Below are 576,716 nucleotides of genomic sequence, written 5' to 3' on the forward strand. Positions count from 1 at the left end.
GACATGTGCCAGTTTATGGTGAATGCCATAAAATTTCTCACATGTGATTTTCCGTATTCTTTTCCTCTCCATTTGATGCAGTCAAACCACAAGTTGAATATGGCAGAACCATCAGATGGAAAGATCCCAGGTTGAAAGATCCACTTGCTGACTAGAACAATTTTAGATAAGTAAGATATGAAAATACTTCTATTATGTTTCAGCCACTATGCATTTTGGGTTTGCTACAGCAACTAGCAGAACTTTAACGCACCTACCTTTGAGCATCTGAGTCTGGGACTTGATTTAACACCTATAGGCCTATCGTTCTCATCTTACGTTGAACTACCCATGACTAATCCCTCTGAAAGGCACCATTTCTTGTGGAAATCAACCCACTATGAACTTCAAGAGATGGTTTTCCTCCCTGGACCTCTCTAGTGGGTTGCTCTGTCTAACATTAATTTGTATAACTGTGATTGTGTCTCAACTTGCCTGACTCTTAACTTAAATCTTTACTTTCTACCCTAGAAAGCTCTGGCTCTGGTCTTCATGAGCTTCTTAGAAAAGTAATGGATGTTTATAAACAATAGAATTATGGTGTATTATTCTGTTCTCATATTGCTATAAAAAATACTTGAATCTGGGTAATTTATAAAGAAAAAAGGTTTAATTGGCTCATGGTTCTGGAGGCTGTATAGGAAGCATGATGCTGGCATCTGCTTAGCTTCTGGGGAGGCCTCAGGAAACTTACAGTCATGGCAGAGGGTGAAGGGGAAGCAGGCACATCACATGGCCAGAGACGAAGCAAGAAAGACAGAGGGGGCGAAGGGGGAGATCACCTGAAGTCAGGAGTTCGAGACCAGCCTGGCCAACATGGTGAAACCCCATCTCTACTAAAAATAAAAATAAAAAAAATTAGCCAGGTGTGGTGGTGCATACCTATAATCCCAGCTACTTGGGAGGCTGAGGCAGGAGAATTTCTTGAACCCAGGAGGGAGGTTGCAGTGAGCCAAGATCACACCACTGCACACCAGCCTGGTGACAGAGTGAGACTCCAACTCAAAAAAAAGAGAAAAGAAAAAAAAAAGAGTGGGGAGGTGGCACACACTTTCAAATGAACAGATCTTGCAAGAACTCACTCACTACCACAAGGACAGTGCCAAGGGGGATGGTGCTAAACCATTCATGAGAAGTCTACCCTCATGACACAATCACCTCCCACCAAAACCCACCTCCAACCTTGGGGATTACAATTCAACATGAGATTTGTCAGGGACACAAATCCAAACCATATCATATGGTCTATAGGAGTTGAAGAAATCCACTAGAGTAGACTGGTCCTTTTTCCTAAATTCCCCAGCCAGAAGACAGTAGAAAGAAGAATCAAACTCCCCTTGCGTACTTTCGAATGCAGTGCACTTGAGAGCACCATCCTTCATCTCTTATTGCAACTGACACTATTATTTAGCCTTGACCTCACCTCCACAGTCTCTAGCAATTTATGGAACAGCTATTACACTCAAGTACTATACCAAGTATTTTATGTTTTTTGTTTTTTTTTTTTTTTGAGACAGAGTCTCGCTCTGTCACCCAGGCTGAAGTGCAGTGGCACCATCTCGGCTCACTGCAAGCTCTGCCTCCCGGGTTCACGCCATTCTCCTGCCTCAGCCTCCCGAGTAGCTGGGACAACAGGTACCTGCCACCATGCCTGGCTAATTTTTTTTATTTTTAGTAGAGACAGGGTTTCACCGCGTTAGCCAGGATATTTTATGTATTTTTTTAAAGTTAATTTTATAATAAATATACAAGATTTTATTATTATCTCCACTTTCAAGATGTAACAATTGAGACAAAAAGAGTTGAAATTCCTCAAGGCCACACAACTAGAAAATGAAAGGTAGGCTATAACTCAAAAACCTATGCTTTCCAAAACCATGTTATATTTCCCATGACAAGCTTATCTTTTTCCCTAGAGGAAAGCACTTTTGTGTCAGTTACCTTTTTCTAGGAAACAAATCACCCTAAAACATGGTGGCTTAAAACAACCACATGTTTAGCCCATGACACTATGGGGTGGCAATTCGGTCTGGGCTCAGTTGGGCAGTTCTGCTGGTCTTGGCTGGGCTCACTCATACATATGAGGTTAGCTGGTGGATAGACAAGCTAGATGGCCTCACTATATTATCTGCGGCCGTAGCCAGGAGAGCCAAAATGACTGACAAGGTAGGGCCTCTCTTCACATGGTCTCTCATCCCCCAACAGGCTAGCCAAGTCTTGTTCCCATAGTGGTGGTTACAGAGTTCCCAAGAGCCCAAGAGCATCAAGAAAGGCAAGTACCAAAACACAAGCGATTTTCAGTTCACCACCTGTGTCACATTTGCTACTTTTCCATGGGCCAAAGCAATTCACATGACTAACTCCAGTTGCAAAAATCAGGAAATAGACTACTCGATGAGTAGACCTTCAAAATTATATTGCAAAAGGGCATGCAGAATGGAATGGGAAGGATGTATAGACATTTTCAATATTTCAGGTAATATAAATTGTTTTCTTCTAGCATTTTCCTCCATATTGCTAAATAATATTTATATATGGCTACCACTTAAGTAATTGACTTTACTGTCTTCCAGTTTATTATCATAACAGTTAAGAATTTAACATTTTTACTCTTTTACTTTCTACAAAAAATTCCCATATAACTTTCACCCAGATTCCCTAAATGTTAACTTTTTCTTAGCACAACTATTTTATATATTTTTTCCCCAAAATCATTTGAGAATGGGTAGCAGACATGATTCTTCTTTACTCCTAAATATTTCTGTGTGTGTTTATAAAGCCATGGCTTAAATAACCATAGTACAATTATAAAAAATCTGGAAATCAACTTTATAATACTATCATCTAATCTACCTTCTGCTGTCCAATATGATATACACTTTCTACACATGGATATTTATATTTAAACTAATTAAACATCCAATTCCTTGGTCACACGAGCCATATTTAAAGTGCTCAGTAGCCACATCTGATTCGTGGTTGTATTGGGCAATGCAGAGAACGTGACATCACAAACAATCCTATTGGGCAGTGCTGGTCTATATCTTTCAAGACCTGTTGGGATATAGTTACAGATTTATGGAGATGAAATTTATATCTGTTGCATGAGGCCACAAGGTAGTAATTATTACCTCCATTTAAAATATAAGTAGAGAGTTTATTTGGACCAACCTTGAAGATTGCAACCCAGGTACATACATTCAAATTGCTCTGAATATATACTCTGATTAGCAGCAATTAAAAATGGAATTTTAAAGGCAAAAAAAAGGGGGGGTCACAAGGCATGGGCTGATACAAAGTTGTTTGTCAAGAATTCTCATTGGTTCACAGCAGTAATATTGATTAGTGATTGGCTCTACATTGTTAAGCTATAGGGTATGGGCTACAGTGTCTGGTGCAGCACTATTAGGTTAATTTATAGCTATTTATAGCACTAGCAAGCGGTTTCAAGAGATGGACACATAACTCAAGGGGGAAGTAGGGCATGTTTGCTGCCATTTTAGTGTCTCTTTGAGCTTAATAATTTAAAAGGACTCAGGCTTGGCCCGGTGGCTCATGGCTGTAATCCCAGCACTTTGGGGGGCTGAGGTGGGTGGATCACTTAAGGCCAGAAGTTCAAGACCAGCCTGGCCAACATGGTGAAACCCCATCGCTACCAAAACCTACAAAAATTAGCCAGGCATGGTGGCACACACCTGTGGTCCCAGCTACTCAAGAGGCTAAGGTGGGACAATCCCTTGAACCTGGGAGGTAGAGGTTGAAGTAAGCGGAGATCATGCCACTACACTCCAGCTTGAGTAACACAGTGAGACTCTGTCCCCCAAAAAGGACTCGCATTCCTCAGATAAAAGTTCTTTTCTTTTCTCATTTCCCCCTTTTGATCAAAAATCTTTCTTCTTGAAGGCATCGATGATCAAAATTTGAGTGTCAAGGTCTTCTTTGTTGCCAGGAAAGCTCATTTCCAGGTAATCCTGTCAGAGTAGAAATATCATGTACATAAGAATTATAATTAAAAAGAAAATGTGTATGCCAGAACAAAAAAGAGAAAAAAGACTTTCATTGAGAAGTCAACTAAAAGCACCATGTAGAAAACTAAATCCAGGTTGTTCTTTAGAGATTTATTATAGCCAGGAAGTAGTACAAGATTTAGGTAATTGTAGGCAAATAATAAAACTCAAAAACAATGGAGAAAGCTAGAATCTACCTCCATATTTTAGATAGGGAGACAAAATTAGAAAAGTAAACTGGGTCCATGACTGTATAATAAAACAATTCTGTAAGCAGAGATCCGAACACAAGCTTGATTGTTTTAACACTTCTCTCTTACCATGACATTTTATTTTATATCTTAGTTTGGGTTATCCAGAAGCAGAGTCTGAGACAAGAATTCACGTACATGTGGCTTATTAAGGAAGAGCTCCCAGAAGAAACTAGTAAAGGAATGAGGAAACCAGAACAAGGAAGGAGCCAGCCAAGGTAGTGATTTCAGGCAAAGTCCCAGCCACAGGCCCATCCTGCAGGAAACTCCAAAGCATAAATTATATCAGAGAGTTTGGCCCACCTAGAGATAGGGAGCTAGGCTTTCATATACCCACACCTGTTAGTCATTGGCTATGTAAACTCCCAGATACTTCTGGAAGTCCACTTGTATGGGCAAAGCAGAGCTGGTAGCCCAAGGGTTGTCCTCTGAAGAAAGCTAATAGTTTTTGCTGCTAGAATCACAGTGCACACAAGCTGAGGCATGGGGATACCCTGAACCAGTAAAAAGGGTCCAAGAACATCTGGGTGCAGGCCCTGCGAAAAGCACAACAGAATATTCTACCTTATTATTCTTCGTAAAACATGTTCATTGAACATCTCCGTTTGTCTTTTGTATAAATAAAACTTGAAAATTGAGCTGATTCAGAATAAATGCTCATTTATTTACCCTGGCCTATTTCCACGAGAGATTTTCTTGTGCCTACAATATCAGTTGAAGAAAAATGGGTGGGGTGGGTGGGGCCACCCTTGATAAGGAGCATAAAATCAAAGGGCAGGAACCATGGAAAACAGATTCAGGGACAGCCTAGTACAAATCAGTCCACTTGGTAGAAGGGAAACCCCTCTGTTGGAGAACTGTCTTCTCATGCCCTGCAATCTACCCGGACTGCAGAAATCCACACAGCTTGCTTACGAAAAGTGGGGATTGCTTTTAGGATACAAGAATGTCTCACATAACTAGAGTTGATAAATCTAGTGGACCTCACTCTGCTTTATTTTCAAAACATCATCAACTCATTAGTCAATTGGGTTTACTTGGGTCTACTATTTCCAAGGAGTCTTATGGTAGTTTCAGGACAAATATTTCTCTAGGAGCGGACTGCTTTGTCCCGTGCAATGATTCTCGAAGTGGGGCCTCTGGGCCAGTAGCATCAGTATCTCTTGAGAACTTGCTAGAAATTCACATTATTGGGCCTGGCACAGTGGCTCACACCTGTAATCCCAGCAAGACCAAGGTGGGAGGATCGTTTGAGCCCAGGAGCTTGAGACCAGCCTGGGCAATATAGCAAGACCCTATCTCTAAAAAAAAATTTTTTTAATTACCCAGGTGTGGTGGCATTCACCTGTAGTCCCAGCCACTCAGGAGGCTGAGGTAGAAGGATTGCTTGAGCTCAGGAAGTCAAGGCTGCAGTGAGCTGGGGTCACGCCACTGCACTTCAGTCTGGACAGCAGAGAACCTATCTCAAAAAAAAAAAAAAAAGAAAAAAGAAAATTCAAACTATTGGACCAATTCAGACCTACTATATCAGATATTCTGGGAACAGGCTTAGCAATCTGTGTTTTCACAAGCCCTCAAGATGATTCTGATGCATGTTAGAGTTTGAGAACCACTAATCTAGTTGGACCCAATAGAAATTGTATCAGTAACTGCAAAGAGAGAATAGAATTGTTAACTAGGTAGAAAATTCTAACAAGGTAATTGAACAGGCAAAAAGGAAACCATTAGGTATCAAGGAGACAGCAACTGTAGGCAGCAGCTCCTAGAGCAAAGGGAACAAAGGGAAGAGATTGGAGTCATTCAACTTACATTCTCAGAGGAGAGGAGAGCCCTGCAGAACTGAAAAGGCACCACTGAGAAGGATCCGAAGCTCAGCTGGTGCTGCTGTCCTCAGGATTCACAGTCCCTCCCTCAAGCTGAACCCAGGCATCTGGGGAAGGACACGGGCAGCTGGTGCTGGTGTTGGTGTCTCTAAGGGAATGTGATCATGCTTGTTCTGTGAGTGCTGAATACACTGCAAACCAGAACCACCCGATGCTACCAGAACTAAATGAGGTTTCCTCAAAGAACACACTTTGGTCAGGTGACACAGGAAGGCATTGCTCTCTCCTCCAGCCTTGCAGTTTCAGTCTAGCACCCCCTACTGGCAGCAACTGACAAGGCTGAAACGGAATTAACAGGGTCTCCGCCCCAGCGGCCCCAGAGTCACAGAGCAGGATATAAGAGGGAGGGTTTAGAGTTTAAAGACAACAGCTTAATAACTGGCAAAGTTATTTGGAGCTGTTATTTCCAAGGTATCTTATATGGTCTCAGAACAAGTTCCCTTTTGGGACAGGCCACCCTTTGCCTAGAAATCTGACACCCAGAGTACATTGAGTGGTTTGCAGTGGCTTATTCACAGGAAAGGGCTCCTTCAGATAACAGAATACCCTTTCACTATCCTCTTCTTATGGTGAAATGGCAGGGAATTCTTTTTCCCACTGCAGAGGATGAAAGCCAAGGGAGAAAGAAAGAAATGGGATTGCTGACTGAGCAGGGATTCGGGGTGAGGGGAAGGAACTGAAGGTTACTGGTGTCTCAGGGACTTTAGCTGGTTCAGACAGCAAAACATGCTCTGTCTTCCTCCAACATTAACATTCCCAAGAAGTGACAACTCCTTGGATTTCACAGAGCTGGTTGGGTCCAGCAAGCATGCTCTTTGGCTACTTCAGAAACTGTCTCGTGTGCTTTAAAAAAGAGAAACTCACATGTCCTTGAGGCCTTCTCTGACAGCTGGCAGCAACACCTCTATTCCAGATTGTTCATCCCTGCACCCGTACCTGTCAGGTCCCCCATCACTTTGAGCTATATTCCTTCCTTCCATGATCTGGCTCTATTAGGAAACAAAAGATGATGCTTAATGGAGAAAAGAAAATGCACAACTTTCAATGAAATTGAAAGGAAATTTTGAGGGGGAAGAAAGTAAAATCACTTATCAGGCAGTGGAGAATAATGAGGGCTTTTTCATGAAGGTCACAGACATCCAGAGATACCTTCATATTTCTCAATCAGCCCCAATAATACTTTGAAAAGCCCTGGTAATAAAATACTTTATTACAGAAAGAAAATGAAGATAATAAATAGGTTATGCTGTGTGCTAGACCTTGAGCCATCTGTCCTTGGCAGTTCCTAGAACTCCAGCTTTTTCTCAGAATTTTTGAGAGCAATGCCTTCTCTAAATCCTAACTCTAAAACTTTTCTTGAATGCATTTGATTTCACAAACAACAACAGCTTTGCCTCAGTTCACAACCATCGCTGAATCAAAATGAGTTTAAAATATTTATCACAAGGTAACCCCACTTCTCCTAACTTTCCTCTTTCTACAAATGTCAGACTTGAGGTTCAACATGTCATCCAACTTTGGAAGGCTTCCTAGGGAGTAAAAGATAAAAGTGCAAACTCATCCTAGCATTCAATGTCATCCACAGTCTGGTCACATCTCCTCACCATCTTCAACCCTCTGTCACCTAACCATGTACAACTTTATGTTCATAAGCTTTCTTTCAACATATACATTCCATTTCTTCATCAAAATGCTACTCAACCTTCAAGGCCTATCCCTTTGATGAGTCCTTCTCCAACTGAACCAGCCTGCCTCTCTGGCCTTTTCTCTCTTCTGCACTACCTCGTATCAACTAACTCTGATGATGATTGGCACTTCATCCTAGAATGCCCACATCATCCTGTTGTTCCATCTGTCTTTGCTCTTCAGTATGAATTATGTATAAAGAGAAGAACTGTATTTTATACAGCTGCATTAGCACCTAATATATTTTAAATTGGAGCATAAATATGAATGCATATGCCAGAGTTCTTGGTTGAGAACAACAAAAACTGGCAGCAACAGAAAATAAAAGGTACCTAGGAGTCTATCAAAAGATATGCAAATATTTTACAGATAAATCCTTTATTTAAGGGCATCAGTAAATAAGTTTAATAAGTGAAGCAATATACCATGTTCACAGATGAAAACCTTAAAATTGCAAAAATGTCAATCTGCAAATTAAAATTTAAATGTCATTTTGATGAAATTGTCTACCCAGTTTTTCATGAATCTTGACAAGCAGGTGATAAAATCTATATGGAAAAGCAAAGCCTCAAAAATAGCCCATTTTAGGACCAGGTACGGTGCCTCCCAGCACTTTGGGAGGCAGAGGCAGGTGGATCGACTGAGGTTGGGAGTTGGAGACCAACCTGGCCAAAATGGCAAAATCCCATCTCTACTAAAAATACAAAAATTAGCTGGGCATGGTGGCAGGTCCCTGTAGCCCCAGCTACTCAGGAGGCTGTGGCAGGAGCATCACTTGAACCTGGGAGGTGGAGGTTGCAGTTAGCCAAGGTCATGCCACTGCACTCCAGCCTGGGCAACAGAGCAAGACTCCGTCTCAAAAACAAAAACAAAAAAGAATAGCCCAATTTAAAAGAAAAGAATGAAGATGGATACTGAAACTCATTCTACCAAATGCTAAACATGTTTTGTGTATGGCAATAGTGATGAATGTGGTATGGTATGGGCACAGGGAGAAAGAAATGTCAATGGAACAGAATAGAGACCCTTGAAACAGTCATATCCATACATGGAAATGTGGCAGGTAACAGAAGAGGCACCACAGATTACTGAGAAAACAATGGACTACGTATGAATGTGGCTGGGGAGATAGCTTGTTAGACTGCTGTCCTTGCTTTACATCATGCAGAAAAATCTATTCCAGGTAGTCTAAGGGCTCAGTGGTGATGATTCAGAAGAATTTCCTTATGGTTTGAGAGTAATAAAGAGTTTCCTGACAACATGTAAAAACACACACACACACAAATTACAAAAGTAGAGATGAAAAAATTCAACTACATTAAAATTTAATATTTTGCATATCAAAAGATACCATTTTAAAATGAAAAACTCAAGTCATACGCTGAAAAAATATATTGTCAATGCTTGCAATGATAGAGTCACTCTACAGAAAATTGGAATAACTTCCACAAATCCATAAGAAAAAACAACTCATAAGGAAAAACAACCCATTAAAAAAAAAATTGACAAAACATGAGATTCACTGAAGAGGAAATTCAAATGTCCAATAAATAGTTTCTGTAAAGTAATCAGATGTACAGAATGGAACAAAATACCATTTCTCATTCATCAAAAACTGGTAAAAAAAAAAATGGTTAAGTATGATAGTAGCATTAGAAGAATATGAAACCGTAAGACACAGAATTGTTACACAGTGGGAGGAATGTAAATCGATGCCACCATTGGGGAGAACCGTTTGGCAGCAGCTAATATATTTGAAGGTAAATGTATGCAGCGACCGAAAATTCTGCTCCAAGGAATATACGCCAGGTAATGTTCCTAGACAATGCTAATGCTGCTTCCAGGGGCAAGTTACTAAAGATTACCTAGGGTAGTAATGGACGGCCAACTCCTCTTTCTCAATGGAGGTAACACGTGAGCTAGAAGCTCCACTAAATGTCCACTTACCACTTTAGGGTCTTCAAAAAGAACTCTACCAGCAAGTATTCATTCCAATGGTTCTCAAAAAATAAGACACTTAACAATGCTGGTAATTTTGATTTTTAAATAGCGAGTAATAGCATCCAATAATGTTCTGTGTTTTCAGTAGCCACTTAGCACCTCACATTCAGAACACAGATATGATTTAAGTGGGCTTCATTCCCAAGGATCAAACATCATAAAAGTGGTTTTTTACCTTGCTAACTTGATCCAATTGAGAGTTTACCCCACATACATTTTAACACCAGGGAAAAGGGTCGTCTGAATTAAAATGTCATCATGTCCACAATTTTAAATCCGTCTCTCACCTGAGAACCCTTGTAAATAGAACCAGGTTTTCAAGAATTAAAAAGGCTCAGTTCGTACATGAAATGCTTAGAGACCAGGGCAATTTAGGTTCCACTTTTACAGTCAAATGGATTAATTATTCTGTCCACTTTATACCAAGAAAGAGAAGCAGAGGAACTGCAAAAGGAAAACTAGGCAAGATTTCCAACAAGGGGCCTATCTTTTGTCCTTTGCTTTTAGTGGCTTCCAATGTGACCTATTAAAGGTATACTCTCCGCCCCAAAAAAGGGGAAAGAAACTATAGCTTTGTATTCCCAACTCATGTATCTTTGCTTGCAATCTTGCATTCAATTTCAGTGTAATATGAAGAGGCCTATTCTTTTACAAAAAGTTCCCTCTTCCCACCAGGCTTGTTTGTTATTTTATGTGTTTCTGCATCATTTGTGGGCTTCGCTTTGATCTGCATTCCTCCTGGATGTGGGGTTTCCTTTTCAGCTACCAAAAGGAAAGCTGGTCTGTTGGAAAATCTGTTTATTTGGATTTTTTGCTAGCCTAAAGTTCCTATCTTTATCAGGATGCGCAGAGCTCCATGTCTGCCAGCCTCGGACATCACTAGTTTTCCCTCAGGAAAAGGCAACTTGGAAAAAATACAATTTGCTCGTCTGTATTTGGAATACTCTGGGGAAAAGGTTTTAGAGGTTTCAGTTTAAAACTTTAGGAAAAGATTCTTTACCAGATACATGTAATCAGCAGTGGCTCTTTCATGTTTAGACTGAGAAAAAATTGTTGCCTCTCTCAATATTTGTCAGTTAGGAATTTTCTCAGCAAGCAACTGCTTACTTGCGTGCACTGCCAACTGTATCTGCATTTACCAGTAAGAACCCACACAGTTCAAAGAGAAAGGAAACACAGGACCGTGTGGCACCTCTCTCCCCATTTAGGCCAGCACAGTCCTGTGGATCTGGGGAAAAAGAAGGCCCCAAAAAGCACATACAGGTGACAATATCACACTATCACTGTCTCCAGAATATTTTCCTTTTAAAAGAAAAGTTGCCCAGGCGCGGTGGCTCACGACTGTAATCCCAACACTTTGGGAGGCCGAGGTGGGTGGATCACCTGAGGTCAGGAGTTCGAGACCAGCCTCGCCAACACAGTGAAACTTTGTCTCTACTAAAACTGTAAAAATTAGCCAGGTGTGGTGGTGCTTGCCTGTCATCTCAGCTACTCAGGAGGCTGAGGCAGGAGAATCACTTGAACCTGGGAGGCAGAGCTTGCGGTGAGCTGAGATCCCTGCACTGCACTCCAGCCAACTCCTGGGCAACAGAGCGAGGCTCCATCTCAAAAAATAAAAAAATAAAATAAAAAATAAAGAAAGCTCAACATTCCTCCAATACATATGTAAGAATAAGACAAATAATAATTTTAAAAAGAAAAGCCAATACTTGACTCAGGGATGGCTCCTAGGTTACAACTAGCATCTCAGCTCTGGTTGCCGGGCAATGACTACATGAAGAATGTCAAGCATAGCAGGACTCCTTGGGTAAAAGGATCCATGGCCAAGTGTTAGCGACACCCTTCATGGCATGAAAGTGTGTGTCACACACAGGGTGGGATCAGCTGAATGCATCTAAAGGCATGTTGCTGGTGCTGTATAACTCTGTTTAAAGTGTGTGTCTTGAGGATGGGGTGGATTACTTGTTGAGGACAGGGTCATGGGTTCTTTAAACCAACCTTTAGTCTACAAAGTATTACCTATAAGTGATGTTGGCTCCAGACCAACACTTCTTCCTAGGAATAGTTCTTCTTAGGAAGACTGAAGCCATCTATAGACAAAACATAGGGAGGAAATAAAAAGGCTCTCTGAATGGAGAAGACAGGAGACGTTCTCTCACATCCTCCAACTGCCTCTTTGAGGGAGAAACAGGATGTGTTCCCCAAGGACCTCATGAGACAGTCAACCTCACGGACGGCAGTGCCCAGGACCCTCTCTTTGGAGGGTTAGCCAGACGGATTCAACCTGGGAATGCAAACAAACTTAGGAAAACAATAGGCAGGACCAGGAAGGAATGGGAATTATTTGTCTGTTTTTAATAGAATCCTGCCTTCAAATTGCAGCTTTGCTCTAGGAAAAAAAAAAAAAAAAAAATCACAGCTTTCTTTAAAGTTAAACATGAACAGTTTCTGGCTTCAAAAGATAGAGATCAAAATAAACTCCAGTTGTTGTCTAAGAACCACCTCTTTTGCAAGGGCACTGGGCCTCACTCAATGTAGGCCGCCTTGGGACAGGTGGCAAGTCCACAGAATGGAACTAGTTAGATAAGGCAATTCCGCATTGAGGCTTCTCAGAGGACTCAGCAATTACAAACCCCAAATAGGAATTAAGATGGACTTGTTTACACCAAACTCTGGGCTGCTCCGATTTCGCAGTTTGGCCATCCATAGGGAGACCTTTGAGTCTCTGAGAACCAACAAAACCTTTCACTCCCTTCAGTTACCAAACCCCAAAAGTCCATATGTTGGAAGAAACCAGGACTATTGTTAAACCAGAGGGTTTTGTTTTGGCAGAACATTTAGATTGCATTTTACTCCTTTAAAAAAGGCAGTTCTAGCATACATACAAGTGCTGTTTGTGAGGTAGGGCAAGCCGAATTGAGGATTTCATCCCGGCAGATCAGGAAGAAACAAAGAAGCCCTTGTGGAAAGTTTTGGTTTTGAGACTCAAACTTCAAAGGAAGCTCAGCAGAATGAACAAATTGTCAAAAAGATGATTGTTAGAGGGAGGATGTCTTCTTTCTCAAAAATTCCCCAGGTGCAAAAAAAAAAAAAAAAGCCATTAGCATACAGACTTTAAAAAATTTACAAAATTTTTAACACATCTCACCCTCGTCTTACACCTTCATGTCTCTTAAGCTTAGATGAGACACAGTATGCGATGGTGGCTCTCCTTAGAAGAATGTGGGCATCATAGACTCTGTTTTCCATAAAATCTCTTCCAAAAAGACCAATATTCGAGTCCTATTTAAAAACATCTGCTGAGAATCCCCCATCTGAAGCCAGAATCCCAAGTAACATCCCCTGGAGAATTTACTAAAGTTAATCCCCAACCCTAGGAGATTAGCAAAGGCACACACTCAAGAATCCTGGGGGCAGCAGGGGCTGGGGTTGTGCGGTGGTCAGATGAGGTCTACTCAAAGTGTGGACCTCAGGCTAGCAGCCATACCATCACCTAGGAGCTTGCTAAAGAGCAAATGCTCCAGCCCCACTCCAGACTTTCTGAATCAGACTCTTAGTAGGGGGAGGGATGAAAATCTGTTTAACAACTTCTAGAGGTGATTCTTGATGGAGACTTCATTGTGACAAGCATTAAGCTAGAGGGATCATAAGGAACTATCTGGTAGCTCTCTGAGAGGTCAGCCCCAGAAGGACTTTGAAAACAGCAGGAAGGACATTGAGAGAGGGCAGTTAGAAGACAGTGGGTGCCTAGGACCTTGGAATGAAAAGGGAGATTGGCAATCATCACCTGTGTCTTGGTCTGAGGCCATAAAACCAACAAGTATACATTACCTTTGATCTTGGGAGGAACATCAGACCCTCCCTGCCACCCTTCTCATTTTTCCTGCCATGCAAAGGAAGAGCAGCCTATATTTAGGAGAAGTTTAATAAATATTGCCTGCCAGGGAATTGAGATTTTCATGGGAGTTCAAGGGCCAAAAAACCTAAAGAAGGATCTCAAATGACAGCGGGTTCTTCACTAATCTAAGACCATCTCAACTTCATCCTCAGCAGCCCCTTCAACTCTATGGCTTCTGACCTATTAGCAACCTCTCAAATATACACCAGTGCTCTCTTTCTCCTCACTCATCTCAGTCCTCTTTCCCAGGTGCATCCACTCAAGCCTAGGACTCAGCTGTCACTGAGTGTGGCCTGACTGCCTAGCCACACTATTCTTTCATGCAGAGTCAAGCTTCATCCAAGAGTTAGTGTTACAGCTACTCAACAGGCTTTCGTTTCAACCCATCAAGTTTTTAACTGAGCAACTATTATATATAACCTGCTGCCTCACTCCCTAGTTAAGTTTTACTGCCCTTCCTCTGAAAATGCCATGCAAGCACAAACTTTGTCACAGATAAATGAAGCCTTTGAGAGATCAAATGTTCCAACCATAATGTAACAGCTCCTTTGGCCTTAGTTTATGGAGTATTTTTACAATTTTTAGTTCCTACTCTGTTCATTCAGAACAAACTTCACTCACTTCTCATTTCCCTATACCCCTTGGTTGAGGCTAACCATAGGTCTCCATTCTACACCAAAACAATAATGACTATGCTGAAGATAATGGCAATGTCAACTCAGACATGTGGCGAGCTCACCATGTGCCAGGCATTGAACTAAGCATTATACATACATTATTTAAGTTTCCCAGCCATCTTATAAGAAAGGTACTGTTATTATTTCCACTCTACGGATGAGGAAACTGAGGCTTAGTTAACTGAGGCAATTTAAGTAACTTGCCCAAGATTACAGAGTTAATCAGTAGCAGAGCTGGAACTTTAACCCAAGACTGACTTTTATTCTTTATGCTTTCTTACCTCCGTATTTATGAGGAAACAATGTGAAAGTGATTTTAACCTGTAAAGCACCATCCACAAGAAACACATTTTTCTAAGGACTCTCCTGCTCTCACTGGTCCCTCCATTACTCAACCATATTTTCCACTTGACAAGTGTCAGTGTGGCATTTTCTCAGTTTCTCTCTCACACAACTCCAGATCCCAGTCTTATGTGTCCTACAGCTTCCTCTCACCTAACTTTCCTGGACCATTTCGTCATGAGACACACATTGGATGGGTCCACTGTGAAAGAGAAGGCTCTGGTAAAGTCATTAATTCATTCACTTGCTTAGTGCATGGTTTGTTTAGCTAGAACGGCAGACTTTAACCTTAGCTACACATTGGAAGCTTTAAACAGTCTCAGTGCCCGGGTTGTAACCTAGACCAATTAAATCAGGATCTCTGGGGCATCAATAATTTTTAAAGTTCCCTGGGTGATTCCAGTGTACAGCTAAGGTTGTGCATGTTGACTATGGGTTTAATATCCCTGCTACTGCTCTGATATTTTTTCATGTACTCTGTGATTACAAAGCCCTTTGGGATAGACTTTACATTTGTGTTTCTCCAGTATGCCTCATGGACCAGCCTATGTTTAGGAGAAGTTTAATAAATATTACCTGCCAGGGAATTGAGATTTTCATGGGGGTTCTTAAAATAATTTTTTTTGTATAAGGAAGTCGCCCTTAATTAGCCATCTGGGATCATTTATTCTCCAAATACTGTTTGGGTCTTGAAACAAGCCAGAAGAAATTTATTCTCTGAATATGGATGAAATTGCCCGTGCTCTTTTGCCTTCTCTGTAACTGGTGGAACTGTGAAACTCCTCTTATGGGGAGTCTTCTCCCAGCCTAAAAACACCTGAGAAGGTCAGAGAGCATGTTTCCAGTGATGCATATCAGTGAGTTCTGCAGTAAAAGAGAGTAGACTGGACACTCATTCTGGATATAGCTTTACAGTATCTTATGTCCAAATTTCTTAAAATTAAAGAACTTAGCTATAAGATCTCATACTTCTTGGTGGCAAGAGAGAGAACTAAAATATGTGGCCATGATTGGCAACAGGGTAAAATGGTTGTAGAGTTTTCTGTTGCCATGTGTAGGATAAAATGTAAACAATCTGGTAGATGTTTAAGCTGAGTGATACATAGGTAAAAATCAACTCCAACCCCCTTGAACCATCTATACTTTACCTCTGCTCTTTTGCTCTGTTTTCTGAAGTGAATGCACCTTCAAAGAAAACCCAATTGTGACTTTTCCTTGAAGATTTTATTTTGACCGCTTTCAAATGGGTTATGAGTGGAAGCTTCTAGATTAGGGAAGAGTCAGTTTCCTAAATAGAATGTAAAATCATGTGACACCTTTCATCTGCTTTCCAACATATGAATTAAGCCCAGGTTTACCTCAGCCGACCACACCTCAGCGAGAGAGAGCGAAGAGGATTTTCAACAGGATTAAATGATATGAATAGCTTTCAGGTTTCCACCGGGGGCAGAGCTGGGGGCGGGGTGCTGCCGCAGCAGCTGCTCAGAAAAGAGAATAAAGGATTTTCTGGAGCTTTGCGACTCCGTGTATCTGCTGAGGATTTATCTGAGCGCCTTTCTTATCCTCCTTTTGGTGCGAGGGGAGGGGCTTCCTTTCAAAGTCACATTATCTGACAACAAAGCCTAAACCAGGAGGGTCGTGTTTTGGGGCTTGCACACTTGCTGGGAAGAGAGGTGGGCTCAAAGGCTTCTTCAAGGAGGAGGCGCAAGGGCCCTAACAGATGGGCCTGAAGGCTTGGATAGACCGGGGGAGGTAAGCCCAGGCTGGCTGGCTTTCCCAAAACCTCTGACCTCAGTCTTCTCCCAGGTGGCTCGTGCTCTGACAGCGACCTCACTGAAATCCCTGCCGTGAAGAGTGTCCTCCCATGTGTGTCTGGGTACTGGGAGGAGCGTGTGGGTCCTGCGGCTCAGAAAGAGCATTCATCCATTGCTGGGGAGAGTGCAAAATGCTGCAGCCACTCTGGAAAACAGTTTAGCAAGTTTCCCAAAAAAGTGAAATGTACACTTCCCATATGAGGCAGCAATCCCAATCCTGGATATTTACCTAAGAAAAATTAAAAGGTGTGTTTACACAAAAACCTGCACTCAAATGTACAGCAGCTGTATTCACCGCCAATAAGAAATGAACCAACCCAAAGATCTCTCGACTGGGGATGGATAAACAAACATCCCTGTATGGACTATCACTCAGCAATAAAAAGGGATCCAACTTTGAAGACACACTACAACGTGAATGAATCACAAATACACAATGCTAAGTGAAAGAAGTCACACTCGAAAGGCTGCATACTGTTTGGTGCCATCCATGGAACATTCTAGAAAAGGCAAAACTATAGGCACAGGAGGAAGGAATGAAGACCAAAGGGCAACATGATTGGACTGGGGGAGTGTGGATATGTTCTGCGCCTTGATCACGGGGGTGATTACATGACTGCATGCGTTTGTCAAAATTCATAGAGCTGTATATCAAAAGCAGCAAATGTTACCATATGCAAATAAAGAAAATAAAACAGCAACAGGTACGCCATGAAAGGTATGAGGAGGGATTTTAAAGCTCCTGGCCCTCCTAGCTGCTTTCACTATAATTCCACACTCCATTTTCCGTAGGTGGTAACTGAGAGGGCAGAGTGGATTGTTCTAGATTCCCATCACATGCTGCTGCAGTTGGTGAACAGGTGACCATATTCCCTAGTTGGTTCTCAGGCAGTCCCAATTCCTTTTTCTTCAGCTCATTCTCCCTTTTCTCAAGAAGAATATACAGCCTTGGCATTCTTTCTTGTGCTTATTCATTTAATATAAATTTTCCTTTGGTTCCCTCTTCTAATTCTTCACTGAGAAAATGAAAGGCAAATTGTATTGTGTGTATAACATGACTGAAGGACCATTCAGGACCTCCACTTCCTGCCAAGGGACATCCCAGACTCTGCACCCAAGCAAATAGGGTTGAGAGCATTGCTTTTCTAAGTGTAGTCCTGGACCAGCAGCATCACCATCACCTAGGAACTTGTGATAAATACAAAATCTCAGGCCTGTCCTAGAACTGTAAAATAGGAATCTATTTTTTAACAAGATGTCCAGGAGATTCACATGCCCATTAAAGTCCAAGAAATCCTATTTTAGATTTAAGTGTTCATCTTAGTTACCTGATAATTTATGTTCCCACTAGATGTTGTGGAAAGAACAGGGCCTTCGGTCTCAGTTGATCCTGACCCTTACTCCACTGATTACTAGCCGTGTGTCCTCCATCTAGACGATACTAAGTGAAAAAGTGATGTTAGTTATAGAAGTGTACCACCTTTCTGACCCTCAGTTTTTCTCATCTATAAAATGGAGATATTAATATCAACTTTATAGTGTTGCTGTGGGGGTTAAATTATAAAATATAATAAAACAACACTGTACCTGGCCCATAACCTAGGTTTTATATATCTGTTGCCTCATCCCAGCCAGTTAACTTACCCAGCCAATTCAATATTCATCTCATCAATTTACCTAACCAATTCAATACTTGTTGCCAGAACATTGAAGTCAAATCCAGTATCAGGTGAGACATTTGAAGGAATTAAATGGACTGGGGTAAATGGCCAGAGGAAGAGGCAGATGACTTTGGTAATTGCCTATTTTGGAGGTATACCAGGTCAGTGACTCTCAAAGTTTGTTCCTTGGAATAGCGTCACTTGGCAACTTGTCAGAAATGTAAACTCTGGAGTCCTACCTCAGACTTACTAAATGGAAACTCCATGATAGAGCCTAGCAATTTATAGTTGAACAAGGCCTCCAGGTGATTCTGATACATGCTAGTGGGACACTGCCAATAACACCAAAAACCTGCATTATCAGCCTTTGTTGAAGACCTGGTATAAATAAGAAATATTTAGAGAAATATTGGAAAGCTAAGCTGTTCCTCCATCTTCTACAAGTAAGGTTAAAGAAAGTATGGTTAAAGTAAAAAGTCAGGATTTTTTAAAACTCAGTATTAAAACACATCGGTGTGTGAAAACATGCCTGGTTTGGTTGTAATGTGCATTGCCAGCAATTTGCCCCTAATTTATCCAACAAATTCATTCAGCAGTTAGTAATAGTGCTCCTGTTATGTGTCAGGCATTGGTCCAGGCTCTACTAATAGAATAAAACCTTCTTAAGTGATGCAACCATCACTAGTAATTGGTTGGTTAATCAAAAATGTGGGTTAAAGATGGCATCATAAAACATGAGACACAAACGTTTTATGTTAATATCAAATGTATAAACGAATATGTATTTGCCTATCTTTTGATATAGGACAAAAACTTTTAAGTTGCTAGTATTGCAGCTTATCACATCTATAACAAGCTATTTTATTATTTTTAGTCAAATTGGAAAGCTAATAGACATTTGGAAAACAATTTGAATGCAGAATTCTTCTAGATTATTCAGAATATTTAAATATTATTTTAAAATTGTCTTGGTGACATTCATTGAATAAAAATTCATTTTTAGCTTCTCACATTTATTTTCATCAAGTTACCTTTAACTTGGGTTGCATAGGAGCACTATCTTTTTTAAGCACTCACATTCATCAGTTTATGTAATATTGAGCTGAATGTTATAAGTACAATTGGCATATACAGATTTGGGAACCCTCCCAATTGACTACTGGGAAGTATAACAGCCCATTCCCTCTTTGAAACAGAACTAACTGCATAGGAACACGAGAGCTCAGTCTATTTACTGCAAGAGTTCTCCACGCTGTGGGGAACAATCGGTATTTATTAAAGAAGGAATGGTGAACATTGGTTAATCCAGTGATTAGGTTAAGTGGAAGTTGGTTATTAAGAGTCTTTATCAGGATTGTTTCAGGGGAGCCAACAAATAACTTATTTTTTAAGATAAGTTGGAGCAGACTTGATTATTCCTGTAATAAGGCCACTTTAACTCACATTTCAGCTTGCTTTCTCAAGTGGAGATTATTGAGTTAAGGTTGGCCGGTCTTGGCTATGTTTAGCTCACAGAAGTTTACTACTAACAATGATCACTCATTGAATGCTTGAAAGCTGACATTTGTAGTTCTGTTTTCTTTAAAATTTTTTACCCATGAAGGCTGTAGTAGTTATCTAATGCCACGATAGTGCTTCATAACAAACCAGCTCCAAACTTGAATTAAAAGAGCCAGTTGTTATTTCTCACAAGTCTATGAGTTGACTGGAAAGTTCTGCTGATCTGGGCCAGTAGGCTGATCTCAGCTGGGCTTGCTCATGTGTCTGCAGTCAGCTGGTAGGTCAGATGGAGGCTGACTGGTCAAAGATGATCTCATCTGGGACTACTTACTTCTCCTCCCTATAACTTTTCATCCTCTGGCCCGTTAGTCCAGCTTGCCCCATGGCAATGATAGAGTCTTCAATCCACCCCCACTTCCCCTCCAAACTGCTTCCTCTGAGCTGTGCTTTGTTGCCATGCCCTCAGTTCAGGGTGCACCATTCTAAGAAGCAGTTGCATTTCCTCTGCATTCTATATATGTAAGACCCAAGGCCACCCAAAATATTTATAATTATATGCTCACACATATGTGAATATCTTTCATAACAAAATGCCAGGAAAAGCTTTGCTTCATCTGAAGGATTAGCTTGTTGATTCTGCATGAAGAATGTTAATCTTGTAGCTGACTGTGTTTTCTTGGTTACTTTGGCTGTCAAGGAGCTCAGCATCCAATTCTCAACTGAAGTAGCCGTCCTTGACCTGCCTGTCACTGATCTTGATCTTCCATCTTCAGCTCCATTTTCCTTGATCTTGATATTTATTCACTTAATTTTTCTATTGGCTTATATATTTGACCTGAAAGTTGCTGAAAATTATTTAAAAAACTATCTGGTCTATATATACTTAAATAATTATAATTTTCATTACAACACTGAGTTCACAATGGGACAAAGGTGGATTTGATTAGCCAATACTTTTACCCAATGATAGAGTACTGCAATCATTCAGTGGAAAGATCATTTGATAACTTCTACTAACTCTGGAATATTTCTGTTGTTGTGGGTTAGATTAAGACCTCTTAGACCTTAATGTGCATACGAATCACCTGAGGATCTTGTGAAATTGTAGCTACTGAGTCAAAAGGTGTGGGACAGGGGTCTGATATTGTGAATTTCTATCAAGCTCCCAGGTGATGCCAATGTTGCTGGTCCTCAGACTGCATAATCGCAAAGGTGAAAGTATAAGAATAAGACCAAAGCTATGATGACCAGTGCTGTGACATTTAGAATTGATTCACTTGTTTCAGGTGATATGTGTGCAATGGATCCCAGAAAAGTGAGTTCAAAAAGCAGATAAATCTGTGCAAAATGGTCACCCCTGTACTCCAGGTTGTGATCATCCTCAATCAGTGGCATCAACTTCACATTTGTTTAAAAGCTGGCTCCTAGCGGTTCTTTATGTTTATAGACCTGAGTTTCCACCCTACCCATTTATTTTGTGATGGCCTCATAAAGAGTAGATTCCCAGGAAATCACTCAGTTCAACCTCCCGTCCAGGAAAGGGAACCTCCCTCTCTCCTGCCACTGACAATGGTCCACAGCAGCCTGTTTGATATCCATAGATGGCAGGGACTCACTATCTCCAAGGGAGCCTCTTCCATTAAGGAATGGCTCTTATGAAAACAAAGTTTGTTGCTGAGTCAAAATCAATTTCCTTGTAACCTCACCCATTAAGCCTATTCTGCTATCTGCAACATTTCAAGTCCGCTCTCAAGTCAGCCTTCCCCACACTGCAGAGAGCTGTTATGACTCCTTTCTCCTCTTCTCTGGTTAGACCCTCTCAATCCTTCATTTGCTCTGCTTAAAGGTCTGTATTTTTAGACATTTTACCACCTTTTTCTGGGAGTGGCCCAGTTGGTCAATATTCTCTTAAAAAATGGTGCCTAGGCTGTGTGCGGTGGCTCACGCCTGTAATCCCAGCACTTTGGGAGGCCGAGGCAGGTGGATCACAAGGTCAGGAGTTCGAGACCAGCCTGGCCAATATGGTGAAACCCCGTTTCTACTAAAAGTACAAAAATTAGCCGGGTGTGGCGACATGTGCCTGTAATCCCAGCCACTTGGGAGGCTGAAGTGGGAGAATCGCTAAACCCAGGGAGGCGGACGTTGCAGTGAGCCAAAATCGTGCCACTGCACTCCAGCCTGGGTGACAGAGTGAGACTCGGTCTCAAAAAAAAAAAAAAAAAAAAAAATGGTGCCTAGTACATACCCCCTAAAATTGAAAGCAGGGTCTTGAATAGATACCTATACACCCATACCTATGATCAGAACAGCATTATTCACAATAGCCAAAAGGTAGAAGCAACTCTGGTGTCCATCAATGGATGAATGAATAAGCAAAATGTGGTCTAAAAATACACTGGAATGTTATTCAGCCTCAACAAGGAATTCTGACATATGCTACAACATGGATGAACCTTGACGACACTGTGCTAAGTGAAATAAGCCAGGCATAAATGGACAAATACCATATGATTCCACTTATGAGGTACCTAGGGTAGTCAAATTCATAGAGACAGAAAGTAGAATAGCGATTACCAGGGGCTGGGGGTGGGTGAGGAAGGTAAATGGGTGTTGTTATTTAATGGGCATAGAGTTTCAGTTTTACAAGATGAAAACGTTCTGTAAATTTTTGCACAAAAATGTGAATCTATTGAACACAACAGAATTAAAAATTAGTTCACATGGTGATATTTATGTATATTTTACCACAATTCCAAAAAATCTCCAGCCCAGAGCTGGCCAGACCCCTCTAGATGTGTTAAGTCTAATGCAGAATATGCTGGGACTATTATTTTTCCTTGACTGCCAACCCCTACATTCCTCAGACTGTGAGCCCTGCCCTTCCTACTAGCCGCATTACATTACCTATGTGGTCTATTGAAAACCAACCCCCCAACTGCAACTTCTCTTCACATGAATTTCTGCCAAACTATCCTCAAATAGAATAATTCACTTCTCTAGTTTTCATCTGGCTTTTAAGAAATATCACTTCAGTGGAGGAAATAACCATCTTTTGGAAATTAAACTTTCTTCTTTATAGTCATTCTAAGTTTTCTGTCTTAGCCTTCCTTCCAAAAGCAAAAAGAACCTCTGATATTGCTCTGAAATAATTTCTGAATGATGCTTTTGAAAATCTACGTATCAGTAAACCTGTGTTATGACTAATATCTAAGGATCTAGAAATGTCTAGTTGGTACTTGTACCAATATTCTGTGCTGAAGCTAATATTTCTTCATTTAGTCTTCCTTAAGTGCTCTTAGCATAAAGCAATAATAAAAACAACTATTTATCTTCCCAATGGGAAATCAAACATGAGCATTGCAATGATTCACTTTTGATGTTCTTAATAACTTCTAATTTAGAGGAAGCCATCAGTACAGAAACCACTGGCTTGAGAACAAAAGTGTCAAATACAGACACAGTCTTATAATTTATTTGGGACCATTAACCTGAACATGAAATATGTAATTCAAAGCTCTGTTACTTTCATGTCATTGGCAGGTGCAATCACCTTTCTTTGACTCTCACATTTATGTATGTGAAAATTTGAAATTTTCTCAGATAACTAAATACATTTAGCTCTCCTTTCTCAAGTTCCAGTGACTACTTTATCTTATTTATTTATTTGAGATCTGGAGGCATGCGTTTGGAAAAGCTGAGTGCAAATGAGATGAAAGGTACTCACAGAGAAAACTGTATTGTGGTAGTTTCCAAATACTACCTGCTTCTGGAAGTGTAATTTCCAGAACCTTTCAGGAGATGAAAAGGCTTGTAAGTGCTCAGTCATATTTTGCAATTATAGAAAATTGTTAGTTGCATTTAAATCAGTCAACTGTACAAATGGACCAATTTGGTTAAAAAAAAAATTCTATCCCAGAATATCTATAGGTTAAGTCATTCAAGTGCCATTCACAAGAACAGACGACTCACTGTATCAGCGCCACAAAAAAGGAGGATTAGTGAATCATTTACAGTTGTTTTGAGAATGCCAATTTAATAGCAACTTACACCCAGATTTTTTTTTTTCCCTGAAAAGACTGAACTCTAAGAAAAAAGTACATTTTGTACGTAGGACTTCTCCCACACTCTAGCTTCACAAAGAACATTTGATTTTAACTAAGGAGTAAAATGTAAATATTAGTCCCGTAGTTCCTAGATTTTGCATCTAAGTGTTTAGGCGACTTTCTGTGATTGGTTTGGTAAAGGGCATGTGGACACATAATTCTATTCATCCTGATGGTTTTCCACATAATGACTATAAAACAGGACTGGGGTAGGGAGGGCAAAATCATAACTACCTGGGCTCAAGATAAAACCAAGACAATGTTTAACACGTGCTCATACAAAATCACTGTTGATAATACAAAAAATTCATAGTTCTGGTTTCAAAAAATTAATCCAGATCTCTTGTGTACATAGGATGAAGCTTTGGGGAAAAAAAAAGCTGGATCTACTCAATTTATGCTTGAATGAGCAAACTTGTGGCCTGGTTGTGGTTGCTGTAACTATACCCTGATTTTTCAGTGTCTGTTACGTATAGGTTGGTGGTTTTTTTTTTTTTCCTTGTAGAATATCTTGTGATATGATGTAGGAGAATGATGTCGTGCTTCCTTAGAGAGCTGGCTGGACAGAGTTCATGGGAGGCACTAACCTGGTGGGACATGTGAGTTTCATTGGGTTCTACTGGAAAGCAGCAAAAAGATATCATATCCGTGGAACAGGATTTGTGAACCTGTGTTAACGTCTCTGCAATGTTCAAACAAGGAATGAGGAAGATCTTAACGGATATTTTATATGTGCCTTCTCTACAATTTGAACCTAACTGGAATGAAGAATGGGAGGAAAGAACTACTTTCCTTTCGTTCACTCTTAAAATCTACACCATCACCATTCCTTCCAAACATACTGTCCACCCAGCAGTGCTGAAGACCAATATTGCCGTGTTGCCCACCATATTCTTGGCACCATACAAAATACCTGGCAACTCAATAACTATCTTCCCCAAGATTTAAGAAGGAAAATTTTCAAACAGAAAAATGTCGAAGAATTTTGCAGTGAGCACCACTGTAACACCTAAATTCTACCATTAAGACTTTACTGACTGGGTACAGTGGCTCATGCCTGTAATCCCAGCACTCTGGGGGGCCAAGGCAGGAGGATCACCTGAGGTCAGGAGTTTGAGAGCAGGCATGGCCAACATGGTGAAACTCCATCTCTACTAAAAATACAAAAATTGGCCACATATGTTGGCGTGTGCCTAATCCCAGCTGCTTGGGAGGCTGAAACAGGAGAATCACCTGAACCTGGGAGGTGGAGATTGCAGTGAGCTGAGATTGTGCCACTGCACTCCAGCCTGGGCAACAGAGTGAGGATCTGTCTCAAAAAAAAAAAAAAAAAAAAAAAAAAAAAAAGACTTTACTATGTTGCTTCAGCATGTATCTACCCACCCAGCCATCCTCTCTGATCCCTCTAATTTTGTATGCATTTCAGTATAAGTTGCAGATATCATTCCACTTCCCTGTTAAATGCTTCAACACTCACATAACTGGAGTTGAATATCTGTTCACAATTCTTTCTCTTTTGAACACCTAATGAAATACGACAATCTTAAATGTACTATTTAATAAATTTTGACAAATGCATACACCTGTGTAGCCCAAACACCTATCAAAAATATGAAACATTACCCCAGAATGCCCCCAGAAGAGCCTCAAGCCCATCCCAGTGAGTCTCTACTCCCATCCATCCACCCTCAAATCACTCTTGTGATCTTTTTTTCACCAGTTTTGCCTGTTCTGGAACTCCATTTAAATAAATTCATACAGGATGTAGTCTTTTGTGTCTAGCTTGTTTCACTTAACATAATATTTTTTAGATCATCGATGTTACTGCTTATGATAGCAGTTCACAATAAATATTGATTAGCTTATTTTAACCACAGTGTTGATTAACCAAGGATTAAGTTGATTAGATGTATTTAAATACAGCTAATATAGCTAGACTATCTCTTATAAAGCCTCTGCGGGTTCAGAACTGCTATATGTTGTTGACTAGATAAAGGTGGGGCAAGTTTTCTGGGTAAAGAAAAAATGAGGCATCCATCATCTTTTTAGAATTAGAGGAAAAGATATCCAAGGATGATGTTTTGAGCACACAAGACGGGTCAGATAGTAACTGACCACAAGCCTCTCCCCTTCTCTCAGGTGTAGGTATGATAGCTAAAGATGGCATTTTCCACAGGAATGTTTTTCTGGAATATTCATTTACACTTGAAGGCTATACCCCAAAGCAGGATAAGGCTCTACCAAGGGGGAATCTCTGTATTTCAGTTCTTTCAGCAGCAGTTCCTCATTCTCTAAGGAGGGGGGCTGACAACTGGCTTCAAGGAAGCAGAGTATAGAGCTTCCACTCAGTGTCTGTTGTGGTAAACGTGACTGGCTTTTTGGGGGAGTCCCAACTATTTGGAAGAGCCCCAGCTGAAAATTTTCAAAAGAATTCTCTAAACCCACAACTGCCTTCTCTAAAAGTGGGTTCCCAGGCTCAGGAAGGTGTGGGACTCTGTGCTATTTGACGTGAAAATTTTGTTTATTAGTGATTTGACATTCATGTTAGGTTTAATCAGGTAGTTTTCACCTCTCAGAATCTATATTTTCTTTCCTATCAGTCAAATGGGCTAAATTCACTGGTGGACTGGAGGTGACACCAGCTTGCATGTGGCCCAGATTGCAACTGGTGGCACTTGCAACCTCAGGTAGCCCTTCTAGGTGAAGCCAGGTGGAGATCTAAACACTTCAACTAAAGGTCCGGCTCTGCAGCCTCTTTCCTGAGAGCTGTGTGGGGCACAAGGCACAGAATTAAAACAGGGTCAGACACAGGGAACTCTAAGGAGGGTGCACTTTGAGATCACACCAGCCTTTTTCAGCACCATTTTGCTTTTTTTTTTTTTTTTTTTTTTTTTTTCAGATGGAGTCTCGCTGTGTCACCAGGCTCGAGTGCAGTGGCATGATCTCAGCTCACTGCAACCTCCTCCTCCCAGGTTGAAGCGATTCTCCTGCCTCAGCCTCCCGAGTAGCTGGGACTACAGGTATGCGCCACCACGCCCAGCTAACTTTTGCATTTGTAGTAGAGATGGGGTTTCACCATGTTGGCCAGGATGGTCTCAATCTCTTGACCTCGTGATCCACTCGCCTCGGCCTCCCAAAGTGCTGGGATTACAGGCGCGACCCACAGCGCCCGGCCCATTTTACTTTTAAACCGTTATTTAGCACCCAAACTCAGGGATACATGGGAGTATAAATTATAACAGGACAGATAAGTGGGGAGACTGATGTTGATGGAAACTTCAGTGAGAAAAGTGTAGATAGGATTATAGTTGACAACTGGATGCCTTGCATTTAGGATAATTGGGAGAAGGGAGGCTGGGACACATTGAAACACCCAGGTTGTTGCTGCTTACCCCACTTGCTAACATGACCGGTCGTAAACCTGCTCTGTTCTTAGAAACCTCCCTTCCAAAACGTGGATTCTCTCGCCAGTGCTCAAGTTGGGACACATTAACACTAAGCAAGCACTTTTCTTAGGAGCATTTCTTAGGCTGTTAAAATGCCAAGACTCCTAACCATCTTTGGTAGCTTTGAACCTATGTAAAGAGGTCAGTTAGCTGCCCTAGTTTATTCCTCAGAATGATGAGATCTGGCACTGAAAATGTTGTTCATACTGAGCCTCCCATCAAATGCAATAAGTAGATAACCACAAACACCCACCCTTTTATGCTCATAACTCAGCATGTTGGAAACTATTTTCCCTTGACCTATTGCCAGCCCATCACGCCCCATACTCAGGAGAACTCAAGTCCCAAACCGGCCGCTGAATAGTCACGCTTTTCTGCAGGACATACCCAATGTTAACGGCCAAAACTTTGTCCACCCTTCAAAGGAAGTCGATGTTTCCATATAAAGGCCCCCTCAAATGCAACAGCAAGCCCGTTGGGAGAGGGGTTGGCAGAGGCTACGGCCAGCCCATGGGCTTTCTTCGACCTTGATTATGACCGGGAGTGTAGCTGTTAATTGCCAGGCTTGCCTCAAGGTGGAAAACAGTATCGGTTTCCACTGCCACCCCAGAGAAGGCAAGTTCCGCGGCTGGCGGTGGTGGGGACATGGTCCCTTCCAGGCCCCTTGCCACCCAGAGAGCAGCTCGGAGGCCGCCTACAGGTGCAATACCGGCACTGCGGCCGGGGCGGCGGGCCGGGGAGGGCTTCCAAGCCCACCAGCATCTCTGCCGGCCCTTCCCAAAGCCCGAACACGGCCCCGGCGTGCCCGCCGCCTTCTACCCCCAGTTTCCCTGCGCCTCTGCCCCGGCGCGGTTTGGAAAGGAAGCTGGGAGCCCTCCCAGGCTCCGCAGACTCGGATTTGGGAGGGAGTGGGGCGCGGCCGAGGCTTCCCCTCGAATCTGCGGCAAGGCTGGCTCCAGGAAAGTTTTTCAAAGTTCCCAGCAGCGTCTGCCCAGGTCGCCTCCGCGGGGCGAGCAGACGGCGGCAAGCGCGCCAGCCTCGCCGCCGCCTCTGCCGCCAGCAGAGCGCTCTGGGCGGCTCGCTCGCGGGAAGCGGGCCGAACTCCCGGCGGGCAGGCAGGCCCTCCTCCCGGGGCGAAAGCCGCAGCTGACGCAGGCGGCTCGGAAGGCGGAAGCTGCCCCGCTCCGACCGCTCCGCCAGCGCCGCGGCGCCTACACCTGGGGCCCCGACGCGCGGGCAAAGGCTCCCGGTCCCGGGCGCCCGAGGGGGCGGTCCCCGCTGGGGGCCTCCAGGCGTCCCTAAGCAACCATCCCTTCCAAGTACCTCCCCGCACTCTCCCTTCCCTCCTGGCCCGAAGCTCCCGGGGACAGGGGTTGCTGTGGGGCCCTGGTATTTCTTTGCCGCCCTAAGCATCCCCGAGCCCCCAACCCCTTCCAAGTTCCTCCCCGCACTACCCCTTCCCCAGCAACGTGAAGGGGAGGGGCGTGTCCTGGGTGAGCACGCCCTCTCATGAATATTAATAAGCGCGCATGCGCCCTGCCCGGTGTGCTGGGTAGAGGTGGCCAGCCCGGGCCGCGGCTGCCAGACGGGCTCTCCGGGTCCCTCTCCGAGAGCCGGGCGGGCACGCGTCATTGTGTTACCTGCGGCCGGCCCGCGAGCTAGGCTGGGTTTTTTTTTTTCTCCCCTCCCTCCCCCTTTTTCCATGCAGCTGACCTGAAAGGGAATAAAAGGCTGCGCATAATCATAATAATAAAAGAAGGGGAGCGCGAGAGAAGGAAAGAAAGCCGGGAGGTGGAAGAGGAGGGGGAGCGTCTCAAAGAAGCGATCAGAATAATAAAAGGAGGCCGGGCTCTTTGCCTTCTGGAACGGGCCGCTCTTGAAAGGGCTTTTGAAAAGTGGTGTTGTTTTCCAGTCGTGCATGCTCCAATCGGCGGAGTATATTAGAGCCGGGACGCGGCGGCCGCAGGGGCAGCGGCGACTGCAGCACCGGCGGCAGCACCAGCGCGAACAGCAGCGGCGGCGTCCCGAGTGCCCGCGGCGCGCGGCGCAGCGATGCGGTCCCCACGGACGCGCGGCCGGCCCGGGCGCCCCCTAAGCCTCCTGCTCGCCCTGCTCTGTGCCCTGAGAGCCAAGGTAGGAGCCCCTCTCCGGGCCTCGCTCCCAGCCATCCTTTCCCTCCCCTCGCGGCGCCCTGGGCGGTTGAGCCCCGCGAGCAGGCTCGGCAGCCCTCGAGCGCCCGACTCCTCGCCCCTGCGCCGGAGAGGCTGCACCTGGGCTGAGCGCGCCTACTCCCGGGAGCCCCGGCCTCCTGAGGGTGACCCCTCCAGGCCGGGCAGGGGCGCGTTCGCTCCGCTCCTGCCCCCCGGGCAGTCGTCGTCGTCGGATTTCTTCCGCACTCGTGCATTTTTTTTTGCCCCGGAATCATGTTGAGTCCTTTTGCAAAATTATTTTCACTCGGCGCGGAGGGCTCGTCGGGGCGGGGAGTGGAAGGGGGTCGCCACCTCTATACTCGAAGAAAACAGCTTTCTCCGGCGCTGACCTTCTTCCTTCTCTCGCCGGCAGGTGTGTGGGGCCTCGGGTCAGTTCGAGTTGGAGATCCTGTCCATGCAGAACGTGAACGGGGAGCTGCAGAACGGGAACTGCTGCGGCGGCGCCCGGAACCCTGGAGACCGCAAGTGCACCCGCGACGAGTGTGACACATACTTCAAAGTGTGCCTCAAGGAGTATCAGTCCCGCGTCACGGCCGGGGGACCCTGCAGCTTCGGCTCAGGGTCCACGCCTGTCATCGGGGGCAACACCTTCAACCTGAAGGCCAGCCGCGGCAACGACCGCAACCGCATCGTGCTGCCTTTCAGTTTCGCCTGGCCGGTGAGTGACGACTCGGGAAGGAGGCCAGGCGGAGACTCACACCCGCGCCTGGCCGAGCTTTGCTATCCCCTGCTAGAGGGATTTAAAGGGCTTTGGCTTGAAACTCGGCGCTAACGGGGGAAATCTCTAGGGGTGGCGGTTGGGGGAGCCGGGACACTATAGTTAGATCTCGACTGGGGTAGTCGAGATGGGTCCCATTCCTGCTGCTGTTTGCTTAGTGCACAAAAGTGGGGATCCCAGAGGGGTTATGGGACCAGGCTCCTAGGAAGGCCGGTGTAAATTTGCAACTTGAAGTTCCCCGAGTAACCCTCCCGGCCCCAAGCCAAGAGGTCGTTGTAGCTGATCTCTTTTCTTAACTAATTAAACCTGGTGCGCCGTGGAAGGCGACTCGGCGCAGTTCTGGCCTGCGAACGCCGTCCAAATTGGCAACCTCCCCTTTCCCGTGAACGGCCGGGAGGGCGGGTGTGTCCTTCCTGGAGGGTGTGGGGGAGTCCGTTTCCCGCTGCTCCCCGGGAGATTTTAGTGTGTGCGGGGGCGCTCTCCGGGCTCGGCTCAGGGGCCGGGGGTGGCTGCCGCAGGAGGAGGTTCTTGGGGCCCTCACAGGAGCTGTAGACCCGGGAACCCCCGCCCGCTGCCGGCCCCTTCCTGCCCCCGCCCCCGAGTGGTGTAGCTCTTGTGGCCTCACTTCCAGCGGTTCCCGGGCTCTGGAACAGCTGTGTTTGCAGACTTCCCCGGGAAGGGCGGGTGCACGGCCCCCGCAAGCCTTCGGGGGCCGTGCCAAGGCCTGGAAGGGGTGGACTTCTGGAGGTAGTGCCTGCGGGTGCAAGTGATAGACCCTCATCCTCCGCCCCATTCCGCCCCCAAAGCAGCTCGAGGCCCCGGGCCCAGCTGGCAGATCCTGCAAGGAGGCCCTTGCAACATCCCAAAATGGGTGGAAGGAAGATGGGTGCGATTGCAGAAGGGGAGGAAAGGGAAATGTTGGGGGTGTGCCCTCTGCCTGGCTCCTGCTGTCCAGGAGGCATGACTCATTGCCAAGACTGGGGTTTGGCCTAGCCTGTGCTGGGAGGGTGGGTGGTGAGAGGGGGAGCTTGGTGCCCCAGAGGATTGCTTACCACCACGTGCTCTAATGGGGTGCACTCTGCTGCCTCCTGTCCGCCAGCTTTGGCTGTGATTCTGGGAGGAGAGGAGAGAGGGGAGAGTATCAGGCTGTGTGTCTGTGTATGAAGCTTGGGGTGGCTCTTAAAATCCACGTTTACAGGAGCTGGCATTATAAGGTGCCCTCCGCTGTGGGTGAGATAAGACACTTATCAAAAACTGCCATGAAAAGGGGTTTATAAAAAAAAAAATTAAAACCAACACTACCGTATGTGAAGCTCTCTTGAGGTCCAAGGACTGCTTCTGTTGTGGGATTTCATTTTTACCAAGAGTATTTATCTTGTTTGTTAATCCCCTATTAGGGAGAACTTTAAGCTAAAGAGCCTGGCTACCTTTAAATCTGGCTGGGCCCAAGCTGACTGTGAATACTCAGTGCCCTTGAACGTGTGTTTGGAGTTTAGGGGGAAGGGGCCTGCAGGTGGTTCCACCCTCCTGCCGGAGGATCTGTCTGGAGCCCCTCGCTTTTCACAAGACCATAAAAGGAATCTTATTAGTGATGTGGAAAAGCAGCAGCCTGGCTGAGGCTCATTTTGGAGAGTAGGGTCAGAGGGATGGCTAGCATGAAAACAAGGAGGCTTGCTCTCTAGGCTGGCCAAGGAAAAGTGACCTAGAAGGTGCGTCTGTCCCCTTTTGACACTTGGTCAGCGAGTGCTCAATGGAAAAGGAGTGGAAATAGTGTGGGAGGGCAGGAGAAGCGATTGATTTGCATTTGCTGGTGCTCTTCTGTGGTTTCAGGCCCCACGGGTCACCAACCATGAAATAGACTCTCCGCTTTTCTCGAATGGGGGAAGACCAATGGGGCAACACTGAGAATGTGGTTCTTTTGAAGTTGGGACAAACACATGTATCACAAGTCTCCACCCTCATGCCCCAAAAAGGCCTGTGAAACATAAGCTTTACTTCTCAAGAGAAATTGGAGTTTAGGTGTGTTTGTTTTTTGTATGTGGTTGGAGAAACGGCACAGTCCATAACTTTCAAGAATGATTCCAGGCTGAGTATAAACGTAACTGAAACACTTAAGTAGCTGAGCAAGTATTTAAGTAGAGAGCACAGCTTCATTTAGTTTGGCAATTAACTCTGTCTTTTAAAACTGATTTCTTTGAATAGGAAATAAATGAACTCAGTACAGAATTCAAGAGATAACAAGAAAAGGATATATGGTTAAAAACAAAGCAAAACTCCAAACCACTTTCGGCTCCCACCCCCTAGCAGACACAATTACCATTTGCATGAGTCCTCCCAAATTTGCTGACGCCGGGTGTCAGCAAAGGGTGCAGGGGTAGGTCAGTGTAGAAGGTCATGTAATTCATGCCCTTTGTTTGGAATTATGACCCCTATCCAAGCAACTGTTCATGTTCTCGAGAGGACGAGGAGGAAACGATTTGGTCAGATATGAAATACAGTCCACGTTCTGATGTGCATGTGAAAGGCTTTGTAGAGGCGGCCCTTCCTGCCATATATCATATCTGAGTATGTGCCACTTGGTGTCCACTGCCCCAGCTCTGGTCTTGGGGTAGCTTTTCACCACTGGCTTCTAATTCTCATACTGTTGCTGCTCCAAGGGGCTTAACTTGCAGCAACTATCTGGATTAATGATTCTCAAGTTGGGGGACCAAGTAATAAGAACATTATTGTGGGACGTAATTGGGCTTAACAGGAAATAATTTAGGAATGACCACTTATAAATCACTGAAACAGTTAATTTGTACCTCCCAAAATTCGTGCTAAATCCCAGTAGTGCCTGCTTATTAAAAATGCATTAGTGTAATTACCACTACTCATCCCCAAAACCTTTTTGGGAACTTCAGAACCCCATTTAGCTGTGTTGCTACATTGGCCCCAGAGTGAAATGAATCCAGAGAAATGTTAGGGGAAGCAATTGGGGTATCTGGCTTATTAGCATCACATTTAAATTCCATTGATCCTATTAAAAGACTTGCTGAGATCAACTTAATTGTTTTTTAGGAAAATCCAATGAAACATTCTTCTGTGTGAGGGATGCCAGCTTTGGCCCCCTTCATACTTCAGGCCTGAATGACAAGTTGCCACGATGCTAATCACAGAATGTAATTGACAGGCCCTTACTTTTATGCCTTTTGCTGTCTTTCCCAGTCGCTGAGCTTCTCTAGATATGGTGTGGGCACATGGAGGGCGCAAGGATGGGGTTCTGATTTGACCAGCCTCCCTTCTGCAGCCAGGATTTGCATCCTGCCCATGTGGTCAGCATGTATACAAAGAAAGAGCACGTGTGTATGTATGTGCTCAGAGCAAGGGACTTTCTGCATGTGGAGAAATGCCTTTTGCCCTAAGAAGTCTACCTCAAACCAAAGGGATGAAGTGATGTGTCTGTGTTGCAACACTGGGCTTGGGGAAAAGTGAAATTGTGCTTGCTTGGAAAGAGCTGTGCTAAGAATCTGCAGAATAGCTGCTCCAAAAATGGAATCTTTATTCCAGGTACTTGGTTTCTAATATTTCTTTTTTCTCTTGCAGGTGTAACCTTCTGTGTTTTCTTCCTCCTTGTTGTCTTGTTTCTTAGCAACTTATTCAAACCTCCTGTACTTACATGAATTTGCAACCCACCGGTTCCACACCCATCATTCTATAGGGACTTAAGATGTTTTTAGAAAACAGTGCAACTTTTGGCGTGGAGGCTTTTGGGGGACTTGAGTGGGTAAAAAGGAGAGTCAGCAGCAACTTACAGGCATGCAAGCTCCCAGAAAATCAGCAATCTAAATGCTGCTCAAAATCTTCACACCAAATAGTGGTGCCTTTGGGGACCTTTTAGATAGAAGGCATGTGGGAAGTTTAGCATGGAAAAAAAATTTACTTAAAAAAAAAAAAAAAACAGTGTCAAGGCAACAAGGAGCCTTCAGAGTTCCTGATCTGAAAACAGGAATGTGAACAGAGGCCTTGGCTGGATTCATATCATCCACTGGTCCTATTGTAGATGGGCCAGAAGTTGGTCCCAATGTCCGGCTTTCAAGGTTAGTGACAATGTAAGAATGCATGATCTCTGGATGTGCATACAATTAGCACTGTAATCCACAAATGCAAATATTCCTGCAAATTCTTCCATGGCAAACTTCTGGAGGCATGTTGCTCTTCCACCTACCCCCATCCTTCAAGCTTAGGATCTGGGATGCTGAGAGAAGTGACTCTTGGCTTCAGCTTTTAAATACATACATACATACATACATATATATATATATTTATATATATATGTATCTATGTATGTATTTATATATATATATCTATATATATGTATTTTTATATATATACAAAAAAACTTAGTCTTTTCTTCCAACTGATGGAAGATACATTGGGATGAATAGAAAGTGGTGATTCTAGAATTGTGGTGGAAATGGAGGAGGGTCCTGGGTTCAGAAAAATCCCAACTTTACTTTGGTGCATGGCACCAGCTGGCTGTGTTGTGACTTCTATGCTGATTTCTGATTACCACGTGGACCACAGCAGCCCCATGGCTGCTGGTTTTTTTTTTTATGGTGCCAGTGACATCTATCATTGGTGCAGTGCGTGTGCTGGGAAGAAATTCCGCAAGGTGGCTCCCAGTAGTTAAAGGAGTACGTAAATAGTCAAACATGCAGAGTCCTCTACCAGCTCAACCCAGTTTTTATGCACTTTTGGTAAATAAATAGAAAGGCTTCTTGTTCAGGCTTGCTCTGTGTGAACCAGACCGTTGTGCTTGGCTGGCTTCTCGGTATTCTATCTATTAACCTCGCCACCCTTTTGTAACTGGTGCATTTAATTATCAGTGGGATGCTTTTCAAACAGGTAAGGGTAATGATGGGAAAGGGGGTGGGGATGTCTCATTGAGAGTCTCAAATCTGGATATGAGCTTTGGGGCCCCTTGGTGAGCCTTTGAGGTGGGCTTTGATGAGAAAATCACCCTTTGTAACCAGATCGGACTCTATTGACATGTCAAGCCCTACAGACTTGATTGCTTTCTGTGTCTGAAGTCTTAGCCTAGATGCTATAGGATAGTCGTCCTTTCTTATCTCACCTTCCCGAAACCCACTGGCATGGTGTGCATGAGTACGTGTGAGTGTGCCCACACATGGACTCCCTGCAACCTTTTCTGCTTAATATGTTTTGTGATTGGAATATTTTATACTCTGGCCACCCAGACACAGGCAGGACAATAGAGTTGGCCGAATTGACTGAAATGAGGATTATGGAGAATAATGGGGCCTCTCCAAAAATAATGCTAATACAGGACAAGCGACAGGAAGCAACAGTTGAGTCAGCAGAGCGCAGGGCCCCTGACGAACCCCGGGAGCCAACTGACTATGCACAATGGCCGCGTTGGCACGTCGGGCATTCCCAGGATGTGCGTGCCGCCGGCGGGCCTGCCTGTCGCTGCAGCCTGGGGTTTTGGACGCCGCACGCGTGCCGTTTGGATGGCGGTTTATTTGTGTCCGTCAGCTTGGCAGGAGGGGAGGCAGCCGCTTCTCAGGGCTTGGTTTGGCTGTCACTGTTGCCAGGAAAAGGAAGCTCCCGGCTGCCAACACAATTACCTTTGTTTCTTACATCCCCCCTTCTTAATGTGGCAATTAAGTGCTTACCGCTCTGCCCAGTGCCAAGGTAACCGCCATGGAGTGGGACAGGGCAGAGAACACAACCTTGGCACAGCAGCCTAAGTGTGGAGGGCGGGAGGAGGTGCAGGGGCCCCAGCCTTGGCGGAGGGGGAGCCTGGTGGCCCTTGGATGCCCTGGGGCTTTGATGCCAGGACTCTCCTCTAGGTAGAAGTCCACGGAAATCTTCCAAAAAGCAGTTCTGAAGGCTGACCATTCCTCTTTGATGCCATACCAGCATGGGAACCAGCTGCCAGTTTGCCAGATTTCCTTGGGCTTGGAGCTGGGAAGGGGCTGAGGTGACTCAGTTGCAAATCCAGACTGAAGATCTGTTTGCTACCCCTCCCTCCTGTGTGGCCCCCACAGTATTGTTCTGGAAAACATAAGGAAAAAAGATGAAAGCCAGGTGACTCTTCAGCAGAATCTTAGTTCTGTAGTCTGAAACCAAGAAAAACCCAGGTATTTGCTTTTTTTGTTGCTGTTTTGCTGTATAAACAAGTTTGAACACTTGCCTTTCCAAGCCCTCCTGGGATGGAGGACTTAGACTCTAGTGGGGGGTCAGAGTTGCAGTGGCTGCTTGTATGTGACTTTGGCATTGTGGATTTGCTGCTCTGTGGCCTGGTCCCTGCTTTGACCGCATGAGGTGTGTGTGCGTGGTCTGGGATCTCATTTCCTGGGTTTATGTTCAGGGATGTACAGAAGTCAAGTGTGGGCCTGGGAAAAAGTAAAGTTCTCTAGCAACTAATAATCATTGTTAAATTATCTTGATTGCTGATCGATCTATAGTGTGGGGATGGAGTGGGAGGTTGAGTGCCTCCTAATAGGAGCCTTGGAGGGAATCCTTTTTCTCTGTAGGGCTGGGTAGGAGGAATCCTCCTGCCCCAGGAGACCCTAATCCCTTCCCTGAAACAGGCAGGAAAAAAAGTCCAGCCTTTGTTGCCGTCACTGTAGCTCCCTGCCTTCACCCTGTCTCTGCCTCTGAGAAAGAAGGCAGTTCATGGAAAATCACAGAGCCAGGCACGTAGCGCCGTGTGCAATTCTTTTCTCTCCAGGTGGGGTGACGTTGGTCAGCAACTTCTGAGGTTTTCCCAGTTCTGGCGAGGATGAGCCTGGTAGACCGCTTGGTCTTCCAAGTTCTTGTGCAAGACCTAAGGATGCCTTCCTCCTTGAGTATTAAACCGAGTTAGTACTGCCATGCCAGCTCAGTCCTGGCACCTTCCCTTGCAGTGGGGTTTGTGGGTACTATGTGTTTAGCGCTTGTGCAAGTCTGTCAAAACTCCTGGTGTCAATGCATTTAATCAGAGGATTAATTACAACAATATTGTTGAAGTGGAGGACGTGGGCCCCAACGTGACCAGCAAATGAAGGGCTTAATTATACAGAATCAGCCACACATCTGGCCTCATTCTGACTGTGCTGTTACCCACAGCAGAGAAATATAATTTCTTGCTGCTCTTAGGGAAGAGTCCTGTAATTTGCAGGAAGTCCTAAGAAACTTAAAGAGGCTGTAAATAAGGTATAACTTTCGCTAATAAAATAGTAATAACAACAATGAACTTGGACCTGTGGCCACTAACAGGAGAGGGCTGGGTATGTGCCCCGGCTTGCCCGGTTTTGCTTGCTTTTCTGAGCATTTTCCCACAGTTATCAGTGAACGAAATGGAATCCTACTCTGCTTTGAGTATGAAACATATTTCGGCTGAATTCCAAGGCAGGGTCTATCACAAGATATTTTTATATTCAGAGATGACCTGCTGTGTCACTGTGAGAGCACTAAGCTGGCCTGGAGTTATGAATGAAACTCCCTTTTACCCTTTTTCTCTTTTGCCTTTATCTCATAGGTGCTTTCTCTTCTCTTGGCAGCAGTGTGCTTCTGGTGGCACAGCACGGTATTATTTAATGTACACGCTTCTATTTCCGATGGCTTGGTTTCTGACACAGCAAAGTGGGGGATTCATAACCCAGTTCATGTTCCTTGTCTACCCCACCTGCCTTGAGTACATTTCTTCAGCGCCAAGATAGCAGAAGCTTCATTTAAACGCTGGTGTTTTGCGAGACTGACCTTACTGTAAATTGCAAAGGAAATTTTTAGAAAAGGAGGGAATTTGCTAATAGCTTAGGTTTGGTGGAGGGGTGGGGAGGTGGAATTCTGAGATAAGCTTGGTAGATAAAAGGTGCCTTCAGTTTAACAGCTGGCATCTTGCCAGTATCCAGGGAATTTGTTTAGTTAGTAGACTCTGATTATTCTTGGAATGTTAGATCTTATTAACAGATAAGTTCATCAATAAATATAACCCATGGGTGTGCGGTTGTTTCTCCCTTTGTACTTTCTTCCCTGGGATCTGCCCCCAACTCCACCGCCCAAGTGAGGTTGACTTCTTTGTCTTGCAGAGTCGCTTTGCATCTACCCCCTCCTGTTTCCTAGAGTTACCCGATACTTGTGGGAGCCAGGATGGTCTCACACAGACAGAGCTTTCAAAGGGGTTCTAAAAAGGAAAAGGGGGCCTCCCTAGAGACTGCCTCACCAGGGCCCAAAGTGTAACCTTAGCAATACCCCCTCGGTACAAATACCTGGTTAGGTTAACTTAGAATAAATTCTTTGTTTTTTTTTTTTTTTTTTTTTTTTTCCCCCCCCACTTGTGCACTAGGGTCAGGGTCTGGAAAGTTTTGGGAAACTATATGCTAAGTACTCTCATACCATATAGGGAGGTGGCATTTCCTGATCTCAACTTTGAGCTGCCTGCATGCATGTTGAGCCCAGTGGGCCCCTGCCAGGTGAAAGGGGTCATTTGTCAACCTGGGAAGAGTACTGACAAAGGAAGGGGAGTTGGTTTGGATTTAAACATCCAGGAACTCAGTGTACCAACCAATAGAATTTTTATTTTGGCATTATGGTTTTGTTTGGTGGGGTCTTCTGGGAGGAGGTCAAGAATGTACGAGATTTTGGAGAGTCGACCCTGTTTCTGAATTGCTAAATTGTTGTTTATCTGTCTTGCAGAGGTCCTATACGTTGCTTGTGGAGGCGTGGGATTCCAGTAATGACACCGTTCGTAAGTATCGCTTCTGTGGACTTTTCTCTAAACACATGTGGAAGTGTGGGGCTTGGCCAACCAGTTGGAGCTGGATCTGTCTCCTTAGGACTTAGGATTTCTGCCACCCCTTGCCTTCTGTTCTCCCCCGCACCCTAGGGTGAACCTGTCAGTGGAATCTATTCCTCAACTTTTCTAGAATTTTAGCTTGGAATATTAAGTGGCCAGAACAGACTCCCAGTGAACTCATTCCCTGATTATGAAACCTAGATTATCTTCAGGATAGAGATCTTAATGGTTTTACAACTTTAAAACCTTGTAGGCTGCTAAAGGATCAAAGTAGTGACTTTTTAAAAGTCCATTTAAACTTTAAGTGAGCGTTTAATCTCTCATCAGAAAGATAAAGCCATAAAGGTGGTGCTGGGTTCTAGAGACCGACCTTGAATTTCACTTGGTGGGCAGGCGAGCTTCTAGCCCGTCCAGGTTTCCCACACTGCGCCACAGACCTTTCATTGAAGCAGAATTACAGAGCTTCACAGCCATTACCTGCCTTGTCCCCTTCTGAAAGATGGCTCTGTTTTCAGTGCAGGTTGCTTTTCAGGACTGTGAGGGGTCGGTTTTGGTGGCTAAGCTGTGGAGGATGTGATGGAAATGACATAGTCTGGCTTACAAAGTAGTCTTGCTCTTTCATTGTAACTTGACAGCGTTTTTGCTCACGAGCCGAAACTTCAGTTCCCTTTTTGCCAGCAGAGTTTGGGTTGCTGTTGCTGGAAAACTTGATGTGCACTGAAATCTCTTGGTGTGTGCATGAGGAAGAGTGGATCCAGCTTCTTGTCTTGGCTCTCCGTTCTCTGAATGCCTTGTTCTTTTTGCTTTTCTATCTTACCAATTTTTTGTTTGTTTTCACTGTGAATAACATCTTTTCCTCTTTCCTTGCCTTGCTTTTTTGCTGACAGAGAATGGTGAATGCCCACCATGGGTGCAGTGAGGGCTCGGTGCCTGCTGCATAGGCAGCTTCCACCTGTGGCTGGCTTATTGGGCCACTTGGGGCTGCAGAATCATTGCTGAGCCCAGATGTGCCAGAGAGTCCCAGGCCATTTGGGTCACTCTTCTAGCTTGGGAATCTTAACTCCAACTCTTTGGGTGTCATCCTCCCTGAAGGGGAGCTTGTGAAAGTCCAAGGTCCAAGTCTTCCTCCCCAGAGGACTACCCCATAATGCCATGGGGAGTGCGTGTGGGGGTGGCAGGGAAGCTGTGTCAGCCTTGGCTATGGCTGATGCCAGTCAGGGTCACAGACACCTGTTTGTTCTCCCCTCCCTTCCCTACCACAAACGTTGAGGACTGTGAACATTATGTCACTGTGACCTGCTTACAATGGTAACTAAGCGTTAAGCAGAAGGGGTCGAGGAGGGGGGGAGGCATAGGCTCTTCTGTAATATTATGGTGTCGGCATGGTGTTCTTTCCCCTCCCTTTTAGCTATTAAAACAATCCACCCGGTAGAGTGAACAACTTGAGTTTGACACTGGCCTGTGATAAGAGCTGGGTCAGTATACTTGTTAGGGACATGTGAGAGACCTCCCTGCCATACTCCAGCATTCGTAGAACCTTTCCTGGGCCTACTGTTGCCTCGCTGGTCAGGGGGTTATGCCCCTGGGAACCCAGGGCTTGTCCAGAACTACCCACAGTTGTCTGCATTTCCAGCTAGCCCCATTTTGGGGTTCTGGGATGTTTCATCTCCTGCTGGGGGGTAACCATAATCCCTGGAAGAGGATAAGGAAGACTGGGGTAGGAATAAAGGTCTTTTAAACCTCTATTTTTGGAGAGAGAGGGGTTGATACAAAGTCATGGGTGCCCATTGCGGGTTATCAAAACTCACTTGGTGAACCCCGAAGAGGAGATGAGTTTGGTGGGAATGGTTTCTCCACTTGCCTATTTGACCTCTTCTATGATGCTTCCAAGGAATCTTGAATTCAGCACAGTCAAAACCAAACTCAGGATCTTCTCTTGACAAAAGCAGTCCCTTCCCTAGGGCCCCTTCTGGGTGTCTGGCACTGATATTTGAACGCTCATTGCCATAGGACAGAAATATGGAAGGCGCTCTGTGTACCCCCTCTCTGTTAGCATCCATACCTAGTCCACCTCCAAGTTCTGAAAAATCTCTCCAGCTCTTCACTTGAATCTGCCTGCCTTCTGCCACTGCCCTGGTCCAAGTCACCATCTGCTCATGACCGAACTTAGAGTAGCCCCTCCGTCTGGTCCACCTTTATCTGCTCTGACCCACCTCTAGTGCTTTCTCCCTTCTTCTGCCATCCTGGTCTTTTCAGAGCATAACCTTGGCTTGTCACCCTTATTATGAAAAACCAACCACTCGGTGGCCTTCTGTTGCTCTTGGAACAGATCTTCACGTGACCCACAAGGCTCTGTGCAGCCCAGCCTTGTCTCCCTGCCAGCCTTGTCTTACACACCATGTTGTCCATCATATCTATAGCCTGGCCATACCCTAGCAGTTGCTTTTCTATCCTCAACTACATCGCGTGCTCTCCTGCCTCAGGACCTTTGCACATGCTGTTTATGCTACCTGGAGTGTTTTGTTCCTTTCTTCACCCTGAGCCACTCCCTCTGGACTGCACTCCACAGGGCAGAAGCTGAGGATGTTCAGAAGCCCAAATGGAGTTGGCTGCCCTGTGGGACCCAAGCGAGTTGTAAAAATTCTGGCTTCAGATGTAAATCAAAGGCAGAGCCCTGAGTTTTAGGGCAGAGAATTCCTTCTATCAGCTCTGCAGTGAGCCCTCACAGGCAGACTCGGGCCCAAATATAGCCTAGGTTCTGTTTATGTATTCGAAAGTATTTAAGGCTGGTCCTTCTGTCATCGGTCCTTCAAAGTCTTTTATTACATTTTGGGATTGTGGTATATAGAGTTCCAAATTTCTTTCTCCCCCAGAGCAAATGGTTTCAGTTTACTGTAATGCACAGTAGACATGTAAGCATACATAGGCACACTTCAGACCAGGTTTTCCCTGAGGCCCCCTTCTAGGTTTTCGGGTTGGTGTGGTCCCAGGTTATGCTGAGACTCGCCCTTCATCACCTCCTCTGTGGCCTGCAAGGTGGTCATAGATTCTTCGTGATTCATCTTCATGGCACTAGGGATTGCACTAGAGAGGCATGGTGACGTCCTTTTCCAATCACAAGGCTGGACTGCCAAGTGAACTGCCACAGATAACCTTTCCGGTGCCCCAAGCTGAAGGGAAGCGTGATCAGGAAGCAGGCAGCAGAGGTGTTCGAACCCAGACACACTTGACCGCCTCCCTGAGCAGGTGTGAAGTTAAGTATGCAGCTCCATTAGCTCCACTGAAGATTCTGAAGTGATCCTCTACACGGCACTTCCCGGAAATAAGTGGAAAGCTTACTGCGTGACTGAAAAGTACATATCAGTCTTGTACCCCTAGGATTGCCCTGAACTTTTGTCTGAACTGTTTGTTGTTGATACCAGCCTCAGAAGCTGGATGCCTTTGAGCTATGGCTAGTGTGTTTAACCGATCCCTTTTATGAAGATCTTGTAAGCGTGTGGTAATAGCCCACTATGCTTTTTAACTGAACCAGCAGAGCAAACATAGTTAATGGAGAGACATTTTTGTCATTCCTTGGCCTCTGTTTATTTGCAAAAATGAGGAAAGTGTTACCTGCAAGTGGTTCAGTGCTGCCGGGGTGTCAGGCCGCAGGTATGTGGGCTTGTTCAAGGCTTGTCTTGCCCACGCAGCAGTTTGAGAGCCCCAGAGGGTGAATACTGGGGCCCTGTTGGAAGTGGGATGTGTGGATGAAGCCACCCAGGAGTCCCTTCTCTCCCGGTCACCTACAGGGCTTGCATCAGTTTGTAAAGGAGCACGGGCCCGAGGCCTAGAAAAACAGCCATGTGGGTGGGTAAGAATCACAAAGACATTGCGAGTCTCTGTCTCTCGAAGATGGCCTTGGATTTGACAAGGTGATGGAGAGTTGGCGCTAACAGGTTTAAGAAAACAAACACAAAACCAGGCTGGGGTGCTGACTTAGTGCCTCGCTGCCTTTTCAGATCCCTCACTTGAACTCCTGGCACCTGATGTTTGAGCTATTTTTGTACCTGTCTCTTCTCAAACTAGATCATAAATGGCCTCAGGGCAGGGACTACTTACTCCTGAGAGCTGCTTGAGCTGGAGGTGTTTATTTTCCTCAGTAAGCTTTTTTTTCCGGGAGCATGACTTGGCTCAAAAAAAAAAAGAAAAAAAAAAGAAACCCTCCCCTCGATTTACCTGTGTCTAAACTTTGGTGAGTTATTCTTCCATCTGCCTTCTGGGCAGGGGAGAAAGGTGGAATATGCATCAAATTCAAGGTGTTGGTATTTAAGGGCTGGCTTTAAAGGTTGCCATGTTAACACTTTTTAACAAAAATGTAACTCAGTCCTCTCCTGGGCTTCCAGTTAAGAGTTTCGGAATGGACAAAAAGCTCTTCTGAGCAAGACACGAAACTCTAAAACCAGAAATGATTGCTGACCTTTGTCTGGAATAATGAAATTTCTTCAAGAGCAACATTTCCATAGGAAGCTACTTTCTCTCATATGTAAAGAGCATCTTGCAAGTCAGTATGGCAATGTAATAGAAAAGTTGGCAGAGGAGAGAGGCTGTTGCTGTTCACAGGAACAAATATAAATGGTTTTGTAACTACCAGAAAGGACTGTCACCATCACTTAATTAAATGCTAATTAAACGAGATACCTCTTTACCTATCAGGCATAGATGAGAAGGTTTGATAATGTACGACGTTGGCAGTGTTATTGGGAAGCACAGCTTCCTGGGTGGTGGGAGGACAGACTGGGTAGTTTGAGATTGCGGACAGATGCCGATTGGTTGTGCACATACTCTGATTCAGCACTTCCATTTCTAGAGTATCTGATTGTGGGAACCATACCCAGGCAGATACGTTCCAGGAATGCGCACTGTGGCTTTGTTTAATAGTAGGAAGCCCAAACGACTCACATGCCCACGTGTCAGGGACTAGGTAAATTATTTATTGGTGTTTCCAGACAATGAAATACTGTGTACCCATGAAAGAAGGTAAATAAGTGGTAACAGGTTGTCTCTAGGTAAGGGCATAACCTTTTCATTTCTTTGCCTTTTTGTACAACGGATATAATTTTGTAGCATGTGCGTATGTTTTTATTTTAAAAAGCCAAAACTGTCAGGGAAGAAGGCTCCAATGTGAATATTTAACACGATTCATCATTTTGTCTTTAGAACCTGACAGTATTATTGAAAAGGCTTCTCACTCGGGCATGATCAACCCCAGCCGGCAGTGGCAGACGCTGAAGCAGAACACGGGCGTTGCCCACTTTGAGTATCAGATCCGCGTGACCTGTGATGACTACTACTATGGCTTTGGTTGCAATAAGTTCTGCCGCCCCAGAGATGACTTCTTTGGACACTATGCCTGTGACCAGAATGGCAACAAAACTTGCATGGAAGGCTGGATGGGCCCCGAATGTAACAGAGGTATGTGTGCGTGTGCATGTGCACATATGCCTGTTGTTTTTAGTGTCCATTTATCCCCCCGCCAGCAGGCAGGTGGCAGGTGGCTATCTCAGGTGGGGTGGGATTTTGGCTATTATTCCGGGCCTGCAGCATGAAGATGCTGAGTGTAGAAGATGCTGTCGGTGCCCCATCCAGATCCCCTTTACTGACATCCCCATCCCCCAGGTGCTGTGTTGGCTGCCAACAGCTCACAGCTGCTCCTTCTCAGGAGACTCGTCCTTGGCCAAACCAGTGCATGCCCCATTCCTCCAGCTCACAGTCAGTGATTGACAGACATAGGGCTACAAAGGCCAGCTTCCTTTGCCTTAAAACAGTAGTACAATGCGCACTCTAGAGCTTACCCTGGGATTAGGCTGAAATCAGACTCCAGTTGAGACCATGTTCTTGCTCAGCTCCTTCCCCTACCCCTTTCTGCTTCTCTCAATTCCTTCTACCTATGTCCAGATCCCCTTCTCAGACTCTGCTTCTAAGGAACTTGACCCAAAATAGATGCCAGACAGGACTAGGTTAGCCCAGTTGATGTCTGAACAGGCAATCCTGTAGGAAATGATAGCCCCTGCATTCGGGGTAGCCTTGCAGCAAGTTTTCACTGGGCGTCTTTGGGGTCATGGCATTGAGGGGGAGAGGTATGTGGTTAGCTCAAGCTTTCCTACTGATGTAGGACTGAGCCCACTTTTAGCCTTTGTACTGTCTACTGTCCCAGTCCTTTTATAGAATTCAGTGATTCCAGTTCATAGCAACTTGATGGGTAATTCTGTTAACTGTATAATATCCCCTCATGCGCAACAATGTACTCTGCTTATTTTACATGATAATTAGGTAAATTCTTTTGATAAACTCAATTTCGAAGTGAGTTTTACAACCATGACAGAGGGATGGGGCATGGGGGAAGGAATTTGCAGATCTCCCGGGTAGTACTAATGCTTTCTTAAATAATTGGAGACAAGAGTTTAAAAAGGATGGCATTTCTGGAATTCAAATGAAAAGGGAAATTGATTAACATATTTTAGTGTGTTTGAAAAATTAAATGACCTAACACTTAGTGTGGGTTTTTTGTTTGGTGTTTTTTTTTTTTTAAGATAAAGTGCTCACTTTGTCACCCATGATGGCACACTCATGGCTCACTGGAGCCTTGAACTCCTGGGCTCAAGTGATCGTCCTGCCTCAGCCTCCCAAGTAGCTGGGACTATAGGCACATGCCACCACACCCAGCTTTCCCAGCTTTTTTATTTTGTGTAGACAGAGTCTTGCTGTGTTGTTGAGGCTGGTCTCAAACTCCTGGCTTCAGGCTATCCTTCTGCCTCAACCTCCCAAAGTGTTGGGATTATAGGCATGAGCCACTGAGCCTGGTCTTATAAACTGACATTTTTTAAAAAGTCACTTTTTTTTTTTTTTTAATGAAGTAGAGAATCGCTCTGCAAGGGTACTTTACAAAAATCTCACCAGATCTGGCCACCAGATTAGCCTGCCCAATGAATCCAGCCTGGTTGGCTCTGTTAGTCCCGTGGAATTTTGAAACCAGGCATTTGGTATGGATTTTTTTTTCTTTTTTTTTAAGCCTGAGGCTCATCTGAATGTGTCCTGGTGGGATGGGGAAGGATTATCTATACGTTTTTTTTCTTCTAATGAAAAGGGTGTGGGCAGAATGGAAGCTGACCAAGCCCTGCTCAAGGAGCCAGGGTAGCTATGGTTTAGAGAGGCTAGACGAAGGTCCCTGTTCCCTCATCAACTTGTCTGCATTTTGTCCCCAAACAATATCATGTTTTCAGGATCTGCTAACAAGGCCTTGAAGTTTAAAGCTGGTTTTGTTATTTGGGCCTCTCCCATCTTCCTCTCCTTTACAAGGGACTTGATATGAGATCTATTAAAATTGTGGAATTTGCAGACTTTAATGCAATGGGCCATTCTCATGACTGTGGCGATGCAAGGAACAGGCAGTGTGCTGACACGCTCTTCTCTGTTTTTTACAGCTATTTGCCGACAAGGCTGCAGTCCCAAGCATGGGTCTTGCAAACTCCCGGGTGACTGCAGGTAAATAAACTGGTCTTTTGTGAGATTTCTTTTAATTTTCCTTTACGTAAGAGAGGGACTGATTTTATTGTGACTGTGCCTCTTTTTCCTTGGAGAACAAGAAAGCTTTTTTTAAAAATTCAGATAGACACATCCGAAGCTTATTAAATTATACCAGCTGTCTGGTGGAATGCACACACCACTTCTCTCTTGGAATAAAAAGAAACTCTTTGGGCATAGCCAGTGACTTCATGTATTAACTGTTCTGGAAATTGATAACACATTTTTATAATCTTCCCTTACAGTGCTAATGGGCTAGATGGAGGGATGTGGGCTTGTGTCTTTGCATCTCTCTCCTCCTCTTCCAACAAGGTTTTCTTCTCCCAGCCCCCTCCCCCACTTTTCCCATCAATAGGCGAAAGTCCAGCATTCTTTAGAATGGGATTAGTCCAATCTCCTGGCCCCTTTGCAGGCGGGAGCTGGGTTGGTGCTGAGAGGTTAATGGCTGCCCCGGAATCTTGTCAGTTGAGCCTGATGAATGTAGACTTTTGCTGCAGTCCTTTGAAGTCTGTTCCTTTATGGTCCAGGAACAATGCAGAAGCCAAAGGGAGGCCTGCCCTGACCACTTCACGATGGCGGATTTTGGAACTTCTTGAAATTTATATTATGCCAATTCGGAAAAGGCTTATTTAGGGAAATATTGTTGGTGTCTGCGGTGTTTTTGGCAGTCCTATGCTTTACTCTTCCTCTTCCCAAATTTTATGGAGTAACACGAAATGGATCCTTTGAACCTGTCACTTTTGCCCCAAAAGCTACTCTGACATGAGTGAAGAGACTCTTATGAAACATAGTCTAAACCAGTATGTGCCAAACTAACGTTATTGGGGGCTCTTATTACAATGCAGGTCTTGATTCTATAGGTCTGGGCTGGGCCCAGGTTTCTGCATTTCTAACAAGCCCCCAAGCGATCCTGCTGATGGAACCATCAGCGATCACTGCCCCAAAACCTCAGTACTGAAAGTGTAACTTCCAGAATTAACAAGGGAGCTGTTAAAATGCAGGTTCGTGGGCTCCATCCCACATCTGTAGAATCCCAGTCCTTGGTTTGGCCTAGGAGTCTGCATTTGACAAGCTTGCCACATGACTTTGCTGCTTGGTAAATGTTGAGGCTGCTGCTTTGAAGAGAACTATCTGTGGCCTTTACCTTTGGGATTCCACCACTCTGTCTGCTCCCCTTCCACGCAAGGGGGAACAGGGAACCCTACATTAAGAACTGGTTGTCCTGAATTGTCTCTTCCTACATTTCAAAAAGATAGTTTATTTCCTGGAAGGCTGAGGGGCTTCTCCTGCTGTCTCCCATTGGTGGCGGTGAACTGTAGTGTTTAACAGCACTGCTGTCAAATGTGGAGCAGGAATCCACCTAGCTCAACTCTTCCTAATTAAGGGTATTCTGGAGAAAGTCCCAATGACAGTGCTATTAGTGATTCCAAGCCTGCTCCCTGCTCAGATGGGTATCAGCGGAGGCCGACTGTGATTTGTGCTGCTGTCATCAGAACACACATACAGCTATACAGGGGAGGGCCCTCCCAGCCAGAACAACAGGCTTTGTTTCCAGAATTTAGCCCTTTCTCTTTCGAAGTCCCACCTCCCTCTCCCTGCCCAGACACGCACTGATGGCCTTATTTACTTAAGGTGCGACTTTCCCACACATCATTTGCATAGTCTCCCAGCCCAGTTTTCTCTCCCTACCTTGAAAGAAAGTCAAAACAGAACCTTCACACTGAGGAAGTTCAGGTTGTGTCCTGCTGCCGAAATAGTTGAATGGCAAGTTACCTGCAAGTTGTCTTTTGGATTATGTATTACACAGGTTATTTTTTTTTTCACCCCCACATGATAATTTACTGGTTTTTGTTGTTCTCAAGTAGACTGAGTCCCTTTCCCTGGGTATACATGCTTGCTTATTGCAAGCCTGCCAATAATATCAAACTTAATTATGAATCATCATCTGAGGAAAGTCACTTCAATTTCTCATGAGAATCTTAATCATATATTATTAAACTGGGATAACTTGGTTGGTACCTCTTTTAGGGTCAGTATTTTTATTTGTTTTCTTTTGAAGTCATCCATGGCCTCTTGTGGTTGCTTTTTTATGCTTGGGGATTGAGGTCTCTTTAATTAGGTGAGGTTGGGTCCTCAGCTGCCTCTCCTTGCCTTTATGAGGCAACTTGAAGAGGCCTAGTGATCCTGAATTTGGAAGACAATAAGGGAAGACGGTGAGAATATTGCCATTTCGTAATCAGTTCCCTCTCACTATCTTTCAGGCTAAGAATATCAGCCTTGACAGAATGGCTACCCCCCTACCTCCCACTAACGTGGGTGTGCGCTTTTGAGAACTTCTTTAGATTGTAATTTTGTTCTTATCTTACTCCTCTAGTCACTTGTCACGTTGACATTCCACTTTACAGAAACCAGAATCCAGTGTCTAACTTTAAACCACACATTCTAGTGATTCTTTGCATGTGGGTGTGCACGGCTGGGTTTTAGAAGTTAGGAAGTGGTTAGTCAGTATTCTCAGGGGTTAAGTTGACTCTCAGCCGTGGGTGATTAGCTATTAGCTAGCTCCCTATAATTTTCCCATGACAAGGATTTGCTAGCCTGCCTCCCGCTCTTGGGAAACTGAAAGCCTTTCCTTCTGGGGAGTTGGAGGGGGAGGTTTGTTTTCCAGAGTTACAGCTGAGCAGCTTAGGGGGTTGGCGCTGATCGGGGCTTTTCCCGGGTCCCATTCTGGAAACGTGTTGCCCATCCCACCCGCACCCCACCCCCCGCACCCCACCCTCCGCCCTCCGCCCTCCCCCGGCAGGCTAGTTGATGTTTCTCCCTGCCTTCCCGCACCCTTGTTAAAACTTGGCTCTTGAGGAGGCAATTAAAGTTTCAGAGGGCTTGAAACTTGAAGGGAGAGTGGTTTGAGATGCTGCCCGCTCCCACCCCAGGTGAAAGTTGTTTTGTTTTTGTTTTTATTTGGGGATCAAAGGCACTATTTGGCCCCAAAAGAATACGATTAATCAAGGTGCTTATATAAAAGAACCTCAACTCCCCCAATACTAGATAAATTAAGCAGACTGCTTTCTTTTTTTTTCTTTTCTTGGCAAAGCAAGAAATCACTATAAATTAGCACGCAGTAATGGGACACAAATTATGGAGTTGGTTCCAAGTGTTGTCATTTCCTTCTCCTTCCCTATAGAAGTGGGTTTCGAGTGCCTACTCTGGCCTTGGCCAAGGGAGGAGGGTGCCCCTTTCTCTCGTTTTTTTTTTTTTTTTTTTTTTTATGAATAAAGCGTCATCGTGACGCGGTTTCCTGCTGCACTTGGTGGCTTGTTGCCTTTCTGTGAGCTGGGGTCGTGACTTTCTGTGCAGACAAAGAGCAGAGCGGCAAGTGCGGCGTCTGCAGAGACTTTGGCATAGCCCTCTTGTCACCAGAAGAGTCCTTTCTCTACAGTCTGTCGCAACTAGGTGCGCAGGTTGATTTATTCCACGCCTTCACCTTTGGCTCACTCGTGTGAGCCTGAGAAGAGAGTGGCTTTGTGAAGGGTATCCCCATGCTGGTCTCTTCCCAAACAGCCCTCCTTTTGTCAGGAGTCAGCTGGGAGGGGACCTCAGCCCAACTGTGAAAATGTTTGTTTCTACGGAGCCCCTGATGAGCCTTGGGAGTCTACCACCCTGTCCCCAGACACAAAACAGAAAAAGCCTGGACTTTGCAGTCTTCCGTTTGAATTGTGCAGGTCTCTCTTAATGCTCAAAAGGCTAACCTGCAGGTGTGCTGTGTGTCTCCAGGTGCCAGTACGGCTGGCAAGGCCTGTACTGTGATAAGTGCATCCCGCACCCGGGGTGCGTCCACGGCATCTGTAACGAGCCCTGGCAGTGCCTCTGTGAGACCAACTGGGGCGGCCAGCTCTGTGACAAAGGTATGGCCCCTAGGGATGAGACCCAGGGTGGGAGGCGGGCCTCAGGAGGAGTGTGGGATCTGGGGGTGGGATGGCAGTAATTTGGTTTTTAATTTTATTGGCAGGGGCTTTTATTCTGAATTCTCCTTGAATGCTGTGTGGGTTTTCTGGTTTTCTTTTTAAAAGACGATTGGGGCTAGAAACGTGGCAGGTTCGCCACCTTCACAGGCGTCTCTTAGTGACTCCAGGATCTTTTTGGCAGATCTCAATTACTGTGGGACCCGTCAGCCGTGTCTCAACGGGGGAACTTGTAGCAACACAGGCCCTGACAAATATCAGTGTTCCTGCCCTGAGGGGTATTCAGGACCCAACTGTGAAATTGGTAAGTGGTCCAAGCTGAATGAGAGTCCTTTGTCTAATTTTTCTGTACTCAGCCTTTAAAAAATATACTTAAGGACTTGTGTAAGGAAAAAAAAGTGCAAATAGCCTCCAAAGATAGGCCTTATCCCAGCCATTCTATAGGCCTTTGTAACTTTCAAGTCCCGAAGGTTTTTTGGATGATGTTGATTCATCTAGGAGGCAGCGGGAGATGAAATGACCCCAGCTCTACGATGTCTCGGAATGTGGTTAGAGACAGCTCAGTGAGAAAGATGACTTCCTTTCTTTCCTAGACACAGCAGGCTTCTATCACACGCTTGCTTTTGGTTTTTGAAATATGCTTGCACTAGTGGCTGTGGTGTGGGATTCGGTTGGAGGGGGGCGTGGGGAGGCAGCGGTGCACAGGCATCCCTCGCTGACTGCCATCCTGGTTTTTGCAGCTGAGCACGCCTGCCTCTCTGATCCCTGCCACAACAGAGGCAGCTGTAAGGAGACCTCCCTGGGCTTTGAGTGTGAGTGTTCCCCAGGCTGGACCGGCCCCACGTGCTCTACAAGTAAGTCCAATTTTCAGCCTGTGTCCATTCTAAGGATCCTTGTGCCAAGATACCACGCTGGGGAGAGGTACCTAGGCTTGTCCAGTGTGCACCTCTCAGCGGGAGAGGGGCGGGTGCAGGCATAAGTCTGGTAAGCAGTCTGGCGGCTTGTGTGTCTGAAAGTCTCCCAGCACCCCTATCCTGTCCCACTAAGGTAGTGCATGTATCTGTTCTTGGAAGGAACGTCCTCGTGGAATCGCTTGTTCCTTCGCATCTGCTTCCTTGAGCTGGCAACCTTCCAGTTGTGGTTATTCTCCTCGCAGCCATGGAGAGGCTGCCTTCAGGGGAGGTTGTCACTCACTACTGGATTTTGTCATAGGGCCAGGGGGCCCCAAAAGAAGAACGTGGCCTGCAGAGTTCCTTTGGCTGTGAGACAGGGCTGTATGTCAGAATCACCTGGGGTGCCTTACAGCGTAAATCTCTGGGTCCCCCAGATTCCCTCCAGAATCCGGGAGTCCATGGTCTCTGATAAACTTCTGAAATTCTGCAGTGCAGCCAGGCCTGACAACCGCTGTCATCAGCACCCCAGGTGTGGTTATGGATGTGGATTTCTGGGGTCAGCTTGCCTGTGCTGGTCCTGGGCCCCCACCCGTCACTTGCGGAACTCCAGCAGGCCACAGAAGCTCCCGGGGCCCTCTTTCAATGGCACAGTAGCAATTCCTGTCTCCGAGGGTTGTCATAAAGACACAAAAGTGAATACTTGATAAATTGTCAGGAGTTCTCTCTGGTCAGAGCAGAAGTGGAGAATGCAGCCTCTAGGTGTGCTATTTTGGGCAGACTCTAAGCAAATAAGAATAAGGTTTTCCACCTGTAAAGAACTGTTTTTCCTTATTCCTTAGCTACTTCTGAGCCATGATGAAACTTTTCTTTAAAAATAAAGATTAGGCAGATCGAGATGTCCTGTGTTCCTCCTGGGCGGATGCTCTGTCAGGATCCAGCTGTCTTTCTCCCCCACTGCTTAGGTTGGGGATTACATGAACTGGGGCAGTGGGGGATTTAAAGCTAAAATCAAGGCTTCGGCCTTATCGTCACTGTCCCACTTGCCCTGCTGTAGCTTTCCTTGTAGCAGGTGTCTGGCTCTTCAATGACAGCCCCTCATGTGAGAGGTGATGTTCAAGGATCTAATTGTCAGATGGATTGAATTAAATTGTCAACCCCCCTCCTTTTCTTGTTGACCAGACATTGATGACTGTTCTCCTAATAACTGTTCCCACGGGGGCACCTGCCAGGACCTGGTTAACGGATTTAAGTGTGTGTGCCCTCCACAGTGGACTGGCAAAACGTGCCAGTTAGGTAAGAAAATCCCTGCGACTGTAATTTTTATGTCAAGGTTGGCTTTGGCAAAGCCATTACAGAAGACGAGCGTGTGGCCAGCAGTGTGAGTTCACACTCCATCATGCTAAGAAGTGATTTATTATCAAGAGTCTAGCAGGCCTGGGAGAAATAACTTGAATGCAAATGGACTAGCTCTTTTAGGCCCTGTGGGAAAGTCGTGGGATTCCTTGAACCATGTCAATCGTCTGTCCGAGGAGTGTTCAGCTGGGTTCCAAACGGGGATGATCTCATGAGGAATGAGCTGTCTGCATTCTTTTTGCCACATTTCAATCCCAGCAACTAGGCTGCGCTGGGTTTTGCACAGAAATGCCTGGTGGCTTTCTGCTGTTCTGTTGGGGGCTGGTTCACTAGCAGCTGGAAAGTTATCAATTAGCGTTCTTATTGGATAATGGCTAGGGAGAGGGATCAGATGCTTAAAATAGAGGGAACCTCTAGTATCTTTTATTTAGCTAGCTTATTAAAAGGTCTCATGTCTCCGACAAACTCTGGCCTGTTCTTTTCTTTTTTACAAGGTGGGGGAGATGCGGGTTGAACTTCATTTCTCATGCTCATCCCCATCTCCTTTCAGATGCAAATGAATGTGAGGCCAAACCTTGTGTAAACGCCAAATCCTGTAAGAATCTCATTGCCAGCTACTACTGCGACTGTCTTCCCGGCTGGATGGGTCAGAATTGTGACATAAGTGAGTGACTTTGTTTCCATTTTGATTTTCATGGAACTTGGGTAGCCGACTTGCTGGTCTGTATTGAGGCTCCAGTCCTACGCCTCGAGCAGTAGAAGGAAAACCTTAGAGTGGGAATGTTTTTTTGAGAGGGAGTGGTCAGTGCAGCAGTGAAAACACACACTTTATCAGGCTCATTTAGCTGCTAAAGCCAGCCATATTCTGATAATGTGGCTGAAACAATGATGTGAAGTTTCACTCCCTCATTCTGGAAGAATTAGGGAGGGTCCCCACCCAGCGTAATAACCTTATCTCACGGGAAGCACACAGGAAATCTGATTTGAAACTTATCTATCCTGAGCTGAGAAGGCTTTTCAATTAAGCCCAATTTCACTGTAAATTACCTCTTTAAAATGATGACTTATTTATTTTTTAGATATTAATGACTGCCTTGGCCAGTGTCAGAATGACGCCTCCTGTCGGGTATGTAAATCTTTGCTTAAATCAAACTTTGACAATTGACAACAAATCTTTAGATTTGTGTGACACTGGGAGAGCTCTGTCCCTGTGAGATTTAAAAACTTGGGTGAAAAACGAGCCTCTCGGAAGTTTCACTAGGGCTTATGTTACCCCAGCCTCGTGGGAGTCATTTTGAAGGCATGCACGTAGAAATTCCTCTAACCATTTTCAGGGGTTTGGCATTTGGCTATTTCAGTGAACCAGCTAAACCGCAACAGTCATGCTAAACCGCTGAAGCCCTGTGTTTGTGGAATACATAGAAAAAAAAGCACGTGTCTCTCTCTCCCCTTCTCCTCTTCCAGGATTTGGTTAATGGTTATCGCTGTATCTGTCCACCTGGCTATGCAGGCGATCATTGTGAGAGAGACATCGATGAATGTGCCAGCAACCCCTGTTTGAATGGGGGTCACTGTCAGAATGAAATCAACAGATTCCAGTGTCTGTGTCCCACTGGTTTCTCTGGAAACCTCTGTCAGGTGAGTGGTGGCAAAACCTCAGATGGCCAAGTTTTTACAGCAGAGCCGCTGCCTCCTCCGCTTCCCCTTTACTCCTCCCTCAGCTCTTATGTCTGGAATTTCCTGACATCTATTAACATCCTATTGATGAGAGAGTCTCTGCTAGACAAATGCTGGTGGAAAGAGATATTGACGAATTATTTTCTTCTTAGTGTCTTCGTCTTTGTGTTCTATTTGGTTCCCTCCACCCCCTCTTGGGCTCCCTCTCCCACTCTGCTCCATTGTTTCAAATATGGACATTGGCAGTCCCTAGGGCATGGACATGTATCTTACAGGGTGACTTCTAATAGAAACAGAAGGAACTGTCTGATTCCAGTGCCTGCTGCCCCAGAGAAGTTATCATGACACCTTTGTTTTACCCTGATCCCTCCCCCTTTTCCCTGTTCCTGATATTTGCAGCTGGACATCGATTATTGTGAGCCTAATCCCTGCCAGAACGGTGCCCAGTGCTACAACCGTGCCAGCGACTATTTCTGCAAGTGCCCCGAGGACTATGAGGGCAAGAACTGCTCACACCTGAAAGACCACTGCCGCACGACCCCCTGTGAAGGTACCTCCCTTCTCCTGGGACCTGGCTGTCTCCACTTTCTCCTTTTGTCCCCACTTACTACCACTGCCCCTTGCTACACTTGAGAAGTAATGTATTGGTGAGGAGGACCGCTACAGTGAAATGATCCTGTCTGTGTAGCGGGCCGCAACACGTGGAAACAATCTATTCAGGCCTGCCAGTGGGAGAGCCATGTCTACAAGTAGCCCAGGGGAGAGAATGTGAAATCCATTTAGCATTCCTGTTCTGGGGTGGGCTGATGTGCAACGCTGAGGCAAATGCCTGAGAACAACACTGTCAACAGAACTTCCTGCAAAGGCAGACTGGGGGAATGTTCTGTATCTGCACGGTCAGGTGTGGGAGCCCCAGGCAATGTAGACTGTGACTAGCGCAACTAGAAACTGATTTTATTTCATTTTAGTTCATTTAAATGTAAATAGCCACATGTGGCCGGTGGCTGCTGTATTAGGTAGCACAACATTTAAAGCTTCTATAGATTGTCCTTGAGCCTTGCTTTAAGGTCAAAAAGGAAGTGAATAAAGCAGGTCCTTTTTCTTTAGCAAGTGTTTACCAAATTGGGTAGATGTCAAAGGTAGCATGAAGGGGACCTGCAAGCATGTGGGTTTTCCTGGTTGTGGAGGGAGAAAATGCTTTAAAACTCTTTGCCTGGAGTCTCGCCTTTGCCACATCATAATGTGATGTGGCATGTTGCCAGTATCTTGGCTTCCCTGGGGTGTGTCTCATTAGCCAGAGGGTCCCTGTCTCCAGGAAAGTGGGCTTGGCCCAGGCCCTTGGCTTAGGAATGCTGCGTCTGTGGGTGCATGGCTATGATCTGATCCCAAGCCTATCTTCTAGTGATTGACAGTTGCACAGTGGCCATGGCTTCCAACGACACACCTGAAGGGGTGCGGTATATTTCCTCGAATGTCTGTGGTCCCCACGGGAAGTGCAAGAGTCAGTCGGGAGGCAAATTCACCTGTGACTGTAACAAAGGCTTCACGGGAACATACTGCCATGAAAGTAAGACTCCCTCATCCGGGAAGGGACCAGTGCTCCCCAGTCTGCCCCTGCCTCTGCCCCGCCCTGGGATCATTGGTGTTGAAAGTTTTTTCTTTTTTCTTTTTTTTTTGAGACCAAATTTCGCTGCTCTTGCCCAGGCTAGAGTACAGTGGCGCGATCTTGGCTCACTGCAACCTTGGCCTCCCAGGTTCAAGCGATTCTCCTGCCTGCCTCAGCCTTCCTCAGTTGCTGGGATTACAGGCAGGTGCCACCATGCCCAGCTAATTTTGTATTTTTAATAGAGATGGGGTTTCCCCATGTTGGTCAGGCTGGTCTTGAACTCCCAGCCTCAGATGATCCGCCCCCCCCCCACTCGGCCTCCCAAAGTGCTGGGATTACAGGTGTGAGCCACTGCGCCCCGCAGTGTTGAAATTGTTTTAATCAGAAACAGCAAGGCTGGGGAAGACCGGTCGAGGCTTATCCTTACATCTGGATCTAAGACTGAGGTCATGTTCAATTTACCAGATCACTCTGCCTCGGAGCCTCCATATCTATGTTGGAACATTCTGGAATGTTGCTAGGTTGGGTGGTTCCTCTTTAGGAGTTTCTTCCCCACTTTCACCAAGTACAGGTGACTGAATGCCCATGTGAGGGCATTAAGTGGGTAAGGCACTCTGGAAGTTTCTGCTTGATAAGCCGCCTAATTTGAGAAACAGCCCTGATAGAGGGTGGCAGGTGGAGGTACCAGGTGCATTGTGTCAGGAGGGAGCCATGAAAACTGCCGAACAGTGCTTGTCTATGGCTTCACTTGTCCTTCAGCTCTTTTTTTTTGCTTTGTTTGGTAGATATTAATGACTGTGAGAGCAACCCCTGTAGAAATGGTGGTACTTGCATCGATGGTGTCAACTCCTACAAGTGCATCTGTAGTGACGGCTGGGAGGGGGCCTACTGTGAAACCAGTGAGTCTGCCACTGTTTGGGGAGCTCTGGGATGTATGGGTCATGTTGGAGGGACCCCACTTCAACGTGGGAAATCTTTCTTTGTCCTGGAAATCTCTGGAAGCAAGACCCCAGTGATTTCTGCAATAGGACAGTATCACTTGTGTCTCATTTGCGTTTGAGTACTGATGACAACTTATGGGGAGGAACTTCTGCTGAGGAGCTATAGAATTAGACTGTGTAATATTCCTGCTTGCAAGGAAAGTCATATTTCTACTTTAATTTCCATGGGACTTCCAGAGGCCCACCCCACATCTTGCCTAACTTGTGGCATTCAAAGTAACCTGGTTGGGAGCTCCTTTATTCCTGGAAAAGCCTGATTGTGTTAAAGTACTACGACTGTGGCTGTTCTCAGAATAGGGTGTTGGATGTAGCAGTAGGAAAGGCTTGGCTCTCGCCTGTCGTGAGTGGTCCTGGACTTCGTCTTCAGCCGATTGTCTCCTCTTCGATTCTAGATATTAATGACTGCAGCCAGAACCCCTGCCACAATGGGGGCACGTGTCGCGACCTGGTCAACGACTTCTACTGTGACTGTAAAAACGGGTGGAAAGGAAAGACCTGCCACTCACGTAAGTGGTAGTTGGCCTTGGATGCTATCTCTGAGACCCTTCCCTCTGTCTCCTGTGGGAGGGGGCCACTGGGACTCACACTGAGATATTTTCCTCCAGGTGACAGTCAGTGTGACGAGGCCACGTGCAACAACGGTGGCACCTGCTATGATGAGGGGGATGCTTTTAAGTGCATGTGTCCTGGCGGCTGGGAAGGAACCACCTGTAACATAGGTAACTTTCTGCCCCACGTGGGATCTGCAGTGGGCATGGCCACCTGGGCGTGTCTGCTGGTTGGCCCCTGGAGCTTATGATATTTCACTGGGCCTGGTTCTTGCCCCTCCAGACTGTTTCTGGATACTCAGGGAGGGTGGTCGTGTCTGCTCTTCTTTATAGCCCGAAACAGTAGCTGCCTGCCCAACCCCTGCCATAATGGGGGCACATGTGTGGTCAACGGCGAGTCCTTTACGTGCGTCTGCAAGGAAGGCTGGGAGGGGCCCATCTGTGCTCAGAGTGAGTGTCCTCCCCCTTGAACTCTCCCAGGGCTGTCGGAGCAGATCCTGACACCCTTGGGGACTTGCAATGGAAACCAGAAGCAGAGCTGTTTGATGTCTGCTTTTGTATCACCTGGGTCTGCATTAATGACTTGATGGGATACAGCCCTGACCTGGGCATGAGAAAGTCGCCAATGAGATAAGTGGAGACAGATGGCGTCTCAGTTCCCAGCTCTGGGTCTGACCAGCAGCCTGTCTCCTTCCATTCTCACCCCCACCCCTATCCCCTACCAGGGCCTCTTCCTGTGTACATGTGTCCCACAGCAAAACTAAGTGTGGTGCGGGCCTGGTTCCAATTTAGCAAAGGTATTTTGCTGGTGTTAACTACGACTTTATCATTTGGGTATTAAGGAAATAAGTGGTGGTTTTACTTAGGGCTAAGACTGCTTTCCCTGTTGAAGGCCTCACTATTAAGTTGTCTTTTCTTTGCAGATACCAATGACTGCAGCCCTCATCCCTGGTAAGTGTGACATCCTTTTAAGCCAGCACTCGTCCAGTATCGTGTGAATCACCCAGGGATCGTGTTTAAAATGCAAGTTCTGAGTCAGGAGGTCTGGGGTGGGGCTTCAGACTGCTTTTCTAACAAGCTCCCAGGTGAAGCGATCCTGCTGCTCCATGGACCACACTTTAATTAGCCAGCTTGTGTCCTCATTTAGAGCAGTGATTTTTCAACCTTGGCTGCACACCAGAATCACCTGGGAGCTTTTAAAAATCCCACTGCCTGGGCTGCAACCAAGACCTATGAAATTAGACTTTCTGGGGGTGGGACCCAGGCATCAGTATTCTTTAAAGTTCCCCAGGCAATAGCCATGGGGTGAGAGCCACTGACTGTAACTGGTGTGGTGCCAAGCAAGTGATTGGCAGCCAGAGTAATGGACTGGGAGGTTGGTAACCAAGGCGGTCTTTGCTTTCTCAGTTACAATAGCGGCACCTGTGTGGATGGAGACAACTGGTACCGGTGCGAATGTGCCCCAGGTTTTGCCGGACCTGACTGCAGAATAAGTAAGGACCGTCCCTGTCTGATTTTCCCAATGGCTTTACCCCTTCATTCCATACCTCAGCCCGAGACTTTCATCTTTAAAAACAAAGCCACCATTCCGTTTAAGTAGCTCTCAGAGAGTAAGGATCTCCCTCTTCCAGCTGGGATTAAGATATCCCAGGCTGGATCCTCCCAGGTAGGTACCTGCTGGTGGTTCCCTGGGTGGTGTCGCCCTCCTTGTTCTTGGGGAGAGAGTGCCAGCCACAGAATCTGATGATGACACTGGGGTCCTGGAGAAAGTGTGTGCACTTCTCCGCGACTAACATGAAATTATGGGCAAGCAGACATTAACCGCAGCTACACTGGTAGAGGATAGAGCTAATACAAATGGAAGGGAGGACGACTGTGGCTTCCAGAGGCTTGTCTCTGCTGGGTCTGATCAGGCCCTGGAGAAATGACTAAAATAGGAAAATACGGGCAGGCAATGCAGTTTTTCAAGAAGTTTAAAATGTATTATTTCGAGCCTTTCCTCTACTTTTTTTTACAAGCCCTTTCTCTTACAGAACAAAAAAAGGTGCTAGAGTAGTTATGGTTTGATTCTTGTACCCAAATTGTCCAAAATTTTACTGGTGCTTGAAATCCAAGTCTGGGATTAACTAGTCTTCAGCACTAGATGGGGGCAGGTTGTATCTGTTTCATGTTTCTAAATAAACAGTTGGCAAACTGTGGCCTAGGGGCCGTATCCAGCCCACTGTCTGTTTTTATACATACAGTTTTCTTGGCATACAGCCACACATTCATTTACGTATTGTCTATGGCTACTTTCGTGATACCACAAGAGTTGAATAGTTGTGACAGAGACTATATACTCCACAAAGCCCGGCATGTTTATCGTCTGACCCTTTCCAGGAAACTCTGCCAGGCTTGCTGTAAATTGCACTGTCAGAGAAAGGAATCAAATTAAAAATTGCTGCCTCCCAAAATGGTTCTCCGCTGTTAGAACTCAGGATGGTGGTGGTCTTTGGGGGCCAGTGATTGGAGATTTTTGCAATAGATGATCTGTTTCTTCTTTTGGATGCTGCTTACCTGAGTGAAAATTCATCAAGCTTATGATAATATGCTTTTCTAGTACATTATGTCAATAAAAATCTCAAAACATTGCTACAAACCATCAGTCCCTAAACTTGAACTCCATTTCTCCTAGACATCAATGAATGCCAGTCTTCACCTTGTGCCTTTGGAGCCACCTGTGTGGATGAGATCAATGGCTACCGGTGTGTCTGCCCTCCAGGACACAGTGGTGCCAAGTGCCAGGAAGGTATGTGTGCCAGGCTTTAGCTGCCCATGAGTTTTCTGGGGTGAGCGACCTTTGCAGTCACCATTTTGACTTTTCACAAATAAGCCACTGTGCTCAGGGAGGGAACATGCAGTGGGGGGCTGCAAGGAAAAGGAAACTGTTTTGTGAGGAGTCTTCCCCAAAACAGGTAGCTGTTTTTGGTCAGCTATTGCCACAATACTGTGTACCAAACCATCCCAAACTGCTGTGGCTTGCAGCAAGCATTTTTACCGCTTACGATATGCAGCATGGGCAGAAAGATTGTGCTGTGGGTTGGGTTCAGTTCGGCCAGTGGCTGTGTCTGGGGCATATTCCTTTCGTTGCCAATGGTAGGCATGCAAGAGGCTGGTCACAGGCTCTGCTTACATCACATCTGCCAATGTTACATTGGCCAGAGCAGGTCTTGTGGCCAAGCGCAGAGCCAGCAAAGGTAGGAAGTATACATGCTGTTACTGTGGGAAGAATGATCTTAACATGGCAAAGGGCACAGGTGTAACCATTTCATAATGGTGTAACCATTTCAGGGACCAAAGAATTGAACCCTGATCCGGTTCACAGAAAAATAAACTGCTCACCAGTCTCCACCTGTCAGTTTCAGGGAGACCTTGCATCACCATGGGGAGTGTGATACCAGATGGGGCCAAATGGGATGATGACTGTAATACCTGCCAATGCCTGAATGGACGGATCGCCTGCTCAAAGGTAGGACAGGATGGCTGCCGCAATTCACCTGTGTTCTGGAATCAGGGGTGAGCATGCCTGCTAAGCTGCCAGCTTCTGTTTTTCTCCAGGTCTGGTGTGGCCCTCGACCATGCCTGCTCCACAAAGGGCATAGCGAGTGCCCCAGCGGGCAGAGCTGCATCCCCATCCTGGACGACCAGTGCTTCGTCCACCCCTGCACTGGTGTGGGCGAGTGTCGGTCTTCCAGTCTCCAGCCAGTGAAGACGAAGTGCACCTCTGACTCCTATTACCAGGATAACTGTGCGAACATCACATTTACCTTTAACAAGGAGATGATGTCACCAGTACGTAACAACTTTTTGTTTTTATTTTGGAATGGTGGATGTCTGCTTGCTTGCTTTAAAGGAGGAATGTCATGAGCTAGGATCTAGTTCTCCCTAGCCTCAATTCCTGTCTTATAGTAAAGTGAGCTTGAACTTAGCCCAGCCTCAAAGAGAACATCTCAGCCTTTTGTTCTTCCTCTCAATCTTACACGTGTGTGGGTTTTTAAAATTGTTGTAGGGTCTTACGACAGAGCACATTTGCAGTGAATTGCGGAATTTGAATATTTTGAAGAATGTTTCCGCTGAATATTCAATCTACATCGCTTGTGAGCCTTCCCCTTCAGCGAACAATGAAATACATGTGGCCATTGTAAGTATAAGACTCATTCACACCTCACTATTCGACTGCAAGGCAGTTAACCAACTTCAAACTTCAGTTAACCAGTGTCTGAATGGAGCAAATTCACTGACAAAAAGCTTTGCAGATACAGATTGTCACTAATTTTGAAGAAAGGCTGCTTTGAATATTCCCCTGACTCTCAAGTCTGATTATTCTTTTTCCAGTCTGCTGAAGATATACGGGATGATGGAAACCCAATTAAGGAAATCACTGACAAAATAATCGATCTTGTTAGTAAACGTGATGGAAACAGCTCGCTCATTGCTGCTGTTGCAGAAGTGAGAGTTCAGAGGCGGCCTCTGAAGAACAGAACAGGTAGGTGTCAAGTGGGACTAGTTTATTTGTGTGATGGCAGACGATCTCATTACACTTCAATAAATCCATCAGGTCGGGGGATTACTTGGCAGTGTCCTACCCTTGCAGGAGCTCCCAATTTAACTGAGAACTGAGGGCAGCCTACTTGACTAAGGTCACATGACCCATGAGAATAGAGATCTGCCTCATATTTTCCTTCCCAACACACTATGCAATGTTCCCTGCAGAACAGGTATTGTGCCTACATCCATGACAAAGCCCTAGGACACTGCTTGTCCTTTGTCCTTGAGTTTGAAGCTGTATAAAGCCTGACTTGGCATTTAGGTGTCCTGGGACAGCCCAGCCACTGCTGAGGGCTGTGAGGCTCGATGGCCCTGCAGGACGTCCAGGCTTCCCTCCTGAGGATCTCGAGCACCGTTTCAGCCAAGAGAGAGATTGGGCATGGAGCCATGGCACGTTTGAGCTGTCTGTGCTAATCTGAATCGGGTTTCTAGCTCTGAAAACTGACTCCTGTACTGAGCTGCCTCAGTAGCCAGACTTAACAAGACACTGCTCTCCCCATGTGAAGTCAAAGAGCCTGCAGGAGCTGCTGCTCCACCCAGTCTCTCCAGGGATAAGAGTATCAAGGTCTACAGGGGCCTGATCCCAGCATTTGCTTATCAAGTTGTGAAGTGACCATATGCAATGATGAAAAGGGACTTGTCCCTGTGGCCCCCCTCTGAGGGACAAAGGGCAGGAGAACCACTGTTGGTATTCTTTTGTTCCTGTGGTGATGCTTTTTTCTTTCTTTCTTGGAGAGTTAATTGGTTTTGTGCCTGCCTTACAGATTTCCTGGTTCCCTTGCTGAGCTCTGTCTTAACCGTGGCTTGGATCTGTTGCTTGGTGACGGCCTTCTACTGGTGCTTGCGGAAGCGGCGGAAGCCGGGCAGCCACACACACTCGGCCTCCGAGGACAACACCACCAACAACGTGCGGGAGCAGCTGAACCAGATCAAAAACCCCATTGAGAAACATGGGGCCAACACTGTCCCCATCAAGGATTACGAGAACAAGAACTCCAAAATGTCTAAAATAAGGACACACAACTCCGAAGTAGAAGAGGACGACATGGACAAACACCAGCAGAAAGCCCGGTTTGCCAAGCAGCCGGCGTACACGCTGGTAGACAGAGAAGAGAAGCCCCCCAACGGCACGCCGACAAAACACCCAAACTGGACAAACAAACAGGACAACAGAGACTTGGAAAGTGCCCAGAGCTTAAACCGGATGGAGTACATCGTATAGCAGACCGCAGGCACCGCTGCCACTAGGTTAGAGTCTGAGGGCTTGTAGTTCTTTAAACTGTCGTGTCATACTCGAGTCTGAGGCTGTTGTTGACTTAGAATCCCTGTGATAATTTAAGTTTTGACAAGCTGGCTTACACTGGCAATGGTAGTTTCTGTGGTTGGCTGGGAAATCGAGTGCCGCATCTCACAGCTATGCAAAAAGCTAGTCGACAGTACCCTGGTTGTCTGTCCCCCTGCAGCCGACACGTCTCGGATCGGGCTCCCAGGAGCCTGCCCAGCCCCCTGGTCTTTGAGCTCCCACTTCTGCCAGATGTCCTAATGGTGATGCAGTCTTAGATCATAGTTTTATTTATATTTATTGACTCTTGAGTTGTTTTTGTATATTGGTTTTATGATGACGTACAAGTAGTTCTGTATTTGAAAGTGCCTTTGCAGCTCAGAACCACAGCAACGATCACAAATGACTTTATTATTTATTTTTTTTATTGTATTTTTGTTGTTGGGGGAGGGGAGACTTTGATGTCAGCAGTTGCTGGTAAAATGAAGAATTTAAAGAAGAAAAAAATGTCAAAAGTAGAACTTTGTATAGTTATGTAAATAATTCTTTTTTATTAATCACTGTGTATATTTGATTTATTAACTTAATAATCAAGAGCCTTAAAACATCATTCCTTTTTATTTATATGTATGTGTTTAGAATTGAAGGTTTTTGATAGCATTGTAAGTGTATGGCTTTTTTTTTTTTTTTTTTTTTGAATTCTTCTCATTACTTGTTGCCTATAAGCCAAAATTAAGGTGTTTGAAAATAGTTTATTTTAAAACAATAGGATGGGCTTCCGTGCCCAGAATACTGATGGAATTTTTTTGTACGACGTCAGATGTTTAAAACACCTTCTATAGCATCACTTAAAACACGTTTTAAGGACTGACTGAGGCAGTGTGAGGATTAGTCTAGAACAGGTTTTTTGTTTTTTTGTTTTTCTGCTTTAGACTTGAAAAGAGACAGGCAGGTGATCTGCTGCAGAGCAGCAAGGGAACAAGTTGAGCTATGACTTAACGTAGCCAAAATGTGAGTGGTTGAATATGATTAAAAACATCAAATTAATTGTGTGAAGTTGGAAGTACACCAATCTTACTTTGTAAATTCTGATTTCTTTTCACCATTCGTACGTAATACTGAACCACTTGTAGATTTGAATTTTTTTTTTAATCTTCTGCATTTAGGGAGTATTCTAATAAGCTAGTTGAATACTTGAACCATAAAATGTCCAGTAAGATCACTGTTTAGATTTGCCATAGAGTACACTGCCTGCCTTAAGTGAGGAAATCAAAGTGCTATTACGAAGTTCAAGATCAAAAAGGCTTATAAAACAGAGTAATCTTGTTGGTTCACTATTGAGACCGTGAAGATACTTTGTGTTGTCCTATTAGTGTTATATGAACATAAAAATGCATCTTTGATGTGTTGTTCTTGGCAATAAATTTTGAAAAGTAATATTTATTAAATTTTTTTGTATGAAAACATGGAACAGTGTGGCCTCTTCTGAGCTTATGTAGTTCTACCCAGCTTTGCCTTGTGCATCTGCCACCCCGCTGAGTCTGTTCTGGTAATCGGGGGTATAATAAGCTCTGCCTAACAGGCATGGAGGAAGAACTGAAAGGCTTTTCAACCACAAAGCTCATCTGAAGTTCTCAAAGACCTGGGGCTGCTGTGAAGCTGGAGCTGCGGGAGCCCCATCTAGGGGAGCCTTGATTCCCTTGTTATTCAACAGCAAGTGTGAATACTGCTTGAATAAACACCACTGGATTAATGGCCTGTAGTGTGGAGGTGAATTGTTTGTGAGCAATCAGGGGAATTGGCCACCGCACTGAAAGGGTTTTAAAGGGTTTGGAATTGGTGTTGGGAAATGAGCAGGGAGATTTAATGTCTGCCTTTTTTTTTTTCCCTGGCTACTCAGATTCATATTAATGTCCTGTTGTAAGGGTGTGGTCTCAAATGACTCTTGTGCACATTTACCCATGGGGTGGTTTCCTCACGGCACAGGAGGTGGTAGTTGCAAGCTTCTGGCGTTCGGGCTCATCACTCATCACCTTGTTCCCAGGGAATGAGTGTTCTGGCCTCACCATGCAGCCTTGGGGTGCTAGTGTTCTGGTCTTCTATGAGGTTCCAGAGTTGGGGCTGTCCCCACCTGTCACGGGCAGGAGAGCTCTGGTTCTCTCACTTGTGGCTGGTGGAGGCCCTGCCCCCGCATCGCGTGGTGGGGTGTGGGAGTAGCTTTGCCTCTGGTACCTCCGCGGAAGGAAAGAGCTGTGGTAACAAGCACATGGACAGCTTCCAGCAGCTGTGCAGAGTCACCAGGAGTTCCCTGCTTCTGGTTAGGAAAGCCAAAGCTCACCCTTCTCAGAGCCATCCCCCAGCGCTTCAACATTCAGGCCTGTCCACACACGTCCGGTTTTCATACAACTGGCACAGCAAACTTTGGAGGAAAAGCTGATGGGAATATTTTTCTTTGTTCTTGGGAAAGCTTTTATTTTTTCTTCTAGGCTTGGAGTTGTGCTAAGGAACATCTTGATTAAGAATGAAAGGTGGGCTTTAAGTGTCCTGGGCTCCCTGTGCATGAGCAGACACCATCAAGGGATTCAGGGTTGTGACAACCCAAAGAGTGGCCAACACTGTTTTGGCTTATTGGGGAGGTAGCCCGAAGGACCCGGACAGTGAAGAGTTGAGGTTCCCATGACATCTCGCTCTACCCTAGCGTAGCTCTGCTTTGTCACTAGTGTCTGCCAGTACACAGCTGGGTTTCTGTAAGGTGGGGTCAAAGGGAGGGAGAAGCGTAGATTCTACTGGACAGGGGACAGTCACTTTGCAGAGTGGAGTCAAACACTATCCTGAAGCAAAGCCTTGTTCTGGTGGTTTGTAAACTTGGATTCTGCAGGACCCCAGAATTCCTTGGGTAGCTGCCAGATGCTTTTGTGCCAAGAAAAAAAAAAAAAAAAAAAGTTGAATGAGCCTCTGCAATTCTTTATTCCAGGAGGGAAGGGATCTTGGGATTCATGGGTGGTGTCTTAACTCACCTTCTGTCAGGGACACCCGTGGTATTGGGAGGGCATAGATCAGGCTCCTCTAGACATGCCTCAGTGCCAGGACTTTAATTGTGAAGGGTGAATTTTCCCCTTCAGGGAAAAGGAAGCAGGCAATGGTGCTCTGGTTATCCTTGGGGGTTAGGGAAGTAGAGAGGAAGGGACTCAGTGCCTTTACCATTCATTCCCCAGGAACACTCTGGGATCTCTTTAAAGGGGCCCTGGAAGGCCCCTGAAATTTTCAGTCCAGAAACTTGGCTAACTAGAACTCTAGCATTAGAATATCCCACGCAACTCTAGGAAAGAACACTTAAAGCTGGTGTTTTTAGGATGGGAAGCTCTGTCCTGAGATTCTATACTTACCTGATGTAGAATTTGAATAGAAAGTGGAGGGGGATGATATATCTTAATTGACTAAAAGCCAAATGAGACTGATGATTTGTGAGAGGGTTTACAATTTTAAGATGCAGATTCCCAGGCCCGGTCCATGACCCTGTTAGACCAGATGCACCAGAAGTGGAGCCTGGGAATTTGAATTTTTGACAAGCTTACTCTTCTTCCCCCACTCATGCACTCTAAAAATTGGGAGCGACTCTGCTAAAGTGCTACAGTACCAGCTCTTCACTAATTATAATGTTTTTCCTCCTTGTTAAACTGAATTAAATAGCCTGGAAGCCAGTTTGTTGCTAAATTGCCACCTGACATCATTTTTAAGTAAAATAATTACACTGCCCCTTGAGCAAGTTGTGGTCTAAGTGCTTCACGCCTATTAGCTGATCTGAGGGGTCAGTGAGTCAAAATTAACTTATTCTGTAATATTTCTTAGGTAGCAAGGAGCCAAATGGGCCAGAGCGTGGGTTTCCCACCTTTCCAAATGGCTTACACCTGTGTGCTCGTGCTGCAAAGTGAGCAAATGTGCAGCAAAAAACCAGTTGCCTTTAAAGGAAAAAAAAAAGTTCTACAGGCCTATTGGGCTTTGAAACTTGGGCTGAGCGATGCTCCACCATTTCCGTTTTGACTGTGGGTCTCTTTCTTGCCTCTACTGGGAATGAGAAACAGGAGTTCAGAGGTTCCTGGTCTGGGAAGACATACAAGCACATGGGTTATGGGAAGCCTCCTCCTGCTAATGTGTATTTATACTTTGTAAGCTCTGATTCATCCAAGCATTGGAACAGAAATCTGCTTCCTGAGGTTCTGTTTTTAAATAGATAGTTTGCAAAAACAACAATTATTTTTCTTAACATTTTTTTTCCACCCCACAAGCAGCTAAACAACCCAGCTCAGGGTATGTCAGTCTCCAGCAATGCCAACAAACAGCTTGGTTATCTGAGCTAGAAGGGTGCCCTAAGGCAGTTCTCTACGGTTCTGGCCCCAGAAGTCTTAAAAACAAAGTTTAGAAACCATTAGGGCAATCTTGTTGCATCACTTCAAATCCACGAGGTATTTCGGGGTCTATTAAAAATAATGAATTTCCGTTTGCGAACCATTGCCTTCTAATGGCTGTTAAAATAAAACTAAGAGCGGGTTGGGGGGAGTGATGCTTGTAGGGCTGCCGTGGTATTGCTGCCTGGCAGCCAAGGAGCCTAAATCCTGCACGGCACCCTCTGAGATCATGTGAAAAGGGTGCGGCTCTCTTGCTTTGGACATATATTCTACCTGTATTACTTGCTCTTGCATGCTGGCCACAACCTTCCTGGCTTAGAGTGTGTTTCTTTCAAGTCCAAGGCAGCTTTTACAAGTCTCAAATTATGTATCATTATGCCTGGGTCCAGTATTAACCTGTGATATGCAAGTCAGGAAAATTAACCTGGAGAATAAAGGCTCTTAAATCCAGTAAGAACCTTGAATTGAGGCCTGCCTGCTGCCTTCTCCAACCCACCCGCACTGCAAATATCCACACCAGGGCACCCAAGGGTTGAGTTATCCAGAAAGCAAATGCAGATGCCAGCAACATGAAAGTAACAGCTTTGTTTTAAAGAGAAGCTCTCTTGGCAGGGCTGGTGGTGCTCATCGGTGATCCCGGAGGGAAATACAAGTTTGCAGCTGGCTTCCTAATCACTACTCAGGCAACCAAACAGGTTGGCCCCCTCTGTTCTGCACCTGAAGAGTGAAAAGCTGTTTTAATTCATCCTGGCTGAGATATGTGCAGTTGAAATACCTTTATCATAGATGTTACATGTGAAATACCTTTATCACAGGATGTTAATGCAATCAAGGACCTTACCCATCAAAGGATCCAACCCCTACTTCTTTCCCAGAAGAGGAAACTGAGGCCCAGAGAGGTTCAAGGTCTCGTCCGAGGTTATACAGAGAGTTAGCAATAGCCAGAACTAGAACTTGGGGCTCCTGCTTCCTGGGCTGCTGTTCAGGAAGAGGCAAATTCTGCCTCTTCTGGGAATTTGCTAGGTTTATGCCTGGATCCTGCCCTTAGTGTGATTTTTCAAGGGTAAAGCCTTGGGAGATCAGCACCTCACAAAAACGGATGCAAAGGCTCAAGGGAGGTCACAGGAGGTGGCTGCTAAGACAGTATCACCAATCTGAGCTGGTTCCACCTAGAAAATGACATCTGTATAAATCCGGGAGCAATAGGTGTTTTCTGCATCAAAGGCAGATTAAGCTCTGCTCCTTTGTAGGTTGTTCTTTTGTTCTTGGGAAGTTTCTGATTTCCCTTTTAGTTTTTGCTTCATAGAATTAAAAGGAGTCGCAGGAAAAGAGGTTCAGAAAGGAAATCAACAGGCTCACTAGGTCCTACTGCTCCCTGTGTGTGTGCACACATGTGCACACATGTACATTTTACAGGCGTTTTCAGAACCGCGCTGCTGCTCACCAGGTCTGAGAAGCAGGTGCCAGGGTCTTGGCCAGTGTTAAGTGATTGCAATTACCATTAGGCCTCATCCCATGTTCCCTAACCACTCCCACTCCCCCTGGCAGCTTCCTTCCAGGTTATCACCACAAAAACACCTGAGCATTTAACAGGACTAAAATCCAGATCGCTTGAATGTGATGAAGTTCGCCACGTCTAGTGTGTGGTTGGGCCAGTTCAGACACACCTGACAGTTCCTGGAACTGCCTGTGGGCAGCTCTGCTTCCTCCACCTGACATCCCCAAAAGGCTACACCTCCACACTCTGCCCCACCCAGCACTGATGGATTAGCAAAATCTCCCACAAGTCATCCTTAACCTGTTTGTCGTGTCAGGGTAGGCCAGAAGTACATTCTGTGTAGAAGTTTCCTCTGCGCTCAGGCACCCACACTGAGTGACTTGGAAAAACCCCATCCCCAAGACAGAAACATAAACCCCCCAAGTTCAGGATATGAACAATCAGATGCCCTCTGGGGCTCTCTCTGGCTTTGCAGTGATGTTATTTTGGAAGAATTTTTAAATAATTCAAGGCATAAAGCAGAAAGGAAGAGCGCAAATGTGACACGCCATACAGGTTTGCAACAGACTAAGGAAAAAAGTGCCTCTAGTAAAGAAAAGGGAGTGGGAAGGGGCCGGGAGGGACCACAACCTCTGGCTTTCTCCATCTCCAAGCCCCGTCATTTCCGCGCTTCCTGTGAGCTCTCAGTGGGACAGTGTTGGCTGCAGTGCAGTTACAAAAGAGGTCCTGAACATCTCCTGCAGAGCGTTCAGCCTCCACGTGGGCCTGATCCTTCCTTCACTAGACTGTTACTTTCACCTTCTTGGTGTGCAAAGCCGGGCTGTGTGCTTAGTGGTCAAGAGCATGCATTCTGGAGTAAGACTTCTTTGGTTCCAATCGCAGCTCTTCCTCCCAGCTCCCGGTTTGAGATTTTCCACCTGTGTGTACTAACAACACAGTTTCTGGGCTTTGAGGTTTGCCAGATCTGGATTCTAGGCACTGCCATTTACTAACCTGGGAAAGTTTCCAAAGTTCTTTGTGCCTCAGTTTCCTCATCTGTCATGGTGACAATAAATGTGTGCCACTGTAGTATTCATGAAAAGGGCTACAGGAAAAGGAAAGAACACTGCTTTCAGTATTTGCTCTAAGCAACCATTAAAAGATTAAGGAATTCAGCTAGATTCCAACTGACACTCTACTTTTACCATTGCTCCATTAAACTGGGCCCATCAGAGAAGAGCTAAGTGCTGTTGGATGTGGTCGTAGGCAGGACTCCATGATGGCTCCCAAAGGCCCCTGGCCCCTGGTTATTCAATCAAACACTAATCCTGGTACTGCTGTGAAGGGATTTTGCAGATGTCATTAGAGTCTCAAATCTGTTAGCCTTCAAATACAGATTATCCAGGTGGGGCTGGCCTAATTACAGGAGGTTTTTAAAAGCAGAGAGGTTTCTCTGGCTGGTCACAGAAGTAGTCACAGATTCAAAGCACGAAAGTGATTCAATGCCAAGGTTTCTCCATTAACGAAATGGATGGGGTCACGTGGCAAGGACCCGCGAAATGGCTTCTAGGAGGTCCCCTGCCAACAGCCAGCGGGACAATGCGGATCTTAGTCCTACAAATGTAAGGAACTGAATTCTGCCAACAAGAGAGCTTGGCAGCGGACCTTTCCCTGGTTGAGCATCCGGATGAGGATGCAGCCTGGCTGAAGCCCTGATTTCAGCCTATGAGACCCTGAGCAGAGGACCCAGCTAGGAAGTGTCAAAAACTGTGAGATAATAAACTTATGTTGTCTTAAGTCTCTCAATTTACGGTAATTTGTTACACAGGGATAGAAAATGAACATAGGCTTCTTCTAAAAAGGATCGTACCAGGCTCTGTCACTTGTAGGTGTTATATTTGGTTGTGACTATACAAATCGTTGTTAGCTTTTTCCCTGATCAATTCGGAGCCGGCTTCCAGTGTAGGAGAAAGAAAAGCTCATTCAAGACAAGAATGAACTATAGGACTGCACAAAACGTGGTGCCTAATTGAAGTCTACAACAGTGTGTGGTCTGTGAGTGTCGACAGCTGTCTACAGCCTGCGAATAATGAGAATAGAACACAGTTTTTTCCTCTATATCCCTCCAAACCCCTATTTTATAAAATTCATGCCAAATGAGGTAAGCTTAGATACCTGGCCTTGGAGGACTCCAGCACACTCAAATCTTGAGATAGTCTTCTCTCCTTATGAAACGAGATAATGTTGGACTTCCATTTTCTGGAGGTTTTCAGTGGGTTGGGCATTTCAGAAATACTTTGTATTCCCACCCCCGGCTTCCTCAGAGGCTTTCCCTACAAGGAAGTTCCCTTCTTGGCTGTCGTCACTGCACAGTGGCCATTTCTTTGGCACTGAGAAGGGGCTAAATGTGAAGCCAAAGTTTCTCTCCCACCATCTCTCTGCTAGGATTGCCCTTGCATGGAGGGCAAGGTAGGTGGCTTAGGCAGACATGCATAGCTGGTAGCAGAAAATTAAGGTTTCTCTTAAGTTCAGTGAGCTTTTCTAAAACATTATCAGGACCTGGAATTAGACTTGACAGACATGCAAAACAAGAACCAAAGTTGTTTCTACAACTGGAGCCCAGAAGAACATGAGATTTGGTAAACCGGTACCAGGAAATGATATCTTCAAGGGAAAACAAGGACAATTTGCTGTAGAAAATTCACAGATAGACGCAGAGACTCCTTGTCTTTGAGCTTGTGTAAAGATTTTATTGAAATCTAGAAGGTTATTCCTGGTGAAGATGCTTGTTGGTATCAAAACAAGAACCCCAAAGCAACCCAGATCCCCAACACCTCTGGCGTAGAAAACTCTGCCGCCTACAAGTGCCTTCAGATTGATGGGGCATTTTCATGGGAGAGCCACCTGAGAATAGTCTTTTCTAGATGCCCCAGGCTCTGCCACAGGCAGACAGTCCACGTGCTAAGCAGTAGGGCACTGGGACAAGGCTCACTGGGGCAGCATTTTAAGGAAAATATATGAATACAGCAGTGTTGCTGCTTCACAAGGTCCTTCTCCAGTGCTGTGACAGGAAGGTCCCTCTAGGCTCCTCCTCCTGGGACACATCCCAAACACCCAGCCCAGTCTCCCACCTCCTGGCTGAGGGCTGCCCTGATTTACCATTCCACCTCTCCCTCTGACAACAGGAATGGATGCGCTGGTATTCATCTTCCCAGGCACCCACCCTGGGTTTGGGAAAGAGCCTTTTGCGTTCTTCTCACCAGTCAAGCGTGTGAAGGAGGAACTGAAAAGGCCTTGGGAGCTGCTGGGCCTAGAAAAATTCCCAGTCAATCCATCACCTGCCTCCTCTGGAGTAGGGTCTGTCAGTCTCTCCACTGTTCCTGGGGCAGGTGGAGAGAGGGATGTGAAGCAACGAGTAGAAATGAGGTGGGAGTGCGCATGTGTGTGTGTGTGTGTGTGTGTGTGTCTAAGCGCAGAACAGGACTGGTAACAGAAGTGCAAGCGAGAGGGCGTGGGAGACTGGGAACTCATTTATAAAAGCTCTTCTGCCCTAAAGCAAGTCAAACTCCCTGCTGAGGAGTTGCTTTTTCTTCCTCCCTTTTGAGTCTTGTGTGCTGAACTGACCTCTCCCCTGGCAGAGGTCAGCGCTCTGCTCACCCCGCACACACTCAGCCTTCTGGGGTTTGATCGCCTTAGAGCCTGAAGAGGAGAGAATTCTTCAGCTCTAATTTCTGAGAGAAAAGCCATAGTAAATCTTGTGAAGAAGCTGTTTTTTTTTTTTAAAGACATATATATACACGTTATGATAAAAATCTTTTGGGAACTGTGCAGAAAACAAAAAGCAAACATAAAAACCATACATCATTATATAGCCCCCTCCCACAGCCTACTTCACTCCTAAAATAAATCAGGCTGGGTAATGAATGAGGTTTTAAGCAATGCAACTGAACTTAAAATACAAGGTCAGTATCTCATCCTAGGTAATCCTTTGGAGGATGAGAAATTCTCCTGATTTTCCCACAGGGTTATTTCAGATGCACTTTCTGAGCCAAACTATTTTAAAAGCGTTCATTCTTCCACTGCCCTGCCAAATGCTAACTTGAGATTCACACGCACTTTTAGAGAGCCTATTAATGATATTAATGATCATGATCAAAGGCAAACCCCAGAGGTTTATGTAAAAATTCCAGACAATTATTTAGGTGCTTTAAAGACCCATCTTCTGAACGAGGGTAACAATTTCTCAATGCTGGCAAAGATGAGGGGTGTGTTGGGATGTGTAGGTTCTAAAGCAGCAGAACCAATGCAGAGGGGCCTTCAGAAGAAAACAAAACACATCTCTTTGTAAGGTTAAAATGTATGACTGTCGACTGACACCTTGTCCCCAAAGCCATTCCTACTCATTTACTTGGAAGTAGGTACACTCCTGATTTGCAGAAAGCCCCTCTTCTAAAGAATACTCAGCGGACCCTGTCTCTTTTAACATCTGCTATTTACACGCACACACCACATTTTTAAACAATAGTTCTTAACTATGGTGTCTCCTGAGAATCATCATTTGACGAGCTTTAAAAATACCAACGCCCAGGCCAAACCTCAGGGATTCTGACTGAGCTAGGAGCTATCCAGGTGACCCCAGTAGGTGGCCAGTGTAGGGAACCATTTTCAAACAGATGGAGACATTAATACATGGGATGGGAATGTTCATCCCGATGCACTAAAAGCTATGTTTGGCACTTAAAATATCAGAGATAATTTTATTTGACAGATGAAGAAACTGAGGCCTGGGTGGTTACATGACTTGTACCAAAACATGTAAAACCAACTAGTGGCAAAGCAGCAGCCTGGACCCACGGATTGCAGCTTGCAGCCCCATGCTGTTGGGCAGTCCCCAGATCCCAGGTCCAGCCCCCATGTCCAGGGCAGGGCGTCTTTCCTGTGGATTAGGCCAGATGGCGGGCCACCATGACCAAAACACTAAGAAATGAGCTACGCCTCATCGACTGCAGAGGTTCTCAGCATTGCACGCACAGCCATTCAAATGTATTATTCCAACCTGACTGAACTCCTTCTGAAAAGTTATGTACAAAACTAAAGAAACCTGCAGTACTGAAATAAAAGGCAGTGTAGACAGTCAGCCCAGGACTTCATCAGTTCTGAGTAAAGAGTAGATTCACTTGGAAAATACAAATGAATCCACTTGGGGAATGTCAAGATCCTTGCAAAGGAGTCAAAGTGCCATAGTTTAATCCTGCCAAAGACGTCTATCTTAGCTCATAGCTGGGAGCAGAACTGGGAGCAAGTCCACACTGTAAGGAGCACCCCAATAACTGATGGGTCAATTCAATCCAAAGGCTTCATGCTGGGTTTTCAATACCTACATCCTGAAGGCCAATGGTTAAATGGAAAGCTCCTCTGATTATTTTACATAGTATTCAAAACTGCAGAATTATTTCAACAAAGAAAACACAAACACTTCTTATAAATAGAGCATAATTTAAAATAGCTGTCTAGAAAAGGGCATTTTTGCATATGTATTTCTTGGGGTTAATTCACTTATTTTTGAAGAACAGAAGTGATACACACTAATTTTTAAAAACAATTTTACTCTTTATTCATAAACAGTACGTTTCTACTACGTAAGTTTCATCCCCTAGGCATGCACAACCACTTGAACTATTTAAACAGTTTAAAACAAAACAAATGAGAAGATAAGGGAAAAAGAGCTCTCCTGGTGACTTACATAGCTGTTTGGTTTTCTAATTTGATTGAAGAAAGTTATTAGGGGAATCTGTCCAATTCACACCTTCTGTTCCCTGATCAAATACTTTAGGGTCAGACATATGGTTTACTGATTTTTTGCTCAAGCAAAGAATTAATATCTTTGATAAGGAATTGTAATGGCAATTATAAGGTAATATGGTGTATGGTAATATTATGCTGCCAAAGGAAACATGTGAATATGATTAAATTCAAGCCCAGTACTGGGTAGCTCTAGATAATTAAAGATAATTTTATCCATTCAAGTCCCCTCTGTTAAGCTGCACATTGACACATATTTGTTCCCTGTCTTGTTAAATAAATATAGAAACCAAATTAAAGGAAGTCCTGCAGATTTCTGAGAATTTAATTATACCCTTAAATTGCAATACCAATGATATATATGATTAGATTTCTGTACTGAGTAATTACCTGAATTAACTTCATTTTACAATGCTTAATTTATTTTGTACTAAGGAAGACTTTTAACTAAGATAAACCAACCTAATTTTGATTTTTTACTTGCTTCAACGTGTTTCAATTCATTAATGTTTCAATAATAAGGAATGAACTCTCTTGACAAACCAAGCATGGAAATTTCCTCATAAGAGAAAAGAAGAAATTAAAATGATTTCCATATTCAAGTCACAGCACGCTGAAGAGAATTTTGAGTTCTTAGGAAAGGCATCTGTTACCTCCAAAGAAGGGCCACTCATTACAGTTTTGTGGAAATATGACAGTAGGGCCTGCCAAGAAGGAATTCAAGGAAATTGGGAATGGCGACATTGTGATCCCAGGTCATTCTCTTGAGCAGAGGTTTCCTTTCCTTACGTGTTCTGCCCTCGCTAAGCTCTTTCTGAAATCAAAGGCCACTGATATGCATAACAATCCATGCTAAAATCCAAACATGACACCAACAGCAAACAATTAACACTGTGATCGCATTGTGGTCCCCAAGATATATCTTGAGATACTTCGGAGATAAGCTATATTCTCCATAAATCAATTTACAGAGGGTTTTTATGATTCTTGCTTTTCATAAAATGAAATACACTTCTATAGTATTAAAATCAGTGAACAAAAGAACTGCAGCACTTACTCCCCTACCCCCAAATGTTTGCTCCTTTGCATTTCACAATTCATATTCATATCTGGACGACAGTTAACCTCCAGTGGCAAAGATAAGAAAATGTGAAAGAAAAATAATACAGATGGTTTCCAGACCTTTCTTGTTTATGGACCTTAAAATAACCTCAACACCAATCTATTAAGATGCCACCTGAAAGCACATGGAAGTGGCTTAGAATCCATACCACTGAGAAAGTTAGGAAATTCCAAGTGTAACATTAATTGAATCAGATGAATGACTTCTCCAAGCACTGGAGTCACAGGGACTTGAATATAATTTGGGGTACTAGGTAAGTGGGTGAAGAACTTGTTCTTTTTGATGAAGAATACTGACACTGTTTCAGACTTTCAGATGCCAAATTATGAAGGTCATTAAGAATGTCAAAACATATACCATTCCCAACAGTGAGAACTCTTCATATCCTACCTAATAAGCCACAACAACAAAAATCCCCTGGCATCCATTTACCCCTTTGTACTTCCAAATATCCAAAGAATCACGCAACCACTCAAATAACAAGAGATCCAGGGGTGTTTCAACCATGTGCAAGAAAAATGCTTAAAGGCAAAATTCCTCAAGCACATGTCACAGTGTGGGAACTGAGAGCCATTCCCTCTGTAAATCCTGTTAAAATCCCTTTTACATGAAGGGATGTGAGGGCTGTGAGGAAAACCACAGCTATCTACAACCGGAGGTGCTATTTTCTCTCTTAGATCACAGTAATTGTTATATCCCCAAATATAACAAACTCTAAAGTCAAGACTTTTCTTGACAGAGAATCATTCTAAGTACAAGTATTAGCCTTAACCACCAAGCCCAGGTTAGCTAATGAAATAAAAATTTCTCAATACCAGAGTGATACTTCAGGGAAAGATTAGAATAAAACAAAAACAACAACAACAAAAACCAACAAAACAAACAAATAAAAACTTCTCAATAGAAATTTTCTCTGGCGGCTCCAGCTCAAATATCTCCCCCCTAGTTCTGGAGCAGGCAGTGGCTATTGTTCTAGTACAGCTGTCTTTTTAATTCCAGACTCTTTTCCAGAGAGCTGCTTCTTGGTCTATCCCCTGGGTTATTTATTACTTGCACCCTCCCTATATATAAATCATTCTAATTGCTTCTGTTTAAGAAGATTCAATGACACACTGTGGTCCTGTGTTCAATAAACAGCACACCTAGAATACTCTTTGCTCTGAGAGAAGCCTACAGTGGGCCATGGAAATGCACATTCTATCCAGTACTCAGGAGGTTTCAACTCTGTGCAGTCCAACCCTATTGTATAAGCAGAGTCAGCTCCATTGAAGCTAGTATTCTGTTGGGCTCCCTCTTCTACAGAATCCCTTGACTGGGTTCTGCTGGGAGTAGGAAAAAAGCCAAGAGGGAAGAGGACAGGACACCAGTAGGCAGGGCCGTTTCAAGTAGTGTTGGTTAGGCTGGGATCATGGGACAGGAACAGGTTTCTAGGCAGGGTTTGGAACATCAGAGTAACAGTATCTACCACCACAGTCAAACTTGGTGACCAAGATGGAATTTCCTGATCCAAAATGGTACCATGAAATATGGCTGCTGCTTCGTGAGTCTTACTGAGTCTCAACAAGTGGGGACAGGAAGTGTGGGGGAGGACAGAACAGGATGGAATAAACCACTAATCCATCTCAAGCATGAACCTACACTATGCCTGTTTCTGTATTCTCTTCATTTTGTTGGGCTTTTCTAGGTGATTTTTCTGCTAACTTCAACACTTTAGGGAATATACTTGGTTTTCCTTATTACTTAGGGGAGGTGCTATTTCAAAGGACCACCCCATGTTGAACAGAAAAAAAAGATATATTGAATGAATGGACCTTGAATATTGTTTCTTTCCTATTTTAGAATGAAATTCGGTTATTGGAAATTTTTAGCAGGTGTCCATCCAAAATAAGTCATTGCTGTAATTCACTATGTGACATTTCAGCAAGCCCACTGGAGACAGTGGGTGACATTGTAAAGGGAAGGCTCTGTCTTGAAATTTGAACTGCCTGTGAAGCCTTCCAACTGGGAAACTGGAAACTGGTCACTGAGTTCCCGTTAGGTTCTGGTCTGCCCCAAACCAAAATCCTGGAGGTGGGCGCAAGAGCAGGGACTGGGACATGCTTGAGCTACAGGCAACAGCAAGCCTCTCTGATGTCTTCCCTAAAGTTGGGCAGAATCGCCCATCAACTTCAACAATTATAAGGGTAACACCTTCGTGGATGCCATGGCTACCATACTGTAGAACTCGGGAAGAGAGTGGCCCATACACCAAACCCAAGCGTTTTACAAGTTTGAGGGAGTCCGAGGGGATGCATGTGCACATCTGGCCCCAACTGGTGAGCTGGAGGCCATGGCAGCCAGGCTGGAGGAAGCACCAGGGAGCGTTCTATTAGTCCAGTGGTTCTCAAACTTAAGCATGTTTCAGAATCACCCAAAGGTAGTTACTCAGCATGGGGCAGGGCCCAATAACCACATTTCTAGCACATTTCCAGACAGCGAAGCTGGTCCCAGGACCGCACGCTAAGAACCACTAGCCTGTTGCTCCACTGCCCTCCTACTCAGGCTGAGGAGCAGGAGGATGAATTGTACCCCTGGAGGTGAGTGGCACTGTCTTTGCATGGTCCATTGTGTGCTCTGCACAGTGATGTGCCAAGAAGGGGCTCATGATCAGTTTCTTCATACAGTCCTTGCACAGTCTCCTCCCTGACAAGGGGGATGGCTCTTTGTCATTATACTAATTCTCTGAAGACAGTCATAAAATACAATGATAAAGAAGCAACGCTGTTAGAACAAGCATATAGCCTCCTGGTTTGAAATGCTTTGAAAACAAACCATAGCCATAACACAGATAACACACTTCCTATGTAATCATTCTAATTAATTCCTCTAAAATCCCGGCATCTATACACACAGCTCTCTTGTCACAGGTTTGGCCACTATGTCCTCAACTCCAACGGTACAATCCTCTTCGGCGTTAATGGACTCTTTCGTATTTCTTTCTTTTCTTGGTTGTGCTGTTCTGAATTGTAGATAATCTTTCAGTGTTTGTGGCTGAGCCGGTTTGCTGTGCCTGCCCTGGGTTATTTTTCATAAGATGTCTGGAGGAGAGACTTTCCAAAACATGTAACTCTTCCTTAGACGTGGTTTTTGCCAAATTTTGTTTCAAAAGTAACCCTGGATCTGACAACTCTGAAGCTGGCAAAACCCTGACAGCTTTGCTTTTTTCCACTATTATTTCTCTTGGGACTAATCGATCACTTCCAAGAGAAACTCTCTTGCGGTGGTCGAAGTCTTCCGCAGAGCTGCAGTTCCTGCGTTTCTGTTGGGTTTTGGCCACTCGTGGACTTTGTTTTGGACCTGGTGATGCTGACTCACAGCTACAGACAGGGCTCCCACTTAGAAGCCCTGTCTTTAACCGCTCCCCAGGATGAGGTTTTTGCTGGCCACTAGTGACTTCTGGCTGGGTCTGATTAACTTTTTCCAGCTTTTGAACAGGAAGCCCCCAGTGGCTCTCAGCTGCCTTTATGTAATCCTTTGCTAGTCCCGTGGATTCCGATGCAGGACTGGAGGAAGCCTGACCATCATTCCTCCTCCTTGCTATCTCTGCAATCACTGAGTTACTAGATGTTTCCACAGTGTCTCTTCTGGTCTGTGATTTGCTTGTGATGCTGCTTTTTGTTTCAGTTCTTTTCACACTGAAACAAACAAAAATGATTTTATGGTTTGTGAAGCTGTCATGGCACAGTTTCCTCCAAATTCCCTCTACCACATTTCCTACACCTGGAAAAGGAGGCAGGCACTACCTGCCTTCTTGCCTCCCCAGCAAATCTGGAAACACCCGCCACAACAAGTGTATGTTTAAATGCAGATGGAATCAAGCAAAAACCTTCACATTTTCCATTATACTAGGATATACCTGCTTATCAATCATTGGGTTAAAAATGGATTTATGACGGTGTTCACATTTTAACTAAGGCAAACAGGTATTCATTTCCGACGTTAAGGGTCAGCACTGCTTATATGCTGACTTTTTCTTTTTTTTTTTTTCCAAGAGTAGACTCAGGCTCTGTGAACACAAATGTACACATACACACAATTTCTACTTGTGAGTAAAGAATAATCTCCTGGAATTTCTCTCAGGCTATTTCAAGATATTACCCAAATACAACCACCACTTAGCTGGTGTCATGTTTGTTGATCAAACTTGATCAACAAATGGGAGTAGGACTTAGTTAATATAATTTGAAATGTCCTGGAAGAAATTCCAGATAGCCAGCATGAAAGGCAATAAAACGCAATCGTGGAAGACAAAAGAGTGTCGATATAGCTGTATATAAGCCCCTTGCTTCTAACGGCATGCACAACAGACAATGTAACTTCACTCTGATGATAAAATGAACTTTGAGGGGCGGGATAGAAGTTGCACAGGGAGAATTAGAGACTACAGATCTTAACTTCAGCATATATTTACAGGTCTGTGAATGGCAAGAAATTTCCTCAACCACCAAAACATTGAAAGCTGAAATATTTATTTTGGCTAGCTTCAGTGTGAAAACAAATACATATAATACTCATGTTCTTACTGTTGACACCAGGAGCATGAGGATTATTGTAATTATATTAAAGTCGGAACAAGGATCTTAGGAAAGGAATGTATTTTTTAGATCTGTCTGTAGTCCCTCTGAAAGTGGTATGAAACACACCACCAACAGGTGCTTTTCATCTTCAAAGAACGTGCCATTAATTACTCCTTGCAACACACCTGTGAGGCAAGGACTCTATCCCTATTGTCCAGAAAGCAAGAGAGTCAGGAGGGAGGGGAGAGCAAGTACATGATGCAGGGGAGTTTGTGCTTCAGTTCCAGGCACTCTGTTTAATTCTGGACTTCATGTTATCTATCCATACATAGAGGCAGTCACAAATGAGAAAAAGGAAACACATTGCACCTACATTTCTTTCAGAGCATTTCTCCGGAGCTTTGCACTGGGAGGAAGTGAACTCTCTGCACACTCAGCAAAGTAATCAGACACTCCATGGAGAACTCTTTCTGTCTACTCCAAAAGATAACAAAGGTTCAACCAGAAATCTATTAGCTGAACATGAGAGAAAACAGTTACACTCTGAATGCCCCAATGAACACATTTATTTTTGTAAAGACTGAATGAAACTGCTCAGTGGTAAGCTATTTTAACCTTTTTTACCTAGAACTTTATGGTTAATTGTAACTTCTTTTGGACTCCCAGTCCACATTTCAAACATTAATATGTGCCATAAACATACAAAACTGTAAGGCAAAGAATGCTGATTCCAAACCATCTGGGAAGTCTTGGCCAATATCTGGTAACTGTGAGGCTCAGGCTGTGACAAAAGCCCCAGAATCCTACTGTGTGGGGCAGCGTGCCTGTGAGCTCCGTTCTTCCAGCAAGACCTGGTGACACAGTGGTCTACACCCTTACCATCCTAAGAATTCCCCATATTTTCTCTATCTGCAAAAATAAAGAATATTTTGTGGCCGGGCGCAGTGGCTCACGCCTGTTATCCTAGGGAGGCTGAGGTGGGTGGATCACGAGGTCAGGAGATTGAGACCATCCTGGCTAACATGGTGAAACTCTGTCTCTACTAAAAATACAAAAAAAAAATTATCCAGGCGTGATGGTGGGCACCTGTACTCCCAGCTACTCAGGAGGCTGAGGCAGGAGAATGGCATGAACCCAGGAGGCAGAGCTTGCAGTGAGCTGAGATGGCGCCACTGAACTCCAGCCTGGGTGACAAGGTGAGACTCTGTATACAAAAAAAAAAAAAAAAAAAAAAAAAAAAAAAAAAAAAGGGTTATAACACCCAAGACCATAGCAATAGTCAAATCTTTTAATATTGGTATTTTGAAAACTGGAGTTTGTGATTCTTGGCTACTAAAAAATTCGGGACTTTTTTCCTTATACTAACCACCACTCTGGTTTTCTATAATTCATAGATTATCTGCCTATCTAGCCTTTTGTGTTCCCATGGAAGCATCATAAGGAAGTAATTATAAAATGTAAAAGCCTACCTACCTTGCCAACATTAACCCATTTCATAGTTTTGGAATCTCTTCTCCTTTTGGTTATCAAGTACATAATCCAGACGAGTGTTAACTCCTCTCATTTTCTGAGACACTAAGTATTCTTCCCCATCAAATTCCAATAAAATGTTGCTACCACCAGAAACAGCTTTAGTAAATTGTCAGTAGGTCCTTGCTTTCGACCTACACTGGAATTAGCAGTGACAGCCCCAGAGCACCTGGTGGGTGGCAGCCATGAGTACCACGCCTGGTTACCCTACAGGCTGAGGGGATGTGCTTTGCCTAATCACTGCCCTGCACCACTGAGGATGGGCTCTTCATGCTCTTCAGTTGTGCCTATCCATCTCAGACCTGGGCCAGTGTCACTCAAAGTCATATCTGGTTATAACCCAAGTGAGTTTTAAGCTAGTGAACAGAATATTCTATGTTTTATTGGATTATACTCCCTTTTTTTTTTTTTTCTAAGACTTACTAGTTGGCCAAAATGAGTGACATCTTAAAATTCAAATGAGAGAGAGAGAGAGAGAGAGAGAGAGAAAGAGGAATCGAGATTTATGTGTGAAACACTTCTAAACATGCCCTATAAGTACAGTAGATTCTCCCCTTACAACCACACCCTGTAAGTGCTGTATTTTCAGAGCTGAACAATTAACATAAGGAGCATGAGTCAGGCTTTGAACAATTCTGTGGGAACCAGAAAGCCTTTTGCTATTAGGAATGATGTAAATTCCCCAAGGCTGGAAGAAATCCACAATGCAAGGCAGACAGGGTCATAAATAACAACAATGAATACTGCATATGCCACATAAAGTATTATGCTGCGATAGTGACACTCTCTTCAAATCTCGTATTAAATTCAATCACTGCCTTTATTTATTTATTTTAAAAATTCAGTTTAAAGAGCACTATGCATTTCCTATGGGAAATTCAAAAACTCCTTTAAGAAGCAGAGCAGTCGGCTCTCATCCCAAATTCCTCTGACAACAATGAGGGAAAATGTCCTTGGAAGAAACGGGACAACAGAAAAGGTGACAGAGTGACAGGAGGAAATGTCCTGTTCAAAAAGTGTAAAATCTGTGACTTAGTTTTCATTAAAAAAAAAAAAAAAAGAAAGAAAGAAAGAAAGAAAAAAGAGAAGAAAAGAAAAGAAAAAGAAAGAGAAAGGCAAGGCGGGGTCTCCTGCTTACAAATTAAAACCACATTTGGCAATTTGTTGAAGGAGGCATATTTACATTTGTATGAAGACTGGGTGGGCAGGAAAAAAAAGATTAGACTCCCTCTTCAGCCCCTGAGCTGTCAGGTCTCATTAGAAATCTCTTACTCTAACATTTCTAGGGTCAATTCACTCCCCTTTGTCTCTAAATCAAAGCCTCCGGTGCCACTCTCCCCAGCCCCCAAACAAGTATTCCTTAGGAAGCAGCTATCACCTGGGAACAGGATTTCCTAAAGGGAGTCGTCCTGATTACTAATGGCTTCTCACATCTGGCATCAAAATGCAATCTGAGGCTTATCCGGAGGCACAACGCCAAGATGCAGATATATAATGTGTGCTAAGAGGGGTTGCAAGTGCCTTCTGGGCTTACGGGACGACCCTACTACTTTTCAGATTCTGCCATGAATAATGATCCCATCAGCTCTTGTAAAGAATGAAGATAAACCCAACATATTCAAAGAGGCTACCAAAGAGTTGGCCATCCAAAGTCCAGAATGAGGACATTCTGAGTCCCCATGGACTCAGATATTCCACAAATATCATTCCTTGGTATACTCCTTCCCAGCCATCTGCCTCATCCCCACCCTACCTCCTATTTTGTTTTACTTTTAGGTTACACTTTGAAGAGTTTTGATTCAAAAGTTTCTCTCTATAAAGAATGTCAGTACATAGTTCCAGGGCAAAACCAAACAGAAATAGGGCAAAGCCCTGGCCTCTAGGGAGATACCCTCCTTCAAACAACCTAAGCAGCCTACGCAGGCCACAGGGCAAGGGATCAGGACTTTTCTCCATCTTTGGGGGTATTCTGGAGACCACCACCCCAAGGATGAAGACAGTCAACACACATGTCCCAGTACAGAACCAAGGGGAAGGCTGAACAGATGAATGTTTGAGTATGATGATGGGTGTTATTACCATATTCCTGTATGGGCTGACCTGGGAAACACATTTTAAATTCCAGGATAGAAAGGACTGCAAAGAGAGTCCCCATCAGGATGAGCTAGGTGACTAGGATATCCTTCTTGCCTCTAATCAAAGAATAGGCTGATTTGAGATGCAGTTAGAAATACTGGGCTGGGTGCAGTGGTTCATGCTTGTAATCCCAGCACTTTGGGAGGCCAAGGTGGGAGGATAGCTTGAGCTCAGGAGTTCAAGCCTAGGCAACATAGTGAGACCTCATCTCTACAAAAAAATTAGCCAGGCGTGGTGGTGCGCACTTATAGTCCCAGCTACTCAGCAGGCTGAGGTGGGAGGATCACTTGAGCCCAGGAGGTCAAGGCTGCAGTAAGCCATGACTGTGGCACTGCATTCCAGCCTAGGTGACACAGTAAGACTTTGTCTTAAAAAAAAAAAGAAAAGAAAAGAAAAAAAAAAGAAGGAAAAAGAAAAAAGAAATACTGGGCAATGTTTAAGTCCCAAAAGCACATTGAAACTGTGGATAAACCAAGGAGTCACCCCACAGTGACTCACTAAAAACTGGTTTTGAACAGAACACTGTTGGATTAATGGAGATAGGGAAAGAAGTTGGCCTAAAATGGCAGAGAAAACACCTGCTCTTGAGCTTCCAACCTCCTCAGGCAGTCTATAAAGCACAGGAGGGGCTCCCGCAGGCCAGTGGGAAGACTGGCTGCATCAGAGGCACAGAACGAGTCTTTTGAAAATGGAGATTCCCAAGACCCCTCCCTGGAAGTTCTGATTCACGAGATCTGGGGTGGGGCGAGGGCATCTATATTTAGGTTCCAAGGTGATTCAAAAACTGCCGATATACATAACACAACAACAGATAAATACAAACTGGTACAATGAGACAGCCTTTTGCAAAGTGTGGTCCATTTATCCCATGCATCAAAATCAAGTGGGGAGTGTGTTAAAAAATGTTCTAGGTTCCACCCCAGAATTTGGATCTCTAGGAAGCAGCATCAGGGCATGTATATTTTGGGCAAGCTCCTCGGTGATTCTGATACTCAGCAGAATTACTGAACTTCTGCCCTAAGGGCACGCAGAATTGATAACTGAGCAGAATCCCACAGAATAACCCAATCAGGCAATACTGAACTCTGTACCTGGCAATGCTTGAGGCCCTTGAGGGAAAGGACCTTGCTTTCACAGAGCCCCTATCTCAACGGAAAAGACAACAAACAAACAAATAAACATGTGTCAGGTGGTGATGATGTTATGAGGAGAAATAAACATCTAAAGGGCCATGGGGTGCTATTTTAGATATGGCGGTCAGGGAAGGCCGTGGTAGGTAACAAGGTGGGCTTTACACTGAGACCTGAGTGAAGGACAAGCCACAGGAGCAGATGGGGAAGAGCATTTTGGGCAGGGGGAAGAGTGAACACCAAGGCTCCGAGGACAGAGTATGCCTGGAAGGTACAGAAACTGGAGAGTAAACCAGGGGAAGAAGTCAGGAAGCAAGAAGGAGGGGTGTGTGTGTGCACTGGTGGTGAAAAGGCAGCTCTTGTGTGATTTTTGTAAGGATGGCATGTTTTATTGTGAGGAAGATGATATGCCCATGGAAGCCTCCTAGAAGAAAACGGGCTTGATATTTTAAAAGGATACCTTAGGCATTGTAGAGGGACAAGGTTACGAGGAGGAAGACTAGTGATGAGGCCTCGGCAATGATTGATTCATTCAGAGGCGATGGGTCCTGGAGAAAAGCCTGCTTCTTGGGGAGCAGTGGTTAGACTGGAAATATAATTTGATGGGAGACCCAACAAAATGTGCCGACGGACTGGATATAGAGAGTGGGAGAAAGAAAAGTCATTGGTGACTCCACAATCTTTGGTTTAAATAACTGGATGAAGGAATTTGGCCTTTACCAATGCAGAAAACATAGTAAATTTAGGATCAGGCTTGGGGAATAAGACCAAGAAATCAGTTTTAGGCGTTGCTATGGTATGACTCTGTCCCATCCAAAATTCAGGTGCTGCCACTGTGATGGTATTAAGAGGTGGGGCCTTGAAGATGTAATTAGGCCATGAGGGCTCCACCCTCATGAATGGGATTAGGTGTCTTTATAAAAGGGCTTGAAGGAAGGAGCTGGAACTATTGTCCTTCTACCTTGTGGGGACACTGCTCCTCCTTCCCGGAGCATAGAGCAATGAGACATCATCTTGGAGGCAGAGACTAGCCCCTCACCAGACCCCAACCTGCTGGTGACTCGATCCTAGACTTCCCAGCCTTGAGAATAATAATAAATTTCTGTTCGTTATAAGTTACCAGTCTCGGGCATTGTGTTACAGCAACACTAATGGACTAAGATAGTGTAAGAGTCCTCCTGGATATCTAAATGGAGGTGCTGAGCAGGCAGGTAAGATACAGGTTTCCGGCAGAGGGAGGTCTGAGCTGCAGACACAAAGTCCTCAGAGTCAGTCAGATTTTGGAAATGATTCTGGATGAGTAAAAGAAGTTGAGAACATGAGGAAGATTCAGGAAAATAGACTATGAGGGAAGCAACAGTGAGGAGGAGAAAAATCAAGACAGCATAATGCTCCTGGAGGCAAGAGAGAGTGACATGGAGGCAAGAGAGAGTGACACGGAAGTGAAGAACGAAATGCCAATGAAAGTGACAACTGTTTGGAACACTGCCGACTGGTTATGAGTGAAAACTAATCACTGGAAGGAAGGTGACTTTGACATAAGCTGTTTTTGGTGAAGTGCTGGGATCCAAGCCTACCTGAGATGGGGTCAAGGGAGAAGTGCAAGTGGCTGCATTGGTACTTCTCCAGTATGGAGACAGACTGGAGACCAGACTCCCAAGGAGAAACAGAATGTGAACTGTACAAGCAACTTGAAATTTTCTACAGATCCATTAAAAAAGTAAAAGGGCACTTTTAAAGGTGAAATTACATTTCAATAATATATATTTAACATAATATAAAATATTATAATAAGTAATCAATGTAAAAAAATATTCAGATGTTTTATATACTAAGTGTGTGAAGTCTGGTGTGCACGTTATACTTAGATTACATTATTTCTGACTTGTCATATTTTAAATACTCCATAGTCAAATGTAGCCAGTGGCTACAAGTACTGGCCAGCACAGGTCTAGACAACACCACTTTGGAAGAATTTTGCAGTAAGGGGGAGCAGAGAAATGGGGGCACTCACCACTGTCATCCTCAATACAGCTTGGTGAGGCAGATATTAATACCACACCCCAGGGTCAGAGGCTGCTGGCTAGAAACTGGTGTGACATGGACACACAGCATGGGATGGTAACACCACTACCCATCTGACAAACATGGCCTATGTTGGGAATGACTTGCAGCCAGCTCTCCAGCAACTGGCTGAAGGCTCTAACACAATAATATTAGTTGAGGTTAGAGTTTATGGGGGCAGATCTTCGGGGCCATGGCATTAGGCTACTGTCACTCCAAGAGTTCTTGGGGTGCACCAGCCAATCCTGGCTCATCCTGACCACATGGCCCACCCCGTATGATCCTCCTGGTACCCTTCATAGCCATACTGGAAGCATATGGCAGAAGCCATCCCACCAAACTCTTGTTTTTAGGATTGTAAAACATCATGTGGAGGCAATAACGGGATGAAAAAAAGCTATTCAATGTCATTAAAATTGTTCTCAAGGTAGGACTTCATGAATTCTCAGTCTTCATCTTTTGAGAGTTGGATCTGTTTTTCCCATGGTTATGTACAGGAGTTTTTCTGATTCTGTTACATTTAACCCCAAATGAAAATAATTAATGGCCGGGTGCGGTGGCTCACACCTGTAATCCCAGCACTTTGGGAGGCCAATGTGGGTGGATCACCTGAGGTAGGAGTTCGAGACCAGCCTGACTAACATGGTGAAACTCCGCCACTACTAAAAACACGAAAATTAGCCAGGGGTGGTGGCTCATGCCTGTAATCCCAGCACTTTGGGAGGCCGATGAGGGTGGATCACCCGAGGTCAGGAGTTCGAGACCAGCCTGACTAACACGGTGAAATCCTGTCACTACTAAAAACACGAAAATTAGCTGGGAGTGGAGGGGCATGCCTATGATCCCAGCTACTCGGGAGGCAGGAGAATCGCTTGAACCTGGGAGACGGAGGTTGTGGTGAGCCGAGATCACACCACTGCACTCCAGCATGGGCAACAAGAGCGAAACTCCATCTCGATAATAATAATTAATAACCCAACCAAAAGATTTTAAAAGTAGGCAATTCACAGTAGAAGATTAGAAAACATACTCTTAGGGCATATTCAAAATGTTACTGCTTTTCGATTCCTCCTAATCACATCTGCTGAGAATGATACACTCAGAGTTGATCGAATCAGGCAGAGGCTCCAGGCACACGAGTCCCAGCACAGAGGTGAGAGGGAGTGGAGTCTAAGGTCTCATGTTCATTGTTGACTTGTCCCAGAGCCAGCTTCTCAACCCCTTGATGGTTGGTTTCTCATCTACCTTTCAGGATTGTTTGGGAAATTTAAATGCTGTGAGGTGTATGAAGTAACTTTGGAAACTGGAGAGTGCTGAATGCATTTTCAAAGCTGATGCCTTCACAAACCATATGGGGCTGGAGAGAAGGCAAGGGTGCCTTGTATTCATGAAGAAATCATGTGATTCTCAAAGTCCTTTCTCCAGCATCTCATCTGGGCCCCAAGGAGTATTCATCAGGGCAGGTATTGTCACTATGTGATGGATGAGAAGAATGAGACTCACAAAAACTGAGGCCATGCCCCATGCAACAGGGGCAGAAATGAGTCTAGGAAGCCTGCTCTCTGTGCAGTAGTACTGTCTTCACTTTGCCCAATGGCTGCAGTATCATTTGCCATCATAGTTAGATATGGACTTACAGAAAGAGAGGAGGACTTTGGCTCCAGTCACCTCTTGGTCACTTCCTGACTGTGATATTTGGACAGCTGACATATTCTCTGAGCACCAGTTTCTTCATCTATAAAAAGAGAGATGATAATAATACCTCTATAGTGGATACTCATTCAGTTCCTGGAAGCAACGCTCAGATTTTGTTCTGGAAAATCACATCTTCAACCTCCATACATATTCATGAATTTCGAGAGATCTTGTTTCCATACCTGACTCCAGAAATGAGCCTATGGCTCAGGCCAATCAAACTGCTGAATTCACAAGCCTCAAACAGATGCATCAGCCACAGCTGTCCTGGCAAGAGGCCTCACCTCCTCCCACTGGAAGGAAACAGACCTGAGACTGCCGGGATCAACCACCATACATAAGCGGAGAGTGAAGCCAACACAGTGGAATCTGGAGCCAAAGATGGTGAGAAATGGAGACTTAATGATATTCTCTGTGTCTCTGATCAAGCTGTACCTAAAGTCTGGACTTTTCAGGGGCATGAGACAAAAACCTTCCCTTTTTTTGCTAAGCCGCTTTGAGTTGGCCTTTTGGTCTCTTGAAAATGAAAAGGTTCAAGACCGATACAATCTCTTCTCAGGTTTGTTGCACTGAATAGGTTATTGTATGCGTCAGCCCTCTGCAAATAATTAAAACCTTTTGCCAACAATAAAAGCAGATTAAAAGTATAATATATTATCAGCTTATTTGGGGGGCATATAACAGTGTCAAAGTATGAAACTGGAACTATTTTAATTTATAACGAGGCAAAAAGAAACGTTACAACCATACTTTAGTGGACACCACATGATTTTCAGGAGCATCAGCAATGTGAAATGTGACACATACAAAAGGCTCAGTTAGTTACAGAAAAGCAGCCCAAACAGAGCATGAATGACAATGACCACAATCTCAGACCACGAGGCAACATGGCCACACAGAAGCCACCTGTCTTTAAAATGAGGGAGAAGTCTCTCTTTCCTAAATTTCACTTTTAATACTTTTAAAATTTTTTGATAATAACGAAGTAAAAAGGGCAAAACAGGTGGGACAGTCACAATGAACAATTAAAAGAAAGGATGGAAACACACAAGTATGTGTGTATTGACTCAAGGGAACTGAAGCAAACAGGAGGTGAAATGAAAAATGGCATCGTATGAATTCCACTGGGACTGAAGTTGTTTTTCTCTAAAGATGACAATGATGATGGATATTTGTTCTGAGACCAAAGGCAAAACACTTGGCACAGGGGCTGGCACCTGGTATGTGAGTCCGCATGAGATGTGCACGAAGCAGACATGACCTTCCCCATTTCAGACTTGAGGAAATTGATGCTCTGGGTGGCCAAGCCATCTGCCCAGTTCCCACAGTGAGAGGCAAGCCTTCATTCCACACGTGTCTGGCCCTGAGTCTGTCCTCTGAGGACTTCACTTCTCTGCCTTCCCATGAAAAGGGCGAGTCTCTAAGGGGAAGTAGAGCCAGGGCTGCTGATAATGCTGCCACTTGGGTTAGTAGTGAATACTCTCATTTTCTCTTTAAAATCATTTTTTAAAAGTTTTATTTTCTTCTGAATTGATGCCAATGAAGCTCTTGGGTAGAGTTGGGGAAGCACCCATAAGTGGTTGCAAACAGTATCACCCTAAACATGAAATCGGTAAAAATGATCAAGGAAGTTATTTTGCAGGAAGTATACATTTAACAGGGATTTTCCAGTTTACATTCACCTGCCCTCAAGAACCTAAAAATATATACTGACCAACCTCAGACTCTATACTCGAGTCTCTGGTGCCAAACAAGTGACAAACTTGGTGACAAACTTGGACATTTTGAAGAATGTATGGGTTTGGGCCAACACTTGACATTGTGAAGCTTATCAACTGTTCTGAGAATTGGATGGAAGCTATTTAACTTTGACCAGAAAAAAAAAAAAAAAATACACTTTTTTTTTTAATTTTAAGGAATTCATGAATCATAGGCTAGTAACCCCAGTTTAAAAGTAGAAGGGAAACATCTGTAAAAAATAGAGAAAACATAATAGGAATTACCCCAGGCAGAGTTGGGCCACTTTAGGAGGTCTTCTTGTTAAAAAAAAAACGCCTTCTCTGACAAAGGCCTGTGGTTGAAAAGTGCCAACACCTGAAGGAAGGCAGACAGCCCTCTTTCGGGATGACGAAAGAAGGATAATGTCTTTCCTAACATCTCACCTGACTGAGCACATGGGCCTGAACAGGGACGTGGTGGAGAGGTGGGTAAACATGAAGTCCAGCTGCATAGGGAGTAGGGCTAACCAAAAGGGAGCCCACAGTAGTCCTGGGCACTGATGGGAAAAGGGCTTAAGAGCTAGAGAGAACACACCACAGATGATTGTCTCATTTCAAAATCCTGCTCTGAGCTGGCCTTCTGCCCAGGGATGTGGAAGGAATAGCTCTTGCCATTTCCCTGGGACACAGATACTAAGGCCTCCTCTTTCCAAGACTCAGAGCTCATGATAGTAACAGCTTTTGTGAACTAGTCTGGGAACCTCATCCCCAGTTATGACACTGTTTCCTTGGGAAAATGAGTACTGAATTCTAAATCATCTGCTTACTAATGAACTCTCTGTGCTATCACTGTGGGTGTTCTGATGAAGATGTGCTTTTAGGAATTCAAGCCTGAGAAGTCTGCTGTCTCTTGATTCCTACGTACTTGAGAGAGGTGACTGGGTCCTTCCTCCAAAGCCGTATCTCAATGTGAGTCTGCAGCTAATGGAAATTGAAGGTGTTTAGCTGGGTGGTCGCTGCTGCTCCGCCTCCTCCTATTCTTCCTCCTCTGGATGTTGGTTAACAGAGCTCCCACTGAAGGTCATAAGTTTTTGCCTCTAGTGTGTCTCTTTCCCCACCACTGACTGGCTGGCTAAATGGGGGTTTATCACTTAACTCTCTGGTACTTCAGTTTTTATAGCTGCAAAATAAAGTTGAGCTGGCAAGTGGAGAAAATAATTAGGGAGCCGAGTTTCTTGGGAAAATATTAATAATATAAGCACATGGACAGTGTCAGGTATTTTTCTCCTTTCAAGTAGGAAGGAGAAGATTGTATAGCAGTCTGTTAATGAGGTGTTAATTGCCTTTAAATGAAGACTTCTTCAGAGAAGAAAGGAAATTACGCTGATAAAAATTAACACTGTATAGTGCCTTAGACTTTCTATGACATTTTAATATTCATTATTTCACTTGCTCTTTAGGAAAACTTGAGAACACTGTACAGAAGTTATCATGTTTACCTTTGCTTAACCAGTTAGGTGATTAGTGCTCCCGCGAAGCCAGATTACTTGTCTAAGGTCATCAGTGAGTAAGGGGAGAGGCAGTGGTCAAAGCCAGCTCTTTACATTTTAACTCAAATCCCTTTTCCAGTTGTTCTATTCCGCACCACATTTTTCCTAATCAAATCTATCATGTAAAGGGATCATCAATGGAGATCATGGGCCTCTGCACACGCAAAGACACTCTATGAGCAAAAAACCACAAAGGATTGGGGACTAAGATACATCCTATTCCAACTTATCCTATCTAACGATCCTCATTCATTTAACCTATCCTATTCTACTTCAGCAAAGGGCAGGTTCCCTTTCAGGGATGGTAGTGGTGGGAGGAGGCACAAACCATCTTTTTCACAAATACTGCTGGCTAAACATTTGGGAAGATTTCATTATTAAGAAAAGAGAACAAAAATAATTTCATTGTTAACAAACGAGAACTCAGGTTAATGTAATATACAAGCAAAAGACAATCTTTTAAAAAATGATCTCACCCGAGAAATATTTTTTTCTTATTTTCTCCATCTTAGTCTAGAAAAACTAACCAACAGAGGACATCTTCACCCCCACTACCAGCATTTTCAGAGGGTCATCCCTCTGCCAGTCCCTATAAGGGCAGGTGGGGATGGCGGCTATCCAAGGACAACAGCCCATCGTAGGCCACTTGCTGAGGGTGTGGCCCTAATCTATTCCCTGGCTATCTGTTGAACATGTTCTGACCCTGAGCCTTTGCCTTAACTGATTGGAAGGGGACAGGGCAGTCAGCCTTGGGAGGGGGCAAGCACCATGAGAGTTCTTTCACACTGAACAATAGTGTGACTTAAGAAAAGTGTTCTATTTAGTGCTTAAATATTGTCTCTTGGCAGTACGTCCCACTAATCTTTCCACTTAGATGATGCTACTGAAGACTAGCCTTGTGTGGCTGATGCAGGTCAGCAGAACCTTGGCGGCTATTTTGGCCACAACTCAAATGAAGCATAAGGCAGAGAACCCAAATATCTTAGCGGCATCAGCGAAATCCAGCTGCTAAGGGGCAAAGGAGAGCCTACTGCCTACAGATGCCTCATTGTCAGGTGTGCACCGACGGTGTGGCAGAGGCAGACAGAGCTTGGCTGTCCCTTAAACCAAAAGACCATAATCAGGATAATATTGGTCACTACACAGAATAAAAAGGACCTCATATCATAAACTAAAATACATTCCATAAAAGTATCAGAAGAAAATATAAGTAAATATTTATCTAATTTTGAAAAACATAACACCAACATCATCAAAAGCAGAGATCATTACAGAAAACACAGTTCTCAGGATAAACAATGTATCCTACCACATAGCACTGACATACAAGTGAAAGGAAAATGATCAACTCACTGAGTTACTTTCCTTACTAGATAAGAAGCCTTCATGTAGCAGAGTTTGTCAAATACAAAATCATCAGTGAAAAAAATGGACAGAAACACATAATTGACAAATAGGGTCCTAGTTAAAACATACACACGGACCTCAGTTTATTAAGTATGATGTATGAAGAGATACCATCCAGATCATTAGCAGAGACTTTGCATTCAGAGTTGTGGCTAATTTTTATTTTCTTTATATATATTTGGATTAAAAACTTTTGTACAATGAATATGTACAATATTGGTCATCAATTATTAGGTAAAATCTAAGTTCATAACATTGTAGAAAATGTGAAATATGAGAACAGCCTCTCTCTACTCAGGGAAATTTCCCTAGTGCTACAGGAATCTCTTGTTAATGTCTTCCATGCAATTTACCACTAGCGTTGTTTAGAAATAAGAAAAACAAAGGCTGGGCCCAGTGGCTCACGCCTGTAATCCTAGCACTTTTAGAGGCCGAGGCGGGCAGATCACAAGGTCAGGAGATCGAGACCATCCTGGCTAACACAGTGAAACCCCGTCTTTACTAAAAACACAAAAAATTAGCCGGGCATGGTCGCGGGCGCCTGTAGTCCTAGCTACTTGGGAGGCTGAGGCAGGAGAATGATGTGAACCCAGGAGGCGGAGCTTGCAGTGGGCCAAGATCACGCCACTGCACTCCAGCCTGGGTGACAGAGAGAAACTCTGTCTCAAAAAAAAAAAAAAACCAAAAAAAAACAGAAATAGGAAAAATTTTTTTAACTCTATGATAGATCATGCAAAACCTGGAAAAGTCATCCACTACTTATTTCATTTTCTAAACACAAAAATAGAGAATTATTTTCTTAAATTATCTGATTTATACTTAAGAAAAAGCTCTCTTAGGAAAGTTAAAGGATTCTGTCATGAGGGTACAAATGTCAGTGCACAGTCAAATGTTAGTAGTTTATTTATTCTGTTCTAAAAACATAAGGCCTACAATGTTAGCTTATAATTTCTACTTACATCTTTCTTAAGATCAAATATAACTACCCTGGAAGTTTTGCTAATCACAATTTTTAAATCTGCAAGAAAATTTCTTCTTTGTGCAAAATTATTTTGTAGTTTTTATTTAGCTACAGTTTTATTTGCTTCCTCCAATAGAAATCCCAGGTGAGAAAAGATTTTTGAGATAATTTGATACCCACCCCCTTGAATGACAGGAGGGCTATGGCCCACAAAGGGCTGGGTTATGCACAGCTGAGGACTATAACAGCCAAGCTAAAAACAACTCAGCCTTCAGTAGTTTATTATTTTGTATTCAAAAACTAGAAGACGACTTCTTTACCACTAAACAGTAGTGTGCCTTAAGAGAAGTAGCTGAGTTAGTGGTTCAATATTGTTTCTTGACAGGATACCCCAGTAATCCTTAGATGATGCTACAGTGAGGACCCAGCCTTGTGTGGCTGGCCTACGTCTGCAGAGTCTTAACAGCTATTTTCACAACTTGACCACAACTCAAAGAGTATAAGGTAGAGAACTCAAATATCTTAATGTAGACATCCACTTGTAGGCAGTACTAGCACTACAGATCTTTTTTAATTTCCAAAAGGATCACAGACTTTGAGAGCTTCGGTTTAAACGTAAAAAAAGTAGGTCTGGGGATTTTGGACTTTCCTTCTGAGGAAGAGTAGAAGAGATCCAATGGAACCCCTAAAGATACAGGTGCAGAGTCGAAAAATATTTAGGAAAAATGGAGGCCCTATTTGAATGACATTTTTAGGTCACCAGGATATCCTTTAGCAGCCTTGATCTGCTAAACTGTAAGCTCCTTGAGGGCCAATGAGCCTTCTTACTTTTCTTTGTTTCCCTGGTGCCTACCAGAGTTTCCAGTATAGAGCTGGGACTTAGCAAATTATGTTAAAATGTGATGGTAAAAACAGATGGGAAGGCTGATCTCCAGAGACTAGAAGGAGTGGCTGTAACTAACACACAATGAAATAGTAGCTTTGTCCTGACCCAGAAATGTCCCAGATATATACAGAGTTCTATGCTTATTTACACAACTTTAACAAAGAAATAATAGAAATAATAAATAATTTTAAATTTCCCAAAGGCTCCAGGACTTTACATCTGAGAAAGAAAACAGTTTCCACATAGGCTCTTGGGTTTGTAAATAAAAAAATGTTGTTGGAATGGAATGTAGTTGAGCGCCATCAAAATTCACTTTATGTTCTTCACATTTCTAAGGAAAAAAAAGGTGAGGAAAAAACAAACCAAATAAAGGTAAAAACTCTCAAAAAGACTCCCCAGTTCTATATCTAGCAATAGGTCAAAAACGGAGGCTACAAGAGTTTTTAGATTTCTTATGAGAAACTCTAGTAAGAAAAATACAATGACTCATTTCATAATAATGCCCTTTCTTCCCAAAGTACACATCACAGTTCCCACATCCCTAGCACATGGGCACTCTGTGTAGAGCTATTGCAACACAGAGGATCTCCCTGCACCAAAGTCCCTGAGTGGACAAGAGAAACGCCAACAGTGACAGCAGGGACAGACCTCCCTGGTGCTGCGGTGCTTAGGGGCAGTGTGGCTGCATTCGCTCTGCTCCGTAAAGGAGGGGGATTACTCCCTTTGTACTGCCTGATCTGGAACAGCAGTTCTTTTGTGCAACTACCTTTAAGAACTGGGGAGCTAAGTGCAGCTGGCTTCCTTGTCTACAGGTTGAAAGAATCCCTTGACAGAGCAGTTTTGAATAGACGCTCCCAGATTTCCTAACCAATTGTCACTTAGACATTGAGAATCCAAAAAAAAAAAAAAAAAAAAAAAAAAGGGAAAGTGTGCTCTCAAGGCTACAGCATGAGTAAGGCACCCAGGCTGTTGCTCAAGTACTAGTTCACTCCCCTGTCACTTCTGTGGCTGCAGAAGGGTGAGTTAAGTCAACAGTTATACAAAAACAACTGAAGTTTACTGCCAAGAAATCTCTCCAATATAGCTACTGCAGGCACCAATTTTCCCAGCCTTGCCTAGTCAGATGTTCTTGAGAATCGCTATCAAGAGAAAATGACATGGCTCCTGCCCTTTGGTGAATATCCATGTAAAGCGATATAAGAATTCAAAGCTTGAAGGAAGTCCAGGGAATACTCACAGGCGCCTGACATCACTGGCTTTGGGCATTTGAAGTATAGAACAAGAGATAAGAATGCCTTCTCTCAGGCAGAAGGCAGTTCTGGAAGGGAAGGGCTGTTTATTGATCCTTAAATAGCTGAGACAGGCAGACTCTGTAGAGGTCAAATATCAATGAGAATTAAACTACAAGACACTTCTGGTGGAAGGATGGTGTAGTTGGCTTGATGGGCCATTTGTGGGACAGGGACCTTTACTTGACCTGGGTCTTTTATTGCTTCTAGTAACAACAGGCCTGAGGAAATGGTGGGCTGGAGGCCTGTGAGGAGGGGAGGTGGCAGAGGTGAGCAGGCTAGGCAGAGGGACACACAGAGCTTGTGCCCGGAGATGAAGCTGTTGAGTAGTGCCAGGCTGTAACTGACATATGTGGCTGGGAAAATGAGTATGTGAAGAGACAGAGGTGGAGTAAATGAGCAACTGAAGAGACAGAAACTGACCACAACTAAAGACAATCACTCAAAACAAGGAACGAACTTCGTGATGGAAATGGCATTTTCCTCATAAGTTAACATGGTTAACTCTGGTCATGTTATCGCTGGTTATCAGAACATTTTAAAGATAAAGAAACTGAACTCAGTCATGTAAAAGGCTCAGACTGGTGAGATTTTCAGAATGAAAATTCTCAATGTTTAGGAAGTCCTCCAGATTACAGGATTTATATGACAGCCGGTATAGAAAACTTACATCTGTATAAATACCAAGGCCCCTAAGGGGGATAATATTTCATTTGTATTGAGATGTTTTAATCCCTCCTTAATAATTTAAGACACTAAGTATTAATATTGCATATCAGATAGAAGATCTAATTTCTCCTGTATTTCATTTGAAAGTAATAATACTTTCTGGAACAGTTAATTGTTGTTTTCTTAAACCATAGATCAATTTCTTCCTTGCTCTGAATCAGTTAAGCTATATTATAGTTTAGATGTATGCCCATGGCATTGCCACTTTAGTATTTATTAGTTTACGAAGATAACTCAACATCCTGGACATATTTCAAAGGACAAACTTACTGCTTTTCACCAAATTTGCCTCATTCAATGTGTATTCTTAAGAGTTTAACTGATGGATAAAGAAGAGGAGATATGAACCACACTGGCTATTGCAAAGCGTTCCTCTGCACCAAACACAGACATCTAAATTTAAATACAAGTTCTCTGCTCTTTACTTTTCCTGGGTCTCTACTCACCCTTGTAGCCTCTGAAACACTCTTCTTACGTATTTATTTAAGATGAGATAAGAAGCTGGTTTTAGATGATGTGGGCCAAATTTCAGATTTCATATGGATTAAAAAATAATAAACACCAAGGGTAATCTAATATTCCCATAAATTATTTTAGAAGCATAATAATCATGTCATTCTTCATGGCCCGGTTAATGTCTGCTGGTTTTTTTTTCTGTTTGTTAAAGATTCAAGTCATATGTCCCTGTTCGTTAAAGATTCAAGTCATATGTCCAAAAATATGAAAAAAAACTCTGTGTAGAAGTCAGGCAGACTGGACCGTGGCTGCAGCAAACACACACACATGCAACGAGGAGATTCTCAAGTGTACACGTTCAGTTTAAAAGACAAAGCAGTCAGCTGCAATTCTGAGTCAGTTTTCTTTATCTATTTGAAGAGACAACTCCAGTAAAACAGAAACAGGCCCTGTTGGAGCTCAAGACTTAGCATGAGAAAAGGGAGACAGAGAAGGAGACAGAGAGAGAGAGAGAGAGACAGAGAGAAAGAGAAAATGAACCCTATCAGCTGTGAAATAATACACTGGGGAAAAATACTGGTTCTCATGAAAATGTCAGTGATTCACCATGGAATAAAATTTAAAAGCCACTGACCCCAGTGAAAGCCTCCAGTGGAAACATGTGGATTTTGCTTCATTTCATGTAAAGACTTTTCTTTATTTCATTTAAACATTATCATAAGCACCATCACAGCTTTCGTGATGTGCTGCTTTCTCATTTACAGTTGATATGGAAAAGGTACTGCTGATTAAAATGGTCTTCAGGAAAAGAAGAACAATGCACAAATTAGTTGATATAGCCATGTAAAACAGGTAGCGCTCTTCTTGTTCCCTTAAAACATGCGTTGGGTGCTCATCAGCTGAATGACAACAGCAGACAATTCTTTTTTTCTATTTTTTGCAATAACTCAGCATTTAAGCAGACTTATTTGTAGAATTTTTTCATACTCACCAAATCTTCATTCTGATTTGCTAAAAGATCACGACTGAATGCAAGCTGACTGACACAAACCACAAATCTGTCAGGGAATACATGGAGTTCTGTATAAAATGAAGAAAAACGAGTTTAAAGGCGTCAAAAAACTCTAAACACAGAATGGTTGTCCCAGATTTTTGTTCATTTTAAGTTACTGCAATATGCAGTAACAATAGAAAACACGCGTCTCCCCTCTCCTCCCATCCTTTCAGCGTTTGCCAGCAATAGGGCAGGGTGAGCGCAAAGCTCTAGGGAGGGCTGACCAGGCTGCAAATGGGTCCACCTGCGCCCCGGGACCATTACGTTGCAGGAAACCCCCAGGCAAAACCTCTGCAGCCTCCCCTCTGTGTCAGTTGGCTGTTTGCTGATTAGAACTCCTATTTGGAAAATAGGATCAATGTTTTCAAAATGAGCATGTAAGACTTATAGAGGAAGAGGAATATTAGATAAAATCTAAAAATGTGACCTATCAATGTTTTTCCTAGTTACTTTACTTATCATCTCCTTGGTCAGCTAGTCTTAGAGAGGTCCCCGACCCTGGAGGGCAAACTACTAATCTGAATCAGGCTGGGAAAACAGCAGCTTCTCTTAGGAATTAATGAACCAACTATTAAGAAAATGGATAAATATACAATAAAGATGGTAAAATTACACCATACTCATAGTAATCTATTATTGCTGCTTCTTAAAACAAAACCACAACTTCCCATTGGGAAAGACTGAATGAATCACTGAACTGGACTCCCCGGCATTCAATGAAAGGAACGCAAGGTAGTAATGACATCCGGATCTTTCCTTCTCCCATCTGTCTGTCCATCCATCCATTTGTACGCCAGCCTCCAGCTACCCAGGCGTGATGTCTGGAGTGATGCTGAGCTGATGCCAACATTGTATGTTCCAGGTGGGTGGGGAAGGGCTCTTCTCCCTTTTTCATACTTGGTTGTACCGCTTGAATATTTTTATGATACACATGTCTGATACTTGTGATAGAAATCAAGTCATTTTTCTAACAAAGAAAGCTTCCCTCTTACATGAGACCAATTTTTTTTAAAGATGGATATTATGAATCAGGTGAGTAAAGCCTTTTAGGTACATTGCACATGATGGCAATGACTGTTTGAGGTAATAATGTATCTCAATTTGATATACCGCTTAGAAGCCAAGCAAGAAGGTGTCAATTGCATGGACACAGAATTTAAACAAGTTACACCTTATACTACTAGACTAGCTTAAATGATCCCAAAAGGCCTAAGGAGTTGTTGTTCCAGTAACAGCTCTCTCCTGATCCTGTCAACCACTGCTGTCTCCTTGGCAGTCACCCTCCTTATTCCAAGTTATCCTATTCAGAACAGCAGGTTAACAGTTCTAAAAAAAGAGCTCCACTCATCCCGCTCCAAAACCTACCATGGCTCCCCAGTGCCCAATATTCAAAGCCCTCCATGATTAGGGATTAATCTGTTGTTCTGGTCTCACTCCCAATTAGTCCTTCTCATGAGGAAAGCCCCCATTTCAGGTGGGGGCCTGGGTGTTTTTAAACTTTGATCCCATGTGGGTATGATATCTGGCTAGGTGACTAGCGATGGACTTTGAAAAGCCGGAATGAAATTAGCAAAGCAATTAATATTTATTCATTAGTTCTTAAAAGATCTTATTGAGATAAATGGTAAATAGCCTTTTTATCATTTTATGGGAGGGGAAAATGAGCCGCAGAATTCATTATTTGTCCACCTTCCCCCCACAAAAAAAATCATAAAATTGAAATACAACAGTTTATTAGTGGATCAGAACTGGAATTCAAAATTATCAGTTCTATCAAATAATTCCTCTGTATTTGCATTTCTTCCTCTGAAAAGTAACAATGTTAGAATGGCAGATTTTAAACATTTTGGTGCCAGGTATTAACAGAAAGCAACTTCTGCACCCTTTTGTTCTGTTTAGGTCATTATTGAGAGTTGCATTATTTTAATATTTAATTAAATATTTAGGCAACGATAGTCCTTATCTTAAAGGGTACAGATACAAGGTTAGCTGACTTATCTTACTAGAGAGTTGAACAAAGTGGAAGGGACTGTTAAGAAAGCAATATATCTGAGGCTGGGTATGTTGGCTCATGCCTGTAATCCCGGCACTTTGGGAGGCCAAGGCGGGAATACAGCTTGACCCCAGGAATTTGAGACAGCTTCAACATAGTGTGACCCCTTCTCTACCAAAAATTAAAAAAAAAAAAAAAGAGAGAGAGAGAAAAAAATTAGCCAGGCATGGTGGCACATACCTGTGATCCCAGCTACTTAGGAGGCTGAGGTGGAAGGATCACTTGAGCCTAAGAGGCTGAGGCTGCAGTGAGCCATGATTGCACTACGGCACTCCAGCCTGAGTGACAGAGTGAGACCTTGTCTCAAAAACAAACAATAGCAAAAAAGAGAGTAATATATTCGAGCAGAGTTTATAGTTAAGAAAATGCAGATAATCATGAAGATTCCACAGCAAGCCTCTACACAGTTAATTTTTTAAAGTTCCTATTTCATGTCTTATATATATATATACTGAAATCGTCCATGGAAGATGACCTACATTTTCTTTCCAGTGCTCAGATCAACCTGGAGAAAGATCATTAGCTTCTGACTTTACTGTTGCTGGCTGGACAAGTTTGAAATCATATCCTTAGGGGACATCTAGACTTGGGGAAGTGACGCGGGAAAGTGGCCTCATCACACACCTAGGGAAAGCTCTGAGAGCTCTGGGCTGGGAAAGAGCTTTCTTGTGTACACACCTGCTCCATGTGCCAGGGCCTTGGTGTGCACAGACAATATTGAAGTGATTCATAGTTCAACTGTGTTGAGTCACTCTGAAAACTCAAAGAAAGTGCTGAGATGCATCAGGAAAGGAAAGCATGATGTGGCCCGGCTCACTGTTCTCAGAGGCAGTAAACACAGTACAAGCTGGGAGGAAAGAAATCACAAACTTTCGGACACACTCAAGGACATGAAGGCAATGAAGCAAGTGGGACTCTCCATTCCTTAATTTTCATCCCTTCTCTATCTTAGGGCAAGCAGATTGTGTGAAATGTCTGATAAACCAAGAAATCGGCTTCTTACCAGCATTCTGTGAGCTCCTGATGCAGCGAAGACGTATCCCTCTCTTGAGAAAATAGGCTGTGATTTGAAAGCCATAACCTGTAAAGTGAAAGGGAATATCACACTAAGTTAAAAGTTTGTTTGCCACTAAATCTCAGGTTCAGCCCGGTGCCTGCCATATAAGATGCATTCAGTAATTATTTAGCAAATGAGGCCGCGTACGGTGACTCACGCCTGTAATCCCAACACTTCGGAAGGCCAAGGCAGGCGGATCACTTGAGGTTAGAAGTTCGAGACCAGCCTGGCCACCACGGCGAAACCCTGTCTCTATTAAAAATACAAAAACTAGCCGGGTGAGGTGGCGGGCACCTGTAATCCCAGCTACTCAGGAGGCTAAGGCAGAAGAATCGTTTGAAGCTGGGAAGTGGAGGTTGTAGTGAGCTAAGATCACTGCACTCTAGCCTGGGTGACAGAGTGAGACTCTATCTAAAATAATAATAATGATTAGTAAACAAAAGAATAAAGGAATTAACAGAGGGCTTCTCTTGAGAGGTAAGGGTGAACATTACTATCTTGCCTCTTCCAGGAGGCCTGACTATGACGCCTGGCATAGTCCCTACTCCCTGAAGTGTCTCAGCTACTTCAACCATAAAAAGGAATAAATGAAGAGGTCTAATGTGCCTGAAAATTAGAACTTTCAGATGGGATAATTCAGTTGGAGCTTGCAAATAGATCTTAGCCACCTTCTGATACTCACTGCTTATTAGCTCATAAAAAGAAGCAGTTCATACCTATTTGAACATGGATGTATTTTGCCTATAAATAAATTAATTCAAGTATGTCAAAATCTATATATAGAATGAGATGAAAAGAAATGTGACATGAGTAAAAAACTAATTTCTCCAACTCACCAGAGTGGCCTAAGTGAAAGAGACAGAGCATTAAGTGTTGGCAAGAATGTAGGACAACTGGAATTCTCATACGCTGCTGGCAGGAATACAAATTGGTACAGCCACTTTGAAAAAAATGCTTGAGTATCTAAAGCTGAACTTAGGTATGAAGATACAGTGTTCACAATAGCACTCTTCACAACAGTCTCAACCTGGAACCAATGCAAATATCCATCAACAGTAAATTTTTTAATGGGGATACAGTCACACACTGAAATACTATATTGCCTCTAAAAATGAATGAGCTACAGTTACAGGTAATAACAGAAATACATCTCACAAACATAATGTTACACGAAAGAAGACTGACCCCAAAGAGTAAATGCCGTGTGTGAAAATGGAGACATTATCATTCATCTTACAGGGTGGCAACAGATTTTCAGATGGGTCACAGAAAGTGCCAGCTTAATTCCTTCCTCCCTCCCTTCCTCCTCTCTTCTGGCTTCCCTCCAGGTATAAACTACTTTATTGATGATTTTCCTAAAATCATAGTAAAACTGTTCCTGGTTATCACAGTCAGCAGTCAAGTTATTTGGTAGAAGAATCAGAAGCAAAAGGTCCACCAGAGCAGGGTGAGGGTCCCCCTGTGTCAAACTGGAGCGGCCAAGAGTTGCAGGAAGTAATCTCTAGGACTGTCAGATTCTCCAAAGTCCATGACTATGGTTGTTCTGCAATACCTTAGGTAAAGAATACAATTAAAGAAGTTTCCACTTTCATATTCAGTATCCTTCTGACACTCCTGTAGAAAGACCCAGGACATCAGTGACCGCAGACTTGATGTTGTCTAAACAAGTGATGGTTCTGACAGAACAATTGCTTTAGTCATGCAGATTGTGCAATAACAGTGACATCTATGAAAGGATAATCTCCGGATTTACTGAGATAAAATATATTTTTTCCTAACACACTTGAAAATAGATTGCATTTCAGTCATGTGGCTTTCTTCTGCTTAAAATGTCAAACAAAATATACACACCACTGACATTACTCTGAGTGCTTTAAAACAAATATGTTATTTCTTAGGTCACTGAGAGAATGGAAGTCATTCCTATATCTGTTTATTTGTCCAACTGCTGAGGGAAGACGTGGAATCCTTAACAATTTGCGACTCACAAACACATATAGCAAAATTTAAAAGTGTTTTTCAAGTATTAATTTATAATGCAAGTCTTCCAAAGAACTGAGAAAAAAATATATAATATCTAAGTTATTCTACCTTTGCAGATCTATAGATCTAAGCGATTAAGATTCAGGAGGCATGTTCAAAATTTCAAAAATCTTCTTCCTATACAAAATCTTTAGCAATAAAATGTTATTATCAGTCCCAGTGTGGTGCTCATGCCTGTAATCTCAGTACTTTGAGGGCCCACAGTGGGAGTATTGCTTGAGGCCATGAGCTCTAGACCAGCCTGGGAAACATACTGAGACCCCACCTCCATTCAAAAAATACAAAAAAACATTAGCTAGGCATGGTGGTACATGTCTGTAGTCCCAGCTACTCAGGGGACTGAGGCAGGAGGATTGCTTGAGTTTAGAACTTCAAGGCTGCAGTGAGCTATGATCACCACTGTACTCCAGCCTGGGCGACAAAGCAAGATCCTATCTTAAAAAAAAAAAAAAAAAAAAAAAATTATCAGGAAGGGGCTACATCTGAAGTTGACCACAAAAGCTACAGTTTTGAGTCCAGGAAGCCTGGTATCTGAAGATACTATTTGAGTGATAACTAAATCCTATTTGGACTGCTGAACAATCAAGTCTCAGTATGACACTTTCCCCTATAGAAAAAGAAAGCAGTAAAAGGCAGATTTCAAGTGATTTGTTACGGAAATTAGTAGGAGAAATTAGTTTATTGAAACCTTGACCCCTACACCTCCCACCCCTAGGACAGAACTAGGTTAAAAGGAATCATTTCTAAATGGCATATTGTTATTAGTGGTTTCAGTGGAAAACCTGCTCAAATGGCACCTACAAGAGAAATGGCAAGTTTAACATGTAAAAAAGATTTGCACCTGCTTAGTCCAAATTCCACTGGTCATATGAAACTTTATTGTTTAATGAGAAACTTAAGGAGAGATTAAACACAAAAGGTACTATGTCAGTTCTTATGGCAAACTAAATTTGATATACAAACAGAGAAAATTATTGGTGCTTGAAACATACTGAACTGAAATGCTTAGGAAGATGTATTTCATTTATTTATAGATAATAGGCAATGATAAAGACTACATTCTTATCTTTGCTCTTAATGAAATTGACTTCACAGAGTTCAGGAAGCCACTGAGATTTTGTACTTACCCAGGGCTAAAGCAAAGCTCCACTACTCTCTAAAGCTAAACAGCAATTTGGCAAAGAATCCAAGAGGCCTTTTGCTTTTCCTACTTGGGGCACCAGCTCCCAGCTTGCTATGCTGGCATTTTAAATGCAGAAAACTTGTCAGTAGAGCAAATGGAAATCATAAAGTGATCATCTTCTCCTTTGAAAACTACTGGATGACCGTATTAAGATTATAAGGCACTTGCAAATCACATTTCAGTATGCCTATTTTCTTCCTGGTGATTGTGGTCCTCCTAAATCTGAGAAGGCTGTCTTTAGACACAGGAGGAGACCTGGGTTAGAGGGAGAGAAAGCTTTGCAATAGAAACATCTTACCACCAGGCGTCTGTGGATATGTGCATTTCCAGAAACAATTGTTATTTTTATTTTTGAATTGCTTAATGTAACACAATCATCTAGTTTCAGCAGGATCCCATCTTCTCCCCTGGCCCCCAAGCAGCCCCAAAAGTCTCCAGTTCTTGTGCCACCATTTGCTCTGTGTATGTCGTAAAAAGCTGTTGTACTTCTCCCTATCCTTCTACAAACAACCTCCAAAGCAGCAATGAAGCCTCAAATGATTACTTTTTACCACACTAACTTTCTTCTGGCTTACCTAAGTTGTTCATCAAAAACTATTAAGTCTCTTTAAAAAAAAAAAAGGGGGGGAGGTGATCAGTAATGCTTATGAAAGAAAGAAAGGACAAATGAGTCCTACTACTATTTTATTTCATATTCTGTCTAAAATAAGCTGCTCCAAAATGGCTGTACTAGAAATTTGCAGTCTTCATAAACAGAAAGGCAAAAATTACGACAAAAAAACTCAAATATGAGTTGAACAAATTCCATCCTGGCTTAGCAAGGCAGTAGATTAGTTTCAAGTAGTACCGTGCTCCAATGAGTAATGGTTTTAAGGGAGGGGTCATTTATTTGGGTTGTTACAGTTCACAGTCCCAAGACACTGAGAGCAAATATTCAATGAGAGATTTTTACTGTAAAACTATCCAGCCTCACTTGTTTTCCAGGGGATTCATAGCCAAGGCGACTTGAGCTTCCCCACAGCTGCCAAGGGGAGTCTGTGGTCTGGTGCGTAACAGTGGGAAGCCCTCTCCCACAGCTATTACGAGACCATTCATGGAGGAGCCTGGGAAAATGCCTCTACGTGGCTTGGTGAGCCATCAGGACCTCCGGGCAGGTGAACTCTACTTCACTGTGGACCCCACCCACCACCTGTGTGGCTCTCTTCCAGCAAAGCCTTCTCCCAAACTACAAAGCAGGTTCAGGAAGACCTACGATGCCCCTCAGTACTTCTCTCCCTGAGATGACTCCTTCATTATTATCACCACTTAGATAATCTGAAACATTTCAAACATTCAGGAAACTAGAAAAAGGTCAGGAACATCCCAAAACCCACCATCTAGATTCAATAATAGTTAATATTTTGCCTTATTTCATATACATATTTTATAAACTCTTTCAAAGTAGACATCATGAAACCTTACTCCTAAACATGTGAGCATAGCTGTTGAGCAACAAGGAAATCCTCCTTCATCACCACGACACTATTATTACAACTGAGTATGACATTATCGATCAAATAACCATCTATATTCAAATTTCTCCATTGTCCCAAAATGTGTATCACTGATCTGATTTTCCTTTGAATCGGATCCAACCAAAGATCATGGATTTTAAGAGATGTATTTGCTTACATCTTCTTTAATCTAAAATAATCTCCCTTTACCTTTTAAAAAAAGAACTCTGAACTTTGGAAGAGGATCAGGCTAGTTGTGTTATAGAACAAACCCACTGTACATTTGAATTTTTTTTTTTTTTTTTTTGAGACAGGGTCTTGCTCTGTTGCCCAGGCTGGAGTGCAGTGGTACAATCATGACTCATTGCAGCCTCAACCTCCCAGGCTCAGGTGGTTCTCTCACTTCAACCTCCTGAGTAGCTAGGACCACAGGTGCATGCTACCATACCCATTTCAGTTTTAAAATTATTTTTAGAGACAGGGTCCCTCTATGTTGCCAAGGTTAGTCTTGAACTCCTGGGCTCAAGTGATCCTGCTGCCTGAGCCTCCCAAAATGCTGAGATTACACGTGTGAGCCACTGAACCCAGCTAAGTTTTTTTTTTTTATTAACTTCAGTTGCCTAAACACAAAATGTCAACCTGTAAGCTCTTTTAAAATGCCAGTCATTTATTAATTTTGACTTCTCCTTTAACTGCTTTAGGAAATTACAGGTTCAAACTAAAGTTATAATGACAATGCAAAGACTGGCATACAGATGACTTGAAAATTTGGTCCTAATGATAATTTCAAAGAAATCAAATTATGAATTTGTAGACACTTGAAATTTTGGTGAAGATAAGCTTACTTAGGTAGGTTGGAGAGTGGTCTGATATTTGCTTTAAGAAAGGGCACTTTGTCACAATCAGACTACTATATGCTAACCTGGAAGCAGCTCTGCATTGCACGCCAGTTCAGACATGTGACTGTTTCCAGTCTGAAGTCATGAGTCAGTTCTTAAGCTCGGTTGTGATTTAATAAGAGGACAGGAAGAAAGAGGCTGATACCAACTGAGTACTGACAGTATCTTGGGTATTAGACTAGACTAGGAACATATAACATATTTAAAAGATGAAGAGGCCAGGCACGGTGGCCCTCACCTGTAATCCCAGCACTTTGGGAGGCCAAAGTGAGCAGATCACGACGTCAGAAGATTGAGACCATCCTGGCTCACATGGTGAAACCCTGTCTCTACTAAAAATACAAAAAAATAGCCAGGCGCAGTGGCATGCGCCTGTAGTGTAGTTCCAGCTAGTTGGGAGGCTGAGGCAGGAGAATCGCTTGAACCCGGAAGGCAGAGGTTGCAGTGAGCCGAGATCACACCACTGCACTCCAGCCTGGGCAACAGAGCAAGACTCCATCTCAAAAAAAAAAAAAAAAAAAAAAGAAAAAAGAAAAAAGAAAAAAAATGAAGAATATGTGTGCTTTCAAGCTATCTCATTAAGGAAAAATGAAGTTGTAACTCTTTACATTCCAAACTGTGTCACTCAGAAAGTTGCACTTTGTCTTTATCAAAAGGCCTAGGGTAGAAAGGGTAGGGAAACCATGAGTTTGATGCTGTCACTTCAAACATGAAGACAGACTAAGTATGAGATGTGGCCTGTGAAAAAGCCTTGATGGGGCCTTTGGAAACATGTTATAGGTCCAAGTGTGACCTCCTCTATTGCTGGTGATGGATGGGGTTGGAGGAAGGGGTTATTCTGTAGGAGCTGAAAACCAAGGGTTCTGTCACAAGTTTAGGAATATACATACAGGATCCTAGTCTAAGACCACAACTGGGAAACAATTTGGGTGGGTAAGTGGAATATTTGATCCTAGGCTAAAAATTTCACTTATTATCCAAGACATTTAGAGATTCCAAAAAGGTTCCCTTGAGATAACATTTCATGTCCCTAAATAAGGACAGTACTAGACTCTGAGTCACAAAAAAGCTATGTCTATTTAATGCCAAAACAAACGGGGCATGAAATGTTTCATGAAAAAAAAATAAAACTGTGAAAAAATAATTATTTATAAAATAATTATTTGGAGCTGAATTTATTTAGAGAAAAACACACATTTTCTACCTGTCACCCTTTTGACTTTGTAGGTAATGCCAGAGGACACATGTGCTACAAATTTCATTTTCTATGGGATCTATCAGAGATTGTTAACATGGAATAAGAAAGCTTTTCAGAGGAGACAAAAATTTACAATAAAACAAATTGAGAAATTATCACTTCAGATTTCTTACCCATATTGCTTTTCCACTTTTTTGTTTATTACAAAAATGCCCTTAACACTAAATATGAAAACCATGTTCGGATAACACACAAACATAGATGAAATGATATTCAAAACTCTGGTTCCCACAATCATAACTCTGCCAGGCCATGCATAATGGTAAGAATAATATAATACTGTGTAGTTATAAAATTCAAAGTTCTCTTTAAAACCCTTCACTCGTCTTTAAATAACTATACATAAAAGAAACAGAGATTTTTAATAAGCCTTCTAAATGAGGTAGCTGGTTGTTTGAACTGTTCGTTTTTTAAGCAAGCCCCTCTGCAATAGATTTCAAATTTCCTGTGCCTACAGAGGAACACCAGACGAAGCACACCCTCTGTGGTCTCCCTGTCTTGCAGGGGGTCCATTTCAACTCTGAGATTCTAGATCACGTGCAACGAGAAAAAGAGTTCACGAACCACTGGACTATTCTAACAGGATCATGGACCTAAAAGACAAGAAATAACCTTGGGAAGTCTCCTAGTTCATTTCCTGTTTGTCAGCTAGGACCACATTAAAACCATCTTTTAAAAACAACACCAAAATGCAGAGCGAGAAGATGCTACACCTACCTATGTGCCACTTTATCTGTCCTTTATATGAACTGAGGTTGCAAACTTAATGCCTAAGGGGTAAGACAGGTAACAGGAAAAGGGCTGGGTTCTGACTGGAAAGCTGGAGAGAGCTCAGGACTTATTTAAAGGGGACAGCAGTGATTTTCAAAACCAGCCATCAGCTGCCATCGGAAACTAGGGCACAGGGGTACCAGAAAAGCTGGAAATCCAAGTTTTTATGTGAAATCTCTTCACATTTTAACTCTGCAAACAATTCAAACTTTTAAAATATATTGTGTGGTCCAAATAATATGTCTCTGAGAGCCAATGTAGCTTTCTATTGTCAGTTTGCAATCTCTAACCTAAATTCCTCACACTTCAGTTGAAATTCTTTTTTGTGTGTTTTCGGCAGAACTAAAGGAAAGCTGGCCACTGCCGAATGCTTGAAGATAGGTATTCAATTTCAATTTAGTTATTTATTCTAAGCTAAATAAACCCAGGTCCTTAACCTTACTAAACAGGGCATGTTTTTCTACATTAAAATCATCTTTCTGACTCTTAAGTCTGACATTAAAGATACTCAGCCGGGCGTGGTAGCTCACACCTGTAATTCTAGCACTTTGAGAGGCCGAGGCGAGTGGATTGCCTGAGCTCAGGAGTTTGAGACCAGCCTGAGCCACACAGCGAAACCCTATCTCTACTAAAATACAAAAAATTAGCTGAGTGTGGCGGCATGCTCCTATAATCCCAGCTACTCAGGAGGCTGAGGCAGAAGAATTGCTAGAACCCGGGAGGCAGAGATTGCAGTCAGCTGAGATTGCGCCACTGCACTCCAGCCTGGGCGACAGAGCAAGACTCTGTCCCTAAAAATAACATAACAACATAACATAACATAACATAACATAACATAACATAACATAACATGATACTCAGTTAAGGGTTTGACTCAATATGGGGGAAAATTAAAAGATTATATAATTTTAGAAATAATTGTATAAATGTATGGGATCTGCATTAAAAAATTACAAAGCTTTCATTAATTAATTAGGAAAAGGTCTTGAAAAGATTAATATGACATGTTCTCAACTGGAAGGGCTAACCATCATAAAGATGTGAATTGTTCCCATATTTATTTAACAAATATGTACCGAATACCTATTATGTACCAGACAATTTCAGTCAAATATCACAATGAAACTGTTATTTTGTACATGTGTAAGGGGAGGAGGCAGTTTAGAAGTTGCAAAAAATAATGCTAAATTTAATCTAAAAGACAAGAATAGTTAAAAAAATTCAAAGTAAAAAAAGTTTGTTTCTAATTAAAAGTAACATAGACTCAATGTATTTTTAAAAATCTAGACCGAAAAAAGTGTAAAAAGAAATGAATCTTCAACAATCCGACCACCCAGAGACTTCTGTCACTTCGATTTTTGCTATCTTCTAGGTCTGTTCTCAAAATATATAATCACATATACTTTTACTTCTTTCTACAAAAAAGAAATCATATGATTAATGTTGTTTTATAACCTGATTTTAAAAACCTCAATGCTATGAACATTTACTTTGTGTATGATACCATTTAGAAATCCATTTTTATTCTTTCCCAAATGAATAATAAATTGAATATTCAACAGAAGATTCCCACTGATCCCTGGTTGCCAGTTCTGTCATACACAGACCTCTCTTTCTGACTCCCTTTATTCCATTGGCTTATCATCAGTCAGTTAACACTATGTTAATTACCTGAGTTTTATTTATAAAAAATCTTAATCTAGTAGGGCAATTTCCTCTCCTGACTCCCAACATGATTTTTCTTCTCCATCAGGAGTACTTGAAGTTATTCTTGGCCTTTTATCTTTTTATTAGCTTGTCCAGTTGCATGAAAAGTCCTTTCGGGGATGGATTAGAAAGACCTTGAATGTATAGATCACTTTGGAGAAAATGAACATCTTTATGATAATGAGACTTCCATATACATTTGACATGGTAAATCTAATTATTTTTAAGAACTTATTTAATATCTTTGAATAAAGTTTTTTTAGCGTTGTCATGTAAATGTTATCTCCTAAAAACTACATTTTTTTATTTATTAAAAACTACATTTTTTTAATTTATTAAAAACTACATTTTTTTTCTTTTTTTTGAGACGGAGTCTTGCTCTGTCACCCAGGCTGGAGTGCAGTGGCCGGATCTCAGCTCACTGCAAGCTCTGCCTCCCGGGTTTATGCCATTCTCCTGCCTCAGCCTCCCGAGTAACTGGGACTACAGGTGCCCGCCATGGCCTGGCTAGTTTTTTTGGTATTTTTTTTAGTAGAGACAGGGTTTCATCATGTTAGCCAGGATGGTCTCGATCTCCTGACCTCATGATCCTCCCAAAAACTACATTTTTAAACTGCCTGCTGTTGTAACTGACTTCTATATGTTGTCAGCTGAAATGCCTATTAAATCTTTTTTCCCCACCTTTATTGGGGTATAATTGACAAATAAAAGTTGTATACATTTAAGGTGTAGAATATGATGATTTGATAAATGTATCCATTGTGAAATGATTACCACAATCAGGCTAATTAACACCACTATCACCTCATATAGTTCTCTTTTTCTTGCAGTGAGAACATTTAAAGATCTCTCCAGCCAAATTTCAAGTATACAATGATAGGCATCACAGGGTACATTAGATTCCCCAGAACTTCTTTACCTTATAACTGATAGTTTGTGTCCTTTGCCCAACATCTCCCCTTCCTTCCCTCATTGACCCTTTCCCCCAGCCAGACTCTGTCCCCACCCCTGCCTCTGGCAACCATCATTCTACTCTCTGCTTTTATGAATTAGGCTTTTTTAAATTCCACATACAAGTGAGATCACACAGTATTTGTCTTTCTATGTTTGACTTACTTCAGCATAATGTACTCCAGGTTCATCAGTGTTGACACAAATAGTAGGATTTGCTTCTTTTTTTATGGCTGAATAATGTTCCATTGTATATATACAGCACATTTTTAAAGATGCTGATTTGATTTCCTTTGTATGTATACCCAGAAGTGAGACTGCTGGATCATATGGTAGTTCTGTTTTTACTTTTCTGAAGAGTCTCCATACTGTTTTCCTTAATGACTATACTAATTTACACTACCATCAAAATTACACAAGGGTTCCCTTTTCTCCACACCTTCACCAATACTTGTTATCTCTTTTTATAATAGCTATTCTAACAGGTGTGCGATCATATCTCCCTGTGATCATAATGTGCATTTCCTGATGAAAAATTACGTTAAGTACCTTTCCATATACCTGTTTACAATTGTATGTTTTCTTTGGGAAAATATCTATTTAGGTCCTTCTCCCATTTTCAATTGGGTTTTTAATTTAGTTGTTTTCTTTCTCCCTTTTCCTTTTTTTTTTTTTTTTTTTTTTTTGCTATTGAGTTGTATGAGTTCCTTAATATTTGGATATTAGTCCCTTATCAGCTAATATGGGCTTGCAAATATTTATTCCATTCTATAGGTTACCTTTTCATTTTGTTGATTGTTTCCTTTGCTGCACAGAAATTTTTAGTTTGATATAGTTGCTTTTGTTACCTGTCTTTTGGGGTCATATCCAAAAAAATCATTGTCAGGACCAACGTCAAGGAGCCATTTCCCAACGTCTTCTACTAGAAGTTTTATGGTTTCACGTCTCACATTTAAGACTTTAATATATTTTAATTTTTGTGTATGGTATACAATAAAGATACAAGTTCATTCTTTTGCATATGGATATCCAGTTTACTCAGAACCATTTACTGAAGAGACTACTCTTTCCCCATTTTGCATTTTTGGTGCCCTTGTCAAAGAATAGTTTGCCATATACACGAGTTTATTTCTGGGCTCTCTCTTTTGTTCTGTTGGTCTAGGGTCCATTTTTATGCCAGTGCTATTCTGTTTTGCTTGCTATAGCTTTGTTTTAAATTTGAGTAATTTGTATGTATATCTATTTTAGAGTTTTCTGCATATCCAATCATACCATGTACCAAAAAAGGGACTTTTCTTCATCTCCAATTTTTGCACCTGTATATTTTTTTCCTCTTTTATTCTTTGGGCTGGAACTCCTCCATTAGAGTGTTGAATACTGCTGCTGGTCGGCATCTCTTGGTGCTCCTTATTATAAAGCTAACACTGTTCGTGTTTCACTCACTACTGAAAGCATCTGTCATAGCCTTTTTGTAGACAGATTCCTAATTTTCTAAGAATTTTTATTATAAATAGGGGCTGCTTTTTCTGTACCTTGTACAATTGTTATATGCATTGCTCTTCTTTAATTTATTAAGGTTGTAAATATTACAGATTGACTTTTAATGCTGAGCCAACTTTGTATGAGACCATGATTTTGTTTTCTACATTGCCAAATTTGGCTTGCTATTATTTAGTTTAGGATTTCTGCTTCTATATTTGAGTGAGATTGACCTGTAATTTTCTTCTCTTTTATTATCCTGGTTTTTTCTTTTCTTTTCTGATCCTAGTTTTTAGTGTCAAGTTATACTAACCTCATAAAATGAATAGGAAATGTTAATGTTTATTCAAGTACATAAAACTGGAGTTACCTAGTTCTTAAATTTTGGGGAGAACTATTCTGGTAAAATATCTAGACTTGGTGCTTTCTTTTTTAATCAGTGGTTTAAATTCTTTAATAGAGTCTATTCAGGGTTTATATTTATTCTCAGTTCAGATTAACAATTTATATTTTTCTATGAATTTTACTATTTCACCTTAGTTTTCAAATTTATTAGCATGAAGTTGTTCTTAATAGTCTTTCATTATTTTAATTTCCACCTAATTTAATTGTCTTTTTTCATTACTAATATTTCTATTCCTAACCTAATTATGTCTTTTTTTCATTACTAATACTTCTATTCCTAATATTTCTTTTCACGTTTTTTCCCTCTTTATCATAAATTACTGCATACCTATCATTAACAAGCTGTTAAGCCAAAATAAGCAAGAAACCATTAGTCTAGGGTTGTTTCTGTACCAGGAACCCTTACATAAATGAACAAACCAAAACTTAGAGGCATTCCTTGTGACTGATTAATTTTGAATGGAGCTTCAGCCAATCGCAGATAAGCAACTAGCAAATTCGTTACATTAACTAGCGACTTCCTATTGAACCATATCCAAATAAGGCAAATGCCTAGCTATAACCAATCAAGTAATTTCTTTATTTTGACTCCACATTCAGCCTATGAAAGCCCACTGCCCATACTGCTGGAACGGAGCTCTCAGAATCTCTTGCGGATTTGAGTGTTGCCTGATTCATGAATTGTTATTTGCTCAAATAAACTGTTATATTTATTTTGTCTAAAGTTTTTCTTTTAACAAAGTCAAGTGGGAGAAGGCAAGGATCATCAGTAGCCATAGGACTAATGAGAGAGAGACACAGTCAAGGGACACTTTAGAGATAAAAATCAGAGGCAGGCTTAGTTGTCAATGAAACGTGTTCAGAGAAGAGTGATGACAATGACAATATTTTTTAACTTTGTTGACTACATGAGTGGTAGCTTCCTAAGGAACAGAGAGGATAGGCAGACTTGGTAAGATAATAAACCAAGTTTTGGAGATGAGGATCAGTGAGATTTCTAGGTGTAGCTGTTTGGAAAGCCAATAGAAATAAGGTGTGCAGTGGCTAGGCGTGGTGGCTCATGACTGTAATTCCAGTATTTTTGAAGGCCGAGGCAGATGGATCACCTGAGGTTAGGAGTTCGAGACCAGCCTGACCAATATGGTGAAACCCTGTCTCTACTAAAAATATAAAAATTAGCCAGGTGTGGTGGTGTGCAACTGTAGTCCCAGCTACTCAGGAGGGAGGATGAGGCAGGAGAATTGCTTGAACCCCGGTGACAGAGGTTGCAGTGAGCCGAGATTGCGCCATTGCGCTCCATCCAGCCTGGGTGACAGAGTGAGACTCTGTCTCAAAAAAAGAAAGAAGGAAAGGAAAGAAAAGGGGAAAGGGGAAAGGAATAACGGGAAAGGGGAAAGGAAAAGGAAAAGGGTGGAGTTCAGTGGAAAAGTCATGGCTGCAGATCTACTGAAGCAACTCTGGCTAAAGGGAAGAAAAGTCCATGGCAGAGCATGTCAAGTGAGAGATCAAAGGGCAAGGGCAGGACCACTGCTCAAGAGTCAGCAGAGAAAGAGGAGCCCACATGGAGTAGTTAGACCAGAAGAAGGCCAGCCACCACAGTGAAGTCTTGGAAAAGAGAGTTGAAAGATAAAATGCCAGAGAATACTAGTGACAGCAGAAATAGAACAAAATACTCAGCTGGCAATTGAGAGGTGATTGGCAGCATTTCGGAGGTAGCTGCAGGGTGGAAGAATAAATGAGAGTATGAAAGAAGACACAAAACGCACACATCTGTTCTGGGAACTCTGCAAAGATGAGAAGCAGAAAACAACACAGGAGCTTCAGGGGGAAACATTAAACTAAAGAAAGATCACTGTGTTTCTTCTTTCATGTCATACTCCTGTTTTTGTTTCCCAGTTCCATGCTTGCTTGCTTTCTGCCTTTTCTTTTTAAGTAGTCTGTTTTCTAGCCTACGTTTTCTATTCAGCATTTGTCTGTAACAAACATTCCTCTTAATTTTGTCACAGTCATTTGGAATTTCTATCCCATTTTACAAGGTACTAGGTCTTTTATCCATTTCTGATGCATTCACTCAAGTTATGGATGAAAATACTAAATATTCCTAAAACTTATCATCTCTTCTACTTCTTCCAGTTATTAAATAATCCACTATCAAGCTCAAACAAGCATCTATGTACTAGTCTAGGGTCTTTCCGATTCCCAGTCATGAGTCCACTGCCCATATCTGAATCACTTGGGGAATTTGAATCTCCAAGGCTGAGGTCTTTTCCAACCATACAGATTCCTGGATCCCCATGCCCAGAGAACCTGGGGTGAGAGCCAGAGAACTACATTCTTTTTAAAGAGCTCCAGGGAATTCTGATGCTCAGACAGGTCTGGAAGTTACTGCTGTAAATCTTATTTTGTTGATTTACTGGTATGTTATAATGAAATTAGTAGTGAGAGTCTTATTAGAGTAATGGTAGTGCCCTGCAGAGTTCTTAGAAGACAAAAACAAAATGTAAGTTCCGTCAGTGAATATAAGAGATTATCCTAGTTCTTTAAACACAAACAGGCCTTTAGCTGGACTCTATAGCAACAGTGAAGAGGCAAGGGGAGAGAGCTAATTTCTAAGGCACTCAAGGCCTAAACTACTGAAGCAATTTATGAGAAGCCAATGCATATTAGCTCAATTATTATCACTCCTCCAGAGAATTTAAATGAACAGATCTCATGCCTTTTTTGTTTTCTTTTCTTTCTTTTTGTTTTAACTACCTGCTGATTTGCATTTTCATAGGAAAAAAACCCTACCATATATATGTTTTTTATTTTTATCTCCTATTATACAAGTCCTTAAGAGTTCACATAAGATGTATATTGGGCAGATATGTAAGCCTTATGATGATAGGTATGCAATAACTTACAATCATTTTAATTAAGGTCCTCAATTAGATCTTACATAGACTCAGATTTAAAAAGGAACTATGTATACTAACACCCAGGTTTTATTCTGAAACATTACCTCAATATATTTATCTTAATTGCCTGAATTAGGCAAAGTTTCAGAAGATTACATAAAGGAGTCTTTTATTTTATTTTTTATTTTATTTATTTATTTATTTATTTATTTATTTATTTATTTATTTATTTATTTATTTTTGAGACACAGTTTCGCTCTTTTTGCCCAGGCTGGAGTGCAATGGCGCGATCTCGGCTCACTGCAACCTCCGCCTCCTGGGTTCAAGCGATTCTTCTGCCTCAGTCTCCCAAGTAGCTGGGATTACAGGCATGCACCACCATGCCTGGCTAATTTTTGTATTTTTAGTAGAGACAGGGTTTCTCCATGTTGGTCAGGCTGGTCTTGAACTCCCGACCTCAGGTGATCCGCCCGCCTCAGCCTCCCAAAGTGCTGGGATTACAGTCATGAGCCACCGTGCCCGGCCACGAGTCTTTTAAATTTTGTTTTGCTTAAATAGTATTTACTAGTAATATAAATACCTAATGAACAAATCTAAAATACTGATTAATTTTAAAAATCATAAAAAGCTCCATTTTCATTGTATATACACTGTTAGCACGAAATTAGAAGGGATACAACCAGAAATCATGTGCTGCCAGATGAGATGCAACAGAAAAAACACCCACCTCCCACAAAGTATTCTCACACAAGGGACCCAAGCCTCATCAGGCCTGTGATTCTAACCACCAATCTACAGAAAATATAAGGGGCTGGAAGAGGCAGGCTAATGCCACCATCCAGATGCGGCCAGCCAAATCCAAATGTGGGAAATTCCAGAGGACATTTGACCCGCTTTCTTAAATAAACAGATAGAAAAAAAACTGGGGGGGGGGGGGGTTCCTATAGGTTAAAGCAGGTGTTCTTCTATGATAAAGAGAATCAACCAAGTGCAATGAATGTGCACACCAACCTTGTTCGGACCCTGAATAGAACAATTCAACTACAAAAGAACTGAAGAGACATTCAGATAAATCTGAAGATGGACTAGATACTTGATGACATTACTTTTTTGTCTTTAACGGCGCTTTTAACATTTTAAAAATCACTTCTCTTTTAGAACTATGTATATTGAATCATTTATATATAAAATTAAATGACATCCAGGATCTACTTTAAAATAGTTGGGGGAGGAGGGAATAGATGAGCATATAAATGAAATAACATTCTCTATATGCTGTTTAAAACTGGGATGCTGACGACAGATAAATGGGGGTTCATTACATGATTCTATTTTTGTATGTATTTGAAATTTCTGATGTTTTAAAAACTGAAAGTATTCTTTTAAAGAAGATTCTTTGTGAAAAAGAAATACCATCATGAAAATATTCAAGGCCTTTAAAGATGATACATTTTTTCTTCTAAATATTTATATTAATATAGACCTTCCTCCAAAGTCTCAGAACATAAATCATATTAAAGCTTGCTTTTATAGGTAATTTCCTAACCATGAAAATAACATTTTACAAGGAAGGCAAAAGCATCTTTTATTATGTTGTGAACTATAACTATAATGTTTAGAATAATTTTTCTAAGTAGATAACAATTTAAAGGAAATCTAAACAAAAATGATCTAATAGGTGATTGTAAAGCTCTTAACTTCCTTAAGCTTAAATTATCATACCATTGTAAAATAAGAACAATAACTTCACCTTGAGATTTTTCAACTAGTGGCCCAAGATGAAAATACAGATTTATAGATACATAGTTATAGATACATATATGCATATTTTGCAGAGTCAACCCACATTACCAACCTGTTAAGCATGGAATAGAAAGCGCATCATTCTATAAAAATATCGCCTGGTAGTAAAAAGGGCTCATCTCTAAAAGCTGAATTGGGGAAATCTGAAAGAGTAAGATAAAGGAAACCTTACTGCTAAAAACGTAGAATGCAGGTTTAAAAAAACGGTTTAAGTATGTAACCCAAGCAAAATGGAAATATCAAGGAAATACCAGGAACAGAGGGAATTTAAAATAAGAGTAGGAAGCCAATAGACTGACACTCTAATGGCCTATGGAGAAGTGTCAGATCAGGTGTCTGGGAAGGTCTAAAGCTGCATCCTGCCTGTATCCTGCCACCTCTCCAAGATCCTGGTCCCCACTCACTGACAGGAGTACACACAGCCCTGTCATTCCATGAAAACTTCACTTTCCTTTTATTTATATATTTTTCCTTTTGTGGCACACTAAGAATTCACCATTCCCTGGGGCCTCACAAAAGCCCATAACATTTTATTATGCCACATTTCCCAGCTTCCTGGAGATCCACTCCACAGAATCACTTTCCATCACTGTCCTTCCACTGGTACAAATGCAAATATTTTCAAGGCATTACTCAGCTCAGTCACCCCACTTCAGGTGAAGATGTTTCCAGTTACAGGCGGCTTTGATGGTGGGCAGTGGCGTGATCATAGCTCACTGCAGCCTCAAACTTCTGGGTTCAAGCAATCCTCCTGCCTCAGTCTCCCAAGCAACTAGGACTCCAGTTTGCACACCACCACACTCAGCTAATTAAAACAAAAATTATTTTGTAGAGATGGGGTATCACTATGTCACCCAGGCTGGTCTTGAACTCCTGCTCTCAAATGATCTTCCTGCCTTGGCGTCACAAAGTGTTAGGATTACAGGTGTGAGCCATCGCACCTGGCCTCTCCCTTTGTTTTACTAGAAAGTCCACATGGTGTGAGACTTTTCCACCTGGCATTTGCAAATACTTGATACTTTACAGTGCTTTGGGGTCTCTGAAAGAGGATCCTGGAGAAAGCTCTGAGTTATAAAGCAATATCCACACAATCAAGGGTAAGAATACACTACATCTTGTTCAAACTCAGGCATGTTCTGTCTCTCTCTTTTCTTCCTGGACTTGTGCATTTCACTGGTTTGCTAGGTTTGTTTTCATCTTTTCTCAGTGGCAGATGTCTCCCACCAACTCTCATCTCTAAGGTTCTGCATGAAGTCAAATATCACTACTTTTCAGGGTTTTCTCAATACCAGCCCTGCCCACACCCCCTGCCATCAGCTCTCTGTCCCTCCATCTTGCCCCATGGTCTCCCCAGGCTGCTGCTGCTTTCTACCACCAGCAGCTTTCTACCACTTCTGGACACACTGCTACTCTGCTTATTTGCATCATTCAAACCCCTTCTCCATGCATTAGAGCAAGTCTCACTGTTTCTCAGCAGTCTCCTCAAAACAGCTTTTCTGGAAAAATACTTTTTGGGGCTCAGAAAAAAAAGATTCCTTAGAAATGGCATTAAGGCCAACGTTGTTAAACAAATCTGGGCTGCACACGTTTGTCTGGAATTATTTCACATTCATGGTGAGCTATTACTGAGTTAGCAGTTTGGCAGCAAATTGGAGTATATATTTCTGTATATGTGAGGCATTCCACTAAGAAGGGATTTTACTCTTTCTTAATCTTGAAAATGATTTCAGTAGAGGAGTTTTAGGAGCCAGTATGAACAGGAAATGGTCATGCCTTTTTCATTCTGTCAAAAACCAGGTGCCTCTCAAATAGTAATAATCAAACCAGAACCATCCAACTCATGCCACTTGCACACCTACCACATATAAGGACTATGTGAGTTCCTAGGGGTGCCAACAAAAATGCTCTGCTCCTGAGAGACTTAACTGAGGGCAGAGGGAGAGACAGAGGAGTTAAAGGTAGGATGGTTACATTGTAAATGCTACTACAACACAGGTATGCATAGGCAACTGCAATGTAAAAAACAAACCAACAAACAAAAAAGGACAAGTCTAACTAAACAAAGAGGAGTAACAAATCAAATTGGGAGGAGGGAGATCCCCAAGGATGGGAAACATTCAAGCAGAGGATTAAAGCATGAGGAGCATTCTGCTGGGACTGAGAAGCAGAGGGCACTGCATTCATATCTGTGCAAAAACACAGACAAGTTCTGTTGGCTCCTGGGAACCCTGGTAGGGTAGGCTGAGGCCTAGAGTTCAGAATGCATAGAATAATAGAGAGAGATGGGGGACAAGCCTGGAAGGGTGAGCAAAGGAGGTTAGATTTTAACCTGGCCTCAACTTTAAAACCTGAGGGAAAGGATTCTGAATGAGAATTAAAGACCCATGAGTGCCTTCAGTCATACCCTGCGAATACTGGTAACTCACTGTGGTTTTTCTGCCTATGAAGACCTGGACTATAATGAGGATCATTTTTCTCTTCATTGATTTGGTTAAAATGGAACAATTAAAGTCAAGAAATTTGTGAAAGATTTAATTTAATCTACATCTCTAGAGAAGACCACTGGCAAAATCAATGGTACTTTATTAATTCATTAAAATTCAGATATTTATAATAATTTAAAATCATGTTTGCACTGGCTAGGTTAAAACAGATTATTGATCCTAACCAGTAAATGCCAGCTTTGACCCTGCTGGGAAGAAAAATAAATAAATAGTTCCATTAAAAGAATGGGAAGACAATTTCAAATTTGCTACACTACAAAGCTACAGTAATCAAGACAGTGCAGTACTGGCATATGGAAAAACATGTAGAAACAGACTTGAGGCTGGGCATGGTGGCTCATGCCTGTAATCCCAACACTTTGGGAGGTCGAGGTGGGCAGATCACATGAGGTCAGGAGTTCGAGACCAGGCTGGCCAACATGGTGAAACCCCATCTCCACTAAAAATACAAAAATTAGCTGGGCATGGTGACGGATGCCTGGAATCCCAACTACTCAGGAGGCTGAGGTGGGAGAATCGCTTGAACCTGGGAGATGGAGGTTGCAGTGAGCCGAGATCATACCACCGCACTCCAGCCTGGGTGGCAGAGCGAGACTCTGTCTCAAAAAAGAAAAAAAAAGAAAAGAAAAGAAAAGAAAAAAAAAGAAACAGAATTGAGAGTCCAGAAATAAACACTCACATTTACTGTCAACTGATTTTCAACAAAGGTGCCAAGAAAATTAAATGAGGATAGAATAGTCTTTTCAACAAAAGGTACTTGGACAACTGGATATCCACATGGAAAAGAATAAAGTTGGACCCATAACTCATGTCATATACGAAATTAACTCAAAGTGGATCAAAGACCTGAATGTAAGAGCTAAAACTATAAAATTCCTTAAAAAATAGATGTACATTTTTATTACCTCGGACAGGGCAATGGTTTCTTAGATACGATATCAAAAGCACAATAACAACAAAACAGATGAATTGGACATCATTAAAATTTAAAACTTTTATGTTTCAAACGCCATCATCAAGAAAATGAAAAGAAAATCCACAGAAGAGAAGGAAAATGTTATAAATCATATAACTGATAAAGGACTTATATCTAGAATGTTTAAAAGTACTCCCATAACTCAATAAAAAGAATAATAACCTAATCAAAAAATGGGTTCAAATCCTGAACAAACATTTATCCACAGAAGATATACAAATGACTAATAAGTACTTGAATAGATGGTAACATCATTAGCTACCAGGGAAATGGAAATCAAAACCACAATGAGATTAATACTTCATACACACAGGAGAGCTATAGTCAAAAAGACAAACAGGTGTAGCTAAGGATGTGGAGAAAATGGAACCCTCATACACTGCTGGCAGAAACAGAAAATGCTGCAGCTACTTGGAAAACAGTCTGAAAGTTCGTCAATATGTTAAACATACAGGTACAAAATGACCCAGAAATTCCATTCGTAGGTATATATCCATGAGAAATAAAAACATATGTCCACTCAAAAACCTGTACACGAATACCCACAGTAGCATTATTCATCATAGCCAAATGTAGTTAACAACCCAAATGTCCATCAATTGATTAATGGACAAAATGTGGTATATCCATACCATGGAACATTATTTGTAATCAAATGAAATAAAGTACTACTGGTATGTGCTATAAAATGAATGAACCTTGAAAACATTATGCTGCGTGAAAGAAGCCAGTTATAGGGAACCACACAGTGGATGATTCTATTTGTATGAAATGTCCAGAACAGGCAAATCCATAGAGACAGAAAGTAAGCTGGTGGTTGGTTGTCTGTGGCTGGGGTCTTGGGGAAAATGGAGAGTAACTGCTAATGGGTAAAGGGTTTCTTTTGGAGTGATGAAAGTGTTCTCAAATTGATTCTGGTGATGGTTACACAACTCTGAATACACAAAAACCATTGAACAGTATAAACAGGTGAATTGTATATGAATTATATCTCTATAAAGCTGTTATTTAAAAAATGAGAAGTATTCTTCAGCTAAATGGATTGTTGACAACTATGTTCCTCATTTTTAAATCTCTCAACTAAATAGGAAGAATGAGGCTTTCCTGTAAGTGAAACATCTGAGATTTAAAAAATGAGATATGTCATTATTCCACTACACTGGTAAACAACAAGAGGCTACAATGGAAATACAGAAACAATCTTTCTCATCATTTGACTGATTCAGCAAATGAATCTATGAGTATTTGATGGTGAATTCTATAATTTTCCAATAGTAGGCTTCCTGGCCCTACAGTCATCCTAATTAAGTTTCATTGTTGTCATTCATTCATATATTTTTATCATTAAAGAGACAGGGTCTTTCTCTGTTGCCTCGGCTGGAGTACAGTGATATGATCATAAATCACGGCAGCCTCGAATTACTGGACTCAAGCCATTCTCCTGCCTCAGTCTCCTGAGCAGCTGGGACTAGAGGCATGTGCTGCCACACCTGACTAATTTATTTTTATGTTTTTTTGTAGAGACAGAACCTTGCTATGTTGCCCAGGTGGATCTTGAACTCCTGGTCTCAAGTAGTCCTCCTGCCTTGGTCTCCAAAGTGTTGGGATTAAAGGGGTGAGCCATCGTGCCAGGCCTTATTGTTATTTTTTAGTTGATTAGAATACTGTATACTACTACAGCCATCCTAAATTTACTCAGTGTAATTTTCCCTGTTATAAAAAGCTAGAGGAAAAAAGATTGAACACGCTAAAAACGAAGGGGGGAAAGCATGAAAAAGCCTCACCACAAGGGCATTATTTATACAGCCCGTACACTCTTGTTATGAAAACACCAGTATTTTAATAAAATAAGGGTAAACATAAACAATACAAAAATCTCAGTCTTCTAGAAGTTCACACTACCTTGAAGGGTAACCAAGAAGTTGTTTTATTTTCAAATATATCTAATAAGGATTTGTTAAGTTTTTAAAAAATAGTTTCTATTTAAGTGAAGCTTTTGCAAATCATTCTTCTAAATAATGAGAATTTCTTTCCCCTAGGGGAATACTTTCTACTTCAGTGTTTATAAGAATACACAGGGTTAAAACCATGTAAAATATATTTTCTCACAGTTGAGGGAGAAAAAAACACCACAAATAGGAAACCAGACAGCTAGGGGGGTCAAAACACTATACTTCCAGGTCAGACTTCTGGTTGCAATTAAGTAAAATTCCTGAAAATATTTGTAAGGAAATCATATTTTTGGTGTCCCCTTTCAGGCCTTGTAACTTTTATTTTCTTAAGCAGCACCTTATATTTGTGGGTATATACTTATCCATTCATTAAATACACACACACAAACACACAAATATACACATTTACTTGGACACATACATTAATCTATGACCCAGAACTGAAATTCAATCTTGGTCTAAAACTTAAAACTAGCATCTTTTCCAGGCATTCATTTTTTATGCGTGAGATCATGTGGAGTTAGTTTTGTTTTTGCTTAATGTAGGCATGGATAATTTTCTCAAGACATTTCACAAAATAGATCGGGCCAAGTTTCCCATTAGGTTATGTGGTTCATGATCAAATAATTAAAATAAATGCGAATCTGATTGGAGTTTATGCTCTAAGTAATAAGAGCACTGTGGTAGAACAACAAATATAAACAAGCCATACAATTAGGTGTACCTGAACAGTTATTCACCATGCCTCTACTCAACTCCCTGGGAACAGCCCAGGGAATCTTAATGCTTCACAAGTAAGCACCTCACTCTGAATCTGTGGCAAGTTCACTTACAGACAGTATAAATGTCTATTGTACGAGAGGGAGTCAATGCTCCCGCCCAGTTTATAGAAGTTATTATAATGAATATAAAATTCTTTTGATTATGAACAACTGAAGAGGTTAACTAAAATATTTAGTAACCATAAAACTTCACAGTTTTAGGTTATCCACTTTTATTCTAAATAATTAGAATAATTAGGGTGTCAAGTTAGGGAATTTGATGAAAGCTCTCTCGTTTTTCATCATCACTTGGGTTAGAATCCCTCAAATTTCCAAGATATTCAGGTAGCAAATCACAGTCCCAATGTGTTAGACCACAGTGTACTATCCCAAACAAGGCCTCTTCACTCATCCTTTATACACTTCAAAATCAAAGGGCTCTTACTGATACCTAGTCTGTAAGATAACTAGTATCTATTTTCTCTTTCAAGTTTCCTTATGGGTGTTAATATTAGGAATGTGAAACTCAATTACTAGAAATTTGAAAATGTGGGCATTATGAGGGGAGGTCCTGGCCAAAGGAAAAAAAAAAAAATTAAAAGGAACAGACAAGCTGGTGAATCCTACAAGTACTTTCTAGATAAGAGAAGGCTTTTTATTGCTAAGGTGTAATGGACCTGAAATTCTTGAGAAATTCTTGAGAAACAAACAGTACATGCTAAGGTAAACAGTTCTCACGATACCTTGTCATCCAACATACTAAAAACGTGTATGTTACTCCTATGAGAAACGGCCACTATTATATTGGGGGGTGGGGGGTAGCGAGAGCTTTCCTTATTAGTGTCTGTCAAACACAGGAGGAGTTGCTGCCTTCTAAGACTTCACCTGGAACGTGTCAAAGGAAAGTATAGCCTTGTAGGGGTCTCACTGTTTCCCTGTATGCCCTAGCCCTCACCCCAATACATACATACTCAATGCTATGTGGCAGCTAAGCCGTTCAGACAACATAAAACCAGTGCCCCAGGTACTATGTTCCCAACATGCTGGAAAAAATGACTTTCACTGGGTCAGGACTGTTCTCCTCTGCTGGGTAAAACGGAACTGTAGACCTCCCATCCAGTGGTCATCGTCAGTAATACTGTGACCAAACAGATCATCAAAGAAAGGTTTTTAATCTCACCCAACATCAATTTAAGGGCAAGTGATTTTCCTTCCTACTACTTTTCCTCCTGCTCCTAGCAGGGCAGTAGTGCCAACCAGTTCTACCTGACCCCAATGGGGACCTGTCGTTGGAATATATAGTAATAAGTCATCAGTCTTCATGGAGCTAATGAGAAGGCAGGGCTCTCAGCTAACTGGGACAACTCGTCAAAAAAAAGTCTTGCAGTTGGGCATGGTGGCTCATGCCGGTAATCCCAGCACTTTTGGAGGCCAAGGCGGGTGGATCACCTGAGGTCAGGAGTTCGAGACCAGCCTGGCCAACATGGCGAAACCCCGTCTCTACTAAAAATACAAAAATTAGCTGGGCGTGGTGGCACGCGCATGTAATCCCAGCTACCTGAGAGGGTGAGGCAGGAGAATCACTTGAACCCAGGAGGCAGTGGTTGCAGTAAACTGAGATTGCACCACTCTAGCCTGGGCAACAAGAGTAAAACTCTGTCTCGGACAAAAAAAAACAAAAAAACAAAAAAACAAAAAAAAAAAGTCTTGCAAAGCAGCATTTGATAACAGAGATTTTTCTAGAATCCAAGAGTCCTAGGGTATTTGGTAGAGCAGTTGTGAGCTTTCCAGTTCCCAGATATGCAGAAAGTCTGGTTGTAAATGTGAACAAGCCCAAGCAGATAAAAAGTAATACTGGGGTTGTGTCACCATAAAAGCTCCATCAGAACTGGCATTGTAATTTGAAGCAGAACAAAGGCAATATGAACTTTGTTTTATGATGGAAAAATTGTCTTTCTGATCCGTGGGGTAGTGGGTTCAGATGGGTGAAGTGGGAGAGAAAGAAGCAGTATCTTCACAGCAGGCCAACAGGATCATTCTAATAAGGTTTATACTTACATGGGAAAGGTCTTGTAATGGTTCAAACTGAAGTTTGACAGCCTCTGGTCAAAAGAATTCTAACCTTTCTGGAAGACTTGTACATCAAGTTTTTTTGAATTTTAATGTCTTGTAAAATTTAAAAGTAGACAAAGGATCAGTCATTGCAACTCTGGCAATGTCCATAACAGGTGATGATAGCAAGTGGAAAAATTACCCTTAAAAGTTTGGAAATTTTGTTTACTTTCCATTTACTGTAATAAGTGGTTAGAGAAGTTTCCCCAGTTTTTGAGAAAGCAAAGAATTGTGTGTTGTCATTGGTGCTTTAGTACACTTTTGGTAAAAAGTATAAAACTTCAAGTTTTACAAATTACCCATTCCTGAAAAAATAATCTTTGTTGAAATTGTAGCACATTCACCAGACAACTTGTAGGCATTTGCTTTCTCATTATTGCCCTTTTAAGCTTTACATGTGTGGATAAAAGCCTATAAAATGTTTTGATTGAGTACATTATGGGAAGAAATGTAAATAATAACCAAAGCTATTTAAACATGTGTAAAAAGAAAACACGTTTCCACAGTGCTTTATGAGAGAACTAGGGAAATCCACTTCTATTTGTAAAGGGCTGTGAATAGAAAAAAAAACAATGTCTAAACAGTAAAAATATTTAATAGAACAGCAGATAACTGAAAATGTGCTGTGCAGTTTTACTGTTTCTAAAAGCACATGAGTGAGTATTTCTTCCCCTCTTAGTTCTCCTCCACGTCTGCTGTGGAAGTCAGGGAACTACCTAGCTTGCTCTGTGACTGCGGTACAGTTCCATTCCTATTGTGCACGGGTGTGTACAACAGGAGCACATTCTAACTGCCCATTGTAATAACTGACTCGCATAAAAAATGACTCTTAAAAATAGAATTACTTGTCAAGGGCCTATGTTTATTTAGGGATCACAGTGGTTGGATGTACAGTACTTGTTATTTTGTTGTTAATGTGTGAGAAAAACATGGACCAAAGGGAAGTCTACAGATGGTGTTTTAGAGCAAGTTTTCATTGTCCTCTGAAAATGCATGAAGGTTTGTATGGAGGAAGGGCTGGGCTCTCAAAAGGGAAAAAGTGTTTCACTTCTGAAATTTATTTTAAATAGGAAAAGGCCCTGTTTTCAAAGGGCTGGGAAAATAAATACAAAACAAAACACCACATACACAAATTTGCACTCGCGGGGACGCCAGGGAGAATGGCTCACAATGAGCTTGTGTCTGAAGAGCAAGGAGAAAGCTTTTTTTGGCAGGTATCATGCATAGGGTGTTGGGGAAAGTTGAGGAACATTTCTCAGACAGAGGAAAGAATAGGAAAAACTTGCTTGTTTTGGCAATTCTTGTCTATTTCTTTTTCGCCTCTTGTCGTGTGAACATACACTGATTCCCTAACGTGGTGGTAACGTGCCCCACCACAGAATGCTGCTTGGGAAGTGAGTGTTGACGAAGAGAGAGAACACCTTGGTAATTCGGCCTTGAACGTTCACCAAAGACACCTCGGATGCCACAGAAGGGTGAGCAGAGGGCTAGGTACTTTGGCTGCAGATGTAAGCTAAGATTTTAGAGGAGCATTCAGCTCAGAAGAAATGCCAAAAAGCAGGCCACTGCAGACAGAAACCACAGTACCCAGGAAAATTTAATTTATTTTATGGCATTTTCCAAAGGACTGGGTTTCTTAGATGTTAACTACAAGAAAAGGTTATACAGAATAGAATAATAGGCAGTAAAAAAATTTACTGTTACTGTTCCACAAACAGAAAAATGTCCTGAACCCTATTTAGACAAAATGCATTGAGGCAAGTGCTTACAGCTGGAAGATGAGCTGTGTTTGGGGGTCTATTTCTCCCTTTCCATCTCGTGATCAGAGAACAGAGAATATAAACTTTAAACCAAGATACCCACATGGTAATTCAAGCAGAATACTGCTCCTAGTTAATTTACAGAGAGATGTGTTTTTATGATTAGAGGAAAATTGTATTAAAACAAACACATAAACATACAATACTCTCCTTAATAGGGATACCAAAGCAATGAGGACAAACCCAGTATCAGACAGTGGAGTTTTCATGTGGCCTCTGACACTTCCTAGCTACTATCTGATCTTTGGGCAAGTTATTTGAACTACAAATCTGGCTCTCATCTATAGAGAAAGGGTTCTAAAGCTTAGGAATGGTTAAAACAAGGGCTAAGAAGTCTGGCTAGAAAGGACTGTCTCAGGGATCTGCCATAGGTAGGTGGAAGATCTAACCCAGAGTCAGCATCCGAGGGGTGGACGCTTGGTAACATGTACCTGGGCAGGGTAGTAATACTAATGAAGACCCAGGGTGGGGTGGGACTAGAAGGGAAGGTATTTCCTGTCCCTGGAGTCAGAAGATATTGCAGCCTAATCTTACAATGGGGTAAGTTGTGGTTTTGACTTTCTGAAAACCAGATGAGAAAAGCTACTTAATAATTTGTAACTCACAGGCCACTTTCATCTCTGTGTTTTGAGCAAGGGGCAAGAGATGCCGCAATGGAAACATGCTGCAAAGTCTTGGCAAAGAAAATGGGACCTGTGAGTAGTCACAATTCCTTTATTTCTCCCAACACTTCTGCTCTGATATGCTCTGCAGTAGGTGCTGAAGAGGACAAGACTCCTGTCCTCAATGAAACTGAAGTCTATCTGTGAGGCAGGGAAGCAACTGGAACAATGAGTGCCACTACTCCAGAGAGTGAGCAGGGAAAGAGGAAGGGAAGTGCTCCTGAGAGAGAAGCTACACAGAATCAGATAAGGCTCCTTGAAGGAAGTGATACCTGAGCACAGGCTGGAGGATGAGGAGGGCACAAGCAGGGGAGCAGAAGCAGCGTGTGCAGAGGCCCAGGGTGAGAGAGCACCACACTCTGGGGATGGCGTTAGGGGAGAGTGACAAGCTGATCAATGATCATGGGCACTCCCTGGGTTTGCTGGCCAACGCCATCCGGGAATAATGACTCCTAGTCCCTGGGGAGAGAGGCTTCTCCTGAACTCAGCTGACCTCAGGTCTAGTTGGAAGACTGCCAAAGCCTCCAGGTCCTGGGTAGCTGGCTTGCTGAGCATACTCCTAAGCAGCCAGACTGCTCGGTGCCTGAACCTGGGACTCAAATGTTTGCCACCCCCAACTCGACAAGGTCACTTTTATGCTTGCCCAATAAAAAAGGGTGATGCAGGACAGGCGTGGAGGCTCATGCCTGTAATCCCAACACTTTGGGAGGCTGAGGCAGGAGGATCACTTGAGCCCAGGAGTTCCAGACCAGCCTGGGCAACACAGTGAGACCCCATCTCTGCAAAAAAAATTTTTTAAATAGCCAGGTATGGTGATATGCACTTGTGGTCCCAGCTATTCGGGAGGCTGAGGTGGGAGAATAATTTGATCCCAGGTGGTTGAGGCTGCTGTGAGCCATGATCGTTCCACTGTACTCTGGCCTGGGCAACAGAGCAAGACCTTGTCTCAAAAAAAAAAGAAGTGTGCATGGGGCTGGGCACGGTGGTTCATGTCTGTAATCCCAGCACTTTGGAAGGCCAAGGCGGGTGAGTCATTTGAGTTCAGGAGTTCAAGACAAGCCTGACCAACATGGTGAAAACCCACTTCTACTAAAAACACAAAAGTTAGTCTGGTGTGGCGGCGGGCAGCTGTAATCCCAGCTACTCGGGAGGCTGAGGCAGGAGAATCACTTGAACCTGGGAAGCGGAGGTTGCAGTGAGCTGAGATTGTACCACTGCACTCCAGCTTGGACAATGAAGCAAGACTCTGCCTCAAAAAAAAAAAAAAGTGTGTGTGTGTGAGTGATACATGGGAGCACACCTCGGTACATGATGCCTAGAGAGTACATGATCTGTCTGCATGCCAATCTGTGTGACAATACCAGCCTGTGCCAGGTGATCCCCCTGCATTTCCCAGAACTATTTGCAAAATGGTGTGTGGCTCAACATGAGAAAAATATGCTACCAAAGCTACTCCTGAGTGGGTAGCCACCTTGTGGGTCAGGGGTGTCCCCCAGGGAGTGAGAGTTAGTTGCAGAGAGAGTTAACAGCCAGAACAGATATGATGTCTGCACAGTACCAACGCTCAAAAGTAAAGGTGGGGCACTTGGTAACTGGGAGACGAGAAATTTATAGTCAATTTAAGCAAATGGGTGGGCAAGTCACTTGGTCTACTGGAGGGCCATGATCCAGTGGTGACCCTGGTCGGAACCCTTTCAGAGTGGTTCAACCCAGAGATGTTTCTGGCTTATTGGTTAATTGATTATGCCCATAACTCCAAATAAGATGGAGAACATACTTAGACTCTACTTAAACTGTATGTTACAGGGTGAGCTGTGCACCCCCCTGCCCAAATTCATATGTTGAAATCCTAACTCCCAGTACCTCAGGATGTGACTATATTTGGAGATTAGGTCTTTAAAGAGGTTAATTAAATTAAAATGAGGTCATCAGGGTGGGCCCTAATCCAATCTAACTGGCATCCTCATAAGAAGAGACAAAGACATTTATAATGGAAAATCATGTGAAGACAAAGGGAGAAGACAGCCATCGACAAGCCAAGGAGAGAGAGACCTCAGAAGAGACTAACTTGCCAATACTTTGATCTCAGACTTCTAGATAAGAAGAGACACAGGCATTTATAGAGGAAAACTCACGTGAAGACACAGGGAGGAGATAGCCATTAACAAGCCAAAGAGAGAGGCCTCAGAAGAAACTAACCTTGATCTTAGACTTCTAGTCTTTAGACTTTGAGAACAAATAAATTTCTGTTTGTTAAGCCAGTTGGCCTGTGGTATGTTATGGCAGCCCTAGCAAACCAATACACTGTAGAACAGGAAAAAAAAAAATCTAGATCTGGGCTGTGCATAGTGGCTCACGCCTGTAAATCCCAGCACTTTGGGAGGCCGAGAGGGGTGGATCACCAGCCTGGCCAACATGGCGAAACCCCATCCCTACTAAAAATATAAAAATTAGCTGGGTGTGATGGCACGCACCTACTACAGCTACTTGGGAGGCTGAGGCAGGAGAATCGCTTGAACCTGGGAGGCAGAGGCTGCAGTGAGCTGAGATTGTGCCACTGCACTCCAGCCTGGGCGACAAGAGTGAAACTCAGTCTCAAAAAAAAAAAAAGAAAAAAAAAAATCTAGATTTGGTGCACAGGGACCTGATTTGACTTGAGCCACCTTAAAGGAGAGCCATAGCCACCTGGCCAGTCTCCAGATTTGAGTCAGTTCATGGACTTATTTTCTCTTACAAAGGAGAGCCAGGAAGTCCTCAAGTAAGGACCCTTCAATAAAGTTACAAGCGCATCCTTTAAATCTTTCACGTGGGATCAACAGAGATTACCAGGGTATTTGCACAAGGAAAAAAGGGAACTATCTGAACTTTTGAGGAGGACTAGGCATTGGCTCTGATATAATTCTTGGGTTCCTGATTACTGCTGTGATCCACCAGAGGGTGGCATCTAGAAATGTGGCTTAAATTCATCTCATGAAGGGCACACCATGTCTGTAAAAATCTGCAGTTGTCATCCCAGTTGCTGAGTGTATCCCTGGGATAGGTTTATTCTGCAACTGACAGAATCCACAACTGGAATTCATGTCTCAGGGAGTGAGAACTATTATGGTAATTATGGGCTAGGTGAAAGTTTCTGGAATTTCTCCCATCCCACCAAAATTGTAAATGGAAATCAGTATTAATCCCTAGAAGATCAAAGAGATCTGTCGCCATGAAAAACGTGAAACATTCATGAGCATCTTTCATACAGTCTTATCTCACTTTCCTCTTCGGTTAAGCAGAATGCAGAGGAGTCTTAAAGAATGATGGAAGGTTAATATAAGTTTAAATAGCCAGGGATTCTTCCAGAGTCGGTCTCTCAGCTGGAGCACTACAGCACCTAGCATCAGTACTACAGAGGTGGCAAAATCTGTTTTTTCCTATCCCAGTGAACAGCGAACACAGAAGCAGGTTTCTGTCTACTGGCAGAGAAAGTCACACAGCTTCACTGTTTTGCCTCATTGCTCTGTTGACATTCTGCTTCAGTGATACTACTGACTCTACAGGGACCTTCATTATCTCAGTATCTTGCAGGACATTGTTCTGGTCTACTACACCAAAGGATTTATGACAGGACTTACACAGCACAAGGTGGCATGTATTCTGGCTGTCATGCTAAGACATAGGCATGTCAGATGGTGACAGATAAAGCCTTTCAAAATATGTTTCCGAACGGCCTGGTGCACAGGAAAAAGTTCATCTAAAAGGAAAATCAAGGTTTTTACACCTTGTACCCCTTACTACTAAGAAATAAGCACAAACATCAATGAGTATGTCTGCGTGTTTCTCTGACCAATATGAGAGACCTAAAAAGGTAATAGCTTCACTCACCAGTTATTAGATAAAAATTTGTGCCTAATCAGTGTCACTGCCCAATGGGATGGTATTAGCCAGAAGTGAATGAACATAATGACATAACCTCACTCAGGGTGGAAAAGAAAAATCTGTCCAGTGAGCAGACTGCTGAGTGGTATATTTTGGGTCTACGTGGTCTGTAAGGAGAGATGGCCTGAGAAACAAATATATACTGATTCACTGGCAGTGGTTAATAGTTTGAAGAGAGGGTCATCAAGAACTGGTGACATAAACATTTGGGGAAAAGTTATATAGAGTGTGAGAATATTTGTGTATTTTGTGAAAGTTCACCAAAGGGCCCTGTCTTAGTCTATTGTGTTGCTAAAACAAAATACCACAAACTAGAATAAAGAATAGAAATTTACATTCTCACAGTTGTGGAGGATGGGAAGTCTAAGATCAAGGCACCAGCAGGCTTGTTGAGAGTCTGATCTCTGTTTCCAAGATGGTGCCTTGAACACTGAGTCCTCCAGAGGGAAGGAATGCTGTATCCTCACATGGCAGAAGGAGGAAAGGCAAAAGGGGACAAACTCTCTCCATCAAGTCCTTTAAAACAACATTAACCTATTTACGAAGGCTCTGCCTTCATAATGCAAATGCTCTCCCCACCTTCCAACACTGTTACAGTGGGGACCATTTCCAATATGTGAATTTTGGGGGATACTTCATACCACAGCAAGCCCCATTCAGAAGAGGTTTTTATAATGAGTTAGACAAGGTGACCTACCCCATGGATGCTGGCTGGCCTCTTTCCCTAGCTGCCAAAGTACCTGCTCAAAGGTCTCATAAGCAATGTGGCCATGGAGGCATGGATGAATGTTCTGCTAGGGCTCAACACAGACTTAACCTAACCAAGACTGAGCTCTGCCAAATGCCCATTTGCCAGCAATAGCAATTAATCTGAGCCTTCCCACCAACTCTCATTTCATAGGGAGATAGGCCAGTGATGGTGGGTAGATGACATTTGACCTCTTTCATCACAGAGGAGCCAATGCCTTATCTTCACTAAAATGGAGCTTTCTTCTGGATTTGGATGTGCCCTGTATGCCTGCCATGTTTCTGCCAGCCACATCATCCATAGACTTCAGGAAGGCCTCATTTGCCATCACCAGCACTGCGATTCTGACAAAGCAGCTCATTTTACAGGAAACAAAATAAGACAGTGGGCTTGTAAAATTCAGTGGTCTTACAAACAATCAAGCACAGCTCAACTGCAGCTGGCCTTACTCAATGGTAGAAAGGTCTACTGAAAACTCAGTTGTGATGCCAATTATGAGGCAGGGCCTTGTAGAACTGGAGTAAGTTCCTAAGGGATGCAATATAGGCTCCGACCAGCAGAACAATATGTGCTACCCGGGCCAGATACATGGTTCCTGGAATGAAGGACTGGGAAAGGGAGGTGACCACCTCAGCAAACATTTACTTTCCATCCCCACGACTCTGCTTCCTTAGTACTGAAAGGATGATTGTAACACAGATGATAACAATGAATCGGGCTGAAAGTTCAAAGTACCATGTGACTGTTTCAGGCTCTTTATGGCACTATACAGACAGGCCAAAGGGGAGTTGAAATGCTGGCTCATGATGAGATGAATGTGGGGAGAGAAGTATATAGACAGAAAAAAAAAAAAAAAGAATGTAATGAGTTGTACCTGGTGAAACATACCCAGTACTAAAAGTTAATTAAAACAATGGCAATCTCATCAAGGCAGGACCACTGGCAGCTCAAATCCTGGGGGAATGAAGGTAAGGAAAGCTAATCAGATGAGTTACAGGCAAAGAATACAGGGAATACAAAATAAATAGAGGAGGTAAGATACAAACATCAACTACTTATTTCACAGTTACAGAAGTTAGAATGGTAGCATCTACCTACCTCATTGTCTTCTTTGCTGCATCATGTATTTATTTATACATCAGTTACTTTTTTGGCTTTCTGTTTCCCTACTATTTTATTTAAGGTTTGTTGGCAGTAGTTCACTTCATTACTTAGTTGAAAAGTTAACAAATATGTGCTGGGAATGAACTAGAAGGGGAGTAAACATCACTTAGAAATCCTGGACTTGGAGCTGGGACTTGAGACTCTGGGGGGTCATCTCTTTTGGAGGATATTTGGTGAGCACATTTCCTTTGTAGTTGGGAAAGTCAGGCTGTTAGGCAATAGCTTCTTGTTACTGAATAGCAGCTCATGGAAGAAGGAAGCCAAGAGGAAAGTTATTAGTGGATATTTGTAACTTGTGTCCACCCACTCAAAATTGTTGACCATCATCCTATGTTTTGATGACTTTCCACATCTTTTAAGTGTCAATTTCCCAAGGTAAAAGCCAAACATTTTGCCTCCTCTACTCACTTGTAACTAGGAGACAGCCATTAAATCTAGTTTTGCCTTGTGGAGGACTCAGAAGGGAAAAAACAGCACAAAGCTGTGGCCACAGGCTGGGCAGTCAGTCTCTGTAGGATGGGGCAGAGGATGATGCTCAGCAAAGCTTCTGATATACGATCGTAAGCATCACAGGGAGCATGTCTCAAAGCTGTCCCTGACTCATGGCTGAGGCTGTTTTGTGTAGCTTCATAACAGGACTCTCTGGCACTCCCCGAGATCCTGTGAGCTATCTAATATCTTTAATCAACTTCTTCTCTGCTTAAGAGCCAGACTCACTCTGGCTAGTCTCAAGCAGAGAAAAAGTGAAATAAAGAATGTCAGGCAACTAAGGTTCCTGACCACAAAGGGTTTCAAGCTAGGAGCTGTCACATTTTTGCCTTCAAAAGGCCACCCTGGCAGCAGAGGTGTGGATGAATTAAGAGGAAAATCACAGGCTGTGGCATTAATTTAAGAGCTGATCAAGATGGGCCTTGACCAAGGGAGTGACAAAAGGAAAAAAACAAATTAAGAGGGAAAAGGCAAAAACCACAAATCTAAACTATAACACAGATAAATAAAAATCGAAAAGCACAATATCTTGTTTTTTGACTTTTGGCCTGTCAGTCTGGCAAAAATTAAAAACATTGGTAATACTCAATATGGGCAAGGGTAAGAGGAAAAATATTAGTGAGGTAGGATTGATGGGAATTGACAGTCAAGTCTTTAAAAAGCCTTATCTCAATAATTTTTATTGAATCTACTGAAATAAATTTTCAAGTAACTCTTAAAAACAATGAGGGTATTGGCAATGTCTGTACTATGCTGTTCTTTGACCAAGTTTGTGAATAATTTTCATACTCCTTTGTATCATATAATTGGAAAAACAGCCTCCAAGTCATTTATGCAAATTGTTTATAAAGAAATCTCAAAGCATAAAAAATATTACTATTATTATAGCAATGAGCAAAGTCACCAGCCTAGAGACTTCAGCTTATCCAGGGTTATATATTAAGTATATATACCCATGCTGAGGCATATTCCATTATACGGATCTGGAAATGGAAAAAAAGCTAAGGAACTCACACAAATGAGAGAAGATATCCAATATACACAAAAGCATAAACAATCCACATTCATCCAAACTACCTACACAGAAACAACAACTCTATTTTCAGGGAACATGAGACATAGAACTGAAGACTGAGGAGGAAATAGGCATGGCTTTTTGGTTAGTGGTTTTGAACGTGGTTTTGAAACAGGCTTAGAAGACTATAGGATCAGCTGAAAATAGGCAGTTAGATAAATGTATAGAGAGATGTTTTTGGCACTGATGACAAAGTAAAAGCATGAATCAATTTCCGTTTTTAGTGATGCTGTTAATAAACAATGTAAGATGGTGGTATACCATGGTGTGTCCTTCTTGTCCCTGCAGGTGTCTAGATCTACGCAGCCTAGAACACGATGAACCTCTGTCATCTGTGAAAAGCAATGTTGTGGTCAAGTTGGGTCAACAATGCTCATACCTTTTAGAAACTGACAGTTTAGTAAGAGTCTAAGCATGTATTAACCAATCCCTACCAAAATACCAATGACATTCTTCACAGAAATAGAAGGAAATAACACTAAAATTTGTATGGAACCACAAAAGACCCAAATAGCCAAAGCAATTGTGAGCAAAAGAACAAAGCTGGAAGCATCATATTACTTGATTTCAAAATATACTACAAAGCTATAGTAACCACAATAGCATGGTATGGTTATAAAAACAGACACATAGACAAATGGAATGTAATAGAGAACCCAGAAATAAGTTCACTTATTTAGATCCAACTGATTTTTAACAAAGGCACCAAGAACCATATTAGGGGAAAGGACACTTTCTTTAATAAATGCTGCTGGGAAAACTGGATATCCATATGCAGAAGAATGAAACTGGGTCCCTATCTCTCACTGGATACAAAAATCAACTCAAAATGAATTAAACACTTGAACGTAAGACCAAAAACTAAAAACTACTAGAAGAAAACCCAAGGAAAACTCTGCAAGACATTGGTCTAGGCAAGGATTTTATGAGTAAGACTTCAAAAGCACAAGCAATAAAAACAAAAATAGAAAAATGGGACTATATCAAACTAAAAATCTTCCATACAGCAAAGGAAACAATCAACAGAGTGAAGAGACAACCTGTAGAATGGGAGACAAAATTTGCAAACTATTAATCTGACAAGGGACTAATGTCCATAATATACAAAGAACTCAAATAACTCAGTAGCAAAAAAGTGAATCTGATTTTAAAATGTGCAAAGGATTTGAATATTTCTCAAAAGAAGACATACACATGGCCAACAAGTATATGAAACACTGCTTAACATTATTAATCATCAGGGAAATGCAAATCAAAACCACAATGAGATATCTCACCACAGTTAGGATGGCTATTATCAAAAAGACAAAAACTAACAAGTGCTGGCAAGGATGTGAAGAAAAAGGAACTCACATACATGGTTCATGGGAATTTAAATTAGTACAACCATTATGGAGAACAATTTGGAGGTTCCTCAAAAACCTACAAATAGAATTACCATATGATCCCACCAATCTCCCTACTAGGTATTTTAACAAAAGAAGAAAATCAGTATATTGAAGAGATCTGTACCCCTTTGTTTACTGCAGTGCTACTCACAATAGCTAAGATATGGAATCAGTCTAAGTGTTCATCACCAGATGAACGGATAAAGAAAATGTGCTGTATGTATACACAACGGAATACTATTCAGCAATATGTACAAAAAAAAAAAAAAAAGAATAAAATCTGTCATTCATGGCGATATGGGAGGGGGGCAAGGAAGTGCTGGATAGAGAAGGGACGGGTCCCTGGTGAGGGCTCCACCCTTGGGCCTGTGCCCACAGACCTAGGTGAGGACAGGCACTCCTGTTTTCACGCCCAAATGTTGCATTTTCCCAGACCACCCTGGCCAGCCCCCCGCCATCTTGTGCCTATAAAACCCCCCAGACCCTAGCAGGCACACACACAGGCAGCTGGACGTCAACAGGAGCAGAGGAACGGAAGTAGTTGTTCCGACAGGCACCAGCAGACTCCGGCAGGCCATTGACAGCGGGATAACGAGAAATTTTGCCGGGGGCAGTCAGAGAGTCTGGCAGCTGGGCGGCCCAGCTCCAGGGGAAGACCGCCTTCCCACTTGATCCCCCTTCTGGCCTCTCCATTCACCTGGCTGAGAGCTACCTCCACTCAATAAAACCTCGCACCCATTCTCCAAGCCCACGTGTGATCCAGTAGTTCCGGTACACCAAGGCAAGAACCTGGGATACAGAAAGCCCTCTGTCCTTGAGATAAGGCAGAGGGCCTAACTGAGCTGATTAAGACGGCTAAACTGAAAAAGCACATTGTAACACACGCCCACTGGGGCTTCAGGAAATGTAAACACACACAACCCTAGACGCTGCTGCTGCTGTAGGGTTGGAGTCCATGCTCCCTATGAACTGCCCGTTCTGTATATTCCCCTAAGGGTTTGAGCTGCAGGGCACCGATGAAGCGGGCCACACCCCCATCACACACCCTGTGTGGGGGATAAGGTATCTGTTCCTGTTTCAATAGCAACATGGATGAGCCCAAAGGAAATTAAGTGAAGTAAGTCAGGCACACACACAATGGAATACCATTCAGCCATAAAAAGGAATGAATTAATGGCATTCTCAGCAACCTGGATGCGACTGGAGACTATTATTCTAAGTGAAGTAACTCAGGAATGGAAAGCCAAACTCGTAAGTGGGAGCTAAACTATGAGGATACAAAGGCATAAGAATGGCACAATAGACTGGGGACTCGGAGGGAAAGGGTGGGAAGGGAGTGAGGAATAAAAGACTACAAATCAGGTTTAGTGTACACTGCTTGGGTGATGGGTGCACCAAAATCTCACAAATCACCACTTAAGAACTTAGTACTGTAACCAAAAAAAAAAAAAAAAAAAAAAAAAAAAAAGAAAGAAAAAGAAAAAAAAGGAGATACATAGACATACTAAAATTTGATGATGTAATCAGAAAATAAGAAAATAGATATCACATGTTCTCACTTATATGTAGAAGCTATTTATTAAAAAAAAATTGAGCTCATACAATTGGAGAGAGTTGTGGGTATTAGAAGACTAGGAAGGATGGGGAAGGGAAGGATAGGAAGAGGTTAGTTAATGGATATAAGATGACTACTAGAGTAAGTTCTAGTGTTCTATAGCACTATAGGGTAAATATGGTTAACATTAATTTACTGTATATTTTAAAAAAAACAGAAGTGAGGATTTTAAATGCTTGCAACAAAGAAATGATAAATGTTCAGGTGATAGATATGCTAATTACTTTAATTTGAAAATTACACGTTGTATACCTGGATCAAACTATCACTCTGTATCCTATAAATATATATAATTATTACTTGTCTACTAAAAATAAAAAAAAACCTTAAAAATAAAAAACAATCCTTTAAAGAATTTACAGTTTCCTTAGGAATGTTTTATTTGCTATTTTTATGCATTTTGCTTCCATTAAAAGTCCTGAGGACTCTTTGGTTAATTTTCTTTACCCAAACAAAGTATCTTCATTAGGATATATTTTTAAAATGTATCACTATACTAACATGACAGTCAGAGTCAAACATAATTGCCATCTCTACAGAGCAGAAATTCTATTTATTTTTTGTCCAAAATCAAAGTGCTCTGTGCCTACCTTTTAAGGACAAGGGACTGGATCTTGTGAATTCTGTATGTGATGGCCTGTGCTGTTTGCGAACTTCCAAGTACTCCCGAACTCTTGAATCAATGGTTTCTTTTAACAGTAAACAGACTTCCTAAAGCAAATAAAAAATTAGATATAACCTTAGAATTTAATGCAAAAAAGTTAACATATCTATTAAAAAGTCAACAATGAACATTTCATTTTGTTTGCTTTTTAATTTAGCTATGAATATTGAAAGGAATGTCATGTGTGCTCATGAATAACACCACAAATTTAAATTTGCTACTGAAGTTTGCTCGAAACCATGATGTTGGCTCATTGTGTGATCTGGGAAAGTCATTTCATTTCTTTCTGCCTCAGTTTCATATTTCTAAAAGAAAGATAAAAACACTTCAATGTAAACATCAGGGTGAGGAGGTAGTAAGTGTGGTAAAGAATGCTTTCATATAAGTATCAATCAGTTCTACTGTGACAAATAGAAGAAATAAGTCAAGAAGAGCCAACACTGGCTGCCATCAGGGCCCCAGGGAAACACCCAGTGTGGCCAGCCAGGGGACTGTAGACGGGGACAGGGCCAGGAGTAAGGGCATATTCATCCACTGCTGGTGCAATGGCATGGGGAACCCACACCACAGCCCAGTCAACAGCAAGCAGCCCCCCATGGTTTCAGGGGACTGTTTCATGTTTACAGGCACCGTGTTGCTAGATCTTTGTTCAAAAGGAGTCAGAAATAGTAATTTTTATATAAACTATCCCATTTTCCAAACTTGGTCTAAAATTTTTTTAAAATCTAAACACCATCATTCATTAGTTTCTGGTCTTGGGTTTACAAATCTACTGAAGAAGGAAACTGTTGAGCCGTGAGTTAAGCAGAGAACTGGAAATCACTAATCCTATTTTCTTCTACGCTCCTGATGATACTGTATATGCCAGTTTGTTTTTGTAAAAATGCACTACACTCATGTATTAACCGTGAAAATAATGTAATTTCTCTAAAGTAGATGAACATTTATTAGGCAACAGAAACACGTGGTTTTAATTCAATTTCAGTATTCCTTATCACTAGTAAGTTTCTGGATATGTCAATTGTTTTATGACTTATAAATATAATTGTTTTATTGTTTTGGTGTTATTTATGGCAAAGGTAAACAAAAATTTAAGCCCAACCACACAATGGGAAGATACTCTTTGAAGTTGTTTCCTGCACTAACAGGAAATTGTAACCTAATGTAGAAAAAGAGAGCAAAATAACACACAAATCTAAATTTCTTAATTTAAATTAAGAACTGATGTATAAGGACTGATGATTCCTGTTTAATTCTCAAAGACTGCAGCAAACTCAGAGTTGGCCAGGTCACCTCAAACCTGTTTTGCTGGTTTCTTGCAATGTCATCTCAGCTCTTAGAATCTTCACAAATTAAAACAACAAAATTTTTAGCTGTTCTGAGGAGCAATGATAGCAAAACTTTTCCTTATTACTAACACTTACATCCCTCAAACAGTACAGAAAACCCTTGATTTAACTCATGAGCATGAGTTTCTAGATAAAATACAAACACTGGTTTCCTCTCTCCTGCTTTTTATGTTGCAGTCCAAAGATGCAGTGCCTCATGGAATACAGAGATATCCCTTTACAGTTGAGTGTTTCGGCATTGTTCACACAACAAAAAGGCAGCCTTGCCGCCTCATAGGTTTTTTTTTTTTGAACAATTAAAGAATTTTGCTTCACATGCAGAGTTCAACTATGACTGCGCTAGAAAATATGTGAAAGACATACATGGAAACAAGGATTGCTAAAATTTGGCCATAAATGCCCTATAAGGCTAAAACTAAAAATAGTATGACAAAAATAAAGCAAACGCTCATACGCACAAATTTTCTCCCTCTAGCTCTGGGGCTTTCCTTCCGTGAGTCAGTTTGACGAATGGAAGGTAGACCAAGTGCAGAGTGATAGACACCAGTAACTGACCACACCACACTTAGCGAAGCTTTCTCTTCAGAACCACAACAATGCAAGAAAAGAAAACTTCTCAGCTACCTTTGAGGGGCAGACAAGAAAAACAAGTAAAAATCAGTGCACAAGAGATACAGAGGGCATCTCTAGGCTAACGGGCTGTGCTCGCTTCCTCGAGTTTACAAATGGAACAGTTTGAGTTCAACTGTTTGGGTACAAAGACTACTCGTGCTGCACTCAAAATAAACATATGGTTAATACATGTAATTAGTTCTTTTTTTCTAAAAAGGAACTGGATATTCTCAGGGTTTCACGATATAAAATGACTGTTAAAATGCAATCAAATTGGTTGCTCATGAAATCCCAATCATGAGAGGATCTAATGATAAAAAAGATGAAAGCCTGGGGACACTGAACGTAAGCTAAAGTCATAGCCTTTCCTCAACTAGCTTTTCTCCTTTCTTACACACACACAAATGATCCCAGAGGAGTTTTAACGTCAGCGAATTTTTTTGTTTTTGTTTTTGTTTTTTTTGAGACAGGGTCTCACACTGCTGCCCACGGTGGAGTTCAGTGGCATGATCACAGCTCTGACTGCAGCCTCAACCTCCTGGGCTCAAGTGATCCTCCCACCTCAGCCTGCAGAGTAGCTGGGATTCCAGACACAAGCCACCACATCTGGCTAATTTTTTATTTTTTATATAGATGAGGTTTCACCATGTTGCCCAGGCTGGTCTTGAACTCCTGGGCTCAGGCAATCCGGCCGCCTTAGCCTCCCAAAGTGCTGGGATTACAGTGTGTGTCACTGCGCCTGGCCAATACACATTTTAAAAGGGCAAATCAAAGAAGCAGCGGCAAATTGACTATTTGGTTTTGAGTGGCAAGCTCAGCTTGCTAGAGCGACCTGCCCCTTGCAGCTGCCAGCGCAGCACTGCTCTGCAGGTCCTGTCATGCACTGTGCAGCTTTGCTAAGTCATGCCCTGCTGCCCTCAAGTAGGTACTATGAGCATCCATGCAGCTGCATGTGGCTCCTAAAAAAAAACCTAGCCTCACGCTTTGGCTATGAGGTGATTCACACACCCAGGGCTTTATTTTAAAGCGTTCCAAATTAACTGAATCTTGGGCAAAACGGACTCAATATTAACAAGAAAGGTCTAAGGCTGATAAAAGTCTAAGGTGGCAAAGCTGAAAGGGAATGGAGAACGGGCCTGGAATGGTGGATTTATAACATTGTTAATTTAAGCCAAGTCAGAAGATTTCGGGGTGAGGTCCCCTTGGGTGACTATTGGTCACTTTGGGGAAACGAGCGAACAGTTTTGAATCACAGCAACATGTGTTAGTAAGCTAAAGAGTGGAATTATATGAAGGTAAGTGGCAGTAGGAGATGTTGATTGACTTGCTAAATACTTAAAAGTCATGAAGAGGAGAGTCTACAGTTATTTACCTGAATGATAAATCCCGCCATATAGAACCTTGTGCCTTCCTTTCCTCAACTTTAGGTCACCAGGTATTCTTTGCAAAATAATGACAGCAAAGTCTTGATAATATTATCCTTTGAATGAAAATGTATTATCCTATAAAATCTTTCTTGGGAGGTGGGGATCTCTTTTCTGGTGATCTCCAAAAGCTGATTAAAAGCAATTACCACAGAAAAGGGTGGCTTTTTTTTTCCCCCACCACTGTCAATAGTTTCTTCTGCATATACTATATTTTAACACATTTTATTTTTATTTCTCACTCTAAAAAAGCAACTGTGATAAATGGACATAATGATATTTTTAAAGGTATGTAAAAGCCACAAGCTGGTTACTCTTGCTCTCTAGAGAGCAGGGATCGGAGAAGGAGGCAAAGTAATGGTGAGAGCTCAGTGCAGCTTGTAAGCCTCCACCACAAGCAGCACTTGGGTGGGATTGTTGAAACTTAGAACCAGGAGTGGATCTGGCATCTAGGCAAACCTCTTCACTTTCAGATGAGGAGGCTGAGGCTCAGTGAAGTCCAACATCATGCTCTGCTAAGCCCCCGGCTACTGGCTTTCCTGACTGACCACTGTGAGAAGTGGTCCAGTATCTCCTCACTTGTCAAAGGCTCATGATAATACAAGGATGATAGAAAATAAAAGCTGAGGCTTTAAGATGGGTGTGAAGGTTCAGCCTTGTGTTAAACACCACACCTGCTTCAGGTGCTCAGGTTATCCTTCACAACCAGTCAGGTTAAAATCCCTGATTACCTGAAATAGTCACTTTAACTTCTTCTTCTTCTCTTTTTTAATATATAGAACTGCTTCCCCCAAAACAAAGAGGTATAAAATGTCTGGCTTAAATAATAGAGTACCATATGAAGTGTATGAATGTGTCAGTTTCTGAAGGAAAAAAAAAAAGTAGGTGCATATGTGTCTGTCATTGGGAATACAATTGTTTTTCAAGAATTAAATACCCAACATTTTCCCCCACTAATAGAAATGAAAGCTGGAAAAAGCTAATATTTCTTGTAGCAGCAGCAGCAGCTACTTGCAATTAAACAGCAGAAAGTTTTGTTGTACCTCTTTCTTCTGTTCAGAAAACCAGCTTGTATCTTTGTTTGAACCTTGCGGCAAGATATGAAGATCCACGAGGACAGCAAAATTCCCACACTGAAAGACATTAATGGCAGAGTCAGTGTCTGTGCAGCTCATGCCCAGCAAACAATGAGAGAAAATCTCACAAATTCCTATGTGGTTGCTCATGATGAAATGGCAACAAAGTTCACTACTAGACAGAATTCTTAATAAAGAACATGGCTACAGGTCATAATCTACTACTTTTCCTAAGTTTAACATTTACAGTAGAAATGCTAAGGAGAGATGCAATGTTAATCAAGACAGGAAAGACAAAATAATCTGTCTCTGGGCTGCACCTTGAAAGGGGATGTCCAGGCATCCCGGCAGCAGTTGAAAGACGTCAAGCATTGAGAGAAGTTAAATAGGTCAGTACTAGGTAGGCTCCACAAAAGAATGATTCCATGCACAGCCAGGGGAATTCTTTCTTCTAAGCAGCAAAGAACAGATATAAGATACTGCATTTTTAGACGGAAAAAAGGATTGGCTAGGACGGTACACTTTAGAATTGAAATAGGAGCATGGAAGAATGAGAAATAAGCAAGAAGAGAAAAACAGATACTGAATGCTAGTTAACAAAACAAAACAAAAAATTCATTAAAGTATGCTACAAAACTGTACAAAGCCTGACTCTGTTCTTATTCTATAGGCTAGCGCTGTCCAGCACTGTAGAGAAAAAAATGGAAATATTCTATATATATGCTGTTCAGTAAGAGAGCCATATGTGTCCATATGTGGCTGCTGAGCACTCAAAATGTGGCTATTGCAACTGATAAGCTAAATTTTTAATATAATTTCAATTAAATTTAAATAGCTACATGTAGCTAGTGGTTCCATACTGGATAGCACAGTTACAGACCCTGTGAAAAGTTGTTACCTTATAAATCTTCACATATGAGTGAACTAATTTCTGAGAATCACAAGATAACTGTGAACAAACTAATTTGGTAAGGAATAGGACACCAAGGTTGGGGATGGTCTGAGAGACCCAGAGGTTTGGTTTATGAGACTCAGAGGTTCAGTTTTTTCACTTCCTTGGCTGGACAGTTTTTTTTTTTTTTTTTTTTTTTTTTTTTTAAATTCTGTCCTATATATCAACAGGGAAAGGAAAGTAGTTTCAACAAATGGTTAGACCATCAGATGTAAATATAAAGTGAAACCTGACACCTACCTCACGCTATACACAAAATTTAATTTGAGATGGATCACATACCATCACATACCAAACAAAAAAAGCCAAAACTATCTTCCTGATCTTTGGAACAGGAAAAGATTTCTTAGGATCCAGAAAGCACCAAATATTGAGAAAAATTGTTGTAAAATTGTTAAATTTTCAAAATTAAAAATTCCTGTTAACCAAAAAAGCACCATTAATAAAATAAATAGGTATGTTACAGACTGGGAGAAATGTATCTATGTATTCATAAATACATGTATCTGGCAAAAAGGACTGGTATCCAAAATATGTTAAGAACTCCTACAAACTGATATTTAAAAAAAAAAAACAAAAACCAAAAAACCCGAGTTTGAACAGACACTTCACAAACAGGATCAATGAATGGCTAATAAGAAAATGAAAAAAGTGTTCAATATCATTAGTCATCAGGCAAATTAAAATTAAAATGACCAAGAGATAAACTACAATACCCACCAGAATGACCACAATTAAAAAGACTGACATAACATGAAATGTTGGTAAGGATATGGAGCAACCCAAACTCTCATACTTTCCCAGTGGAAATGTAAGATGGTCTAACCACTTTGGTAAATGGGTTTGTCAGTTTCCTGTAGTTAAATGTAATTTACTTATCAATTGAGCCAATGATTCCTCCCCGGGTATTTACCCAAGATAGATGAAGTATATGTGCACACAAAGACTTGTATGCAAATATCCATGGAAGTTTTTTTTATAATAACCCAAAGTGAAGACAACCCAAAAGTCGACAACAGGAGAACAAATTGTGCCATATTCATGCAATGGAACGCTACTCACCACACTACCGATAGATTCAACATGTATTCATCTCAAAAACATTAGGTTGAGCAAAAGAAGCCAGTCCAAAAGAGCACATACTGTATGGTTCCATCTATATATAATTCTAAAACAGCAAAATCAATGTGTGATGAAAGGAATCAAAACAGTAATTTCCCAGGGGGGTAAAAAACTGGGTGAGAATTGTCACAAAGGAAGTTTGTATGTGATAAGAATACTCTGTATCTTGACGGGGTATGTTATGTATACACTGTAATCAGTTCCTTTCACTGTATTTAAATTATACATCAATAATAAACAATTTTTAAACACTGTGTAAAATGCACTCATACTTATTGGCAGTTATTTAAAATGCAGGTATTACGTCCCTCAAAATGTGTGGGAGACCAAAATGAAGTTTACTGGGTAATAAACTGTGAAGCATGTTGAAAGATGGTTTCCTAGGATGTAAAAGAGTGCACTTTAGTGTGTTACAGTTCAGTGTGTTGCAATCAGCATTTTATTTTAATGAAAGAGAACTGAAGAGAATATTAGAATGTAATACAAAATATCAATGTGTCATATGGTAAGATCAAGAATTGTTTTGTGAAATGTAAGTAAATGTGTACTCAGTTATGATGGAAAGCCTATTTCTTATTGTGGGCTGTAATAAAAAATGTTTGAAAACCGCTCAAGTATACTGTTTAAGTTCTTCTCAACTGTTGGTTATAGAATTTAACCTTTAAGGAGTATGCTGCCACCAGGTGGAGGTCGCATGCCACAACTACAGGATCTTAGCCACGGAATATTAACCTTTCATGTGCCATGGACTTATTTAGTCAACTGTGAAGCTGATGAAACTTGCTCGGAATAATATTTTTAAATGCATGAAACACAACACATAGGATTAACAAGAAAACCAATTACACTGAAGTACAGTTGTCTTAACAAAAGAAAAATTTGAGGCATAGGAATGTATGCACTTGTTTATTAAGGTATTGGGTCTTGTCACATAGTGATGGAGCTAGCACTACTACAAATCTAGAGTAGTGATAAGCATAAATGGTATCTTTATTATCTGCAACAACCATAATGCAATATGAAAAGAGCTATAATTTCTAATGGTGACAAATACTGCTAATATTATTCATATTTTTATTATGAATCCTACATTCATAATAAAAAGGAAAACTAAATTTACTAGAACTTGGTCACAATAAAGATGTAACTTTTTCTCATGCAAGTTCACTGGCCTCTGAATTCAATCACAAGCCCATTGAAGTTCCAGGGATTCTGGAATAAAAGCCCTTCCAAAGTGGTAAAATATGTCTCAACACATTTTATTGCAGGTTCCTACAGTTGTTCTTTCCTGATTTTTTAATCTAAACCAAGTTCACTGCTACCTTTTCATTAGCAAAACTAATTCTGTTTTTTTTTTTTTCTTGTAACCCTCTCACCACCGCAAAACTAATTCTTTAAAAAAAAGGGGGGGAGGGGTGGGAATCTTAAGCTTAAGCAACTTGAATTGATACTGTAACAGCAGCTTTCTGAAGAATTAACCTAATAGTAAGGTCCAATTTGGTATTTTTCTCACCATTTTGTGATCCTGATCACAAATAACCTAATCTAAGTTTGAAAATAAACAGATTGAGTAGAATGTCTCTTTTTAGAAAAATAAATTGTCAAATCTTACTGTGGTGATCAGACTTTCCTGGGGTTTCTGGAAACCTCCACTGTTTGGTAGGCAGTCCCCTCCCCCGCAGGGGGCTCTCCCTCGGCAGCCTGCAGTTCTGAGCTCTCTGAACTCCCTCCCACACTAGGCAGAGGTATTCTGCCTTTCCAAAGTTCCCTGCTCTCAAAGCTTTTCTTCTTGTCTCTCATGAGAAAACAGAAGTGAAAAAAAAAAAAAAAAAAAAAAAAAAAAGGCTTCTTACACTACCAGCAGCACAGCCTCCCTTTCTCCTCCTCCTTAATTAGGAGACTGTTATTTCTAGTCTCAGAAGATCAGCTCTCCAGCTTTCTTCTGAGAGGAGCAACATCGTAACCATCACTTCTTTCTCCGCCCAGAACTGGTCACTCTGCAGAGGCCAAGCCACCTTTTGAGCAATCAACAGGCTGCTAGGAATAGCTTCACATTGCATGCACTGGGCTGCGAGTCCCCCAGCCAGGATCTGGTCTGGCTTCTATCCCCTCCACCCAGAGGATTCAGCCAACAACCAGGGAGCCACCCCCAACTCCTCCCTTTCCCTAACCGTCCAGAATCAGTCACGCATCTTGTCCATTTTAATTTTTTAGAGAGTTCTCAAACACACTTCTCTCTTGCTCTGTTGCTCGTATCTTCTCCCACTTGGAAGATTACAGTCACATCTATCGGTGTCCTGGATGAACCCTCAATGCATATCCGGGCAATCTCTAACCTACAAATCGGATCAGTCCACTCCTGCTGCAGCTCAGAGCAGCAAGTCACAGGCCTCTAATGAGGTCCACGTCTTTGTCTCCTGCGCCTGACTTTTTCATCCGTGGCTTACATTACAACTTGCCTCATTGCTTCCATTCTTGTTGAGCTCCTATGCATCCTCGAACCCTAGTAGGAGTGTGGCCAACTCTGTGAAGGTATTCTGAAGTTTCTCTTTCCCTGCTCTGGACCAGCCCATTCTTCATGTGATTATTTATCTCTACATTAAATGACTGGCCCAGGTAAGGCCACCATCCTAGGCTATAAGCTCCATGGAGACAGGTCTATACCTCTGCCAACCCTGTATCCCCAGTGATCAACACAGTACCAGCCCTCAGTGAATGCTTAATATTTAATGAAAGGAAGAACAAATGAAAAAACAAATGACAGAACAAGTTGGCCCCAAGTATTGGGCAAATCACAGCCTTGTCCGCAAAGGGAAAGCTCTAAGCCCTTTCCAGGGACAAAGCCATTCCTATTCGGCCCAGGGCACTGATACATCATAGAACAACTTCCTCTCTCCCTATTCTGAAGTAGCAACAACTCTGCCATCACCTACAACAACCAGTCATTTTTCATATTTTGTGAAATGGGAATACAAGAATCTTAGGATTACTTCACAGGAAACTCACTGCCAACTGAGCGTGTTGGTTATTTTTCCTATTTCTTTCTTAAGAATTCCAGAGGTGCAACTCACACTATTTCTAAGTCCTCAGAGGTGGGAGGTCTTGTCTTCTGTGTTTATATTAAATATAAGAATAGGGGTGAAAATATTAACATTTCTCACCCACAAAGCCATCTCTGGAGCAGCCTCAGAACTCTTAAAAGATGTAGAAAGGTCCCCACATTCTCTCACGCACTCATTGATCATCTGAAACACCTGCTGAGTTTCACAGGGGCACTAGCCAGGCCCTCAGAGAGGGAGGGGCAGCAGCTGGGCACTGTGGCATGTGTGACCACGGCACATACCCAAGGACCAGAGGGAGTGGAGTGACAGCTCTGCCCGAGGAAGGTGAGGGAAGGGAAGGTGGTGTCGCAGTCAAGTACTGACAAACAGGGCAAGCAGTGCAGAAGGAAAAATGAACAACGCCCCATGCAGAGAAACAGTCTGACTAGCTCGCATGCTTTGGAGATGGAAAAGAGTCTGAATGCAGAAAAACAGGGCATTGTTGGCAGATGGGGCCAACGGGGCAGGAAGGCTCAGGCCACAGAGGGGCCTTGGACAGACCGAGGTGGCTGGTGGGCTGGAGGGCTCACTTGGGTAGGAGTGTGGAGCATGGGCGGGGAAGGGGAAATCACTGGAACCAGACAGATTCACAGTCACTGCAGGAACCCAAATAAGAGCCCAAGCAAGGTGATCTCAAGGTGAAGGGGAAGGGGCACATTTGAGGGATACTCAGAAGACAGAAGTAAGAGGATGTGGTTGGGTGAGAGGGAGAGGAAGGACAAGGGTGAGGCCCAAGGCATGTGGGCAGTTTCTACCACACCCACAGGGCTTCCAGAGGCAGCTTACATACATGCGTCTGTCGCTGAGAAGCCATACAAATCATCGTTGGCATTTTACACCCACTTGGCATTGAGGGTGTAAGGCAGCTTCAAGTAACAAGACAAACATTAAAAATGGAAAGAATAAATAAAGGCAAACAAGGGTAAAAACATAAGATGAAACCAATGATAGGCCTGCACGAACTTCCCACCATAGTCCCAAGTCTTTGAAACATCTGGCTCTCAGATTCCTAGGTACAAATGTGAAAAATACAGCACCAATCAGAGTCAAGAAGATGAGAAGGAATCCATGCTGATGATAACTCAATCATTTCTGATACTACAGCTAGAAAGAGTTTCTCCTAAAGGCCTCCTCAGAAAATATGGAAATTTTCTTCCTGGAAGTACAAATTTTACAAAAAAGTTTTAGAAAAAAATATTACATATTTTCATATTACCACAAACTGCATATATCTTACAGCATAAAATTTTATAGTGATGTGATTTTTAAACAATCACAGTTTAAAATATGGATTGTCATTTACAGAGCACCTATGTTCCATGCACTGTGCTAAGTTTTACTCAGAGCATTCAATTAAATCTTTGCCACTCTGGTGAAGGAGCACAATGATTATTTGCATTTCATAGATAAGGAAGTTGAATTCGGGAAGGTCTAGTCCAAGATTACACAGGTAGTGAGTGCCAGACCCAGGAATCAAATCCAGATCTGAGAGACTCCACATTGCCAGACATTATTTGGAGGAAATTTAACACCTGTGGAAGGCTACTCAGGACACACTTCCAGCCTCATGTGGGAGCACGTTTAGCCTCTCTAGCCTGGAACCCACTCCCCTTTATTTGGGAGCTGGCCCCTATCCCCTCTAGGTGAGCGATGGCAGCCACATGTGCCCTAAAACACCCTATGCCTTAGTGCCTGGTGACTGCACCAGGGATTCTCAACAGAGTCCCGCAGCTCCCTTCCCTGGGCAGCCTGATTCCCTGTCTAATTCCATTCCAACGCAGGTATGGAGAGCTCAGACACTCAAGTTGCCACTGTAGAGCACCATGCTGAAACCCAAGTGCAGTGAAGCAGTGAAAGCCCCACCTTAGAAAGAACGAGGTGGGAGGGGTGGTTAGGGAGAAGAAAGGGTGAGGAGGGGAAAGAAAAGAATGCAGGAGAGGATGACAGCAATAAACCCTGTGAGAGGTGGGGTAGAGCTGTGAGGGTAGGAGGAGAAGTCTCCTGACATTAAGAATCCCTATCCAGATAGTTAAAAGCTGAAGAAAAGTCAATGCAAGTGTTCTGTCAATTGAATTCCCTTGGCCTGTTATTCATGTGAAATACTGGCCCAGGAAATCCAAGCCTGTAGTTTACATTTAAGAAAGGGAACTAGCATACCTGTTGGATGGCATACTCCATAAACTCACAGACAGGTCAGGAGATGGGAGAATAAAGAGTCATTCTGTTGGAATATACTATACATTTAGTCCAATTGCAAAAATGTACTAATGGTGAACAAGTTAACAATAACAATAGTTAAGATTCATGGAGGACTTGTGTGCCAGACACTGTGTCAAGCCCTTTCTGTACATTATTGCATTTAATTCTCATGGCAACCCAAAAGTGAGAAACTATTACCCCTTGGTGTTCTGGAAACACTGCGAAATTTAAAAGCACTCTTTCTCTTTTAGGAGATCACTGGTGATCATGACTGGGTTTTGTATGGTGCGGTGCCTTGCCAACCTGGCAATACTTGTGAGGTCGGGTACAAGGAACACTCCATAATCTCAGTGACAGAATTAGACACAGCCTGAATTTGAGATCATAACACACAAAGAAGGCCTGGAGAAAGTCCTTTGATGACTAATGGGAGAATGGCCTAGCACAGGAAGTCCAAAGACCATGAATCTCTTCTAATGATGCCCCAGTTTAGTGGGGGTGGTACCACCCTCCTTTCTCTACTGTCAGTTTCTGTATACACAAAATGAGTGGACCGAACCAAACTGCCTTCAAGATGCCTTCCCTTTAAGATCTCATCTCCTGGTCATTTTGGTTTGCAACCATTTACTTGGATTCTACTTGCACACATAGTGTCTGTCCTCCTGTGGAGGTTATAAAAGAGCCAAACTGAGACTAGCACCTCATGCTGTCCTCTGTCAGTCCATTATGGGCCACCTACCAGGTGGCCTTTGTGGAGGAGCTGCTTTCTGTTACCTTTGGGTTGTCAATGTCTAGTACTGGGTCTGGCACACAGATGGTTGTGAAGAGTGTTTGTTAAATGAAAACATACATCAGGGATGAAAATTAAGTGGCTGGCTTATTCTCTCTCTAGGAGGAATTACCTCCCTCTCACCTGCACCCTGAACTCAGAACAAAAAACGCTACAGAATCAAGCTCATGGTTTACAACTAAGGTTGCCCCGGGTATGCACAGATTACTGTCACTCATGAATCGGAATGGCTATTTCTCCACTTTCCAGTCAATCAGGCAGAACAAGATGCAAGCACAAAGCCCTTGTTGACAATGTGAATCCAGACCCATTAAAGGGAACTTCCTTGGTTGCAAATGGATGACTCGTTCTTTAAGCTTGAGTTTTTCGGGTTAAAGGGCTGCTTGGGAAGGTGTCACTTGTCTGAGGAGAAAAGGACTCACGAGGGGAGGGAGCTCCTGTCTCCTGTTTAGTGTCTGTTGTGGGACCTCTGACTATAGGTCAAGGACGTGTAACTTCCCAATCACTTGTTTTCCACAACAGATTTATGACTATGGTTAGGAAGGATTCTACAAAGATAAAGAGTAAAACACAAAGAGAAAGATGAGGGAAAAGCAGAACAAATGACTTAGACAGCAGCTTCTAAAAGGAGGAGAAAATCAAGTAAGAGGCTGTGATGGCCTTCAGTAAATCACCTCTGGTATCCTATTAAGAGTTTCGTGTTTTGACCCAGAGTGCTACAGGGTGGCTCACGGTTTCCCTGGGTAAGATTTGAGATGGGAAGCAAAGTACTGCTTGGAATAAAGCAATGGTCAACCACGTTATTATGAAGGGCTGCTTAAATTTAACATATGCCCCTGGGACCCTGTGGTAGAAATCCAGGCTGAATCACAAACTCTCAAAGCCATCACTGCATGAAGAGTACATTTGGGAATAGGTTTTCAGGGGCTCCCTTTGAAAGATGAGAACTGATTTCATTTCTTTAGACACCCTCCCTAATGGTTTTCAGGACATGATTCTTTCAAGTATAACCTGCAGGTACCTTCCCTTAGTCGACTGGTCAGTGGCACAGACACAGCAGGTGTGACAATGAGTAAAACAGTGGCTTGGTTCAGCACAGACCTGACTTCAAATCCTAGCCCTGAACCTCAGTGGCTCTGAGACACAGGGTAAGTTCCTCCAATGTAAAAATGGAGACAGCAATGAAAACTACCTGATGGGGTTATTTTGAGGATGACATGACACAGTGTGGGCATAAGGCTTCTGCACCGTGCCAGCCACACAAAAGGCTCAAGGAAGAAATACTGGCTGCTTTTCTCTTTTTTTTTGTCCAAAGGTAGAATTTGTCTCAAATTCCAAAGAATTTTAAATGAATTCTGAACTGTCAGTTCCACGAGATTTACAAATACGTAGGGCAGAGGTTTCCACCTATTCCTATTAAGAGTCAATAAATGCCTCATAATTCTTCTGCACGGTTTTACTTTGGCCACACACTGCCTCTATGAAAAAGAGCAGATGGCTTGTAATCATACCACATTACAAGTAAAAATATGAACTCTCCTCTTACATATTTCTGCAAGAAAGCACATGAAATGAAAAGATAACCTGACAGAAACTGTAATGTACTCGTCCGGAAGGCCCCTGACTTCAGAGGGTGCGAAGTGGCTGGGACACGAGCATCACTTATATTTAGTGACATTTATGCTGGTCAGGAGCATGTTCTGGATCAATTATGGCATCTATAATCTGAAAGTGGAGTATGGGAAACAACAGGAATATCAGCGCCCACAAATTTTGTCCACAACTTGATCTAACATGTGTGATCATGAGGCATTGGAATGTGGCTTTGATTTTAAACTAAGAATTAACATGTTAGAAAATATTCTTTAATATTTGTGAAGAATCTTGACATGAAAGAAAAGCTTTTCAGTTTATGAGTTAGAGGAATTTATGACAAACTACATATGAGTCAAAGAAAACCCCTGTAAATATTCCCCTAGTGATCAACATCTAGGTTGGCAGATTGTTCTAAAGGGTAGCCAGTCTTGGAGGGAGATTTCTTGAAGCAAGAAGGAAGAGGAGAGACAGGTAGCATAATTTTCCTACCTCTGTGGGTGAAACCAAAGCTTCTTTGATAAATACTTTGGGGATTCTGGATGACTTAGAGGGATTGTTTATTTGTTTATAGGTAAAATAATTTAAGGAATGCCCCTATAGTGGTATTTTTTTCCCTGGAATCTTCTCATCTACTTTCTTTCTTTCTTTCTTTTTTTTTTTTTTTGAGATGGAGTCTTGCTCGTCGCCCAGGCTGGAGCGCAGTGGCACAATCTTGGCTCACTGCAAGCTCCGCCTCCCAGGTTCACGCCATTCTCCTGTCTCAGCCTCCAGAGTAGCTGGGACTACAGGCGCCCGCCACCACGCCTGGCTAATTTTTTGTATTTTTAGCAGAGACAGGGTTTCACCATGTTAGCCAGGATGGTCTCGATCTCCTGACCTCGTGATCCGCCCGCCTCGGCCTCCCAAAGTGCTGGGATTACAGGCGTGAGCCACCGTGCCCGGCCCTCATCTACTTTCTAATATAACAAAGGACTTGCCAGATAAAGCTATGACAGGTACTCTCTGCTCAATCCAGCTGTCATTTAATTTTTACTGGGGTATTAGTATTGTATGAGTACTGTTTTGTTTTTTGTTTTTTAATGTACAGCTGTGTCACAGAATGAGTACTGTGTATCAAGGGGGTCACACATTTACTCTTTCAAAGTGGGTGTCAACTTTGACAGGCCAAAGATAGGGCTAAGTGTGATCTTTACAGGAGACAAACAGCATTGAAGTATGTGGCTGTAAACTAAAACACAACCTCAGAATGAGGAGTTTCTACTATTTCAGGGCTCAGGGTTACCAGAACCTCGAAGAGCCCCACAAAGTCAAATGCTAGGCCTGTTTGTGCCCTTGGTCACACTGATCATCCTGGCTCTGCTAGTTCAGGAAAGCTCTCTGTGTGTATGGCCTTAGGGATATTTACCCACTACAGCCTCGAGCCTAGACTACTGGTTCTCAGAGTACCAGCAGCCGAGGCATCTCCTGAAGCTGATTTGATGTGCAAATTCTTGGATCTTACTCAGACCTAACCAATCAGCAATTACAGAGAGGGAGTCCAGGATCTGGTGTTTTAACGAGCCCTCCAGGTGATTCTGGCACATGCTGAAGTTTAAGAGCCACTGCTACAGGCCCCCTTGTATCCTGGAAGAATACTAATAGCATTCTCTGTAGAATACAGTAACTTTTTTTGAGGTTACAACAGAAAAGAAGAAAAAAAAAAATCTGATGAAGTTTCACCCTGTTATACAACAGGAAATATATTCACCAGAATATATTTCAACTGTAAAACTCACAAGTGAAAAAATCACTGTTTTATCATAATTACAAGAAAATAGTTCCTTTAGTGTAAATTACGAGTTTATTTAAAAACAAAAAACAAGGCTGAGCATGGTGGCTCATGTCTATAATCGCAGCACCTTGGAAGGCCAAGGCGGACAGATTGCTTGAGTTCAAGAGTTCGACTGTAGCCTGGGCAACATGCCAGAACCCCATCTCTACTAAAAATAAAAAAAATTAGCCGGGAATGGTGGTGCGCGCCTGTAGTCCCAGCTACTCAGGAGGCTGAGGTGGGAGAATCATCTGAGCCTGGGAAGTCGAGGCTGCAGTAAGCCAAGATTGTGCCACTGCACTCCAGCCTTGGCAACTAGAGTGACATCCTGTCACAAACAAACAAACATTCTCCAGAGGTGAATGTGATATGTAGCCAGCATGAGAGCCACAGATAAAATAATGCCTTGCTGAGCATCTTCAAAATTCACCTCTGAATTAGGATGATAAAGATGATGAAAATCCAAAGGGAAAAAGAAATCTACCTGCTGGATGAAGGGAGAGCCTTAGGAAGAAACAGAAAAGAAAGGCCAGAAATGAAAAAGAAAGGGAGCTGTGAACTCCAAACAATTAAGGAGCAGATACAACTGCATTTAAATCCTTTAATGAGTTCAGATGACTGGGCTCAGAGGAATCCATCCCAGGGCACCAGAGCCTGGCACGACCACCGGGATGAGGAGGAGCACAAGAGTTACATGGAGAACCTAGAGAGACACAAATGATGCTGCACTTTTCAAAAAGGAGAGAAAGATGGATTTTACAGCTATACATTTATTCCATAACAGACTATTAGGGGAGAGCCTGAAGAAAATCCCAGTTATGAAAAACTAACCTCATTTTCTTCTTTGACAATATTCTTAGCTGCCATGACTGGTGAAGGCAGTTGACAAAGCACACGTGAACCTCAGCCAGGAATCAAATGAAGTTCCTCATGACATCCTTTTATTCACATTACTCCACTAAAACAGCTTTTGCCACGGTTATCAATGATCTGCATGTTGCCAAGTCCAATGGCCAGTTCATGATCCTCATGCTACTCTACCTCTCAGCATCATCTAACAAAGTGGATCTTTCACTTCCTGCTTTCCTTGATTTCTTGGGACACCAGAAGTCAGCTCTCCTGGTTCTCCTCCCTCCTCACTGGCCACACTTTCTCAGTCTCTGCTGGCTTGTCCCATCACTTCGGCCTCTAAACACTGGAGAGTCCAGGGCTCAATCCTTAGACCTCTCCTTGCCTCCATCTGCACTCTCATCAGTCTCAAGGTTTCAGACACTGGGCAGTTTACATGCTGAGAGCTCCTAGTCTTTTTGCTGTAGCCTGGACCTTCCTCTCGCCTGCAGATGCATATATCCAATTGCCTACTGTGCCTCTCCACTTGGGTGTCAAACAGACACCTACAACTTAATAGGTTCAAAACCAAACTATTAATGTTTACCCTCAAACATGGTAACTAATGGTAACTCCATTCTTCAGTTGTTCAGGTCAAAAACATTGGAGTCATTTTTGATGCCTCTCTTTCTCCCATATTGCACATCCAATCTATTAACAAACCCTAAGAGTTCTACCTTCAAAAGGGTCTGGCACATGGTAGGAGCTCAATAAATATTAAGGAAATGAATCTATGAATGAACAAGTGAGTCCTGAATAAAACAACAGAAAAATAGAAGTGGATGAAATGACAGGTGGGTTCATAACCAGTTAGACAGCCATAACCACAGGACCTACTAATCGCCAAACAGCAACCTGGATGGGGATGGTGAACAACTTTTTCCTCGACCCTGGTCTTGGTCTGCATTTCCAGCACTGGCATGGATAAATATAAAGGGGACATACCCACAAAACAGGTGGATGACACTGCACAGAAGAGGATAGTGAATATCTGGGGTAGGAAAAACTGGATCTGGCAAACAAAACAAAACCCTAAAACCGGACCTCTGTGCTTCGGAGGGAACTAACTAGAGAGAATGTAACTAGGATATATGTAAGGGTCATATAACATTTGGCTCCAAAAAACTAACAGGCAAGTGGAGGCATTCTTAGTCAAGAGTAAGTGCTCTGAGCAGGCAGCAGTGTCGTGGCTGTAAATGATGTTAATTTCATCTTAGGCTGCCTTAACAGCAGTGGCCGGGAAAAGTGACAGGATGAGGCTTTATACATTTAGTGCTCAATTACTCTCAATATTCAAATTGAGACAAACTGTCACGTACCCAAATGAGAGTAATCAGGATAACAGCAACACTTAAAATGTCATGAGCATCAGCTGAAGAAAGTAAAATGATTAACCTAAAAAAGAATAGCCAGGATAATATAGTATTAACAGGGCTTTCAAAGGTGGAAGAATAATCCTTCTTAGTTCTCTAGGGCCTTAAGGGATACAGAACCAGATGAAGCAGAGAAACCATAAGGAGACAGGTACTGGCTCCACCTAAGGAAGACGATCAGACCAGCAGGGCTTTTCAAACAGGAAGTGATCTGCTGCAGGGGGTGTGTGCTGGCCACTCAACCCGGGGCAGAAAACTCTATTGACACAAAGCCCATTAAAATGGGCAACTGAATAAATATTGCACTGTTACCATGGGCCACTGGTCTCCCTGTGAGGAGTAACGAAAACTACACAGAAAAGGATCTGCTGCTGGCTTGTTGCATTGGACAGATTTAGTTACTTCAACCGTCCAATGCACCACTGGTTTCCTGGTTTTTTGTTTAGTTTACACCTAAAAATGTGGGGTTATAGACCTCAAAAATCTGAGAAGTTGACTTTTTAGTGACACTTTAACATACAAAGCATGGCTTCAGAGTCATACAGATACATATGTGTGCAAACACCGGCTGCCCCATTCACTGGCCACAGAGCCAGAGCCAAGTTTCTCAGTCTCTCTGAATCTTAATCCCTTTATCTGTACAATGGGGACAGTAATCCCTGCCCTCCCAGAGATGTTATGATTAAATTCAAAAAGAAAACATGGCACCTATTTGTGGTGTCCACAAATAGGAATTAACTAATTGGGAGTAGTTAACAAACATCATTCTCAGTCTCAGTATCTTGTTTAACAAGGGTGACAAAATTGACCACTGCTGTCCAATAACATTCTGTGACGATGCACATGTTCTATATCTACAATGTCCAGTACCTTAGCCTCAAGCCACATGTGGCTACTGAGTATCTGAAATGAGGCTGGTGTGAATTTTAAATTTTGTTTCTAATTAAATTGGTTAATAAGCAGTTAATTTATTAACTTAAACTGCTACATGTAAACTAGTCACTGCCACACTGGACAGCCTAGACACTTCCTTAAAGTGACTCCTGGTTCAGAAATCCTGGTTCTATTATTTTAGTGAGAGACTAAAACCACAAAGGGCAAGCAACATCGGGAACCTCATAATAGGAAGTGCCCAGTGATGTAAGGGGAATCCCATCCTGCAGGGAATTCCAGAAGGCTCCTAAGGACTACATGTAAGGGAATGATAGGGACTAACCTGGGAAATTTCTTTGAACTTTAGCAAAGAAGGTGCTGATCCAATAGAATTGTTTTATTTTAAAGGTGTTTTCCTTGAAAATAGAAAATGAAGCAATAAAAACTTACTGACAAGTAAAGGACTAAGAAGTTTGTTTCCCTTCACCTTTCACCCTCACTCAGCTTTATCAAATCAGAAAACAAAATTCAAAATTCATCCAATACAAAATAATCCCTTGGTTTTGCTGAGAATGAACCTTAAAGTTTGGCGCTGAATTTCCCTCACTATTCTGCTCTGCTTCTAGAACTCAGGAAACAATCCTATGACTACTTTCATCACAGAGAATTTCTACAGAATGAGTAAGAGTTCAAAGGGAATCTTCAACCAATTCATGCCTAAGGCAGGAAATTGAAATGGGACAGAAGCATGTTAGACAAACACAGGCGAGGTCTGCTGGTGAGAGCTGAGTTTTTCTTCCTCTGACCCATTTTTAGAGAACTACAAAGAGGAATAAAGGGAGGTCGTTAATTGGTCACAGGACTTGTTTAGAGCCACCTCTACTTTCCTTTTCTAATTGACTGCTGGGAATAACACCCTCCTCAAGGAATGCTCAAAGGGGAAACGTGCTGGGACAGGAGACCACTGATGAAATGGCTTCAGAAGCCGAAGATCATTAATTAAGAATATTTAGAGTGAGCCTGAAAGCTTGGCTGAAACGAGTGGGAGGGACAAGTCAGTATCAGCTGCTACCTACACATTAGCAATTAAACCTTATAAAGGCTCTCAGTGGAAAGTTACATCTCCCAGGCATCCTCCTGGGATAAGTGAAGAGCCTCCTGAGCCACATGAACTCTCAGAGCCATAGCACTGTCTTCAGAGCAATATTGCCAGCATCCACTATTACATACCCTTGATTCTCAGGATTTGGTGTCTCCAAAACACCACTACCCATTGCCTGACATAGTGTTTTTCAAACTTGGGCAAGCATCAGATTCACCAGGAGAGCTTGTTAAAAACATACATTGATTAGCTTTGTGCTCCGCTAGGTTAAAAAAAAAAAAAGAAAGAAACAAAGAGAGAGAAAGAAAGAGAGAAGGAAGGAAGGAAGTAAAGAAAGAAAAGAAAAGAAGAAAAAAGAAAAGAAAAGAAAAAGAAGCACAAATTGCTAAAGCTCAGCCCCCACGGTGAGGCTTAAACCTGGGGTGAGACTGAGAATGTGCATTACTAACAGACTCCCAGGTGATGCTGATGCTGCTGGTCTAGAGACCACACTTCGAGATTCACTGGCCTAGAAGAGTGGTTTGCAACCCTGGCAGCACCTCAGAATCACTTGGGGAGCTTTTAAAATAATAACTATGTCCAAATTCTACGCCAATGAAATCAAATCAGACTCTTGGGGTGGGGCCTGGGTATCAGTATATTTTAAAAGCTCCCTACCCAATTCTAATGTGCTGGCTGCGCTGAGACCCACTGCTGAGATGGTTACCTTCAACTACTTAAATCTAGAGACTACATATACTCTGAACAGTTTAATAGTTATTCCTTGTTTTAAGTAAATTCCATACCTTCCACACTCATAAAATGAAAAAGAGAAGCAGAAAACTACCTTGTTTTTCCTTACACATTAGAGATAGGGAGGCAGATTCTGGTGTCTGCTTGATTCCACCTGCCGTTGCTGGTGATGATCACTTTCTTCTTCTTTTTTTTTTTTTTTTAAACAAACCAAAATATAATGAGCCTCTTTGCACCTGCAAATGTCACCCTCCACTCCAATTCTGCTATTTAGACAGGATTCCCTGCAGATTTACTAATTAGAGCAACTCATGCTTTGTGAATACTGATAAATCTTCTAGCCCCTTTAAAACGTGGTAGGTAGCAAGTGATACATTTTCATGCCAATCCTACAACTATTTGAGGAGCAGATAATATTTCCAAAACACTCAAATTCTTCTAATGTTTCTTCCTTCAGTCTCTTTTCTAACCTCCTTGAATGCCTCTTTTTCTTTCTAAATCAGATTCTACTTTTCCTTCATCTATCATCTGCTTGCCTGTACCCTTCCTTCATCACCTCTGCCTTAATGTGACAAGTATAAACTTTACAATTATTCTTATGAAATAAAGTTTTATGGTGCCTGTTCCTAATTTAACAAACAAGGAACTGAGTATTTTTATTTGGTGAGATAAAAAGACACTAAATTATTTTTGGTATGTGCCTCCTGATTAACTCTGCCTTGGGCATTAGTCCTCAACAGGAAACTTATTCCCCACCCTTAATTCCTTAAATTAAGAAACCTTCAGGCCACAATCCATTGTGTGCCATGAATCAGCACCTATTGGTGAAATGTGACAATACAGTTTGCCTCAAAATAATACAGCCAAAGAAGAAGGTCTGGTGCGGTGGCTCACACCTTTAATTCCAACACTTTGGGAGGCCATGGCAGGTGGATCACTTGCAGTCAGGAGTTCGAGACCAGCCTGGCCAACATGGTGAAACCACATCTCTACCAAAAAAATTCAAAAAATTAGCAGGGCATGGTAACATGCACATGTAGTCCCAGCTACCCGGGAGCCCGAGGCAGGAGAACTGCTTGAACCTAGGAGGCAGAAGTTGCAGTGAGCCAAGATGGCACCACTGCACTCCAGCCTGGGCGACAGCGAGATTCTGTCTCAAAAAAAAAAAAAAAAAAAAAAAAGATGAAGGGCCATATCAATAAGAACCTAGAACTGTAATTTGAGATTCTTAATCAGGAGGTGATTTTGTTCCCCTCCTCCCTGTGTACAATGTCTGGAAACATTTAGGACTGTCACAGCTGGCATCTAATAGGTAGACTCCAGGAATACTTGCTAAACATCCTATACTGCACAGGCCAGCTCCCACCACAAGGCATCATCTGGTCTATACTGTCATTAGTGCCAAAGTAGAGAAACCTTGGTCTAAAAGCTTCTGCATGGAGCCAGCTGACTTCGCCCTGGAGAATCTGCAGGGATCGAAGGCCAAGAGGAGGAAGAAAAAGAGGGACAAATGGCCCTGGGTCAAAGAGGTACTACAAAACACTCAGCCAAAGAGTGTGGATGCTGCTCATCCTCCCAGCTGCCCGGAACAACAAAGAAAGAGTCCTCTTAGTCTTTACCTTGCCAGAAGTTGTCAATGAGGGCTTTCTTCATGGGATTAGGGTTTAATTTGGTCACAGAAAGAATTCTATTCCATGATTCATCACCTGGCCAGCTGACAAACTACCCCAGCTCTATAAAGCATTCTTACATCACTGCTAGCTTTTAACAGGGCCTAAACCAATGAAGGAAGAGATGAAGGCAGGGAGAAAGGAATTAAAAAATAAATTCAGGAATTGTGAACAGAAAACATTTTAAAAATGGGCTATCTCATTACTTTTGTCAAAATCTAAATGATCATGTTGTCCCTTCTCTTGAGAGACCTTGTTACCTAACCATTTTTATTTTGGGTAATTTGTATGGGGTATTCGCATAGGGGTAAAACGTTAAGATTCTTCTCATGTATTATTAATGTCATAAGGAGGTCATGATATTAGATGTATTTCCTGTTGCTATTCAATTCCTAGAAAAATTACATGAATCAACTGAATGGTAAATATCAAATTGATCCAGCTTAAAAAGATTAACATTATGTCTTTAGATCCTAATAATCCAAACGAGTATGGTAGCTAGCTTTTAACTGTGATACTCTTTGGGCCAAACTGCAACCTAATGAATTATTTAGGAATCTAAATTTTAAAAAGGGTTATAGTAAGGAAGTACATGCCTCACGAAATAGTGTTTTCGTTGTAAGTATTCACTGTGGGTTCCATTAAACACAAAGTCCACTTAGTTGACTGGAGTATTTACCTTCTTCCCAGTTGGGAAGGGAAAGGGAGGTGCCAACCAAAGATTGGTCACAACAAATTAAGCACTGGGTAGGGCAACAAGGACCGCCCTTAAAGTAGTTCCTGCATAAACTGCCATAGTAGCCCCATATCTTCATTGCCCCTTCCCAATGTAGTGCGTTACTTCAACATATTCTCAAGTTTTACCATGTAACATAAACTCATCTCTAAATTATAAATTGTGTAAATATGTCACCAAGAAACGCTAAAATCCTCCTATTGAATATGAATTGTTTATCCCAGGCCTCTAATGTTCTGTGCCCTAAGCTTCAGAGATATTAGATACTAAAATTTGATTAAAACCATATTCCTTGCATTTGCTGCCATTATCAATGATGCAAATTCACACATGTGTTAGCTAATGAAGCAGCCAGACAGGGTTTCATAGGCAGAGAAAAGGCTGAAAGAAATCTTTTTTGCCAAACAGAAAGTGGCCCAACTGTGGGAAATGATATGGATACCCAAGGTAGTCCTCAAAGCCAAAACTGTAAATAAGGTTAGACCCTCACATGGTTCCATGGTCTGAGTATACATTACAACATTTTAAACCAAACATTCATTTCATTGTAGGGATTTATGCCAGCTGGCATAGTGTAGTTGACCAAAGTGAAAAACGAGCTTGAGTTTTCCTTCCTTGTAAAACTCAGTACATTTGTAGCATTAGCCCCTTACCAGAAGAGGGCAACGGTGGCCAGGCTGGCATTATTCACAAAGAACAAAGTTACCTGCAGCCAAGGTAACGTTTGCCAAGGGGGCCAGACCTTAGGAAACAGCCTGCAGAACTGCTGGCTTCTGAGTGTCACACATGCAAAGAAACAAGGCTCTCTGCCTTTCCTTTTCCTTGCATGAACTAACAGGTGACTGAAAGATCAACCCGTTCCAATATTTCTAAGTGATGACACAGAAGCACTGCTCACTGCAACCAACTCACCACATTTATTTAATCTTTTTTTTTTTTTTTTTTTTTTTTAAGAGACAAGGTCTTGTTATGTTGTCCAGGCTGTCCACAAATTTCTGGGCTCAAGCGATCCTCCTGCCTCAGTTTCCCAAAATGCTGTGATTACAGGCGTATGCCATCAGCGCCCAGCCCTACTCACCACATTTTAAAGTTACCCTCTCCTCTGTCCATACTAGCTATAAAACTCTTCACATTCCAAAGAACAAGAAGATGTGTTAAAGATCTCTGAGTGAAGAATTATTATGTAAATAGTATATAAGAAGTTTGCAAATTATAGATACCGTAAGAGCCATTCTAAATTCAGGTTCAAGTTCACCCACAGTGCCCTGACTTTTCAGACTTCCCTGGTGGAGTCTCTGGAGTCCATTTCTGCTTACTTTTCTCCCTCACTAGTGTTTCCAGGCTCATCTTTCTAAACAGTGTGCCTCCAGCTCAGGGTCTTCAGGCTTTCTCAAAACAAAGCATTCTCCAAAATCCTTGCCCCTCTGAAACCATTTGATCTTCTATGCAAATTTACTCAATATTTGCTTTTTAAATACATTAATCTCTAGTGAAGGAAAGAACTTGTTTTTAGCTAATAAAATTCAGGCATATGTGAGTAGTGAACACCTGGGTGGAGGGGTGACGATGGAGCATGAACGTGCAAGCAACACAGGTAGTTACATTATTCTCTCCTGGTTTAGGAATTCATAAGACTAAGGATGAAACCTCTTAAGTTCATACCCTGACTCTTACCCTAGACAAAACTACATGTTCTTGGGCCAGGCACGGTGGCTCATGCCTGTAATCCCAGTACATTGGGAGGTTGAGGACAGTGGATCACCTGAGGTCAGGAGTCTGTGATTAGCCTGGCCAACATGGTGAAACCCCATCTCTACTAAAAGTACAAAAATTAGCTGGGCATGTTGGCACACACCTGTAATCCCAGCTACTTGGGAGGCTGAGGCAGGAGAACTGCTTGAACCCAGGAGGGTGGTGGTTTCAGTGAGCCAAGATCGCGCCACTACACTCCAGCTTGGGCGACAGAGCAAGACTCCGTCTCAAAAAAAACAAACAAAACCTGCACGTTCTTTCCAAACCTGCTCCCTCCTCCTGTTTTGACTCAGTCAGTGGCACTAGGACTTATCCAGTTCTGAGACCTCCACACTTCCCTTCCTCAGCAGCCATTTGCAATTCATCACTCCTAACCCCTTTCATGCCTCCAGGCCAAGCCACCACCTGCTCCAGCCTGGCCCGGCCTTCTGTAACCGTCTTCCATGGTCTCTCTCCTGCAACAACTCACTTTCAATCTATTACCAGTCTGTTGCCAGAGTGATCACTTTCAATCTATTACCAGTCATGCCCTGCCTCCACACCCCAAACCTCATCCCAGCTGAAAACCTTTGGAGGGGCCTTCCACTCCTCTCAGAATAAAGACCAAAATCCTAGGAAGCTGGTAAGAGGTTGACCATATCCCAGTACGCCCAAGTCAGTTGCATTTTACACTTCTCTATCCAGGCGTAATTATTAATAGCTCCCCCTTTTGCTCTAAAAACTATCTTGATTTTCATAACAACCTATGTGGTCTCCTTTCATGATAACCTATGTGGTCTCCTACAAGTATATGATAACCTACAAGCCTCTGTGAGGTCTGGCCCCTGCCAGCTTCTCCAGCACCATGCCAACCCACTGTCCCCTGTGCTCTGCTCCAGCCCTGCTGGCCTCTGTTCATGCACTCGTTTTTAATTTATTGAGCATACACCAGACGCCAGCCCTGTGCCAGGAGCTGAACACAGAGCAGGGCAAAGCAGAAAGGACCTTGGCTCTGCTAGAAGGAGCTCCCCATTCCTTCTTCTATCCCACCTTCCCCTAGGCTCAGGCTTGACTCGAGGCTCCTTCTTTACGGAAACCTTCTAAGGCTCCAGACCAGGGCAACCCACCCTTTATCTTACAGGCAGCATCATGTACCTCTTTTTGAAACAATGATTCAAGATTGCAATTTTTCCTGCTTCTGTGTGATTGACGTGACTGCCAGCTTCCTCCAAGAGACAATAAGGTCTGCATCTATTTTTGTTAGTTATTGATGATTGACACCCTAATGCTTACCAATGCCTAGCCCACAGAAGGTGCCCAATAAGCATATTGCAGAAAGAAAGGAAGGAGGCAGGGAGTACATGTTCACTCCCCAACTTAGGGCCGACACTCCTTCCTGGGTCCCAATGCAGTTCCAATGGTGCCCAGGGCCTTACAAATACTCTCATCACCTTGGCTTCTGCCCTGTTTACTCCTACCCCCAAGGCACAAAGTTGGTTCAAGGGGGCTCTGGCAGAAGTGACCCACCACCCTCACCCTGCTCAGCTGAGACAAAACTCTGTGCTCCACATGCAGACTCTCTCTCCCAACGAAAGGCTGGAGGAAGATCTGGGAACCCATAACCCAAGGAAAAAGGGAGGGCAATGTGAAAATCAGACAACACAAAATTAAGGGTGAAAATTTTTTAAAAAATAAGAGATGGCTAGATGCAGTGGCTCATACCTATAATCCTAGCACTTTGGGAGGCCGAGGCAGGAGGACCACTTGAGGCCAGGAGTTCGAGACCAGCCTGGGTAAAACGGCAAAACCCCATCTCCACCAAAAATATAAAAATTAGCCAGGCAGGGTGGAATGTGCCTATAGCTAGTCTGGAAGCTGAGGGGGGAGGATGGCTTGAGCCCAAGAGGTGGAGGTTGCAGTGAGTTAAAATCATGCCATTGTACTCCAGCCTGGATGACAGAGCCAGACCCTGCCTCAAAGGAAAAAAAAAAAAAAAAAAGGCCGGGAATGGTGGCTCACACCTGTAATCCCAGCACTCTGGGAGGCTGAGGCAGGCAGATTACCTGCGGTTAGGAGTTTGAGATCAGCCTGGCCAACACGGTAAAACCCCCTCTCTACTAAAATACAAAAATTAGCCAGGCATGGTGGCACACACCTGTAATCCCAGCTACTCGAGAGGCTGATACAGGAGAATCACTTGAGCCCCAGAGGCAGAGGTTGCAGTGAGCCAAGATCATGCCACTGCACTGTAGCCTGGGTGACAGAGCAAGACTCTGTCTCAACAACAACAACAACAAAAAGAGATGTTTCATGTAAGATGATCCGACCATCAAGAAGACATGAATTGCAAATTTTCATGCACTGAACAACCTTCTTCCCACCAGTGATTTACCTTAAACTTCTCTCCATTTCAAAGTGGATCTCTGTTTTATTTGTACAAATACAAGCGCATTCATATGAGAGTTTTCCCAAGAGGTTTTGAAATACTGAAGTTTCTCATTCTTGACACAAAAATATTGCTTGCAGACCAGGTGTAGTGGCTCACACCTGTAATCCCAGCACTTTGGGAGGCCAAGGCAGGCAAATCACAAGGTCAGGAGTTTGAGACCAGCTTGGCCAACATGGTGAAACCCTATCTCTACTAAAAATAAAAATAATTAGCTGGGCGTAGTGGCAGATGCCTGTAATCTCAGTTACTCAGGAGGCTGAGGCAGGAGAACTGCTTGAACCCGGGAGGTGGAGGTTGCAGTGAGCCGAGATGACGCTACTGCACTCCAGCCCGGGCGACAGAGAGAGACTCCATCTTAAAAAAAAAAAAAAAAAATTGCTTGTGGCTTATAAAAGTCTATTTTCTTTTTCTTCAGCTTCTATTCAGTACAAATTAAAATCTCATAGTCCAAATTTCAGCTTGGGGACATGCACCCATCTTGGAGAGGGGCACTAAAAGAGTATGAACCCCTATTTAAGACACTGGTTATTTTCATTACAATATGTCACCGGGGGCCTGGGGTGAAGTGAGGACTAGAGATGGGTTGTGTTTTTATGAAATCATCCACATGACAACACCCTGCTGCATGTGGCTGCACGATGTCCCAATCAAGGGTAAGCCAACAGGAAAGGGTACCACAGTCGGGTCCTTCCCATCAGGAGCGACCCTTCCCTCCTTCATGTCACCTTCCCAGACAGAGGGCCCTTCGATGCACCAACCTAGTGAGGGTGCGGATACCAATTTTTTCAACTGACAAATAATTGTGTATATTTATGGGACACAATGTGATTTTGTATGTATACACTGTGGAATGATTCCAAGCCAGTAAACATAACCACCCCCTCTCATACTTATGATTTATTGGTGGTGACATCAATCTTTTGATTAGTTCTTTTGAATTCAATAAACTAAATATAGATAAAAGTTCTTATATTTTCCCATACCACCATGGATCATTTAACCTTTGCCCCCACCTTGGCACATGCACACAACTATGGAGACCACTCCAGTCAATGACGAGACAGCTCATGACTCAGATGAGGCCCACAGTGAAAAAGGCAAATCCCTGCTGGCAGTTGCAAACCAATGTCAGGGATGTGATGTCAGAAACTTACACTGGAGTTACAGGAGATGAAGCAGGCCATGTGCAGTGATGGAAAATAAAAGCTATAAAGAAATGAAAAGTATCCTGAGAATCCAACAGCATACATGTGCAGGGAAAAGACTGTAAAACTTGCTCCTCTGATACTTCACGTTTGCTTCTATCTCAAAGGCTTGGTACCTGCTGTTCTCTCTGCTAGAACCACTTCCTTCAGACCCTAGGAGGTGCCTCTCTCTTTTCACTCAGAGTTCAACTTGAAAGTTCAAGGCTGTCTGACCATCCTGTTTAATCAGGAACCACCTCCAGTCACTAGCCATCAAGTTACCATCTTTTATTTTCTTTGTCACACGTCTCGGCATCTGAAATTATCTTGTTTCTTTCTTTGTGCAGTGTCTGTCTAACCCTGCCTGAAATGTCATCCCCATGAGAACAAGGACTTTGTTGGTCTCATTCAAAACTGGGTCCCCACAGCTGGGAACCATTCCTGGCACATGGGAAACAAGGAATAAACATTTATTGAACAGGTACAATTTTAGAAAACAGCAAAGAGAAACACAAGAGTCACAGAAGACTGAACCCACTTCTTTCAGCCCATGTCAGATCAAGTAGGCAAAGACAAATAGGACCATAGGGGACATATAATAGATAATGTTGGTCCACAAGATATACCTCAAACCCTATGCAATGGAAGCAGAGAATACATCATGTTTCCAATCATTCACAAAACTGTATCTGTCTAGCTACATTTTTAATCTCCCAAATGAACTTCCCTGTCAAGTCATGGCAGGCAGGAGATAGGGTTGAGGGTCTGATCCCACAGCAAGACATAACAGCTGAGATGGGTGGGGAGAAGTGGGCATGTGATGATCCCAGAAGAGGAGTCAACGCTGCAAGCTTGGCAGCAGCCTGATATCTGTCTACTAGGCCCATCCATCTTCATGTCACATTGCTCAGTGGACTATCCATGTGCAGTCTCAACTGGGAGATAATGATATAACCTAGTTAGCACAGGAATAAACCTAAATATGTTTGTAAAGCTGAAGACTCCACAAAAATAGGCTCCTTATATCACTGATGTACTCTCTGTAAGAAACATCTCATGTATATAATATGATAAAGTGTGTTAATCAGGGTTCAGCATTTATGCTTTTTTGTAGAATCCAGCTACAAAATTGGTTCTTTGGAAAAGTCTTGGTAGGTTTTATTTATTTATTTATTTATTTGTATTTTCTACCTTAGAGTCACTTTAAAATCCCTTTTTAAAGATTTGTTTCAATAGCAAAATTAATTTTCTTTTTATAATCAAATCAATTTTTAAAGCAAGATGGAAAAAGGCTTACAGCCTCTATACTAAAGCCTATGCTCACGCCATAAATAATTTATAGCAAGATGGTTGCTTCTCAGTGGCAGGCTCAAATTCCCATTTTAATCAAAACTGATTTTGCAATCTATTTCTCAATTTACGTGTGGTCAGGGAGCTTCTCACCAAGTGAGCAGGCAGACTCCATGGAAATGTGCACTTTTCCCGAACTCCTAACACATCGGGACATTGTTAACCACTGGTAATCATTTTCTTCTACCCTCTGATGCTCTTAACTTCATCAAAGGTTAATGTCATGGCAGTAGCTTCGGAGGGAAATCAAAAGCTAAAAGCCGCAAAACACCAATGGAACTATATTCGCTGATATTTTCAAATGCGTAAACAGACCTCACAAAGAAAAAGCTCAAAGATTCACTGGATTATCTAAACGTACAAACTCATACCAGAAACACAAAGACTAACCAACAAATGAAAGGACCAGCCAGTGTATTACTGTGCTTCAAACCTCCAACCATTACGTCTGAGACTGCGCCGCCTTACTCTGGGGTAGGCAGCACAGGCACGCCTTCTTGTTTCCCAAACAGTCTAAATTCCCTTAAACAGTAGGTAGGCAGAGTGTCAGCCTGTTCACAATATGGATTCCCAAAACTTTTGGGAACCACCATGCTCTGTGTCTGAGTGCTGGCTCGGCAGTTGAGACTCCAACAGAGAGAACTAGAATCTTCACGGTGCCAACCCTGCTGGTCTGCTCCTAACTTTTGATCCGTAGGTAGAACCTCTGTAGACTGCATATGGTCTCGGACTTCTTCATTAGCAGAGAAATGAAACAATTCCCAAACTGACGGCAGAGATTAAAAATGCTTCCCAAACTCATGAAATTCTCCTGGCACTGAGAACTCTGTTCATTTTGGCTTGAGGTGGTTTATATTCAGGTGGACTAGAATTGAAAAGAACATTTTCTATGATAGCAATTATGGAAGAGGGTCCTTGAACCTTCGATGATTTTGGTGTTCCTCCTTTCTTAGAGATATGGAATTCTAACAAAAGTAGGATTAGGAAAAAAAAAAAAAAGAAGAATGTGAGTAACTAGAATCACTTTTTTTTTTTTTTTTTTTGAGATGGAGTCTCACTCGGTCGCCCAGACTGGAGTGCAGTGGCACAATCTTGACTCACTGCAACCTCCACCTCCTGGGTTCAAGCAATTCTCCTGCCTCAGCCTCCCAAGTAGCTGAGATTACAGGCAACTGCCACCACGCCCGGATAATTTTTTTTGTATTTTTAGTAGAGATGGGGTTTCACCCTGTTGGCCAGGCTGATTTTGAACTCCTGACCTCAAGTGATCCACCCGCCTTGGCCTCCCAAAGTACTAGGATTACAGGGGTGAGCCACCGCGCCTGGCCCAGAATCACTTTTTAAAATGCTATTTATTTTATCTTGTTCTACCACAAGGCTAATGAACGTTAAGATTACATTATAAAAATTAAATGTCTCATGTTAGCATGACAGAAAAATCAATCTACTTACTCCTCCTAAAAACTGGACTTTTAAATAAGTTAAAGCAGTAAGCAAAATCTGAATCTACTTTTTAGTCTTTAGACATCATCCTAAATTTATTATTATAAACAACAGAGAATATGGAAAGCAAACAGAAACAGAAATCTATCTGAACAATTCACTGTTGTATCACTACTTTTCTTTCCTTGTACAGATTAAAATAAAATAATAGACAAATATTGTCATGTGTTTAAGTCATGTTCCTAAACGAAAGCTCAGGGAATATCAACTTTGAGCTGGGTTGCATTTGGTTATATAGTTTGTGGGTACCTGAAATGTCTACATCTATGTTTAGAAGAAAAATCCCAAATTACAAAAACATCTAATGTGACAACACTGGCCAGTCACTCTGATTAGGTGTGGATCTTCACGTGGATATCAAAGATTTTCTCTTCTGAGTCTTCAGACTGGGGCTGACAAGTCTAGGCCCTCCTCTGTTGGCCTAGTACGTAAGGAGACAGGTCTGGGGCTTACTCCAAAGAGCTAGTCTGTTATAATGACAACACATTCCTGGGAATTTTTTTTAAAAAAGAAAACAAAAGAAAATTCCAAGAATATGGCAAGGCCAGGGAAGTTTAACTTCCACAAGCCTTTTTACTCCTAAGTAAAATTATTTTCTACTTCATAAGTGTTAGTTCTTGCTTTTGTTATTACTCATGAGTATCAGATAAAGGAAAGGGAAAATGGGCAGGAGGATGAAAGACTGTGAAAGGTGCAAATCTCATTTGAATGATTCAGCCTCACCATGAAAATTAATTACATTTCAAAAATGATGATGTTTATCAAACTAATGTTTGACAAGTGGACCCACAGAAGGTCCATTTAAGCATTGTTTTTCCCTATTGCTTTGATGCTTTCTTGTTTTGATATAATTTCAAATTTCAGAAAAGTTGCAAGAATAGCACAAAGTTAGAAAACTTGAATTAAATTCTAAGAGCTTAAAACCATTTTTGAATTAACTGCAAAAGTTAAAAATAAAACAAACTACTCTTACCTGACAAATGGTTACACAATGGAACCACCAGGCCTGTCAACATTTTTTTAAAAATTGAAACACGCCAGACAGAGAATGACATTTGTGACCCGCTCCCAGGAGTGCACAGATAAGGCAGGCTGGGGGTTATGTGTAATTACAGAGGCACCAGCTGTCCCTCTGCACATTTCTTTCCCAAATGAAAAAGCAGGATGGAATGCAAATGAAAAGGTGTAATTATATTAATGAATAATCTTAAATGTGTGTCAATCTTTTTTTGGAAAGAAATCACTGACAAACTTAGATGCTATATTAGGGATCACAATTTATCCAAAACATACTGCACTGTAAAGAAACCACGGATTAGAACCTCTAACAGAGATGATAATTTGGGATTCCAAATTATTCTTCCTTATTAGATGAATCCAAGAGAGCTTTGTAAGAATACCCCAGAGAAATAATTTTGAGTGTAGCCAAGTACCCTGAAACAAATGAAAGCAATAAAACATCTCTAAAGGCTGAAGACTACCTTCCATTTCCTTTGTACCTTGTAAAAACATCTTCCTTGGGGATAGGATGGAATAAATTTTTACAGCAAGAAGTAAAGGGGCTCATATTGAATACACGGAGAGGATTCTGTAGAGAGTTTAATCTTTGTATCATAAAGCCACTTTGCAACCAAAAGCCTGCTCGAAACACCTCTGGTTGGTAAATCATGAAACATGCCTTCTGACTAGTCCCTTCCGCACCTTCCACGTGTGTCTAACATTCCTGCCAGAGTTGCTCTTCGTATTTTTTACTCTTTATTTCTATGGCTACTCAAGGATGTATTTAAATAATACGTTATTTAGATAATACATATTTAAATAATATGTATTTAATAATACATCTTGACCATCTCATGGGCAAGATGGCTTTTCTGGCAGAACTGTGAGCTCTTTGAGGGGCAGTATTTTGTTTTTATACCTTTTATAGAGCCAGTGCCTATCACAGGGCCTAGTTTATGGCATGTTTATCTGTTAAGTGAACAAATGAACCAGCAAAATACTGATGGTATGTGATCATCATGGCCAGAAGACGAAATATCTTTTGATTATCAACATACAACATATATCTCAATGGGTACCTTGCTTTGGTTGCACCTGTGAATAGTCAATGCATTCCCATCCAGGTAACAGAACAAGATCCTGTCTCTCTCTGTCTCTCTTTTTTGGGATGGGGTCTCACTCTGTCACTCAAGCTGGAGTGCAGTGGTGTGATCTTGGCTCACTGCAACCTCTCCCTCCCAGGCTCAAGCAATCCTCCCACCTCAGTCTCCCAAGTAGATGGGACCACAGACACACACCACAACACTACAACACCCGGCTAATTTTTTGTATTTTTGGTAGAGACAAGATTTTACCATATTGCCCAGGCTGGTCTCAAATTCCTGAGTTCAAGTGATCCACCCACCTCAGCCTCCCAAAGTGCTGGGATTACAGACATGAGCCACCATGCCCAGCCTGAGACCCTGTCTCTTAAAGAGAGAAAGAAAGAGAGAAGAGAGTAGATTTCTGTTGTTTTAAACCACCTGGTTTGTGGTAATTTGTTATGTCATCCATAGGAAACAAATACAGAAGCCTACTAAAAACACAGCAGTTCAAAAACAATTTGATGGAGACGACATCTGAGTGGCAATCTTAAGGACATATTTCAGACAAACACCAGCACGTGTCAGAAACACTACTAATTTTTATTTGTTAACAAATTATATCCTAGCTCATCCCAAAAAGGATCACGAGAGCTGACAACCCAAACCCAATGATTCTCATACACCTGCCTAAAAACTGACCTTTCATGCTTTGCTAAACCAAAGTTGAGCAAGAGGTAAATCATAATTGAGAAAGAGCATGATTTCCAGAGAGGGAACCATGCTGTTTCTTAACTATAATTTTGTCACCTCAATAGACATCTAGATTGATGACTAGCCTTTTACCAAGTAGAATACTGGGTCCCTGAAGTCTAAAGGAAGAGTGTGAACAAACGCAGAGGGCTGAAAGTGCAATGTGATGTGCGCATGAAGGAAGGAGGGTATGATGGGGGAAGGTGAGACTGGAAATGCAGGCTAGAACAAAGAGATCAGCTGACAGGCCAGTGATGAGCAGGGAGAGGCTTCATGGAGAAGCAGGGCCCTTCTGCTGCTCAGCTCCAAGAATGCCGGCAGCAAGGCATTTATCAGGAGACCCCCAAGTCCTTACCCCATATCCACATTCCTTCTCAGAAAGTTACTAGAATTGTGTTCCACCAAAAAAGGAATAAATCGAGACAGTGGAAGGTGTGAGAAAAGGAGAATCTAACACAGAAGAGAGGTGGAGGTAAACAGAAAATGACGTCTGTGCGCTGAGCCTTGAATGCCGTTGTTCCAGAAAGCAGCAGAATGACATCTCCAGGAAGACACGAAGAAATGTGCTGGTCCATTACCTGACGGGTTTGATTGTGGGAAAATATTTTTTGGAAGGACTTTATAATTCATTTGGATAATTCTGGAGGAAAATAGTGATAGAAACAAAGAAAACTATTACCACCCCCTACTCTGCCAAAAAAGAGGCAACTCCAAATTCCAGGAAAAACAAACCATTATAACAATGAGAAAATGTATTCATGGTATATGTTTGGCTAAGCAGTAAAAAATACTTACATAATTATAATAATATAAACATTAAATACAGATTTAACTCAACATTGTAATGCAACTATGGAAGGGAAAGAGGGGAAACTTCTATGTGAGCAGATGGAAAGCAAGAGGTATGAGTGCTAAATTTCTGTGTAGAGAAAAGTCAATAGATAACATCAAAACTGGCAAATCAAATTACCATATAAGCAGGTAAAAAGAGGTGTTTTCTGGAGTACAGGATTTGGGAATAGGAAGAACTGAAGGCAGGGGTCTGCTACTTTTTCTTAAAATCCTTGTGGTGCTGCTATTTCATATTTTAAATGATATACACATAAAAATGATGAAAATATTAATTATAAAGAAACCACATTTAAAATAAAAGAAAAAGATAAACTGGAGCAGATTGTAAAGATTTTATTTTATTTCTATCTTTCTATTTTGAATAATGTGCTAGGAACTTTTTTCTCTGTCAAACAGGATAAGCACACACAGGACCACTGGCTCCAAAGGGGAGGATGGGTGCAGAGGGGAGAAGCTGAAGACAATACTAGTTAAGTGGCTGCTATGTAATCTTAGAAACAGGAGATGACAACCTGAACCCAGACAATGGCAGCAGAAATGACGAGGAGAAATGTCTGAGGACCAAGCAAGTATGACTGAGCAGGAGATCAGAATTCTGGATGTACTGAGCTTCAGATGTGAGCAAGCACCAATCATTATCTCATTTTCGAGACCTGTAAAATGAGGCTTTGAAAAGATAAGATCAAATGGCAGGTAACTGGCAGAGCCCAGTCCTCCTCCTTGACACTGTGCTGACTTCTGTACATACATCACTTGGCTAATACTTTTGTAGCTCCACTACCATCCTGTATCCCCACAGGTCAAATAAAAACTTGAAAGCAACTCACAAAAATATTAATTATTTTAAACATCAAAGACATCTTTACGCATATAGCAAACTGAATTTCCAATTAAACCTCTTCTTTATGACTGTTTTCTCATCACCGCTGAGTGGGCTCCTGGGAATCCTGTGTGTTTCTGACTTCATCCCAGGCCTGGCCATAGCTGACGGAACAATCATTTCACGTTTCTCGGCAACGTGGAACTAAGGCAGGGCGGGCGGTCAAGAGTGTCTCCCTGCATGGCTATGCCTGTTACGTGCAAATCTGGGCACTGTGGAACCAAAACAGAGCCTGAGAAGAGTCCAGCTGATTCCCAAAGAGCAGCAGCCAAGAGGAACTCTGCCAAGGGTCCTCCTTCCCTGGAGTTCTGCAAGCCATCCCTGTAACTGTAATCAATTCCAAACGGACACAGCCAGCCCACTTTACCAACCCCATGAGGACTGTAGCTCTCTTCCCTCACAAAGCCCTGGGCCTGGCCCAGGCCTGCTGCCGTCACCAGGCCTTTCCACTTTCTCTACACCTCCCAACGCAGTCTTAGGGTCATGAGCCTGCTGGTCCCCCAGCTAGCCAGGAAGGTTCTTATGTTCGACCAGCCAGCCCCGCCCTTGCAGGTCCATGTCAGACAGGAACAACAACAAAATGGCCAATCATTACTGCCTTCTCCTACCAATTCAATTTTTAAAAATGATACTTCACCTACTGTCTCATATCCTTAAAAAAAATGGATTTAATAGACTCAAATAAGAATTTGGTTGTAGCTAAGTGATAATGTGACTTTTTGTTTATATAGTGAGACAACTCGTAAAAAATATTTTTTAGTCTGCTCATAATTTTAAAGCTTAATATGAGCTTCTCACCTAATACCTCCTCCAGCAGACAGTTCTGATGTATCACCTCTTGTAATAAATCATTCATTCATTAAATCAGCACTGGGTACTTGGTGCCAGGCCCCGTGGAGGATGGTGTGAATAAACAGTCCTGGTACCTGTCTTCTTTGGTGCTTACAGTCTCATTTTAGAAAGTCATTAGCATTTAATGCAACATTTACAAAGGTGAAGGATCTGTTACTTTATTTATCCTATAATTAATCTTTTTCCAGATAATCATATGTCTGTAGATAGGAAGAAATAAACACAAAGGCATTTGAGTACGTCTATATACAGAGGTCAATTAAAAGAAGTAAGAAAATTTAGGCAATTTAATAATTACCATGAAAACCAGTTAAGTGTGATTTGGATGAATTCAACTCCTCCCCCCCTGTGAACTGGCTTATGTGTCCTTTTAGCATTAGAAACGATTTTCATATAAACTTCCACCAGGAGGAGAAAGCTATGAGCCTGTCTCTCTGACTATTGCAGTATCTTGCGGTACAGCGTCCCTTCCAGGTGGAAACCGGCTTGAGATCCTTCTGGCCAGAAAGAAAGTCCCCACCTGCTCTATAAACTTACTCACTGGCCCATCCCATGCCAAGAGGTCTGCTACAGAGACAAAATTCGATCTCTGTTTGCATTCAGGGTTCAGATATGCATGCAGGCAGGTCAAGCAAAGGCAGGGAAGAATAGTGGGCCAGGAGACTTAGAGGCTAAATGGTAAGCAGAAACTGCAGGATGGTCAGGGCTCGGAGAGAACTTAATACAGTAGGGAAGAGGGTTGTGCACCCAGTGAGGTGGATATGATATGCTCTCTGTCTTACCAAATTCTTATTCACAGAAGGCCCAAGCAACCCTGTGGTGGGACCCCCTTCCCACCGACAGGCTGTGCTATGGGGTAGGAGAGATGGTCTCTATGGTTTTTGCAGCTGGGCTCTTGTGGAATCGGTGGATGAAAAGATTCAATGGCTGGGAAGAACAAGGAGGGTTCTCTGTGAGAAACAGGACCAGTAGCAGCCAGCCGGGCTGATACATGAGCACATGAGATGACCTCCCTCCCCAGGACTGAGTGAGGGAAGGGCATTTTAATGAGGGTGAGGCACTTGGCTAAGAATGCAACAGGTCAACAAAATCCAGGTTTTAGTTGCATGCACTGTCACTGGTACCTGCAGGCCCAGGAGACTGGGAGCCATGTGTCTTCCTCCCTCCTACATGCTTCTCTTTGCCCCCTGCTGGGCTGCTTGGCAGGAAAGAAAAAGGGTCAGCCAGCTCTCACCAACATAGCGCCTCCACTCTACGGGTTTGTATACTTTTCCACATATCATTGTACTTTAAGAAAACGTTGCATAGCTTTAAAAGGGGGGGAGGGGAAGAGGTCTGAAAACACTGATTTCTGTCACTGAGAGTGTTAGGAGGGCTTTAATAAGTCTTCACAAAAAGAGCTAAGATCCCCCCAAAAAAGGCAACATTAAGAGAAAACTAATAATGTCATTGCATTAACTGCAACACAACCTGCATTTTCTGTTGAGAGCAGAAGATCAAAACATGTTCCAGTTTTACCTTACTAATAATTATCTCTAATGCCTGCATGTCACAACACATGCAAATCTCTTCAAATCTCTTGAAGCAGCGTGAAAGGGAGGGAGGAAGAGAGGCCAATCACTCTAGAATGCCATAATAAAGTGATGTCTCTATGTGATCCTGACTCATGTACGGTCTTCTGTAATCAAATTAAATGACGCATACTTCAGATCTCTACTAATCATGGATTGATTTTTTAAAAATCATTTCCCCACCTGTCCCCTTAGCTAACCAGTACTTCTTACAGCTCACAGTGTGCCCATCTCTGCACTCCCCCTGCTCCTACATTTAAACATTTTCAGATTATCTGTTGTGCCTTAGAAAGCCACATAGCCAAGCACTTTAGAATTGTATGTAAAAGAGAAGCAGCCTCTGAAGGAAGAGAGATGTGATGAGGAAGGAGCTGGGGCCTCTATGGCTGTATTTGGGGATGTAGCACCACTTCTGGCCTTCTTGGTTTCCTGGTGACTTGGTTCCTAGCATTTTAGTCCTCATCAATAATACTGCCACTCAGAGTAAGATAGCTGCTTTTGACTCGGCATTTTAATTGAATTTAATTCACTTTCAGTAGCCTTGAGCCGGAAAAGAAAATACTAATTAGCTCGAGGATATTAGCTGAGGGACCTCACTAGTCTGGGCATCAGGTTCCTTGACTGTATGTAAAGGATCTCCTACAGAAAAATCCACACTAAGCTAGGAGGCGCAGGAACCCATGTAGAGAGAAGAGGGGTGATGGGAGCTCCTAAAAGAAGAACAATATGAAGCCTCAGGAAGACAGCAATCATGGAGAGCGACCAGCCTAGAATGAATGGAACAAGAGAGAGGAGTCCAGGAAGGATGACTCACAGAACAAAAACACAGACACACAATGAGAAAAGACAAAAGAGAAAGATGATCTGCCATGGAGAGAAGTGGACTGGCAAGCACTTTAAAGAGCTGCCGGAGAGTAAGACAGATCAGCAAGGCTGCTGAAGAGAGCAAGCAAATGAAAACAAAAGAGGAGTGCGAATTAAAGAGAAAGGAAAGGTAATCAGAGTACACTGCCTGGCTCAGCAGTAAATACTGTCATAATAATATATCATCAAAATAATGAAAACACAATAGGAATTTCTATAAAAATGTGTCAAAATTAAATATACTGTTTTAAATAATCCTCCAGAAACTGCCATGTAAGCATGCTATTTATAAGTATGGAGGTAAAAACCAGAAGAAACAGCCAAGAGAGTCTATAGAGTGATCACTTCTGGGGAGTGGGAACAGAGGATAGAGAGGAGTGGAAGAGGGAACTATTATTTTTCTTTCAGAGTCTATAATGTGATTCCAAGAATCAAGGGGAGAAAGAATTTTAAGAGGAAAGAAAAGAAAACATATGTTCGTACAGATGGTGTTGGGACAACTGAATAACCACATGCAAAAGAATTAAAGCTGGGCTCATTCCTCAAACCATACACAGAAATTAACTCAAAATGAATCACAGACCTAAATTTAAGAACGAAAACTCTAAAACTCTTAGAAGAAAACATAACAGCAAACTTTCATAATCTTGGTAAGGCAATGATTTCCTAGATATGATACCAAAAACAAGTGACAAAAAGAAAAAACTAGATAAATTGGGCTTACAAAATTAAAAACACTTGTGCTTCAAAGCACACCAGCAAGAAAGTAAAGAGATAATTCACAGAATGGGAGAAAATGCTTTCAAATCATATATCTGATCAGAATATATAATGAACATTTACAACTCAACAATAAGAAGACAAATAACCCAATTGAAAAATGGGCACAAGGGCCAGGCACGGTGGCTCACACCTGTAATCTCAGCACTTTGGGAGGCTAAGGCAGGTGGATCATGAGGTCAGGAGATCGAGACCATCCTGGCTAACATGGTGAAACCTTGTCTCTACTAAAAATACAAAAAATTAGCTGGGCATGGTGGCACATGCCTGTAGTCCCAGCTACTTGGGAAGCTGAGGCAGGGGAATCACTTGAACCCGAGAGGCAGAGGTGGCAGCCAGCCGAGATGCACCACTGCACTCCAGCATGGCCAACGGTGAGACTCTATCCCAAAAATAAAAAAAGAACAGAAAAAAGAAAAATGGGCAAAAGATTTAAATAGACATTTCTCTAGAAAATAAATAGTCAATAAGCACATGAAAAGATGTTCAACATCATTAGCCGTCAAGGAAATGCAAATTAAAACCACAACTGAGACACAACTTCATACCACTAGGATAGCTGTAAACAAGAAGACAGACAATAGCAAGTGTTGGCCAGGATGTGGAACCATCATACGTGGCTGGTAGGAAAGTAAAATGGCACAGTCACTTTGAAAACAGTTTGGCAGTGCCCCAAAAAGTTAAAGGCAGAGTGACCGTGTGACTTAGCAATTCCATTTCCAGGTATATACCCAAGATAAATGAAAACATGTAAGAATATACAAAAACTTTTACACCAACATTCATAGAGACATTAGTCATAACAGTCCAAAAGTAGAAACAATCCAAATATCCCTCAACTGATAAATGGATGAGTAAAAGGTGATGTATCCATACAACGGAATATTATTCAGTCATAGAAAGAAAGAAAGTACTGACACATACTACAACATGGTTGAACCTTGAAAACATTTTGCTAAGTGAAAGAAGCCAGTCTCAAAACACCACATATTGTGTAACTCCATTTATATGATATGTCCATAACAGGCAAATTTTTATAAAGACAAAAAGTAAATCAACGGTTGCCAAGGGCTAGGAGTGGGAACTGAGATGAGGAGAATGACTGCTGATGAATATGGTGTTTCTTTTTGGGGGGGTGATGAAATGGTATAAAATTAGGTTGAAATGGTATAAAATTAGGCTGCACAACTTTGTGAAGATACTAAAAACTACTGAATTATACTCTCTACATGGAGGAATCTTGTATGAATTATACTTCAATAAAGCTGTTTTTTTTTTTTTTTTTTTTTTTTTTTTTGGAGACGGAGTCTCGCTCTGTCGCCCAGGCTGGAGTGCAGTGGCTGGATCTCAGCTCACTACAAGCTCCGCCTCCCGGGTTTACGCCATTCTCCCGCCTCAGCCTCCCGAGTAGCTGGGACTACAGGCGCCCGCCACCTCGCCCGGCTAGTTTTTTGTATTTTTTTAGTAGAGACGGGGTTTCATCATGTTAGCCAGGATGGTCTCGATCTCCTGACCTCGTGATCCGCCCGTCTCAGCCTCCCAAAGTGCTGGGATTACAGGCTTGAGCCACCGCGCCCAGCCCAATAAAGCTGTTTTTAAAAGTCGATAAGGCAGGCCGGGCTTGCAGTGGGCTGAGATGGCGCCACTGCACTCCAGCCTGGGTAACAGAGCAAGACTCCGTCTCAAAAAAAAAAACAAAAAATAAAAGTCGATAAGGCAATGATTATTACACAGATGTAAATATTTGTCAAAATGTATCCAACTTCTGCAAAGACTATGACAGTAAAAAAAAACATTCAACTGTACACTTATATGGTTACATTTTATTATATGTAAATTACACCTCAATAAAGCATATTTTTTATAAAGCATCTCCAATGCAATAATTTTACTACAGTTAATTTATTAAAATGTTACTTTCAGAACACCAGGCAGGAAAGAATATCAAAGTCATGACTATCTTTCTATGGCCAGCATTACTCACCTGTGTTAGGCAAACATTTTCTGCCTTCCTTAGAAAAGCCTCTAGGTCGGGCATGGTGGTTCACACCTGTAATCCCAGCACTTTGGGAGGCCAAAGTGGGTGTATCACTTGAACTCAGGAGTTCGAGACCAGCCTGGGTTACATAGCAAAACCCTGTCTCTACAAAAATACAAAAATATTAGCCAGGTATGGTGGCTTGCACTGGTGGTCCCAGCTACACAGGAGGTTGAGGTGGGAAGATCACTTGAGGATCACTTGAGTCCGGGAGGTGGAGGTCGCAGAGCTGAGATCGCACCACTGCACCAGCCTGAGTGATAGAGAGACCTTGTCTCCAAAAACAAAAAAAAAGAAAAAGAAAAAGAAAAAGAAAGACAGACAGAAAGAAAAGACTAGTCTCTAGTGTCTAGTGCTGGGTGGAGAATGGTCATTCAGAGTGGCAAGACTCTCAATTTCCAGCAGGAAAGCAACAATGTCCGTTTAATCAATGTGTTCCTGAAGTTAGCAAGTATGTCTTCCTAACAGGACATTAACTTTTCTAAACAGAACTCTTTTTTTTCCTTCAGTTTTTAAGTTCTGGGGTACATGTGCAGGATGTGCAGGTTTGTTACATAGGTAAGCCTGTGCCATGGTGGTTTGCTGCATAGATCAACCCATCACCTAGGTATTAGGCCCAGCCTCCATTAGCTATTCTACCTGATGCTCTCCCTCCCCTGCCCCTCCCTACCTCCAATAGGCCCCAGTGTGTATTATAAACAGATCTCTTAATTTGTAAACTACTATTTATTCTCGGTTTGCTGTTTGGGAGAAATAAAATTTCACCTTAAAAACATAAAATTTTCCTTCTGGAAGGAACTTGTATATAGCAAATCCCTTATTTGACAAAGGCTGAAACTGATGAAGGCCCAGAGAAGTTAGAAGACTTGCTGGGGAATGCATGGATGACAAGCTGACAAAGCTGCTGAGCATCAGCCCAGGTCGCTTCTCCACACCTCCGGGGACAGTGGCCCCATCATCAGATGGAGGGCTTCCTAAATACCCAAGATGCTCTCCTCACTTATTCCTCACATCAACCCTATGCAGCAGGACAATTAGCCCCGGTTCCAATTTACTGATGAGAAATGTAGATACTGAGATGTTAGCAGGCAGCCTACAGGCAAGGAGCTGGGAGTGCAACTTGGGCTGTCTCCAGAGCCTGACCTTCTAACTCATAACATATGTCCATCTCCCTAAAACCAATGCTTCAGATTTTAATTTCTTTTAATAAACATTGGCATTTTTCATTTCTAATATGTGGGAAGATTCTGACCCATCACTTCTGTTAGAACATGCTGTTTATCCCCACCTTACATCAAGTTCTGGCCTATGTCCATCCTTTGTCTTGAATTTGGTCCCTTCTCTCATCTGTCCCTGAATCTTCACCTTGTCAAGCCAGACTGAGGGGCAGAGCAGTACCCCTGGTTTCTGACAGTGTTATACAAGCATGACATTGACACTGACCCTGTGAGGGTTCGATGACAGTCTTTCTGGTATGGTACCTATGGAAACAAAGAACCAGTAAGAGATGGGGTTCAGAGAAATGATCAGTTTAAAGCAATTTCATAAATTGTTAGGAATGCTTTCTTATATGCAAAGGCTTGACAATGTAAAATGATCAGAATGTTCACATATTGTTCCTCCCATGCTCATTCAAATACATTAGTCTAGCAGGTTTTAAGTTGCAAGTTGACCTAAAAGATAATCTTGACCTCAAAATAAATCTACTAAATATTGTATAGATTGAAGGGAAAGAAAAGAAGACCTCTCTCAGAAGCAATACCATATTTGGACTTAAGAATCCACTGGGATGTAAAACATAGACAAAATTATGGGCCACTTTAGAACAAAGCTATAACAGCCCAGACATTTTTTCATTCTGTTAAAGGCAAAGATGAATAAAAGCCAATGGAGACAACCTAAGCCACTTTGAAATTTTCTTTGCTGATGCCAGCAAATTCCTTCCGAAAAAATCACAGCAGCAAACTTACTATTACTTGATATTTCTATCACAGCTGTCTTTGCTGGGGTGAGCTTCTGAGGTTTTCCTTGTTAGACCCATCTTAATGAAGAAGGGCTATAAAGCAATGAATCTGATTTGTTACAAAACATCTCAGAACGGACACTTACAAGCACACATCTTAGAAGGCAGAATGCTCATTCCTCAGTGCTGCCAACGCACGGCAATTTCTTTTCTGTAACAGCCTCAGATTCAGTTTATAAGCCTCAGTAGAAGACAAACCTCATTATCTTAGAATCGTACCTCCGCTTTGCTCAATAACATTAATCACATTATTAATCTACAATAGATTAATAAGGTGATTTTCTCGGAGCTAAAAAACTAAACTTACTTTCTCTGACCTAAAAAAAACCTAAACTTTTCCTCAAAGAATAAAAACTTGCTAGCATTGATATTTTGTGTATGTGGGTACCTACCCATGCCTAGGAAGGCACCACTATCCCAGATACTAAGGTGCAGATAAAAATAGCCTCACGAGGCCAGGCATGGAGACTCACACCTGTAGTCCTAGCACTTTGGGAGGCTGAGGTAGGCAGATCCCTTGAGCTCAGAAACTAGAAACCAGTCCAGACAACATGGTGAAACCCCATCTCTATAAAAACACAAACATTAGCCAGGTGTGGTGGCACATGCCTGTATTCCCAGCTTCTCCAGACACTGAGGTGGGAGGATCACTTGAGCCCTGGAGGCAGAGGCCAGTGCACTCCAACCCAGGTAACAGAGCAAGACCAAATCTCAAAACAGCAACAACAACAACAGCAAAATAGCCTCAAGTAACATGTGAGAGAGCTGTTCTCACACAGCAAAATCAGGTGTAAAGACTTTATCTCTCTTAAAATATCAGCTTTCAGAAAGAAATAATAATCTGATGCCAACCATACAAATATACCTAAAAGCAAAGTTTTTAAATTTTAAAAAAGTACCATTCAGATAGAATATTCAGGCTAGTGAACTAAATGAGCTATGCTCATGTCATGAATTTCATCCAGAAGATATCAATTCCTCCCAAATACCTGAGAAATAACAGTTTCTTAAGTCCTTAATGTACGCACATTATAATTGTAAGTGTTTGGATCTCATTTGGAGTAAGGAGCCAACACTTTTAAATAAGCCAAAACAAAGTAAAACTGGTAATTACATTATTGGACTTTATCCTTGTTTTAATACTTTCTTTCTCAGTTTTGGAAAGCAACTGTATCACTTCAAAGGCACACCTGTTTCACCAGAAATAATTTCTTAAAAAATGCTTCAACTAGGCCCGGCACGGTGGCTCATGCCTGTAATCCCAGCACTTTGGGAGGCTGTGGTTGGCAGATCATCTGAGGTCAGGAGTTCGAGACCAGCCTGGCCAATGTGGTAAAACCCCGTCACTACTAAAAACACAAAAATTAGCCGGGCATGGTGGCAGGTGCCTGTAATCCCAGCAACTTGGGAGGCTGAGGCAGGAGAAGTGCTTGAGCCCAGGAGGTAGAGGCTGCAGTGAGTTGAGACTGTGCCACTGCATTCAAGCCTGGGTGACAAGAGTGAGACTCCGTCTCAAAAAAAAAAAAAAAAAAAAAAAAAAAAAAGCTTCAACTTAGAAATAAATGTGAATTTAACAAAAGACAAAAGATGCATCGACTTTCAATTTTGCCCCTCAAGAGTGTCCTATATTCTAAAATACTTCAAAAATGGCCAAATCCAAATTGTCCACATTCCCAAAGAAGGGATCTTGAAGCCAGGGAGTCCTGTGTTCCAAAGTTGGTTTTGCTGCCAATCCTACTAAAAATTGCTTAACCTGACATACAGCGGATGCAACAGGGTGGTGGGACACTTCTCCACCTAAGAAGCACAAAACTATACAGGAAATGTACAAAGCACTACGTCAATATAATACCCTATTTCTGTTGTCTCTTCTTACATAAAAACTACTTTCACAATATGCTACTTGCTCCTAGGCTTATGAAGCTCAAACCTTGCAAAGTTGCTTCGAAGAATTTCTCTCAATTTGACACAAGTTAACTTGACAGAGAAGAAATACATTTTTTAACCACATTAAGGCTCCCATGTGGCCCATTAAAAGTGTTTGTAATTATTAGTACAGTTATTAAATACTTAATGCATTGTACAGAGGGTGATCTTTCCGTGCTACGAGAATTTTAACTTCAGCATACTCTGACCAGAATGCTCAAACAGGAAGGCTAACTGTTTGCAGATTTTTGCACTTGGTGCCCTAATGTCAGTTAAAATGTGGAATACAAGAGGAAAGAATTTAGCCAAGAGCTTAACAGAACAGAGAAAGAAGTTGGGGCAAGAGTCAGGCAAACAGGAAACATTCTCTCATTTGTCCTGATGCCAAAATGAACTTAAGACAGTTGTCCTGGGGCAACATTCAAAATCTGGGAAAATGCACCAAATAGAATACACCTCAAAGGATATATTTTCAAAAGTTGGGGCCAGGAGGCATATTCACCGGTTTCCCACTCTCACCTCCCACTCCCCGGCAGAGTTTTGTAACCAAACCTAGAGGCACCCTTCTTTGCACTTTTCTCTGAGTAGTTTGCAAAAGCTCCAAATGACTGTCCTCATTGTGGTTAGGGTCACTGCTTTGGAAAATGTACAAAAAAATACCACCCAGAAATAATAAGAGCTCATGGGAATTATTTTTAAAGATTTCTTTTTGGCATAGGTTTATCTAAAGAAGGCAACTCCCTTTGAAAATTATATACAACTTGGTGTTCTCCTTAAATCGCTGAGCTAGAAGTATAGGGCCTAAAGTATAAGAGTCCAGGGACTAGTGTGGACCACTCTCCCTTCCACTGTCCTCGCTAGAAGCCACAGGTGTCCCACGGAGAGGCACATCTTAAGTGCCAGGCAGATGCTGTGCTGAATACTGACTACTCTGCTGCAGAGGGGCAATGGCCAGTGAGAGGCACAGCTAGGACTCCTCCTGTCCCTCTAGCCCTTGGGCCCAGCCAGACAAAACCCTGGGAATGCCAGAGGCAGCTCTAATGCAAAAGGCAGCCTCCTACTCTTCCTCAAGCTCTGTATCCCCTAAATCCAAGGATGCTCTTGCCCACCTGGCGTCTTCTGCCCTCAAGTCTCTCTAGTGCCCTAAGATTTCTCTTAACCAGCAGTCCTAAGGATTTTGTAATGAAAAGGTGCAGCTAATACCCCTGACTTCCATGATGTTTGTACCTAAGACGGATAAGATGAGAGGTATGTCTGCAACCTCTTACACCTCATCCCAATCTTCTCCTGCTTTAATTTGACTGATTTATTAGATTTCATTATTTCACACCTGTTCAACCTCCAAGCTTGGGTTCTGGAGCCAGACAGTGTAGGTCTGAATCCAAATCAAATTTCCAGCTCTGTGACCCTAGGCAAATTTCTTAACCTACTGTGCTTCAGTTTCCTCATCCGTAAAATTGAAATAATAATCATACTTAACTCCTGGGGTTAGCAGATGTTTCCTATGATAGGCCATATATAAAGCCTTTGGTACTGTGCCCAGCACACAGGCACTACTCCCAAAAAGTGAGCTAGGGATGCTCCTCTAGGAAGTCTTCGTTTTCCCTCCTTGAGTTTTCCTTCACTGCCAGGACCTCTTCCTGGACTAGGATAGGATAGAAATCTATGGAAAAGTCACCTGGTGCAGAAAAGTTCTGTTGTAACAAAAAATGACTGACTATGATAAGAACATAAACCAAAGTTTCTACTTCACCTTAGTCTCATTAAGAAATTTAAAGTGGCTGGGTGTGGTGACTCACATCTGAAATCCCAGCACTTTGAAGCTAATACAGGAGGGAGAACTGCTTGAAGCCAGGAGTTCAAGACCAGCCTAGGCAGTAACAACAACAACTACACACACACACACACACACACACACACACACACACATATAATTAGATAGGGATGGTGGGGCACACCTGCAGTCCTAGCTACTTGGAAGGCTGAGACAGGAGATCATTTGAGCCCAGAAGAGATATGACTGTACCACTGAACTCCAGCCCGGTTGACAGAGCAAGACCCATCTCCTTAAAAAAAAAAAAAAAAAAAAAACTTTAAGTGACATAATACCAAGATGACAATATGCTAATATATTGACCAAGACACTTTTGAAACTAAAAAGGGGTGCTATTAATAATTATAATAAAACATCTAGGATTCTCCTACTTAGCACCCACTTGTAAATTCTTTTTCATTATCAAGAAAAACCCCATTAAGTGAAAATTATAAGCCAAGGTCAAAACCCAGCTGTTGCCTGTTTTTGCAAGTAACATTTTATTAGAACACAGCCGTGCTCATTTGTTTACATATTGTCTATGTCTGCTTTTGTGCAATAATGGCGGAGATGAGTTAATGCAACAGAGACTCTATCACCCACAAAGTCTAAGGGATGTATTATTTGGCTATTTACAGAAAAATTTTGCCAATCCCTGTTCTAGACTCAAGTAACTCAGAGACTGCCTTCCAATTCCATAATCTCACATTTGTATGCTATTATGTGACAAGAAAAAAAATACCAAATTACCTCTCTTATGATAGGCATGAGTTTTTATTATGTGACAATTTCATGTTAAATTTCAATAAATTTTACTTTCATACTTAATGAACATTATTATACATGGAATGGTCAAAGGAACTCATATATAGAGAAGAAGAAAACCACTGTGGTCACCATACACAGGAAGCGCTGTCACGTGAAGAGGGTGAGTCAGCACCGTGTGGTGACTCAGTGCTCTGCTCTCAGTCTGGCCACCTAACTGTGGGTCCTTACGTGCTCCAAGCGTCATCTGCGAAGCTGGGGTAGTAAGAGCACTTTCCTCATAGGGAGGTGGTGAGCATCAAAGAAGATGGAACACGTCCAGCTGTTGTACTGTTTTTCTTAAATTAGTCATTTGTGCTTGTTGTTACTGTTGAAGACCTGGACATACTCTGCTGGAGGTAGGTTTCAACAAGGCAGATTTCAGCTTTCAGCTCAACTTAGGGAAAAGCCTGATCGCCTTACTGTCTGCCTGGGAGTCAGGTGAACAGACAGTCTCATGGAGTTCAACATCCCTGATAGTATCCCCAGGGCAGTGTGAGCCCCATGGCAGGGAGGATGCAGAAGGGACTGCAGGAGAGTGAGGATCTGGCTAAATGACTGCCAGTGCAGTGTGTTTTCATCTGATACTATGATGAAGAAAGTTTTAGGAATACACACCATCAGCCCCATCTTAAGAATGGGGAAATAGGATACACCAGAGAGTAAATAGGTGTCAGCAGATTACGAGAACAACATATTGCAAACTTTTTATGTTTTAAAGGACCCCCAGCAACTCAGAACAGAATAAGGACACAGCCTGGTTCCATTCTGCCAAAAAGGTAAACGGAGGGACAAGAACACAGCACCAAAGCCAGGTTCTCTGACAAAGTCACCCAGGAAGTGGCCCTGTCTCCAACAACAGGCCCAGTGGTTTTGGCTGGCAGGGTCCTTCAAAGGAACAGTGTGCCCAATTCATGCTGGGTCCATTCACCCTGGGCCCATTAATAATTTGCCAGGCACTGGCCGGGTGCGGTGGCTCACGCCTGTAATCCCAGCACTTTGGGAGGCCGAGGCAGGTGGATCATGAGGTCAAGAGATCAAGACCATCCTGGCCAACGTGGTGAAACCCCATCTCTACTAAAAATACAAAAAATTAGCCGTGCATGGTGGTGGGTAGCTGTAGTCCCAGCTACTCGGGAGGCTGAGGCAGGAGAATCACTTGAACCCGGGAGGTGGAGGTTGCAGTGAGTTGAGATTGTGCCACTGCAGTCCGGTCTGGTGACAGCGAGACTGCATCTCAAAATAAATAAATAAATAAATAAATAAGAATAATAATTTGCCAGGCACCTAAGGCCATGGCCAGGCTCTCTTTCACTGCAGCCTGCTCTATCTTTAGTAGAGCTGGACAGGCTCCATCACCTGGGCTCTGTGCTCCCCGCTGATCCTGGCAGGAAACAAGATACCTGACTGCACAATAGGCCTGTGGCCCCAGCTGCCCATTATCCAGGATGAAAGGTATGTGTGGCCACAAGGAGTATGGCTTGTGCACTCTTTAGCAGCCTAAAGGCTTGGGGATCATTTGTTCAGTCTGAATACAAATCAAGGGTAAAAACCACATGGCAGTGTCACAGACATGACAGATGTAGTATCCAGTGCATGGATGGCACACAGCCTCTTTCCCTTTACCAATCTAGAAGAGTGACTAGTAAATGCTCTGACCATTTTCTTCTTTTGAAAAGGAAATTTTAAAAATTTAAAATTATATTGTTATCCTTCCTTTTTAATTCTGCCTGTTTGACTTAATATTATAACATTAGGCTCAAAAATGACCAGTGACTTTTTCAATGACCTTGTTATTTAAAATTCTGTACACAGACTGTTAATAGTTGCATAATATTCTATTATATTGCTGTGTCAAAATTTATTCATCAGGCTGGTGCAGTGGCTCACACCTGTAATCCCAGCAATTTGGGAGGCCGAGGCAGAAGTCTGCGGCCGGCCTGGGCAGCAGAGCAAGGCCCCATCTCTAAAAAAAATTTTTTTTAATTAAAAAATAGTTAGGCATGGTGGTGCACACCTGTAGTCCTGGATACTGGGAAAGTTGAGGGAGAGGACTGCTTGAGCCAGGAGTTTGTAGCGAGCTACGATTGCACCACTGCATTCCAGCCTGGGCAAGAAAGTGAGACTCTGCACTAAAAAAAATATACATACACACACACACACACACACACACACACACACACACATATATATTCATCATCCCAATGCTGGACCAACTGTCTCCACTTTTTCACCACTGTAATCAATGCTGCAATAAACATCTTTCTGGATGGATCTTTGTCCATGTAGAGAATAAGCTGCAAACTACTTTTCTTTAACAGGAAGAAAATCTGGTCTGTATCAAGGTGATATCCTACCACACTTGGGAAATGAGGTACAGGAGAGTGATCCTCTACTTTATAGTGTTGCCAATGCTGTCCAACTTACTAGTTCAGATAAATTACAGCCCCAAATCAGGGCAATTTCATCCATGGTGGCCACTGTTCCACAGTGGGGACAGTGCTCTGTTGGTGACTATCAACTCGGTGATCTCAGTCATTTTCCATTCAAGGCTTTAGTTTCTTCAACTGCAAAACTATGAGCTGGAATGAGATTATCTCCATGTTCCCTACTATCTTTATAATCAAATGACTGAAATAATTGAAAGACCCGGGAACAACAATTTCAGAGTCAGATTTCCCCAATGCTGAATTACAACCTAATGCCAACTATCATGGCAGTTAAAAGAGACCCTGTGCCCCTGGCACTAGGTCAGACATTGTGGGTAGAATCACAGGGGAAAGGGAGTGACACCCTGACTCGGAGTGGGAGGGAGATTAACCCATCACAGAGCTACTAAGGAATGCTTACAGAGCCTCACATAGCAGCACTGACCTCAGCATGGTTCTCTTGGGAAGACCATAAATCCAAATATGTCTGCCAGCCTGTATCAAAATGTCAGGCTGGGATGTCTAACAGACACCCCAAGTTAGGCCCCAGGGCCTGCAGGGAACCCTCAGTGGAGAGCTACTCACTGGGAGCCATCTTTGGCCATACCCAGAATTTACTTAATTTGACTATCTCCTTTCCCAGGCCCCAGTGGATGGAACTCATAAACAAAGAGTGAGAAGTGCAACTGAAGCAGAGTTAGAAGCAGGCTCACTGACAACAGCAAGAAGGGAGAGCTGCCAGCCCACGGAGAAGGAGAACCAGTAAAGCTAGCAAAAGCAAGCAGAAGAGTTTCTAAAGCAACATACTCTGCAAAGCAGTCTGGGGCCATGTACTGTAGGAGCAAGTTGCCAGCAGCCCCTGGGAGCATAAACGGATATAGTAACTGTTGTTGAAAAGAACGATCCTGATCAACCCACATCAAAGGCTAATGGACCTCATTTAAGAAGATAGGGAAATGTAAATCTGTGAGATATTTTAGGATCATTTCCATCAAAAGTATCTCATCTGATAAAGGAATAAGCTTCAGTTATCTGGAAGGGTCACCCCTGTTGAGCAGCTCATTTGCTGAAGATATCACAGGGGCAAGGACAAACTGACACAGGACAAATCACGCTACAGGAGTGCTATAAAGAGAAGGATTTTCAGGGCTGGGCTCTCTTAGGCTCTGCTCACATTGGCATTGTGCCTAGCACTGTGTTAAGCCCAAACCAGGTGCTCGCCAAGCAGACTGATGCTCCAAGGGCAGGGCTGTGTGCACACACACTGGCTGACTCCGGCCAAGTGAGCACTGGGCCACAACCTGCCAAGTGTCTTCTCATACAAGGCTGGCTCTCTTCTCTACCTCCCCTTCCCTTCCCCCAGATGCAAACCAGAAACAGGATCTGCTAACAAATTATTAGGCATGATTGCCTCTAGCATGGGCAAAGCAACTAAGAACGGTAATTAAAAAGAAGTTTAATGTTTATGTACACACACAAATATGTGTGTGTGTATATATATGTACACACACATGTATGTGTATATAAAATATACACATATGTATATATAAATATACATACACACACGTATAGAAAATATACACATATGTATATATATAAAGAAGAATGTATCCCTCTGCTCCTTGTATGCTTTTTAAGTATTCACAAAGAAATAATAAAAAAGGCTGGAAGCAAACATGCCAAAATGTTAACTGCTGTAAATTCTGGGTGGTTGGCATAAAGTGCTGTTATATTATTCTTAAGACTTCTTTTTTCTTTGCATTTTCCAAATATCTCAAAAAATAGAAGATAATAGGTTTCTGTCCCAGGAAGTATGTCACTAAATCATTCGTCCATGTGTCTATCCCTTCAAATACTGACTGCTTTCCTAGGCCCAGTATTTGCTGTGCTGCTAGGATGCAGTGGTGAACCAGCAGATCAAATCCCAACCCTCATGAGGTTTTTGGTCCTCAGGTTAAGTTTATGCTGGGTTCATTCTTCCTCTCCTCTCTGAACTCTTATGAGATGGGCAATCAGAAGAGGGTGTCTCATCTCCTTCCACAACTTGTTTCACACAAAGTAAAACCCAAACCTCTGGCGTGGACTATACAACCTTACCTGAGCACTCTCTTTCCACCTCTTCCACCTCATCTCCCCACTTTAAAGGGGCAGTCATAGTGGCCTCCTCCTCTCCTGTCTTTGTCTTTGGCCCTGCTGTTCCTCTGCCTGGGGCACTCCCACCTAACTCTACACATGACAGGTTCTTCACCTCTTCTGGGTTTTAGTTCAAATCGCATATCCTCATTAAAAGGCACTCGCCTCCTTGCTTGTCAAAGGCATTGGCCTCCCATAGGACACTAGAACACTGTCCCTAAGACACATCTGAGCTAACTCCCTCACCTCTTCAAGTCTTCTCAAGCAGGTCTTTCCCAGCCACCTGATTTAAAATTGCAGCTTCACTTGAGATTTGCCCAGAGAGTAGAATTTCAGGGTTCTCACCGCCCCACCACACACAAAATGTGAGGTGATGAAGGTGTTAATTAGCCAGATTGCAGTCATCATTTCACAAGTTATACGTTCATCAAATCATCACATTGTACACCTTAAATGTATGCAATTTCTATTTGTCAATTATATCCCAATAAAGTTGGGAAAATAAATAAATAAAAATAAAATTGCAGCCTGTGTGTTCCCACACCCCCTGCTGCCTCACTCCTCCTGATACCTTTCACCTGGTTCTGCTTTTTCCTGTTGGATAGTACTGACTGCTTACCAACATGCTCTGCAATTTATGTCTTTATTCTAGTTACTGCTTATGGTTTCCTTTACTAGAATGTGAGACCCTTAAGAGAAGAAAATGTGCATTTGTTTTGTTCACTGACACATCCTGAGAGTCTCAACAGTGCCCTTGGTAAACAGCTCATGTTGAATTTCATAGCAATCACAAACATCTTCTTGTTTACCTGATTACTTATTTACTGTTTTGTTTCTCTTCAAGAGAGCCAGAGAATTTCAGCAAACAACATGAGGCCTGTCTGTCTTGTTAAATTCACATGCCCAGTATGTAGAAAAGAACCTGACACATTTGAGGTGTTCAATAAATTTATGAAACAAAAGAAAACACTGTCAAGCTGGGTCCGATACGGGTTTTTCAATAAAGAAACTGCATGATAATCCAGCCACCCATTTTCCTCTGGTTCCCTGAAAGAATCTTAGCCATCTGAAAAGGAGTCACTATTTTAGCTAGCATAATCACGATACAAAAATAATTATTTCATTTATTCTGTATCCCGAGTTTGGAAGTCAACTACAGACTCTAATTGCTGCCTAAATCCCAGTAGTAAACAAACCAGCTTTGCATTTTATATGTTACCATGAGGTTCTCCAGGTTTGCTCCTCAGAGCCAAAGAAATGTTGACACAGTTGCACACCAAGTTTCAACATGCTGATCATGTTAAAATAGTGCACAAGAAATATTTTTCCACTTTATAAAAAGCCAGACTGTTTACATGCTTAAGTGGCCAGAGACTTTGCTATCTGTGTGTGGTCCTGAAGTTTCAATATCATAACCATGAATACAAAATGGAGCAGCATGCAACAAACTAGTTTATGTAGTTTCTCAGCCAAAATGGGAATCAAGATGTTACCGTGCAAGAGCTCATAAATGGGCAGGTTAGAAAAGGAGAATAAAACCTAATTTTAATATATTTTTGGGGGAAAAAAAAAAGAATTAATGTAATACAACTGGGTTATATTTATACATATATAATACAGACAAACATATTAAATAGAAGATGAGAGAGACAGAGGACAGAAATAGCTCACAAGGTCTTTGGCCTATAGATTTCTTATCAAGATCACACAGAAATATGCTGAGCACAGCATTAACTACCAGCCCAGAGTCAAGTGGTAGAAAAGATCTATGAAATGGTTACCAAACACAGATCTTCAGTACAAACATGAGAGAGAGGAGAAGCGTTCCTTCAGCTTGGCCCAGGAGCTGAACATAAGCCTTGTGCAACCTCCCAGGAGCACTCACCAGAGGAGGGGCCCTAAGTTCACAGTCGGGCCAAAGAAGATATGCCCTGTCTCCTATGTCTTTTCCATATTCTGAGTAGTACTGGCTTTGGTCTACAATAATTTAGTCTTTCTTCAAGCTAGAAATAGAATTTAAGCAGGGGCTCCACCCTGTCCAGACAAGATATAAGTGAAAAGAGACCTCACAGAAAGAAAAATTATCTACATCTGACTAACTGAAGACGTGCACACATTCCCAGAGTCTAGAGTTTAAATGTTCAAGACAGTTTCTGGATTCTGAGCTGTTTGCATTTATCATTCCTCTAAGTCCCCAAATGCTTCAGGTTAGTGAGGACTGCTGGTTCTCACATTTTTAATAGCTTTCTACTTGAAGAAAGTTCTCAGTACAGTGTGTCTAAACAAAAAAATAAATCACTTAATGTAAGCAGGTTCATGTTGCAACACGAAATGCCATTTCCCATTTGATTGCCAAATGCACAAACTGTTATTCTCAGTTGACTGAATAAGTGAAAGAATGGTACTTCATTAAATTCTTTTTTTTCCTGGCATTATTTTTTTTTCCTCCTACAGTTTCTTTTACAGAGTCTTCCGTGGCTATAGGTCAGAACAGTTTTCCTGTTGCTATGAGAACGGCGTAAATAAGTCGAGTTTAAAATTCACTTTGGGGGTATGGAGCCGCCACAGTTCCGGCTACCTAAGTAAGCCCTGCTGGGTGTGTGTTGCGTACTCTTCCCTATAGGCAGTGGATCACAGCCATTTAACATGGCCTCCCTCCATGGCCCATCTTCTGGCCAGAAAAATCCCACAAGCCTCACAGAGGCCCCTCTAACTGCTTGGGCTTCTACACACAGACCTAGTGATGGTCTTCTGTGCTGCAAGGAAAGGAATATAAGCTCAACATTAACCTTTCTCCAAGTGCAGAAATGCATGGGCCTCTCAAACTCCACCAAGGACCCTCTTACTTCCTCTACAACAATGCCACTGAGCAATGATCAAAATGAGGAGCCCTCAGAATACGTTTGGAAGGGCAGAATAATGGGCCAGGAAGGGGGTCTGGGAAGGGACTCTTTACATCCCCTATTGTAGCCGTCCAGATCTGCTTCACCAAAGGTCCAGGGACTCCCACAAGGGACCAGAGCTACACCTGCAGGAAGATAGTTCTCCCTGTATTTTCAGGGCATTCTCTATTCACAATTAATCTGTCCATTCTTCCAGTGCTCCTGGACGTCGGAGACAGAAGGTATGCTTGTCTCACTTTACTGAACTGCATTCCAAAGTTTGAAGATCAAAAACCCTACTTCTGGGCCGGGCGTGGTGGCTCGTGCCTATAATCCCAGCACTTTGGGAGGCCGAGGCGGGAGGATCACGAGGTCAGGAGATCGAGACCATCCCGGCTAACACGGTGAAATCCCGTCTCTTAAAAATACAAACAAATTAGCCGGGCATGGTGTTGGGCGCCTGTAGTCCCAGCTACTTGGGAGGCTGAGGCAGGAGAATGGCGTGAACCTGGGAGGTGGAGCTTGCAGTGAGTCGAGATGGCACCACTGCACTCCAGCCTGGGCAACAGAGCAAGACTCCATCTCAAAAAACAAACAACCAAACAAAAAACCCTACTCCTAGCACAAGCCAGTCAGTGAGTATATATACTGAGTATAAATACTGAGTACAACAGTATTTAGGGAAGCTCAAGGCTGTCATGAAAAGGTCATGTGCATTCTCCACCCTTAAAAATATCTAGGCTTTCTTCATGGCTGCTGCTTCTTTTCACGAAGAGCATTGTAGGTTTAATTGTGGGTTGAATTGGATATTATAAAATCCAAAAGATATTAGGATAAGTCCTAACTCCCAATACCTGTGAATGTGACTTTATTTGGAAGTAGAGTCTTTGCAGTTGTAATCAAGGTAAGATGAGCTCATTAGGGTGGATCTTTAAGCCAATATGACTGTTGTTCTTCTAAGAGAAGAAGACAGAGACAGAGAGAAGAGCTGTGTAATGACAGAGGCAAAGATTGCAATGCATTTACAAACCCGAGAATGCCTAGGATTGCCAATAAACACCAAAACTAGAAGAGGCAAGGAAGGATCTCCCCTAGAGCCCTCAGAGAGAAAGCATGGCCCTGTCAATACCTTGATATCAGACTTCTAGCATACAGACTCATGAGACAATAAATTTCTATTGTTTAAAGCCACCCAGTTTGTGGTCGTTTGTTACAACAGCCCCAGGAAACAAACACAAAGAGCAAATGTTGTCTTGAGCTAAAAACGAAGTCATGCCATTTGTGAACAGAGAGGATGCCTTTCAGAGAAAAGCGAAGCTGCTTGCAAAAGCATAGGGCACACACATCAAATTCTCCCATGGCAAGGTGGCAGCAAGCTGGCCCAAAGAGCAGGTCCACAGAAAACAGCACGTGTGGCTACTTGTGAGGGTGCCTGGCAATGTTTGGCTCACACTTTCTAGGTTGCTTCAATGGTCCATCCAACCCAGTCACCTCTACTAAACTCTGCCAGTCAGTCACCTGCCAGCCGTTAGGGAGACTCAGAGACTAGTTTAACCCTGTAGACCTCTGGTGGACAGCAGGCCTGGAGACTCAGAAGGAATGCATCATATACACCCTTGGGTCCTACCCTAACCTTGGCATACAGAAGAGTCCCATTCATACCCAGAGTGAACCCTGCTGATACAAGGGGATGAGGGAGGACAGATGGCAAGGTAGGCCATAGTGAAAATTTATGTGGCCATAAATTTGTGGCCATAGGTGGCCAACAGTTGTATCAATGCTACACGTGTGTCTAAGGCAGCACAAGGCACTATCATTCTAGGAGGAACCAGACTTACAGTCACTAATATCAAGAAAGATAACACGAGTCATCAAATCTAAAGAGCCCGATGCCCATTGTGAAGGGCTACTAGTACATACTACTGGCAAATTCACTAAATAGTTACTGAGCACCTATTATGCGCCAGACATTATTTTAGGCATGGAGGACAACAGTGAATAAACCAGGTAAAAATCCCTGTCTTCATGAAGCTTGCATTGGAATAGAGACAGACCAAAAAGTAGAACAAAAAAGTAAATTATTTAGCCCATTAGATGATGACTTGAGTATGACGAAAAAAAAAAAATAAGGCAGAGAACAAGACAAAAAATTTGGGGGAGGGGGCAGTTAACAGAGTAAATGGGGTGGTTAAGAAAAGCCTCAAAGAGAAAATGATGCCCAAAGAGAGGGAGTACAAGCTGCAAATATCTGGCGGAAGAGCATTGTAGGCAGCAGGAGTAGCAAACACAAAGGCTATGAAAAGGAGGCTGGCGTCTTTGAAGGCCTGTGAGGTTGAAAGTGAGTGGGTGCATGCACATGCACATGCACAGAGAACAGTCAGATCGGAAGGCCTGAGGGCATGGGCTTTGCCTCCACATAAGATGGCCTGGATCAATACCCCAGCATTGGAGCAGAGGAGTGATGGGATCTGACTGGTGTTTCGCAGGATCCTCTGCTGCTATGTAGAGGGCAGGCTGAAGGGGGGCGAGGGCACAGAGAACAGGTAGTGCAGAAACGCATGGGCCTCCCAACTCCTCCGAGCATCTGCAGTGCCTCCCACTTCCTACACAGAAATGCCACAGAGCAATAATTAAATGGAAGCCATCTCTCCTCACTTCAAGGGATAAGTGCCTCACCTTTACTAGCACTGAGGATTACAAATCTTTGCCAATGGTGTGCAGTTACTTAACTCCCTTGTGAGTATGTTTAACAAAAAATGAATAAGCTGCCATTTCGGCCCCACCCAATGAAAAATCTGCCGATTCTTGGCTTAGTGGAACTATATGCAAACCAAAGACCCCATCTAGGTTTATTTAAAGAGAAATGGTGTGCTCTCTCATCAGGGTTCTGTAAGCACTGTGCCCATTACATTTTTACATAGGCATTCAAAACCTGCTTATAAAAGTAGTACATTTTCTTAAAAGTGTTATAACAAAATATTAGATTTTTTAAATAAGGTGTCTGCATCTCAGAAGAAAGTGAAAAGAAATGAATACATTTTGACACAAACTTTTCTTCATGGCCACACAATTCTTGTTTCACCACCAGACTGTTTTAAGTCTGTTTGTCTGGGTAAGTAGAAGCAAGGAAAACCTGCCATCTGGCATGACTGCCATCTCTTTGTGGCCACACAATAAGTCTTGGGCAACCCTGCCTGCTGCCCTCGAGAACCAAGTGGGGTGGCAACAGTGGAGAGGAGGTAAAACAAGGAGGCTTCTGTGGAGGCAGAAGTATTTATCATGAGCAGTTCCGCCTCTGAAGGAAGGAGATTGCTGTGGGGGCTGAGCACTTCATTGCTGGGCCCCAGCTTTTTGGCAACTGCAAACAGTCAACTTGTAGCTCTATGGAGAAGATGAATTTACAGATGAGGACAGCTCCTTTTTTAGCTCTGGTCCCTTTACTACTTATTAACATCTTTTTTGAAAGGATAGACTGTGGGAGGAGGGGAGAACAAATAAGAACCAAATGTAAATTAAAGCGTTAGTTTCTTTTGGAGTATAGTGGAAATTTTTCTGCACTAATTATACATACATTATTACATAATGTCATTATTACTCCCTCCACCATCATTAGCATTTCTAAATATGGTAATATTATATAACTACAATATTGTTCACCTATTTTTGCCATCATCAATGTAAGTACATATGGCTAAACTTGTGCTTCATACGGGAACTTTCACGATTCATTTTCAGGTGTAATTCATGTAACTAAGGTACCAACTAGTTTCATCAAATATCACCATGGGAGTGGGGGAGGAAGCCTACACCAAATGAACATATGAAAACACTGGTTCTACAGAACTCTAATGCATTATCTCCCTGCAGACATGACCTTAATCTGTGCTTACGTAAAACATTCTTCATTCAGCCTGAGTTTGGAAGCATTTCCACCAAGAACATTATCCATAAAACAAAACTGGTTGCAAATTAGAATCCTAAAATGAGTACCTGAGACATGAGAAGGGGCAAAGCATGCGATGGTAGACCCTTACAAATGTGCATATTTTTATTTACTTATTTTATTTTTTGAGACAGGGTCTTGCTCTGTCATCCAGGCTAGAGTGCAGAGGTGCAATCATAGGTCATGCAGTCTCGACCTCCTGGGCTCAAGGAATCCTCCCACCTCGGCTTTCTGAGTAGCTGGGACTACAGGCGTGCACCACCACGCATGGCTACTTTTTTTATTTTTTTGTAGAGACAGGGTATTGCTGTGTTGCCCAGGCTGCTCTTAAATTCCTGGACTCAAAGGATCCACCTGCCTCAGCCTCCCAAAGTGCTAGAATTACAGGTGTGAGCCACCATGCCTGGCCCCATCTTTTTCCACACACGAAGAGAAGCACACATAGAACTTTAACACATCAGTGGCTCATGCCTGTAATCCAAGCATTTTGGGAGGCCAAGGCGGGTGGGCCACTTGAGGTCAGGAGTTCCAGACTAGCCTGGCAAACATGGTGAAACCTTATCTTTACTAAAAATACAAAAAATTAGCCAGGCGTGGTGGCGGGCACCTGTAATCCCATCTACTCAGGAGGCTGAGGCAGGAGAATTGCTTGAACAATTCAGAGGTTGCAGTGAGCGAAGATTGCGCCATTGCACTCCAGCCTGGGCAAGAGAGTGAGACTCACTCAGTCTCAAAAAAAAAAAAAAAAAAGAATTCTGAAACATAACATCATAAATTCAAAGTTTTCCCTATCTAACTAACCCAGAACTCAGACCACGATGTCTAATAAAGGGGCAGGGTTTTACATAATCTTCTGGTCTCCTGACAAAAGAGGTGTTTCTTAAATAAGTCATCTAATAATTGTACAATAACCATGTTTTAACCACAGCTTTTCTTTTTCCAACTTTGACATGTACCATTTCCTTGAATTCAGTTATTGGGTTTATTCGTATGTTTGACAGCAGTCTTTATCATGATTAGCTATATATAGATTTACTCTTCTAGATTCAGTTAAACCCAGGTTATAGATTACAATAGACCTAGAATATTTAACTGCCTTTTATCATTTTGACTTTTAAAGGACTAAATTTTTAAAATATCTTTTATCTCCAATCAAAGGGATACTATGCTATCCTCTGTGAAAGGAGGGTAAATAATGACTTTGTTCTCATGTATAGTCACACCTTTCAGCATTTTCAGGGACATCAAAAAATTTGTCTTGTCTGTAGGTAATACTATTAGTATATTTAAATATTTTCTGTGCCAGGAATACAAATGGGAAGATGAAGCACATTGACTTTCATGAAAATTATTATACATACAACAGACACTGTTTTTCAAGCAATAACCCATTACTGGATCTTGAAATCAGCTTACTGATATACAATCAAATATGTTTAAGTGAATATAATGAATTGTCTAGAATTGAATAAAACAAGGTATATTACATGTTACAAAGCTACATATTATTTTGTGATACTTTGGTTTCAATTATTTGTGTAAATGCATGTGTACATGCATGTTGTGTGCATATACATGTTGTGTATGTATGTGGAGGTTTCTTCAAATCATGTAAAACGTATTTCTTATTGTAAGTAGAGTTAAAGTTCAAAGATAGACAAGTGTCTGTCATTTAATTAAAGAGAGTAAGCCATAAAAATCCAAGCCACATATACTATAAAGAATTAAAGTTGAAAATTTGTATTAGACCCACATTTTTTGTCATTAAAGAATTTAATAAGATCACTAATAAAAATTTGTTCATAGTTAAGATAATAATGATTGCTGTAAAACATACAAAATAGGGAGTAGAGATATTTTAACATCCAAAGCATATGTAAATATACATATTTTAGCTGTGATCATCCTCAGTGAGAATTATTGTCCAAATGCTTTATGTTCTTTTTCCTAACTAGAAGAGGCCAATAAGAATTGCTATTGTTCTAATCCATACAGGGTAGAATGATATGATAACAAAGTAAATTTGTCTAAAGCAAGAAATTTTTAAAAATTAGATGATTTTCAAAAAGAACTTTAATATGGATATTAAAATCCTGAGAATAAGGGACAATAGACTCAATTACAATAGAGTGTCAGGTATAATCACCAGCTGTAAACTCCATTACAAAAAAAAGAAAAGAAAAGAAAAAGGAAATTGCTACAAGCACCAAAGAACCTCCTATCAAGATGATACAGTAAGTGCTTATTTGGAAGCATCCCCATGGCAATGATCAATTTCCTTAAAACCATCCACAAAATATTACAGTGTTAGACACTTCAAAACTGAGATAACCATTTCATGAGACAGAAATGGACCTGAAATAAGCAGGGGGCAGGGTAGATACCACAGACGTGGCAGAGGCAGTGGGAAGTTTCATCCTGCAGAGTAATGAGAGAGATGACCCCTGAGGCCACACTGGGTGGGATGGAGAAGGATTCCCCAGAGGAAAACTTCTGCTAACAGACTGACCTAGGGCACTGGCATGATAGGAAGCCGTAAACACGGGGAGGCAGGAAAACACAAACACAGCCTCAGGAACTGAAAAGAGCTGCCCACTGGCTCACCGAATAGATTAACAATATCTAATTCACGGCAAGACAGATGATCTGAAATTGTATTACCTATGTCATCAAATCTAGGATGCCAATAATTGTTAAGGAAGAATATTATTGCTATGTACCACTAAGAAAAAATATTGCCAATTAAAACATGATATATCCATGAATTATAGATGTATCCCAATCTGAAAGATTTTAAAACATGAAAAAAATGTGAGTCATGGAACTGATAGAATACGCTCTATGACTTAGCTCTAGACTCCATGGTGAAGGAGCAGAGAGAAGAGAAAGCTGGCTCTCAGTGAGAAGAGGCCATTTTTTAGAAAAAGCAAGATTGGTGGAAGGATTGCATACAAAGGGCAACAGAGGAAAAATTCACACCAAAAATAAATTTTTTAAAGGAAGAAGTAGAAGCCTACTCAAAATGAGCCTCCATTTGAGGCTCCAAAATTCCAAAATATATGAAGAATTCTAACATTAAGAAAAGTGACCTACAAAGTCAATAACCAGAAAAATAATTTCTGGAACAGTCTATTTGACTTAGAAATAAGTACGTTTAAGAAGTTTAAAGAAATAAATAAAAGCATCATTTTCATTAAAATGAGTAAAAAGTTATAATACAGAAAGAGATAATGCTGATAGGAAACAGATATGAAAAACATCATAAACACAAGTAACAGGGCAGAAATAAAGTTTCCAAAAAAAGAAAGTGAAGAGAATGGTAGAAAACCATATTTGAAGAGGGTACACTAGCGAATGCCAAAACTGAGGAAATGATTCCTCAGATGAAAACACCTTTGGGTACAAAGCAAAAGATAAATCCACATCTAGACACCATGGTGAAAGCACAAAATATCAGGGATTTTTTTAAAGTTGTAAAATTTAAAAGTTATCACAAAATCTAATGGCAGATGTCTCATCTACAGAAAATGGAAGAGTGCCTTTCAAAATATTCACAGAAAATACCTGTTGACCTAAAATTTCATACTCATGTAAAATAAACTGCCATCCAAGATTCAATGCAAAGTAATTTCTGACATTGAAAAACTAAGTATCACTCACAGACTCCCACAGTCCCTCATTAAAAGAACTATTAAATGTTTATCACTGGGAGAAAAGGCATGGGATACCTGAAACAATAGTGACCCCAGATACTGATTTTTTAAAAAAAACAGACACACACAGACACATACATACACTTAACTTCTGATTGAAAAAATAAATATTAATAACCATTTTATATTAAGAAAACACTGTGAAAGTTGTTCAATGTTTAAATAAAATGTGCTAAATCTGGGTCATATATGGAAAAAGGATAGAAATACTGAACGACTTTAGAGTTTGGTGAAAAATTTCAGAATGAATTACATGAGAGATACTGTAGGTGATACGACTCCAAGCCCCATTCTTTTTTTTTTTTTTTTGAGATGGAGTCTTGCTCTGTCACCCAGGCTGGAGGTGCGATCTCCGCACACTGCAACCTCTGCCTTCTGGGTTCACGCCATTCTCCTGCCTCAGTCTCCCAAGTAGTTGGGACTACAGGCACCCGTCACCACGCCCGGCTAATTTTTTTTTTTTTTTTTTTTTTTTGTATTTTTAGTAGAAATGGGGTTTCACCGTGTTGGCCAGGATGGTCTCGATCTCCTGACCTCATGATCCGCCCGCCTTGGCCTCCCAAAGTGCTGGGATTACAGGCGTGAGCCACCGCACCCGGCCCCAAGCCCCATTCTTAATTTCTCCCTAGCTTTCTTCCAGCTATAGGAGCGCAGTTCTAGCCAACAACAAAAGCCCCTTGGATGCTACTCCCAGAAGTCTTTGCTTTTCTGACAAAAAGAAAACTCCTCAGTGAGCACACGCTTTTTTTTTTTTTTTTTTTTGTCCATTTGGCCTTTCCCAATTCCCTCCTGCCTAGTAGTGCATGGATGTGAGGAAGTGCAGCTGCCAGTCTGCAGCCATAAAGCTACAAGAATGCGGAAAAGCCCCCAAGTTACGGGATGATAAATCAAAAGGTAGGAAAACCTGGGTCCCTGATGGTAGGTCCACCTCCAGGTTTTGTTTCATGCAAGAAAAATAACACCTATTTGTTTGTGATTCCCTAATTGGGTTTTCTGCTACTTGCAGTTGAATATAACTTTATATAGTAAAAAGAATTAAGAGCAAACTCTAAAAGGAGAGAATTGCTATGTATGATGAATTAGGCAGAAGACAGGAATAGGAAAAAGAAGACACAAAATAAAGGGCTAGCTAGGAGACCTTAAATGTTCCCAACACGTAGAAATGATCAGTGCTCCAGGTGATGGATACCCTGACTTGATCATTACACATTCTATGCACGTAATAAACATCACATGTATCCCAAACATACAGATAAGCACTATGCATCAATTACAAAAATAAGATAAAATAATTTAAAAAGAAAAGAAATGGCAAGCAAAAAATATAATGTAGTAGAAATAAGTCCAAATACATTAAAATTTGCAATTAATGGAACCCATTAATAAGTACAGAAAAAAAAACAACCAAACGACAACCCAGCTATTTGCCACTTACCAGAGAAGATGCACAAAAATGCTGAAAAAGCAAATGTTTTTAAAAATTTAACCAAAAATGAAACAAAATTAAAAATCAACCAAATAATAACAACAACAAAAAAAACCCAGCTATTTGCCACTCATCAGAGAGAAAGAAAGAAAGGGCTTGAAAAGCAAATGTTTTATAAATTTTAGCCAAAAGAAAAACAGGTGAAGAAATATTAATACTAAAATATTAATAGCAGACAAAATAGAATCTTACAGGAAAACCATCAATATTACTAAAAATGGATACCTAATAATATACATAGAAAAATCTATGAGGATGATAGAATAATCATGAACTTGTTTATATTTAGCAGCACAGGTTCAACAAACATAAAGCAAAAACTGACAAAATATAAGGAAAATGTGACGAATTACCATAGTGAGAAGCTGAACAACCAGGCAAAATATTTAAGCAAAAACATTAATAAATAGTGAAAATAACTTACTGATTATTTAATAGAATCTTACATTTAATAAATGCAGACTACGAATTCTTTTTAATTATACTTTAAACATTTACAAAACCCGACCATGTACCAGATCAGAAAGGAAGCCTCAATAAATTTCCAACAATTGTTATCACACAGACTACATCCTTTAGCCATAATGTGGGCAGTTAAATTAGAAATTGACAATAGAAAATATTCTCAAAAAGTATTTGAGAAATTTAAGATGCAATCTTAGAAAAATCAGAAAGTAAGGAGAAAATGACAATGACAATCACAAAATACTTAGAAATTAATAATGTTGAGAGTACTATATCTCAAACCTGTAACATGCAGTTAAAGTAACATGCAGAAAATACTTAGATGTATTTTCCAGTCATATATGTATTTTTATTATTTTTAATTGATGAATAAAAATTGTATATATTTATTCAGTACAACGTAATGCTTTGATAAGTGGGAAATATGTGAAATGACTAAACAAACTAATTAACATATCTATCATTTCACTTCTCTTTTTTTGTAGTGAGACATTTAAAATTTAGTCTTAACAATATTGAAATATACATTATTAATAACTGTAGTCACCATGCAGTACAACAGATCAAGAACTTATTCCTCCTAACTGAAACTTTGTACCCTTTGACCACCATCTCTCTATTTCACCCCCCAAACTCTATTGTATGTACTTTCTAAGACAGAAGAAGGAATCAAAATCAATTCAGCTTACAATAGAGAAAACTAAAGAAAGAGGAGACAGAAAGACAAAGTCAGGGTGGGGCTGGGGGAGATAGGAGGAAGAAGGGAAAAAGCAGGAGGGGAAAAGGAAGAAAGTAGAAATTAAGCAGAAAATAAGAAAAACAGCAAATATTAATAAAACCAAATTCTGGCTCACCAGAAAAACTAAGCAGGAAAACCTCTAGCACAAATAAACAATACTGGATAAAAAGGAGGATAATCTTAAATACAGGGTTTTACTTAATTAAAAGAGATAACTATAACTCAATTCTATGTCAATATATTTAAAAACATAGATGAAATAACTTTTTCTAGAAAAATATTAACTGACTCAAAAGAATTATATTGTATACAAACCAATAAGCATTAAACTTATAATAATATAAATATAATAATGATATTAAAATAATATAAATAACAATAAACTTAAATAATAAGAAAGATTTATTTCCATCCTCCACCCTAAAACCCCAGGCCCAGGCAGTTTCACGAGAGAGTTTTACAAAGTCTTCAAAAAATGGATAATTACAAACTATCACAGAACATTTTTAAAGGGGTGATCCATCATTTAACGAGATTAGTAACAAAGTTAAAAAAAAAAAAAGAAAAAGAAAGCTCATTCATAAAAAGTTGCAATAATGCTAAATTATACTGTCAAAGCAAAGCAGAGGTTAATCCAGGAATAGTAAGATCAACACAATCAGAACATCTACTAAATGCCATATTGAGATATTAAAGGATAAAATATGATCATCTCAATAAATGCTCTTAAAAAGTCTTCAAGGCCAGGTGTGGTGGCTCGTTCCTATAATCCCAGAATTTTGGGAGGCCAAAGCAAGAGGATCACTTGAGGCCAAAGGTTTGAGACCAGCCTGGGTAACACAGTGAGACCCTGTCTCAAAAAAAAGCAACCACAAAAAAACACTTCAGTAAAATTTAACACTCATTTATAAGACAACATAGTTGCAAAGTAGACCAGTAGGAAACATTTTTTATCTAAAATGTGTTATGTATCAAAGCCTGACACAAACATTGCTCTTAATAGTAAGACTTTAAAATTCTTTCCATTAAAGTAAGGCATAAGACAGGCATAACCACTACATCTTCTATTCACATTGCATTGGTCCTAGGCAATGCAATAATTCAAGAAATAGAAAATGGTTATATAAGAATTGAATGTTCACGCATTTAAAAGGGCTGAAAAAAAAGAACTTAAGGAAAGAGACAAAAGTTACCTTATCTGTAGATGTTAACTGTATACATAAAATATTCAAAAGAATCTTGGAGAAACTTAAAATAAGGGAGTTCAATAAGGTTGGTGGTTTCAACATCAATCTAAAAAATGAATAATTGTCCTAAATCCTGTGATAATCTATTATAAAACATAACAGAACAAAATATTCAATTTATAGTAGCAACAACAAAAAAATGCCTAGAAATAGACCTAATAAAAAAATCTTATTTAAGGCCTCTATGGACCTTGTTCAAAGACAAGTCTAAGAATCATAAGACTGCAATGCTCCCCAATTAGTCTACAAACTCAATGTTACTTAAATCAAAATCCCAAACATTTAAGGAAGATCAAAGGTCACAGAATAGCCAAGACAATGTTGAAAAAGAAAAAAGTAGAAGGACTTGTTCTGCTAGATTAAAGACCTACCGCCAGGTGCAGTGGCTCACACTTGTAATCACAGCACTGTGGGAGGATTGCTTGAGGACAGGAGTTTGAGACCAGCCTGGCCAACATAGCAAGACCCCATCTCTTAAAAAAAAAGTTACAGTAATCAACAGTTGGTATTAGCATAGAAAGAGACAAATGATAATGTACACATAAAAAATATATGTCTATTTAGAATCATACGATATGACAGGAACATTACACTTCAATGGGGTAAGGAAAAGCTGTTCTAAGACAACTAATTATCCATTGGGAATTCAAAACTATACCAGATGAATTAAACAACTAAATATTTTCAAAAACCTAAAATGTTTGAAGAATATATTAGATACATTTTGGTTGGAATGATACTTTCAAGAAGACCTAACAAGTACAAACCATAAAAAACTGATACATCAGTCTACATTAGAATTTAAAACTTCTTTTCCACAAAGACACTGGAAACAAAGTAAAAAGACAAGTCACAGATTAGTATTTATAACAAATACAAATGACAAAAGATCACTATATAGGATAGCAGTTATATCAAAAGATAATGACAAACAGTCCTGCAGAAAAATGAGTAAAGGATATGAACCAGCTATCAACAAAAGAAATAAAAACAAATAGTAAGATATCACTTCACACCCATAAGATTGGAAAAAGTAAAAATTCTAGCAATACCAAGAATTCCCAAAGATATGAAGAAAGGAAATTCTCACATATGGCTGGTGGGAGGGGAAACTGACGCAACTACTGTGGAGTAATTTACACTGTCTAGTGAGGCTGAGGCTGAGGCTGAGTCATGTTCTGCAGTTCTGCAATCCCACTCCAGGGCACATCCCCTAGAGCAGCCAGTACTTCTGTGCACATTCTCCCTATTCACACACCCAGGAACATTCATCACAAACTGTTGGGAATAGCACAAAATTAGGAAAAACTTAAACATTCAGCAGAAACAGATAAATAAATGGCATAGAGTTACAGAAAGGAAAACTATGTAGCAGATCCTTCACTACAGCTACATGTATCCACTGCCAACATAACAATGAGTAGTAAAAGCAAACTGCCTAATACTATGCACAGCATGTACCATTTATACTAAGTTTGAAAATGTGCAAATCAATACCAAATGTTGTTTATGAGCACATTTGCTTGTAGAAAAGGCATGAAAACGTATATAGAAATAAAACATACCAAATTCAGGAAAACTGTTACTTCTGGGGTAAGTGAAGAGTTTATAGGTTGAGGAGACATACACGGGTATTAAAACATATTTACAATTTTTTAACCCAATGATACCAGTACATACTATTACGTTGAACAATGAGTTCTTGAATTCTTTTGAAATAATTATCACTCATAGTTTCCATAAACATGACACATATTATTTAGTATGTATCAAATTATTACATAACACATAAATTTAAAGATTTAATAAGAGAATCACTTTTGGAATCAAAAAAGAAAGAAATCTTCAGATGTAAAGATGCATCCTGTTTTGGGGAAAAGTGATAAGCGTAATTGCTAAAAAGAGGGTTAGGTTCTAGAACTCGAACATTCTCTAGTTGTGCAGACAGCAAAATTGAGTTGAAATGGGGAAAACCTGAGATGATTTTAATGCTTCTCCACACTGGTTCATGGAGAAGACAAAGGAGCAAGGTCCGAAAGCTCTGAGGTAAAGAACGTTAGAGCTGAGAATCATGAATATGATTACTTGGCTGCACAAAGTAAGAATATGAGAAAAAAACAGGGGACTTGAGGGAGAAACAGGAAAAAATAGAAAGGCATTAATTTCTTCATTTCCTTTAAGAAGAGTTGATGGGGCCAGGCGCAGTGGCTCACACCTGTAATCCCAGCACTTTGGGAGGCTGAGGCAGGCAGATCACGAGGTCAGGAGATCGAGATGATCCTGGCTAACACGGTGAAACCCAGTCTCTATTAAAAATACAAGAAAATTAGCCGGGCGTGGTGGCGGGTGCCTGTAGTCCCAGCTACTCGGGAGGCTGAGCTTGTAGTGAGCTGAGATGGCGCAACAGAACTCCAGCCTGGACCACGGAGCAAGAATCCCTCTCCAAAAAAAAAAAGAGAAGAGTTGATTGGTATTATGTTTGGCAAAATGTCATGAAATGTTTAAACTGCGAAATAAGTACAAGAGTATTCCTTACATGATTAGCCATTTTATTAAGTATTTAAAACACAAATTATATTAAAGAATTACATCTACAAGTGACAAAGTTAGACAAGAGGCAAGTACTAAAGTGTGTAACAACCTGTGTTTTTTTTTAAAGTGGAGCCTACTGACAGCAACGTGACAAAACCACTCTCTTGTTTGCTTTCTACTGGACTATCCTGAATGGGGAAGAGAGGGGTGGAATTACAAGTAGCTTGCTTCAATTTTGCATAACCCTGGACACCCCCCTGTGAGGGTGTAAGGCATGTGAAAGCCATCTGTGTTGTAGCAGAAAACAAGTTGAGAGCCACTGAATCAGAGCATTCACATCAAAGAATGAATGCAAACTGGCTCTCACCACCAGAAGCCATGTTCACAGGGAGAAGGAGAACGGACAGAGACTCTCAAATAAACCACCAAACAATGATGAAAAAAAACACTGTAAGTCACTACATGGCCAATAATTTCAAATTGCAGACCTACCAAATCTTTTCAATCTCTATTAACTAACAGCAACACAGATGGGTTGGGTTTCAAGTCTCTCCATTCTTTCTGGATCCTCTGGAAAAGGCACAAAGAAATAAAATGCCATAACAATAAGTTACCCAAAAAAGGAGCAGGAAGTAGAGTCGGGAAAATTCACAAACTGACTGAGTGACCAGTCCCAACGTGAGGTCAGAAGATTCTATGAGACTGTGAATCTTAACGTAAAGCAGGGGGTGGGGGGGATGATTTATTTTTAATCCATATTTCACACTATAAAAAGATGTTACAGGAAGACACACGGACCCAAATTAAGCTGAACATCTTTGTTACCACTGCTCTAAGCCACCGAGGAGACAGAACCAGCATGAAGGAGGATTCTGGGACAGACCCAGAAATGGAATATTTTAATTGTCATATTTTATTCAGGAACAAAATATTATAAATACTCATAAAGAATTTTATACATGGACTTATCCAAAGAAAGTTTTAGTCTAAAAAAAAAAAAGAAATTTCCACTACTTTAAATACTAAAAATATCTCCTTTCGAAACATGTTCTTTAGGTTTGCATGACAGGGATTCTTTTTTAAGCCTTTCATGGTGATAGTGTTTTTCCAAGGTGTGTCATTCATAATCCATACAGGTGATTCATTGCGGCCTCCTTAGAATTAGATATTAACACTAAGGGCTTTTTTGGCCCTTCCCTGTTTTTACCTATGAAAGATGTATGGGTGGGGTAGAGTTAAGTGCAGAAGAAAATTTAAATCAGAGACCAGATTTAAACAGTTGCATATGTTAAAACACCTTCAGAAGATAACACAGTAATTCTTAAAGAACCAAGTAAGCTTCATTAAACATGTGAATAATACCACTATCTTTAACTTAGCTGAATTCAGTGAAACTGTCCTCATGTTAACCATTTCCTTTTCCCTCTCACTAAGGAGTACAAAGGAAACAGAAGCCATTGAGGCCCATCCAGACACACGTCACCATGGGTAATCCCACTCCCCTTTTAAATTCTATCCCTAAGCCTAACCTGACCCCTTAGTCTTGTGCTAGCACGTTGAGGAGAGGGAATATTTTTTATAGAGCAAGAAGGTATAAAAGGGTTCTGGGGAAATTAGGAAGAGAGCCTCAGACAGAAGGGCAAATGGTATCACATTTCACATATCTTGTTTTAAAGATTTCCTCTCTGTACTTTCAGTCAAATGGCAAGTTTAAGGCCCATTAAAACATATATATATATTATCCACCATAACTTAGGAACTAAAGGAAAAGAAAGAGAAAAATAAAATGTAAACAGAAGGCCTTAGGTGGTATTATTTACAACGTTATCTTGCGGTTTCGGCTGCCCATTTTGTAGGGAAAGATAACTGGTGAAGAGTGGGGTGGTGGTTCCCTCACTGCATTCCTCTGGGACAGCACCAAGTACAATGTCTTGATTTGGCTGCATTAGTGGACCTAACTATAACCTACTGACAAGTCAAGTAAGAAGACTGACCCCAGACAGAACTCTTCGACTTACGTGAAAGTTTGGCATGAACTACACTTCACGATTCCAGGCTGCTGCTGCACTACTGTTTATGGAGGCAAGGCATCTAGCAAATACCTGAGTGGCTTGTTTCTATGGGCAGCTTCCCTTGGGAAAACTAGAACAAGCCTGTGAACATCTAAAAGAAATCATTCTACAAATCTAGGGAAGGAAAGTTCATGAAATGACATCCAAACTATGCTAACCCCAAACCAGAAGAAAACAGCTATATGCTTTTAAGTGGTATGTTCTTTGGTTATATATTATACTCATGTACAGACTAGACATGCTGTCATCTGTTTAGTGTGTCAACTTGAAATGGACAGCCTTGCCCAATATTTCAGCTTAAGGGAAGTATCTATCACCAATGACTCTTGAATGAAAAGAAAAAAATTGGGAACTGAAAAAAACATATTCTTTGCTTATTTTAGCTATATTAAGAAATGTAACAATTACTTCTCTGGAAGTGAAATGCCTTCTTTGAAGAGTTAATCATCAGATGTCAGAGCAGGAAGGTCATCTACCCCAATACTGTTATGTTACAAATTAAGGAAGCAGAAGACCAGGAGACTGAGAAGCTTGCTCAACATTTTACAACTTTGAACGAATCGGGGCTGTATTTGCTTCCTGAGGCTACCATATAAAGTACCAAAAAACTGGATGGCTTAAACTAAGAGAAATGTACTCTCTCACAGTTCCGGAGGCCAGAAATCTGAAATTAAGGTGTCAGCAGGGTTGGTTCCTTCTGCATATGGATATGAGGGAGAATCTGTTCCATGCCTCTTCTCCTGGCTCCTGGTAGCCTCAGGTGTTCCTCGGCTTGGTGGTGGCATTATCCTTGTGTCTTCATATCATCTTCCCTCTGTGTGTGCTGTCTCTGTGTCCAAATGTGCCCTTTCTATAGGGACACCAGTCATACTGGTTTAGGGTTCACCCTAGTGACCTCATTTACCTCTTTACAGACTCTGTTTCCAAATAAGGTCACATTCTGAGGTCCTGAGGGTTAGAATGTCAACATACATTTTTGGGAAGACATATTTCAACCCATAATAAGGACTATGAGCAGAACTCTGTTGGGATGTGGGCAGAACCCAGGTCTCCCAATGCATGACAGTGGCCTTTCTTATTCATAAGATTGCTCTGCTACTGGCACCTATTGTGGGGTCCACAGCTGACAGGTCCTACTTACGAAGTCAGACATGACTTCCGCCCACAAAAAACTGGTATCTTACAAAGGACAATGAAACATTCAAATGCCAGGAAAAGGAAATCATCATTCCATTTGGTCACTAATGTTCACCAATGTATCCTAACTTCCTCCCTCACAAAAATGCCTGAAATATTTCTGCAATACGCTTGCCCTCATGTCTAAAATACCTACTGTTCAGCGAACATGCAAGAAATATGACTGGAAGAAAAACAACTTAAATCTACTCTTCTATTTTGCCCAAGACCGCCCTCTCAAGCATCTCAGCATGCCTGGAAAAGGAAACACATGTGTGTGAGAAAAAACCTCGAGGGCCTCAGATTCCCAACAGGTCTCAGTTTCCTTCTGCTGCCCAAGTTACACATCAAGTGGCTGACTAATCAAGGCACCCAGGCCCATGGCTGGTCTGCGACATCAGTGCTTCGGCTTAGTGCTTCATCCCGGCAGTGGCAATTTGCAGCAGCCTAACTGTTAGAACAACAGTTCAATCATCACTCACCCTGCTGCCTAAGGATGCCTGAGTCTGAAGATAATTGTCACACTGTCTCACTATTTTCCATTATAAATTAATGACATCTGTAATATTGAGTCGTTAAAAAGTCTATCCAAATAACTATATTAAAAATTACATGGAAATGATTTCTCTAAGTGGCCTCTTGACAAACACATGACCCACCCTTTTCCATTAAGGTCTTTAGAATCCTGATCTACAGCTGGCCTTGGAAAATTGGGAGTTATGTTTTACTGTACAAGATCTAACAAGTATCACAGTTCTAAAAGTGAATAAATAAGAGCTGAGCAGGATTAGACTGGATGTTGATTTTGTTGTTCTTGTTTTTGATTTTAACTCTTAAAGAGCTACTGCTTTAAGGAATAGTTTTCTATCGAGAACAGAGGCAATCAGAGTTAGAAAAGCGTGCAGGCTGCTCTAATCCAAACCTCTGTCTACTGAGTGAGATGTGAAGGCCCAAAAAACTGAAGTGAATCAGAATCAATTGATCAAATGAACATCAACACTTAACTGTACCCTCATGTGACTATTCAAAAAAAAAAAAAAAAGAAAGAAAAAAAACAGAGCAAGTTTGAATGTAGAGATTCAGGCATTACTTTGTTCTAACAGAATTTTCTTTCAGGCTAGAATCCTTTCAAAAGAGCAATTTTTAAATGTTCTAAGAAAACTTTGCTAGGGTTAAACGTTTAGTGTAAGTTGATTTCAAGTAATATTTGAAGGGCTATTAACTATCTTAGAATTTAAAATTTTGTAAACAGGGACATTGGGCTATCCTGGCTATATACTCTGCATGATCATTTATCCCAGAGAAGACATAAACAGTAACAAGCTATTTTATATGAACTGATGGCCTTTGCTGTCTATATTTCCTCTATTTGCGAATTTGTCTCGACCTATGAGCCCCCTAAACCTCATTTCTCCTCTGTATGTATGCAGGAATTAAAAATTTTACCAGGGTGTTGTGAGGGTTTAAGGAAAATATATAGGAAAGAGCCTAGCACACCAGTTCCATCTCTTTCAGTTCTTGATTCTTCAGGTAGAAAGAGCTCCTTCTCTTCCTCTCAACTCCAGCAGCATTTCATCACTACCATTCTAATAGTCTAACCACTCTGTGCATGGTAATGTCTTCATCTCTAAACTCCTTCACAGCATGTTATGTGATGTCCTGCATATAACATGCCCTCAATTAATTTCAGCCTGAATGTTTCAAATAAAACAATTTTTTGCAAGACTGTGTTAGAATCCCTATGCAGTAAAAAAAAAAAAAAAAAAAAAAAGCAAGGAGTTGACAATTATTTTAGTTAAGATGCCAAACAAAAAGAAAACTAAGAACTAAATATACAAACCCTCTTGAATATACAGTTAACCCTTGAACAACATGAGTTTGAACTTCATGGGTCCACTTGTACCTGGATTTTTCCAATAATATTATACCAAGGGTGTCTGCCTCTCCTGCCTATCCTTCTACCTCCTCTACTTCTTCTGCCTCCACCACCCCTGAGACAGCAAGACCAACCCCTCCTCTTCTTCCACCGACTCAACACGAAGATAACAAAGATGAAGATCTTCATGACGATCTACTTCCACTTAACAAACAGCAACTATATTATCTCTTCCTTATGATTTTCTAAACCTTTTTTCTCTAGCTTACTATATAATAAGCATACAATATATGTTCTCTAGCTTACTATATAATAAGCATACAGTATATAGTACATATAACACAAAAATATGTGCTAATGGACTATTTAGGTTATCAATAAGGCTTCTGGTCAACACTAGTCTATTAATAGTTAAGTTTTGGGGGAGTCAAAAGTTGTAAGTGATTTTTTTTTTTTAGACAGAGTCTCCTCTGTCACCCAGGCTGAATTAAGTGTAGTGGTACAATGCAAACTCAATGCAAACTCCACCTCCTGGGTTCAAGTGATTCTCCTGCCTCAGCCTTCTGAGTAGCTGGGATTACAGATGTGCACTACCATGCCCAGATAATGTTTTGTTTTTTTAGTAGAGACAGAGTACTAGAGAAAGGGTTTCACCACCTTGGCCAGCTGGTCTTGAACTTCTCACCTCAAGTGATCTGCCAGCCTCAGCCTCCCAAAGTGCTGGGTTTACAGGCATGAGCCACCAAGGCCAACCAAAAGTTGTATGTGGATTTTCAACTGCATAGAGAGAGTCAGTAGCCCTAATCCCCACGTTATTCAAGAGTCAACTGTATAAGCATCTTGCACATAAGAGATATAAAAAAACAGCCAAATTATCCATGTGGTCAGTCAATAACTTCAAAAAGTTTGTAAATTTTAATCTAATCCTTTCTTGGCTCAAGAACCCAATGATTCCCAATGCCTAAAAATATAAGGCCAATCTCATATGTTGGGCTTCAAAGCCCCTCTACAATCTTCAGCCACTCTTTCCATCCAACTCTGTTTTCCCAGTTCTCCCCTTGGCTTCAGTGAGCCCTGTCTCTTCGAGATCCCTCATTCAAACCATCTTCACTTCTACCTTCATTTCTGAGTGCACTCTCCCTGGGTGCATTCTCTGTTCTTAGGAATTCAGGTATACCCACATGGGTACCACCAACTCCACAGGCTTTTCTGAGCAGTCCAAGCCACTGTCATCTTCTTCAGGCACTATATGGACAATCTGAATACTTGGGGTTATATGAGGCCCTGTGTTACTATCTTTTTCATATGTATATGACTTAGTTGTCTAACTAGCATATACTGTTCTTGAGGATAATAAAAGCATACTCTATCTTTTCTCGAGGGCGAGGATTATGTCTTACTTATTCTTTCATTCACTTAGGCATTAAATATTTATGGAGCACCTATATTAAAAATGGAGGTGTGAAATGAATTCATCAGACACAGACTTTCCCTCAACGGCCTCACAATTTTGGTATCTCCAGCAGTACCTCACACAGTGACAAGCAGACAGAAGTCTTCACCTATCTATTTACTGAAAAGCTGACCATTGAGAAGGTGGCCATATTTCTTCTTTGCATACTACTAATTGATCACCAGAGCAACGAGCTCCCCTCAAGATACTTCTTAGATAAGTGAATGAAGCTCCTAGCTAAAGGAAGAAGTGAAGGCTATTTCTTCAGTGACACTATACACGAATTCCTTCGTGACACTGTATCTATAACCTAAAGACCATCAAGATTTGACTCTACTAGATGCTATATTTTGCTCTCAGAATGAATAAATAAAAGGCTATCTCATTGTAGAGAAGGAAAAATATCTTCCCCTCACTTATCCTAGGTTCATGACTGAGGCCCCTAAAACAAAAGACAAATTAACGAGAGAAAAGCACATAAATTTACTTAATATAAGTATGACATGGGAGCCTTCCTAAGGAAATGAAGACCTGAACATATGAGTAAATGTGTATATTTTTATGCTAGGTTTGATGAATAAGTGGATAGCTGTGGATAAGTAAGATTAGATTTAAAAGTATGATCTAATGGTAATAAACTGGAGGAAACATAGCAAAGTATGTTTGTTCAGACTTTTCTCTGTGACCCTTTGTATTCAGAGATAAGGATGTTCCTTTCCTCTGGGTATAGAGAGGTCACTTCTCAAATAAGGTCTTACGATTTGCTTTAGAGGAAGGTCAGAAACTCTCTCCTAGGTTTTATGACCTCCTTTAGAAGAGAAGGGTTGGGGGAGGGGAAAATGAACTAATGTTTCTGCTGTTTTCACATGTGCCATACTTTGGGGACGCATGGACTGTACTCCATCATTATCACAGATTCCTTTTGGGAAAGCATTATTTTAAAATGGTTTTCTTTTTGCTACTAGTTTCTTTATAGTCAGGATTTTAATACATAAACATTTAAAAATTTAAAATTAAATTGTAATATGTAATTAAAATTAATTTGCATTTTTGCAACACTCATGAGGAATTCTTCATTTATGTATTACCCAATCAATACTATAGAACTTTCTTAATAATCATTTTGTTTACTAGTAAAACTAAAGAGAACAAACTAACTCATTCCATACTAATTACAAAATTATCTTTCTTGGACAGGCGCGGTGGCTCATGCATGTACTCCCAGCACTTTGGGAGGCCTAGGTGGGCGGATTACTTAGGCCAGGCATTCAAAACCAGCATGGCCAACATAGCGAAACCCCACATCTACTAAAAATACTAAAGAACTAGCCAGGTATGGCAGCACTCTCCTGTAATCCCACCTACTCGTGAGGCTAAGGCACGAGAATCGTTTGAACCCAGGGGGCTGAGGATGCAGTTAGCTGAGATCACGCCACTTTACTCCAGCCTGGGCAACAGAGCGAGACTGTCTCAAAACAAACAAACAAAAAACTTATCTTTCTGGTGTTAATTTTATCTGTGGTGATACATAGATAATGTATCACTATAGACAATAAATGAATAAACATGAACAGTGTATGTTCTAAAAAATGAATAAACATGAACAGTTAATGGCTGGGACTGGTGTATCATCGCCATTCTGAAAATTCTTATGAATGCCTCTAACTCAGGAAAAATGCACACTAAACAGATATGGCTTCTAAAAACAGGTTTATTAAGGTATAATTTGTATGTCATAAAATTCACCTGTTTTAAGTTTCCAGTCTGATGAGTTTTAGTAAATGTATACAGTTATGCAATTGTCACCGTAATCTAGTTTTAGAACACTTCTAAAAGGTCTCTTAGCCCATTTGTCCACTTCTGCAAATATGCTTCTATGAAGTATAGGGACTGGCTATTTGGGAAGCAGAGTTAACAACTGGGAGGATGTTCCCATGGCAGAGGATCTCACCCTGCCCCACCGTCCCCAACAAGGAGCAAACCCTGACACAGGACCTCTAGTGCAACCTCAGAAGAGAGTAGGATCCAGGCATCGAGGGTATAACCACCTCACCTCAACTGTGCTTGCTTCCTCCAGGGACCATTCTTTTCCGGCTCAGGAAAGTTTGTTTTATTTGCTAGTAAAACTAAAGAGAACAAACTAACTCATTCCATACTAATTACAAAATTATCTTTCTTGGACAGGCACGGTGGCTCATGCATGTAATCCCAGCACTTTGGGAGGCCTAGGTGGGTGGATTACTTGAGGCCAAAAATGCCCAGCCCTCAAACTTAGCTTGAAGAAAAATCAAACTGGCCTCAGATAAAGAGGGAAGACTATAAAGTCACCCACATGATACCAAAACAAATAGAATGCATGAAAGAGCCACATAAGACCACGATTAAATCAAATGGCATGGTTTTCATTGTGTTTCTATCAAAAGCAGTAAAAAGGCACATGTCCAACCCAAAAGGAAACATAATATGAGAAACCAATTGCTTCAGGCACTACAGCATCTTAGGAAAAGCAGGAAAAAAATCAATCAGTCGAGAACCCAAAGTCTCATGATCAAACAAAGCAAAATGAAAAAGGGAGTTTGGAAAGCAGTTTCTAAGATGGCCCCCACTGATCCCTGCCTCCTGGTTTTCACACCCTTATATAATCTGCTCCTCTTGAGTGTTTTGCTTCTAGCAAACAGAATGTGACAGAGACAATAATGGAATATCACTTTGGGATTTGATTTCAAAAAGACTGTGGCTTCCATCTTGAGAACCCTCTCTTGCTTGCTCTGAGGAAAGACAGCCGCATGTTGTGAGTTGCCTTATGGAGAGGACCACTTGTTGAGAAACTGATGTCTCAGAGTGAACTTAGAAATAGATCCTCCCCACAACTGAGCCTTGAGAACAATGCTGCCCTGGCTGATGTTCTGGTTGAAGGCTTGTGAGAGACCCTGAGCAAGGGGCTCTCAGCTAAGCTATGCCTGTATTCCTAAGCCATAAAAATTGTGAGTCAATAAATGTTTATGGCTTTAAGCTGCTAAATTCTGGGATAATTTGGTGACCAGAAATAGGTAACCAACATAGGGAAAATAAAGAAACAAATTGAGAATCAAAGTCAGCATTACTATAGAATTAATAAATAAGTGAAAAAAAGACAAACAAGATACTGACATCCCTGAAAACTAATTTACTGACAGTGAAAAAGTGTGCATAATCATGGCAAATTCAAATTTTAAAATAATAAAATAAGGAAATTGAAGCAATTAGAGAAAAGCTAATAAAAATGAAAAGCAGAGCAAGACTCCGTCTCAACAAAAAAAAAAAAAAAAAAAAAATCTAACAGGAGAACAGATCCCTGAAGAAGATAACTTAAGAAATGGAACAGACAATGGATCCCAAGATATAAGACAATGTAAGAATCTCTCTGGACACTTACGATGACTCCATATCTTTCCTGCTGCGAACAGTGATGCTACAAACATACAAGTGCAGGCATCTTTTCAATATGGTGATTTATTTTCCTTTATAATAAAACTTAGACATCACCACTATACAATATATCCAGGTAACAAAACTGCACTTGAACTCCCTAAATTTATACAAACCTTTTTCAAAAAAGAGTGTCTCTGGAGTGCAGAATGAACGAACCAAAACAAGTACAGATATCACAATTTAAAAAAAAAAAAAAGTTGTAAGAATATTCCACACTGAGAGATGTTATAGTTAAGCTTTTATACTTCAAGGACAAATAAAAAGTCTTCCAGATATCCAAAACAAGAAAAACAAGTCACCTATATAATAGGGAGATATTAAGTTGGCTTTGCATTTCCCCAGAGCAATATTCAATACCAGACAACAGTGGTAAAAATGTTGTTACAAAGCTCTGAGAGAAAGAAAGTAAGAGCCAAGACTACTACACCCAGCTAAAGTATCATTCAAATATAAAGGCAAAGAGGACACATTCTCAAGCATGAAACAATTTGGGAAATGCAATACTTACAATGTAGAGCTCAATCACTAGTATCTAAAACTGAAATTTAATTTTTTAAAAATGAGTTCAACTTTATTTATTTCATAAGCTATTTTAATTTCAAAGAAATCTTATAGGAAAATCTACACGAAAAAAGAAATTTGAGGTTCAGCAATTCCTTATATTTCAATTCATCTTTTATCTATTATTAAAGTAAAATCGCATTTTATGTTTTTAATTAAAACAACAGCTATAATATGCCATATTTAACAAAAGTATTTCTATCTTTAATTGTAATCATTCCATCTGTACATATGATATAATCTATAGTATACATCCAGAATGATGTTCATTTAACACTATCAAGTTATTTGGACTGATTTTCCTTTTTTTTTTTTTTCGAAACAGGATCCTGCTCTGTCACCTAAGCTAGAGTGTAGTGGCTCGATCACACCTCACTGCAGCCTCAACCTCCCAGGCTCAGGTGATCCTCCCATCTCGGCCCCAACCCACCAGTAGCTGGGACCATAGGCGCATGCCACCATGCCTGGCTAATATTTTGTATTTTTTGTAGAGACAGGATTTCACCATGTTGCCCAGGCTGGTCTCAAACTCCTGGGTTCAAGCGTTCTGCCCACCTCAGCCCCCCAAATGCTGGGATTACAGGCGTGAGCTACCACACCCAACCAAGAGACTGTTTTTTCTTCTTTGAATTCTTCATAATAAAAATAAGTAGGTCATTTTCTATAAAACAAGTTTTGTTCATCTGTTTGCCTGCTTTGCTTGCTTGTTTTAGATGGAGTCTCGCTCTGTTACCAGGCTGGAGTGCAATGACACCATCTTGGCTCACTGCAACCTCTGACACCCTGGTTCAAGGGATTCTCCTGCCTCAGCCTCCTGAGTGGCTGGGGTTACAGGCACCCACCACCATGTCCAGCTAATTTTTGTATTTTTAGTACAGATGGGGTTTCACCACATTGGCCAGGATGGTCTCAATCTGCTGACCTCGTAATCCACCCACCTCAGCCTCCCAAAGTGCTGGGATTACAGGTGTGAGCCACCGCACCCAGCCTCTGTTTGCCTGTTTTTAAATAAGAGCCTGGATGATAATACTGTAACATGTTAACAGTAATAGAAATATGCAATTCGAGGCCGGGCACCTGTAATCCCAGCACTCTGGGAGGCCGAGGAAGGCAGATCACGAGGTCAGGAGTTCAAGACCAGCCTGGCCAACATGGTGAAATCCCATCTCTACTAAAAATACAAAAAATTAGCAGGGCGTGGTGGCGCATGCCTGTAGTCCCAGTTACTCAGGAGGCTGAGGCAGAAGAATGGCTTGAACCCAGGAGGCGGAAGTTGCAGTGAGCCAAGATTGTGCCATTGTACTCCAGCCTGGGTGACAGAGTGAGACTTCATCTCAAAAAAAAAAAAAAAAAAAAAAAAGAAAAGAAATATGGAATTTGAGCAATGAGAATATGGAAATTTTTCTTCTTTATGCATTTCAGTTTTTAATTTACCAAACAAAAAAAGAAGTATACTAAGACTGTAGAAGTTATATATGAATTTTCATTTTGCATCCGCAGATGACTTACCCAGACTGTCCTCACCTTTCCTAGAAGGCTGGTTTGTCATTTGGGAGGGAATCAGAGTCACCACTTGCCTCTAGGTGGAGTCCACTGTCCTACCCACTTCCCAAGCTCTCCCTAACTTCTTCTCCAGTGCTAGTCCAGAATCTGGGCAGAGGCCTGAGGATGAGGAGGATTGGCAAGCTCATCCCTGGAATCCCAGCTTTAGGCAGTTTTCTCTTGCTTCTACCTGAATAGAGGTAATATGCCTTTTTCTCCAAGACTGACCTGATCCCCTTCTTTCTTTCACCTTCCCTCTTTGCACACTGTCTCACCCCATCCCTCAAGAAATCTCTCCCTTGGGAGTGGCATCTACCTCTAGAAGAGCTTGGAAGAGGTGGTCTGATTCATTAAGCTTTTACAAAGGAGTCTGGGGTCCAAAACTGACCTTTGACCAGCACAGTCATCAATGTATCTGCTTTCCTAAAGGATATTTTACTCAGGGGCAAGGACAATAAAGAACAAGAATCAGGGGCTCCAGGGTCCCTTCTTTAACAATGATACCTATGCTGCCTACTTCCCAAGAGAACATATTTTAATATGGTTAGTAAATGTCATATAGTTAATATTAATAAAATGTTTAAAATTACAAATCAGTATAAGTAGTTGTGTCCTTACTGGACAAGGATGATTCTAAATTAATACCTTCACAAGCTTGTAGCTAGAGTTTCAATCTTCATCAAAGCATATGCCTTTGAGTCACAGACCCCAGGCTTGAAACCCACTTTTCACATTCTTTACCTCCCAACTGAACAAATTACTCAACCTCACTGCCTGTCACATCTGTGACATGTCAACAGTAAGATGTACTTTACAGTGTTGTGAGAACTAAATAGGAAAAACACCTACTGAACTAAATAGGAAACACACTAAAATGTGAAAAACACCTACTTTATTAGGTAGTCAGTTTTAGCTCCCTTCCTTTTGCTGTCACAAAAAAACTTTTAAAAGAGAGCTTGGCCAGGCACAGTGGCTCACGCCTGTAATCCTAGCACTTTGGGAGGCCGAGGCGGGCGGATTGCCTGAGCTCAGGAGTTCGAGACTAGCCTGGGCAACACAGTGAAACCCCATCTCCACTAAAATACAAAAAATCAGCCAGGCGTGGTGGCATGCGCCCATAGTCCGGGCTACTCAGGAGGCTGAGGCAGGACAATTGCTTGAACCTGGGAAGCAGAGGCTGCAGTGAGCCAAGATGGCACCACACCACTCCACTCCAACATGGGTGATAGAGCAAGGCTCTGTTTCAAAAAAAAAAAAAAAGACAGAGAGCTTGTAACAAGGAATACCACAACACACAGATGTCACATCTTAAACAGCTAAAATAAAATGCCTGAAGAGGATGAGAAGGAGCCTATATAATCTTAAAATAGATATGTTTCCCAGCTGGTATTCTTTGATTACTAATTAAGGCTTATTTATTTAGTAAATGCTTACTAATTGCCAGGCATTGTGTTAGAAACCTTTTATGTAACAACCCCATGAAGATTGACACTTATTATCCCCATATTGGAGAGAAGGAACCAAGATCCTAGAGATGAGAAGCAGTCAGGTCCATCCGATAACTGTGCAATAGCCTAACAAGAATTCCCTTCAGCCGGGCACGGTGGCTCATGCCTGTAATCCCAACACTTTGGAGGCTGAGGCAGGCAGATCACCTGAGGTCAGGAGTTCAAGACCAGCCTGGCTAACATGGTGAAACCCCTTTCTACTGAAAATACAAAAAATTAGCTCACGCCTGTAATCCCAGCACTTTGGGAGGCCAAGGCGGGCAGATCACTAGATCAAGAGTTTGAGACCAGCCTCACCAACATGGTGAAATCCTGTCTCTACTAAAAATACAAAAATTAGCCAGGCATGGTAGTACATGCTTGTAATCCAGCTACTCAGGAAGCTAAGGCAGGAGAATTGCTTTAACCCGGGAGGCGGAGGTTGCAGTGAGCCGAAATCACACCATTGTACTCCAACTTGGGCAACAAGAGCGAAACTCCATCTCAAAAAAAAAAAAAAAGAATTCCCTTCACAGTCAGGTCAGAAATCTAAGGAACACTGGTATCTTTGGAACCTGAGACACCCAAAATCTGTGTCTGCTCTTGACATGGGAAAACCCACATTAATGCCCTAATAAGACCTCTTAAACTTCGAATAAAATTTCTTAGAATTTAAACTGAAGACTGCAGGAAGGAGCTAAGACTCTTTTGGTTTTGCAGAGAATTACTAACAATGCTGAAATATGGAAAATCTAGCTTAACTGCAAAAGCATTAGTGTTATGTGGTACCCTTCACTTTTATTAAACCCACATTTAGTTTGAATACTACTTAATTTAAAATTGCCCACAATGTTAAAGATGAGTGATGGGTAAAACAATGTTCATTATATTCCTTCCCGTTAATAGTTTTACATTTTCCATTGAGTTTTTTTTTAATCTACACACACATACACACACACACACACACACGATCTCCCATGATCTCTACAATAAGAGGCTGATTCATGTAAATTTTACAGAAAGCACCCTTCTCTGGATAATTTTAACTTTTCCTAAAAATAAACATTCCAGTCACCAATCCAAGGAGGGCGCAGCAGATCAAGAATGCACTGTCATGGCAGGTGGAGAATCAGTCATTATGGGAAGTGAAACAGACGCACGCGGCATAGGAACTGATACAGCAACATCTGATTCCATCCAGCAACCTTTAAAAAAGTAATCATTTCATCAGCTGTTGGCAGACTTTGCACAATGGCTTGCAGTACTACTTGGTGACAATTAAAAATACTAAAGCTTCAGTGCATTTTTTGTTGTGGAGGAAATACAAATGGAATGCTGAGTCAAAAGTAAATATGCACACTCATAGATGACTATGGGACACTTTGGAATGCATTCGGTGCTTCAAAATTTAAGATTTAAGACCAGATTCATGCTACTGAAGGTTGGGACCTCTCCCGACTCACAAGATCATCAAAGAGTAGCCATTCAAAAATTTTAGTAGAATGACATCCTCTTTGACACTTTTCTTGACTTTTACAATATTTTGGTTTAATTATCATAACATACATACACACACACACACAGTGAGGGATGTGAACAACCTTAAAACACCTCAAAATGGACAGTGATAATAAAACACATTGCAAATTGTAAGTAAAGCAGTCATTATGACCATCGTCATCCCCAGGAACCAAGAGAGCCTCTCAAGGGTCAGATTATTCCAGCGACCTCTTGGATGCCCCCTAGGCCTCTCTACAAACTGTAAGTGCTCATTACTATGTTCTCTAAAAAGGACTATTAGATTGCTAAAAAGAAACTTGCCAGCAAAGTTTACTAAATTGTAAAGTACTATCGTGTAACTTCTGGGGGACTCTATGCCCCTTTTTCGGACAGCTGTCATGCCCAAGGGTGGGCATAGGCAGCCATGTATTTACTACGTGACACTGCCTCTGTGCCACAGTCGATGAAGCAAAAGTGGACATCTGCCCATACTCACCTCCAGAAGTTTGTATTGGGGCAGAAAGTGCAGCAGTTTTGTAGGATATATCACTTGGGAGGTGAGGAGCCACTATCTTCTGCAACATGAACAAAGGAGCACAGAGAGGCCAGCAGAGGGAGAATAACAAGGAAGGTGCAAAGACCAGAATCCCACTTCTCAAAGAGCGGCCCACGGTGGAGCTGCCTCAGGGCCATGGGCAACCTGAAGCTACCTCTAGGCTCTCACCAGCTCAATAGCACACTGATGCCAGGATGCTGAGACACTCACACTCCCTTATCACAAACTGCCCATTTCAAGTTCTAGTAGTTTGCGTGGGTGTTACTTCTTTCCAAAGAGCCTTGACTAGCAGTTACACTAGTCTAAGCTAGTTATTATGACTCTAAATAAGACACTAAGTTTCCTTGGGCAACTTCTGAGATCCTCACTTTCCTCTCCCCAGGGATTCTCATCTCATCACTGAAGGAGCTGGACTAACAACGATGCTTTTCAATGTTAAATTCTATGCATTACCTCAATACATCAAACTGATGGTGGCCGAGCTGGAGGCTGGAGCAGAGACAGGGATCTGGCTCTGGCACTCCACAGACTGCAATGCTTCTAAGGAACTCTGCTGAAAGCCCTGACTTGGATGCTCTCTAGGGACCCTGGCTTAGCCTTGGCAGATAATATTCCCAATGAAGAGCAGCTTTACTTGAGTAGCTCCACGTGCTTGCCCAAAGAAGGAAACAGACAGGGGATAAGGAGTGTTACTCAAGTCTGAGGACCAGGAAGCTGGAGAAGATGAGACTCTCAAGGCCCATGGCCTGAACCGATGGCTCCCTGGGGGAAAGCAAACGCTTCCAGTCCTGGATGGTGGCGCCAGAGGGAGGCCAAGGTAAGTTATGATAGAGAGATCAGTGGCCAAAGGGCAGCGTCATCCCAGGGAACACCCTCCCACCACCTCTGACTCAGCAGCCCAGATTAGATGGAATAAACTGCTTTTCACTTTGGAAGTTTGGCTTCAACATAGTGGTAAGGGAGGGAAAAAAAGGAAGTGAACAAGGCAGCCGGCAGAGGTGGAGAGGCTCCAGCCCCAGCCCAGGCCCCCAAGGCCCATCTGTTCTTCCTTCTGGGGTTAACCATGATCCTTATTTGACCACAAATGGGGGGAAAAAAAGAAAAAGGAAAAAACTCCACAGAGACGTAAACAGAGGACATCAATACCTAAAATAAAGAAGGGAAGGAGGTCTAGGAAGAGAAAGGCTCTTCAAAGCAAACTACAGAGCTCAGACATTGTATGGGGACTCATTAAATGGCATTAATGACTCCCACGAAGTTAGAGTTTGAATATATCTGCATAGCTATGTTATGTGATCTCTCAGTATTATTTTGGACTGAAGAATATCTTGTTCAGAATGATGGGCTTTTGAAGAAGCTCCTTACTTGACAACTTGAAATATTGTTAGACCAGTACACCATTCATAAGCTTTTAAAAAGATCTAATCAGAACTCAGGCAGCTTTGGCCAGGAATGGTGGTTCATACCTGTAAACCCAGCACTTTGGGAGGCCAAGGCGGATGGGTCACCTGAGGTCAGGAGTTCAAGACCAGCCTGAGGCCGAGTGCGGTGGCTCCCAGCACTTTGGAAGGCTGAGGCAGGTAGGTCATCTGAGATCAGGAGATTGAGACCAGTCTGGCCAATGTGGTGAAATCCCATCTCTACTAAAATTACAAAAATTAGCCAGGCATGGTGGCATGTGTCTGTAATCCCAGCTACTTGGGAGGCTGAAGCAGGAGAATCACCTGAACCCACGAGGTGGGAGGTTGCAGTGAGCCAAGATCATGCCACCGCACTCTAGCCTGGGCGACAGAGCAAGACTCCATTTAAAAAAAAAAAAAAAAGACCAACCAGGCTGGCCAACATAGTGAAACCCCGTCTCTACTAAACATTTCTTTAAAATTAGCCAGGTGTGGTGGCAGGCGCCTGTAATCCCAGCTACTTGGGAGGCTGAGGCAGGAGAATTGCTTGAACCTGGGAGGTGAAGGTTGCAGTGAGCCATGATTATACCACTGCATTCCAGCCTGGGTGACAGAGCGAGACTCTGTCTCGGGAAAAAAAAAAGAAAAAGAAAAAGAAAGAAAGAAACAGAACTCTGGCAGCTTTAAGAAGAATTGCAGAATAAGCTGCTTCAAGGCACGCTCTGGCAGAAAAATATTAACCACAATGATTAGCAATATTTATGACAATGAAGATGAATATTATTAATAATGCCTAACACCTACCAAAATGGTTACCTGGTACTGTGCTAAACACTTTATATGCATCATTTCATTTAACCCTCTCAATAACCAGTATAATAAAATCACTGCAATGACTGTGGGAGATACTAATGCTGCTGGTCCAGGGAATACACTTTCAGAACCAATACTTCAGAGACAACAGAACCTTTCTTTTCTCCTACTGCCCTTAGTTGCTGAGCTTTCAACCTTTAGCCTGTGAGTAGAAGTGCATGCCCAGTCTCACCTACCAGGCCTGGTTCACAAGCAAAGTACCACTACAGTGTATAACAGCCAGACCGAATGCTGGCCATGCCCCACAGCTATTTCTTTCTTCCAGACAAAAGTTACTAGCAATGCCAAATAACTCAGCTGTTCACAGACCAAAATGCATTTTTCAAATTAAGTTATTTTTAAGCCTGCTTTCTTAATAGCAACAATGTTCTAAGGACAATTTATAATACCAAAACAGATAAACAAACAAACTTAACAGTTTTGTTTGAACTCCTGGTCTTAGAAAAATATGCCAGCATCTGCAAAACACAATTAAATACCTAAACATTTTTATATTTGAATGAAACAAAACAAAACAAAACAAAAAAAACCCTCAATAAATGTCTTTAACTATTGTTGGCTTTAAAAAGGCCTGTATCAGGCAACAAAGAAGGGAAAAGGAATGGGTGCTAACACCTTCTGGGTCGTGACCCTGTACTAAGATGGACAATTATTATAGAAGTGAGTTAACATTAATCCTATTTAATTAACCCTATTATTTAACAGATGTGTACAAAAGCTCAGAAAGACTCAAGTCACTTCCTAAGGTGTTGGTCAATCTTAAGGCCCTGCTTCAAACCCAGGCCTTTCTGCCTCCAAATTATTTTCATTATGCCATGCACACAAAAATTGCTTAAATAAAAATGTATAGTATTATGGAAATGTAGAGCTTGACAGGTCCTTAAAAACTCCCTAATTCAACATCTCATTTAATAGATAAGAAAACTATAATAAACAAATAAGAAAACTATAATAAACAAATAAGAAAACTATAATAAACAATTCCCAAAGATGGCCACCAACAATCCCTTTCCTCCTCTGGAGGTACACTGCTCCTTCCATCGAGAGGCAGAGCTATTTCTTCTCTTGACCTTGTGATTTGCTGCCCGGTAGAATACAGTGGAAATAACAGTGTGCCAGTTCCAGAGGTAGCCCTTAGGAAGCTGGCAGCTTCCACTTTCATGTGCTCTGGGGAAGCCAGACGCCATGTTGTAAGGGAGCTCAAGCCAGATTACTGAGTGTTGAGATACCTTGTGAAGAGACATGGTATCATTGAGAAGAACTAAACACGTGAGTGAAGTCTTCTAGAGCTTTGTAGCCTGGTCAGTAACCAAATGCATCTGAGTGATTGACCCCAGCCAAAGACAAATAAAGCAGAAAAACTGCCCAGCTGGATTTTCTGACCCACTGAAATGTGAGAATAGTGGGGCTTCTTTGTCACACAGATACAGATAACAGAAACAAAAGAGGTTAGCTGACTTGTCCCTAGACAGGAATCAATAGCAAGGACTAAAATCTAACAACCCTAACTTCTAATCCTGACCACCTGCCACTGTAGCCCAAAGTATAAACTGATTAATACATAGGGCACCCAACAGACTGGCTGCCCTATGGCTTTGCCATAACATCCCATTCAGAAACATGTCTGAAAAAAATTACCGGGCTCATCTGGTCATAACCCAGCTATGCTGGATGCTCTGGTATCTCTGTTTCACTAACCTTTATTTAATGATGTTAGTTTGACACATTAATTTCTCACTGCAAACTCCCTGAGGTTAGGGATGGGCAATCATCCGCCTCATCTGTGTCTATAGTGCCTAACCCAGGGCCTTGCATGATGAGGATAAATAAAGATTGCTAATTGAGCCCTCACATATGAAAAGAATTAGACTACTCCTCACTCCCAAGAATTATGAGACCAAGAACAAATAAGTCAAGGCCAAGTCCCTCAAATACTATACAGCATGTCACTGTAAGATAATAAAATAATTACTGACAGCCCAAGACATGCATAAAATGTTATTTTCCCACTTTCACAGCATTATGTCTTTTATTATTAATTTGATATCCAAAAGAAACCCTGTAAAACAGACACTGCTGTTACTCCTATCTTATAGCTGAAGAAATAAGATGCTCAGAGGGGTAATAAAATTCGCTCAAAGTCATCCAGTTTTCATAAGTGAAACCACAACATGAATTCAGGAATCCTGATTAAAAGTCTGATATTTTAATTTTCTAGAATCCTTTCCTCAAAGACTTGATAATCTAAATTTCAAGAAGTACTATCAAAGAACCTAGAGTAAAATGAATATGGAGAACCATAAAAATTTAGAACCAGACATGATCTCAATTCTAATTGGTAACATATGGTGAATTTTTCAGGTAATAAGGATCTGGATGCTAGACCTGGTACATACCTTACCAGAATCTATACAATGCTATTCCACTGTGGAACAAACAGCATAACATTCTTTTTTTCATGTCATATTAAACTCGCAAAATACAGCACAAGTGTGTGCATGTGTGTATGTGAGGGTGTAGGGTAACTATTCATAACTTGATTATTTCCAACAGTCTGAAAACCAGTGTTTTTGTCACATGACACTCACATGGGACAAAGTGACACATACAGAGGCCTAGCTTCCTGTATTACTTAATCATGGATATTCCAAGAGTCTACTACTAGAGAAGTATCTCAAAGGACAATAAGCAAACACTGTGCATCATTAGCCAAACACTATTTGGCTAATGACGACTACACTGCTGTACATTTTAGCCATTTCAATGGAATGTAATTTCCATGGAATTCTCTGGGACTGTAAACTGCAAGGACACTCTCAATCCCCACCCTCAAACTGACAGTAATAAGAAAAAGGAAAGGTGAGTCGGATGAGCAGTAATGGTAATAAAACTTCAAGGATTTCTTCCCAGACCTGAATGGCCCCCTCCAGCCTTTACTGCTGGGACCAGGGCTGAACTGGGGTCCCAAAGTTTTCAAAGGACAAAGAAGATCCTTACTCTCTGACCATCATCTCCAGGTTCCTGAATCTGGAAAGGAAGTACTGAAGAGGCAGTCTTGCGTCACTCTGAGAATGCTTTCCCTGGGGCGACTTTAGATAGTTTTCGTTGTTGGGACTGTTTTCCCTCGGTGTTTGGTGGTGGTACATCCTAGTGAGGAGGACTCTATAGCAGAAGCAATCTAAATATACACATTCATAAAAGGCTAGGGATGCAAGTGTGCACATACAACCACCAGGCAAACAAACAGGCGTTTAGGATGTCATAGTAACTTAGGCACGAGACAACGACTGTAAAAGCGCTTTAGTTATTGTGTTTCTTTAGATCACAGCAGGAAGATACTTTATAAAACGTGGAACAATGATGCCCCCTACAGCCCTCAGAGGGAATCCAAGGTGCTTACTGAGTTCATCTATTTGGTCAGAGATCCTGAGTTTACTTCTCTGGTAAGAATTAATTTTTACACTAGAATAAATAATAAAAGCACATGCTTTGTACACATGTTGGAAAAAATTAAAAATATCAAGGTCTAACACCAAGAAATTAATTAAAATAAAATATAATGTCTAGATAATCAAAACCATTATACTGAAACATTTTACTTTTCTGAAGCATATAGAAACAAATTCTATCGATTGCCATCTTGATTATTAATAGAGACTGTTTTCAAAAGAATTATTAAAAATATTTTCAAAGTGGAACTGTGGACTCCTAAAAGGAGAAATAGGTTGAGATGAATTTTTTTTTAAAAAAAACAAATATACCACAAATTGAAGATTACAACATTCCCTGACTGGAACTGAAAAAAAGACCAGTAAGAAATAATTCAAAGCTGGAGTGACTTCCCTGTTCTCTACGAGCCAAGACGAAAGAAACTTATCATCTTTGGGACAAGGAAAGTGGGGGGTACTGGGCACTTCAGAAATGCTTTAGACCACACTTGTCCAACTCGCTGCCCAGGATGGCTTTGAATGCAGCCCAACACAAACGTGTAAACTTTCTTAAAACATTATGAGATTTTTCTTTTGTGATTTTTTTTAAAGCTCATCAGCTATTGTTAGTATAAGTGTATTTTATGTGTGGCCCAAGACAATTCTTCTTCCAGTGAGGCCCAGGGAAGCCAAAAGATTGGACACCCCTGCTTTAGACTATTCAAGGCCTGTGCAGATACAAAAGAAGCATAGGACAGGTCTTCCTTCCCAGGGAATGTGGCTAGGCATAATGTATAGAAAAGCATATGGATATCACCGCAAGATGATGTTCTTAGGAAAAAAAAGAAATTGGAAATATATACAAAACATAACATAAGCTGCACATAACAAAGAAACACATAGCAATAGAGAAATCAACATGGGAAAAGTTTAGAGGTGTAACAAAGAAAAAGTGAGTCATTCACTGGTCAAACTTGGAAAAAGCTGATGGGTGTGGACCAAGGAAGAAAAGGTGAGAGATAGCAAGTAGAGAGAAAACCACAGAAAAGCCAAATGACTGCAGGAAATGCAAATGCATTCGTTTCACAGGAATAGGTGGGCCACCTTCCCCAGTGCCGAGATGAAAACAAATATGGGTCCAAGTCAAAAAGGAAGGGGAGAGTAATTATCAGAATACCTTAAGTCTAGCTGGAGAGTTGAGATTAGATCCGTTTAAACAAAAGGAATTACCCTGATCACCTAAGCAAGGAAGTAACATGATGAATATGATGTTAAGAAAACATCACCCTGGCACTTGTCTAGATGAACTGAAATGGTAAGAGAAGAGAGGCACAGAGGTCCTCAGAGATTAAATGGACATAAAAACAAAGACAATAAAGGCTTGAATTTGTAAGAGAAGGACTAAATTCAAGATGCTCTGCAGAGCAGGAATGCATTTAGTAAGTGACTAAAGAATGAAGGACAAGAAGACATCATTTGGCAAGCCCAGGGTGTGTGAAGGTAGCATCAGAGACTTTCAAAGCAAAAATCAGCTTAGATGAAAGCTATGATAAACTCAGTTCTTTGTTTGAAGTTTTAGTGATCAATGTAGGCAGAAACTTCTTGGAGGCAGGTGGAAAGTTGAGACTAAAAAGGAGGATGAGAAGTCAGAGTTGTATTTACACATTTTTTAGTCATCCAAAAAAAGAGCAGACTAGTTTATCTATTATCACATGAGCAAAGGACTGGGAAAATGAAGCCTAGAAAACTGGGTGTCTGGCCAGAAAGGCAGAGAGAACACTTAGAAAAAAAAAAAAATTAATTTCAAGTCCAAGAACTTTGTTTCAAAGTCATCAACACTCAGAGCAGATGCCCTACAGAGTGAGAAGATACTTAAAAGCTTTAAGCCTGAGATAAAACTCACTGGGTGACTGCTCATGTGAAAACTTTTACTAATTTTATTTCAATTCATTCACAAAATCAGCACATACTTACTTGAATACAGCTTCCAGCATGAGCAAAGCAATAGAACAATGATACCGAATGGGAAAACAGCATCCTATGTTAGTTTGGGCATATCATCAACCACTCTGCAAACTCTCATTGACCCTGTATGTCTTTAAAACATAAAGCTCTTACAAGGAATACATGAAATTAAGGAGGAACTGGAAGATCCAGACTTTAGGTATCAGGAGAAGAAATACAGAGGTACTTCTTTCACTTTAAAAGGTTCACAGACACAAATCTCTGTAAAAACATTCTTCGGGACAAAGGTTGCACACTCCAAAGTTATTTCCAGTGAAGAATATAACCATTTAAAATGTTTGTGATTTATTCTGTTTAGGCACTTCAGTTTTATTCTTTCTTAAAATGTGTAGAAAAATCAGTACCTAGAACTCAATTGATATGAAAATAATTGCATAAATCTTTTCAATGTGATACACAAAATCAACGCAGCCATTTTCAAATGAGCACTAATAATAAAGTCAGTACCACGTTCCCATTTAAGTAGACAAAAAAACCTAGGACACAGGATTTAAGTGATTCCTTGAAGCAAACTAGCAAGACAAAAGCCTAGTGATTATCCATTTACTATTCAACTGTCTCTTTCTCTGGAAGTTTAAAGAGCTGCTCTATACTTTTATCAAAAAGGGGAAACCATTGTCAAATCTTAGGCTTGTTTCTCTTTTTGTGGTGTTCTAAGGAATGTGAATACTAAGGTTAACTGAAATTCACAGAAGAGCATAAACCTATAATTGCTCTGAAAGAGTGGAAAGAAAAACATTGATAGTAAAGATGCAGGGAGTTCCTTTTTTTTTTTTTTTTTAAATAAAATCTCTCCTTTCCTCCTAAATATTAATAAAACCTTAAATCTTTTACTTTAGATTTAGAAAATGACTCATTCTTCCTACCCCTAAATTCCAGCCCTCCCCTCTCCCAGAATAAAAAGTAGACAACCCCATCACGAGCAAAAGTAAAAGCTTTTAGCCTCCTGGAATGGGTGGGAAGAAAGAGGAGGGGATCATTACACATTCCCCGTAGAAGACAAAGCCAGATGCACATTCCAGAGAAATCTGGCGGGTCCGAGTTTTTCCTTAAATACAGACTGGCCTGTCACTAAGCCAGGCTCTGTAATCTTCCCAGGCTGCCACTGCTAGGGAAGCCAGGAATCCCTTCTAATTAATCAAGTCCTCCCAACAAAAATTTTCCCACCCACAATAAAGTAGGTTGGGGGAAAGGGAAGCAGCAGAGAAAGCTCTGCAGCCAAAAGAATTCTAGACTTTAGTATAATACCTAACTAATCCAAGAAAACAGATGCAGGAAGCAGAGGAAATGATCTACAGAGACACACAATGAGCTAGGAAACTTTCACAGCACTGCTCCGCTGGGACCCAGAATTTAAATTCAAAATCATAAGATACAATTATTATTGAGAGCGAGTCTGGCAACATCCTATACTTTTTCAAATGCCTCTAAGGCAGGGGGTGGACACAAACTTTCCTGAGGTAGATACCATGTGTATCACTTGACCCTTTTAACAATAATTTGATATTTGGATTTCTTTTTTATTTTGCTAAAGTTTTGTTTTAATGGATAAACATTCATAATTATTACATTATGTGTCCATGTCTATTTCTTGCAAAGGAAATGGCTTTACCTTGGCCTTGCTAACTTACCCCACACCTGCAGCCGGTTTAACCCAAGGTAACTTCATTGAAGGCTTATTCTGATAAGGTACAAGGAGGTAGGAGTACCAAGGATACAGCGATTTAGATCTGTGTTGGCCAATACAGCTGATACTAGCCACTGGTGCCTACTGAGCATTTGAAATGCGGCTACTAGGAATTGAGATGTAGGCTGGACGCAGTGGCTCATGCCTCTAATCCCACCACTTTGGAAGGCAGAGGCAGGCGGATCATTTGAGGTCAGGCATCGGAGACCAGCCTGCCCAACATGGCGAAACCTCGTCTCTACTAAAAATACAAAAATTAGCTGGGCATGGTGGCGTGTGCCTGTAACCCCAGCTACTTGGGAGGTTGAGACAAGAGAATCACTTGAACCTGGGAGGCAGAGGTTGCAGTGAGCCGAGATCTTGCCACTGCACTCCAACCTGGATGACAGAGCAACAGAGTGAGACTCCGTCTCAAAATAAATAAATAAATAAAAGATATATCTGTATACATATTCCATATATAAATCAGTGTGTGTGAGTGTGTTTATTCCAGACTTTGCAGGCAAAAAGGTCTTTATTTCAACTACTCAACCTTCCACTCTACTGTAGCATAAAAGCAGCCAGGGATGATATGTGAACAAGTGGGAGTGGCTGGATTCCGGTAAAACATTATTTACAAAAACAAGCAGCTGGCATGTGGGCTGTAATTTGCAGATCTCTGGTCTAGATCTTTTCCCTACCCTAAAGAGTTTATTATTTTGGAAATTTTAAAATGCTGGGGTGGGTGCAAAGCTCGGGTTTAAGATTGCTATGAAGCCTTGGGGAGACGCGCCTGCTGTTACCACTTCTTTCAGTTAAAATAAGAGTCACTCACTAAGTACAGGACATACCTCCCTGCTACAAGCTGCAGTAGTCCAGAAGTCTACAGACCCTGAAAGTTATACTTCCAAGGATTCCCACATCTCATGCACTACTGCCATTTCCTAGAATTCTGGCCTCAGAAGAGTCTTCAACTCTTGAAAGAATTCAAGAGCCAGCTGCGCAGTGGTAGTGCCGCCTGTAGTCCCAGCTACTTAGGAGGCTGGATCGGGAGGATAGCTTGAGCCCAGGAGTTCATGTTCAGCCTAGGCAATATAACGACATCCTGTCTCTAAAAAATAGTGATAAAAAAAGAATTCAAGACCAGATCCACAGCAATTAAAAAGAAAAAAGTATTCATATGCAGGAAGGTCAGAAGATCTTTCTTCACTTGAAGAAGAGTAAATCATTTGCAAGAATAATTAATGCCATTCCAAGGGCAGTCTTAGAATAAACAACCCAGATCAAGTGGCAAATTACTTAGTGTTCATCAGTTTTTCTGTTACTTTGAAACCCTGCTCTATGCAAGTACTTTTCAACCCAGTCAAAAGTGGCTGCATCTATGTGAAAAATTTGCATAATTAATTCCTTTTAAATTTTATTAATTTTTTTTTCAAACTTAGAGATGGGGTCTTGCTATGTTGCTCAGGCTGCTGGTCTCTAACTCCTGGCCTCAAGTGATCCTCCCACCTGGGCCTTCCAAAATGCAGGGATTACAGATGTGAACCACTGTACCCAGCCTACATTGTATTTATGCACTTAATTTTTATATTAATCCATAGACACATATTAAAATGATATATCAAAGTGAGGTCTCAAGCTGGGTGTAGTGGTGCACATCTGTAGTCCCAACTACTCAGGAGGCTGAGGCAGGAGGACTGCTTGAGCCCAGTAGTTCAAGATCAGACTGGGCAGCATAAGTAGACCCCATCTTTCAAACAAACAAACAAACAAACAAAATGGCCTCTTCTGCCTCATCCAGCTCCCTCTCTCACTCCAACTCTCACTCACCAAGGGCAACCACACTGAAACTTAGCTTTTTGATCTGGTAATTTGCCAACATATTTCTAAACACTATGTTTATCCTACGAATGTCTTATTACTTCAGTTTTATATACTTTATGTGTGAAATGAGGACTTAATCCTTATAACTGCCCTTCCACATGTTTCCTTCCCCGGCCTTCCAAAACTTGGAGTTCACAGTATTATGAAATGTAACTTCTGTTCAAAGCTGAACCATGCAGGAGGGTCACTTGAGCCTGGGAGTTCAACACTGCCGTGAGTTATGACTGTGCCACTGCATTCCAGCCTGAGCAACAGCGCAAGACCCCATCTCTACAACAAGAAGAACAAAAAGCTGAGCCATGTAGTATACTATGCTTAATTTCCTATCTTGCATAATCTTTTGTTTACTGAGAGCTGAGGGTTGCATCATTTTTCTTTTGTTTAGTTTTCTATATTCTTATGACTAAATCATTCCCATGCTACCTGATAGGCCTAAAAAAATTTCTTCTCAATGCATTTAAATACATGAAGTATTTTATTCATTTCATTTTTTATTGGAGACATCTTTCATGGAACCCTCTGTCTTCTTCCAATAGGACTGGTTGCAGTTCAGAAACCAATACTCAGAAATATAACTCTTTGACATGCTAAACTAAAAAAGCAGCAGCAAGGTCTCTCTGACCTCCTCCCCTCCTCCCCTCAATCCGTTGTCTCTCCCAAAGCACAAGATGAGGCTCTTCGCTGAAGCTCCATTATCTTCCTAGAAACTGGATACCCAAAGAGGAACACAATTGCCTTCCATATCTTCCCTGAAATTATCTACAGCAGAAAAGAAGACTAAAGAATGCAAACACACAGTGGACAGGCATTTCAACTAGATATTATCTGCTTCTTGGCTCATTCAAATTCTAAAGAAAATCACCTACAAGTTAATTTCTGTTTCTCAGGTCCATTCATTTCCCCTAAAAATCAGTTACCCCTATATCTCCCAGTTCCCTCTCCCCAGTGAGAGGTCAACCATCTGGCCCTTTGGGTTTTCGTTTCTTGCTGCTGTTGTTGTTTTTAGAGCCAGGGTCTCTCTGTGTTGCCCAGGCTGAACTCAAACTCCTGTGCTCAAGCAAATCTTCTGCCTCAGCCTCCCCAAATGGCTGGGACTACGGGCATATGCCATCACGTCCAGCTTTTGAGTGTTCATATTTTGTATGACTTCCATGCACTTGCGTGAACATAATAAATTTGTTATGCTTTCCTTAGTTAACTTAGTCTTTCGTTACAGGAGTGCTGGCTGTGACCCTTCATGATGGGGAGGAAAGGATCATGCCCCTTCCACCCTTACACTTTCTAGGCAAAATACACAGTAATCATCAAGGAATTTGGTTAGGCCCTCACCTGTCTGGTTCCCTATTTCCTGGATCCTATATCTGATTCTTTCTCCGTTTATTCCCCTATTTTGGAAGATGACATCCTTTCTAAAACAGTGTGCATCAGAAGGGAAGTGTTTTCTATACTCTGCATCCTAAAAATGTCTCTATTCCACCATGTGACTGAACGTTGGGCTGTAAAGGGAATTCTTGGTTGGAAACCATTTTTCCTAAAATATTAAACATATTGTTCTACTGTCTCCTAGTTATTGCTATTGAGAAGGGTGTTCTGATTCTTGATCCTCTGTATGTGATCTGTTTGTTTCTTAAGTTCTTCTCTAAATTCCCAGTGTTCTGAAATTTTAGGATGATATGCCTTAGCACAACTCTTTTTCACTGACTTTATTGTGTATTTGCTCACAGCTCTTTCAAACAGGAACTTTGTATCCTCCACTTCCAGTAAATCGTATTGTATTGTTTCTTTCATAATTTTTTCTCAACCATTTGTTTTTCTTTTAGAATTCCAATTTTTCATATCAAGACTGAAACTCTAATTTTCTTGTGGTTTTCTCTTCAATTTTTTTTTTTTTAATCTATTATTTTCTTGTTCTACTTTCTGGGCAGTGTTCCTTGGTGTTTGCCCCATACTTTATCATATTTTTATTTATATTATGCTTTTAATTTATAAGAGCTGTTTCTTGTTCTTGGGAATTTCCCAAGTTTGTAACATCCTAACCTCGTTTTGTGGTTATATGTAATAGCTTCCTTCTTCACTCTAAGGAAGCAAATTATAGTGCAGTTAAAGTCTTCTCTGGCTCCCTAGCACCTCTCTGCTCTTTAGAGTTTGTTCATTCACTATATTTTCTAATTCTCATACTCTAAGTTCTTCTTAAATCTGCACAAATGCTCTTCTGTCCATTCATAATTTAAAAAGAAAATTTATGGTTATTGGAAATTTTTATTTCCCTTATTGACTGATGGGCTTTGGGAATCCAGTAGGAACCCATCTGTTTGGTTGGGGGATACCAAATATAGGCTATGCTATTCATCAGATAAGCAGGCTTTAGGTTAAGAAGTATGACTAGAGATAAAAAGAGACATTTCACAGTGATTAAGGACTTACTTTAATAGATATAACAGTTATAAATCCACACACACCTGCTAACATAGTCTCAAAATATACAAAGCAAAAATCAAAACTAAAAGGAGGAATATATAAATTTAAAATCACAGTTGAAGGTTTTAATGCACCTCTCTCAACAGATAAAACAAGTTAACAAAAATATTAGTAAATACATACAATTAACAAACCAGACCCAAGTGACAATACTTAGTTCACTGCACATGACAACCATCATATTTTCAAGTGCTTATGTAACATTTACCAGAACAGACAGAGGTGCTGTCCTAAACATCAATAACAAAATGATTATTAGAAAATTTGCAAATACTTAGAAACTAAACAATATGCATTTAAATAGCCAATGGATCAAAAACAAAATCACAATGAACACTGGAAATTATTTGACTTGAGTGATAATAAAATCCCTACTTTAACTGCATCCCTATCAAAACATGAAGGATACAATTAAAGTAGGAAATGCTTAAAGAGAAATTTATAACTTTAAGTACATATATCACAAAAGAAGGCTCTACACCAAAAATTTAACCTTCCACCTTAAGAAGCTAGAAAAGAGTAAATTTACCCAATTTACTCTTTTGGGTAATTAGAAAGAAATTAGAAGGAAATAATAAAGAAAGAAGTAAGGAAATAATAAAATAAAATACCAAACCTACTACAGGATAAAAGAATTCAAAGCCAGAACTGGGTTCTCTGAGAAGACTAATAAAACTAGTAAGCCCCTAACAGTACTAATCAATAATTATCCCTTTGGAAGGTTCAAGCCTGGCTGTCAGAATATTTGGAAGCAGGATGTAAGAGCCAGGAAGGCTGAGAGCTGCTGGTATCATAATGCCCTAAAGGTATAAAAGATAAAGGAGAGTAGAGAATGAACTCATTACAGTTAGTTAAGCCAGGAGTTGTGAAGAATTTCAATTTATACTTCTGTATCCCTTTAGCATAAAATACAATATTTGACACATATATAAATATGCAATGTATATATCCTCATATAATACTTTCTGGTTTATATGGGCTAGTTTTTCCATAACTAAAACTATAAATTTTTGGAGAAGGAGCTATTCAATAGAGCTTTTTACTTAATTCCCTTGAGAAATTATGACTTTCATGAAAATGCAACTAAAAAAATCTCTGCTTATTGACCAAGAAAGCAACATGGAAACTTGCTATTCACTCAGGACCTTGGAAGGCCAGGAGGGGAATGGAGAACAGCAAGGAAGTGAGAAACTGTTTGCAAATTACAAAAAAACATCAAGCTTGTGCCAGACTCTGTTGTAAGTTCTAAAGTTATACTACCAACAAGGTGGTAGAATCTCAAGCCATGAAATTAGTATAAAATCTGGTCCAAAATGACTGAAATGTTAATGGCTCTAGCAGAAGTAAACTTAAAACTGTTCAAGTACTCTGCAGGATTCATAAGTCTTTCCACGTGTGTGTGTGTGTGTGTGTGTGTGTTTAGGATGTCACTGAAAATGAAGCACAATCAAAACTTACACACATTAACAATCCAGCAATCTCAACGACCAATTTATTCCACACTTAATAAATAACAGTGAAAATAGATTTATTAGATTTTATTTATTTTATTAGATTGTTCTAATCTAAGAGACTATAAAATAAGTTATTTTAAAATTATTAAGATAAAAGGAGAAAATTGAAATAAATTTTTAAAACTAGGGAAAGTATATAGAATAAGTGCTGGTAGAATTTGAATTTTTAAAATATAAACAAATATAACTTCTTAAATAAAAAAATACAGTCACTAAAAGTGAACAAGTTAAAGAGAAGATTAAATACAGATAAGCAGATTTTAGTGAAGTGAAAGAGGTCTGATCAAAAAGCACTCTGGACCAGGCACAGTGGCTCATGCCTGTAATCCCAACATTTTGGGAGGTCAAGGCAGAAGGATCACTTGAGCCCAGGAGTTTGAGATCAGGCTGGGCAACATAGCAAGACTCCATCTCTACAAAAATTTAAAAATAAAAAAAAATTAGCTGGGAGTGGTAGTGCATGCCTGTGGTCCCAGCGACTCAGGAGGCTGAGGCAGGAGGACTGCTTAAGTCCAGGAGGTCAAGGCTGAAGTGAGCCATATTCACACCACTGCACTCCAGCCTGGGTAACTGAGTGAGATCCTGTTTCAGAGGGGGGAAAAAAGCACTCTCAATGCAATAAGGAAAAGAAAAACAGGGAAGGGCAATTGGCCACTGGCCACACAGCACTGACACAAGACTTCAGGAGCAGTGTTCCCTGGGGAGAAAGCATGTCTGAAAATATCAGTAGCAGGTGTGCAGGTCTCCTGCTGCCCATGATACCCTGGAGCAGAGCACAGAAATCTGGCAAAACTCGCTGTCAGATATTTAAAAAGGGATCCCCATGCTTGAGTTATGGAGCTTTTAAGTAAGGTACATGGAGAAGCACCGGTCCCTAGCCTGTCAGAGGCAGAAATACAACTACAAAGTGATGTACAGAACCTTCAATATGATGTGTCAGAACCCCATCCCTATCCCTAATCTGCTATCCTGACACCCACTGTTGAGGCAACTCCTCTGCCTACCATGATCTGGAAGCTTTGTTCCAAGCCTTACAGGTATCACTATAAGATGGGATAATATGGTAGCAGAATATGCCACTTCCATGTGTATGGAACTGACCCATCTCTGGCATAATTAGGGGCCTCAGGTCCAAGCTTCATGGTTGACCAGGATCGTCTGCCCTACTTGGCCATAGCCAGTTTCAACAGAGCTTTGCAAGAGGTCCAGCCCTTTTCTGAGCAGACAGACTACCGGGGCTCAGTCCTGGATAAAATTAATCTCACTCCTCCAGCATATAATAAACAGTCATATGAGACTATCCAACAAACTTCAAATAGAAGTTCTCTATAAGAAGAGAACAGAGAGAATTAGGAGAGGCAGAGAAAATGGTCAAGAATTTTCCAAAACTGATGACTTGAGTCTTCAAATTGAAGACATACATTGCATCCCAAGCCAGATTAATAAAAGCAAGACTGAAACTAGAGACTTTATAGTGAAACTATAGAAAAGCAAAGACAAAAATAAATCTTAAGAGCAACCAGAGAAGAATGACAGATAACCAAGAAAGGAACCAAATCAGGCCAAACAGTGAACTTCTGAGGTGAGTAGTCTCCATAGACACACCCCAACAATTCTGATACCTGTGAGAAAATGCTGCTTCTCAAGTCAAGAGTGCAGGTTCCCCTGACTCTAGGCTGGCCCTGTGAATGCTCTGATCAATAGAAGGCCACAGAAGTGGCATCTGAGATGTCTGCATCTAGGCCTTCAAAGGACTCACAAATTATACTTCTTTCATTGTGAAAGTCTTGTCCTAAGATGCCACGCCTCAAAACTCAGCCACCGGGTTAGATGCCCAAGCCACACAGAATAGGCACATGGATGAGAACTGAAGAACAACAATTAATAGATCCAGCAGAGATTCCAACCAAAGCCAGCATTAACTGCCACTCAGTATGCCATCTTTCACGTACCACCTAAGTGAGGCTCTAAGTAGAACTGCAGCCCCAATCAACGTCAAAAGGAAAAATTACTCAATTGATGCTAGGCAACCTACAGAATCAGGAGAGATCATAAAATGGTTGGTGTTTCAAGCCAATAAGTTTTAAGGTGGATTTTAAGCAACAATAGATAATGGAAACATTTCTCAGTAGTAATAAAAGATGCCAGAAGACAATTTAAAAGTATCTTTAAAGTGTTGTTGGAAAATAATGCTCAACCTAGCATTCGAAAACCAACTAAATATCTTTCTCTCTCTCTTTTTTTTTTTTTTTTTTTTTTTTGAGACAGAGTCTCGCTCTGTCGTCCAGACTGGAGTGCAGTGCCCGGATCTCAGCTCACTGCAAGCTCCACCTCCCGGGTTTATGCCATTCTCCTGCCTCAGCCTCTCGAGTAGCTGGGACTACAGGTGCCCGCCACCTCGCCCGGCTAGTTTTTTTGTATTTTTTAGTAGAGACGGGGTTTCACCGTCTTAGCCAGGATGGTCTTGATCTCCTGACCTCGCGATCCACCCGTCTCGGCCTCCCAAAGTGCTGGGATTACAGGCTTGAGTCACCGCGCCCAGCTAAAACCAACTAATTATCTTTCTAAGGTAAGACTAAAATATATTTTTAGACACACAAATAGTTAAAGTTCATCACTTATATGCCTTCACAGGAAGAAATACTAAGAATATATATGGATACAAGAAATAACTGAAAGCAATGAAATTTATAAATATGTTAGTAAATCTAAATAAGCACTGACTTGGTTAAAAATAAGACAGAGCTATAACATTAAATCATATCTAATCTGGCCAACTAGCTATTGTAATTTATATTCTGATGTTTTGAACTTGCACTTATGATAACACTAGCATACAGAAAATGTCCTAAAGAAACAACAACATATATGAAAGCATCTGCAAGATCTTGTACTCACTATCAGTTCTTCTCTTCTCCCTTCCCACTATCCCTCACACAGGAGCCTCCCATCTATCCACACCTGAGAAGGTCTCAACCCCAGCCATCAAGGAACAAAGAAGGGACATATATAAGAGGAAAATGAAAGAGGGCAACCAAGCAAGAGAACTCTCCTGGCATTGACCTAGGTAGAGAATTTGCTGATTCCTTCTTTTGATTACCTTTTATCTGCTTTGACATAATGAGAAATCATGCCATGGACCTGGAATATGAATAATAATTTTTAACAGTAAAGACCAAGGGATGATCAAAAAGCATCTTTAAAAGACGAAGCAAGGAACGCCTCATAACCATACGAACATTTTCTCCCCTATCTCATTCTCAAAATATAAATTTTCAATCTGCCTAGAGTCCCCAAAACACCAAAAGCAACTGCGACAAAAGCAAAAATTGACAAATGGGATCAAATTAAACCAAAGAGCTTCTGTACAGCAAAAGAAACTATCATCAGAGTGAACAGACAACCTACAGAATGGGAGAAAATACTTGCAAGCTATCCATTTGACAAAGGTCTAATACCCAGAGTCTACAAGGAACTTAAACAAACTTACAAGAAAAAAAAAACGACCCCATTAAAAAGTGGGCAAAGGATGTAAATAGACGATTCTGAAAAGAGGACATTCATGTAGCCAGCAAATATATGAAAAAAAAGCTCAATATCACTGATCATTAAAGAAATGCAAATCAAAAACAACACAATGCCATCTCACACCAGTCAGAATGGCAATTATTAAAAAGTCAGGAAACAACAGATCCTGGTGAGGCTGTGGAGAAAAAGGAATATTTTTACACTGTTGGTGGGAGTGTAAATTAGTTCAACTATTATGGAAGACAGTGAGGCAATTCCCCAAATATCTAGAGACACAAATGCCATTTGACCCAGCAATCCCATTGCCAGGTATATACCCCCCAAGATATAAATCATTCTATTATAAAGAAACATGCATGCGTATGTTCATTGCAACACTATTCACAATAGCAAAGACATGGAATCAACCTAAATGCCCATCAGTGAAAAAACAGATAAAGAAAATGTGGTACATATACACCATGGAATACTATGCAGCCATAAAAAGGAACAAAATGATGTCCTTTGCAGGGACATGGATGGAGCTGGAAGGCATTATCCTCAACAAACTAATGCAAGAACAGAAAACCAAATACCTCACAGTCTCACTTATAAGTGGGAGCTGAATGAGTACACATAGACACATGGGGGGAAATAGTACACACTGAGACCTGTTGGTGGGGCAGGGGGAGGGAGAACATCAGGAACAATAGCTAATGGCCACTGGGTTTAATACCTAAGTCATGGGATGATCTGTGCAACAAACCATTGTGGCACATGTTTACCTATGTAACAAACCTGCACATCCTGCACATGTGCCCCAGAACTTAAAAGTTGAAAAACTTTTTTGCAGAGTCCCAAGTGTAAAAAGTAGAAAGTTAGGAACTTCAATTTTCAATTAACATAGAACTCAGTTATATTAGACAGTGATTAGATACTTTTTAAAAAGCTATTAAACATTACTTACTTTAACAGCAAATTTCTTAGATGCCATTGCTTACTGACTCCACAGTAACTACAAACCTTTAAGGAAAAAAAAAGTTATAATTAGATATATTAAAATTTCTTTTTATTTGGATATTATACAGGAAAAAGATTGGCTGAATAGTAAAATATCAATGGGTATTTATGAGATGAATGTTCACTTATAATTCCTTTAACCAAAATACTATATTAAATTAGTAATTTAAGCACTGCTTGCAAAGAAAAGGACAGGCCCTGGCCAGGCATGGTGGCTCACACCTATAATCCCAGCATTTCAGGAGGCCAAAGTGGGAGGATCACTTGAGCTCAGGAGTTCGAGACCAAACTAGGCAACACAGCAAGACCTTATCTCTACAAAAATAAAAAATAAAAAAAGGGAGAAAAGCACAGGCTCAGATGGCTTCCCTGCTATAGTCTACCAAATCTGTAAAGAATAATTTAAACCAATCCCTCATAAACTCTTTAAAAAAAACAGAAGCATAAGAAAATTTCTCAAATAATTCTGAAGCCAGTGTCCTCCTGATACCAATACCAGAGAGAGACATCACAAGAAAACCACACATCAATGTCCCTTATGAAGAAAGACCCAAAAATTCTCAACAAAATACTTGAAAATCAAACACAGCAACATGTAAAAAAGATTATACACCATGATCAAGTTGGATGTATTCCAAGAATGCAAGGATAGTTTAAGATCTGAAAATTAATCAATATAATACACTCTATTAATAACAGAAAAAAATGCACATAATCATCCCAAATACAAAAAAAAAAAACACCCAAAATGCTTTTTTAATTTAAAAAAAAAAAAAAAGTCAACACGATAGGAATAGAAGGGACTATCTCAACCTGATAAAAGATATTTAGGAAAAACCAAGTGCTAAAATCATACTTAATGATGAAGACTAAATGTTTTCTCCCTTAAGATGAGAGACACATCTTTACAAGAAATGTCTGCTCTTGCCACTTCTTTTCATCATTGTACTAAAGGTTCTAACTAAGGCAATTAGGCAACAAAAAGAAATAAAAAGCATCCAGATTAGGAAGAAAGAGATAAACTGTCTATTCATAAACAACATGTTCTCATATATAGAAAACCCTAAGAAATCATCAAAAAACTACTAGAATTAATAAGTTCAGCAAGGTTGTAGGATATATGATATTTTTAAATCTACTATATTTCTACATACCAACAATAAATAGTACTAAAATAAAATTTAAAGAAAAATTCCATTCATAACAACATGAAAAAGAATAGTTAGGAATAAGTATAACAAAAGTACAAGATTTGTACACCAGAAGTCATAAAATATAATCAAAAGAAATTAAAGACTTAAGTGGAAAGATAACCCATGTTCATGAATTGTAAGACTTAATGCTGGTAATATAGCAATATTCCCAAATTGTTCTCAGATTCAATGCAATCTCTATCAAAATCCTAGTTGACTTCTTTACAGAAATTAACAAGTTTATTCCAAAATGTATATAAAATTGCAAGAGCTCTGGAGTAACAAAAACAATACTGAAAAAGAAGAATGAAATTGGAGAACCCAGGCTTCTTGATTTGAAAGCTTACTATGGTTGGACGCAGTGGCTCATGCCTGTTAATCCCAGCACTTTGGGAGGCCGAGGAAGGCGGATCACGAGGTCAGGAGTTCGAGATCAGCCTAGCCAACATGGGGAAACCCCATCTCTACTAAAAATACAAAAATTAGCTGGGTGTGGTGGCATGCGCCTGTAATCCCAGTTACTTGAGAGGCTGAGGCAGGAGAATCACTTGAACCCGAGAGGTGGAGGTTGTAATGAGCCAAAATCATGCCACTGCACTCCAGCTTGGGTGACAGAGCAAGACTCCGTCTGAAAAAATCAATAAATAAATAAAAGCTTACTACAACATCACAACAATCAGAACAGTATTGTACAGGCTGAACATCCCTTACAGAACTGCTTAGGACCAGAAGTGTTTCAGACACAGGATTTTTTTCAGATTCGGAATATTTACATATACATGATGAGATATCCTGGGGATGAGATACAAATCTAAATACAAAATTCACTTATGTTTCATGTATACCTTATACAGATAGCCTGAATTTTATATATTTTTATGATTTTGTGCATGAAACAAAGTTTTGACTGCATTTTGACTACAGACTGTCACGTGAAGTCAGATGTGGAATTTTGTACTTGTGGCATCATGTTGGCATTCAGAGAGTTTCAGACTTTGCAGGATTTCATATTTTGGATTTTCATATTAGGGATGCTCAACCTACACTAGCACAAGAACAGACATATAGGCCAGGCACGGTGGCTCACACCTGTAATCCCAGCACTTTGGGAGGCTAAGGCGAGCAGATCACTCGAGGCCAGGAGTTCGAGACAACCCTGGCCAACATGGTGAAACCCTGTCTCTACTAAAAATACAAAAAATCAGCCAGGCATGGTGGTGTGCACCTGTAATTCCAACTACTCAGGAGGCTGAAGCACGAGAATCAGCTGAAAGCAGGAGGCAGAGGTTGCAGTGTGGCAAGATCACGCCACTGCACTCCAGCCTGGGGGACAGATTGAGACTCCGTCTCAAAAAAATAAATAAAAGACATACAGGTCAACTGGAATAAAATTGATAGAAATAGAGCCTTAAATTCATGTTCAATTGATTTTCAACAAGGGTACTGAGATAACTTGAAGGGAAAATAGTTGTTTCAACAAATGGTTCCAGGACAACTGGGTATCCATATGCCAAATAATAAAGTTGGACAGCTACATCACACTATGTACAAAAAGTTAATTCAAAATGGATCAAAGACCTAAATATAAGAGCTAAAACTATAAAAATCTTAGGACAAAAACATAGGCATAAATTTTTGTGACCTTTCATTGGGCAACAGTTTCTTAGATATGATACCAAAACAGAAGTGACAAAAGCAATTAGCAAGTTAGATTTTATCAAAATTAAAAACTTTTATACTTCAAACCAAGAAAGTAAAAAGATAATACACACAATAGAAAAAAAGTCTGCAAATCATACATCTGATGAAGGACTCATGTCCAGAATATATAAAGAACTCAACTCAATAAGAGGAAAAATAACTCAATTTAAAAATAAGCAAAGAATTTGAATTCCTTCAAAGAAGATCTACAAATGACCCATTAAGCACATGAAAAGATGCTTAACATCATTAGCCATCCAATAAATGCAAATCAAAACCACAATGAGATATTACTTTATACCCATTAAGATAAATAGCTAAAATCAAAATGACAAATAACAACAGATGTTGGCAAGGATGTGAATAAACTGGAACTCTCAAACATTGATGGTAGGAATGTAAAATGTAGCCACTTTGCACAACAGTTTGATAGCGTTTCAAGATTTAAAGAGTTGCCACACGACCCAGCATTTCCATTCCTAGGGATATAACCAAGAAAAAAAAATAACTCCATACAAAATAATTATACAGGAAAGCTCACGGAAGCACTACTAATAACAGTCGAAAAATGGAAACAACCCAAATGTCCATCAACTAATGAACAGATAAACAAAATGTGATATATCATACAATAGAATATTATTTAGCAATAAAAAGGTAAATATTCCCCTTTACTGTGCTCAGCCAGGCAACCACTTTTTCTCACCCTGGCAGAAAACCAGAGTATTTTCTGGAGAGGGTAAGACAGAGGATCTCTAGTCTGGAAAACACTAGGCACAGCAGAAGATGGAATCTTCTGAACAAAGAGAAATTAGGGAATACAAACGGAGACCTTCCTCTGCCTGCATGCCTCTCTACCCTGCCCACACTCTCCAGTGAGCAGACTAAACCTCCCTATTCAGAGAATTGGACTAACCTAAAAGACAGTGTCTAAAAATACTGACATAGGGGTTCCCCAAGGAAACAGCCTAAACAGATGGCTCTTAAGTGAAGTCCAGATCCATAAGCCCCACACCCATATGCAGAGATTCTAGTTCTCTTTTAATGTCCCACTCTCAAATATAAGTAAACAAGCAGGAATCACCTGCCACCTAAAGCAAGATTATAAAAGAAAAACAAACAGAGAAAAAAAACCTACTTGGCTGAAACAAAGTATGGAGGGAGAAGAAAACATTTTTTAAAAATTATCATGAGGGAGGTTGCAGATACTGCAGCCATAAAGCAAAAAAAAAAAAAAAAAAAAAATGACAACAAAAAAAGAGACTATCAGAAGACAACAAACTAAAACAATGATAGTTGAATTTTTAAAACTTAATAGAATGGTTGAAAGATAACGTGATGAAATCTCTCAGAAACTTCAGCAAATAAAAAAAAAAGGAAAGAGAAAACAAATTAAAATTAAAAGACCAATATAGGAGGTCAAACACATGAAAATGAGTATGGAGACTGACCCATATTAGAGCATCTATCACAGTGAAATTTTAGGTATTGGGGATAAAAACAAATTTTTTTAAGTGTGTGTGGGGGGTTGTAGGAGGTGGATCAGGATCAGGAGTCACACACAAAGGATCAGGAGTCAGAATTGGTTCCAAACTGCCCAAAGATATGGAGAAATATCTTCAAAATTCTGAAGAAAATTGTTTCCAACCTCAAATTGGATTTAAACTTCAGGGGAGAAAAAAATTATTAGACATGCAAGTTCTTATAAAACCGTTTCATGTATTTTGCTACTAAAGATGTGCTTCACCAAAATGAGGAAATTAAGCAAGAAAGAGGAAACAGGAAGGGTGAGACAGGAGAAAGGCAGAGGAAAGCTGAGGATCTGGTGAAAGGAGGCCTCCATGAGAGCTGTGGGTAGACCACAGGGGAAGCGCAGGTGCGGACCAGAGCAGGCTGCAGGGGAGAGGCACATCCAGGAAGATCTACGGACACACGCACACACGGATGAGTTTTAGACAACTGGTGAAGAATATGAGATTGAATTAGGGCAGGTACATGGAAAGCTAAACAGCAGAAGAATAACAAGGCAATTACTGATTCCACCATAAACAAAAACTGCAGTAAATAAAGAGTGCTTAATACACAGCTCAGTTATAACTAGCATTTATAGTCATAATAGCAAACATTGAATGTTGACCTAAACAATATTATGCTTATGATGATATTAGAAAAATAGGGAATGTGTGTGCATAAATATGGTGAGGGCACAGAAGTTAAACAGAGCAAAAGATCTCTAATGGTGATGGAGTGTTTCAGAAACAAAGCAGACCAGTAAAAATAATAATAACCACAATGGCTATATTAAAGCAAAAATACAGACAGTAATTTAGTGATCTGGATCCAATTCTTTGTTTTTTAATAAACTTTTTTAAAGTTTATTTACTTTTTTTTTATTTCTGAGATAGTCTCACTTTGTCAACCAGGCTGAAGTACAGTGGCTCAATCGAGGCTCACAGCAACCTCCACCTGGTGGACTCAAGCGATCCTCCTGCCTCAGCCTCCCAAGTAGCTGGGATCACAGGTTCATGCCACCAAACCCAGCTAATTTACATATACACACATATTTATTTATTTTTTTGTTTAGAGACAGAGTTTCGCTCTTGTTGCCCACACTGGAGTGCAATGGCGCGATCTCGGCTCACTGCAACCTCTGTCTCCTGAGTTAAGCAATTCTCCTGTCTCAGCTTCCCGAGTAGCTGGGATTACAGGCGCATGCCACCACACCCAGCTAATTTTTATATTTTTAGTAGAGACAGAGTTTCATCATATTGGTCAGGCTGGTCTTGAATTCCTGACCTCTGGTGATCCGCCCACCTCGGCCTCCCACAGTGCTGGGATTACAGGCGTGAGCCACCGCACCTGGCCTATTTTTATATTTTTTATAGAGATGAGGCTTCACCATCTTGCCCAGGCTGGTTTTCATCTCCTGAGCTCAAGTAATCCAACAGCCTCAGCCTCCCAAAGTGCTAGGATTATACGTGGGAGCCACCACGCCCTGCCTGTATCCGATTCTTAAGTACTAAACTCTGCCCCAAACTGAAGAACAAGGTGAAGACAGCCCACGAGGATGGAGGAAAGGGGTTGAGGAGGACACCATCATTCACAAGCCTTGAGCATGGAACTATTTGCCTGTTGAAATTGTTACAGCAGCTCTTCCAATAGAAATATAATGCAAGCCACAAATGTAATCTTAAGTTTTCTATTAGTTGCATTTTTAAAAAAGTAAACAGAAACAGGTAAAGTTAATTTGAATAATCTATTTTATTTTATTTTATTTTATGTTTTTGAGACAGAATCTCACTCTGTCAACAGGAATGGAGTGAGTGGCGCAATCTTGGCTCACTGAAACCTCCACCTCCTGGGTTCAAGCGATTCCCCTGCCTCAGCCTCCCCAGTAGCTGGGATTACAGGCACCCATCACTAAGCCCAACTAATTTTTTGTATTTTTAGTAGAGACGGGGTTTCACCATGTTGGCCAGGCTGGTCTCGAACTCCTGACCTCATGATTCCCCCATCTCAGCCTCCCAAAGTGCTAGGATTACAGTCGTGAGTCACCGTGCCCGGCGAATCTATTTTGTTTAACCCGATATAGCCAACATGTTAATATTTCAACATGTGAGCTATACAAAAATGTTTACATGCTGCTTGTTTTAACCAAGACTTTGAAATTGGTTATATTTCTAGGACATCTCAATTGGACTGGTCATGTGTCAGGTGCTCAATAGACACTCGTAGGTAGCCACCGTTACGGACAGCACAGTTTGAGAGCCTTTTTTAAAACAAGAAAAACAGGGCCGGGCGCGGTGGTTCACACCTGTAATCCCAACACTTTGGGAGGCCAAGGCAGGTGGATCACTGGAGGTCAGAGTTCGAGACCAGCCTGGCCAAAATGGTGAAACCCCGTCTCTACTAAAAATGCAACAGTTAGGCAGGCATGGTGGTGGGCGCCTGTAGTCCCAGCTACTCGGAAGGCTGAGGCAGGAGAATTGCTTGGACCCGGGAGGCGGAAGTTGTAATGAGCCAAGATTGTGCCACTGCACTCCAGCCTGGGTGACAGAGTAATACTCCGTCTCAATAAATAAATAAATAAATAAGAAGGGAACTTATTTCTGTATCCTGAATTTATTTATTTACTTATTTTATTTATTTATTTATTTTTTTTTTTTTTTTTTGAGACGGAGTATTGCTCTGTTGCCCGGGCTGGAGTGCAGCGGCGCTATCTCGGCTCACTGCAAGCTCTGCCTCTCGGGTTCACCCCATTCTCCTGCCTCAGACTCCCGAGTAGCCGGGACTACAGGCACCTGCCACCACACCCAGCTAATTTCATTTGTATTTTTAGTAGAGACGGGGTTTCACCGTGTTAGCCAGGATGGTCCCGATCTCCTGACCTCGTGATCCACCTGCCTTGGCCTCCCAAAGTGTTGGGATTTTTATTTCTAAAATAAGAGTAATAATACCTAACTCAAAATTATTGAAAAGACTAAATAAAATGACACATAAAAACACTAGGCCAGCCGAGCGTGATGGCTCACGCCTGTAATCCCAGGGGAAAAAAAAAAACAAACACCACTAGGCCTACGATGGGTATTCATAATTATTATTACTTAGTCAGTGGTGATTTTTTTTTAGAAATTTGGTACCCTTTGATTTTAATTTTTAATTTTTTAATTTTTGTCTCCTATGTGATGAGATCCTAATTTTTTAAATGGACAAAAATATCTTTATCCAAACCCTAAGTCATTTTAAGTATTCATTTCCATTCTCTAAATAACATAATGCATATGACTTAGAAAAATATTTAATGATGTTTATCTTAGCAAGCCCATTTAGACACAGTGTAAGTGGAAAAAAAGTAAGTTCCTGGGAAATCAGGCACATGTTTAAAAACAATATATATAAAGGTTATCCTGAAAACTTTACATGGATTTTTAAAATTATATTATTTTTGTCTAATAAACATAAAATCAGTCACCTTAAATACATTAAATCAGGCTTGAATAACCTTGCTAAGAATTAAGGAAGTCCCTAGATGAGGATACTTAAAAAGAATACTCAAGTGGATCAGCTAGACATGGAACCAGGAAAAGGGGGACAGTTTTGTCAATAAGTCACCACCACAGTGAGTTAAACGTGTGATCCAATTATTTTTTACACACCGATTTTCCCATACATACTTCTTTTCCTGAAGGACAGACAGACCAAGTGGAAGGCCAAGGCAAGGCTTTCACATCATATCTGCTGTTGGATAGATCATGAATGAGCCATATTACAGTGAGGTTACTGTAATGGCTAAAATGACTAATACAGTTACATTTTCACATTTTCAACTCACAATAAGGTTTTTGTTTTGTGGGTTTTTTTTAAACATATATCAATAAAACAAGAACAGCTACATTTACGTTGTAGATGCTGAATTTTTCGAAGAGTATCATCAAAGTCCAATATCAAAAAAATGATCTCTAGGGATCTGGAACTGAAAAGCATGTATTTTTTTTTATATAAAATAATATGGTCTGACAATATAAAACAGGATACCTGGGAAAATGAAATCTATATTCTGAATATTTTAGTCTGTTTTTAGTATCATAACACACTCTGCCTCAAGGTATGTAACTTTTTCACTTGTTTCCACAATGTTTCGAAATTCAAAAAATCACAATTTTAGGGCTAAAATAGATCTTAAAGACCCTCTACTTCCAGCCTTACCATCTATTCCCCTAATGAGAACTTATGGGACCAGGCCTGGATCTACAGCTGATGGCCTAACCAGGCACTAGATAGAGTCTTGTTAAGTCCACTGAGAGCAAACTAGCACCATCTGTCACCTGTAGAATTGCCAAGGTCAGTGACTCATTGGGCTGTCAGGGTAGGTGTGACCTTCCTCCCTCTGCCTCATGCCAAGGTCCAAGTTCCCAACACAGAGTATGACCTCAAATAAAGCTACATGTGTAGTGGTTCTCTCTTGTTACCCAAAGAAAGAAAGAAACTCTATTGTTAAAGAAAATGTAGTTTGAACTCGTTTATCACTATGCTACATAAGATGGCACTCTTCATACACAAAATATAAGTAAATGAATTCTGCCAGGATAAAGCCCATAACACATCTGGACAGTCAGGTGCATAGACCTTGAGCTTGCATATTTGCTAAAGTCATTTCAAATCAAGAAATCCTCTTTTCTTTGGTTTATGACAGCACTAGGCATGTGCTGGGGATGAATTAAATGGTGAATTGAAATCTGAAATGAACTGAGCCAATCTGCTAAAGTCCCAAATATGGTAAAATCATACTTATCCATGGTGGAAGGAGTACAGCCCTCAGAGCAATGCCCTCAGAGCAATGCCTAACACTAGAGGGTACTCAAGAAAAGCCTGCCAGGTGAAAAAAATGTTCCAGATAATTGGAGCTGAGTCACTTATACATATAACCTTTTTACCTTTTTAATTTTTTTTTTCTGTTTTTAGGGAAATTTTCCACAAATATACTGAATCTTTATTAATGTTCATAAAAATACCATATATTGAATATTCGATATTTCCAATCAAAATTATCATCACACTGGGCAATAAACACACTGCCCTGTGAGCTGCCAGCTCCTACACAAAGCAATAGTAGGCCAGCAGGGTTGTCTGCCTGCTCTCGCAGGTGATCCCAAAGCTGTAAGAGTCCCTTTCTTTTTTTTTTTTTTTTTTTTTGAGACGGAGTCTCGCTCTGTCGCCGAGGCTGGAGTGCAGTGGCCGGATCTCAGCTCACTGCAAGCTCCACCTCGCAGGTTTGCGCCATTCTCCCGCCTCAGCCTCCCGAGTAGCCGGGACTACAGGTGCCCGCCACCTCGCCCGGCTAGTTTTTTGTATTTTTTAGTAGAGACGGGGTTTCACCGTGTTAGCCAGGATGGTCTCGATCTCCTGACCTCGTGATCCGCCCGTCTCAGCCTCCCAAAGTGCTGGGATTACAGGCTTGAGCCACCGCGCCCGGCCTGAGTCCCTTTCTTAACTCCATTCTTTTTTTTTTTTTTTGAGACGGAGTCTCGCTCTGTTGCCCAGGCTGGAGTGCAGTGGCACGATCTCGGCTCACTGCAAGCTCCGCCTCCCGGGTTCACGCCATTCTCCTGCCTCAGCCTCCCGAGTAACTGGGACTACAGGCGCCCAACACCATGCCTGGCTAATTTTTTTATATTTTTTGTAGAGACGGGTTTTCACCGTGTTAGCCAGGATGGTCTCAATCTCCTGACCTCGTGATCCGCCCGTCTGGGCCTCCCAAAGTGCTAGGATTACAGGCCTGAGCCACCGCGCCCGGCCTTCTTAACTCCATTCTTAATCTTAATCAGATGGGCCTAGAAAACTAAGAGACTGAGGCTAATGTGATGTTTTCCAAGCCACTCTTACATGGATTTGCATGAACTTTGGTGCGAAGGCTTTGAGCCATCTGTTTTACATAATAAAATGACTATTACCTCTACTTCAGGATTACGGTTTCTATAATGATGAACTCACTGGGTCATGGTACAGTGCAAAGTGTCCCTTGGATTTAAGCCTCAGCATTTAATTCTTCCCACCTCAAAAAAAAAAAAAAAAAAAAAAAAAAAAACAGTGGAGTTGGAAAGGTTGACCTCTATAGTCTATTCCATTTTTAAACCTCTAGAATCCAAAAATCAACAGTAGTTCAGGGTACAAATAATGCCAGTATACAAATTCTTCCAGAGAAAAGAGTAAGAAGGAAATCATCCCACCACTCATTTTGTGGAGCGCTGATAGCAAAACCAGACAAGAGCAGTAAAAGAATGAAAAATCAGACAATTCTATGGGTGAACATACAAGCAATAATCTAAAAGCAATTTTAATCTAGCAAACCTACTTGAAAACAAACAAACATCAGAACCAAGTGAGATATCTGAGGAGTGCAAGGTTGGCTAAACACCAGAGAAATCATCACATTAAAAAACCGAAGTAGAGGCCGGGTTCAGTGGCTCACACCTGTAATCCCAGGGCTTTGGGAAGCCAACACAGGAGGACTGCTTGAGCCCAGGAGTTCGAGACCAGCCTAGGCAACAAAGCGAGACCTTGTCTCTACAAAAAAAAATCAAAAAATTAGCCAGGTGTGGAGGCTCGCACCTGTGGTTCCAGCTACATGGGAGACTGAGGCAGGAGGATCACTTGAGCCCAGGAGTTCAAGGCTGCAGTGAGCCGTGTTTATGCCACTGCACTCCAGCCTGGGTGACAGAGAGAGATCCTGTCTCAAAAATCAAAAACTGAAGAAGAAAAAAGGCACATAATCATTTCAGTAGAAGCAGAAAAAAAATAAAAAGATAACATTAGAAATCTATGAATACAAAGGACTTTCTTAATCTAGAAAAAGCACCTACAAAAATGTAACAAAATGCTTAATGATGAATCAGTAGAAACAACTTCTTTGAAAAAAGTAAAAAATGTAGAATTGAAAATATCATTTAAATTAGCATCCACAAATAAAAAGTATCTAGGAATAAAATGAAAATATATATGCAAGACATCCTCAAACTGATCTACTAATTTAATGCAACTCCAACCACAAACTTGAACAGGGAAACTGAGAAAGAGTAAAAAAGATCAAGACACTTCTAGAAAATAAATAAAAACAAAAACAAAAGATGGGGTTTGTCTTACCAAAACTACTACAATGCAAGGTATAAAAACTAATGTACTGGCAAATAGGCAAACAGGCAGAAAGGGCAGACTCCACACGCCAGAAACCAATGCATGCATTTATGAAACTGATGCATGCTGGCAGCAGCACTGTGAATTAGTGGGAAATGAAGAGATGACTCATTCAATAAACTGTGGTCAAACAATCGCTCATATCTGTTTGAGAAAAAATTAAATTGAACCCTATCTCATACAAGACTCAAAAATCAATTACAGATGGGTTAAAAACTCAAATGTGCGAAACTAAAACCTTTCAGAGGATATTTTTATGAACTCAAAATCATAAAGGAGTTTTTTAACTAGACAGAGAAAATATAAACCATAAAGAAAAAGAATGACAGCTTTGGTCATATTAAAATTAAAACTTTTCCAAAACTGGGAGAAAATATTTGCAATCCATATCCAACAAAGGATTTCTATCTACAATATGTAAAGAAGTCTCAAAATTCAATAGTAAAAAGCAACAGTCCAATCAGAAAATGGGCAAATGACAGATATCTCACTAAGAAGGATATACAGATGGTAAAAAAGCATATGAAAAGATAGTCAACAACATTAGCCATGGGAAAATGCAAAATAAAACCACAACAAGATATCACTACACACCTACCAGAAAGGCAAATAAAAAATAATAACACCAAATGCTGGTGAGGGTGCAGAGAAATGTTCATAGTAACTTTATTTTTTATTTTTTTTATTTTTTTGAGACAGAGTCTCACTCTGCTGCCCAGGCTGGAGTGCAGTGGCCTGATCTCTGCTCACTGCAACCTCCGCCCTCCCAAGTTCAAGTGATTCTCTTGCCTCTGTCTCCCGAGTAGCTGGGATTACAGGCGCCTGCCACTGCGCCTGGCTAATTTTTGTATTTTTCATAGAGTTTCACCATCTTGGCCAGGTTGGGCTTGAACTCCCGACCTCGCGATCCACCCACCTCGGCCTCCCAAAGTGTTGGGATTACAGACGTGAGCCACCGCACCCGGCCATCATAGTAACTTTATTCTTAACAGCCACAAACTGGAAACAACCCTGACATCCTTCAATGTGTGAACAGTTAAACTACAGTACATTTATCCCCTGGCATATTACTCAGGCAGAGGGAATAAACTACTGATACATGCAACTTGGATGGATTTTAAGGAAACAGGCTGAGTTTAAAAAAAAAAAAAAAAAGGCAATCTCAGCCAGGCCTGGTGGCTCATGACTGTAATCCCAGCACTTTGGGAAGCCGAGGCGGGCAGATCACCTGAGGTCAGGAGTTCAAGACCAGCCTGGCTAACACAGTGAAATCTGTTTCAACTAAAAATACAAAAAATTAGCTGGGCGAGGTGGCGCATGCCTGTAGTCCCAGCTACTCGGAAGGCTGAGGCGAGAGAACTGCTTGAACTCGGGAGGCAGAGGTTGCAGTGAGCTGAGATCACGCCACTGCACTCCAGCCTGGGTGACAGAGTAAGACTCTGTCTCAAAAAAAAAGGGCAATCTCGTCGGCCGGGCATGGTGGCTCACACCTGTAATCCCAGCACTTTGGGAAGCCGAGGTGGGTGGATCACAAGGTCAGGAGTTTTAGACCAGGATGGCCAACATGGTGAAACCCCATCTCTACTAAAAATAAAATTAGCCAGGCATCTTAGCGCACACTTGTAATGCCAGCTACTTGGGAGGCTGAGACAGGAGAATTGCTTGAACCCAGGAGGCAGAGTTTGCAGTGAGCCAAGATCGCGCCATTGCACTCCAGCCTGGGCAACAGAGCAAGACTCTGTCTTGGGAAAAAAAAAAAAAGGCAATCTCAAAAGGCTGCACATTGTATGATTCCATTTACATAATATTTATGAGATAAAATTATAGAAGTGGGGAAGAGATGAGTGGTTGCCAGAGGGTTATGGATGGGAGAGGAGTGTGTAGCTACAAAGAGGTAGTAGGAGGGAACCTGTGGCAATGGAACCGCGGAACATTTCTCTATCTTGATTGTGAAGTTGGTGACATGAACATACACATGTAATAAAATTGTACAAATCCAAAGAAATGCATGTATAACTGCTTAACTCTAATAAACTATAGTGATTAAACCAGTGTCAATTTTCTAGTTTTCGTATTTGTACTACAGTTACGTAATATATTACCACTGGGGGAAACTGAATGACAGTTTTCAGGACCTCCCTGGACCTTTTTTTGTAACTGCCTGTGAATCTATAATTATTTCAAAATAAAAGCTTAAAAAAATTAAAACGTCTCTTCATCAAAACATATCATAAAGAAATGGGGGGAGAGGCATCATAAACCGGGAGAAAATATTTGTAAGACATATAACCAGCAAAACATAAGTATCCAAGAAAAAGCAATCCAGGTTGGGCGCAGTGGCTCACGCCTGTAATCCCAACACTCTAGGAGGCTGAGGCGAGTGGATCACCTGAGGTCGGGAGTTCGAGACCAGCCTGACCAACATGGAGAAACCCTGTCTCTACTAAAAATACAAAAAAATTAGCCGGGCGTGGTGGCACTTGCCTGTAATCCCAGCTACTCAGGAGGCTGAGACAGGAGAATCGCTTGAACCCAGGAGGTGGAGGTTGAGGTGAGCCAGGATCGCGCCATTGTACTCCAGCCTGGGCCACAAGCACGAAACTCCATCTTAAAAAAAAAAGGAAAAAGAAAAAGAAAAAACAATCCAACAGAAAAATGGGCAGAGGTGGTGCCCAGAGTAAGGTGCCCCTGCCTCCCAACGAAGTCTCCGCAGGTCTGGCAAGGCAGTAGGGGGTGGAAGTAAAGTCTTCTCATCCCTTCCGTTATTCAGGCCTTGACAACCACTGTGCAACATCCAACCATGAGACTTTCATACCCTCTGGGAGCTGAGGGGCATGTCCCTCACTATTCTTTTACAAAACCCAATTAGTTGTGATATCTTAACACAGAAGAACCAATTGCCAGAGAATCTGTGGCGAACACATGTTCTCTTCCCTTACTACATGCACACAGCCTGTTACCTGGGATGGAACAGATGATAGTCATGGATGGGCCCGTCTGCCTCCCATGAGAAGGAAAAATCAAATCACAACACGGTGCTATGGTCTACATGTTGGTATCCTCCCAAATTCATATGTTGGAACCCAGTGCCCAATGTAATAGTATTAACGGTGGGGACTTTGGAAAGTGATAAGTAATGAGGGCTCCATCCTCATGAATGGGACCAGTGCCCTTATTTTAAAAAAGGCTCAAACAAGCTCCCCAGCCTCCCTACCTTATATAAGTGTACAGCAAGTAGGTATCATCTTTGAAGCAGAAAGCAAGCCCAGGCCGGGCGCAGTGGCTCACACCTGTAATCCCAACACTTCGGGAGGCCAAGGCAGGCGGATCACGAGGTCAAGGGTTCAAGACCAGCCTGAACAACATGCTGAAACCCCATCTCTACTAAAAATACAAAAAGTAGCTGTAATCCTAGCTACTCAGGAGGCTGAGGCAGGAGAATCGCTTGAACCTGGGAGGCGGAGGTTGCAGTGAGCCAAGATCGCACCATTGCAATCCAGCATGGGTGACAGAGCGAGACTCCATCTCAAAAAAAAAAAAGAAAGCCAGCCCTCAGCAGACAGTGAATCTGCTGGGATCTTGAACGTCCCATTCTCCAGAACTGTGAGCAATAAATTCCTATTGTTTATACATTACTCAGTCTAAGGTATTTTGTCATGGCAGCACAGGCAGACTAAAACACATAGTGATGCCAGGAGGTCCAGACACCAAAGAAAGGGTTATCCTGAGGACACCCCCGACAACTACGGCCTCTTAAAGTACCTCTAATCTCTATCCTTGTACTTCCCCAACCCCAAACCCAACATTAGAGGTGTATGAGCATGAGTCCCCTATTCAAAACTCTTCACTGGGATTTCCCACAGCATCACAAGCCCTTTTGTCGGTGCTTGTGTTAGTCTGTTCTTGCAATGCTATAAAGAACTACCTGAGACTGGGTAATTTATAAAGAAAAGAGGTTTAATTGGCTTGCAGTTCTGCAGACTCTACAGGAAGCATGGTTGGGAAGGCCTCAGGAGACTTATAATCATGGTGGAGGGCAAAAGGAGGCAGGCATGTCCTACATGACTGAAGCAGGATGAAGAGAGCAAAGAGAGAGGTACTACGCACTTTTAAACAACCAGAGCTCAAGAGAACTCACTATCCTGAGAACAGTAAGTGGGAAATCTGCCCCCATGATACAATCACCTTCAACCAGGCCCCTCCTCCAACACTGGGGGTTACAGTTCAACATGAGATTTGGTCAGGAACACAAATCCAAACGATATCAGTGCCCCTGTCCAAACCTCCATCTTATGGGACAAGCAACTTCACACCTGTAATGCCACCACATAACCAACTCCTGGCACGTGTCCTTGAACAGGCAACTCCATCTCTCCCTGCCTTCACCCATGCATGCTGCACTGTGGAATGTCCTCTCCTAAGGCAAGTTGAGTTATCCTCTGAGACCCAACTCAGATGCCACCTTGGAGCCTTCTATGAACCAAGTGAATTGCTCCTTCTCTGGGACACATTTGAACCACCTCTACTCTCACGCCTAGCCCACTGAATTATACCTAAATCTGGTCCTCTCCCTGACTATAAGATTCCCAAGGACAAGGTCCATTCATCCCCTCTTTAATACTTGGGGTGTGGTACAGTTATACATTAAAACTTTGCTGACTTGGGTCCACCGAAGTTACTAAATCAGACTGTGGTTTTTTGTTTTTGTTTTAGATTTATACCTATTTATCCAATGTATCTTTACTGTCCCCAAATTCCAAATTCCACAGTAAGCATTCCAAAAAAGAGGTCAAGCACTCTGGACCTATTTCACCAAATAAATAACACTTCAGTTATATATATCATACAGCCAAAGCTGAGAGCTGTAATTCATATAAACACATACCCAGAAGATCTTAGTGTTTCATACTGAAAATAATGGACAACAGATTAGAGGTATGGTTGAAGTTTATACCACAAAGATGATGTTTTTGGTGCATAAATTTCTTTGTCTTTAAAATACTGGCATTTTAACATTCATTTAAATGAAAAATATATTATTAGCTTCTATGTTAATTAAGTTTTAAATCAAGGAACATCCTGAGGCTTTTTTAAATTTTTTTTAACTGATCATTAAAAAGCAAATGTGCACACACACAAAAAAAGCAACAATGCATCTTAAATGATTATTTTCCTAGGCCCTCAAAGTTGCTTTCAGGAGGATGCAGCAAGCTCAGTGCCCAGGTTTACAGAATAAATGTTAAAAAGCCTTTGCTACCAGAGCTGGAAATTCAAGTCTAAATTCAGTGGCAGTTTTATTTTGTTGCCTGTTTTTAAGAAGTGTAGGACAGGCCGGGCGCGGTGGCTCAAGCCTGTAATCCCAGCACTTTGGGAGGCCGAGACTGGCGGATCACGAGGTCAGGAGATCAAGACCATCCTGGCTAACACGGTGAAACTCCGTCTCTACTAAAAAATACAAAAATCTAGCCGGGCGAGGTGGCGGGCGCCTGTAGTCCCAGCTACTCGGGAGGCTGAGGCAGGAGAATGGCCGGAACCCGGAAGGCGGAGCTTGCAGTGAGCTGAGATCCGGCCACTGCACTCCAGCCTGGGCGACAGAGTGAGACTCCGTCTCAAAAAAAAAAAAAAAAAAAAAAAAAAGAAGTGTAGGACAGCCCAAAAAGATCGATTTTCCAAATATCTGAAAGTATATAATTTACGTAAGTATGCTGAGAAGTTAGAGTATGTTATAACTTAAAAATGATGCCTCATCTTCTGTTGTGCATTCTTGAGTCCACTCTCTGAGGCCTGAAAACAAGCATTCTTTCACAATGAGGAGACTTTGATAGGGTATGACCCCACCAAAAATATGATTACATGTGTGTTTTTAGTGGAGCGAGAAAGATCCTAAGAGTCTTAAAAAATTAATTTGGGGAGGGAATGGAAGTAGATTAAACAGTATCACAAGATTGTCCTGTCATTTAAATACAAAGCAGAGATAAACTCTAATAAAGAAAGTCAATGACCTTCTAGATTATTCTGTGGGAAAATCTAAGGCACTCTGAAATTCACATTTGTCTTCTTTCTAGTGTTGCTGGCCTATGTCACAGGCAACTGCTCTCATTAAATAGACCAGAAATTAACTTTAGGCTTCTAATCTCCAGATTTCAAATTTTATCTAGGAAATTATAAGGCTTCTTTCTATCATCTTAAAGAACTTTCATTAGTTATGGGAACAGAAACAGAAAACAGCAAAGGCCCTAGAACTTCTGAAGTTGCAGCTATAATTCAAGAATGAGAAATCATTTCACTGTTGTCCTCTCCCAACACATGCACCAATCTTATCACCAAAACAACCAGTATCAAGGAATGAATCACAAACTTAACAAAAGAAGGAGGAAAAACGACAAATGAGTGAAGGCTTCACTGGTGACCACTCAGATAAAGTCTGAAAGGCAACTTCAGTGCAAAAAAGAATCAGCTTTTGTTATTATTCAGATGGTAATTCTGAATGCCAGTTTACTTATTTAAAAAAAAAAAAAAAACACTTCAGCTTCAACAATGGAAAGAGGATAATGCAAGTAACAAAAAAATTAGAATTTAAAAATCCTTTGTCACTAAATGTAAGTCAAACATTGATACTCTACCAAGAATAATTCCATGGAACAGTCCTTTTAGTTACTCTATACTCTCAACCTAGTCAGTTGACCCATGACCTGAGCCTCCCCTTCCTTCTGTGCCCACAGAAAATACCCACCAGCCACCACATGGGATGCTTTACTAATAGGCAAAATCTAGTAGGTTTTCATTGTTGTTGTTGTTGTTGTTGTTGTTGTTGTTGCTGTTTTGAGACAGGATCTTGGTCTGTCGCCTAGGCTGAAGTGCAGTGGCGTGATCACAGTTCACTGAAACCTCAACCTACCCAGGCTCAAATCATCCTCCTGCCTCAGCCTCCTGAGTGGCTGGGACTACAGGTGTAAGCCACCACGCCCAGTTAATTTTTGTATTTTTTGTAGAGAGGAGGTTTTGCCATATTGCCCAGGCTGTTCTCTAAGTCTTGAGCTCAAGCACTCCACTCACCTCAGACTCTCAAAGTGCTAGGATTACAGATGTGACCCCGCTGTGTCCAGGCTGAATCTAGTTTTTATTTAATACCTAGTCAGAAACAGACATAGGCACCCACACGTGGTACATGTCCTTAGGTTCTTGTAAAACTCATCCCTTCAAACTCTGACTTTGTATGACCTGAGGCAGGCTATTCAACTCCTTTAATTCTCTGGTTTTCTTACCTCTGAAATGGGATAATAACAACAGTTTCTATTTCATGGCTCCTGTAAGGATTACATGAGATCAGATATGTAATTATGGAGCCTAGTGCCTGATACACAGTGGGTGCTCAGTCTGTTAAACAGAATCATTTTAACAAGAGTACAAGCAAACAGCACATGATCAATCCACTTTGTAACCCAAGAACTCTGAAAACTAATGTTTTCCAGTCACCTTTACATAGAAAAAAAAAGTTCTGATAATCATTAATGAAATAGTTTTACAATCTAATCACTTCAAAGCAAAAACTGTTATGATGGAGAACAGATCACTGGTCGCTAAAGGTGAAGGGGTAAGGGGCACTACAACGGGGTGGCAGAAGGGAAGTTGGGGAGGAAGGAGCCGATGGAACTGTCCCATGTGCTGATTTCGATAGTGGTTACAAAACTCAATGCACTGATTAAAACTCTGAAAACTACATACCCAAGAATAATTTTATTTTACATAAATTAAAAATAATTTGTATTTATTTTTTAGTTTCTAGGTTTTTCTTGAGACAAAGTCTCGCTCTGTCGCCCAGCCTGAAATGCAGTTGCACTATCTTGGCTCACTGCAACCTCTGCCTCGTGGGTTCAAGCGACTCTCCCACCTCAGCCTCCCAAGTAGCTGGGATTACAGGTGTGCACCACCATGCCCAGCTAATTTTTGTATTTTTAGTAGAGACGGTTTCACCATGCTGGCCAGGCTGGTCTCAAACTCCTGACCGCAAGTGATCTGCCCGCCTCAGCCTCCCAAAGTGCTAGAATTACAGGCGTGAGCCACCGCACTGGGCCCAGAATAATTTTTAAATGCAAAAAAAAAAAAAATCCAATCTTTTCTAAGTAGACGATAAATCAACAGTGACACAAATGAATTTCTATGTCCAAGATATTGTAACAGCCATATTGTATATATTATCCTATAATTAACATCAGTCAAATCCAATTTTAAACCACCTCTGATTAATTCAAGCACAAAACGTCAATACTAAAATAAATACAAGTAACCGCTTTTACATAATAGAAGCAAAAAGACTTTAGAAATACACTTACATCAACTCAAAATGTAAGTGGTACTCCCCATTTCCCTGAAAAAGGGGAGTTTTATAACATTATAGGGTTGGCTTTATAGCTCTCTACTTTGCTACCTAATAAGTAGGTTTCTTCATGTGCATGAATTATTGTCCTCAATCTCTAAAAAGTAGACTTGAGGTTTAATACAGCTTAAAATGATTAGACATGTACATATCAAGAACTAACAATACACTTAAAAGTCAATGCACACATTTTGCATTTTTAAAAAGCCATGTTTCATTCACAAAACATTAATTCATAAACTACATAACAGCAAAAGTGAAGTTTTAATACAAACATGCTTTACAACTATCACCTCTTAGTTTCACTGTACACAGAAGGCTTCATTACCAAATAATTAAACTTCTAAAAAAATTGTCAGGCCAGGCCCCTGGCTCATACTTGTAATCCCAGCACTTTCAGAGGCCAAGGTGGGAGGATTGCCTCAGTCCAGGAGTTTAAGCCAGGTCTGGGTAACATGGCGAAAACTCATCTCTAGTAAAGATACAAAAAATTAGCCAGGCACAGTGGGGCACACTTGTAGTCCCAGCTATTCAGGAGGCCGAGGCACGAGAATCACCTGAACTCAGGAGGCTGAGGCACGAGAATCAGCTGAACCTAGGAGGTGGAGGCTGCAGTGAGCTGAGATCACACCACTGCCCTCCAGCCTGAGAGTGGGACCCAGTCTCAAAAAAGTGAAAAAAGAAAAAAAATTTTTTTAATTAAAATAAGCTAGAGAAGAACAAAGCAATGTGAGAATGAGTATTATAAAAATAAGAACAAACCAAATGTCCATCAATTGGTGGATGTGTAAACAAATTATTATATATCTACACAATGGAATACCGCTCAGTAATTAAAAAGGAATAAACTATCGAAACTCCCAACAACAAAGATGATTCTCAAAATAATTATGATGGCCAGGCATGGTATGGCTCATGCCTGTAATACCAGCGCTTTGGGAGGCTGAGATAGAAGGATCGCTTGAGACCAGGAGTTCAAGAGCAGCCTGTATAACACAGCAAGATCCTCTCTAACACAAAATAAAAATTTAAAAAAAAAAAAATGATGATGATGGTGATGATGAAAGAAGCCAGACTAACCCCTACCCCCTAAAAAGCACATACTCCAAGACTGCAGTTAGATAAAAACCTAGGAAATGCGGTCGGGCATGTTGGCTCACTCCTGTAATCCCAGCACTTTGGGAGGCCAAGGTAGGCAGATCATTTGAGGTCAGGAGTTCAAGACCAGCCTGACCAACATGGTGAAACCCCATCTCTACTAAAAATACAAAGAAAAATTAGCCGGGCGTGGTGGAGGGTGCCTGTAATCCCAGTTACTTGGGAGGCTGAGGCAGGAGAATAGCTTGAACTCAGGAGGCGGAGGTTGCAGTGAGCCAAGATCGCACCATTGCATTCTAGCCTGGGTGATAGAGGGAGACTTCGTCTCAAAAAAAAAAAAAAACCCCTAGGAAATGCAATGCAAACTTATCTACAGTGATAGATCAGAGGTTTCCTGGAAGAGGAGTGGCTGGAGGGATGACAAAGGGGCAAGAGGAAACTCTTCGGGGTGATGGATACCTTCCTTATCTTGTTGAGGTGATGGTTTCACTGGCATAAACATATCAAATTGTACACTTCAATATGTGCATTAACTGTATAACAATTATACCTCAATAAAGCTGTTTAAAAAATACAGAAAAAAAAAAAATCCTCTTCCTGGCCTGGTATATTGTGTTTAGATCACCCTCTTTTCCAAACAAGCTCATATCCTGAAAAGTCACAGAACTGTAATACCTTTCCCCTGGTGATTTGCACACATAAACAAAACCTTAAAACCCAAAAATTTAATTATAATAAAATTTAACAATAGTTAATATTTACATGGCTGTGACTATGTGCTAGACACTATTACAAGCATTTTTCTTATATTAATTTATCTAACGCTCACATCAACCCTATTTTACAGATGAGAAAACTGAGGTAATGAAGGGATAAGTTATCTGATCAAGGTCACAAAGCTGATAAGCAGAGGAGCTAGAATTTGAACCCAGGGAGTCTAGCCCTAGAGTTAATTTCCTAACCCATCACACTCTACTGCCACACACAATATAAGGGATGTTAACACTAGAAGCAACAAATATTGCACTTGTAAAATACTTCTCTTTCTCACACTCACAGAATATAAATATTCACTACAATTGGCAACACCACATGAAACTAAATAAAAAACAACAGTGGCCTTATTTTCTTTTCCCAATTAATAGATGGAGGGAGAAGCAGAAAGGCTGGACAACTTTCTTAGGACACAAAGCAAATAATTGGCAAGTTGACCAGTTACTGGGAAGCTGGTTCCTTACATTCTTAATCCAATTCTTTTCATGGTTTTCAAAATCCCGATTATTTTAAGTAACATCATAAGGGAGAGAAAATCGAACATAACAACAAAAAACGTAAAAGTTGTTTCTGTTTTCTGATACTCCTTACTGACTCCTTAATTTCATCCAGGGGGTCTCAATCTCTACAGATACAGGTCTGGAGTCTGTTTTTAAAGCTCCCAGGTGAATGTTATGTGCAGCCAAGGTCGAGAACTCTTGATTTAGATTTCTCATTACAGAAAGACCGAGGGCGGCTGGGTGCGGTCGCTAATACCCGCTATCCTGCACTTTGACAGGAGGAGGCAGAAGGATGGCTTGAGCCCAGGAGTTGGAGGTTACAGTGAGCTATGATCCCGCCACTGCACTGCAGCCTGGGCAACAGGGTTATACCCTGTCTCAAAAAATAAAAACATATATAAAATAAAACAAAATGGGAAGACAGAAGAAAGCAAGGTGCCACAAAAAGCTTTGGTAAACCAAGGCCCACTGTTTTTCAAGTCAGCATTGAACTGCTGTCCACATGCAAACTTTTGAGTTCAACTTTTAATAAATTAAAAGCACATATGCATACAAGATATGAGAAAGCAAGAAGCACAGTAAACAACTTCTTTTAAAAAACGCAAGCCAGTGGTAAATTGGATGTTAACACTTACAGAGAAAACCCTACATTTCGGATGTTATGTCATAACAGAAGTTACATAAAAGTATATTGGGATGACAGAATCTCTTTTCAACTTTTTGGAATGCTAAATTGATGCCCAAACATCAAGTCAATGAACTAAAGGCACAGAAAAACCTGTCAAATATCCACTGCATTTAGAACATGGAATAAATTGATAATACACTGTGAATCTAGTTAAGAAGCACGGGTTGAAGAAAGAATGGGCCAGGCCGGGCGCGGTATCTCACGCCTGTAATCCCAGGACTTTGGAGGTCGAGGCGAGTGGATCACCTGAGGTCAGCAGTTCGACACCAGGCAGGCCAACATAGCGAAACTTCGTCTCTACTAAAAATACAAAAATTAGCCGGGGGTGATGGCGGCGCGCGCCTGTATTCCCAGCTACTGGGGACGCTGAGGCAGGAGAATTGCTCGAACCTGGCCGGGGGAGGGGGTTAGATGGCAGTGAGCCAAGATCGCGCCACTGCACTCCAACCCGGGCAACAGAACGAGATTCCATCTAAGGGAAACAAACAAACAAAAAAAAGAAAACAGAAAGAAAAGAAAGAAAGAAAAGGAAAGAAAAGGAAGGAAGGAAGGAAGGAAGGAAGGAAGGAAGGAAGGAAGGAAGGAAGGAAGGAAGGAGGGAGGGAGGGAGGGAGGGAGGGAGGGAGGGAAGGAGGGAGAGAGAGAAAGAAAGAAAAGAAAGGGCTGTATCTTTAGCCCATGCCCTGAATCAATGTTCCTTGAACTTTAAGGTGCCCTTCTTGCGGAAGATTCTGATTCAGCAGCTCTGGAGTGAGGAATGAAGTGTAATTCTAACAAGCTCCCAGAGGATGCTGATGCTGCCGGTAGGTGGACCAAACTTTAAACAACAAGGCCCTAAGTAACTGGAATATTGGTTGTAAAACTAGCCAACTGACTTACAAATATCGTTATGTCTAGGATCCAAGAAGTAAGTGTCAATACCATTAATTCCTACTCCCGGCCAAAAAAAATTAAAAACTAAAACTAAAACACAGGGTTCAGGGGAAGGAGAAAGCAAATACTTGTCTAGCAGTGCTAAGAACCATAAAATACTGTTATTTGTCTCAACCTAGTAGATGTCAAGGTGATCAAGTGTAGGCTCCATGAGTTAATGGATTTTTTTAGTTAACTGCGGAATCCTTATGGCCTAGCACAAATTAGGTACTCAAGAAATGCACTGAATAAATGAATGAATGGGAAGTATATACAAACGCAATCTGTATTTACGTCACATCCCCAAAAATGTCTGGGAAGGGGGAGGTATTTGTACTTTTGGATGCAGGTAGCCATGATTTGATACAAATACCTGCCCATCTACTGCATTCCCTTTCGCCGAAGATAAAGTTAACTTTACTGAATAGTATTTCCACCTTAAAGCCCATGCTCATGGCACCCTGATGTTTAGCAACTTTTTGGCTTTTTGAAAACAATGAAGAAAGGTGGAAGTAGAGAGAGAAGGATTCGGAAAAGTCTCAAAAACTCAAAGCAAAAAACCAGAAGGGAGGAGATGGGCAAACAGTTCAGTTCACTTGAAGGAACAGCTGAGGTTGTCAGAGGTCCATGTGCTTACCTATGATGGTGGCGGGGTTTGGGCTCGGGCTTTTATATGTTTTGTTACTGTCCAGGGTCACTGGTGGAGTAGTACCTGGCTGTGGGAAGTCGGACTACACAGGTAGCCGGCGCTGCAGCCAACCTTCAGAAGCTTAGAGGAAGCACTTTCGCGCCTACTTCCTACTTCCCAGGGTCTCCGCGCGCTTTTGAGAACTCAGCCGCCGCCCAAACACAAGATGATCGGGGCAGCTTCGCTGTTGGATTGAGGCCACCGCCAGGATTTAAGATGGCAGCGAAACACTTCGATGGCCCGCGGAATCTGCCCAAAAGAAAAATGGCCTCTGTTCAGAATATCGCGGCTTTCAAATTGGGCCCAAAACAAAAATGGCGCCGGACGCAGGCTATTTAAAGGCTAGGAACCCAATGACTATGATTAGCAAGTAACGAATCACCGTAACTCACAGTGCTAGCAGTTGAACTGATCGAGAGAAAAAAACCGCTTTTCTGTGGTATGTCTTCTTAACATTGGAAAATGACTAGTTCAAGAATGAAATGTATATTCGGTGCGAAAGATTATGGGAAAGGAAAAGTAGCTTTCACAGTGCCGGATAAACTTTAATGAAAATAGCCATGTTTGAACAGAACTTCGTCAATTTTTTTTTTTTTTAATGTTAAAAGAGAATAAAAGGTTTGTCCTGGAACCCAGAAGCAGGATGGGGAAATAACGGATGAATTATCTAACCCATGAAGAGTACCGAGCTGTAAAAGTCCTCGCTTCCGGGTCAGCCCTCAAGAAGGACTGAGGGCGGATGCTTTAGTAGACTAGGCAACTAGCTCTCACGGCGCATGTCCATTCTCCAAACCCGATCCCGGAAGTTACTGGAGGGTAATTCCTGATTTTCGAGACAACCGCACAGAGAGGCGGGATACTGGCGCTGAGCCAAAAATCCAAGCGTGTTGTGATTGGTCATGTCAGGCCAGAGAGCAGAGGGCAGTGGACTACTTCTTTCATTCATTCAGTAAATCATTGTTAAGCGCTCACCAGAAGGCAGAAGCTGTACCATTTTGATATGTTATTTAAATTGTATGCGTTCTTTTAAAATTTCATTTTCAACAATTTGCTCGAATATACACTGAATAAACTTCGCTCCCCGTTTTTTCCGGTGACGGCCGCAGTTGACTGGAGCTTCATGGAAAACCCGGAGAAGCGGAGTGCGGGCGGCCCGGCGCCGACCGCAGAGCTGCGCGTGCTCCGTGCCCCCGCGCTACGCGAAGGTTGCCGGGATCCGCGGCAGTAGCGGCGGTTTGAGGTCTGTCTCTGGGGCCTGCTGGCGGCGGCCTGGGGCGGCGCGGCGGCTGGTGGGCAGGTGAGAGCGCTGGAACTTTAGGTGGAAAAGCCCGCTTTCTGACCGGCCGAAGAGAGGGGAAGGGGCTTGTAGGCGCCTCCCTCTCCACCCGCAAAGGTCGCCGGTGTCCTTACTGAAGGATATTTGAGGGCGGGGACAAGGAGGAGGCTGGCTCTCTGTAGGAGGCGAAAGACCGACCTCTGAAATAGCTGCCGATGGTAAATGTTGCGGTAGGCACGGATGCGGGCGGCGAGGAGGTCTTCTACACCGGACCTGTGACTTCCCGTCCCGTCTCTCGCTGGGAGGAGCCCCGTGTGCCCCCCCGTGACTGTCTGGAGGGTGCACGGTGTACCCCAGGCTGTCGGGAGGTGGGGGCGGCGTTCCGACGGCGTCAGAGCCGTTGTGCAGCATGGCCCTGCCAGCTGCGTGAAAGCAGCCGCGGGGCTTGCAGGGCTGTGGATCTTGTAGGGATGACCCTCTAAGGTCATGCTCATCTTCCTCCCAGATGATACTCGAATCCTGTTTCAGAGACTCTCAATATCACGGTTTCATTCATTCATTAACATCGTCAATTTATCCATGAACAGATATACACGTGTCTACAGCACTGCCGAGTTAGTAGATACAGCAGTGACCAAGGTGGACGTGCAGGGTCCTGACTCCTTGTTCTAGTTATGGGGGATAAACAATACGCTTCCTATCCATGAGTTCCGCCATCTGTGAATTCCACGAACTGCGGATAGAAAATACTCTGGGTCGGCGGGGTTTGGTGACTCACGCCTGTAATCCCAGCACTTTAGGAGCCCGAGGCGGGCGGATCACTGGAGTCAGGAGTTTGAGGCCAGCCAGGCCAACGTGGGCGAAACCCGGTCTCTACTAAAAGTACAGAAAAATGAACCGGGCGCAGAGGAGCGTGCCTGTAATCCCAGCTACTTGGGAGGCTGAGGCAGGAGAATCGCTTGAGCCCTGGAGGCGGAGATTGCAGTGAGCCAAGATCGTGCCACTGCACTCCAGATTGGGCGACAGAGACTCTATTTTAAAAAATAAACAAAAATATTCTGGGGGAAAAAATGATGGTTACATCTGTACTGAACACGTGCAGACCTTTTTTCTTGTCATTCCCTAAACTGCAGTGTAACAACTACTTAAATAGCATTTAACATTGTATTAGGTATTATAAGTACTCTAGAGGTGATTCAAGGTACATGGAAGGATTTGATAAGTTGTATACAAATAGTACACTTTTTTTTTTTTTTTTTTTTTTTTTTTGACAAAGAGTCTCGTCCTGTTGCCCAGGCTGGAGTGCGGTGGCTCCATCTCGGCTCACTCTGCAACCTTTCCCCGCCCCCCCTCCCCCCCAGTTCAAGCAATTCCCCCTCCCTCAGCCTCCCCAGTAGTTTGGGATTACAGGCACCCGCCACTGCACCTGGCTAATTTTTGTATTTTTTAGCAGAGATGGAGTTTCGCCATGTTGGCCAGACTCGTCTTGAACTCCTGACCCCAGGTGACCCACCTGCCTTGGCCTCCCAAAGTGCTAGGATTATAGGCGTGACCCACGGCAACTGGCCTAATAAACAATTTTTAAATCAGGGACCTAAGCATCTGGATTTGGGTATCCATCATGGGTCCTGGATGCAGTCCCCCAGATGCTGAGAGGTGATTGTACATTGATATTGAACAAGATGTTTCTAGATTGTCCTAGGTTGGGTTTCCTGAGAATCAGACTCTGAGGAGATTTGGAGGCAGAACATTTACTAGATAAGACTTTTTGGATGATTACCAAGGAGGAAAGGAAGCAGGATTGGGCAGATAGAAAAAGTTAGGCTGCAGTGAAGTCTCAAGGATGTTCTCCACTGATCCCACAGGAACTCTAGTGCTGAGCTGGCCCTTCACAGTTAAAGGGAAGGGCCAGGCCTTTATACCCCTTGACTGATCTGTCCTTGGATGTCTGTTGCCCTGGAAAGGGCCTAACTTCAACTCTCTTCAGCCAAGTCAATCATGGACGGAGGCTGGCCCTTGAGGTCTGTCTCAGCACTTCCAGGATCTGGGGAAATAAGCCTTTCATTCCTTAGAGGGGTCAGGGTGGCACATCACAGCATTCACCACAAAGGTAGGGCTTTGAAGGAAACACATGTGCTAGAGAATAATGGGGAGGGAGAGGGAAAACACTTAGGTTGAGTGCTCAGAGAAAGGCTCTCTGAGTAGGTGACATCTGAACTAAGCTGAAGAAGAATAAGCCATCCTCTGTGGAACAAAGGGAACAAGATTCTCTACTTTTCTGCTATGCACTAGGAATATAGCAGAGAAAACAAGTGGCTGCTACCTTCTGTTATAGTGGGTGGCAGTGACTAGTTTTTCTAGATCTTGACTCCCTGCAGTAACTAAAGATGGAGTAAGTAAAAATGGATTGAGACTAATTCAGAGGAGGATAGAGGAAAAAATGAGAACTACAATTTTGAAAAATGAGTCAACTTGGTAAAGACTTGATCTATACAGTTTTTTGGGGGAGTTTGGTTTGGTTTTTTGATCCTATACAGCATTGAACTATGTTTTATTAAGATTGTCCCATTTTCTTCTCAAACCTGTGTTCTCCTTGAGGACAAGAATCATGCCTTACTCTTCTCAGTAGCTCCCCCTTGAGCCTAATAGTCTTGCTAGCATAATAGACACTAAGTGAGCATTTGGATAGAATTAATCTCATACATATTTGAAGTGAAAATTGCTAATCCCTAAATGATGTGAACGTGGGATACATGACTGTGTTTGGATTTGTCTTTACAATATTTCCTCGCCTTATAAGTTAGAACCCAATTTTAGTCAAAATATTCGATGATAATATGTAATTGCTTCAATCAAGCAGGAACCTCCAGGGGTGCCTATTTTTATATATGACTTGCATAAGATAATATACTCCCGATAAAAGTAATGGCTGCCGTATACTGAGCACTTCCCACATGCTAGGCACTGCACTAAGCTATGAATGTACATCGTTGTCTTCATAATGTGGCCCCCTGTTTCAGATCATGATATTGAGGCAGGAGAGAAGTAATTTGTCCAAGACCATAACTAATTGGTGATGGGAGTTAGAATTTGATTCTCACCATTACTCAATGCTTTTGCTGTTAAGTGACCAACAACATGTCTGAAAACATAGACCAAGTTTCAGTCATCATAAGATTCTCACATTTGATCACTTAGCTGCCCTATTAACTGTTATTAGAGAAATAAACCTGAAATTATTCACCCTGTCTTTGCTGCTTTGCTCTGTATCAGTTTTCTGACTTTCTTCACAGCTTTCCTGGCTCTGACTTTAGAAGCTTGACTATTATCTGTCCTGTAATATGCTAGAATCTGATTACCAGATTCACTCTACCCTAGTCAAACCCCAAAGACCTCAGAACCTCTCTCGAGATTCTGGGTATTTTTATTCATAACTAATGAACTGAAACTGCCCAAAGAAGCAGGCCCTGCTTTATGGGGACCGCTTCCCTTAGTTTGGGCATTAATTCTAATCCTCTCCTGTTCTTGCTATACTACAGGTTAATTCCAGTAATGTTTTTTTCTTTTTGACATAATCAAAATAATAATAATATCTAACAATTACTGAGCCCAGACTAAGTGCCAAGTATTGTGATAACTGCACAGCAAGCTTGTGATATGGACGATTTTATTCACATTGTACACATGATGGAACTGAAGCATAGTGAGATTAAGTGACTCATCCAAGGCCACACAGCCAGTTGTAAAGTGGTAAGTAAAGATTCAAAGCCAGGAAAGCCAGGTAGTATGAGTCCACAGCTCATCCCTTAGTCGCTACATGACAGTGCATTCTTAACAAAAATGATTTAAAGTGCTTGACTTTCTGAAAACTGGTAGGCAGAATCTAGATCCTAGTGGATTTTTCTTTCTGCTGTACTAAGAAATTTAGATTTCACTCTAGTCAAAAATATCATTAAAGGCTTCTAAGCAAAGCAAGAATACAACCAGATTTGGTTTTTTTGTTTTTTGGGTTTTTTTTTTTTTTGCAAGATGGCTATATTAAAAGTGTAGAGAATGGATTAGTGGAGGTAGATTGGAACAGTGGATCTCAAACTTTAGCTTCAGAATTACCTAAAGAATTAATTAAAACACAGATTACTGGACCCCACCCTAGAGTTTCTGACTCAGTAGGTCAGGGGCAGCTTGGTAATTTGCATTTCTAATAAATTCCCAGGTGATGCAAATGGCACTGTTGAGAGGACCACACTTTGAGAACCACTGGAATCCAAGCAAGGAGGGCATGTGAGAGGGCACAAGGGTCTGGACTGTGACCCTAGGGAGGAGAGATTATGTAAAGAAACACTCATATCAAATGGCAGGATGTGCTGAGTGAGTTGAGGAGGAGCATGAGGAAAAGGGCAGAGTCCACTATATCGAGATTTCTGAATTGAATGGCTTAGTAGATGATGCTTTTTGTTAACGAAACAGGAAATCCAGGTGGAACAGCGGTTTGGGAGGGAAGGAGGACTTGTTTTTATATGAGATGAATTGAGACTATTTGTGGGGACGGTTAGTTCAAAGGTGAACAGTAGCAGTTTATTATATGGGTCCAAGCTGGAGATGAACGTGTGAGAGCCAGAGTGGATGCATGATCATAGAAGTTTGGGGATTGAATGAGACCGCCCAGGAAACAAAGACTACCAAAGATAGATCTTTGATAAGGATGAATAGGTGGATGGAAACCAGCAGGCTATTAAAGGAGACTAAGAAGGAGCAGTATAGAGTCCTGAGTACTTAGAAGTCTCAACAACACATCAAAAGGCTACAGAGAGATTATGTAAGGGGAAGGACTGGTGATCTTTATGGTCAGAACACTTTCCGTGGAGAATGAAACAAGCAGATTGCTTGGGTTTGAAGATGGAATGGGAAGTGACTCTAGGAAAAGATGCATTATTTGAAAGGAAAGAGATTGTATAGTACCGGGAAGGAAAACTGGTAAAGGGCAGTTGCCTTAGGGAATTTGTTTTTGACTCTTTTCAGTGGAGAAAAATAGTCATAGTTATGCAAAGGAGAAAGACCCTTAAGAGTGGAAGGTTGGAAGTAGACGAGAGGGGATAATGAAGTTAGAACCCCAAAGACACAGTAGAAAGTGGGACTGGAAGATAGGTAGTAGGAATACCAGTTCTTCTGACAGCAGGCAAGGAGATTTATTTATTTATTTATTCATTCATTCATTCATTCATTCATTCAGACAGAGTCTTGCTCTGTCACCTGGGCTGAAGTGTAATGGCACGATCTCAACTCACTGTAACCTCTGCCTCCTGGGTTCAAGCGATTCTCCTGTCTCAGCCTCCCAAGTAACTGGGATTACAGGTGCATGCTACCACATCCAGCTAATTTTTCATATTTTTAGTAGAAATGGGGTTTTACCGTCTTGGCCAAAGTGGTCTCAAAATTCTGACCTCAAGTGACCCACCTTCCTCAGCCTCCCCAAGTGCTGGAATTAGAGGCATGAGCCACCGCACCCAGCTGGAAGGAGATTTAGTTGAGAGCTAAGGTGCATAGGTTTTTATATATGGGGACAGCAAGTTAGAGGTGTTCATACCTAAATAGCCATAATGTCCTCTGGCCAATAGATTATCTGCAGAAATGAAGGTGGAGCATACAATTAAAATCTTGAAAATGATGAAGGGTAGAAATGGGCTCTTTAGGGATTCAGAACATACCAGGAACACATGAAGTGTTTGCTGTAGCACTAAGGGCCCGATCATCTAGGTGTTTGATCTGGAACAATCTGGCTATCTGCATGATACCTACTCCCCTCTCCTCCACCAGTCAATCACCAGCATCAAATGGCAGCCAGGGTGTAAAAACAGTGAAAGGGGATAGGATTCTCAGACAACTTTATAAACTACTACAACCATTCTGATAAACCACAGCTTGCTGGTAAGCTAGTTTGCACTTTCACTTGCTTAGTATTTGAGACTGCCTACAATTAGTGAAACCCCCATATGAGACTTATGATGCTTTCAGTATATTTTTTATTTACAAATACACTAAATTCACAGCAATGGACAGGGGGGAATAGCAAAAGACATAAGATACTTACACATACCTGTTTCGGCCTTCTGACTGCATATTCACTCCCAATTCTGGCTGTGCTGTCAGCAGCCTGGCTCTTGGATATAGGTCAAGCTGACCTTGAATGGTTTGGTGGGGAAGGTGGTAGGATTTGCAAAATGGAAACTTTGGAACTCAGTTATGATCCATGGGTTTATTAAGAATTGACAGTATTGTTTTTGGGGTGTGTGTTTTTACAAGACTGGAGAAGTTCAGCAAAATGAGTATCATTTTAGGTGATATAATTGGAAAAGAAAAAGGAAAACGATTGTTCTGTTTACCATCTCAGTTCATTGCATAGGCACAGTTGAAGACCACGTGCAGTCTTTTCTATTGTATACACCCAAAAAATGCCACAATTCAAACTGCTGTATTAAAAATTGAGGATAAAAATAACTTTTTAATGTTAGTGATGAGAATTCAGAAATGAAGAATTCACAAACACCTAAAGCCAACATTGTCATTGTAAAAGAAAAGGCATAGTACAATTCCAGTAAACTTCATAAAGTTTCATAATCACAAGAGCTGGGTTAATTGGTTTTAAATATTCTATCTAATGTTCTCCTCATGATTCAGTTACATTCAGTGGAAGTTTTTAAACATTACAATTTTTTCAAATACTTTAATCAGAACAGCAATTAAGACCAAAAAGAATACATTTTACACTGTGTCCAGAAGACCAGCAGATGGCGCCCAGCAAGCCCGATAAGCAAAATGAGAACCTTTGATGTAGCATTCCCAGCATCCAGGTTGTTTTAGGCCTCATTTTGCAGGAAACAATACAAAAACTTGATGGCTTTAACCAATACTGTGCTAGATAGAATAATCTGATAGCTAGATCCAGCTGTTTGGGAAGTTCTAGGAAGCCTGCTTGCCTTTTTGCCCTTAACCTTACTATGTGTAGTGTGTGTGCATGTATGTGTGTGTGTGTCAGTGTTTACTTGGCCTTTAAGCTACTCTAAAAGATTACAGTATTTGTAATAAGGTAGAAGTATAGCAAGCTTCTCCCTCTTCTGTTCATTAATCTCTTGCTGTCATTCTATACTGAGAACTAAATTAAAGAAAACTTAACTAGCCCAGCTAATCTCAACTGTTAGTAGGTCATGGATGTGTTTTCGGCGGGTATAGACTCTGTTGCCCTCTAATTTTTTTTCTTTTTCTTACCTCCAGAACTGTAAGATGCCCTCTAATTTCGGACATGTGAAATGACAGCTGTTAACCTTTTATATATACCTGACATGAAAATCAGCCACGGACATGCCAGGGGCATGCATGGCTCATGCCTGTAATCCTAGCATTTTGAGAGACTGAGGCAGGCGGATCACTTGAGACCAGGAGTTGAGACCAGCCTGGGCAACATGGTGAAACTCTGTCTCTACTAAAAATACAAAAAGTATTCGGTCATGGTGGTGTGCTCCTGTAATCTCAGCTACTTGGGAGGCTGAGGTACGAGAATCCCTTGAATCTGGCATGTGGAAGTGAGCCAAGATCACACCACTACACTCCAGCTTGGGCAACAGAGTGAGACTCTGTCTCAAAAAACGAACATGCCAGGCATGATGCCCCAAGCTAGTTGACCTCAGTGATCTTCAAGAGTGTGCATCATGCCCTCCAAATGTTCCCCTCATCCATGATCACACACTGGAAATTCTGATTGACAGTACTGCCCAAGCTGGGGCACTAATTCTTGACTTGAAAAATTGCTTAGTAGAATGCTAGCCAAGACTTCACAATCTAAATTGACTGCCACAGTTAACTGACAGTAATCTTAGAATCAAACATTTAGTGTTTCTTCATTTATGAAATGTGCTCATATACTTGCTATGAAAGCAAAACAAAATGAAAAATATGAAACTTTTGAATAATTTAAGATTGTATTTTTGAGAGAAGAATATGAAAAAGTATAATCCACATTAAGATTGCCTCTAAACTTTTTCTAAACTTAACAAAAGACATTTTAGTGAATGAAACTATAAATATCAACTCTATTTTACTTGATCTAAAATTTACTAATCTCATTTCATGTCTCTTGATTTCTATCCTTCTAAAGGAGTCTTTTTTTAGAAATATGTTTAAAGAAGACTCAGGAAAGAAAGATAAGAAAGGGCAGTGGCAACTACCTTAGAGGGTAAGGAAGGGAAAAAAGATGTGCCATTTCTCTTGTTGCTTTGCTCCAAACTTGAAAAGTTCAATAAATGAACATCAAACACTAACTTATTTTAGGGATTAACCAGTTACTGCTCATCAAATCTGATCATTTTGAGCTTATTCTTGAGAAATCTTTGTTTTAGACTCAGAATCTCTGGTATCCACAAGATAGTTCCATGCCACTTGGAATGACTTGCCAAGTGTTTTGAGGGAAGGACCATCTCAAGGCAAACTGTAAACAGCCTAAGTTTGTTTCACAAATTGGATCTCCCAGTCTGCCTGCTTCTCAGTATCATGAACCTTTCTAAAACTCAAGGTTTTACAAACTTTGTTGTCAAGTTCATTTTAAAAAATGAGTTAATTTTTAAGAAATGTGTTAATTCTGAAAAGCAGCACATAGAGCTTTGAGCATGGACTCTGGAGTATTTACATAAATATTGCCATAGCATATTTTGCAATAAAGCATTGAAAAATCTCAAATTTCTTTCCATCACAGATTGGTCAAATTAGGATATCTCCTTTACAATCAAATGCTGTATAGCTCTTAAAAATGATAATGTCATATTCTTTGGAAGAGATATTACAAAACAGCTTGTGTATCATGATCACATTTTTGTTACACCCAAAAGATTTTAGCTCTCTTTTCCTTGTTTCTATATTTGCTAACTTTAAAAAGTAAGGTTATACTATATTTATTAGAAAAGGACAGTATGCTATTTTTTTTTTGAGAAGGAGTTTAGCTCTTTTTGCCCAGGCTAGAGTGCAATGGTGTGATCTCGGCTCACTACAACCTCCGCTTCCCAGGTTCAAGTGATTCTCCTGCCTCAGCCTCCTGAGTAGCTGGGATTACAGGCGCCCACCACCACACCAGCCTAATTGTTTGTATTTTTAGTAGAGACAGAATTTCACCATGTTGGCCAGGCTAATCTTGAACTCCTGACCTCAGGTGATCCACCTGCCTCGGCCTCCCAAAGTGCTGGGATTACAGGCATGAGCCACCCGTGCCCAGCCCTAATTTTCATTTTGTAGAAAAACCACAGATGAACTAAGACGAAAAAAAGTGCTACATTAAAATTGTATCCCCAAAATATGTTTGATTGTAAGTATAAGCTCTGCAAGAGTTTATAAACAAAATAAATAACACATTACCTCGCTAACTACCATATCAAATATAAAATTTGAAAACTATTTTTTTTTGTAAAACTAGCAATGAACTTTGCTAGTAATGTCTAGTAAGGTCTAATGTGTCTTGCCCTGACAAGAGGTTATGCAGGTAGTAGAATACATGCAGTGTACCGGAAATTTTTCACTATTAAGTGAAAGAAATGAAATAGTTGAAAGTTATATGCCAATGTCACTTTTCTTAAATATATGTTTTTTCTTTTAAAATAGAGATGAAGTCTCACTATATTGCCCTGGCAGTCTCGAACTCATGGGCTCAAGCAGTCCCCCTGCCTCAGCTTCCTAGAGTGCTGGGGTAACAGGTGTGAGCCACTGTACTTGGCCTTTTTTTTTCTTTTTATTTAATTTTTTTTTTCTTTTAAAATAGAGATGAGGTCTCACTATATGCCAGTGTCATTTTAAAATGCTGAATTCCATCTTGCTCAGTGAAAATGGACTATTGTATGTACAGTGTGATACTTACTGTCTTTATGTGAATTAAATGAAAACTCTAAAAATAGTTTGTAAAGTAAAAAGCCCTTTCATACTGATCCTAATCATTTCCCAAGCCTTTCAAAGGACGACAGAATTATCTGTCAGAAAGTAGTTACTTGCTCTCTCTCACCCCCATTAGCCAAATCAATATATGAGATATGGAGAATTTGAGGAAATGGGGACATGTAGATGTTCAGTAAACATTAAAGCAATTAATCATTAAATCAGTCTATGCCATTTACTAACCAGGAAATACTGTACTGAGTCTCAGTGGTGTTTAGCAAATAGTTTTCAGTTAAAATAGATACTAATTTCCAGGTTTAACTAAACCTAAATCTAGAAAAAATTCATCGATCCTTAAGTTATCCTAATGGGAAGAATAATAGACTGTTAAGCAAAGTAAACATATAATTGTGCATTTCTTTTATCTTTAACTGGGAGATGACCCAAAGATTCACTAAGTATTATAGGGAGCTAACCCTATATAATTTTCACTCTTCTCAAGGAGGGTTCATAACTGTGTCATTACATGCTGTTAACCACTGTTAACTGGAGAGAATATTACAACACTTTCCCAAACATTGATGTTACAGATTGTCATTTAATTTGTTTCTAATTTTAGCTCGAGTTACAAATCTCCATTTTATTATTACATCCTTTTATCCTATTCAGTCTCTTTTGCTGTTCGTTTTTTTTGAAACAGTCTCATTTCGTCACCTATGCTGGAGTGCAATGGTGTTATCTCAGCTCACTGCAGCCTCAGCCTCCCAAGGTCCAAGTGATCCTCCTACCTCAGTCCCCCCACACAGCTGGAACTACAGGCATGCGCCAACATGCCCGGCTAATTTTTGTATTTTTTGTAGAAACGGGTTTTGCCACACTGCCTAGGCTCAAGTGATCCGCCCACCTCAGGCTCCCAAAGTGCTAGGATTACACTTGTGAGCCACTGCACCTGGCCCTAATCTCTTTTTATATAAGCTAGGGGTTTTTTTTCTTGAGTTTATAGTTCAGGAAAAGGGTGACATGTTGATGATCATGGAGAAGTAAATGGGGAATAACAGAGATGGCTGTTAAAAGTAATGTGACTTGATAACCTCATGTTGAGAGTAACAGAGGTGCCAAAGTCACCTTACGTATTGAGACTGGATATGAATAGCAATATCTTCTAGACCTTTAGTTTAAGGTGTTTTGCAAACAAAAATGCCATATGTCAGTCAACACAGGCCAGTTGACTTTGGTGCAGCCTCTGTCCCTCCTATAAAAAGTAGCCCTTACTAGAATTCTTCCCTCGTGACTCTAAATCACCTAGTTCCTCCCCAGTTATTTTATTGTGCCCTCAAATCCCTAAAGGCTTTTGCCTTCGGACTTCACAATGAAATTTAATTATGATACAGTTATTTGTAATTGATTTCCTCTAAAATTGGAACATAAGCATGTCAATAAAAGGTGTATTCTCTAAAGGTTACAAAGAGTATATAGTATGCCACAGTACGTTAGAAAAGGAAAAGGCCATAAAATACTTTCATTTACAAAGTAGGTCATGTTTTCTCTAGTAACTTTGCAACAAAGTTCTTATAAAATATGAATTTAGACCTTTGGGAGAAATGATTTATAATGCTAAGAATAACATGTTCATAGTTATAACATCTTTTATTATTTATTATTTTTAATATGTATACACAGAACACAGAGACGGTTCAGTCTGTTTAACTCAGTACCATTGTATTTTAGTCTTAAAAGGGGGAGTAAGTAGATATTCTTTTCAGACCTTTTTCTAATGGCATTTAGACAAAAATAAAGTAATTTAGGAGATTTCATGGTACTAAAACTCAGAGATGCAATTGAGCCAGGTTCATAGCCTGTCTCATAGATGGTGGAGCAGTCCTTATAAAGAGTATAAGGAAGAGTATAAGGAGTCTTTAGAGGTTGTCCAGACTCAAGTTCCCAAACCCAACAGATCATCAAACATAGCGCCTTTCTGGGCCCTACTTCTATCTTTTCCAAAAATTTTTTTAAAGTCTATTTTAAAAGCTAACTAGCTTTGTAACTCTAGACAACTGTCTAGTCCCAGTTTCTTTATCTAAACTAGGTTGATAATAACCCTCTAAAGTAGGGTTTCTAGTGATTCAGGGCAAACACTCTAAAATGCAGTAGTTTTGCACATAAATGTGGAAATGGCATTGAATTCATTCTAATTCATAGCATCCGAGCCAGAAGTCTTTTACTGCAATTGGAATCCATGCTCAGCTGTTGTAATTGCAGTTGAAACACTGTCACTGTATCCTGTCAGAATATAGAACCTAAATTCTTTTTTCTCCCAAGTAGCTGGGACTACAGGCCCCCGCCACCACTCCCGCCTAATTTTTTTATATTTTTAGTAGAGACAGGGTTTCACAGTGTTAGCCAGGATGGTCTCGATCTCCTGACCTCATGGTCCACCTGCCTCGGCCTCCCAGAGTGCTGGGATTACAGGCGTGAGCCACCGCACCCGGCCAGAACCTAAATTCTTACTGCATATTTGTGGATTACCATTTGATTCTTCTGTTAAAATTGTGACTAAATGTGATTGTACATTTTTTTTGGGGGGATGGAGTCTCCTTCTGTTGCCCAGTGCAGTGGCACGATCTTGGCTCACTGCAACCTCCACCTCCCAGATTCAAGCGAGTCTTCTGACTCAGCCTCCCAAGTAGCTAGGATTACAGGCATTCACCACCATATCCAACTAATAGTTGTACTTTTAGTAGAAATGATGTTTCACTATGTTGCCCAGGCTGGTCTTGAACTCCTGACCTCAGTTGATCTGCCCATCTCAGCCTCCCAAAGTGCTGGGATTACAGGTGTGAGCCACCACACTCAGCCTGTAATTATAATTTTTTAAAACTATAACTTAAAAAAAAGGCTCTTACTCTATTGTGGCTCAGAGAACATTAATATATTTGAAGAACGCTCCATGCATGTGTGTTTTCAAAGATTCATATAGCTTTTCCAGCAGGTAATGTTGCTCCTTTACAATTGTTACCGAAAAGTCAGTATTGCTCTGTAAGTTCCCCAAGGCTGACTGCCTGCTCCCTTTGGGTCAACGACATGTCTCTTTTTGTTTATTAACATTGCAATGTATTATAATTAAAAATCTTTAACAGTCAGCGTTTGTTAGAGTACAGCATGCTAGTTGTAGTGATTTAGAAATGTAATTAAAGGGAGGTTATGGGTTTTAGTGGGGTTTTTTCCTCTAACTGTAACCTTTTCTTAGGTACACTGATACTGAAGTACTATGAACCTTCAGAACTTGTGGAGAGACTACAAAGTTTTGATTGTTATGGTCCCTTTAGTTGGGCTCATACATTTGGGGTGGTACAGAATCAAAAGCAGCCCTGTTTTCCAAATACCTAAAAACGACGACATTCCTAAGGAAGATAGTCTGGGACTTTCAAATCTTCAGAAGAGCCAAATCCAAGGGAAGTAGCAGGCTTGCGATCTTTAGGTAAGTTCCATTTCATCTGGTTGGTTAATCATATGGTACATTCCAACAATGGAAAACTCGATCTGTTAGATCTCTGGCAAGGAAAAGCCTAAATTGGCAAGTTACCTGTCGTTTTTATTATGACCCACTGTACTATCCTGCAGTTGTTTCTAGAAAAGTTTGTTGTGCAGAGACATTTGACCCTTGCCTGGCAGTCAATTGAATGCAAAGGGAAAGGGCAGTTTTGCTAGCAGCATCACCAGGATCATGAACATGTACAAAGGAGCCCCTGACTCCTTACCATTACATACCACAAAAGTCTGAATTTGTACAAGATTCTTTTCTTCTATTAGTGTTCTTTTTTTTTTTTTAATAATACGAAACTAATTGTATTCATGTGTTAACATCAACTATTTTAGCTTGACCATAATTTGTTACTTTTGACAGTCACTGAAATAAAGAGGATGGAGTTATATAATTCAGGTCTGTAGTCCCTTATCCATAATTCCAAAATTCAAAAAGTTCTCAAAACCAAAACATTTTATCCTGACTTCTTTGGCAGCAAAACTTGATCTTAACTGACATGAGACAATTTGCAGGCAGTTGTCTCCCTTTATCCGTAGTTTGGCTTTCTTCAGTTTCAGTTACCTGCAGTCAACCCTAGTCTGAAAATATTAAATAGAAAATTCCAGAAATAAGTAATTCATAAAGTTTAAATTATGCACCTTTCTGAATAGCATGATGAAATCCTGGGCTATTCTACTTCATCCACCCAGGATGTGAGTCATTCCCTTGTCTGTCTACCTGTTCGTTAGTCACTTAGTAGCACTCTGGGGTAGATCAACTGTGGTGGTATCTCTGCGCTTACATTCAGGTAACCCTTACTTTACTTCACAATGTACCCAAAGCACAAGAGTATTGCGCCTAATTTATAAATTGAACTTTATCATAGGTATGTATGTACAAGATGAAAACATAGTATATATAGGGTTTAGTGCTATATGCAGTTTCAGGCATCCACTAGGTGGTCTTGGAATATATGCCTCATAGATAAATGGGGGAGGTTACTGTTTTTAATTCCACTTAATATGAAAATTGAGTTTCACTGCAGAAATTTTATTGGCATTTGTTGCATTTGATTTACTATAATATAGCGTTATACTATATTATGATTATATTGATTATGAATGTTATATACACTATATTGTATTTATAAAATCTAAGAAATTCTGAATTATGAAACTCATCTAGCCCAAGGAGTTTCAGATAAAGAACTGTGACCTTATAATTGTAAAGCATTTTCTATTATAATTTACTTTTTAACCTTGACGTGAATAATATGCTCTAAGTTTTGGCATAAGGTAGATGAGTGTAAGGTTCTGCTCTTTATAGAAGAAGAACCTCAGTAAGATTTTCCTTATTTATAAGCCTTGGTCTGAGATTTTGATTTATGATATAATTACTGGTTTCAACAATATTTTAAATCAGTATTTTATTTTTAAATGTTCATAAGCAGAAGTGGAAGAGCATGGCTTAATATATTAGACAATTATTATATATAAAAAGCCACATAGTAACATAGAAGCTTAACAACTTAGAAGAGTAACTTTAGGACATAAAATTTGTATTTATAGGAAGAGTTTTAATATATATGAGCAGGGAGTCACAGAATTTATTAGATGCTGGATTTTTATATATATAGTCTTCCAGACTGTAGTAAGACCATTATATTATGTATGTATATTGTAATTATGACAAGAAGTAAAGAACAAAAATATGTCATAACAGTTTGCAGGCCAGGTATGGCCAAACTTTGGAGGAAGAATATTAAGTAGTTTCTTGTCGTGCAAAAAGAAATACTCTTGGGGGAAAAATAGAGCTGAGAAAAGAATCTCCTCCAAAATATTAGGTGAATGTAGTAAGAGGTTTTAGATGCCAATGAAGCAATGGTTAAAAGTTTTAGAGGGGCCGGGCGCGGTGGCTCACGCCTGTAATCCCAGCACTTTGAGAGGCCGAGACGGGCGGATCACGAGGTCAGGAGATCGAGACCATCCTGGCTAACACGGTGAAACCCTGTCTCTACTAAAAAATACAAAAAACTAGCCGGGCGAGGTGGAGGGCGCCTGTAGTCCCAGCTACTCGGGAGGCTGAGGCAGGAGAATGGCGTAAACTCGGGAGGCGGAGCTTGCAGTGAGCCGAGATCTGGCCACTGCACTCCAGCCTGGGCGACAGAGCGAGACTCCGTCTCAAAAAAAAAAAAAAGTTTTAGAGGCTAACATTTCCTGTCAAGCAAGCAGAAGCAGATATTTAAACAGGCATTTAGTGAGCAAAAGTTAGAGCCAGATTTAGAGTAAGTTAAACACCAATTCCAAATAGTTGAAGTACATCAAAAAATGCATTGTATTTGTCTCCTATTTTCTATTCTTAGTTTCATTATGGAAAATTACATACGTGCCACAAAGTAGAGAGAGGATAGTGTATTGAGCCCTCAAGTATCCATCAGCTGGCTTTAATAGTTAGCGGCATTTTGCCACAACTAGCTTTGATAGTTGATAGCATTTTGCCAGTCTTCTTTTATCTCTCTTTTCCTCTGTTTTTTGAACTGCTAGAATATTTTGAATCAAATCTTAAGCTCGACTATGTAGTCCTTTAGTACGTGTCTTTAACAGTAAGACTAAACACACATACACACACACATTTGCATTATCACCCAGAAAAACTTAACAGTGACTCTTTACCTACAGTTTGATACCCAAGGCTATGTTTATATTTCTGAATTTGTCTTAAAAAATCGTTACAGGTGGTTTGTTGGAATCAGGATCCAAACAAGGTCTACATATTGCATTTGATAGACAATATCTCTTTTCAATTCCCCTCCTAAATCTGCCTTTAAAAAAAATTCCCACATTCTCAGTTTGGCTGATTGCTTCCTCATCTTGTCTTTTAACAATTTTCCTGTCTCCCCTATTTCCTGTAATCTTGTACTTATATTAAGAGGCTACTTTCATTTGTTTTTTTAATTTATTTTTTGAACAAGAATACTTCATAGATGGTACTGTGGAATAGATCCTAGGTAATCATGTTGTTTCACATATAATGTCTGATCCACTTTTGATGGTGGTGGTGTTAGTTTTTTTTGTTTTTTTGGTTTTTTTTTAGAGAGAGAGAAGGGCCTTGATTTGTCACCCAGGCTACAGTGCAGTAGCATATCATAGCTCACTGCAGCCTCAAACTCTTGGGCACAGGCCATCCTCCAACCTTAGCATCCCAAGTAGCTGTGACTACAGGCATCCACCACCATACCTGGCTAAGTTCTAAAATTTTTTTAGAACCAGGGTCTTGCTGTGTTGCCCAGGCTGGTCTCAAATTTCCGGCCTCAAGCAACCCTCCTGCCTTGGCCTCCCAAAGTGATGGGATTACAGGCAAGAGCCACTACGTCTAGCCAGTGTTGCTAAGACTAACAGGCAAGTTAGCAGTGTTTCTTTCCATTGTAAAGTTCCCCCCTTTTTTCTTTTTTTTTTTTTTTAAGATACAGTAAGGCGATGTCAGCTCACTGCAACCTCTGCCTCCTGGGTTGAAGTGATTCTCCTGCCTCAACCTCCGGAGTAGCTAGGATTACAGGCACCTGCCACCACACCTGGCTAGATTTTTGTATTTGTTTAGTAGAGACAGGGTTTCACCATGTTGGCCAGGTGATCTTTTACTTAATAAATTATCAGCGACTATTCATTATCATTGCTGTAACCTAGAAATTGGCAAACTTTTTTCTATAAAATACCAGATAGTAAATATTTTAGGCTTTGCAGATCACATAGTGTCTGTACCAACCCTTCAGCTTTCTGTTGTAGTGTAAAAGCACTCATACACAGTACACAAATTAATGAGCATGGCTGCTTTCCAATAAAACTTCGTTTACGAAAACAGGCAGCAGGCTGGATGTGGTCCCTAGGCTTAATTTACCAACCACTGTATGTGGTCTAATACACTATTTCATTAGCGGCTGCCAAATGATGCTGCTCAAATTCTATCATTCCTTCTCCATTTATTGGCTGGAACAACTTTCCATCGTCAACCATTCAGTTACCCCAAAATGCATTTATACAAGGAAAGCAAGATAAATGTTTTATCTCCGTAATTCCCTTTATTGCTTTTTATAATAATGAGTGCTCAAGCCGCTTAAGAGTTTTTGGTTTTGGTGTTAGTATGAACCTGTGGGTTTGCATATATTTCAGTTATCTTACTCTATTGCAGTCATCATTTTTTTTTTTTTAATGCTAAAGTTGTCCCATTTTGGATCCTCTCCATGTTGACTCCTGTTGTTTTTCCTTTGTCCTTGTGATATGACCCAGGTAGTCTTTAATACATCCTTACTTTTTGGCAGAAAAGGACCCTAGCTTACCTTGTGTATTTCTTACCTCATACCTATAATCAGTCTTTTTGCCAAAGAACTCCATTTGCTTTTAGGAAAAACTTTTACCTGTTTATATTTTCTGTAAATCATATTTTATAGTGCACCTCTTACTTTAGAAGACAGTCATGCAAGTTTTACTGTTATTTTAATTAAGTTATCCATCACTGCAACAACAACAACAAAGACCCATCTGCTAAGCCTGTGCATCCAGGAATAGTCAGGACCATTCATCTGATGGTAACTCTTGGAATTATGGAGCTCCTTGTTTAGGAAGAAAGAGTTTTTAATAGAGCTGAACTGATACTTCCAAACATGTTCTATAAACTAGCTCCAGTGGTTTGGATTTTTTTCTCTTTTTTGTACCTTCTTTTGTTCAAGTCTAGACCTGTGACTACAGGTCAACAAGTTTTGGCATCTTTAAAATGATTTGGGAGTCGTTAACACTTTCAGTGATTTCTTTGTCATTTTAATGAAATACTAGCCAAAAGATGTGTATACTGGTCTCACTACCGTTCTGTTTTTGAAAAGTTACATGTCACTATTAAGTATTGAAAATGTTCTAACTAGAAAAACCACTTTCTTAATCATAGTTTTTATTGTGGGGTGTGTGTGTGTGTGTGTGTAAGTTTTAACATGCAAATTACCATATAGAAGTCACTATGAGGTTTCATTTAAATGTATTTCTCAGATTTTGCTGAATCTGAAATAACCATTGAAATATTTAAGTACCTTGGCTGTTCCTGGCATAGATAAACAGATTTTTCTTTCCCTCCTCATGCCACACAAAAGTTGACAATAGCTTTATCACCACAGGAAGAAAGCTGACCATTATTGCCCTTACTTTATTTGGGCCCAGTTGCCATGGTTACAGCCCTTTAACTAAATTGGGAGCAGTAACCAAAATAACATTTTGCATAACATTCCCTTGTTCTGCCCACCTCTTTGCACATCTTTAAATCAGGGTTTGGGTCTGATCACCATACTATGCTGTAGCCTACTTTTAGGAAGTACCTTAGGCTAAACAGATTTGTTTCATTTATGCTAAATGCTCTCCTGGACCCTACCATACTCAGCATATTCTTGGAAATACTAACTAATAATTATACCTTTAAAACACCAGGCCTCAACAGATAAGATCTGTGATCTAACATTTTTATTCTTTTCACACATTATTATTAATGTGTCAGGAATTTATGCCTCAAGTCACACTTTTTTTTAACAAGGACACTACCTTGTTAAGGAAACTAGAATTGTATTTCTATGTGTCCGTTTGATATATGATGATAACATTTTATGATATTTAGGCTTTGAAATTGAATTGCAACTCAGATCCTGTTTTTGTTGTTGGTATTATCCAGCATATCCCTTGGTTTTTGCATTTTGGTACTGTCATTAACCAGTGCTTTGGGGAGGATTAGTTGACTAGGACTTCCAAAACTGAAAATCATTGATTGATAAAGTAAAATGATAGAAAATTAGCTCTGACATTAGCCAGGTGTTTAAAACATGGTTTGTTTTCTGGTACAATGTGTTGTGCAGATTTATTCAGCTAAATATAGACTATACATTAGTGAGTTTCTGCAGTAGACATGCCAACAGCTATCTTGTTTTTATAATTATTTATAAACAGGACTTGATGTAAATGTACTTCTGTTCAAACCTAAAGTTTCCAAGCAAACCACAATTATAGATAAAAACATAATATTAAATCTTGATGTTGGAGAATAAAAATATTCGGGACCTCTTTTAAGACTCAGAAATTGCCGGGCGCAGTGGCTCATGCCTGTAATCCCAGCACTTTGGGAGGCAGAGGCAGGCGGATCACCTGAGTTCGGGAGTTCAAGACCAACCTGACAAACATGGAGAAACTCTGTCTCTACTAAAAATACAAAATTAGCTGAGCATGGTGGCACGTGCCTGTGATCCCTGCCACTGGGGAGGCTGAGGCAGGAGAATTGCTTGAACCCAGGAGGCGGAGGTTGTGGTGAGCCGAGATTGCGCCATTGCACTCTAGCCTGGGCAACAAGAGCGAAACTCCATCTCAAAAAAAAAAAAAAAAAAAAGACTCAGAGACCTAATTCTGTGTTTTATATTGTAGCATTTCTCTCCTAGAAGCATGCCATATTCAAATAACTGCTGTAAGCTTTCTAGCCATGTTGTTGTGCCTTACAGAATCACTGAAGTACAAGCACTTTTTCTTGTAGAGGGGACTTATTGAAGAATAAAGGAATTTTAAGACAAAGTTGGTTTACTTTTCTCATTTTCAGGAGGTTTATGCCAGTTAGTAGTTCCTTTTTCTAAAAAGCCAGCAGAGCATTAGAATAAATTATTAAACTGCAGTCTACAAAATGCTTGGGAAGTATTTCTCTAAAATGTTTTATTTTTATTTCTTAGATAAAGAAGCAGCTTTGAATCTGAGCTTCATGTGGAAAGAAGAGATGAAAAATACCAGTTGGATTAGAAAGAACTGGCTTCTTGTAGCTGGGATGTCTTTCATAGGTGTCCATGTTGGAACATACTTTCTACAGAGGTCTGCAAAGCAGTCTGTAAAATCTCAGTCTCAAAGCAAACAAAAGAGTATTGAAGAGTGAAGTAAAATAAATATTTGGAATTACTAATTTGTCGTGAAACCATTATATGCTGATTAGCTTCATAAACATGGAACTCTTTGATTTTATAGCCACAATGCTGCATATTCATACTTTAATTCCTAAAGAATAATTTTTAATGTTAAAACGTGATAATGGAATAAATAGAAAAATGTGGTTTACAAAATAAAAACGGTCTTCACTAGTTACCACCTGAAGTAAGATGTCTCGTTTGGAAGCTAAGAAGCCATCATTGTGTAAGAGTGAAGCACTGACATCTGAGAGAGTCAGGACCACACTTTCTGTCTTGAAAAGGATCGTAACATCATGCTATGGCCCTTCAGGTAGGCTGAAGCAGCTGCACAATGGCTTTGGAGGTTACGTGTGCACAACCTCACAGTCCTCAGCCCTGCTCAGTCACCTTTTGGTCACACATCCCATTTTAAAGATCCTGACAACCTCCGTGCAGAATCATGTGTCAGGCTTCAGTGACTGTGGCTTATTCACAGCCATTCTTTGCTGCAACCTGATTGAAAATGTTCAGAGATTAGGCTTGGCACCCACCACTGTCATTAGATTGAATAAACATCTTTTGAGTCTTTGCATCAGTTATCTCAAGTCCGAGACCTGTGGTTGTCGAATCCCAGTCGACTTTAGTAGTACTCAGATCCTCCTTTGTTTGGTTCGCAGTGTATTAACAAGTAAACCTGCCTGTATGCTCACCAGAAAGGAAACAGAGCATGTCAGTGCTTTGATTCTGAGAGCCTTTTTGCTAACAATTCCAGAAAATGCTGAAGGCCACATCATTTTAGGAAAGAGTTTAATTGTACCTTTAAAAGATCAAAGAGTTATAGATTCCACTGTATTACCTGGGATACTCATTGAAATGTCAGAAGTTCAATTAATGAGGCTATTACCTATCAAAAAATCAACTGCCCTCAAGGTGGCACTCTTTTGTACAACTTTATCCGGAGACATTTCTGACACTGGAGAAGGAACTGTGGTGGTCAGTTATGGGGTTTCTCTTGAAAATGCAGTCCTGGACCAGCTGCTTAACCTCGGAAGGCAGCTAGTCAGTGACCATGTAGATCTTGTCCTGTGCCAAAAAGTTATACATCCATCTTTGAAGCAGTTTCTCAATATGCATCGTGTTATTGCCATAGACAGAATTGGAGTGACTCTGATGGAACCCCTGACTAAAATGACAGGTAAAACTCACTCTTGGTTTTGTCCCTTACAGTTAATAAATCACACTTCTTTGAGCAGAGATATTTTTGGTTTGTGTCACTGTTAACATCTTGAAAAATTGACACAGCATGTGTCAGTATCATTTCTGGCATCAAAGGTTTCTGAAAAAGATCCTGTATTGTTCACATACTAAAAATGCAATTGATTATAGCCATTTTCATATCATAATCTGACCCCCCAATATTTTACAGGTTATTGAAAAGTCTAACATCCTCATAATCCTGAGGTCTTTCATACTTTGCACAAAATTCTTCAGCCTCAATTCACAAAACTCTTAAATCATGTTATATTTAGAAAATGATTTTGTAACTAGAATGCCCCTTTTTCTTCACTTTATCATAATTGCAACAAACTTCTGTACTTCTACTTAAGTACTTGTTTCTAATGGGAGGGGGATGTACACGCACCACTGTTTTACCTATATCAAAACTGTTTCCAGCTGACCTTGAGAACCAAGATCATCTTTTACTTTCAACACCTATTACAGGCCTGACCCACAGTAGGTGTTCTAAAGTGTTTGTTGAATTGACTGAAATATAGTTGTTAATATACAGAACTACAATAGGCAAAAAAATTCACTGTATTTTACAAACGCAGCAAATTAAAAGCAAATCTAAGACCTGTTAGAGCCAAAGAAAAATGACAAGCTGAAGAGTTCCTAATTTGAGCTACTTTTCAGTGTTCCTTTAATTGCTTTGACAGTCTCTCAGAAAGATGATCATTTAGTCTGCATTGTTTCCAATTTTTAAGTTATTAGACTTAAACCATTGTTAAAGTTCATTAATAAAAGTCTTAGTATAAATTATCAAAAAGGAGCCTTATGTATGCCCAGTGTTGAATACATAGTATCTCTGGGTTACTGTCCTACCTTTGTAAGACTCAAATGACTGTCAAAGTAGAAGTTTCTTAATAATGGAAATAATTCCTTAGAACTCATTGTTGGTATGGTAAGTCAGACTGATATCCTTAAATATCTACTAGCTTTGCATGAATCTGGCAATTTCCAGCTTGTAAATACTGGGTCTTCCAGATTGATTTTTAAAATATGGGACACTTTAGCCAGGTGTGGTACATGCCTGTAGTCCCAGCTACTTGGGAAGTTGAGGCAGGAGGATTGCTTGAGCCGAGGAGTTCAAGTCCAGCCTGGGCAACAAAGCAGGACCACATCTTAAAAAAAAAAAAAAGGGTTGGGCGGTTGCTCACACCTGTGATCCCAGCACTTTGAGAGGCCAAGGCGGGTAGATCACAAGGTCAGGAGATCGAGACCATCCTGGCCAACATCGTGAAACCCCGTCTCTACTAAAAATACAAAAAAATTAGCTGGGCGTGGTGGCCGCACTTGTAATCCCAGCTACTTGGGAGGCTGAGGCAGGAGAATTGCTTGAACCTGGGAGGTAGAGGTTGTACTGAGCCAAGATTGCAGCACTGCCCTCCAGCCTGGTGACAGAGCAAGACTCCCTATCAAAAAAAAAAAAAAAAAAACATTTTCCCATAGAAACCATATTGTAACTGGGGGCTGGGTTTCCGCACTAGCCCACAATATATACCTAAACATGTCATTAACGGCCATAGTTTTAGTCCTGGGTCTTGGGAGCAAAGACCTTTTGAGAAAAAGAAGAGGCGGAAAACTGTACCAGGTACGTGGCACAAGTAAACTTTTAGGTAGATGAAGTATGTTTTTGGCCTTACCTATCTCCCCTGGTGTATCTAAGTTAACATTACCTCATTTCAGGCCTTCAAACAAAATTCCTATTTATTAATGACATAGGTTGCGTAATGGGTGATACTGTGGATGGGTGCCACATGTGAAACGTATTGCAGCTTACAGAGGTTTTTTTGGTTTTTTTGTTGTTTTTTTGTTTGTTTGTTTGTTTAAGATGGAGCCTCACTCTGTCGCCCAGGTTGGAATGGGGTGGCGCAATCTTAGCTCACTGCAACCTCCACCTCCCGGGTTCAAGCAATTCTGTCTCAGCCTCCCTAGTAGCTGGGACTACAGGTGCACACCACCACGCCCGGCTAATTTTTCCTATTTTTAGTAGAGACAGGGTTTCACCATATTGGTCAGACTGGTCCTGAACTCCTGACCTCAGGTGATCTACCCACCTCGGCCTCCAAAAGTACTGGGATTATAGGCATGAGCCACCGCGCCCGGCCTGGAGCATTTTTAACATTTGATTTATTTGTGAAGTATACAGTATTATCCCCACTTGCTTCTCATGTGACAGAGGCAGAAAGTTAAATGACATGAGTGATAGCATCCAGTGACTCAAGCAGTAGAGCCCGTCTTCTCACTAGAATCTGTTGTTCCCACCATGTGAAAGAAATTACACTATTTAAGATTTTGGCTTTTTTTACTTAGATCACTTTTTTAAAGTATTCGTTATTTTGAAGACTTCAGAAGTAAAAAATATTCAAATAAGTGAAATTGTTTAGTGATTGTATTCTATAAATTTTTTGAGCTGGAAGTGTTTATAGCATTTTAGACTTGTTTTTATTTTTTAGATGGAGTCTCGCTCCTTTGCCCAGGCTGGAGTGCAGTGGCACGATCTCGGCTCACTGCTCACTGCAACCTCCATCCCCGGAGTTCAAGCGATTCTCCTGCCTCAACCTCCCGAGCAGCTGGGATTACAAGCACCTGCCACCACGCCTGGCTACTTTTTGTATTTTTAGCCAGGTTTCACCATGTTGTCCAGGCTGGTCTCGAACTCCTGACCTCAGGCGATGCCCGCCTCAGCCTCCTAAAGTGCTGGGATTACAGGCATGTAATTACACCCGGCCAAGATTTTAGACTTTCAAACTAAACCCCATTAGTCTGAAAGAAACCATCTTTTATAGGTGAGTCTGAAAGAAAAGGAAACTAGCTCAAAGCGGTGAATGGCTCAGAATTATAGCTTTAGACTTTAAATTAGTATTGTGTCTTGTAGGAGTTTGGTGTAGGTTTCTTTTCTTAAATTTAACTTCCATTACATTTGGACATTTGGAAAATTCAAGTCACCCTAACTTCTTTATTCATATTTTTACTTGTGGCTTATAAAACTTTACTATTTTACATGTGCGGGTAGGAGGACAAAATACTTAATATATCAAATAATAACAGTGAAATAAGCATGTCACTTTATTTTGGCATAATTCAGTTAGCTATTTTATAAATTGTTGCTAGACAAAAAACTAGTTCTTACATATTCACTATGTAGAGCCCCGAAGGAATTCAACTACACAAGCATTTGAATAGCTGCATTTATTTTAAATTGAAAATAATAATTCCTTTAAAAAATAGCCTCTCACCTCACATCACCCTTAATCCAAATTAGTGAAGTTCTTAATTTGGGGTCTCTAATCCCTGAGGGCTTTGAGGGTTTCTGAACTCCCTGAAAATGTATGCAAAATTGTATGCCCCCTTTTCTGGGAAGAGAGTACAAAATGACTTCTAACAGATTTTCAAAGAGCTCTGTAAACCAAAATAACTTCTGCTTTACTTTATTTGTATATCATTTTAGTAGCAGAATATAACTTAGCAATTTAGGGAGATTCATCTTATTTATCCTATATTTCATATTTTAAATTATATGCTTATGGGGCTTTTATGTTGGCTAGGAATAAATATACTTTTAAATGGTTGTTTGCTCCACTTTTGCTTATACATCTTGTATTTTCTAATCTTTAAAAAATAGGAACACAGCCTATTGGATCCCTAGGCTCAATATCTCCTAATAGTTATGGAAGTGTGAAAGATGTGTGCACTGCAAAATTTGGCTCCAAACATTTTTTTCATCTTATCCCTAATGAAGCAACAATCTGCAGCTTGCTTCTCTGCAACAGAAATGACACTGCCTGGGATGAGCTGAAGGTAGGTAATGAATTTTGAATTCTATATGCAGGGGCTGAGGGAGGAATTAGTCACTCAACAGTTATTATGAATTTGTTTTTTCGTAGCTTCCCTAGGTAGTATAGAAAGCAAAAATTAAAATGATTGATGCAGAGTCACAAGGAAGCTAATTTAAATGCCTGTGGCATTATAATAATTTTGGCATGTGTTGCCATTTATTATTTCTACTATTGACGAGAAACCTAAAAGGCCGTTGACATGTGAACTTTTCTAAGAAATTAACTTGAATTGTGTAGTCTTTGATGCTAATATGTATGAATAATTCACTTGGAAAATGAGTTCAGCAGTCAATACCCATCATCCACTTCTTAGCAGAGTTTCCTGTTCTCTGCCACAATAATACATTCAACTTTTATACAAGGGAAATGATCATCTGTGGGATTGGTCACAAGTTTTAAAGATTCATGTATGCTCAAGGATATATCCTTAGTAAATGTTAAAGGTCTGTGTGGTTTTTTTTTTATTTATTATTGCTGGGATGTAACTGTATTATTTCCAAAACAATTCAAAATAAATTTATTATTTAGACTGAAATAATTTTTTTTAGTGGATGTGCCAGCAAACCTTCTTGACCCAGATATTTTGAGGCCATATATTTGTCAGTCTCAATTTGAAGAGCTAAGTGTATACGAAAGAAAATACTAATCTGGCTCCATGAAGCAAACTTCTGACTAAAGTATCTTCCTTTAATCTCTAAACCTTATTATTCAGAATGTTTCAATCACATGACAACCTTGGCACAGCACAAGTTTTGTTCTTTTGCAATTAAAATCACACTCTCTGTATTCACTGTGATGCTTTGAGAGCATGACTTTTTGTGTGTGTATATGATGTGAATGTCTGATTCTGATGATTTGGGGTTTTTCTTAGCTCACGTGTCAGACGGCACTTCATGTCCTGCAGTTAACACTCAAGGAATCATGGGCTTTGTTGGGAGGTGGTTGTACTGAAACTCATCTGGCTGCATATATCAGACACAAGGTACAGAAGATAATCCTCTTCGGATTACCTGAATTCTCAGCAACTTTTGTTTTATGAGATAATAAGCCAAAATCATAATATCCTGTAGCCTTTTTGTTTGTTAGTTTTAACTTTTATTTTAGGTTAAGGGGTGCATGTATAGGTTTGTTATATAGGTAAAATTGTAGCCTTTAACACTGAATTTTTCAGTAGTCTAAATAAAATGCATAATCCAAAACACTTGAGGGAAATAACAAGGTAAATATAAGGTAATATCTTTATTACAATGGTTTATTATAAAAATAATATTTTAGCAAATGATCACGTTCTTTGAGTATTGTCTACATGTACTGCATGTTGAAGCTAGCATCCTGTTATTGGGAGTTCTCTTAGAGATCTCAACTGCTGCAATACAGTAATAATTCATGTTCACAAACAAAAGAGCCAAGTTTCTACAGAATACTTAAGTATCTTCTAGAGCATCAAGAAAACAGTTAGTTTCATTTATTTAAGCAGTTCACATATTAGATTCTAATTTTAAGATTGGTATTTATGTATGTTATTTATTAATTCTACTAAATAGAATTTTTTGATTAGTCTGGGAAACTCCATTTCCTGACAGCTCTCAGATAAGTTTAGTGCATTGTAGTTCTGATTATGTCATAAGTACTGGCCTACTTTATTTGAAAATGGATACAAAAAGGTATAGGTGTTTTCCAGATATTAGCAGTCGATTCATTGGGTAAACATGCCCTGTCCCTCCCCAAGTAACTTAGAAGCACTTTCATGAAAAGTTATCAGAATATACATTATGGAAAACAAAATTCATGCCAATCTATTGGTGCTGAATGGACAATAATGTGTTCTGAAATGGAATTGAGTAAACTAGAGAAAGTTTTTTGCAGGAAGAAGGTATCTTGAGTCGGAAAGTAGTCACTGTTTTTAAGCAGTTAAGATATGGATTTTTTAAACCATCATTCAGTTGTTAGTTTACTAATAGAGACATGTTGCTTAACAACAAGGATATATTCTGAGAAATGCATCATTAGGCAATATTGTTGTGCAAACAGTATAGAGTGTACTTACGGAAACCTACATGGTAGAGCCTACTACACCCCTAAGCTATGTGGTTTAGCCTATTGCTCCTAGGCTACAAACCCTTACGGCAGGTTACTGTACTGAATACTGTAGGTAATTGTAGCACAATGGTATTTGTGTATCTAAACATATCAAAACATAGAAAAGGTTAGTAAAAATATGGCCTTCTAATCTTATGGGACCACTGTTGTATATGCAGTCTGTCATTGACTGAAGCGTTGGTATGTGGTACATGGCTAAATATTAATTTTTCTTTTTATCTTGGAATTTCTAGGATAAACTTGTTTAAATAGTGAAACCAGAAGACAGTTTAAGGTCTTACTACCTTTTCATTAATTTAAAGAGAAGAATATTCCTTTTTAAAACATTGATGTGAAAATTTACATCATGATTTCCAAATAAAAATATGTGCCTTCTCATTTTAAACAAATCTCAAACATTTTGCAGAGATAAATAAGTACATCATTTGAGACATCAGTCTTCAGGAACTTCCTCCTGTGTGCAGAGAAACCTGTAATACATGCATTATGCCTTGTTCTTCATGTATTAAAGAGGCACTACCACGCCTCATTCAGAATAAGCTGATGATGGGCTCATCCTGAGTCACCCATGCTGGTAACATGACTGGTAGTATATACATTTTTACTATAACCAACCTAGTTAAGAGTTTGCAGCCTGGCCGACTGACCCATACAAGCCCATTAGCATTGTACCAAACCCCAAATTAAATGAAAGTAAGTGGTAACTTTAGGAATAAGATTTTGATTCAGTATCTTATTTTTCTTAAACAGTTTATATTAATTGCTTTGTATGTGTTCTCAACGTTTTTATTACTCTTTAGACTCACAACGACCCCAAAAGCATTCTCAAAGATGATGAATGTACTCAAACAGAACTTCAACTAATTGCTGAAGCATTTTGCAGTGCCCTAGAATCTGTTGTTGGCTCTTTAGAACATGATGGAGGTGAAATTCTCACTGACATGAAGTATGGACACTTTTGGTCAGTTCAGGCAGATTCTCCCTGTGTTGCTAACTGGCCAGATTTGCTTTCACATTGTGGCTGTGGATTATACAATAGCCAGGAAGAACTCAGCTGGTGTTTCTTAAGAAGCACACGTCATCCTTTTGTGCCACAAACCTGCCTTCCACTTGAAGCTGTGGGCTCAGCCAGCAACCTGACCTTGGACTGTTTGACTGCAAAGCTTAGTGGCCTACAGGTGGCTGTAGAGACAGCCAATTTGATTTTGGATCTCTCATATGTTATTGAAGATAAAAACTAAGAGAATAGCATGTTTGTATTATGAAAGAAACAAATTAACTAGTCTGGTGGCAATTAAGAAAAATTGTGAGTGTATTTGTTCTCTCCCAAAGACCTGTTCTACATATTTGGACAAATGACTCATAAAATTATAGATACACTTATTTAGGAAAAAAGGTGATTCGTGAATAGAAATGCCATGAAATAATAAAAATATGAAGCATTATTTTTTTTAAATATTATAGTTATCTTAGGGATTCTATAGTGACTGCTGTACATTGTTCTAAATTTTTGTTGTTATTTTGGCATCATTTTGAGAGCAAACAAATAAAAAGACTCCTAATCCATGCTCTAGTTTGGATATGCATGTTTTCAATATTTTCTAGTTAGTAGTAATTAAATATGCTTAAAGTAAACTAGATCTCACAGTGTCACAAAACTTTCAGCATATATTGCTCAATCAAAAGAAGTATTCAAACTGCACATTGAGTAAAATTTCACTTTTCTCTGTGCCCTTTATCTCAGGCTATATTCTTCAGTGGTTAGATAATTGAGTAGAACCTGGTTTGCTGCAATTTGTAGTTTATATCTCAACTCCACATTTTTGTTATTTGGGGGAAATGTTTGCTTTTGGGGGAAAAAAAAGATTTATATAGTAACCAAGGCTAAAGCAACGTTGTAATGTCTTCATTTTTAAAGTGGGAGGAAGAACTGGTTGGTTTTACACTGGGGTTTCTCAACCTTGGCATTATTGATGTTCTGGACCCCGTAATTCTTTGTTTTGCGGAGGCTGCCCTGTGCATTACAGCTTATTTAGCAGCATCCCTGGCTTCTACACACTAGATGCCAGTAGCACACTCCTGTTGTGACAACCAAAAACGTCTCCAGACGTTGCCAAAGGTTCCCGGGAGAGCAAAATTGTTGGTTGAGAACTATAGACTGATAGAAAAAGGAAGGAAAATGAGGAGTATTCTACTAGGACTTCAGAAAGCAGCATGAAGGAAGGGGACGTTATTTCTCTAGTCAATAGTATGAAAAAGAAACTACAAAAGCTCCCATGTTCAAAATAGAGACACTATGTTTCCCCAAGGGATGGAACTTGAATTTTATGCAAATATAAGATGTATTGATAAATTGAAGCAGAAATATAGAAGGCAGCCACATGAATAAGCATGGAGCTATAACAAATGTTATATGAAACTTTAGGAAAACATTTTGGAAATTTTTGGGAAACGAACCAACCTAATAGTCAATGATCAGATCTATAGCCATGATAAAGAGAAATAGAATTGTTCAACCATTTCCTCCAATATTCTTGTAATCAAAAAGATTGTTTCCTCTGAGCCAAGGGAAAAAGCTAGCAATACAAACAGCAATGCCATCCATATATATTAAATATCAGCCCCACCTGAAGTCTCATAAAATATTTATCAAAAGTTTTACTTCTTTTATTATTAGAATCAAATAGAAGGGCAGTGTGATAGGCAGCCTCTAAGGTGACCCCCAGTGATCCTCACCTCCTGGTTTTAGACCTTGCATAATTTCCTCCCCTTGAGTGTAGGCTAGACTTCGTGACTCCTTTATGTCTCTCATTTCCCAGCTTTGTGGACAGAATGTTACAGTGATGGTCATGGTTATGCCTTATGCATAATTTTATGCTGTGAGTAGAAGGTAGATCAATTTTCTCTAGTTTCATGGGTCTACAGATGGAAAGCAACTGTATTCCAGGAACTGTACTTAAAGAACTACGCCCTGTGGAAACCTGGGGTGATTCCAATTATGAGATCACCCTGACTTGATTCCAATTATGAGATTCTGAACTTTGAGCTGATGTAATGCAAAAGTGAAACTTTTGAGGATCTGAGGAGTAGGGGGGATGTATTTTATATGTGGTAGGCAGCCTCTAAGATGGTTCCCAATAATCTCATTTCCTGTCAGTTCACTCTCTGGGTGTAGGTGGGACCTAGTGACTAACTTCTAATGAATAGAATACAGCAGAAGGGACAGGATGTCACTTCTGATATTTGGTGGTAAAAAGATGAGTGTATCTCTTGATGCCTTCTCTCTCAATGAAAGCCAGCTGTCATGTTGAGAACTGTCCCTTGGAGAGACCCACATAGCAAGGGTTGAGGGAGGCTTCTAGCCAACTCCTCAAAAGGAACTGAATCGTGCCAAAAACCACAAGAGTGAATTTGGAAGCAGGTACTCCCCAGTGGAACCTTGAGATGAGTATAGCCCTGCCACACGAGAGACCCTGAAGCAAAAAAAGCCAGCTAAGCTACTCCCAGTTTGGTTCCTGACCCACAAAATCTGTGAGATAATAAATGTTGTTTTAAGTCAAATTTGGGGTGTACTTTCTTATACAGCAATAGCTATCTAATAAAGGCAGGAGGAAAGCTTATTTGTAATAAATTACTTACTGAAAACTTGGTCACATAAATGGAAAAAAGCATTCTTGATGCCATGCCTTTACATTTTTATTGTCATCCCAACCTAAAAGAAGGGTTCTTCATCACATGTATTTACAGTGGTCGCTGAAGAAGGTGTGTCACATAGGAATTGGGAATTGTCCTGGTTCTCCTTGGCCTTATCCTGCATTTTTTTCAAGTTCCTCCAAGAAGGGGTGACACAGTGAACCTCTCCAACTGTTCCACTTTCCATGATAGCCATTTTTTAAATTCTATCATTTTTAGCTTTACCATAAAATTTGATTACATTCCTTGGTGAAGCATTAATGCTCTTATTTGAATACATCACAAATTAGTTAAAATATATTTATAAACGCCTCTGTGTTTCCTAAAGTTGTAATAATCCTTAGCAGAAAACACCGAAAATAGAAAAAAAAAAGAAAAAGAAAAAAAAACCTTCCTCTATAATTCAAGAAAATCAGCATTCAAACTTAGATGATAAAACGTGAAATGAAAATTGTTGATGAAAATAATTTCAGAGGAGTTCCTTTTGGCAGAAATAAATGATAAGTAAAAATAGCAACTAAGGTAAGCCTGAGGCAGTGTTTTGTGACTTGAAGTAAGATTGAGGTCTGAATATTGCATTATGAAGTACCTCAGGAGAGAGAATGGGAAACCCTGATAGCTGTGGAAAAGGAAAGGGAGAGTATGTTGAAGAGAATGAAGTCAGTGACAGTTGCTCAATACTTTCGTAGGACTCTCAGGACATGTAGCATTAAACATTATTGAACCATAGGAGTCCAACAGGATTGTCATCTCATTAATCAAAAGACGTTAGGATTTTAGCAGCAAGGAAGAAAGTGGAGAGCTAAAGCAAATTAAAGGAAATCTTTAATCAAATACTTATTTGGTCTTATAGCTATCCTACTCTTTAATTCCTCCATTTATTTGTACAATATTAGAGAGTCTTTACATGTTAGACATTGTAAATCAACTGTTAGACTGAAGCACTTTATATAAGTGAAGTATTTTACACAAGATATTTAAACTATATCACATTAATATCTTTTATCATAGGTATCCTTGAACTCATTTAGTTTGTATTATCAAAGCTACTTAGGCATTTACATGGTAGACGAGGGATTTTAGGTACCCATAAATCAGCCATTGTACTCCGTATTTTCGTATTGTTGTTCATATTGTTGAGCAGTGCTTTGGATAACTTTAAAATAAAATAATGTTGTTTACAGTCACATACATTATGCAGGTTATTTTAAATTATCATATACAAAAATCAATGCAGGCCTTGACAAAACATACGATTAGTTAGGTTATTCCTTCCTGATAATCTTTGGGGAATAGTCAAAGAGACTAAACATCTCCTACAAGGCCCCATTTCAGCTGTCTAAATAAAGCTATCTCTTAATCTGAAGCAAAAGTCAATTTTGAATATCTGATATCTTTATAATTTTTTTCATGTAGCTAAGTGCTTCCATTTAGTAACTATGGTATCCCATAATGGAAATTTTTGCCAATCATCTACAGAATTTGAATTTAGATGCACCTAAACCCAATGTTAGCCTACATTTGGATTATAAGTAGATTTATATGCTGCTTTAATACTTATGAAAGAGAATGCAATCCCTGAAAACTATTCCTAAATGTAAATGAAGCCTTTTGTTGGAGAGACGATTAGACTTGGCACACTAAAAGTCATGGAATACTATATTACCTGTAATAAAGTGTGAATTTAGAGGGAAAGAAAACAGCTTGACAATCTCCTATTAAAAATTCTCTGAGAAAATACTTACAATAAACATCTTCTTTTAGCTACCTTGACTTTGTTTCGAGTATTGTGGTTTCATTTTAGGAAGTATTAGTTGAGCTCTTTCTGTTTGCCAGATAGGATAGTCAAGCGTATTTGGTGGTGAGAAGAGAAAAAACAACACAGAAATTTGTTCACAGTCTCTAGACTCAAGGAGTTGATCATCTAGCCAGGGAGAATTTTTTTTTTTTTTTTTTTTTTTTTGAGACGAAGTTTTGCTCTTGTTGCCCAGGCTGGAGTGCAATGGCGCGATCTCAGCTCACTGCAACCTCTGCCTCCTGGGTTCAAGCCATTCTCCTGCCTCAGCCTCCTGAGTAGCTGGGATTACAGGCATGCGCCACCATGCCCAGCTACTTCTGTATTTTTAGTAGAGACGGAGTTTCTCCATGTTGGTCAGGCTGATCTCGAACTCCTGACCTCAGGTGATATGCCTGCTTTGGCCTCCCAAAGTTCTGGGATTACAGGTGTGAGCCACCACGCCTGGCTGAGATTTTTTTTTTTAATTATTAATTTTATAAGTTAAACATGTCATAATAGAAAACTGGGAAAATATGAATCAGACACACACACACACACACACACACACACACACAAAAGTCAAGTGTATTCCTACTGTCTCCAGAGATAATAATCACTGTTTACATTTTCTATGTATCTTTTCAGTTTGTTTTCTGCAAGAATTTTTCCAAAAAGATGATCATACAGTATGTTCTGTTTTATAATCTGTTCCTTTTACTGAATTTGTCATGAACATCATACACATATATAATTCTAAGCATTCTGTTATTACATCATTTTTCTTTTAACTTTTATGGGTACCTAGTAGGTGTATATATTTATGGAGTATGTAAGATATTTTGATGCAGGCATACAATGTGTAATAATCACATCGGGGTAAATGGAGTATATTACATCATTTTTAATGCCTGAAGACATTTTAATTAAAAAGATTATGCCATAATTTAGTTAATAAATTGTACTAGTAAACCTTTGGGGTGTTTTCAAAATTTTTGTGTTAATATAAGCAACGATGCAGTGAACATATTGTACATATTGTTTTCCCATATCCCTGATTATTTCTTCAGGATAAATAAATATAATTCAGATTTCTGAGTCCAAGTGTACTGGAAATGGAAAGACTACATATTATCTACCCCCAGTGATTTTTTAAAATATTAATTTTAAAAGGAGAGTCCATTTTCAGTTACTAAATTGGCAAAGATAATAACTATTGTTGGCAAAAGTTTAGGAAAAGGAGCACGTTCACACTGTGGTTGGGATGTATTGATGTGACTTCTGGAAGACGATTGTATAATAGATTGCCTTCCATTTCTAGTACACTAGTCAAATGCTTCTGAAATGCCTTCCACATTTTCTATCAGTAAGTTTATCTTTCTCATGTGCATTTTTATTTTTGTATTTATTTTCTCATAGGCATCATTAAAGATGTGTACATATTCGGATAATCTTTAGGGCAAATGCATAGCCTCTCTTCATGGGCTGAATGTTCAGCCACCCATCCCCCAGCTAGACATGATGCCTTCTTAATGGTACAGTTTTGTACCCGTCTGTTGATTTGTCACTCACAAGCAGCAGCAAAACACCTATGTGGTATGATGAATTCAAACAATAAACAAACTATTGCTCTTAAGTTTTTACTACCTTCAACTCTTATGGCGTCTATGAAATGGGATGGTTTTTTAGGGCTTCTGTAACAATTGCCATAAAAGTAGTGGCTTAAAACAACAGAAATTTATTCTCTCTGTTTTAGAGGCTAGAAATTTGTCATCAAAGTCTTGGCAGGGCTCTGCTCCCTCTGGAGGCTCTAGGGTTAATCATTCCTTACCTTCTCCAGCCTGTAGTAGCTGTCACTGCTACAATCTGCCCTTGTATTCACATGGCCTTCCCCCTCCCTCTCTGTGTGTCAAATATCCCTCTCCCTTCTCTTACAAAGACACCAGTGATTGGATTTAGGGCCCACCCTAAATCCAGGATGATGTCATCTCAAGATCCTTAATTGCATTTGCAAAGACCCCGTTTCCAAATAAGGTCACATTCACAGGTAGCAGGACTTAGGTCTTTGGATGTATCTTTTGAGGGGACATCATTCAACTCACCACAGATGGTAAAAAAACTGCCAGGATATAAATTCTTCTCCTGGGCTACAGTTACACAGAAAGTAAAATACAGTCATCCCTGGGTATTCTTGGCACATTAGTTCCTGGACCTCCTTGGATATCAAGTTCCTTATGTAAAATGGCACAATATTTGAATGTAACCTACACACATCCTCCTGTATACTTTAAATCATCTCTAGATTACTTATAATACCTAAGACAATGTAAATGCTATGTAAATAATTGTTACACTGTATTTTTTATTTTTGTTACTTCAAATATTTCCCATTCAGTTGGTTGAATCCACAGATGTGGATCCTGCCACAGGGAAGGCCAACTGTGTACCCAATGTGGACAGAAGGCACCAATGCTAGATTTTACCACCAAGCTTATCAAATCATTTCTCCATTTATTGTCATTCTTTGATTATAATTGTCTTTTTTCTGTAGGGTGCAGTCTCTTTTGTCTCTTTTTTCTCTTTTTTTCCTTAAATTGCCCTAGACCTGACATTTTTCCCTACTCCCCTTTTCTACCTGCATCATCTTCATTCTTGCTCTCCTGCACTATATGTAATAGTTTATATTACATATAAAGTAGCTACTGCAGCTGGGCGCAGTGGCTCATGCCTGTAATCCCAGCACTTTGGGAGGCTGAAGCAGGTGGATCACTTGAGATTAGGAGTTCAAGACCAGTCTGGCCAACATAGCGAAAACCCGTTTCTATGAAAAATACAAAATTTAGATGGGCATGGTGGTGTGCACCTGTAATCCCAACTACTCAGGAGACTGAGACATGAGGATAGCCTGAACCCAACAGGTGGAGGTTGCAGTGAGCCGATATTGTGCCACTGCACTCCAGCCTGGGCAACAGAGTGAGACTCTGTCTAAAAAACAAACAAAAACAGAAAAAATGACCTATTGGGTGTTGAACCATATTTTCTCTATGCTCAGATAATTTATATAAAGACATATGAAGAAAAATTTTGTACACGCTTTTGTTAAAAAAAAAAAAAGATCATTTTATATAACTTTGACCTGCTTTTTTCACAAAAGTCTCTAAGTCAACTGAAAATGCTAATTCCTTTCTTTAACGGTCACATACTATGACTGTAGAGAGTGTAGTGGAGGAAGTTGATGTCCCACCCAGGTCCCATTTGAGTTGGCCTAGTGTACCCATCCCCAAATCCTGTGAGCATTGACTGCTAATGGCTTACAGCTACCTCTTCTCAGGAGAGCTACTCTAAACCCGGAAGCCACTTTGCCAGAGAGGTTATGCCAAGAAGATTTTTATGTCTGCCTTCCTCCTGTGTGTCTGTACCCACAGACAATGACTTTGTACATATATTCTTTTTAAGGAGGCCAATAACTTGTACACATATTCTTACCTACGTTTTCATTTATAAGTGTTAGATTCTAATGAATGAAATCTCCAGGTCAGAAAAAGATATGTACTCTTTACTAAGTATTGCCTCATTATTTTGCAAAAGGCTGTAACAATTCATAATTCTACCAGCCATTCATGAGTACCATTTTCCATAACCTCATTACCTACTGCTCCTGCCAGTTCATAATAGGTACTATGTTCCTTTTTATTTTACCAATTATTGGTTCCTTGTTATTTCGTTTTGAAGTTTCTGATTACTAATGAATTTGAGCATTTAAAAAGTGCTCAATATATATTAAATGCTCTCTCTCTATATATAAAAAAACATATTGGTAGCCATTTGGATTTGTTCTTCTTTGAATTATCTATATTTATTGCCCATTTTCTTATTTGTAAGAGTGCTTCGTGCATTATAAATATTATTAAAGATATTAACCTTTCATCCATCCTCTTTAGTACAAATATTTTTTGCAAATTGTTTTATATTTCTTTCAATCACAGGATGCTTTACCAATTAAAAAGCTGTAATTTTTCTTGAATCAAGTATGTCTATGTTTTCTAGTCTGGGTTTCTTATCTTGATTAAAAACCCTTAGGTCTTCTAAATATTCTTCTAAGCATTTTGCCTTGTACATTTAAGTTTTAATCTATCTCTAATTATATATATATTTATATTTATATCTATTTACATATATAAATATATATATTTAATCTATCTGTAATTATATATATACATATGATATGAGTTATAGGTTCAATTTAATTTTCTTCTAGATGGAGAACCAGTTGTGCCAACATCAATTATTTTTAAAATTTCTTTTCCCAACAAGTTGAAATACCACCTCTGTCATATATTACATTCTCATTTATGTGGAAATTTATTTCTAAACTGTCTTTTCCCTTCAACTAATTTATTTGTCTTTTCTTAAAGCAATACCACACCTATTGGTCATAACGATGTCTTAAAATTTTTAGTATCTGGTAAAGGAATGCCCTACTTCCCTATTTTTCTCTTTAATATACCCCTTGGCTATTTTTGAGCTTTATTCTTTCATATAAATTTATAGATCATTTCATGTAATTATAAAATAAATTGCATTGGAATTCAATTTAGGTTTATACATTAATTTGCAGAAAAATTGACATTCTTGGGTTATTAAGTGTTTCCACTTAAGAATGTGGTAGTCATTTCATTTATTCAAATCATATTTCATTGTCTTTATTAAGATTTTAAAGTTTTCAGTATAGGTTTTAAACCTTTTATGTTAATGTTTAAGAATCTCATTGTTATGCTGCTGTTTTAAATAGAATAATTTTCAATTACTAAATGCCCAATACTATATTTCTGTATTTTTGGAAGACCATGAATATTGCTCACTGCTAGTGGAGATAATAAATCACAGATACTTTTAAGATCCATGAGCTTGTTTTCTTTTTCACATTTAACTTTTCTAAAATTGGAGTGTGTCTGAAAAATCAAAGTATACATTATTTTGTTTTTCTTTTTCCCCATAAAAAAAAAATCATATTTAAAGTTGATGATGTTTTACCGACATCAGACAAGTTTTACAGACTTTTACAGATTTGAGAAAATAAGTGAGCCTATGCAATTTACAGAGCTGAAAGGAAGTGTGGCATAGCTGTAGAGAATTCTGGAATTTTGAAGACAGAAAGACCCAGGTTTAAATACTTAAGTAAACCCTAACTTTGGTGAGCTTTTTAACCTTATGTGGTTGTTCTTAAGAACCAATGAAATGAATTAAAGTCCCTCCTAAGAGCCAGGCACATAATGCACACTCAACAAATGGGAGGTAGGCAAAATCTTCAGTAAATTCCAACACACTGACAATCACACATTATTTTAGCAATTTCAAAAAAAAAAAAAAAAACAGTAAGAATGTCTTAAAAATTTAACTGAGGTAAGGCAGAACTACAAATTTATAAGTTGAGTGGAGCTGTTACAAGGATATTTAATTATTTGCTTAATTTTGAAGTCCTCTTACAGGCTTAGTAACTTAACTGGGCATACAGTTATAATTCTCTTAGGTTGTGTTAGGGACTACACACAAGGGGCACATTTATTAAATCTCCCAACAGTCTTGGTCTACTAGAAAAATAGATAGATGTGCTAAGTTTTACTTTTTATCAGCACATTGGACATATCTATGAGTTTCAAGTAGACTATTTTATTACAAAGGAATTTAATATTCCCTGGATTTAAGAGAACTGGATTGGGTTTTTATCAACAACCTATTAATTAAAATTTGTTCCCAATGGCTGGTGCTTAAAATATTATCAAAACTATTATTTTGCAAGCCTTTACTTCTTTACTCTTATTTATAATTTTTGGCTGTAAGAAATGAATACATATGAAATAAGTTTCAATCTATTTTAAAATTATATAATAGCTTAGATATTCTTAGGTTACTTATCAAAATTAAAGAACTTTGAAAAACTGAAACAGAAATTCCTATCAATTTCTCATGAGAAATTATCAACCATTCTTATTTATTTTACTTAAGCACTTACTATGTATGAACATTTTATTAAATTAGATTTTTAGTTAATGATAAAGTATAATGAAAAATTTTGTCTTAATATTTATAGCATATGAAACCAAGGGTTTAAAACACAAATGAATTCAAGTTCTTGTTTAAATATCTTTTTTGCTCTTTATTGAGCATTGTAAGAAATAGCTTTGTCATTTTCTACTATAAATTAATTCCTGATAATCCTCATAGACGAATCTGTCTTCTCATATTTGAATGCTTTCTGGTTTTATTTTCATTGTAATGAATCCTCTGATATAAACACTAGGATTGTGCTTTGGAAAGAGTTTTAAAATATGAAATTAAATATGGTACATTTGCAGGTTTTTTCAGTCCTATAATTCTTACTTTCTTAGAACCAGATTAAGTTTCTCCTCATTCACAGAGTTTTCAGTGAGCCAAGATTGCACCACTGCACTCTAGCCTGGCCTACAGAGTGTGACCCTGTCTCAAAAAAAAAGAAAGGAAAAAAAAACTTTCTCCTCATTCAATGAAAACCTATATTGGTTACCATATCAAGTCATTGTGCATATATTTTTCCTGATCAGTTTCAATTCTTCCATTCATTTGTTGAGCTCCTAGTGCCATAGTTAGGGATACCATAGTAAGTATGAAAACACATAGTTCCTGTTCTGATTGAGCTTAATGTCTAAAAATCACCATATAAAGGTACACTTACAACCAAACTATTAAGAGATAATCAGTCTGTCAGTCTGTTATTTTGTTTTGCTTCTTTTTTGTCTGTCTTTTTTTTTTTTTTTTTTTTTTTTTTTTTTGAGACAGTCTTACTCTGCCACCCAGGTTAAAATGCAGTGGTGTAATCTCAGCTCACTGCAACCTCCACCTCCTGGGTTCAAGCGATTCTCATGCCTCAGCCTCTGAGTGGCTGGGATTACAAGTGTGTGCCACCACACATGGTTAATTTTTTTATTTTTAGTAGAGGCTAGGTCTTGCCATATTGCCCAGGCTGGTCTCAAACTCCCAGCCTCAAGTGATCTGCCCACTTTGACCTATCAAAGTGCTGGGATTACAGGCATGTGCCACCATGCCTGGACTGATCATCTGTTTTTTAAGAAGATATAATAGGAATAAGAGAGATCTTTTAGATGAGATATCAAGGGTTGTTAGAATTAATTAAAATAAGAGAAAAAATGAGATTAGTCCAGACAGAAAGAACAGCATATACAAAGGCACTATTGTAGGAAGAAATATACGTGAAGAATTGGAAGAAGGTCACTGTGGCCAAAGCTTAGAGTAGAGAGTAAGGGCAAATACTGTGGAAGATTTCTCTGAACATACAGGTTGCAACCAGGCCAGGCCAAACTTGTGATGAGGAAGGGTTTGGAATTTATTTAAAAGCAATGGAAATTAAAAAAAAAAAAAATTCTTTGTAGAGATGGGGTCTCTCTATGTCATCCAGGCTGGTCTTGAACTCCTGAGCTCAAGTGATCCTCCTGCCTGCCTCAGCTTCCCGAGGAAGATTACAGGTGTGAGCCACCATGTCTAGCCTGCAATTCTGACATTGTTTTAAGTTGAGGCAGGAGGGCAGTAGCAGGGAAATAGTGAGTTTGAGGAGGAGAGATTGGTTAGGAAGTTATTCATTAGAATAATGAAGGAATTATGGCACATGGTGGTGTCAGTATAGATGAGAGACACAGATTCAAGAAACATGTAGCAGATGCATCTAGGAGTAGTTGTGATGACTTCAATAATGACAAATGGACAATTGGCAAGGTGCAGTAGCTCTTGCCTATAATCCCAGAACTTTGGGAGACTGAGGTGGGCAGATGGCTTGAGTGCAGGAGTTTGAGACCAGCCTGGGCAACATGGCGAGACCCTATCTCTACTGAAAATACAAAAAATAGCTAGGTGTGGTGGCGTGAGCCTGTGGTCTCAGCTACTTGGGAGCCTGGAGGACCACTTGACTGGAAGCCAGAAGTTGCAGCAACCCGGGATGGCACCCCTGCACTGCAGCCTGGGACAGAGCAAGACCCTGTCCCAAAACAACAACAACAAACAAACAGCCAATTGGATGATTAGAGTTAACTCTCTGTTTTTAATCTTACTCAATCTGATGACTGGAAGAACACAGGGTTTGCAAGAGGGACAGTAGTTTTGTTCTGAACACAACGAGTCTGAATTGGTTTCTTACTAATCAAGTGAAGAGATTACTAAACAGATCTACTGATCTGGAGTTCAGAAGATAAATCTGGCCTAGAAATATAAATATGTGAGTCAGTTTCATCTAGGTTGCTATAGTTTGGATATTTGACCCTCCAAATCTTGTGTTGAAATTTGACCCCCAATATTGTAGGTGGAGCTAGTAGGAGGTCTTGGGTCACATGGGGGTGCATCCCTCATGAATGGCTTGGTGCTGTCTTCTAATTAATGAGTGAGTTCTTGCTCTGTTAGTTCCTGCAAGAGCAAGTTGTTAAAAAGAGCCAGACACCCCCTGTTTGCCTCTACTCTCACCGTGTGATTCCTGCACAGGCCAGCTTCCCTTTGCCTTCTGCCATGAATAGAAGCAGCCAGAGTCCTTCACCAGGAGCAGATGCTGATGCTGGTGCCATGCTCCTTGTACAGAACTGTGAACCAAATAAACCTTTTTGCTTTTCTTTCTTTCTTTCTTTCCTTTTTTTTTTTTTTTAGGGAGTCTCGCTCTGTCGCCAGGCTGGAGTGCAGTGGCGCGATCTCGGCTCACTGCAACCTCCGTCTCCCGGGTTCAAGCAATTCTCCTGCCTCGGTCTCCCAAGTAGCTGGGACTACAGGCGTGTACCACCAAGCCCAGCTAATTTTTGTACTTTTTTTCGTAGAAATGGGGTTTCACCATGTTGGTCAGGATGGTCTTGATCTTTCAGCCTCGTGATCTGCTCACCTCGGCCTCCCAAAGTGCTGGGATTACAGGCGTGAGCCACCGTGCCCAGCCTAAACCCTTTTTCTCTTTTTCTTTTCTTTTCTTTTCTTTTCCTTTTTTTTTTTTTTTTTTTTTTTTTTTTTTTTTTTTTTTTTTTTTGAGATGGAGTTTTTCTCTTATTGCCCAGGCTGGAGTGCAATGGTGTGATCTCAACTCACTGCAACTTCCATCTCCCAGGTTCAAGCGATTCTCCTGTCTCAGCCTCCTGAGTAGCTTGGGTCATAGGCATGTGCCACCAAGCCCAGCTAGTTTTGTATTTTTAGTAGAGATGGGGTTTCACCATGTAGGTCAGGCTGGTCTCGACCTCCTGACCTCAGATGATCTGCCCACCTTGGCCTCCCAAAGTGCTGGGATTACAGATGAGCCACCGCGCCTGGCCCTCTTTTGTCTTTATAAATTACTCCACCTCAGGTATTCCTTTATAGCAATACAAATGGACTAACATGATGGTATTGAAGCTGTTCATTCACTAATTCATTCAATCAGCATGTTTATCACACTCCTACTATGTGCTGGGCACTGTTCTAGGTTAGGGATTCAGATAAATTTTAGAGTCAGTTTGACAAGTTTCATGACAATCCTTTAAGATTTTAATTGAAATTGCATTATTTGTATAATTGATACCTATATAACATTTAGGCTTTTCATCCTGAAAAAGGGTGTCTCTTTTCTTTACTTGAATTTTAATTCAAGTAAATTTATTTAATATTTTTGTAGTTTTTTGTTTATTTCATTATATATTTTGCATGTTTCTTTTGTTGAGTGTATTCCCGGATATTTTATAAGCTTTTTATTATTGTAAATGGAATCTGTTTTTTAGAGATGGGGTCTTGCCCCATCACCTTGAGTGTAGTGCAGTGGTGCAATTGTGGTTCACTGTAGCCTTAAACTCCTGGGTTCAAGCAGTCCTCCCACCTTGGCCTCACAAAGTACAGGGATTACAGGCATGAGCTGCCACACCTGGCTAGTCTCTTCCTTTCTTTTTGGACCTCATTGCATTGGCTAGGATTGCCAGTACAATTTGAATAGCAAGAGGGCTAGTTAGAACTTCTTTTATTTTCTTTTGTGATTTTCCAAGTGATGCAGGATTTTTGCTCCTTAACTCCGCCAAGTCCGGGTTACTGTCTCATGGTCAGGAAGAATCAGGCACGCGGACACCAGAGAGTGAGGGGAGTAGAATTTATTAAGCGAAAGGAAAGCTCACAGCAAAGAGAAGGGTCTTGAAAGCAGGTTGCCAGTTGCCCCTTTCATAGTTGAATACAAGAGTGTAAGGCACGAATTTCTGGTGGCTCCACCCTATCCTTCCAGTGTGCCTGTGGACCCTTAGTCTGAGCCACTCCATATTAATTTATATCCCTTACTGTGCATATGTTAAGGAATGGAATTTTCCACTGTGGATGTGTTTAGGCAATCTCCCTTTGCAAGCTCCCTTATCTGCACAAAACACCCCATGTAAGCATTTGTGAAGCCAGTGGGAGGTTCTCCAGAGACCCTTCCCTTACTGTCTGCCTAAAGCAAACTGGCTAAATTCTTTCACAAGTTTTTCTTTCTTTTTTCTTATTTATTTATTTATTTATTTCCTGTTTGGGAATGGAAACCTTTTATTGAGACAAGGTAAACAGTGGGCTGAAAATATTACAGACTGAAGGAAGGCTGAGGAAACCAGAATGAAGGCAGCTTAAATGATGAACTAAATACATTCCAAAGGTACTATTTATACTTAAGGCAGTTTTAAAAGTGAGGTCTTAACCAAAAAGCCTTCACATGGCATTCAAAAAAAAAAAGGGGGGATCAGTTAAATCTTTTGGATTGACTAAAAGAGCTAAATCATGTACCCAAAATCTGTGCAGCAGGGGCCTGTTTTCAGCAGGTAAGCCGATGTACAAGTAAGAACCTCTTACTCTTGTAACATTGTCCTGTTTTGTTTTGTTTTATAAGAATATATAACTCCTATCCCCACAGAGTTAGTCCAAAAGGCCTGAGTAACCTCATAGAAACATGGAGCTACCTCTACTAGCGAACTATCTACACTGCGCTGTAAATACACATGTGTGTGTCCACCCCCACAGCTAAGCTGTCAATGCCTTGAGTGAAGGGGTTACAGCTCATTCGTTTTATATCTACAGTGACAATAGGCACTCAATACTTTTTTTTGCATGAATGATAAATGAAATGATTTTGTACTACCACCACTACTTACATTAACATTCCCACTATTAGCTGTCTCTAAAATAAAAACACCAAATTGCTGCCACATTTTCAGCAGTTTTCACAATACAGTGCTTCTGAACTTTTTAATGTAAGCAAACATGCTTGATTTACCAATTTTCAGAGTAATGACACAAACTTAGCATTCTTCTTGGAGTGGAAAACTTGCTGGGAAGTTAATTCATTCTTTTTCTCTTTTTCAAAAGTGCATCTCGTAGCGCCAACTGTTTTTCTTGGAAGGAATGCTTATTTTTTGACCGGATATTCTGGCTATACCGCATCATCATAAAGTTCTTCTGTTTTTCCTTCTCTTTATTTGTCGAACTGGAAAATTGATTCATTTTGGTTTTCTTCCTCACAAATTCTTTTCGGTCTGTCTTTCCACCCATTGCAGTTGCTAGTCTTGTCTCTTTGTCAGACTTTGGCTTTTAATGAAGGCGTTCAATGATCCCGAGGAGAAAGTAATTCACACCTGGGCTCTTCATCACTGTCTCTTTCAATGTATTTCCTCTTCTGGGATTTCCCAGGGGCAGCATCAAGTTCTTTTCTCATTTGGACCATGAAGATTTTCTGGAAGTCCTCCTGAGTTAAAACTCAGCTGGTGCTGATGGCTGCAGCTTTGGCTTTCCGCTCCTCCATGGACATGCTGTTCAACTTCTTGGAGATTTCTTGCTGTTCTTCATCAGAAGAGTGTTGCATATCAACCTATTCACCATCAGCATCCTCCTCCTCACTGAGACTGGTATTTTCCCATTCATCTTCATCATTTTCAGCATTCTCTTCTTTCTCAACTTCCAGAACTACTGCTCCTGGAATGTAAACTTTAGCATCTAATCCTCCATATTCTTGTACTCTTGCTTCTACGGAGGCTTCTGTAGGCTTACCCCAGAATTTCTTCTGCAGCATCTGAGCATTCATTGTTCGGAAGAGCTGAATCAAAGTTCTAGCAGACATCGTTACATTCTTATCCTTGTGTGTTTTATACTGAACCAGGTCTTGGAGGAGTTCTTCAGTCATGGCCAGAGGACATCAAGGTGTTATCTCTTTTATAGCATTGATTCCTACTGTCATGACTTCTCCAGAGTTCTTGTCAGTAACAAAATTGTTTGCCACAGTCATAAGCAATGATTGAATTATCTCTGGGGGCACTAGGTGATGAGATGCTTATGCATCAAGCAGAAGATTTTTGTTACTTCTCTTTGGTGGGGCTGCAGAAACCTTTGCAAAAAGGGATAGAAATTGAAGAGGAAGAGCTCATGAATTCCTACCAATCTGGAGATGAGGTTCATGAGCATCATCTTCGCTTCAAACCTCTCCTTACAGCACTCAAGCTGCTTTAATAGTTTTTCTGCAAAATCTTGGGGATCATGCATGAATCAAGTGAATAGCTGAAAAGTTAAACACCTCTGCTTTTTTCTTCTTTTTTTTTCTGTTTCTCAGATTTGGAGTCACAGTCCTGTTTTTCATCTTCATCTTTCCCAAGACAGAATGTCAACGCGGCAACTAATATCTTGGTGACCTTAGAGAAATGTGCAGTTGTGATAACATTGACAGTTTTGGCACCATTCCAGATGTTCCTTCTGTAGAGTTCAGTCATTACATCTAAAGACATCTCAGCTGTGGTTGCATTGCTATGTCTTAACATGGTGTACATGAAATTTTGCAATACTGCATTCACTTTATACTTGTGTTTTGCGTTTATATTCTTGATATCAGTCACAATATGTGTATAAAGTCTTTCACAGAAACTTATCATGGCAACATAGAAGTTCAAAGAAGAGTTCTAGCAGGCTTGATGGATTGATGAGATTCTTATTTCTTAGCAAGATCAAAGCTTTGCAAAATGTCATTTGAAGATCTGGATCTAACACGGTATGATTGCAGGAGAGAAGATCTCTCACCTCTTGAGGAAAATTACTTAAATACTCTAGGGAGCAGTGGCTAATCTGTCACAAAGCAAAGGCTCTTCTGAAGTTTCCCTCTTTCTCTCCATAATTAAGATGCACGCATTTAGGATGTTCTGTGCCATAAACACCACCAGCTCTGCTAGTTCTTTGCTGGGTTTATTTGGTTGCAATTTGGAAATCTCCACATTGGATTTGTAGTGATTTTACTGCTGTACAAACTCCTCGATGTAGGCCAGTGGGTCTCACTTGATCAGATTCTGTAACTGCGGCAGGTTGCTGGGCAGCTTGTTGTTTCTGCTGGACATTTTGGTTGCAGACTGGCTTCGTGGCCAGCAGTTTTAATGAAACTCAGATGGCCAGCAGCCCCTAAACCCTGCCAGTTGCAGCTACAAGTTCTCCAAACTCATACACTTCCCTGCTAAAGAACATATTTTTAGGAGATACAGTTAGTAATGCCCTCAAATGCTTGAATTTACAAGAAAATAAATAATATATAAAGTAATTTGATTTATAGGCTTTATTTTATTTTTACAAAATGTGAAAACATTTAATTTTACTATTCAGGCTGGGTGCAGTGGTTCACACTTGTAATCCCTGCACTTTGAGAGGCCAACGCAGGTGGATCACTTGAGGCCAGGAGTTCAAGACTAGCCTGGCCAACATGATGAAACCTGGTCTCTACTAAAAATACAAATATTAGCCAGATGTGGGGGTCGGCACTGGTAATCCCAGCTACTTGAGAGACTGAGGCAGGAGAATTGCTTGAACCCAGGAGGCAGAGTTTACAGTGAGCCAAGATCACTGCACTCTAGCCGGAGCAACAGAGGAAGACTCCATCTCAAAAAAAGAAAAAAAAAAAGAAAGAAAAATTTTACTGTTCAAACGAATTATCTGAAAAAACTATTGATGTAAGATGGACTTGCCAATTCTAAACAAGAGGGATCCCTCTGGTTTTTCTGGTTGAGATTTATGTCCTAAAGGGTATCAAATGAGTTTAGAAAATATCAGGCATAACCAAGCCTAATTTGAGTATATGCTTGAAAGACTGCAAAAATACTAGTTTTGCAGTTAATGATGACCCTGTAGCATGTGCTACGCATAGCATTTTGGTTCCTGTTAATAACAGCTTGCTATCTAAACAGAATAATGTAAAGTTTGATGAGTACTACTTTAAAAATAAATATTGCTTTTATTTTCAGTGAAGTAGAAACCACTGTCTTTGTCTTGGTTTTATATTTCCAATTGCTACAAAAATAAATATGCCCACAGATGCATCAGACAGCCATGGTGCAGCTCTGAATCCAAGGTATAGCCAACCAGACTTTTCTGTGAATAGCATATTATTATTCATATTCAAAAAATTGGTTGACCAGGATTATCTGGCTTGCCCACAAAATTGTATAATTTTAATGGAATTTAATGTCCAAATGAATAAAACAAATGACTTTGGCATATCCACTCTGTAGATAAAAACAAATGATTTAGTTCTAGAAAAATATACTTTGTAAAAAGGAAAGAATTTGATTAAATGGTCAACTATTCACATTTTTAGTCAAAATATATATTGGCTTTCAAATTATGAATGATTGGCTTCAACTAAACTACACAGCAAGTGACTTTCATGTTGTTCATTTATACTACCTTGTTACCAAGAATTTTAGAAATCCTGTGTAACACTGGACAACCCCATATCACTTCACACATTTTAAACATATATTGATGATTGAAAAATTTAGATGTATATTTCAAATTTAGTCATTGCTCAGAGTTTTATTCCTAACTACAAAGACAAAAATTATATAAAAAATATTAATCATGATTTTCTCTGGGTGATGAAATTATGAGTGACTTTATCTTTCAACTTTTCTATATTTTAAAAATTATTTACAGTGAGCATATATTACTTAATTAATGAAAAAACCTAGTATTTTTAGAAATGGATTCAAGTCGATCAGAAATGTTTATTAGAGTAAATCTTCAAGGGCAGAAATTTTGCAAGTGTTGCTGAGTTAGAAATAAATCTTGTGCTCTTTCTCAGATTTCTGCCCTCCACCAGCCTCCCCTCTCTTTGGGGTGAAACTTGACCAACAGGAAACAGGAGATGGGAGATGGGGAGGATCTAGCAGAATAATTCCCCTGGCACAATCTTTATCATGAATTGTCAAAGTGGTTGTACCACTTTATGCCTTGATTAGCAGTGATATGGTTTGGCCGTGTCCCCACCCAAATCTCATCTTGAATTATAGTTCCCATAATTCCCACGTGTCATGGGAGGGACACAGTGGGAGGCAATTGAATCATGGGGGCAGGTCTTTTCTGTGCTATTTTCATGGTAGTGAATAAGTCTCACGAGATGTGATAGTTTTATAAATGGGAGTTTCCTGCAAAAGCTGTCTTGCCTGCCGCCATGTAAGATGTGACTTTGCTTCTTCTTTGCCTTCCATCATGATTGTGAGGCCTCCCCAACCATGTGTAACTGTGACTTTATTAAACCTCTTTCCTTTATAAATAACCCAGTCTTGAATGTGTCTTTACTAGCAGTGTGAGAACAGGGTAATACAAGCAGTGAGTACCCATTCCTGTCTCCCTCATCTTTACTTGTTTGGTCTGGTTTGCAGCAATTATCAGACCATCTTGCCTCATAGGTAGGGACCTGAGTTTGTTCACCTCTCTCTCCACTCCATCCCACCTATACCTACTCCTTGCCCTTGTAATGTAGAGCTTAGGACAGTTACATGAATACTGAAGCAAGGACTCGTTGTATTTGTTTCATTCATTCAGAAACCATTTAGTACCTCCTGTGTAGGGCACATGGGGAACAGATAATAAAAGAGGAAACAAGGTAGCTTTCAAAAAGCCACTGGCCTGGTGGGGATCACTGGGCAGACACTTTAATGTCTGGCACAGTACCCTGTGATAAGTGCTGCGGTGAAGCTGTGGGGTACGTGCATGTTCAAGCTGCCAGGATAAAGAATGTGAGGTTGTAACTGATTCTATCTGGATAAAAAGGGGGCAGTCAAGGCAAGGTCGCCCAGGAAATAGTATTTGGGCTGAGTCTTAGAGGTGAACTCTAAGAGTAATTGCTTTGCCCAGTTTAGAAAAAATATACCCCAAACTTATTTCCCCGCACCCCCACCCCCACGCCCCCGAGACAGAGTCTCACTTTGTCGCTCAGGCTGTAGTGCAATGGCACGATCTCAGTTCACTGCAACCTCCACCTCCTGCATTAAAGCGATTCTCCTGTCTCAGCCTCCCAAGTAGCTGGGATTATAGGCATGTGCCACTACGCCCAGCTAATTTTTGTATCCTCAGTACAGATGGGGTTTCACCATGTTGGCCACGCTAGTATCGAACTCTTGACCTCAAGTGATCCGCCCATCTCGGCCTCCCAGAGTGCTGGATTACAGGTGTGAGCCACAGCCCCTGGCACAATATATACCAAATTTCTACAAGGACTAACAATGCTAACTTAAGGCCTAAAGCTATAACTCTGAGTCATTCACCCCTTAGGGTCAGCTACCTTTCCTTTTGAACTCACCTTTAAGAGATGTTTTGTTTCAACACTTCAAGCTCAAACAATTCATGTAAAATAATCACTGAACAATTTTATTTATTTGAATATTATTTTACTTCTGAAGCTTCCAAGAATAAGAAATACTTTAAAAAGTGATCTAAAATTTAAGAAATAAAAAAAGTCTAAATCTTTATTGTAATTTTACATGGTGGAAACAAGAGTCTAGAGTGAGGAGACTTGACTCTACTGCTTATCAGCTACTGGATGCTGTCACTCATGTCATTTAACTTTTCTGCCTCCCTCATAAGGGAAACATTACTGAAAACAAAAAACAAACAAAAAAAACAGCAGTCAGGTCTGAATGGTGGCATCCCCTTAATCTCTAATACTGGAGTATTTGCTAAATGCTTAGGCTCCCAGAACAATGTTATCATTAAGAGCATGGATTTAACAGGCTGGGCTTAGTGGCTCAGGCCTGCAATCCAAACACTTTGGGAGGCCAATGCGGGTAGGTCCCTTGTGTTCAGGAGTTCAGAACTGGCCTGTGTAACACAGTGAGACTCCATCTCTACAAAAAATACAAAAATTAGCCAGGTGTGGTGGTGCACGACTGTAGTCCCAGCTACTTGGGAGGCTGAGGCAGGAGAATCACTTGAGCCCAGGTGGTTTTGGTTGTAGTGAGCCATGATAGCACCACTGCACTCCAACCTGGGCAGCAGAGGGAGACGCTGCCTCAAAAAAAAAAAAAAAAAAAAAAAAAAAAAAAAAGCATGGATTTGATGTTAAATAAACTTCATTTCAGTTCCAATTCTTTTAATTCCTAATGATTGACTTTGGACAAATTACTTCTCTGTGACTCCGTTTTATCATCTGTAAAATGGGAATAGCTACCACATGAGGGTGCTATGGGAATTGAGTGAAATAATTAGTGTAATGTGCTGAGCATAGTGTCGAACATAGTAAGCCCTCAATAAATATTTGCTGATAGAACGATTTATTAACAGGATAGTGATATAATTCTGTTTCAGAGTGGACTTCTGTTGGGACATAGAGTTTGATAGAAATACTAGATTTCAATTCTATGAAGAAACTGTATTTGAATAATAGTAAATGTGAATCCTAATAGAATTATAGTACTAAAGTCAACTCGTTCCTTTTTTTTTTTTTTTTTTTTTTTTTTTTTTTTTTGTGAGAAGGAGTCTCGCTCTGTCTCCCAGGCTTGGCTCAGAGATCTTGGCTAAATGCAACCTCCACCTCCTGGGTTCAAGTGATTCTCCTGCCTCAGCCTCCCGAGTAGCTGGGATTACAGGTGCCTGTTACCACGCCTGGCTAATTTTTGGATTTTTAGTAGAGACAAGGTTTCGCCGTGTTGGCCAGGCTGGTCTCGAATTCCTGACCTCAAGTGATCCACCCGCCTCCACCTCCCAAAGTACTGGGATTATAGGACTGAGTCACAGCGCCCAGGCCATTTTAGTTTTTCAGCCTGTTTCTTTTTGTTGGGAGAAAAGACAGAGAGGGTGGGAAGCCTATTGATTAAAAGAGACTCAAGAGATATGCAACATACGCAACATATGGTCTCTGGATCCTGAATAAAAAACTAAACAACAACAACAAAAATCATAAGACAATAAGGAAAATGATAGTAGATTCACTTTTTGATAATATTAAATTATTTATATCAATTAATATCAGTAATGGTGTTGTGGTCTTTAAAGTGTGTGTGTGTGTGTGTGTGTGTATGTGTGTACTGAAGTTTTTGCAAATGAAATATGTTTGGGATTTGCTTTAAATCATCTAGTGAGGGGAATGAGGATTTATGTGGGATGTGGAAAAAATAAGATGAACTATAAATGTTGATACTGCATGAGGAGTACCTGAGGGCTCATTATACTCTATCCTCTATTTCTGTATATATTTGAAAAGTGTAAAATATTTTGCTTTCACAAGAGAGCAGTAGAAATTTATGTAAGTCCTATGATTCAGTACTAGAAAAGCTCTTTTTCTTTTAAATTGTTGAGTGCCATGTTAATCATCTCACATGTCTGATAATATCTTTGACATAAAAATATTTGTAGAGTGAACTTTTGAATTTCTGTCTCTAAGTGCTTTTATAATTTATGAAACTCAGAAGAACATTTCTGGGTACCTTGGCTCAATGCAGGTGAAAAAACATTGAAAAGTGGAGTCATGATTTAAAAATTTTCGAAAGGTCTTTCTTTCGAAAGTCCTAATCATTTCAAAATGATTAGGCTCCCAAAAGGAACAGAACTATGATTTTATTTTATATTGGACCTATTGATAGGAGAGTTAAAGGATGAAAAGGGATTTTAGAAGAGGCACATTTTAAGAACATCTGAACTCTGAAATGTCATCAGAAATAATTATTCATTTACCAATGGATTTGCTTCAGCCTTCCTTTAAATAGTGGTTTCCACTTGAGCACTAAAATAAACAACTGAAATGTGATTAACTCTCATTTTTAAAAGCACACCTATTAGACAAAATACCTGTAATTACATTCTGAGATGGAACCTTCCAAAAGATTGGTTAGTATTTCTGTTGCTTTTTTTTATGCTTTATGGGATTATTACATACATAGAAAAGCGTGCACATAAACATACCGCTTGATGCATTTTCACAAGCTGAACACGTGTATGTAACCAGCAGCCAGATGAAACAGGAAATTAGTCCTCTGTGTCACCTTCCAGTTGCCTCCTCCTCCCAAGAGAAGCTATTATCCTGACTTCTAACACATAGATTAGCTTTGCTTGGTTTTTGTACTTGACATAAATAGAATCAAATTATCAGTAAGTATTTTTTGTGTCTAATTTCTTTCACTTATTATTATGTTTGTGACATTTATCCATGTTGTTTTGTGTATCATTCTCATTGTTGTTTTATATTGTGTTGTGTAATAGACCATAATTCATTCATCTTTCCATTTTCCCACTGATGGACATTTGGGTTGTTTTTCAGTTTGGGACTATTATGAATAGTGTTGTTAACAGCATTCTCATACGTATCATTTGGTTAGCATTACTACATCTTTCTATTGGGTATCCATTACTCCGAGAGGAATTGCTAGAACATGACTACGTGCTGACAGTCAGCATGAGCTGATGTGGCTAAAGACACACTCACGACTACCAGAGTGTGAGCATTCTGGTTGCTACAAATCCTACCCAGTATTTGATATTTTCTGTCTTTTTTAACTTCAGTCATTCTGGTGGATTCTAATTTGTAAATGGTTTTAATTTGCATTTCACTCATGACTAAAGAAGTTGAACACAGTTTCAAATGTTTACTGGCTACTTAGATATTCTCTTTGAATTTATCTTTCATAAGATATTGTCTGTTCAAATCTTTTGTTAATTTCTATCAGATTACCTTGTCATATTTTCTTATTGACTTTTAGAAGTTCTTTAACGTCTTTTGTTGAATACATGCATTGCAAATATTATGTGTTTTCTGTGGTTTGTGTTTTAACTCCCTTTATGGGAACTTTTGATGAACAGAAGTTTGTAATATTAACATAGTCCAATTTTTTCAGTTAGTTCTGTTTTTTAAAAAAGTTTTATTATTGTACCTTTCATACATCAATTTGCAATTCATTTGGAATTGATATTCATGTTGGGGTCAAATTATATATATACATATATATATCTATATAGGTATAGGTACATATATGTGTATATATATAGAGAGAGAGAGCACACACTGAAAAGGCCATTCTTTACTGCCCTGCAAAGTCACAGGTAACCATGTATATGTCTAAACAGAATTGAATGTGGGGATGTATTAGATGGGGGAGGGGGAGAAAGGAGAGTGTTTATGCTTACATATGTTAAAATGTTTTAAAAATGTAAGCTTCCCAGCTGAGCGCGGTGGCTCACGCCTGTAATCCCAGCACTTTGGGAGGCCGAGGTAGGCAGATCACTTCAGGTCAGGAGTTCGAGACCAGCCTGGCCAACATGGTGAAACCCCATCTCTACTAAAAATACAAAAATCAGCCAGGTGTGGTGATGCATGCCTGTAATCCCAGCTACTCAGGAGGCTGAGACTGGAGAATTGCCTGAACCTGGGAGGCGGAGGTTGCAGTGGGCCGAGATCATGCCACTGTACTCCAGCCTGGACAACAAAGCAAGACTCTGTCAAAAAAAAAAAAAAAAAAGTACGCTTCCCAAATGCATATCCTTGTTACTCATATCCACAGTCAGATCTCATGAACAAGATGCTATAGATGAAATCAATACATTTTAGCAATCTCTGAATATAAAATCTTCAATTTCTTGCATTGGATGGAAAAATTGTTGAAACCATACTATTATACAAACACCTCATAAATAAGCTTGAGTTAAACACACCTGGCAACAACAAGCAAAGTTAAGCAAAAGCCATAAAATATCTATCATTTATGAGGGATATAAAAGGAAAATTATTTAAGAATCCATATTCTTAATGACCAACATAAATCACTTTGTGTATGATAAAACAAAATTTCTTCTGCTTCCTCCACCTGTCTTCATTATTTATTAGTTTGTCTTGCTTTAAAATCTACCCAGAGCAAAAGCAAGGACAAGTGTGGGATCAGTTCCCATCAGTGCAATTGAAAAGGATGAGCCCAGGGAGCACTGGAGGTGCAAGAAAAGCATGAAGTGCACAAATTTATTTATCTTCTTAACTTTGAAGGCCTTGGCTTAGAAATCACAGGGCTTGGTGTCATCCTCAGCCTCAGGAAGATAGAAAGAAAATCATCTGTGACAGGTAATTGTCCAAAGCAGAACATATAGGAAAGGGTTGACAACATTTTTGGAGTGAAAGGTGCTTCCTAATCAGGTTAGAATATTTCAAACCCATTTGTTCAAATTTTAGCTTGTAGTCTTAATTGCTGACAATTTTAGTCTTTCTTCCTCAAAATGGATAATAAAGATTTATTATCCTGTGAGCTGAGACCTTTCTTTTCTTTTAACTGAAGTATGAAATGTCAAATGAACCAATTTTTCATTGCTATCTGTTGTGGAAGACGAGTATAAACCATGGAAGTTTGGTAAGTAGGAAAGAAAAAACCAAGAAGAATAGGAACTTCCTTTAACACATCAGTCCCATCCTTTAACAAATGAGAAACCAGAAGCCAAAGAGATGGCAAGACTTGTTCAAGATCTAGCAGGAAGCTAATGAGAGAGCTGAGAATGGAATCCAGGTTTGCCACACTCCTCCAATTCATTTTATTGGGTGCATTCAGTTTTCATTTCAAAGGATGGCATCTGGCAGCAAAATTTAAGTCATGGGAAATCCTCTGTGTATCAATTACCTATTGGCTACAAAATGAACTACCCCTTTCTTGGTGGTGTAAAACAGCAACAAACATTTTGTTGTTGTTATTATTATTTTGAGACAGGGTCTTGCTCTGTCACCCAGGTTGGAGTGCAGTGACCCGATCATGGCTCACTGAAGCTTCGACCTCCCTGGGCCCAAGCAATCCTCCTGCCTCAGCGCCCCTAAGTAGCTGAAATTACAGGTGTGTGCCACCATGCCTGGCTAAATTTTTTTGGGAATATTTTTTAAAGATGGAGTTTTGCCATGTTGCCTGGACTGATCTTGAACTCCTGAGCTCAAGCAATCTCCCACTTCAGCCTCCCAAAGTGCTGGGATGACAGGCCTGAGTCACTGCACCTGGTTGTTGTTGTTATTCTCTCTCACGGTTTTGGAGGTTCACTGGGCTCAGGTATGTAGTTCTCAGTCAGGAGTCTCTATGCAGTCACAGTCAGCTGGCAGCTGGAGCCTCCTGACGTCTTCTTTGCTCACATGTCTAATGACTGATGCTGATGTTGCTGTCCTCTGTGACCTCAGTGAAACCTGTCAGCCAGAACACCTACATATGGCTTCTCCACCTGACCTGGGTTTTATCAGGGCATGGTGTCTGGATTTCAAGAGCAAGTGTCCCAGGAGAAACCAAATGGAAATTGCACCATCCTTTATAGTCTAGTTCAGAAGTCACTGGGCCACTGTCACTATTGTCACAGCACACTGAGATTTAAGAAGAGGGAACACAGCCCTTATGTCTCCATGGGAAGAGTGTAAGAAGAGCATGTGGGAGAGAAGACAGCATTGCAATCGTTTTGGAAAATGCAGTCTGCTATACCATGGTATCATGAAGAATCCATCTAGTCTTTGTTCTCAGTTTCTGACACAGAGCTTCAAAAACACTTGGGCTTTTCTGTGGTAGGAGTGTTTTTATTATGCTAACAAGGTGACTCATGGTGGGACATTAGTATTAGGGTGGGAGCTGGCTGCCAGAAAGACCAACCATGTGATTAGAAGGCTGGATCTTTGGGTTAGTCTGACCTCCAGGGATGGGAGAGGAACTGGAGACTGAGTTCAATCATACGCCAATAATGTAATCAATCATGCCCAGGTAATAAAATTCCAGTAAAAACTCTGGACACCAAGGTTCCGTGGAGATTTCTGGTTGGTGCACACATCAGTGCTCTGGGAGGGTGATGTACCTGGATTCCACAAGGGAAGGGCTTAGAAGCTCTATGTCTCCTCTGCCCCCCAAATCTTGCATATGTATCTCTTCATTTGGCTGTTTCTGACCTGTATCTTTTTTTTTTTTTTTTTTTCCTGAGATGCAATCTCACTCTGTCACCCAGACTGGAGTACAGTGATACAATCTTGGCTCACTGCAACCTCCGCCTCCTGGGTTCAAGCAATTCTCCTGCCTCAGCCTCCGAGTAGCTGGGATTACAGGCACGTGCCACCACACCTGGCTAATTTTTTTGTATTTTTAGTAGAGACAGGGTTTCACCATATTGTCCAGGCTGGTCTCAAACTCCTGACCTTGTGATCCACCCACCTCAGCCTCCCAAAGTGCTGGGATTATAGGTGTGAGCCGCTGCACCCGGCCGCTGTATCTTTCGTAATAAAACAGTGATCATAAGTACAGTACTTTCCTGAGTTCTGGAGATCATTCTAGCAAATCAAACCTGAGGGTGTCATGGGAAACCCTGAATTTGGAACTGGCTATTCAGAAGTGCAGGTATCCTGGGGACCCCTTATAGCTGATATATGAAGTGAGGTAAACGATGTTGTGGAGGACTAACCTACTAACCTGTGGAGTCTATACTGTTAAAAGCCTTAGACAAATTAAATTTAACAGAGTTTAATGGAGCAAAGAACAATTCATGAATCAGGCAGCCTTCCAAGCCAGAGTAGCCTCCGAGAGACTCCAGTGTAGCAATGTGGTAGAAGAATATTTATGGACAGAGAAAAGAAAGTGATATACAGAAAACAGAAGTAAGAGAAATAGCCACATTGGTTACAGCTTGCTGTGTGCCTTATTTGAACATGGTTTGAACAGTTGGTCACCTTTGATTGGCCAAAACTTGGTGATTGGCACAAAAGTAGGTTAGTCTGTTTACACATCCAGTTAGGTTTCAGTTTATTATGTACAGAGAAACCTTTAGGATGAACTTAAAATATCCAAGGAAGCAGCTTTAGGCTAAACCTCATTTAACTGTGCTCACTCTGGTAAGTAGCGTTAAAATTGAATTGCAGGACACACAGTTGGTGTCATAGAATTGGTGTGAGAACACTCATACATGTGACATCTTCCCCGGTTACCAAGTTTTCTTTTTATTATTCTCACTTGTCTTAAAAGGGAATTTTATACGTGTGGTACCCACTCTACCTGCTGGAGACAGCTTACGAGTATTACAAAAAGCTCAGAGAGCATTCTGGTTTTGTCTCCAAAGCTCTCTCTTTTCCATTTTCTTCCTATGTCAAAGATATCCTAGTGAACATTTGTAATTTCCACTTTAGTGGGTTTCTTATCGTATCTTCAGTTTTAAGGATCATGAAGGCTTGGACAGCACTTCTTTCTGACAGGTCAGAGTGTTCTGCTCTGATGGAGATCATTATAGCAATATCTCCAGTACTCAGTCCTTGAATCCTTTCTCTTTTTCTACCTACATTCTCTCTTTAGTTGATTTCTTCCTGTTTCATGGTTTTAAGTACGAGCTATCTACTCCCAACAGGATGTCTCCTCTGAACTCCAGATTTTTACACTAAATTGCCCAGTCAACACCTTCACTCACATGTTTAATACTCATCTCAAACTTAACATGTACAACACTAAGCTCATATGGTTTTCTCCAAATCCTGTGCCTCTCACACTTTTCCTAATCTCAGGTAATCCTGCCTTTATCCTTCTGGTTTCCCAGATACCATGCTTAACTCTCTTTCTTTTGTATTCTATCAGCAAATTCTAACAGACCTGTTTCTAAATATGTTCCAAACGTAACTGCATCTCTACTCACCACTGTCACCGTTAATTATTGACTAAACTATTGCAAAGTCCTCCTAATTGGTTTTCTTGCATTCGCCCTTGCCTCATCCCACAGTCTGTTCTCAACACAGAGGGCAAGGAGATTATGTTAATAATTAGTTAATAAATAAGTTAGATCATGTCATTTCTCAAACCCTCCAATGGCACCCTGTCCCATTCAGAGTAAAATGCAAAGTTGTTAGTAAAACCTACAGATCTTACAAGGCCTAGTTCCCTTACCTCTTTGATTCTGTATTCCAACTTCATCTTTTTATTCACTGCATTACGACAACAGTGGTCTCCTTCCTGTTCCTCCAGCATATCAGTCACACTCCCACCTGAGGGCTATTGTACTAGCTGTTCTCTCCGCTTGGAATTTCACTCCCTTGTACCCATGTGGTTCACCCCTTGCTTAACTGAGATTGCTACTCAAAATTCTGCTTTTTAGTAAGACTTTCACAGATCACTTTATTTAAAACTTCCAACCTCCTCCTTTCTGGATATTCATTGTACTCTTTCCTGCTTGATTTTTCTCTTTAGCTAGTATTACTATCTAACATACTATACATTTTACTCATTCAATGCCCAATTAGGAGCCAAATCAAATACTTTAAGCAATTTGGGAATTTGGAAAAGGGGGAGATTCATCAGGCAAGACTTCATGGAGCAGGAGGATTTGAGCTGACTTTTGAAAAAATGAGTGGGCTTTGAATAGTCAACGAGACGTGTACGGGTAAAAAAGTTAATACCTTTCCTCTCCCATTGCAAGGGTCATAGCTGACACGTCTGCAACAAAAGACAGATTAACAGAGAAAAATGTAACAAATGTATTTAATCAAAGTTTTATATGACATGGAATCTTCAGAAATGAAGACCCAAAGATGCAGGGAAAACTGTATTTTTAGGCTAAGTCTGATGAAATAAGTGGATAGCTGAGGAGAAACATGACTGGACAAAAAGTGCATGTTCTAGTGGTAATAAACTGAGAAGGGAATCCAACAAAACCTCTTTGTTCAACCTCTTCTTGGTCTCTCTGTGTAGCATTCCTTTCCTCCAGGACATCTGTCATATGAGAGTATTATGACCTACTTTCAGGAAAGGTAGGTCTTAAGGTCTTATGGCTTGCTTTGGGGGAGAAACAGGGGTGAGAGACAGGATGGCAGGAGAAGGTCACGGAAACCTTCTAGTTTCTGAGGCCCTTCCTATCTCCTTCAGCTCAAAAATACTCAGCGTTCCAGAAAGTATCACAATACTTTATAATACTGTGTTCTGAGCCCTGACCAGAGAAAGGGAGTAGTTCATGTAAAAGAAGGTGTAAGCTATTTTTTTGAGATTTTTGGATGCAAAAAAATCTGACCTTTAGTAACTAGAGCATTTTGGTACTTTTTAAAAAAATTGGCACCTCCTTGAATGCAAGAACTTCTTTATCCCTGTGTTCTCAAATTTTATCTATCTGGCACAGAATAGAAATTTAATAAATGTTGGGTGGATTATTCAACGAATAAATGGATGGATGGATAAATAGAAGGATGGAGGTAGGAATGGATGAGGGTTGGGTAGATGGATCAATGGGTCAGTGGATCAATAGATCAAAGGATGGATGAGCAGGCAGATGATGCAAACTCTTGCATTCAGCTGCTTCCTGTTTAAATGAATGACATTGGGCTCTGATGCATAAGAACCATAAAGATGATTCTACACCTAGTGGATCAAAAGACTAGGATAATTTTGACCTACAGCTGAAAAAACCTTTAAAACAAACTAAAAGAAATTTTCACTTTTCTTTATGCTACTTTTACAGGCGCAGTCACTGGAAAACTTTCTATATTGGAAACTAAAGTTCCCTGTCTTGCTATTCAAAACTAGATTGTAAAACAAGAGCTGATTATTAATTTCTTGGTAATCTTTATATGTACTTGGTACGGAAAATGATGATTATCTTCATTATGTAAGTGAAGCAAGTCAAAATATCATGTTTTATGAATTCTAAGACATTCATTTTTTCCCTCACATTTTAATATCTCTGAAATAAAGATGTATCTTTACACATCAATGGTGTTTAAGCATTGTGTCATAGTTTAATTGGCAACATTTTTTATCTCCCGGTGACATTTTTTAAATGGTATATTTGATAAGCATTGGTGTCTTAGAGCCATGAAACAAGATCAATAATTATCTAAAAGTCTCAAATCCAGTCTATGGTGGAACTGGGACTGGAACTAAGATTTCCTCAGTTTAAACTAGAATTTTAATGACTAAATGAAATTTACACCAAAAAATGGAGCCCTTGGGAAATTACTTTCATACCATACTTTATAAATTTAAAGAAACTATCATTCTCCTGTGCATGTCTCCCATTTGATGTTACAAGTGAAGAAATGTTGAGTTTCAGGGACACTATCTTATGATAATTTTCCTGCAGCTGGTACCTTGCCAAATGTTGCCAAATATAGCAAATAAAAATACAGGAATGTTCCACATGTTAGATATGTTGGGGTTCATAAAACAACACCCCTAAATATGGCTCTTTGACATGCGGAACAAAGGAATCAGCCTCACTGTCTCTCTGATCTCACCCAACCACCCCCATCCTGTCTCTCAACACTTTCTCACAAAGCACAAGATGAGGTTATTCCCTGAAATTCCCTTATCTGCCTAGAAACCAGACCTACCAAAAATTGCACAATTGCCTTTGATTTCTTCCCTGAAATTCATCAACCAGAGAAGAGATAAACTCATATCAGAGAGAAAGAGACTGAACATTAAACAACACGTCTAGAGCCCAGGCAAACTTTGTCTCAAACCATTGTTTGTTCTCAGGTCCCAATCAGTTTCTAAAAGGAATCATTTACAAGATATTGCCTGCCACCCAGGTCCATTCATTCCCCACTAAAAATTATTCACTGCTACATCCCCATCTCCCCTTCCCCTGTGAAGATGGACATATACGCATCTGGACCCCACTGGGTTATTTGAGTAATCATCCTCCAGAATTCCCCTGTGCTTATGCATGTTAAATAAGTTTGTATGTCTTATTCTCCTACTAATCTGCCTATTGCCAGCTAATTTTCAGCAAACCTTTGGAAGGCACAGGGAGGGGAAGCCTTCTTTTGTCCCCTATACTTGAGACAGACACTGTAAAATAATGTATTGTTAATCTGAAATTCAAATTTAAGTGAGCATTCTGTATTTAATTTGGCAATCCTAACCTCACCCATCTCTCACAAGAAAGGAAATCAACAGATTGGTTTAACTTCCCACAAGATTCCACAAGAGTGCCAAGCGAGGGAGCTGGGCAGGGAGGTTGGGGCTGCTCCAGTTACCCAGGGGTGGAAGGGCATTGTCTGGGATCCTGGGTGCTCCCCTGATTCATTTCTTAAGATTCTTATTGGGAGTGTGCCAAAACTCCTTTGGGTTGAATGCCAAATGGCCTAGTGTTTAAATAAATATGAGACTGAAGCCAACTATCACCAACTTAGAATGAACTTCTGGGGTAGATTGTTCTCTTTTAAAACTCATGGGTGGAATGGAATTTAATCATGAAATAAAAATAAATACAGCTTTTAAATGTTATTTTAATGTCATGAATAATAATCTAATAATTCTGCAAATATTTCAAATACATTATACATATAATCCTTTTATTCTGCCTCCCATTCTTATTTAAAATTGTATAAACATTTGTTGGTTCAAAAAGGATAAAGTGTTTCTAAAGTTATCTAGTAGAGGCATTCTCTCTTTTTAACTATATTTTGTAGAGACAGGGTCTTGCCCCATTGCCCAGGCTGGAGGGCAGTGGCACCATCACAGCTCAGTACAATCTGGAACTCCTGGGCTCACGTGATCCTCCTGCTTCAGCCTTCTGAGTAGCTGGGGCTACAGGTGCATGCCACCACACCTGGCCAAGACATTCTCTTTTACTGTATTTCTATTAGCTGCAGATCTTGCTTGACTTAACTACTTGAAAGTTTTAAATTATTGATTTTGTAGGTAAAATCCTCAGCTTTCACAATCACTAATTATAGTAGCACTTTAAACTCTTACAGTAATGAATATATATTTATACTCCAACTTACTGATAGAATTTTAACATATAAAGGTTACAAGGAGATTTTTCACACCAGGTTAAATCTAAATGATCTAGATGCTTACCTCTATTCAAAAATGAATATTCAGATGTAAACAATAAATCTGAAATATGTACAATAATTATATGTAAGTAAAAATAATAATAAATAATACACCTGAAAGAATGGCATGCCTGTTTTATTTAATTTTTTCTTTAAAACACTGAAAGTGTGGTCCTCCTGCATCAGCAGCATTACCTGGGAGGAATTCACAGGCTCTTAGGCCCACTCCAGGCTTTCAAAATCAGACTCTCTGAGGGTGGGTCTGTGTTTAACAAGCCCTGCAGGCTATGCAAGTTGAAGTTTAAAAAGCCCTGACCTCGCAACAGAAGCACCTGGCAGCTAGTTAGAAATGCTGGATCTCAATCCCAACCCAGCCTAGGGAATTGGAATCTGCATTTTTAACAAAGATGCCCTGGTGATTTGCATGTACTGGAAAGTCTAAGACATGCTGCTCTAGAAAATACTGCAACTGAAGGTTGTGTTTTAGTCACTGTCTCTAACCAGCTGATGCTGATGAAGAACCAGGGTCTTTGAGAACCAGACTCTTGCACCTGAGACTGACAGCTGGGCCTGGTTCAAGACTCTTCCCTGATCAATGACATACAGGAATTATTTCAAAGCAAAGAGGCTATAGGCCCCACAGAAGTCTGAAACCTGGTATGGCACTAACCCCAAAGTCTTAATTCATTCCAGCATTAACTCAAAAGTTCAAGTCCAAAGTCTCATCTAAGGCAAGTCTTTTCTGCCTATGTGACTGTAAAATCAAAAGCAAGTTAGTTACTTCCAAGATACAATGGGGGTATAAGCATTAGGTAAATGTTCCCATTTGAAATGGGAGAAATCAGCCAAAGCAAAGAGGCTACAGGCCCCACACAAGTCTGAAACTTGGCATGGCACTAACTAAAGCTCCAAAATAATTTCCTTTGACTTCATGTCTTACATTCAGGACACAATGATGCAAGAGGTGGGCTCCCAAGGTTTTGGGCTGCACCTTAGTAGAGGTTCTCCATGAAGGCTCTGCCCCTGCAGCAGACTTCTGCCTGGATATCCAGGCGTTTTCACACATCCTCTGAAATCTAGGTGAAGGTTTCCAAATCTCAACTCTTGCCTTCTGCATACCAGCAGACCCAACACCACATGGAAGCCACCAAGGCTTGGGACTTGCACCCTCTGAAACCATGGCCCAAGCTGTACCTTGGCCCCTTTTAGCCACATCTGGAGGTGGAGCAGCTGGGATACAGGGTGTCATGTCCTGAGTCTGCACAGAGCAGCTGGGCCCTGGGCCTGGCCCATGAAATGATTTATTCCCTCTTAGGCCTTTGGGCCTGTGATAGGAGAGTTGCCATGAAGTTTTCTGAAATGCCCTGGGTATTTTCCCCATTGTCTTGGCTATTAACATTTGGCTTCCCTTTACTTATACAAATTTCTGCAGCTGGCTTGAATTTCTCTCCAGAAAATGGATTTTTCTTTTCTTTTCTTTTCTTTTCTTTTCTTTTCTTTTTTTTTTTTTTTTTTTTTTTGAGACAGAGTCTCACACTGTTGCCTGGGCTGGAATGCAGTGGTGTGATCTCGGCTCACTATAACCTCTGCCTCTCAGGTTCAAGCTATTCTCCTTGCCTCAGCCTCCCAAGTAGCTGGGATTACAGGCACCTGCCACCCTGGCCTGGCTAATTTTTTTGTATTTTTAGTAGAGACGAGTTTCTCCATGTTGGTCAGGCTGGTCTCGAACTCCTGACCTCGTGATCTCCCCACCTTGACCTCCCAAAGTGCTGGGGTTACAGGTGTGAGCCACCACGCCCAGCTGGGAGTTTTCTTTTCTACTACATGGTCGGGCTACAAATTTTCTAAACTCTTACACTCTGCTTCCCTTTTAGATATAAGTTTCAATCTTAGACCATCTCGTTCTTTAAGCAAATGAGCATAGGCTTTTAGGAACAGCCAGGCCACATCTTTAATGCTTTGTTGCTTAGACATTTTTTCCATCAGACACCCTAAATCTTTTTTCTCAAGTTCAAAGTCCACAGATCCCTTTAGCAGGGGCACAATGCTGCCAATCTATTTTTAGCATAGCAAGAGTGACCTTTACTCCAGTTCTCAATAAGTTCCTCATCTGTATCTGAGACCATCTCAGCCTGGATTTCATTGTCTATGTGGCTATCAGCATTTTGGTCACAACCATTCAATAAGTCTCTATGAAGTTCCAAACTTTCCCACATACTCCTGTCTTCTTCTGAGCCCTCCAAACTGTTCCAACCTCTGCCCATTATGCAGTTCCAAAGTTACTTCTATGTTTTCCAGTATCTCTATAGCAATGCCCCACTTTCCTGGTACCAACTTTTGGTATTAGTTTGTTCTTACACTGCTATAAAGAACTACCTGAGACTGGGTAATTTATGACTCACAGTTCCACAGGCTTAACAGAAAGCATGATGGCAGGCCACAGGAAACTTATAATCACAGCAGAAGGCAAAGGGAAAACAAGTACCTTCTTCTAATGGCAGCAGGAGAGAAAGAGAGTGAAGGGGGAGGTGCCACACACTTTTAAACCATCAGATCTCGTAAGAATCACTTACTATCATGAGAATAGCAAGCAGGAAATCTGCCCCATGATCCAATCACTTCTCACCAGGTCCCTCCCTGACACATGGGGATTAGAATTCGACATAAGATTTGGGTGGGGACACGGAGCCAAACCATATCACTACCCAAAGGAAAATAAATCAATACATTGAAAAGATATCTGTATCTATATTATATGTTTATCACAGTACCATTCACAATAGCCAAGATGTAGAATCAACCTAAGTTGTCCATCAACGGATGAATGGATAAGGAAAGGGTGGCATGCATATATATATATATATGCACACACACACATACACACACACATATATATATACACACACACACACACACACACAAACACTATCCAGTCATAAAAAAGAATGAAAACATGTCTTTTGCAGTAACATGAATGGAGCTGGAGGTCATTATCTAAAGTGAAACAAACCAGACCCGGAAAGACAAATATCACATGGTCTCACTCATAAGTGGATGCTAAAAAAATGTGTTCACATGGACATAAAGAGTGCAATAACAGATATTGGAGACTTGTGAGGGTGAGAGAATAGTAGGGGGAGGATGATAAGAAATTCGTTAGGGGAGACCAGGCGCAGTGGCTCACGTCTGTAATCCCAGCACTTTGGGAGGCCGAGGCGGGTGGATCACGAGGTCAGGAGATGGAGACCATCCTGGCTAACACGGTGAAACTCCGTCTCTACTAAAAATACAAAAACTTAGCTGGGCGTGGTAGTCGGCGCCTGTAGTACTAGCTACTCGGGAGGCTGAGGCAGGAGAATGGCGTGAACCTGGGAGGCGGAGCTTGCAGTGAGCCAAGATCGCGCCACTGCACTCCAGCCTGGGCGACAGAGCGAGACTCCATCTCAAACAAAACAAAACAAAACAAAACAAAACAAAACAAAACAAAAACAGAAATTGGTTAGTGGATATACTATAGATTATGTGGGTGGCCAATACCCTAAAATCCCTGACTTGACTATGCAATCTATGCATGTAACAAAGTTGCACATGTATCCCATAAATTTGTACAAACAAAAATGAAAAAAATATTTTTTCAAATTATTAAATACATAAATAATTTTTACCTGCATTAATTCATTTATCCCACATGATATTCTATGAGTTAGGCCTTATTACCAGTTTACAAATAAAAAAACTGAGACAATAAGGATAAGTCACTTGTCCACGTTTAGAAGACTAGTAACTAGTCTGGGTGCAGTAGTTCCCAGCGCTTTGGGAGGCTAAGGTGGGTGGATGGCTTGACTCCAGGAGTTTGAGACCAACCTAGGCCCATGATGAAACCCTATCTCTACAAAAAAATACAAAAATTAGCTGGACATGTTGGCACACTCCTGTAGTCCCCATTACTTGAGATGCTGAGATGGGAGGATCATTTGAGCTGGGAGGTAGAAGCTGTAGTGAGCCATAATCATGCCACTGCACTTCAGCTTGGGTGACAGAGTGACACCCTGTCTCAAAAAAACAAAAACCTGGCCATGCGTGGTGGCTCACACCTGTAATTCCAGCACTTTGGGAGCCTGAGGCAGGTGGATCACTTGAGGCCAGGAGTTTGAGACCAGCCTGACCAACATGGTGAAACCCCACCTCTACTAAAAGTACAAAAATTAGCTGGGCATGATGGCACACGCCTGTAATCCCAGCTACTTGGGAGCCTGAGGTGGAAGAATCACTTGAACCCAGGAGGTGGAGGTTGCAGTGAGCTGAGATCATGCTTCCAGCCTAGGTGACAGAGTAAGAGTTCAACTCCAAAAAATAAATAAAATAAATAAATAATAAATAAATAAAACCAAACAAAAAAGACTAGTAACTGGTAGAATGAGAATTTGTACCAGTCTGTACTTTTAGGATATAATCCTATCTTTATTAAAAAAAAAAAGAATATGCAACAAATCTGGAAAGATACACACCAAAATATGAACTGTGTTTACTTGTGGTTGGGTGAAAAATACCTTTTTTGGTGCTTACTGTTCTTTCTGATTTTTCTAAAATGAACAACTATTTTTTTTAATGTGACATCTTTTTTAAAAGTTGGGGGAAAGAGAAGCCAGAGTGGACACCTGCTAAATAATGCCCTCGTGATAAGTCATTAATGAAAGCCACCACTCATTGGTTAAAAGAGTATCAATAACAAATGATAGAGCCTTGAAAAGGACCTTTTTATATTATGTTATCCCATTATATCTTGGCAGAGTGTCACAAAATGGCCCCAATACTCCTTGTCACCCTCATCCAAGCCCTTTGCAACATGGCCTTACAGCTACTCCCATAAAAACATCTATTTTCCCACACTGTGACTAGCTAGTCCTCAACTGATTCACAAATTGACATCCACCGAAATCGGCAGAGCCAGGCCAAATCTATGGAGCCAACCTGCTGACTGATAGAGAGAAAAAAATACGTGGTGTTACTTCAAACCACTGTATTTTGGGTGGTTTCTTACACAGCAATAGCTGACTAATGCAACGTCCACTAGGATAGCTTTATCAACGCCTTTGTAAAGCCCTTTGCAAAAAACATCTTGAGAGATCGTACATAAAGGTCTTCAGATTTGCTAAGAGGCTTCTAAGCAGGATTCCCAGTCAACACTGCATATTAGAATCACCTGGTAACTTTAAAAATTCTGATCGCCAATGAGCCCTCCAGACAATTCAATCCAAATCTCTTTGGCTAGGACACAGTTCTTAATCTTTTTCTGAAAGTTTCCCAGGGAATGATTCCCATATGCAGCAAAGGTAGAGAATCAATAACCTTAAGTTTGGTTTAATTACCACACCTTCTCTATACAACATGGCCTGTGAGGCTAAGCTTAAAGCTGACAGTCTTTAAAGTTCAAATGAATGAAACACATGGCTTCTTGGTTTGGAGTCTTATAAGCTCTTTATTGTCCCATAAGAAGAGCCTTCTAAGTAGGAGGTAAATGGGTTCTACCAAGACCATCTCTCTGAAAAACCCAGTCATTTATGAAATCCACACCAAACCCATTCCTGGAACTAAGTTCTTATCACCTGCTTCAGACATATCAAAAGTTTGCCAAGGTCGGGCGCAGTGGCTCACACCTGTAATCTCAACACTTTGGGAGGCCGAGGTGGGCAGATTACCTGAGGCTGGGAGACCAGCCTGACCAACATGGAGAAACCCCGTCTCTACTAAAAATATAAAATTAGCTGGGCGTGGTGGTACACGCCTGTAATACCAGCTACTTGGGAGGCTGAGGCAGGAGAATCACTTGAACCCAGGAGGCGGAGGTTGTGGTGAGCCGAGATCGTGCCATTGCACTCCAGCCTGGGCAACAAGAGCAAAACTCCATCTAAAAAAAAAGTTTGCCAAAAGACTCACATTTTAGTTTCTCTTCTTTCTGACCTGATGACGCCTCTCCCCAGTGTGTTGAATTGCATTCCCCATCCACCCCCTTACTTTACCACTAGGAAAAAGATCTGACACGTGAGGGTCAGAGTCCTGTAGACAGCTAGAAATTGACTTTTAAGTTTGAACTCTAGGTTAAGTATTGATTGATTTTGATCTCTCAACCTAATATAGCCTTTGGGAGAAAATATTTGTGTTTAACAACTCTTATGGCCATAAGACTATTGCTTAAATTTAACCCAATCCCTCCAGCAGCTGAACAAGTTTATCTCCATTATAGAAGAAAATTCTTGATTACGGCTCTGCAATCCCAGATGTGCTTTGGAATTTGAAATTTTTGGATTGTGGAAACATAATGCAGTGCATATATTGCATATTGCATTCCATCTCTAGGGGGATCTAAAGCAGCATCCTGTAATAAACACGTTTAAGTCTCTGCAATAAAACACAAAAATTCACAGTAAGTGAGATAAACTGACATTATAAACAGGTTCATGTGAGTTCCGGTTTTCCATTCAGTTTAAGAAAAAACTTTTAGTTTTCACAGCTTTTTCAATTTGGACAGTATGGATAAGAGAGTGTGGATTCCAAGAACGAGGTACAAGTTGCTGAAAAAAATTAAAGGGAATGAGCACCAACTGGGAAAAGCTGAAGGGAAACAAATGAACAACAGCAGTGGTAGGCACTGAAAAAGCTCATTTAACAGATTTCTTTCCACAAGCAAGCTGCATTTAGATGATAATTCTCGCTCCTCAGGGGCCAGGCTCAGCTTCTCGACCAGGAAACCTTGCAACAAAAATGAGACTGATTTGGATTGGGAGGTAAAGTTTAAGGGAGAATGGAATGAGGGAAATAATAAAGAGCTTTGGGAACACCTAGAAATGGCACTGCGTGTGTGAGCTAATTATTTCCGAGGCTGATTCATTTCCCAGTTCACAGCTGACTCCCTTTTATTCCCCTCATTCTTTTAATTCATCTCTGTCCACGTGCTGAGTGGTGGGTGAGTCAAGATGTCTTGGCTCACCCTCAAATAGACCCAATGTTTTTGTTGCCTTTTAGAAATATCTGGCAGAACCTGGTGGCTCACATCCATAATCTCAGCACTTTAGGAGACTAAGGCAAAAGGCTCACTTGAGCCTGGAAGTTCAAGACTAGCCTGGGCAACATAGTGAGATCCTGTCTCTATAAAAATAAATTTAAAAGAAAATAAAAAGAAATCTCATGGCCTCTTGATAGATCTTTTAATTTTGCATCCCAAATCCTCAGGTCCACTCTGCTCTTGGTTTTTCTTCACAGGGAAAAGAGAGGGATCTCTTGGGTCTCCTCTGATTGTTTAATTGGCCTTTGGTCAAGGATCATAACAGGTTAGTGGAAAGGAGACGGAAATTGGAAGGCTGTGGCCCTCCTTTAAGAAGCATGGTGCTGGTCAGGGACAATGGCTCATGCCTGAAATCCCAGCACCTTGGGAGGCTGATGCAGGCAGATCACTTGAGCTCAGGAGTTCAAGACCAGCCTGGGCAACATGACAAAACCGTGACTCCACAAAAATTACAAAAATTAGCCAGGAGTGGTGGCACATGCCTGTAGTCCCAGCTACTTGGGAGACTGAAGATGTGGGGGGATTGCTTGAGCCCGGGAGGTTGAGGCTGCAGTGAGCCGAGATCGCACCACTGCAATCCAGCCTGGGCAGCAGAGCCAGATCCTGTCTCAAAAAAGAAGAAAAGTAAAAAAGGTTAAAAAGAAGCATGGTGCTTTTCTTTCTCAGCACACTCCTCAGGATTTTCTTTTTACCATCATCTTATAAAGAGTGAATCTAACCTGAGATCTGACAAAGAGAGGTTAAATATTCAAGAGAAAATCATTTCTTCCTCACAAATACCTTCCTGAATAAAAAAACAAAGCACCTCAGAAGTCCACATCACTTTTAAGATAGTCACAGGGTTTTTGCAATGTAAATTGTTTATGTGTGGCATACATAGAGAAAAGTGCACAAATCCTAAGTGGACAGAGAGATGAGAGTGACATCATAAGAAACGTATATTTGGTCTCTGCTCACAGTTCCTGGCACAGGGCTTCTGAAACTCTTGTAATTTCCTGAGTGATAAGGATGCTAGGAGCATTCTTCATTACAAAATAGTTGTCCTTCGGTATCTTCAAGAATCCCCTTCACCCCAGATAGCAAAATCGGAGGTTCCTCAAGTCCCTGAGATAAAATGATGTCGTATTTGCATATAACCTATGCACATCTTCCCATATATTTTATATCATCTATAGGTTACTAATAACACCTAATACTATGTAAATGCTGTGTAAATAGTTGTGATACTATGCTGGCTTTTACATTTTTTAAATTGTTTTTTCCAAATGTTTTTGATCGCAGTTGGTTGAATCTTGGACATGTTGGGCTCACTGTATTTGGTATTAGTCCTGGATTCTGGCACACAAGCACTTCTAAACCTTTTAGAATTCCTGGAGTGATCAAAGTGTCTTTTTGTATGTCAGTGAGAAGACTGGTGGCTGAAAACCCCTAGAAAGATTCAGGATGAGGGCTGGTTGCCAGAGAACAAACCATGTGATTAAAGGGTTAGAACTTTCAATCTAAACCCCAACCTCCAATGGTCAGTGATCTAATCAATCATATTTACATAATGGAACCTTTATAAAACCCCTACATGATAGAATTTTGAGAGTCTCTGAAGACATGGAGGTGCTAGGAGGTGGCTCCTAGTTTCTGAAGACATGGAGGTGCTAGGAGGTGGAGAAGGCCTGAAAGCCCCATAGCCTTTCCTCATACCTTGCCTTGTGTACCTCTTCATCTCCCTGTTCATCCGTATTTTTTGTAATATCTTTTATAAGAAACTGGTAAACATAGGTAAATATTTCCCTGGGGTTTGTTAGCCGCTATAGTAAGTTATCAAACCTGAGGAGGGGATTGTAGGAACTCCTGATTTATAGCTGGCTCTTCAGAAGTACAGGTGACAACCTAGGACTTAAGTAGGGGATAGATTTATGAAACTCAGTCCTTAATCTGTGGGGTCTCTGCAAACTCACAGTGTCAGGGTTGAATTGTAGGACATTCAGTAGTTTGCAGAGAATTGGAGAATGGCTTAGTGTAGAAAACCCACATATTTGGTGTCAGAAGTGTTGTGAGGGTTTAGAAAAACAGTTGTTTATTCTCTTTAATGACTTATTACAGAGTTTACATACTCTGTAACCAGTGCAACAGACCAAGTAATAGAATGTAACTAGTACTGCAGAAGCCCTTCTGAGTCCCTACCCCAAAGGTGGCCCCTGTCTGAACAGAACATAGGTTAATTTTGTTTGTTTTTAATTTCATTCTTTTGTTTTGCTTCTTATGCTTAACATATTCATGAGATTCATCCACATTATTGTGACACATTGTAGTTCAACAGTTTGTATTGGTGTGCCATAATTTATTGTATGATATGCCACTTAACCATTCTCTAATGAGTGGTCATTTTAGTCATTTGGCTTGTGGCCAGTCTGGGCTATCATGACTAGTACTGTTTAGGCATTTCTGTACCTGTCTCTCGGTAAACATGCATATACGTTCCTGTTGGATACCTAGGAGTAGGATTCCGTAGGTGGGTCACTGGGTGTGTGCATGTTCAGCTTTAGCAGACATTAGGTTGGTGCAAAAGTAATTGTGGTTTTGGGCCGTGAATTTTAAATCATTATAACTAGGCCCAAACACATCTTTATTAATCAAAATAGGACCCATTACAACCAATACATTTTTGCCAATGAGAAATAAGTTTCTTTTATTCCTGTAGCATAAAAATCCATGCTTCAGGATTTGACAAACTCTTGGAAAGCATTTTCTGCATCCTGCTGGTAGTGGAAGCATTTTCCCCACAAAAAGTTGTTGAGATGCTTGAAGAAGTTGTAGTTGGTTGGCGAGAGGTCAGGTGAATATAGTGGATGAGACAAAGCTTTGTAGCCCAGTTTGTTCAATTTTTGAAGCGTTGACTATGAGACCTGTGGTTGGACATTGTCCTGGAGAAGAATTGGGCCCTTTCTGTTGGCCAATGTCGGCTGCAGACACTGCAGTTTTTTTGTGCATCTCATCAATCTGCTGAGCATACTTCTCAGATAAAATGGTTTCACTGGGATTCAGAAAGCTATAGTGGATCAGACCAGCAGCAGACCATCAAATAGTGGGTGTGACCATTTTTTGGTGCAAATTTGGTTTTGGGAAGTGCTTTGGAGCTTCTTCTTGGTCCAGCCACTAAACTGATTGTCACTGGTTGTCGTACACAATTCACTATTCATCACACATCACAATTTGATTGAGAAATTCATTGTTGTTGCATAGAATAAGAGAAAACAACAGTTCAAAATGATGATTTCTTTGATTTTTGGTCAGCTCATGAGGCATCCACTTATTGAGCTTTCTCACCTTTCTAATTTGCTTCAAATGACCTAGAATGGTCGATGTTGAGTTCTTTGGCAACTTCTCATGTAACTGTAAGAGGATCCGCCTTGAAGATTGCTCTTGCTTGGTCATTGTAAATTTTCGACAGTCAGTCACTATGTTCCTCATCTTCAAGGCTCTCATCTCCTTTGCAAAACTTTTTGAACCACCACTACACTGTACGTTCATTAGCAGTTCCTGGGCCAAATGGATTGTTGATGTTGCAAGTTGTCTCTACTGCTTTATGACCCACCCATTTTGAACTCAAATAAGAAAATTGCATGAATTTGCTTTTTGTCTAACATCATTTCCATAGTCTAAAATAAACATAAAATAAACAGCAAGTAATAAGTCATTAGCAAAAAAACCATAGAGATGACCATTAAAATGATGTATAACATAATCACATTTATTTAAGAACGTATTCCAATACCAAATGGCAAATTCCAACGATGCAAAAACCACAACCTAATACTACTAAATAGTTTTTGTACCAACCTAATGCTACCAAATAGTTTTCCAAAGTGGTTGTACCAATTTATACTCCCACCAGCAGTGCATGTGAATTCCCCAGGGCTTTTTCAAAACACCTCCCCTTGCACAGTTATATAATTTTTCCATTTAGATATTTGAAGTTGTCCCTCTTTCTTATAACTATAGAGATTCTCTCAGTTGAACTATGAGCCTCTCTTTACCTTTTAAGTCATCCCACCTTTTAAAGTAAGCTCTGGATTTCAGAAGAGAAATGCCTGTTCTGAGAGCTTCACAGCAATCAATAGCCTTTCTTATTCCTCCTTGACCAATCTTCTTTTGTAACACCAGGTGTATTGATTCAATCTTTTCTGAACTTTCAGAGAGCAGTTTAAGGGCCTCGCAATTTAATGAGTAATGTTTAGACTAAAAATTAATTAGTGAGGCTTTGGAGAGTTAGCTGAGAAAGTATACTCAATTCCAGCAGAATCTAACACTGAGCAGAACTTGAGACAGCAAAATCAGGGTGACTTTCACATGCAGTTTGTATCTCTCATTACACTGTAATCACATGTATGGACATACATAAGGCAAAGACACAGGCTGTATGTACCTTACAGAAGGCTTTATTGGCCTCACTTTATGCACAGGTTTATAACATAATACAAATAACACCTATTGATTAACCACTGGTTGTGTGCTAGGCAGTGTGATTGAGGCTTTAGATTCTCACTACTCAAAGTGTGGTCTGGACTTCAGCAGCATAGCCATCACCTGGGAGCTTGCTGGAAATGCACAGCCTCAGGTCTCACCCCAGACAGGCAGCCTCAGAACCTTCAGTTTAACCAGATGCCAATGGGGTTCTGAAACACACTGAAGTTTGACAAGTGCCGTTTTAGACACATTATCAAAATTAATCCTCATTATGACCATATAAGGATGGGAGTAGCAATATCCTCACTTTAGAGATGAGGAAACAGAGACATAGAAATTTCAGAAAAGGGCAAATTCAGGGAAAGACTGACAACAGAGCACAGACTTGTAATCATTATTCATGAGACCTCCAAATTATTCTATAAGCGTTTAATTTATGTATAAATTTTAGGAACTTACCTTGGCACAAATAAATGCTGACTAACATTGGAAGTCTGGCCTTTTCAGTATCGACTTTTGGTAATTCTGATATGTTGCTGATGATTAGACAAGGCTGATTAGACAAGGTTGAATGTGATGATAGAGAACTAGTTTTGCTCTCAGGTAAGGTGGGCAGTTTGATGTAGATGGATAAGCAGATGAGTAAATGAATCGACATTGTTGAACTTGACCTGAGCCCTGTGCTCCCAGAAAACAGCACAGTTAATAAATCCTCACAACATTTTGTTATCCAAAATCTCCCCCCAACTCTTTTGTGTTCCAGGAAAAGGTTTATGGTGAAGAACCATCCTCCCTCCTAGAGTTAGATCAGACTGGCTGTCCACCTTCTGATGACTCCTATCACACTCTTATTGAGGCCTCCCTTGTTTACCTGTGACAAGGCCAAATATAGACCTTTCTTCTTTGGCTTTAACCAGCTCAAATTCCAGAGACAGACCCTCCACCTATTTTCTTTGTCTCATGAATGATTATCTGAGATTAAAACTACTTGTACCCTTGAATATAGCTAGACATAGAGATAAACATTTTCCTTTTGGCTAACAGACAGAGAATTTTCCTAATTGCAAAATAACCTAACTGTAAATCACCCCACTTATGATGTGTCTACACCTCCCTATGAAAGTATAAGGCAGGCCGGGTGTGGTGGCTCACACCTGTAATCCCAGCACTTTGGGAGGCCGAGGCGGGCAGATCACGAGGTCAGGAAATCGAGGCCATCCTGGTTAACGCGGTGAAACCCCGTCTCTACTAAAAACACAAAAAATTAGCTGGGTGTGGTGGCACGCGCCTGTAGTCCTAGCTACTCAGGAGGCTGAGGCAGGAGAATCACTTGAACTTGGGAGGCAGAGGTTGCAGTAAACCGAGATCATGCCACTGCCAGCCTGGGCAACAGAGTGAGACACTGTCCGGGGGAAAAAAAAAAGTGTAAGGCAAGCTACCCCGCCAAGATACTGTGGAGTTTTCTCCTAGTTTTAATAGTCTGAATAACATTAATTTCCTTACATGTTGGTTTTTATCTTTGACAGAGCTCATGGTCTTAGTTTTTAGTGACTCAGGGTTGGTGGTCAACCTGGCAAAGATGAAGCTTACCTTATTACCTCTGAGTTTGTAATGTCAAGGATAAGAAATGACTGTTCCTTTAAAACTGCAAGAATTATCTTCTCCCCCAATTACTATCATTTTCCCCCTAGTCTGATAACTTTAATAAACTACCATCTTCTTAAAGGCTCTCTGGAGCACAGGACATCACCTGGGCTCTGGCATCAACCAGTATTAAGTTTATTCTTAGCAGGTTCAGTGGCCTCTGAGTTTCCTGCTAAGGTGCTGAAAATGTTTGAAAACTGTGAGAATATTTAAAGCAGAAATCCTCTAAATGTCTAAGTGTGTAGTGAGGTTGCAGAATTGATCTGACAAGCATCGAAAGTCTTTGCACTAAGATATATAATGCATATTCTCTTTCAACATTTGCATTTCATTTAATAACATCATTTTGTTCCTCTGGAAATCTGCTTAACCTTTGAATATAAAAGGTGTTAGGAAGAAATATGTATTTATTCCATTTTATTTGTCACAAAGGAAGAAATCAAGCTCTTTCCCATGCTTTATCAAAATACATGCTTTCTACAAAGCAGAATTTTAGAAGCAGCAGGGAAAGGAGGTTTGCATTTGCTCTGTCTTCCATTTTTGCCATTAGAAGCAATGCTGAGATCTATATAAAAATCCATTTAAGGATCCTTCTTTGCATTGCATTTGTGTTGTGGGTCAGATATTAAATGATTAGGAAATAGAGAATAAATAAACAAACAAATAGAGAAGTCCTGATTAACCAAATGGTTTTTGACTTGAGTTTTTAAATCCTGACACTTGAATGTGTTATTCAGTATTCTTTTCATATTAAGTGTGAGTGTATTTAATGAATTCAAATTAGAAACTATTTTTAGGTTCTGTTAAAATCAGGTCTAAGACATCAGCAGGAACTGAAATACTAAGATCTATTAATTACTGTTTCTGTAAAACTCTATAAAGCTATTGTTAGAATTATTACATCCAAAGGTATCAATACGTAAATGTTTATGACTGTAGACATTCTTATTTGGCATAGAGTCTATGCAGAAAGATCATCTACTTGTCAGTCACTTTCACTGCCCACCACCAACCTGTTGTCACTAAAATCTCAAGCCTTACTTTCATATCTGTATTTTCTAGTCTATCTCTAGGGAATAATTAGACAGAACCAACAGCACTGACGATGACTAAAGGGTTGTAATGGATTTCAGAAGTAGTGAGAAATAACAACAAGCAAAGACCTTTCTGCACAACAGCAACAGTGAGGCTAGATTTTGAACCTAAGCCAACTGAATTATTTTTGTAGTATGCGTATACAGTTAGATTATTGCAAAGCTATCTTAGCCTTTTTGCAAAATAACCTCTACTATGAATCAATACATAAGATCTCAAGACTGTTGTTTATTATTTTTTTGAGGTTATGTATAGACTGAGTTAATCTTAGGTCAAAATAGCAGCGCCTTCTGTTGAATGCAAATAATTCCATTTGTATTTTCATTTTTAAAAGTTGGATGAGCTCATGGTCTACTTATGATAACAAATCCACCAAGTGAATGTTTGATTTAATTGAAAATTTCTGTGTTTTATAAACTCAAAACAATTTATATTGTACTAACTGTTATTTTTTAATAAAACAAAATTTATTGTGACATTTAAAGACAATCAAAAAGGTATAAAGAATACTACAGGGATAGTATAACATGTACCCACTACCCAGCTTCAGAAATAGAATTTAACCTTTACATTTGAAACTCTTGTATTCTCTCCCCCAATTACAACTCCCTCCCTTTCCACTGTCTTATTTATTTCTTCTTCTTCTTCTTCTTCTTCTTCTTCTTCTTCTTCTTCTTCTTCTTCTTCTTCTTCTTCTTCTTCTTCTTCTTCTTCTTCTTCTTATTGTACTCTAAGTTCTGGGATACATGTGCAGAACGTACAGGTTTGTTACATAGGTGTACACATGCCATGGTGGTTTGCTGCACTCATCAACCCGTCATCTACATTAGGTATTTCTCCTAATGCTAGCCCTCGTCTAGCCCCCCACTCCCTGACAGGCCCTAGTGTGTGATGTTCCCCTCCCTGTGTCCACGTGTTCTCATTGTTCAACTCCCACTTATGAGTGAGAACATGTGGTGTTTGGTTTTCTGGTCTTGTGTTAGTTTGCTGAGAATGATGGTTTCCAACTTCATCCGTGTCCCTGCAAAGGACATGAACTCATTCTTTTTTATGGCTGCATAGTAGTCCATGGTGTATATGTGCCACATTTTCTTTATCCAGTCTATCACTAATGGGCATTTGGGTTGGGAACCACTGCCTTAAAATTGATGATTGATATTCCCCTGCAATTATCTTCATACATGACTGTATCCCTAAGCAATACACAGTATTTTGTGCATCTTTTAAAACTTTACCTAAAAGGTAATATATTGCATGAAATTTTCTTCAACTTGCTATATTTTGTCAACATTATATTTGCGAGATTCATTTCTGTTGATGCAGGTAACTGTAGGTCATTTCTTTTAACTACTGTATAGTATTCCTTTTTTTTTTTTTTTTTTTTGAGATAGTCTTCCTCTGCCACCCAGGTTGGAGTGCAGTGGTACAATCACAGCTCACTGCTGCCTCTATCTCCCAGGCTCAAGGGATCCTCCCACCATAGACACCCAAGTAGCTGGGACCACAGGAGCATGCTACCACACCCAGCTAATTTTTTTTTTAATTATTTTTTGTAGAAATGGGGACTTAGTATGTTACCTAGGCTGGTCTCTAATTCTTGGGCTCAAGTGATCCTCCCATCTCGGCCTCCCAAAATGTTGGAACTACAGGTAAAAGCCACTGTGCCCAGCCTGTACAGTATCCCATTTTATGACTGTGCCATAATTTATCCATTTAAGATATTGCTTATTTTACAAAGTTGTTTTAATTTATATGTAATTTACCTATAGTGGCCTATAAGGGTCCCTATTGTTTCATAGCCTTGCCAGCATTTGATATGGTCAGAGTTTTCTTTTTTGCAAATTGTATGAATATGCTAATTATTAATTTAAGTAAATATTTTATTAATACATAAATTTTAAACAACCAAATATATAATTTGGAGCTAAATTACCATTCATAAGTATATTCATTAGAGCAGGGATAAGCAAATTTTTTCCTAAAAGGTCACATGGTATATACTGTAGGCTTTGCGTGTCATGAGATCTCTGCTGCGACTACTCAACCCTGCCATTGTAGTGCACAAGCAGTCATAGAAAATACACAGACAAACAGGCATGGTAGTGTTGCCATAAAACTTTATTTACAATATCAGAAGGCCTATATTCAAGCTATAGTTTGACAACACTGAGTTAGAGTAAGTGTATCAGAGTTCTTCAGAGAGACAGAGTCAATAAGATATATATATGTTGTTGAAGGACAGGAGAGGAAGAGTGTATCCTAGCTCCAGCAGATAGGTTGACACATTCACCATTTTTCTGCTTTTGTTCTGTGGGGGCTCCCCCAGCAGATTGGATGATGCCAGCCTACTTTCCTCAGCTGGTTCATCCAGACTCACATGCTAATCTCTTCTGGAAACATCCTCACAGATGCATCCTGAAACAATGCTGATATGGTTTGGCTGGGTCCCCACCCAAATCTCATCTCGAATTGTAATCCAAATTATAAACCTCACATGTCAAGGGAAGGACCTTGTGGGAGATAACTGGATCATGGGGGTGGTTTTCCCCATGCTGTTCTCATGATAGTGAGTGAGTTCTCAAGTGATCTGGTTGTTTGATAAGTGTCTGGTACTTCCCCCTTCTTCTTCCCTCTCTCCTGCCACCATGTAAGACGTGCCTGCTTCCCCTTCACCTTCCGCCATGATTGTAACTTTCCTGAGGCCTTCCCAGCCGTGCAGAACTGTGAGTCATTTTAAACCTCCTTTCTTTATAAATTACCCAGTCTCAGGTAGTATCTTTATAGCAGTGTGAGAATGGACTAATACAAATGCCTTACAGGTTTCTAGGTATTCTTTAATCCAGGCAAATTGACACCTAAAATTAACCATCACAGTAAGTAACACTAAATGCTATAATAAATCTTCTCCAAATTTCAGTGGATTAACACAATAGATTTATTTCTTATTTAAGCAAAATCCAGTGTAGAATTTTCCGGTTATTTGGCCCCCTGGGAGGTTCTCCTTCAAGCAGAGACTCAGGCTTCTGTGCTTCCTTCGTGTTGTGCTCTGTAATGTGTGGCCTCTCTGGTTGCCACAGAAGGGGAAAAGAGATGGTGCATCTGGTCATATGTCCAGTCTGCCACACCTCCATTTATACTCCATTGGCCCTATCCCAGTCAAATGGCTCTAACTGAAGGTCAAGGGAGACTAGAAAATGGAGTTGTCACACGTGCCAGAAAAATAAACAAGAGTAATGAGCATGGAGCCAGTCTGCCAAAATATGCATTAAATATATTAGTATTTCATGTGATTCCACAAAAAGCATCATGATTTCCACACTTGCTGCCTGAAGAATTTGAAAACCATTTAGGTACGTTCTTCTTTAAAACATTATCACTCCTGTTGGACTCTAGAAATGCTGATCTAGACTGGGCACCAGTGGCTCACGCCTATAATCCCAGCACTTTGGGAGGCTGAGGCAGAAGGATCACTTGAGCCTAGGAGTTTGAGACCAGCCTGGGCAACATAGTGAGACCTCATCTCTAAAAAACAAAAGTAAATAAATGCTGGTCCAGCATTTTCAACTATAAAAGCCTGAAACAAATTAGATGACTAAGCGCCACAGATATAAATTAATATTTTCATTCAATGAATTTCTTCATTCTTGTCTACATTCCCGTTCAAGAACAGAATTTCTGGAGTAAAATTGAGACAAATACTTTTTCCTCCACTGCAGGCTTCTTGGCTAGGCTTCATACATTTCTTTTTAGCTCTTCAACCCAAGGGTCACACATGCTATGGAAATTACAGCAAATACTAATTGATTTTATTCCAAGTTCCTGAGGCTTCTTAGGCACTTATATTATTCTAAAAGAAATGCCCAGGATGGTCATGTGGCACTCTAGGGATGATGTGTACTTTGGGGTTAGGATGATCAGAGTACATTAGTTTTCACCAAAGTCAATTTGTTCAAGTTATTTGCTTTCCAAACTTCTATCTACAGTCTGTTGCTTCTTTGGTTCTATTTCATATGGATCACTCTTTTATACAGTGGAAGCATAAAAGACTCTATGAACTACACATAGGTTCTATAAACCTTTGTGTTTCTGCTTCACAGTGAAATGACTATCACTAACTTGAAGTCCAAAGGCCTTTCCAACAAACATTCAATAGTTCCTTTTTAGTGTTGTGAAATAAATGTAAATGAGTCAACTGGAAATTAGATGGAAATAACAGAGGATCAAACATCTAGAATGACTAGTATATTATTATTAAGATATAGGCTTTTTCCCTTTTTTCCCCTAATAATCACTCCTGTGACTTATTATGAGATGTTGCTGATTATGGTGCTGGTGGTCAGGAGATGGTGACTCTGTGGATATTGCAATGTTGTGTTATGTATAGTTTTAGCAATATCTCAAGGAGGTATTATTATCCTCATTTTGTTGAAAATGAAACTAAGTTGTAGTGTCCCATCTATCACCACATGCCTAGTAAGCAGTAGAGACGAGACTCAAATGCAAGTTTTCCATTAGAGTTGTTAGTAACACTGTCATCTGTACCAGAGTTGCCTCCGTTAGAATGGCACCCAACTAGAGAACACTATGTTTACAATTTATGGCCAAGAAATTGTGTTGGCTTTTTTTTTTTTTTCCTTCACAGATTCCCAGAATGTTATAAAATTCAATTCTTCACATAGCAATTTGACACTTTGTATCCCTCCCCATGGAATCTGCTCACAAAAACAAAAAGTTATTGTTGATTCAGGCTTTCCATTGTCTGGGAAGAAGAGTTGTGCTTTATTAAATTAGAAATGAGAAATGGATTATTGATCAAACAAAGCAAAATGAAACATTACTTGAGGGAGTGAAAAATGTGTTGAGCTTTCTGAGAAATCAGTTAAACCTCTTTGTTCAAGTCCTAAACATACCATATACAGGAAAAAAGCCTTAGCAAGTGTGTCATAGAAAATATTTATGGGACTTGGCGCAGTGGCTCATGCTGTAATCTCAGCACTTTGGTAGGCCAAAGTGGGAGGACTGCTTGAATCCAAGCTGGTTTGAAACCAGCCTAGTGAGACCTTGTCTCTATAAATGAATTAAAAAAAAAAAAAATTAGTTGGGTGTGGTGGCATGAGCCTGTAGTCCCACCTACTCTGAAGGCTGAGGTGGGAGGATCGCTTGAGCTCAGAAAGTCAAGGCTGCAGTGAGCTAAGATGGCATCACTGCACTCCAGCCTGGGTGACAGAGCAAGACCTTGTCTCAAAAATAGAAAAAAACAAACTTAAAAGAAAATGTTCAAACCCTTTAAAAAAGAGAGAAGAAAATGTTCATGGACTGGATAGAAAAAATGTTAATTTATGAAATGCTCACATCATTGTGTTTTGCATCAAAGCACCTATATGTTTTGGTTTTAAAATGAGATATCACTATTAAAACAGTTTAATCTTTCTGGAGCTCAGTTTTCTCATCTGTAAAATAGGAACAATAAATCTATTCTCATCTCTTGGTGTTGTAAAGGTTAAATGAAATGATTATCCATTCCTATTGACTTTCGTGCTTTACCCACTGCTCTCTGTGGGTGCACTGGTTGTTGCAGTGGCTATAATCCTAAGGAGAGAAGAATAAGCCTGCCATTTCCCAGCTGCCTTCAGGCAGCAATACCAATAGAATATGCACTACTAGCTGGGCATGGTGGCTCACGCCTGTAATCCCAGCACTTTAGGAGGCCGAGGCAGGCGGATCACAAGGTCAGGAGTTCAAGACCACCCTGGACAATATGGTGAAACCCTGTCTCTCCTAAAAATACAAAAATTAGCCAGGCATAGTGGTGAGTGCCTGTACTCCCAGCTACTCAGGAGGCTGAGGCAGGAGATCGCTTGAACCCGGGAGGTGGCGGTTGCAGTGAGCCAAGATCACGCCACTGCACTCCAGTCTGGTCAACAGAGTGAGACTCCAGCTCAAAAAAAAAAAAAAAAAGGAATATGTACTACCATCTGGATATGTTACACTTGATTTATTATAGACTGACTTTGACCAAGGTCAGGGAGAGACATCCACTTGGGCCCATAAACTCTCAAACAAATATTTAAGCTCAATTTAACTCTATTATAAACAACTTCAGAATGTTTTCTCTCTACGTTATCTTTTCTAACCTCCATCCTAAGGTGGAACTAGAAAGACCACCACTAGCTGCACACACATTTTTTCCCATTATCAGATGGGGAAGGGCAGGTCCTAACCAACGAAGCCTAAGTGGGCATGCGTTCAGGCTCTGTGGGACTTCCTACCCCACTGGGTCACATTCCAGCTGTGTTCTTGGCTCAGTTCACTTTTGTGGTTTCAAGAATGTAAATAATTTGCACTTTTACCCTCTTCATTTTATCTATTTCTCTACAAGGTACTGGCGACCTGAATATATTTCCTTGAATTCACTGACTTCAAACATTCCATTTCTACAACTGACCTCAATATATTTTCCTCCTGTGAAACAATAAACTCGCTAACAGATCAACACAGTCTACTCATAGTGAAAAGATCATGAATAAACATGAGATTCTTTAGAATTTTGATACTGCTATTGCTAGCTTCATGTTGCTCATTTTAAACCCAAAATACTAACAAGTGTGAACTAATCGTCCCAGGACCACACGTTGTCTTTCCTGTCTTTAGATTTTGCTCCTGGACTTCTGCTTCTTGCAGTGTCCTCTCGTCCTAACAAAGGTTTCAATCCGACCAACCTTGGCACTGAAACTTCCTATAAACACTTTCTTAATTTCCCAAACCTGGAGTCATTATTCACTGGCATTTATTGTTTGTAGAATTCATTTATTAATATACTCAAGAGCTGCCTTGCAATATTGCTTCACTTGCTCTTTTACCCCCTTATTTATCCTTCATTCTACTTAGTGCCATGTTAATGTCACTTCTCCCTGCCTACAATTTTAACTCCTCAAGAACAAGAACTGTTCATTGTACTTGTAGGTAATCCAAGCTTCCTCAGTTCAGTGCCTTAATTTAGGACATTCTGAAAAAATAATTGTTTCTATTTTTTGTTTAAAGCATTGGTAGAATATAGTTGCTTCCTACATTTTGTCAAAGGAAATTAACTTGAGCTGGTACTGCCTTAACTATTTCTGAGATAGAATAGGAATGGGACGCAGCTCCTCCTTCACATATTTTCTTTCTTTTTCTCTAGTTCCACTGATCACAAAACCCACACCACTCGTTGGTGATACACCACTTTGCTGGTGATATGCCCACGAATCCCAAGGCTTTAGTCACACAAAGAAAATAGCCAGTCTTCCATGCTTTCATGACACGTAACCATGCCTTTTACGTAAAGAATTCCAGGAACTGCTTTGGAAATCTAAATATTAAACCACGGTTGTGAACTGTCCCACCTTGGGAAGGAATGCTGAACAACTGATTTACAGCCTTGTTGCTGCCAGCCAGACCACCAGGTGTTCCATTACTCAAGGTAAACATTGCAACCAGATATGCTACCTGAATAATCTACTCCTCATGTGCTTTGCCCAGCCCAGCCTGCATACCCTACCCCTGATGTTAATTCCCGTGGTGTGCCTAATAAAAATGCCCCTACCAGCTTTTTCAGGGAGTGCTTGTACCTCCACTGTCTTCCTTGAGCTTGAGCACAAGCTCCAAGATAAAAGCCTTGACTGGGAAAACTACTTGGCCTGTTATTAATTTTTATTACATGGGAAACCAAAGAGTTTGTGATCTGTAACATTTCCAAATCTTTTGTTCTGAATTTTTATTTTTCCTTTTTTTTTTTTTTTTTTTTGAGATGGAGTCTTGCTTTGTCACCCAGGCTAGAATAGAGACGCTTCATCTCGGCTCACTGTAACCCTCTGCTTCCCGGTTCAAGTGATTCTCCTGTCTCAGCCCCCAAAGTAGCAGGGATTACAGGCACTCACCACCACGCCTAGATAATTTTTTGTATTTTTAGTAGAGATGGGTTTTCACCATGTTGGCCAGACTGGTCTCAAACTCTTGGCCTCAGGTGATCCGCCCCACTAGGTCTCCCAAAGTACTGGGATTACTAGGCGTGAGCCACTGCACCTGGCCTGAAAATTCTTTTTTTTAAAAATTAAGATTTACCTTTTTTAATTCAAAAGTTAACACAGCAGAGGTGTTTGCTACAGGGGTGGTTGTGATGATGGTGATCTATGACACAGCTTCCACACCTTGAGAATAACAATCGTCAGTGTTCAATGAGCACTCCCTATGTGTTGTCCTGTGAATAATCAAAAAACGTATTTAGGCTACTTGGGAGGCTGAGGTAGGAGAATCACTTGAACCCAGGAGGTGGAGGGTGCAGTGAGCCAAGTTCACGCCATTGCACTCCAGCCTGGGCGACAAGTTTTGAAACTCCATCTCAAAAATAAACAAACAAAAAAAGGTATTTGGTCTTTGCCCGTGATTCTGCCACAGAGTTTCAGAAGCCCTTGGAATTTCCTTAATGACAGCAGTGTCTTTTGTTATTCATAATGAGCTGCTTTTTGCTATATCCAAGTATATGCTAATAAGGTAACTTTAGGCAGAGCCCCTAGAGAGCTTCAGGATAGGGGGTGGTAGCCAGGAAAATCACCACGTGGTGAGAGGGTTGGAACCTTCAGTCCCACTCTCTGACTGCTGAGGGTGGGGGGCCAGAAACTGAGGCTAATGTGGCTAATGACTAATCCAATCATGCCTGCATAATAAAACTTCAATAAAAACTCTGAATGTTGAGGTGTGGAGTGCTTCCCAGCTGGTGCCCACGCTGATGCACCGGAAGAGTGGCAGACCCTGGCTCTATGGGGACAGAAGCTCCTGTGCTCAAGACCCTTCCAGACCTTGCCGTCATATGTGTTTTTTCATCTGGCTATTCACTTGTATCCTTTATGGGAAAACAGTAATTGTAAGTATAGTGTTTTCCTGAGTCCTGTGAGTCATTCTTGCACAGGGTGAATCCCAAGTGGGTGCAGCCTGGGAGGTCACATGGGTTCTTGCCTTCGTGCAGGAAGGAAATCAAAAGTGAGGCGACAGAGTAAAGTGAAAGCAAGTTTACTAAGAAAGTAAAAGAATAGGCCAAGTGAAGTGGCTCACACCTGTAATCCCAGGACTTTGGGGGACTGAGGCGGGTGGATCACTTGAGGTCAAGAGTTCCAGACCAGCCTGGTCAATATGGTGAAACCCTGTCTCCACTAAAAATACAAAGATTAGCTGGGTGTGGTGGTGTGTGCCTTTGTTCCAGCATTTTGGGAGGCCGAGGTGGGTGGATCACTTGAGGTCAGGAGCTCGAGACCAGCCTGACCACTATGGTAAAACCCCATCAAAGAAATCAAAGAAATCACTATGGATGGTAAAACCCAGTCAAAGAGCAAAGAAATCCAGAAATCTCAGTGGGAACTAAAAGTCTATTGGACCCCTCTCATGCTCATCTGCGAATCCTTTTGGCTCCACTTCTTACTCTACCTGCTACCACAGTGACCAGTTTAGGACACGCCTTAACCAACTTTGGAGAGATACAGCAGATCAGCCACATCCTTTTTGGGGAAATACAAGAAGGATGGAAATACCCTTAGAAACTGCTCAGCATGTACACTTGTACATCCCAGATGGATGGTGGTGTGGACCCTTGACAAATAAGGGATGGAAGCCAACACATGGGTAACTGCTTCCCTCTTTTGACCTTAATGCGTGTTTCATAAGACTTCAGACCGGTTGCGGTGGCTCACACCTTTAATCCCAGCACTTTGGGAGGCTGAGGTGGGCGGATCACGAGGTCAGGAGTCCGAGACTAGCCTGATCAACATGGTGAAACCCTGTCTGTACTAAAAATGCAAAAATTAGCTGGGGATGGTAGCACACACCAGTAGTCCCAGCTACTTGGGAGGCTGAGGCAGGAGAATCACTTGAACTGGGGAGGCAGAGGTTGCAGTGACTGCACTCCAGCCTGGATGACAGAGTGAGACTCCATCTGGAAAAAAAAAAAAAAAATTCATAAATCTCATGGGCGCAAAAACCAGTTACTGATTTGTGAGGGCTCAATTGGCAATGTATTCCTGTTCAGTTTCTCCCTCTTGATTCCCTCATCCCCTGTTCCCCTCCAAACCACCCCCGCATCTCACACTCTTGCTTTCTGGAATTATTTCCCAAATAAACTACCTATATGTTCTCAGGCTCTGCTTTCCAGAGAAACCAGGCCATGATAAGATATAGCTAACTTCAGCCAGAGGGATATTGATGTTACCTTAATGACAAAATGGTACAGGGATGAATGGGCTCTTGCTAAGTTTACGGCTCCTGTACTTTGACTTGTGGTGAAAGAAAATATGTTGAAACTAATTAAAATAGTTTCACATCATGACATTTTTTGAAAGAAATGACCTTGAGTTAATAACATCTGAAAAATGAATAGTAGGACAATTGAAAAATTAACAATGAAGAGTGTTCTTTATAATTCATGGAAAAATTAATATGAAGGGATTCAGAGTAGATAAGATATCCTTTTATGTGAGTTTAAAATGTATTTTATTTTATTACTGAAGGATTTAGAATAAAAACCTTTGATAAGTTGTCATCTGGCTAAGGAAGGCCAGTGGCCACATCATGCTGATATTTGCATCCTTACTATTTGGTGCCTGGAACATAATAGACATTTAACAAATGTTTGTTGAATGAAGAGAATCTTAAAATCTGTGGTTAGACATTGTTGTGGGTTGCATCGTGGCCACGAAAAACTTGTCGAAGTTCCAACTTCAGATACTTGTGAATGTGAATGTGATCTTATTTGGAAAAAGAGTCTTTGTCGGTGTAATTAAGCTAAGAATCTCAAGATTAAACCACCCTGGATTAACCAGGTGGGCCCCAAATCCAATGACAAATGTGCTTATAAAAAGAAGCGAAGAAACAGACATAGGGGAGGACCATGTGAAGATGGAGGCAGAGACTGGAGTTGTGCAGCTACAAGCCAAGGGATGCCCGGAGACATCAGAAACTAGAAGAGAGCTTTTCACAAGATGGCGCCAAAGATGAGAAAGGAAGCTCCTGCCCCTCCTAAAGCCAAGGCCAAAGCAAAGGCTTTGAAGGCCAAGAAGGCAGTGCTGAAAGATGTCCATAGCCACACACATACGTGAAGAAGATCTGCACAACACCCACCCAGCAAGACACTGTGATTTCAGAGGCAGCCCAAACATCCTCAAAAGCACCCCCAGGAGAAACAAGCTTGGCCACTAGGTCATAATCAAGTTCCTGCTGACCACTGAGTCTGCCATGAAGAAGATAGAAGACAACAGCACACCTATGTTCACTGTGGATGTTAAAGCTGTGATCAGACAGGCTGTGGAAAAGCTCTGTGACATTGATGTGGCCAAGGTCAACACCCTGGTTAGACCTGATAAAGAGAAGAAGGCATATATTCGTCTGGCTCCTGATTACGATGCTTTGGATGTTGCCAACAAAATTAGGATCATCTAAACTGAGTCTGGCTGACTAATTCTAAATATATGTATCTTTTCACCAGAAAAAAGGAAGAAACTAGAAGAGACAAGGAAAAATTGTCCCCTACAGCCTTGGAGGGAGTATGGCCTTGCTAATACCTTTATTTCAGACTTACAAGCTCGAGAACCATGAGATAATAAATATCTGTTGTTTAAAGTCACCAGGTTTGTGGTAAGTTGTTATGGCCGTCCTAGGAAACTAATACAGAGGTGTGTGTGTGTATATATATAAAAAAAATACGGCAAAAACCAATGGAACATAAACAATGGTTTCAACCATAAAAACATTCAACAAGTATTTATTAAGCATTTACTATGTGCCAGGGACGTCTCTAGAGAAATAGCAGTGAGCAAAACATACAGAGGCCTGTGCACTTACAGTGCTTACATTCTAGCAATATTCTGGTCAGAGAAGCCAGCTTATTCAAAACTCCTTTACTCTTAACCAAGGCGTGTTTATATCTGTACCTATATCAAGACCAACTTTACACAACTAGTGGTAAAGAATTTAGAAAATCAAGATTGCGTAACAATAAGGGAAGCACTTACTCACCATAGATGACTCAAGCTCCAAATTTCCAGATAGGCTATATTATTTTTTAACAAGGATAACAGAAGAAAGACATTCGGAATTTTTTGACCTTTAGATTTCCATGCAGCTCGTGGGATAGATTGCAATTGTGTCCTTGGTTGCAATGGAAGGTTTATCTTCTATAAGCAAACACAAGGGGTTCTGCTAAAATGTAACAGTATTTCAGTTTGGGGAAAAACAACTCCAGGAAATTTTTCTTAAAGTTGTTTTTCTACAATACTTAAAAAAATATTATGTGTCTTAAACTTTTGACAGGTGCTATTGATTATCTGCCAGAGAGGACTGGCCGGTAACTAGACAAATGATCATACAACAAACCAATATTAAGGGATAGGTTTGATTCAAAAACCTATGAATCAAATGTGTGTGTGTGTGTTTGGATTTGTACACTTGCGGTCATGGACACTATTGCCTTTCATACTGTGTAAATTTAATTAAATATAATGACCCTAATCAATATAAACTTAAAATAAACAAACATAATTTTGTGTTAAAGTATTATCTGTGTGATTGGAATACAACATAACAATATTGTACTCTGCAAAAAGCACTTTGACTTCCAGTGGTTCTAATACTAGAACAATTCTGAGACCTGCTTGGTTAGCATCAATCAGCAAGCAAAGCAAAGCTCAGAAATGCTGAGCAGAGAAAGTGTAAGACCAAATCTTAGAGAACTAGTAATTTGGTGCTTACAGATGAATCTGAAAACTTCTTTATATTTTAATATTAATATGTCAGAGTTGAATCATAAATGTATTTCATGTATGCAGGTTCAACTTGGCAAAAATAAATAAACGACCTTTTAAATTTTAAATTGCAACTGCTAATCCACTAATTGAGAGTGAGTCCTGTGGTCAGTGTCAGATAGGAAACTTTGTTCTCTCAGCCTCCTCAGTCTCTGAATGCCTCGTGTGTGTGTGTGTGTGTGTGTGTGTGTATGTGTGTCTGTGTCTGTGTAGCTGAGTTAAATATAATTCTTGTATTTAAAATTATGTAATTTTTCATAGAGCATGTCCTCTGATTCCAATCCAACTACCCTCCCTAGCTTTTAACCAGACCTTCCACTGTGTTCAATATCTTGGAAGAGATACAGACTGTGTTTTAGGGGTAATTTGAGGGTTTTCTCAAAAGCAAATTGGCTCTGGAATTTCTGTCTCATATAGAATCTAAATGAGAGCTAGAGAGAGAGAAAGAGAGAGACTCTGTTGAACATTATGTGACACAGCCAAGAATATGAAAAATGATGACAGTCGCCCCAGCAAACAGCTTGACTGCAATCTCATGAGAGACCCTGAGCCAAAACTATGCAGCTAAGCTGCTTCTGAGAAACTCTGAGAAAATAAACGTGTGTTGTTTTAAGCTGATGAATTTCAGGATAATCTGTTATGCGACAATAGAGCACTAATAAAATCAGTGTCATAGATTTGAAGAAGAAAATGTAGAGTCTTTGCCTTTCTATATTTTGAAATCAAGATGAAAGAAATATGTGCAAAAAAAAAAAAAACCCTATAAAACAATGTGAGAAATGTCATAATAGGGGCAACTCATTAATAAGCCAAATAGTATTTAGGAGAATAAAATGGGTAACTCCAGTTCTGATCAGTAGAGGACTACATTGTACTCCACTAAACAAATAATAATCTGCTTTCAGCAAAAAGTTTCCTAGTTTTGGGAAGTCCAAAGGACTATTGCCAAGGGAAATCCAGGCTATACTAGTAAGAAATGGCAGAGGGGAGGAAGAGGTGAGAAGAACAGTAGGGCCACTGACGCTTATTGATTACTTATGTCTCATGTACTTTATCAACATTTTCTTGTTTGATCTTCACACCAATTGTGTGAGTTAGGTCTAATTTTCTTTATCTTATAGATGGGTGTTATCTATACCAAGGAATATAAGCTTTTGTTTTTGGAATATTCTACAGCATTTGGCAAATTCGATCACTAAGACTATACTGAAAGTCAGTCTCTCTGGCCTGAATCTTATTACTAGTCAACTACCATCAGGGAGCTATGACAATTTCATAGGGGTTAGGCAGATATTTCAAGAAGGGTCAGGGATTAAACAATGAGCAAAACTAACGTAACTGATAGGTTTTTCTTTCTGCTCAGTTCTCTAACTTTATAGTATAGGTATTTGCCATAGAATAGTATAGTATAGTATAGTATAGTATAGTATAGTATAGTATAGTATAGGTGAACGATACTTTCCAACCTTTAACTCTCCTGAAGTACTCCAAGTGGATATGTTCACTATAATCTTTACCTTGACAGTTATGATTATGTCCAAATTTTTAAATCACTTGAGTAATTAAGAATAAGCCCAAGACATTTACCTTCCAAGAAAAAATTATCGACGGCTTAAATTTGAGAATACATGCTTCAGCATCGCTCTCATTGCTAATGATTTATAATTCTGTAAAATTAGACTTGTAAAACTGAAATGAAAGGAAAATGGTTATTACCAGAAGAGGAATGGTTAGAAGTTGGCCTAGATAATTGTATTGCTAAAGAGCCATTTACTTCTCGTTTTAGTCTGTTTCGTGCTGCTTTAACAGACTACCGCAGACTGGGTAATTTATAATAAACATAAATTTATTGGCTCACACCTCTAGAGGCTGAGAAACCCAACGTGAAGATTCCAGCATCTGGTGAGGGCCTTCTTTCAGTGTTTAAACATGGCAGAAGCCATCATATGGTAGAAGGGCAAAGAGCGATCAAGAGGGCCGAACTTGCCCTTTTATATCAACAGTAATCCCACCTGTGAAAGCAGAGCCTCATGGCCTAAGGGACTTTTAAATGCCCCCTCCCCCAACCTTAATACCATTACAATTAAATTTCAGCGTTACTTTTGGAGGGGACAAACATTCAAACCACAGCCCTTCTGTACCTTGAGAAGTGCTGAAAGGTTACCCCTCAAATGATTTCTTTACTGTTTTGTTAAAATACCTATAATAGCTGTGATGAGAGTCATTGCTTTTGTAGTTTTGCAAGGCTTGACCCTTTAATGGGCATGAGAAAGGCTGCATGATCACAAAACAAAACAAACACAACAACAACAGCAACAACAAAACACAGACCCAGGAACTTCCAGTATGACTTTGTTTGTGTAAGTCAGTCTCTTTCTTTTTCTCCTCCTGAAAACTATACAAAATCTTCAATGAGAATGAAAAAACACACTCCATAGATTCCATCTTTAGTAAAAAGTAGGAGACAAATATGATTCACAGACTGTAAAATATAAAAGCAACAGAGAGGAAGAGCAACTGAAAAAAGCAAAAGAGAAAGGGAAGGATAAAGGCAAAAGATTAGTGAAAGAACCCAGAAAAAACAGATTTCAGAAAGCACTGTAAGAATACACTGGCTAAAGGTGATGGAGTCATCTTGAAGTGACCTGGACAACAGAGAAATTTTACAATACTACAAATTGGAATGAAGAAGGTAGGAGTTAAAACAGTCTGCTGATTTAAATGACATCATTAAAAGCTGACTAATGAAGTGATAGGCATACTCGCATTTTTAATAGTACAAAGGTAACAATAAGAAAGATAATGTTATTGATTTAAATTGGGTGGTAGGGAGGAGAGAAAGGGAATGGGGAAGAAGGAGAAAACACTATTTTTTATTTCTTATAACAGGGAACTATTATGTGCTGACAATATGCATTAATAAAAATAACCATCATAACAGAACTACAGACCTCCTCAAACCAGAACTACAGACCTCCTCAAATCAAAGAAAACAGACTGCATGAAGTCTTTAAAATATTAAAGACTTTAATACATAACAACAGAAAATGTGAAACAATAGGACAGAACAGAGACCAAACATATGTCAGCTCAATAAATATAAATGAATTTAACTTACATGTTAAAGGAGAATAAGTTTAAATTAGGTTGGAATTTAAGCGATTGTAAACCCTATGCCATATATGAGAGACACATGTTAGAAAAGTGATTTAGGATGGTCAGAAATTGAAGGATGAGCAAAACTGTATTAGGAATAGCAAATTTTTGAAAACCCAGGAATCATGGTCATAATATCTGAAAAGATGTAATTCAATTGTAAAAGCTGTAGGTACTTCATAATTTTGAAATATGTAAAGCATATAAAAATATATCAGTTTTTTGGGAGGCCGAGGTGGGTGGATCACCTGAGGTCTGGAGTTTGAGACTAGCCTGGCCAAATGGCAAAACTCCGTCTCTACTAAAAATACAAAAATTGGCTGGGCGTGGTGGCGGGCGCCTGTAATCCCAGTTACTCTGGTGGCTGAGGCAGGGAGAATAGCTTGAACCCAGGAGACGGAGGTGGCAGTGAGCCAAGATCACGCCATTGCACTCCAGCTTGGGCAACAGAGCAATCAAATAACATGGCAACAAAAAATCATAAGATGGAAACGTGTGTGTGTATATATACATACATGTTTATTAGAGCACACGCATTCTTTCCAAGTGCCCACCAACACATACAAAATAGGGTATAAAGAAAACCTCAGTAAGTTCCAAAAAGTAGAGATACTTGCAAGTCTTGAATGAGTGAATGACTGTTTCTTGACCACTTATTGTGTTTTATTTTGGATTCGCCAGAGAACAGATTCTGACACGAAGATTTGGATGTAATTTAGGAGGTGAAAATTTTGGGCTTATTTAGAAGACAAAGGAAACTGGAATTGAGGGTTATATGAGACACAGAAAGGGAAAGGAGCCAGTGACATGTACCTTGTCAAGCCAGCTACTGTTAGGGACGGCTGGAGCTCAGTTCTACTGGGAATACTGTGAAAGCTAGTGTAGAATATTCTACCTGAAGATCAGAGAAACTGAGACATTTATACACTAAATGGCAGAGGGAGCTCCAGGGGACAGTGAAGGCCCTTAGGGAAGGAAATGTGAGGGCTGGCTGTTGAAAGTTTGACTGATGTGCATTGAAGAGGAGTCAGGGGATACAACATGGGGCACCAATAGCATCTGAAATTCAGTGTGTGCAAATACAGCATTCAACAACTAGGGAGAGCTAAAGTCAGAATGGACAAGTTATTCTGGGCACCCAGGTTAGGTTAAGCAGAAGTCTAAAATCAGAAGCTTTTTTCCAAAGCTTTCTTGTGCTGTTTTTCTATTTTCTTTGTTCTTTCATTTAAGGGCTTTTCCTATGAGTTTTCCTTACAGGGAGCCCCCTCTGCCAGTTGGTGTGTAAAAGTCTCCGTTCTTTCCTCTGTGTTAGGCTGTACAATTCTTCAATATTTAGGAATTAAAAAAAAAAACACTCATACTTTTTGTTAGAATAGTTTGCATAATCTTTCTTCATTTGAGTAGCATTAGATGTAGAATTAAGATTGGTTCCCATTCTATGCTTGTTCTTCCTGGCTTTCCTTATATTTTGCTGCTGCTGTTTTTAAAGAGATTTGCATTGATTTTGTGATGTGACTGGTGGGTGCCAGGAGGAACTTAACTGGAAAGGAACTGTGAACAATTTGGCAATGTGGGGACTGTAAAGCCAGGGGTAAAAATGTAAAAATATCTAGTATACAACACGCTGTGGGCACCAACCAATCACCATGTGAACCCTTGACTAGATACTGACTTTCTGCTCTATGCCAGAATTAACCCTTTAGTAGGTGACTGATCCTGGTCGTTCTAGAGGGAGAGGCTGGGATTACTGGGATAACCTGAGGATTATATGAGTGGCTCAGAGCCATGGCTAGTTACCAAATGGTACTTAAGTATTACATATTTTAACAAGATGTGAATACTTGCTGAATCTCAGCCCTGTGTATAACCTAGATAAAACCTTGTCAGAATTTGCTTCTTTCTTCCAGGTGCAGTGGTATGTGCTTATGTCTCGGGATCCTTGGAGTGTCACTTCACCAACTGGAAACATCTGTGGCCAATGGCACCTTTGCCTGATTTTTGCTTGGGCCCACTGGACTCGTTCCACCCATTTGGCCTGGCAGCCTGCACTCGGCTTTTGCTACAAGCCTGGATCCCACACCTGCCAAGGGCAAGCCAGGCATGGAGCAGTGAAGGGGTGCATGAATGAGTGAGCCCGGGGTCCAGCCACTGTGCACAGCCAGGCACACTGGCTGTGGTGGGGCAGGCAGCTCCAGGCATTGGCATGGGTGCTGGCTGCCTGCTGTGGCTGGACTAGGTGTACCACAAGTGGCTTCCACTGCAGGCACTGGGGAACATGTTGGTGCCCAGAAGCTTAGAGACACCAGGAATGGCACAGCCCTAAATAGGGTGTCATAGCCCTGGTTCTGGGAGCTCTTAGTCTGGGCTTCCAGAAGGGCAGCAGCTCTTCTCTCCTCTCTTTCTCCTTGCCATAATGTGGTGAGTGGTGGGGGCATGTTTCAGCTCTTCCAGCCCCAGCATTCAGTGGGTCTCAAGTTCTTGTCCCACATCCAGGAATAATGAGGTATGAGGACAACTGGAGGGTGAGCAAGGGCTGCTTTACTGAGAGCAACAGTACAGTGCTCAGGAGACCCTAAGTGGGTCGCTCTTTTCTGCAGGCAGGTAGTCCTGAGAGATGTGCAGCTCTCAGCAGAGAGGAGACACAGAGTGGGTAGCTCCCATCTGCATCTAGGTCGCCTGGACATCTACCCACGTCTGGCTGAGTCTAGGGTTTTTATGGGCTTCAGAAGGGAGGATGTGCATGCTGATTGGTCCATGGGAGGTGAGGGGCAGGCCCTGAAAAAGCACAGTAAGTTCTCACTCTGGTCTGAGGAACTGGCAGCCCCGCCCCTAGTCTTCAGGCCATCCCTGGCTTGAAGGCAGGGCTTCACTGGGGTCCTGCCCCTTTCCTCCCAGGAGGCTGGGTGGAAAGTCACATATTCATGGGATTTAAATTACTTCAGATGTGCCTTTCCCTGAAGACATTTTTCTGATTTTAATCTCATGCTTTTTAAAAAATTTTTACTAATATTGTTGTTAAGAAAAACTATTACCCAAAGCTTACATGTAAGGTTAAAAAGAAAAAAGGAACCTTTGTTTCCATTGTTAGACAATGTCCTTTTCCCAGATCAAAAGTTGGCACATGATGTAGTTTGGATGCCCCCTCCAAATCTTATGTCGATGTGTAATCCCCAGTGTTGGAAGTGAGGCCTGGGGGAAGGTGTTCAGGTCATGGGGGAAGATTCCTCATGGCTTGGTGCTCTACTCACAAAAATGAGTGAATTCTTTTGAGATCTGATTGTTTCAAAGTATGTGGCACCTCCTGCCTACCCCTTGCACCTGCTCTTGCCATATGATGTGCCTGCTACCACTTTGCCTTCCACCATGAGTGAAAGCTCCCTAGGGCCTCCTCGGAAACCAAGCAGAGGCTGTCAATACACTTGTATAGTCTGCAAAACTGTGAGCCAATTAAATCTATTTTCTTTGTAAATTATCCAGTCTCAGGTATTTCTTTATAGCAAAACAAGGATGTCCTAACACATCAAGATTTTTGTTTTGTTTTGTTTTCTGTAAAGAGGTCAGATAGTATTTTAGACTGTGTGGGTCATCCAGTCTCTGTCACAACTATTCAACTCTGCAGCAAAAGCAGCCATTTATAGCATATAAACAAATGTGTGAGGCTGGGTTCCAATAAAACTTTATTTACAAAACAGGTGGTGAGCTAATTTTGGTCCAGAGTCTAAGCAAGGCTGTAGTTGGATGACTCTTGCCCTGGGATGACATGATATATAAGCTTGATTTACCATTTACTGTTGATTAGGGCTCAGACAATTTACAACTCTATAGTATTGCTTTACTGGAAACTGATAAGGTATAAATAATTTTTGGTCAATATTATGCAATAATTTTTGTCCAGAAATGGTGGGGATTATTTTTGCCTGGTGGTGATACACACAAATTTCCTTGGGTAGGAAAGATAACCTCAAAGGATATAGTTGTGTTGCTGGTAGGACAATAAGTTTTGCATCTAACTTTGCGATTTTTTTTCTTTCATTGATTATATAATTGACAGTCTTTGTATCCTACAAGTTTGAACCAACTTTTTTGGTTCAAAAAAACCCATTAACTCATTATTAAATTTAATAAAACTTTGATTTCTATTCATTGTAAATTTAATTGGAAATTACATAATTCTAAACATTTTGAAAATTACATTTTGGGTATTGTCTGTTAAGATACTTGCCTAGATTTGATTCCAGTGCTCTTGTCCTTCAATTTTATGAACAGGTAGGGAAAGGAAAAAGTATTTCTATTGACTTTCAAATCCAACTCGAGACTCTTAAATAATCCAACCAAGAGCTGAAAACAAGTAAAAACTATCTGAATGTGATAAAGAAGCCATAGGTGCCTTGGAAAGAGCATTTAACTGAAATGCCAGGATGTGGCTTCAAGTTTGGCAGTGGCAGAAAGCATGTGGCATGTGTTTCTAATTCTGATGCAGCGAACCTCTTGCATCATTTTCTGTTTTCTGGCAACATCTATCTCAAGATGGCAGGTGTTTTGCTCACTGGAAGTTGTCAGCACTTCTTTGATGTTACCTTTAAAATAGAAATGAGGCAACTTTTCAGAGTAAGCGAAATCCATGCATTAAATGTATTTTTTCCCAAAAAATAACCCTCAGGAAAATTTGAGAATTGAGATTCTTCTCTTCCCCTTTTGCTTACAGCAGTGACTGTGTCTGCTTTTAGGAGAGGCTGAACTTTTGAAGGACAGCTGAGCTCATGCTAATCAGCAGGCAGTAGCAAACTGAAATGGATTTTTTTTTCACATTAGACTAGATGGTGTAGTGCCAAGTGGAAAAATATTATTCAGTTTCATTTTGGATTCATGAGTTTCTTTTTTCTACTGTGTGATACTTGAAAGTCAAACTGAATGTCAGAGATAAAAATGTCATGCAGATTATAACTAGGTTCCCTGGGTTAGTTGGAGATGTACACAGTTGAGACTCTTGTCTGAGGTATAGAGAGGTCAGTTCAGCCCTGCTGTTCCACTGTCGCTCCCTGCTATTCCTTACTCTAAAACAGTAATTCACTTTTTGTGTCCAGTTGAAACTCAGGTATGACTAATATTCAGCTGGGCTCCTAAAAGCTTAAAGACAGTCAGTTTATGAAAGTACTAAGGATAAAGTTTTTAGAAAAGATAGACTCATGACTCTTCTACAAATAGAAAATGGACACATGTCAAAGATTTTATTTAACTCATTAATGAGGAAACCAGTAAGAAGTTACAACCAGTTCAAAGAACAATTTGAAGAGAAGACATATATGTAGGCTATCATAAATGTTGAAATGAATTTGAATTTCCATAATTGGTGCCAAAATGACTTGTTTGGGTAGGGGAGAATCAATTGAACTTCCACCAGATTCCTTTATGTATTTGTGGAGGTTCAATTCCATCCCAATGCTATGGTCTTTCAATTTTATGAACAGGTAGGGAAAGGAAAAAGTGTTTCTTTTGACTTTAAAAACCAAATCAAGACTCTTATATAAGCTAACCACGATCTGAAAACAAGTAAAAATTGTATCTGAATGTGATAAAGAAGCCATGGGTGCCTTAGAAAAATCAGTGCAGCATCATTTGCATTTCTTTTTCTTTTTTTTTTTTTTATAGCAGCATTATTTGTAATAGCTGAAATGTGGAAGAAACACAAATGTTCATCAACTGATAAATGGACAAACAAAAGGTGGTATGTCCACGCAATGGAACACCACTCAGCCCTAAGCCATAAAAACGGATGAGTGTTCATTCATGCTATAGTATGGATGCGCCCGGAAAACATTATGCTGCCTCAGAAGAGCCAGACACAAAAGGCCATATGTTGCATAATTCCATTTATATGAGTTGTGTCCAGAATAGGCAAATCCACAGAGGCAGAAAGTAGATCAGTGGTTGAGAACGGCTGAGAGGAAGGTGGAAAGGAGGGTGACTGTTAATGGAGATGAGGTTTCTTTTGGAGTGATGAAAATGTTCTGAAATTAGTGATGATTGCATAATTCTGAATCATTTGCATTTTTCAGTTGCAGAATTGTAAAGAACTCAAATAAAATAAAAGGTATAGAGACTCCATAGAATCAGGTAACCTGGAAGGGTATATTAGACAATGCCTATATTTTCATTTAAAATATACAGTAATTTTTTTGGTGTATTTTAGTCCTTTGCAATTTTTCTCTACAAAAGAAAACTCAACTAAAATTATGTTTGTATCTCTAGGGTTATATAAAACAGAAAAGGCAATAGTGTTATTCTCCTGCATCTGTTTGCCAAAAACAACATAATAGAACAACAGATGGACTAAGTAGCAGACACTTGAAAGCTAGAGAAATCAAATGGAAGAAAAAGTAAACTTTAAAATATTCTTTGCTTAATCATTGTCCTTATAGCATTTTACTTTGTGTTTCACATTGTGGAAAATTTTAAGAGAAAAATACTAAATGGACTGGGCTGTCTTAAGCACCCCGTTTTCATTTTACAACCTTTTCAACATTTTGGAATGTCAGAAAAAGCAATATAAATCTAAAGCCTTGGAGAATAATGTGGAAATCTTGTGACAATTTTTCATGGAAGGATGAGGACACACCACAATGGATTCTACATGGTATGCCTTCCTAATAGCCCTTCTTTTATACCATCCCCCGAAATGTTCCACTCCTAATAGCTCTTCCTGAATCTTTTCTCTCTCACGTACTCTCCAAAGTTTCCAGTTGTATTAGTTCTTCTCTCTACCTCTCCTATCTTTTCTCTTTTTGTTCTCATGAAGATTAATTGCATCTTCTCAAGTCTTCTCTCCTTCCACAACAATACCCTGATAAACAAACCAAGCAAATACTGTTTCTTTTACCCTCAGGAAGAAATGGAGAAGGTGATCACAAAAACTTGTAATTTGGTATTTTCCCTCACACCACACTTTATTTTTAACCTAAAGATTAAATATGTTTGCTATATACCTTGGAATATAAATAGCTACTGCACTGTAATTTTGAATAAGTACACCATAAATGATATCAATTTTATTAAACTTGTGTAAAGAAGTATTTCTAGACTTCATCTAAATGTCAGCTGGGTTCCTCCCAATACTTCCAAAATTCAGGTAGGCAAAGGGCTGTGCTGTATTAGTTTGCTGTGGTTGCCATGACAGAGTACCATTGACTCTGTGGTTTACAACAGAAATTAATTTTCTCACAATTCTGGAAGCTTGGAAGCATAAGATCAAGTTGTTGGCAGGTTGGTTTCTTCTGAGGCTTCTCTCCTTGGCTTGGAGATGGCCCTTTCCTCCCTGTGTATGTCTAAATTACCATTATAGGTAATTTGTTTAGTTTAATGTTTATGATTCTTATGGAGAAAATAAACATAATGCACACATTTAAAGTGTTCTTCATTTATCTTTGCATTAGTGCTTAAAATACATATTTCTCTTTCAAGATGACATTTAAAAATTATTCTAATACAATAGCAGCAGAAATACAATTCTGCAATATTTAAAAGCTAAACTGGAATCCATAATTAAGTTATTCTTATGTTTAGAATTGTGATTTTGAGACCAGGCATGGTGGCTCATGCCTGTAATCCCAGCACTTTCGGAGGTTGAGCCAGGTGTATCACCTGAGTTCAGGAGTTCAAGACCAGCCTGACCAACGTGGTGAAACCCTGCCCCTACTAAAAATACAAAATTAGTTGGGCATCGTGGCACATGCCTGTAATCCTAGCTACTTGGGAGGCTGAGGCAGGCTTGAACCCGGGAGGTGGAGGTTGCATTTAGCCGAGATCATGCCATTGCACTCCAGCCTAAGCAACGAGCAAAACTCAGTCTCAAAAACAAACAAAGAAACAAACAACACAAGAATTGTGATTCTGAAATAAATACCACTACCATGTAGCTCTGCTGTAAGCTTTCTAGATTTCGTTTATTTATTTATTTATTTATTTATTTGAGACAAAGTCTCACTCTGTCACCCAGGCTGGACTGCAGTGGCGTGATCTCAGCTCACTGCAACCTCCTCCTCACGAGTTCAAGCGATTTTCGTGCCTTAACATCCCGAGTAGCTGGGATTATAGGTGTGCGGCATCACATCTGGCTAATTTTTGTAATTTTAGTAGAGACGGAGTCTCGCCATGTTGGCCAGGCTGGTCTCAAACTCCTGGCCTCAAGTGATCTGCCTACCTCAGCCTCCCAAAGTGCTGAGATTACAGGTGTGAGCCACTTTGCCCAGCCTAGGTTTGGTGTAAACACACACACATACAATTTCAGTTGTGGGTGGCTTTAGAAGTTATACTCCATGCACTTTTTTTAAAGAGTTCCAAAAGAGCCAACCAGTCCACAAGACAGGCAAAAAAGAGTTAAGCAGGATAAATAGGACTCCTATATAACATTAAAGCATGCAAAAATCTGCAGCAAACAGGGAGTACTTCAAGGTTGGCCTACTGTCTTCTTTAGAACTGATTTCATCTTAACATTTTTAAAAGGTGGACATTTTAGCATCATCAAGTCCATTTAGGTGACATGTTTCTTTTGTGTTAACTTGACTCTCCTGAGTGACTTAGTTAGTGAAGCAGTCATGGGTACTTTCGTCACCAAGCAAATCAAGCCTGCAAGAAAGGCAGCCAATGTTCAAAATACCATGTTATTGTCTGAATACATTCAATTTATTTTCAACATAGACATGTAACCTCAATAATGAAATGTGTAACTAATGCAAGCTCCTCCAACAAGACCAAGACAGCATCTCTTCTTCTAAGGCTTAGGTTTTGCCCAGAATTCCCAATATAGGGAATAGCCCATACCAAGAGTCATTGCTTGCACAACAAAGCCTTGGGTTGCCATACACATGTGGATCAGGTGAAGGAACGTTTTAATATTTCCCCTGATCTTTAATTTGTTAATTCATATGCAACAATTGCTGCAAAACCTGCTATTCCAGTGGGGATTAATGGTGTATCTTCTGCTTTTCAAATAGGTTTCGATTCCTAATCTTCATTATATGAAGAAAGAAAAACATCTGTGTTGGTTGATCTAGTGATTGCTTGAAGAATCTTCTGAGAGCAAGAACCTCTCACAATCCAAATGGCTTCTCCAATCTTTACAGTTTTCCATTTTTTTCTTATTATTGAGTTTTAGGAATTTAGGAATTTGTTATATTTTGGATATAAATCTTTTGTCAGATAAATGTTTGCAATTATTTTCTTCCATTCTTTCATTTTTTTTTAACAGTGTCTTTTGCAGATAAGTTTTTAATTTTAACAAAATCTGACATAACTTTTTTTTCTCTCATAGATTGTGCTTTTGGCATTATATCTAAAAACTCATCTCCTAATTGACATCATATAGATTTTCTCCTAGGTTTTCTTGTAGAATTTTTATAGTTTTACACTTTACAGTTAGGTCTATGATCCATTTTGAGTTAATTTTTGTGAAAGGTGTAATGTGCTTATCTAGGTCCTAGGACCATTTGTTGAAGATCCTTTCTCCACTGAATTGTCTTTGAATCTTTGTCAAAGATAAGCTGACTATATTTGCGTGGGTCTATTTCTGGACTGGTTTTCATCGATATATGTAGAAAACTTACTGTTAGGTAGCTTAATACCTACTTTAGGTATTCAAATTTATTCTCTAAGAGGTAAAAAACAAGTGCCCCCAAGTCTGCTATCTCCCCAGAAGGAAAAAAAAAGATAAAAATAAAATACATTTAATTTCAATCAGCATGCATGTGTATGAAAATCTACCTCAAAATAGCTAAAATGGTAAAAGATGTGTTGCTACTTTAAAGTCAGAAGAGTTGGATTTGCCTCCAGCAGCTTTAAGCTTCCAGGGTGTTATGGCTCACTAGTTTCAGGTTAGAAAATTAGAAATGCAAGGCATGCTATGGTTTCAGTATCTGCCATTCTATCATAATTTTATAGTACAAGGGTTTCCAGGGAAGGACCTAAGGCAGAGGGTGGAAGGGAGGGGGCAAAAATTTATGGAGAAAAGAATGAAAGGTACCAAGAGAACTGGTCCAACTATCTGTCTTTATTTTTAACAGCTTTCAAAGCAAGTCATGCATGCTGAGCCCTGCAAAAGCACCAGGCATTTGTGGAGGGGGAAAAAAAAGTCCTCTGGGAACGCACCGCTTGAGGGGAGAAAATGGCTTCATAAAGAAATGATGCAAACACCATACTTTGCCCTGCCAGCAACTTCTCTCCCAATTTGCAACTGCAGAATGAAATATCTACTACACCAAAGCCTCGGTCAGCTGCAAAAACAACGTATTGTAATCTGATATTTGTTTTTTCTGAAATGGATCCACGGCCCTGACATTTCAGACTCTGAAGCTTTGCAAAGCACCCAGAGAGCCTTTGCCGCCCTTGGGGGAGTGCAGAAGGCCATGAAACATCCTCACTTTTGCAATATAATTTTTCTTCAAGAACCCACGCCAGAGTTGGATGAGTTTCCATCCAGCTTTGGGAGGGAAAAACAAAAATGAATTAATTAAGCTTACCAGACAGCCTTCAAAAAGTGTAATGTCAGCCCTTTATTATGATATAATATCAGCCAACACTTGGTTCACTTTCCCTGGGAGATACTGGATTGGAACTGCTCATATGGAAGAAGCCCTTGGCTGTCCCAGCCCATACACTCAAGTGATTTAAATCTAGTCTCAGGAGAGACTTGACATCATAAAGGGAAATTGTACTCAGGTTTTCTAATCTATGAAAACATTACCTCAATACTGCTAAACTTAAGCCTTACCACCATTTCTTTCTTTCCCTCTGTCACAAAACTTCATGGAAGAGGAATCAATGCTTCACTACTTCACCACCTAACATTTCCTTAACTCTGAGATCCACTGCCATAGAAAATGTGAATGATGCTCTTCCTTTAAAGGTCACTAAGGACCTCACATTCTTCCATCCAACATGTATTTTTCAGTTGCTGTGGACTTTACCATTAGACACCACTTACCAACCTTTTTTTCCATTCCGAAGCTTTGTGTTTCCTTGCCTTTTGTGGACATGCTACCGGAAGTTTCCTCTTTGTCTCTTTTCGGTGCATTTTTCAGACACTTCCTTGTGCTCATTCTCCAAGGTTCTTTATTTCAACCTCTTATTCTTTTATATTCCTTTTCTCAACAAGCCCCCATTCCCATATTCACAGCTATCATCTCCTTGATGGCTGGCACTTTAGCAGCAATCTTGAATCATGAAGTACCCTTGAGGATGAAATTCACCAGTGGAGGATGCTGAAGCAGGGCATTAGAAGAAACTTGCCAACCTCCTGATTTCTTTTATGTAGTAGAATAAGCCCTGTGTGTTTAAGCCATTCTTCCTTTGAACTTCTTATTTTATGCAACAGAATTGAATTTAACTAATACAAATAAGTACCAGCCTGGGTATTCTCGCTCACCCCTGTAATCCTAGCATTTTGGGAAGCTGAGTTGCAAAGATCACTTGAGGCCAGCAATTAGAGACCAGCGTGGGCAACATAGTGAGACCTCATCTCTACAAAAAATAAAAAGATTAGCTGGGCATGGTAGCACAGGCCTATAGTCCTAGCTACTCAGGATGCTGAGGTGGGTGAATTGCTTGAGCCCAGGAGTTTGAGGTTATAGTGAGCTATGATTGTACCACTGCACTCCATCCTGGGAGTCAGAGCAAGACCCTGTCTCTTAAAGAAAAAAAAAAAAGAGTATAATAATGTCTTGCTCATAAAGTCAGTATAAGGTTTACAAGATACATACAGGTCATGTATCTAGCTCAGAACTGGGCATAGCCTATGTGGCCAAATTTTACAGATATTATTACTACAAACTCTATGCCTATATTCTAGCTGTGGTATACACCATACCACAGACCATCAACTGTGTCCTAAACAAATCTCCTCAAAACCAATTTTTCCTGATCTCCTTCGTCTTTGGTTTATGACATGGCTAATCTCTTGTTGCTAATGAAGGTGTTGATTTTCCCATTCTTTCCCTTTTAATATTGAATCAGTTACTAAACCCTACTAATGTAGTCCTTCAAAGCATCTCCAATTACTTTCCTCATTTTTGTATTTCCCCTGCAAACTCCCTAGTAGGGACTTTCATTATTACCTACTTAAACTATTGCAACTGTCCACTTAGTTGTGCCCCCACCCTTGTGTATCTTCCGCTTTTCTAGGTTATTCTATGGAAACCTTGAGATGAATATTCCAAGAGCCCTGCTCTAATCTTGTTACTCCTCAGATTGAAGACCTGAATAACATATGATTGTCCACTGAGCTAGATAACTCCTTCCTCAGCCTGGCTCTTGAGACCCCAACCTATCTTCTGACTTTGATCTCTGTCTCCTTACATGCTAGTCAGTCTAGACCCTTCCATTTGTCTTCTACTTTCTTTCTTTTTTTTTTTTTTTTTTTGAGACGGAGTCTCACTCTGTCGCCCAGGCTGGAGTGCAGTGGCTGGATCTCAGCTCACTGCAAGCTCCGCCTCCCGGGTTTACGCCATTCTCCTGCCTCAGCCTCCCAAGTAGCTGGGACTACAGGCGTCCGCCACCTTGCCCAGCTAGTTTTTTTTTTTTTTTTTTTTTTTTTTTTTTTTTTTTTTTTTTAGTAGAGACGGGGTTTCACCGCGTTAGCCAGGATGGTCTCGATCTCCTGACCTCGTGATCCGCCCGTCTTGGCCTCCCAAAGTGCTGGGATTACAGGCTTGAGCCACCGCACCCGGTTAGACTTCTACTTTCTTAACTCTGTTGCTTGGCTCATGTTTCACTCATCCAGAATGTTCTCTTACTCCATCCACTTCCTACATTTCAATTTCTTAGCGAACTCACAAAGCTGCATGGAAATATTGTCATTCCAGGACATCCTCTTTCCAAAATGGATGTTGTTTTCCCTTTACTTCAAGCATTTTGTGTCTGTCTTATGACATTTGTGTTATATTGCTTCACAGCAGTGATTCTCAAAATTTGGAGAGTACCAGAATCACCTAGATTAATTTTGAAAACACGGATTGCTGTGCCCCACTCCCAGAGACCCTGATTTAGAAGGTCTATGGGGTGGAGCCTGAGAATCTGCATTTCTCATAGGATCCCAGGTGATGCTGCTGGTTTGGGGATATCACACACTGGGAACTGATTTATAGTGATTTGGATCTAATTCTCCTTCTATATTGTAAATGTCATGAGATGGAACAATATGGCTTATTTTAACCTTTGTATTTCCTGTAGCTTTCAACACACAGTAAATACTTAATGACTATTAACTAATATTGAAGACCAAAATTTTGCTTTTAAACTTGACAACCTTTGGAGTTATGTTCTGTTGTTGGTTCTCATCAGCCAAAAAGAACACATCTAAGTGCTTTTGCCGAGGACACAGACGAATTCTTCCTAGTCTTTGTTGTTGTTTTTGGTCTGGGGATGGGAGCTCACAGTGTGTACTTGGAGAAATGTTAAGTATTGAAGGCAATGACATGAATTCAGTGAAAGCAGTAGCTGAAGGACTCCCCCAAAGAAATAGGATGACAAAAGTTCAATATTTGTGAAATTAAGTATGAAGGTTGCCATGGTAAGGTAACAACTGATTTGAAATCTATAATTGTACCTGGAGAGAGGCCTGTTAAGAGTCCCCTCCGTGTATTTTGTTCCCTCTTATGCTTTTAATGCTTCAGAAGCAAGTCACTCTGAATTCAAGTTCTGATTATAATTACCCTTATTATTATTCTCAGAATGTTCTTTGGAACCAACATGGTTTTTAGGGAAGAAAATTAATTGCAGCTTTTCTTGGTTTAGAAATGTAGGCAACCGGATATTCTGGCAAATTCACGTCCTGTCTTCCTCCCATGCATAGATAACAGACTTTCTCTTTCTATCTCTCTATCCAGTTTTCCAGGCAGGGTATTTTTTCAGGAGGATATTATGGAATTCTGCATATTGTTAGTGTTTTCGAAGTCATAAGAAAATCAAGAACAAGTCAGCCAGAGAAACAGTAACACCACAATCATCTCCTCAGAGACCTTTGTTTTTAGGTTTTAATATTTCATGTCATACTTTTCATGAAGTGAATCCTATAAAAATAATGAAGGATATACAGAGATCATTACAATAAAGGATACATATCAAATATGGATATTTTTTATTTTAAGGAGGCAATTTAATTATATCCAGATGGAACGTTTAAAAAGTCGCATCTATGCATCATCATCTTTCAGCAGTAGCACAGATGGTACCTTTTCATTTGTACCACGTGCCAACATCGGCAGTGTGTCCAGCTGTCTACCCCGCCTCCATCACAATTCCAAGTTTATGTGTAAAAGGACATGTTGGTTAAGTCAGAGACCCGTGGGAAACTGCATTATCAGGGGCCGTGACATTACTATTTTGTAGTATTTCCTTCTTGAGGGAAGCAGATGGGGTTGCCAGACCTTGACTTTTGTTTGCTACTCTTGAGTAAGGTGGCCCAAGGCTTTTTGCCCCATCCCGGAGACAGGCCACAGATCTGCAGTGATAGAGAGAACCACGCAACATCTGCAGACCTTCTGTTAAAAGCCCTTGTTTGTTTAATATTCTGTTTCCTTGCTATTTATGTTTCCAGAAATTAGGGAGAGGCTTATCCCTTCATGTCCCAAATAAAGTTAAAAATGATGACTGATGTCATCAAGTGCCCTACAGATGAGAAACAAACAGACCCATAAAACCAAACAGAGTGGAAACACATCATCACCAGCACCACCAGCACGACCACATCACCCCCCTCCCCCACCTGACTGTAGGAATGGTTTGTGTGGAGACAGTAGCAGGAATTTTGTTTCTCTAAGGAAATTCTTATGGTCTTCTCGGGGGCAGCATACCAGCTTGGGGCCCAGAAAAATCCCAACCAGGGGAGGCACCAAGTAACTAATTAATGGGAAGCACTTACCATTGCATTTGGGGGCAGCTAAAGGGACAATGAAAGCACTCGCGGGTCACTGTCTGCTCACCTGCAGTTTGTTTTGTTGTGATAACACAAACTATCCAAAGAGCAGAGAATCCCTAATTTTGTCTTATCCTAGGGCCCTGGGGCATTTCATGGCCTAGCACTTATCACTTTATTGACAAATCCTAAACTGACTGATGTCACTGATAGTGACAGATACTTATCATTTTCAGCATTCCATATCTGTGCTACCCTCTGTGGTCTCCTGCCCCTGGCTGTTAGTAGAGAGCTTCTAGTTCTTTGAAAAGCACTGTCTCCTCACTCCTCAGCCCTTCCTGTGTCCTTGCGCTTTGTCAGGAGCCTCTGCAGCTCCACTCATCAAGAGGTGGAGCCTATTTCCTTGCATTTTGTTTCTGATATCATCTGTGTGATTTGCCTTGGCCAATGGGATGTCAGCAGCTGTGACCCAAGCAAAGGTTTGAGAAAAAGCTTGCTCTTTTGCAGTGGGTTTTGCTCCTCTGCTGTGGTCATGAGCAAGTGCCCAGGCCATCCTGCTGGAGAATGAGAGGGATTGGGGCAGGGCTGAGTTGCTCCATTTGTCCCAGGTAAGAACAGTCTAAGAGCAACTCACAGCCAAAGGACTCTGAGACCAACACTTTACCTTTCATTTCATTGTCAAATTCTGGTTTTAGGGCCGGGCACCGTGGCTCACTCCTGTAATCCCAGCACTTTGGGAGGCTGAGGCAGGCAGGTCACTCGAGGCCAGGAGTTCGAGACCAACCTGGGCAACATAGTGAAACCCTATCTCTACTAAAATTACACAAATTAGCCAGGGGTCATGGTACATGCCTGGAATTCCAGCTGCTCAAGAAGATGAAGCATAAGAATTGCTTGAACCTGGGAGGCGGAGGTTGCAGTGAGCCAAGATCATGCCACTGCACTCCAGCTTGGGGGACAGAGCAAGACTGTTTCAAAAAAAAAAAAAAAAAAAAAAAGAACAACTCTGGCTTTATCTCCCATGTAATTCCCAAGCTTGCCCACTTCCCACTTCGCTCTAACTCCATGGCTCCCACCCTGACAGCTGTGCCATATTTCACCTGGGTTTCTGTAACGTCCTTTTTCCTTCACACTTTCCTGCAAGACTTTGCCCACTCAGCAACCTGGAAATCTTTTAGAAACATAAATCAGATGGTGTCAGTCTGCTGGATAAACCCTTTGCTGGGTTCTCCTTCCTCTTAGAATAAAAGCCAATACTTAGGCCAGGCTCAGTGGCTCACGCTTGTAATCATGGCATTGTGGGAGGTTGAGGTGGGCAGATCACTTGAGGTCAAAAGTTCAAGACCAGACTGGCCAAAATGGTGAAACCCCATCTCTACTAAAAATGCAAAAATTAGCCGGGCGTGGTGGCGGGCCCCCAATGCCAACTATTCGGGAGGCTGAGTCAGGAGAATTGCTTGAACCCAAGGGAGTGGAGGTTTCAGTGAGCCGAGATCACACCACTGCACTCTAGCCTGGGCAACAGAGCAAGACTGTTAAAAAAAAAAAAAAAAAAAAAAAAAAGCCAATACTTAGCAGTTCTCAAGGCTCACATGGTGTGCTTCCTTAGCCGAACTCACTACACTGCCCCAGCCTCTTCCTAGCTCCTATTCCACTGACCTGCCTTTTTCCCTCAGCAAGATAACTTCCCTCCTATCTCTGAGCCTTTGCCCATGCTGCTCCCTCCACTTGGAGTGCCCTTTCCCCAGCACTGCTGATCACTGACTGATTTTCCCACTTCAATCTTTGCTTAAACATTACCTCCTCCTGGAAAGCTTCTCTGTCCTCTACCTAACGAACCCCCCAAGTTGCAATCACACCATCTAGATGATTTCTTTCATAACATTAATGACAATCTGTAATTCTCCTATTATTTATTTGCTTCTTTGTTGGCTGCCTTCCTAGTTAGAATGTAAGTTCCTCTTAAACAAGATTGTAATTTTCTTACTTTCACTGATATTTCCAGCACCTTGCCCAGAGCTCAGCATATTGTCAGTGCTCTGCGAATGTATCATATATGAGGTTAAAAGTGGAGAACCCTTATATCTGTACATGCATTCACACAAATAACATACATGCAAGAAGTGTTCGTGTGAATATGTTAGTGATTCCTTTTTCGTTTTTTTTTTTTTTTTTTTTTTTTTTTTTGACCCTGTCACTTAAACTGGAGTGCAGTGGTGCAATCACAGCTCACTGCAACCTCAATCTCCTGGACTCAAGTGATCCTCCCACCTCAGTCTCCTGAGTAGCTAGAACTACAGGTGCACACCACCATGCCTGGCTAATTTTTTGATTTTTTTTTTGTAGAGATGAGGTCTCACTATGTTGCCCACACTAGTCTTGAACTCCAGGGCTCCAGTGCTTCTCTCACCTCAGCCTCCCAAAGTCTGGGATTATAGGCGTGAGCTACCATGCCTGGCATGATTCCTTTAACTTCACTCTCATATGTCATGTATATGGGGAACACACATATATGTGATGTATTTGCAGTATTTGTGTATAATGTATAATATACATATATATGTAATGAGAACTTAAACAATTTTTTGAGTCCTTTACTTTTCACCTAACACACACACAATTTACCCCTCAGAATCTTGCATTATATAAAAATAGAAATTGAGCATCTTTTTGTAACAGTGGATATAAGCCTACCTTATTTTTAAGGTTGCATAGTATTCCTTTGTATGGCTATATCATAATTTATTTAGCCACTGTGAATCAGTAAGTACTAAGGTTGTTTTCATTCAGTGATGAGAAAACAGAAGTTGGAGGAGATAAACAGTTTGCCCAATCCACTCAATGTTGAACTTGGGGTCTGAGTCCTAGAAATGGGGCGGGGCACCTGAAGCCTAACCTGCCACACCCAAGTCATGTGCATGGTAGGAGACATGTTTGTTGAGGGTAGATTCCATTCCTGTTGGTGTCCTTTTTTTGTTTTTTTTTTTTTTTTGAGACAGAGTCTTGCTCTGTCACCTAGGCAGTAGTGCAGTGGCGCGATCTCGGCTCACCGCAACCTCTGCCTCCCAGGTTCCAGCGATTCTCCTGCCTCAGCCCCCTGAGTAGCTGGGACTACAGGCACGTCCCACCACTTCCAGCTAATGTTTTGTATTTTTAGTAGAGACAGGGTTTCACCGTGTTAGCCAGGATGGTCTCCATCTCCTGACCTCATGATCTGCCCGCCTTGGTCTCCCAAAGTGCTGGGATTATACGCGTGAGCCACTGCACCTGGCCACTGTCCTATTTTTTTGGCTATCCTTTCTCCAATCAATTCATCTCCCAACACGTTGAAAGGGATCATATATGTCAGTGGTTTTCAAACTTTACTGCTCATAAAATTACCCAGAGATCTTGTTACAACACAGACTGCTGGGCTCCACCTCAGAGATTCTCACTTAGTAGATCTGGTGTGGAGGCTGAAATTCTGCATTTCTACCAAGTTGATGGATGCTGACGCTACCAGTCCATGGTCCATGCTTTGAGTACGGGAAATGCTCTGTAAAGTCTGTAAAATCAAGAGGGTGTGAGCTTTGAGCCTGTATCGAATCCTTTCTGAATGCCAGCTATTGTGATAAGCATTACGGGGAAATAAAGAAACCCAACGTGAAGCCTCATCCATAAAGACTTGAGAATTTAATCAGTGAAAACAAAATGTGTGACAAAAGCATAAGTTTTCAATACAAAGAAGAGTGATATAAGTGCCAAAGGAATAATCTTTAATTAGAAACCAGTTCTGGGGAAATAAACACTCTACTTAGTGTAGACCATCTGATTTTTGGAATCTACTTCTTGAATATCAATTTTGTTGATAAAACCTTCTCCCCTCACTCTAGCATGTGTGGAATTAAGTGTTTTCCTGTAACTTGTTGACAAGTGGTTTGAGCCTCTGCTTGCTGTCTGTCTCTTAGCTGAGACTGTCCCAGGGGCCACATTACCAGAAATGGAGGCCGTCTTAGGTCCGGTTTCCTAGAGCAGAGCCTGAGATGGGAGGTTCTTGTGCAAGTGATTTATTTAGGGAGTGCTCTCAGAAGAAATCTGAAATGGGGTGAGGAAAGCAAGACAGGGCAGAGGCAGGAGAAGAATGAGGATATGGACTCAGTTGTAGCCTCAGCCTGACCCCACAGGGAGCTCTGGAACAAGAACAGCAGCAGAGCTGTGCCACCGTGAGTCAAGGGGGCAGCCTTCAGTGGCCTGCTATCAGTCACCCATGTGGGTTGTTCGGGGGAGGGGGTGACATCATCTCCAGGGTGAAGTGGCTCCCATTGGCACAGGTGCCTTCATGAGGACCTTGTAGGCCAGGGAACCCTTCCTGACTTTCCCCCATTTCCCCCCTGATTCTCACAGTCTCTGTAAAACGTGCTTTTCTTGCCTCTCTTTTATTTGGCAAGCATGTATCACACACATATTCTAGGCACTATTTGTATACTTGTAAGGTGCGTTCAGGGCCTTAATCTCTCTGTTCCAGAACCCACAGTGATGTCACTTGCTGACAAAATCTGACCTGGTGACTCCAAGGAGGTCCTTGACCCTCTCTCCCTCCAGGGCCATACACCTGTATTTTATTCGTGGTCTTCTAAAGACAACTCCCAGTGTAAGATCGAATGTCCTGCCTCTGGGTTTGCCCTCTCCTGCCCTACCCCACACTCCAGCCAGGGGAATCTCCAGTCAAGAGAGGCTGGCCCCTTTACTCTCACTTAAAATCTTTAAGGATGCTCTATTGCCCTCCAGGTAAAGTCCAAATTCCCCATTCTGGTTTGTAAGATTCTTTATGTTCTGGTAATCTGCCCACCTCATCTCTCATCTCTACTTAAGCTTGAGAAATGTCAAAATGTACGCTCACCAGGGCATCTGCATGGCTGTGTCTTAGCTTGTTCTAACGTGCTGAATAGTGGCCACCACAAGATACCAGGTCTCAATCCATGGAAATTGTTAATGTGACTTCGCAAGAAAAAGGGGTCCTTTAAGATGTATTGTAAATGATCTTGAGACGGAGAGATGTTCTTGGATTATCTGGGCCCTAAATGCAATCCTAATGTGCTTATAAAATAGACGCAGTGCCGGACACAGTGGCTCACCACACTAATCCCAGCATTTTGGGAGGCTAAGGTGGGCAGATCAATTGAGGTCAGGAGTTCAAGACCAGCCTGGTCAACATGGCAAAACCCAGTCTCTACTAAAAATACAAAAATGAGCTGAACGTGGTAGTGCACACCTGTAATCCCAGCTACTTGAGAGGCTGAGGCATGAGAATCACTTGAACCTGGGAGGTGGATGTTGCAGTGAGCCGGGAGGGATTACGCTACTGCACTCCAGCCTGGGAAACAGAGTGAGACTCTGTCTCAAAACAAAAGAAAACAACAACAAAAAAAGACAGAGGCAGTGGGAAAGTTGACACACAGAAGAGGTGAGGGGAAGAGGGAGACAGAGAAGTCAGGGACAAGTCAGGGACTGCTGGCAGCTGCCTGAGTGGGAAGAGGTAAGAATGGATTATCCCCTAGACCCTAGCTTCTTTAGGGAGTGTGACTCTATCAGCAGCTTAATTTCAGATTTCTGGCACCTAGAACAGTGAGAGACTAAATGTCTTTTATTTTAAGCCACCTGCTTTTTGGGAATTTGTTACAGCAGCCATAGGAAACTAATACGGTTGTGATTTACCTCTTCCTGGAATTACTCGGGACCCCCACTCTCTCCCACAACACATATTTCGTCAGCATAATTCTCTGTAGCTCATATGTTGCCTTCTCCAGTTAGCCTCCCAGATTTCTCCTCTCACCACCTCCAGGATTGGGTCTGAATAGACAGCCCTCCTCTGTTTCCCATAATTCCTTGTGCGATCCTCTGTCATTGCTTTTGCTCCATTCTTTTGTATATGACTCTTCCTAGGTCAATCTCCTTGTTAAATTTTAAATCCCCAGGGCCCTATTCATTTTCCTAGCTCCCAGGCTTGGCATCATGCCAGGTAAAAGTGTCTTTCCTGTATTTGTTTTCTGCCATGATGGGGACGTAGATGCTACTGTCCAGTGGTTAAAGGAGAGATCTGGGGACCCGAAAAATCACCATACATGGGTAGGTGGCAGCTCCCCAGGCTGAACCAGGAGTGAGCAGCTTTCTCCCTGATTGTCCAGCCCTCCAGCTCCGCCTGCTCTAGAACTTTTTGGGGCCAGGGGCCTGGGGTGCTCCCTTCAGTTTCATGTCTGCAGCGCCCATGTTTATTTTCTGCTCAGCTTTTTTTATAATCTCCTCCTCTCTCTGCTCTCCTTCTCCTGCCTCCCAAACAACAGTGACTCACCACCTCTGATGCTGCTCCCTTTTGTCATTATTTTTAGGAGCCGCATGATTTCCCTCATTATCACCCTCGGGCTACACCAGGATTTGGCCTTAAGTGTTTTATTTCTTAGGGCCAAGGTGCAGAGCACAGACCAAGTGACATTTCAATAAACTAGATGTCAGGTTAGTGTTCTAATAATCTGGTTTCTCTGACGAGGTAGCCACTGAACGTAGAATTTGAAAATTAAAGATTGGGCTTCAGTCAAAGGGATGATCTGGAGTCTTTTCAATTCTTCCTCTACAAATTAGATGCTCAACACAGAAATCCTGGTCAAAATTTGCAGTCAATTTTGACATTCCCTCCTAAAATCTGACGTTTTTTATTAGCCTCAAATGAAGGTAGGTAATTGTTTTGTTGTTTTCTTAGACACCAAGTAGAGGGATTCTAACAAGGCGGTGGTGGTGACAGTCTATTTTCTACCCTTTGTGCTGTTCAGAAGCCACTGTAATGTTGTAATTATGAAAGCTGGGCTTTAGGGGAGGGTTTAATAGTTTGTTCACAAAGTGGCTGAAATAGTTATCTATTGCCACGTACAAATTATCCCCAAACTTAGCAGCCCCAAACAACAATTTGTCATCTCAAAAAGTTTCTGAGAATCAGGATGCAAGAGCAGCGTAGCTGGGTGGTTTTGGCTCAGGGTCTCTGATGAGACTGCAGTCAATATGTTGGTTGGGGCTGCCATCTTCAGAAGGGGCTGGAGGATCTGCTTCCTAGAAGCAGATTGGCGGAAGGCCTCAGTTCCTTGCCACACAGACCTCCTTAGAGGGTTGCTTGAGTACTTGCTTTACATAACAGCTGGCTTCTTCCAATGCAACTGACCCAAGAGAAAGAAAGGAGGAAGCCACAAGGCCTTTGATAACCTAGTCTCAGAGATTACACATTGTCACCTCTGCCTTATTCTAGTCCATAGAAGTGAGTTATTAAGCTCATACTCGAGGGGAAGAGAATTTGGCCTCACCTTTTGAAGGTAGTGTTGACTAATTTGGAGGCATATTTTAAACCACCCAACTGTCTTTTTTTCAAATAGCTTCACACAAGGCAAACAAGTCATTGTTACCCTGTGGATAAAAATACCACCTGGTATTTGAATGTTCTGCTGGGAGGTTGCAAGAAACATGGAAGTCTTATATGAAATAGTGAAAAAATAGTATCTATGAAGATGAGTGAGAGGGTATTCTGCTTTCGTAGGCATGGATGAGGGAAGAGTTTGGAAAATGTGGGGGACACAATTTAACTTAGAATTTTCTGTTTAATGTATACAGTGCTAACTAGCTATCTCATGGGGCTCTTTGATTCAACAATTCAACACTACGAGGAATGAGACAAACATTGCTGCCTTCAAGGATGAGAGATGAATGGAGCAGAGCAAACCCCAGCTAAGCTGCCCAAGCCCAGCCCAGCCTAGAGAGAGACTCAGCTGAGCCACAGGTGCATAAATGATTCCAGCAGAGACGAGAACTGCTTAGCTGAGCCCAGCTCAGATATATACTGAAGAAGTGTGAGACGTTAGTATTTATTGTTGTAGTCCACCGAGATTGCATGATTACTTGTTATGAAGCATTAGTAACAGAGACAAGTTCACAGTGTCATACAAGAGACAAATATAATGGAAAAAAGTGCAAAGCAATATATAATAAATATTATACTTGAAGATTGTATAGGGTGCTCTGAGAAGACTGAAATGGGAGTGTTTAAATCTGCCTGGGGAAGTTGAAGACTTCAGTTGCCTGAATAAAGTCCCAAAGATGAGCAGGTATTTGCCAAGGTGGGGTGGGAGAAGCACATCCTTTTAGATAACTGCAAGTATCTTAGTAAATTGGAGAGCAATAGTAATGGATGAGTCCAAATTTTTGGCAGCCACTGGATCAGGAATAGCTTCGTATGCAGTGCTAGAATTTTCACAGCTTAAAGGTACCTATTGGAGAATTGAAGAGGCATAAAATGATTGGACTGATGGTTTTTAACTATGCTCTGGGAGTGGTATAGAGGGTGAGGCGAGACCCAAGCAGGAACTGGGTAGGCTCATACTGAGTCTGTGCTCTCCCAGATATGGCCATGGGAAAAGAGGGGGCAGAGGAGATATTCGGAGGTGGCATAGACAAGACATGGTGACTGATTTAATGAGGGGGTGGTTCCTGGCTTCAGTCCCAAGGCAGAGAAGTTTAGAAGGGGGCGGTGGTGAGCATGTCATTGTGGTTCATGACGAGTTTGAAGTGCCTGTGGGTGAGCTAGAAGGAGGTGTTTAGTAGGCAGGCAGAAATATGGTTTTGGGCCTCAGAAGAGGAGCCTGCAGCAGGCATCTAGGTTTGGGAATCATTTGCATAAAGGTAGTAACTGAAGCTATTATAGGCAAGGTTGGGTTTGTATACTTTGAGAAGCAAACCCAATTTAGTATCTTAGGGAAATGCAGACACCTAAAATATGTGCAGAAGAAGAGAAACCGAAGGAGATCGACAAAAAGCAGTTAGAGAAAACCCAGGGGAAAGCGGTTTTGCCAAAACAGACAAAAAAGTTTTTTTTTGAGTTGAGGTTAACAATATCAAATATCCCAGGGAGACTAGAGTAGCTGAGGATTGAAATATTTTATTTGTTTGTTTTGTAACCAGAAAGTATGATGAGTTTTACGGTGACCTGAGTGAGGGTTTAATAAAGGTGAAGAAGGATGGAAGATAGATTGTAGAGAATGGACAGGAAAACTGAGAGTCAAGAAATGAAAACAACAATGGTTATCAACTACTGCATGATATTAGAACTATCCATGGTCTCTTGGCCTTAGCTCTAATTTTAGCCATAGATGAGTAGACAATTCTGTACAGGCTTTGACTCACTTCAATCAGGAAGCATCTCGCCTTTAGTGTGTACCTTGGGTTTTCCTTTTTGTCTCAGGGCTTCTTCAATGCCATGGGCATCTACCAGAGTTTGCTTGACCCCGTGGATGCAAGCATGGCAGTGTGGGGGAAATTAGTTCCTCTAGAACTAACCCTTTAGGTACATGGATAAGAGCTGATGAATAAATGCTCCTGCCACCCATCTTTTGGATGCCAGTTCTGAGAGGCATTCTGTACACTTCTCAGAGGTCCCATGGAATTAAGCCCCATTGCCCAGAGTGGTGACCTTGACAACAATGCTTACAGTGACTTTTCTTAAAAGATCTCTTACTCCAGCTCCCTGAGATCACCTCTTAAATAAACTACCTGAATCCAAAAACATATCTCAGTCTCCGTTTTAAGAGCATCTAAACCAAAAAGGAAATATTTTAAACACTAGTGATTTAAGACGATTATGTAGATATCAACAGGTACTCACTCACTGCACCCATTCTCCCAACTACAGCTCCTGCTACTTAGGTAGCCATGTTTTGTGTCACATGACCAACTTCTCCATCAATAGCTCCTTGAACCAAAGGTGAGCACATGACTGAGCTCAGCCAATCCAAACATAGGCTGCTCAGCAACCTATGATGTTGCCTGTTGTGGACCTAAGTGGGGAACTAACTGGATTCTTTTCTGTGGGAATGAGGGGGAAAGCAATGAAAGCAGAAGCTGAAAGGTTGGGATGAAAAAAGTAAATGGAGAAAACCTGGTTGGTTCTCTTTAGCCAACATTATGAGGTAGCCAAAGCAGTGAGAATATAAAGACAAACAAGTGGAAATACCACATAGCCGTTAAGCAAGAGGAAGAGAAGACTCCATGACTCTCTAATTTCAATTCTTCTGTATGACCTTCACCACAAGCTTCCTTTTGCTTGAGGCACGTTTAGTAAGACTGTTTCATGCAGCTACAACAGCCTCAGTAGAGTCAGTGTGACTGGATAAAGATACCTATGGAGAGATAATGTGTTTGAAGCCCTCACTCATTCCTCCAAACCAACACTCTACCCTTCTCCACCATGTTCTGGGTCTTGGAAGTACCAATTTGTGTGGACCTCATTACTGACTCCCATCTGCTAGCTTCTGGTAGGCTTTGGCCCTTGGGAGTCATCACAAAGGCAAGAAATCAGACGGTAGGAGTGTAGGGAGACTGGTATTTATTTTCAGTTTTCTCTCTCCACGTTGCCTTAGGTTGGCTCCATCCCTTCACCAAAGGCCACAGCTTCAGCCAGACGGTGTCCTCTCCATGGAAAACTACCTTTTCTAGGTTCAGGGAAACTGCTCCCTTTCCTTGCCTCTTTGGGACTAGGGATGGGAAGGGCCCCCACTGTTGCTAGTCCCAAGGGACTTCACTATCCTCCTTGGTTTCTCTAAACTTGCCCACACCTTTATAAATAGTTGCTGTTATTAAAGTCCTGTTACATTATCCAGTCATTCTAAGAGTCTTACTGATACAGGAAGGCAATACAGCGTAGATGGGAAGGGACATTTTGAAACTGGAGGGACAGGAAACAAAAGTGGTTTATGCCTTATGATTGTAGACCATGGTGCTGTACTACTCCAGGGAGCATTTTTCACATTGGGAAGGAATTATGTAACCTATGCCCCTGCTGATAACTTCCGTTTTTTCTTTTTTAAAAATATTTTCTTTTTTTAAAATCATTTATTTCATTTATTTATTTATTTATTTTCAGAGTCTGGATTTGTTGCCCAGGCTGGAGTGCAGTGGTGTGATCTCGGCCTACTGCTACCTCTGCCTCCTGCGTTCGAGCGATTCTCCTGCCTCAGCCCCTGAGTAGCTGGGATTACAGGCACCCACCACCATGCCCAGCTAATTTTTGTATTTTAGTAGAGACAGGGTTTCACCATGTTGGCCAGGCTGGTCTTGAACTCCCGACCTCAGGTGATCGGCCTGCCTTGGCCTCCCAAAGTGCTGGGATTACAGGCGTGAGCCACCACGTCCAGCGCCTTGTTTTTTCTTTTAAGTGCAATGAAAAGTCATGCTACGAGAGAGGAAAGGAAAAGGGTGGGGTAGGAAGGGCTCTTTTGTGTTTGGAAGTCCCCTGGATCTGAAGGGAGAGCCAGATGAAGTTGGAGACTATATATATTTGTCATTTTGGTAACCATTTTGAACTTCCTTGTTGAGATATACATACAGAAAAGTACACATGTAACTTATTACACAGATCAGTAAACTTTCACTAACTGAACACACCCATGTAACCAGCACCTATATCAAGAAACAGGATATTACTAGCACTGCAGAAGCTTCCCTTGTGTCTTTAGTCACTGACCATTTCCCCGAAGGATTACCAGTATTCTAGCTTCTAACACTATGGACTCATTTATCCTGTTTCTGAACTTTATACACATGGAATCAAACTATATGCTCTCTTTTGTATTTGGCTTCTTCCATTCTATATTGAGCTGATAAGACTTATGTATGTTGCTTTAGCATGTAACTGTAGTTTACTTATTCTCATTACTGTAGGTGTTCTATGTTAAAACAGCCAAAATTTGTTTCTTCATTCTATTGTTGATGGGCATGTGGATAAATGCCAGTTTGAGCTACAAACATTCTAGCACCTGTCTTTGTGTGAACAAAAGTATATACAGTTGACCCTTGAACAACCTGGGTTTGAACTGCACAGATTCACTTACATGTGGATTATTTTTTACCAAATGGGATGGAAAATACAGTGTTCATATGATGCAAAACTCAGGGATACAAAGGGCTGACTTTTTCTATACTCAGGTTTCACAGGACTGACTTCAAGACTTGAGTGTACACAGATTTGGGTAGAAGCAGAGGTCCTGGAACTAATTCCTTGCCTATACAAAAGGACCACTGTATTTCTGTTAAATAGATACTTAAGAATAGAATTGCCAAGTCAGTATATGCATACAGCTTTAGTACTTACAGCCAAATGGTTTTCTAAAGTGGTTATACCAATTTACACTGCCACTGCTGGGCATGAGAACTTCAATGGGATCATACATTTTCCGTGGTACCAGTCCAGGATTTTCCTGTGTTCCCAAGGACCCCAGGCCTAAGGAGGGGTCAGGCAGAGAATTCTATTGATCCAGAGTTTGGGATTTATAGTCCAGGATTGAAGGGCAGAACATGAAAGATGTTGACCCGAGAGTGGAGGCTGTCACACACTGGAGCTCTTGGCAGGATTGGAAATTGGGCTCATTGAGAGAAAACTTAGAAACCGACACTAGAAGTTTAGATTAGTTTGAAGGGCAAGTGCAGAGACACAAGAAAGAACATGAGAGAGTGGAGGTATGACTATTTTGGTTAGAGAATGACATATATGGAGTTTAAGATTGCTGAACTTTGGAGCAGTGTTGGATGAGCTGAGACCCAGGATGAGAACAGCTTTGTGGTGTAGGAGGGTGTATTCAAGGGCACCTTGGTGATGGCTGTGAGAATAAAGGAAGAGAGGGCAACCAAGGAACAGGTTATTTCAGGAAGACGAACTAGAAATAGCCTGAAGAGGCAAGGGAGAACTGAGTTCGTAAACAGCCCCTGTCCTCCAATCCTTCAGAAACCATTGTTATTTAAAAGCTTCTTTTTGTACTTTTTTCTGTAGTTCCTTTTTAAATACTTTTTTTTTTCTTTGAGACAGAGTCTTGCTCTGATGCCGAGGCTGGAGTGCAGTGGTGCCATCTCGGCTCACTGCAACCTCTGCCTCCCAGGTTCAAGCGATTCTCCTTCCTGCCTCAGCCTCCTGAGGAGCTGGGACTATAGGCATGCACCACAACACCCAGATAAGCTTTATATCTTTTGTAGAGACAGGTTTTTACCATGTTGGCCAGGTTGATCTCAAACTCTTGTTCCTTTTTAACTAGTAATGTCAGTTCTCCTCATTCTCTTCTGTGTTACCATTTTGTCAAAATTGCTTGACTCTCTTTTCTTTGGTGTTCCTTTTCCTTGTCTTCCTCTTCATGCTAAACTATCTGGTTCATTGCCTCTGGGTCTTTAAGATTAAAAAAAACAAAACCAAACATCAACCAAAAAACACCTTTCTTGATGTTATTATCTGTCATCCAAAACCTTAGATCCACTACCAATATTTAGAATATTTATATATTTAGCTTTTCCATCTACTCTTGAGTTCATCCTGTTTGTCCTCTAAATTATTCTAGAACAGAGACTTTTAAAGATTTCTTTCTTTCTCTCTCTCTCTCTTTTTTTTTTTTTTTTTGCCTCTTCTAACAGTGAAAGTGCTTTCAAACAAACTCTCCGATGAAACCCTATATATGGAACAGGCGAATGTGGAGCTGCTGTTACTGTATGCAACCTGAACAACGAGATGTAGTGCCCTGGGTAGGTGTCCTGCTTGCGTGGTCTCTCCCTCATTTCCCTCCCACAGTAGATGCTTCTTAAACACATCTTCTAATTTTCTTGTCCCCATCTCTTATTCCACCCACAGCAATGGCAATCAGTTTCATACAGGGTCTAACCAGCCTTACAGAAGTGTGAACTGACTGTCCCCACCGCAGCCCCACCTCTCCCTTCTGCCCTGGAATTTCTCTAGTCCTCTGGTGCAGGACAGCCTTATAAATAACCCATTGTCATCCATACACACAACCCAGAACAGGGAAGTAAACACCCTGACCAGTGGTAATCTGTAAGGTATATAAATGAAGGTTCTGAGAGTAGAAATTTACATGGGCCATTGTCACAGTCAAATCGATAGTTGTGGAAAACGAAGTGTGGCAATCCTTGACCAAAAGGAGTTGGGAATTGAGGGGCAAATGCAGCTCCCTTTCCTGTCTCAGGCAGATGGTCCTAATATGCATTTCATAAGCTTCTCAGCTGTCCCATAGAATCAAACGTGCAGGTGGCTGTAGCACTGGCTGGCTAACTCCATAACGCATGCCTCCATTGATTTTCTAATGAATTTTTTCACCATTCACTTTTTCATCCCTCATTCCTGCTCCCTGGAGTCACACTGCCAAAAAACTACTTAGACTTATTCCTCTATGTCAGGTTTTGTTTTCTAAGGCAGCATCCTGTAACATCTCTAACTTGGGAAAAGCACTTCCAAGGTACTCCAAAGTTTCTTCTTGGTTTGAAATCATTGCTTTGGAATCAAATTATGTTGAGATAGTTAGAAGAGATATCTTGCTGAAGAACAGCTAATTATTCTCAGCGCTGAGCAGGCAATTTGCATTTAATGTATATAAGTGAAAGCTCTGAGAGTAGAAATTTAAATGGGCCATTGTCATGGTCAAATCGATCCGTGTGGAAAACAAAGTGAATTTTTAGTGGAGCGGTATAAAAGCTCTAGCCCCTTGGAGAGTCTGTTTGGTCTGGTTTGGAGTTTTGCCTTTAATAACAAATGAAAGTACAGATTTAGGTCTCTAGGGCTTTCTATCTCCACAGCCTCTGGATGTTTAAAAACACACACCATTAGCACTTGCCTCATCTTTCCTAAACTGGCGGTTGTCACGGTTCATTTAAAGAAGTACAACAGTTCCTCGGAAGATAGCAGCCACCTCCCACACCCCTACACCCCCAGACACCCAGGATACATCTTGTGTATACTTAAGCTGTCTCTGACACACATAATTTCTTTTTCAACCCTGAGTAATCAGTCGTTTTTGTACCCTTAGTAAAGAGAACACTGTATTTTTGTACAGAAAAGGTGGCGAGGAAAGGAAAATAAAAGAAAGACCCCTTTCTTCCCGAATTTCAGTGCAAATTCCCACAAAATAGCAACAAATAAAAGATAGAAAGGAAAAAAAAAATCACAGAAGTGTCCAGAATAAGGGTGTTTGTCAAGTGCTAATTGAGGATCCAGTTTTATTTATACATTTTGAAATGTTTTCTTTCAAATTCTGGGTATTTAGGGGTTAATGATGTGGCTGAAACCCTGTTGCTTTGAATAGGAGGGATTAGTTTTGTTGTTTCAGGATTAAGGTCAGTCTTATCAACAGGCTGTCAGCAGCCACCCTCAGCCCTACCTACAATCACTCTGCTCATGGTTCTCAAATCCTCCTTTGGGCTGCCGGACCACGAAGCCCTCTGATTTTTCTTTTGAATACCACTAAAGGGGAAGAATATTGGCATGAGTTCGCTCTAAGACACACTGAGAGTTCACCTTAACTTTTTGTTTTCGTAAGCGTCTAGGGTCAAAGAGGAGAGAAGAATTCCATACACCTCTTTGAGGCTGTAGCAGATTGATTGCAAAGACAGGCATACTATTCACCACTCTCCATATGCACACTCTTTGCAATGTGACTGAAGAATTTTTCAACAAGAGGCAGAGCATATTTCTCTGTTTCTTGGATCTGGAAGGGTCTCGTGACTTGCTTTGGCCAACAGGACGTGTCAGAGGTGAAAAGCTTAGCCCTCAAGATAACTTGCATGCTTCCAATCTCTTTCTTGGACTCCTGACTTTGTCATGAGAACAAACCTTGGCTCCCTGCTGGAGAATGAGAGACTTCGTAGAGAAGGAGCCTCAGCCAATAGCTGGCCAACTCCCAGAAGCTGAACTACCCAGTGGGCTGTAGCTGACCACAATCACATGAGGAGTCCAGCAGAGACCAGAAGAACTGCCAGCCAAGCTTATCCCCAAATGCCAAACTGCAGAATTGCAAGCTAAATAAATATTTATTGTTTTAAGACACTATGTTTTGGGGCAGTTTGTTACCTAGTAGCAGCTAACTGATAACAGAAGTTCATCGCCTCCACCATATTCCTTGAATTTTTTGCCTGGCTTCCCTTATTATCATTAACAGTACTGACAAAAATGATTACAATAGGTAACAGGAAGATAGAACTGTAGAGTGTAAAAGTCATTTGGGCTCATAGTAACATTTGGGGAATTATTCCTATTTTCTGGACAGGAACAATAGAGAAAACAGTATTAATGCCCTTGACCTTGATGACTTTTGGGTAATGGTCAGAGACTGAGTTTTAATGGTGAAAAATTCAGTACCCCTAGGGCTATAATTGGGAACATGGAGATACTTGGGCAGTTTAGTGGTAGACTCGAGAAAGGTATGAAACATATTTGATGTGAAATTAATTTACTTAAACCTAAGATGAAGTCCAGTGAGTACAACCTATGCACATACATGTGATGAGTGAATTTTCTAATTGAAAGTAGCAAGATAGGCCTGTTTCTGACCCTGATGGTGCTGATTGTGTTTCCTTTCACCTTAATCATCATCTTAGTGGTATGGAAGATTTACAAGGCAATTTAATGAACATTATCCCCATTGATATTCCCAACCACCCTGTGGAATCAGTAAGGCAAGCATCATGATGTCCATTTTGCTTATCCATAGACTAAAACTCAGGGAAGTCTTAATCAAGACTCCTGATTGAATTCTCTTTCCAGAGCATGTCTATGCTATCCTTTAGTGTGCAAGTTTGTGGGAGGCAGCACATTGCCTTTTACTATTAACTTTCATTTCTCCAACCCTTGTTTGGGGAGGGTGTAGTGATACCTGAGGACAAAGGCTAAATTTCATGGTGAAGGGCAGTAGGTGTAGGCAATCATTTTGGTATTACTTTGCATGCAGCTTCTTGCCCAGCACCAAAGAATGCCGAGGGGCATTTCACTGAATCATGATGGATCCAAAAAGTGCTGTGAAGCGGATGGAAGGCAGCACATTTCTCTACAGCAGTGTTTTGGGGGAGATGCTTAGGAGCTGACATGAATCTTGTGAAGGTGTTGTCTTAGTAGGACTCTCTGAAGCAGACCCTGAGACAAGGTTTTTTGGGCAAGTAGTTTATTTGAGAAGAGATTCCAGAAAAAAAAAATGTAGGAAAGGTAGGAAAGAGACAGAGAAAAGCAGATAGCCAGTAAAGCGATTGATAATTATCAGGTGAGTTATCACATGAGCAATTAGACATTGATTCAGCTGGGGAACTCTGGGAGACAATGCAGAACACACACCTTGGAGTTATCCCAACCTAGGGTCAGAGAAACTGGGGTATCCACTCATCCATCCTCATCCATTTTTGATGACTGCTTGCAAGGCCATTAAAACTTCAGCGTTCTGGCTATCCCTTCCTCAAAGCAGAGAATTACATGATTCTTCATTGACAACAGCCTTTTATGAACAGAAGTGTGTGCTTGGAGGATGTGGGCAAGGCATCAGAAGGGTCTGGTAGGAGGATTATGGGCCAAATTTTTCTGATTTCTTTATGGAGTTAGGATCATAAACTCAAGGCAGTCAACCCCCTGAATAGAATGGTCTTGAAGCTGTGTTGTGGCAAGAGGCTACAGGAGCCAAGGATTGTGTAATGGTGGGTGAACGAACACTAGCTGGAGGCATCCTGTCTGGGATTGCCCCTCCAGAACAGTGAGAAAACTGAGAGTGTTGGCAACTCATCCAGGGGAGAGCTGCGGGTACTACAGTTAAATGCCTTGATAATGGTTCACTTTTCCTTGGTTTTCTTATTTCCTATATTCTAAGAGACAGACTTGAGTTTCCAAAACTTAAATAACCTGAGGTAGGTACACAGCAAACATGTTTGAAGGTAAATTAGTAAGTGGATGATTGTATGAAGACCTAAATCTTGGACCATGAGGTCAACAGCTTCTACTCTTCTAAGAAAATTTGACTTGACATTCATTCCTTGCATACCACTTGTCTCATTATCTGAACTTACTTCCTTGCTCACTGGGCCAAGGGTTTGGAACTTTATTCTAGCATATGTAGGAAATACTTAACATGAGTACTGAGTAGCAGAGGAGGTACTCCACTATTATTAAATAAAAAGATAGAGGCAATTTGTACTTTCATTTTGTCACTTTCAGCCTCTGCTTCTCCAGTGGGTCACTCTGGACCTATTTTAATTACTCTAAATCTTGAAGAATTCCCTGACTAAAATTCACTTTATTGGTAAGGTCTTCCCTGATCATTCTATTTTAAAGTAACACCTGGCTATGAATTGAATGTGTCCCCTCCAAAATTCATGTGTTGAAACTTAAACCCCATTGTGGTGGTATTAAGAAATGGGGGCTTTTGGGAAGTGATTAAGTCATGAGAGCTTCACTCTCATGAATGAACTAGTGCCTTTTAACAGGGCTGGAGAGAACTAGCTTAGTCCCTTTTGTCCTTCTTCCTTCTTCCATGTGAGGAAACAGAGTTTGTCCCCTCCAGAGAATGCAGCAACAAGGCACCATCTTTGAAGCACAGAGAGCAGCCCTTACCAGACATCCAATGCTGGTACCTCGATCTTGGACTTCACAGTCTTCAGAACTGCGAGAAATAAATTTCTTTTATTTATGAATTACCCAGTCTATGGTATTTGGTTATAGCAGCACAAGTGGACTAAGATACACTCTCTCGCCTACCTCTTATGCTCCGCACCCCCTTCATTGTGTTGCATTTCTCTACAACATTTACCATTCCATGTACTTTATATATTGTTAATCTCTGTCTCTGTAGATTGAGTGTAAGTTCAGTTAATGCAAGGAATTTTCCCTGCTTTGTCTGTTTGCTTTTTGTTTCTCCTATTGCTGTTTCCCCAATATGCAGAATAAGGCTTGATATACAATGGAAGCTCAATAAATATTTCTTAAATGAGTAAGTGAATGAAAGGTAGGTTCACCAGGACCTTCTGCTATGACATCTAGTCCATCTTTCTTTGCTTCTCCTTGTTGAACCAAATGTCTCCAGGAGTTTCTTGGCTGGCTGAATTGACAGAGGTGCATTCCTGAAATGTATATTCCAGGACTCTCTAAAACTTCAAAGTCACACACATCTGGCTTAAATCACACCCATATCACTTATTAGCTGAGAGAGCTTGCTCAAATAAACTATCAGTTTCTTCATCTGCAAAACGGGGCTAATAATGCTGGTTTTGCCAAATTGCCAAGCTCTTTTTTTAAAAGAGTTTAATGAGTCAACATAAATGAAGCACTTAGCACAGTGCCTGGCATGTACTAGAAAGATGATCACAAAATATGAATTTTCTTTCCTTTCTTTTCTTGTCCAATGCAATCATCAATTTATTAATGAATTAGTGACACAGAGATTGGGGAAAGTTGGTGAAAGCAGTGGCTGTAGGAGGATGTGGAAGAAGCGTAACAGAAATAGAAATGAGAGTCTGACAAGAGAAAAGGACTCTGTTACAGGGATCTGAGGCCACCCTTCACCTTCTGGTCTTTTGTAGAAGGGTCCTCTGCCAGTGCCAAGTACGAGGGAGGTAGAAGATTGAGTTTTCACAGTGTTCCACTTTGCCCTAATCATTTCATTTCTAATGTACTTTCTGAGTTAGCGCATTACCCAGAGCTGATTCATCCCTGGGGCATAGGTCTCCCTTTAGCCTAATGGAGATGACTGCATACAAGCTGTGGTTGGATAATCTCAATCATCAAAAGAAATATGCTTCAGAAAGAATCATGTGACAGGCCTTAAAGCAAAATGCCTGCATCTTACTTTTCGTGTATCCAGTGAAAGGTTTTAATTACTCAAACGATGTGGAAATGCACTCACTCATCTGGCTAAGAAATTTTCAAATGTAGCCCGTATTTGACCCCTTGGCAGCTTTGACATATGCAGTAAATTTATTCACTTTTCCCATCTTCTAGCATCCTTTCTACTACCTTAATTTTAAGGAATAAGTTTGTTGTTACTACTGTTCCTTACAATAACTTACAAAAGCCTCTGGCTACTTACAGAGCCTGTTCTCAGGCTTGGGGAAAAGTTAAAGAACTACACATATTTACTGTCATCACTGTTCTTGCTCCTTAATTGTTCTCACCAAACCTCCAGAGATGCTTTTATGGATAAAATTATCTGACAGTCAACTAAGGCAACCAGGATGAATGTATCTGCATTGCTACTACGGGGATTTAGAGAGAGGTGGAGGAGGTGGCAGAGGTGATGGAAGTGATGATGATGATGCTGGCAGAAGAGATGGTGGTGGTCAGGTGGTGGTAGTGATGGTGGCAGTGGGAGCGGCGGTGGCAATGGAGGTGACGATGGTGATTATCATAGTAATAAGGGTGGAGGTAATGGGCATGCTGGTTAAGATGGTGTGGAGGTGGTAGAGCCAGTGGAAAAGGTAAGGTGGTGGTAACTGAGGCAAGTGGTGGTGTTAGTAGGAGTAGGGATAGTGATGGTGGTGGAGGTGTTAGTGGTGGTTGTGGTGGGACAGGCAATGATATTGGTAAAACTATGGGGCAAGTGAATAAAAAATCTTATGTCTACACAAAACTTTTACATCAACGTTCATAGCAGCATTATTCGTAATAGTCAAAAAGCGGCCGGGCACAGTGGCTCACGCCTGTAATCCTAGCACTTTGGGAGGCCAAGGCAGGTGGATCACCTGAGGTCAGGAGTTTGAGACCAGCCTGGCCAACATGGTAAAACCATGTCTACTAAAAATACAAAAAAAAAAAAAAAAAAAAAAAGCTGGGTATGGTGACAGGCACCTATAATCCCAGCTACTTGGGAGGCTGAGGAAGGAGAATCGCTTGAACCGGGAGGCAGAGGTTGTAGTGAGCCAAGATCATGGCACTGCACTCCAGCCTGAGCGACACAGCAAGATTCTGTCTCAAAAAAAAAAAAAAGTCAAAAAGCAGAAACAATGCAAATATTCATAATCTGATGAATGGATAAACAAAATAGTATCTATGCATACAATAAAATATTATTTGGCAATAAAAGAACGAAGTACTGATCTGTAATACAACATAGAGGAACCTTGAAAACATTATGCTAAGTGAAAGAAGCCAGTTCCCAAAGACCACACATTGTATGATGCCATTTATATGAAATGTATAGGCAAATCTATAGAGATAACTAGGAAACCAGTAGTTCCCTAGGGCTGGGAGAAGTGAGATGGGAGTGATTGCTAATAGGTATGAGATATTTTGGCGGCAGTGATAAAGATGTTCTAAAATCAGATTGCATATCTCTGTGAATATACAAAAAAATTTAATTTTATACTTAAATGGGTGAATTTTATAGTGAGTCAGTAAAGCTGTTTAAAAAAAACAGGGAGTCAGTGGTGGTGTGTTAGTGAAGCCCTCAATTTTAGATGGTGGAGATTTTGTGGAAAGGAAGGAAGGTTGGAGTTGATAGACACCAGATATACCTGAATCTATGTAGGGCCATGCCTGGGTTCCATAGATATTTTTCCTATAATTTTTTTTCTATGTCTTCTGGATAACTACATTTTCTTCCTTAGTCAACACTGAATTCACAAGGTAATTCTAGAGCAGGTTATGAGAACCAAGCCAAGTTGTCTGTTGCCACTGGAATCATGCTTAAATCTTATCTTTTCCCCCACACTGTCCTCGGCACACAGAACTGATTTGTAGTAGCTGGGATAGGGTAGCCAGGCTTTCTCTTCTCATGTGAGTGCAAAATCAGGCGAGTCCATGAAGAAATTAAAGCAGATCATCTGGAGTCTATAATTTTTAATAATTTTAAACTAGCTACAAAATGTCAATCACTTCACAAACTGACAGAGGAGACAGGAGGAATTTAATATTACATGCTATAATGATATTTATCTCACAGTTTATATTTCATTCATTTATATTATTTTTTAAAAGGTTTCTTTATCAGCTACTAAACATCTCAGCAATTTGGTGTGCATAGCTCTAGATTAAGCAACAAAGAAGTGTACTGATAACAAACAAACCACAGGGGAAATGGTGGTTAGTAAGAGTCAGCCTTATAAAATTTACATCCACACTGTTTCACAGCAAGATTGCTTTCTCCAAAACGTAGCCATCAAAAGCAGCAAACAAACCCTATATTACATCCATTTGACATAATTTCAGCCAAACATATATTTTGCTGGAAATGATTAAATGGTGAGTGTGTCAAATCCATCTTTTTTAAAATTCTTTTTTTTTAAAAAAAGGATGATTATGATTTAGAAGTCTCTATATATTGACAGGAAAAAAGTGACACTACTGCACTTTTGCTGGTATAACTTAATCTTGACAGTGTCTCAATACTGAGCATGCTTTGTTGTTGTTCTGTTGTTGTTGCTGTTGTTTTATGTGTGTGTGTGTTGTCTCATCAGTATGCTACTGTCATGGAAAGTTTTTGTTTAAGTAGGAATCTAAAAATCTATTTAGTTCTCATGCATAAATGCATAAATCACATCACTTTTAGTGCAATGCCTGTTATGTAATTCCACATTGTCTAATCATGAAATCATAAAGACAGATAACAGCCATGAGGAACCGAAGACGGCACATTTTGAGAGATTCAGAGCCTGACACTCAAAGGACTGTGGCAGTAGCTCTGTGGAATGTCACAGTTTTACAAGAACAATACTGTGGATTGAAAGAATCAACAGCACATTGAGCATTCCTAAATTGTTGTTATTCAGCAAATGCCACTGAGGAGAGAAAAGGAAAAATGAAACTCAAGACATCAAGGAGTTAGAGCCACCAAATGACCACTATATACAACCTTTGGAAAGAAAGAGACCCAGAGAGAACAAAAGACACAAAGTATTGTTGGGAAGCTGACAGATGACACAGGACAACATTCACAATGGGGGTGGACTGATGTGTGTTATGTGTGCAGACCTACTAGATAATACCATGAGAAAAGCATGAAGGAGCTATCTTGCCCGATAGCATTCAGAGGAGAACACGGGTGGGCACATTTAACCACTTCCCAGCATCTTTGTTGCACGTTGGTTGGCCTCATCAATTCTGGTTTTGTTGGAATCAGCCTAGAAAAGGGGGAAAAGAAACAGAACTCAGGTTACCCCTTAAAAATTCATTCACCCTTCTGGGTCCAGGTCCAATACTTCCTCTTGGGGGAAACCACTAAAAACCTCCTTGGTCAGCATGGGCCATCCTTTCTTTTGTCTTCCCAGAATGACAGCTATGGCTCTACTTGAATGTGATGGTAGAAGCTTAATTTTCATTTTCAATAATTTTCCCTACCAGAGAGCAGAGGCTTATATATGATTTATCTTTCTATCCTAGAAAGACACTCAATGGCTTCTATGGTAGGCATTCACATCTGTTGGACCAAGTTGAATTACACTTCTTATACAGTAGGATTGAAACCATGGCTAATTTATTAGCAGCGTCCCTTTGAACAAATTACATCTTGGGGCTCAGCTTTCTCGTCTCCAACCTGGATGATAAAAATATTGCTAATGAGCATGAGCATGTACAGTGGACCCTTGGACATCATGGGTTTGAACGGTGTGGATCCACTTTTACATGGATTTCTTTTTTTCTTTCTTTCTTTCTTTGACACAGGGTCTTGCTCTGATGCCCAGGCTGGAGAGCAGTGGTGTGATCATGGCTCACTGCACCCTCTACTGCCTGGGCTCAAGTGATCCTCCCATCTCAGCCTCCTAAATAGCTAAGACTACAGGTGCATGCCACCATGCCTGGCTAATTTTTCTATTTTTTGTGTAGATGAGGTCTCACTATGCTGCCCAGGCTGGTCTCAAACTCCTGGGCTCAAGCAATCCTCTCTCCTCAGCCTCCCAAAATGCTGAGGTTACAGGCGTGTGCCATTGTGCCTGGCCAGGATTTTTTTCAATAAATATATTGGAAAATCCTTTGGAGATTTGCAACAATTAAGGCAAACTTGGAGATGAATGTGTTACTTAGAAATATTAAGAAAATTAAGAAAATATTAGCCACATCATGAATGCATTAAATATATGTAGATACTAGTCTAGTCTATTATTTACTACCATAAAAGACATACAAATCTACCATGAAAAGTTAAAATTTATGAGACTTAAACAAACATAGACTATGCATGGGACTATTTGCAGTTGAGAGAAATGTAAAGATGTGGTATTAAATCATAATTGTATAAAATTAACTGTAGTCCATACTGTACTACTCCAATAATGTCATAGCCACCTCCTGCTATTGTGGTGAACTCAAGTGTTGTGAACATCCATTTAAAATGCTCTGTGATGCTAATCATCCTCACCGTCTCTCCAGTAAATTGCATAGTGCAGTAAAAAGTGATCTCTTGCAGTTTTAAAAAATCATGTTTAGCCCAATACAGTAAACCTTGAATAACATCATAGCATCCATACAGAGTGCCACCAGTGATGCTAGCAGTGCTACCAAAAAGCAAGAAAAGTCATGACATTTCAAGAAAAAGTTGAATTGCTTAATGTGTTCTGAAGATTTCAGACCGATGATTCATCTTGTAAACAAATGGTATAAACTGATGGTATCAATAAATACAGTATAGTATTATAAATGTATTTTATCTTCCTTATGATTTTCTTAATAACATTTTCTTTTATCCAGCTTACTTTATGATAAGAATACAGTAAATAATACATAAAACATAGATGTCAATGGACTTTTTATGTCATTAACGCTTCCGGTCAACAGTAGGCTATTAGTAGTTAAATTTTGGGGAGTCAAAAAATTTTCAACTGCATGGGGGTTGACACCCTAAATCCCCATGTTGTTCAAAGGTCAACTGTACTTTGTTCCGCTCATTAAACTTTGACAACATCAAGATTAACAACATCAACTATAAAGTGCCTACTATTATTAGCTCCCTTTTCCAGATGAGAAAAGCAGGCATAAAGGATCTGGAAAATTTGTGTGAAGTCTTAGTACTAATAAATGGAGAAACCAGAGTCTGAATGCTAGCAACCTGGAGTCAGAATCTACACTATTCATCACTTACTATTCAATTTGTCGAGATCAAATGAGTTTATATACATAATGTGCTTGGAATAATGTTTTGCAAAATGAAGGGTTCATTAGTTTATCTTGCTATTATTGTTACTGTGCGAAAACTTGGGCTTGCTTCTGAGATGCTTAATAGTTTTTAAGTGCATTTCTGAAGACTCATTTCTATGAGTTTCATAACTGTCTTGTCTTTAACAGGTACACATTTACCATGATTTTGTTACTGGCTGGCTTTAATCTCTTGGTTGATCTCTTTACTGCTTGGGTTACGTTTGCAGTATATGCAGCATGTAACCAAGGGCTGCTACCAGCATAAATCTTTAAACTCCAGAAAATGAATGATTCCCATCACCACTAAGAAAAATGCATCAGCAAGCAGAGGTAAAGACAACGATTCTGTTGAGGCTGTTCTTTTTTCCTTCCCTGACTGGTAATGCTGTCTATCCTTCTACAGCCTGGGAAGAAGAGAAGAAGGTTGCCAGGCAGTGTGGGGAATCAGAACTGTTTTTCTCTCAACCAGTATCACTCAATGATTACCGACTTTGTACCTATTGCAGTGCTGTACTTCCCTATTTCTATTGAGCTGAGTCTTCTGTATTCAGTTCATAATGTGAATTCTCAAGACATTAGAATTATCCATGTTCAAATAGAAATTTGCAAAGTTAAAATAAACATATTTCTACATTAATCACAACTTTGAATTACCTGGCAATGGTTCTCTGTCATCTGTTTGGATAATTGAGATTTGTCTTTTAAAATCGGTATTTACATAGTAAGATAGGGCATTGATTTTGATTGTTTTGAACTGCAGACTCATATTTTTGGCCTTAGGTTTCTCAACTGGAAAATGGATAATCTCTCCAATTTTACTTGGTTCTTAAGCCCTCCCTTTCTAGCTACAAATGGTATCAGAAATAATGACACTTCAGTGCAAAGGAAAATTACAGGATCAGAGCAATGTGAAATGTTCCTGTAGATTGAATTAATATGTTGCCAGACCAAACGCTTTGAAAAGCTCAAATGAGAAAAATAATTCATTTAAAAATGATGGCATTTCTGAGCACAAACATTCTAGGATCTCTTGTACAAGAATGCACTGAGGAGCCTTCACTTGGGGATTTGAAGTACAGCATGAGGTTACTCTGGATATCATCAAAGGATCTGGGAGGAGCTTTGTATTTCTGTGTACCACGGTGAGGGAGGAGCTGAAACAGACTTATGTTCAATGAGCATCTGTGATTTCCACCTAACTTACTTCTGAAGCATATGAAAATTCCACCCTAGGCAATATTTGACACAGAAAGTACTGCCCCTTTATTATATAAAAGAATTAGCTCCTTTTAGAAAAAAAAAAAAAGTCTGGAATCTCCTTGCAGATGTTTTCCTGGTATTTGGAGAATGCCCCTATGATCACCCTACTTATATGCTGTAGGACTTCATTTATGATGGCTGTCCCATTCCAGTTCTTATGTTTCAATTTAGAAAATTCTAAATTTGCTGGAGTGCCCAACATATGTTACATGTTTGTCCTTGTGAGAAGGCCAGGATGACCACCAGAGAGTCAGTAAAAGGTTAGAAGAAGCTGTTCAGCCCATCTTCTGAACACTCTGGGAATCTCAACTTCAGACCATGCCAGGTAACTTGTAGGACCCAGTTCAGACTTCCAGCCTGTTCTGATCCTAGGTCTGAATGGTTCTCTTACTATCCTTCAGGTGAGGCAACCAGGTCACAGAGCTGGTGAATGGCAAAACCCTATTAGAACTCAAAGTCTTATCTCTCAAATGCTGTGTTTTCTCACTGACAGAAGAACGTGAGGACTGCTAAAGCATCAGCCTCACTGTATTCCAATGTGTGCCTGTCATCTACCACTGACAACTTTATTTTTATTTATATATTTGTTTATTAGAGATGGGATCTTGCTCTGTTGCCCAGGCTGGAGTGTGAGTGCAGTGGCACGATCATAGCTCACTGCAGCCTGAAACTCCTGGGCTCAAGGAATTCTCCCGCCTCAGCCTCTGGAGTAGCTGGGACTGCATGCCTAACTTACCACTGATAACTTTAAATCAAAGTTTGAACATTGCTAAGGTATTTCCTTAGCAACAGTTCCCATAAACCCTCTGATGTGGGCTTGCTTCCAATTCAGTAAGTTTTCTGAAAAAATTATGTTTTAATTTAAAATTATGTTTTAACCTTAGAAGGTGTATCTATATACGGTTGTTTATATATATGGTTATTTATGTATAGTTATTTATTTATATATAAGGTTAGTTATGTATATATATTTATAAATTATATATATATTATGTATATATATAAAATATATACATAATATATATATTTATATATAAATACCCTTAAGTGGAAAACGAGATTTTTAAATAAAGTAATTTCTTGACAGTCCATGAGGATGTATTGAAAATCTCATTGTTAAGGACTCCCAAAACTTCACTATTGATCCAAGTGATGAGAAAAGATCATGATTGATAGAGCTGGGTAAAGATTGCTGTTGGAGTCAGGAGAGATTATGATAGAAACATCACAAGACTCTCCCTACCCCTACAGTGTGATTGTAATTACATCTTAGATATGCAGGACACTTCTGCATACTGTTTCCTGTTATCAGAAATGAGAACTTCAATGAAAAGGTAGAAATCTATTAATAATTGTGCAGTTCATGCGACATGATCATTTGGGGCAATGCTGGGTTGAAATGGGCTCTATTTAAATAATGTGTGGATTTTGATTCTGAAAAAAAGGGGGCTATTTAAAGTGTTGACTGTAAACTAATTATTCAAAGGCAATTAGACCCTTCACCCACTTCAATGATTCCGCACTCAAGGAATGATACAAATTGAAATAGTCATTACCCATCCCACCTGCCTGGCTTCTGATTAAACCTTGTAACTGTATATGTCTCTGTCTTTATAGTACACTGGGCCTAGAAGAAAACCTTCTCCTTAAAGATGAGAACTAGAAATGCAAAGTGGCAGAATCAAGATGCCACTTGCCTTTCCAGGAACACATTTTCTTGCTTAAAGTTCAACTCTGTCAATAAGAGTTTGACCCTTCTATTAGTAAAGACTCTCCTTCAGGAACCCTAATTGGCTTTGATGCATTATCTAGCTGCATCTGCAAGTAAAGTGGGTCCATTAATAGAAAATGAATACTTCCTGTTTTTTTTCAAATCGTTTTCCTGTTGGAGGGCAGCTCAGCAATGATTTCTTAGTTCATTATTCTGGGCCATAATGGGTTAGGTCAGCTTGTGTTGGCTCTAGTGAGTTTGAAACTCTCAATATTATTCTAGTATCTATTGATTTACACAGCATTAAAAGCTTTATCATGTGAAAGCCTTCTTAACAATGATAAGCATGCCGTTACTTGCAAAAGTAAGCAAAGCACAAGTATTTTGCCAACCAACACTAAAGTTTGCATAGCTCATATTGATCAGGCAAAATATGCAATCAGATGTTTTTAACATGGAGTATGTCCAACACAACAGGACAAAGTGTTCCCTTTATGCCTATTCATTCCTTTTTCAAGTCATTGGAGGCTACTTGCATACCAAGAAACTACTATTTAGATTTATGATTCTAAAAGGCTTAAAAGTATCCTTCTCTGCTCACCAAAATGGAATGAATTATGTTAAGAAAATTCAGGATATCAGACAAAGAACTTCAACATCTCCCAGGGAATAAACACACAACATAAGTTATCTACACTGAGTAGATTATAGATGTACAATTATCATTAAATCTATAATGCCTCTATTTCTCCGTTTTAGCATTTGGACATAAGAATTTGTAATCAATATTCAAGACCCTACTGATTGAGGAAAGGGCATGAAACATGGAAATATAACTTATGTCGGAGTTCTGTGTTGTAGAATATCAGGTTTCGGTGCCCTAGGTCTCTTTGTAGGAACTTTCCAGTGTTTCTTTCCAATCTCTTCTAATTTTAAGCACCCCCACACACCCCTTCCCAGTCTACTCCCTCTAGTCTTTCTTATGGCCCACGTTGACATGGTGGATCTTAGAGCCAAGTCTGGTGTCCTTTGTAAACTCAATTTCATCATATAAAATTCCCTATTTTTAGTTTTGGGGATGTGAACTGTTAAACTGGAAATGGAACCTGGATATTTTTGAATTATCGTTAAATTTTTGGCATTTATAAAAACAAAGCTCATAATCATGTCCTGGCTAAACTGACCATTCTTCCCCCATTTTCTGATTCTATCCCTTCACCACCTCCACTTGACAAACTATTAATACTAACCATCCTTCAAGATTCAATTCAAAGTCAACTTATTCTGAGATTTTCCCGAACTTTGCCTCTTGAGATCTTTCCTTATCTAACCTTGTTTAGCATTTTATCTGTGGATCTCTTAGTGAATTGTATTTTGAGTGATAGAAAATTCATCTGGAGGCTCGCCTCCCATAGGCTGTGAATTTCTCGGCAGTAGGGGTGGTGTCTTTCTCATGTGTATGTGGCCCACAGTGCCTAGCACAATGTCTGGCTGACAAGAGCCTTTGAGAATATTTGCTGGATTAAATTTGACCCTCTTATTTTCACTCCAATTCTGTTGCTGAGTCCTATATTTTTCTCTTGGAAAATGAAAAACATTTCCAGCTATCAGTGCGCCTGAATCCAAGGTTGTGTTTTGAGGATCTTGTTATGCCCTTCACACTTCCTGATGGTCATTTCAGAAGTAACTCGCAGTAGCGACTTGCTGACTGCCACGTGCTCACCTTCTCCATGATCCTGTCGATCTGGCGATTCTGTGTATCGATCTCATTGCCCATATCCAGGGCCATGTGACGGAGGTTCCCGATGATGCCGCTCACCTGCTCCAGGTTTTCATCCATTTCATTTTCTCGGGCATCATTTGTTACCCTGGGATCCAAAGAGCAAGTTTTAGAAGACAGAGGGTAGAAAACATATTGAATACCAAGGACCCAAAGCATACTGGAAACCTGTAGTCCTCTGCATGTCAAGTTTATCTACCTTTAATCTCCATCCAGTACAAAAACACATTTTAGCTTTCATACATTTAAAAAAAAAAAGTTTAAAATTGCATTTTAAACCCTTGAATTTCTGTTCTTAAAGAAGGTATATTAAATAGATTAATTTATCTACTTTCTCACTCCTTCCATTATGTCGTTTCCCCTTCATGTGTTTATTTCAATTTTTATTGTTTAAGAACGAAAACATTTTGTTTGAAAAGACTTTAGGTCAGAGCACAAAGATGGAATTAGACAGAAATGGTATTCTTATTTCTAAGGATATTCTTAATATTTCTAAACTCAAATTAAGTCTCAAAATTTCTAAGACTCAAATTAAGAATACAATAAAAAGCTTATTGTGCTAAGTCAGAGTCTCTGTGCTCATCTCTTTTCACACTTGAGATTGACACCAATGGTAAGAGTAATGATAATTACAGTCTGCCCCTCAACCCTGCTTGCTCCCAGGAACTCCAAGGAGAGACACTTGTTCAAGATGATTTTTATTTGCTCATATGTTAATACCATAGGTTTCTTAGTGGCATGGTGCATAGGTGATTTCAGAGTCAAAAACTGTGACAAAAGAGTATTATTTCAGGTTGAATGAAGTGGGAATGGGAGGAAGGAGCTGACTCACAACACACGTTACATTTTTTCACAGTCCAACTTGAAAGTTAAGGAGGTACTTATTTCAGAATTTCCCTAGTATATATGGTATTGAGTTAAAATATATTCAGAAGGGTTAAAATCCTTCCCCCATGGTGACTCCCAATGTAGACTGGCTCATTACGGTTTCAAAGGCAGCCTAGGCCAGAGAAAATTAAAAAATTAAAGGAGTACTTTCTAGCTCTTTCCTGTAGGGAAGAAGTTTATTTAAATGATCATCAACAGCTAAGAGATACTTCTAGTTCGATGGTGCTTGGCCCTGAGTGCATATCAGAATTACCTGAGGAGCTTTAATGGACCACAGGTGCTTGTGTCTCACTTCAAGAGATTCTGGTTCAATTGGTGTGGATTGGGCCCAAATACTGCTATTAAAAGAAAAAAAGTCTCCCCTGGTGATTCTAATGTACAGCCAGGCTTAAGAACCCTTGGTCTACTTTCCCTGGAAGTAAAGGGAGAGATGAGTTCTGAATTGACTGATGTGTGTAACTTGAGCTTTTTTTTTTTTTTAAGGAAATGACCCTGAGTCATAATTTGAACTTCTAAAGATAGATATTTAAGTTGTCTTTTGATTCTAGGTTTCAAAATAAATCATTAATGAGAAGCTAATTATTCTCTATTTTCACTCGAAATCCATTCTTGGACCTTCTTTGCTCTGTGCTCTCAGGAGCTGACCTCATGACTGTATCACCCAGTTTCTCTTACCCTCTGGCTTTCAGTAGGCTTTGGCTAATGGCCAATGAAACTGCAGGGCAAGAGGAGTGAGAGGTTAAGCATTTATTTCCCTCTTTCACTCCCTGTTAGCTTTGGTAGTGGCTGTATTTCTCTATAATAGTTCCTTGCCCACAGTCATAACTATTGCTGGGTTCTGACAATCATTCCTTCTCCTGTCCCCCAGGACTATGGTGGTAACAGCTTCCTGCTATTGCTAGCTCAGAAGTGCTTCACCATTCCTTGCTATTAGTCCTGCCCACCCCTCTGTAAGTAGTCTCTTTTATAAGCTCTATTCAATTAAACTCATGGAATGTGACTTGCGCCTACTGCCACATTGAGTCTGGATGTGGTCATGTGACTTGCTTTGTCTAATGAAACTGGCAAATACAAGTTAAGCAAGCAAAGGTTTGATAAGTGCACTGAGGCTTGCCCCCTTGGAATGCTGCTACCACCATGTAAGGAACCTCGGCTCTCTTGGTGAAGAGGCCACATGGAGAAGAACAGACGTGCCCCACCAACAGCCCCAGTCAACCACCAGACAAGTGAATGGGGCCATCTTGGATCACCCCACCCAGGCAAGGTCCAGGGAAGGCTTAGAAAAGAACACTCAACCGGTATGTAGATTAATGAGCAATAAAATGGTTGTTTTTTAGAAAACCATTCAGTTTTGGAGTTGTTTGTACTTGACAATAGAGAACCGCTACAGTGCATGCTGCATGAGGCTCACCTGCGGATGAAGCCGCCACTGATGGCCATCTGCTCCCGTTCGTCCACTACACGAGCAGGCTGGCTGGCCACCACTCCATCCTGATTATTGCCCCAGGCTTTTTTGTAAGCATCACTTGATTTAAGCCTATGCAAAAGAGAGGGTGAGTGACAAGGCACAGGGGTAGAGGAGCAAGCTCTCAACAATTGTCACTTCTTCAAGAGAAGAATCGAACCAAGCGAATGAGTTTTAAGTCGAGGCATTAGAGAATACCGATATATCATAATCCAGACCCAAACAGTTGGCCACCACCATGCCTCAGCTACTCAATATTTCACTTCCAATCGAGTCCATTGCAATGGACTGCAATCTTTGCCCACAAGGTTGTTCTTGTTTTGGTTTGTTTTGTGGTTTAGTTTGGATTTCGGACAAGGACTAAGGTAGCTGGAGGACATTTAGTTCTATTTTAGTGATGTGGTTATATTTGGAGACACAAAACACACAGAAAAACATACTGGCAGACAGACACAAAACAAGACTGCCAAGTAGAGTGTGCACATCACACCACAGCAACACACTGTCATCAAGAAAACATCCTCAACCAAGTTTTTACAAACCATCATGCAAAGATCCCTGTGAAATATATATATATATATTTTCTTAACACATGTGGAACTAACATTTCCAAATCTCCATGAAGGACATAAAGGATTGGTGGTTGGCCAAGAGTGATGGTCTTTGCGTTGCCTCTAGAGTGATTTGAATTAGATAATATATCGGTACTTCCAAACAGTCACCATACATCCAGAGTTGATGTACAAACCTTTGTCCACAGAGACAAAAAGTAAAAGAAGCATAGTGAAATGAATGCAGGAAAATAGAAGAGAGAACAAGCCATCTAGCACCAAAAAAGGGAAACCCCTCTATGTCTTCTTCATGCACCAGCTACAGGCATGAGTAAAAAGTGAAGCATTCTCATTTAAGCCAAACTACTCCAGAAGTTGACCATTCTCGAAAAAGGCACTAGCAGGACAGTAATAGCCTTCATGAGGATTTGAAACGCAGGTTCGGTAGCTTCTTTGTTGGGCTGAGGGGCAGGGTGGAGAGTGCTTACAAACTCCTACTTTAAACTATCCTGGCGTTGTAATGGAGGAGAGTGGTTTAATGCTGGTATGGTCTCCATGGGCTGTATTGCACTGAGCTGCCTTGGAGAAAAACTTAAAATCCAGGCATACCTATTGTGCCCAATAGAAACATGTGCAGCATATTTTGGTGGGTGTTGTAATTAAAGGCAATCAAAGATGTTTTTAGGTTCTTTACATAGTAGAAACCACATGCTTTTTAGTCCAAAAACAAGAGACATTCTTTGGTCCCATTTTCACATTTTCTTGTGTAAGACACCAGAATTTAACATTTTATTTTCTTCTTTCACCAGAGGACCACAGCCATCTATTAAAACTGGCTCTAATACTTGCAGACTGGGGACCAAGCAACCCTAGAGACAAACTGGAAAATTGTACCAGTGGAATTTCAGCAACTCCCACAATCAAGCCGCAGGCCTTAGTGCGTCAAAATTTATTGCACCAAAGGGCCATGGACCCATTCAATGAAACAAGATCCCCAAACTAAATTTAATAGGGCTTAGAGTCTGGCTTTTTTAATTGTTACTTTTCCAACTCCCCATCTCCTCCCTCCTCAGATTAAAAAGAGTTATATGGACTTCGTGATGTTTTCTGCTATGTGAAATGTCTGCTATACCATCTTTGGCAAAGTCAAATGAGTGGGAAGTATGCGTTTCTGAAAGAAGGCAAACCACTGCACCCACAATGCTGCACATAGACTCACATCACTGCCGTACATCTACCATAGTCCCTTGAAACATGCCGAGACAGGGCGAAGCCCTCAGAGAGTCCAGGGCACCACCAGCCACTGCGTTGTGACACATGGTTTTTAAAGCATTATTTACACACAATAGGGAACACCTCAGTCAAGCTTTGAAGCTTAGTTTAGGGTCTCTTGTGCATTAAGGAAATTAGTGATTACTCAAATGTGGAATTCGTAGGAGCCATCATTTCATTAGAACATTAGAATCCATCCCAGGGGAACCTGCCTCCACCCTTTCTTCACACACAGTTGATGAAGGGGGGAAAATGTATCTGTTGGAATTTATCACGAAATGGATGGAAATCTCACCTGGGGGCAAGTTGCCACGGAAAGGAATATACAGTCAAATCTTGACTAACTGGAATGCTTGGTAATGAGGTTTTTTTTTTTTTTTTTTTTGATGAATTATATGACTTTCTTAATGAACAGTGGGGCCAAGGAGGAAAGTTTTGTTTCATGGGTGATGAGTGAATATCTTTGCTAGACTCCTGAGCCACTTTCCTGCCTGAAAGTCTTAAGGTAGAAGACCTGATTGAATCTTTCCTTGGTTATCATTTATATTGATTGCTTGATGGCCTTTTCTGTGAAGATCAACTCTTATTGTTTGGTCGTCATAGATGTGGAAGTTGCAGGAGGATGGAGACTAAGCAAGACAATTCAAACTATCCTGGAAGTAAAACCATTTTACATTTCTGATGTGAGGTTTTCTCTTTGTTTCTTTTTTGCTAAAAATGGAAGGGAGCAAGAGCATGCAGCTGAGGTTTCCAGTTAGCTAGATTCCAGTTAATCAGGCTTTACTGTAGATCATTCTTTAAAAAGCAAATTATTTTTATATTTTTTTGCAATTTGAGCCCCTCCCCCTCCTAAACAGGAAGTGGGATATTTTAAATCAGCCTCAAAGTTTAAAGGATGTGAATGGTCATATAATCTGCTAAAAATGACGTCAATTTCTATTCTAAAAGCTAGGATCAGGAGAGCTTTTAGGAAAAAGTCTTCTTTTAAAAGGGGGATGTGGGAGGGGTGAGGGAGATTGGATAAGGAGTCTAATTTTCCAAATGCATGTTGGACAATCCACTCATGCATTTCTTTTTCCACCACTAGTCAAATGAGACAATCTTCCAGAACCCTCAGTATTAGGTTCCTTCCGTTGCAAACCTTTATAACCACATGTCACATTTCTGCTACATTCCAAAAAAGCGTTGCAGAACCTTGAGAACAGTTGAATGTTTTGTGATGTTGTGCATGCAAAATCTACACATTTCAACATTTCAGCCAGTGTACGGGTAGATCTTCCAAGGAGAAAAATTTGGGAGGGATGGGTCCAATTTGAGTAAGGCTTGAACACTTCTTGCTGAAGAGCTCATTGCCTCTGTGTTGGGTACAGCAGCAGCATGTATCAACCAAATTTGGCAACTGGTGGGCAGTAGAAAGGGAGAATCTCTGTCATATTCTCTAATTTATAGAATGCTTCCCTGGGCCAAATTACCTGTCTCTTTTATTTTGGAAAAAATCAAACCTTCACATATGTGTTTCTCATCTTCCAAACTTACCCACAGCCTTTTCTAAACCTGCAATTTTGACTCTTGGGGTTGGGGAAAAGGAAGTTCCCTGGGTGCCTCTTTCTTGAGGCTAGCCTCTGTCTCAAGGTACACTTTCCGGAAAATGTTGAAACGTTCATCAATAAAAGTTGCTGACAGTGAAGCTTTCACTGTAGTATGCCTGATTTTTAATGCATCAACAGTAACTCCTGCTAATATCATCTATGCTATGAGATGAATGCATTGGAGACGGTATTGATCTGTTCTGCATGCCACATGCTCATCCTGCCTATGAGCTTGGCAGGAATGAGCTTGTCAAGGCTTGGAGATGGGCCTTGGGAAACCAAAGCTTCAGGCAGGCAGGCAGCACCTACTTGTTACAGGGACACACACAAAGCCCGCAGAATTTTCCTAGGTCCGTCAAATTCTTTTCTGCTTCTTTCATGTCCTTATTGATTTGGTCCATCCCTTCCTCAATGCGTTCCAGTTGTTCTGATTAAACACAAGTATTTTATCCCCACAGAATGAAGCAGATGGAAAAGGACAAAGAAAAAAAAGACAAAACTTCAGACATTCACTTTGACATTAAAAAAGAAAAAAAAAAAAAAAGAAAGAAAGAAAACTGGACGCCACAGATTAGAGCTGGTACCCAGTACCTACTTGTTACAAGGACATATGAAAAGGCCACAGCATTTCCCTAAATCTTTTAAATTTTTCTCAGCCTCCTTCATGTCTTGGTTGATATGGTTCATGCCTTCTTCGACACGATCGAGTTGTTCTGGTTAGGACAAAGGGATGACAGTGTGGAATGAATTTTTTGGGGGTCTCCAACAGAACATGAGAAATGACTATGTGAAACAGAATTTGAAAGAGAGATATTACAATGCATTGTCTGAGAGGATGCATTGTTGAAGACTGCTACCGCTGCCCTACACAGGTATGGGTGGAAGGAAACAAACAAGATGCTCAAAATAGTTTGTAATTCAAACATGATGGGATGGGGTTGAAGGCCTGTTTGATTCCGAGTGTCCAGGAAAACAGCACAGCATATTCACTTACTCACGCACCAGTGAAACCCAGGAGGAAAAAACAAGGTGTTAGTTTATGTTTTACGCATTCTAATTCAATGCTACTAGAGAAAGTATCTGCTTCAACTTTAAAATATCTCCATCTTTTGGTTTTTAAGCATCCTCAACCAGATAAGGGTAGAAAATAGAATCCATTTTCTTCTTTGGAGACAACAGCAGCAGCAGCAATCATAAGCAATGGGTATGGCTCTCTTTTCTTCCCCTAGCAGTGGTTGTCTAGCCAGAGGGAGCCATGGTCTGCACTTGATTGTGCATATGTAATTCATAAAAGCTGTTAAAAAAAAAAAAAAAAGAGTAACATCCACACAGCAACATTGTAAGTCCTGCAACATTGCAATTCCTCTCTCATCCTATGACTTAATTTGTTATGAATGTTTTGGAAGGCATTTCACTTCTCTGCCCCCTGATTTCCAAGTCTATAATGGGGGGCATGCTCCAAGCCCAGGCAGAGAGCAGGGAGAATGAATGTCTCTTTGGAAGTAGGATGATGAATTGGAACATAGGACAGTATGGTATCCCTGCTGCCAGGATAGCTGACCTTAGTGTATCTCAGACATAGATCAATAGTCATCAGAATGAATCATACTTCTAGGTTGCCAGGGTTACATACACTAACTTGATTAATTTTTTTGAATTGTGTCACCAAATTGAGATAACTACAAGTTCAATGAAAGGATTTTTAAAACAGCTTTTAAAAGACCATTAAAGGAAGGCAGCAATGGATGTCTCGGCTGTCTAATTACAAAACCTAATTACATTTCCATTCCTCTTTTCATCTGTATTTTCATGCATGCATGCCTATGCCTCCTGGAATAAAGGCATGCCTAGAATACAACTGATAAGTACATTTCCAGCCTAAGGGCATATATCATCACTTAAACACAATTTCACATTAAGTTATACAGTGGAAATTGTGCTTCCAAAAAAACCAAGATACATTCACTAGTGACCCAAACTGCCAGACTGTGAATTTGGAAAATAAAAGCCTATTGTGTTTTCTTTTGTGAGGCTAAAGAACAGAATTCAGTTCATGAGGAATCTGCTATTTCTCCTACGCTTTTGAAATGACAGGTGAAAACAAAACTTCATTGTTTATCTAGCATTGAATACCTGGAGGAGATAATAAGGTAGTGCAGGAGAACTTTTGCTGAATAAATACAGGCACAGCGATAAAAAAAAAAAAAAACAAATCCTTAAAAGGGCTAAATATGGTCAGGCGTGGTGGCTCACGCCTGTGATCCCAGCACTTTGGGAGGCCAAGGTGGGCAGATCACCAGCAGTCAGTAGTTTGAGACCAGCCTGGCTAACATGATAAAACCCTGTTTCTCCTAAAAATACCAAAAAATTGCTGGGCGTGGTGGCGTGCGCTTGTAATTCCAGCTACTTGGGAGGCTGAGGCAGGAGAATTGCTTGAACCTGGGAGATGGAGGTTGCACTGAGCTGAGATTGCACCAGTGCACCCCAGCTTGGGCAACAAGAGTGAAACTCCATTCCAAAAATAAAAATTACAATTAAAAAAAATTTTTTTAAAGGGCTATATATATATATATATATAAAAATCAAGAAGATGTTTTTCTTTTCTAAGAATTTCACTCTAGTTTTCTTTTAAGAATGCAATAAAGTAGTCTGTAGATCAAGGTAAATATTCAAGTGGAGGGACTGGGGCGGGGAGGGAAAGGAACTCCTCATCAGATGAAGAACCATTATATGTACAGACAATAGAGATGCCAAATCCCAATCAAGTAATTGCTAAGGGCCTCTGGGAGTGCAGACTTGAGATGGATTGGAGGAGACATCTGGGCTTAGAAGGAGAGATGCTGCCCCCAGCTAATGACAGCTGAAATAAGCATAGATTATGGCATGGGGACACATATGCAGTTATCTGTCCTTCTTGAGGAGTTTCTCCTAAGTTACAAAGCAAGTTGATAATTTTTTTTTTTTTTTTTTTTGGTCAAAATATTTACTCTCTGATAAGATAGCAGGGACCCATTCACTGTGCTTCCAGAGATTAGGAGGTAACATATATATGTGAATTGCTGCACAGGTATTGGACCTATGAATTAGATAATTGATATCAAAAGGGAAAAACAAACAGGCAAGTCTAAATCCATATTTCAGAAAGCTGGGCTCTGCCATCGGTCACCAGCTTAATTTGGCAAAGGTTTGACTAAAAGAGAAAACTCTGAAGCTGAATTTGATTCAGGAAACTATTCAGAAAATAGTTGATTTAGAACACTATTTTATAACTACCAATATCAGTTGAATATATATTTACATATGAATTCTAAGTCAAACCTTTAATTTAAAAAATATTGTGGAATCATTTTGTTGCAGAAATTCTAGCAATAAGATTAATTTTTAGAGTGTACTGAGTTATGTTGGTGGAGATGTTTGGCATATTGGGACTTCACAGCACTTCAATGATTTCTGTGAAGATGCTTTTCAGGAAATGCTTAACAGCATCTCATTCTGGGATGGACAGCAGCATCTCTGAGGCTGATGCAACACATCATCCAGTGTTGACTGCTTTTGATCTCCCTAAGCTTGTTTTCTGACTGGTTTCTGTTTATTCTTGGGGGCTGGGAGGAGAATAACATTTTGAGTAGGGAGGGCATCTTCTAGTAGGTGACACTATATGTTGGGGCCAGAGCTTGGGCTTTCTTTTGCCATGATGTTGGATCACTGGTTATTTGTGATAGATTCACCAATGACAGGATGCTCAATGATCAATATTAATGTTTTCCATTAATATTTTTCTAACGACTGGTGAAAACAAAATTTCTACTAATCTCTCCTAAGTAAGCCAACTTGGGGCCCTTAGAATTCTCAATTTGGTAAAAATCAGTAGAAGAATAGTAAGCATTAATACTATTAATCTAGTATGCAGTCTTCATGAGTATGTCCAGTTACAAGATGCTGCCTTTATGAATTTCATTTTTCTTAGCATTTATGAACATATAGAAATGTATTTAAATTTAAACTACTATATGTGGCTATCATGACTAAGTCATTCATAACAGATGTTGGTGAGTGAACTTTAGCTAGAGAGATGGTTTTTCAAATGCCACCTTGTAGTGCCATGAACCTTTTAAGATAGGTGACTCTCTGGACAGGGATTTACATTGTCTTTCTTCTGTCAGACAGTAGTCAAATATTTCACTGTTGAGTTTGGAGTTGGTCCCAGGAGATTTTCCCAAAAGTCACATCTTCAGCATCAAAACAGACATACAACTCAGTAAAGACCAGCAAAAGGAACAAAAGATATAGAGGTAAAAGCCCACATTAGTGCCAAGGTCATTTGAGGACTTCTCTTGGTGACAAATTTTCTAGAGGAATAAAAGTCCCGGGGCTCAGTACATTTCCAGGGTTAGTTGTCATGCTCAGTGCTCCTTGGTGTCTCCTGATACCTGGGCATAAAGCAAGAATCCCATAGGAAATTTCCTAGTCAATCATTTAATGGGACAACCTGGAATGGCCTGGCCTGATCCAACAATGGTTGGGATGGTTCTTTAGAAGGATGACTGTTTCTCGAGGCTCCCGTGCTGCTGTGAGGTAGAAATAGTCAACACTTTTGGTGCTCACGCATAAACAAAATTAGTAGAGGATAACTGAAGAGAAATTTCGAAGTAGTTACTGATCTAAACAAGTAAAGGCAAAATTAAAATGCACTTATAATGGCAATGAAGATAGCTGTTGACATGCTCATCTGTCAATCAGAAAGGTCCTTCTGGGTCCCTACTGCCTTAAAAAAAAAAAAAAAAAAAAAAGGTCCTAAGCTCCTATTATACTATAAATGAAATGTGTACCATTTAAGACTGGCCAGAAACCACCCACTTTCAGGGGTGTTACAGTTGCATGTTTCTTATCAGTATCTATCTACTCACCACACATCTGACTAAACCCAGTCTAACCCTTGTTTAACTGAAGAATTCAGCATTTACTGTGGTATGTACATAATTGAAATGTCTTAGCTGAGAACATTAAGTGCCTCATGGGAAAATCTGTCAAACAGACATTCTATTCTGCTTTGTTTCTCAGAGAATAATACAAAGCTGATTCTGGAGATCATTTTTGCTAAAGAATGTATATTTTTGCGTTTTTATGAAGATTTCAGCAAATTATCTCTAGATTTTCTTCATCAAAGTACAATGCAATTTATCACTCTTGTAAGCCTGTTATTCATGTTTTCTCTTTTTGATTCCAGGTTTGTATATATTATTTTCCATGTCTTTATGTCAGTGCTTTATTGTTCAGGAGAAAAAGGCTCTATCCTAAATCTTTCCTAAGTGTACCCTCCATTGCAATGTCTCTTTTTCCACCCCCATCAAGTTACAAATTATTAACTTAAAAAATAAATACGGTGAAACTGCTAATTATTTGAGTGTATACGTTTAAATTTTGCACTGGAAATCAGGTACCACTCTTCTTTTGGGCACACGTTGTTTAGTTATTTTTTTTAAAAGCAATGACTTGCTGCATCCTGAGTTTCCAAGCCTGGAACATTGTTACACAGACCCAGCCAACAAGTCACATAATAATAAAAAACCCATTTGGGGAGTTCTGAAGACTTCCCTTGCCATTGCAACACCTTCAACATGGAACTCTAGTAGACTTTGTTATTTGTGTACAACTTTTGACAATTTGTATTGTGAAAATCGAAGGAAAAACGTTGGGGTTTATAATCAACTTTTTTCAAACACTTTTCTCCATTTTTTTGGATCAATTGGCATATATTTATTGAAAAAGTTTAATACAAATAAATAACGTAAGACCAAAAGTCTTACATGACAGCCAGATGCCTCCAGCTGCGCACATAAGCAGTCTGCCACAGTGTTTACATTGAGGCCAGGCTCTTCCTGGGATGCTTCAAGCCAATGGCTGAGCACAATGGGGCTACTGGTGCTAGAACATTTCTACCCAACACAAGGCTCCTCTGATCAGCAATCTTTCCTCTTGGGCTCCCCATCGACCTGGCTGAGGGCTTCTCAGAGCAGCACTGCAGTATGAAGGTCTTCCCACCCAATTCTCCTTCCTTTGCCATCTACTTTTACAGGCATCAGACTTGCTTTATAGTCTGAAGGCTGTCTCTGCCTGCTCCCGCCCCCTCTCCCCTTGACCTATCACAAACATTTCCCCAGTAAATCTTTTTTGCTTCTAATTGCTTCCTGGCATTTGCTCCCCAGGGGACTCCAAATGATGCATCTTCCTCCAGTCCCTTCCTGCTCCCACCCCGACTCCACAGAAGTCAGTAAATAAAGATTTACCTCATGTATTATATTGCTGGCAGAACAATTCTTTTATGGCTGTACCACAATTAATTGGGTTGCTCTCCCCACCGACAGATATTTAAGTTGTTCCTAGTCTTACATTATTATGAGTAAGCCATATGCATTCTTCTTCATATAACTGTAAATGTATATCTGCACTGTAAAATTCTAGGAGTGGAGTGTCTTGGTCAAAGATGGGTGCACTTTATAATGTGAAGATAGTATCAAATTATTCTTCAAGACATTTGTATCAGGCTACAGTGCCCAGCTGTGGAATAAAAGTTTCTGTTTTCCCAACATATTCACAACACTGGTTATTATCAATTTTTTAAATTTATGCCAGTCTGCTCTAAAAAGTGGTATCTTGTCCTTGTTGGTGATTAGAGCATGGTTTCATAAATCTGTGATGACGTCTTATCTTACATACATTTTTCCTTTAGGTTGCTGCCCTTTTCTTTGATGTGCAAGGGCTCTCTGAATTTTAGGAGAAGTGCTTTGTATCTGTTATCTGTTAGGCATGTTCCCTCCCACAGCTTGAGATTTATGCTTTGAGTTTATTTATGGTTTCCTATGTTGTGAATACATTGTACATTTTTATCTCTGCCATTAAAAAAAAAGTCAAAACATTTTCTAATGCTCTTGCAAAATATGAATAAAAAGAAAAAACTGCAGAAATCTGTTTATTATGATAAGAATTCAGAATGGAATCAGGTAACTGACTTGTGGCCAGAATTATGTACAATCTCATCGTAGGGCTAGATACATTGAGACAAAGAAAAATGATGGTATTACCCTTTTTAGTTTCCATGTTAGGTATAGAGACGCTATATTAAAAGGCTGGCTCTCTGATTTTCCTTGCTTCTGGCATTTCTGTAATAATCTTTAAAACAGGCCAAATATTTCAATTGGTTCAATGTTCTATTTTCCAGATAATTCCCCTCAGGTTATATTCTGTGAAAAACAGTTCCCAGGTATTTAAGAAATACCCATAGTGATTTGGAAATCAAAACTACTGGATACTGAGTTGGGATGGTCAAAAGAAGTAGACAACATGATATGGCATATGCTCATTCTATCTACGTATTACTAGAAGAAAACCAAATTTACTGAGAAAGTTTAGGGGCAAGGATAATAAGAAAATTCTTACACTGTCCAAAATACTATCATTTAAAAAAAAACAAACCATGGCTTTTGCCTTCAAAATTCTGTTACCCCAACATATGTAACAGAGAGTGTAGTATCATTGATTCACTCATGAAGAAGGTCTCAATATTTCCATACATTTACCAGTCTTTTCAACAGAGAAAGTAAAAAGCAAGATGAAAAATTTAGAACCCTCACATTCATGTACGTGTGTAACACATGTCAAAACGACCACCTGTGTATGCACAAATAATTTTAAAATGCACATTATTCAGAAGAGGAATTGTTCTTACTGAAGAAATCTGAACTTACCTCCTTGTTCATCCAACATAACCAAAGTCCTGATACCAGCATCTTTACTCTACATTCCAATAATGGTAGCAAAGTTGAAAAGGAGTTAGAGAGAGAAAAGAAAGAAAGAGAAATCAGTAAGCGGACAATGAGCCCTAGAAATGGAAAATGAAGAAGGACCAAAAGAAAAAAGGGAGGAAGTATGACAAGAGCCCTGAGGGGTTATGGAGGGGTAGAAGAATGGGCCACCTGTGGACTTGATCTACCAGTGATGCTTTAGGCAGAATGAGGAAATGGAGCACTGTCTCCATGGGGTAGGGCTGGGGTGAGGCCTGCATGAAATCGGAATACACATACTTCATATTATACTGTAATTTTATGTTTGGAAATAAACATGTCTACAGTTTTTATAACACCAATCACAGAAAGCAAACCTTTGGAAATCTTCTAGTCTAAATTTTCTTCTTTGGCACCATCTATCAGAAAGTCTTCATCAGTGAAATTGGGGAGGGACGCCCCATGGGAAGATGTGCAAGAATCTTGGTGGTGGGGGTTGAGGTTTTTAGGTTCATCAGAAGAGAATATGGCTTCGCAAAGGTTGGGAAACACAGCTCAAAAGGAAACTCATTCTCCTATTTTCCCTCTCTATAGAGAGGGTCTGCAGTATTTAGAATGGGTTTGAGATGAGAAATAAGGGCTCTTAATTCTGAAATCTAACATTCTGCATAATAATCTAGCGTGAGAAAATAATTCCTTTACAAGTTTTACAGAAGATCTTTTGTGCAGGAGAAGTCTTTCAAAGGCACCCCTCATCTCCTTACTGTTCAAATAAACCAAATGCCACCTGAACCATGCGCAGGAAGGGAGTGGGAGTTGGTGGGCAGGAGAGAAGAAACAAAGATATCTGTATCACTAATACTTAAGAATCCTCATTTCTAGAAAGCCTAGTCAGTTAATGCCTTCCATTGTACAGGGCGACTGTTAATGGGTATAAAATGGCATTGCTTAGAGTTTGGATGAATTGGTTTTTCAAGTAAAGCTCATGGTACCTCCAGAAGAAATTCTAAGCTAGGACCTCTCTCATGGTGCTTATTTTCCACTGATGTACTTTGAACTAAGAAAGAAAGAGAGAGATGCTAGTGGAGGCCAACAAAGGGCTTTTAAAAAAATAGTATTTTAACAATTAAATTTCAATAGTGCTTCTGAAAAATAAAGTACTGAAACTGATTTCTGTGAGCTTTTTTAGAAACTCACCATTTTAGAGAATGTGTGCAGTTAAATCTCCAGGACACAAAAGCCTACCTTGCCTTTGAGCACACTTTGATAGGCTTTAGTGGCAAAGTCAGGATGTAGTGTGGACACGGCTGGCCCAGGATGGCCTCAGGAGTCTTTGACAGCACAGACTCTGAAGCCAGACTCTGGGCTGGAAGGCTGGTGATTTCATTCCCTAACTGTGGGGCCTCAGGCAAGCATCCTGATTGTTCTGTGCCTCTGTCGTTCTCTCCTTTGTAAGACAGCAATGACAACAGTTAATATCTCATTGAGGTGGTATGTGCATTAAACAAATTAATACGTGGAATGTGCCAGAGTGGAGTGTTTCTAAAATAAGTGTTTCTAAAATAAATATATTCAGAAAATGCATCTATAGCAGGCTATCTAGGCAAACTAAAAATATCATCATTATCAAGTGTCTGAAGCTTCTAGACCACTACTTTTCAAACTGGAATGTGCCTATGAATCCTCTGCACATGAATCATCTTGTAAAATGTAGATTCTGATTCAGTAGGGCCAGGGTAGAGCCTGGGCTTTTCATTTCTAACAAGCTCCCTGACACTTGGAGCTGGTTCATGGACATACATTAAGTAGCAAGGTTCTAGACCACAAAAGACATTTCAAAATATTTTCTTTACATGGGTTGTAAATAGGCTTGTGTCTGTACTAGCCTGTGTTTTAATGATTTCTTTGCTCTTTTCTGCATTCTTTATCCATTTCTTGTGAGACGAAATTATAAAAGGCAGATGGTTATTCAGGCATAGGGATGTGACAATGCAGGTTCTGCTGAGGGCAGAGACATCACGGAGAGCACTTTCTCCTTGAGGGCCCAATCAAGCCACACATGAAATCTTTGCTCCATTCTACTGGAGACAGTGGATGGGAAAAAGGTGAGTGATTTTAGTTTGGTCAGTCCAGCTCTCATCTGCTTACACTTTCTTGGTATTCTATTATACCTATTTATTTTTATGTGGAGCCCTGGAAGTATAATTTCACATTTGTCCAATTTGGTGCTGAATGTTTTAACACTAGAATGATTCACAGAATTAATTTGAGGGAGCAAGAGTTTTTTAGGTTGCCCCAATTTGGGAGAACAGAAGCAGAGAGCACTGATGTGGGAGTCAGGAACACTGGGTTGTCCTCTTAGCTCAGCCAGCAACCAGTCATGAGACCATGGAAGAGACATCTGACCTTCCAGAATGTTTCTCCATGTTTAAGATAAGGATAGGGATGCCAAGTAAGATTGAGAAGATTGAGTGGTCCATAGGTTGGTTAATCACTCACATGCTCCTTTTTTCCTTTCCCTCCCTTCCTTCCTTCCTTCCTTCTTTCCTTCCTTCCTTCCTTCCTTCCTTCCTTCCTTCCTTCCTTCCTTCCTTCCTTCCTTCCCTCCCTCCTTCCTTCCTTCCCTCCTTCCTTCCCTCCTCCCTGCCTTCCTTCTTTCCTTCCTTCCTTCCCTCCTTCTTTCCTTCCCTCTTTCCTTCCTTCCTTCCTTCCTTCCTTCCCTCCCTCCCTCCCTTCCTTCCTTCCCTCCTTCCCTCTTTCCTTCTTTCCTTCCCTCCCTCCCTCCCTCCTTCCTTCCCTCCTTCCTTCCTTCTTTCCTTCCCTCCCTCCCTTCCTTCCCTCCTTCCCTCTTTCCTTCTTTCCTTCCCTCCCTCCCTCCCTCCCTCCTTCCTTCCTTCCTTCCTTCCTTCCTTCCTTCCTTCCTTCCTTCCTTCCTTCCTTCCTTCCTTCCTTCCTAGTGTGTTTATTGAGCCTCTACTCTGCCCTAGGCACTAAGGATAATGGGTAGATGAATAAATGACTTCTCAAATGTGTTCCTTTGTGTGTGAATCAATTTGGTCAGGTGGGCAGAACCAGGATCTGGGAGTCATTACTTCTGAATTCTAGACCTATCTTCATAACGCTAGTGCTCTAAAGTCACCTGTTCTGTGTCTCAGCTGTCAAATGGGGACAGTAACTCTTCCCTCATAATTTCTCACAGTAGTTATGAGGGTAAGATGAGCCTCAGAGGGTACAGCCTCTCAAGGTTCACCTCTATGGGAAGCTGACATCTCCATGAGTTCAGGAAATAAGACATTGAGTAGAATCTCAATCCACTTAGAATGAGCTGCTTTGTTTCCTTAGATCCTTTTGTTTTTTTGTGGAATTCTCAAAGAAAAATAATGATTGTAAGAGATGCTGGTGGTAGAGAAGTTAAGTGTGATGTGTAAGAATTTACACTCTGAAATCAGGTAAACCTGGGTTTTAACTTCATCTCTGCCATTTATACCTGGGTGTCTCAAGCAAGCTACTTAACCACTGTGTACCTGAAGTTCCTCTACAGTAAAACAGAGATTAAAGTAGTAGTAGAAGGAAGCTAACAAGGATTAAATTAGATAATGCACATTTGATGATGATGACAATGATAGCTCCAAGCACAGTACGTGGCACATGTCACCTTGGTACATGTTAGAACTTGCGTTTGGCTCCGCTGTTTTGCTGACAGCTTCTATCAAAATAACTAGGTTGCTTTTGAGGGTAGCTAGAAGCTTAAGGAGATGGGCAGGGATGGAGACATGATTTCAGGGAGGCAGAATATTACTTTCTCTTATTCCTTAAATAGTATTATGTTTTAGTAGCTAGGAGTGTGAGGAGGTGGTTCCATTTTTATCTTAGCTCAATTCTTAGTTTCTGTTTGAGATTGCTGGGAAAATCGCCTACCTAAAAACAGGGGAGTTGGAGATATGAAGGATTACTTTTTCTTTTCCATTTCTTTCTTTTCTCTTTTATTTATCTATTTTAATTTTTTAAAAAAATTTTCCAGATGAACTAAGACAATCTTTATAGAATGTTTCGAATCTTTCTTTTGCCATTCTGAGATGCTTTCCCCTAAGTCCAAAACATTTGAACTAAAACTAGAACACTCCAGGCACTCTCTCCAAAAGACCTCATATCTGCATGTTTGAAAAGGACCCCCCAACCTGAATTTTTTCATTTTTAGTGGGAAGTCTGGCATATACCGCTTTAGAATGCTTATTCTCTTTGCATGGCCAAAGTGTCTTGAAAGATAAGTTGGCATAAAGAGAAGGATGCTAAAACATTCATGAAATATTAGTTGTGCAATAACCACTCCATGAAAGCTATGTGGTGCCTCTGAATTGGCCTGCCCTAAGGCTGTGGGGCTTTTCCTGGGCTTAGTTTACATAGTCCCAGGCATTGATGTGCAGACTCCATTTCCTGCATTTAGCATTAGCAGAGTTAACTTTTTTCCTGGAATTAAATATTCCCTCCTTGAGGATACCTTAATGAGTCTCTTACCAGAATCAGTTGTTCTCTCCCCTATGCACCTAAGGCAAATATGGCCTTGAATTTGCAGAGCTACTTACATATCTGTTTCCCAGCAAGATACCAATTTACATCTTCCTTCCTTATCCCCAGAGTTAGGCATTCTGTGAATATTTGTTGAAATGCATTCACCAAAAGAGAGTTCCTAACTCCAGGCTGAGAACAAAGTGCTACATGATTTCTAACCTTTTTACCTATCTATGGCATTCATTTTTTCTGAACTTTCTCCACTCACCTCTGTGTAGTTTTACATTACCCTTGAAATGCTGATAATGATGACTATTAAAAAGCAAGGCCCCACTCCTAACCAGGGCTACACCCTGGAGTCTATTAAGGATGGTGTAAAGTTGTATATTCCACTGAAAGTGAGATTGTTTGCCTTAGGGAGACTTCACAAGTTTAGTAACCTTTCTTGTCTCTGAGACTGAATTTCAATAAGGATTCAGCTCAATTGAAATTATACGGCAATGTCAAACCTTGGGATCACGAATATGATCCTGGTACTTCAATCCTCAGGTTTTCCAAATGATTTCTGCCCTTGATGAATATTTAATACAGATTCTCGTTAGAGAACACCCTTTTTGATTGAAAAGCAGAATATCATCTAAATAACCAATGTCCTAGACATCAGGATGTTTGACCACAAATATAAAATAACCCAGGAGGAAGTAAGAGCAAATCAATCTACTCTAATAACACTTCGCTCACAATTTCTTAAGCATGGAAAGTCTAATAGCCTCCTCTCATTTATTAGAGGCAGGAGATAGCTTTCATCTCTTTTGCTCCTTGTTCTAAGATGCAGCTTCATGCTTGATTGAAAACTGCTTTAGGAGAAACAAAAACATACGATTCGAGAATCCTACTTCAACCAATAAGCTTTTGAGAGATTTTCCCCTAGAATAAATTAGAGCAGATACTCATTTTTGAAGACTGGCTGACATGGTTTGCAGTTTAAGAAGATACATGAAAAAGTGACCATGTCTCAGACTCTTGATGTGTAAAGGATCAGTTCAAGGTGTGCATTCTGATTCATTTGTTCTGCTCCTTTCCACGGTCTAGGCAGCATTTCAACATTGCACAGGCAGGCAAATTAGTGATAGTTCTGATATTTCAGAAACTTACATCAGATGTGCACACACGTAAGCAAAAAAAGAAAAATGAGATCGGAGGCTATGGTTGAAAGTCATAAGGATGTATTATGATAATGTAATAATATACAATCAAATAAATATCTCGGTTGACTTCTGGGCTCCCTTCAGGTTAACATCAGAGCTCATGTAGGCATATCACTAAGATGTGCTTCTTTCATTTTTTTCCGCCTGAAAACTTGAGAGAGAGTAAGTCCATGCTAAGAGCCTTGCCTGCACTCCTAGATTTAGAATATCTACCTCCTTCTTCGTCAAGTATTTCTGCATGAGTGGAAGCGCTCCCAGGACAGTGCAGATAAAACATTGCTGTTGGCTTACACAGAATGCTGCTTCCCTGTGCTGAGGGCTTGCTTTGCTAGGGCTGCCTTCCCATGTGGCCCATTTGTGCCACATTGCAGGCTTGAATTATCATTTTGGGGGATAACAGATTTTGTTATGTACGCCCTACTCTCTCAACCCCCACCCCACCCACTTCCCCGGCTTCCTAGGGAGTGCATGCTTGCCACCTCCTTCCCACTCCTCCAGTGGCAATTCACATTTAGCCATATCTCATTCCTAGGTGAGAAGCTCAAGCCACAGAAATAAGAGAAGGAAGACATTGCCTCCTAGAGTGTGAGAGGCAGCTGCCTTTCCTTTTACCCTTTGTGAAATTTATCTCTTCTTCCCTTTCATGTTGTTGCATGAGGGGAGTAGGCTCATTTAATCATTCTGCCAGAGAAAGCCCAAGATCTCTAAAAATGATAATCACACATGAATCTATACACTGATAAGCAGTTTCAGAGCACAGCTAAAACAGCATCTCACTGAATAAAAACTATTAGGCTTGTTTTATTAGGTTAAGATAAATATAGTCCAACCCATTCTTTTTCCACTTCATCTCTCCCTTCGGGCAAGTTCAATTAATCCATTTATTCTGCTGGCCGACTGCTGTACTACCAAATTGGAATGAGTGAGGTTTATGATTCCAAGTGCCCTTTTGATTCCATTATTACTGTCTGCCCCATTTTACCCATTTAAAAATAGTTTGGGATTCATTAATCCTGCCTCGCAAATGGATGCTTAATCCAGACAGGAATATAGAAAAGCTTCTGTATTTATAATATTGGACTTGATATTTCCCTTTCTTAAAGGCCTTTCCTATTTTTTTCATAAATTTTAGTGCTTAACTTTAAATAGAACAATTTCTTAAAATGATATACCTATATGCATTACATATTTTTAAAAGTCATATATGTGGCTAAAGTTAGAACAGAATCTCAAGATTAGATGTAATTTATAGGCACCAAAATAATTACAAATAATATTTTATGTAGATAATTCCTTTGTATACTAAAAATTGCTCTGATTTGCTTAAAGTGATACAATCTTTTGTGATTTCTTGAGAGCACTGACTTGGAAATTCTATTCTTCTCTGCTTCCCAGACTACAGAGGTGGCTTGGGCTGGGAAGGAGGGTGAAGGTGCCTTCATGGCTATCTGGCAACTTAAATACAGCATCTCCCTCATTCTGAGCCTTTCTGATAGGCTACATTCACACTGGAATCTACCGGATCATGGACTAAGGAAACATAATAGCAACTAGGAAAGGATATATCAGCATAAGGGATTTGTTTCTTTATCTTAAAATACTGTCACTTCTTACCTCTTCAACCAGTTGCAGCATACGACGGGTGCTTTCCAGCGACTAAGATTAAAAAAACAAACAAACATAAGCTTTAGGAGTGCAGGATCCAGCAGTCTCGGAAAGTCAGAAATACTGTATTTACTTGAGAAACACAAAGGGTCTCTATCACATATTCTTTTCAGTTGGCAAGTGAAACACAAAATGTCATTACGTTTTCAAACTCTTTCCTATCAGGCCTTTTACGTGATCAGATTCCCTAAAGCAATTACATTAAAGCTTATATTCATAAAATCAAAACCATATGAAGCTGATCTTGATATCAAAGACAAAGTAATCTGGAGAAGATAATTTTGCATGCTCAGAATGCATGAAAAATTATCTCAAATACTCAGAGGATTAATTTGGCCTCCCTGGGCCAGGAATATTAAATTTTAAACACGAACATAATTTTTCATGAATCGAGATGAATATAACATCAAATTTCTTACAAAGCTCCTAGAAACACAATTGGAAGTTCTTATCAATACAAATTAAGTTGTCGCCTTAGGGTGAAAAAAATCAAGCATGTTTGAAATGACTAGCCTATAGGAGACAGCTATAATAATTATCTTCATCCTTAGATAAGAAAAAATGAGACGGAAAGTCTGAGCTCTGCAACAGTCCCCCAGGCACGGCGTTGTCATTTTTTTTCTCAGTTCTTTTGAAACAACTAGAATCCAGCAACCAGTATGATTTCTCAAAGCTTTGCTTTTAAGTGACAAACTTATTTTGAACAAGATTCTGCAGGAACCTGAAGGATGTTAACTTCCCTGGAAGACCTGTCAGCTGGCTGCTTTTTGAAACAGAATGGCTGCAAGCAGCTGTCTGCTGGTAAAGGTTTAACTACTGGCTCTCTGGGAAAAATATACGAACACATACATGTATTCAAGGTTATTATTTTACTGATGTAAAGGATGAATAGTACATTTATAAATAATAATAAAATATACGATACTCTCTTTATTGTAAATTCCACACAGCCAATTGATTCTCACAGAAAGCTTTTACTGATTTTTGCTGAACTCTTGTATCTATAGCTAACCATGTGACAAACCAGAGTAGTTCTGACATGAATGTTGGTTGGATATTTTCATTTATGTTAATGAGTAAGAAGAAAATGAAACAATGAAGACATGGGTTGGAAATTTCTTCATTTGTGAATGACAAAAGGGATTTCTTTGCCTTAGAGAATCATAACTTTCAAATACTGGAAGATTTCCTCTTTTTGTGTTATTCATAGTATAACGGCTACAGACATACATACTTCTAACTTTAATCTGCATTATTAATATTTTCTCCACTTTTTAAAGTCTAGGCAATCAGCAAAACAATAAGTCAAGTCCTGATCTGCAGTATTTGCAGATTCTTGGGTTATAAATACTTTTACTCTGTCTGATTTTTAAATTTTCAAATATTTTTAGACGTGGGAGTCTCTCTATGTTGCTCAGGCTGGTCACGAACTCTTGGCCTATGCGATCCTCCTGCCTCAGCCTCCCAAGTAGCTGAGATCACAAGTGCGAGCCACTGTACTCAGCTCTGCCTGATTTTAAGCTACAACTTCATATTACTGATCATGAAGTTGGAAAGATGCATGGTGACACATTATTACACCTTATTTCCACCCTACAGATACAATGGATGGATCTCAAGATCCTGGATAATAGTAAAATGTGGCAAAATAATTAGGAAGTGATGAGGTTTGAGTGTTTATTACTTTTCATTTTAATATAATCTATCTAATTGTCAGTTTATATGATTCAATTTTAATAATGGCTGCATTTAGCAACCAGCTTGCAAAGTTCCTGAAAATGTTAACAGTCTGTTCTTAGAACTGAACCTTCTCCAGCATAGCACTGGATGTAAGGCACCCAAAGACATTGCTTTCTTTTCTTAGAGAACCTTGACTTCTCAAGATTTCTAGAAATTGAGAGTTATGGCCAAGGCATTAATTTGTATACAGGTTTTGTAATCAACTCATTCTGGACTGCAGAAGGCTTAGCTGTATAGAAAATCAAAGTCATACTACTTTTTCTAAAAGAAATTGAGACATTGAAAGAAAGCCTTTCCTTACCTAAACCTGAAAAAGACAAACCACTCAGGCCTTCATCTTTTGCCTGCCTTCCTAGGTCTCCACTCCTTACCTCATCAGCCAACTGGTCAGCCCTTCGCTGCATCTCCTCCAGCTCATTGCGCATGTCTGCGTCTTCGGCCATGGTAGCGGTGGGGAGTGGCTGGGCGCCTGGGCTGGGGGGTCAGTGACGGGTTTGGCTCTGGACCTGGAAAGAAGTAGATTTGAAAATATGAGAGCTTATATATGTTCATGTAGGTGTGTGCAAAGACCAGAAAATCTAAATGGCCCATATTCAGTCCACATGACTCAGTTTTCTGATCTGAAAGCCATGCTCAGACAGGGGTCAAGAGAATTGTGCTATTTCTCCGAAAGGTGCCACAAATACATACTTGCCAATTCTACCAAGGAGATAGACACCTATCTACCTATGAAATATTTCTAAAGAGACAAACTACCCAAGGGTTGGGAATGATGAGGTTGGAGGGGTGTGGTTTGGGGTTAGTGCACTTTTATCGTCACATTTATTTATTTATTTAAATAGCTCTATTAAGGTATAACAGATATACAGGTCACCCCACATATGTGAAGTGTACAACTTGAGAAGTTTTGACATATGTATACACCCAGGAAACCATGACCGCAATCAAAACAATGAACGTAGCCATTATTCCCCCAAATTTCCTACCCACCCAGTGGTCCCTGCCCTATCCCACATGTCTATGCCCAGAAAACTGCTGATCTACTTTCTTTTCTTTCTTTTTCTTTTCTTTTCTTTTCTTTCTTTTTTTTTTTTTTTTTGAGACAGAGTCTCGCTCTGTTGCCCAGGCTGGAGTGCAGTGGCCGGATCTCAGCTCACTGCAAGCTCCGCCTCCCGGGTTCACGCCATTCTCCTACCTCAGCCTCCCGAGTAGCCGGGTCTACAGGCGCCCACCGCCATGCCTGGCTAGTTTTTTGTATTTTTAGTAGAGACCGGGGTTTCACGTGTTAGCCAGTATGGTCTCGATTTCCTGACTTCGTGATCCACCCGCCTTGGCCTCCCAAAGTTCTGAGATTACAGGCGTGAGCCACGGCGCCCAGCCTGATCTACTTTCTGTCACTATACATTAGTTTGCATTTCCTACAATTTTATATAAATAAAAATCACTTAGTAGGTACTGCTTTTTGTCTGCCTTCTTTCACTTAGCATAATTATTTTGAGATTTATCTATTTGGCAGCATGTATTAATAGTTCATTCCATTTTTGTTGTTGAATAGTATTCCATTGTATTTAGAAGCATGTGGAAGCCAAAAGCAGAAAATCTTTCCTCTATTTCAGTTGTCATCAGAGGTTGCCAAAAGGGCTTGTGTGAGGGTGAGCTGCTATCACTCCAAAGAGGATGGGTCCTTGGCCCTGAAAGGTGACCAGTCCATTTCTTGGCTACTCTCTTGAAATCCCACATGGTACAAATGAGGGGTACCAGGACTGAGTCCATTCCAGAGAGAGCCCTCCTTCCTCCTTCCTTCTCCAATATTTATTGAGTACCTGTAATATGCCAGGCAGTGTTAGGTACTAGAGATACAGTGATGGACAAGATAGCCAAATTCCCTGCCTTTGCAGAATTCAGTCTAATTGGGAAGATGCAAGCAAAAGAGGGAATTAGATGATTCAGGGTGATTATAATTATATTAGGGGTCATGTCTGGTGTCATGGGTGCCCATAGGTTTGCAACAGGCCTCTCTGAGGAAGTCATGTCCCCAGGCCATTGAAGGGAATGGGGTAAAGGGCCTGATGGGGTAGGTATTTGACAGGGTGAAAAACTCTCTGTGAGTAGCACATTTGAAGAAGGCATGGGCTCTTGTCTTGCAGCTGAGATGGTCAACTGTGCGCTTTATCCTCACTGTTGCATGGTAGAGCATGATCTCTGGGAAACGGCTGTGCAGCCAGGAATTACATTTCTAGTTCCCATTGCAAGAAGTGGTGTTTTGTGGCTAGAGACAGTCCATGAGTGGTAGTAGAACAATGTGTGTCCCTGTCACTCTAAGGCAGTTCAGAAGCAGGTATTCTCCTTCCTCCCTCTCTTTCTCCTTCTGCCGGAAAAACAGAGTCTTAAAGGATGGCTAAGCCATGAGACCATGAGACAGAAAGAACTTGGGTCCTCCATATCCCTGCATGGAGGAAAGTGACTCCTGGCCTGTAATACCTGAACTCTCGTGTGAGCAAACAATATATTTCTATTATGCTATGGAAAATGTGACGGTTGTTTTGTTATAGCAGCCTGTGTTACACTAACTAGTAAATGTCTGACGAAACTTAAAATGGAACAGAAACATTGCATATGAGCATGATTTCCTAACCAAAAAATGTATTTGTGTTTGTCCTTCTATTGAAAACCGACGCTGGGAAAGGAAATTAGATTTAGGGCCTTGGGACACTACCATGTTTATTATTAATATTATTTGCATGAGAATGACAATCACTTTTTGGAAAAATAAAAATGAAAATTCTGTATGAAAAAAATTCAGGAACATACTCAATGGGAGGCAAGGGAACAAAAGTTCCCAGAGGCAGGTCCTGGATCAGCTCCTGGGGGAGCAGGCTCTGCCATCTCGCCTCCCAGGTCCACGATTCTACTGCTTTCTCAACAAAGATGGAATTTTCTAGGCTTTTAATTTAGTACATATTAATATCACTTTCCAAATTTATTGCTCTTGTGAAAAAAAAAATCATACTATTTAGGGCTCTTAGATAGGAGGAATCCTAAAGTGAAACTTCTTTGGAGATAACAGGTTTCACAGGTCTCTACCCAGTGACCGCTGGGCAAAGCATCAAATATGAAATCAGAGTAAAAAAAGAAATAACAAAGCTTCAGGGTTGCCTTATTCTACCACTGGCATTAAACAAATAATAGAGTAAGTTTATGTGAGGTTAGTTTTATTGGCAGTCATTTAATGACTGACAGAACATCTTACTATGAGCCTGCTAATTTTCAAATGCGTGTTCTGGCCACTAGAACATGTGCTTGTGAGATGATGTAGAGATGTGAACACTGTGTTTTACTTAAATACACGAGACTTTATTTCCATGTCTCCATTTTAGAAATTAGGATCTAGAAAACAGACACTGGAAGGAATTTACACCAAGTCACTCCTGAATCTTAAGACGCACAGAAATGAAACTCCACTATTCCCAAGTGACGGGGGATCTATCCTCCAGAGTAAAGCAGTGGACCCGTGGGGAAGTTGAGTAGACTGTGGACCACAATTTAGTGGAGTGGGTGGATAAAGGCATTGGTGTCAGACAGATCTAGCTGGACTGTTGGCCCTGGTGTTCAGAAGCTGGGTGAGTCTGGGTAAGTTCATCGCCATCTCTAAGCTTTAGTTTTCTCAACAGGACAAACAATACCAATCTCATGGGGTTGTTGAGGGGAATAAATTACAGAAAACCTTGTTTGTAAAAAAGGATGTGGAGTTTAATATTCAGAAAGCCTCGCCCATTCAGGACAGCCCCACACCCTAGGCGAAGAGTGGAACAAACCCGGTATTTGTTAATCAGCTTGCCTCTACTAACGGCTGGGCACGAGGCATGTTGCTGTGGTGCTGAGCACCCGTGGAAGCTTGAAACCAGGGAAACCAGCAGAGTGCCTGAGCCTCCAGTCTCCAAGCAGCACCTCTCACAGGAGTACCACGAGGAGACAAACAAGAGTGCCTTCTGGCCCCGTGTTCCATCTTTACATTTTGCTGCTGGGTTCCTGGTGGGGGAAATGTCTATCTTCAGCCAAAGGAAGCCATTGACTTTTCCTTTTAACAGGCCAGTTTATTAGAAGGCAGGGGTCCACGTGCTTTCAGACCTGTAGTGCTATTGCTCTGTCCCAACTCCTTCAGGTCTATTTGCTGATGAATGTTTCTGTGCATGCTCTCTCTCTTCTCTCTTTCTCTCTCTCCCTCTCTCTCTCTCGCTCTCTCTCGCTCTCTGTCTCTCACACACATACTCAAGTTTCCTGTGTTTCCTTGGCAATCTCCTCTCAAAGTTAGTATTCTCAGCATGTGAAGAACAGCTGTAGGGCGCCCTGGCTCCAAGCTGACAGCAGCCTATCTAGGTCTGGCTGATGGGCAGCTGGTACCATGGCGGAGAAGCCATGTGGCAGATACCCTTGGTTTCATCACTTTCATGGTTCCCCCAGGAGCTCCCACACCTTTGCCCTGCTCTAAAATCCGGAGATAATGTCTGCGATTTGGGAGGAGGGCTGATGAATCCAATGGATCTCAAACACACAGCATTTCAAAGCTGAAAAAGCAATTCCCCCTCTTCTAATAAGAACGGCTGGAGAGTGGGCGCTGAGTGCACCTCCAGATCTTCTGTTGGGATGTTTATTGCTAGTGTTTAATAAATTGTTCCTATAAACCCCAAACTCATGCATGTTAGCTTTCTAAAAGACAGCAGCTGAAGAGGCATAAGGATGTTTATTAATAGCAATTTCAGTAGCTGAAAGGATGTCAGTAGTGAAGTGGCATTTATGATCAAGGCAGCCTGTAATACATCCCTCATATTAGCACATTAAACTGCCATCTTGTGTGTTGCAGAGCAGGTAGAAAGGAAACTAGGAAGCAGAGGAAATTAGGAAGAAAAGCCACTCAAAACTATTCCCCGAGGCTCTGATGTAAGACAACCTCCCAGTCTATTAAGAGCCTAACAGTATCTAATTAATTATCTCAAATCACCAGTGCTTATTAGCAAAGGGTCTGGTCCCTAGTAAGGGTTCAATTCATGTTAACTGACATGGATGAACTATTCTGACACCCCCAGGTAGCATTCAGTGTTCCCAAATCAGCACTTTTCAAGGTGTGGTCCAGGATAGAGCTTCTGAAACCTCCCCCAGAGTCAGAATAAGCAGAAATCTTGTTAAAATGGATTGCTGGGCCCCACCCTCAGGGATTCTAATTCAGTTGGTCTGAAATGGGGTCACTGATTCTGCATTTCTTTCTTTCTTTCTTTCTTTCTTTCTTTCTTTCTTTCTTTCTTTCTTTCTTTCTTTCTTTCTTTCTTTTTTTTTTTGAAACAGAGTTTTGCTTTGTCACCTTGGCTGGAGTGCAGTGGCACGATCTCAGCTCACTGCAACCTCTGCCTGCCGTGTTCAAGCGTTTCTGCTGCCTCAGACTCCCAAGTAGCTGGGGTTACAGGTGCATGCCACCACGCCCAGCTAACATTTTGTATTTTTAGTAGAGATGGGATTTCACCATGTTGGCCAGGCTGGTCTCAAACTCCCGACCTCGGGTGATCTGCCCACCTCGGCCTCCCAAAGTGTTGGGATTACAGGCGTCAGCCACTGCGCCCGGCTGGAGTCCTATGGTTATATAGAGTGGGACACAAGGGGCAGGCTACATTAACCAGGGGCTTTGGAGAAGTTAGGGCCCACAGGCCAAATCCAGCTATTTTTGTATTGGCCTTGAGCTGAGGATGGTTTTTACATTTTTAAAATGATTTAAAAGACTCAGAGAAGAAATTTTGTGACATGTGAAAATTACATGAAATTCAAATTTTAGGGTCCATAAATAAAGTTTTACTGGAGCACACACACATCCATTTGTTTATCTGTTGTCAATGGCTCCTTTCACGCTACAACAACAGAGTTGAGTGGAAAGACCATATGCCCCCAAAAGCTGAAAACAGTTACTACCCGGCTTTATGCAGAAACTATTTGCAGATTCTTAGCCTAAAAAGAATTAAGCAAAAAGTCTGAAACTTTTCAAAATTAATCTTAATATGCTCAGAGCATTACATATTTCCCGTAGACACACACGGTATATTTTTTCTGTTCATATGTGTCGGTAAAATCTCCTTTTCATGGAGCTTCTAAGGTGGGTTTAGTGTTTTCTGGAACATATTTTATTTTTAATTTTTTAATTTTTTATTTTTAAGATGGAGTCTTGCTCTGTCGCCCAGGTGGGAATGCGGTGGCACAATCTTGGCTCACTGCACCCTCTACTTCCCGGGTTCAAGTGCAATCTCAGCCTCACAAGTAACTGGGAGTACAGGCATGCACACCATGCCTGGCTAATTTTGTATTTTTAGTAGAGACAGAGTTTCACCATGTTGGCCAGGCTGGTCTCGAACTCCTGATCTCAAGTGATCCACCTGCCTCGACCTCCCAAAGTACTGGGATTATAGGCGTGAGCCACTGCGCTGGACTTCTGGAACATATTTTAAAACAATGCATGAAGTAAAATACAAGATATAGAAACAAATTTGCCTTTGATCGACTATTCCTACAGGGTTTTAGGATTGCAAATCAGATTTAATCTATACGATTGATTGCAACGTTATAGGGTACCCTTGCGGCCCTCAAAACAATTTCTAACTTCTGCAACCAGCTGTAGACAAATGTTCCAAGTCCCAGTAGCAGTGGTGGGAGACAGAAACATCTGAGACAGATGTTTAACATCAGAAACGGAAACATCTGAGGGTCTGTCACTGTCAAGATACTTGCTTCAAGGTGGGCAGGCTGCAGTTATTCTTTAGCGTCAAGGGTAATTTGAAAAGCTCTTTATTCTTTAATGCTACCCATAAGTCTATCTGAAACCTTCATGACATGGCGGGGGGGCAAATGGACTCCACAGAAAACTGTTCTTCCCTGACAAGGGGCTTACTTAGTTAGGTGCCTTAGGGTAAAAATGCTTTCCTGCTGAAGACTCTGAACTGAATTATGAGTTTAGGGCCCAGGAGGAGAGGTGAGTGTGGATAGGGCAGTGTGTGCTTTTTGATATACAAGGTGAATAGAGACATGGCTATTATGCTGGGGACATGGGTCATTAGTCCAAGTGCCAAAGGACAGGAATGTCTCAGGAAAGGTGTAAGGAAAGTGTACCCTGAGCTAATATCTATTTCTTTTGGTTCCTCTTTTAATAAATAAACCAAACTAACAAATGTGTATAAATCAACGCCCATCAGCTGAATTATCACAGAGAGCCGAAAACTACATCTTGATGTCTCACCACACTGTTCATCATCTGTATGAAGCTTCTGCAGGATACATCCTTCTCTTCCTGCAGACCCTGCCTATTTTCTGGTGGAGTTACACCTTCAAATTCAACAAAAGTTTATGAAAAAACTCACTATATTCAACAAAGCCTAAAGAAGAACAAAAGGATTTTATAAACCAAGCGGGACAACTCTCCTTATCTGTTAATAATAATCATATTAACTAACACTTATGGAGGGCTTGCTCTTTGTTGGGCATTATTTTAAGTGCTTTTCATATAATACATACATTTACACAAACTTTCAGTGACACACAGTGCGCATACTATTACTATCCCCACTTTGAGATTATGAAGCAGGCTTAGCGGTAACTGTTAAGATTAGGCTAAATGTTAGATCAAGAGTTTGGGTCATTTAAAAAATATATTTTCAAGCATATTTATTCCCAAAGCAAAGTGTGTGGATATTTCATGTTTTAGTTAAAAACTGGAGACTACTGGCCGGGCACGGTAGCTCACGCCTGTAATCCCAGCACTTTGGAAGGCTGAGGCGGGTGGATCACAAGGTCAAGAGACAGAGACTATCCTGGCCAACACGGTGAAACCCCGTTTCTACTAAAAATACAAAAATTAGCAGCGTGTGGTGGCATGCACCTGTAGTCCCAGGTACTCGGGAGGCTGAGGCAGGAGAATCGCTCGAAGATGGCAGGCGGAGTTTGCAGTGAGCCGAGATCGCGCCCCTGCACTCCAGCCTGGTGACAGAAGGAGACTCTGTCTCAAAAAAACAAAAAAACAAACAAAAAACCTGGCGACTATTTTTAGTTTCATTTACATATTGGAAAACAACACAGAGTGATTTGACAGGTACACCTCAGTAAATCCCAGTTCTCACTATTGTTTATCATCTCTACCTGTATTTTAAATCACTGGTTCTTCCACACGCCCTACTCCCACCTTTATTCTTATTTATTTTTTCTTCCTAAGATGTGTTATTGTGTTGTTCCTTTTATATCTTCTTGAATTGACAAATGACTCATTTACATGGCATTTTTCTTGTTTTGGGTGTAGTATACTTACTGCTATAAATTGTCCTTTATGTGTGACTGTGGCTGTATCTTACAGGTTTTGGCATATAGTATGTTCTTTGTTATTTATTTCTATATAGTTTTAAATTTCAGTTTTAATTTCCTCTCTAATGCAAGAGTTATTTGAAAATGTGATGTTAAGATTTAAATATTAGAGGGTTTTTTGGAATTTCAAATTTTATTTTCAGTATGTTGAAAGTGGTCTATATGATTTTTACTTTTAGGAATTTGTTGAGATTTCCTTTGTACCCTAACACATGGCCAATGGCTATGAATGTTTAATTTGTGTCTGAAAAGAAAGTCCATTCTGTCTTTGACTCTTAGCTATCCATCTATTGACATCAAATCAAGCAGAAAAAGGTTTATGTTTTCAAGCTCTTTAAATTCCCTAAGTCAATTTGACCTATTGATTTTTGACAGGGGTGTGTTCAGGTCTTCAACAGTGAGTTACCTCCATCAATTTCTTCTGTTTCAGTCCATTTTTACTCTTTACATTTGGCAGCTGTGTTGTCATCTGTTTATATGTCCATGGTTGCTACCTTTTCGTAGTGCATTATTGCTTTTATCAGTATTGAAGATAAGTATTGCTACCATAACCCTGTTCCACTATGTTATTCATGTGGCACAACCTTGATCAAACTCAATCCAATCAAATATTCATTTCTCTTAGCCTTATGTCTCTCATCTTCATCAAACAAACCAAAACAACAGCAACAACCTCAAACTAGTGCATCGAAGCATCTAAGTCATGGGTTAATGTGCTCTCATTTGGTTCACGGGAGTCACCCTTTTTTCTCCGGGTTTCTATTCTTGCCCTCCAGAAAGAGCCAGTACTTGGGTTTGTTTGGAGACTAATAATATCTTTCCCTGGCTGTAATGGCATGGGAATATGATAAAAAATGGGTTTAGCGCTATTATTTTCACTGGATGAAATTTCTTAAAGAGAATGCAACTGTAAGATGGAAAGTACTTATTCTAAGGGAATAGTTAAGCACAGTGACTGCTGCTGAGACAACTCCCTAAGTCCCCTCATTGAAGGGGTGAGTGAGACTGGTAGAGAGGTGATTCCTTCCATTTTCTGAATCATCAGAATTTGCCCCAGGTTTGAAGCAGCCTTTCCCTGTTAGGCAAAATCAGCTGCATCTATTCTAACATTCTATGCCACATAACTGTTAGTTGTCAAAACACTCTTCATAATAATAGTTATTTATCAAGAACTTGCAATGTGATAGGAATCAAACTAAGAACTTTATATAAAACTAGGGGGATTATATAGAAATCCCCAAACCTTTGGTACTCTAAATGTGTTCCCCAGACCAGCATCAGCCTCACCTGAGAGCTTGTTAGAAGTTCCACCCCAGACTTATTGGATTGGATCACTTACTGAACAACGTATCAAGCACTAAGTTTGAGAAGTGCTGCCCCAAATCACATTTTCTCCATATTAGGCTGGTAGGTGTGAGAGGCGGAGTTCCCACCTTGGGGGTGACTCTGTGCCTGTGCTCCACTCTTCACCACGCAATGTTATTTCAACCTTGCCAATTCACATGTCCTACAGACTTCCAACATCATTTACTTCCCAAGCTGACTGAAAGCTCCATGGGACCGTTGGTTCTGAGTCTCCTAATGGTGCCCTGCACTGGGGTGGACAAAATGACCGATTTCCATGAGATAAAGTCTTGTATTCAGAAAACAAAGAGAAGATAGTTATTAGAAAAAGCACACTGACGACGTTTTGTCTCTCCCAAATAACAGGGTTTGTGAAGGCTTGTTGTATAAGACAGGGGAAGAAGAAACTGAGGATTTTGCGTACTGGAGACTCTGTAGATGGTACTGATAAATTATTCTTTTTCCTTTGCAAATAATTAAAGCTCATGTCTTAAGGCAAATTAAGGATCAGAGCAAAAAGCACTTTCAGCAGATAACATGTTGTAAGTTTCTGTTTACATTTCTATCACTAAGAATGGATACTTCTTAAATCTGCCCTGTTCATAGATGTAAATTTTCTAAAGTATGGAATGGACTTGGCGCCTTGTTACTATGTTTTTGAATATTCCTGTGCTTGAAATTCAATCTCCTCTTTTCATAGCAGGAAATACTGGTTTTAAACTATTTCTTAGTTAAATCAAAAGATTGTATTTCAAATATGATGAACACACATCTTGTGAATGAATTGATATACCATCTTGCATCTATTTTACACCCATTTTCTGGATAACAGATGAGTTGCAATGGCTCACAACAGGGCCTCTTAGAAGCATGGTCCGAGATCTCCTTGCATCAAAACCTTTTTTAGTTGCTTGCTAAAATGCAGATTCCCAGTTACATTACCTGTGGAAAGCAATCTGTGGAGGTCGGGCTAGTATCTGCATTTTCAACAACAACCACAGGTCCTTACGCCCCCCAGAATGGAAGGATCCATGTGTAGCATGACTTAGGGATGAAGGTCTTTGCAATGATCCAGTGGGAAACTCTGGTAACCTCATGATAAACCATCCAAAGACACAAGAACATGGTTCCCCAGCATTGAGGAGGCCATCTTGATCTGAGGTGGGGGTCCCTTTTCCTTCCCACCATGTTCTTTTCAATATTTGATGCCATAGTATGTGTTAAACACCATTAATATGCTTCTTATAGGAGAATTTGGCTGAAGAACAATCTCAAGTCACAAGTACTTTAACCAGCCCACAGAATTGTCACCCTCTCCCACAGTGTCTCTGGGGAGAGGCACTAGCATTAAAGCCCAATTCCTTTCAAGCTTGGTTAATCTATTTCCCAGAACATTCCACCCCACACCATTCCTAAACGGGATTCTATATCTGTATGTCTGGATATAAATAGATGCAGTCTTGATCTGGTTTCTTCTGAGAAGGGAAGTCTGGCTTCCCTGATATGCCCCTTCCCTGGGCTAGTCCAGGATTAATGACAGTATCGTGAAAAGCAGCCTCTGCTTGGGTTTTGTATTTTAGGGTGCTGGGTCTGGGGAGGCCTGGCATTTAATTGCAGCCAGCATTGGCATTTCTTAATTGTAACAGGGCATCCAGCCACAACCAACACTGATTATGCCTAAATCTCTCTTTTTCGAAAATGCCAATGTTTCTTTTGTCTGTTTTGCAAATGTGGCTAAATGGGTATTTAGCCCTGTGGTTTGTATTATGCAACAGTTCCTGATTGTTTACTTAGGAGCCAAAGCACAGCGGCCTCACTGACCAGGAGAGAGAGAAGAGGGGCCCCAATCTTGTCTCATTGATTCTGTTTGTAGTTAAACAAACCACAGTAACTGGTTCATTCATTTAACCAGTATTTACCGAGTGCTACTGTTAGTGCAGCCGCATCCAGCCCGAAGCTGGAGCGGGAGAACCGCCCCGAAGGGATGGTTCTAGGAGCTCTCGCAAGAAACCTTTGCATTTGGGTCTCTTCCTTCCCCTTCCTAGGACAGAACGGATGAAAATGTTTGTATTCCGAGGTACACAGCTTGGTTCTTGGGAGATGAGTAATCTTCTGTGGGGCTAACACTTGGCCACAATAAAAGATAGCCTTGCTATACCCTAAACAAAATGATTCCTCTCAGGAGTGCGTGAACAGACAGAATCTAAGACCAAACAGAAAGACCCCACTACCACCATTCTCATGAAAACCAAACTATTTCTGTGCTGCTATGATCACACCAACACCTGGAAGGAAGGAAGCTGGTGTGTATTGAGGCTTAGTAACAGTTTTGCCTTCAGCAGTTGATGTTATTGGGGACCTACTCAGTTCCCTTAGGGGTTCTTTGTGGTCATCTCTGTGTTTCTGTGCCTGTGATCCTCTTTGTAAGAGCACCCCAGGGTTGCTTCGCCTGATCCACTGAGAGTGGCAGCAAGTACCTGAGAGCTTTTGACCCACTACTCCCCCCACACCCCACCCCCAGGGCAGGCCCCTAGCTAATAACTGACTGGCAGAGGAGTACAAAAAACTAGCTACTGTACTGCTTCTGTGCCTTAAGGTGAGACAAATCACAAGGTGTAACGTACACTCCGAAGATTCTCTCAGGATCATGCCAAAGCTGGGACCCTGCCGGCCAGGGCTCCGTGGCTTGGCTTCCTTCTGTCCTCACTGTCCTTCTCCAAACTCCCTTGCTGGTGTCTCCTGCCAGCACTGCCTGGCAGGAGATCACCACCACATAAATCTCTGTCTAAGGATCTGCTTCTGCAGAATCCAACCAAAGACAACTTCCACTTGTTTATGAGCTATTTTTTTTTTAATCACATATGGATAACTGGATGCCATGAACTTAGAGGAACCAACAAACCACTGAATCAGGAAAAGAGGGGAAAAGAACAGCAATTCTCTGTATTCTCAGCCTGACTGAACTTACTTGGATTTCAAGACTCCACATTCAAAATATCACAGAATGGCTAGAGCTTGAGGGTTACTAGGTGTCATTTGTCATAGGAGGAAGGGAAGCTCAGAAAGATGGAGTAATTTGAAACTACAGAGTCATGCAGAGCCTGAATCTTTAAGTCCCAATCTAGGGCTCACCTTAAGGTATCCTTGAAATGGCAAACATCAAAATAGTGGAGAGGAAGGGACTTGTCGCTGCTAGTTGAGAATGTTTTTAGAATATATAAAAATAACAGGACTAAGGCCAATGTAGCCTTTTTCCTACTGTTAATTTCAGACAATTGCTATTTTTATATTTCATGATATCATCCTTCCACAGCAAAACTAAAACTCTACTTTTTTCTGACTTAGATCTTCTCTGGTGGGTGCTAGTCTTGGTATAGAATGCTTTCTCTCCTGAATTAAAAGCAGGCATATGAACTGTATGGTATTTATCAAAGAATCAGTGGTGTTTGTGTTGCTAAGCTCATTGTGCTTTGGCACGTTGTGTTCTTTTTTACTGCCTTCTGGAGAAAATATGAACAGTTTGGCAGGTAAATAATGCTGATCGACATAATTTCTGTTTTCCTAGAAAAAGTACTTATGGTGAAGACAACTCTGGCCAGGGCCCCCATATCCTGAACTCTTTATCTTTGTGAATAGTTTTTCCAAAACCCTGGGCTTCTTATGTTTTCTTCACAATTTAGGCATAAATGCATACTACATGGTTAATTCACTAAGTCTTTTTAAAATAATTGATTTTAATGCACCTTTCAAACTTAGCCTCATGCTAAGTAATAATATATATAAAATCAGAAATGTTATGGCTAATTATGCTTGCTTAATATACATTAAAGTAGATACGCAATCACTAAAATGTATAATGCAAACTTCATCTATCATCCTCCTAAGCTAATTTAACCAGCCACTGAAGGTATATGTGCTATACTGGGGAATTCATTGCTATTGATAAGGGGATGGATCACACACCCACATTCTTGCCTATGTTTCTATATGTCTGACCCATGCAGAGGGTGCAAACATAGGCAAAGGAAGCTTGGCAAAGAGAGGCTCTGAATTTGAGCAAGGTCTAGGGTGTGGTGACTCAGGGAATAGAAGTGGAACATTCAGGGTGTGTGTAAGTACCTTTATCCTGGGTCCGGAAGTCCACAGAACAAGTGATTTCCTGAATCACATGTTCATACTCATTCATTTGTAGTTACCTTAAAGCTGAGAGGAGAATAGTGTGGTCAAGGGCTTTGAAATCCCATTATACTAAAAATGATTGAGGGTATGAGGATATTTATCTTGGAAAAAAGAAGACAGAGCATGACTCAGTAGCTACTGCAAGGAATAGATACTAGACTTGTTCAATGTTAGCCATTAAACTGTGATTTAACTTAAAATTCATTGACATGAATATGTATTAGTTGTAATCTGTACCCAAGAGGTGGTTAGTTAACACTGACGGTACCCTAAGCAGGGATACAGACTTCTAGGATAGGCAGTTAGCATTTGAAAGAGCTATATCAGGGGCTCACATTCCTGAGATAGCTACTATATAGTGCTTCAACTCCCTTTGCCTGTGATCTACAGAAAGGTTTACTAATTAACATAATGACTGTTAGGAATAATTTGTTATTGGTGGAATGAGTGTTCAAAATATAAAAATTGGCTAAAAATACTGTAAATGTACTAACATCCCACATAAGCCAGGTGTGTGTGTGTGTGTGTGTGTGTGTGTGTGTGTATGTGTGCGCGCGCATGTGTAGTGAGTCTGAGTATGCCATTAACCTAAGGCTTACATTTGCTCCTTGATTCTGTCATGGTTAGGGGAGTTTCTTGACCGGTTGTCACCGGTAGGGCTTGTTAAAACTCCGATTGCTGATGTAGTAAGTGATTCTGGGGTAAGGCCTAGCAATTTGCATTTCTAAGATTCTCATTTTCTGATGCTGCTGCTGGTGGTGGTTCACGGAATGTACTTTAAGAACCACTTTGTTTGTTTGTTTGTTTTAATCTGATCTGACTGCAAGGTCACCTGAATCCTGCCACTGGAACATTATGCAAGGTGCTGACTGGAATGCCCAAGTGAACAGAAAATGGGTACTTCATTGTGTTGATAGAACAAGTTTTCCAACTAGTATTGTGTCTGCTTGCTAAGAAATATTTCAGTGAGGGAAGAATCCATTCTGAGGCTTTTTTCCTTAAATATAATATCTAGTTTCAATGTCATGAGGAAGGAGACCTACGAACTTCATCTACTTTAACTACGTCTACTAAAATAATTACAGAGAATTGCCAAATTGGCAGAGGAAAATTTGCAACAGACTCTAAGGAATAAAACCGTCAGCACTGGGAGGAAGTGACAGAATAACTTTCTAAGAGATCTGTTCAAAGTCTGGATTAGGCTGACCAACCAGCTGATAGCCTTTGATGGACATGATTCATTTATAAGATGGGACACTGGATCAGGTGATGTGCAAATTATCTTCCAAACCTGAGGTCTCTGGCTCTATGAAGAAAGCCAAGGTGTATGTATAGTGTTGATGACACAAACCCAGGTCCCTTCATAAGAATGGGTTCTGGCTGGGCACAGTGGCTCATGCCTATAATCCTAGCATTTTGGGAAGTCAAGGCAGAAGGATTGCTTGAGGCCTGGGCAACATGTCAAGACCTATCTCTACAAAAAACTTAGAAGTTAGCCGGCATGGCGGTGTGCACCTGCAGTCCCAGACACTTGGGGGGCTGAAGTGGGAGGATGGCTTGAGCCCAGGAGTTAGAGGCGGCTGTGAGCTATGATCATATCATAGCACACCAGCCTGGGCAAGAGGATGAGACTCTGTTTCAAAAAACAACAACAACAAAAAAGTCCTGATTAGCTGGTCCTTTAAAATGGTTCCTCAGAATCTAATTTCACCCACAAGCCTGTCATAGAGATTAGAACGCTGATGGACCTAATTCTTTCTATCCTCCCATCCTTTTTGGAAAAGGTTTACCATGCTGGAAGAAACACCATCTGCTCCTCAGTGTCACAGGATCCACTGTGGAAACAAGAAAGACATTTCCTAAGCCAGCAAACTCCCAGGAAGGAGCTGACTCACTTGCAAATTCTGCTTCCATGGAGGTGACGGAAACAAAAATGCCAACCTAATTGTTATTCCTCAGATTAATCTGATAATCTCATATCAAAAAATATGGGCATTCACCCTGGACTTCATCATTATTATCACCTCTGCACATATATATATATATATATATATATATATATATATATATATATATATTCTGCCATGCTCTGCCATTTGTATCTGTATATTTATATCTTTCTGTATACATAGCCTTAGATAACAGTTCTGGTATGTCCCTCCTTGAAGAAACCAGGATGTATGAACACAATCCCACTCTGAAAAGTCATTTTCTACTATATATCAACCTACTAAGCAGTTAAACTCCCTGGAAAAGTATTTGCTCTAGAAGTGAATTCACTGCAGGGTTTCTTTAAATAGCAAAGCTACTAGCTTATATTCTAGAATTTTATAGATCATTAAGTACCTGACACAGAGAGGGGTAACAAAAAATAGAAAAAGGTCCCTGGCTGAAGTGTCAGGAGTCCCAGCTGATGGCAGAAGAGTTCCACGTGATGATAAAGTGTCTCTGAAGTGATTGTGGAAGTCAATGATGGCAGAAGACTGATTGGTAACATTGGATTTACCCAAATATCTAATTACTTAAGATAAGTAACTACTGTGACTGTAACTACCCTAGTGTGTAAATTTGACTTCTCCAGTTACTCAGTTTGGCATTCCCTGTCATTATCATGGAGTGGATTTAAAAGGCACTTGGATTAGACCTTGTGAGCAAAGGGTCTGGAGATTTTTGTAAGCCACACAGAGCGCATGTTCCGAGAACATTGGGGGAAGGAAGCATTTTGTGGTCAAATGCTAAGATGTTGTTGCTGGATCAGTCTCCACTCAGGATGAGTTTTCTAGGTTCACTTCTATCACTAAATCTGTGTTTGATCATGGGTAGTTTTCAAGGTACCCTTTCAAAAAGTTAAAAACATGAGTCTCATAACAATATAGAAGGAGTATGTGATGAAGATTTATTAACTCATTAATGAGAGAGTCAAAAAGATGGTAAAGTTGGTTCAAAGAGAATTCATACATAATACTGGAATAAGATTACTAAGTGAAATACAAAGCTGGTTAATACCTTACAGAGCAATAAAAGCGTCACCTTTGCAGTTGTTTTTTCTACCACACAGGACTCATTTAAATTTCCATGACACAAGAATCTCTAAATTAACAAACATGTAACTTCACAGAGTCTGGACCCTGATCAAAAGTTAATAGTAAGTCAAAGAAAGAGAATGGGATAATCCTTGAGTGGGTCCATTAGATGACCAGTATGTCAAATGAAAGATGTGCATCCATCATTTTGCTTTATTTCCAAGTTATGGATAATTTTTCTTAATAATACAAACAGGTAAGGTTTTCCTTGGGCACTATGCTATGAAATTTGGTGGCAGCTAGCAGGTGAACTTTTTTTTTTTTTTTTTTTTTGTGAGACAGAGTCTCACTCTGTTGCCCAGGTTGGAGTACAGTGGCATGATCTTGGCTCACTGCAACCTCTGCCTCCTGGGTTTATGCAATTCTCCTGCCTCAGCCTCCTGAGTAGCTGGGACCACAAGTGCATGCCACCATGCTGGCTAATTTGTTTTGTTTTGTTTTGTTTTTGAGACGGAGTTTCGCTCTTGTTGCCCAGGCTGGAGTGCAATGGCACGATCTTGGCTCACCACAACCTCTGCCTCCTGGGTTCAAGTGATTCTCCTGCCTCAGCCTCCTGAGTAGCTGGAATTACAGATATGCACCACTATGCCAGGCTAATTTTGTATTTTTAGTAGAGACGGGGTTTCTCCATGTTGGTTGGGCTGGTCTCAAACTCCCGACCTCAGGTGACCCGCCCGCCTCAGCCTCCCAAAGTGCTGGGATTACAGGCATGAGCCACTGCGTCTGGTTCATGTTGGCTAATCTTTGTACTTTTAGTAGAGACAGGGTTTCACCATGTTGGCCCAGATTGTCTCAAACTCCTGACCTCAAGTGATCCACCTGCCTCAACTCCCCAAAGTGTTGGAATTACAGGCATGAGCCACCGCACCTGGCCGAGTGAACATCTTTTTGCTTCGGAAGGCTAAATGAATATTTATTCTTTCTCCAAGTCTTCTCGGTGAAGATTTTTTTTTTTCCTTTTTAAAATCATATGCCCATTGTTCTCAAATCTAGAGGGGCCCATTTAAATCTCCTGGGGAGCTTTAAAAAAATCTTGATGTCCGGGTGACACTCCAGACCAATTCAATCAGAATCTGAGAATGAATCCCAGGATGCAATATATTTAAAGCTCCCTAGTGACTTTAATGTGCAGCCAAGATTGGGAGCCAATGTACTATTTAGAATCAATATACATGTGTATGCAGGCATATACATATATTTATTTTTAAAGAATCAGATATACACATATTATCCTGTTTTTAATAGTTAATTACATTATGAAAATTTTCATATATTAGACATTGCTCAAATGACATTTTTAATGACTGCATGATGTTCCCTCATGTAACACATTAAGATTTATTTGGCTAATTTCCTATTACTGGATGTTTAGGGTTGTTTTGTTTCCTTTCTCCTCTTCCTTCCCCATCCTTTCCCTTCCTTTCCATTCCCTTTCTTTTTGCCATTATAAGTTAGGCTATGAACATATTTACACATGTTACAAATACACATATTACAAATCATGAACATATTTACACAAATATTGCATTTACATCTTGGATTATTGCCTTATAATAGATTCCCAGGAGTGGATTTACAGGTCAAAGAAAATAAATGTTTTAATGACAGCTGAGGTGTATCACTAAAATGCTTTCTACAAAGACTCATCAGTGTATACTTTTAACTCATGATTTCCTCAATATTTTATCTGTAAAGTATTTGCATATTCCAAAATCAGTTAAAAAGTCATTTTTTCTTCTAGTTTTCTCTGTGGTCATATTTCATTCAACATTTTAATCCAGCTAAAATTTGTTTTAGTGTACATATGGAGAGAATTAAAGCCCTAATTCTATATTTTTCCAAACAGCTCATTTTTCAACATCATTTGTTGAATAGTTCATTCTTTCTCCATTAGTTTATGACTCAAAGAAGTTTAAAATAAAACATGTAGGTTAATTAACGGTACTTCATCATAGTGGATGGACTCGAAAGATGCACATGAAGAAGGTTTCAACTACTAACAAACTAGCTCCAGTACATTCTTGCCTAAATCTTAGCTATTATTATTTCTTAGAGATACCTAACTCTGATTTTAACTCTTACTCATTTATAGAACACTTAGGTGTTGAAAAACAACCCAAAGCTCATCCTCTCTAAGATGGCTTTAATCTGTCTGCAAGCAGCTTGTAGCTTTGCCAGTAACAGGTCTGCCTAAATCCATCTGTTCTACTTCACATGTTCTCCCTCTGAAACATTGTTTATACTCTTGCATTATCTATGAATAAAGGTTTTATTTACATAAGGTTGATTTATTACCAATTCTGAATGTGATAGAATCGATTTTTGTAAGTTTTGTGTTATGCATTTATTTCTATTTTGTTTTGTTTTGTTTTGTTTTTGTTTTTGTTTTTTTGAGATGGAGTCTCGCTCCATGCTGGAGTGCAGTGGGCAGATCTCGGCTCACTGCAAGCTCGGCCTCCCAGGTTCACACCATTCTCCTGCCTCAGCCTCCCGAGTAGCTGGGATTACAGGCACCCGCCAACAGGCCCGGCTAATTTTTGTATTTTTAGTAGAGACGGGGTTTCACCGTGTTAGCCAGGATGGTCTCGATCTCCTGACCTTGTGATCCGCCCACCTCGGCCTCCCAAAGTGCTGGGATTACAGGCGTGAGCCACCGCGCCCAGCTATTTCTATTCTTGTAATCATCATAGTCTCACTGTTCTGTGCTTAATAGCCCCATGTAAAATCAGTAAATGAAGCCCAAAGTTATTACAGCCACATTAACAAAGGGAAAGGAGGCTAGAATTTTTAATTGTGTCCAAGAAAACAGAAAAATATTCAATAAATGGGGGACGCAAATCTTCTAACCTACATGATTCCTGTGTTAAGTCACAGGAAAGGTAGATTCGCCTACTAATCGTTTTAATGAGTGGTACTTCATTAGTAACTGTAGTACTCACTTTGTACTCTTTATTAGCTTTCTTGGGCCCCAAACCCTACATTTTGCATCTCCTATTGCCAGGTAGTGTACAGACAACAGTGAATTCCCACCCCAGAACCCTGAGTTGGCAGAAGAAATAAATTATGTGTGTGTGTGTGTGTGTGTGTGTGTGTGTGTGTGTGTGTGACTATTCCAGAAACTTCGAGGAACTTACCCCGACGCATTCCCCCTCTCCCACCTAGTCTCTATATAGCTCAAAGAGTTATTTGCCCACTGGAAGGACACATGCAAGAAGGTGGACAACACTCAAGGGTGTCACTTGTGGTCAGGGGAGCAGGCATCGTTTGATGGCCATTTAAGCAAAGTTTGAAGTGCTTTGCCACACCAGTGGATCTATGTAGTACCATCCAGTCTTTTGGAAACTTGGTAGATTGACGGTCACAAGCATTATTCGCATTCGTGGGCCCACTTGGACCCTGGGATTTAGCAAACTCCAAAAGGCAAATTTTCAGATATTTTTCTTACCCAAAGTCTAGGCTATGGGCTGCCCTGATGGCTTGGGGAGAAGGGATCCCTGTATGTCATTTCAAGTACCTTAGCCACAAATGGCTGGGCTCAGGAGTCCCATTGTGTCCCATCAATCTTTTTACTTCAGATGAAGAAACAGTCTGAAGGCACAGACCCTTTTCTATGGTGGCTGAGCTGAAGAGGGAAGATAGGGAGATTTTCCCTGAGGTCAATGAGACACAGATAGGCTATATCTGTTTTGGAAGAAGTTCATGAGGCTCCAAGACTGCCCAGTGCATTAAAAAATAATTTTCCAGACTGAGGCAGGTCTGCGTCTCCAGCACTTTGCCTTGGGGGAACTGTTTTTTCCTTGGAGAATTTGAATTGCTTTTTTCTCCATTTACTGCAAGGCCTGTGTCTTCCCATCTGGTTTCTCCTCCTGCTCCCAAAGTGTTTACAAAGCAGGTAGCTCAGGATGGGGCAAACTGCTCAAAGTACTGCGTTTCTAAGAACTTCAGAGCATCCTCCTTTGGGATTCCATAAGCTACCTGCAGAGAGGCACTTCTCTACTGGAGGTGGGAGTGCAGAGAAAAGGAGCTCCTCCTGGGTTTGCTGCTTCTAAGATCCAACCCTGAGCTAAGAGTCTATGTGCAGGGAATTTGTTGAGAGAATGCTCCGAGGTGGGGAAGATCAGGAAGGGAGTGGAGGAGATAGGTCAAGAAAGGGGAAGAAGTCAAGCAAGGGGGGTGTGCCAGCATCAGCATCATCCTCCACGGAGCTCTGGAGTCTTAAATGCACCTCAGAGCATGCTTCACTTCCAGGAGAGAGAGCTGGGCTTTGCACACTTCTATATTAGTCAGTCATTGGCTAAAGCCACTTGTAAGGTACAAAAACTCCCAGCCATTTCTGGTCTCTGTATGGATGAAGCAACTCTCTGTATGAGTAAAATTATAGATTGCCTTTAGCAGCAAAACATGCAGAAGCTATGCAATGGGCTGGTGAAAGGGAACAAAGGGATCTCATAGGAGACCCACAGTGCCTGCTAAAGGAACCCTCCGGGGATAAATCTTGTAGCTCAGGCTGAGCAATGCCCCAGAACTAGGGAGGAGCCATCTTCCCCAAAGCAGGTGGTAAGCCATCTGTGGGCTCTGTGGGAGGAGGAGGGCACATCCTGTGTAGGGAACCCTGCCAGTCAGCGGGGTGGAAGGTCTGGCTAGGTCACCCTGAGAACTTCCTGGTTAGCCCCTTTGTGGGTGTTAACACCTTTTTTCCAGCCCCAGGGTGTGTGTGACATGTAGATCACAAAATGTTTAAATGTCATTAAACTACATCTATAACTGCCAGACAACTTGTATTAGTACCCCTAAATATACCTTTTGAGTTATTGCTGAGTGACACCGCAAAGGGGAATTGTCCTGCATATAAAAATTACATTTCCAAGTCTCATCGTTCTGAGAAGTCCACCAGCACTCCTCAGTCTTGCTTAATGGGACCGTTGGCTGCTCGACTGCTCATTCACAGGGCTCATAGTAACAGGGATGATCCCTGAGCATGTAGAGTCCACCCAGCACTGTATAGACCCTGGTATGTGATAACTCAGTATCATAGTCCCACCAGCTCTATGTCAGATGAGTGCCTTCATCATCCCCATTTTATAGATAGGAAACCACAACACAGAGGGGTTCAGTAAGTAGCCTAGAGTCCCACAGCTAGTAAGTGGCAGAGCCAGGATTCGAATCCAGCGTCCTCATCACTGAGCTACAATATCATGGACAGACAGCCCCTAAGAGCTTATGAGATTCTGGATGTGAAGAAGCCAGGATTCCACCAGGATTCAGCCCAAGACCTGGCGAATCCTACTCTAAAAATTAGGACCTGCTTTAGCTCTCATCTACTCCTCGCAGTTTGTAGCTGAGGAATCAGAAATAAGGTAAAGACAAGTGACCTGGCCAAGAACACAGTTCTGAGTGTCCTTAGGGTCTCATCCCTGATCTATGATATTTTTTATCTCATTGTCTCTCATTCACATAGCTCCTCAGCTACGCTGCTCCTTGGAAATGATAATTAACAACAGTTAACCTTTACTAGGTCCTCAATATGTGCCAGGTGCTGTGCTAAGCACCCAAATGCATATTTTTATTTAACCCTAGTAATACACCTATGAAACAGAGATCTATTATTATCTCCTTTTCTTTTTTTTCAGATGGAGAATCTGAGCCTCAGGAAGGTTTAAATATCTTGCCTAAGGTTACACATTTAGTAAGTGGCCAAAACTTAAATCTCTTTGAGTAGAGAACAATTACTTTAATTAAAGTCAAGAAAAATTATCTAAAGCTTGAAAGCTAAAAAAAAGGATGAGAAAATTCTTTTATATCATTTTGGAACATTTTCTAATAGGATTGCCTGGGGATTATCTAATTTTTTAGGGAGATGTAACTTGTTTGGGCTTACTATTTTTTTCTAACAGCTTTATTGAAGTATAAAGAACATACAACTAATGCACAGGTTTATTTCACAATCTGTTAAATTTTAACATATGTATACTGCCATGAAACCATCACTACAATAAAGGTGATAAACACGTCAATCACCCTCAAAAGCTTCTGTTATTTACTCTTGATTAGAGACCAGACTGACAAGTTAGATACTACTTTATAGAAGACTGAGTACATGACTTTCATCCAGTGAAGAAGCAAATGATATCTCCCTGGTAGAAAAGATAATCCCAAGCATTGTAGTTGTATTGCCTGTGGGGGCATTGATCAGTTTTGAACCCAATTAAACAATTTTTTTTAACCTCCCTTTCCTGACTGACTATATAAATCTTTGTTCCTCAAATATTCTGTGAACCGAGTTGATCTGCCTACTGGTTTTCTCACGGATGAAGTAAATAATATAGTCACTATACATTCATATGACAGTCAAGTACTAACTCTGGAAATTATGCATTGCCTCTGCCGAGTATGCACATGTGTGTCTCCGTATGTGCAGATGTATAAAATGTTCCCAAGAGCAAACCAGGGCACATAGGGCCTGTTAACTGGAGGTTGGTAGAGTTCTAGATGGTTCTAGAAGGTAGTGGCGGCCATATAAGAAAGCAAGCTTATGAACTTTGCTCATCCTGATTTGGCATGTGCTGCTGGGGTGACCTGTCAAACACAAGTGTACAGAGAATGTGTGCCTCAAGTCTCTGTAGGTTCCTGTTCTTTCCATCTCCCCAGATTTGAGATTTCCTTTTCTGAAGCTACACAAATATCCAAAATTTCCATAAATTCACTTTCTAGGAGGAACATATGATAGGCAAACAGGCTTTTCTGGGCCTGTAGTTCATTTACCTAGAACCTCGAGATATACAATGAAAACAGAAGATCTCATGAATAACAAAAAGGAAAGACAAAAGCCACCCAGGAAAGGTTAGCCTGCTTTAATCACAAGTGCAAACATGGCTCCCTTCAAATAGATTTATGTGTTCCTTTTTGGAGGTAGGACAGGTTTGTTTAACATTTGCCAAGGGATCAGATCTCATGCTTATTAATCATTGCTCCCTCAGGAGCATGCCTGATGAAAACGCTTCCCTACTTACTTTTACTGTAATCCTTCCAATGTCTGCTATTTCTTTTGCCATAATATCATCCCTCAACCCTTTTCCAGCCTTCCATCCAGCCTTCAAAATTCTGAACAAATGGCATCTCCTGGAGTAGGCTGGCAGCCTGGGCCAAGGCTCCCTTTGGACTCCTGTGTGGTTCTCAGGTATCCTTCCCAGTATTTCTTGCTTCATGATACATTACCCTCTTTATATCGTCTCTATCCCCCAGGAAACTGTGATAGGTCCTCAAATTCTCCTTGAAGCACAAATTCTCCTGGAGACAAAAATACTGTGTACATTCATGTTTGACAAGTCACTCCACCAGCATCCTTTTAGTCTGAGTGCCTACCATGCAGAAAGCAGCAAGTAAATAACTGTGAGGGCAAGGATCATGTCTCACACTTCTTTATAACATTTTTTGTTTGACATGGTGCTGGGATCTTAAATTGGAGTATTCAGTCATGCGTCACTTAACGATGGGGATACCTTCTAGGAAATGCGTCACTGGGCGATTTCATCATTGTGTAAACATCATAGTGTGTCCTTAGGCAAACCTAATGGGATAGCCTGCTATACACCTAGGCTATATGGTATAGCCTATTGCTCCCAGGCTATAAATCTGTTTAGCACGTTACTGTACTGAATACTATGGGTAACCATAACACAATGGTAAGTATTTGCATATCTAAAGATACCTCAACTTGGAAAAGGTACAGTAATAATCTGGTATTCTTATCTTATGGGACCATCCATCTGTCCATCATTGACCAAAATGCATAGCGCATGACTGTGTATGTTTTTTAATTGTCTCACGAAGCTTTTTGGCACCAATCTTCCTTGGACTATTTAAGGCAATACATTTCAAATTAATTTGAGCATGTTAATACTTATTGGAGAGTCCAATGAGTAATTTAAAAAATTCTATACATACTTTGCCCATTAAGGGTTAGTATCCTAGAGACTGTGGGTTAAGATACTGAGGGTTTAAGACTAGAGGTAAATGTTGGGGCAACACTTTAAGGTTTCTTCTTCAGGGGACCTGGAGACCACTCGTGGTCATTTGGGTGTCATTTTTGCAGGGCTTGACTAATGTGCTCAGAAAATTTAGTACCCCACAATGTGTATCATGAGGGCTCTGGTTAAGCAGATGGAAGGTGATTAAAGTTTCCTGAACAGGAAATCATGAAGTCATGCCATACCTCTTCCACTTACTTACACTCAACAAGTTCTTTCAGAAATGCCCTGGACGACCAGAACCAGTCCTATTTTAAAATAGTTTGTGGACTTTGATTGAAAAATAGGTTTAAAAAGTAAGTAATTTTCTGAAGAAACTGAGTTCCCTAAATAAGAAAATAACCCTAGACCTAAAGGGTTTTAACTTTCCAGAGGGTTAGCTGTTCTCCTTGGGAAGCAAAATAATTAGCTTTGCAGGGTTCTTGTTAGACTAGGGCTTCTAAAAATCACCTGGAGAGCTTATTAAAACACAGATTTGTGGGCTCCAAATCTAGAGATTCTAGTCCAGTCATCCTGTGGTGGGGTTTATGAGTCAGCATTTCTATCAGGTTGCACAGTGATGCTGTTGTCTGTGGCCCACACTGAGCAGGAAGGATGGATACCCAGAGAGCTCCAAGCTAGTCCTACATGGTTACAAAAGCTACGCTCCATCTAGGCAGACATCACAGAGGCTCTGTCATTACAGAAGGGCTATTTTTTTCTTGTAAGGAACCCGCCAAAATAATACCAGTCTCTTTGCTGTTAGAAAATAGCACAGAGGTCTTTGGATCAGGTTCCAGTCAATAGCTTCAAAAAGTAACATCTCTGTGCCATTTTTTTTTCTGTTCATACATCACTTGATGAGACTGTCATTCCTTCAGTCAGGAACAGTCACTTCAGTATCAGTATGTGGAAGCTGCTGGGGGCAGGAATTCTACCACCAACCATCATGGATGGGGCTTCCCAGCTAGGGCTCCATGCTAAGGAATTGAATGAATGAGTGAACATATGAGTGGCTGCAATCCACATACCTCCCAGTAAAACCTGGCTCTCAGAGAGGCTGCATTTAACTTCTGAACTATCTCCTCAGCACTATAGCCTCACCAGAAGAAAGGCACGAGCTATCAAATGAAGCAAACGTTGGCTCTTATTGTTTTCCATGAGAGTAAACTGGAAAATGGATATAACATAGACTTGACAAGCTGTGTGTCCATGGCCTATTTATTGAACCTTTCTGAACTTCTGTTTTTTCATCTGTGAAGCAGAATTAACAGTACATACCTTGACACTGCTGTGACCAGAGTTATTTGCAGAGTGGCTGATGAACCTGCAATATCGGCATCACCTGGGAGTCTGTTAGAAATGCACATTCTTAAGCCCTAGACCAGATGAATCATAATATCTGGAAATGATGCTTAGCAAATTGCTTTAACAAGCCCTTCAGGGGATTCGAGTGCACACTGACGTTTGAGTAGCACTGGATGTGAGGATCAATAGTACAGATTTTAAGGGTCAAAAATGCTCTGTGGAGTGGAGCTGCACTACTTTGATGCACTACTTTGATGCTGCACTACTTTGATACTGCTTACTTGCTGTGTGATCCCAGGCAAGACGTCTAGCCTCTCTGTGCCCCATTTTTCCTCATCTCAAAAAATGATTGTTGTTGTGGATTAAATGAATTAATACATATAAAGCAGTTAGCAGATGTTCTGGCACATAGCACATAGCAAATGGTATTATTGGATATTTAAATATAGATAGAAACAAGGTCACGTTATGCCATATGTATAATAAAATAATTATTCATAATTATTGCCTCTGCACATGAGATTATGGTTAATTACATTTTCCTTGTTATATTCCTCTTTGCCTATTTTTCTGCAATTAACATGAATTACTTTTATAATCAGAAAAATATGCTATAAAATAATTTGCACTGAAGGGGGAAATGTTAACAGCTAAATTACATGAGGTGTTGGGGTTGGCTACCAACTATTTTATGGGTTCTCCTGGGTCTTCCTGCACTCTGTACCCTTATCCTTAAAGCCAAGTATACTTTTTGTTGGCTTCTGTGCACACATGTGTGTTTGATAATTCCCATGCAATTCAATTAGGGAGAACAACTTTTTAGGTCTCCATTATCTCATGAGCACGGGCTCAACATGATTAGATTGGAGTGTTCTCCATCCCTCTTTGTATCCATGCAACCACTAGGTGAACAAACCCAGGCTAGTCTAATGGATCATGAGATACACCCTGTGGAATAGAGAGAAATCATCTTAGCTAAGGTACTCTAAACCAACGAGCACCCCAGCTGATCCAGCAACAGACTACAAAGGGAGTCCAGCTGAACTCAGCCCAAACTGCTGACTTATGGAATCATGAGCTAAATAAATGAATGTTGTTTGAAGCCTCTAAGTTTTAAGTTGAGGGTCATCTGTTACAAAGCAAAAGCTAACTGACCTACTGAGTATGTCTCAAAAGTTTGCTTTCGTGTCATCATCCTCTCTCCCAGTTCTGCCCTCCATACCCTGCAGTCAGATTTCTTTTCACTCTTTCATGTTAGGAGTTTTAGAGACAGTTGGACTATCAGGATGACTAAGCAGCAGGCAGCAAGTAGAGCAGAAATGCAGCATGCTTGGAAGGCACATCAGTCATGGAAGGTGATCTCTTCACATCCTTTACTAAAAGAAAATAGGCCAAGAGGAAAAACGGAAGCCTGACTTAATCTAAATTTTTCATATGGCATCTCAGGAACAACCAATGATTCTATTCTTAGCCTTTTCCTCTATCAAAGCTGAAATGTATTTTCAGTTTAATGCCTGTGTTGGTCTAAAAGGGAATAATGAAGTTGTGGGCTAGGACAGGAAGAATGTCACTGATGAAATAAAATCTTGTCATCTCATTTCATTTCAGGAGCCAAAAAAAAAAAAAAAAAAGTTTGCTATAGGGCTGGCCCTAAATGTCATCACCGATCAGAACAAGTGGTTGTTGGTGGCACCTCTTGACCACTCTGTTATTGGTCATCAATTTATGAGAGCTCAGGGGCACCGTTCTGGGAAGAACTAGGGTGTTCTCTGCAGCTTCCCAAATCCTTTAAGAAGTAAAAAAGATGTTTGCATTTTCCATTGAGAAATTGTTGGTTCTTTTCTAACTTTTGGGTCTTATGGATCTTAACTGGATGCATGAGGCCATCTTAAGCACTTAGAAACACCATAGTTGACATCTGTGAATCATTCATATCATGCCAAGCAGTGTCTAACTTCTTTATGTGTGTCAGTGCTCATAACAATGTTATTACCAGCACTCTTTTCCTACACATGAAGAATGGAGGAACAGGAAAGTTAAACAACCTTCCCCTAGGTCTCAGGCTGTTAACCTTTATGCCAAATTGCCACTACATGTAGGACAGTGCCTGGACATAATAAATGCTCAGTAAATATTGTGCCCGACGATGTGAGCTCTAACAGGAATATTGTACCCAGCGGTTGGTGAATACATCTTTAGGATGAATATTAGTGACAGGGCATTTATTTATTCTCCTCTTCTGTCCTTATCTTTCCACTTAAAGGGCCACGCTTAGCACATCTATTCTTTCTGGATTTCAAGGGGACCATGAAATTAAAAGGTAGAAATTTGGTGTGAAGTTTAGGAGACTTGTCTGGAAAGTGAGTTTTTTTTAGCCAGCATGTAGTTTTCACTGAGGCTGTGTGTGCATTGTGGCTGAGGACTGGGGTACTGATGGAGCCCCTGGGGATGCTAGGTAGCAATAGGACCCATTCCCCTGCCACTGTCCGGGTGGCTTGCCTCCTTTCTTTCTTCTCCATAAGATGTTTTAGATAAACGTCAACATTTCCTGGCTCAGCCAATCATTCTGTTTTCATTGATAAAGAGAACCTTGCAAGTTAATTCCCCTCCCTCTCAATAAACAGGACAACCCCCTTTGATCTCTCTCTCCACCTTCTCTTCCAACCCCACGTACATGCATAGATGTGCACAGAATGCGCTCACACACAAATACACACACACACACACACACACACACCCCCACACACCATTTTCTCTTTTACTCTAAACCAGGAAAATTCAATGTGAGACCCTGTCTTTGAAACATAATGGCTGAAAAATAGCTCAGACTCAGCTTAGAATCAATATGCTCTCAGTGAAGCCACTGGAATTCCAAGTTTTCCTAGCAGGCTTTAGACAGAAGTGGAGTCAACATATTCAGGTGTAAAATGAATTCCAGTGAGCTCCATTAAATAACGTCAATGCTTGAGGACACTTGTTGGCTACCTGGGCTGAAGGGCACACAGCTTTGAAGTCTCAGACTTCGGTAAAGGTATGTTTAAAATTTCAGTCATGAAGTGAATGAAGATGCTTTTCTTCCCTGCCAATTTTGGAAGTAGAAAGATAATTTTATATGCGGACAAGATGAGACAAGGGAAAGGACAAAGCTTATGATTTACATGTGCTCTTGGGATTTCAAATATAGATGCAGTGACAAATAAGCAAGTCATGGCTCCTTATCATGAGTCTATTTAATTATTGATTCATTTAAGACACATATTGAGCACCTATCGTGTGGGAATTGTCTGTGTGTGTGTGTGTGTGTGTAAGATGAAGATAGCATTTCTGTCACCCAGAAGTTTGTAATTGAATTCTGATGCAAGACTTTGGATCTGGGCACAGGCCCAGGGTGAAACTGTAAATGCAATACTTTGAAACCCACACTGCCCCAGAAACAAAACTTCTTTTAGACCCCCAAGTTTTAAATGAACATTCACTTTCCCCAAATATAATTTGATAGCGAATCTAAATTCTCCCAATCAGAAACTTCCTTTGCCTTATGAAACTCCTGACCTAAAAGTGAAGGAGGGTGGATTGATTTTAACTGTGGAAAACACAGCATGAGGATGTGCTTTGAGTGGTCCAGGTTCTTTCATGCTGGCGATCAGTTCCAGTTATTGAAAGAGACGCCCTGCCAGCTGCAACCTCCCTAAAACCCAAGACGGACTGAATTCCCAAGGACACATTCAGAAATTGAGAGAGCAAGATATAGACAGTGAGAGAGAGAAGGAGATATTTCTCAGAAAGAAAATTTAATATTAGTTGGCTTTGGGGGAGAATGCTTAATATCAGCTGGCTTTTGTAGAGGATGCCACACTAGACTGGGATTTTCCTTAGCAATCTTTCCAAACACCTCAGCTCTCTTTTCCTGACCCCGGCCCCTCTCTCCTGTCTGGCATATTCTTGCTTAAGATTTAACAGATGATGGCCGGGCATGGTGGCTCACACCTTAATCTCAGCACTCGGGGAGGCCGAGGTAGGTGGATCACCTGAGGTCAGGAGTTCGAGACCAGCCTGACCAAGACGGTGAAACCCCGTCTCTATTAAAAACACAAAAATTAACTGGGCTTGGTGGCGCAGGCCTGTAATTCTAGCTACTCATGAGGCTGAGGCAGGAGAATCGCTTGAACCTGGGAGGTGGAGGTTGCAGTGAGCCGAGACCACACCATTGTACTCCAGCCTGGGTGACAGAGCAAGACTCCATTTCAAAAAAAAAAAAAAAAAAAGATTTAGCAGATGTTACTTCTCACTGGGTTCCCTCTTCTGATGAGACCCAGCCACCTTTCACACAGTCTCACACAGTTTAAACTTCTTGTTTATACCACATAGCATCGTGTAGTGGTTACAAGTGTGGACTCTGAAGTCGAACTGCCTACATTCATATCTTGGCTTTGCCACTCACTGGTTGTGTGCCTTTAGGTAAGCTGCCTCACCTCACTGTGCCTCAGTTTCCTAATGGGTAAAATAGTGATAATAGTTCCTACCTTGAATTCTTTTTATGAAGATGGAATGGGTTAACATTTACAAAAATGATTTGAACAATGCTGGGCATAGAGTAAGTGCCAAGTGTTTCTTTATAATAAATAAACCTGGTGGATTTAGTTTTATAATACGTCTCTCTTTCCCAAATGTAAGTTCTAACTTACTGTTTTATGTCACTGAGGTGCAATATTGTGACCCTAGATATCAGATACACCAGGTCAGAGTAATGAAGGCAATTATTACTGCGACTATTAACACGATTGATAGTGAACATTTGTTGAATGTTTGCACCATAGTCAAAATCTTATAGGCATGATCTAATTTAATCATGGCAATGACTCCTAGAAATAGATATTTGACCAATACCTATTTTGCAGAAGAGGAAATTGAGGCTCAGACAAAACTAAATAACTTACCCAAGGTAACAGTCAGGAAGTGCTGTCTCAATCCCAGGGGAACTGAGGGCATGCAGAGTCCTAGATCATTTGAGAAAGTTTGCAAACAGTGATTGGGAACTAAGGCAAAGAGATGAGGATAGTGTGGTGGCCATAAAAATGTGTCTCAGAGATTTCTGACTGATTTCCACCCACCTCTACACTTGCCATACTTCGAGGGTGAGCTAGACTCAGTCAAAGATTAGAATAGGGAAAGGGAAAACTTTACAGTGGAAAGACCTGGCAAATATGACGTTCACCAAATAACAAAATGTAGTATTACCAGTAATGTCATATGGATCTACTGTATCCCCTGACATGAAATGACGAGTAGGCCACTTTACCTTAGCTGTACTCTTTCCAAAAACCCATAACCCGAGTCTAACAACCCTAGTCTTGTTCCATTACAAGAACAACAATAGACAAACCCAGATTGGATGACATTCCACAGGATCCTGTCAATGCTCCTCAACACTGTCAAGGCCATGAACAACAAAGAAAGACTGAGAAACTGTCACACACTAAAGAAGACAGGGGAGACATGATGATTAAATGCAATGTGGTGCCCTGGATTGGTCCTGGAACAAAAAAGAAACACTAATTGAAAAGCTGATGGAATCCAAGTAAAGTCTGGAGGTTGATTAATAGTAATGTACTCATGTCGGTTTCCTGGTTGTAACTAATGTATCATTGATAAGGTTAGGTTTCAACAACAGGGAAATTGGGTGAGAGGTATACCAGCCTTGCAACTTTTCTGTAACTCTAAAAATATTCCAAAATAAAAAGTTCATTTAAAAAGTACTCCCAGACATTGTAATTCCATTGGTTCAAGATACAGCCTGGACTTCTGGATTTTTAGAAGATCCCAGGGAGTTGTGATGTGCAGGCAAGGTCTAGAAACCACTGATTTACATTCCAAAGAGCTACAAAGTCGAATGGTAAAGCCAGTGCCTCTAAGCAAAGCTGTGGCCATCACAAAAGTAGCTGTTAGGCGGCCCTACTTCTTAGCTACTGGTTTCTTCTCCACAATCACAGAGCAGGGGACAGGAAGAGCCACTCCTTGCTAATAGGCCGTGTTTATTCTCCATTTATTCTGAGAAACAGGATCAGATACCTTTGGTAGAAGATTCTAATGTACTCATTAAGTGCACCTAATCCTAATCTCCTTTTATGCTGGCTAAATGGATATTTAGATATAACCTTCCAGAATGCAATGAATTTATTCCCGGGAAGCTGGATGAATGGAACGCACATAAATTGATTCCTATTTTAAGTGTATACTGGGAGCTGATTATTTGGAGAGCATCTGTAGGCAATGAGAGGTTCCTCTTGTAACAGGCCTCCTGTGTTAGCTTGTTTACTTTTAGAAATGTGGGTCCTATGCTTTCTTGGAGCAGGACACTTTCTTAGTCTAGGCATCCTCCCTCTCCTCTCTCAGTAAAATCATGGCTACTATAACAGACGCTAGAGGTGCTCTGCCCAGATTCCTGTTACTTTCCACTGGCAGGTGCGCCTGTTCCCCAAATGCCGGGCCTGACATGGCTCAGAGTTCGTACCTGTGACTTCTCCTGCGCCCTGCCCTTGACGGACAGGAGCCCCCTCCCCTACTGGGAGTTTTTAACCCCTCCCCTCTGTGCTCGGCAATGACTGATGGTTCACGGCTACCAAAGCCTGGCACTCCACGTCTCAAGGCAGGAGTAACTATGATGCAATCCACACTCCAGGGCTCCTCTGGGATCAGCTGATGCTAGTCTCAGCTACAACCACATCCTTGCTTGGTTCTTTCTCCTGCCCCATTCTTTTCCCCTCACTTTCTTATACGGGTTTCACTTGAGAATCCTCCCTCACTGAGTCACTTGCATACCCATTCTACTGCATTTAAGGAACAGACTTAGAATCAGCTTCTCTTCTGCTCCAGGCGGAGACTGTGGAGACAGCAGTTAGGGTTCTCCAGCAGTCCCCCATGGTGCTCACCCACTGGCCGTTCCTGTCCAGTAGGGATCCCCTAGTAAGGAATACTGCCTCCCTGGCTTAAGTTGCTTCACCCATAGTCATACTCTGGAGCTACAGCTGTCTCCTCGCTCCAATCCAATCCGGAGTATCTTGTAGAAAGATAAATCAGATAGTATCAATCTCCTTGTTACAATTCCAAAGGCTAGCCAGTGCTCTTTGAACAAAAGCCAGTCTCCTCCACCTGCTGGCAGGCCCTGGCTGATCTGGCTCCCTCCTAACACCTCACTTTCCTCTGCGCTTCCCTCCTACAGCATCAGCCTATTGCTGTGTCTTGAAAGCACCCACCTTGCCCCTGCCCCAGGCTTGGCACGAACTGTCTGCAATAGCCGTTCACATCATCTCATGACTGGCCATTCTTGTCATCAGGCCTCAGCTTAAACATCTTCTCCTTAGAGACACCTTCCCTGACCCGTCTCTCACGACCACCTCACCCTATTTCAATCTTTTACTTAGCCACCATCCCCATCTATTTTTCTTGTCCATCTGTCTGATTGATGTCTGCTCCTTCCCATTAAAATGTAATCACCCCAAGAGGAAATATTGTCTGATATGTTCACCCCTGTTTTCTCAGTGCCCGGAGCAGCACTAGGTATATCATAGATGCTCAGTAAATACCTGGGGAGTGGCAGAAAGAAGGAGGAGGGGGTATTGATGGACCTGTGGGCTGCAACTGTGCATGATGAAGATGATGAGGATAATGAGGGTGACGAGGAGCTGCGGTGCGGAGCTCATCCCATGCACTCTGAGGCTCAGGGGACACTGCTAGGTTGCCTGTGAATCACAGAACACAGATGCTGCCCCCACTCTCCCCAGCACACCCACCCTGCCCTCCCATACTGATCCCTGCTTTCCCAGCTAAGGCCTCTGCTGTTCTCTTCGGCATAAGAACAGCTTTGTCAGGAAAGCCCGTGTCAGCCCTGCAGTTCACACTGGGACTCTCTTGAGCAGGGCACGTAGCCCTAGACTCTTGCTGGCTCCGTGAAAGCTCAGCGAGGCCGCAGGACATTTCCATTACCCTGGCAGCTGCTTCACAGAGGCTTTTCTCCAGCTCTTGTCAGGGACCCCCAAAGCCTGCTGTGATTGCTGGCTCCACGGAGCAATTGAAGCCATTCGCATCACTCCCCAGGTCGCTAATGGCAAACACTGAAAGACTGAATGCTCTAGAGCCCCCTGCCTGCTCTTCCAGGGCTCTGCAGGCCTAGCCTCCTCTGGAGGGATGATTGTAGATTGAGGCAATCAAGATCAGAACAATGCATGTAGGCCCCAACTCAGGCAGGTGGATGGATCTGCAAACATCACAATTACCCAGTTCAGAAAGAGGCCTGGCTACTAAGAAATGTTTGGGAGGCCTCTGGCTGTGTGATGTGGACCAAGGCTCTCTGTAGGGCAGGAACACTTGCAGCCTTGGAGAGAGGCATGGAGAATGGCGGAAGGAAGCAGGATCACGCTTTCCTGGCACGCAGGGTGCCGTGCTGAAATGACCCCCAGCATTTCTGTGTCCTGGTGCCCAAGTTCTTTATAATCTCCTTCTCTTGAGCATGGGGGACACCTGCGAGTATGACAGGATGCCATTCTATGATTAGCTATGATATTTGGAAAACGTAAATGGATCCTGCATGTATAATTACAGCTCCCAATCACTTGATTTTGAGATAAGTAAAAAAGGAGATTACCTGGGTTAGGCCTGACTTAATCAGATGAAGGCCCTTAAAAGAAGGACTGGCCCTTACTGAAGAGAGAGATTCTCCTGCTGGACTTGAAGTCAGCTGTCATGTTGTGAGTGGCCCCAAGAGGGTCACGAGGTAAGGGACTGAGCATGATTCCTGGATGACAGCCAGCCAGGAAACAGGGCCCTCAGCGTGATGCAAGGAACTGAATTCTGCCAACAATCTGAATGAGCTTGGAAGGGGAGAAAGATGCAGATGAAAATGTGCCCAGCAGCCTTGTGAGACCCTAAGGAGCGAGTCCTGCTGTGCTGGGCCCAGGCTTGTGATCCCCAGAAACTGCGAGATAAGAAATGTGTGTTGCTTTACGTCACTAGGGTTATGGTAATAGTGTTACACAGCAATAACTAATGAATACACCGGGTTCCAGAAAGGCCTCTGTGGGTTTTTGCTGCTGCCTCCCCGAAATCAGGGGGCTTCTACCCTGTCTTGTCCTCCTCTGCTCCTCTACTTAGGGAGGGCTCATGGGACATTGCGGAGTAGCACAGAAGCTTTGGCCCAAGGTCATGCAGGTTCCAGGGATGGCCACCCCACTGACTAGCATGGTCATATTCCATATTCTGGGCGTATTCCTTATAACTTCTTAGAACCTCAGTTTCCCCATCTGTAAGTGGAAATGTTGAGATCACCTGCAGCATTTGGCAGAGTGAATAGCCAATGACTTCATATGCATAGAGCGCTCAGTTAGTGCATGGGAACATGTGAAATTTTTAATGACTTTTTGAAATAATTCTCCCCTGCTTGTACACCTGCCTGCAGCCACCAAATTAAGTCTACTTTGTACTTTAAAAAGACCTGCAGGCTTGGGCCTAGAAAGAATTCAATTGTGTTCCAAGCCAAAATTCTTAGATGAATGCCCACTCTGTCCAAATATATCTCTTTTGTTCTCTCTGTTCCTCCTATTTTATTTGTCTTCAGAGCACTTACATTACCTGAAATATCACCTATGTGAATTTCATATATGTGTGCATGAAATTCGACTATTGTCTAAAGCCACAGAGGTGGCACGGCATGCTCAGTGGTTTAAAAGAATCTGGAGTTGGAATCTACGATGGGATTTAAAATGACGTTTGAATGACTCGAGGCCCCCTACTCTTCCTTCTCTATAAAACACTTTAGATTTTGTCATTTAAATGGTCCAGTTGGAACAATCATATAAAATTTATGCTCCCTAATCTATACCAGGGCATTTTCCATTAATAACCTCTGTCACATTCTTTATTTTTTTAGGTCTAACTTTATTTTTTGTTTTTGGCCTGTGATGAGTGGAGAGAATCTGCTACTCACTGAAAGTGGCTTCAGGGCCCCCACTAGAGATGGTGTCAGTATTGACGCTTTATTGATAATAATAATAATAATATTATTATTATTATTATTATTATTATTATTTGAAGCAGAGTCTTGCTCTGTTGCCCAGGCTGGAGTGCAGCGGTGCGATCTCGGCTCACTGCAACCTCCGCCTCCTGGGTTCAAGCAATTCTCCTGCCTCAGCCTCCTGAGTAGCTGAGATTACAGGTGCCCACCACCATGCCTAATTTTTTATTTTTAGTAGAGACAGGGTTTCACCATGTTGGCCAGGCTGGTCTTGAACTCCTGACCTCATGTGATCCGCCTGCCTTGGCCTCTCAAAGTGCTGGGATTACAGGCGTGATCCACCACACCCAACCTATTGATACTATTTTTGAAATAAAAGTATGATCCTCATGAAGTTGGATATGCTGACTCTAAAACAGAGTTGCACAGTATCCTTCTGCACCCACCCATTCCCCCTATATTTTTTGCCACTTGGAAGCTACAGTTTTGTTTATTACTGTGGAGCCCCCCTGAGACTGCAGGAGCTGCTACCTCCCTCCCACTCCCTCGCTGCCAAGCTAGAATTAATTACTCCTTCTCTTAGTCCTTGCTGCATGCTATCCTAGTTTTAAAATATTAACCACAGTAAATCAGGGATTACATTGTGGCCTGATGCTTATGCACAAATCAAGCAGTTCAATTTGCTTGGGACCCACAGGTGAGACCAGTACTAAACCTGCAAGATGCTACAAAAAAATAGTTCCCTGATTCCTTCCCCACTAGGATGCTGAAGCAGTAGGATCCACCAAAGCACCTGTCATGTGTGGGTGGAACAAGACCAGTTCATGGGTGGCTGGGTGGGTATGAGGTGGAGGGAGTTTAAGGACTCCGAGATTCAAAGATGTCTTGAGCATGCAGTGATCCCAGTGCCCAGGGTAAGGAGGCCTGGAGAATGAGAGGGATCCTTTCCTTCCCCCAGGAAAGGATCTGGAACGCTGAAGGGACATAAGTTAATTCCATGGAGCCAACCTGAAAACAAGAGATAAAGGAACAGGAGAGACCAGAAGGGAAGAGGAGAAGGATTCAGGAGAGAAATGGTGGTATGGGGGCTGGACATGGCTGGGCCTTTTCTCAGCAGGAGAAAAGACTCCTCACCTAATTGGGGTGAAGCTTGCTGTGGGATGGAGCTTGGGCTTAAAAGTGGATCTGAATGGGAATCTCAGCTTTGTTATTTTTAAGCTGAGGGACTTAAGGTAATTTACTTAACCTCATTGTACCTCGGTTTTCTCAGCTATAAAATGAAGCTAATAATACCCTGCATGTTGTCCTGAGAATCGGATGTGATGATGTATGAAAAAACTTTATCTCAGTACCTGTCACATAGATATTAAATGAATGGCACCCACTAGAGACCCAGTGAATAAATGAAGGGCCGAGTTATCAATGTGCCAAAGCTGGAGACAGTTGTGATACTTGGGGTGTCTGGTGATAACAGTTTGCAAAATTGTAGCAGTCAGTTGGTGCCCACCATATACCCTTGACACTCGCCTATTCTGTATATTCTGAGGGCCTCTTCTGCTGGGCCTCTACTGTGAGTGAGGCAAGACTCATTGCCTTAGGACTTTCTCCAATCTGAGGTGTAGAGTTGCTCTCCTGCTGGGCTGGGTGCAAGTTTACAGTCTGGGAACAGCCCTTAGTCACTGAAGGATGGAAGTTGGTGCTTAATACTCCGGCTTCCTTGCCTTTCAGGTCAGGCAATCCATGCATGTTGTATACTCTCTCTGAGAGAGGTCCCTGGCTGGGCTGAGCCCCAGCAACTGGAAAACTGCTCATGAGTGCCCTTTGTATTGGCTTTCTTTGAATCCCTGTCTAGATTCTCCACACCCCCATCAGCGCTTCCTGGGATCACCACCCAAATAAAATATGTGCACCCTCGTCCTTCACTAAGGATCTGCTTTTGGGAGGGCTCAACCTAGGACAGCATTCCAATTAAAGAATTTAAAAGTCTTTATTTATTTATTTATTTTCCTTTGGAGGCTCAGTAAACTGAAGCTGGTGCAGGAACTGACACAGACTGTTCTGCCCAGGGCCTCATCTTTAAGGGTCTTCTATTTGATATCTGAAGTGAATTGAGCAAACGTATAGCCAGGTATCAGAATGCCCTTTGGAAGTGCCTGGCTAGGCAGCTGGGTGAGTCGGCCGTGCCCTGCTGATCCCTGGAATAGCTAAGAAGAAGGCTCTGGTGGGACCTGCTGCGAGGCTTCCACGCAGTTGCTTGGCTTGTTTTCCATGACGCAGCAATACAGCTGAAAGGCCTTCAGAGTTTTTTTCCATTGCTTCCTCCCTTGGGTTCCCATTACCAAAGTGCTCATTGGGCAGAGGGCTGGCTGAGAATTGTTTCTAACATTATGCGTAGCTCTTGTAATTAGAGGAGAAAGTAGAATTTGCTTAAACAGCGGGGACTTCTGGAGAGACGGGGAAAAAACTTAAAATGCAATTGTCTTTACCAAGACAGGCTCAAGTGAAATTACAGATAAAGCAACATTACCATAAAACAATAAGATGCTGATCCCCTCCCACCCCACCCTGCCAGTTTGAATCCAGAAAAATTTACTTATCCTTAATGTTCAAAAGAGAAAATTTCCCCTTTGACTTCCCTTCTGAATTGATCAGACACCGGGGTCTATGGTTCCTTAGCTACCTTGGACAGATGCAACTAGATGTTCAGGTGTCCTGTTGAACCAAGGATATCCAAAGTTAAACTTGAGGGCTCCTAGGCCTATGGGGACAGGGTACTAATAAGTCAGGTCTAAGTTTCCTGGTTTGTGGAACTTAGTGGAAGATGTATAGCCCCAGGATGGATGGGCAGAGCCCATCTATCTATGGCAGAGGTGGGGCTTTCTCTGACTTATGCTCTCAAGATTGGTGGGAACTATGGTTGATTTTTTTGTAAATATAGTTGGCATAATTCCCCTCCCAAGATCCATAATCCCTCTTCCACACTGATTCTGTGCTTGGCCATGTGACTTACTTTGGTTAATGAGATAATAGCAAATGTAGCCTCAACAAAGACTTGGAAAGGGCTTGCACATTGGGGCTTGTTCTCTCTTGCAGTTTTGAGAAACTCTGTAACTCCCACCATGTCTGTATGCCAACACTGGGGCTAGCCTGTTGGATGAGAGACATGTGGTCCAGCTCCTGATACCCTAGCCAATAGCCGCCAATAACCACTAGACATGGGAGTGAACACACCAAGCAGGTGCCAGTCAATCTACCAGTTGACTGAAGAACTAACTCATTAGCCCATAGACCCATACACAATAAGAAATGGTTGCTGCTTTAAACCACTGAGTTTTGGGGTGGTTTGTTATACAACAAAAATAACTGCTTCAGGCTCAGTCAGTTTCACTGGACCTGGATGACATGTAGATCCACTCCTCCCTCTACTTGACTGGCTTTCTTCCATCCCACCACCCACAGGGGTGCAGGAGAGCTCGACACTGATGTCCTCATATCATTTTACAGTTGTTGCAGATATCTCAAAATAGCATATATTCTCATTACCACTTTGATAGTTATTAGACTTACCACTAACTATTGTTATTTAATGCTTTAATTAAAAAACACGTTATACCACAAATGTGGTTTTTCTAAAAATATTTTAATAGCTGTATTTTAATAAAATTGGTTTCCTATATAGTCCCCACGTATTTATTTTTATTTTTTAATGTTTATGTTTTAGAGATGAGGTCTTGCTCTGTTGCCCAGGCTGGAGTGCATGACAGTGCATGACATGATCATAGCTCACCGCAACCTCAAACTCGTGGGCTCAACTCTCCTACCTGAGCGGCTGGGACTGCTGGTGCATGCCACCATGGCCAATGAATTTACTTTATTTCTGTAGAGACAGGGTCTCACTATGTTGCCCAGGCTGGAATGCAGTGGCATGGTCCAGTTCAAGGCCACTGAACTCTTGAACTCTTGAGCTCAAGTGATCCTTCCACCTTGGCCTCTCAAATAGTTGGGATACAGCTGCACAACACCATGCCCAGCTAATCCCTATTTATTTTATTTTATACATTAAAAAGTATCACTCTGAAAGTGGCTTCAGTATATCTTCACCATACTGCCAGTGGGATCCATGGGAAAAACCAAAAGCTAAGACTGCTTGAATTCAACTCAGATCAAAAGCCATAGTCTATTTAGTGCAATTTATATGTTTAAGTTTGTTTCCCCAAATACTGACATAACTCATGAAGACATTCATAGGAAAGAGCTGTGGTAAAAGAACCCAAGAAACTTCTAGCCATTTCTGATTCTGGTGGATCATAAAAACCATGACAAATTCCATAACTTTTGTAAGCAATGGAAGCAAACTCAAATGCCTATAGGGCTGGGAGGATAATAAAATTTATGCCTTGGGCCAGTCACATAAAGATAAGTAATGGTAGGCTTTGCGGTAAATTGGAGAGGAAGTACCCTGCCTTAAGGCATTTCAGATTAATGATTTTGTAAATCCAGTACTGGCCAAACAAAATAAATTTGTGGGTAGTATTAAGCCTATAGAGCACTAGTGTTCCATTTATGGATTAAGAGCAAGATTGGGGAAGTGGACATCTGGCCATCCTTCATCCCTGAACTGGCTCTGTCATCAAATAAGTAGGTGATCTTTTCCAGGGCATTCAAATTTCTATGTCCCAGTTTTCATATCTGCGAAATGGCTGTGGTTTCTGTATCGTCTTCCTTTCCAGAACTGTTATGAAGTTCAAAAAAAAAATTATATCATAGTGGGTAAACAATTTGAAAAAAAGAAATGAGGATCATTAAACAGATGTGGAATAAATCAATGCAATTGTTTGGTAAGTGACCTGATAAAACTTAAGTCTATCTATATAGGACATGGTTCTTTTAAGTCACCAGCCTGTCAGATCCAAAAGTGGAACTTCAAAAATGATTAAGGAGACCTCTCGCCTGCTTCACTGAGAAGCCAACTGTGACCCATTGGGCCAAAGTTGTTAATAGAGTTGGGAGGAAAAAGCACATAAAAGAGCCACTCATATGAGTCTCAAGCCCTAAGGTGGAGGACTAATTTCCAATTCAATAATACACAAAAAGCTACACGCAGGCAAACAAAGTTGAAAACAAGCTCAAGTAAATAAAAAGGAAGGAAAAGCAGACTCCTGGGATACTAGGACAAGAAGGGAATAGAACAAGTTGAGGGAGAATATGACCTTGAAACTAAATTTGCCGGTCCAGAGGCACAATCTTGCAGCCTAACAGCATCTTTAGGCCCAGTTCTTCTACCTCGAGAAAGAACTAGAAGAGGGTCTAGTTCTAGGGTCTGTACACCTTCCTGCATCCCATTATCCAGTTAGATGGCATCCCTTAATGCTTACCTTCTCAATGGACCAGAGATAACTCAGCTTTACACTGGGCCTTTTTGGTAATTGATGGAAAGATGGATTTTGGTTAGTAAATGCAGAGGAAGGAGATTCTCCCTTTCCCTTCCTTCACTGTGTCCAAGAAAATTCGTGACAGAGTTAAATATTATGGTTGGTTGGGTCAAGGAATCACATTCATATCTTTTTCCTCTGGGTTGCATATATTTTCATAAAGCTTACATGGCATGTGACCTAAGTAGGTCTGGAAGGAATCTTAGGCTTCATGGGAATTCACCACCCAGTTTAATATCCTGTGACAGAATCTTAGTTTGGCTCTAATCTTTCAGCCCTTTAGCCTACACAGGCCATAGGTGCCCCAGCCCATCCCTATATCGGTGCACATAATATGGTCATGATAGGAGGCAAAATGAGCCAGAGGAGGAAAGACGTGAATCAGAGGACCAGTTATCCCTCATTTTCTGCCACTGTGGACTGTCTGGATTTTATGAAGTTCTTTTCTCTCACTGTATCCTTGAGCTGTAAGTGTGCCTGGTCATGAAATCTGGGAGATAAATGAGAAAATGATGGGAAAGCAGATCTATATGATTCAGATCAAGGTTAAGTTTCTTTTTGTTGTGGATAAATAAAGGGATCAAGTGCTAGAGTTCTGCTGATGTTATAGTGGGAAGGGGGCATAAAAATCATTGAGCCCACAGGTGATTTGGTCTCTGATGATATGCTGACTCTCAGAGATGCATTCTCTCATAGCTCTTTCTAAATCATCTTTTTACCTCCTTGGGGTAACACTCTATGTCTCTGTCCTACATTATTTAAGTCATAGCATTGTCTTTCTCTACTAGAAGGTAAGCTCTATGAGAACAGGACTTCATCTACTTTGTTCTCTGCTTATTACCATTGCTTAGAACTGTGCCTCGTCTATGGTGGGGACACAATCTATATTTGGCGAATGAAGTGTAACTTGGAGGGAACATCCTGCAGAACCAGGTTAGTGTGAGCACAGAAAGGTGAAAGAAACATCCTTCCTCACTTCTGTGAAGTCTCCTTAATGTTCTCAGAGGTGAGTAGTTTATTCTTCCAAAGCAGCAGAGATTTTACCTGCGGTGTGCTATCCAACCCAACCTTTTAGAGAAAAGAAGGAAAGATGGCTTACTGTGTCTGCTTTGAAACTGGTTCTTCCCAACTGAATTGTGTGGTTCCAGCATGGAAATCATATTCTTCCATGCCACTCCACACCCACAATTGATTGGGCACTTGGTCCAAGCTGTGCCAATCAGAGATCTTCCTTGGTAGTTTTGAACCGAGGATACAGACAATTGGCAGTTCCTTTTCCATAGTGGAAGCCCAGAGAGTACAAATTGCATGTACATGTTTCTGCTATGGGGAGGGAGGAAGTGTTTTTCAACAAGAGAAAGTGGAATCAATGTACAGAAAGAATCAGGGACAAGAGGTTGTGAGTGAGAGAGAGCTTTGGTAATGTTTGCACACTGGGCTTGAGTTGTTCCTGAATTCCAGCTACCTCTCTACTTTTCCCATGGCTTGACTGCTCAACATTTACTTAGATTGTTTAAGCCAATAAATCTCAATTGTTGCCAAAATCACTTACAGCTGGGTTTCTATAATATGAAAAATCCAAATAGATGTAAGCAGTATAGGTTGAGTATCCCTTATCCAAAATGCTGGGGACCAGAAGTGTTTTCCATTTCAGATATTTTTAGATTTTGTAATATTTGCATTATGTTTTCCAGTTGAGCATCTCAAATCTGAAAATCTGAAATCTGAAATGCTCTAATAGGCATTTCCTTTGAGGGTCATATTGGTGCTCAAAAAGTTTCAGATTTTGAAACATTTTGGACTTGGGTACAACCTGTACATCCAAATTTTTGAGGAAGCTCTGATAGCTCAGGGTTATGAGAATGTTCCTACCCTGTTTTGTAGAGTTTGGGCCACCATTTGAGGCCAAGACCTCTGAGTGTGACAACAGATGAGAGATTTCCTGACTGGGGATCTGGAAACTCCAGGAGATTGGACCTGCACCAGAGAGAAAATTTGGAAGAGATGGAGGCAGATGTGGCAAGGCAGTAAAGGGCAGTGGAAGGAGAGCTGAAGCTTGAGTCAGGAGCCTTGGCTGCAGTGCTCACCCTGTGACCTTGGTGTGAAATTTATCTCTGGGCCTGGTCATCTGCAATTTTTTTGAAAATACAATTTAAAAATCTCTGCAGGTGCTCCAAATCCATAATTCTAAGCAAGAGGACAGGGAAAAAAGGGCAATGTAAGACATTAGGATCCTTTTCCCAAGGGCAATTGGTATTCTAATCCAGGGCAGAAACAAGACATTGCAGGGCATGAGTAGAAAAGACCAGGATGACTCTTTGCATCTGTGGTAGCTCATTGCTGAGGGATGGAGGCAGGAAGTGTGGGAGGTGGCACAGAGGAGGAGTGATAGAAACTCCTTTATCCTTTGCACTGGGGACACCTTTTTCTCTTTGGTATCCTTCAGAGGCTATGGGCTAGGACTGCAGAAGGAGGGAAGGAGCTGTCCTATTATTTGATGAGATTTTAAGCTTTGGAGAGAAGATTCTAGGGGCTGGGATTGAGCCATTGTTGAAGAAAACAAAGCACAATAAAGGAGTCTGTTGGCCCCTACTCCACATACTTGTCCTCACTCTGTGAATGCTCACCTTCCTCATCCTTCAAACTCACTTGGATGAACACTAGTATCTTCATTACTAAATCAGAGGGTAAGTGGAGAGTTCTATCCAATGATCCAGGACAGCTCTTCTCTTGCTAAGTACCCAGTCACAGCTTTTGAAAAGTTGAGAACAGTGAAAACACCTCATCCGCAACAGGCTCAGTTTCAGATAGATGTGAAAGTTTGAAGGAGCAACTAAGATCTCTAGGGCAGTGGTTCTCAAACTTGAGTATGCATCAGAATCACCTGGAGATGATTAAAACAGAGGTTACTGGGTCTCACCCTAGAGTTTCAGATTCAGTAGGTCTAGTTGGGGCCTGGGAATTGCATTTCGAACAAAATCCTGGGTGATGCTGATGCTGCTGAACACCGTAGTTGAAGAACAAGTGTCCTAGAGTAATGAACCATTGATTGTAGAAGGTCATTGCACTTGAGATCTTAAATTCAAACTCAAGTTCTCTCTCTTATTAACTGTGTAGAAGAAGGAACCATTTCCTCCCTCTCAAAGACTCATCAATTCCTACTTTGTCCCATAAAATGGGACTCTCCATTCTTTGGGAAGATGAGTGTTGGGATGATACTCCCTCCACCCCTTCCTTTACTTTCCCCTCCCACCCCCAACTAAAGTATTCTGTGAGATGGGAAATAAGCAGTGAGCAAGTACAACTCAGTTCTCCTCCTTGGCTTTTTCTCTGGGATCTGCCTCCCTATAGCAAGCTTGCATTTTTTGCTCCTCTAGATTGCAAGCTTCCGGAAGCAGGTTCTGTCACTTGGGGGAATGGGTGGGAAAAAGACAGAAGGGCCTATGGTTCTCTAGCTATCCTGTCTGACTGCACACATTTCTGTAGCCCTTTCTCCTTTAGTAGGTCCCAACGTCTAACCTTGAAGTAGAACTAGAAAGGAGTAAGGAAGTCTGATAATCTGACTCTGGCTGCTGGTTGTAATCTTTTCTTTTCTTCTTCTTTTTTCCCCCCAATTCTGCTTAACAAAATGCCCAGAATTTTAATCACTAACTCCTGTTTATTATGCATGAACTGGTTTGTCGGGGGAAGAGTTGTGATCAGCACCTTAGAATCTATTGAAGGACCTTGATTCAACAGTATTCTCTCTGAGTCAAGTGTGAAGTATAACACCTGCCACTCAAAAGGTTGCTGTAGAAATTAAATACAAAACAAGCAACGATAGCCTAACATAATATCTACCACATAGTAGATGGTCAAAAAAAAAAAAATAGTGTGAGTTTCAAAATCTTTCCCCAGCAAGCTTTCTTGTCCTGTAGAGTTTCTCCCCAAAGCAGAATTTGAAGTCATTGCTTTATATAGGGATGTTTTGGAAGCCTTTTCCAACTTCAAAGAAAAATCATTCTGTGAATGCAGCCTAGGAGCATAGAATCTGTTGTTCTTGTAACTTGCTTGTGCAGGTTTTATATTTATTGGTTTATGAATAAAACTAAAGGTTTTGACAATGAGACAATGCATGTAGGAATTTTGTATTCAAGGCTGGCTCCAAGAAAGAGTCTGGGTGTGCATCTCTCTGCTTGTGTATTGTGTGCACGTACAAAAACACATGTGCACACACAATATTTAATAAGAAACCTATCCCCACCCCTAACAAAAATCCTTAACACAAAGCTGAATATAAAATGAAGCCAACAGATGTAGCTTCAGTAATGGTTCACTAAATAGCTTATAGAAAATTTCTTTTTCAAAAGCTAAAGAATAGCGGGACATATTGCATATCATCTCTTTTAACTCCTCAAGCATCTTTAAAATCCAAGATGTTAAGGAAGAGGGGACCAGTGTTTAAATAACAACTGGGCCTCTTTGGGTATCTAACCATTATTCTGAGAAACATGAGGTCATTCCTAAAGCAGAGATGCTAATCAAAGGCATTTTAAAATCTTCCCCCAAATAGAAAAATCAAAGGCTGTTGACATATTTCCCCATTTTATTATGCATGCTGATCAAGCTAAAAAATAATGTGATACTAAGACTCGTTTATTTAAGCAAACAACATAATAAAGAGGAAAAGAAGCATATGGCCTTCATGTAACCTATGATAAAGAACCCTGGAAATCTGGTATGGCAAATAGCAGGTAACTGAACATAACAGTCCCTTCCTCTTTCTCAGAGTGGTGGAGGTAACTTCTTCACAAGCATTAGCTCCTTTAGGTCTCATGACAACCACTTGACATATAAGCATGGCAGCAATTGCTCTCCTTTTACAGATGTAAATGAAAGTGAGGATCAGTTCAGATTAGCTACATTGTTCAGGGTTATACAATGGAAGTGGCAGAGCTGGCATGCAGCCAGCTGACTCTCCACCCATTGCTCAGTAAACTTGTTTGAACGCATAGTTTCTCTGGTCACTTATACCACCATATCTCACCTGGCTATTTAGCTCAGATGACTCAGCTTTTTAGATTTGGCTGGCTCATGTTCTATGTATCAGCAGTGTCTTTTCTGTTAGAGGCTCTCAATGGATTTTATGCAACTCATGGGATAATTTATGTGGTGGTGGGGACAACCATGGACTTTGCAGTCAGAGACAAGTGTTCCGAACTCTTTTAAGGCTGCCACGGAAATTAAATGAAATAACATACATCAAGCGCCTAGTGCAGCACACAGTAGGCATTTAGGAAGTTAGTTACTTTTTTCTTTGTGTTCATTAAGTGGTAGTATCTTCAGTCTTCTATGGAGAAAGTTGGATGCAGAGTAACTAACCAGTATTTTCAAGAGAAGGAATGGGGAAAAAAGAAACGCAAAATTCAATGCTCAGTTGGTGAAGGTTTTTTCCCCAAGGACAAATGGGACTGATTTACCAAATCATGCCCAGGCTTATGATTCTCTCCCAGGCAAGAGGACACTGACTATTTGAGAGGAAAAGCCAGAGATTGGTGTCTCTGAAGGACCCTTTTAAGGAAGCGGAATGGACATGAAAAACTTGTGTCCACCTTGCCAATTCTAACAGCGCAGCAGCAAATATGTGACCCTGAAGACAAGAGTTGGCCAAAGCCATATATCTACCCCACTGGTGAGTGTAATATATGTCTCAAATGGATGTGTGAAATATCCTTTTCATCCTAGTGAACACTAAAACATTTTAACTATATATTTCATATATGCTAAATTGCTTGACTTTAAATATGAAACTGACTTAAATTGTTCTTAGTGAATGGCTTTTAATCTCTGAATATAAACCTGATTTTAGCAATGCCTTTATTAAGAATCCTCTGATCCTTCATTAGCATTTTAACTCCTGACTCATAAGTGATAAAATAACAGGTTAGAATATTACACCATTTGCCATAGTTTGGCAACTAGTTACGGTAGACCAAAGTAATTCCTTGGGACATAATTTTATTCCAATATTTAGAATGAATCTATGTGCAAGGGTACACAACAATTCCTGAGTTATTCTGATCATAACATTTGATCAATAAAAAGCAGAATTACTTACAGTGGTAGAATTCTTTTCTCTGCAAAGGGGTAGCCGGTATCCCCATTCGCTCACTTATTTCCTGCATACATGGGTGTGACAGGCACTGTTATAGGTACTGAAGATTCAAAGAAAGCTAAAATATTACCCTTGATCTCAAAGACTTCCAAAGTCTATTAAGGAAGAGAAATACATAAGTAGGTAATTACAAAGCAGTGTGATCAATCTTACAAGGGAAATAAGAGCATTGCTCATTGGTAAGAGGTGAATTTCTGGAAGTAAGAGTTTGGGGAATTAAGACATAATTCCACTTGATCCTGAATCACTGAACCTTGTTTAATGATAGAAAGTTTTCAAAGGAGGAAAGTGGATTGGATTGGGAAGTACTCTCATCCAAAGGACCCTTTCTTAGTCAACCTGTTCTTGCATTGCTCCATAAGTTTTAGAGTTGGGAATAGGATTTCTGGCCCAGGAGGTACCATGTTTCTTAAAGCTTGACCCCTTCCTCCCATGAGTGGCAGAAAGTGGTCTGTACAGGGAGAGATCCCAACAGACTGGGATACTGGAAGATAGTCATGTATTTAAGGGACATTTTAGTGACATCCTAGTTGATTGCCATGTAAATAGAGACAAGTTCACACAAAGACATACCTTAGATATCTGTGATGGTTGAAGCTGGTTCTTAATATGTATTTGTTTATGATACAGCAATCTCTCTGTAGATACTGACAGCTCAGTAGAAACCTTCAATAGGTTTTATATTTTGATTAGAGAGTCATAGCTCTTTTCTACACTGAGTTAATGTCTTAGATTCTAAAAGGCATCCCATTGAAACATGCCTTCTAAAATAATGACACCTCAAGAGGGGACACCTAGCATAACACATGGAGGGCAGAAACATGACGATTTTATTTACAGCTCTGACTTCAGGAACCAGCATATGTTTTCCTGGTACATGGCAGGTGTTCAATAGATATTTGTTCAATGGATTAATTAATGAAGAATGCCATAATAGCAGCTGATTTATGATGAAGGAGTACATGGGTAGTCATCGTGGAATTGGAAAAAGTAGATACATTCAGCAATTTATCTGGCATAAATCAGGGATGGACTTTCCCATTAAAATAAAAAATTCACTCAACAAGGCTAATGCATATTGAAATAGTTTGCCAATGTTCTTCCCAGCAGGCTTTCTAGCATTTATTTTTGTGCATTTTCTGTTTATTGATAGAGAAGTCACAGTGTGATTTACCTATACCTACCTCCCAGACCAACTTCAGAATAACTGCAGGGAAATTTAAGACATTCACTGTTTTGGAATTTGCCAGTCATTATTCTTTGTACCAAAGATGAACATAAATAAAGGAGATCAACAACGTGGTCTGAGACTCTTCATGGAAAGGAAACTCTGTCCAACTTGCAGGATTTTCAGACCTCAACTGAGAGAATTCTCTGAAAAAGGAATGAGGCAGGAGTGTAGGGCTGAACTCTGGCCTCAGGGGGGCACCTAAGAGACTTTCATTTTTTTACTTGCTGTTATCAGTAAAGGACAGAAACCACTGATTCAAGGTTCCAGGCATGGAAAGTCATCTCTCAAGTTCCAGATCTGTGACTAGTGTCATCTGAATAAAGGAAGTGATGGGGAAGCTGGGACCAGATGGTCATTTTGTAGAACCTGCCACTTTGGAGGAAAATAACCTTTTTCTTCAAGTAAAAATGGACCACCTTGGAAGATTAAGACACGGTGAGTCAGCAGAAAGTGCCAACAGTCCCAATTTAAGACATGAGAATTAGACATCTTTGAGTAATATGAACCATATCAACAACAGCAAAGAAGAGGATGAAATATATTTTTCCACAACCAAAGAAAGCAAGCCATAAACCCAGTACAGGTGTTATTCAGCGTCATTGGGGAGGAGGCATCATTTGACTGAATTTCTCTAGAATCATTGTTAAGCATTTAAAAGGAAATGCTAATCCTTAAATAGGATTTCCCCCCATCTCTTTCTGGGGACACAGATTTGTTCTTACCAGTAAGTCAGTCACTGCTGAAGCTAACCTCTGTAGTCAACAATAAGAAAATCAGTTAGGATTTCCTCTTGTGATGCCGTGTTTTACCTTGGTGGAAAGATGCTGAAATCTGCAGTAGGTTGTGACAAGGCGAACGTGGGTTTTTTCCTCCCCCTCTGGGACATGTGAATTTATTTGATGTGTGACTATGAATTTAATTAATCAACGTTTTACCACCAGCTGCTGACCTCTGACCTCATAGGCTTTAAAGCTTCCTTCTCTCCTTGTCCCATGTTTTTAAAGCTTTCCTATAATGTCATTTTACCCCACATCCTCCCAATGTGATTAGTTTTTGAGCTGGCTATCAGTATCATGAGATTCAGGTCACATAGGAATGTAACTTTTAAAGTACTTTACAGCTCACAGATTCTATAAAAGCTTCTGTTTCCTCTTTGCTAAGTGGCAGAGGAAGTAAGAGGATGAGTGAAGGAACTGCAGTTAATATATTGCTAAGTCAGACACAGGAGATGATCAAAAAGAGGTCTAGAAAGAAATTTTTAAAAAGTTAATTCGGTTGAAAACAGAATTATACAAAGTTTAGGCAGATTGCAGGAGACAGTATGTGCTAGATAGCTACAAATCTGATTGAGAAGGACAGGAGAAACCCAAAGCAGTGATGACTCAGAATAGAGCTTTGAGGAAGAAGACAGGATTTCTTTTTTTTTTTTTTTCTTTTTTTTTTTTTTTGAGACGGAGTGTCGCTCTGTCGCCCAGGCTGGAGTGCAGTGGCCGGATCTCAGCTCACTGCAAGCTCCGCCTCCCGGGTTTTCGCCATTCTCCTGCCTCAGCCTCCCGAGTAGCTGGGACTACAGGCGCCCGCCACCTCGCCCGGCTATTTTTTTTGTATTTTTTAGTAGAGACGGGGTTTCACTGTGTTAGCCAGGATGGTCTCGATCTCCTGACCTCGTGATCCGCCCGTCTCGGCCTCCCAAAGTGCTGGGATTACAGGCTTGAGCCACCGCGCCCGGCCGAAGACAGGATTTCTTAACTCTGGGAAGGCTTCAGAAAGATGAAGGCAAGCAATTCTGAGGGGGAAAAAAATAAGGATTGGGCTAAGGAGGCGATGAATGTAATTAATCTTCCAATTGGGTCCAGATCAGTTACTGAAGCATTATTAAGATGATGCCAGCTGAGGTCATCAGTCACTAGGTCAGGACCCATTGCCTGGGGTTTTCAGCACTAATTTCATTGATTTTTGAATAGTAGGGATATTGGACATCACTAGTCTACTTCTATCATTCTGCCAATAAAGAAACCAAGTTCAACAGTGGTTTGCTGACTAATTTAAAGACTGTGTGATTCCAAACAGGAAATTACAAGCAGTTGTTTCAGGGCTAGAGCTGGGTCTCCTGACTCTGAGCAGCATCCTTACCTTCAGGCCTTGCTACCCAAGTGAGCAGGAAACGACTGCAGAAAAAGACACGTACATTCTCTATGCCTTATTTGGTCAATATGAAAAATGCAGATGATGCAAGAGGTAGAGGTAGCATAAAATATACTTCATAGATTAATCTCTGGAGTCAGACTGAATACATGTAAGTCCTGGTTCTGCTCTGTGACAAGTTACTTACCCTTGCTGTGCCTCAGTTATCTCATCTGTGAAATGGAAATAATAATAGTAATCTGATCACAAGGTGGTTAGGAGGAAACAGTGAGCCAGTACAGGTAAACTCTTTTAGAATGAGGGTCACATTCTTCTTCCCCATAAGCCCATTCTGATTAATCACTGCTTTGGGTATCTCTGTCATTCTAAATCAATTTATGTCTTACTAAATGTGATCTAATACTATATCTGAACATATGTGTCTGTGGGTTGCACTATTTATTTAGAAATCAGAAATTTCTTGGACTTCTATATTGGGTGAAGTGCTTGAGATCCTTGTGAAGAAAATTACATAGAGAGAGTAAGTATTATTGTTAAGGCAATAATAGCAATTCTGAGGAGTTCAGAGTGTAGCTGGGATTCTCTAGAAATTTCTATGAAGTTTTTTCCCTCTTGTAAAACTTTTTTTTTTTTTAAGTTTTTGTCCACTCATCATGTCCTACTTCCTCAGTGCTACATCATGTCTCCTCCTTTCGCCTTGCTTGATGTTTGTGTGGTCCCTGGGCTCAGTTTAATAACCACCAACCTGACCTCCTAAAGCATCAAATGTCACTACCTCTAACTTTCCCCTAGGTAGTCGGCTTGGATATAAAAATGTTATCCTGTGGTGTCTCTGCTGCCAGCATTTTAGTGAAGAATAGATGAGGATAGTCTCTTGATACTTTATAGCCAGAAATGAAATGGCAGTAAAATCTGTATCTACCATTGCCATTTCTTCCTCTATATGAACCCACTGACTATTTTGGCTTAGCAATTCTGTCAGCATTTGGAATTTTGAAGCTCTGCTGTGAGAGTAGTAACCACAAGGTTAGAAAGGAAATGGGTGTAATCCAGACCTCGAGGGAGCCCTGAAGCGAGGGTAATTAGCAAGAGTCAGCAAAATAGGCAGGGAAAGAAATTTGATATACTGCCCACCACAGTTTTTCAAAATTCTACCATTCCATCTTTTTCCTCCCATTTTTAGCCACATGAGGCTGGTTCTGTTTGTCATGTTGCTCAAAACACACTCAGAAGAACTGACAACTTTTTTCATTCCTCCAGTCAGTGCACTTGACAATGCTGAATATTCACAGAGGGCAAGAGAGTGTTCGGCACCATGCTTATTATTCAAGTGCACCTTCTGGGACCTTCTGGGGCATCTCATCACCAGATTCTTGACCTTCTTTTCAATCTGCCTGGCAAGTGCTCAACTTGCATAATTTCTTTTAGTCAATAATGGAAAATTGAAACTTGCGATTAACTTCCAAGCAGGAATTATATGTCTATGTAGGTATATGTATCCTGAAAAGTGATCTTAAAAGATGCTTCAGTAAGGACTGATTTTGTTTCATTGACCACCTCTTATGATACCAGTTTGCTCCCCTCTACTTCTGGAAGAATGCAAATTAAATCCACTCTGTCAATAGTAATTTCTGGATAGTAAAAGGACCTGGTTACTTTGTTATATCAGCTTCTGCTCAGAAATCAACTTTAGAGAATAAAGTACCAAATTCTCAGCTTGACATTCAAACCCTTCCACAGAAGGCTCCAACTCTGCATCCTAGCCTATTCTCTCCCAGCTTCCCACTCCACCCAAATGAATGGGCATTTTCAGGGTTTGCTAACTGTAGAGTGGGCTTGCCTAATGTGATATTCTGCATATGTTGTGACTTCAACTTAGCAGAACTCTCCCATCTCTCTGAAATCTCCAAAAGCCATCTCAAGGCCTGCCTCTTCTCTCAGATTGTTCCAGTCCACTGTGATGTTACCCTCCTGAATTTACGTTACTTACTGTTGGTCACATTCACTTGGAAATTAATCACATATGTCCTCATAATTTGTCTTCTAATGTTTTATTGCATTTGATTCTGGTTTTATTTATTAACTTATTGTTTATTGCTTTTATTAAGATTGCTAGATGCTAAACTTATTGAGGTCAAGACAAAAACCATGAGATTTTATATCTCCCATGGGATTCATTTCTGTATCTGGTGAATACCGATTGATCAATATCTTCCTATCAGGTTGGTCCTTGCTGACAAGGGATGACATTGCAGAAAGTATCCAGTGCTGAGGCTTAAAACATGGATTTTCCTTCCTTTATAGAATTGTAAAGCAGTCCCGTAATGTGAGAAACATTGTTTATTCATAGTGAATTATCTAAAAAGCATATTTTCTATTTTTCTCCTTCATGTCTCTCCTCTCAACCTCTTTCTCAGACTATTTTTCTCATTTCTACTAATCGTCAAACCTCCATGTTATGCTGAAGACCGACTGCTTACGCAGCTTCTAAGTGTCACTAGCAGAAACATGTCTCTCAGCTGATAACCCTCACTCAAGGGTTAACATTTAGAGCTTAGGAATATCTTTAGACAAGCTAATTAAGGGGTAATTTGCATTGTGTTTGTGCATGTGTGGTTATGTGTGTTTAACAAAATAAAAATAAAATTGTGAATTCTTGGGAGATTTTGCCATGAAGAGGTTAAGAGGATTGTCAATTATTCTGTAATTTGAACACTGAGGTGGTAATGCAGTAAATATTGAGGAACAAACAGGCATCAGAGGGTCTGTGTGAATGACTCCTGGCTCATCCTATGTCCATCTGCTCCTGCCTCTTCTCACCGCATTGCCCTGGATTTTAAAAATTCAAACTTAAAATAGGAAATTTCTCAATTTTTTCCCCAGAAGCTTGTCAATGATATAAATATTAAATTCATGGTTCAATGATATATTTTTTGAAATTTCTCGGTAAGTTATTCTAAAATTAGCTTTCTAATTGTGCACATTGCTTCTTTCTCTCAGCTCTGTGCCCTTTGACATCTTCACTGCAGTCCTCTACTTCCCCCGCTCCTCCCCAGTCTTCCACTAGCAAACAAACCCAGCAGTAATTACTAATGTCCAAGCACGTAATTCCGGCAGCATTAGGCTTTTCATTTGACGCAACTACGCAGACAGCTGTCTGGACATGCAGCATGATGTTAAAGCATTTTTAAAAATTCCTACCCATATTTTCTCTCCTCTACCACTAAAACACAGTTGTTTATTTTTGTCTGCAGATTGCAAAGTTATAAACTTCTCTTATACATTTACATACTCTTATATAAATGTCCACCCAAATAATTTTACATCCATGCACAATAACAGATCAATATATACATACATGGAAACACATAGTCATCTATAAAAAAAAAACTAGGAAATAATTAAATAGCTGGGAATGAAATCACCTTCTGTATATGGACAGGAAATTTTAGTATCTGTAGCATACGGATGATAGGAGGTATGACTATTTAAACACAATCCAAAGTCTCATTTGGGGTCTTTTAAGGGGATCATGATAGCGTTTCTTTAATGTGTTGTATAGATTATTACAATGACGCTGTTACTCTTTTTTGCTAACTACTCAAATGGCATAATTTTGACACTGGTCATTTTTATGCCAGTTTTATCTATATCAAACAGAGAAAAATGTCACTGATGACTTTTGCTCTCTCAGATACTCCAAGCCTCAGAGTAGAAAATGGTTAAAGTAGTTATCACCACCTCAGCAAAATCCCGCAGTGCCATAAGAGAAATTGCAATAGATCTTTAGGTCAGAGTTCAGTTCTAGTTTAACACCGTGGTTCTTTACCTGCGTTTCCCTGAAGGACACACTTCGATTCTCCTGAGGAAGACCAGTCTTAATGTTGTCAAAATCTAAAGCTATCAGCCTGTGATAACCAGTGCTGATAGGAAATACTTCCAGTAATTCAGAAACCATGGCCAAAGAGATTAAATCTACTCAGTACAGGACAAGCAAAATTTCTCAGATATGTGTTTTTGTGGATGAATACTTGTGTTCATGCCTGATTGCAAGGATGGGGGAAGAAGGAAAAGGAACAGTGATTCATTCTTAAAGTTGATTCTGCTTAGTTAAGCTAATCTCACATTTTTATCAAACGGAAACATAGAGATGTATCATCCTTATAAACAGATAGCATTGGCTTCTTTGTATATACAGTACTCACACTCACCCAAGATCTGTAGACAGATCTACTCTGTGTTAAAAAACAAAACCAAACAAAAACCTTGATACCCTGCTGAAGGATAAATGCCTATTTTTTAAAAAATGTATTTATTTTCTACCTAAAATAAGGGTCAGAGGGCAACACAGATTTCCACAAGTAGACTATTATTTTGTTGAAGCTATGCAGGAGGTGAGGAGGGGAAACAGAAAATTGTCTGTAAAGGAGTCTCTGTGAGCAAGATTTCTTTCTTTCTTGTTTTCTTTTAACCTACTATGACTCCTCTATTAAGGGTCCCTGTAAGACCGGGGTCTCAGAGAGACAATTTGGTCTCCAGCCCTCGCACATCCAGCCCTGGCCAGGCATTTCTGCCGCAGGCAGATGCGGCGCTGCGGCCGGACCGCTGTCCCCGGTGCTGAAAGGTCGAGGGCGCCCGCGCGAGCCCTCGGTATTGCTATCCAGGGTGCTGAGCGCGGGCCGCCGCAGTCCCCGAAGCCAGCCCACCCGCGCCAGCCCTCCGCAGAGCCCTCCCACCTGGCACGACCCGCCCGCCTCCCGCCAGCCTGCAGTTGACGTGGAGCAGGCGGCATAAATCAAGTCCGCGGGGCATGGAGGCTGCTGTCGCTGCAGCAGCTCAGCTTGCCCGGGGCGGGAACTCCCCCTTTCTCCTTTCGCTTCCCCAGCACCCACACCCTGCCTCCTCCTTAATTCTTCCCTGGATAATAGTACCCTAACGACAACAGTCAAAATAATAGGGTTAGAACGACGGGGGGGAACCCAACAGCCTAAATATCTCTGAAAACTGCATCGCAAAATGGAAGAAAGAGGGGGTCCCACTACTGTTTCAAAAGAGTAAGTTATTATTCGGTACGTACCCTCGCTCTTCCTCCCCGTCGCTCCATTTGCAGGGCTCCCGTTTCCCCTTCCCCCAGCAGCTCACCTCGAAAACACTTTATAAAGCCCCCACCAGACGTGCACACACGGAATACCGCACCCTAAGTGCACCAATACTTGTATTTACCCAAGCCCACTCGGAATGCCCAGCTGCTGTCCCCTCTGGGTATGCAGCCATCCCGAGCCAGAACCACGACCTGGGGAGGGGGCTCCTTACCTGGGCTTCTCGGGAGGGTTGTGTTCTCCGGGCCTCTGCAGGTTGCAAGTGTGGAGGAGCCGCCGAGCAGGGAGGGAAGGAAAGACAGTGCCTGACCTCCCCGAGGTTTCGTCTTCAATGCAACGTGAGCTCTGCCCTCATCAAAGATGGCCGTCCGTTTTGACGTCAGCAGCTTTTAATAGCCGCCCTGCGAGGGGCGGGAGGAAGTGGGGGCGGGGCTCCGGCGGGGGCGGAGGCGGGGCCCGGGCTGCGGCGCGCTTGACTAGGCTCCCCGGCGCTGCCCTGCAAACCTCCGTGTTTTCACCTCCTATAAACACCCAAAAGGGGCGACTCTTATGACTCCATTTTAACACTCGGTCTCGGGCAAAAGCGTTCATCCCGCAACTGCATTCCTGATGTTCTTTGGGGGGTGTGTGTGTGTGTGTGTGTACATATGTGCGTGTATATATATGTATGTGTGTATGTATAATACATGTATAATATATGTATAATTTGTGTGTGTGTGTGTGTGTATATTTTCCCCCCACCCCCACCCCCGTTCAATGGAATCGGTGATTGAGTCATCTAAGGAGAGGGGAAGGCAGAGGGGGTAAAAGGTAGTGATGGGAGGGGTGGGGGAAATTTCTGCGGCGATTTGTTTTCTCCAAAGAGGGTCCGGAGGGGCATCCCCGTCCACCCTCGCCAGTTCCATATATGGCCAGGCTACGTGGGTTGCTATTTTTATGAGTGATTGCTTCATGTTATCGAAGCAGCGTCGAGGGCTTGCAGCTCTCGTTGCTGTGGTCAGCCGGGGAGCGAGGCTGGCGCACGTTATTTTGAAGTACGTCAGAGCCAGGCTCTCTGAGCTGTTGCAGGAGTCGGGGGAAGGAGAAGAGAAGCGGAGTTAGCCCAGCCAGCGTGGGTTTGCGAGGACTCGAGGCTTGAAGTTGAGTTGTTTGCCGAGGGCAAAAACGGATGACGCTGCTTTGGGTGGAATTTGCAGTCGGCGCTGGGGTTTCTTGCTGGGAGTCTTAGGGGTACCCCACAGAGGCACGGACGCCCCGAGGGAACTGTCCAAACGGCCAGGAGGAGGTGGGGGCTTCAGAGCAAGGACGGCTGGGACGCTGCCGAATCTGGTGGTTCACTCAATGCGCAAACCCCGGGTACCCGTGCAGGCTGCCTCGGGGGGCCCTAGGATGCTCAAATCAGGGCGGGGAGACCAAGGCTACTTGTGCTGATCATATTAGAGATTAAAAGTGATAATTATAAAGCAACAATCCTAACTGTCCTCCCTGGCCGTGCACGGGCCTGGGGAGGGGGTGGTGCGCGGATCGCTCGGCGGTGGCAGCGTCCCGGATGATTCACAGGTGTTGGGGAGGCTGTCGCGGGGCTCTCCGCGGGGAGGGCGGGCTGGGGAGCGCGTGGGAGGTGGGGGACCTCGTCTGAGGAACTGTTTGTACTTTTCCGGGAAGGATGCGATTAGAAGTCGTGCCTCGCAATGTTAAAACTTGATGGCCTCTTTTAGGCGATGGAAAATCCTTGTCTCGCTTAGGAGAAACCATTTAGAGCTGGGTTCGGAAAAGCGGCGTACAACCTCTCCCCCTGCACCCTACTCCTCCCCAATCCCACCCCCCCCCACACACACACACCCCTACATCGCTGGCCTGAGAGCCAAGCTTAGGCAATAATACAGCCTTTGATTGCACGCCATTGCGGAGGGAGGGAAGCGGGGTGGGGGTAAGGGAAGAAGAGTTGTGAAGGCGCTGCGTTTAGAAAGAGACGGGCTGTTAAGAATTTAATAAATGATACCTTTAATCGCAATAAGTAGACATAATTGTTTCTTAAAGATTCCCTGACCTGAAGGCTTTTTTTGACGTATTAATGTTTATGCCATAATAATTAACAGTGTTTGGATGTTTATTAAAGCCAAATTCCTAAAAAAGGCATGTTGCTGAAATTTGTTTACTTATTCATTAAACATTTAAGATTTCCATACAATAAAGAAGAAAATCTGCAATCCTTAGAGACTTAACTGCCAACAAAAGTATCTTGATTATGGCTCTTACTTTCATTATAAAGCAAGTTGGAATAGAGGGAAAGGGGTTTGAATGCAATGCACTGCAAAATCCTTTATAGTCATTTTGTCCAAAGTGTGACACTTTAAAAAAAAGCAGCATGCGGAAGTTTGAAGAGAAAAAAAAAAAAAAAACCTGCAGAGGGAGAAACAAAATATGTGTATAGCCCTCAGACTAGAAATCATTCAGGCAGAAAGTATTGTGAAAGAATGGAGGAGGCGGGGGATTTTCCAACTTAAACAACAACAAAAAAAGTTAAAAAGCAACTACGTCAGTGATGGAGGCTTATCCTGCAGGCAAAAGCTATGTAGCAGTCACAGGGAAGGACTGGCTTGGTATTCTGAGTTTTCAACTACTGATACCCCACACTGACATCTTTAAAAATGACAGATAAGAAGAGGGAGGCAGACAATTTCAAGGTATTACAGAAAATACCCTGACCCTACAGGATTAGCTGGTGGTGGTGACAGTGTTTTCCATTGCTAGTGCTTGCTTTGAAAATGATGCTGTTTGAGAGGTTCTTCATTTTGCTCTGGGAAAGGTAAAAGAGTCTAATTTGAGAAACATAAGTATTGGGTACATAAAAATCTGCTAAGGATGACCAGATAACCCTAAATATGGTTTGAATATGATAATGAGATTTTTTTTTTTTTTTTGCCTTAGGATTTTCTCATGGCATGATTAAAACAAAACAAAAACAAACAGGAAAACATCATCATCTTTGCCAGTAGGGAACCAGCAGATTCATGTTACTCACGGTTTGCAAAGGCCTGAACCACCCAGGGAAGGAAGGTGATGGAAAATTTGCTCCAAAATGGTTCAGCTGCTGTGGGTTATTTCTAATGCTTAGGATGAGTGATGAGAAAATTACCTGCTCTGCTAGATGGATATTTACACTATGATAATTCAAGCCTCTGGAAGCTTTTTTGGTACATTATGCCCCAAAGTATTCTGGTTTGCAGTAGCTCTAGGTCCAAGGTATTTAGCTTGTATCTCCAAGGTAGGTGCAAGATTCATAGTTGATTCAATAATTATAATTTTATAAGGAATCATAATAATAACTTTTTAAAAATCCCGTGTGATCTTTCCAGAGTCAACTTGGAAGTAGTTTAAAGATAGCCCAGCTCAGAAGCCCTCTCTCCAGGGTCCTCCTTTGGAATATGCCTGGCACTCTATGACACTGTTTCAAAACACTGTGAGGGCAAAGAATACTCAGTTCTGCGCAAGAATATTCAGTTTGATAGAGCAACTGTTTTGATTCTTTGGTTTGCTTTCCACGTGGTTTGCTTGCCACTTTCTCTTCATATATTCTTCTAGCCCTTAACACAGCCCCCCACCCTATTTATGTATAGTGAAGTAGTAGTACCTTAAAATGTCTCAAGTAGTTTAGCCCTAGGTTTAAACTATCCAGGCTGTTCTTGTTCACTGAAGCCTCTAAGGTAGATATATATCTTGTGAAAGGTAAAAAGAGAACCAGGAATATTAGTTGCTGTTTCTGGTTTGCCATGTTAAGAAAAAATAGGACTGTACACTCAGAATATTAAATAACACTTTATTCTTTACTACAGACAGTATCATGAGAAGGAAGAAGGGGAGTGTCCAGCAGTCAGAGGCTGGATGTTTCCACACTTTTGTTCCTTGATGCACCAAAATTACAGACTTTCTTTTACAATGCATCCTAGGACCCTTCCCAATGCTGAGACATGCCTATGGTCAAGTAGGGAGGAAGAACCTGTGACAATTAGGAATAGAGAGGCAGAGAAAATGGTAATCCAAATTAGTACATTTCAAAAAGGCTATTTGATAGGGGTCACAGTATTCCTTGAGAAAATCTTTTAGGAATCATATTAGTTCTGTAATCTCTTTGTATCTCAATTATCTCATAGGTAAAATGGAGACAATAATTATACCAAATTCACAAGGAAATTACGAAGCACTGAGGGTCGTATCTAGCACTATGAAGTATTGGCTAAATAAAATCTATCATTTTGATGAGATTTTAACTTTATTTCTCTAAGAAATGACATGTAGCTTGGCTTTCATATGGAGGATTGCCATTTTTTCATTAGCTATTAATTAGATATGTATCAATCATACTGGGTCTTGTTTTTTTCATCTGTATGAACTTATTCATTTACTCAATATCGAACACCTGTCATATGCATGGCACTGGGGTCTAGGAAAAATTGAGTAGAGAGTTGAGGATTAGAGGGGTTAAATAACCTGGCCAAGGACACAGCTAAGAAATGGGATAGCTAGGGTTTGAACTCCAGGGCCCAAGCTCATAATCATGATGTTTTAGTACAGCCTCTTCCAGCTCCATCAGACTCTCCCTCAATATCTAATAAACAGCTTAAATAAGAATCAGGGCAGAAAATGCTCTCAAAATATACCAGCCAGAGGTCAGAACAGAATGGCAATGTGGATCAGTGGTTTTGAGGCAGATGATATGAGGTCTTCAACAAGAATTGATTCCAAGAGTAAAGACCTCTGAAGGTGAGGATTGGGTAAGCTGGGTTGAAATGAATGACTCAGGATATACCTGGGAATGGAGCAAGAATATCTCGTGCCATTTTATTGATACTAGCAGAGAAGGGCATCACACTTCTGCCAGCTAACAGGCACCAGCCTAGGTAAGGCACATTCGAATACATCAGCAGATTGCATCAATAATCTCTTGGTCATGTCCAATGGACTTTTCATCTTTATTGACTTTTGGGTTCACCTGACGGCATGTACTTACCCTTCCCTTTCTTAAAGCTCTCATTATCAGGTGCCTTCACCTCTGTTTCTCCCTTTTTTGTTGGCTCCTCATTTTCCATAGCAGATGGGTTGAAGCAGCAAAATCGTTGTGCCCAGCAGGTAAAGCTGGACATTTCCTTGAGTCCTGCACAAGCCCCCTGGGAGCTCCATATGTCCATGGAACCTGTCCTGACTCTCCACTCTGAAAGATTCTGTGCTCTAAGCCAAACAGAAAAAAATTAAATAACTCTCATTTGTATAGCTCTGTGCTAAAGAAATAGAAAATGTTGTGAAGAACTGTCACACACATGATCTCATTTTATTCTTGCAACAACTCTCTGAGGTATGTATAATAGTAATTATTATTTTAATTCCCTATTAATACATGATTATCTTACACCCTGCAGCCAGTTGGTAATGGAGTTAGAATAGGTACTGAAAACTTCCTACTCTAAATTCTACATCAGGAAATGCAGAATTCTGATTGGTCTTTAGGCTTCTCTACTGACCATGGTACATCAAGAGACTCAGTGTTCTATTTCTTCCTTCACATGTTGTCTCCAAAAAATCTGATTTCATACCCTTGAGTTTAACCATCATTTTCTATATTTGACTTTTAATTTCCTATTGCCAGTCTCACGCATTCTTGTGAGCTTCAAAGTCATATTCCTAGCTTCTTAATGAACACTTATCTGGCTGAATGAAAGGCACCTCAAACTGAACATATATATGCATAAGTTGATTCCATACTCTGCAAGAATCTACTTCTCCTCTTACATTCTTAATTAACATTTTCTCATGATGTCCCATCTTCCAAACTAGCATACTCACAAGCCTCTTATTTTCACTCTCCTTTGCTGGCTTTGCTTTCATTTTCTCAACTCCAAGTGTTCAAGACTTGGAACTTTTCTCCCCTCTACGTAATCATTCCCTGGGTAGTTTTATCCATTTCCAGGGCCTTGGGTAGTATCTGTGTGTTGATGTTTTTATATTACATATTTAGCCCTAATATTTCTCCTGAACTGCGTTGTGTATGTACAACTTTCTACTCAATATCTGTGATGAAACATAAGGCAAATATGGACACGTAACTTAGCATATGCAAAGCAGATTTCAGATTTTTTAACTTCAAGAGGCTCCCTTCATCTTAGTTCTCCATATTAGTGAATGGCATTGACATTCCTAGTCCCTGAGGATGAAAATCTTATATTATTTCATGGATACTTTTTACATTCACACGTAATAAATAACACTTGTTGCTCTACTGTCAAAATACTTTTCAGATCCAACTATTTCTCAGCACCTCCGCAGATACCACCTTAGTTTAAGTCACCGTCATCTCTCTCGGGATATTACAGTAGCCTCTTAATTTGTGTACTAGCACCTGTATCTCCTCTACATAGCTGCTGCAATGATACTTATCGAAGACAAATCTGATCATATTTCCTTTCTCAAAAACTTTCAGTGGCTCCCATCACATTTAGAAGTCCTTCCTTTACCCTACAAGATCATGCTCCTCGCCACCTCTCCAGACTCGTTTCCCAACACCTCTCCATTTCAATCACATTGACCTTCTTGCTGTCCATTGAACAACCAAGTGTACTCCTACCTCAAGACTTTTGCACTAGTTATTATTTCTACCTGAAATAGCCTCTCCCAGATCATCTCATATGTCATCTCCTCAAATGCCACATTTACAAAGGAGCCTTCTCTGACAATCTAGCTAAAGTTGCTAACCTCTATTTTTAAAAATTACTTTACCCTGCACTATTTTTCTTCATAGCAGTTTTCTCCTGTTGACATTATATATATGCTTATAGCTATGTCTATATTATATTTCCCAGAGGCAATGGTTTTCAATGGCATTTGCGTTTTCTTTGGTTAAATTCTTTTTTGTTTCCAAATAATGTGCAGACATTGTTAATTCTTGATTTATAAAATAGACATCAGTTGACTTCCTAGTAATAAGACTCTTTTACATCACCCTTGTCTCTTTTCCCCATCCTGTCAATAACAAAACTGTTAAGTAGTCACTCAGCCATGAATATGTCTAGGTAAATATTGTTCACTGTAAGTAGTACCACATAATGAGTATGCTTCTTTTTTTGCATATTTTCCCACTTTCCCTAGAGAAGCTCTTAGAAGCTTCATAGAGAAGAAAAAGGTGGTTACATACAAAGGGGGAAGAATTACAACAAAATTGGACTTCTCAAAACAAATCCAGATGGTAGGAGTCAATGGAACAGGTCTTCAAATACTGCAAGAAAAATAAATCTCCATCTATAAGTCTATATTAAGCCAGAATATTAATAAAGAATGAAGGGCAAAATGAAAACATTTCTAGATGTGGACAGACTCAGGGCGATTACCTCCCATGAACATTTTTTGCAAATAAAAATATTTTCTAAGGATTATACCTTAACAATACAACTCACAAAGGAATCTATGCAAAGGAGGAAGACCAGGAACTTAGGAAATATTAGAACTAAGACAGCATTTTTTTTTCCCTAGAACCAAAGCTAGGAAACAGGTATGGTAATAAATCAATGTAAAATTAGTTTAAAAGCTAATTATAGTATTAACCAGACAATGGCATAGTTATCTCCTATCAGTAATGACAAGAAAATGCCCCTATAATGACAGGAAAAGCAAACACTTTATCATATATTTTTGGTTCAAATATGAAGTAAATTATAGGACACAATTTTGAGCATTTTTTGATGGAGTTTAAAGAAAGATTTATAATTTGTCCTTTATCTTCAACTTTTTTTTCTTTTTTGGTGTGAAAATTTAGTGCCACAGAAATATTTTTTCTTTAAAGGTTTACTACCCTACCTGGTTCTACAATAAATACTATTTATATAATAATAAGCTGTAAATGCTCTTTTTTGATCTTTGAAGTTTAAATTAAACTGTAGACCAAGAATGAATGACTTAATATTTACCAAACAGAATCTGAATATTATGGGGCCTAACATATAAAAGTAGTGAGAGAGCTGTCAGATGTGGGAAGTAAAGGAACGGGCTTAGGAGGGGCAATGTAAAGAGATTTTATAATGCAGACACCCCAATTTACTCATTTTATATGGTAAAGGATTAAAAGAATCAGTATAAAGTTCATAGAAGGAAAAATAAAATTTACTCATGGTATAATTATATATAAAGTTAGATATATAATTTTAAAGTTAGTCAACAGAAACCCAAAAAGTAATAGAAGTACCAACGTTCAGTGGTTGTAATAAAGGAGAAAGAGCCAATAAGATAATATTCTCAGTTTTTTCATGAAGGACACTTATATATTATTTAAAATTGGTAAATCAAGAAATAAAAAGATATTATTTAAAATTAAGGTTTGAAACACCAAAGATAACTTGAAGCAGAAGTATTTAAAGATGGTTACTTCTGGGAAGGATAATGAACAAATTGCAAAAAGATTTTATTTTATTTAAACAATCTTCATTATTGTTTTCCTGTGAATGTGTTACTCCTCTTTAAAATAATGACATTAACAAAATTATTTCAAAAAGTTTTTATGCAAGCTCTCCTGGTTTGGGTGGGCTGCAAAGTTCTGTCTTCAATGTCCTATCCTATAATGCTTTGGCAACTCCACAACCTTTCTTATTCAGTATACCAAAACAGCATTGATTTTTAAAGTGGAGAAAAAAAGATTCCTTGAAATGTATTTTAACCCATTTGTTTTCCTAGGCAATGCTAAGGAAAGATACTGAGGTTAAAATTGAAATATGAGATATGAGAGCTGACATCTGGTCAGGAGGTCTGTCGGAGCCAACATTTTAATAATAAAATTATGATTATGAAAGAGCCACTGTGGGGATGGTTGAATAAGGATTTCTGAAAATCTGTTCCTTCATAAAAGCAACAAGAACACTAGCAAAAATAGTTAAAATATTTTTTTTTAGAAATCTAGAAATTAACCAAAGGCTTACAACAATCTGAGGAGCGTTTATTCAAGAAAAATGTCAGCATTTTGGTAAGAACAAGAAACTTTGTGGCATTTCACTTGCCCTATTGCCATTCCCCTTTCTGCAGCTTTCTAGCAACCTTGAAAACCAGGAACCTACATGCCATTGGGAGGGGAGCAGAATTGATATGGAGCTCCCCAGAGTCCCATCCAGAGAGAATTGTCACTATTTAACTTGTCTGAAAGTTTCCTGAAGGTGTGGATCAAAAAATTACCTATTAGGTACAATGCTCATTACCTTGGTGACAAAATAATCCATACCTCAAACCCCTATGACATACAATTTACTCATGCAACAAACCTACACAAGTACCCCCGAACCTAAAATAAAAGTTGGAAAGAAAAAAAGTAAAAATAAAAAATAAAAAGTTCCCTAAAAACTACCACTCTTGATGCTTATCTTTATTTGATGTAACTTAGAGCTCACATAGTGTAAACAGTATCTCCCCAAAGCATTTGTCAAAAACAATCAGCATCAAATGTTTCACACAGCAGCTGCCTGAGGCAGTGATAATGGCTGAGACAAACAAGAAGTTGACCAAAAATTGTAACAGGAAATGCTGGAAAATGGGATGTTCATAGGGTGTTTTGAAAAGTTCTGACATATTCCTGGGAATCTAGAAAGCCATGCACATGCAGAAAGCTGGGTGCATGCCCCAAATCTGAGAAGGCCCTATTCTCTCACCTCTCCATAACCTGAGACTGCATCATCAGGAAGCAAAGACTGAGGCAAATTTATAACCTGTCTGGTGGAGCATAGAAAGATTACTCCAAAAAATACATACACAGAACTTCTCAGCAAAGACTGTGAGCCTTTTTTGTGCAAGGTAGTTAAGGAAATCTCTGTCCAAACATAAGCTGAACCTTAAATTAGCTGACTAGAGATTTCAGGGCCACACACAATAAAGAAGACTTACCAGAGTAGTTCAGCAAAATCACTAAATAATCAAACAAAACTGACCCAAATAGATTGGAAAAAAAAACATGACAAATATATACCATGCAAATAATGAAAAGAGAATTGAATAAAGTGGATATCAGGCAAAATAGAATTTAAGATAAAAATTGTTGCTAGGGACAGTAACAACAGTAGTAACAAATAGCAACAATAACAAATGCTGTGGGATGAAGGTAGAAATCTGATTTCTGGAATTGCCACATTATATTATTTAAAATGTCTAGTTCTTAACTAAGTATTAAGACATACAAACAAATGTGGCCTATATACAGGAGAAAAACAGTCCAGAGAACCTGTCCCTGAGGATACCTAGACATTGGAATTTCTGCACAAGGACTTAAAATCAGCCCTTATAAATGTGTTAAAGAACTAATGAACTAGCCCATGTCCAGTGAACTAAAGGGAAATATGGGAAAGATGTCTCACAAAATAGAGCATATCAATAAATAAATATTATAAATAATCAAATAAAAATTTTGAAGTTGAAAAATATCATAACTGAAATAAAAAATTCATTAGAGAAGCACCATAACATATTGGAGGTGGCAGAATAAAGAACAAGCAATTTCAAAGATAAATCAATTGAGATGATTCAGTCTGAGGAACATGGAAAAAGAATGAACAAAAACTAATGGAGCCTCAGAGACCAGTGAGACATCATCAAGCAAACCAAGTAAGCATAAAGGAAAACCAAAAGGAGATGAGAGAAATGGGTAAATAGAACATGTGAAGATGTAATGGCCAAAACTAACACAATTTTAAGGAATAACATTAATCTAGACACCCAAGAAGCTTGACAAACTCCAGTAGGATAAACTTAAGGAGAGCAACATCTGCGTGCATTACAATCAAAACTAAAAGGCATGGAGGGAGAATACTGAAGACAGAAAGAGAAAAATGGCTCATTATGTACAAGGGATCCTTAATAAGATTAAGATTCTCATGAGAAGCCACAGAGGCAGTGGGATGACTTGCTCATATTTAAAATAATGAAAGAAAAAGACATTCAACCAAGAAGTCTATATTCAACAAATTATCCTTCAAAAGGAAGGAAAACAGCAATAACTAAAATAATTTGTTGCTAGCAGACCTTCCCTGTAAGTACTAAAGGAAGTGCCTCAGCTAAAATGGAGGAACTAGACAGTGACTCAAATCCACATTAAAAAAAAAAAAAAAGTATCAGTAAAGGTAGGTACCAAGAAAAATATAAAAGCCAGCTTTATTGTGTTATTTTGGTTTGTATTTTTTTCTTCTCCTACCTGATTGAAATTACATAAAGCAATAATTGTAAAACTACATTGATGAATTTATAATGTATAAACGTGTAATTTGTATGAAAATAAAAGCACCAAGGAGGGAGGAGGGAATAGAGCTATGTCAGAGCAAAGTTTTGGTGCACTATCAAAATCAAGTTGGTATTAATTTGAACTAGATTTTTAAAACTTATCACATTAATTGTACTTCCCAGCTATGCACAGTGGCTCACCTTTGTAATCTCAGCTACTCAAGAGGCTGAGGTGGGAGGATCCCTGGAGTCCTGGAGTTCAAGTCCAGCCTGGGCAACATAGTGAGACATCATCTCCAAACGAACAAACAAAACAAAAACTTTACTGAAAAACCCACAAATGTTTTTGGGAAAATAAACAGTATGGTTCTAAAATTTATATAGAAATGCAAGAAACCCAGAATAGCCAAAAAATCTTGGAAAAGAAGAACAAAGTTGGAAGACTCACACTTCTGCATTTCCATACTTCTAACCATCAGGCAGTTACTTTCCCCCATATTATATGTATGAGTAGTGAGCTTCTAGACAGAACCCAGCACTGCAGGCCCATTGTATGCTATTGAAGAATTGTATCTATCCCAAGTCTCTGGGGTCAATTCCCACTTGTGATTATGACAGCAAATATAAGAGATAAAAATTTTGTAATTTGGAAACTGGACAATGACTGTCACAGGTGACTGGAAACAGATGAGAGATAGGAAGTTGAGGCAAAAACTTGTATGGGGTCATTAAGCTTACAATATAAGGTGGCTTTGCAGACCAGGACCATTTTGCTTGCAAATTATAGAAACCAGACCACCATAACTTAGACATAAAAGGAAATGTATTGTCTTATGCAGTTCAACAGTCTGGGATCAGATCTATGGTTTCAAGCAAGGCTGGATTTAGGTGCTCAAACAATGTCATCAGGAACTTATCTCTCATCATCTCTGTGTTGACTTCGTTCTCAGATAGACTCAGCCAATTACCATCAGCAGCAGAAAAGAACATGCCACTTTTCCAAACGTTCCAGTAAAATCCCTATTTTTTTTTTTTTATTGGTCAGACCTGGGTTATATATTCATTCCCAGAAGCCATGATAAGTCCAACCTGACACACATCGACTAGGAGTGGGGAAGGAAACTCCTTCCAAGGAAAAATCAGAATGAGGCAAAAAAGAAGGAAATGCATGCTGAGCAAGCAAAAATACCAGCCACTCATCCCAGAGAGTAGGGCCAATTGAAGGTATTGAGTGCTTGACAATGGAAGGTATTGAGTGCTTGAGTGGGAGGTCAGAAACTCAGTAAGGTGCTGGGCCTTGAAGGGTCAATTCATCTAATACAGTAAATCTGGCTACAGATGCTTTTCCAGTGGTATAATCCTGTTGCAATTCTTGCTGAAGCTATGCTTCTCAGATTCTGATTTGGTGGGTCTGGAATGAAGTTCAAAAGTCAACATTGCTAACAAATTCCCAGGTGATGCTGATGTTGTTGGTTAGTGGACCACATTGTGGCATGCTGCTATGCTAAAGCATTAATGTAAATCATCTCTAGCTGTGGTGAGTTCTGCATCTTAATTGCCCTGCCCTTGAATTGGTGAGAGGTTAGACGATTCTGTATGCCCTGTCTGTGTGCCCTTGGCAGGCTCCATCCTCCTATCATTCGTCTGTCTCAGGGGGATTTGGGAATGAGAGGCAGCTTTTCTGCCAGAAGTATGGGCTTCCTCATTTTTCTACCCCAGGACTGCATGGGTTTAAGGCACTGGACCAAAGGAAAGCCTTGGCATGGGGTTCTGGAAGGTTAGTTAGCTGGCCCAAGATCAGCATTTTATTTCATAAAGGAGTCGGAGATTACTCAGTTTCTTGCTGCTCACTTATTGCTCTTTGGCTATAGACTAAAGAGATTTGCCAAAGCCCAGATGACTACAGTTGCAGGAGTGGGCCCTACTGAGGCCAGCTTCAACCAGCAGAGCTGCCAAGTTGACCCACAGGTTGATGAGTCACACAAAATGGTTGTTGTGAGCAGCTGAATTCGGGGGAAATTTCAATACTATATTATTATGGCAACAGATTACTGAAAGACTATCTGTGTGGATTTGGGAATTTTTTAAAACCTTTATAAGCCTCTGTTTTCTCTGTAAAATGAAGATAAACCCACATAGGGTTATTGTGAAGATTAAATAGAATAAGAAAGGGGAGAACCTTGACCCAGTATTCCAATAAATGTCAGAATTAGAACTACAGTTTTCCTGTATACAGCTAGTCTTCAAGAAGCCTCATAGAGAAAGAAACTTTCTGGTAGAATTAAAAAGACATGGTGTAAAAAAGAAGAGAGAAGTGGGATTTGTTATTCCCTTTTGGTGTCAGGTGGTTTCACAGATCATCCAATATATTTTATAGAATTCTATCTTCCCTACCAACTTATGTGGTAAGTTTCACTATTCACTTTTCATAGATGAGGAAACCAAGACACAAAAGCGAGCTGATTTTGTTAAAGTCAGATAGTCAATGGTAGAGGGCCTGGGATTAAAAAAGCAAAAACACTAAAAAATGAAAAATAAATACAAAAGTTAGATCTTTCACTCTAAATACCTTGCTCTTTCCACTATTAAAACCCAACTCAAACCTTAACCACATTACAGTTTTTATTAAAATATTTTTATTCAGAGCTCCCACTACAGAGTAAGAAAATAGATATCTTAACCAAACCTTTCAAAGATTACTTTTGCTTTTTCTATTTAACTTAATGTATCTTTTCTTTCCAGAATCAGTCTTTCTCTCCATCTCTTTGAATTTCTCCCTGACTCTCCAGTTATGTCTCTCTCCCTCTCTTCTCCCTGACTCGTTCTCTCTCTCTTTCTTTCTCTGCCTAACACAGGCTGTCTTCAGATCCCTGCAGTTAAAATTCAAGTGGAAAACAAGTGACTCAGCAAGCTGGATGTTGATTTCTTTGGTTTATTTGCTCTTAAAGAAAAAAAATTCTCTTGGCAGCATATCTAGAAAGAAAGAAAGAAACGAAAATTGTAAGGCTCTTGTAGGAAAAGCGTCATAGGTATACACAGTCTATATGGTATTTTAAAATTCAACCAGACAGGAAAGGAGGCCCAAGCTCACAGCAGAGTTTAAATAAACCTCTTTACCATTTGTGCTCACATGAATAAGCCATTTCTTCTTTCTATGTTTATTGTCTGTAGGAAATCAGACCTAGGATTGCTTTTTTTTTTTTTTCTTTGAGAGGGAATCTTGCTCTGTCACCCAGGTTGGAGTGCAGTGGCACAATCTCAGCTCACTGCAACCTCCGCTTCCCAGGTTCAAGTGATTCTCCTGCCTCAGCCTCCCTGGGATTACAGGCGCCCACCACCATGCCTGGCTAATTTTTATATTTTTAGTAGAGACAGGGTTTCACTATGTTGTCCAGGCTGGTGTTGAACTCCTGACCTCATGTGATCCACCTGCCTTGGCCTCCCAAAGTGCTGGGATTACCAGTGTGAGCCACCATACCTGGCCCCCAGGATTGCTTTTGTCAAGTGTGATTCTACACCTTTATCTGATTCTTGATCTGTACACATATAGCTTTTTTACTTTGTATTCATAGAAACAAAAGACTCAGAACCATGTTGTCATTTGGTACCATATGACCTAGATTTGGATGATGTGTTGGTCAGCAAAGGCCATGTTATACTGCAGTAACAAACATCATCATGCTCATAATGGCTCATAAGAAAAGTTTATTCTTCCACTTGCTATGTGCCCAACGTAGATTACCAGAGCCATTCTTCATCATACTCACTACTGGATATCTGCTGATGGAGGTTCCAACTTGGGATTCCATGATTGTCAATGTAGACAGAAAGGGGGAATGAGTCAAGCACAGGTACTTAAATGCTTCTTCTGGAAGAGACATTCATTACTCTTACTCATGCTTAATTGTACAAGTCAAGTCATGTGGCCTTTTTTTACTTTAGGGAGTGGGGAAGTGAGTCCTCCCACACCCCTAGAGAAGGAGAGCCAGGGTTTTATAAACAGCTCTAATAACTAGCCCAGATGGTCTCCCTGAAGTCAGGTAGGGTCCTTGCTTCTCCTTGACCAATAATAAAGTAGGATCCTAGCTGATTCACTTTTCTCTTAGGTGAACTAACTTCTTGGAAAGAAATGATGTCATATCTTATTTTACAGCTTAGAAGGTTAACATGTACAAGAAATGTCTGTGCTTTGAAAAAGGTAATGCAAAATTTTATTCTTTAAAATAATATGTACCTGGAGATAATACCCTTAAATATAAGCAACATCTTTTTTCAGTTATTTCTTGCTTCCAATGTTACCTGGAAAAAAGTCTTACGTTGCTCATGCTCTTGTTAGGAGTTACTGACTTTATTTTTAACCTATAATCCATAATTATCACTGAGCTCCAGGAAGCTAAAATTTTATTCATATTGTCGATGTGAAATTTGGCTGTCCAAGGTGCGCTGAACCTTCAAATATGTAGAACATATTTTAAGAAATGGCATGCATATGTTTAAATTCCAGCCAAATAAAGGTCCTCTTGTGATTTTCTAAAACATTTATCACATTTTCTACCAAACAAGATCGACAGAACTTGACTTAGAAAGCTGGCACACAGCTTCATGGAAACAGTTTCTAAAGCAGTGCTATCCAACATAACTTTCTGTGACGACAGAAATATACTACAGCTGCCTTGTCCAATAAGGTGACTACTAGCCACATGTGGCCATTTAGTGCTTAACATGTGGCTACTGACACTGAGGAACTGCATTTTAAATTTTGTTGAATTTTTATTAGTTTAAATTTGTATAGCCACACAGGCCAGTGCTACTATATTGAATAGCACTGCTGTAGAAGTTGGCTTTCAACTAATGTTTATTGTTGTTGAATTTTTAAAAACGAAAATGCATCCTTAACTTGAAATAAAGGAAGCTCACATGTGCATTCCTCGTCTGCTTGCTGAGAACCTGAGACTGCCACAGGAATGTTTTCTAATTCTGGGGTGTGAGCATCTTTCAGTTGTAGCAACCTGCAGAATCACTTATTTGGGAGTAGACTCTGGGTTAGGGCATGCTGAATGGCATTTTTGGCCTGTGGGATGGGATAGAGGGCAAGCTAGAGATTGTCCTCAAGAAGAACTATTACATCAGTTGGTTTAGTGGCCTGATACCCTCTCCTGGTGAGACCTATGGGCTCCAGAAGGTCACCTGAAGTGGTCAAGGAGAAGGTCCTGCCAGTTCATGCTGCAGAAGAACTGAGGTTCGCAAACATACAATCATCCCATAACTTACTCCTATGCCATCATCCCCCATCACTGTGGGGATCAAGGTTGACAGTTTTACATCTCCTTCTATTATTTGTCTCCCACCTCAGTATGCCCTCTCCATCATTCTGTAAAATTACATTCGCTATTTTATCCAATTTTTCTAGAGTATAAAACAAACATAATTTCATCCCTCCCCCAAGTATACACTCAAAAGACAAGTGCTCACCCTACAAACCAGCTCTCACAAATATAAACATTTGGGAGTGGACATTGACCATCACCATCATCATCACCAGGAGAAAACAGTTGACAACACTTCTTTTCTGATTTGTCCAGAGTTGCCAATCCTTCTTAGGTCTAATAGGTGCCTCTGTGCTAAGCCCTCAGGATACAAAGATGAATTACAAAGGTTTCCTCTTTCGGTGAGCTCCCAGCCAACAGCTGGAGATAAAAATATAAACAGTTGACTTGTGATTACACATAATAGTAGTGTGAGGTGCTTGAAAACAAAGGATAGGGAGTGACACAATAAAATATTTAGAATGAGATTAATATTCCCCCTAGTTACTTTGAATTTAGAGAAAGAAATATTTCCAAAACTGTTTATGGTAGATATGGCATTAATATTCACTAATCCTGATGCTTCTTTCTGGTCTCACAGGCTACGTTACTCAGTCTCATTTTTTGTTTTTTCTTTGAGATAGGGTCTCACTTTGTCACTCAGGCTGGAGTGCAGTAGCATGATCTCGGCTCACTGCAGCATCAACCTCCTGGCTCAAGCCATCTTCCCACTTCAGCCTCCCAAGTAGCTGAGACTACAGGCATGTGCCACTGTGTCTAGCTTATTTTTAATTTTTTTTTTTTTTTTTTTTTTTTTTTTTTTTTTTTTTGGTAGAGACACGGTCCCCCTATGTTGCCCAGGCTGATCTTGAACTCATAGGCTCAAGTGATCCTCCTGGCTCAGTCTCCCAAAGTGCTGAGATTACAGTCATGAGCTACCACACCCAGTCACTAGCCTCATTTACATTTAGGCAGGGGCCATGTGACAAGGTTCTGGGCAAGGTATCTGGTCAAATTGATGTGCCTCCCATAAAAACCTCCTGTTTTTTTCTTACAGAAACCTCATGTTCTCTTCTCTTACAGGAGCCATGGAAGCCAAATGCTGAGGATGGTGGCATCATAGGATGAATGGAGCTGGGTTCTTGAAGAACTGCTTGGAGGAAAGACAGCAAAAATGCCTCATGAATCCAACTGGACTGTTAAGTGAGAAATAAACTTTCATTGTGTTAAACCACTATAATCTGGGGGCTGTTTGTTGTAACTGCTAGAATCAATTACCCTTGCCAATATAGGGTTCAAATGGTTTCAACTGGGTTATCAGATATAATCTTTACAATCTCCACATTTTACCAAAGAAGAAATGAAGTAACTTGCCTAAATTCATACAGCTAATTTTTGGAAGTTCTAGGACTAGAACCCAGTCTCCCAATTTCCAGTCAAAGCTCAGCTCTACAAGGTCAAACTTGTCTCTATTCATCTATAAATCGTTTTCAACAACTCTTATATGACTGCTGGTAAAACAGAAATATGTATATTGAATTTTATGGCAAATAAAAGTTGTCTTTATGGGGAAGAGAACAAGATAACACTGAGGTTTACCAAAAGTGATTTATTTTGATATTAGCATATTTAGGTTGCTTATAAAGTGCTGAATTTGAAACATAGCTGGACATATTTTAGGTTTATCATTAGGCAATGCCTTGTTATATTGTGTGGTTTTGTTATTCTATGCCAGGTATATAAATTTATCCATTGCTGGGAGGTTGAAACTATTTGGATACAACATGTGGGTTCATCAATTACTGAGAAGAGTAGACTAACTTTTTCAAGACTCAATGCATCAGATTGAGCTCTAAGTTTCTTAGGCCATGGACTTAATCCATAACATCCATATTTTCTAGAATAAAGTGGGACAAAAAGAACCTAAAGTAATTCAATTGCTATGGTAGATGCTGTTGCCAGTATGATCAATAGCCATTCTTCCCTTCCATCATAGATATCAGAATCTTGATACATTCGAGTGGAACCAGCCTAGACCAGGTGATGATGAATGGTGATGAACATAAATCAGAAGTGGCAATCTTGGTCTCCCTTGCAAATGATAGTAGTTGGAATGGAACCAAATTCTGGTCAATGAAATGTAACTAGATAGCCACTGAAGGCTTCAGGAAACTATTTTCCTCTTTTCTAAGTGGAAAGTATGAGGAACAGCCATTATTGTCTATCCCATCCTTCCTGCATCTGGATTTAATTAGGTGAGGATGTGACTCTTGGAGTGGCAGCAGCAGTTCAAGGAGGGGGAAACACCTGTCTGGGTTGGAGCATTCTGTTCTTCATATCCCTTTGCAACACTCCCTCCCACAAGAGCACAGTTGCTTGTTTTTCAAGTCATGGGAATTGAGCTATTAAGGATTGGGCTCTGTTTAGGAACTATATGGTTCATGTCCCCACTCTACTTCTCTGACAAATTGGCCTGGTTACCATACTGTCTCTCTACTCTGAGTATGAGTAATACAAATAATGCCTGCCCTCAAATTTTTTATTTGTAAAACTAGGATGATAAAAATCTACTTGATAGTGTTATTGGAAGACTTAGATTAGTTTATTAAACTAATGTTTACTGAGCGCCTATCATGGGCCAAAATTGTGGAAAGCACTTATGATGCTAAGTGAACAAAGTAGACATGGTATCCTGCCCCTATGGGATTTCGAATCTAGTGGAAAAGACATGCAAGAAAACACATATTGTTAAGTAAATACACCAAGAATCAGCAATCAGTAACATTTTCAATGAACTGAACAGGATGGGACAATGGAGAAAAATGGTGGGGCAGGAAGACCACTTTAGACAGAGTGGCCAGAAAAGACCTTCAAAAGGTGGTGAGACTTAATCTGGGATAGGAAAGAGGTAAAGGAAGCCACCAGGCAAAGAGCAAGAAGCAAGGAAAAAGACTTGTAGCAGATTAAAGAGCAAGAGCAGAAGCCTTCAGATGAGGAAGAGCTTGGCTATTTCAGGAGAAGCAAGAGAGCAAACATGGGCTGGGTGCAGTGGCTCACATCTGAACTCTTAGCACTTTAGGAGGCTGAGGAGGGTGGATCACCTGAGGTCAAGAGTTTGAGATCAGCCTGGTCAAAATGGTGAAACCCCCTCTCTACACAAAATTACAAATATTAACTGGGCATGGTGGCGTGCTCCTGGTGTCCCAGCTACTCAGGAGGGTGGCTGAGGCAGGAGAATCGCTGGAACCCATGAGGCAGAGGTTGCAGTGAGCCGAGACTGCACCACTGCACTCCAGCCTGGGTGACAGGGTGAGACTATCTCAAAAAAAAAAAAAAAAAAAAAGGGCAAATGTGGCTGGAATGTAGTGAGTCAAAGAGTGACAGTGGCAGGAAGAAAGACGGAGAGAAGGAAAGGAAATAGGTCATGGGCCATGATACCCAATTTGGATTTGATTCTAAGCATGATGAGAAGTTCCTGAATGGTTTAAGCAGGTAATTGACCGATCTTCTAGGATTTTTAAACCAAAACCAGCTTTTGTGTAAAAAAGGTTTGGAGAGGTTCAGAAGGGATCAGACAGCAGGCCACTATAGTGCTGTTGGCATAAGACATGAGCAGCTTAGACTGGTAGAAGTGATGTGAGTGGAATGAACAGAACTAAATGGATTCAAGAAAAATTTAGAAATTAGAATCAACAGGATTTTCTGATGGATTGAATGTGGAAGGTGAAGGAAAGGAAGAATTAAATGATATTGTCTAGAGTTTTGGCTTGAAGAACTGGACAAATAAGGGGGCCACTTTTTGAAAGGAAAACATTGAAGAGGTTTTTAGATGGGGTAAACATCAAATTTGGTATAGTTTTTTTTAATGGCTATGAGATATCTATATGGAAGTGTATATTGGTATTGAATACATGTCTACACATATGTCTAGGCTGCTATATCAGTTAGCTATTGCTGTGTAACAAACCACACCAAAAGTCAGCAGTTTAAAACAATAGCTATTTTGTTATCCTATGATGTTGCACATTGTTTATTTAGCTGGGTTAAGCTGGAGGGACTCATTTGGTCTTGCCTGAGTTATCTCATGCATCAGTAGTCAGCTGCAAGTTGGTTAGATGGCTTTGCTTCTGGGGGTTGTTTGGTGGTCAGTTAGTGTAATGTTCTGTGCAGTTTTTCGTTCTTTAGTGGGCTGCCTTGGGTTAGATCATATGGTAGAGGGAGGGCTCCAAGAGTAAGCACAGGCTTAAAGTTGGTAATGCAATTGGCATTCCCCAACCTTCTATTGGTCAAAGAAAGTTATAGAACCAGTCCAGACTCACTGGGTGAGGAAATAGATTCCACCTCTTGATATGAGTTGTTGCAATGTGACTTTGCAACAGCTCACATCAAGATATGAAAGGGATATAAAGAGGCCATTAATTGGGGCCATAAATTCAATTAATTGGCTGTAGTACAGGTTATAACTCAAGAATCTTTAGCTTATAGGTGTTATTTAAAGCCATGGGACCAATTGAACTCAGCCAGAGAGAGGTTTAGATGAAGAAGAGTTGAATTCTAGGAAACTTAAGCATTTTGCCAATAATTGATTAAATAATTTATCAGTGAGGTTGGTGACAGCAAAAAGACTTAGAAGGAAAGGTCAGTGATGTAGAAGATAAAACAGGAAGCAAAAGCATGTAGAGCAGAGATTTGTGTGTATTAATGTTTAATAGACTGAGTCTGATATAGTTCATATTCATCTACTGAGGGTGTCCTCATTTCAGGGCACGTAGCTACCTCTATGTTAGAAAAAATACGTGGTATAAACTACAGTCCTACTATCCGTTCATGTAGAATATATCACTGAGTTGGAGGGACAGCCTCGTGCTTATGTAAAGTTAATAACAAGGCAGGACAACTACACAGGTGTTTCTCAAGAGCCCATCAGTGAGACTTTTTAAATAAGATAAAGACTTAACCCTTTTGCTGGTTACATGAGTGTTTTAAGTTTGTGAAAATTCATCAGATCACATAGTTATTACTTATGTGTTCTTCTATGTCAATGTTATAGTGCAATAAAAATTTTAAAACCCACACACATGCCTTACTCCTCTGGATTGTTGAGGCCTCAAAGTGGCTTAGTTTGATTAAGGTGCTAAATGACGTTTCATAAGAACTTACTTTTATTACATATATTTGCGTATATGTGTGATATAGTCATATATATTTCAGAGCCAAAATTTAGAAAAAGAGGCTTGGAAATAAACAAAACAAATTCCTTCTCTTTGTGAGCAATTTAATCATGATTGATTTTTAAAACTTTTAATCGTTTTGAAAAATATTTATTACCTTTGTCTTCTAACCCAGCTTAAATGAATCTCCAGTATGTAAAAGGAATTTAGTTATCTGCCTTAGCATGCATTGTCCTTTTAACATAGAGCAAAAGAAAATTCAAACAAGAGAAATTGCTTTTTGTTATAAATTTATGATAACAAAAGGTATAGAAGCCTCTTTTGAATAAGAAGACTCAAGAACAAACTTGCAACAGTTAGAAAGAAAAGAAGACCTTGCAGAAATTTTTTAGAAGGCCAAATCAGATAGGGGCTTGCTTGGAAAACTGGCATAGGGACAAATTGGCTGGGTCAGAAAGGAAAGCAACTTTTAGAAAATTGTCTATGGAAACAATCAAAGCATCAAAAGTCGGTAAGAATAATTTAGAGATGCTGGGGAGGAGGGAGGGCAAGACATCTCAGATCCTCAGGAGGTTTGCATCATGTTCTACGAAAAGTTGAAATAGAAGCAAGCCTCTTATAACTAATGCAACTAAAAAATTATTATTATTATTATTATTATTTTTATTATTTTTGAGATGGAGTCTTACTCATCGCCCAGGCTGGAGTGCAGTGGCGCGATCTCGGCTCACTGCAAGCTCCGCCTCCCGGGTTCACCCCATTCTCCTGCCTCAGCCTCCGGAGTAGCTGGGACTACAGGTGCCCGCCACCACGCCCGGTTAATTTTTTTTTTTTTTTTTTTTTTTTTTGTATTTTCAGTAGAGACGGCTTTTCACACCGTGTTAGCCAGGATGGTCTCCATCTCCTGACCTCATGATCCGCCCGCTTCGGCTCCCAAAGTGCTGGGATTACAGGCGTGAGCCACTGCATCCGGCCTAAAAAATTATTATTAACTGTGTGTCCATGGCCTGTGAGCATAGTCAATGGCTGAACTCTCATAGAGCTGGCTGACTTGCAAGGTACTTAGAAATGATGAGATACAAGGACATTTAATTCAGATGAGAAAATTGAGGCGCAGGGAGACTAAATATTTTGCCAAAGGCCATCTGACTAATAAATGGTTGAAACACAACCAGAGCTAACAATAAAGACATACAGAACTGGACTGAGTTAAATACCTCAAGGTTTCAACAGAGGCCTACCCTGTTTCTGTGGGTAAACCATGCAAAATACTGGCTTTGTAAAAGATGAAGTTGGTGTGGATTTTTTTTTTTTTTTTTTTTCTGTATTGGTCAAGGCCAGTGACCAGAAGCAGTGAGAGTGCCAGAAGTGCTCTACAATGGGTAGGATGGAGACTGATTTCTGTAAGTTTAGAATAAAATGGCCACAAATTCTCGGATACTCCTTTCACTGGGAGCTTGGGGGTCTATATCTCCTCCCTTGGATCTGGGTGGGCTTGTGACTGCCATCTGAATAATGGATTGGGTTTGGAGGTCAAGGAGAGAAGCCCGGGCACCAGTTTGCCACACAGGATGATGACAACTTGGACCCTAACCCTAACCTGAACCCTAACCCTAACCTTAAACTCTTTTCTGGAGGTTAGGTGAAGACAAAGTTTCTAAACATATTTTGGAGGCAGAATGAATGGGACTTGGTGATAAAATGGATGTGGGATGGTATGGCTTGAGCAACTAAGTAGTGTCAATTCCCCCAGAAAGGAAAGCTAGGCAGAGAACCTCAAAGTTCTATTTTAGCCATGTTCCATTTGGGGTGACCATGAAATATCCTAATTTCTATTTGGGATTGGAAGTCAAGTGGGAAATTGGATTTACAAACCTAGGGCCCAAAAAAAAGTTCTGAGGTAGATATATAATTTTTCTTATTAAACGAAAATTAGTTTTTAAAACTTGAATTATTCTTTTGACACAGCTACTTTGGGTGTGGTCTTAAATCCTGTAAATTTCAATGTCCTTTTGTGCTTTCCAATCACTTCAGCTCCAGGCTTCTTCCTGTAATGCCAGGGTCCTCTTTCTCCATCTTTGCTTTTGTGTCTATGAATATTTCTTTCAGTCCTCTTCTCGCCTTATGAAGTAAAGCACAGGTTGACCAGATTTCTGGACTCTTAGCAGCAGCATCAGAAAAAAAAAAAAAAAAAAAAATCAAGATCTGGAGCTTAAATGGCTCCATACCATATATTTGTAACTTCACAGCAGTCCCCAGAGTTAAAGAAAAATACTGGAGGTCCTAAGTCTGAGAAAAAATTGGTGCTCCATCATCAGTTTGCCTATGAAATTCTGTAACTCAATATGGCTAATTATATCCCTTTTTTTTTTTTTTTTTTTTTTTTTTTTTTTTTTTTTTTTTGGTCTATAGAAGCATGGAGCAATGGCTACCTTTCCAGATCTAATAACTTCCCATGGGACTGTCATGATGGTTAGTCCCTTACACCCAAATTCCCACTATTCCTCTTTCAGAATTGCTGTTGTTTTCCCATTAGGTCATTTCTATTCCTGGAGCTTGTTATTCTGACCCCAATAAGTCATAGCTTTGGAAAGATACACTCATTTAATTCCTGTCCTCAGAAATCATTCCCATTATTTCTTTATTTCATTGATTCTTTCTCTGCAATATTTGTAATTGGTCCTTGTCATAGGAAGTCAAAAGACCGAAAAGAGTAGAAAGGATGCTTTTCTCCAAGATGTGACATATGCCTACCTGTATAGAACTGTTGTTTTGGATTTCTGCTGTTAGGAATCTAAATGGGAAATGCCCAACCAATACCCTGCTGAAGTATGTTCTACATAATGGGGTAGGGGGAGGGCAGTTCATTAGTGTCAACAATTTTGTCAGAGTGAAAATTAGCATCTCTCACAAATGGATATGACCACAGACTTAGAGACAGATCAGTCTGGGTATATAACGCTAGTCTGACTTAGCAGCTAGCTAACTGACCTTGAGCACAACCACTTAATATTTCTGTAAAATGTTTCCCTCATCTAAATTTTTGCAATTCTAGCTCATCTTTACCCTTCAAATCTGAACTCAAATGTCCTTGCTCTGAGAGGCCTTCTCTGCCTGCCCTCCCATGTAAAGAAACTAGCTCCATTTCTGGATAATTATTCTCTCATTTATTACTTTATTTCCTTCCTTCTACTTATGGTAATTATCTGAAATTGTCTTATTTACAATGTTTGCTTATGTGCTTATTTCTGATTCAACTTCCACTTTATCCCCAGCTCAGAATAGGTGCTCAGTGAATTAATAAAATGTCTGTGCAAGACCAAAATCACTAGCCAGTTTGGTGAGAAGACTCAACATAAATGATTATTTGCTATCCTTGCTTAGCACTGTCCATTGGAAATATAATGCAAACCACTTATGTAACTTTAAATGTTCTAACAATCACATTAGAAAAGTCAAAAGAAACAGAAAAAATGAGTTTTATATTGTATTCTACTTTACCCAATATATCCAACATATTTCAACATAAAAGTTATTAACATAAAAATTATCAATGAGTTCATTTACATTCTCTTTTTTATAGTATATATTTTTCCAAATTTTGTATGTGTTTGTTACATATAGCACATTTTAATTTGAATGTTAAATTTTTATTCGGAATACTCAATCTGTGTTTAGATTTTGTAAGATTTATAGTTGAAAAAGGAAATTCACATACGCAAATTGTTCCAAATATGTTTAAACATTTTTCAATACTCTAATCAAGCATCAGGTCTTAAATTTAAGTTTAAATGAATTAAGATGAAATATAATTAAAAGTTCAGTTCCTAGTTACAACAGACACATTTGGAGTGCTTAATAGCCACATGTGGCCAGTGGCTACCATATTGCAATTCTAAACATCTTGCCAAACATTTCTCATCATGTTATCTTGTGGAAACATGTTCTTACAATCAGGTTATGTTATTACAAAAGGAAGAAGAGAAAGGAACTTGTTTGCGTTAAGTGGAGGTGTATGGCAGGCACTTTGGTAAACGTTTTTTAAACAACCCTTTTAATGAATCTATGAGGCAAGTTTCATCATCCCCATTTTATACATTGGGAAACTGAAGGCTGAGAGAGTTTGCTGCAGGCCCATAATGTCCCTCTTCCTCTCCAGCAGTTTCTAGCTGAGAAGCCAGTGAGCAAACGGAAGATCACTCTTAGACTTCTATCTGGTCCTCCTGACATCTTCCCAAGCACTACCCCGACCATCTGAGAGCATACCTGGCTTCTTCTCCTCAGGTAGAGGCAACGCAAAGTAGGCTTTCTACTTCTCACTCATGCAGAACCTAGGGTTGACTGGCCACAGGTGAGGCCCTCTGCCTAAGGAGTAGAACAAACTCCCTTCTCCCCCTTTAAAGGGCTGAGAGAGCCCTGTCTTATCTCAGAGCTAGAGTGCAGGCAATTGAGATCTTTCCCCATGGTTCTATGGGAAAGCCTCTGGGTTGGGAAGGCCTCTGGGGATATGGAAATCAATTGGGCTGCAATCATTTAAAATTTTCTGCATTATTTAACTTAAACAATGCTCCTTCTATCCTTTGAAAAAAATAGCATATTTATTTGTATTTTTATTTCATTTTTTAATTTTATTTTTTTTTAAGACAGTCTCACCCTGTTACCCAGGCTAGAGTGCAGTGGTACAATCTTGGCTCACTGCAACCTCTGCCTCCAAGGTTCAAATTATTCTCCTGCCTCAGCCTCTCACCTGAGTAGCTGGGATTACGGGCATGGCACCATGCCCGGCTAATTTTTGTATTTTTAGTAGAGAGGGGGTTTACGCCGTGTTGGCCAGGCTGGTCTCAAACCCCTGACCTCAGGTGATCCACCCGCCTTGGCCTCCCAAAGTGCTGGGATTACAGGTGTGAGCCACCGTGCCCAGCCAATTGTATATTTAAAACAAGTTTGAAGTGCCCAGTCATAGTCTATCTTTACGCACACAGTTTCTCAAAAGGGTTCGGGGGGAATGTAATTTGATGACTTTATATGTCTAAGATTACTACTTGAACTTCAATATCCCCTTTCCCTTCTTTAGTGGCAGAACACCTTATTTTTAGCTGGGCACATACATCTCCCCTGAGAACAAAAATAACATTTCTCAGCTTTCCTTGCAGCTAGGTGTAGCAGTCATATGACTAAATTGGGCTAATGCAGTATATGAGGAAGTGTTGTATGAGGCTGATAAGCAATTTCCTTAGAAAATGGGTCTTTACCCTTCTTTACTTCCTTCCTCTACTGTGCAGGCTGGAATGCAGGTTTGATGTCTGGAGTTTCAGTAGCCATTTTGAGCCATAAGGTGAAGACCATGAACAACAAAATAAAAGGAGCTCGTATTCTTGGCACCATGGAGTGCTAAACCTGCCCTGCACTATTTAAATTTAAATTTTTCTTATGTGAGAGGAATATAAACTTTCATTTCTTTAAGTCACCATTTGCATTTTCTATCATAGGCATCTGCACCCAAATCAAATTCTAACTGAAACACACACACTTCTGAAGTAGAAGACAGTTATGGAAATGAGTGTTCTGCAACTGAAATGGCCCAATTAATTAGATTACACATGGAGATGAGAGATATGAGGTCTCACTTAGTCTGCTCATTATTAAAATGATCTCTAGGCCCATCACCCATATTTATTCATGATGTAAGAAATTTGCATTAGATTCTTAGATTAAATATTGGGCCAGATGTAGAGACTACAACATTTTCCACATATTGTTCATTTTACCATGTTTTATCTAGTGATATATATTTATTTTTAAATTTCCTTTTGTTTCCCTCTTACCTATATTTTTTATTCAACATTTCTTTTGTATCTTTTCTTTTCTTTTCTTTTTTGAGACAGGCTGTCACTCTGTCACCCAGGCTGGAATGCAGTGGCACAATCATGGCTCACTGCTGCCTCAGCCTCCTGGTTCAAGCAATCCTCCCACTTCAGCTTCCTGAGTAGCTAGGACTACAGGCATATGCCACCATGTCTGGTTAATTTTAATTTTTTGTAGAGACGGGAGTCTTACTATGTTACTCAGGCTGGTATTGAACTCCTGGGCTCAAGCCATCCTTCCACCTTGGTCTTTCAAAGTGCTGGGATTACAGGAATGAGCCATCATGCCCAGCCTGGTTCAGCATTTCCACATTAGACTTTCCCATGTTATTTTTCACAGACACAGAGAGATAATCATTACCAAGTGGAGTATTTTTCTGGTTAGGGAAGAATGGCACAAGGGTTGAACAAGGAAGAGACAAGGCTGGCTTTCAGGGCTGTCAGAAAGTGATGCTGTAATGTTGGCCTCATTACCCAAGTCCTGGTTAATAATGTGCAAAGGACACATGCAAAAAGTACATGTGCAGGAAAAAGACAGAAAGGAAGTGCCCAAATTGAGAGCAGTTGTTATTATCTGGAGAATGGAATAGAACCCACACTATTATTTTTCATCTTATATACTTTTGGATTATTTGTTGCATTTTTATCATTAGAATCAGCATTTCTTATTCTATAATTTAAGAAATAGAAATTAGTCAAGAGGTGCGTAGTCAAGAGGTGATAGTGATTTAAAGTCACGGACGCCATGGAAATGTTCAGTTGTGCCTCTGTCCAAAAGTCATTCACAGACCTAAGACCACATTCTGGAAAACCTTGGATCTGCCCTTGTGTCTTCCAGGAGAGTTTCCTCTTTCTTGCTTAGTCAATATAGGAGAGTCATTTCTGGGTAAGTAGTAGGAGGGCAGTGAAATGCTGGGCCAGGCTGAGGATTACCTGCAGACTGGGTCACCACAGACACCAACCTAAATATTTACCCAGGTGCTGATTACATGACTGTGCTTTCATTTTGTCATCACACTGTTTGCTGAGTTCCCTGAAATACCCCAATTCCTCTTACTCCAGACATTTTGCTATTCTTCCTCCCAGGAATCTATTTCTCTGTCCAGCTTCATGGTCATTGGCTTGCTATTGTAGATGATTGCATTAAAGGTTACAGATTTCCATGCCTCCATTTACCCACAGCTTTGGTTAGTGACCTTACACGCTGGTTCTGGGCTTGGCTGAGATGTGTTTAGAGACAGTAGCCAACTCATTGAAAGCAGTGACTCAAAAAAGGGCATGAACATTTTGGCTTTCTCTGTTTCTCTTGGATCCTTGCCACAATCAAGAGAACAGGCTTGAGCTGGCCTGCTGGAAGAGTGTGAGAGATACATGGAGTAGAGCCAAGTCATCCAAGCCAAGGCCACCCTGAACCAGGAACTGACAGCTAATTCAGCAGCTGAGAGTGGATGCCTGAACAAGCCCTGCCAAGATCAGCCAAGACCAATCCAGATTTGCAGAACTTCCTAGTAGAAATGTAAGCTCATGAAAAATAACAAATGGTTGTTCTTTCATGCCACTCAGTTTTGGGATGGTTTGTTACATAGTAATAGCTAATTGATTCAGTTGCACATTCCTTTCCTCATCTGCCTTCCTCCTTCCACCTTACCAAAGCACATCAGACCATCTCTAAGCAACTGCCTTATTTCCAATTCTCATGGCTTCCTTGGTCACATCTTCAAATACTTCCAACAGCTTGCATTCCACCCATAAGCCTGCAGAAGCGAGAGAGAGAGAGAAAAAAAAAAAAGAAATACATTGAGGATCCTAGCAGTGGCCTATTTCATATGTGAGGGGCAAGGATTAAACTCTCTGTCTGCCCTGGGACACATCTGAGGCAGGCAAATGCTACGTTATACTGGGCCAATTGACTGGTTTCTAAGATGACTGTTCTCTCACCTATAGAGCCCTCATTTTCTCCCTTTTCTTGCTTACTTCACTGCTAACACCATAGATGGTGGTCAATCTCATCAAAGCCAGAAAGCACACAATTAAAGGGCAAACCCATAACTTTCTATTCATAGTTTAGAGAAGGAGGAAAAAAAGAAGGAAAGGAAAATATTTAAGTTAATATAGTTAGAAGCTCTGTATATTGGCTTGATGCTGATGGACACATGGGAAACTCATGTTTTGGCCAACAGGAAAATTATGAACCATCATCCCATTGATTCAGAACTGTGTGTATGAACAGGTCTCAAAGTGAATACAAGTTCCAGTTCTGCCATTTAACACCTATGTAACTGTATCAGTTTTCTCTGTGTAACAAACCACTCCCAAATTTTGTGGCTCAAAACAACCATTCACTCATAATTGTTCATGAATCTATGGATCAGCTAAGGGTTCTGCTGATTCGGGTTGAGCTTGCCTGATCTTGGTGGGGCTTGGTCACGCATCTGTGGTCAGCTGGAGGTTTGGCTGGTGCTGATTGATTTCATATGGTGACATGGGAATGACTGGACTCTGTCTCCACATGGTCACGCATCACTCAACAGGCTAGCCTAGGTTTATTTACTTGATGGTCACGGTGTTCCAGAGTATGCAAGAGGAGAAATCCTGATGCACAAGCACTTCCCAGGCCTCTGCTGGCACCATGCTTGCTCTGTTCTATTGGCTGAAGCAAGTCACATGGCCAAACCCAGCATCTGTGGGGAAATGTACTACCAATAGATAGATCCAGAGAGGCAGGAAAAATATTGGGGCCACTATGGCACTGATTCACCACAGTGATGTTACATAAATCTCCTGGTTTCTCTGAGCCTCAGTTTCTACCTCCAAAAAATGAATATAGTAGTATTAGTCTGTTGTGGGTTATTATGTTCCCCAAAAGATATGTAGATGTTCTAACCCCTGGTAGTTATGAATGTGACCTTAATTTGGGAATAGTACCTTTACAGGTGCAATCAAGTTAAGATGAGGTCATTAGTATGGGCCCTCATCTAATGTGACTGGTGTTGTTATAAGAAGAAGAAAACATCACATGAAGACAAAGACCCACAGGGAGAATGCTATGTGATGACTGAGGCAGAGATTGGCATAGCACAGCTACAAGCTTGTGAATGCCAAAAATTGATGGCCACTACTAAGAACGAGGAACAGGCAAGGATGGATTCTACCCAGAATTTCAGAAAACGTGGTCCTGTGAACACATTGATCTCAGACTACCAGCCTCCAGTACTGTGATACTACATTTATGCCACCCAGTTTGTATTACCTTGTTGTGGCAGGCCTAGTAAACTTAAACAGAGCCCAACTCATCTGCAAATCTTTTATCAAGGTTGAGTAAGAACAGTTACTGCTGATGGACGGACTCTAGTCCTACAAATGGTTATTCTGAGATATGCAGATCTTATAGTTTCCTATTTGTAGGAGGCTGCTCAGGCAGGGTGGAGGTTGTATAGTTGCTGGAGCATCAGAGCAGCCTCAGATCTCTGGTGTTAGAGTCCCTGGGATTTCTAAGGGAGGAAAATGCCAGCATTGCTTGTCCTCCTGTCAGCTTCTCTCCTGGTTTGTAGTGTTACCCGGGCTCCTGACAGACCTGCTTCCACCAATTCCTGAGCTTGAAATGCCTTCAGGGCCTGGGATTTTCCCCTTTGCTAAAGGAGAAGCCCTAATATCTGATAGCTGGCCTTGCTCCCATGTAGCTCTAGCTCTGGAAGCATTCCAGGAAGGCAGAGCCTAATTTAATCTTCCTTATCTTGTGATTTCAATACTGTGTCCTCCAATTTTACTTTCTTATTATGCAGGGAACGTGGTTCTAGGCATTGCTAGAGACAGTAGTAGTTGTTTTTGCAGGTAAACACAGGCAGGCAAAAGCTTGCCCCGTGGACTGTGGGAAGTCTCACGTCTCCCTGGGCATTGGATGAGGCTAAGTACATGAAAGGGCTCCCAGAATGCACCACTAGATTTCTCCCAGAATGCTCCCTGTTGCCTTCCCTAATTTTTCTCACCCTATTCACTTTGACTTGAGAAGGCTTTCTACCATCTCTCCATATTAAAATGATTCTTAAACTTGAAGAACTTTAAGACAAGTAAAAATGGAGAGAATATAGGACTTGAAAGAAAGATCTGAGTTTAAGATTCATATTTCACACTTACTGGGTGTCTTCAAGCAAGTCACTTAACATCTCTGATGCTGAATACTTACTATTATTATTATTATTATCTGGTAGACAAAGTAACCTCATTCTGAGAGTCAGCTAACATAATGGGCCCGAAAGTGCTAAACTGTGTAAGACCATTCAATTTAGAAGGGGAAAATTCACTCATTCATTCATCTAACTAATAACTATTGGAAGCCTGCTCCGTGCCAGGTTCTCAACTAGATGTTAGGAATATGAATGAACAGTATAGTTGAAGTCTCATAGAGCTTACATTCTAGTGCAGGAAATAGGCAATAAAATAGCAGACAAACAAATGGCATAATTGCAAATAAGGAGATAATTACAAATTATAATAATTGCTAGGAAGGAAGCCAACTGGATCTTAAGCAACAGGGACTGAATTGATAATGTCCGAGTTCGAAGGCTCTAATTCTCTGTACCTGGAGGAAAAACCAGGTACGGGTGTGAAGAGTGTGTGTGTGTGTGTGTGTGTGTGTGTATATATATATATATATAGAGAGAGAGAGAGAGAGAGAGTCTCACTCTATTGGCTAGACTGGAGTGCACTGACAGAATCATGGCTCACTGCAACCTTCCTTGAAGTCCCAGCGTGCCTATATATATATATATAGTAGAGATAGGGTCTCGCCACCATGCCCAGCTAATTTTTTGTTGTTGTTGTTTCTCAGTAGTGACAGGGTCTCGTTATGTTGTCCAGGCTGGTCTTGGTCTTGAACTCCTGGGCTCAAGAGATCCTCCTACCTCAGACACTAAAAGTACTGGGATTACAGACATGAGCCATCTAACCCAGCCCATATTTTTTTCATGTACTCTGAATTTCCTGTTGACCTGATTTTCTTACTGCCTTACCATTCTCTACTTATTAGGTCACTGGCATATGTGTATCTTCATGGGAGGACGGGGGTCCCTAGACAATATGGGGTGTCACTGAATCACAACTTAAAAGTTGAATGAAACAAAAGTTTAGAAAGCTAACTTTTGTCAGCAAAGAAAAAAATTTTTAAAAATGTGAAGCCTTTACATATTAAGAGCAATGTGCGGAGACTGAACAGTTTCATTGTAAAGCAGAGTAGAAAAAACTTAGCTTACATTTAAAGGAAAGTTTCAAGGAGACAGAAAGGAGTAGAAAGTTTCCCACCACTGAAAGAGAGAGGGAGAAAGAGAAACTAGGGGCAGGAGGTCATATATGAGTGAACTGGTTCCTTCTAGTAGATAGACAAAATCTTTAGAAAGATAGTTTTAGATGATCACTTAAGATGATTATTTTTGAGCAATGAGCTTCATAATTGCCTGCTCCTTATTGATAGAATGAATATTTTGGTAGCTGTGCATCTTACCTCACACAGTCCATAGTGACCAGAGAAACTGAACTCACCTTTAGTTACTGGAGTGGGGCTTAGTCTCAGCAAAAATTATGGTAATCCAAATCCTCTTGATGGCAATTGGTTCAGAAACCCAGGCTTTAGTCAATCAGCACATGGTATTCCTCTGTCCATTCTTACTTGTTCTGAGATGACCCAATCAAGATGAAGGAAAAGTTTTTAAATATAAGGTTACAGAGAAGTTTTTCTTTTTTTCTTTCCCATTGGTGATGGAGGAAGTAGGCTCTCCATACAGTAGTTAGTCCCCCCATCTCCATGGTTTTATTTTGATTTCTGCATCTTGGTTACCTATGGTCAACCACAGTCTGAAACTATTCCATAGACATTTTCAGAAATAAACAATTCACAAGTTTTAAATTGTGCACCATATCCACATTGTACATGCTACCACACATTAGTCATTGAACCCTCTCGGTTACCAGTTTGACTGTTGTTGTATTATAGTGCATGTGTTCAACCAACCCATATTTTACTTATGGTTGTTAATCTTTATGGTACCTAATTTATAAATTAAACTTTATCATAGTATATATGGATAGGAAAAAAGATAGTATATATAGCATTTGGTACTATCAGCAGTTTTAGGCATCCACTAGGGGTCTTGGAACAATTCCCTCTTGGATAAGGGGGTATTACTGTACCATTTACAGCCAGCTTCTGGCTATGCAGAGAAGTCAACTTTGGAATGAAGTCAACAGTGTGGATTTCATAGTGAAGAGGTGGAAATAACCCATGTCCCAGCTGACACTGCTGAGCCCTTGAATCAACCAAACCTAATGCTAGACTTTTCATTTTGTGCTATAATGGTGTTCTTTCTTATTTAATCCAGTTTGAGTCAGGGTTTCTGTTATTTAGAGCCAAAAGCATCCAAGATGATACAGTGGGAGAAATAACCAGACAGTTTTGGAGGAATGCCAGAACAAGGAAAATTATTCCTCACTTTTACCAGCAGATCTTAGGAACATTTAAAGACCGTAAGATGAATCCTATGCCAATAGGGAGACGTCAAAAAAGAAAAGAAATGAACACATGATAGCGTTAAATAGCAAGAAAGCTTATTTCACCTGCCTTAGCCTGAGAATGCTTTACAGAGAATTCACTTTCTTGCATGCCCCAGGAAACTGACTTGTAACCCCACCAAGGGACTCTCAGTAAAGAAGGTGGTGATTTTGTAGAAGAGGCCTGCAGCGTGGGTTACTCAGGCTCAAGATTCGATGGGAATCATTGCCATGTCCCAGAGGAGGAATTTCAACACCAAGACCACAAAAGAAAGACAATTCAGCAAGGACAGACTATAAATTACACAAGACCCAATAGATGCAGCAAAATTAGAGTTTTCCCTGAGAGGGTATATCTGAACTTGAGGTCATTGGGAGCCAGCAGAGAACAATATGTAGGTAAGCACAGAAACTTCTGCCTGTTCCCAAACACTGTGTTAGAAGGAAAGATCAGCTTGTGAGATCCACTGAGAAGGAAGAGATAACAATTCTTATAGAGCATTTGAATAAGAAATGATTAATAATTTGCCCAAATGAGACTGAGTTAATCTGAAAGAGATGATGTTAAACTGGTTGTGATGGATTGCACCATTTGTCCTAATTCTTTGCTCAACCCTGTATTCATGTATCATTTTGTCAAGTGACCTCATAATTCCTCTTTCTATGAGGTAGCGTCTGGGGCAGAGTCTATTTCCACACTCCTTGGAGCTGGGGTTGGTCACGTGACTTGCTTGAGTGAATGATGCAGACTGTAGTTTTATTTAGTTATCATCTGTCTCTCCCTTCCCACTTAAGGACATGTTAGCTATGGGTACAGGGTAGAGACATATAAGAGGCAGATTAAGACACTTAAACAACCCAAATGTGGTCTGCACAGTCCACATGGCACCCAAGTCCACCCCATGATAGTATGGGTATGGGCCAGTATAGACATTTTTATCTGATGGAGATTTGGATTCTTCCCAAGACTGAAAGTTGCTGGTCTCGCAGAGCATTGCTATCCAGACCACTGGGGGTAGCACTGAATTTGGCCCAAGGACCGCTTCTTTCTGGCGGAGAATAGTTTTGCTTCTGTCCTTGCAACAGGGATTTCACAGAGATGGTCTTCTTCTAAGGTTCATATCCAATCCCACTTAAGATTTTGATGTTAAAACATTTTTTTTTTCCTGTGGAATACTTCATTTTACTTTTCTAATGCAAGAGTAACAGCTAACTGAATGCTATGATTTCCCAGCAGTCTTAAAAGGCAAACTGGAGGACTGGGAGCCCAGGAGCTACCAAGCTGGAGGCTTCTTTGAATTATGCACTTAGGTGACCAACATATTTCAGACAAGAACTCAGACAAGGTCTAGGCTGACAATCTTGCTCCTTCTCAAAGCAAAGATGGCCTAGGAAACTAGTGAGGACAAAGACCAAAGAAGAAAGAAGGCCTGCCTTCTGGCACACAGGTGGCAAATGCTAAATGGCTTTTTTACGTCATTAATAACATTAATAATATTGGTAGATAACAAGCATCATAAAAATCTCATCAAAAAATGATAAAAGCTATGTTTGGCACCACAATGCCACTTGGAAACTGGCCTCTGTTTAATAGTAGTTGTCTGAATCACTAAGAATATTTGCCTGTTCCAGGCTTATCATTGGGACTGGCTCTAAAAACCATCAGCATTTATTTGTTTTTTCTTTCCTTTGTGAACTAAGTCTGCCTGCATTGTTAGTACACAGAGGACTTCTGAGATGAAACGAAGCTTGGTTGATTTACTGTGTCTCCTGCTGCCACAGCGTGTGCTGGAAATGAGACTTTGTGCCCAGGAATAGTGGAAAGGGGCACCTGTTCCATGTCCTGCTTCTGCCTCCCAGCCAAGGATCTCTGTGGATACCTTCCAGACAGTTAATTTAACTGGTTTCCTTGGATAGGCCAACAGCACGAGCTCTGGGCTCTGGCAGTTCCCAAGATAGGACCTATTTACCACATACCTTGTTTTGCTGACTGCAAAACTCTTGTTAGAATATGCTTATTTCTTCCCTAAACACTGAAGTCATCTTTCTAGTTGAAGCCTGCATATCCTTTGTGGAAACACAGGGATCCTACATTTAGTTTCTTTCAACTTGTTAACTGCTCAGTGTAAGTTATTGAGGTTTTATCTTTCAACACCAATGGGCAGAATGGAAATAGCAACCATAAAGCAGTCAATCAGTTAACAGGCATTGAGTTGGGGAATAATCTTTCTCTCTGCAGTAGAAACACACATAAAAAACAGTTATGGACTATATGTAAGTAAAAAGTAATGACCAAAAAATGTGAGTCACAATGGAGTATATGTATAAGCAATAATCGAGGAATACAAAATTAACAAAAGAGTCCAATCTTCAAGACAGTCCAAAGATCCCACTATTAGCCACTCTACCCCTTGCATGTTTAGATAAATAATGGGAAACTGCTGTGCAACTAATGGATGCCATTGCAAAAATCTGCTACTATAAGCAATTTTAGAAGTTTCTTGAGGTTGAAGAAATTAAACAATATGCTTGATCTGGTCTTTGGATTACAGACTTTTCATTTCAGATCTAGACCCAGCCCAACTTATTGTTTGCTAATGCAACCAAAATATGATAGGACTCTCTTGTGGAACTGTTTTTGCCTGGACAAGATAGCAGTGTTGTTTCTGGTGCCTAGAAGATGAATGTAAATCCTTACTGCAAGTTTTCTCAAAGATGTAGTGTAGGGGCTTCTCACAGTGAGTTGTTCAGAAAACATTCACAACATCCTCTCTAGGTGTCTCTTTACAAAATTTTTCAGTGAGAACAACTGCTAAATTTTCTCTCTTTTTCCAAACCTTCCTTTCACCAGCACGTGGCCTCTCATTTCTTCATTCCCTACTCTGCAATATTTCTGCCCATCATGCTTATAGCATGGGAACTCCCTTACCCCTTACACTTTACAGTATTGCTCTTCTGTTCTTTACACTATTGTTCTTCTGAGAATCATCCTCCTTCCCACTCCAACTTTAAATGAAATTCCAGTAAATAAAATTCTTCACTATGGTTAAAGACAGAACTCCCTACTCCTTAAGTGTGGACTACAGTTAGCATCTTGATTCCAAAGAATACAGGATGGAAAGGGAGAGAGAAGCAACTTTACAGTGAAGAAGTTGGCAAACACCACATTAGCCAGATGGTCGAGGTTAATGTCATTGGTGATAAGTCATGTTGATGATATGCACACTTGATATCATGTGTTTAAAATGCTATTTTGCCTCTGTGGTCTTTTCTCTGTGGGAAGACAATAACTCAAGTGTAACCATGAAAAGAAAAATTTAGAAAAATCGAATTGAAAGGCATTTCACCAAATGCCTGACTAGCTCTCCTCAAAGCTATTGTAGTTACCCCAAAAAACGAGAGTCTGAAAAACTGCCACAGCCCAGAGGAGTTAGGGAAATATGACAAACAAATATGATGTGGTATCCCAATTAGGATGCTGAAACAGAAAAACGTCATTAGGGAAAAATCAATGAAACCAGAATAAAGTATGGAGTTGACTTTTTTTTTTTCCTTAAGAAAAGGATAATTGATGTTTTGATTTGGACCAAGTATTTAGAGAAGGCACAAACTCTGGTTGTCCTTCCAGGGGACATAATGATTCTTAATTAAATTTGCTCCAGATAACTACCCAGTTTGCATGTGGTTTAGGCCTGCCAAAGTGTTACATTAAAAACCAATTAAATTAGTGGCTGATAGTAATAAAAATAAAAAATAGATCAAACTTCACTTCTGTGTCTGGAAGAAAAATAAGAGATCCAATTCATAACTCGGTACAATATTTTAAAACATTCTTTCTTCTCTCTAGTTTTCATGTAGCCTGTAGTTTTACTAATTCTACAAATCCCTTCCTTTCTATTATGCACCCCAGCTTTTTCTGCTGCCCCATCTTATGTGGTTCTTCTGTCTCATTCTCTTACTTTTTTCCTCCTGGTTCTTCTAAACTTTATCTACACATTATTCAGAGTCAACCACCGCAAAGGCCTGGGACCTTACCCAGTAAAGGCAGGGGAGAACACACCAAGTTGAGTGGTCAAACAGAGCATTCTCATTCACAAGGAGAAGAGAAGGGGATGAGGGGAGGCTGAGAACCCTGTAGGTTAATATGGATTGCCGCATCATAAATACGAACAATTGACTTTGATAGACAAACTAGCCTTCAGGGAACCATAATAGCCACTGCGGGTAAAAAGTGCATCCAGAGGAGGAATCATACAGTCTTGGTTCAAGTCCCAGTGACACCACTTAAATGATAAACTCTATGTTCTGTACAGATAAGATCTATGTCTGCCCTGCTTTCCGTTGTGACTCCAATGCCCAGTCCTGGGAAAGAATTCCTATATATTTGATGGGCGACTTTGAGAAGAAGAGTATCAGTTTCTTTCATTGTTAGGTAGCAAATTTAGGCAATTTCTGCCTAACCACTTCGCAGAGATTTTATGATAATGGACATGACCTACATCGTCTGGGAAATAACTTGGAAAAAGGAGATATAGTGGACAAAGCATCAGTGTGGACAGTGTATCAGTGTGGAAGGCAGCATAATACTATATAATTTACTTAATCAGATGGGGACTTGGGTAAGCTTAGTGCCTATAGTTTCTCATCTGTTAAATGGGGAGGATTGGGCTAAATGATCTCTGAGCTCTTACTGGTGCTCTGCAATGTGACTTTGCAGCTCCTTCCATCAAGAAGTGGGGTTGTGGCTGGGCATGGTGGCTCACACCTGTAATCCCAGCACTTTGGGAGGCCAAGGCGGGTGGACAACCTGAGGTCAGGAGTTTGAGACCAGCCTGGACAACATGGTGAAACCCCGCCTCTACTAAAAATATAAAAATTAGCTGGATGTGGTGGCACACACCTGTAGTCCCAGCTACTCGGGAGGCTGAGGCAGGAGAATGGCTTGAACCTGGGAGGCGGAGCTTGCAGTGAGCCGAGATCCGGCCACCGCACTCCAGCCTGGGTGACAGAGCGAGACTCCGTCTCAAAAAAAAAAAAAAAAAAAAAAAAAAAAAAAAAAAAAAGAAAAGAAAAGAAAAAAAGAGGTGAGGTTGACACACTTTGACAAATAGAATGTGGCAGGATGACAGTGAGCAAGTTCTGAGCCCAAATCTCAAGAGACCTTGTGCAATTTTGCTCTCACTCTTGGAACCCTGACTCCCCCTCGTAAATAAGCCCAGGCTAGGCTCTGAAGGATGATAGATACATGGGCTGGTCACTCCCATTGCCCCAGGCAATAGCCAGCCAAGTTCAGACACAGAGCCACTTAGCTGACCAGAAGTCAATTGCAGATGCATGAGTGATCCCAGGTGAGCTCGGAAAAACGATCCTAGTCTACACAAAGACAAGCCAAACACATCATTTTTTAAGTTACCAAATGTAGGGGTAGCTTGTTACATAGCAATTGTTCACTGAAAAACTTCCAAATCTAAAATGTAGCCAGTCAATTACTTTGGCTTCACTTGCACTTGCAGACAGTGGGCACATTTTCCAGGGAATCTCCCATGACTAAGAAAGGAATCTGAAACATCCAATGCATTGTCTTGATGGTCTATTGTGTGCTTCTGTGTACTTCCTATACATCATTGCTATATTGGCTATTATAAAAGCTCTTATAGTTATTGTTAAAACCTAGTCCTGGAACCTCTTTACTTCTTAAGATCTTTCGTATTTAGCAAAGGCTAAGCTACCAATGACTTTTGATACTAATTGGAAAAAAAAAAAAAAAAAAAAACCAATGTAGTAGAACATTGCTCTCTTCAGTTTCCTCACCCTTCTCCACTGAGAGTCACTGTCCCTGAAGATGGACAGCACCCACTTGTCTTTAGATATCTGGAATCTTTCACTAGGAAGTTGAAACTTGCTTGTTTGCTGTCATATTAGATTAGAACTTTATTCTCTGCATTTTAAAGCAACAGATTAACTCTGCTATGATGTGGCATATCATAGAAAACTCAGTTCAAGTTTCTTGGGTGAAAAGGGGGAATTAATGTCTGTTACCGTAAGTATCTGACTTCAGGAATGGTTTTAATTAGGTTTCAGTCTTTTTCGCTCCATGAATAATCTCTTTTCCTCTGTGTCGCCTTAGTTTACATGCAGACTTTCTCCATGTGGTAACAAAATGGCTCCTGGGAGCTCAAGGCTCCCATGTTTTATCCTAAATAACTGCAGCAGAAACAGATCTTTCCCTTCCCAATAGTTTCAGCCAGTCTTGACAGACTGATTTTCATTGGACTTCCTTGTATCACATCTTCTGCCTGAACCGATTACTTTTTTCAGGGGAATGGAAAAATGCAAAGGGGCCAAACTGGTAGCCTGCTATTCCCCCGAGAGAAAGTAAAATGGAAAGTGATGATGGGATTAGTGTAACTCAATCAACTGGATCAAGAGAGAGTGGGGTTTCCAAAGGAACATCAGGTGCTGTTAGTCGAAGGGAGAACAGATGCTGACCAGCAAACTAGCAGTTCCCACTAGAGCAGAGGTTTTCAGTCTTACTGTCGTTATAGTCACCTGGGGGAGCTTTTAGAAAACACCTCTAGAAGTATGGTCTGAGATATGGCCTGGGGATCAGTGTTATTTTAAATTCTCCAAGTGCTTCTAGTGAATAGCCAAGCAAGAGAATTGCTGTGTTAGAGATATTAATAGGTAATTAAGCCTTACCCTAGGGATACCTTGAAGTGCTATGGTCTTGTTAGTTTAGTTTTCACGTTAGTTTGAAGGAGTGCATCTCTTAGGGTAGAGTTTCCAACTCTACAGGAGGCCAAGAGTCAGTTTGGTGCAGCAGATCTGGGAGTTTGGGGTGGGTAGGTGGGAAACTCTAATTGCCCCCAATCTGAAATACATTAGCAACCTCCTCCTGTGTACACAGCTGCCAGTCCTGATGGCAACTTTTGAAATTAAAATTTGAGAAATCTTTTGTTCCAGAAAGCCAAAGAATACACTCCGATGCCCCCAATTACAGAAGGAGAAGTACAGAAGTTTAGATACCTGGTCAGAGGCCACTTCCTCCAGAGTTAAATGTATAGACCCTTGGGGGTCCCTGGTATTGTTCAGCCTGTTGAGCCCAGCCCTGGCTCCCTGATATCCTATCAGTGTGGGGTGGAACAGCCATTGCTATCTCTGCTACTGCAGTGTTTTCTCCCAGCTGGCTGGAGGACTGGATTCCCCTCATCTCTCCAGTGAGGAAAAGTTCTGGCCTATCATAAGAAGCCAACTGGAGACTGCAAATGTGGGGATGAGATGGCAAAATCTGTTTTTGGAGCTGCAGGAGACACACCTCTCTGTGTGCAGAGATGCCCCAGAAACTTGTTAGGCGGGCATTGGCAGCTGCTGAACGTCCAGGGGTGCGTGGGGGTTTCGGAGGCTATCTGGGTCTCCACACTCGGAATTCCAAGTCTTCCCTTACCGAGGTCGAGGCCCTGGGAAAAACACTCTGTGTTGCTTCTCTCGCAATTTTAATTTCCGAGAAACCGGAAGAAGAAAATGCTCAGGGAAAGGCAGTAGATGCAGGAGGCAAAGTAATGGATTGCAAACCCCAAACCCAAAGCCTTGATTCCTGTCTGCGTTCCTGCCTGAACCTCAGTTTTCTCACCTGTAAAATGGGATATTAGATACCGTCTGAGAGTCCTCCAGGCTCTGTAGGTTCTGAGGCTATGATGAGGCGGCAGGAGCCACTAGCCTGCTTTGCTTTGGGGGCAACTCGTGGTTTACAGCCGATGGATTGTTTATGACCCTTCTCATTTTTAAGAGCAAAAGACACTTCCTTTCCTCCTTGTCATTTTCTTCCCTCCTGTCCACCATCACTGTCATGGCAGGAGTGTGAACTTTGGGTTAATGTCCAAAGTGTGTGAAGGGCAGGCCAGCCAAGTCCCATCTCTGTACGGTTTTACTTCCTACATCACACAGGGAGCTGTTTTGCACTTCTGCAGTTATGAAAGCTCGTTACCTTCCATTTTTGTTTGTCTCCCGTCCTCTGAATTCCTCCCCCTCTCCTCTCCAGTCCCGACCCCCCTTCCTTCGCTGCCGTTTACTGATCACCCGAGTTGTGATGACGCGCCAGGCATTGTGCCAAAGGCGAGGGCCCGAATTCATCAGGGGGTGGATTAGAAGGCTCTGCCCTAAGCGGGTCTATCTTCTAACAGAGCAGATGTAGAAATAAACAAACAGTGACAATGCAGTCACAGCACAGCGCCCCGAGGGCTCCCGCGGAAATGAGCACAGGCTGTTTGGAAAGCCCACGGGAGGCCCCTTGACCCAGGGGATGCCTTGCTGGCGCCCCTCGGCTCGGTGGCAGATTGCAGGGGGCGCGGGGGAGGCGTTGTCGCCAGCCCTGCCAGTGCCGCAGTGAGTCAGGAACCCCGCCTCCCAGCCTGCACCCGCGAACAAATCACCGCCACCCAACTCACTGCGGCACCGGACAGATTCCCTCCCGCCCACACCCTCACTGCGGCCCCGCCCGCTCTCCCGGGCGCCCCCCCCGCACTCCCCCACCCCGCGCCTTCTGCTCTTCTCTGGGCTCTGGCGCCCCGACCTTCCGCCCGGCCCGCAGCAGCCCTAGGGGTGGGGGTAGCCGGCCCAGCTTTAGGGAGGCGATCGCCCCGCTCCAGTGTTCCTTTGCATCAGGAACCTTGCTGGGGAAAGGGGAGAAACAGAAATAGTGAAATGACTCAGGATTTTTGAAGGGCTGGGACACAGTGGCGCAGAGGCCTCACTTCAGAAGAGGTGGGAGGCAAGACGCTTTGCCAATCTCTCTGTCTCAAACACAGGGCCCCTGCCCAAGCTCTGAGCTTAAATTTCCGAAGGAGAGTAAAAATGCAGATATAATTTACAGCTCTAAAAATAAACGGATGTATTTGGATGAATTCACACCAAGCAGGTGACCCAGATAAAGGAAGTAAGATCTCAGAACCTTGAGCGTCCACAAAATAATCTCTGCTGGACAGAGATCGAGTTCTCTCAGCCGGCTGCCTTTCCAGTTGACCTTAAGGGAAGAAAGGATGGAAATGAAAAGTAGTGACTAGGGTCATTTCAGTCTCAAACCACCCAAAGGTACCTCGCAGGAAAGCCACTCAGATGTATCCCGCTGGTTTGAGACTCCCTGGCTATGGGGGTCAGCAGGTTCTGCAGGAGCTCGTGCTGTAGCTAGGATTGACTTTGTATCTCCCGGGTCACTAGCCATGGGCTATAGCTAGGATTGACTTTGTACCTCCCGGGTCACTAGCTATGGGCTAATGGAGGGGAAAGGTGCTGCCTTGGCCTCTGGGATCAAAGATTTAGCTCAGGCCCAGATGGGCTTCAGCCAAGATGGGCAGTGATTTGTTCAGTAAAACATGACTGGGAGTCTTCATTTCTCTGGTCCGTACCAGTTTGCTATCAGATGAGGAAATGGCTGTCCGTCCTTCATACAGCAGCCAAGGTCACACTCACGGAACCTAAGTCAGTTCATACCCTCATCTGCTGAGATTCCTCCACTGACTTCCCATCCAAAGTCATTACCAAAGCTAAAAGACCCTCCAGGATTGGGCCCCTGTTATCACTCACCTCCTTGCCTTCCGTTCTCCCCGTTGCTCCCTCTGCTCCAGCCATACTGGCCTTCTCCCTGGTCCTTGAAGATGGCAGCTGCACCCCAACCTCATGGCCTTCCTGCCGTCCCCTCCACCTGGAACTCTCTTCCCTCAGGTATTTATTTTATTTCACTGCTCAAAAGACCAAACGATCCAAAATAGCATCTTTTTCACAGCACTTTTTTTCTCTATTGCTTTCATGTCCTTATTATGTATTTATTTATTGGTTTATCATATATCTTCCCTAGAAGGTAAGTTCCCTCAGAGCAAGGACTTTGCCTTGTAGACTGCTCTATTCCCAGTGTCTGATACATTGTAGGTGTTCAATAAATACCTGTAAAAAGAATGAGGTTGGAATAGGCCACATAATTTGCTTAACTTCATGCAGTCAGTTAGCGGCAGAGCCAGGAACCAAACCCTCATCTCCTCCTCCTGGTCTAGAACTTTTCAAGAACCTCACCCTCAAGCTGGTTATATGGAAATGATATTGAAATGGAATCAGATTGGACAATGGCCACTGGACAAGCTGGACACCTTTTGAGCAAGATGCAGTTTTTAGGGTTCTCTAATCTCTCTAAAAGCTCAAATGCTCCTTACTTTGGAATGTGAATATTTATAAAATTGATAAGTTCCAATAGATGTTCAGAGGTTCACAAGGCAGTACCAACCTCTGGTCTTTCTTGACATTTCTTCTTTAGTTACCTTTGAGGACTTGGCTGGAAGTCAAAATTTATGGAGTTGAGGGCCTTTGTAATGCAGTTCATCCTACCCATTAAGGCTGAAGCTATTTTTGGGAGAGAGAGTCCTGCCAACTGAACCCAAAATTGTAAAATCATAAAATCTGTATCAATGTGTTGGAGTGTGGCTGATGATCATCTGGGCAAAGACGAGCATTCTAAGAGGTTCAGTCCTCTTGAGGCTGTTTTTTGAGCTAAGAAAAGTTCCTTTCCTTAGCAATGATTTATTTTCTCTTCTAAGGTTGTGTATTATAAAGAAAGTCCAAGAATTTCAGCAGTGCTAGTACTTTTTAAAATAGCATGATGCAAAGAAATAATTTGCAGAGTTAGAGACAGGAAAACTAGGTTTGTGTCTTGGTTTCTGTATATACCAACTCTGCGACCTCCTTTGTACTCTGAGTCCTCACTTGAACAGTTGGGGTCATCCTATCCAACTGAGAACAACATTGTGAGGGTCAGATGAGTTAGTGTGGAATAAAGTGCCTTGTAAGCACTATAGGATTGGATACTACAGTGCCCAGCATGATGCTATTAGAAAGAATATATGTATTCTTATAATTGAAAACCAAAGTCCACCTTTGTGAGGCTACACTCGGGGTGGGGGATATGTACAAAACAAAGCCCACTGGGGTATAATAAAAAATAAGTTGAGAGCCAAAATGGAAAACCTGCAGGTGTCACGAATAAAATATGAAAGAAGCACTGTGCCAACAACTATGGAGGAAATGTGATCAGTGAGCACTTTGGGAAAGTTGCGATGGCTGAATCATAGGGCTGGAACTGGTGAGAGTTGGAGGGGTCAGAGAAATGGATCTGACCAAACTGAGATGAAACACAAAGTGGGAGGAATGGAAGGATGGGTAGGGCAGGACTAGTTACTATTTTCCTCCCTTCTTTAGGTTAGTAAATATTATTGAAGTGCTTACCCTCCAAGTGTTAGGCACTGTCTTCTTTCCATCATCTTCAGTAAACCGTCCCTAGATAACTGATGAATAGTCAAGTCCTTCTTTGTGTAAGTGGGTTGGTATTGGTACACTCTTCTCCCCCCACCCCAGCTTGGAGCTTAAAGAACTAAGCAACTTAAACCTCTGAAACACCTAGAAAAGCATATAATTTTCTATAGATGGAAATTGCCACAGGTTTCTAGGAATGCAGGAGAATTGGGTTTTCTGGGGTTTTGGAAATTAATAATTCAACAAATCTGAAATGGTAAAATAAGACCAAACAAAACATTTAATCTTACCCTTTTATTATCAATTTATCCAACACCTGTCTGTATTTCCTACTAGCTGCCTGCCTCCATATTGCCTGTGTTTATCAATAAACTATAAGGGGATAGACATCCTGTCTTCACAGCACATCAAGCACCAGGTCACTATGTAAAGAAGCACATAAGAAATGTTGTCTAATGGCAATGTGGTTTTTCTAACTCGTTAACCACAAAATAATCTTCAAATGTTTGAAGTTTTCAACCATTTATTAAATATTGATCTGGCATCTATGATATTCTCTTTTGTTGGTATAACTTCACCTACCTTATTTTTACTACCATTTTGCTCCCTAATAATAGCTTTTTGTAAATTAATGATGATGTAGATCTTGATACTGAGACTCCTGATAATTTGGGACATCAGAAGAGGTGATGATTTGCTGCCTGGAAAGAAACAGACAGTAATAATCATAAGGGGAAGACCCCATTTGCATTGAAATGGAAGTAGGAAGATGAAAGAAATGTAGCAAGTGTATTAGTCAGCTATTGCTGTATAACAAATCAGCCCCAAGCTCAATAGCTTCAAATAACAATATATGTTTTTTCTTGTTCACGTGTCAGCAGTTGGCTGCATGCTGGATGATCTAGGCTGGGCTCAGATGTGCTTGTCTTAAAGCAGTGAGTTAGGTTTAGATCTTTACACATGTTTTTCATTTCCCTTGGTTCAGTGAGCTACTGTGGGCAGATAATAGGAGCACAAGAGGGCAAGCACAACCAAGTAAGTCCATTTCTTGTCTTTGCTTGCATCACACTTGCTAACATTTCACTGGATGAAGCAGATCACATTTCCATTGCCTATCATGAATGGAGCAGGAGAGTGTATTCTGTCTCTAGTGTGAAGGATTGCAAAAGGTCACATGGATACAGGAAGGCATTAAGGACCTACATCAATAATGGATAAATAAGAATCCAGTTTCTCTATTTGGAACGTTCCCAGATTGTGGAAATATATCTTATTCTACCCTTTGATGTTCTAACTCATTGGAATCTGTTAATCTATGGATTAGGCTTTTCAAGCAGCAGTTGGACTTCCTCAGTGAAGGCCCTCTTGGCTGTAGGTTCATCGGTGAATGCCAAATCAGATGCATTACTAGACAGAATCAAAGAGTCTTAGTTTCAAGTCCCTGTGGCACATTTACCATTGGTGTATTCTTGAGTGGTTGTTTAACCTCTCCAAGACTTCATTTTCTTCTCTGTAAAAATGGGGGTTACAATTCATGCTCTATTTTTCACATAGGGTTGTTAAAGTTTTCTGTAGACTGGAAATAACTGTACCTGTAATGTACTATTATTACGGAGCAAAGAGCTTAAAGTCTTCTGAAGGGTACTGTTTGTACTAGAAGTTTGTGGAAGTTGATCTTGACTGATTGTGCTGATTCAATGACTTGCATTATTCTTATACCTCTTAGGCTCATTCTTGGGGCAGCCAAATTAAAGCATAAGGAATTTGAGTTGGGGGTGTGATAGAGTAGAATTTTCAATAAAGGGACATAGAGAAAGGTGGTAAAGCCAAGGAAAAATCCAACCCACTCCTTGCTCTTCTGAATACTAATTCTGCCATCCATGGATGTCCTAGGGTCTTACAGCATGGAATCTTGAAGTTAACTTCCTTTGCTGCAGTTTTGAATTATTTCTTCCTGGTTCTTCTCCAGTGGTTTCTCTAGAGGTTGGAGCATGCTATGGAGGCCAATACCAACAAACATGGAATAATGCACAGTTTTCAACAGTGTTTTGTGGTTTCATTTGCTTGGCTTTCATTTTAGTTATAAAATTCTTGATTTTCATGAATTCACCTAAAAATACATACTTATTTAACAACTTAGCAGTCTACATTATACATATTCATATCTGGAATGCCATCTGTTCTATCTCTTGGAAAGAGTTGGTTCCTCGGTGTGTGCCATCCAACCTCATCCAGGAGGTATCCTGGGGAGTCCATATGGCTTCTGGCATTTTCCAGGCCATACCAGTACCTGGGCTCAGGCCCAGGAAGTGGTCTGGTATTAGGAATGAGCATGAAACGAAATGGACTAAGGTTGAATCTGGAAGATAATCGAACTTTTCAGGCTGTTTCTCAAAGGATAAGAAAAGGCCATGGGCTATTTCTTGCAATGTCTCAGTGACAAAATTCATTATGTGGGAGGATTTCTCCCCAGTGCATCTATTTAGGCGAGGCCACTAAATACAGTGGAATAATCTTAGGGTTTTCTAAGAATAAACAACACACATCACATACAAGATAGGTTATAGGATTGAAATATGAGCTGAAGATAAAACAAACATGCACATCAAGCAAAAAACTTAAACCAGAATTGATGAGGATAGTATGAAGGGGTCATGGAATCAAGATTCCTTAGTTCTGGCCCTGACTTTGTCACTAACTAGCTGTAAAGTCTTAAACAAAGCATTTCACTGATTTGTGCCTCAGTTTCCTCATCTGTGACAGGAATAAATTAGAGCAGATATTGTTAAAGTCCTGTCCAGCCTTGTCATCGAAGACTTTTGTGCTCTCTCTTTTTTTTTTGTTTGAGACGAACTTTCTCTCTTGTTGTTCAGTGCAAAGGTGTGATCTCGGCTCACCACAATCTCCACCTCCCGGGATCAAGTGCTTCTCCTACCTCAGCCTCAGCTAGGATTACAGGCATGTGCCACCATGCCTGGCTAATTTTTTTGTGTTTTTAGTAGAGACAGGCTTTCTCAATGTTGGTTAGGCTGGTCTCAAACTCCCAACCTCAGGTGATCCGCCCGCCTCAGCCCCCCAAAGTGCTGGGATTACAGGCATGAGCCTTCTTTATCCTTAGTGGTAAAATGAGGAAATAGGGCCATGTCATCTAGAAGGTTCTGGCTCCTCCATCCATGATTGTATTTTCTAGTAGGAGTGCAACGGGGTCTGTGCAAGTCGTGTTGGCCCTGCATGTTCTTTGGTAAGGATTTTTGGTTGGAAGACAGAGAGGAAGATGAAAGAGAAGGAGACCTTTCTCCATGAATATTGAAGTGAATGTTTTGTTTAAAATGCCCCAAATAAAAATAAAACAAAGGAATCCAGATTTTGACATTTTCATGTAAATAATAGTCAACATACCATTAGGAAGACTAGTCAGAAAGTGCATAATTTAAAAGTGCATTTTTCATTTGCCGCATACAGTTTCAAGTGAACGTTTCTGGCAAAGCCCCATGCCTGGTGATGTTTTTCTTAGCATGGAGGGTTTAGGAACTGAGAGAGAGGCTATGCAGAGGGGGAAGTGTATTCAGAGATTCAACATGTCTGTGCTGCTCATCTTTTAGGACCGCTAGATTAATAACCTCATTGACTCTGACTTTCAGTGGAGTATCCAGACAGCTCACTGCCACTTCTGGAGCCTGAGGATGAATGATCATCCTCTACACCTTGGCTTGTTCATGCTTTTTCTTTCCTTTCTCTCCTAAAACCTTCCATCTAGTCCATCGCCCTCTGCTTGGCTGGCACTGACAGGAAAGAATACTTTGGCTTACTTGGCTTTGAATTCATAGCTTCTTTCTAGGCTGAGTTTATGTCAAATGGTTTGGGTATGCATCAGTCTATTTGGGGATGGAAAGGTGGAAATCATGTAAGCCACAACTTGTAGGGTGCATTTTAGAAAATTACTTTATTTTTTAATATACTTTAAGTTCTAGGGTACATGTGCACAACGTGCAGGTTTGTTACGTAGGTATACGTGTGACATGTTGGTTTGCTGCAGTCATCAACACATCATTTACATTAAATATTTCTCCTAATGCTATCCCTCCCCCATCCCCCACCCCTGACAGGCCCCTGTTTGTGATGTTCCCCACCCTGGGCCTATGTATTCTCATTGTTCAACTCCCACCTATGAGTGAGAACATGCAGTGTTTGATTTTCTGTCCTTGTGATAGCTTGCTGAGAATGATGGTTTCCAGCTTCATCCATGTCCCTCCAAAGGACATGAACTCATCCTTTTTATGGTTGCATAGTATTTCATGGTGTATATGTGCCACATTTTCTTAATCCAATCTATCATTGATGGACATTTCGGTTGGTTCCAAGTCTTTGCTGTTGAGAATAGTGCCACAGTAAACATACGTGTGCATGTCTTTATAGTAGCATGATTTATAATCCTTGGAGTATATACCCAGTAATGGGATCGCTGGATCGCTGGGTCAAATGGTATTTCTAGTTCTAGATCCTTGAGGAATCGCCACACTGTCTTCCACAATGGTTGAACTAATTTTTACTCCCACCAATAGTGTAAAAGTGTTCCTGTTTCTCCACATCCTCTCCAGCATCTGTTGTTTCCTGACTTTTTAATGATCATCGTTCTAACTGGCATGAGATGGTATCTTATTATGGTTTGGATTTGCATTTCTCTGATGACCAATGATGATGAGCATTTTTTCATATGTCTGTTGGCTGCATAAATGTCTTCTTTTGAGAAGTGTCTCTTCATATCCTTTGCCCACTTTTTGATGGGGTTGTTTATTTTTTTCTGGTAAATTTGTTTAAGTTCTTTGTAGATTCTGGATATTAACCCTTTTTCAGATGGGTAGATTGCAAAGATTTTCTCCCATTCTGTAGATTGTCTGTTCACTCTGATGATAGTTTCTTTTGCTGTACAGAAGCTCTTTAGTTTAATTAGATCCCATTTGTCTATTTTGGCTTTTGTTGCCATTGCTTTTGGTGTTTTAGTCATGAAGTGTTTGCCCATGCCTATGTCCTAAATGGTATTGCCTAGGTTTTCTTTAGGATTTTTATGGTGTTAGGTTTTACATTTAAGTCTTTAATCCATCTTGAATTAATTTTTGTATACAATGTAAGGAAGGGATCCAGTTTCAGCTTTCTATATGTGGCTAGCCAGCTTTCCCAGCACCATCTACTAAATAGGGAATGCTTTCCCCATTGCTTGTTTTTGTCAGATTTGTCAAAGATCTGATGGTTGTGGATGTTATATATATTTGTTTTGCTACCAGCACCATGCTGTTTTGGTTACTGTAGCCTTGTAGTATAGTTTGAAGTCAGGTAACTTCATGCCTCCACCTTTGTTCTTTTTGCTTAGGATTGTCTTGGCTATGTGGGCTCTTTTGTGGTTCCATATGAACTTTAAAGTAGTTTTTTTCCAATTCTGTGAAGAAAGTCAATGGTAGCTTGATGAGGATAGCATTGAATCTATAAATTACCTTGGGTAGTATGGCCATTTTCACAATATTGATTCTTCCTATCCATGAACATGGAATGTTCTTCCATTTGTTTGTGTCCTCTTTTATTTTGTTGAGCAGTGGTTTGTAGTTCTCCTTGAAGAGGTCCTTCACATCCCCTGTAAGTTGGATTCCTAGGTATTTTATTCTCTTTGTAGTAATTGTGGATGGGAGTTCACTCATGATTTGGCTCTCTCTTTGTCTGTTATTGGTGTATAGGAATGCTTGTGATTCTTGCACATTGATATTGTATCCTGAGACTTTAGTGAAGTTGCTTATCCACTTAAGGAGATTTTGGGCTGAGATGATGGGGTTTTCTAAATATACAATCATGTCATCTGCAAACAGGGACAATTTGACTTCCTCTTTTCCTGATAGAATACCCTTTATTTCTTTCTCTTGCCTGATTGCCCTAGCCAGAACTTCCAACACTATGTTGAATAGGAGTGGTGAGAGAAGGCATCCTTGTTTTGTGCCGGTTTTCAAAGGGAATGTTTCCAGTTTTTGCCCATTCAGTATGATATTGGCTGTGGGTTTGTTATAAATAGCTTTTATTATTTTGAGACATGTTCCATCAATATCTAGTTTATTGAGAGTTTTTAGCATGAAGGGCTGTTAAATTTTGTCAAAGGTCTTTCCTGCATCTATTGAGATAATCATGTGGTTTTTGTTGTTGGTTCTGTTTATGTGATGGATTACATTTATTGATTTGCGTATGTTGAACCAGTCTTGCATCTCAGGGATGAAGCCAACTTGATAGTGGAGGATAAGCTTTTTGATGTGCTGCTGGATTCAGTTTGCCAATATTTTAAGAATCCAGCCAATAATTTATTGAGGCTTTTCACGTTGATGTTCATCAGGAATATTGGCCTAAAATTCTCTTTTTTTGTTATGTCTCTACCAGGCTTTGGTATCAGGATGATCCTAGCCTCATAAAATGAATTAGGGAGGATTCCCTCTTTTTCTGTTGATTGCAATAGTTTGAGAAGGAATGGTACCATCTCCTCTTTGTACCTCTGGTAGAATTTGGTTATGAATCTGTCTGGTCCTGGCCTTTTTTTGGCTGGTAGGCTATTAATTATTGCCTCAATTTCAGAACCTGTTATTGGTCTCTTCAGAGATTCAACTTCTTCCTGGTTTGGTCTTGGGAGCATGCATGTGTCCAGGAATTTATCGTTTTCTTCTAGATTTTCTAGTTTGTTTGCATAGAGGTGTTTTTAGTATTCCCTGATGGTAGTTTGTATTTCTGTGGGATCGGTGGTGATATCCCCTTTATCATTTTTTATTGTGTCTATTTGATTCTTCTCTGTTTTCTTCTTTATTAGTCTTGCAGTAGTCTATCTATTTTGTTTTCAAAAAACCAACTCCTGGATTCATTGATTTTTTGAAGGGTTTTTTTTGTGTCTCTATCTCCTTCAGTTCTGCTCTGATCTTAGTTATTTCTTGCCTTCTGCTAGCTTTTGAATTTGTTTGCTCTTGCTTCTCTAGTTCTTTTAATTGGGATGTTAGGGTGTCAATTTTAGATGTTTCCTGCTTTCTTTTGTGGGCATTTAGTGATATAAATTTCCCTGTACATGCTGATTTAAATGTGTCCCAGAGATTCTGGTACGTTGTGTCTTTGTTTTCATTGGTTTCAAAGAACATCTTTATTTCTGCCTTCATTTCGTTATTTACCCAGTAGTCTTTCAGGAGTAGGTTGTTCGGTTCCCATGTAGTTGTGCAGTTTTGAGCGAGTTTATTAATCCTGAGTTCTAATTTGATTGCATTGTGGTCTGAGAGACAGTTTGTTGTCATTTCTGTTCTTTTACATCTGCTGAAGAGTGTTTTACTACCATTATGTGGTCAATTTTAGAATGAGTGTGATGTGGTGCTGAGAAGAATGTATACTCTGTTGATTTGGAGTAGAGAGGTCTGTAGATGTCTATTAGGTTCGCTTGGTCCAGAACTGAGTTCAAGTCCTGGATATCCTTGTTAACCTTCTGTCTCATTGATCTGTCTGTGGACAGTGGGGTGTTAAAGTCTCCCATAATTATTGTGTGGGAGTCTAAATCTCTTTGTAGGTCTCTAAGGACTTGCTTTATGAATCTGGGTGCTCCTGTATTGGGTACATATATGTTTAGGATGGTTAGCTCTTGGTGAATTGATCCCTTTACCATCATGTTGTGCCTTCTTTGTTGATTTAAAGTCTGTTTTATCAGAGACTAGGATTGCAAACCCTGCCTTTTTTTTTTTTTTTTTTTTTTGCTTTCCATTTGCTTGGTAGATCTTCCTCCATCCCTTTATTTTATTTTGTGCCTATATACATCTTTGCACATGAGATGAGTCTCCTGAATACAGCACACTGATGAGTCTTGACTCTATCTAATTTGCAGTCTGTATCTTTTAACTGGGGCACTTAGCCCATTTACATTTAAGGTTAATATTGTTATGTTTGAATTTGATCCTGTCATTATGATGTTAGCTGGTTATTTTGCTTGTTAATTGATGCAGTTTTCATAGCATCGATGGTCTTTACCATTTGGCATGTTTTTGCAATGGCTGGCACTGGTTGTTCCATTCCATGTTTAGTGCTTCCTTCAGGAGCTCTTTTAAGTCAGGTCTGGTGTGACAAAATCTCTCAGCATTTGCTTGTCTGTACATGATTTTATTTCTCCTTCACTTATGAAGCTTAATTTGACTGGATATGAGATTCTGGGTTGAAAATTCTTTTCTTTAAGAATGTTCAATATTGGCCCGTACTCTCTTCTGGCTTGTAGGGTTTCTGCCAAGAGATCCGATGTTAGTCTGATGGGCTTCCCTTTGTGGGTAACCTGACTTTCTTTCTGGCTGCCCTTAACATTTTTTCCTTCGTTTCAACCTTGGTGAATCTGACAATTATGTGTCTTGAGGTTGCTCTTCTTGAGGAGTATCTTTGTGGTGTTCTCTGTATTTCCTGAATGTGAACGTTGGCTTGCCTTGCTAGGTTAGGGAAGTTCTCCTGCATAATATCCTGCAGAGTGTTTTCTAACTTGGTTTCATTCTCCCTGTCACTTTCTGGTACACCAGACAAACATGTATTTGTCCTTTTCACATAGTCCCATATTTCTTGGAGGCTTTGTTTGTTTCTTTTCACTCTTTTTTCTCTCATCTTGTCTACTTGCTTTATTTCACTAATTTGGTCTTCAATCACTGATATCCTTTCTTCCACTTGATCGAATTGGCTATTGAAAATCGTGCATGTGTCATGAAGTTCTCATGCCACAGTTTTTAGCTGCATTAGGTTGTTTAAGGTCTTCTCTACACTGTTTATTTTAGTTAGTCATTTGTCTAACCCTTTTTCAAGTTTTTTAGCTTCTTTGTGATAGGTTAGACCATGCTCCTTTAGCTCAGAGAAGTTTGTTACTACCAACCTTCTGAAGCCTACTTCTGTCAACTTGTCAAACTCATTCTCCATCCAGTTTTGTTCCCTTGATGGTGAGGAGCTGCAATCCTTTGGAGGAGAAGAGGCACTATGTTGGAATTTTCCACTTTTCTGCTCTGGTTTCTCCCCATCTTTGTGGTTTTATCTACCTTTGGTCTTTGATGTTGGTGACCTACAGATGGGGTTTTGGTGTGGATGTCCTTTTTGTTGATGTTGATGCTATTCCTTTCTATTTATTAGTTTTCCTTCTGACAGACAGACCCCTCAGCTGCAGGTCAGTTGGAGTTTGCTGGAGGTCCACTCTAGACCCTGTTTACCTGGGTATCACCAGCAGAGCCTGCAGAACAGCAAATATTGCTGACTGATCCTTCCTCTGGAAGCTTTGTCTCAGAGAGGTACCTGCCTGTTTGAGGTGTCTGTTGACCCCTACTGGGAGGTGTTTTCCAGTCAGGCTACACGGGGGTCAGAGACCCGCTTGAGGAGGCAGTCTGTCTGTTCTCGGAGCTCGAACACCATGTTGAGAGAACCACTGCTCTCTTCAGAGCTGTCAGACAAGGACGTTTAAGTCTGCAGAAGCTGTCTGCTGTCTTTTGTTCTACTATGCCCTGCCCCCAGAGATGGAATCTGTAGAGGCAGTAGGCCTTGCTGAGCTGTGGTGGACTCTGCTCAGTTCATGTTTCCCAGGTTCTTTGTTTACACTGTGAGCTACTCAAGCCTCAGCAATGGCAGATGTCACTCCCCCCATCCAGCTGCAGCATTGCTGGTCAATCTCAGACTTCTGCGCGAGCAGTGAGCAAAGCTCCATGAGCATGGGACCCACCGAGCCAGGCACAGGAGGGTATCTCCTGGTCTGCTAGTTGCTAATACCGTGGGAAAAGCACAGTATTTGGTCAGGAGTGTACCATTTCTCCCGCTACAGTCTGTCATGGCTTTCCTCAGCTAGGAAAGGGAAATTCCCCTACCCCTTGTGCTTCCTGGGTGAGGCGATGCCCCACCCTGCTTCAGCTCACCCTCCATGGGCTATACCCCCTGTCCAACCAGTCCCATTGAGATGAACCAGGTACCTCAGTTGGAAATGCAGAAATCACCCATCTTCTGCATCGATCTTACTGGGAGCCGAAGACCGGAGCTGTTCCTATTCAGCCACCTTGGAAGCAACTCCCTGTAGGGTGCATTTTAAAAGGTATAAGCAGATGTCACTTTGTATAAATTCCTTGTGGACCCAAGTACAAATTACTCAGAAGGTGATACCAGCAAACCAATAGAGAAATGGGACAGAGAAAAGAAGGTAGCCAATGAAGGGTCGTTATCAAACAAACTAGGCTCAATCCCCCTGGGGAACTCTGAGAGCTCATACAGAACATGTGTCTTAGCATTACACAAAGGAAGCAAGGAAGCTGGGATATTTACTCACCAATTGCTGCCAGTTATTTATTGAGGGCTGCCTCGGTGTGGTGTTTTATCACCTGGCATTTCTGTACTATCTTGTGCTGGAGCAAAATCACTACAGTTAGCCCTCGGGAGTGGGAATTCAGGTAGGAGAGCATTATTGTGGTAAGATCTGAAGTGATGTGGGCAGGGCTCCACCTACACTTGCTCCAGATAGACACATCCAGGAGACCACTTGTAACAAACACATCTATGTAGCTGAAAGTATTAGAATTCCCAACTCAGACTTAAATAATAAGAGAGCCATAAGGATTCAAACTGAAATGTCCAAAGATTGATTTGGCTTTAGGTAAAATTTGATCTAGGCTCTTAAATGTTTTGACCAGGTGTGGGTTTCTTTTCTCTAATTCTTTCCACCACTTGCTATATGTTGGCTCCATCATGGGTAGCATCTACTTTCATGGTTGCAAAATAGCTAACAGTGGTTCCTTGGGGCTGTATTTTCTAGGTTCAACATCCAGCCAAGAGGAAAACTTCTGTTTTTTAAACAACTTAAATAAATCCTGAAATTAATTCTTTTGGGGCATGATTGGCCTTATTAGGGTTCACCTTTAACCCAATTGCTGTAGCCAGAGGGCTTCCGTCTTTCAAAACTCACTTTACTGGGGGAGAGGGTGGCCTCTAACTCAAAATACATGCTTCAGAAATTTGAAATCTGTAATGACAAGACTATGAAGTAACTAATACTGGGGCCCTTAAGTCTAGTAGCAGCACAAGTATTTGATAACCTTAAGCAAAGGAGGTAAATCAGTGATATTATCTCAGTCCTCTGATGTCAGAATCCAGCTGAACATCCAGGGAGGACAGAAAGAGATTAGTGGTGGATTGGTAAGGGAAGGAGGTAAAGGAAGAAAAATTGATGGCGAAAAGCTTGGGTACCAACAGCCCCTCCAGGGAGCTGAATTCAGACTGTATCTTTGACAACATTAATGCTGGGTAATATTTATTTAGCTGAGCCTAAGAGTCTCATCTCTCAAATTGGCACAGCAAGGTGCCATAGCAGCCAGGCTGCTGATAATTAACAGTGAAATGCCTGGCGTGCTTTCTCCCTGCAACATCCGAAGGGATGCATAGGACTGCTGGGTGAATTCATTTTCCTCTCACTGGCTGGGATAAGGATAGAGCTTGCTGCAGAAAATTACTGGAAAGGCAGCCAGACAGGAGCAGAACAAAATGGCTCTCGTGAGGATGCAGGCGGAGGAGGGTAACTCATCTCTTACCCGTGGAAGGTCACATACCCACCACATATTGCATTTTCAGTCCCCATAGGTGTAGTCCAAGGCCGGTGAAGGGAAGTTATATTGTTTATAACTCACAAGTGCCACATTTGAAACAGTAGTTGCAGAATCGTAGAATGTTAGAACTCAGATGGACGTTGAAGATTGTGTTATTTATCCATCTTGGCTGATGAAGAAACAGAGACCTACAACACAGAGATGTGTGGCTTGTCTAGCCCTGTGGTGAGTTTGTTGTAGAGTTGACACAAGAGCCCAGCAGTCTTATTTGCAAGTAGAGTGTTAACAGTAATGTCTATGTTCTAAATTCTTGAGATTCAACATGGACATAGACCCTGTTCCTCTTTTATAGCCGAATCATTTGGTGAAGTTCATATAGCAAGTCAGTAGAAGACGAAAAACCACAACCTTGATCAGTACTGTCCACAAATAATTCTGGAAGCCTCTCAAATTAACTTATAATATGATGATGGAAATGACAGATAATACTTATTTAGCTCCCAAAATACATGAGGCACTGTGTTAAATAATTTACAAGCATTATTATTTTTTATTTTAATCCTCATAATAACTCTTTGAGAGGTCTCAAAGAACTAACAGTTTAACTACCACTTAACCAAGTAATCCCATTACTGGGCATATACCCCAAAGAAAATAAATCATAAATCATTCTACCAAAAAAAAAAATGAACCTGTATGTTTATTGCAGCACTATTCACAGTAGCAAAGACAGAATCAATCTGGTTGTCCATCAATGGCGGATTGGATAAAGAAACTGTGGTACACATATATGATGGAATACTATGCTGCCACAAAAAAGAATAAAATCATGGCCTTGGTAGTGATGTGGATGCAGCTAGTGACCATTGCCCTAAGTGAATTAATGCAGAAACGGAAAACCAAATCCCACATGTTCTCACTTGTAAGTGAGAGCTAAACTTTGGGTACACATGGGCATAAAGATGGGAAGAACAGACACTGGAGAATACAAGAGGGGAAATGTAGGGAGGTGGCAAGGGTTGAAAAACTACATATCAGTTACTATGCTCACTACCTGGGTGACTGGTTCGATTGTACTCCAAACCTCAATGTCACACAATATACCTTTGTAACAAACCTGCCTATGTTCTCCCTGAATCGAAAATAAAAGTTAAAAAATAAATAAATAAATAACTCCTTGCTGTGGGCACTAATCCCACTGTATGGTGGAGGAAATTGAGGTTTATAAAGTTTATGAACTTGCCCGAGATCACACAATTAGTAAACTAGTGGAGCCAGGATGTGATCTTGCGTGTTCTCATTTAAGAGCTTGTACCTGTAATCATTATCAACCTTAACTTTTTCTACTTAGCCCTGCCACTGTTTCAATGACTTGCAGTGCATTCTGCTTCTCCGATAAGGAATTCTATATCCTGAGAAATCTGGTGTAATTTATTTTACCCCTAACAAAAAAATTATAAATATATGATACTTTGTAGAATTGCTGTTAAAGATTTTGGAGATTTGGTGTTTTTCCAAAAAGATTGCATATGAAACACATTTACATATTAAAAGACAGTTTTCCTAAATGTCAGTTCAAAATATAGATTTATTAGGATTTGGAAATAAAATCATTTTCTTTTATTGCTGATGCTTCTACTGAAGGATGTGCAAGTTACATCCCTGAATTAGAGCATCGTGGGAGAAGCTGACTCCGCCCAAAGTATTCCTGCCAAATAGCCTTTCTTCCTTCCCATTTCCCCACCCCTGATCCGCCTGACTTCCAATTCTCCTTCCCCAGTTTCTCCAGATGGCAGGCATCTTTCAGCCTCCTGGCTCCTGCAACTTTTTCCTACTGAATTAGAGCCAATTCCTCTAATCCAACTACCTCCTCTTCAAATGGGTATGCATAGCTTCTACAAGGATGAGGCCATCTGACTCCACTGCCTGTTGTCTTCCCTATCCAGCGTCCTTATTTAACTTCAGTTTTTCTCCAATTGGTCCTCATGGTGAGATGACCATTGGCTTGACTTGGATCAAGTTTCCCTGTTGTTCATTATCTGATCTTAATTTTTATTTTTCTGAACTTTACCATTAGTATCCCACTCTTCTCTCCTTTGGGGCTGTTTCTACTGCCACTATAATAGCATTATCATAACTTAGGGCAGCTGGGTCATCTCTGGTATTTTAAATGTCAAGCTATTTTGGCAATTATATCACCAGAGAGCTGGCTCAAGTATGACCAAAGAATTGACTGTTCATCTATAGGGGTGTGGGAGGAACTGCTTAGCAGTAAAGAGCAACCCACCACAAAAGAATGGGTTATTGAGGCAGAGGTGGGAATCACATGGAACATACCTGAGTATGGTTTCTACTTTTCTCTTTTTTCTATCAGTTCTTAGCTCATTAGGACCTGAATTTGCCTATCTTTCCTGTTTGTAAGCAATTACTGTCTTGTGTGCTGTATTCCAAGCTTTTCATATAGTAATAAAAAATTGTCCTCCATCTTCTAGAAATTTTCAGTCTACCTGAATGTTTATCATATGTATAATTGAACATTTCCCTAAAGCATAAAGATTCAATCAATGGGTTTTTACTGCTCCATGAGATATCACCTTTAAAAAGACAAATATTTTTTTCTGCTAGATCTCTTTATCTTCCCTGTGGGTTCCTCTTATTTTATTTCTACATCAATGTTCATATTTTAACTTATTATTTTATCTTCTTTTTAAATTTCTCTTGTGTTGAGGCTTGATGAAAGCCATAGGTTCTCTCTCCGCAATAAAATGTCCAAATATCACACACTCACAAATACATGTACAATTTTGGCCACAATTTCAAAGTGTTCACAGACACACCCATTCCTCACACTGCTGTCAGTCTAATTGTTCCATGAGATGAGTGAGGCCATTTTACTTTTCGAATCTTTGTCTTCTTTAGAGTAAAGTCCAAAGCTTTTCATGACCATTGCATAAATTACTCTTCCCTTCCATTTGTCTTCTATTCTACCAACATTTTGTGCATTCTTATCTCCTTGTGCCTTTGCTTATGTTATTCACTTGACCTAGAATGCCTTCCTCTCTTTCTGTATATTGAAGAATTATATGGATCCTTCCTACTCCCACTAATGACACCTTCTGTGAATCCCTCTATAATCCCAACCATTAAAGAAGGCACAAACACTATCAGGATTAATCTCCTCTTTCTTACCTTCCAATTCCCTGAAACTTTTATCTTTTGACACTACTTAGGACCACATAAATCTGAAGACTAAACAGAACCTTAAATATCATTTGGAAAACTTTTTTTGAGTTTGCCTCATATTATTCACTCACTTATAAATAATAATAAAATTTAAAAACATTTAGTGTGCAACTACTATGTACCAGGCACTGATCTGAGCCCTGGGATGTAGCCATGGACAAAACATTGCCTTTGGTCTCCTAGAAGTTCTTCATATTGAGAGAAGAAAGACTAGAAATACATTTTAGAAAAGATCTACAGCAAAAGACACTTTCGAATATGGAGTATTTGGAAGAATATTACTTTGAGAAATGAAGTAGAAGATGACTGAGATGGGGGAGGAGGAAATTTTTTTTAACTGGGAAGTCAAGAAAATCATCTCTGACATTTAAGTTGAGGTCTGAATGGTGAGAAGGAGTGGGCCAAGTAAAGAACTAAAGGTAGGAGAAGAGACTGTGTGGCAGAGGATATAGCAAGTACAAGGGCCCTGAGGTAGGAGCTTTCTTTCTCCTTCCTTCCTTCCTTTCTTCCTTCCTTCCTTCCTTCCTTCCTTCCTTCCTTCCTTCCTTCCTTCCTTCCTCTCTCTCCTTCCTTCCTTCCTTCCTTCCTCTCTCTCCTTCCTTCCTTCCTTCCTTCCTTCCTTCCTTCCTTTCAATCCTTCCTTCCTTCCTTCCTTCCTTCCTTCCTTCCTTCCTTCCTCTCTCTCTCTCCTTCCTTCCTTCCTTCCTTCCTTCCTTCCTTCCTTCCTTCCTTCCTTTCCTTCCTTCCTTCCTTCCTTCCTTCCTTCCTTCCTTCCCTTCCTTCCTTCCTTCCTTCCTTCCTTCCTTCCTTCCTTCCTTCCTTCCTTCCTTCCTTTCTTGCTTTCTTGCTTCTTTCTTTTTGATGGAGTCTCGCTCTGTTGCCAGGCTGGAGTGCAGTGGCATGATCTCGGCTGCAACCTCCAACTCCCTGGTTCAAGCAATTCTTCTGCCTCAGCCTCCTGAGTATGGGATTACAGGCGCATGCCACCATGCTCAGCTAAATTTTTGTATTTTTAGTAGAGATAGGGTATCACCATGTTGGCCAGGATGGTCTTAATCTCCTGACCTTGTGATCCGCCTCCCTCAGCCTCCCAAAGTGCTGGGATTGCAGGCATTAACCACCATGCCAGGCCGGAGGCAGGAGCTTTGTGAAGCACATCAGACAGTCAATCTAGCAGTGGGGGAGTAGGGTGTTTTTAGATGAGATCAGAGATCTCAGGAGAAGCAATAAGCTTGAAATTTGTTCTAAATGACATAGAGGCTTCCAAGTCTGCAAATTCCTTGAAAGCAGACATACCTTAGTTTTCTCTATGTTGCTGTGGCCTAGCACAGTGCTCGGCAAAAGAAATAATTACAATGAAGGAAAAAGTTTTACAATCAAGTCATTTTGAGAATGTTAAGATTCTCCTTACTGTAAACCAGAAGAAAGTGTCTCCTATGTCCATGGTCACATTTTGTTAAGAATTTGGCCAGTAAGTAACAGCCTTTAGTTTTCAATTTCCTCCTAGGACCATTGTAGGGATTTTTATGAGCCTATAACAGTCCTTTTTGCCCTGCAAGTTCCCATTCATTCTACTTTCTTTGGTTCTATCTTATCACTGAAATGGTTTGAAGCCTCAGGAATTTTACAAGCTTCAATCTGCTCTTGGCTTTTTGCCTCTGACATTTAATTTTCACACCTACTTTTATGAATTCAAGAATGGTACTAGACTGGCTTCTTCTGATAGAATGTTTTTCCCTTTCAACACATTGTCAAACATTACTTACTTAGAATGCTGTATAAAACATATATGTTTAGTTTAAAGAATAATTATAAAGCAAATACTTGTGCAATCACTACCCAGGTTAAGAAATAGAATGTCATATTTTGTAATATGGGATTTTAGAACCGAAAGTAACTTTTAGAAATAGAATTAGTTGGTTTGCAAACCTTTTACAGATGAAAACACCAAGGCTTAGAGTAGGCAAGTGTTTTTATACAGGTCTGTATAGCAGTTACTGATGCAGCTAACAGAGAATCATGAACTCAAAACCATCAGGCCCCACAAAACTCAGAGGTTTAATTTCTCATACCAGGCTGTCTGGGCTGTAAATGAATATTTTTAGTTTGAGTTGAGGAAGGACCTAATTATCTCATGAAGGGACTGTTGTTTTCATTTCCAAGAGTTTTCCATAAAGGCAATGCTGGTGGTCTACTCTGCAGGCACTTGCTAATCTCAAAAGCGGTAGGATTTTTAGCAGGGAGATTTTTTTTTTCTTCTTCTTCATCACCAACTTGGCTCATGTTTAGAGATAATATTTCCTTAAGTATCATGAGATTTTTGGTGAGTAAATCTTCTATGTGTTGTGGTATGAGTAGTTTGGAATTCTAAATTGTGACTTTTTATGCCAAAGACAATTTTAGTTGCAGGAGTGGAGCATTGTAAGCATGTCTGATCCTTTCCCTAGTAGGGTTGAGATCTAGCTCTCTCTCTCTCTCTCTCTCTCTCTCTCTCTCTCTCTCTCTCCACACACACACACACACACACACACACACATCCCTCAATGAACCAATCAACTCTGGTACCTTACAAGCACTAAACCATGGGGACAACAGTCACACAAACATGTATATTCTCCATTTGACTTTTTGCTCCCCAGAAGAGGCTTTCTTGACCTTCAGTAGGCAAGTGGGTAAGGGCAATGTTTTTTGATTCCTAAGGATTATTCAAAGGTGGAAAACTCCTGGGTATCTACCCAGAGGAAAAGAAGTCATTGTATAAGAAAGATACTTGCATATGCAAGTTTATGGCAGGGCAATTCACAGTTGCAAAAATATGGAACCAGCCCACATGCCCATCAGTCATCGAGTGGATAAAGAAAATGTGTGTGTGTGTATATATATATGTGTGTGTGTGTGTGTGTGTATATATATACCATGGACTACTACTACTCAGTCATAAAAAGGAAAGAAATAATGACATTTGTAGCTACCTGAATGGAATTGCAAACAATTATTTTAAGTGAACTAATTTAGGAATGGAAAACCAAACATTGTATGTTCTCACTCATAAGTGAGAACTAAGCTATGAGGATGTGAAGGCATAAGAATGATACAACAGACTTTGGGGACTCGCGGAAGGGGAAGGTTGAGCGAGGGGTAAGGGATAAAAGACTACACATTGGGTGCAGCATACATTGCTCAGGTGATGGGTGCACCAAAATCTCAGAAATCACCACTAAAGAACTTATCCACGTAACCAAACACCACCTGTTTCCCAAAAACCTATTGACATAAAAAAGTAAAAACAACAACAACAAAGGTGGAAAACTCAAAATGTCTTATATTCTTGGCAGAAAATATAAGGAAAGGAAGGTATAAGGTTTTGGAAACCGTAAGTGTAGTATGTTGGGAGTTAAATAGCAAAGAGTACTGGGGAACCACAGTTAACTGGAGACCATTTGCCCAGTCTAAAGACATTCACATTCAGAAATTTAACAAAGACGTTGTGAAAGCCAAACAAAATTTATCTGTAGGTAGAATAAAGCCTATAGCCATTTCCTTCGAAGTTTATCATCTCTGAATCTTTTCATATCAATCAAATCAAATTAAAATTGCCAAAAAGTGTAGTGGTGGTGGGGAAAAATTCAGAGTTACAGCATGTGGGTTCAGGGTTCTGGTGGTGGTGATCGTAGAAAAGGTGGTGGATAGAAGGGTCATGATATAGTTTGGATGTTTGTCCCCTCCAAATCTCATGTTGAAATGTAATACTCAATGTTGGAAGTGGGGACTGGTGGGAGGTGATTGGATCATGGGAGTGGATTCCTCATAGTTTAGCACCATCTCTTTGGTGATAAGTGAGTTCTTGCTCAGTTCATACAAGATGTGGTTCTTAAAAAGTCTGGGATCTCCCCCTTCTCCCTCTCTGTTGTACTCATTCTCACCATGGGATGCATCAGCCCCCCTTCACCTTCTGCCAGGACTTTTTTCCCTCCACCATGATTTTAAGCTTCCTGAAGCCATCACCAGAAATCAAGCAGATGCCAGCACCATGCCTCCTGCAGAGTCTGCAGAACTGGAAGCCAATGACACCTCTTTTTTCAAAAAAGTAAATAATCCTGCCTCAGATATTCCTTTATAGCAACTAAAATAATGATTTATATAGGTGAGACATAGGGGAATTAGTGTATGTGTATAATATATATATACACATATATACACATATGTATGTATATTATACACACCCATGTACATACACACACACGTGTGTGTGTATGTGTGTGTGCGCGCGCGTTGGTGAATTATCGTGACCAATATGGAAAGTGTGAGATTTTGGAAAATATATGATTTGGGATCTTGAAAAGCAAACCCTTCTCTTTTCACACTCAGGATGTGTGACATCTTCAGAATCAAATGAGTTCTTTCTGTGAGGTTCAGCTAAAGATTCAATGTCTTTTCAACACATGCTTCTCATGAGTTTGAAAGCTGGCATATCAATCTGTGAGTACTTGCAAAAGAGGGCTTTCTTAATTTTCTTGGCTTAAAATTTCTAAAGCACGTGAAGACTTTTTTTAGTAAACTTTTTATTGAAATATGAAATAAATACAGGAAAATACACATATTATAAGTGCGCAACTGAATGAAGTTTGGTAGCGTTAACAATCTGTGTAACCAGGACCCAAATGTAGAACTAGATCATTACCAGTACCCCAGATGCCTCTTTCATGTTCGTTTCTAGTCACTAACTCCCTAAGGATAACCACGATCCTGAATTTTCACACCATGAATTAAGTCTGCTTGTTTTTTGAATGTTAGACAGAATTATTTAGTATGTACTCTTTAGTGTTTGGTTGAGTGGCTTCTTTCTCTCAACAGTATGTATCAGTATTATTCAATGCACTTGTAAACCACCCATTCTCATTTTTTGTACACTAAACTACGCATGAATTCCAACATAATTTATCCATTCTACTGTTGATGAACTTGGGGATTCTCACCATCTTTGGCTATTACAAATAGTACTGTTGTGAAAAATCTGGTGCATTCTTGTTATCATTGAGTAAACATCTATATGAGGGAGATTCTTGACCTTTCCTCTTCTAAGCTTTCTTCTGTTCTTATACCCAGATTCTTGTCCTTGATCTCTTAACCTGGGGCATAGGCAGTTAAAGACTCTGAGATAGTTTCCATGAGCCACTTTCTGAATGCACTGGGAACACTTTGTCCAGCTTACTGTGACCTTTGCCTGGACCATATTTCTAGAATCAAATGGCCAAATAGGATGAGTCTGATTAAAAAGCAGAAAGACCTCATCAGTAGAACACATCATTCTGGTTTAAACTCTGCATCTAATATCATGATTTCTGAGCACTAGTCTGTGATTCCACCTGGTGAGCCAAGGTTTAGATGCTACCCATTACAGGTTGTCTTAGAAACCAATTCTGTCATGTCCTAATTGCATCTTTTAAGAATGCAAGAAAAACCTTTTTAAATCTATAGAGTATACAGTTCCTTCTGAAAATGTAATTACAATTCTACTAGCTAATGGCAGTCTCTGAGAACTCACAAAAGAAGGGATGTCTGTTTGTAGGATCTTCAAGTTTCTTAAAATCCACTTGGATAGAAAAACGGTCCATATATTAGAACAAAATATGTGAAAAGCAGGGCTTGTGATTAATGTGGGTTTTTGTCATACATACCTCAAAGCTAAACAGATAGCTATTATGAGAATTAGAGTAAAATTACTCATTCATTCCACAAAGCCAACTGAGCTTCTACTACTTGCTACTCTCTATGCTAATGTAATTTACATTAAATTATATTAAATTAAATGTTAATTATATAAGATAGCATCATTATAACATGATACATTATTTAAATGAGTGATAACAGCTGAGAAGAAAATAAAACAAAGTATGGAGAAGAGTGGGAGTATGATATTATTTTAGATGGGGGGTAGAGTCAGGAAATATCTTTGAATGGACAACCTGAGTGAAATGTGGAAGAAAACCTTGTCAAGATCTGGGAAGGAAGTATTCTGGAAAGAGGGAGCAGCAAGACCAAAGGCTCTGAAAGGAAAATAAGATGGACAAATTCAAGGCAGAGTGGCTGGAATATAGTGAGCACGAGGGAGAAGAGGAAGTCAGATGAGAGAGGAAGAGAAAGGCAGGTGTATTAGTCTGTTCTTGTGTTGCTATAAAGAAATACCTGAGACTGGGTAATTTATTTAAAAAGAGGTTTCATTGGCTCACAGAAGCATAGCACTGGCATCTGCTTCTGGGAAGGCCTCTGGAAACTTGCAATCATGATAGAAGGCCAAGCAGGCGCTTGTGTATCACATGGCAAAAGCAAGAGCAAGAGAAAGAGGGGAAAGGTGCCACACACTTGTAAATGAACAGATCTCATGGGAACTCACTCACTATTTCAAGAAAAGCACCAAGGGGACTGTGTTAAACCATTCATGAGAAATCCTCCCCCATGAGCCCATCACCTCCCACCAGGCCCCACCTCCAGCACTGGGGATGACATTTCAACATAAGATTTGGGCAGGGACACACATTCAAACTATATCAATAGGGATCAGGTAAGGAGTTTGGATTTTATTCCAAGGGTAATAGGATGCCACTGGATGTTAAATAGGAGTGCAAAATGTGGAGTTTGATTTCATGTATAGTTGGGAATGATCGGTTTGGCTTCTTCATAGAGAACAGGTTACAGGCATTAGGAATGAAAGCAGGGCAGTCTTCCTGAATTCTGAGAAATGCATTTAATTCCCTGGAGTTGGGGGCAGGTGGGATTCGTGTTATAGAAGTTGTCACAGGGCAGAGTAAAAAACTGTTTCAAAGGAAGAAAGGAGTCAACATAGGTGAGCAAACTGTTAAAATTTCAGGCTGAGAAGATACCAGGGTATCCTCTACCCATTTATTTTACAGACGAGAAAACCAAGGTTGAGAGAGCTTAAATAAGTTTCCTAAGGTGAAGATGTGATAACAACATTAAAAACATGAAGAAATTTGGTGAAAATTAATTCTATTATCAAAGTAAACTATTCATATGCAATAAAGTACATTTACGGGTAAGAATTACAAACATTTTGAAATTGAGAGTTGAAGTTTTTTTTGAAAGCTGAAAATTTGGAGAAAACAAAATGACCAACTCGTGATCCTTTATGCATTTTAGGAAAGCAGTATTAACCGAACTTTTTAATGGCAAGGTCTCTGCCATATTAAGTTTTCTAAAACTGTTGTGTGGACAATGGTTGGCATATGGTGGGTGCTATAAATGTCTGCTGAATGAATACAGGATAAAACCAGGAATCAGAAGACTTCTGGGGGGATGTAGAAAAGTGAAGAAAATAAAGGTATACGCTCTCAATTAGCGCAGTGTTAATGTTGAAAAAGAACAATTAAAACATTTGCCAGGGTGCCTTGGATTGTGAGTGACAGAAAGTTAGTTCAAACTAATCTAAGCATTAATGAACATCCATTTGTTCATGTAACTAAGTCCAGAGAGTAGTTCTGACTTCAGGCATGGCTGGATCCAGGGCTCATATGACATTTAAAGGATTATCTCTGTCTCTGTTTTCATCTCTCTTCTTTCATTTATTTGTTCAGCTTTCCTTCATGTTAACTTCATTCTCAGGTGAAGCTTTTTCCACAAGGAGGTCTCCCTACAGTTATAAGGTTACATCCACCAGTTTATTTACATAAACAAAAAGAGTGTCCTTTTCTCAAATGGTGCTATCCAAAGTCCTCAGACTCATGCTCATGGTCTTGCTTTGCCTAGGTTTGCATCATGTGACCATGTCTGAACCAATCAGAGTGATCTAGATGGTGGAATGACCTAGTTTGCCAGGCCTGGGTCATGTACTCAGTCCATGCCAGGCCAGTCAGCCCATGTTCACATGGGCTGAGAGTTGGAAAGGGAGTGTTTCCTAAACGAAGAGTGGAGTATGATTAACAAAAGTTGGTAGAGTGGATAGTGGCAAGCAAAACGACAAGATCTTCTACCAAAGCAAGAAAAGGAAAAGGGAATCTTGTAGTCTGAGAGGTAATTTCTGCTTATGCAATTCCCTAAAACCTAAGGCTCCTCAGTGCTAGAGCTAGACTTGTTAACTCACTATTCAAAAGGTTCCTTTGCTCACATTACCAACAGTGCAGATATTTGTAGACATTTTCAAGTGCTCTACCTATCTTCTTTCATGCTTTCTGAGGCAGCTAAATTTTCCTGACAAATTAAGTGGACTTCTTGTGTGCATAAAATCTCACAGGGCTAGCAGTCACTGCTATGTTTTTCTTCTCCTCACACCCTCACCAGCCATTGGTAGAGAACCGCAACCACTCATAGTTTATCCATAGCTTTTTTTGAAGTCATTCTTCAAGTTTATTGAAGGAGCCATCCACTGAGCCTAACATCTGCTTTCCTCAGAAGCTCAAGAGCTAGGTCAACTGAAATAATAAGTTGCATGGAGTGGTGGCTTCAGGTAAGTATGTAGCTTTTACTCTGTGATGAAGGTAGCCAAAGAGACAAACTCTGTTTCCTTATATTCCACCAAAATGTCCAAAAAATATCCTCCAAACCAGTTGAAAAATAAGTCAGCTGAAGGACTCCAAGACAATTAGATTAATTGAAAACACATCTCATAAAAGGAATTGAATAGATTTTTTAAGGCAACAGGACATCAATTAATGAGTTTCCCTTGGCATTTTTTCCAAATTGTAATATTTCTGAAATAATCCATTCAAGTATCCTTTGTGTAAATTCTGAGAATGTGTGTTTCTAGTCATATCACCTTGAGACCAGTGTTTACCACCTTCACAATTTTGCCACATGTGTTAAATTAATAGAGTAATGAGAAACCACTCTAGGTATTTCAAGTGGAAGGTTATTTAATACAGGGAAATAGATGCTTATAAAATGGTGAGAAGCGTATGGAAGTCAGAGGCACCAGTGGAACTTTGGTATCCATGTCAATGGGAAGAAACCACAGTTTTCATGTTTTCCACTCTTGCTACCATCATAACTGCCTCAGTCAACTAGAATAGAACCATGAGTCTGACTCCTGCGTGTGCTCAAATCTCTTAAAGCTTATTAATCATCTGCCACTACTGCAGCAAGGCTCCCTTCACTTTCGTTCTGCCTTACAAAACTCATGCAACTGCATCTAATTGGCACAACAGAATTCATCCAGAGCCTTAACCACAAGGATGTCTGGAAAGTATAATTCTAAGACATCCAACCTCTTGGAAAGAAAAGGGGAGGTTGAAAAAACTAATCCAAGAATGTACCACCTGTACTAACTTTACAAATTTAAGTTATTTTAAAAGGAAACTTTATACTTACACTGTAAATGAAAATCCAGGATCATTTGCCATTAACAGATGGTACTTGTCAAAGTAAATGCAAAAAAATTGTTTGCCTCAAGTTTCCCAAAGATGTTCTTCCTCCCAGAGAGAACAGAGTGATTATGAAAAGGCTCTTCTCCTAGCCTCTCCTTGTTACTGAGGATTCTGTCCTTTCTGCACCCTTCCTCTGTGCTACTCCCATCTATCTACTTGGTGAGAGCCAAACAACAATATTTGTAATTAAATTACAGGTCATATCTTGAATTATGGCAAATCATATTCAAGATTCTTTTATTTTCCTGGTGGGGAGATAAGAAGACCACTCAGAACCTCTCAGTCCCAACAACAGTACCCTTCAATGCAATTTACTGATGTGAAATCTTTTATTAGCATGTAAGCAACTTATAGATACTTTGACCTCCTCTGTCTTAAGTTCTAGGACAAAACTCAGTTTTTAAAAACTCGACCTGAATTTCAAATTTTAATAAGAAAGAAAATCAAGAACAATGACTCTTTCAGAGAGTTTCAAGAAGTGAAGAAACCCCAACAATCAGTTTAAAAGCAGGGTCTTTGTTGCCTTTGGGGTAGGGGCTGTGTTCCTGGGGACACTCACGCAGGTTGAGCCATCAACCCTGGGCAAGAGTTGTCTATTTAATCCAACTCCTTTCCTGGTGCTTTGAGTTGATCCTTCTTGTTATCAGCTGAACAAATCCTTCTCTACCATGGGGACTATAGCTTTCTCCTCTCTTTCCTCTACTTCACCTTGGTCAGCATGCCCCTTAACCTCCTATCCCCAACTCTGTTTTGTTTTCAGAGCAGTTACCACTCCCAACTTCATTTGTATTACTGTCTGCCTTTCAAAGAGCTCCACGATTGTCTGTTTTGTTTACAGTGGAAGCCCTAGCTTTAAAAACACTGCTTGTTATAAACACTCAGTTCATGTTGGTTGAATGAAAAATAAATGGGTGAATGAGCAGTCAGCCTGCCTAACTCAGCCAGGCCAATCTCAGAAAGAAGCCCAAACCCAGCTGAAATTCACTGTGGCCCTTACTGTGATTCACAAAATGTCAGATTAACCAAAACTATTTACAACAAAACGTGCTTCGAACTCCAGACAACTCTAATCAAATATAGGCCTCATGTTGCTGTAAACTTAATTTTGAGATAATGTTGGAATTTTTGTCTTTTGTTTTAGAGAGTAGAGAATTGGGCTTGAGGCTTGAGTCTGCCACCCCTGAATGAAAAGTCATTTAGATTCTTTCTCCTCTGTAAAATGAAGATATTTTTAGTTAATTCACTAATTGTTGCATGGGTCATATGAAATAAAGGCATTTATCCATATATTTCATTTTTAAGGAAGTAGTTTTATGGGTGCCTACTATCTACAAGGCTTTTAAATAGGTATCACAGAAAGGCGTGTGTAAGTGCTTTCTAACCCGCAAAAGTGTATAGAGATTCAAGGCAGGACTACAGTATAATGAAAGACTGGATGATTGGTCTTGTTTCTTCACTCCTTTACTATTGTGAAATTGCACTTCCACATCCTTTGCTGTAGGTTTACAGTGCCTCCCCCTAGGGCATGTGGAATATAATTCTCCATCTATGTGATGTTGGCCTCGGTCATGTGATTTGCTTTGACTAATGGCACGTGAGTGAGCAGGGGCTTTAAAAGTGCTTCATGGTTTGGCTGGGCCTCTTCTTCTGAGATCACCAAAGCATGTGTCTTTCGGTTCAGGAAAAACTCAGAGGCAAGGTGGGCAGACATGAGCCCCACCTACAGCCTGCAGTCAATCCACCCTGAGCCCAGCCAAGATCACCCAACTCACAGATCCATAAGTGAGGAAAGCAAATGCTTGGAGTTGTATGTAACTGAGATTCAAAGCTGTTTGCTGCACAGCAAAAACTGACTAGGACACATATTATTTAAGTGGATTGTTCTGACAATGGATGTGCCAGGCTGACACTTTCTCAGAGATACTGGGGAAAGCCAAAAACGTTAGATTTCAGTGCTGGCCTTCTTTCTAGGTACTGTTGCAACCACTGGCAATGGGATGCTGTGCAAGCTGGCTACTGTCACTTTTCTCACTTTACAGCCACATCGGTCTCTTTTGCTACTTCTTCCACTTGACAAGTGCACTCTTACTCGGGGCCTTTGTACTTGCTGTTCCCCACCCAGAATCCTACTGCTCCAGGTTATCCACATAGCTCACTCCTTTCCCGCTTGTGGTCTCTAAATGTCATCTTCTTCAGATCCTGCCTAGCATTTCAGCACTCCCCCACTCCCAATTCCCCGTTTTGATTTGCTTTTCTCAAAAGCACTTTTCACTTTCTCACTTAATATATTTTATACTGATTTATTAGATTGGTGCAAAAGTAATTGCAAGTTTTGCCATTACTTTCAATGGCAAAAAAACACAATGACTTTTGCAACAAACTAATACATTATTTATTATAGGTATCTATTTAATTTTATATTGTGTACCTCTCCCTACTAAGTTTTAAGCTCCATGAGAATGAGTTTAAAGAAAATATTTGTTGCTATTGTATTGCCAAGGCCAGGCTCATAATAGGCACTAAATAAATAATGTGGGATAAATAAACAAATGTCCCACGCTCAGAGTACAAGTACTGATATAAATCAGGCTACTGTATAAAACTTGAATTTATTCATTATTAGAGGAGCTCTCTGGGGAATTTGTGGGCCAGGCATGGTGGCATATACCTGTAGTTCCAACTACTCAAGATGATGAGGTGGGAAGATGGCTTGAGGCCAAGAGTTTGAGACTAGCCTAGGATACATAATAAGACCCCATCCCTTAAAAAACAAAAAGAAGACAAAATTGTGTGTTCTATTCTGCAAGATGGCTTGCGGTCATGTGGAGAATGGTTTAGGGATGGAGGGCATAAGGACTGAGGTTGGGTTTAGGGAATGGTTAGGAAGGCAGTGCACAGTTGCAGGTAAGAAATGACAAGATGTGACTGAACTCAGACACTGTCTGCAAATGAAGGGAAGGGGATAATTAGGAAATACCAAGCCTGTAGAATTGCAGAGCTTGTGACTGCTTAGATGTGAGGCATGGTGGGAATAGTGGAATCTCCATTGAGTCCTGAGTTTCTGGATTAGGTATCTGGGTAGATGCTGTTGCTCCCTGAGCGGGGAGATGCTGGAGTAAGAGAAGGTGTTTGAGGGGCAGGCACAGAAAGACATGAATGGGGTGTCAGGTCCCCATGGGCCAACAGATGTGTACCAGGAGGTTGAGAATGTGGCTATGGGACTTAAAAGACAATTTGGGCTGGGGTGAAAATTTGAGAGCCATGATTCTAGACTCTGAGGACAGCATGTGAAATGAGGAAAGGGGAGGGTCAAAGGGAACACCATTAATTAGGATAAATCCAGAAAAAGAAGAACTGCAAAAATAATGAACAGCCATCAGAGAAGTGGGATCAGAAAAATTCCCAGGGAATTTTTCTAAGAAGAGGAAGCCAACAGTGTCAGATGTCAGAAAGCTAGAAAGCAGCACAGGAACGAAAATTCTCCACTGCACTTGGCATACAGAGGTTCAGGTGACAGGGCGGACATTCTGTCAGGAAGGCTGAAGATCCTTACTTTCATTCTCATCCCACATCTCCATGAATGGGACCACAGGGGAGTGTTCCATTGTTCTCAAAATAAGCCTTTTGCCCGCCCCATTTGAGACCCCAGAGTTCTGTATCCAGATGGAAGAGATTCTCATTTACTTAAAATCCCAAATGACTATTGTCTCCCTTAGGCCAAATACCTGCAATTCCTTTACTTTATTAAGCAAACATGGTATGCTGGAAGGTTCTGGAATTAGGAGCTAAAAAGCCTGAGCTGATCTAGTTTAGGGTCTGTTATTGCTAAAGGGAAAACTTGAGTAATATATGAATTTTTTTTAAATTCAGTGTTTTTCATCTGTAAAATTTTGAGGTTGACCTCAGCCAGGTCTCTGGGAAGATGTGTCAAGAATATTTGAACTATCTTTTAACTTTCACATTTGTGAGTTAATGAAATCAATGGTAGATATTTATTGAAGATTCAACTAGTGGGCAATTTCTATTCCCTTCTAATAATAATTTTGCTGTTGGACCCACTCCATTCCTCTATATACTTTCTGAAAAACACAGAAGCCTAAACAGTCCACAGAATTCTCTACCATGGCCATGACTAATGCAGAGTACATAAGAAGGCGGAACAAAAGTACAGATTCTATACCACTGCTGTAGGCTGCTGCTGTTGTCAAGCTGCTAGTGATTTATTTAGTATTCTAGTCACAAGGAAGGAGAATATGAAATATATATCAGATCATTTGCATTGATACTTGAGGTTCCCTTTAAAAGTAATTAACCCGAATTAAGACGATGTTTACCAAGGGTCCTGAAAACATAACAAAACAAATAAAACCACCAGCCTACTGATTCAATAGTGAGATTTCTTAAATGTAGCTAAGGAAATTTTGTTCTCTGTGTTGTGTATTTTCCCACTGGGATCTTAATATGTTTGGCAAATGTGACTCAAATGCCAGTGAAATCTCCCCATCTTTGTCTCTTAAAGAAATGGAGCCAGTGAGAACTGAAGACCCATGACACCATCTCAGTGGTTGTATTGAAAATGTCATCTTTGGCGTTCATGCATTCCTTTGCCCCAGTCTTCAAGGGAAGTGTGTACTTTCCTGTCCTACTGATGTTGGCCTTGACCATGTGTCTTGCTTAGGCTAGTGGCAGTGGATGGACACGACAGTTTGTGCCGAGTGCCTTCTTACACCTCAGGAGACAGTGCATTTTCCTGCTAGTGCTTCTGGAAGCTTCTTCCTCCATCCTGAGAAGAGCTTCTCCCTAGTAGCTGCTACTTTTGTGGCCTGGGTCTAAAAATAATATTCATGGAACAAAATTGCCCCAGTCAACCTACAGACCCTGAGTGGCTCCAGCCAATCTGTAAACCCAGAAGCATAAGAATGACTATTGTTTTAAATCACTGAATTCCAGAGTGGTTTATTAACAATAGGACTACGTAAATAGCTAACTGAAATGATATCATTTGGCATAACAGCTTATCTTATAGACACATTTTGAGATCTCTGGTCTTTATCACTATCTTATTCAGGGCCTAATTGAATACAAGGCAAATACCATGGCAGAGCTGTGCTTAGAGAAAAGTTAGTTTACAACTTGAAAAAGCCCAGAAATCAAATTTGTCTAACAGTTGCCCATTTTTGAGGCCTGAGTCTGTGATTCTCAACCAGAGGCAATTTTGCCTCCTAGGGATATTTGGTGATGTCTGGATACATTTTTAATTGTTATCACCTGGGGTGGGAGTGCCGCTGGCATCTAGTGGGTAGAGGCCAGGGATGCTGCTAAACATCTTACGATGCACGACTCCTCACGGCAAAGAATTATCCAGTTCCAAATGTCTACAGTTTCAAAGTTTAGAAGCCAAGAGCTAAATATGTATTTCTTTGTATAATTGACTCTAAGGGCATATCAGATGTTATCTTTGGGCAACACAGCATTAAAATTGATATCATTTGTTAGGAACAAACAGGAAAACGTGGCCAAGTAAACGACAGCCTCCAGAGAAGATACCGGAATTCTTCTATTATTTATTAATCCCTTGAAAAACATAAAGCAAAAGTAATTATCTGCTCCCTTTTTGAGACTTAGAATCTTTCATTGGATTTATATGTTTCACTGAGGATTACGATTTTTATGAACACTTCCGTATTACTCAAATATCAGAGGCTCCATGCTCTACCTAGTTATTTACTCTCTCATCCATTCAGCTTATTTATGGAGCACCCTTAGAATTTCTCATTCTCAAGATGTCAGGTTTAATTTTATGTTTGCTTTGTTTTGTTTCAAATGGAGTATGTAAGAGTGCATGAACATTCACATTCATTTTGAGACACCTAGCAGTGAACACCATCTTTCTCTTTACCCTGCACCTTTGAACACCCCTTCCTGTGTTATGAGTCTTGAAAGTAGTAGAACCTGCCTCCCACTGGAGATATCTGAGACCTGAGATGCTTTTTCCCACCCTACTTTATAAATTACCAGATACAGCTGTGTAGGACTTTATATTAGAAGCTAGCAGAACCCATTCTGGTGATAGCTAGCGGTAGGTGCAAACGTTTAATGGTAGCAATAGAAGCACACAGATTCACTGTACAAGCATATTTCTTGGTATATTCTATAATTTAGTATCACATTTTATAAACACATATTTGATGTGTTTTGTTAGTAAGAGGTATGCCAACAGAATTTGATACCACTAGGTCAGTGAGGATGATATTAAGCTTAGAACAATGGTAATCTCAAGAGAGAACTCATTAGGGTCAACCTAAAACTGCTGAGCAGCAGGCTTTTGTCCCTCAAATCAGAAGGACTTTTCTGGCAAATCCACAGACCCAACAAGGTCCTCAAAATGGTGGGGCCTAGCAAAATTGTCCCCACTTTCCATTGTAGATTCCAAGTGAGGATGTGGCCAGGGCAGGCTCTCGTCATGCCAGCTCCACCGTTCTCTTAGTTTTGCCCCTTTGAAGCCACAGGAGTGGCTTCCCAAGGAGCCAGGACGTGAAGCAGGCAGAGGTTTCAAGGTCTGACCTGAAAGCTTAACCTCAGGAGTGCAAACAATGAGTGAATACAGCACTTCCCTGGCTACAATGTACTGGAATGCCCTTGTCTTTCTGCTAATTCAATTTAGCTGTTTTGGATTCCACACCAATAACTCCTTCAGACAACGCTTCTTCCTGCACCCAGCTACAAACAGACTACAAGGCGTCTAGACAGGAAACAATGCTCTGGCAGTAGAAGAGATAATCAATGGCAGATATCCCCTTCAAATGTTTTTTTTTCCCTAATCCTTACAAAAACCATGTGAGAAGGGTTAGTTTCTGTTTTTCAGGTAGGAAAATGGAGATTCGAAGTGGTAACCTGAATTCCAACTCAAGTTAGTCTGATTTTCAAGTCCATACTCTTTTTTATTAACTGCAGAAGTCAATGTGGATTTCATTTTATAACCTGTTTATATTCAAATGAACAAGATTTTTGTCATGGAAAAATCCAAGCCTTATCGGGAGAGAGAAAACAAGGAACATAAATTCAGCTCCTTTGGTGAAAGGGTAGCATTGCATATGGTTTCAAATCACTTGGAGAGGCAAGAAATCTGCTCTGAGTTTGCAAATTTGATTTTGAGGACTCCAGGCATGGGAGCTGTGTCAGAGTCAATATATCTGCCCAGGGATAGATTAGGACCAGGTGACTGCCAAGCTGTTCTCTGTCCCTTTCTGACTCACCTGCTCTATTCAGCAAATCACTGTGCAGTCAGACCATTGAGGCAAAAGGTAACTTTGTGCCCTCTGCCTTTTGACTTCTACCTCTCTCCCTGGGCTTTTTAAAACACCATGTTGGTGGCAACCAGTGACCACCTGCTTACAGGCACAAGTCGTTCAAAGTCATAAAACAAGAGCCAGCACCAGCCACTGAATTATCAAGGGTGTCTCAGCTTTTCTTTGAGAATACATGTTTTAATCAAAGGGTCAAATGGGGTACAGATGCTCCTTAACTTACAAAGGGGCTATGTCCCGAGAAACCTATCATAAGTTGAAAATATTGTAAAATACATTTAACATACCTAACCCACCTTTCATAGCATAGCTTAGCCTACTTTATATATCTCAGAACACTTAAATAAGCCTATATTTGGGCAAAATCATCTAACATAAAGCCTATTTATAATGAAGTGTTGCATATCTCATGTAATTTATTGAATACTGTACTAAAAGTGAAAAACAGAATGGTTGTGTGGGTACTTGAAGTATGGTTTCTTTTGAATGCATATAATTTTTGCACCATCGTAAAGCTGAAAACCGTGAAGCTGAACGGTTATAAGTAGGGGGTTGTTGTCTGTACATGTGTGAACTCCAGAGTCAAATTGCTCGCAACCTGGTGCTTCTCTTTACTTGCTGCGTGGCCCTGGGATGTTGCTTTACCTGTTTAATGCCTAGGTTTCCTCATCTGTAAAACTGACTTATTTATTCCTTCGACACATATGTCCTGAGCACCTACCCTATGTCAGGCCTTGATTCTCTATGCTGCAATGCAGCACTGAGCAAAGCCAACCAAGTCCTTCTGTTCTCCCAGAGGAGATAGATCACAAACAGATATAATTGCAGCATTATTTTGGGCAGTGCTAAATGCCATAAAGACAAATCAAACAGGGTAAGGGTTGGAGAGATGGGGGAGGGGTGGTTATATTATCCCCTCTTTGGGAAGAGACAGAAGGACCAGGGAGGAAATAATACCCTGAGAAGACCAGAATAATGGGAAAGGAGGGAGATATTTGAGGCAAGAGCATTTCAAGCAGAAGTGAGGACAAAAAGAGACAAAACAAAACATAACAATTGTACCTAGCTTATTGGACTGCTGTGGGTGTTAAGTAGGATGATACCTGTAAAGTGAGACCATAGGAGCTACTCTGTGAAGGTTAGCTTTACTTGTGTCGTAGACTTTCAGAGTTAAAAGAATGCTGAGTTCTATTCCAACTTTTGCTTATAATGAAGGTGACTCCTATACATAGTCGTGGAGCTTCAGCTTAAGTACCTGTCATCATGGGGGGCTCCTACTTCAGGAAACAGGGCCTGGCCTCCCATTGTTGTGTGGTTTTTCTTTGTGAGAAAGTACCTCCTTCCACCAAACCTATATCCCACCTGCGGGAACCACAAAGAACACACCTGCTGCCTCTTCCCACGACAACGCCTCCAACGTTTGAAATAATGTTTCATCTCAGCTTCATCAGTTCCTTCAACCACTCCTTACCTATATGGCTTTCAGATTCCTTACGGTTTCACTTCATCATTTCAAAAACACAGCACAATATGTTCCATCTCTGAAAGGCACGGGAAAAATGACGAGATGAGCCTTTGAGGCTCGAACCTCCTCACACAAAAGCCCTTTCCTAAATAGCAGAGCCCTTAGATAAAGGGCAGTATGTCTACGCTTCTCAGTGTGTGCCTGCCCCTTCTTGCCATCGTGCTCAGGCACACCCCCAGTGTGCACCAAGTTGCAAACACATTTTTGGTAATAATTGAGAGACTAAGTTGGCTGATCAGTGGGTCAAGCTTCCTGGAGACTGGGGTAGAGAGGAGAATGCAGGAAGGGTTGGGAGGGTGATGAGTAGTGGTATGTTCACAGCAGATGTAAATGCCTTGTTATTAATTAAGTATCAAATTAACAGGACTAAGAGAGCTGATGAGTCAAAATCGTAGGTTCCACTTCACATGAGCCAGCCAGCTAGGTTCTGCTACTTAGCTTCAGCCCAACCTCCCTATCCCTGCCAGCTGCCATATAAACATGAGCCATGGCCACACAGGTTAGAGAGTATATAGATGGCTCATCATAAGCCCATCCCTGCTTCTGGAAAACAATGCCCCAACGGTAAATGAGTTGGGCCATGTTGTCTTTAGAGCTTACCTGACAAATCCTCCCTGGCATGACTTCTGAAACAATGGGCAGATTTTATCACCATAGACCACAGACCTGAATTGTAAGCAGTTCATTCAATGGTGAATGAGAATTTCTATATATGCAATTGTGAAGTTCTGTATAATCTTTTTTGGATTCAATTGTTGGACAAACAGACATTGTGGGTGATAGTTAGAAACAAGAGATAACAGTAAAGAGAGTCATGTTTTGATCTGTTTATTCATTTATTTCAGTTTTCATATGGAAAACAAAAATCTTAATTCTTAAATGGAATGCAGGAAGGATGAGTGCAAGAAAACTGAAACACCTGCTCAGTCTGATCTAATATGAAACAATAGTCATGGTGCCAACAACCTCTAATCACAACTTCTCAGTGTTTTATCTGCTCTGCTGGGCTGGCTTGATAAAGCAGTCACCACATTGATGTTCACATGATGCCACTCCAGAATTCAATTTGCTGGGAGCTGCCAATTGGCTCAGGAACTGCTGGAAAATAATGAGCCGGTTTCTCATTGGCTGATCTACTTGACTGACAGGTGGGTTGGACAAGGCCAGGAATCTTTCCTGGGCCGGTCCACTTCAGGACAGCAGGCAATCTGACCTTGAAGCTGTCCAAACTGGGCGAGTTGCCATTTGGGAATCCTGATAGCATCAGCCACAAGAATTTGCAGACTCATCCCACCTGAGTCAAAGCTTTTGCTGTTGTGGAAAATGTGTCTGTAAAAAGTCACTGCCTTCTGCAGTTTGCAGACATATTTTTTTTTTTTAATTCAGTGGAGGTGGGAAATTACTATTCCTTGAGCTCTCTATACTCAGCCGAAGCCCAGACATCCTTTAAAGGCAAACTCCTGCATGGATTTTTTTTTTTTTTTTTTTTTTTGACCACTGATGTGCACAATAATCTCTCTCTCCCCTGAATTTTTAGAACTTCTCTTGTCTAGATCAGTAGATTTCAAACTTTAATGTGCGTGGAAGCTCCTGGGGAATATCCTTAAAAGGCAGGTTTGGATTCAGTGGGTCTCAGGTGGGTTGTGAGACTCTGTATCTCTAACAGGCTCTCGGGAGATCCACAGTTTTGTAGTAAGGGTCCATTTCTTTGACAGTAGAAATGGGCTGTGTTGTGGCCTTGCACGTTTTCCACATGTATGTGAAGCTTCTTGAGGGCCTGTCTGCTGTCTTCCTTTGTACCCTCCCTAGCACCTTGGACAGTGCTACGTAAGCACGTGGTGCTCAATAATATTTGTAGAATAAGTGAAGGCCTATATGGTAGATGGTGTACTGATTTCTCACTAGCACAGTGACTCAAGCATGACAGGTACTCAATAATTATTATCGAATAAATGAGTGAACTGTCAGTATCTAGGTGACTAGTGAGAGAAGACTAAAATCTGAGTGAGATTGTTAAGCCCTGGCTGCTTCAGTTAAACAGGTGGGAAAAATAAGGATGGAATTTCAGATAGCATGGTGTCTGAATTAACTCTTTTATACCCTTGCCATATGATATTCAACACTGAACCTTTTCTGCCACTAAGATTTTAAAAAATTTCCACTGCTGTGATAGGGTTTGGATTGAATTCCCTGATGTGTCCTGCTTTGGGTATTGCGTACACACAGCAGGGAGCAGGGAAGAAGGTGAGTAGCATCCATTCTGGAAAACCTCATGGGAAGGACGTCCCAGGCTGCTTGAAAAGCTGCTAATTCCTAAACAGTGGTTTGGGCTGATGCTTTTCAGGGACCTCCACCTCCTTTCCCCACCTCTGATAACCTGCCAACATACACCCAACACTCACAATTTTTAACCCGGGCCTGGAAAATTGACCCTCCTTCTTGCATGGCTCTGTCTGCTGGGAGGTTGGATTCAGTGCCCTTGCCACACAGCTAGGCCCTGACTGAATACAGTCTGCAGCGGTTCATAGACAAAGGCATCCATCTCCTCTCTCTATGAACACTGGGGAAGGGTAACATTTAACATGGACAGCAGAAGGGTAACATTTATGGAGGCAAACTGGGCAGCTGGGAGCACTGAGGAGGCTGCACAAGGCAGAGGCAGGTGTCCTACTCTTTAGACTGAGACTGACGGGGTTGATTGGGGACACTCCATGAGGACAGCTCACACTCCATGGGGACAGCTCACTACACATTGTAGCTTTACCTCCCCACAAGCTTCTTTACCTGCCCTGAACAGCTCCCTCACCAACCAGTGGTACTCCCCTTTACCTGTCCCAGAACCTCTGCCATTAGAGCCATCCTTTTAGGTTAGGAAACAAATCAGACATTGGTTTTGGAAGGCCACTGCTAACTATACCTTTGATGTCTGGCGCCTGTGGAGGTAGTGTGGGGGAGGCTGTACATTTTCTTGGAGTCTTCCCATACCAGTACACAGGCAGGCAGAGCCCTGGGGGTATTTTTCAGCCTCCTCCAGCTGGATTTGAAAGGAGGCCATAGAATCTAGTTTCACTAATCTGAACCACGAGCCTTGCTGAGCCACAGTCTTCCTGGCTGTGGGACCATCGTGGGGCTCAGGGTCAATGGGGAGCATCCAGACATCTTCAGAGTAGGCAGAGCAACTCTGCAACCTGGAGCTGCTTCCTGGAGGGGGATGCAGAAAGAGATGGTGAAAACCCAGGGTCCTCAGACCCTGCAGGTGTGCAAGGGCATGGTGTTATACCTATCTCAGGTTACTGTAGTCTACACCCATCTCGGGTTACTGCAGTCTAACTGGCTTTACTGCAGAGCTGTGTTCCCTCTGGTGCAGGTGGCATGGATACTCTGCAGTACCCAGCAAAGGTGAGCTAGGCAGCCTCCTCTCTCCCTGCGTAGCTGAGCGCTCTGCAGTGGGGGTGCAGGCCAACTCCGGGCTGGCTGCCAACAGGCTCTAACAGACTGCGTCACAGCACAGACCTCCTGCCTGCAGGCAAGGGAGGAGCAGACAGCAAGGCCAGGAACTTGAAATGCGTCTCTGGAGCCCCTTCATTCCTCTTTCCCAAGACCCTCTGGGCCATTTCACATGGTGGCTGGGATTCCTCATTCCTTTTCCTTTCCTCTACCCTGCCCCTTTTACCCCCACTTACCACACTGCAACATGTATGTCCTTGGTGGCTCCTTATGCCAACTTCCAAACAAAGTTACACAGTGCATGCCCTTAGGACACTGCTCTCTAGGGAGAGGCAGGCTGGTTGGCCTGATGAAGTGTTAGGCGTGCCAATGGGTATCCGTATGAAATAACGGAAATGTCTGTGTTCAGCAAATCAACAGAGCTTCCATCTAGAGACCTTCTCCTGGCACAGAACCAGCAAGGTGCCCTTGGGACATCAAGTTCACCTTTCCACGTCATAGTTCCCCATCTGTAAAATGAGAACAATTATTCCTCCTATCTCTGTTTGTAGAGTCTTGTATAAAGTATCAGTGGGATAATACAGGGCTTCATAAACTTTAACATGCATGGGAATTACCTGGAGATCTTTTAAAAATGCAAATCTTGATTCCAGGGGCCTGAGATTCTGCATTTCTTACAAACTCCTAGGATAATGGATGCAACTAGTCGGGAGGCCACTCTGGGTAGTGGGGTAATTAATAAATAAAGGATAATTTGAACACTTTGAAGGACCAGCAAAGGTAACATTTAAATTATTTTATGTGTTTACCCTTCTAAAAAGTGTATTCAGATCTCAGAAAGAATCTTCACATCTTTACTTCAAATGAATGTCATTTTAGGAACTTCGGATAGCCACTAGAGACAACACGTGAAGTTAGGAAGAACTGATTATCATTTCTGCAGTCAGTGGAGCTGCCTTCTTCTTTCTCTCCCTTTTCCTCTTCTTGCCCTTCCTCCTAGAGTGGGCTTTGAATTCAGGGGCAGATTCTTACTGAGCCTGTGGGAACGGGTGACGAAGGGTGTCGGGTCATTACTCAAGTCAATTGATGAACAAAGGAGGGACTGATTAAAAGCCACTGGTTTAGCAAGAGAAAGAGAACGTGTGTGCACCAGAAGACATGTACAAGAATGTTCATAACAGCCCTATTCATAAAGTCAAAATGTCTAATAACAGTAGACCAGAATAAATTGTGGTATATTCACAAAATGGAGTATTACAGAATGATAAAAAAGAACATCTTACTATAACATGCACCTCCACATAAGAATTTGATAGGCAAAATGATGAGCAGAAAAAAACAGAGTTAAGGGCACATACTGCATGATTTCATTTATATGAAGTTGAAAAACAGGCAAAATTAATCTGCAGTGGTAGAAGTTAGAAGAGGGATTGCCTCTGAAGAAGAAGAGTTGACCAAGAATGGGCACAGGGGAGCCTTCTGGGTGCTACATAGCCTTTTCATGTTGATCTGGGAGCTTACACCACCAATTCCCCAGGCTGGACTCTTAAGATCTGTGCAATGTACTGTTTTGTGTTTTCATGTGTTTTGTTTTATTTAGTTTTGCTTTTTTGAGACAGGGTCTCACTCTATTGTCCAGGTTGGAGTGCAGTGGCATGATCACAGTTCACTGCAGCCTCGAACTCCTGGGCTCAAGGGATCCTCCCACCTCAGCCTCCTGAGTAGCTGGGTCCACAGGCATGTGCATGTCCAGCTAATTTTAAAATTTTTTGTAGAGACAGGGTCTTCATACATTGCCCAGGTTTGCCTTGAACTTCCGGCCTCAAGCAGTCCTCTCACCTCGGCCTTCCAAAGTGTTGGGATTACAGGCATGAGCCACTGCGCCCAGCCAATTTACTGTATTTTTGTTATACCTCAATAAAGAAAAAATTTAAAGCTACAAAAAAAACCTAGTTCTAATTTTACCCCCAAATTTCACACTTCTGGGCCCTTCTCTCTTTCTCTTCTGCATCTTTCATAAAACGGAAGCCCACGTTGGCCCCATCAGTCAACTTCCCTGATTGGCTCCCTGCTGGCTTCCCAGGTACTTTTTCTAGATCACATAACAAAAATAGAACCTGCCTTCTCATCACTTCCTCCCCGTGTGACTTCACAGAAGGCTCCAGGCTGTGCTGTTCACAGCTCACGAGCCCCTCTGAGCTCTAAGCCTGCTCTGTCTCAAGTGCTGTGTTCTCTGACCACCAATGCCTCCGCCTTTTCCGTGGTCCATTTCCTCATACCCAGAGTCAGGTATGCAGAGCTGTCTGTAGTTTGTAGTTTAATGCTTCTGTCCCATATTTGGGTTTCTCCAGGAAAGATCTGAAAGTTGTGAGGTATCACTGAACTGTTGTGACAAGAATTCTGCCTAACAAGGCACCCCAAAAGTCAGCATCTTCAAACAGCAGCCATTATTAGTTCTCAAGGTTACAGGTCAATGTGTAACCCTTTTGCCCTGGGCCCTTCTCTGTTGTTCTCAGTTGGGCTCATGTGGGAGTCGTTGGTCAACATGACTGCAGCACAAGTCTCTCAGGCTACTTTGTCTGGGTGTCATCACTTGGTGCTGGCTAAGGGTCTGAGAGAAAGAGGAGAGTGTTCAAGCTTGTGGAGGCCAGGCTTGGAACTGGCAAACCATCCTTTCCACCACATTCTATGACTAATTCAAGTCATAGAGCAGATTCAACGGGTGGGGAAACAGAGTCTATTTCTGGATTGGAAGAATCACAAAATCACATTGCAAAGAGTGTGCATACAAGGAGGAATGGGAAATCAGGACTATTTTTTTTCTGTAATTAATCTACTACCTGTGGCAGGGGTGCCAAAACAATGGTGTTGAGAATCAGGTCTTCTGTCCTCCACAACCTGTCTATATAGAAAGCAGCATTTATCCAGGCTTCCTAGGCTGCAGCCCCTGATACTGACCCTACAAACCAGTCAAATGTATTCTTTAGCCCTCTTCTATGCTTTATTCCTTTGGGGCTCAGCAGGCTGTTTTCATCTTGCCTGGTGAAACAAATGTGTGGCAATGTGGGTGAGCTCATAAGGAACAGTCTGAAATGTGGGTTCTTGTTAAGTGTTATGTAGACAGAGGAAGAAGAAGAGCGGGGTTAGACATAGATGTGGTCTTCCCTGGTGCTCTTCTGGGAAATTTGACCTAAAATACTCCTCCTATGAGCAGAAACATTTAAGATAGGAGACAGCTGTAATGTTTAAATACCCTAGGTGATTTCTTTGTATAAGTAAGGTAGACTACCGTTGTTATAGGGAAGTTCTCAGATTTCAGCTTACGTCAGAATTACCTGGAAGGCTTGATAAAACACAGATTACTGGGATCCACCCCTAAAGTGTCAAATTCAACAGGGCTAGGATGGGCCTGAGATTTTGCATTTCTCAGACTTTCCCAGAAGATGATTATGATCCATGTCTAGAGCAATATTTTAAGAACCACTGCTTTGGGCCAATGCTCTTCAAAGTAATATGCACAACCACCACTGGAGATCTTTTTAAAATGTGGGTTCTGATTTAGCAGATTTAGGATGACTGGGAGTCTGCATGGCCAACAAGGGTCCAGGAAATGCTGATGCTACTGGTGGGAAGATCCTACTCTGAATAACAAGTTTCTAGATTTTGCTCCCCCCATCATTTTATTTTGCCTGTGTGAATTGGGTGTTTTAACATTCTGCTTGCTAGGTCCTCGGGTGGGGGTTAAAGGAGAGGAGCAATAATCCATTAGGATGTTTGACAGGCAGTAGTGAGCATCAGATGGCTTTTTTGGGACTAGAGGCAGAGCTGGGTAAGAGGGTGCCTACTCTAAGTGCAAAAAGGATATTTTCTTGATTAAATGTAAACCTTTGCTGCCAATAAGAAAAATGTAGCTGATGAAAGATATATATTTCAAAGTAAATAGACTTAAGAGTACTTCTCAGTAATAAAGATATTACTGTTTGGACTTGTTTGCAAAATAAAAATTTCTGGCCAGGAAGTAACACTAAGATATGAGCAAAATTCCATAATTAAGTGGAATGAAGTCAGTCAAGAAAAGACAACATGAGCCATCTTACTCAACTGCAGTGGCCCAGCATTACACACTGATATTACAGTTGGTGCTAGCAATTCAACTTCCAAACTTTTATCAAGAGTAAAAATCATCCAGTGATGAAGAAATCATAAAGAAAGGTGGCAAATGTTGCATTTTCAATCTTAAGAAGAATAATTTCCAAAATAAAATCAAGCACACTTTACCAGAATTGGACCTTATGCAATAAAATTGCTAACCACTCTTTTTATTTTTATTTTTTACTTTTAGGAGATAGGGTCTTACTCTGTTGCCTAGGCTGGAGTGCAGTGGCATGATCTCAGCTCACTTCAACCTCCATCTCCCATGCTCAAGTGATCCTCTTACCTCAGTCCCCCCGAGTAGCTGGGAATACAGGCATGTACCACCATGCCCAGCTAACTTTCTGTACATTTTGTAGAGATGGGGTCTCGTCATGTTGCCCAGGCTAGTCTGGAACTCCTGAGCTCAAGTGATCCACCTGCCTCGGCCTCCCAAAGCACTGAGATTACAGGCATCAGCCACCATGCCTGGCCTTAACCACTCTTTTTAAACCCTTTGTGCTTTCCTATTGTCCCTTCCAGCCCTGATGATGAAATATTTGATTAATGTTTTTATATTTTATGCCACATGAGTGGTGGTCACTTGCTGAAGCTTCCAGGAAGCCTTTTAGAGGTAGAGAGGCGCAGCTGGCATGTACCTTTTACCTTTTGCCCTTCTCATTCTTCTTCCTGCCTTGAACATGGCAGAGGTGAAGCAGCTATCTTATGGCGTTGAAGTGTTGAACCTGAGGGAAAAGGCCACTTACCAAGGTAGAAGGAGCCTGGGACAATGATGACGTTCTGGCTTTGCAGAATCAGCCCAGGGTAGCTGAACTCCATTCTTCTTGTGACATAAAAATAAACACTTATTTAGTTAGACCACTCTGGTTCTAGTTTCTTTTTTCTTTCTCTCTCTTTTTCTTTCTCTCTCTTTTTCTTTCTTTCTTTCTTTCTTTCTTTCTTTCTTTCTTTCTTTCTTTCTTTCTTTCTTTCTTTCTTTCTTTCCTTTCTTTCTTTCTTTCTTTCTTTCTTTCTTTCTTTCTTTCTTTCTTTCTTTCTTTCTTTCTTTCTTTCTTTCCTTCCTTCCTTCCTTCCTTCCTTCCTTCCTTCCTTCCTTCCTTCCTTCCTTCCTTCCTTCTTTCTTTCTTTCTTTCTTTCTTTCTTTCTTTCTTTCTTTCTTTCTTTCTTTCTTTCTTTCTCTCTTTCTTTCTTTCTTTCTCTTTCTTTCCTTCTTCCTTCCTTCCTTCCTTCCTTCCTTCCTTCCTTCCTTCCTTCCTTCCTTCCTTCCTTCTTTCTTTCTCTCTCTCTCTTTTTCTTTCTCCTTCCTTCCTTCTCTCTCTCTCTCTCTTCTCTGTCCCTTTCTCTCTTTCTTTCTTTCTTTCTCTTTTTTTTTTGGCCTACAGTAGTCCCAACTGTTATAACCACTTGCTTCTTAAAAGTAGCTCTGTTACTGGCTGTAGTTAGAGCAGTAATTCTGCAAGGGGCAGAATCATCTGGAAGGGTTGTTAAAATACAGGTTTCTGAGTCCCAACCTCAGAGATTCTGATTCAGTAAATCTGGGAAGGGGCCTGATAATTTGCATTTTTAACAATTTCCTTGGTGATGTCCATG

General features: G+C 40.9%; 6 protein-coding genes, 1 long non-coding RNA gene and 2 pseudogenes across 9 annotated transcripts in view; 5 read left to right on the forward strand and 4 right to left on the reverse strand.

The window, feature by feature from the left end:
• Positions 1–28,885: 28,885 nt before the first annotated feature.
• Positions 28,886–65,245, forward strand: JAG1 (jagged canonical Notch ligand 1). Its single transcript, XM_008018170.3, has 26 exons — positions 28,886–29,441; positions 29,871–30,176; positions 38,922–38,973; positions 44,218–44,472; positions 46,482–46,542; positions 50,353–50,483; positions 50,725–50,844; positions 51,281–51,394; positions 52,613–52,726; positions 53,337–53,450; positions 53,866–53,912; positions 54,251–54,424; positions 54,863–55,013; positions 55,866–56,030; positions 56,855–56,968; positions 57,463–57,576; positions 57,676–57,789; positions 57,952–58,068; positions 58,542–58,569; positions 59,026–59,111; positions 60,293–60,406; positions 61,017–61,126; positions 61,216–61,449; positions 61,667–61,798; positions 61,993–62,143; positions 62,970–65,245. Exons 1-26 carry the CDS (start codon positions 29,361–29,363, stop codon positions 63,425–63,427), a joined length of 3,657 nt encoding a protein of 1,218 aa, XP_008016361.1. The 5' UTR covers positions 28,886–29,360; the 3' UTR covers positions 63,428–65,245.
• Positions 65,246–74,959: 9,714 nt separating this feature from the next.
• SLX4IP (SLX4 interacting protein) lies at positions 74,960–272,118 on the reverse strand. 2 transcript variants are annotated; one of them, XM_008018160.3, is made up of 8 exons: positions 271,795–272,109; positions 247,171–247,226; positions 145,735–145,824; positions 141,233–141,353; positions 102,513–102,590; positions 99,394–99,482; positions 81,225–81,325; positions 74,960–79,969 (listed from the first exon to the last, which is right to left on the reverse strand). In XM_008018160.3, the coding sequence occupies exons 2-8, from the start codon at positions 247,195–247,197 to the stop codon at positions 79,249–79,251; spliced, it is 1,227 nt and encodes a 408-aa protein (XP_008016351.3). In that variant the 5' UTR covers positions 247,198–247,226; positions 271,795–272,109; the 3' UTR covers positions 74,960–79,248. The 2 variants fall into 2 exon arrangements, with proteins under 2 accessions (XP_008016351.3, XP_072862916.1); XM_073006815.1 differs by lacking the exon at positions 145,735–145,824 and having other exon boundaries at positions 271,795–272,118.
• A 14,177-nt stretch (positions 272,119–286,295) lies between these two features.
• Positions 286,296–293,513, forward strand: LOC140709105 (uncharacterized). The gene is made up of 2 exons (XM_073006817.1): positions 286,296–286,505; positions 293,290–293,513. The coding sequence occupies exon 1, from the start codon at positions 286,296–286,298 to the stop codon at positions 286,485–286,487; it is 192 nt and encodes a 63-aa protein (XP_072862918.1). The 3' UTR covers positions 286,488–286,505; positions 293,290–293,513.
• On the forward strand, positions 293,319–293,701 carry LOC140709108 (uncharacterized). The gene has a single exon (XM_073006819.1). It carries the CDS (start codon positions 293,319–293,321, stop codon positions 293,484–293,486), a length of 168 nt encoding a protein of 55 aa, XP_072862920.1. The 3' UTR covers positions 293,487–293,701.
• Positions 293,702–293,706: 5 nt separating this feature from the next.
• Positions 293,707–302,282, forward strand: MKKS (MKKS centrosomal shuttling protein). Its single transcript, XM_008018118.3, has 4 exons — positions 293,707–294,691; positions 298,403–298,578; positions 299,488–299,598; positions 301,517–302,282. Exons 1-4 carry the CDS (start codon positions 293,707–293,709, stop codon positions 301,955–301,957), a joined length of 1,713 nt encoding a protein of 570 aa, XP_008016309.3. The 3' UTR covers positions 301,958–302,282.
• Positions 302,283–317,514: 15,232 nt separating this feature from the next.
• Positions 317,515–320,100, reverse strand: LOC103246461 (protein SDA1 homolog pseudogene; annotated as a pseudogene).
• Positions 320,101–374,222: 54,122 nt separating this feature from the next.
• Positions 374,223–376,482, reverse strand: LOC103214247 (HIG1 domain family member 1A, mitochondrial pseudogene; annotated as a pseudogene).
• A 25,497-nt stretch (positions 376,483–401,979) lies between these two features.
• SNAP25 (synaptosome associated protein 25) lies at positions 401,980–489,439 on the reverse strand. Of its 2 annotated transcripts, none has more exons than XM_008018180.3 (8): positions 489,291–489,439; positions 433,076–433,210; positions 430,914–430,955; positions 423,547–423,595; positions 416,111–416,228; positions 412,336–412,461; positions 409,980–410,124; positions 401,980–403,274 (listed from the first exon to the last, which is right to left on the reverse strand). In XM_008018180.3, the coding sequence occupies exons 2-8, from the start codon at positions 433,145–433,147 to the stop codon at positions 403,206–403,208; spliced, it is 621 nt and encodes a 206-aa protein (XP_008016371.1). In that variant the 5' UTR covers positions 433,148–433,210; positions 489,291–489,439; the 3' UTR covers positions 401,980–403,205. The 2 variants fall into 2 exon arrangements, with proteins under 2 accessions (XP_008016371.1, XP_008016379.1); XM_008018188.3 differs by lacking the exon at positions 416,111–416,228 and adding an exon at positions 416,397–416,514.
• The window catches only part of LOC119621458 (uncharacterized), a 110,210-nt gene continuing 22,211 nt past the window's right edge, over positions 488,718–576,716 (forward strand). The window contains exons 1-2 of the long non-coding RNA XR_005238016.2: positions 488,718–489,031; positions 506,701–506,820. This is a non-coding gene — a long non-coding RNA (uncharacterized lncRNA). The remainder of the gene's footprint in view (positions 489,032–506,700; positions 506,821–576,716) is intronic.

Source organism: Chlorocebus sabaeus, chromosome 2, assembly GCF_047675955.1.
Source record: "Chlorocebus sabaeus isolate Y175 chromosome 2, mChlSab1.0.hap1, whole genome shotgun sequence".
NCBI lineage: Eukaryota > Metazoa > Chordata > Mammalia > Primates > Cercopithecidae > Chlorocebus > Chlorocebus sabaeus.

Coding starts and splice junctions, on each gene's coding strand:
- LOC140709108 (XM_073006819.1), top strand. CDS start 293,319: ATGTGGAAAGAAGAGATGAAAAATACCAGTTGGATTAGAAAGAACTGG.
- LOC140709105 (XM_073006817.1), top strand. CDS start 286,296: ATGAACCTTCAGAACTTGTGGAGAGACTACAAAGTTTTGATTGTTATG.
- JAG1 (XM_008018170.3), top strand. CDS start 29,361: ATGCGGTCCCCACGGACGCGCGGCCGGCCCGGGCGCCCCCTAAGCCTC. Junction 54,425..54,862: donor TCTCTGGAAACCTCTGTCAG/GTGAGTGGTGGC, acceptor TGATATTTGCAG/CTGGACATCGATTATTGTGA. Junction 61,127..61,215: donor GACGGATCGCCTGCTCAAAG/GTAGGACAGGAT, acceptor GTTTTTCTCCAG/GTCTGGTGTGGCCCTCGACC.
- SNAP25 (XM_008018180.3), bottom strand. CDS start 433,147: ATGGCCGAAGACGCAGACATGCGCAATGAGCTGGAGGAGATGCAGCGA. Junction 423,596..430,913: donor TGCTGCAACTGGTTGAAGAG/GTAAGAAGTGAC, acceptor ATTGGAATGTAG/AGTAAAGATGCTGGTATCAG. Junction 403,275..409,979: donor TCGACAGGATCATGGAGAAG/GTGAGCACGTGG, acceptor CCCCTTTTCTAG/GCTGATTCCAACAAAACCAG.
- SLX4IP (XM_008018160.3), bottom strand. CDS start 247,197: ATGGCATCTAAGAAATTTGCTGTTAAA. Junction 102,591..141,232: donor CAGTCCCTTGTCCTTAAAAG/GTAGGCACAGAG, acceptor TTCACTTTACAG/GTTATGGCTTTCAAATCACA. Junction 79,970..81,224: donor AGAAATGCTCTGAAAGAAAT/GTAGGTGCAATG, acceptor TGTTTGTTTCAG/TGTGAAAAGAACTGAAACAA.
- MKKS (XM_008018118.3), top strand. CDS start 293,707: ATGTCTCGTTTGGAAGCTAAGAAGCCATCATTGTGTAAGAGTGAAGCA. Junction 294,692..298,402: donor ACCCCTGACTAAAATGACAG/GTAAAACTCACT, acceptor TTTAAAAAATAG/GAACACAGCCTATTGGATCC. Junction 299,599..301,516: donor CTGCATATATCAGACACAAG/GTACAGAAGATA, acceptor ATTACTCTTTAG/ACTCACAACGACCCCAAAAG.